This window comes from Lacerta agilis, chromosome 1 (assembly GCF_009819535.1).
Source record: "Lacerta agilis isolate rLacAgi1 chromosome 1, rLacAgi1.pri, whole genome shotgun sequence".
Lineage (NCBI taxonomy): Eukaryota > Metazoa > Chordata > Lepidosauria > Squamata > Lacertidae > Lacerta > Lacerta agilis.
The window spans coordinates 73,204,782-73,708,598 of NC_046312.1; the positions used below are offsets into that span (position 1 = coordinate 73,204,782).

At 41.8% G+C, this 503,817-nt stretch overlaps 2 protein-coding genes across 18 annotated transcripts; one reads left to right on the plus strand and one right to left on the minus strand.

The window, feature by feature from the left end:
* Positions 1-11,520: 11,520 nt before the first annotated feature.
* BRSK2 (BR serine/threonine kinase 2) lies at positions 11,521-406,740 on the minus strand. Of its 15 annotated transcripts, none has more exons than XM_033155232.1 (22): positions 406,279-406,739; positions 200,814-200,908; positions 141,478-141,563; positions 117,136-117,276; positions 105,977-106,093; positions 93,657-93,690; positions 91,743-91,811; positions 89,261-89,407; positions 84,153-84,184; positions 82,792-82,956; positions 80,587-80,684; positions 77,553-77,703; positions 73,777-73,842; positions 65,861-65,884; positions 58,663-58,723; positions 55,558-56,170; positions 52,791-52,839; positions 42,415-42,538; positions 39,907-40,087; positions 37,805-37,894; positions 29,987-30,034; positions 11,521-11,940 (listed from the first exon to the last, which is right to left on the minus strand). In XM_033155232.1, exons 1-22 carry the CDS (start codon positions 406,370-406,372, stop codon positions 11,912-11,914), a joined length of 2,514 nt encoding a protein of 837 aa, XP_033011123.1. In that variant the 5' UTR covers positions 406,373-406,739; the 3' UTR covers positions 11,521-11,911. The 15 variants fall into 15 exon arrangements, with proteins under 15 accessions (XP_033011123.1, XP_033011131.1, XP_033011140.1 ...); XM_033155240.1 differs by having other exon boundaries at positions 11,521-12,427; XM_033155188.1 differs by lacking the exon at positions 11,521-11,940 and adding an exon at positions 12,570-13,112 and having other exon boundaries at positions 406,279-406,740.
* A 52,790-nt stretch (positions 406,741-459,530) lies between these two features.
* TOLLIP (toll interacting protein) lies at positions 459,531-498,540 on the plus strand. Of its 3 annotated transcripts, none has more exons than XM_033155316.1 (7): positions 459,531-460,073; positions 481,547-481,696; positions 482,640-482,822; positions 484,737-484,889; positions 487,393-487,483; positions 492,651-492,671; positions 498,035-498,540. In XM_033155316.1, the coding sequence occupies exons 1-7, from the start codon at positions 460,041-460,043 to the stop codon at positions 498,247-498,249; spliced, it is 846 nt and encodes a 281-aa protein (XP_033011207.1). In that variant the 5' UTR covers positions 459,531-460,040; the 3' UTR covers positions 498,250-498,540. The 3 variants fall into 3 exon arrangements, with proteins under 3 accessions (XP_033011207.1, XP_033011215.1, XP_033011222.1); XM_033155331.1 differs by lacking the exon at positions 459,531-460,073 and adding an exon at positions 460,455-460,539 and having other exon boundaries at positions 498,035-498,535; XM_033155324.1 differs by lacking the exon at positions 492,651-492,671 and having other exon boundaries at positions 459,556-460,073; positions 498,035-498,249.
* The last annotated feature ends 5,277 nt before the right edge of the window (positions 498,541-503,817 follow it).

The following is a 503,817-nucleotide window of genomic DNA, read 5'->3' on the forward strand; positions in this document are numbered from 1 at the left end:
ATGGTACTGCGTACCCTTGAGTACCCCCTGAGGGGAAAGCACTGGATATATGCACTACTACTTCTGCTAGGCACCTACTTATTCAGACCTTGTGCTCCAACCCATCTGATGTGACGTGCAGAAGCAACTGGCAACGGCGCCTGCGCAGCAGCTCCATCTTTTTCTGTCACTATCGGCCTCTCATTGTCCTTGGAGACAGCAGGAGAAGGGCTCTCCTCTGTTTCCCAGGCCTCCTCTCCTTCCATCTCTGACCACCTGGACTCTTCCTCCACGCCCGGCTCCTACCTCATGGGTGGCACAGAACACAGTCTTCCCCTGCATCCTCCTCATGCCCACCCCTCAGACTCCCCGACATGATGACATTTATGGACAGTCTTGTGTCGCTACAGCAAACTGTCCATCTTCTGAGAGAGCAGACCCACAGGACCGAGAGTGCCTTCAAAGACTAGAATGTTAAAAAATGAAAGCAATATTGACGCTAATGCATATTTCACAAACATATCCTATTGCAAGCAAGTTCAACCAAATTCCTGCTGATCTCCAGCTGTTAAGGAGTTGAGACTACACAAGCCGCAGAGAAAAGGAAAGTCAAGTTTGCAGAACACATTAAATACACAAGTAGATGGTTCTGCATGAATGGCCTGGCATTTCAGACACAGCGGTAGCTGTTGTGAATTAGTAGATAATCTTGTCTCTTACCCCACAAGGAGCCTAACTTGTGATGTAAATAAAGGCTTTATTCGGGGCTAGCTGCTCTTGGGATAGGTAATAAAAGAGTAAGGCAGGAGGAAAGCATCTAATCGCCAACATTCCCTTCTCTTTTCTGGTACCACTTAAAAAAGAAACTTGCCACACTCCTCCTCCAAGCAGTTCAGGGTGGTGTGTAGTAGTTTTCCTTCCCCTCCCCATCCTCACGACCCTGTGAGGGAGGCTAGGCTGAGAAATGGTGGCTAGCTGTGAAGACTTGAACCTGGGTTTCCTCAGCTTTTGTTTGATGCTCTTTCCCACCACACCATACTTTTGTACATTTTAAACATGCTTCTTAGGAAGCTGCAAAAGTACAAAGGGGGGGGGAGAGGTGCACCATCTTTGCCCTTTGACACCACAAACCTCCTGGCTCCTGGCAGGGCAGTCTACATCAGAGTTGTGATGTGATGGGACAGATCCACACCATACATTTAAAACACAACCAACACACATTTCACATGTGTTTTCCCCTAGACAATGCTGGGAACAGTCACCTCCCATTCACAGACCTACAAACTACAGTTCCCAGCATTCCTTTACACATGGTGTGGCTCTGCTCAGGATTTGGGGCTGTGCTATCTCCCTGCTCAGTTCTGTTAGCAAGGCTTCATCAGTGTAGTCATAGATTTAGTACAGGACCCTTCAGTTCCTAGGCAGGAATAAAACTCTCTGGATGCTTGCCTTGCATTAAAATTCTACGTCCTGGACAGAAGCAAGGCTACATACATGTTAAGCTTAGGGTTTCAAAAGAGTGGGGTGTAGTAGGGCCCAAATGCCATGAATAGAGAACCTACCCAGGTGACCATAACACAAAAACCTTGCACACACACTAGGGAAGCTTAGGGAAGCTTTTAATGTTTGATGTTGTATTGTATTTTTAATTTTTTTGTTGGAAGCTGCCCAGAGTGGCTGGGGCATAAATAATAATTTATTATTATTATTACTAGGCAAACAAATGAATGTTTACTACCCCCCTTCCCTGCCTGCTCTTTCTCTCTCTCCCTACCTCTCTTCTTCCCCCAACCTTATACTGTAAACAACATTAAAGTCTCACATCAAATATAACTGATCAGTAGAAAGGCCTTTGTGATCTGAAAATAGAGACGATGTTTGTATTTTTCTAACCCCAGAAAATCTTTTAATAAAAACAATTTTTAAAAACCTACAAATGCCAAAGATAACGAATTTCCACGTGAAAAAAAATTAAAGGATGCAACCAAAAGTAGAAATAGCATTGATTATTTTTACTGTCTTGCTTGGCTTTAAGCAAAACCCACATTTCTTAACCCCTCCCCAATAAATAAAAAATAAGCTGCAACATGCATGTTAAACAGGAAGGACTGTATCAGGGGCTACAAATCATAAATGGCAAAAGTGCAGCTACCCCTTTTAGAGCAGTATGCTTCTGAGTTCCTGTTGATGATAATAAACATTATTTGCACCCCACCCATCTGACTGGGTTTTCCCAGGCACACTGGACAGCATGAAACATTAAAAACTTCCCTATACAGGGCTGCCTTCAGATGTCTTCTAAATTGTAAGTGCTCACCGCCACCCTCTGTATGTGTGTGAGAGAGGGGGGGGGTGCTGGACTGCTAGGGTCACCACAGCTTATTGTGCTGCTAGAGCAGTTTCAATACAAGTTCTGATCCTAGGGGGCTGACAGGATCACTTCCAGTATCCATCAATACAAACTTGTAAGTATCTACTCAGAAGTAAGTCCTCCAAGCTCAAGGTAGCTTATTTTTGGGTAAGTGTAGAGAGGACTGCAGCCCAAGATGCTGCTGTTGATGTTCCCGCTATATCTTTCCCCCATTTCTCTAATCAATTTATACACAACTTAATATACAAAATCTCACAAGTGGCTGATGGAGCAAAAACTTTAGAGTAGAGTGGCTCTAAGGGTTTAACTGTACATGATTTTCACATACACATGTAACCCTTGGAACTGAACCCGTGTAAGGTAAGGGATTACTGTGTGTACACACACCCACACCCACACCCCCACACACACCCCTCAGTGAGTGCAGATATTTATCTTTGTATATGCACTGGTATATTAAAGGCATGGGAACATTAGAGGAGAAGGTAAGATAACTTAAGTTGTTATCGTTCAGTCGTGTCCGACTCTTCGTGACCCCATGGACCAGAGCACGCCAGGCACGCCTATCCTTCACTGCCTCTCGCAGTTTGGCCAAACTCATGCTAGTCGCTTCGAGAACACTGTCCATCCATCTCATCCTCTGTCGTCCCCTTCTCCTTGTGCCCTCCATCTTTCCCAACATCAGGGTCTTTTCTAGAGAGTCTTCAGACATCCACTATATCTGCCTGTCTATCCAATTTAAATATAACCCTTCTGCCAAGGCATTTGTAATTCACTAGGGAGTGTTTACACACTCATATAAAGATGGAAAAGTTGACACCAACTTTTTAATATGCTTTGGAGCAAATGTGATAAATTGGCTGTATTGCCAGTACAATCCTTAGCTGAAATCTCTGTACTAGATTGCAAAGTAGCCATAGACTGCTACTTTTTCCTCTCTGGTGCAGTGATGACTAGCCTTTACAAAAACACAAAGACTGTAACAGAGCAATCCTAGTCTTATCTGTTCAGAGGCACGTCCAGCTGAGTTCAATGGAGCTTTGTGTGCATAGGATCGCAACCAAAGGAATTTAAGACCAGTACTGGGACCATGTTGCAAGGGTGAGTCACCTTTGGAATCATTAGTTCAACTTCTTGCTCCTAATCTCTTCCCAGGTGACTTTTTACTATTCTGCTGTGGAGTCTTAAAAGGAAGATTATTTTCCCTCTAAATTATATCTCCCCCAAATTCATTTTTAATTTGCACAAGGTTACTGCTGCTTTTCATCTGTCTTTCATTTCCCCACCTGCTTATTCCTTCGAGAGCAAATGGGAATCATTTAGCCCCAATATTCGTACAGCAGAGTCTCCCATGCCCTTTAACTAGTGTCTCAAGACATTTCCATTTTTACATGGGTTTTCCAAATGACTGAGGTATCTGAACGGTATCCCTCTCCCTCCATTGTCTTCACCCCATCATTTTGCACTTTGCTTGCTATCCTAAATGTTTTTAAAATTAGATTGTTAGCCTGTCAGCACAGTTGGGGTAAGTGGGGTGTAGTTCTGCATTTTTTTAAATATTACACAGTGCCTTGAAAGGTTGTTTAAAAGACGATGACATGATTAGCAGAATGGAAAAGATTATTACAGTCATACCTTGGTTGCCGAACACCTTGCGACTTGAACATTTTGGATCCCGAACAGCGCAACCCCGGAAGTGAGTGTTTCGGTTCTTGAACGTTCTTTGGAACCCGAACGTCCGACGGGGCTTCCGCGGCTTCTGATTGCATGCAGGAGGCTCCTGCAGCCAATCAGAAGCCATGCCTTGGTTGTTGAACGTTTTCAGAAGTTGAACGGACTTCCGGAACGGATTCCATTTGACAACCAAGGTACGACTGTACTTATCTCCCTCAGTGGAGTTGGAACTTGAAAAAGAGATATTCCGTTTACCTTTGGATCTTCTGCTGAATAAGTAGATGAGGCAGTCAGACTCAGCCTGTGTGCCTCCCCCACCTGTTATAATGAGCTGAACGCTCCATACCCTGCCCAGCACACAAGGGCCTAAGCACTATAACAAGATTGGTGGGGTGGAGGTGGAAAAGGGGAGAAGCAGGTTGGAAAATCCACACCTGTCTAGAGAAGTTGTTTCCTGTTATGAAGGATCCAAGATGAACAGCTATAACTAGTGCAAGTCAAACAGCTGTTAAGTACGGGGTGGGTGGGTGGGGAGGATTCCAATTTTGGCAACCCCAAGGATCTTTCCAGCAGAATTCCTTTTAAGAATGTAGCCTTTTGGATGTGTGTTTTTTAAAAATAAGATATCGCCAAAGCAGTTATCCTTTTCTCTAATGTGGCTTTGGGGTCACTTGCCACTTCTGACTTCCCCCTCCCTCAGCAGATCCAAGAGTCCCTTGAGGGGCTTGTGCCAGCTTAACTAAGCCGGTGTGAATAATCCCTGGCACACTTTTGGAGGACAGCTTAAGGTTCTTCCTGGTGCTTTGCAGGCTATTCCTCCTGAGCAGGTGGCTCATGAATATAACAGGGGTGGGACATTGCAGCTGGGGCTGCAATGAATGCAAATCTTACCTTTGTACAGAAGGTTAGTTTCCACCCCTCTATATGGACATGTATGATACAGGGTCAGAGTTCAAGGACACATTCCAACCAGGTAAACACTCAAGGAGGGTGTGAAGCCAGGCCTCTGAGTGGCCTGGGAAGATTCCTGATGGCTCTGCTTAGCTCCAGGCCACAGGTTCCTCACCCTTGCTTGGGGAGTTAGCATGCCATTTAGATTGGGTAACATTTCCTCCTTTGCAATTACTCAGCGGGAACAAGTGAGCTGACCCTTCATCACACACACCTAGATTTCACCTTGCCACACAGCTCTGTTGCTGTTCAATTTGTGGAAAGTACTACAAGACTACTCCTACTAGGACCCATGCAGTAAGGTTAGTTATCTTCACCCTCTGACATTTTCATTATGCCGTGCACAATTAAAGAAACACCAGTCAATACCTATACCTATACCTATACTTACAAACAGGTCAGAATCACATCACCACATACACTGGAAAGATGCATGAAGGGACAGAAACTTTAAGTTGACAGGGTGCATTAAGAGGTAGTTAACATGCATTAAGCCATCTCAACCTTGGGGAACTATTCATACACTTACGGATCACAGATTCCTCTCAGCTAACTTATTCTCCTAAACGCCATAGGTGCTCATTCCCTGGGTGCCTGAGCACCCACAAAATTTCCCATGAAGGGGTCAGGCACCCAGAAATTTTGGTGCCAGGGTCACGCATGCTGCATGGCACCCAAAGCCCTGGGCACCCAGAGTCACAGGGCCAAGCTGACACTCCTGCTAAACTCCCTTAGGCATCACCCTCAACTAGCAATAGTAAGACCCCCTTTCCCTTTTGGAAGAGTCTGTGTGGGATCAAGAACATTTATTTTTTTTAACTGGGGTCCAAATACCGGTACTTACACAACTGTGTTAGCCTTTTCTCATAACATGGCTTGCTTGCTAGAGTATTTATGGCTATTTTACAGTGCAGATATGGGTGGCTGGGAGGTGCAGGTTGAGCAGGCAACAGGATAACCACTTGATCAATTCCTACTCAGTTCTTTAAATGACCTTTTCTGTGCCAACAACAGCTCATACACCTGTCAGCATGGCAAAGCAGCCTCATTTACTTTCCTCCTTTTGCTCAGTCTGTTGCTCCCAAGGTGGCCCACCATATATTACAAGGGAGTTACTGCCAAAGCTGCTTCTATATGCCAGGAGTTCCAGGCCGGGGTAATGTATAGGCAGGATTTATGTTGGGGGGGGCAGGATTTATGTTGGGGGCAGAACAGAACTATCTGCAATGCTGTTGGTCAGTTAGTAAAGTATTTTTATTTATTTACTTGATTGGGGGGGGGCAACTGACCCCCCGCTATGCCCATGGTTCCAGCAGCAGCTGCAAATATATAAACAATTTCCCATGGAGGACATGCCGCACTGGTGTAATGCTCCTGTAGGCTTGGGGGATGAAAGGCAAAACAGAACAGGGCAGTTAGCTTGGTTGGTGCTTATAACGCCAAGATCACAGGTTCGATCCCCATATGGGTCACATACATCTTCCTGCATTGCAGAGGGTAGACTAGATGCCCCCTGTGGGCCCCTTCTAACTCTACGATTCTGATTCTATGATAGGGTGCACCAGGAGGTGACAAGTTCATTTCAAATACAAACAGGAATTAGACTGCAGCAATTCTAACAGCAGCACAAACCGTAGCTTCTTCAATCTTCTGCCCTGGCACCCAAAAGTTGCAACAGGCCTTTGGGAATTGACTGCTTTTAATGAAAAGGCTAGCACCATGCTGTTTTTATTGTAATTGTTGGTAAATAGATTGTGTGTGTGTGTAATTTTAATTGCATCAATGTTTAAATGCATTTCAATGATTGCTTTTTCTAAGTTTTTAGCAGTTCTTGTTTTTATCTGCAAGCCGTCAGAGAAAAAGGCTGGGTATAAGTAAACATTATAATATAATGGCAGGAGTACTACAGTAGCAGCTATAGTAAAATACACAGCTGAATGAAAATATCAGTGTCCTCTGGTGGCCACAAAATGCAATTACAGGCAAAGCATAGAACATTAAGTACAATATGCAACATGGTAATAATAGATTATTTTGTGTGTGTACTATGCTATTTAGCTCCAATAATAGAGTGCACCTTTAAGCAAAACTACGTAAGGAAACCAACCATTCTTTTGAACTCTGTCCTCCTCTGAATACAAAGTTGCCAACTAGCAGGAAGGAAACAGTCCCAGCCAGGCCTACTTCTGCATCCTTAACTAAGATTTTATATACTGTATGGAAAACAGCAGGTGAAGCTTTTAATGGCGTGGAGCTGAATGCAGTCACCTCCTGAAGGCTACGCAGAACAAAATGCTTTTAAAAGACCACCCAAGGGGCTGGTTCAGAAGCTAACAGTCCAATTAAGCTCAAACAGGCTATCCTGGATAGTTTGGAAGGATGGCAATCTGTCATGGATGCCTTAGCTGTGATTCCTACAATGCAGGGGGGTTGGACTAGATTGACTCTTGGGGTCCCTTCCAACACCAAAATTCTATGATCAAATGTGTTGTGTGTCACTATGCCTTTAAAACTTTTTAAACAGTGTGAGGAAGTACCGATTTTGCCCCCTGAACAGAAACCCCCCCTAATGAATATTTCTCTCGAATGCACCAAAACAAAAAGAGAACTTTATCTAGAAAGCAACAAAAAGGTTTGCCTCCTGCTGACAGCACAATCTTTCTGGCAAGTCTACCCTGGAGCAGAATGTATTCAGTAGTGGGTTTAGTTATTTATTAAAGATAGGGCCGTGGGAGAAATAAGGAAAAGGATTGCCACCTTCCTTTCTGACCCTGCTTCCCTACCTTCAACATCAGATAAAGTTCCCCCTGACCCTTGCTATGCATAAAGTGTTGTTAAATATATAGAAGCAGAAAAAGTGGCAGCTGTAAAGCAGACATGCCTAGTGATAACCCATTCAGCTGCTGAAGGCAAGTTATCGCAAAACAGGAAAGCAAGCCCCAGATTAACTTCCTGTTACACCTTGATAAATCACCAGAGGCTGCTAGCCTCTCACTTCTTCTATTATGGCAGGACTGGGAGGCATCCTGTTCTGGGGTGGCAAGCGCTTCCTGTGGGGTGCATCATGGCCTGGACATGTTACCAAGTATTCCCAAGCGTAGGTCAACATACCAAAATCCACCAAGACAGCCAACTGGAGTTAACTAGCAAGGCACAAGCTAAGTAGTTGTGTGAATCAGTCCCTTCTATCAGACTCACAGGCAACAAATGCACTTTTTTCACTTGTGCTGGGAGAAGGGGGGGCAGAACATGAATTAGGAGGACTGAAAAAGCAAAACAGGGCTTTCAAAGAGTAGAGCGCAGGCCCTCATGAGTACTACAAGCACATTGTTCCCGAAGGCCACAGCAAAAGGAAGGAGAAAAGGGAAGGGAAGGCTAAGGGTAGCAGAAGGGAATTTTGAGGGGGAAGGAAGGAAAAGGTAGAAGGATTAACTACAGCACAAGACCAAAGTTGCAACTTAAAACATGCCTACTGAGAAGTTAACTACTGAATTCTTACTCTCTGGTAAGTGGTGGTGGTGGTGGTGGTGGATAAATTAGGATTACAGCCCAACTGATAGAAATATCATGTACCGTAATTAAAACCTTCAATCCTCCTCCTCCACCACCCTTAGCCATCTCCCTTTTAGCAACATAAGATAAAGCTATATATATATATATATATATATATATATATATATATATATATATATAGGCAGACAGACATAAGTGCACACTCTTTTTATGTGTCTTGAACGGCAGCACCAAAATCCTTCAAACTTTTGTAAAATAAACAATGGTCCCAAGGAAAAAAAAACAAAACAAAGCAACAACCTAGGCCTGTAAAATAAAAGAGAAAAATGTGCTAGCATTAAACAAAAACAAAGCCCCCGCAATGCAGTAGATAGCCATAGGAATCCAACAAACACCATATGTGGTAAAAAGAAAGCTGAACAGTAATACTAAATCTACATTTTAAAAATAGAACAGAAAACCATTATTTGAACTCTCACCTTGCAATCAGGGTGTCCTGACCCATCACTGCAGCAACAAATACGTAGAACCAGGTTTTCAAGTAGTGGAAGACTGAGTTAAAGGTTGCTGGTTTTGGGGTGTGTGTGTTTTTTGCTGACCCCCTTCCCTTACACTTGTGGAAAGTCCTGCATAATTGCTTATCCTGAGAACTACTGCTTCAGCTTGGAACAGTATCTGCTTGAACAGCCTTAACCTATCCAGGACCTCTTACTTACTATCAATCCCTAGTGGCTGCAGAGCTCCCTAGGCCACACCCACACCACAAAAGCTCACCTCAGTGTGTTAAAATGTATTACCTACACCTGTTGGGGGAGATGGCTTGCTGCCAACATGCTCTGCAGCTGCAGCAGCAGCTGTTGCATACTACATGCCCTGAGCAATTCCCTTGCCCACCACTCCCAGTGTAGCAATGGAGGTAATATAAAAAGACCCATAGCAACTTCTGCAACTGTAATATGATTTCAATTCTTCCTGGCTTTGTTATTTGTATGCTAGGTGTACATGCCAGCAAATCAGATGTTGGTCCAGCTGCTAACCTGCCCTTCCTCAAGGCTCCAGTTAGTCTGTCTCATGAACACTTAAGCCTGACTGTTCTTAAAAATGAATAAATAATGTAAAGCAGCACATCTTGCTTCCTTTAAAAATAAATAAAAATAAAAGAAACAAATAGCAAAAATGCATGGGGATAAGGGCGAGGAAGGAGAAGAATTAATCAACACTACCTACAGCTGCCCTCTAGCTGCAAATTGCAGTCTGCACTGCTTTTGAGATTCCCCCACTCCACATTGAGCCAGCCAGACACTTCAGTTTGAAAGGTATGCATGAATTTGATGAGGTGAGGCTAGTCAACTCTGCCTCCAGATCTACTAAGGACTCTTTCATTTAACATGGTCTTTAGTTAGGCATCGGCTTGGTACTTACCTGAACTGTATCTTGCTCGAAGGTGCTCCTCCAGTCACAGACGTAAACAAGACACACTGACAGCCAGTATCTTTACTGAATGAATTTATTGTTTTTTTTTTGAACTAAAGTTGCTCACAGTTATTTAACAAGGGATACATCAGAAGGTTCTTCTTTGTCCATTTTGACTGTTAAATAATGTCAGTTTGTGTGTCCACATGTGCGTGTGTGTTTGTGTCTTCAAAGTACAAAATAGGAAGGATAACAAGAGGTATTGCTTTCGTTTATTCTTATGTCTTGTGTAAATAATCCCCTTCCTGCTTGTACTGTATGGGTTTTGCTGTATTACTATTATTATTAGTAGTAGTAGCATTTATTATTCTGTATTGAAATCCCAGCCTTTTGTAGAGGTACAATGTAACAGAAGCATCAAAATCTATACACAAGGGGAGATAAAAGAGGGGAAAGGGGGATGAGGGTGGTGGAAGGGAAGTGGGGGGGGGGAGGGAAGCAGAAGGTCGAGGCAGAAAAGACAACAAAAGCAAAAGAGACTAATTTACATCAATATCATGCAATTAAAACTGCCCCCGAACCTCTTGTATCCTCACCTCCCTCCGTCTCCAACCATCACCCTTCCTGTGTCCGACATGCACACAGCAATACAAGATAAAATTTCCAGATTAGAAAACAAAGCAAAACAAAGGAACACCTTCCCACTTTTGTGTGTCTCTTTTAAAAAAAAGAATTTCCCCCTTCAAACCTATGTACAAGAAAAATAGGATCAAGAAAGGGGGGAGGGTGGGGAGAATCCATAAACAACAAAGACAAATTAAATTAAAAAACAAAAACAAAAAACAAAGGGAAGGGAAATAAGAGTAAGGGAGAAATCTAACATTATCTTTAAAAAACCTTGCAATACAACATACACTCATAAAAACTCAACAAACAACAATTGAAGGTAATAAGAGAATTGAACACTAATACTAAAATCTACATTTAAAAGATATTGGTAAAGGAGATTTACTCCTGCTGTTTTTTTTCATTTCTTCTTCTTTGTTTTTTGTCTTTGACACATATGATCATGGTTTTGGAAACCTTTGCATGTGGGCCAGATTGAGTTACACTTGGTGACAGTTGGAGAGAGAAAAAAGACAGAAGCCAAACAAAAAATGCAATATTGGTGAGAGGATGAAGTTAAGTGGTCTTGTCATCATTCTTTTCCCCTCTCCCCCAAAATAAATAGGAATCAGTGTTACCTCTACACAGTAATGAAAGCAGAAGATTTATCTAACAGCTTAAATTTTTAAATATATATTTATATATATGCATTATAAATAATAACCAAGACCTAATAATAACTTAAACACACACAAGGAAGTTCCAGCCCACCCACCCACTTTTGAAAAAAAAAATATAAAAATATCTTGCAATACTTTTAGAAGTTTACAGTAGCTTTGTGGTTTTTTGTTTTTTTTAACTAGCCCATAGTGCTATCGCCTCCGTATCTTGCTCTGATGAACTACCAGTGGTTGTACACACACACGCGCACCCACACAGGAAGGGGAAGTTTGTTTGTTTTTAACTCTCATTTCATGTTCTTCCTTTGCATTAAAAAAAAAGAACAACAAACACACGCAAACCCAAATGAATAAATAATTAAATAAATTAAATAACAAATAAATAAACGAAACCAGCAAATAAATAATACTGATATATCAATGCAGCACTAACGACACAATAGTTGCATCCAAATGCACGAGGCAGGAGAGAATTCAGCCGGCGGAAGGTAGTCCCAGTGCAGAAGGAAGGAAGGAAGGAACTGAGAGAGAGAGAGCGGGTTGAGGAGAGGAGGAGGAGCAGCAGCAACGGCAGTGGTGGTGCAGGTGGCAAGAGTGCATGGCAGCCGCAGAGATTGTCCTCCAACAGGTGGATTCTTGTCCCTCCTCCTCACTGCCGGAAGCTGCGTTCCCCCCTAAGTTTCAGTGTTCTTATTTGATTTGACTTCCGTCTTGTAGTTTTTCCCTACGTTTGTGTTCTGCCCCTCCAGCAGGCTGGGAGGGGGGAAAATTTGGAGATTATAAAAACAAAAACACAATTGGAGGGGGCGGGTTGAGGGAGTTGGGTGGTGTGGGAAAAGGATCTGGGGTGGTGAAATTTGAGGACAACTTTCCTGTGGTGAAGCTCCTTAACAAAACATAGCCTGAATATGTCATAATACCGCCCTCCCGCAGTCTGGATTTGCCAATGGGGAAGTGTGCTGTCAAGGGCAATGATGTCACTCCAGTGACTCCGACTGTGCAATTTTTATAACTGAGCAGTTCTCCAGCACCGCAGAGCACAGAAAAGAAAAAAAGTGTGTGTTGTAGGGCGAGTGAAAAGGAGGAGACCCATTTCCTGCAGTGGGAGAGGGGAGGCTGGGAGTCCCCAAACAGAACCAGTCCGTGGACAGTCTTACATCAGTGGCCTTCCGTGAACAAGTGTTCGCAGAGCACAGAAGGTGAAGCTGTTGGCTGACATGTTAACTTTTCGGGATAATTCCTGGTAGCAGAGTGGAAACAAGCGGTGGTGTCAGAAACACAGAGAAAACAGAACAAGGACAAAACAGGGCAGGGCAGTAAATCAGAAGGTGACTGGGGTGGGGGTAGGAAGTAAAAGAAAAGAGCTTGGAGAAGATAAAACGAAAAAACACAACTCAAGATTTGCCAAACTGGGTTTTGTCATCTGTGCTACCTTTTCTTTCTTTTCTCATTGCTTTTGTGTTTTGTTTCAGAGAGATATATTATATCATATAAATATATATATGTGTGTGTTTGTGTTTTATATATTATATATATATATATATATGTACACAGTCATTCCTTCATACAAAAGTTGTCTATAGACAGTTTTGTACTGTTGTAGCAATATATATACACATCCATCTGTTTTAGAGGCTAGCTTGCTAAAGAATACTCATTCATTTTCGTTTGCGTCTCTCCGTGTGTGTTTAGTTATTTAAACTGTTTCTTTTTCCTTTTCCTCTTTTTTTATTTAAAAATTGCATTTATCTAAGGTTGGTCTTGTAGGCCGAGTGACGAGGCCATCTTTGCCTTCTCTTTGCCAGCGGGGTACTTAGTGTCTCCTCTAGACCCATAGTCATTAGCATCGGAATCGCTCCGCTTGCTGTTTGCGCTATGCTTGGTTGGCGTGCCGGGGGGATGGCTCACCTGCCCGTTCTTCTCGTCTGAAAAAAGTTGTTTAATTACGTCAAAGAAGTTACTCAATGGGCTGCCTGGGTATACAAAACAGAGGAGACAAAAAGAAAACAAAGAAAGCAAGAGAAAGAGAAGAGAGAGAGAGAAAAGAGAGAGAGAAAAGAGAACAAACAAACAAATGAACAATGGGGTTTTAAACGAGAAGAACGTGATGAGCGGTCCAGAGCCACGTGCATGGGTGTATGTGGAGGATGAAGACAATGAGCAGAAGAGGAAGAGCATCAGGATGGGAGCACTGAACTACCTATGCATATGGAAAGCCTGGGATCAAGAATGCCACACCTGGTGGTTGGAATCTTGCACTGTATAGCAAAAAGCAGAACTTTTGCTTAGAAGGGCAACTGGCATGCCTGCAGAATGCCATGATGCTGGATAATACTGGGCCTACATGAAATTTCTCTGAAAAAAATGTCCTGAGTGAAGGAATTCAAGAGTAATGCAAAACCACCAAAACTCTGATCCTAAGCATGCTCACTGGGAAGTCAGTTCTGTTGCTTCCAATGGTGTTTCCTTCTAAGCACCTGTGATCAAGTATGTAATCTAAATTATGCCTCAAAGCTTCAGTGATATCTCTTTTGCCTGATCCATAGCCACACATGTACTCTTATGATCACACACAGAGCTCCTGCATACACAAGCTGCTCCTTTAACTTCAAGGAGAAGAGGAGATTTGCTTGCATAAAGGAATTAATCTGCAAATCTACCTTCTCCATTGATTTGAATGGGGAAACCTTTGTGGGCAGTAAAACTGTGTGTGAGCACAGGAGTTCCAGCACTTGTAAAAATACAACTCAGGATCTGTATCTATGATTCTACTCTTCTCCATCATTCAGTTTCTGTGTGATTTATTCCAAACTTTAGGAATGCTCACAAAACTTTTTAGGTCTATTTCTATCATCCGTTGCACACCAGTTATGCTATTTACATTAAGTACTTTAGCTTGTATGAATTTTAGCAGCAAAGGAGCATCCCCCCCCAAAAAAAGCATGTGAACACTGCCATCAACCCATGTCAAATGTGCACAGGAGTTTCCTAGCATCCCAGTCTACAAAGTGTTCATATACCCCTGAACTATGTCTGCTGCTGTTTCCCTAAGGCAGGATTCCATACTGTAGCAATAATGCCTAAATCCAGTAATCATATGCAACAGACAATTCATGTTTAACATTTCCACATCCACAGAAGCTCCATATGCCCCTGTGAGTCAAGGGCCCTGAATTGTCAATCCACACCTTGTGCACTCTTCCCACATTATTACTGAACTTAGGGACCAATCTAAACTTTGGAAGCAAACTGCTGGGCTTTGTTGAGTGGTGAGGCCACTGGCACTTCTGCAGCCCTGCCACACATGGCAGCCAGGGCAGAAGGCGAGAGTGAGGACCAGCATAATTGCTGTGCCAGCCTGGAGCTTATGCATTGATCAGGACTGGATTGAGCCCAATGCCACTGTGCAACAGCAGTGGGACTGGTTTGGCAGGCAGTGAACCATTGGCCTCTCCCCACTTCTCAAATGCTTGATTTGGGTGCATTTCTTTCTGGCTGCTGCCATGGGTAATTCTGTTTGCAACATTCCCACACATTTGAATGGTAGAAATGGAAGATACACAGCAGAGCTGTAATGCTTCAGTCACCCTAGTGGTGGCAGCAGACTGCATTGGAGGGACAATCCAACACACTCCCCAGGCAACAGGGGTTTGCATTGTTCTGCCTGTTGTTGCTTATTGTGGTGTGAGATCTGGCCTTAGGAGCCGATGAAACTTATTTAAAATAATAACTAAGATGCATCTTAGCCACCATATATCTCATGTGGCATCCAAAGGAGAGTTACTGTCTCTCTTGAAAATAAGATGAATTCTAGGAAATTACCTAAGACCTATAAGGGCACAATCCGACACAGTGTTAAGTGCATTTAAGTTCACTGATTCCAATGGGTTTATGGGTGCTTAACTCTGTGCTGAATTGTGACAAGAGTGTATAACAACAGTTGCTAGTTACTAAAAACCACTGATGAGTCCATGTGGAATGTAGATGCTGGAAGTCTGACAATTTGGGGAACTTCCATTTTGTTTTAGTGAACAAACGAAGGACTAGATATTGCCTAAGAGAACACTGGATGTAATTGGACAAGTTTTCTGGGACTGATAATTTAAATAAATAAGTATGTCAGTTCCCTGAAGAAAACAGAGAAACAAAAATGTTTTACCAAGACTTGAGATTAATCTGAACAAGGGACCATTTCAACTCAGTCCAATTTTTCTCTCAGGGTATGTCCTGGAAAAGTTAACACCATTTACACCACATCCTGGAGAAGTATCCTGGTGGGTTTGGTTGCAATAAATCCACAGTGAAATTCTTGTTAAAATCTTGCTTCTAGCAATCTTCCTGTGATGTGTGAACAGACATACCAAGGATCACTGTATGTGTGTTAGTCATGCAATCCGAAACATGTCTACTCATGAGTAAACCCCACTGAGTTCAATGGTGCTCATTCTTAAGAAAGTTGTTGGAAGTGCCAGTCTGGAATACTTATGTAAGAGTAGATATACAAACTGTTCTGTGAAGTGGCAGCCATGGCACTTAAGATCAAGTCCATTCTGGCTCAAATAGAGAATAGAGTGATCCGTGTGTGTGTGTGTGTGTGTGTGTGTGTGTGTAACTATTGTTTATTTGCATATATTGATTATTTTAAATATCAGTAGATATAAAAATAGCCACTAATTGCACAATGGTAAGACTCGAAGTGACCAGACTAGAAGGCAATTCTCTCTCCACTTGCCCTATCCAGCTGGCAACTTGAGCAGAACAACACCAGCCACACTACCAGAAGGACCAAGTTGCAAGGAAAGTGTAACTTGGATACTCTTCACCTCTCATAAGACAGTCTTTCACACTTTTCACTTTCACAGAAAACAGTCCCTTTCCTTAGGGCCAGTTGCCAGCAAAGCATCAACGTTAGTTTTCAATAGCAAAGACTTGGAAATCTCAGTTTTTAGCAGGCGTTTATGTGCAGAGCTTCCCCTGGTTTGTGAAACAGCCACACATCCATTCGCTCTCCTGCATTCCATCTACATCAACAAGGCTTGTTGTTGTTGTTCAGTCGTTCAGTCGTGTCCGACTCTTCGTGACCCCATGGACCAGAGTACGCCAGGCACGCCTATCCTTCACTGCCTCTCGCAGTTTGGCCAAACTCATGTTAGTAGCTTCAAGAACACTGTCCAACCATCTCATCCTCTGTCGTCCCCTTCTCCTTGTGCCCTCCATCTTTCCCAACATCAGGGTCTTTTCTAGGGAGTCTTCTCTTCTCATGAGGTGGCCAAAGTACTGGAGCCTCAACTTCAGGATCTGTCCTTCTAGTGAGTACTCAGGGCTGATTTCTTTGAGAATGGATAGGTTTGATCTTCTTGCAGTCCACGGGACTCTCAAGAGTCTCCTCCAGCACCATAATTCAAAAGCATCAATTCTACGGCGATCAGCCTTCTTGATGGTCCAGCTCTCACTTCCGTACATTACTACTGGGAAAACCATAGCTTTAACTATACGGACCTTTGTCGGCAAGGTGATGTCTTTGCTTTTTAAGATGCTGTCTAGGTTTGTCATTGCTTTTCTCCCAAGAAGCAGGCGTCTTCTGATTTCGTGACTGCTGTCACCATCTGCAGTGATCATGGAACCCAAGAAAGTGAAATCTCTCACTGCCTCCATTTCTTCCCCTTCTATTTGCCAGGAGGTGATGGGACCAGTGGCCATGATCTTAGTTTTTTTGATGTTGAGCTTCAGACCATATTTTGCGCTCTCCTCTTTCACCCTCATTAAAAGGCTCTTTAATTCTTCCTCACTTTCTGCCATCAAGGTTGTATCATCAGCATATCTGAGGTTGTTGATATTTTTTCCGGCAATCTTAATTCCGGTTGGGGATTCATCCAGTCCAGCCTTTCGCATGATGTATTCTGCATATAAGTTAAATAAGCAGGGAGACAATATACAGCCTTGTCGTACTCCTTTCCCAATTTTGAACCAATCAGTTGTTCCATATCCAGTTCTAACTGTAGCTTCTTGTCCCACATAGAGATTTCTCAGGAGGCAAATGAGGTGATCCGGCACTCCCATTTCTTTAAGAACTTGCCATAGTTTGCTGTGGTCGACACAGTCAAATGCTTTTGCATAATCAATGAAGCAGAAGTAGATGTTTTTCTGGAACTCTCTGGCTTTCTCCATAATCCAGCGCATGTTTGCAATTTGGTCTCTGGTTCCTCTGCCCCTTCGAAATCCAGCTTGCACTTCTGGGAGTTCTCGGTCCACATACTGCTTAAGCCTGCCTTGTAGAATTTTAAGCATAACCTTGCTAGCGTGTGAAATGAGTGCAATTGTGCGGTAGTTGGAGCATTCTTTGGCACTGCCCTTCTTTGGGATTGGGATGTAGACTGATCTTCTCCAATCCTCTGGCCACTGCTGAGTTTTCCAAACTTGCTGGCATATTGAGTGCAGCACCTTAACAGCATCCTCTTTTAAAATTTTAAATAGTTCAGCTGGAATATCATCACTTCCACTGGCCTTGTTGTTAGCAAGGCTTTCTAAGGCCCATTTGACTTCACTCTCCAGGATGTCTGGCTCAAGGTCAGCAACCACATTTCCTGGGGTGTATGAGACCTCCATATCTTTCTGGTATAATTCCTCTGTGTATTCTTGCCACCTCTTCTTGATGTCTTCTGCTTCTGTTAGGTCCTTTCCACTTTTGTCCTTAATTGTGTTAATCTTTGTACGAAATGTTCCTTTCATATCTCCAATTTTCTTGAATAAATCTCTGGTTTTTCCCATTCTGTTATTTTCCTCTATTTCTTTGCATTGCTCGTTTAGAAAGGCCCTCTTGTCTCTCCTTGCTATTCTTTGGAAATCTGCATTCAATTTCCTGTATCTTTCACGATCTCCTTCGCATTTTGCTTGTCTTCTCTCCCCCGCTATTTGTAAGGCCTCATTGGTCAGCCACTTTGCTTTCTTGCATTTCTTTTTCATTGGGATGGTTTTCGTTGCTGTCTCCTGTATAATGTTACGAGCCTCCATCCACAGTTCTTCAGGTACTCTATCCATCAAATCTAAATCCTTGAACCTGTTCTTCACTTCAACTGTGTATTCATAAGGAATTTGATTTAGATTGAATCTTACTGGCCCAGTGGTTTTTCCTACTTTCTTCAGTTTAAGCTGGAATTTTGCTATAAGAAGCTGATGATCTGAGCCACAGTCAGCTCCAGGTCTTGTTTTTGCTGAGTGTATAGAGCTTCTCCATCTTTGGCTGCAGAGAATATAATCAATCTGATTTCGATGTTGCCCATCTGGTGATGTCCATGTGTAGAGTCGTCTCTTGTGTTGTTGGAAAAGAGTGTTTGTGATGACCAGCTTGTTCTCTTGACAGAACTCTATTAGCCTTTGCCCTGCTTCATTTTGATCTCCAAGGCCAAACTTGCCAGTTGTTCCTTTTATCTCTTGACTTCCTACTTTAGCATTCCAATCCCCTATAATGAGAAGAACATCCTTCTTTGGTGTCATTTCTATAAGGTGTTGTAAGTCTTCATAGAATTGATCAATTTCGGTTTCTTCAGCACTGGTAGTTGGTGCATAAACTTGGATTACTGTGATGTTAAAAGGACTGCCTTGGATTCGTATCGAGATCATTCTATCATTTTTGAAGTTGCATCCCAGTACAGCTTTCGCCACTCTTTTGTTGACTATGAGGGCCACTCCATTTCTTTTACGGGATTCCTGCCCACAGTAGTAGATATGATAGTCATCCGAACTGAATTCGCCCATTCCTGTCCATTTTAGTTCACTGATGCCTAGGATGTCAATGTTTATTCTTGCCATCTCACTTTTTACCACATCCAGCTTACCAAGGTTCATGGTTCTTACATTCCAGGTTCCTATGCAATACTTTTCTTTACAGCACTGGACTTTCCTTTCGCTTCCAGGCATATCCGCAACTGAGCGTCCTTTCGGCTTTGGCCCAGCCGCTTCATCAGCTCTGGATCTACTTGTACTTGTCCTCCGCTCTTCCCCAGTAGCAAGTTGGACGCCTTCCGACCTGAGGGGCTCATCTTCCAGCGTCATATCTTTTATATGCCTGTTGTCTTTGTCCATGGAGTTTTCTTGGCAGGGATACTGGAGTGGCTTGCCAGTTCCTTCTCCAGGTGGATCACGTTTGGTCCAAACTCTCCGCTATGACCTGTCCATCTTGACCTGTCCATAGCTTGCCTGAGTAATTCAAGCCCCTTCGCCACGACAAGGCAGTGATCCATGAAGGGGCAACAAGGCTTAACTAGGTTTGTGAAGGATTATGGTCAGTGTAAGCAACAAGGCTTACACTGACCATAATCCTTCACAAACCTAGTTAAGCACACACAAGACCATTGATTTCAGTGGTCTTCCATTCACTTAACTCGGTGTTGCATTCACAGAAATTAAGACATGGTTTGTGACTATATAGGCTATATAGCACTGATCTAAAAAAAAAGTACAGGGAAAAAGTAGAAAGCAGAGCATCCTCCAGAGGTGCCATGATTAAGAACAACTGAGAAACAACTGCACCGCTGTTTCTCCCATGATGCTGGAGTGAAAGGAATAATGGAGAAATAAGATTTCCAGAATTTTGAAGAGAATCAAAAGAGTTTTATCTCCCTCAGATTTAAAGGCACAACGAACCAAACCCTGAAATCTTGCACACATGCAAAATCATATGTGTACGACACTTTGTTATATCCTCCGGTTCTCATGCTCACATGTAAACAGGCTGTGATTGTATTGTAATTTTGTAAATTCTGCCTCCTCTAACTTTTTTAAAAATAGCAAATTTAGTGTTGCATATTATGCAACAGCTTCTTGTGTACACTTTGTCAAAAATTCCAGCTAGAATTACACACACACACAATAAATAGATAGATGATAGATAGATAGATAGATAGATAGATAGATAGATGTGTGTGTTAATTAGGTACTAATTTATAGTAGAAACAAGTTTAAAGATACAGTTCCCTCTGCACTGATTCTCTGCAAAGTGTCTGTAAGGAATGAATATGGCAGAGTCTTGCTCCATAACGAAACAGCAAAAGAAGACAGACAGAGGTTGTTGTATGCTTAAAAAACAAACAACAACAAAAAACCCTCACTACTTTCTGGAGGTAACTGCATATATACTACTCAGTCTAACTTCACTTTTTTCTGAAAAGGTCCTGTTCCATGCAGCTGCTAGAGACAGCCACTGGAAGAATGGCGTGACTTCAGAAATACATATGAAAACGGTAACAACAATGGTAAAGTCGTGGTTGCACTTCTGCTATGCATGAAATGGTCGTACTGGAGTAGTTTGTGAGATAAACTGACATTTCCTTAATCTTTTAAAAATTATTATTCCAAAGAAGTACAACATGTGACATACTGTACTGGATGGACTTAATATTAAATCTTTTATCAGGAATATTTACTATTCAAATTATTCCAGAGGGGTGTTTTTTTTTGGGGGGGGGAGGATATTGCTTCTACAGTTGCCTTACATACATCTCCTGCACTCTTCTAATTTGCCCTACAAATCTGTGACCCTCCAGATGATGTTGGGACTACAATTCCCATGACCCATGACCATTTGTTTTTATTTTGCAAAGTGCCTGGAGAATTTAACTGATGCGTGGCTATATACATTTAAATAACAATACATGATAGTAATAACGAAGAGCCATGCTGCCTGGGGATGATTGGAGTTGGGAACTCAACAATAACTAGAGAGAGAAAGGTCCCCAAGCCCTCATCTACAGATGTCACTAATCTCTGCTCAGCCTACATTACCATGATAGCAGTTTACACCACATGACAACACGCTAACCCAGCAGCCTGACAGAAGCCCATTTCCTGCTAGCAATTCCCCTAACACCTGTACATGTCTAGGGAGAAGACCATGCTGCTAGAGTCTTCATAATTCCTCTCTCTCCCAAATAGGTGGAGAGGTATTGATTATGCTTGGCTACATTTTTGTGATGTCAGTGCCATCTCCAAACAGATTTAGAATCAGAGAATCATAGAATCACAGAATCATAGAGAAGAGACCACAAGGGGCATCCAGTCCAACCCCCTGCCAAGCAGGAAACACCATCAAAGCATTCCTGACAGATGGTTGTCAAGCCTCCACTTAAAGACCTCCAAAGAAGTAGACTCCACCACACTCCTTGGCAGCAAATTCCACTGTCGAACAGCTCTTACTGTCAGGAAGTTCTTCCTAATGTTCAGGTGGAATCTTCTTTCTTGTAGTTTGAATCCATTGCCCCGTGTCCACTTGTATGGAGCAGCAGAAAACAACCTTTCTCCCTCCTCTATATGACATCCTTTTATATATTTGAACATGGCTATAATATCACCCCTTAACCTTCTCTTCTCCAGGCTAAACATATCCAGCTCCCTAAGCTGTTCCTCATAAGGCATCGTTTCCAGGCCTTTGACCATTTTGGTTGCCCTCCTCTGGACATGTTCCAGCTTCTAGAATTACAATCTAATCTGTAAAATTAGATTCAAAGGAAATTATCTAGGTTTCTGAACTCTCAGAATGTAGTATTATAAATCACCATCATCTCTCTCTCCCCCCCCCCATCATATCTTTATGGTGGTTATACACATCTATACAGAAACTTGGGTCGCAAGGCAGAAAATAGACCTACATTGGCCAGAATACTAATTCCCATTACAAATGTCTCTCTTCTTCCATAGTCTTCTGCTTTACCAGTAATCAGACATTAGCACAAGAAGCTCAAGAGTCTTGTGAAATAGCATGAGAGAGATTTAAAGCTCATGTACAAACATGATCCTAGAAGAGAAAGAAGAGGAATGCAAGTTTCACCCTTAGATGCCCCTCTGTGGTTAATTTGGATTCTCACGTGGCTTTGGACCCCATGCCTTCACACACTAAATGGAACCAGTAAATAAAAAGTGTGGAATAAAGCGCAAAAAAAAGCTACAAGTGCTGCCGAGAAGGGTAAAAGAATGTGCATGTGTTTTTGAACTATGAGCTGATCAATTTATTCAGGAAGATCAGAGGCAAAAGGAAGTGCAGAAAAAGCAGGCAGAAGAAAGGCAGAAGGAGAATGGATACTGAGCTGTTTTCACAGAGGAATATAGAAGACAACCAGGAACCAAGAACATCAGTACTATTTGTGTAAAAATGCAAAGCACTTGGCAAAATTCTTAAAGGAGATTTATAATTTTAATATTATGTATATTAATCTTAATACAGGGTCTATACTTGCCTAATTCCCCTCTGCATTTTCAAACACTCTCAATCATCTGGGTTGCCCTTCTTTAAAATACAAAGAAGGCTGACCTTTGTCGCTACTATATTAATCAGAATTTTTAGATGGAATATCAATGGGGTCTGCGAGAAATCTTTGTGAAAGTATTCCCGGGAGCTGAAAGTAGGAGGACCTGGGGTTGATGTATTCAGCACTTTCATTTGTTTTTACCATGGCACCCATGTTGGGAATGAAATAAATGTCCTGTTTAGTGGCAGGGCAGGGGGTAGAGGGAATCAAAATGCCTGGCCCTTGGAAAATTTTGTCTGCTTATTTGCAAACAACCAGGGGCCAGGTAATCACAAAATTGAAGGTTCCCATTCATCCTTTCCTTTAATGCATCAGTAGATGGGCTTCAATGAATAGCAAATTATGTAAAAAGAAAAAAAGAAAAAAAGGGGTTATTGCATGTATTCTTGAAGTTCTGTGGCGAAAGACAAATCATGTTAAGTGTCAACAGTGCTTTTTTCTGAGGGGAACGCAGGGGTACACATACCCCTAAACATTTTGTGAATCTAAATTTGTCCTCATTGATGGGGCAGTATTTTAATATGAGTAGGAAAACGAGAGTACATCTAAATATTTTTTTTAGAAAAAAAGCACTGAGTGTCAACCACTGTGAAACTGTCATGTTGGTCACCACAACTAGGTTTTGTAGTGCTGTTCAGTGCAATGGAAAAACTCAGTTTATAGGTATTTAGACCCATGTGACAAATTAGTCGTGCGTCAGTAGACTAGTCAATAAAGTTTTACTCAGAGGAGACTCAATGAAGCGAACATGACTAAGTTAGGTCCATTCATTTCAATGGGTCCACTCTGTGTAAAACTACCATTCTGTGCATGCTTTTTTCTTCCTCTACATTATAAGATCTTTGAAGCAACACTTGTTTTCTGTTATGCACGCAGAATCCTTGTCTGCAAGAATATACTGTAGCTATGCTGGGGCTGGAACACATTAACAGAATGTGTTTGAATCCCTTTGCTTGAGAAGTTGTAGCCTAGAAACCCAGCTTGGATTATTGGAACGTCATTGAAATATCAGAATATGTTCCGAGAGGAATGCACCGTTGAATAAGCTGGTCTGTAAACACTAACCAACCTTCTAAATAGAAATGCATAAGGATAAGTAGTTCCAAAGTCCTGACAACTTAAACAGCAGAGGATAAAAAGAATCATAGCTACAAGGATCGGTTTATGAGAAAACGGAATTGATGGATGTTGCCTGAGTATCGGATAAGGAGGCAAATACTTGGATACAAAGGAAGTGCCAAAGTCCCAAGGAAGCAGATTAATACCAGCCAATTCATGAATGTAGCAGAGATGCTGCTAAAGGCCACAAGGAAAGCACTGCAACTGAGTGTAGACCAAAACAGAAGTTTCAAAGTATGAAAGAAGACAGTATCTGGATGGACAGTGTAATGGACACTAGTTCTAAATATATTCACCATTTGTTAGGAAGCTATTGTGACACAGCAAGTTCAATGTTGCAGGCAACTTTGCCAAAGAAGCCAACATATTCTATTTTGCTTCGGTCAAGTAAGAGAAATGATGTGCTTGCCTTCCTTTTGATACCATATGCATGGATATATCAAGGAAAAGATGGTGATGCTATTCAGATTTTGTTTGGAAGTTGATGATGTTAGAAACTTGAGTGGGAAGGGTCATGGCTTAGTGGCAGAACAACTGCTTTGCATTCAGAAGGCCCCACATTCGATCTTCAAGGAGATTCCTGTTTGAAACCCTGGAGGCCTGCTGCCAATCAGCATAGACAATACTGAGCTGATAGATCAATGGCCTGACTCAGTGTAGGGCAGTTTCCTTTCAGAGGCTCCACCTTACCCTCAAAAATGCAAGTGGAAACCCCTCCTTAAACCCTTAAGGTCATATCTCCCTCCAACAGACCAACACATTTCTTTTAATAAAAAAAAAATCACTTGTCCTTGAGGTATTTGGACATAAATAAGATCACAGCAAGCAAATAGTCTATGCTTTTCTCATGATAAAAGTTTTGCTCAGTCTCTGGTTTTGTTCACTGTAAATGCCTGCCCTTAGGAGACATGTCATATATCACTGAAAAGATGATTGGGGAGGGAGGTGTTGTCAATTTCAAAACAAAACAACCACCTCACAACAGTCCAGAATTTACTTCTGGTATTATTCCTATATCCTATATCCCTTATCACTACATCAGTATTCTTTAGTAAGGAATTATAAGCACAAAGAAATGATGCCGAAGTCTGATACATAGTTGGGAGAGCTCAACTCTGACCAGGGCCAATGCGCCTCCTTTGTGATGAGAAGTCTTGTGGTGGCCACTGCCTCCATTTCTAGTTTCCCTACCACACAAATGATGATGCAGAGTTAAAAAAGGTATTGAAAAGGGCACACAAAATAATGGAAAGATAGGGACATCTTCCCAAAGAAGAATGACTAAAGCGTTTTGAGTATTCAAACTTAAAATGTCCAGGGCGGGAGAGGGAACTTTTTTGACTCCATGGGCCAGTTCCTTATCAGGATCAGTCTTGTGGGTCAAATGTGACAGGCGGATGGGATCACCCACCTGTCAATTTTGTGATAATCACATGATTGACAGAGTGGGCAGCCACCTGTTATAATCCCTTGCTGGAGAGCTGTTAAAATGCAGCGTAGGGGAGGTGCTTTGGAAAGCAGTTTGGCAGTTTAGCCCCTGCTCAGCATGCACCTCTCGGGGAAAGGGATAAAGAAGCCCTTTTGCAAGGAACAGTCTTCTTTAAGGGGTTCTTTCCCCCCTCCTCTTGGGAGGCATGACTTCTTTGTGCGGCAATCCAGAAAAATACTGGGTCTGTGTGCTTCAGCGGCAACTACCTCTTCCCAGGGGAAAGGCACATGCAGCGAAAGCAGATTAGGCATTTTTCTGCTGTGTTCTTTGGCCATGTATGCTTGTTCTGAAGAGTGAGCAGGCGCACTTGACCAAACTAAGCATGATTTGACCACTGCATGTCAGCTGTTAAGTGGGGGGTTAAATCCTACAGTGCAGAATTGTGCCAAATGACACTAGGCAATGGTAAATGTTATTACACCCAGTGGCTGAAGTAGAAACAGAAATCTACAAGTGAATGGTACCGTTTTCTAATTTCAGACACCCTTTCCTCAATATGCTATAGGCTCAACAGTACAGGAATTCCAGAAAGGCCCCATGACATGTGTCAGGGAGCCATTACAAAGCTCACCCTCTTGGGCATCTGGGAGTATCAGACCTCCTTCACATTTTGTTTCCCACAACCAACTTGGGTGGTGAACACCAGCACACCCAGGCTGCTGTGCAAAGCGTGAAATGGCTCTTAGTAAATTTGCAAGTCATTTCTGAGGAAATATATTTTAAGGAATTCTACAAAGGTTTCATTTGTGTTAGTTGGATCCAGCTGCTAAGTATCTGAAAATCTGACCCAAGGCATTCACTGTGACATTAAAAGCAGCAACTCTAAGGAAAATGTCAGGATTTAAAAAACAAAACAAAACTCCTCATTGGTAGCTATTCTACACTGTAGTGCAATTGTAACAATACCCCTTCCTGTCCATCGCAATGAGCTGCTTAAAACATAGTAAATTTAGGCCAGCGCTGCATTTCCAATAGTGATCAATTCCTGATGTACTATAGGAAGCATTAATAAATCATTCTGTTCTCTGTTGTTCACTCCAGCAATTTAAGGTCAAGGAATACAGTGAGCATGTCTTGTCCTGAACTTCTCAGGCAATAGCCATTGACAAGTCATGCCTGCTGTTAATTAATTTAGCTTTTTAAAAGACCACTACTCTTGTCTTGTTTACATAGTCACTTGAAGCAACACCTAAATGGCAGACAAGGTCACATTTGCTTATTGAATCAAGAAGTAATTCAAAGTCTACATAAAACTGAAAGAAAGGCTACCCAGAATCCATATACCTCCTTATCACCACCAGGATACAAGCCAATGAAAAGAATACTGTGACTCGCTGTAGTAACTGATTTGGGCTGAGCCACAGGAAGCACAAGGTGATCGGGACAACTCAGTAATAATAAGCATGGAGGAGCAGCTTATTCTGATCTGTAAGATTCCCTCTGTAAGCTAAATTGGAACAATGGTATTTATATAGGATAACAACTACAATTTAACATCCTTCAAAACAGTTTGGAATCATCAGTTAAGTAAGGAAGTCCTGGCTACGCTGACTATACTTCCATTAGATGAAATAGAATCTAACTGTGGAAGGACGTGTGGATCCAGAATTGGCCTCCACAGTCACTTACGGACACACCGTTAAGACCGTGCTCATGGAAGACAATCTTACTCAGCCATGAGTGATCGCCAAAGAAGAGAGAAATAGAAGAACATTCACAGCAGGAAAATGGTAATAAAGATAGATGGATTAGAAAAAATATAACAGGACACCTCTTAGCCATGATGTGTTCCTGGCTTCACAACTGAAATAACAGATGTGCATACCAGCCAATAAGCTCAGCTGTCACTTGTTCCAACTCCTATGCTTCTAGCCGCTTTTTCATTTTAAAAGTGCTGCATAAAAAAATTAAAGTGTTTATCTATTCATTTTCCAAAAGTAGGGAAACTTCATTAAAAGTGCAAAACTACTCCAACCAGAGGAAGAACAGTGACACTGTGGGGTGAGACGGGGCATCCAATCTGCGCAGTGCACAGAACTCAACCCTAGAGAGGAACATGAGTGCTTCAAGAGAATACAGGGACCTCACTTGCAGTCCCAAACCCAGCCACTCTATGCCTGCTATATCTGCCTTCTTCCACATTCTTCCACACTTCTTGTTCTTCCCTCTTTTCTTATTCTCCTTAAGAGAGTATATTCAGGTGTTCTTTCTCCCAGATGCTTTGTGATTTCCACAGAATACAGCATGCTGTATTATTCATGCCTGTTCATTAACTTATATTATTTATTTTTTTAAAGGTGGGTCTCATTACTGTCACAACGACGATTATGTCACTATACCTGTGTTCCATGGCAAAGTGACAAAGGCAGCAACCCATGTCTAATAGCTAGCCAATGGCAGCACAATGTCCATTTTACTCTTGGTGCTTCAAGAATAACGAAGTAGATCTTAGGTTTCTATGTAGCTAGAGCTAACAGGAGCTCTTCAGCAGAACTGTTTCAAGTCAATAGCTCTCTGTTGCTGAAGCTCATGGGTGGAAACCTGTGAGCCTGTAGGTCTGATTTGGCCACTGAGGCCATCCTCATCCCACAGCACCCACCTGTTACTCACCTGATGTCACATGAGAGCCACGGCTGCTAAGGCACTATTGGGAACCCTGGGGTGTGCTTCCATTGTTCCTTTGCAAGTGCAGCCTGTATTTAGTCCAGTTTAAATTTTGCAACGGTGTCATATGTCATCAGGTGATTGTCAGCTGGATAGCTCTGCCCATCTGACAGATGTGGTTGGTGCACTGGTCACAACTAGATCCAGCCTGCCACCTGAAAATGGATCCTTACAGCTGCTGAAGTCAATTGGTGATTGCTCTGGGTTGGTGCACCATGTGAACACCCTGCTTGTGCCAGCTGCTGATTTCTTCCACAAATGGGTGCTCTAGCTTGTTCCCTTTGAGCAGAACCTGCAGTTCTGTACACTAGCACAGCAGCAGCAGCAGCAAGGGTCACTGTCTCCTGGCCTTGCTCCTGTGCCTCTAACAGGAGCCTGCCAGTGTCATGCAGAAATTTAGCAGCTGAAATATTTGCTGGCATGGAGGTAAGTGGTGTGGAAAGCTTTACCTTCTTCATTTTTGCTGTAAAGAAACAGGAGTAGGGCTGGGGAGCGGTAGAGCAATGAGTGGCAACCCCAGTAGCAGAGTTGGGTAGTGCTGCTGTGCAAAACTGTGGATTCTGTTGTGATGAGTGAACCAGAGAGCCACATGCCCTTGTCTTCATTCTGACTGATCAGCTTGAATTATTATGGGGTTTTACTGCTGCATTTCTGCAAGATGGTGCAGCGTTCCACTTGGTGATTACTTACACAAATTCTGAATGTTACCCTTTGCTAAACAGATGACTGCTTCGCCCCAATTCTATGCCTCTGAAAGAATCCTCATGGCTACTTTATGGGCAGGGAGCAATTCTCCCAAGTTATCCTGGGCAAGTCACTTCACAATGGGGCGGACGGAAGCTGAGCCTTGTTGACTGAGTCTCTTTGCGAGGGAGGGGTCACACCCTGGTCCCCTCTTTTTCAGGAAGGGGCTTAGGCTGGGGGGGGGAGACCCTTCTCCCCACCCTCCACCAGCCCACCCACCTGTTCTCATGATGGCAGGCCATTGTGACTCTTGGACAGGCTAGCTGGGGCTGGGACAAACTGCAGCACACTCATTTGCCACATGCTATTGGGGGCCCCTGCTTGCCTCTTGTTTCTGTATAAGGCTGACATGTGAGGTGAATCCCCACTCTGGAAAACAGGTACTGGAGCATTCATTAGGTATCTGCCACAGCAATAATTAAGGACAGAAATTGAAGGCCTCCCTGTCCAGTGGCCAACTAGCCACATTAATTTTTTCTGTTGGCTGTCCCTGACAAAAGAGCACTTTCTGCCCTTCTGGGCACCCAAACTTAAGAAGGATATTGACAAGCTAGAAGGTGTGTGGAGGAAAGCAACCAAGATTATGTACAACAGAAAAATGGTATGCAGCCCAATCCAGATTGGGGCCAGCTACTATCTTTCTAAAACAAAAGTCAATTTAAGCATGCTTGTGTTAAAACACATGATTTATGTCATCTGTAGTTTGGTCCTCAATCTCTGTTCTGAGTTGCCATGTTCTATTTTTGGAAAGAACTATAGAAAGAAAGGAGATAGCTTTGGTGACAGAGGAGTAGAGAGAACAGGGATTAAGTATGAGTCTCTCAAGCCAAAGAGGACGAGCTGTTTAGTGGAATTTTTTTCACTTTGCACTTGTAGGCCTCACAGTTTGTTTCCATCAAAAGCAAAACAGTGAGCTGGGCTGCAGTTAAGCTTATATACAGTAGCTAAGGATGCAACCACCGGATGAGATATTTCATTTGTATTGGGAGCAAGAGAGGAATTTCCCTAGGAACAGTGGGGTGAGACTGATGGAATGAAGGCAGAACCTTGTTGTCCTCTTTTCAGCATGAGCTTGGGGGGGGGGGGGAGAGCCAGGCAGTAGCACAGCAGAAAGGCAAGTGGTATACGGCTGCAGAACAGAGAAAGATTGATTTGAAAGTGAAGTCAGAGTAAAGGCTTAAAAGCATGTATAACATCGCCATACATCTTTTTTTGGGGGGGTGGGGTGGGGTGGAGGAGGTAGTGTGAGATCAGGAATTTGCAAGACTGTGGAACCACGGATGCAGTGGTTGTGCAACACGGCAGGTCTGCGCACACGTGGAGGAAAAAAACTGGGTGATGTGTGTGTTCAAAAGGCAAGCAGGAGGTAAAGTGGGTGGTCATAAAGAGTGTCCAGAAAAGGGAGAAGGGAAAGGGTAGTCAGGTTGTTCAGTGGAGGCTGGGGGCTGGTGGGGGGGAGAGAAGGTGGAAGGGAAGTTCTTACCACATTTGGAAAGTCTCCCAGTCATCAACTCCATACAGTTAGTGGTGTCTAGATTATAAGAGTGGAAAGAGGAAGGAGGGAAAACAATATAAAAAACCGTTTCCAGATCTCTTCGTAGAAGGCAGTAATGTAGCAATTTTTTCCCCTGGAGCAGAAAGTATATATGGGATTGGCATTTCTACACTCAGTTGAGATTCTTCCTAAACTTATGCTAGAAGATTTTTTTTTTAATCAATCATGTAACACAGAGCAAACACTTTCTCCTCCCTATCGCTGCCGTATATTTAATACAGTATACGTGTTACAATGAATGCCCAAGATTTGGTGACTTTTACATCCTGGCTACCTCAGACAAATTTTGTGAAAAATGTCCAAAAATCTAAAGGCCCACAAGTGAATTCTGAGAGCTAATCCAATGTCAGCATTTACTTGGGTATGTCTGAAAGATGAGAGAAATACAACAAATGACAGCTAGGACTGGCTTCATTCCCACATACCTTATTTTTCGCTCCATAGGGCGCACCGGACCATAGGGTGCACCTTGTTTTTAGAGGAGGAAACAAGAAAAAAATTATTTTTCTGGTTTTCCTCTTCTAAAAGCCCTGTTTTTTTGAGGATCAGCTAAAAGTTTTGCAGCTTTTTTGCAAAGGGAAAAGCCCTGTTTTTTGAGGATCAGCTAAAAGTTTTGCAGCTTTTTTGCAAAGGGAAAAGCCCTGGTTTTTTGAGGATCAGCTAAAAGTTTTGCAGCTTTTTTGCAAAGGGAAAAACCCTATTCTTTTTGAGGATCAGCTAATTTTTTTGCAGCTTTTTTTGCAAAGGGGGAAAAGCAAAGCTCCTTTTGCAAGGGGGAAAAGCAAAGAGGAAAAGCCCCATTTCTATGGGGTTCAACTCACATTTCTGCAGCTTCTAAAGGAAAGGGAGCCTTTTCTACAGTTTCCAGACAGATAATCTAATCAGCCAGTCACATGTCGCTGGGGAAACAAACAACCTCCCTCTGCAGCACATTCAACAATGGAGGGTGGGGCTGAAAGGGAGCCGGGACTCTTATCTCTCTCCCAATCTCTTGCTGATCAGCTGCTGAGTGGGGTCCTTTCAACACTCCCTTTTCTCTTTGTAAAATAAAAAGCATGATCCTCTTTTGGCCCCTAGGCAATTCAGCTCCAGGGACCACCATTTGCTCCATAAGACGCACAGATATTTCCCCTTACTTTTTAGGAGGAAAAAAGTGCGTCTTATGGAGCGAAAAATATGGTGAATGCTGACATTCACCAAATTTCATCCATTCACTGTAAAACCTACAGAAAGAAAAATAAAAAACTTTGCAACATAGAAATCCCTGAAAAGGCTGTTCAGCTAGATCAAATGTGTGAGTCCATTATGATGACTCATAGCACTATGAACATAACTGTCACTAAAATAAAAGCAAAGTATTATTCTACATGTACTCAAGATGCCAATCTATCTTCTCTCACCACTACCTTGTCCACCTCGGGAGCTATAAATGCTATGATATCTTGGGCTTCTCCAGACAACTTATTTTATCCCTTAAAACATTCATAGCCTGCTTCTCCGAAGAGTTTATGGCAGCTAGTAAAATGCAAAGAATTACATAAAGAATGGAAAAATGTATATTTATTAATTTAAAGCTACCTCCAAAAAGTTCCTCCTATTGCTAGCAATAAAGTAATGTAGTTTCCACTTGGCGCCAGCAGTAGTATAACCTCCCCCATGAAAAGGGTTAGGGCTATCCCTCTTTCAAAGGAGGGCGCAGTCATTCCCCTCTTTGCAGAGCTGTGTTTCAGGAGGAGGGATTACAGTGGAACCTTCGACTCCTGAAATGTTTGACAACAGAGGTTCCACTGTACTTCAAAAATGAGACACATTCAGGATGGCAGCCATAAGGGGTGGGTCAGGGCAAGAATATGTTTTGACAGTAACAGCACTTGGTAGTTTGGGGCTTGTGAAAAGTAACAACTCCAGGGGCAGCCCATTCTGTTTTGGCGCCTGAGGCAAAAAGGGAAGTTTCCATTTCCCCCTCTCCTAACGCTAAAGCCAGAGTTTTGCTGCTGCCGACTCTCCTTAGTTCTCTAGGGAAGGCAAGAGGTGCCTGGGGAACTCTGTTTGCTGGAGAAGTAAGAAGTGGCAGTAGCAAGAGCTCTTCCCGGCAGAATCCTGCTGCCTGAGGCAATTGCCTTGGCGAGCCTAATCATAACGCTGGCTCTGCTTGACTCACAAAGGAAGCAGTTGATGGTAGGCCCATCTCAAGGTTTTTGGCTGCCACCCCCTTGCGTCTTATCTTATGCTGAGCAGCATAACGACAGAGCATGTTAAGGCAGCTTCCACACTAGGGCTCTTTAACGTTGCTCAGACATTGCTCTCCTGTGATGAGCCTGAAGCAAAACGAAACAGTGACTCTGCAATATAGCACCATATATTGCCTATAACCATGATGGCAGTGTCCATCTCCATGGGCAAGGTATTAAAATATGTTAACCTAGTAGCAAGTTCCATACAGCCATGTTTTTGCTTCTCGTGGCTAATGGCCCTTTAATTACCGGTAGGTCCTTCCTCTTTTGTCTCACGGCTATTAAAACAACGCCAGAGCAATCCTATGCATATCTACTCTGAAGCATGTCCCACTGAATTCAGTTGGGGTTGTTCATGGGCAAGTGTCTATAGAACGGCAGCCCTTAGAGACATTCCAGCACTTCCTCCTTTGCAAAGTGGGAAACGTATTGCTAGCAAAGATGGCTAAATACAGACGTTCTCTAAAAGGGGTTACGGTAGGTTGTACAAATGTTAGGGTAGAAGAGCAAAGCAAAAGGATAGGTATGCACCAAACAATCCAGCAGGAAGGGATCTTGGGAAAGAGAGGCAGGGTGACTGTAGATAAGGGAGCATGATCAGAAATAGCAGTGCAAGGATGGGTCCAGCAGGGAGCTGAGAATCTGACTGAGAAAGGGCAGTCACCTCTTTCTGTAGAGGCCTTGCACAAGGTGAGAATGTTACAGGAAAACTAGTTATTTAAAAAGTGAAAGGAGAACCTGGAAAAAGTGCATCCATGGGACAAAGATGAAAGACAAGGCTATCAATGGCCACCAAGTCATGATGGCTCTTCATTACTGTCATATACTCTTCATATACTGTCTTCATTTGCTGGGGAACAACCGAGTAGGGCCACTGAAGTCATGTCCTGCTTTTGGGCTTGCCAGAGGCATCTGGCTGGCCACTGTGGGAAGCAGAGTGCTGGAACAGATAGGCCTTGGACAGGGCTCCTCTTATTTACAAGCCATTGAAATCATTCCCATGCATAGATGGATATATTTATAAGCTACTGTGATTAACAAGTAACCTATGTGCTGGCTTTTGCCTCCATCAGTTGTTCTGGTAAAAGTGGAGCTGTTTCCAAGGTGGGAGTTATAGAGCTTTGGGGATGGAATGCTCAGAAGGGTTTTATTTACAATGCTAGTGGTTCTTATCCTCCAGGTTGAGGCCATGCTGTGTTAAGCATCCCAGTGTGTACATTCTTGTGTTTTCCCTCTTTGCTGACACTGCTGGATCTGTTAGCATATCTATAGTAATTATTGAAAAGTCTGACAGGTTCTCAGGACTGAAATGTTTAGCAACTGGCTTCACCACTTTTTTTGGTTTCTAAAACATGTTGGTTGTAGTTTAGCTTATGTTCTGGATATGACATCCCTTTTTTGCAGTCAATTATATGGATTTTATCGCAAGATTTGCTGGTGATGTTCTGTTTTGACAAAAAAAAAGGTGGAGCAATCCGTAATGGCTATATTGAAAAAAGCTTCATTTCATTTTACCATAGCAGCTGATGAAGGCAGAAGCTGACACACTTTGCTACATAAATAAAGCTCTTTTTGTTAATAAAAATAACACATATATTATTTTAGTGATTAACCAAATCCTAAAAGGAATCCAGAACTGGATTGTATGAAGTACTATTTGACACCCACACACCCTCCCTCTGTGTACACATACACAAAACTGGGCATCCATGCAATTTGTTGGTGAAGATTTCCATCAACTGGAGCTCTCCAATAACCCAGCTGTATACCAGTAGAATAAACTGTGTCTCTTTGGACTGCAGTTATGACTTGAGATACCATGTTTGAATGCTCTTCTGTGTGAAAATTCTCTACAAACAGGAAACTAGAACATTGTGGATACAGTTTCAGTCCACCTTTCTGTTGTGCAAATCTTTTACTTATAGAGTCTCCTGTTGTTGTTTAAACACAGAGAAGTACAGTATTACCAAAAAAAGCAACCCCCCACCAGTAGCTCGTAGTGAGTGATAAAGTATGTTCTGCAATTTCAACACTCATATCATCTCCTCCTTCACATTTTCTCAATGAACACAGATGCTGGAAACTGCAGTTCTATTCAGAGATAGTTGCATTTCATAAATAACCAATGATTTCTACTAAAGCTTCTGCGTAAAAATTTCAGCAAGATTCACATCAAGACCTACCAAAGAATAAAGCACTACAATTATGCAGGCCTCCCCTTCATCCCACAGGACATTTAAAACAGCTTATCAAAATAATAAGCGTTTAAGTTTGCATAAATACATAAAGATGAGATGAAGGAACTGTGTGGGACCTACTTTAAATACATCGGTTTCTGGTGCTTATCTGATTCTGAAAATAAAGTTAGCAGGTTGCAATCCAGAAATCCCAACCTTTCCTTAATATTAACAATGCAGGAAGTGTAGTAAGCACAAAATGTCCCACCGCATTGTTAATGGTTCCGTATAGCCTATTGCTGGAAGCTGGAACTTGCAACTATGGCTGAAAAGTTTAGGAACCACCATAGACATAAAACAGGGCAGGGGAAAAGCAGAGAATTCACTGCTTAGATGAAACAATGGATTACTTTAATACTGCCATTTATGGAAAAGGATACACAGACAGTTAACTCCTTCCCAGAGGAGGTGTCTGCTACAGGAAAGCAATCAGTCCTGATAACAGAACTGATATCAAATGAAAATAATCACTATTCATTCTCAGAAACATCATTTCTTACTAATGGCTATAGATTTCTTCTGTGGAACAGTGGCTCAAAAGAATGCACAGGATTGAGACATGGGCAAAAGTGTGGTACTTTCCCCCCTATCTACCCAGGCAGGATTCTCCTTTCATTCAACAAGGACTTCTTGGCAGAGTGAGTATCCATGGAGATGGTATTTTCTTTTCACTCTGACGATCATGGAGCTCCCAGAATTCAGGTGCATGAATGAAAGTGTGTACCCAAGGCTGCCTGAACAGTGTTCATTTCAAGGAATAAATCTCCAGTGGCTCAGGGAGCACAGTGTTGAAGTGCTTTGGTGCAGAGTGGCATTTTAGTAGCGCACTTAGCTTTCACCTGTGCACTGAGCTTGTTCCAGTTTGCATTAGATCAAAAGTAATAAGCAGAGCGAGTCCCAAGAAGCAGAAATGAGAATGAGAATGTAAGCTACTAACTGGGGTGTGCAGGTGTGACACAGGAACGCACCACTGAAATGAGATACACGCACAGACAAGGAAACAACGCGATGTCTATCAATATCGGTGTGAGCTTGCAAAGAATGAGAGACAACAGAAAACAGTCCTGTTCTGAAACCCAGGCAAACCAGTTTAATGGGCCGGCCCACAGCTCAGCAGACCAAGCAGGGTCCGGAGAGGTAGCAAGCATCACCTCCACGAAGTCACAAGTCCTTGCTGGCAGTGATGGAGCTGGAGACACGTTCAGAGATGGGGTCACCTAGCTGCAAGGTACATCTGTTGCAATATACTGTATCATCCCTCTCCCTCTCACAGTACAGATATGTTTGTGCACAGTGAGGCCTCCAGTCACTCACCTGTAATGGCACCTGACCTGGAAGGTGGGGAACACTGCTTTGTTAGAGCAGGTGAGCTCTCTGGACTTCTCCAGAGGCCAGAATCAGTTACAAAGGCTTTGCACTTTAATCTGTGAGTTACAGATTAAATGAACATTGATTTCGACTGAGGCTGCTTTTGAAGCAAGCAACTCTTCTTCACAGAATGTTACCCAGGCTGCAAAGGCATTATGCTAAGCTGAATGGGCCATCATGATTCTATGATCTCCTGGGTGCCAAGGGACAAGAAGGTGGCTTTTGTGTTGGAAGGAGAGCAGCATTCCTTCCCATGCCCACTCAAGGCTCATCTGGCAATTATCCTGGGAACAATTCCTCATTAATTCTATTCCATTTTAAAACAGCGTCATTTGGTGCCAACTCCCCAATAATTCCTATCCCATTTCAAACTAGCATCATTTTGGTGACATTTCTGCTTCCCTGTTTTCTCAACCACAGCCTGGATATCCATATAATGTTTAAATCACAGCCACATACGAAATAAATGTTTCTTGTCGAGAATTCCATCCAGTCACAGGTTTATTTTAGTCTGAATTCACAGAAAGTGGAGGCTGTTTAATAAGTCACTATGAGTAAATGCTACACATGGGAAGTTTGTCCTCTGTTGTTGTTAGCCCCAAAAAGATGCTAACCTTATTGAACTCTTCTAAAAGCATGAAGAGCTGGGGCTAGTGAGGACTAAGGCAATTTGCTTCTCATGTGGCTACAACCACTGCATGGTGAATTTAAATAAGAAGCAGTCATCCTGCAGTGCTGAGTCTTGGAATCTACCCTGATGCTCCCTTTGCTTATTAATTTGAAACTCCTTGCTTCCTATCCTAGATCAGCCAGACATCTGCAGATGCAAAGTAAGTGACAGCAATCTGTCTGACCAGATTTAAAGTCCAGACTCAAATTATATTGATCAGTTTTAGACATCTAGTAGTACTTTCCCAATCCTTGCTCTTAGTTGTGGAAGGCTGTCCATCTCCTCCCATTAATATATTACATTTCTCACATGCTTGTCATCACAAGGGTGGCTTTAAAGGGTGAGATGAGCTACCACTGGCATAGAGAGAAATTGGAGTTTGGGTCTCTGTACCTCATGTTTTGTTTTATTTTTCACTTTCCAACAGACAAAAGTTTCCTGTAGTGTTGCAGAGTTGTTGTTGTTTGCTTGGAAAAAGCTAAATCCGCTTATCCTAGTGACCTTCATGAGGTAAAGCAGTGAAGATCAGGGCTTGTGGAAGGTTAGAGAGGTAGCAGGGGAATTGCTAAATGAAGAGATTGCCAGTAGATAAATGTTCATCCCATTCATGAGAGGGGCTAAAGGGTAATAAAAAATTATTTCCTCGTGGAGTGTGGCATAAAACTGTAACAGGCAAGATATTTCTGCCATTGCTCAGCCATTTCCACTTCATTAGAGTGAGCAGATAAAATGGCACGTGGCTTCTTCAGAGTAAGTGACTTTCCAAAAACCAGTCTTGCTCTAAACTTCCAGTAATTCCAATATGCTAGCAAAAGTCACTTCCTCCCCAGGAGCTAACTCAGGCCATTGTTTCTTTTTAAAAATGGTTTGTAGAGGACTCTTTCATCAGATAGAGTCTTTTGAGGCAAGTCCATGGGTTTCTTTTTTTTTGGGGGGGGGGGGGGTTGGAATTAAACAAACTGCTGATGACACTTCCTGTGAAAAGGGGGACAAATGGCTCTTGGGGCAGGGCAGGGCAGTTCACGTGGAGGTGGGGGGGGGATGCATTTAGGAAATGGGAATTGGTGCAAGGCAGGTGGGAGTGGAGCAAATGGCAGGGGAGAGATGTGCAGAGGAGTCTTACTGTTTGTGCTGAATGAAACTAGTTTTCTAGGTGCAATTTGAGGACTATGCTGATAGGTGCTTCCAATTCATGTCCTTGCCTGAAGCAAAGCACTGAGCTGTGGCAGCTACTTACCTGATAACTGCTGCACTGAAGGCTGGTCATGTGTGCTTAACAACTGTGCCTGAATGGTTTCTACTACCCTCTTAAAGCGACGGCTTGGACCTGTGAAAAGACACATCGGACTGTGAGCTGTGGAAGAACTGAACACTGCTGTGGAAGGGAGAGTGTAGGGAGAGAGCACCTTTCCATTAACTTCTCTGCTCAGTATTAGACTTCATCTTAAAGCTCCTCATCCTTATGTTTACAAATATTTCCAATTCCCTCCTGTTAATTATTTCTTCTCCTTTATATTCCCCCCTTGTGCCACCATTTTGCTCCTCCTCTGCCAGCCCCTCTGGCTTCTTTCTCTCACTCCTGCCTCTGGGCTTCCAGCCATGCTGCTTCCTATGCTCAGAATAGACCCCACCTCTCTGTTCAGCAAAAAATTCCATTTTTCTCTCCCAAGTCCTTATCTCAAGACTCACTTATGCAACAAAGTTTTTTCAGAACCAGCGGCTCACTTTACCTGCTCCTCCATTACTAATTTATTCTCTCTTTCTTGATCCCCATGACTTCCTATCAATCCTTGAGCTTTCCTCTTTCTTGCCTAGTTAATGAAAATGGCAAATCCTCTAGAAAGGAATGGTGTCACTTTTATGTTCTGTACAGCATGCACCTAAGGACCTTGTTCCAGCTCTATGAAAGTTTAATATTAGTAGCAGTAGGTTATGCCTATCACATTCTTAATAAAGCTTTATGAAGACACACTTCCTTCTGAAACTTACTAGACCTTCCAGCTCCCTTGCAACACCTGTAGATCTCATTTTATTAACTACCTAGTTTGTGTACCCCTGGTACCTCTACCATTTCTCCCCAACATGGCCAGCAAAAAACACTGTTCCTTGTTTGCTTGTTTGTATTTAAAAAAAACAAAAACACTGCTTAGTCTCCAGGATTTTGTGTAACCCAAATCCCCTAAGCAAGGTAGAACTATCTGTAATCTAAATAACCATCCATTTCCAAAGCTTTTGCCTTTTTTAAAAGCACTCCATAACAGCTGGCATCCCATGAAGTTAAACACAGTCAGTATGACTAAAGAGGGTGGAGCAGTAAACTCAACCCACCTCAATTTGAGTACTGCTAGTCATGTAATGTGGCTTACCAAGTGTTTGACAGGCCTACATATATATATTTTTATTCTCAGGCAGGCAACAAAAGCAGATTTACTGAGTCCCTGTTGGACCGCCATACCTGGTTGATGGACCGTGTTTATCTGGGCAAGTTACAAGCTACACGTACCTGCTCTAAAGAATACTAGGATAAATGCCCCAATAAATAACATCTTAAGGGCACCAATTTTGAAAGCTCTCTTCCAGAATTCTGAAGACTAGTTTGACTGCTAAAATGGTTCATTTTGAAGCTGCCTCAAACACAAACAAACAAATCCAGAGAGGCAGCTGTGTTAATCTGTTGCAGCGAAAACAACAGAAAGTTTTGTGGCACTTTTAAAGACTAATGAATGGTATTATTTCACCGTCAACCCTATGCAGGAAAAGAAATACAAACTATGTAAATCATCATGTGTGATAAGTGCATTTCACAGCATGTATATCTGACATTCACAAATAAGAAAAACGTAAGCTGTGTTAGGAAGCTACAACTGTTAACAGTATAATTATGCACATGCACGACAAAAAAGTGTGATGTGCAATTTTCCACGCATGATGACCAGCAATTTGGATGGCTTTAAGAGAGGATTAGACACGTCCATAAAAGATGAAGCTATCAATGGCTATTAGCCACAACGGCTGTGTTCTGACTCTACTGTCTGAGATGGTCTGCCTCTGAATGCCAGTTGCTGGGAATCACAACTGAGGAGGCTGCGGTTGCACCCAGGGGTCCTGCTTGTGGGTTTTCCACAAGCATCCAGTTGGAAGGACATTGGGAGTGGAGGGACCTTTGGCCTGATCCAGCAGGGATTTTCTTACAACAATCTAGGCACCATTTGAACACTTCCACGTACATGCATATTGCTGCTGCCTGTTGAAGAGATTAACTACAATTAAGGCCGCCCTTGCTATTTTGTCTGTGCTCCTCCCCCTCCTCAATGCAGACAGCAAGCTTGTGACAATTACCTGATAAAAGTGTGAAAGTGACTGAGTAGATCCCGTTCTCTTTCTGGGCCTCCCCACCTTCTGTGTACGTTATGTCCACTTGGAACTTCACTGGCTTCTGAAAGACAGCGGGGCCCCCTGTGGATTTGTACTCTGCGCGGAAGCTTGTCTGTGAGATGACGCTGTGACTGAGGCTGGGGATCTAGTGGGAAACAACAACATGAGGAACAAATGGTACTACCACTCTAAACCAAGTGACAACACACCAATTTAAAAAAGCATCAAAATCTGAATGGGAAAGAATGCTGTTTTGTGGGAACTGCCCTTTCTTTAAGAATGAAGGAGCACTTCAGTCTGATCTGCAGCAATAAAAATGAACTTCAATAAGATCTCAGCAGCTAGCCATTTATTAAAAATTGTTAAACTCCCAAACTCCCGGCTATGAGAACCGCTCACATGCAGCATCTCCGCCTTACCAGGATTCAATTTCAGTTTACTGGCCCTGATCTAGTCCACCACTGTGTCACGGCACCAGTCTGGAACATCCATGGCTTCTCTTGATCCAGATGTTACAGAGAAACACAGCTAGGTGACATTTGCACATTGTTGACACCACACTCCAGACCTCCTAATGATTGCCTCCAGAATCTTTCATATGGGTGTTAAAAGCAGCACTGGGGGCAAAATAGTCCCCCAATGCATTCAAGAACAAAGTTTGCAGAGTGCAGGCACATAGTCATTCTGTGCTCTTCTCTGGACCAGCCCTGCAGATTTGAGTGGGACCACGGTAAAACACTGCCGCGTGGGTTTGTGGGAGTATTGCACAATTGTTAAAATGTATAGGAACCATTCTTGGACTGATAATGTGGAAAGGACAAGAAGAAACATTTCGAAGTTATTAATATAGTGTTGAAAGCACTTTGCATACATTATCTTCATGCACCTTAGAACACGCCTGCCACTCTTATTACCTCCATATTACAGGTTTGGGGAGGGCTGTGAGGTAGCAGTTTGACTTTGGTCCCCAATGAGCTGAGATCTGAACCAGCACCGTGTTGCTCATGCTGTTAACTACTCTGCCACACTAGCTCCCAATAATTATTTGAGGCTGTAATCTTATACACATTTATCTGGGAGCAGGTCCTATTGTTATCCAACTTAAAACAATACTCTGATACACAAAAATCAATAGACTTGAGTTACTTATGCCCATTTATTTCAACAGGTCTACTCTGAGTATGACTAACATAAGATTTCACCCTACGCCAACTTCTGAGTAGATCTATATAGAGTTGCACTCCGAGGGACTTAAAAATGGCAAAGATCATTTGGGATTTTTGCTCTTACACATACGACTGTATCCCATTCTACTGTAAAAGAAGCCCCAAAGATTAATTGTTTCAGTGAACATGTCTTGAGATTGCGTTCTCCCAAGGGCAGAGTTTGCTTTGGCCCCTAGAAAAGGGTAAGAAATAAGCTACTAGATGGGAATGTAAAGGAATCACCCCGTTATGTATAGCCACAGTGATTTTATGTGCAATTTTGCTTGGAGTATGGCTGGATTTATACACCATGCTCTGGGGAACCTGAAAATATGCCTAAGAAGTTAATCTTTTTAAAATCTTATTTCTCAGGGAAGTTCTGCTAAGAAAGCCAGCTCCGAGTCTGGCATATATGAGTGAAAAATGAATACATAAAAAAAGAAAATGAGTAACGGTGAGCGAAAGATGGTGTAATTGAAGAACAAAGAGGCAAAGGTCACTTATACACTAGCCATTTAATATGGAGAAGATATAATCTCTTCACTCAGTTTTTACAGAGAATTTAGATGACAGCATTTCTGACTCAATGTACTCCAGAATTCTCCATATCGTCCTCCCACCTTTTTCAGATCTGATCTGTGATTTTTAAAAATAGCTTGTATTTTTTTAAATAAAAAAAATAAAGATTACGTTTTGTAATACATGCTATATAGCCATAGTAACAATAAAAAACACGACACCAATGGAAACAGCTTTCCTACCACTGTATATTCTCCTGCATTCTAGTACTATAAAGCACCCCTACTCATTTTGTTAAAATGCAGTTCAAAATGACATTGAGGCTTCCTGGGGGCTACTGTCTCTTTAATTCCCTCCATTCTTTGTTTTAAAGTGGCTTCTGCTTCTGGCTCTTACATTAGTCAGTTCCTGTTCCTTGTGTGGTTGGTGATAATTACTAGTTTTGTCTCTGCAATCAAAGCAAATGTTCATTAATTTTATTATCACAATTACATGGTTAAGGTAATGAAAAAATAAAATTTCTAAAAAGCAATTACTCCAGCTGAAAAGAAACCCAAAATAAAACCGCCTCCCACAGATAACAGGAACTGATTAGTCAATAACCAAGAAACATTGTGGCCACAGGAGAGAACAGAAAGAAATTTTTAGTTTTAAAGGGCACTAGTGTGGAATGTGTCTGGAACTACAGGCTGAGAGACCACAGCTCATCAAGTTTCACTTGTGTGTTTGTGTTTATGTACGTACTTACCGAGAGGAATGCATGGACTATGTCAGCCTTGATAGAACTCAGCGGTTTGTCCTTAATAACCACAAAGATCTGTTCTTCTTTCTCTAGGTTGATAAAGTTACCAAACCAGGATTTTTTGGCAAGCCTAACCAATCCAGGGGGGAAGAGGAAGAAAAGGCGAAAAAACAGAAAGCAAAGAGAAGATTTAGAGAAGAAAAGCACAGGCAATTATAATACACAGCCAGCTAGGCCTTAGCTATGCTGTGTGTTAACGGTATAAGTCATTGTGTCATGAGAGTCATATTTGCTCAGAGACAGAAAGCACCCCAGTGATGCATTTGGCTTTACCACAACAGTATGTACAGTTGGAAACAGAAGACTAGGTACCGCTCAAGTAAACCTAGAAGGGCAGAGGCACTAATGGATACAATGGTGAAACAGCTTTACAAGATACAGCAGGGAGCTGAATAAGGAGGACATTGGTAAGTCTCTTTGTGTGTGCCGCTGATATGCATACATGCAGCCCATGCACACCCTGCTTTCTGTAAGCACTCTGCACGTGAATGGAATGTGTTCTCCGGCACCCTAAAAATCCAGCGTGCACTGTTCTCATTGATAGCCTCCTGGACACTCACTACAATGTCTAGTCCTGAGGTTATTTAATCCACAGTAACATCACACATTTAAGAGAGATTTTTTTTTTTTACACTACTAGCTTTCAAAAGCAAGCAGGCTTTTTTATTTTAAGCATCTACATCTGTCAGCCAGCCTGCCTGCCTGCCTAATAGAGGAAAAGAAAACAATCACAATTTGGCAAATCTCTCCCAGTTCCTCTGTTAAAACTGGGCTGGGAAAGCACAACTCTCTGAAATATTAATAAGCAGCTATAGCTGACCACAAGCCAAAGATTAGCACGGGGAACAGTAAAGAGAAAGGGGCCACTCATTTAAGTAGGCTATTAAGAAGCCTGGGCTTTTGTCTTCCTCAAACACACCAGAATGACTCTGTAGGCCTCAGAACAATTATGCTGTCTGTTCCTTGCACATTAAAAGCCTTTGCTGATTTTATATATATATATATATATATATATATATATATATAGAGAGAGAGAGAGAGAGAGAGAGAGAGAGAGAGAGAGAGAGAGAGATAGTTATCCATCCCACCTGCCCCAGTCCCTTCAGACTTCAGGTTGCTTCATACACCTCTGAATAGAAACATGAAGGATGGAGCAAGTGCTTTTTCTAGCACAGGTACATGGACCACACAGCGGGCGCATGCTGCTGGATATGCCCACGACCCACTAAACACATGCTACCTTTCCATACGCCACAATATATACATTTTAATAACGGGGATTTATTTCCTTCTCTCATTTAAACAGGGAGAGACAATTCTAGTGAAATCCTCATGGGGGGAGGGTTACAGAGTTTTTGATGAACTTACTTTACTTCCGTGGTGGATGAGGGGTGTTTTTGATGGTCCTTCCATTCTGCAAAGCTATCTCACCAATGGCCTGGGAACCTACAGCCTCCCTCCGCCCTGCAGCTTTCTGCAATTCAATTACAGCTCAGGGAAAGGCACCATGAGGTAACCCCTCCCACAGAGTTTTTTTCCAGGTCAGGAAGCAGGGCAGCTGAAGAGGCTGCAGTGTGCTGGCAAAATGTTTACAGAAAAGAAAAGGGAAAATGCAATCCTACCTTGCAATAAAGTAAGCTTAAAACTCAAGGAAATTTTCCAAGTTTCCTGAGAATGAGGTGGAAAAAATGGAAAGATATTTTGCAAGCAACCAAAACTTTGGAGAAATTGGAGGAGAGGTTTTGACACAGCACTAGTCTGCATGGTCTAAGCCGTGCTGCTGCCAACAGAGAGAATAAATGCTGCTATTAAAAATTATTAACTCTACACAGGGGGAGAAAAAAAGGGTGGGAGCATGCAGCCTCAGTTATTCAAGATTAACGACACAATTTTCTAAGCATGTTTACTCAGGAGTAAACTCAGGACACTGAGTTCAATGAGCCTTACTCCCTAACAAGTGTACTAAGAAAAAGTTTTTTTAAAAATGAAATGGTACACTGCTTTCTTTCTAAAGTGCTGCCAACTAAGCAAAACACTGTATTAGAGAGAAGCAAAACTTGCTTCTCCAATAAGGCCTTAAGCAGTATGAACATTATGAAATTGACATTAAAAATCTCGCAGACCATTTTGTAAAATTAAAAACTGGGATTTTTTCAATTGCCTCTCAGCCGTGATAAAGGATGTACTGTATCCATTCTGACACTTCATATAATCACAAGGGTAGGGTCTGTTCTGAAATGAATGAATTAATTCACATCCGGTGGTAGGAAATTTAAAAGAAAAATCCATTTTAAAAGAAGAAGAATGGATAAAAAGGTGCATACTGTTGGTAAAACTGTATCTCATGAATGATCACCTGGAATAAAGGTTATAAGGGCCTGCTTAAGCTTCCAGTGACACCCTGGAGCCTGTAACTGCTTGCAATACAGAGTTCCTCTGATGAGATACAAGACAGAATAGATTATGGCGAGTTCTCCTGATGTAACTGTGCTGGGTCTGCAGGGCAAGGAGGCATAGATAGTGGCACTGATGTTTTATAATGAAGGAGGGAAATTCAGCAGACCTGGCAGAATATCCATATTGCACAGACTTATCAGGTACTAGTTTAACAAGTAGGGTTTGGGGGGCAAGGAAGGAGAGATTTATATACACCAGTGGCTCAATTAGTTTGGTGTATTCCTAGACACTCATGTGATCAAAGTAATCCCAGAACTATATGGTACATATTCCTATTGACTGTACCAGTGGGTCTGTGGATAGAAGAGAAGAAGAAGAAGAGTTTGGATTTGATATCCCGCTTTTCACTACCCGAAGGAGTCTCAAAGCGGCTAACATTCTCCTTTCCCTTCCTCCCCCACAACAAACACTCTGTGAGGTGAGTGGGGCTGAGAGACTTCAGAGAAGTGTGACTAGCCCAAGGTCACCCAGCAGCTGCATGTGGAGGAGTGGAGACGCGAACCCGGTTCCCCAGATAACGAGTCTACCGCTCTTAACCACTACACCACACTGGCTCTCTGGATACTACTGTCTAACACCACCCCACTCAGAACCTGCAGTCTTACAGCTTACTCACTGTCTGGACATGTTGCGTATCGAGGACCTCAATCCACCCCCCATTGACTTGACACAGGAGACAGATTTTTGGTTTGGGTTTTTGGCAAATAATTTAGGGCCACAACTTTATTTAAATACAAATTCGGTGAGTGGTTGCGTAGGCATTGATTCAGACTACTGTCACACCGGGACAGAGGCTGGCCTAAAACCAGCGATTGGGAGAATGCGACTGAGGAGAGTTAAGGACCGGGGGGAAGCAACGTGTCCCTCTTCCTCAATGGTCCCGGGGACTCGGCTTATGGCCCTAACCCCTACCGGGGGCTTCGGACAAAGCATAAGAGTCGCCGGATTCCTTTAACGGAATTCCCAGCATCAACCTGATTCTGGATGGGCAGCGCCCAATCCAGCAATCCACACAGGAACCAATGCCTAACCGCCAACCTTACAAATTGTGACAAGTTGCTACTGCAGTAGGCAAAACCAAAAGGCACAGCCAATCGGCCAGATGGACAAATTCCTACTGGGCCCCTGCAAAGCAGACGACCCCATGACAGGCAGAGCAAAGTCAAAGCAGAGGCCTAAGAAAAAAGGGGGGGTGGGACGGGTGATCAGCAGCCGAAGCCAAGAGAAGGAACACCCTGCGTGCGGAGGCTTAAATAGGACGCTAAGCTGTCCATCACAAATTGCAACATTAACTTTTGCCCAGCAACTCCTAACTGACCATTAGCTACTAAGGCCGGCTACCGGCCCCACCCCCACAGGAAGGGAATGTGTCTTGCCAGGTCCCGATCGCAACACGTGCTCTTACTCATGGTAGAACCCGATTTGTAGATACACCAGCTGAAGGCTAAAGTAATGATTTTTTAAACAAGTGAAGCAGTACGCACGGGGAGCTGAATTCTGATTGGGTTTAGCACCCTGCTCACTCAGGCTTGAATCCAGAGGGTTCCCTAGATTCATCACTACAACTCATATTCCATTTTGTGGGGGCTGCTGGGATCTTTCTAGACCAGTCTGCACATAGAACAAGAATCAGACAAGACCCACTTCTCAACAGAGGACCCTGCAACGGTCCCTCCAGCACATCTTAGGACCCAGAAAATCAGTGCACCCGAAGGGAAACCTTAAGTCCCCAGCACAGGAAAATGGGAACCCTGAGAACTGGGGGATCTGGTGGATCCTTACCTTAACCCTGCCATTCTGGGTCCTGCTATGATATGGGTCAGGGATAGTATTCCAAATGTTGTTGGACTACAACCCCCATCAACCCCAGCAAAGTGGGCAAGGATGATAGGTCATGTAGTGTGATATCTGAAGGTTCTATATTGGCCACCTTGTAATTGCAATTCAACATGGTGCTAGGGAGATTGTTCTGGTGTAACAATCTCCTCTCTCCTCCCACTACCACGCTGTTCTGGTGGTTTTCCAGGGGGGAGAATGAGGGGTCAAACTCCGCTGCTCTAGTGGAAGTCCTTATGTGGGCATCTGCTAGCAGGACTGGTTAGTTGAATCTGGCCCAACGTTTTACTTTAAAGGTGGGTTGGAATTTCCAGATTGAAAGCTGGCTGTCATATTCAGCACGAGCAGTGCTCCCAGTTCCTGCACTCAGTGGCGGAGCTAGGCTCCGCGGCACCCGGGGCGGCAAAGGAAACGCCCCGGGGGCGGGGCGTCGTGACGGCACGTTGTGACGTCACGATGCCCCGCCGGCACGTTGTGACGTCACGATGCCCCGCCCCCGGGGCGTTTCCGGGAGTGCCGCCGCCGCTTCTGCAGCCCCCTTTTAAGCCGAAGAGCCCGCTTTTAAGCTCTGCGGCTCAAAAGGAGGCTGTGGAAGCGGCGGTCCGACGCTGCTGCTCCCGGGGCGACTGAGCCAGCGGCAGCGCGTGGGGCTGACAAGCGCCGGCCCCTCCTGCCACTCCCCACACTGCCGGTCACCCCGGGAGCAGCAGCGCTGCACGGACGGGGTGCTCCCTCGGCCGTGCGCTGTTGCTCCTGGGGTGACGGAGGGAGCGGCAGCGCTTGGGAATGGCGGGAGGGGCTGCCGCTTGTCAACCCCATGCGCCGCCGCTTGCTCCGTCGCCCCGGGAGCAACAGCGCACGGCCGAGGGAGCACCCCGTCCGTGCAGCGCTGCTGCTCCCAGGGTGACCGGCGTTGCGTGGGGAGTGGCGGGAGGGGCCGCCGCTTGTCACCCCCACCCGCCGCTTATCACCCCCACCCGGCGCTTGTCGCACCTGCCACTAGGGGCGTACCGCCCCCACCGCACCCCCCTAGCGACGCCCCTGCGCTGCACTATTGCTTTAGGGACATAATTCAGGGTGCTAGTTTTGAGATATAAAGCCTCATCCCAGTTCATCCCAGTAGCCATTAAAGGCCGCCTGCTCCCTTATGCAACTCCCAAGATTGACTGAGGACATCTGTTTAGCAATACCATCGATGGGTGAGATTCAAACAGTAAGGGAGCACAGGGAGATATTCTCAGTGGCTGTACCACAACTGCAGAACTCTCTTCCCTTGGAAATGTTCAGAAGTCCAAGACAGGATGTTGTTGGGAAGCACTGTTCTATGGCCTTTCCCCCCTTTTTCTTTTGGAAGGTAGGGTGTCATTATTGACCTAGCAGATGGTTTGGGGGTTTTGATAATGAAAATAACCCTAAAGGAAGGAGAGTGAAACATAAAATAGAAATAAAGGGGAGAAATACACACCGGGGGCCACCTTAGGATTCAGAGGAAAAGCTTGCACAACATATCTGAAGGGTAGGAAGTGCATAGGGGGGAAATGAGATTGAAAAACACTGCAGAATCGACGTGACATCTATCTTAAGAAAGGTTTTCCACCCCAAGAGATTGGTAGAAAGCAACAAGGTGTACTGGAGAAAGTACTCAATTTTACATCATGTTGTAGACAAACAATGACAGTCTTTCTCTACATCTAAAATAAACCCATGGATTTAGACAAGAATTGTCTCTCTATTGACCAATGCTGCAATTCTATTTCCACTTAACTAGGAGTAAGCCACACTGAACTCAACAGGACTTATTCCCGAGTAGACATGTATAGGATTGCATTGTAAAACATGCTTATACACCATCTCAATTTGTATTAGAGGCTCTAGCTTCTACTGGGGATTTCTATAGCCTCTATGGGCTAAATTCTAAGTCAAAATCCTAGTGGACACATACATACAGCCCAGTTCAAACAAGTCCCATGATTAAGGACTTTGCTGAATTGAGGCCCTGCTGCAAATCAGCATAGCTCCATCATCTAGCACACATGGTGCAATGCTTTTTTTCTTTTTTTAAAATGTCAGATTTATAGAAGGTGATAGCAAACAGAAACACCAAGAGAATAAAAGTTAGGCAACCACAATTTCCATTATGTTTCTATTGGCTTGTGGCTCAAAGGCAGCTATCTCCATGAACTACTTCCAGTGCCTGCAGTCCTGTACACTAGAGAAGGCTAACCTTTTTTCTGCCCAAGGGCTGCGTTCACCCTTGGCCAACACTGCAAGGGCTGTATATTGTATACTAGCAGTGAGTATGGCCACCCCACATTCTCACTCACCAGCACAGGTAGGCAAAATGCCCTCCTCAGCTGGCCCATGCAGATCAACTGAGAAGGTTGATTATTATCCCTCCCTGTTCATATGACCCATCTGATGACTGGAGTGGGAAGATTTGCTTACCCAACAGGGTGCTGTGTCTACTTCAACTCTCCCCCTTTTGAAATCAGTGGGGCCCTGGAGGGGCAGGGGAAAAGTGCTGGGAACCCTCTATAGGTGTTAGGATGTTTCAGTCCAACTTATCTCAATAGGAAATAAGCAGCCTAACTAAAAAGGATTGCAACTTGAGTTTCTCTTTCCAGCCAGACATGCAGTAAGTGGAGAATATATCTCTGCACCAGTGGCATATTCTGTACCAACATTATTAGTATGAGAAGTCACTGCAAGATACCAATGAGAAAGATCACAGAGTTTTGCCTAAAATGTGTTTGAAACCTATTCAACGTAACATTTCTGGACCCAATCCCCAGGTCTGTGCTACCGCAGTAGTGAAGTTGACCAAGGTACTTTAAAGACCTTTGGTTTACATATTTTTCTTATATCTTAAGTTCCTTTGCATTAACAGATAAGTCCTCCGGATAAAGACTGAACTAGCAAGTGATGCTAGGATCCCACTCTAGTCATCCTTTTATATCTAATTGTTCTAGAATGTGTATGGTTAGTGACATGTCAACTAGTACAGTGTGGCAAATGCTTCTCCAGTTTCTTTGAAGTTTTCTTCCCCTGTGAAAGAGGCTTCCATTTTTCTGTCTCAATCTCAGGGCACTAGAAAAATAATTTCTTTCGAATTTTGATGGGTATTGGATTTTGAGCTAACTTTATTATTGCAAGGTAGCAGCACTCTGCAGTCTCTCCAGCTGCCTGTACTTCGTAATCTGAAAAAGGTCCATGAGAGGAGTTATCTCATAATGCCTTCTAAGCTTTAACTGAAGCATGGACACCCGGGAAGGCTGCTGAAGTGCAGACACCAATGGTGAGACGCCAATGTGGAATGAAAGAAAGGACACCTAAAAATATCCCTTGGCCACTGCAAAAGTAAGGTGAGTGCAGTGAAAACACGGCACCCAAACAATAATAATTTCACAGATATGTTCCATCCCCTCTGATAATTTTTCACATGTAATTTATTTTCTCAATAATTGATGGGAAGGATAAAGCTGATTAGCCCTATCTGGTCATTCAATCCATATGGTGACAGTTGTGCGGAGTGGGAGAGGACTGCTGTGCACAACTGGCCTCTCCCCTGTCATTGTGTCCTCAACAGCCCATTCCCTGTTGTCCATGCGGTGGGAATAATGCCTGTAGAGGAGATGCTCATAGGCTCCCCGCCCCCAATTTTTGGTTCTAGCTCATGGAGGGGGCATATGTGCAACGAGCAAACTTCAAACATGCTCACCAACATGCAGGCAGACAGCAGGAGGGAGGTCCTGACTGAGTTGTGATGGTAGGGCCAGGGCCAGTAGGTGTGGCTCTGCTCCCCTGCTCCACACCATTATAATTGCCCAAACAAGGCAACTGGAAGCAGACTTTAAAAAACACACATGTGAAAATGTTTTGGATGGAGGTGCCTGTTTAATGTTTGTAAAGGTTAAAATAACAATTTGGATTATTATCAATTTTTTTCTTCTTAAATAAATGTTCTGCTATACAGAATGTTAAAAAGCAGATGGAGTCATGCTGCTTTACACCAGAAGGGGGATATGGGCTTATCCATTTAATTTCTATGAGCTTATCTAGGCTTTCCCACAAATAAAATGATACACATTACCTAGACATGTCAAGGTATAATATCCAGTCCTCAGAACTGTTAAACGAATTAGATTCATTAAAAGATGCAGCACCAGAGTAAGGAAGCACATTTATGCAACATTTCAACCAGTAAGGGCTCTTCTGCAACGGAGACAACTTGCTTTCAGAGCAAAAACAATACAGAACTCTAGAGTGGCCACAGCGCATAAAGGCACTGACGGTTGAAATAAAAACGCAGTTCATTATTTTTTACAACTTTTATTATGTTTACTGCAGGGTGCCATCCAATTGAACTCATTAATTCAGCAATTATATTGGAAAGGGGGGGGAAAGGCCTTAGGCTTTGAGTTGCATCCAAACTGCCTACTAAGGATGCCTTTACTTCTACCTGGCAGTTCTTAAAGAGAGAGCGAGGCACAAAGAAAGGCAGCACATTCACAAAGGATCTCACACAAAATGAAGGGGAGAGAGAAGGAAGAGAGAATGTGGTGGGAAAGAAATAAAAGGATCCCATTAAGTGCCTTCCACCACTCTTTACTGCCCTGACTGCTGTTGCATCAGGGTTGCACTACTCAGTTTTCACACTTCAAAACGGCAAGGACCATATCACCACCTCCAGTTAAAGAGATCTTCTCGGTTCAAAATTTAATCTAGAGCTCATGATTATTTCACTCTGTGCCTTAACCAATATAAGATCATTCCAGCAGCCAAGAAAGCAGCAATCTGGAACGTAGCAGAAAATGCTGTGCAAATTATGGAGGATTATTTTGCACTTAAGAGTGCCTAGAAGGGAATCTCTGGATAAATGTTCACAGGCAAAGTATCCCTCAATGCAATTGAGAAAACACATTATTTCTGAATGGCTACTGTATTTCCTGTGTAGCCCTTTCTGAACTGTTACAGAAACTTCCATCCCTACACCAGCTTTCATCTCCTACTGTATGAGTCACTTCCTACTAGGCTCCAAAGAAAAGTCAAGAAAGTCACAAAGGGCAGTAGTTCACTGTGACTCTGAACAATATATGAAGTCGAGACACTGCTTAAGTTTTCAAGGCTGTTTGCTCTATTGATCCCAAAGAGAGACACAGGGTCCAGTGTCAGGAAGACTGCTTGAAAAAGCTATTCACTAAAGCCTATGGAAAGGAGTATGTTAAATACACAAAGAATTGGATGTTGGTTTTCCCTTTTAAGACTTTTCCTATGAAGTGAGGGTGGAGAGGAATGCACTGAAGGACTGAAAAAAATTATGCGCTGGGTGGTGTTGTTGTTGTTTTTAATCCTTATCAGACAAACAAAGCAATCTTGAGCTCCTGCAGTTTCCTAAATCAGGAGTAGCCAACCATTATCAGGCTGTGGGCTGCACTGACCAGTGGCCAACACCCGGGGGACAACATGTCCGAGTGTAAAAATGGCCAACTGATTTTTTTATAGAATCAAATTCTGGGGAATCTTTCGGTGAGGTCACAAAGGTCTTTTGCCATGAGAGAATCAGAGTGGAAAGAACAGTCAGCAACTTTAAAAGAATTAATGAAACTTTTCCTTTTTTTGAGTGGGGTGGGGATGGGGGTGGGAATTGGAAGCCACAACAATATTCAGCTTCATAGCATAACAGCAGGAGATTCACAAGAATAGTAATTAAAAACAAAAAACAAAACACTGTTAATTTCCTCCCCCCAAATGACATATTTTGGGTGTCCAAAAACCCCTCCTGAGGAGTTGTATGAGTCCTATGTGCTAGCTACCCTTGTCCTAAATTTATCCCTCAACCTAGCACTACCCTTGAGGGTGTACAGGTATGTATATTAACTGCCCTGACACCTTGTTTGTGACCTGCTGCAACCAGAGTGGTATGAATTCATTTGTTAGGAGTGCAGGATAAAGAACATTCTGTCCCTGTTAAGTACACTGGAAACAATAGTACTGTGCTGATACTAAGAGTACTGTAGTGAGTTACTTACTCTGGGGAAGATTCTGGAGTTAAATTTGACATCTCTTCTGGCGTCGGTACTATATATACATACACAGACAGAGACAAAGCATAAGAGGGAGGAGGAGGAGGAGGAGAAAAAGGAAATGCTGATTAAATAACACCTCCCTTTCCCAATTCAAAGTCAATAACATAAATGTGGAATCAAAGTTCACCCAGAATATATCTCAAGCACTTCATTGTTTTAATATCAAATAACTGTTATTGTTTTAATATCAAATAATTGACCCACACTGGTCCTATATCCACATGTACCTAACTTGAACATTTATATACTGAGATTTCATAGTTTGGCCTCGGCTCTTGAACTGTATCTATTCAACTTAGAATAGATTACTGTTTTGAAAGTAATTTGCAGCATAATTGTATCATAATTGTATCTTCCTGATTTTTACTAGTAGCTTTGAAATAGTTATACAAGTTCTATAACCCACAGAAAACTAAAAACTGGTGTGCTGCACACTTAGCCCTATAACACCCTGATTATGTGCAAAGTCCGTAGATGGAATATTATTACCCTTTCCCATTGAAACAGAGAATAAGAAATCTGCCATATACTACAGCAGACATTTCAGCAAAGATACAAATGAGCTGGAATGCTGAGCTGTGGAAATTTCCTATTTGCATATTTTAACCAAACTTGAATTAGGAAAGAAAAGAGATTTCCAGTAACAGACAGGAATGTATTTGCTCATAAACACATAAAGCAGTAATTGTGCCTTATGTAACCTTTATTAACATGAGTCTTCATGGAGTTCCTCTCCATCCAAACAAAAGAATGCTGGTGGATTGGCACATCAGTGAAGACAGCACCTTGCACAGAACTCAGATCATTTGTGTCATCATTACTTGCTCCGACATGAAAGGAAGCTGAAGAAGGGAACTTTGTAAAGTACTTTGTGTGGTCCATGGAGCTGGGTTAATGTTATTTTGCCATATCATTAATACTACAAATACAAAACACTGAAAAGACTATGGGCCTCAATGATTCAGCAAAATGGGTTGTTACAGAGGGAGCGGATTCAAGTTTTTCAGAGATGAGGTTTTTCATTTAATGCTGTGTCATGAGGAACATGCAAGAGCTTCAGTTAATCATGCTTTGTACACACACTTCTACATAATGCTGGCCTATTAGGCGGTTCCCTGTAATGAATACTGGGAGGGAGGACTATCTCCTTAGAACAGATACCAATGAGGACAATTGATAAATGCTGCACAGGGCAAAGTTGTAACAATTGTGCAAAAACCCACTAATCATGTAATAGGGTATGTATAAAGTCAGCCTGGAGCTATATTCTGCATACATCAGTTCCTCCATGAAGGGTGTCAATTCTTTAATAAACCATCTTATCTCTGTGGACCATACAGCATCTTTGTTCACTTGTCTGTATCTGTAGGTCTGTCTTCATGAAGAGTGAACTCTAAGATCATCTCCTGTTTTGAATCCTTCCCGAACCCTAACCATCACATCAATAAATCAATGAAAGTGCTCAACTTTCCAAGAAAATGTGTAGTGGCTGCCTTAATCTTGAATACATATGGAAATGCAATATGATAGGTGTTTCTTGAAGATCTGGGCCTATGAAGGGAGTGGGAATCATGTCATGAAATAACTATAGATGCAACCCATTGTTTTCTATGGGTTTTCCTATCTTTCTAAAAGCCGTGTCTCTAATAAATCTTAAGGTATCAATTAAAGAATGATTGCTCCCCACATCAAATGGGGGGCGACATTTGCGTGGCCGCACGCAGCCCCTTGAGCTCCTAGGTGACACCTGGTAGTTCGGACTGGCTGCGTCTTCCCCCAGGAGGGATACCTGGGTTCTCTGCATACCCCAGCTAAGCGCCTAATCCTGCCTGGGGGAGGCGTTGCCTAGGGATTGGCCAGGTAAGGGGAGGGACTACCTAGCCCACACAATAGAAGGTGTAGCTTCTTAGTCTGCTAAGGTGGACCCAGATATTCAAAAAAAACAAAAACACTTTGGCTAGGCAAACCATGGTTTAGTGACGTGTGAACCAGGCCAGTGTGTGACTCAAGTCAGAAACAACAGAAAATCAGCAGGCTAGAAGTGCAGTGCAAGCACCAAAGTCATGAGTAGAAGGCACAGGATGCAGAGATCAGATAGTATAACAACACTTGTAATCTTAGTATAAAAACTGGTACTTTTGCCTTGTTCAGGTAGTCTACTGGGAGAGAGAGAGATGTATGATTAAAGACATATTTCCTAATGATGACCCATGTGAGAAGAGGTCTTCTGTAAAAAAAATTATATAATAAAATTCCATAGGTGTACTCCTTTAAGTCAATGGTGCTTTGCAGCTTGTGCACCTTGGTAAGTAATTAGTGACAACACTATATGATGGGACTTGTAGCCCTGACAAATCTTTGCATTACACTTAGTTCTTGCTTCTCAGTGGGCTCCATCTTCCATCAAGCATCACAAACAGTATTATGAGTTGCAGAAGCCTAACTAGTTTTTCCTGCTGAGCAAATTTAAAATTGGTTTTCCAAGCTCAGGGTCAGGGAAAAAACGGGGAATGAAGTTCATATGGTAAATGACACACACACTGGAAGAATAGCAAGGTGTTCATTGTTCGGTTAACAGCAGTGAAACAGCAACTTTTTAAATTTCCTTCTATACTCCCTATCTATGCTATCTACTAATCAACCACTCTTTACATTGATATGTACTTCTACCTGCCAACCTAACATTCCTGCATTTTGAGATCAGATATACCTTGCAATTTCCTGCGATGGAAGCGTGGAGATCCCAGGAAGCTGTTCTTGATTGAGTTGAGCCGTGTTCTCCAGGGCATTCCTCCAATGCTGGGGCTGGATGGTGGCGTAGGGTTGGGTGTGCCTGCTGGGCTCTCCTTTGGCGTATGGACAGGTGTCCCCTTGGGGGTAGGGAGGGGACTGCCCCTTGGAGAGGGGTGAGGGGTGACCTGTATGATGGGGATAGATTTGGTGCTTGGGTCAGTACTAGAAGGGAGCAATCTAACAGGAGACATAGGGTTGGTTTGCACGGTAGGAACAGCCAGCTGCGGGCTAAACCCAGGAGCAGGTGGACGACCCTGAGTGTTCTGTGCAGGAGCATTTGGGGAAGGAGGGACTGTAGCATTGCTAGAGGGCAGGGGATTGGATTTGGTAGACTGGAGTGGTTTTTCAGACAATCTGCTCTTGGATGGCAAAGTCTGCGTCTTTGGATTGGGTTGAAGTGCTGGCTTTGGCTGGAGAACCTGTCCGGGCCTGGAAGCATTCCTACAAGCATCGGAGTCCAGGGAGACTTGGGGGCGGGGGGTGAAAGGGAGGTCAGGAGTCTGAGGGGGGATGAAAAATTTTCTGATAGGCTACAAGATACACACAGAGAAAGTACCCATGCATTTCAAGAAAAGCAAAACGCACACGCACATACGCACAAAGTGGGTGAATAGAGAAATAAAGCCCATTTGATTTGCGGTTGTGAGCCACATCACAAGGAGATCAGAGTTATGGAGGTGAGGGTGAAGGAGGTGGGGGGTTAGGGAATTGCAAAGAAACAAAAAACAAACACAAACAAAAAAAACAAAAAGACATGCAGTTAGCTGGGAACACAGCATAGTCAACAACAGCAGCAGTGGCGGCAGTGAAAACAACAGTTTTGTCACAAGCTTCATCATATTAACCAACCATGTGTCAGCAAATAAAAAAAACCACAGAGCAAAAACTAACATGAAGGAAAAGAAAATAAGGAACTAAAAGGGTGGGTGAGGGAGGGGAAGCAGCAAGAGAGAGCAAGAGAGAAAAGGCCGTACCCCTGAGCTGTTCTGACTGTCTCACAGATAGAGAGAGAGAAGAACAGGGCTGAAGGGAGGTGAGGAAGGGGAGGGAAGCACCATTCAAGCCACAGGGGAACCTGACATGTAAGCATGTAAGGCTGAGTGTGCCCTCTCTCCCAGTTCAAAACGTCTACCACAAACAGCAAGGAAATGCAGATCAAAATAACATGTGTGCAGCAGGTAATGATAGAAGCACACAGATTGCTACACACATCAACTCCCCTCAGTCAAAGCACCACAGGTCTCAATAACATGGAGAGAGGGTGTGAGTGAGGCTGAGGAGGGGGAAAGCCTCTTTCATTTCATCACCATTCCTCTCCTGGCCTTCCACTCAGAGGGACCCAGTTTTCTCTGGCAGGCTTTACTGTATGAAATCTTAAGAGCTCATGGAACCATGGGCCAGTTTGGGCTTCAAATCTTAAGGGATCATGGAACTACGGCCACTTTAGGGTTTAAGTAAAATACCCCAAGGGTCACCAAAGAAGGTTTGCTTTCTAAGTGCCCCTATTACATCTAAGTCCTCCCATCATCAGATAGTCATATACTTTTAAAAAACAAAAGAGAAAAACACATTCCTCAGTTTTTATGACACAGTACCAGAATTCCATTCTGTGACTGATCATTGTGTTTTATGCAGTAAAAAACCCCCCAAAAACACAATTCATGATCATCCATAAATGAAGTCAGAAAAGGGGATTATGTTGTTTTGTAAAACAACAACAAAACTTAACAAGCAAGTGTTAGATACAAGAACAGCCCAAGAAAAACTTTAAAATAGAAATTCAATACACTCAGGGAACAAAATGCAAAAAAGAATACTGTTAGAATAAAAGTATTTTTTTTAAATGCAGAACACATTCCTTTCATAGAGCATGGATTAGAAAAAAGTACCAATAAAATTGTATTTACTGTTCATTTGTGAATGAGTGCAAGCCCATTAGAAGAATCACAAGTGTGTTAGAATGTATTGCCCTGCAGTTTGGGCAATTAACTTATATAAGAAGTGAAAATTGCATAAAACTGTGATAATTGCATATAACTGTATGTAAGAACAGAAGCTGAATTGACTAAGAACAGAAGAAGTGTAAATTGACTGGTTCCCTGCCTACATCGTGTGTGTGTGTGTGTGTGTGAGTGCATGTGTGCGTAACTCTTTGTGTAACAGAGGGTGGGGGGGGACGTGTGCACGCCTGTAGGTGTAGTGAGGATAGATGCTGTTTGTGTGTGTTTTGTATGGTGGTGAGTGTGCATGTGTGGAATGTATGTCTGTGGTGGGTGCATGTAGAAATATGCATTGGCCACACCCATTATTGGCATGCATCCCTTGGAGAGTACCGGTACCTGACTTTCAGCGCTACCCTTGAGCCAACATTATTTTAGCCACCTGTGAGTTAAAACATATATTTAGACAAGCTACTGCCTGTTTTTTTTGTTTTTGTTTTTTTGTTTTTTTAAAGAACCAATTGAGCTTTGGCTTGCCCAAGGACTAACAAAAACAGGCCTGTTCAAGCAGACTCTCTAAGACTGCACAATTCTTACTTCTTCGGAATGATTCTCTTTCTGCCCCTCAAATACAAGCTACTTTCAGCTTCCTTACTGGAACATCCTAATCCAACTCTGTATGATTCTAGTTCAGACTAGAGTTCATTGTTTTTCCAGCTTTCTTCAGCTGTGCTATTCAGTCCCAAAGTAGCTCTAGCTGTTACGGTTCAGTGCCTCACCATGGGCATGCAATAAGCAGCAGATGTTTTCCTCATCATATGATAAACTCTCTTAACAGGGTTATATACGTTGGCATCATGTTAGGCCACAATGATACCTTAGGTGGCAACGATGCCAGAAGCACGGGCAGCCCTGCAGAAGGACCCTATCCCAACATTCACAAACAGCAAGCTGTGCTTTATAGCTGCCCCACATCCCTACCTAACAAAACCACCCTTCAAAATGGGGAAAGAGATATTAGATGTCACCAAGCTCACATGAGAGAGTAGTTATAAACCACGACCCCAAATAATCCCACTTACCCTTGGACTGCTGAGTGGGCTGGTCGACAGGCCAGAGGAAGCTCCACTGATTGAGCGAGACCTGAGTAAACACAATAGGAAGACAAGGCCCTGAGAAACCTCTGTCAAAAGACACACCACCCTGCTGTACCAGCCACCACCATATCAATCCTCTGCATTAAGTTGTGGCTCACATTTCTAACAAGAAACTGCATATATAGCTGACATTTGTTTTCAAAGGGCAGATGTACATGAAGCTGCCCATCCCTTTGTTCATCAGTCTCACGTTTTATAAGAATATTTTTTTTCTGTGTGCATCTAGAAATGCCTCCCTTATAAGATCCCCATCCTATCCCCCATGATCTCACTATGGAGGAGCTTTGATCTTTGTTGTAAAGATCAGGGAAAAAGAGAAACGTCTGGCAAGGAAAGAAATAGGCTGCACTGCTGCAGCTGTTTTTACCATGGCAGACCAACAAGTATATAAATCACCTATCCTCCTGTTGGTTGAGCACATCATCATTTTGAAATCAGACAGATCTTTCTTAACCTCCCATTTAGGAAATATTTTTTCCCCCACTGACTAGCAAGGTATTTCATAAGAAATCATTGGCCCATATGTTTACAGGCACAGGACTACCGGTACTTCCAAAGGCCTCAGCCCCTCGCTATCACCATTCATCAAAATGATTATGCATAGATAAGTGGCTCAGAAACAGCATGGAATTCACATGACCGAATACAGAAGCAAAGGAGCTCCTTGTCAATCCCAGTTACCAATGCTAACACACATTACCAAGGATATTTTCACGTCTCCAGTTATGTCTAATGTCTGAGAGAAACCTACATTGGCTATAAATAATGCACATTCAAATTTTCCTCCTCTTTCATTTCCACATCAGCACCATTGATCCATAGCACAAATCAAAAGCACGTTCAACAGCCCCATATGTGAAAAATGTTAAAGAAATTGCCAGCTTATGTTGGCATTTCTTGAAATCTTTGGCTTGACCTTCCTCATGTCTGCTGGAACCGTGGTCTTTAAAAAGGATGATACAACAATGAAAGCAAACCCAGTCAACAAAATAATATGCAGTATATCACTTAGTCCTAATCTGTATGTCACTATATTGCAACCTTACAGTGGGGGGAGGGGGGCTGCTTTCAGTAAAACAAATTAACGAATGTATAGATTTCTCAAAGAGAACATTTTGATTCTGCTCATACAACTACATGCAAGTTATAAGGTAAGAGATATATAGTGGATGTATATAATGTACATCTGTATAGCTCATCAACAGGAAAACCTGGCTCGGAAAGAGCTTTTAAGCTCTCCACCCTGTGTGTGCTTAATGTGTATGATTTAAGCTGCCGGCTGGCAAGCACATAAGGCTGAAATTGTGCAAGTTAAATGTGTGCAAGTTGCCCATACATATGTCTATAACTAGCATCAGATACCAGGTCTACCATTTCTGATAAATCTGGTGACTGCGAAATAAGGCATGGGCACTGGGTCTACCCCACTATTGCGTCTCAATGGGCAGATTTGCTAACCATCAAAAGGTACACCTGGTGTCCAGATGACATCTTCCCACCCTTGACTGAAATCCTGTTCTTTCCCTGGCCTTTAATTAACTGCCGAAACTCTCCATTCTTGCCTTTTGTTGCTACAATCAATTTCACAGCTCCCTTGCATCTCCCTAAAAAAAATAACATGCCAGGAGACTAGTTAACTGCACTGCACAGTTGTTATTTGTCACCCCAACGGCCCCTTTCCCCCTGTTGTTATACTGTTATAACAACACTGAGCTAAGCCATGTCCTCTCAGCCAGTCCCTCCCCCCCCACCTGCAATACAGGTATAATATGGATGGACTTTTATCTGTACTGGCAGGTTTATTTAAAAAATGTGTACAGTCCTGGGTATGTGTGGGTTACATTTTAGGGTATGAAATAAGTCCTTAGTTAGAAAGATGCTACCTTTTTGGGGGGGAGGTAGACACACTACTGTCCAGATAAAAGTGAATCAGGAAGTTGCTCCTACAACCAGTGGGCGTGTCATTCTAGCCTTCCTTTTGTCTAATTGGCTAGCTCTGCTGTCCTAAATGAACCATGACTTCATTTGTTAACAAACAACCCTATAAAGCAGGCGCTGGCTTGCTTTGCAAATGGGCAGAATTGGTGCCGACACATTTTGCTTCCTGTCTCAGGTTCTACAATGGCTAGAGAAGGATTTGGTTTTTTAAAAAACAAACAAACAAAGCCGAAAGCTGATAATCTGGGAGTTATGGTCCAGCCCTCTACACCTATGATGGGAGGCAGCAAATGTCAGCCCACCAGCTGTGTTCTCCTCATTGCCATGGCAGCAGGGATGCCTTCCTGAATTATCATGAGAACAAGGATCACGCACAGCTTAGGGGGCACTTTTAAAAGACTGGGGAGTGGCTGGCCAAGGATGATCCTCCCTTGGGTTCCAGAGGCAGTGCTGTAGATGCCCCCTCTCTTTGAAACCCCACTTCTCAAGGCTGCTTATTTGTTGGAAGACCCTGAGCCCTGCATGCCTCACTCCACCAATGTGGGAGATAGTGGGGATCAGAACGAGAAAGAATGAAACAAAGGCACACGGGGCAGAGAGGGATAGAGATACATAGTGAGGGGAGAGCTGTATGCTATGCTATTTATCAGCCAGGAAATTGGCTGCAGGCCTTTAGTGAATAAACTACAGTTTTATTAATCTAGTTTTAAAGCCTGCAGCTATAAAGAAAATGTTACACTTAAATACGTCAAAGCTTGTTTATAAAGAATAACCTCCAAACTGAACCTAGAAGCATCCTTGTAGCTCAATGCCTTAAAGGAAATGAAAATAAGAAGTGGGGTTTTGTAGGTCTTACACTCCTGTCAGTATCACTTTTGCAGGTTAAGAAAACAGAGCACCCTAGAAAAATTATTTAAAATTTCTGAAGGAAGTTTCTTTGGTGCTGCTCTTCACCCATCAGCCATCAGAAAGAAACCAGGGGTCAGCTTCTTCTCATGAAACTGGCCCAGAGCACTGCTGAGTTGAAAGAGCACTGAGAATTCAGACTGAAGCAAAGACAGGGAGATCATGCACTGGGTAGCAATATGGATTCTCCTTTTGGGGAAGCTCCATAGACATTATCACCAGCATGCGTAACCTGAGTAGTCACACTGGGAGGACAAAAATAAGGAATTGTGACACCTTACTTTGCTGAAAGGGACTTTTATCTATGGATTTGAACCACAATTATTTAACAGGAAACAGCCATTTGCATATAACCTTCACAGAATCTCTGGAGGAATTAAGGTGAGTCTTGTCTCTCATTATTCTGGTCAGGTAAATTTATTACAATTGGTCATACTTTGAGCAGGTATCTTCTTTCGAGGGTTGAACATATTTTAGACACTCCTCTCCACCCCTAATGAGTGACATAGTGTGTTGTGAACATTTTATTACCATGAGTTTGTAAGAGCAGTATTGCTGAGAAATGCTAGAAGGTCATCATGGCAATGATGAGGCAATCCTGGCTCCATCTGTATGCCAGAGAAGGAGCAGCTGCAAGGAGTTTGTCCTTCCCCCTCCCATGCCCCCCTCCCATGAATAAACAGCCTGCTCCAACTGCCAGGAACTCGGGGCTGTGGAATCGAAAAGAGCCACTCTCTGCCCTCTTCCACCAGTCAAGGCAATCCTTGCCTCCCAGGAAGACTGTAGAGGCAGGGAAGAGACCAGCCTGACCCCATACACTGGCCAATGAAAGAGCAGCTGCTCCAAAGTTTGCTTTCCTCTTTCCTCCCCATCTCTTTTTTCCTTTATATTATGTCTATATGCAGGCACGTAGGGAGCCGCTTTGCCACCCGGGGCGGCAAAGCGGGGGCACCCCCCTGGGGGCGGGGTGGCGCTCCCTAGCCCAACATGGCGCAGTCCACCCAAGATGGTGGGCGCGAGCGGCCGGCACCCCTTCCGACCGTGCGGCAGTGGCGGCGCGGAAAGTTTTAAGGCTGCAGCGCTGATCGCAGGGGCGGGGTGCCGCCCCGAGTGTCACCCCCCCGGGCGGTACCTGGGGGGCACGCCCCCTGCCCCCTTGCTCCTCCCCTGTCTATATGATTGAAACCTGTGGACAGGGATTACATGATATTTTATTAAATGTCAGGCCCTAAACAACAACAACAAGAACAACAACAAGAACTCTGAATATGTGTCTGTTAGAAATTATACCAGAATATCTGAAACATGTTTGATCTTATCCTGCTTCACAGTAAAACTATTTTAGACACGGGAAACATTTTTAACACCTGTAAAGGGAAAGGCTGTAGAAAGACCATGAATCATCCTCTACATCAGCTTGCCACATTCCTGCGACTCACAGTTCCCCTTATGATGAACTATAGGCAGTTTGGTTTGTTAACTGGACAACCAAATCTCTTCTGATGTGATTGATTTTTTAAAAATGCTTTAAATGATCTAACTGCCCCAAAGTGATCATTTCTCTCAGGATTCAAAACAAACAAACAAACAAAAACCTGTCACTTCCTCCCCACTCCCCCAAAAAAATAAAACAAAAAAAGCAAACTGGGCAAATTTGACCTTCAGAGGTTTTTTTGCTTAAGAAAGTGGATGGTTGGGATCTTTCTGTTTCTATAATCTGCCGTTCCCCAGGAAAGCAACACAACATGTCAGAAGCACGAGTACCAATTCAACAGTAATAAAAAAAGGACAGATATGAGAGAGAGAGGTGTGTCTGGTGCCTTTTGCCCCCAGACTTGTGTCTTGTGCCTTTGACACAGCTTAATAAATAGAAATTCAACAGGAAAAGCACTGCCTATTTTGTTTCTCCATGCCAAAAAATAGCACCTGACAAATTTATGCTACTTTTTGTTGTTCTTGCATTTGTTAGAGGCAGAAAGGCCATGCCACAGCAGATTGCAGAAACTCTACTCAGGAATATGAGTAGGTTATGCTTGTGGATGTCGCATGAGAATAAAGTTTGAGAATTCTACAGGGTCAGGAGGTTCCATTCAGACTGGGGGCCCTTTCATGTACATTTTTAACAGCACTTCTGCACTCTTTTAAAATTCTGAAAGTTGCCTGCTCAGTTTCATCACAGGGGATCAGTAGTCATGTTCCAAGTTGTGGAAAAATATAAAATGCTAGGAGTTTTCAGCAGGAGGAGAGAAGGGTGTCAGCACTCATGCCTTCTAGTGCTTGTTTAAGTAGAGGCTGGTGAGAGGGTGACTCAGATAAGAGAACGGGACTCTATATATTGCACTACAGGACCCTCTTTATGGATGTTTCACGTTCAAAAAATTTTCATGTGCACACGCATACACACACACATACAATATTCATGCCAGTGGGATTTTGTGTCATTTGGTACAGTGTTCCTTTTCTTCAGAAGGTGCTTAAATATTGGAAGCAGAGTCAGGATGATTAGACAACAGTGGAAGCAATGCACCCACAGAGACATATTGGTTTTGCTGTCACTGTGACTAAACAGGTGACAGAAAATTCACCACCATGGAATCCTGAAGCCAACTGAGATGACCAAACACCTGCTCTGAAACTGCAGCAGCTCCTTCTGACTATCAAGTTCCACATTTCACCTGTATCAGCTGTTATTTAAGCACATCCCACACCATGAAGACGATAAGGGGCTGCATACGAACTCGGGCCAGTTTGTTGATTAAATAATTTTATATCCCTCCCTTCCTCCAATACGGTGAACAGGTCAGCTTACAACAACCATGTAGGCCATTCTGAGGCTGCAGGACCTTTTACCCAACCACAAAGGATGGCTGCACTTGGGGAAAGAACACACCTGTGTGTAAGTTCAATACCGCCTAATGGAGACGAGAAGGAACTGCTGCTATTGTGGTTAGCCTGATGAGGACTTTTCTGCCCAGCTGCTTGTTATGTAAATGTGAGCACTGGAGATAGCAGCAAGAGATGGAGGCACTCCCTGCTGACTCCCCTTGAGTCTCCGTTGATAGAGCACAGAAAGAAGGATGACACAGCACCAACACTGCTTATGACCATGGCTCTAAAGGTCTTGTTTTGCAGTTCAACTGCCAGGGGGCTTTTCTTTATTAGACTCTATGGACAAAGCCACCAAAAGTCATATAAATATGCATTCATACCACAGGGAGGTTCCCCCATAGAACCTTGTGGCTTGACAACAGGTTTGGGGGGACCTGTGGTCCTCCAGATGCTACTGGATTACAAATACCATCAGTCACACACACACTGTCCCACACGGCATACATTACATTTTAGGCTATGCCCTCAGTGTAAGGATGAGGTAGTTTTGTCAGTGGGCCAAGCAAGACATTTTTTTTAAAAATGTAAAAGCAGCTGGGGGTGGAGGGGGTTGAGGTTAACTCTTCCCTCCTGCACTATTTTCCTCATATAAGTTGCCCCCTCCAAAGATGCTATATGTTCTTTGAGGGGAAAATATATGTTCCGATATAGTATTTGTAAGTATTTCACCACTGGACGAATAGCAGCTGGGAGGATTTTAGCTGGGAAGATGATAGGAGGAAAAAAGGTTAAATTATAGGAGATCTGATCACAGTTGCCAAGATGTCATATTGAGATTTGCCCTCACTATGTAAAGGTAAAGGTAAAGGGACCCCTGACCATTAAGTCCAGTGGCGGACGACTCTGGGGTTGCGGCGCTCATCTTGCTTTACTGGCTGAGGGAGCCAGCGTTTGTCCGCAGACAGCTTCCGGGTCATGTGGCCAGCGAACCAGAGTAATGCACAGAAACACCGTTTACCTTCCCACAGGAGCGGTACCTATTTATCTACTTGCATTCTGATGTGCTTTCAAACTGCTAGGTTGGCAGGAGCAGGGACTGAGCAATGGGAGCTCACCCTGTCACGGGGATTCGAACCGCCGACCTTCTGATCGGCAAGCCCTAGGCTCTGTGGTTTAGACCACAGCACCACCCGCGGCCCCCCCCCTCACTATGTACTAGGCCTCTAAGATGCATGTGAAGTCAGGGCAAGCGTTTTCTCACCCTCACTAACAAACACACACACACACACAAACGTTGTATAAAAATGTTTCCTCCTGTAAGTCCCCCCCCCCCCCCGGTAACACAGTTTCAAGATAAATAATATTTATACTGTGATCATTAAAAGAAACTTCTCTACCCAGAAGAAAATAACAGGTCCCACAACAGGTATAATCCAAAACTGGAGCTTACCCCAATGCGTCAGCACTTGTCATCCTTGGCAGTGGGGAATAAATAGAGGAGAAGGAGAGAGAAAGAAAGGGAGGTGGAAGCAGGTGGAGAAAAGAGTACGAAAAGCAGAGTGAAATACTGTTCGGAGAACTACATGGTCATAATTATTGCCACAGGCACCTGCTGCTGATGGAAGCACCAGTGGGGAATACGTATGGGAAGGGGGAGGTTTTCATTTCCTACTACACAAATATTTCCATATAGCTCATAATCATAGAAGAAGTTTGCATCTGGGATTACGGGGGCAGACACATCAAGTGTAAAGGTGAACAATAAAACATTGCTTGCCCACCCTGATTAAGCCAGTCTGTGGAGTTAGCAGTCCAGATCTGATTTGCAGTTGTTTTTATTTATGGCAAATAATCAGATTTTGCACAGTGGGCCGTACTGAAAAGGATGTGGATCTTCCTCCATTTTGCTCATGTAACATTCTCTTGCCCAGTAATGACCAGCTAGGAATCTCCTTTTCCACTGTGAATATCTATACTTTATATGTACTGTTAAAAGACCAATATTTCTGATTGGGTATGAGGCCCGGGTGAACAAAGCTACAGGTGAAGGATGCAACTTACTGGGAATTTCTCCTGTTAAGAGTTCTGCTGAAATGTATAAAAACATATATGTATTGCCTTTCATGGCTGCTATTCATCTGAGTGAGACTCATGTAGAAATCTTGAGTAGGTTGTGTCCAAAGTTGCAACTCTACTTTAATTCTGGCTGAAAGGACCTTCAACTTTTTCCAAATTAGATAAAAATCAATTTTTATTAAATTAAAATTAAAATCAGGGGTTTTCTGCCTAAAAACAGTGGAAAATAAATGCACAATATAAAATAAATGCAGCCTTAAGCACAATATAACACTGCTAAGTTACATTTCTACCCTGGTTTTCATTATAATGTTGCTCAAGTCACATCACACTTATGATGGGCAAGCAGAAATCTGTAGATGTATTGTGGAGTAAACTTGCATGATTATTCATTTTTTCCCCATATCCCAATTTTGTCTCCCTCTTCCCAGCTTCTGTAGGGATCATTTTAAAAAGCTTTCATTTAAGTCTTAATCTCCTTTTAAACCAGGTACTGTGCATTGTTGGTTGGTTGGTTGGTTGCTTACCCCACCAACCAAGTTATTTAACTTTCTCTAGGAGGCTGTCATAGAAACAAAAGAGCCTGTTGGTTAAGCCAATCTCAAACAGCATCCCAATGTCCTATGGGAAACTTTAAAGGACTCGAGTGCAAAACACTAGATACACCAAAGAATGGCATTTCCTCATTTTTCTGAAGTACCGGTATATTTCCCAAGTTTGCTCAGCACTGAGACTGTGCAACATGGAAGCTGTAAAGAAATACTATGTCTTAGACAACAATTAAATAATGCCCCTTCCAACTCCACAATGCTACCTAATTGTAAGATAACATGTTGATTGCCATAGGGTATTCAAACTACTTCCTCTTTCTGCTTTAGGAGACTCATCTCCACAGCAAGCCTCTTCTGTTCTGGCAGTGGAAATTTACTGCCCTATCCTAACATGCACTATTGGGTCATAAGCCAGAAACAGCAGCTTAGAAGACACACAGAAGGTGAAATTGCGCTCCCTCAAGCTTCTGCTTCTGAAATAGAGTCTGATAAAGCATCCAGTGAACTGTCTTGTCTTATTTTATGAGATCAACCTCAGTTTTTTTGAGGCCTGGGGATGTGGACAAGATGCCTGCCTACTTGTTTACTATCTACTCTCTTGACCCTTGCTCATCATGACTGATTAAAGCTAGCCATGCAGGATTAACCAGGTGGATTCAGGGATTGGTAAATGCATCACTTTGTGAAACTGCATTTCACTGTGTGACCCACTTCTGACCCCGGGATCCAGAGGTTTTTTCCAACTACCACCTGTTTACTAATACTCCCTTTGGGGGCAGTGTGCTTGAGAAGGTGGTGGTTGCTCACTTACAGGTGCACTCTTGGAGGAAACTGATTATCTGCACCTAATTCAATCTGAATTCAGACTTGGTTTTAAGACAGAATTGGCCCTGATCACTCTGATGGATGACTTCCAGCAGAGAAACAGAGGGAGTGCAACCCAGTTTATCTTCTTGGATCTCTCAGTAGCTTTTGATACTGTTGACCACAGTATTCTCCTGGATCATCTCCATGGGGTGGTAGGAAGAAGCACTTTATTATGGTGGTTCAGCTCTTATCTGCAGAGATAGTTCCAGTGAGTAGCATTGGAGCACTGTGCCTTGGTTTAATGTTTAATTATGTTTTTGTATGTGCTGGAAGCCACCAATCTGATGGATAATAATAATAATAATAATAATAATAATAATAATAATAATAATAATAATATAACTTCCCCTCTCCAATTCCTATGGGCTGTTCTGGTGGTTCTCCCTCCCCCCAACAATTTGGGGGGAGTGCAGGGGAAATCACGTCTGCACAAGCAGAAGTCCTTGTGCAGAGCTTCCACTGACAGAGCTTCTTAGGTGAAACCCACCCAATGTCCCCAGTACTATTTAACAACTATATGCAGCCACTGGGAGCAGCCATTAGGAGATCTGAAGCAAATGGTCACCAATATGCAGATAACGCTGAGCTATGTTTCTCTGTAACATCTGGGTCAGGCAAGGCTGTGAATTTCCTGAACCAGAGTCTGGCCACAGTAATGGAATAAACTGAGAATGACTCATGGGAAGACAGAAACCCTATAGATAGGTCTTTTTCATGGTCAATAAATTAGATATCTGCTTGTTCTGGATGTATTTGCATTTCCTCCACCGGAGTAGGTACATAGTATCCTAGATCCATCTTTGTCAATAGAGACCCAAGTGACTCCTGTGGCACATAGTGTTCACTACCAACTTTGGTTGGTGTGACAGATATGCCCATTCCTTGGCAGCGATAGTGGTCCATGGTGTAACATGCTGTTTAGGGGGCTGCTCTTAAACTTGGTTTGGAAGCTGCAGCTTGTGCAGAATATTGAGGCTGGAGTACTGAGTGTCTAGGTATGTACACCAGTGCTTGAAGATCTGCACCAGGTGGCTAACTACTACCGAGCCGAATTCAAGGTTTTATTATTGACATGTAAAGCCCTAAACAACTTGGGAGCAGTATACCTAGATGACCACCTCCCCTGCTATAGGCCAAATCATCCTTTACAATAACCAGACCCTGTTCACTGTAGGATGGCCAGTGGATTGCCAGTTGGAAACCATTTGGAAACAGGCCTCTTCAGTTATAGCACTAACCCTCTGTTCCCCACAAGAGAATTAGGGGAAGCTCAATCTCAGTTGTCTACTCAGGCGTATTTGGATGCTTGAGAGCGTTATCCTGTCCAGTAGCTGACTTGCTGTTTAAATGATTGTCTTATTAACAATGGATTCATTGCAATTTGTTGCATTTAGCTGTATTTTTATTTCCTAATTTTTGCAAACCACTTAGGGATTTTGCCAAAAATGTAAAATAAATAAAACACTCAACTCTCCTCCATTTCATAAATGATATTGCCATATGGATATATGTCCTTTCAATCAGATTTGAGGTGTTACTAAAAGGTCCATCAGATACATATTTCTAACTTATTTACACCCATAGACATTATTCTTTGTGTATCCCTTATAGTCCTTGTATACCTTCCATTTTTGTGAAGTTCTGGTGAATATTACTGATGTAGAGAAGGAATATATGAAACTTATAAATCCACATTTTCATATATAAAAGGCCACATTTTGTTGCTAGATTTAGCAGTGCAGATATTTTTACAATTGATGTTCCCAAGTACATTATCTGGTTATCTGGATTTGCATGTAAATCAATGTGCAAGTGCCTGCACATAACACATACCCAAATGCTGAGAAAGTAAACAGAAAGTGTGTGTGTGTGTGTGTGTGTGTGTGTGTGTGTGTGTGTGTGTGTTCATATCAATTTGTACACATAAATGCTATTAATCTTTAGTTTTCCCAGAAAGGGAAAGGCACTTAGGATTTTAACGATGAGTGTGGACATCACATTGACAATGGGGAAAGAAAGTACGGAAATGAGGTTATTTAAACAAAAATAATAATCCCAGAACACAATAAACCCAGCAGCGCAGACATGTGCATTTCCTACAGTACTGAAGCATGTGAACTACAGAGCTGCAGCAACCCGGATGTAGAAGAAGCACTGAGGGACAGGGCAACAGATGAGAGACACAGAAAGAGAGAGAGAGAGAGAGAGAGAGAGAGAGAGAGAGAGAGAGAATGGAGGGAGAGAGGGAGGGAAAGGAACAGTGGCCTCAGCTACCAAGACAACTGTGTGCATCTAGAGGGGCAGGATCCTTAAAGATGCAGTATTCCTTTTAAAATAAACCAAGAGTGAGATAAATGTTAAGACATTGACCAGGCACCATTTCAAAGTGTGATTTGTTATCCCAACAAGCAAATATTTTGATGGGGTTTTCTTTGTTGCACTTCTTTTCTGTTCCTGCACTTGGACCTATATTTTCTCATCTTCCCATAACCTTTTCCTCAGTGTACATAAAAAAGACCTAACCCATAAAAATTTAGAAATCCCCCTTTCCCCTTTGTGGATCACACATGCCCCTCCCCTCCATTTCCTGCATCCTTTCATAGATCAGAAAACTGCCACTTTGGGTCAGAGTTAAGAATGTGCTGTTTGTAACTGACTTCTGCGATGGCTTTCAAATCATAATTATTTCTACAGATGGGAGTACAATTGCCATATATTCTTCTCATACAAAAGGTTATGGAGCATGGTTGATCTTTTCTGTGGATTTGTATTTGCTAAACTAATCTTACAAATGGTTTATCTTCAAAGTGTGATGCTGCATGCCCTACTTCAACTAACTTTTCTAAGAAATAGTTGAGACTTGTGGAGAGTTGTGATTTGTTTATGAATTGAGCCATTCCCCAAAATTGTTCAGCTCATGCATACCCACTGTAAAAGTCCATTTGTATTGACTTCAAGATGTGAAATGGAGCCTACTTTTGTCAGTTCTTCCAGGAAGGAGCAGAACTGGAAATGTTACTCTTGTCACTAATAAAATATTGATGCATTTATAGAGGTCTCCTCCTCCTAAGCATTCCATGTGCTTCACAAACACCGTCTCAACAATGCTCAACATATAAAATAGGCCAGCATTACACTTCCCCTGCTACAGAACCAGTCCAAAACTAAGAGAGGCTGCTGTAGCAAAGTGAGACTTGTCTGTTTTTCAAAATAAAAGGGGGAAAAACCCATCAGTGCAGGCACCCATTCTGGGGAAATGGTAAGTTGACCGAGACTTGTGTAACTACAGGAGAAAAAAGGTTAAGGTGGGTTGAATGATGGTGGGAAGATCTAGTAAAAAGTTTTTTTTTTTCTTAAGGGAAATGCATCAAAAGCCAATGTAGTGATAAGGAAAGGGGAAATGGCCAAGGCTGGGCTATCATCCTGATCTGTCTGGCAAGAACTTTGACAGGGCTAACAAGATGTGGTTAGGTTTTCAGAACCCCATCCCACAACTGTCACTCCAGGCTGAGATTTGTATCAAGGCTCTGGCTCCCACAACAGAGCTTGGGGACTCCCTGACGAGTACTGCACAAGACAGCAGCTCATTATTTCCCCCCAGCTTGTGAACTTTTTATGAGTTCCTGGCAGCTTGGCTGCCTGCAATGCTCTCTTCCTGCAGGCCCACATAAAAATGAGTGCCTTGTATGCTGCGCCAGAATCAGACCATCCATCTGCTGACAGGCAGAGTTCCCCCTATCTGCAGCTTTTAAATGTGAAACCTGCAGGTCCTTTAAAATGTTCATTTAGTGGACTTTCTTGGCCTACAAAAGCAGTTTCTAGGCTTAATTTGAGCCAAGGTTCGCAAAAGCTCAGTCCAAGAGCCCATTTTCAATATTATGAATACCAGCTCAAGTGCACTGCAGTGGCTAAGCAACTGAGGGCTCATCCACAATTCCACTTGCCCCATGCTTAGAAAGCACAGGTCCAAGCAATTTCCCCCTGCTCCACTTCTTTCCCAGGAAAAACCCGCTCTTTAGCTCTAAATCAGAATGAACAACAATCCATGGAAAACCCTATAGCTCTTTGTCCTTATTCAGCACTAAAGAGTGGTTTTCCCCAGAGGAAAAGCAGTGGGACAACAGTGGATAAACAAAAGTGTGGATAACACTAGGAAGCAACCACTTCAAATCTTGCCCTTGTAATGTACTCAGATCAGAGCCAGTGGGGGTGGGGTGGGTAGAGTGTTGAATTAGAACCTGGAAGCCCTGGGTTCAAATTTTCACTAAACTGGGAAGCCAGTCTCTCAATCTAATTTACCTCATAGGGGATTATGAGGATTAAATAGGGAAGAACCACATATGAGGAAAGGTGGGATATAATTGTATATATAAATAATAGCTCTCTTCTCCTTACCTAATAGGGCAACTGTAATGATTACAAGACAATGTATATGGAGCAATTTGAATACTCTAAAGAGATACATAATGTCACGTGTTATTCATAATGCAGTGGCTAGGACTTCTTTCCCCCAGTCTGCAGGTTGGGTGGTAGACCAATGTGCCTTTGAGTACATGCAGAATATTTTTCTTTGCCCATGTGTAACCACAGTGAGACTCCACATACTTAAGTATATGTCATGCTTCCTTACAGATTATATGAGTGTAGTCGCAAAAGGTTCCTAGGGGATAAACTAGGGGTACAATCCACAACTAGAAAACTCTCATCTATCTCAGTTGGATTTGGACACTACCTGCTGTCTATGTTCAAAAGGAAAAGACTTAAATGGTTTAAAACCTAGTTAATGTTCTAGAGCAATGAATAATTCTCCAGGTGGTTAGAAAGGAGTACTGTAGAATCTGTTTTTCAAGTGAATGAATTGGGTGCTGCCTTTGTCAATGGTAACAAGACAGGAAATGTTACACAGTGTGATTACTGTGATGCCTCATTTTTATCACTGTTAAAGTTTTTAAAAATGAAACAACTCAAAAAGTAGCAACAATGCCTTCAACAGCTGAACCAAAACAAGACCAACACAGAGTTTTGGCTGGTGCATTTTGTCATGCAGAGATGAGAAAAGCTGCACCTTTGGAAACTCCATCTGCTATACCAGTCTTAGCCAACCTGGTGCCCTCCAGATGTTTTGGATAGCAACCCCCCTTCAGATGCCAAAGGCAGCACTGCACAATTATTAAGCCCGCTTTCCCATTAACAGTCTTGTTCCTATGTCTTATGGCAGAGTGCAGCACCTTTGGGCAGCTGAACTGTCACGGCTGAGGAGGGCATGGAAAGTCAGCCTAATCTTCAAAGTTCAAGATTTAAAAAAAGGAGAGTAGCTAACATATTTTATGTAGTTCGCTTAAGGATCGGGGCCCCTTCTACTGCTGGTTAAATGGTTTACCAATACCAAATTTGGCTTCCCCAGGAGTACCACTGCCTTCCCCCATTTGCCAGCACAGAGGCAAGAAAGGTATATGGAAGAAGAGGTGGCTTCATCCCGGGGACTTTGGGAGATGGAGGAACCCTGGCTTGCCACCACCTGTTCCTTCCTCACTGTAACTCTCCTGTAAACTAGTTACTGACTCATGGTCGCAGAACACACTAGTGCAACCCCAACCCAGTGCCCTCCAGATATTATTGGACTACAACTCCCATCATCCCTTGTCAGCATGGTCAGTAGTCAGGGATAGTCCAGCATCTGGAAGGTGCTAGGCAGGGGAAGGCTGGAATAGTGTGCTGATGTGAAAAAAAAACACTAGCTATTGGTCCACCCAAAACTGGGTCTCTTTCTCTCAAGTGCAAGCAAATTTTTCCCGAGTGGAGAAGGTAAGTACTGCATCTTTAAGGAATAGCAGTGAGGTAAAGGAGAGGAACAGATTGTTGGTGTTTATACCTTTCTTCTTTGTTGAATTTGGGATTGGCGTCACAGATATCCAGGCTTTTACTGAACATTGTTTTACTATGGCAGGAACAAAGTGAGAAAACAGAGTTACTAATGTGGACATTCATATGAGATTTGCCTGACGCAGTCCCTGAGACCCACCCACCCAAAGTTAGCCCACCCATTTTGAAGAAATGCTCTGGAACAGGGATCAGAACTGTGTTCCTTTACCAATTGGGTGTCTTGCCCCAGAAAGGCACCAAATTTATGGGTGTGATCAACTTAGATTTGGCTTATACTACACCAATGAAGTAAGTGGGGAGATTTGATACTGAATTTGATGTAGAAGGCTCAAACCCCAACTCTCAAGTTGGTCATGGTGGGACGAGGCAAGATTCATTTTATACAAACCATGTCTCTAAAACTTATTGCACATGCTTTCCCCAAACCCAAGTTAGCTGATGAGGAAATGCCGACCCAAAGTAGAATCATATTCATCACAGAGATTTGTGAGACATGTCAGAATTCAGCTGAAGCCACCAACATTAAACATGGTCTGAAGAATACAGATTCAGTTAAGTGATTCAAAATGGCCTCTGCTATACATACCTTGTTCCCACAAGCCCAAGCCCTCCCCCTCCCCCCATGGCCTCATCTGCAAACAAAGGTCTAAAGGACAGGTCTGGCCTATGGACAGTTGATCTGGAGGACACCAGACCCAAATGAAAGTTGACATTCCAGATAATCAGTGTAAAGTACCCACAAGAAAAAAGGACACCAGTTTGTTGAGGGAACCAACTCTCTCAGCTCCCCTTCCAGTTCTTAATCTGCTCCCTGTACTTCATTCTGTTTGCTTAAGAGAAACCCAAAAGCCTATGACACCCATCTTTGGAAGGAGAAAGAAAGAACCTGTTGCAGGAAAATGCACCATGAACGTGGCAGCTGCTATGGCATTGATGTATCTTGGGGGAGATGAAAGGCTGAGTTTAAATATGATGAAGAACGATGTACTAAAGTCCCCAGAATAGAAAGAATAAAAGGAAATGATGTTTACAGTAACCAAAACAGCAAATGGAGGAAGCAGGATTTTCAGTAGAGAAATGTTGAAAACCAAGTTGGTTTTAGGATATTCAGCACTGCGTTTTATCTCTTCCCTCAGTAATAGTGAACAGGGAGGGAAGAGGCAGGGAATATATAAAGAGTCAGATACACTGGGAAAAAAATGTAAAGCACTGAAGAAGCTAAGTAACACTTTTCCCTCACAGTACATTAGGGTTGGCAAATAGCAGGGTTACAACAGGCCAGTCAAACCAGCACAACAGATACCTGTGTACTTTTGAGTCTCAGGCAGCCAGGAAGACAATGCATGGCAACAAAACATTTCAAGTACAGACAGACAGAAAGCAACTGAAGGTAGAGTTATGCTGGCACATAGCTCCCTCATCCCACCCCTTGGCAGGCTTCACATGATATTAAATATTCTTCAAAAATATGTCAAAGAAAGGATAGAGGTTCTTTCCAAAGCCCATTAATATTTGTCCTTTCAGCTGCATTAACTATGAACCCCAACTCTCATTTTCCCCCAAAACCTATGCCAAGATTTTGTGTGGTTTTGTACCACAAACCTTGGGTTTTGTACCACCACCTGCAGTGTACTGACACATCAAAGGATCCTAGGTAAGGATGCTGAGAATTATCTGCTATAAATCTTGTTAGAACCACAATTTCCAAACTGTCTTAGGAAAGGGAATTAGTGCTGGACCACTAATGTCTATAGTGAACATACACCTTGAGAATGTTGTTCTTCAGGGCAGATGGAACTCTAACAGAAATTACCTTTCATATGCTATTTGGAGCATAATACTATGCTGGAAGCCTTACAAAGTTTGCCTCTTGGTTGGATGTACTTGGGTTTTATTACTGATGGTACTGACAGTCTTCCTGTCAGATGGTCACCATCTCAAAACACCTTTGTTGTTAATGAACAGTCCATGTTCTGAATAAGTACACTGCCAGTAGTCTATGCTATATGCCTTTGCAATCTGAAGATGAAGTGGCTCATCTGATTTACCAAAGTATAGTCAAATAATAATAATTAATTCTATGTCTGTTCCATTTCCCTGTTCACAATCACACATTTGTATCTTCCTTTAGCAGCTATAGCCTAGCAATCAACTATATGAGCAAAAGCGCAGATGTTGTATTTGGTATGCATTCTGACTCACAAAAATATGGACACATCCTTTGCTGTGTGGCACAACCTTTTGTATAAAAGCATCACTTCAGAAAAAATTCTCTGGACTTCCGTCAATTTATCAGTTTCTACTAAAGCAGTGTTCATGCTCCCCATCCCCTGCCAACATTCAAATAAATAAAACCACACATTCTCATTTGGTGAGAGACAAAGCTGTGTAATATTTGCACTTTCCTGAAAATCTGCTATGCAACTGTCACCCCAAGGTGAGAGATAGCAGGAATTGTGCAAGCGACTTTGATGTATCAGGATTAAGGCAAGATTTTAGAATCAGGAAATGACATTCTTCCTAATTTGGGTTTTCTTTCTCAGTTGGCTAGTCCTAGCAAATTCCACCCAGACAAGTGCTTGATGTAAACAACTGGAATGCAAAACAGCATGGTAACTGTCTGCAAGTGAGTTTCTGATATTATCACAAGCTGTCTCCATCATTCTGTTCCTGAAGAGCTTCATTGTTAGGTAAGCAAAATTCTCAGCACCCAAAATGGACTTTTAGAGTTGAGACAAGGGAGCCTATGTAATCAATGGCGATAGCTCAGTATAAGAGCAGTTTAGCCTCACCACGCTTACACTTGCTTCTTAGCCTGTCATCTCTGACCGAATTGGCCTCAACCACTACATCAGAACACATTTACCAAATTACCATTTCACTACTTACTTTTCAGGCATCCTGTTGCTGCTTATCTCAGACCAAAAACTGTACAGTGCACAGCTATGTACCCCCAGCAATCAAACTTGGTTAGTCTTTGCAAATTGCTCTTTGCACACACTAGAGGTTTAACTGTACTGGACTACAGGCCCTCTTGTGTTTTCTACTTGGCGACTGGACATCAGCTAAAGTTGGGGAGGGTAAATGCTAACAACTGAGGCACAGGTCTGTGTTGGAAAAAAATTAAATTAAGCTAGATGCACAGAGTTCTTTAGTACATTTCTATATCATTTTAACACACATGGGGATTTCCTTTCATCTCTTCAACCATTAGACTTTCAGTCCCATTCAAAATATAACCAGAAGACCACAAAGAAGTTCACTGAGCTTATGCCTTCTGGGAACACATTTATTTATTTATTCATTCATTCATTTATGGCCATCTGCTGCTCACTGCAACACCATGGCTGCCATGTTTCTTCAGTCTGAGATCGGAAATAATTGATTTTCACATAAGAAACATGCACACATTTTTGGATGAGACCAGAGGCTATGGTGACACTTTTTATTTAGCTAAGATGTTTATCTTTAGCCTATGCAAGCTTCTATTGGTAATTATTCCCTCCCCCAAACACTGCTCTGAAATGCTGGATGAAAAGCAAAGGAGTAAAAAAGTATACATATAAGTTTTTAGAAAGCAACAGTAACTAGAGTAATTACGTAATTAAGTTATCTTCCTTACATATTTCTGCATGGGCTGCTGTGAGAAAACCTAGACTGATGCTGCTTCACCTGGATAAACATTATGGTGCCAGCTGAGATGGCTTCCGAAACTCTGAGCAAATGGCACAGACTTCCTGACTTTTGGCTTTGGGGACCACCTACCTCTGTCCATGCTGTGCCATTTCAATCGCTCTGCGAGCTGGAACCGGGGATCCTCCATCTGTCACACTCAGGACCTCCATTGACTTCCTTTCTGGCCTCCGCTTCCCATGTCTGTTCAGCATTGGAGAGTCCACACGCTTTCTGGGGGGGTCTTTATGCAGAGATAATGCAATCAGCATGGCTGAACACACCTCAGATGTCCCTGGCTCAAAATACTTTGCTTCCCAGGAAATACCCACACCATATTTTCTAAACTGCAAAAATAGGGGACCCCAGTGGAAAACTGAAATATTAAGACTCCTCTGTACAATATCACACATGAAAAAACCCTCTTCACTCCATGAATATCTCTCAACTATGAGTTTCCATTCAGAATGGAAACCATGAGTATCTCTCAACAGCTTTTCAAAGATGATCTTGAACTAATATAAGTAAACAAGTAAAAACAGAGCTGTGATTATCTGGAGAGTGAAATGATAAACAAACTTCTCCCACTAGACCACAGTTAAAATAAATTATGGTTTAAGGTGGGTAAGCTGAAATGATAAGAGTGCTCACTTCACTCCTCCACACTGCTTCTGCCTTGCTGCTGGGAACAAACCTGAGTCTGTTTAAGTCTGAACCCAGGCTTGTGGTTTATTTCTCTCCAAACAAACCATGCTCAGAAACCATGGTTTGTTCTTGGCTTACTGCTTGTAGCTTGTTTGGAGGAAGCAACGAGTCCTGGTTCAGGCATCATAGTAAGCCAGACCATGGCTTGCTTCCCAGTAGCACAGCAGAAGTGGGAGATGAACAAAGCAAGCTTGCTGCTCACTTGCATTAAGCCATAGTTAATTTTCATCTCTGGTTTAGCTTTACGTGCTAACCAGGCCAATGGAGCAGTCACTGAAATGGAGATTACAATATTCCAGACAAATAGCAGCAGTCACTGAAATGAAGACTACAATATTCCGGATGTAGGCAAGAAGGTTTAATATCTGCCTGTAAGCAGCTACTTAAAAGTTAAATGAAAGCATCTTAGAAGGGCAAGCAAGATAGAGCCTAAGCTTGCACTATTAAACTAACATTTACTGCCAGGAATGGTCCAACAGTGTTCTGCCCCAGTTCTCCAACAACTTGCCTTTTCAATATGTTGTGTGTGTTAAAAACTCTCGTTTTGCACTGAAGGAACTACTGCCCTCTGACAAAGCAGGGGTATTCAACCATACCACATTTTATACTCTCACGTCTTGATTTATGTGACCTTTCATATCATCATCCCTCTTCCCCAAGGAACCAAAGCAATGTTACAGCCAGGCAGAATGGAAAAAAAAATAAGCATTCTTGCATGTGTGCTGATGAGTTTGTTCTTGACAGTAGGGTTGCTAGAGCAAAGTTTTAAAAAGAAGAAATGCTGCTATCTATTCTCATAAATCTGCAGTGGCCTGTATGGAGAGATATCTGTGTGCTTCGTGCAACTGTGGAATAATGTCAAAGAGGATATCAGGCTACATTGCAGGAGAAATTTTGGTTCGATAGAGAGGAAGAAAACATACTTCTGAGAGAAGGGAACCACACACATGCACAGGATCAAAAAGAGGAAAGTTAAAAGAAAAGAAAAGAACAACAGACTACCAGAGTTGAATCATTCATTTAGCATCAGCTAGAATTCCGAAGCCTGAACTATTGCTTTAAGCTTTCTCAAACTTGCCCATGTGCACCTAGACAGATGAACACTTATTCTGCATGGCATGCATCTTTGAAGTAAGTAACATCTCCAAGCAACTATTATTACACCATCACTACTTCCCTGATCCTTTCCTCTCATCTCTTTGTTTGAGGCCACAGTTAATGGCTAATGATGAGATATTCATCAGAAGCATGATTGCTCTCAATTAAACCTTGCTCTGCATTCCCAGAGATATTGCTAGGAGCAATGAGCTAAACTTATCCACCATGCTTCCCTTGGGAAAGGAAGCACAACTAACACTTGAATAATAATGCACATGAATTCTAAAATATGATGACACATCACACAGATATATGCAGCTCAGAGATAATGTTAACACATTCAGGGAAGGCATTTTTCTTCCTGCACAGAAAAATCCAGACAATAGTTTGCATTAGTGCATGAAACGAATGTTATGATACATCTGTGGCATGCAAAGAGAATGAGGAAAGCCTACCTCAGATGCACAACTGAGGCATAAAATTGCACTTGTCTGTGCAGGAAGTCAAAATTCAATCACTTAAATAATAAGTAGCAGAATGATCTTTTGTGCCAAAGCATTTAGCCAAATCAGTTCATTGTCTATGGAGCTTACATTAAAAACACCCCTATATGTATAATTCATTGTCTAGGGCAGGGGTCAGCAACCTTCGGCTCTCCAGATGTTTTGGACTACAATTCCCATCATCCCTGACCACTGGTCCTGTTAGCTAGGGATCATGGGAGTTGTAGGCCAAAACATCTGGAGAGCCGAAGGTTGCCTATGCCTGGTCTAGGGAGTATACCTTAAGAAGTCAGAAACAGCACATCAGAAAAGACTCTCCCATATTTTTCTATAAGCATTATGTGAGATACTGTATCTTAAGAGAGCAAGTATGCTGCATTCACATTATTTAAACCCACTGGATTCACTGGAAATGCTTCCTTTCTGCTTTATGTGCATACATAGCTGAGAACATGTTTCAAGTGAAGTGATCAAGGACTGCTGACTCTGGCTTCAGTATGAAGCTCCAAGTTCAGTCTGATGCACACATGGAGCTCCCACTCACACCAGCTTTTATTTCAGTGGTAAGAGAAACTCTAGCCATGCAAGGAGATGCATAAACTGAGATGAGGTCACCTCTACTGAAGTTAATTCTAAAGCTTTTCAGGTGCAGGTAGTTCTGTATCTATATGAGACTTCCTGAAAGTTCAAGGAGCTTCTCAAATGGACTGAATATTATGTAATATGCTATAACACTTGATAAGATGTGGCCAGTCCCTCCAGTGAGAGCAACACCAAAAGAGGGACCCACTCTAGAGACACAGATTTGTTTCCGGGTATACCTATTTCATTTCTAGGAGGAAGGTCCTCATCCTCATGACTAGGATATCTCTCTTTCCGATCAAGAAGAAGAAAATAAATCATTTTCTCTTGGTTTTCTCTGGAAAAACAACAATACATCATCATTATCATCATCCAATAAAATTTTCCAGCTTTCTGCAGAATATTAACTTCATTTATGATATCTTAAATATCATAGTTGACAGTTTTAATATGATGCTCTCAGGTCATAAGAATATTAAAAGAGCCCTGCTGGATCAGACCAAAGGCCCATCTAGCCCAGCAACCTGTTCTGACAGCGACCAACCAGATGCCATGAGCAGAACCAGATGCTATGAGCAGAACCAGATGCCATGAGCAGAACCAGTGCACAACAGCACTCCACTGACTTGTGATTCCCAGAAGCTGGCATTTAGCAGCATACTGCCCTCGTCAATGGAGGGGGAACTTAGTAATCGAATCTTTTGGGGGAAAGAATATGAGGGATATGAATACATTTATAAATAAATAAATAAATGTTTTGCTCCATGTAAAATACTCTCTTCACGTGGAAAAGAAGCAAATAAAGGAGACACATTTCCATGTGCACATTTTGGTTTGGTTTTTACACGGAGGAGTTTTTAAGCATATAACCCTCCCCTCTGTATCTGAAGTGGTACAGCTTAAAAAGGATTGCATCAGGCCACTGGTAGAGGAACCATGGGGACTTCTTACAACTTTGGTCCCCAAGCATGTTCTGCCTCTGCCACCAGAGCCAGAAGCTGTGAGAGGCAGCAGTGTCCCTGGCCTGTGAGAGAGCCTGTGAGGAGCCCTTGACTTGTGATGGACTGAACATTCAGTTGCTCTAGCGGCCATTCCTGAGCCAGAGGAAGTTTGTATATGCTTTTCTGCGATTATGCAGGTGGCAACTCTTGTCTATTTTACTGTATTTTAAAAAAAATATCAGGAGCTGTCTCAATAACTTTGGTTAGTAGCCAAGGTTAAAAATAGTCCAAATAAATAAAGGCTGATCTATGAATCAATAATCTGAATCTTGCTTCTGTTGGTGGCCTTAGACAGATCACTGTTTGTCAGCTTCAGCCCCTCACTTCCCACCACCTGCAAGATGGGAGATAATTATACTGAGCTACCCTACAGGATTGTTGTACTACAACTAAATAATGCATATGAAGCACTTTGTACTACTACTACTACTACTACTACTAATAATAATAATAATTTATTTATACCCCGTCCATCTGGTTGGGTTTCCCCAGCCACTCTGGGTGGCTCCCAACAGAATATTAAAAACATGATAAAAGATCAAACATTAAAAACTTCCCTAAACAGGGCTGCTTTCAGATGTCTTCTAAAAGCCAGATAGTTGTTTATTTCTTTGACATCTGATGGGAGAGTGTTCCACAGGGTGGGCGCCACTACCGAAAAGGCCCTCTGTCTGGTTCCCTGTAACCTCACCTCCCGCAATGAGGGAACCGCCAGAAGGCCCTCGGCGCTGGATCTCAGTGTCCGGGCTGAACGATGGGGGTGGAGACGCTCCTTCAGGTATACAGGACCGAGGCCGTTTAGGGCTTTAAAGGTCGGCAACAACACTTTGAATTGTGCTTGGAAACATACTGGGAGCCATGTAGGTCTTTCAGGACCAGTGTTATATGGTCTCGGCAGCCATTCCCAGTCACCAGTCTAGCTGCTGCATTCTGGATTAGTTGTAATTTCCGGGTCACCTTCAAAGGTAGTCCCATGTAGAGCGCATTACAGTAGTCCAAGCAGTATACTGATGTTGAGTATTATTGTTACTACTACTGGTAGTAGTTGTAGCAGTAGCAGTATCTGCCAGAACTGCATCAGCTCCTAGTAACCCTCAAGAGTTTCCTGCTAGCAAGGATAGATAATACTGAACTGGGTGGGTGGCAAGTCTGATTTAACACAAGGAATTTCTTTTCACATCTCAATCTGCTGAAAAATTATTATTGGCTCATCTTAATATATATGGCCCATGCACCAGGGTAACATTATGTCACAGAGCCTATTTAACAGATGAGTACAAAAGATCTTCCATGGCTGCTGCAGGGAAAAGAAATACTGCATGTAGCAAAGTTTGCCTTTCAACAGAAAACTGTAATAGCTAAATAAATCATGCCTTCCATGCTTTTTGGTGACTGTTCCCATATACCCATCAAACCTATCTTAAGCAAACTCTGAATGCTTACTCTTCTGTTAGCAGGTCCTGTAAGAGTTTATTTCTGTCACGAAAGCAACCTAACGAGTGCATGCTCTCTAAAACATCAGGATCAATGTCCTCCAAGGAAGGGAGAGAGCGAATCTGCACCTTTCGAGGAATTGGTTGTTCTGGTTCTGGCTCATTCTTACCCCCTCTGCAGAAAAGGAAACAGAGAAAAAGTAAAACATGGTATCATTTTAATAACAAGGCTATGAAAAGCCACCTGTCTTCCTAAGAACAGACTTCCTCTATCTTCATAATTTAAAAGGATATTAATACCATGAATACCTTGCAGATCCACTGAATAGTAACTTCATACATGGAAATAAGCCCCATTCATTTCAGTAAATGCATTTTCAAGTAAATATACAACCGTGGGCTAAACTATGAAGGATAGTTGCAAGGCATGGATTTTTAGCAGCACTGATTGAGTAAGCATCTAGGTAAAATATTTACTATGGGCAATGAAAATCCCCAGGAATGTGGATTCAAGAATCACAGTTACCAACCTGTTTTAGGGGATTTTTATTTTTAGCATACTGCCACTTTAATTTAATGCAAAACAAAATCTTATTCATAAGTACTCTATGAAGCAGAACTCACTATCTATATTACGAATGGAACCCAAGTGCAATGTCTTGTTCAGCTGTTAGCTGTCACTCCTGTACTTGATGTGTCATAACATTTCAGTCTAGCTGACCTGTTTTATCTCCTGAATGTTGCCACTGTTATCAGTCATGGCAACAGCAGGTACACACACATTCACACTAACAGATACTGATGTCATAAAAATAAGGCTCATTTCCAGGTATAGGCAGACTGGGTGTGACTGGGAAAGACTTTTGTTTGCAGGTAAACAGTGTTTCCATGTGCTCTGGCACTCGTCACGGTGTCCTGATGCGCCAGAAGCAGTTTAGTCATATTGGCCACATGACCAGGAAAACGGTCGGCAGACAAATGCTGGCTCCCTTGGCCTGAAGCGAGATGAGCGCCACATCCCATAGTCAAGTTTGACTGGATTTAACCATCCAGGTTAGGGATGCTTCAGTTATGTTTTGAGCACCCATGAATGCCGGAAAGAAACCCATCTATTTCCCCTGTGATTTTAAAAAGGGATCTTGTGATGGATTGTATTCAGGTTTATCCATAATAGTGTAGAATGCACAGGAATCTCTAACAGTACTAATCTAATCAGTGAGCACAGACAATGGTGGGCCTCTAGTTTTTTCTGCTGAGCTCACAGTTGCCCACAATGCAGACATGGTGCAGAAGATATGTACAATTCTCTAGCTTCCCTGAAAAGCAGTGACTTTGATATGTCTTTCTAAACATCAACAAAAAGTTACTTACATATACCATATGTGCTTCTGAATGTGTTCTAGCTACAAGAAAAGAGTAAAAAGAAATGAGTAAACTCAAAATATCAGGTACGTATTATGCTATTGAGCATTGCAATTTGGTGGACATTAGAACACAGAGGTGTTATCTCTACAGAAGGGTCCCTGTCTCTATTCCTATGGCAGGATGCTGTGACTACACTAATCTTTTTATACACACCAAAACCAGATAGACATGTGCCAGGTGCCCCTCATCCTCAAGCTGCAACATATTACAGGTGAAAATAGCTGCAGGACAAAGCTTACTACCAGAAATTGGTCTAGATTGCATGCAAAGGGGGGAAATGTTTTTAAGTGACAAGCCTAGAACCCCAGCACCAAACATTTCTCAGTCAAATTATCTAGGTTACAGGAACCATTTTTTCAAAAATTGGCATCATTTGGAGACATCGCGTTACATGTCACACAAAGAAGACTGGTAGCTTGCCTGACTCCACCCCCCACCCCCACATCAAGTTCCTGTTCTCTTCAAGGGTGCCCAACACAGTTCTGGCAGATTGCTCTGCATCATGGAGTAATCTTTCTTGCCCTTCTACCTCTGTCCACTGAAGGCTGAGGAAGTGAAAGATATGCCAGAGCTTGCATGAGATTCAGGGATTTATTAAAGACACAGAGGCGAAGATTGAATGAGAACCCAGTGAGTCCAAGGACTGAAATACTGTAGCCAAAGTCTTCAATTCTAAACAAACTGTGCTAAATAGAAGTGCAGCAGGAGTTGCAGACCATGTGCAGAAGTCACATGCTGGACATTTTCTTGCAGCATCAAAATCAACCAGACAGATATGCAAAATGATTTTTAATCATGCAGGCCACAGACACATAATTCTTGCTCTGCCTCATCCATTCCTATTCAAACTAACAGCTGGCTAACAGAAGAGATAGATTGCTTGCTGGATGACGATTCCAAGTGAATGTGCCTCAAATCAAACTGCTGAGCTCACAAGTATGCACTGTGCATAGGGGCTGAAACTATGTGTGACCTAGAGAAGGGCAGAGAACTGGAACGACTTAGGAACCCCATTGGCTGAAGCAAGGGATCAGAGGCCCATTAAAACTGGCCAGGAAGAACTAAGGCAGCTGTCCTGCTCTCATTACTTTCCACTTCATTTCCAGACTAATGAGAACTGGAGAGCCAAAACATGTGCATTGCTACGTGAAGGAACACAACAGGCTGAGGGAAGGCTGCTTTGAGGCCGAGAGAAGCAGGGGAATCAGAGGCTCCTGTACATTATATAACAATCATATTGGAACGCTCCAAACAGACTTCCTTTTTGTTTTAATGAGGCAGCTTATTTGGTGTGACTGTGACAGGGGTTTACCAAAATCAAAAGCACAAGGAACAGAATTCTGAACAGTAAAAGTTGAAAGTGGGTAAGAAAATCTTAAGTTTCCTCTATTTTCGATAGTAAAGGGAAATGTTAGGCTTGCTGCTCCAAACTAGCTCACCTTGTCAAAGCTAGAGTTTTAGTGTAACTATAGTAAGACAACTGTAATGGTAGGATGGTCCCCAGCTACAGAGCCAATCCTGTATGGTTGGTTAGTAGCATTGGGGAACCTACCCTAATTCTTTCTCTCTGCTTCCAACACCCACTTACGGATCCCCTAGGACCAGGGGTGTGGGCTTCCCACAGCCTGCTGCATTCCAAGTCTCTGGCTTGACAACTTCAGCCTACCTCCCCCCTCCCAAGCACTTTACCAATCAGTAGCATAGGTCCATGCAGCCCTAAGCCACAAGAGTCAAGTAGCCCTTTTGTGTTTTCACCCACCAGTCCAATTAAACAGTTTGTGCAAATGGATCATAGGTAAAAAGTAATCTCTAGAGTTATAAAGAGCTGCTGTTTCTCCTTCCCCCTTAATGCACATTTCCTACTTCTGCCTTAGTTTCTAGACAGATATTCAACAGGTAAAGCCTTTTCTTGTATGGAAATCCAATAATGGAAAGAGCTTCACCATGACTGTGCTCCCTCTAATTTTGTGTTATGCCATGCCCGCCCCCCAATGACAGGCATTTTGTGATGGGCACCCCCAGCACTCTCTCAAAAATCAGAATGTGTCCCCTGGTCCAAAAAATGTTGGTGGCCCTTGGTACAGATGAAAAGGCTAAGGCATGTCAATGTTGGCTTCATTTTGAAGCCTTCCTACAGTTGCAGCTTTCATGCATTGGAGCTAGTGGGGAAGAAGGAAGGGCAGCTAAGAAGGGCAGGGCCAGATATACAAACAATCACACTCCTTTAACACACATAAGTCACCTAACACAGAGAGACACCTGACACTGGCACACTCTTCTTTCTCTCATGCTGGCACACACAGAGGTTATGGGGAGAGGGGAACCAGCATTTATGGGCTCCATTTGCTGAAGTGGGAACTGCCTTCTCTGCCCATTGCAAGACCAATGCCTTCTTGGATCAATTCTGAAGATACATTACGATTGCTAAGGCGACAGTTTCCAAGCCAGATGTGTTTTCAGTATTTCCCAAGTCAGAAGAGCCTGCAAGGTCATGGCTGCAGCCAAGACTGAGACAATTTGACCCTTCATATAAGGATATCAAATGGAAGTCTGTTGTGTTTCTTTTGCTCTTGCCACTTCAAGCTAAACATTGTAGGGCTAAAGAGGACTTGGTCAGAAACTAGCCTTAAAAATGCAGCCGTAGTGGTAGTTTCTAAAAATCTCACTTTCAGGTTTTCTACTTGGGGATATGGAATATGTTCTATAAAATCAGTCTCTATTCTTATTCCAATTTAATTGCATTGAAATATTATGATGATATCATACATTCCTTGCTTGCTGCTGCCAACATGTCCACTGCCTTTTATTTTTCTTTTTTTTAAAAAAAAGATGGCATAATTAATTAATGCTTTGTTACTTTTCATCTACTTTAAAGTGACAAGGAAGGGTTACAGGAGGGCAATTGGTTTTGACAAGGAGTAGACTGTAGGCTTTTTGCTATGCAGAGCTAGAGAATGTGATCCACAGTGGGAGTTAATCTCACTCCTTCTACCTTCATTTAAAACATGGTATTTAAATGTGTTTAAGCGACAAAGGCATTTAACAGGCTTCCCCAAGAGGTTTTCCTCTCTGTTCTAACTAGTGCTTGCTACATTTAATGCCGTTTCGGAAAGAAGCTTTAAAAATCCCATTTCCATATATCAGAGGAAGTGTAGCCCAGATATTGTCAAATTACAGTTTCCAAAATCCAGTACTATCGGCCATGCTGATTGAGGGTTATGGAAGTCCAACATCTGCAGGGCGGCTTGTTGGCTACCCCTGCTATAACATATGGCCCCATTATGCATTATAAAAACAATCTCTATAGGCAAACCCACAGTGGAAGTTCCATTTTTAATATTTGAGGAGGGAACAAGGAATATAGTTCTGCAGCTTTTTTTTAGGAAGACCCCAGAATTGTTCATCTTCACATTAGAGAAGAAAATAAAAGCATATGCAACTTCTCAAGTCGCACACAGCTTGTGATTAGTCACTGTGGAAGGCTAGTTGTACATTACCAAGGGACAATTGCAAATACTGTGAATTACTATAGGGCTTATCCACACTTACTTTTTGCCCCATTCTTTCCAGGCACAGGTCTGCACTTTTACACTCCACATCAAAGGGGGGGGGGGTTGCCCTAAGCTTTCCTTGGGAAAACTCGATCTTTAAAGCTAAATTGGAACAAGCATCAATTCGGGTTTTCAGCAGATTGCCATTTGCTCCATTCGAGCTGTAAAGAGTGGGCTTTCATGGGGATAGCTCCAGAGGAAAAGAAAAGAAAAGAAAAGAGGATACTCAGCGACAGAGCTTTAAATAGCAGACCATGCCTGGAAAGAACGGAGGAAAGGTAAGTGTGGATAAGCCCTCAGTTAGATAGTGGACTTTGTAATGACCCAAGAATCAATAATAACAATGGAGCACTGAAAATTTACAGTAGTTTATGTAAATTAATGGTTGTAAATGAATGCACAACAGGATGCACACACACACTGCTCTTTGAAACACAGGCATCTGCACAAAATATCTGTGTATTGGAGTAAGGTGGGAAATAAGTGGGAACTCTGAAACTCAGCAACACCTAGATTGTGATGGATCTAGGATATTATGAGTTGCTCACTAAGCTGCATGCAACCTAGAATGATAATAAGTGGAACTGAAAGATAGGCAATTACTATGCAATGAGGTGAGGGTTTTGTTTCCACCTCTAGCAGATGTGTGTCTGGGAGGGTGTGGGGCTCACGTCATTAAATCATCATTTCATTTAATGTAGACTGACCTAATAGAGTGCAGTCTTCTGTGGGAAAGTCAAACAATGATCCAAGTTGTGATTTATAAATATTTTAATAGAATGAAGTTCTGAGAGGAGTTTCAGATTTACATTTTTTCATACATACTCCCATGCAGAAGGAATCTGTGAGCTCAATATTATCTACAAAATCATTGCTGGCACCTATATACTGTATATGTTGTCTGGTACCAAAAATGCAAGAAATGTCACCAATTATACTAGATGTCTTGCTTTTCAAAATCATTTAAACTTACAATATTGGCATGGTATACACACAAAACGTCCCCATGCAACCCTGACATAGTTCCTCTGCAAAAAGTACCAAGGTGAAACTTCTCAGAAAACACAGGAGAGTAATCTAGACATATGCAAGCAACAAAGTCTGGGTCCAAATACCAATTGTGCCAACATTCATAAATGGAGGCTTTGTAATGGCAAACATATAATGGCAAACTCTGCAATCTGTTTGCAAGCTGAGCCCAAACTGCAACAACATGACACCCAGCTCATTATTGGTTTACTTGCACCATCACTAGAGCTCCTGCTGTCACATCCATCACTTTACCTTTGTAAAGTGCAACAGAAGGATGTTCTATTTGATGGCCACCCTGTGAGATCTATCCCACCCCAACCCTCATTTCAACAGCAGCATCCCAAGCATCAGTGGCCACAGTATGAAATTTTATGTGTGTACAATTTATGTTTGGCATTAAATAAAAACACACAACTTTTAGAAGTGAGTAGAAAGCAGAAGTCACGGGATCTACAGTGAATGCTTTCTTACCGTCAGCCGTTTCGAGGCATCCACTTCAATCATCCCCCGCAAGAGATTTTGGCAATCTGGGGGGATGAAATGTGGCATATGGAACACACCACGTTTCACTTTCTCCAGCAGCTGCCGCAAGTTATCGTCATCGAACGGTAGGGCACCCTGGAGCAGCATGACAGAGGAAAAAGAGGGAAAAGTAGTAGAGGAAGGAAGAAAGGTAAATGGGTGTTGAACACAAGCAATGACAGAACAGAGGAGAGATATGAGGAGACATTTGGGCCCAAACTACATAGGAGGTTAGTCACAATGCAGGCCATTAAATGCAGAGTACGTTTCTGATAAGCAGTCCATGGGAGGAGAGGGGTCCCTGCTCTAGACTGGGATCCTAGTGTGAGAAGTGTAGGAGAGGGTAAACTTCTGCAAAGCTAGATCATGTCATCAGAAAGGGATAGCTTTGTTTGGACTTAATTTAGTCATAACAGAGCACTTGAACACATCAGAATGGCCTTAGCCCCCTAAATAATGTGTAGTGCCAGAAATGGTTGAATCTTGCCACTAGCTACTCAACAGAACCCAAATTCTGTCACATGTGGTTTGGCCCTAAAATAATGGATCCAAAACAAAGATTGGGTAGAGAACAGTTCTGAAAGCAGCATACCCCTTTATCCCTTTCAGCATAGAAAATAAAACTTGGTGGAACATAGATAAATATCTTGAATTTTAATTAGACAATGAGGAACAGAACGTAGCATGAATGGTTTTCAAGAAAATTATCCATAGATACAAAGATTCGCTTAACTTCAGCTGAACTGTTTAGTTGTAGTTGCAACTCAAGGCTTTGATCTGCTGGCAATCCTCCAGGGCAAACTCTTAGCAGCAGATGTGTTTATCTGCAACTCGGTTCTAAATCTCCTCTGGACATATTTACACCAAACACTAAAAGACGGCTGTTTAGCATGGGAGACTTTTCCACCTTACAAAATGTCAAAAGGCCAGAAGGAAGTGTGACTGACCAGAATATGACCTATGTTCACGCATAAGACAAAGGCTTTCTTTCTAAGGTCTTTATTCAGAATAGTCAGCTCAGAGAGCTAGGATACCATCAGCTCCTGATGCTAACCAAATAGCTGGATCACATAGTGTTCAAGCTGAGCAGAGACTGCAATGAATATGAGTTTCTCCACTAGCCTAAAATGAAGATATAAAATCCACTGGGTGATATGGTAATGACTTTCTCAAAAATATATTCTGCATCAAATCATCTCTCTGGGTTACCTCTTATCCTTGCCTTCAATATGCTATGAAACATAGCAGAAGCAAATTGGGGGGAAATTGGTTATCAAATTTCCCATGTTATCCACAGGATTGTTGAATCAGGCCCCAAACTGCGTCAAAGGTGTAATGCTGAGTACCAAAACAAAGCCTTTGGTAGTATAAGGTTTATAGCAATATATTAATCCAAGAATACCCTCTGACTATTAAGCCACTAAAACCTCCTAATGCCCTAACTATATTTATGAATTATAACAATGTTGACATTTGAATGTAGTTGTATAAGGTTTCATATGGAAGGTCTAGTTTTGCAGAATATATCTTAATTTACACCTAGTGATGAAATGATTTGCTAGTAAGTAGTCTGAAATTATCTGATTTAAGTCAGGTGTATCTTGTTAAGCATGCATTTTTTTAAAAAAGAATAATACATGCCTTTCTATCTAACAGATAAGTGCAGACAAAGCACATATTTTTAATAACTCGTTGGGAACAGCCCAAAGTTGCTGGGACACCCCAGTCAGAGAAGCAGCATATAAATAATAAAATTATTCTTATTCTTATTACACAGATATCCAGCCCAATTTCAGTGAAATATTGATTAGATAATAGGAAATTTGACAGACATTGTTTTTCTCAACTTCTTTCAGCTATGTTTCATGATCTAACTGGACCGACGTAATTCTTTCTAATGCATGTCCCTTTCTCTGGAAACTATCTTCAAATTTTGTTTCACTTTGTTTCTTTCTGGGTCTTTAATAAATGGGTGCTCTACTCATCTACTATTTAATAAACGGAATGTGATGAAAGTGTTATTGATTCCATTTGTATGACCTTGTTGTCTCCATTACATACGAGTGACAACTTTCCACACTAGTCTGGACACTTCCTTTAGAATACCTCTCTCATTTCCTTTGCTAGTACACACACACTGCTTTTGACAGCTTTGGATTTTGCCAACCAGCCTTGACCTGATCTGGGCCTGCATTGATCCACTCTGGGCAAATCCCAGTTCAGTCCCATTTGGTTCAGAATCTGGGATTTGTCCAGACCAGATGCACAGCCTTAATACATGCCTATGACAGATATGTAGGTACATGTTCAGAGGGATGCTGAGCCCTCCAGCAAAATTTTCAGCATGGCATTTTTGAAATTATAATTCAGTAGACCATCATGAATGCAAAAAATACAGTACTTGTCCTATATAGTGAAAGTAACGACTCACCACTAACAATGCAAACAAAATGACTCCACAGCTCCAGACGTCTGCTTTTCTCCCATCATATTTCTCCCCCTGTACAATATGGAAACAGGAGATTTAACTTGAAGGTTGTTAGATAAATAATTATCCAGGTGTCCTTGAATTTAGTGGGAGGTAACGTTCTTTTTCTCCAAACTACACCAATATATTACACAGATCTCATATATTACAAAAAATGTTTAATTACACACAATGAGTATAGGGTATATTTAGCGCAGTTTGGCAGGTAAGAAATAGAGAAGACCACCCTTTTGAAAGCACAAAGGACTTAGGTTAAAACAGTAAACAACAATTTTAACATAACCATACTGCTTAAGCCTATGCTTTTGCCCATCTGTCACTGCCCTGCATAGAACACTAATCTCCCAGTTTAAGGACCTCTGAATCACTGTAAATACATCACATTCACAAATTGCATCTACATATGGCACTAGCCAGGTTAGCATGGGCATAGGGCCCACCCATTTAGGAACTGCCTTAGGGTTCATTAGAGCTGCTCTGCCCTTTCCCGTTCTGTGGACATGTATATAGATTTCCAGTAATGTAACACCCAGATGAGAGAGAAGGCCGGAGTTGGATAGGAAGTTATGCACATAACTCCCATTCCAGAGGATGGATTCAATATTGTGGTGCACATTGTGCATACACAGAAGGGAGGAGGGATGAAAGGGTTATTGTGAATCCAATGTCAGCCCCTCAGAACGTAGGTGAGGAACCTTTTGCACATGGGCCAAAGCATGTCTCTCAATTTGGCCCGTGAAATCATTCCCCCAAAACCAAACCCACCTGCTCCACACCTGCTGTTATATTGCACAGGCTGAATGTCATAGGTGACATCTGCTACGGGGCAGACAATGGCATGGTTAAAAAGGTACAATAGGGAGTTTAAAGTTAACTTCTAACTTTTCATTTGCTAGTGGCTCTCGTGCTGACACTGAGACACTGGGAACTCTCTTGCAGCCAGGCGAGTTTGCTGTCAGAGCTGGTCAGGGCTTGTGCTATGACTGTCACTGAACTCTGAAGCCCTTTGAACGTTGAGAAGTGAGCAGGGCTGCAGTACTTTAAAAAAAAAAAAAGATTAATAGAGGAAAACTTTAATTTTCAATTCAACTATCTGCATTTGTTTGTTTTTAAAGTTACCCCATGACATGAAGAAAAATGTCTGGAAAACTCTTATTAAGAAGTATTGTATGTCCTTGTCCTTGTCTATGATCCACAGGATGAAATGTATTGGAATGGCATGGGTAAGAAAAAGTCTGAAGAATCAGCACAAAACCTGAAATGTTAGAGATGCCTTGAGGATATGAAAAAACTGTTTCTCTCCCAGTTGGTTCTTTATGAGGCTCGGAATTACCAGTAGTCATATTTGCCAGATCATGACATCAGCTGTCAATCCCCTGCTACTGATTTTATGAAGCTTAAATTCACAATTGTCCCCCAAATCTGACAGGTGGAAACCAGACCCTTTTGTTTACTAGGTCACAAGGGGCTGCAATAGTTGTCCAGTGTTGTCCCCTGTTGTCCAGTGACACACCAAGAGTAGCACGTTTCACCTTTCTTAGGTGAAAACTGAAAGGGCAGAAGGCGGCTCAGAAAAAATAGTTTGAATGGGAAAATAAAACCAAGTAAACACAGGGGACTGTTGCTCTGGCTGTTAGTGATCATATGAATGTCCTTGTACTGAAATTCTACAAACCCCTTGTATTATTCAGATAACCAGACAATGTGAGAAAATTAAAGACTTTTGTAATACAAGTGGAGGACTATCCAGAGATACCCAATAATAAAAGAGAGAAATAAGTTTTTTGTTGTTGTTGTTGTTGTTGCTGCTGCTGCTGTTCAAAAAAGAATTGTTTTAAGGATTTCAAGCTCACTTACCCGAATTACTTCTGGGCAAGCATAATGCGGTGATCTGGAAGAAAAAACAACAACATGATCCAGTGAGTACTGAATTCCTCCTTGTTTTTATTTATTGTGTGAATAATAACAACAATAACAACTATTATTATTATTATTATCATTTTTATTATTATTATTAATATGGCTTTCAACACATATAAAAACAATAAAATGTCAAACATTAAAAACCTCCCGATACAGGGCTGACTTCAGATGTCCTCTAAAAGTTGTGTAGTTCTTTATCTTCTTGACACCTGATGGGAGGGCATTCCACAGGGAGGGCACCACTGCTGAGAAGGCCCTCTGCCTGGTTCCCTGTAACCTCACTTCTCGCACTGAACGAACCACTAGAAGGCCTTTGGAGCTGGACCTCAGTGTCTCGGCTGAACGATGGGGATGGAGAAGCTCCTTCAGCTATACAGGGCTAAAGGCATTTAGGGCTTTAAAGGTCAGCACCAACACTTTGAATTGTGCTCGGAAATGTACTAGGAGCCAATGTAGATCCTTTAGGATCAGTGTCATATGATCCCAGTGGCTGCTCCCAGTCACCAGTGTGGCAGCCACATTCTGGATTAGTTGTACAGTAGTTGTAGTTGAAAATATGGGCTTTCAGAGCCAGCTCTACCATTCAAGCAGCATCAGGGAAATTCTAAAGTTCACCCAGCTGCTGTAAGATTATTAAAAATAGGCTGAAAGAACAGGAAAGTTGTCACTAACCATCTAAAATTGGCAGATGTCGTCAGCCAGTGACTCACAGCTGAATATGAATGAATGGCTGAATTAATGCACATTTATTATAGAAGGCTTTTGGCCATAACAATATTAATAGTACAGTGAATTACTAAAATAAATGGGCAAAATTTATATATCCAGAAAGCACGATAGCCAAAAGACAGGTCAGTATCAACTAAAAGTCATTATACCTCACTATTCTGACAATAGATTTCATTTCTGCTCATAAAACAAACTAGGAGCACATCCAAATTAACAAGTCCCTAAAACTGTCACCAGCAAATCCATCAAATGCCTCCACTTAAAATATGATGGCATGAGATGACACTGTTGGGTATTGTGGTGCTTAGACTGGGAGCCCTGCAGATCAAGCACTAGCTTCCTGTTTCACTGGGGACTCTGGCTGAAGGAGGGAGCTACATGTAGTTCACGTTGGGGCACTTGTAGAACAGCCCCAAACCATCCTGGCTCCAGGGAGCCAGAAATACACCAAAGGGCTATTACAAAGCTGCCATATCTGCTGTTTTCCTTTAGTCTGGGCACTGCATATCTGAGAGAAGCAAGCAGATTTTCCATCAGGACCCAGCTAGTATATTAATGATCTTAGGCTTGCTTTGCTTCAGTCTACCTCCTGTATTCCTGTCTATTATCTGCCTGTCTGCCCAAGGTATTTGCCTCCCTTTGGGCCATGTGTTTGATTGATACAGAAGCAAAGCATGGCACTGTTCTATGCATTAACCAATACACTTTCTTTTATGCTTCTTATCTTCAGAGTGCCTTAAAAGAATTTCTTCTTCACCAAGAGGAAGCTGGAGAATATTTGCTCTAAATAATACATAGCTGTGCTCTTGAATTGTATTGCGTAGCCATCATTAAACCTATTTATTCTGCTCTTCCAGTTTTTACTGGTCAAAAGAGCTTGCTGATCCATGATTTCTACATATGGCCCATCAAAGCAGTGAGGGGGGAAAATTGGACAGCAGCAGCAGCAGCAACCCCCACCAACATAACATGTGCTCAGACCACTGTCTGCTGCTGTGCTCCCTGCCTGGCAACTAATTGAGAAACAGTTCCCTGAAATCAATTATTCATTCCAACCTGCCACGTAATAATTTTGCATCCTGGAAATTATATAGCAGTAGCCATTTGCTTTATAGCCTTCATTAGAAGCAGCCTGACAAAGCAAGAGAGATCCAAACAGTTCTAATAATGTATGCAGATTTCAAACAAGACAGTTTCTTTTTTTTTACCATCACATGGCAGATTACCAGGAAGTAATTACTGTGCATATATTCTTATGGGATGAAATAATACCACAGTGCATAATGCCATAGTCAGACCATTATGCTTGTATCTCTGTGCCACATCCTTGCACGAATTCACTGGGATGCTATTGGTATAAATGCCTCCTATCACTATTATGGAAGAAATGTCACAAAGGATGGACTCCACTTCGTAGTAACAACACAGGGTAATGAGGGGAAGAGTTCCCCTCCATCAGGGTCACAGCTGATTCAAATTGTCCCTTGCCACAGCTTTTATTTAAAAAGAAAAGAAAAGAAAAGATCCAGTTCATGGGCCTTGCACCTCACATTCAGTGTATTCCTCATGTTCAAAAGCAATCAGGTATTATTGTATTCATGTATTCTCCTGCATCAGGCATGTCCAACAGGTAGATCGTGATCTACTGGTACATCACTGGACGTCTGTGGTAGATCAACGGCAGATCAGTGGCTCCCTCCAAAGAAGCTAAAAAACTTTGGCTCCCCTAAAAAAAGCTCAACATCTTTGCCCTGCACCCCTAAAATGACATGAACCACCAAAAACAGGACTTTCCTTCCTAAAAAGAAAAAGAAAAAGCTCAATGTCGCTTTTCTCTTCCCTAAAGAAGCTCAACAACTTTTATGTGAACCCCCCAAAAGGGGGTATATCACTGCCAGTTTTTAACTCTGTGAGTAGATCACAGTCTCTTGGAAGTTGGCCACCCCTGTCCTGCATGATTCTTACTTTGGGCCCCAAGGACAAAACCACCTGTGTCTGGCCTGAGCTCCACCAACCTAGTATTGTACTATGAATGGATTCTTTCCCCCTATACCATCTCCCACTGCAAGGATTGTCCCTGCTGGAACACACCATCAATTACTTTCAACCAGCGGTATGATCCCAGTCATTAGATCTTCTAGGTGAGGTTTAAAAAGGTCATCTAAACCACACAGAATAAAGTAAGAGTTTTGTGTTTTCAATTGCTGGTGAAGTAAAGAAATGCTGTGGCTAATGTTTTATACAGATGAAACAGGGGGCCAGGGGGAAATAGGAAAGAGAAATCAGGCTAACCTGACCACTCAACAGCTGCACCTCAACTGCTGTGACAGCAACATGAGCTCTTGGCATATCCACTCTAAATTTCCTGCCAATTCACAGCAACTGTATATCTCCAGCTTTATCTTGGCTCACAGCTCTAAACGGGTTCCTCAGGCCTACCAGGATGCACAGAAAAATCGTCTCCATGCTGCCAATCACCAAACAGCTTTGACTGCTTTAGAAAAGAAAATCCAAATTTAATCAAAAATCTATTTATCTTCCTACAAAGTCATGAATATTTCTTTGGCTCTTATCACTAATTATTCAGTGCATGTGCATCTAAGCAACTTTATCCCTGCCTCTTCCCCCTAGGCATATCCTCATCTTTTCTGCTGCATCTCCAGGCAGTAACGCTACAATCTGCACAGTGTCTTCAATAACAATATCACTCAGCAAGATCAAGAAGCAGTTTTCGCCAGCGGCCTCTGTTGTGGTACATTGGAAGAGGCATGAGGATTAGGAACGTTTGTTGTTTTCTGGGGTTTTTCTTTTTCTTTGCAGGGAGATGGAGGTTGTCTTCCCTCAGTTGCAAACTCTGTAAGTCAGCAATGGGACTCTGAAATGCCATTCTGCAGGCCTTGGCTTGAGCATGAAGCATAACAATTTGGTGGCATGGTCCCATTCTGTAACTCTCAGGGTGGAACCGCATACCAGACACAGGTCAGAAAAGTAGCTGGTAGAGAGCACAGCAGAGGAAAACTGGCAGGCTGGGGACAGATTAAGCAGCTTCCTACTGCTTAAAGCTTCTCTGTTGCAAACTATGCCTTGCAAATCTCCATCCCACAGGCCACTGGGAAAATAGGATGCTGGGTCCAGGCAGAGAGCCATCAGAAAAGAAAATCAAAGAGTGTGCGATCTGCATGGTGGGTTTTCTATATGGAGACCCCATCTGTTGGCCTGATCCAGCAGGCTGTTCTTATGTTCTTAAATAAGGTTTCCATGTTTCCTTTGAGCAGGCAATGTTCTTGAACATAATGAGGAATATAGTGGGTGGTGGGGTGGTGGGAGTCAGTACAGAGTTCCAACCATAGAACTCTATGGTTCTATGGATGGAAAGGCAGCCAGCCACCAGCTACAGTTTTAGATAATAAATTAATTTTTACTGAAGTGATGTGAACTTAGGCAAACACAACAGCAGTTAAAAAAAATTAAGGATCTGCCTCTGAGGTGCAGACTTCCCTACAAAAACACACAGAAATAGAGCCCTGACCAGAAGCCTCTCTTGGAATGATGCATGGAGTCTACCAGCTGTTCACAGTATGTCAGGAGAGGGGAAGGAATGGCATGAGGTGGTGCAGATGCAGCTTTTTTGGTACAGTTCTACACCACCACCTGTATCAGAATAAAACTGGAACAAATCATTTCCTCTTTCCCATATATTCGTAGTCTTCTGAATGAGAGCAAGGATTCCCTACAGAGGCACTGATGCAAAACACTGCTGCACAAAAACAGTTAGTAAAGGACCTCTCACCAGCCACACCATTTTTATAATTGTTATTTTGTAGAGAATGCTTCTTTGAGGATTTGGTTTAGGGTGGAAGCAAACCACATAGATGTGTCAACTTCATCATAGTTACTGCTGACTTTGAGACGAGGGATTTTGTGTGAAGCAGCACAGAGTCTTAGTGCTACGGCTTGTTTCCCAATCAGCCTGGCTGCCCGCAGCAATTCCTTTATATCAGGGGACTCATTTCCCCGCCCAAGCTATGATAAGAAAACAGGAGAAGTGGTAACTGTGCAATCTGAAAATAAAAAAGGAGTGGGGGAGAGGAGTTAAATTTCCAGGAGATTAACATGAGCAAAAAGGAAGTGAGAAAATGTCAAAACCCTCAATAATCACCTCTACAATTTCCAGGCCTAAGGAATTTTGGCGATTGGAAGGGAAATGGCACCTCTAATACTAATTAACATGAGGCACAAGCCTCTGGGAAGTTCTCCTGCTCAAGTCTTTACTTTTTTAAGAGAATGTTTGCCTCACAAAGCTGTCCAGCTGAGGCCCCCAGCTCACCTTGCTCCTCTGTTGATGGTTTATCTCAGGCCTTGATGGCCAGCGAATCTTTTAACGGGACCTTGTTGCATCAATTTTCTATATTTTCTATATTTTACATCCAAATTATAACTACCAGTAATTATATCACAAGAGAGGTTAGAGATACTTGGTATATATTTGCACAATGCATTTATGTCAGAAGACCCTTTGTATGCCATTTCAAGATCCCACAGCCCCAAGCAAAACCCCTTTCCTTCTACAAGGGCAGTTACCTGAATCCATTATATAGCCAGGACTTGAATCATAGAGTTGGAAGAGACCACAAGGGCCATCCAGTCCAACCCCCTGCCAAGCAGGAAACACCATCAAAGCATTCCTGACAGATGGCTGTCAAGCCTCCGCTTAAAGACTTCCAAAGAAGGAGACTCCACCACACACCTTGGCAGCAAATTCCACTGTCAAACTCCTCTTACTGTCAGGAAGTTCTTCCTAATGTTTAGGTGGAATCTTCTTTCCTGTAGTTTGAATCCATTGCCCCGTGTCTGCTTCTCTGGAGCAGCAGAAAACAACCTTTCTCCCCCTCTATATGACATCCTTTTATATATTGGAACATGGCTATCATATCATGTTATGAATTAGCTTAGATTAAAATGAGTCCAGTCCCCACTTACATGAATATGTATTTGTGTGTCTGTCTGCAGCAGAGAGAGTGATACATATCATAGACACAGGCTGCGAATACACCAAGCATTTAAAGTACACCATTTCCCCTAAAGAATCCCGAGAACTGTAGTTTGTGAAGGGTGCTAGAAACTAAATCTGTGAGGGACAAACTATAGTTCCCAGGATTCGGGGGGGGGGGAGAGAATAATGTGCATTCAATGTATGGTGTGTAGCTCCAGAGCAACTATGTATACAAACAGGCAAAGCCCCTTTACTCTAAGAATTTTTAAAAAAGTGAAACAGCCACAACAAGGAGACCAGATATTATCTCAAGGCATGTATGTGCTACACATTCAACCCAGCTTCAAGTATATTTAACTGTCATGTTTCTCATCCAAAGCACCCAAGTAAATGCAGTTTTGAATAAAAGGTAAAGGACCCCTGGCAGTTACATTACAGTAATTCCTGAGTCTGGAGGGGGTGCGGAAGGGGACAGTTAAACCACAGTCATATGTTACCGGTAGGTAATATTTACAAACTTCTTGAAGGTGTCTTAGGACCTGATCCAAAGAGGCTTGTGATCTAACTAAGGAAAGCAAGGGGCGAAAGGAAGGAAAGTCCATCATTGCACCAGCTGTACCACTGCAGCTTTGTTGGCATCCTTCTGTCTCAGGAAACAATGGAAGAGCACACCTTTGGGGGTGAAGTCAAACCACTGGAGAGTTGCAGCTAATTCCAGGTCAACATAGTGTCTGTGGCAAAACAGAAAGTTACTGTGTCCCAGCCAGATACCTTCATCATAACAAAGCTATCCTGACTTTCCCTCTGGTGACAGTCAAGCACCAGGGGGCTATAACTAGCAATCTGCAATATCATAAAAGCATCATGCGGTGGAGAAGTGGCTCTGGGACAGATGGGAGAGCCTTCCCAGCATTTAATTGCCTTGAATTTTCTTTGCCTGGAAGGTAAAGGCAAGCGAGAGAATGAAGAAATCTGAACTAATAAAAGCTGCATCGTGCCAACTCCCCAGCTCCATCCACTCTCTGCTGTTTGCTCATGGTCCTCCCTGGCTCTTGGAGAAATGCAAAGTCTTGCTGAATTACCCCTGTGCTTCAGGGACCAGCTCATCAGCATGAAACTTGCCTGGGTGTGTGATTTCTACAGTAAGCAGAGCTTCAGGGGTTGCCATTCTCCCAACAAATCTCAAATGTTTCCCCACAGTTGCATATATGTGCGTGCACATGTTTAAAACTGTTCTGCCCTCCCTATGAAAATGTGAGCAGTGGATGGTTCCAGAAATGAGGGATTTATTACGATCAAGGCTTGATGTGCAGTCAAATCAGGCAGTGGCAAACTATGTCAACGAGAAAGCTAGCCTGCTTCTCCTCCCCACCTTCCCTATTCATTTTTCTCTAAGATATATAAAAAACAATCAAGACTGCACTTTTTATCGTTTCCTCCAGGGATGTTTTTATCTATAGACATCAGCGTTAGAAGCAAACAATCTGTGCTGATCTAATGAGTAAATCCCAGCAAAAGCTATAACTGAATGATGGAATGTAAAAAAGTAAATAAATAAATAAAACCCACCAAAAAAAGAAAAAAGAAAGAAAGCAGCAACTGCATAAAGGTAATGTTCAAGGCAACACAGTGCAGCCTTTCTAAAGCCAGCCAGAGGTGGATGACCTAACGCGGGGGTCTGCAACCCCAGGGCCGGTGCGTTTAGCGCCGAAATGTAGGGGGCGCTGCGCCGCGCTGCTGGCCCGCCTGCGCCCACCCACTTCTCTACCTTGCCAGCGGCTGTGCTGCTCATGCGTGCCTCGTTTCGTGCCAGCAGCAGACCGCAGCAGCTTCCCTCCTTGGCGCCTGTCCTGGCGCTTGTGTTTGGCTGCTGCTGGTGGAGCTGCTGGCTGCTGCGATTCGACAAGGCGCAACGACTCGACGAGGTAAGGAGGCAGCTGCGGGCTGGGCCAAGGGCGGCGGGCGGCGGGCGAGGGGGAAGCCCTCTTTTAAAAAAGTGGAAGGGCCCGGCTCCAGGACACGTGGCAGTCTGGGAAGGAAAAGGAAGCCCGGCTGTTCAGCTAAGGGCGGCCCAACAGGATGAGATGGGCGCGGGAAAAAGCTCAGGGGACGACCAGTCCCGGGCTCTGTTTCAGGGGCACGCAGGAGACTTCCCTTAAGCAGCGTGGCGAAAGGGGCCCGAGCATGGGCGTACTGACGGGGGCAGGAGGGGGCAGCGCCCCCCCAGAAGCCCCCTGCCCCCCTAGAAGCGGGAGTCCCATGGACTGAAAGGAGGGTTTTATCCATCCTGAAGGAATGTTTTCCAACGCCTGCAGGGGGGACGTGATCAGCCCCCTGCTTCAGCCCCTCTCAGCTGCCTTGCCCAGCCACTCTGCTGGCCAATAGAGATTGGGGCAGTGTGCATGCTGTGTGCTTTTGCATAAGTTTGCTAAACCTTTAGGGTTGCATTTGTGCTGTTCATGGGGCGGAAGCATTCTGGGGGGTTGGATTTCCCCTTCTAGATTTGCCCCTGCAGCGTCAGGCATTCGGACGGTTCCTTTAATACAGTGCTTGTTGTTTGGCTGGGGGGGGGAGCGTTTCGTGATATTTTGCCATTTTGCCTTCATTACCTGCTCTTCATTACCTGTCTAAATTGTGCTATGAGCTTCTGGGTGTTTATATTTTTGTGGGCCGCAATGGTTTTGCGGCTCCCAGTTTTTTTCTCTCTTCGGAAACGGGTCCAAGTGGCTCTTTTTGTCTTAAAGGTTGCAGACCCCTGACCTAACGGAACCTTCCCTAAGAGGACACTGGGATGGACAGGCTTGATCTGTATAGAGAAGTCTTTAACAGAACACTTGAACTTTTACACTCCAGCAATACAGAATATCTGCTTCGCTGCAGCATCAAACACAATTTGATCCCTACAGTTCACCAAATAAAAGTTAACTGGAGATTCCTTTCGCGGCCATCAATAGCGCATACTGTTATCCAACACATATTTCCTTTCTCTCTTTCTCGCTCTCCTTCTCTCTCTGCCAGAAAATCAACTTCAGAGCACACAGGAGTATGTAGCTGTTAAGATTTAATAGCTCTTTCAGGATTCACTTAAAAAAAAAAAGATGTCTGCAAGCACTGGCTCCACACTGAGGACAAAGCATAGGCGAAACTGATGCTGTGAAAAGCTCTGATGCAGGTTTAACTAAGGGACCTAGGAGAAGATTGGTCAGAATTCTGACTTCTCCTCCGTCCTTCACCCCCCCCCACCTCCATGTTTGAAATTGTGTGGCATGACACTGTGCATCCCTCACTCCTCCCTTACCAGATACAACAACGCAGGGCACCAGTATCAGCCATGCTGGGCTACATGCCAGGAGAATTAATGAAGTGGTGTAATAGCTCACAAGGAGGCCTAGTGATGGTGCTTAAAATGTATCAGCAAAGCAGGGGATCGCAGAGCTGCTGTGTTGTGTTTATTACATTCACGTCTCTTCCTTTCCATTGATTTCTTTATTAGTGCATTTTAAGGCAGCAACACAGGGCTTTGTTCTGCTCCAGGCTCTGAGGTTTGAATTCCAGCACAACCTACAGATTAGCACGTTTGCCCTCTGAGATTCTAGGCTGGGCTGACAGTGCCATCTGCCAAATTACCTGCCGGGTAGCTCCTAACTTGTATGAACCTACAGGCCAATCTAAAATTGGGAAGTGATTTTTTTTTAATATAAAAGGGGGGTGGGATGGGGAGAAGGCTCCAATAGAACTACATAGATTCTTCCATTTGAAAAAGAAGGTGTGAATAGAGCAGAGGCAATGAAAAGCAATGAAATGGAGGGTGGCTGACCTTTTGGCCCTTCAAACGTTGCTGGACTACAGCTTCCATCACCCCTGACCATATGACATGCTGGTTGGAGTTGCTGCAGTTGCGCTCCAACAACGTAGGGAGGCCACAAGGTCAACATCCCTGCTATGGTGAATCTGACTTAAAATGTGGTTCAGGAGATAAATGGGAGAAGGCCTTCTCGGTAGTGGCTCCCTCCCTGTGGAACGCCCTCCTTTCAGATGTCAAGGTGGTCTACATATCTACATAAATTTTAGAAGACACCTGAAGGCAGCCCTGTATCAAAAAGTTTTTAATTTTTGATATTTTACTATGTTTTATAAATGCTGTAAGCTGCCCAGAGTGGTTGGGGAAACCCAGCCAGATGGGTGGGGTATAATCATCATCATCATCATCACACCATCTATGGTTCTGCTGCAATATATGTCCAAAGTAGGGATTACCAAATGATGCCCAAATTGCCAAGACACTAACAGTTAAGAATGAGACCAAAGCAGCATAACAGACCAACTAAAGAGACTGACAGGTAAACACCAAGCAAAGATTATAATTAATGAGCTTGTTCCCACCCTCTGCTCACCAAAACGCTCATAAACTGAATGGGCTCACTGGCCCAAAGGAGCCATGTTGAAATTTAAGACAGTGACATAATAGTTATTACCCTCTACATGAAAGATAACGTGAGCTGGTTAGCATAGCTGCCATTCCAATTTATGTGCTCATTGAGGGATATTTTGAACCCAAGGAAGCCCCTGCTTTACTCATAGACCCTTCTTAAGTCACCTTCTCCATTTCCATGTCCCTGGATACTCTAATGGTCAGGTTCTCCCACACGATCTCTTTCGTGCCTTAAGACTGTGTGTGAACAGAAGCTATTACAACCAGCACCTTCTCAGTGATGGTACCCTCACTGAGGAGCTGCTAGACAGGTCCCACCCATCTTTTCAGGAAATGCATTGGGTCTTTTTTATTCAGGAGGTCTTTTAGCTGCTGTGTTGGAATTGGTTTTATATATGGGGTCCTGCTGCTTGATCTGTGCAGCTGTTTTGTTGTTGTTGTTGTTGTTGTTGTTGTTGTTGTTGTTGCTGCTGTTGTTGTTGTTTTGGTCTTTCAGTGTTTATATGAATGTTGCTTCAGTTGTTACATGTAGATTGCCTTTATTTTTATCGCTATTTTGTAAGCTGCTGTGAGAACCCACAAGGTCAGTTGGTGGGGTATTAAATGTTCTGCATAAATTAAGACATGAGGAAAGAAGAGTATGTTAACAGAATCCATTTCTGCTGAATGAGTGTTCCGCCGGGCAGTGCTTTTTTTGGGGGGGGGGGTGTGGTACTCAAGGGTACACAGTACTAGCACCTTTTTTCTAGAAGAAAAGCACTGGTTCCAGGTAAATATTTGAGGAACATACCCTAGAAAAATATGGAAGCCCTCTTGCCTCTGTTCTCACCTGAGTTCTGTACCATCCTATGGGCTTGCTGTTACAAGAAGCAAGTTAAATATCAGTAGTACAAATTACAAGTCTCTGCATTTGCTGATGTATGCCACTGATGCCTACCAGACTGCTTACTTTCCAGATCTCTTTGCAACCACGAGAAAGAAAGAAAAAATCTTGGAAAGTGCTGCTTGCTGGACAACAGCAGTGGGGTCAGTCGAGTTCTTCATTACTACCAGTAGGTGGTGGCAGCGTACAGAGGTTCCATAAATAGCAAGTCTAAATTCCCGGGGGAAACCTGCAATTGAGTCTCCATAGTAGTCTAAACACAAGGGAAAATCTGGCTATTATAGTCTTTGGGGATTTTAAAAGCATATTTAAACAGCTCTGCTTTCTATTTTTAGGTGTTTTGGGTGGGGATTTCTCCCCTGCTATAGAAACTCATAAATGCATATGCCTGTAGGCTTTTAATGCTTACATTTGAACTGCAATACGTTGTATATATATACAGTATGAAATCAGAGGCTTTACTGCAAAGGAAAACAAATATTTGCTTGTTGTGGTGGTGGTTGGTTGGGTGTTTTCAAAAAAAAGGTCTCTTATGTAAGCGTGTGTAGGAAGTTTCATTTATTTACTGCAATGCATGCCACTCTCTCCCACTGTGAGTGGAACAGCGTGTGGAAGCCATCGCACAAAAATTCCAAAGAAATCTCTCCAGGACTTTTGCATTTAAAAACCTCAGATTCCAAGCCTGGAAGCTTGACGCTTATTGTTTTAAGTTAACAAAAAGCAGCACGGGGAAGGGATGTTTTGTTATAGGTGATTGGGGTTATCAGTATCCCACCTCTTAACAGTCCAAGCTGTTTCTTGCCAAGATGAGATGTGGTTTTCATTTCGGTTAGGAAAATTAACCTCTGTGTTGCACTAGGAAGTACATACTGGATACTTGCTTTTGTGTAGACAATGTACCCTGAACTACCAGGAGCCCATCTACATCCTGGCCTCCCCCCCCCCCCCGACCACAATACTACAGAGTCTTCTAAAGATGGAAAGGGATGAATATAGCATAAGGAAAGTCCTGCTGGATAAGACCAAACGTCCACATAGACTAGTGTCCTGTTTCCCACAGCAACCACCCACATGCCTCTGGGCAGCCCACCAACAGCACAGGAGGGCAATAGCCCCCTTCCATGCCACCTCTGAACCTGGAACTCTGATTTGGTCATCAGGACTAGTAATCACTGACTGGCTAGCCACCTCTGCTTTAGGGCCTCGTTGCAACTTACCCGCAACTTGTTTCAAGCAAACTGTCGCCGACTTGCAGTGACGCCATCCCAAAGTCTGCTATCCGGATGTTATTCTTTTCATCCAGCAATAGGTTTTCTGGTTTTAAATCCCTGTGGCTGTGAAGAGAGGAGCAGGTCATGGGTTAAGACAGAGAGCAGTCCCCAGTCCTCAGGCAAAAGCCACCTGGCAAACTATGAGGCTCATTTGCTCTGTAATTGCTTCCAATTGATCTCATTGGCCTGGGAGAAAACAAGACTCAAGGGTTACTTCCTGTGACACTTCTTTCTGTTATTATATATATATATATATATATATATATAGAGAGAGAGAGAGAGAGAGAGAGAGAAATGGGATGGGAAGATGATACTTTTGAAAAGAGTTATGGGATTGGGATAGATATCCTATTAGAGTACTTTCCCGTCTTGTGATTCTCAATTGTAAGACTGTACAGGAGAAGGGTTAATAGAACCTGTTGGTTTGCTGAGGATTTTCTCAATGGTCCTGGAAGAGTAGCCAAGAACCTTCCCTTTCTTAAGGAGACTGATCCAATCTCCTGGGCTCTTTTGGAAGGAGAGACCTTCATTGGGAATCAAGGCTTAGCTTCTCTCTATCAGATTTTGGGATGTCTGTTGTGAGCCTCCACCTATGCTCCACCTGGTACATGTGTATGTAAGTGCAGATATTACAAAATGCCAGCAAGTCTCCCTTGACATCATTCCAAAGGAAACCAAACCTGGGCAGCACTGGACACCAAGAGTTCTCTCCATTTGTTGAACCACAGAGTGCAAATCAAATCAAAAGTAGCATTTCAGGATGTTGATGGATTTGGCTTGCTGATAACAGCGACCAGGTGATGACAGCATGATCTATGCCCACTCTAGCTGATGAAAAGAAAACGAGGAAGATTGCTACCATTATCAGTGCCCCTTCCAACACCACCCATCTCAAATACATAATCATTCAGACCCTTGGTGCTGACTATTCACTATGAGCACTATTCCCAGCTTTTCTTTTCAGGGAATGATAGTTGAGTGGCTGGTCGCTCTGCAGCTCCAGGATCAGTTGGATGTTGCCTTTCTCACTTTGAACTTAAAGGTTGCCTACACTTCCATTTCTCTTGCTGCCCCCCAGAGGAAACCTACTCCTTACTGCTGAATCAGAGCAAACGTCAGTTGGGTTTTCTGCAGACTGACATTTGCTCAAATTCAGCAGTAAAGAGAGAGTTTACCCAGCGAAACCAGCAGGACAAATGGAAAACTGCTTGGACCCATGCCTAGAAAGCACAGGTCAAGTGAAAAACTCTCAGACCCATGCTTTCTAGGCAGGGGACAAACAAAGTGTGGACGAGCTCTGAACTTGCTGGTCATGAGTTCGCTCATAGTAACTGCATCCCATTGCTCCTGGCAGGTCATCTAGCAGCCTTTGATAACTTTGATTACTAGGATTCTTGAGGTTGGGACCCAATAGGTTGTCACAGAACATTGACCCCACTCTTTCCAGGTAAGAGGATTATTATAAAGAGTATGACTGACTTATTTATTTGACTTTTGGTTTGGAATAGTCAAAACACACTTCAGCTTTTCAATGTGGTTTCCACAGCAGGCTCAGTACCAATACCCCTTTTTGTCGTAAGTCCTGGAAATCTTGGAGTGAGCTGTGAAAAAGTCCTAGTGATTTTTTAAAAGTCTACAGGGAGCTTCGCAGTGCCTGAGTTAGCCCATCCCAGTTTGATTAAACTTGCACACTTGGACATGAAAATAGAAGCTTAACAAAAATGTAGCTCAGAATAATGAGGAGTTGCTAGTCATCCCTTGAGAACATTCCTGTGAGGTTCCTCATCCTCTCAGGGTGAAATTTATATCTGTCTAGCAACACTGCCTTCTAAAAAATAAGAATGTTTATTTATTTTTCTACATTGCGGAAATTATTGGGGTAAAAAAAGACTATTTAATGAATTTGTGCACATGAACAAAAAGGAGAGACAAAAACAACTTAAAAACAGGGGTGTGTAACTGCCAGAAGTCACATTTCCTCAGAGGTAATCCTTTGGTGGGCAGAGCCAGAGCCAGAGCCAGTGACCATCAGAGCCAGAGACAAAAATTAACTAATTTCACACTGGCTTCCATAGGTGCCAATTGCCCCCCTAAAATATTTAGGGGGAAAGGGCCTGCCCAATATTTTCTGCAAGTTGGCATCTTCCTCCCTCTCTTGGGCAGCCACCTCCTCCACAGTTGGATGCCACCCTCTTTTCCTAGCTTCTCTTCCAGCTTTCAGTGCCATTTCCAAGCAGGGCAGCTGAGGAAGGGCAGGCAGCAGTGGCGTAGCAAGGTGGGGGCGTTGAGAGCGGCACGCCCCCTGTTCCAGCCTGGAGGGGGGTGACACTTGGCGCCGCCACCCCCCGCGACTCCCAAGCCGCCACCTGGCACCACTTCCATGTGGTGGCTGCTTGTGCGGCAACTCTCTACTTCGCGCCCAGCAGCCTTGCGAGTTGCCGTGCGAGCAGCTGCCGCACGGACGGGCTGTGGCAGCCCGTCCATGTGGCAGCTGCTTGTGCCCAGTTGCTCTGGGCCCAGTTGTACACAGCAGAGGAAGGCATAGCTGTCAACTTTCCCCTTTTTTAAAGGGAAATTCCCTTATTCTGAATAGGATTCCTCGCAAGAAAAGGGAAAAGTTGACAGCTATGGAGGAAGGTGTACTCCATAGAAGTGTAGGGATGCAGGGAGAAGTGTGAGTGGGTGCCCCCATATTTTATTCAAGTTGGTGTCAGTAATGGCTTCCTCGGATTTCTTCCCAGAAATCCCCCCCCAAAAACCCATCAAATTGTGTTTTTTTAAAGTCATCCATTTCTTTTTATCAGATAAATTATTTCAGGCTAACTGCTGCGGACTTGCAGCAACACCATCCCAAATTCTGCTACATGGCTGCCCCCTCCAGTTGTTCTGAAACTACACAGACAATGTGAGGGTGGGGGGAACAAGGAGGAAATGAACAGGAAGGAAGGAATAGAGATGGGACAGAAAAATGGGGCAGCTTCCCCCCCTTTCCTTTTTGTTTTGCTGAGGGCTGCATAAAATGATGTGGGGGTTCCATATGGCTTCCCCACCTGTGCTAGGATCATAGGAAGAGCCTCTTGGGGCATGTCAGTGGCCCATCTAGTCCAGCATCCTGTTTTCACAGTGGCCGACCAGATGCCTGTAGGAAACCCATAAGCAGGACCTGAGTGCAACAGTACTCTGCCCACCTGTGATCCCCAGAAACTGGTATTCAGAGGCTTCAAAGCCTTACTTTTGGGAAAGGGGGAGCAGATATTGAAGATCACAAGGGCATATCACGTGACAAGCATGATGTCAGATTTATGGTTTTTCTGTGCACATACATTTCTGTAGTGAGGAATGTTTGGAGCAATTTCATTCAAGTAACAATACACAGTACTGATTTTCATATATTGTCACAGTAGATGGCACAGCTCAAATATGTTCTGCTGATGCCTCAGATAATCATTTGCCCATGACAAACTAGTAATGCAGACATGTGCTGAGGTACGTTCAGCTCAAAGCAGAACTATTATTATTATTATTATTATTATTATTATTAAAAACATCTACATTGTTCCCCAGTCTTCATTTGCTAAAAACCAACATAAAAGGCAGAGGGATTAGTGGAGCAATGGATGTTAGATGCAATTTCTTTAAGAGTCCAACAGCCTGGATGATCTAATTAATATGGAAAAAGAACCCCCTTGTGCTAAAGTGAAAGAAAACAAAAGCAAAACCCCACAACATGTGCTAATTGCTCAGCATTTAATGGAACATTGCAGGGTAAATGAACTTCATTTGGTTCCTTTCCAGCTGATCTCTCTGGTTCTATGTCTGACTTACATGATCGGTGTCACCTCCTCCTTCTGTAGGTGAAAGAGGACACAATACCCTTTCATTGTTCTAGAGACTGAAATGCCCCTGGGGCTTTCTACACATTGGCTGGAAAGGAGGATTAAATAAGGCAGTGGCTTTGGTGAAGGAGTGAGGGAAAGTGCTTCATACACAGCCACGTATGCCAACAGGGAAGATGAAAGAGGAAGAACTGTGGCATATCAGAAATGTTGTTCAAGCCCCATTTAGAATCGCAGCTAACAAAGGCTACAGCCCTTCTGAAGATAGTAGATTTGCAGACGCTTCCTGAAGCAAGGCTCCTAAAAGGATATTTCTGTAAGTATGTGGGTATGTATGTATGTATGGAGTGCAAATATGGGGGGAGCAAAAAAACTCCCTGATCATGAAATCTTAAGGTGCATAGTCCAGAAAGTGGAGGCTTTTTCCTGCATTGCACACATCACAGTATATAATCAAATTGCACAAATGGATCTATGAGTACTCCTGCAATACGATACAAAGTTTGATTTTATTTTGAATCAGACTAATGGTCCATCTATCCTGCCCCTGTCTACTCCGACCAGAAGCCTTCTTTAATTATCTCTCCAAGAAGTCAGGCAGAAGTCTTAAAAGGAATATAGGGATCACAGAATCCTAGAATTATAGAGTTGGAAGGGACCACAAGGGTCATCTAGTCCAACCCTCTGCAATGCAGGAGTCCTCTTGCCTAAGGTGGGGCTCAAACCCATGACCCTGAGATTGATGTCTTTGTGCGGCAGCACCTACACTTCGGAGCTCCCTGTCTGTTGAGACCAGGCAAGTGCCTTCCCTGTACTCCTTTGAGCACCTGCTTAAAACATTTTTGTTTAGGTAGGTCTACCCAGACACATAGATGTTGATGTGCTTTAATCTTTTACAGTTCATTTTAATTATCTTTTAAATGTTTTAAATTACTTGTTTTTAACTGGGGGGTTTTCTGATAATTTTAAGATTTCTTGTAAACCATTCAGGGGAAATAATACAATAAAAATAAATAAAGATAACAAAAAAAAGATGTTTTCTGCTTCCATAGCCTGCTTCCATAGCCTACTGATCTGTGATGTTCTGAGCAGATGATGTGGTCTCAATGAGAGAAACCATCTTGTAGTGGTAGTCAATTGATAAATGTCTGTAGAACGTTGGAAGGGTGGCGGTGGTTGTGGTGAAGCCAAGTTCCTTGTGTTGCATGGAGACTGGCCTTTGTTCCACGTAGTGGAACTGCCTTAAGTCTGTTTCTAAATGATGCTTAACATTTTGTGAACATCTTAGAGTTTTTGACTCAAAAGTCTCAATTCTCTTTTAATAAAAGGTATGTGCATACACAGTGGCGTTTTACAACAAGTCACAGCTTGCAGAATCAAAAGCAGCTCTTTTCGTTTTGCTGCTGTAGTACCCTGACATATGGCTTCTAAATCAGTCCTCTCCTTTTAGTGCGAAGGATGCAAACAAAGCTCTTATTCCTTTTTCTTTTGCCCCCACATGAACACATACACAAAGATTACGACGAGTCCCGCCTGTATATCTCAGCAGACATGGCCTCAGGCGATGGAAAGGGAAGAGGCTCAAGTAATTGTCATTTATCAATATTCATGCAAAATCCTGTATCACCCTCTCCAAGTGCTCCCCCCCTAATAACCTCTCATAACCCAAATAAAAATAAGATGAAAACAGAATCCTGCAACTCATTACCAGAGGGAAATTCCTCTCAATGTTCTCCCTTCCCTATGGAATAATTGGCATTATTTATTACCACTGAAGCCTAATCAGGTTTGCCATGGGGCCTTTCCTGTAATCATACTTTTATTTGTCAGCACTGCAAAACCAGAAGGGAAAAGCCAACACACTCACACAAACAGAAGCTGGACCAATCGCTGTGCTGCTTGATGATGTCACAGCCAGCCAATCCTGACTCCTTTAGCTGTTCTCCCTGCTCTTCCATGCAGGCTCCTCTTAGTGCTGTGTGGAGTTTTTACTTCTTTTCTCACAAGAGGGAATGCCTTCTGAGGAAATCTAAAACTGGGGCTCCTCCTCCTCCCTCACAGAGCTCCCTCAGGCTCTAAAACGCCATTCCCTGTCAGCTCAGCTACCTGAAGTGTTCCTACACCATCCTCAGAGCGATGCAAAGGAAACTAAAGTAGCTCTGGCTCTCCCTGCCATTGGCTCACCTAACGGGATGCTTATCTCCCAAGGTTGGGCAGTGTTTTTAAAACAAGATGCTGATCCAATGTGCCAGGAAGAATATGGTTTTCCAGGTGAACAACCAATGTTGGATATGTATGTGCATTGTTCCTTTAAATGCTTTCATTTCAAAGTAATTTGGGCCAGTGCTTGAATGACAGACCAGCACTGGGTTGTCAGCTTTTATCCGCTTACTGAGGACGTCGTCACTATCTTTATATTTGCAAGTTAACTGGATGTGCCTATTTTTGACCTCTGGATGCTTCAAAGTCTTGGGCAACCATCCTGTGGCAACGCAATAAATCACAAGAGTAAAGTCACTTTGGGCCTCATTTAATGCTGTGCTTTCTGTAGTGAGGGAGGCCTTGCTTGGGAATCACAGGCAGTTCTCTCACCCTTGTAACCCACGAATTGCTCTCTTGGCAAGCTGATCCAAAGACAGAGGATATTCCTGTTAGCCCCAGATTTGATCTCTCATGTCTCCTGGTCAAGCCATTTCCCCAAGGATCCCCCATGTTCAAATAACAGCACATGAACACAGCAGCTGAAGATGAAAGCGCACCAGGCACCCTAATGTTACAAGCTGCAACTAATGCTACAAGCTTGCAATGTTACCAGCTTTCCCAGACAGTGGGGAAATGTTTTAGCCTCAATACACACCCAAGGTGTCACTGGATTTAAAATTAAGACTTATGTACAACAGAAAATAATATTTTGAGTTTATGGGACTCCTTTATGGTTGTATAAAAATAAGGGTTAGCTAAGATAGCTCAGTGTTGGAGATGTGGCAAGGACAATGCCTCCCTGAAACATATGTTTGTACTGTGTTCTATACTTATTACGTTTTGTGAGAAAGTGCTGGACTGTGTAACAATGATTGTGCGGGAAAAGTTAAATCTTTCAGGGTAAAATATTCAATTGAACTATATACCTGCAGTGTGGAAATTATCAACGGGACAACGAAAATGGACTTTGCATGCCCTGATGGGGGCCAAGAGACTGATACTGATGAACTAGAAAAATATAGATATGATACCCTTTAATCAATGGATTGACACAACCTGTGAACAGACTGCTTACAGGCACAGACTTTGCTTGGATAAGTATGATAATATTTGGAAGGGTTTTATACAAAATGTAGTAGGCTATTAACATTTACATAAGTATTAGGATAATAACACTATACCAATTTTATATAAGTGTGTGTGTGTGTGTGTGTGTGTGTGTGTGTGTCTTTGTTGTTGTTCCCCCTCACTTTTCCTTATTTTTTCTCTATCACTTTATTTCTTTTAATTGAAATTACTTCAATACAATATAAATATTATTTTTTAGAAAATCAGGAGTGGGCAAATAATTTCTTGTTTCAGGAAGCCTTTGGATTATATGGTTATCATCATTATGCTGATCCTACTGATTTCTGATGTTGCTGGTATAATTTTTTTTTAAGTGAAAGAATAAGCTTACTTGGGGGAAAGTCAGAAAACTCTTTAAAAACAAAACAAAAAAACTTTGCATTGACCCAAACCATGAGTGGATAAGCTATTTCATTCAGAGACTGTTTTGCCAATTTAACATTTGCCAATGTGGTGTGATCAAGAGAACATAGTCTGTGAGTGTGCGCTCTCTCAGTCTCCTTCCTATGCTGCACACATATTTATTTTGTCCCACTGTTATCTCTGGTCAGATTTTTGAAGCAGTACAAACCCCTGCAAACTTTGTTCACCAGCAGCAGAAATAGGGTGAGCATATATACTGCAAGCACTGAGCCCCAGATTTGTCATCTTGCCAGCCCCTGACAGGACAAGGTGAGATTTCACCATTTAAAACTGCAAATTATAATGCCCCTCTCCCAAACTAACCCTCCATCCCTGCCAACCAAACTGCCTATTTCCAGTTTTTCATTGTGAAGTGTCATGAGCAGCACCATCCTGGGAACTGCAAGGCTCTCATACAGTGACCATACCAGGTGACAGAATAACACAAATAGTTAAGGTTGTAACAAAAAGAGCTTTCCCTCACCAACCCAATGACTGCAAGACAGAATCAATTTCCTTGAAAACTGCTCCAATCAGACCTAGGAGTCAACATGAAAGTTCAGCAGATCCTACTGTAGGAGTGGACAGCAATGTTCCAGCTCAGCTTCTATGGCAGGGTACAGGTGACTAGATTGTTCAACCTGTAATTGGGTTCACATCCATGTTCAGTCCTGTTCTGACTAAATGGCTTGGGCAAGTTACTGGCCCTCAGTCTCAATCTGCATAAAACAACTCAGTCTAGAACTATGGTCAAACAGAACAAGACAATATAAGAATATGGCTAGAATATTTTCCTGTTCAAAACTGGAGGGAGAGTGGAGAGGGGTAGCCTGGGACATAGGGCAAGTTGACTTAGATCTCCAAGGTCAAACCCAATTACTTTCAACTCAACTGTACCACCTCTGCCAAGCAACAACTTGAAAAACAACAACAACCCCATGGCTTATTAAACTAAGGCACCTTTGATCATGTAAGTAATAACCTGCAGGCCTTTTGTTAACCGTGGAACTGTAAGTGTCTGCTGGACTGATGAAGTATCAGTCTAAAGGACTTATGAGTTTGGTCATATAGTTTAATAAGGAAAAATCTCTCGGCCTGATCCAGCGGCTACCAAAGTAAGTGGGACTCTCTCCATTAATTTTAATGAGTTTCAGATTGGACCCTCAAGCTGTTATTGATTTCCGTCAGCTCTCCCTTGTGCTCTGTTGACTGTTATAAACCCATCTGTGCTACTTGCCTATTTTCTCTGGACTTGGCATTCAATCTACCCCATAACCTGTCACCACTCTTTTCTGTGAGCTAGTCTACACTTGTAGCTTAGTGCAACCCAAAGCTTGTGTGGTGTGGATTCGCAATGCATGCAATACCTCTAGACTGTCAGGAAACTACTCCTTGTTGCTTTTTAAGAAGCAAACCCTTATTTTATTTTATTTTGCTCCGAAATCAATAGGATATTCTTTATCAGAAAAGGTCTGCCCCTCCTATGCTTCCTCTGCACATGACTCGCTTGCCTGAAAACACCCCAAAGAATGCCCTTTTACTCTCACTCTCTCCAATCTCATGGAGGAATGTGCAACTGTACAAAAATCATGCTGTAGCTTTGTGCAAATGTGTAAGCAGCCCTGCATCATAACACAAACCTGGAGGAAAATAATTTTGACTGGGCAAACCAAGGCATTGAAGGAAAATGAGCTGAGGACACAGGGACCCGATCACAAAGGAAAATCATGATAGAAGGGCAACTTTTCTGTCATCACTCACTTACATATCTAAGTTTGGGTGAAAATCACTCTATGTCAAAGTGGTACACAAACACAACTTCCAGGTATACATCCAAAGCTGCACACAGATCCTCTTCTTCCTCAGCCGACCCCACATGTAGATGTTGCAGCTCAGCTACAGATTAGTGTTGCAATCCAGTGCACATTTTGGAGTAAGTTGCACTAAAAAATTTCTTCTGAATAACGACGCACAAGGTTGTGCTGCACATCAACTCAACAATAATCTGTACAAGCTTTACATTCTACCTATGCTTTATTTTCTTTCACTGTCAAAAGAAAGATGCAGCCTGTCTATATAGAAGTCTGCCTTTAAGACAATGGGGCTCCCCTTTTTTGTTATGGGTATATCAGGACTGTAGTCATTCAAATAGTGTATTTATAATCATTGCACATTTATTACAAGGCATCTGCAGTGGTTATGCAAGGCACACTCTTCATCTTGCTGAAGTCTTTACCCTATCAGATTTAAGGAACTTAATGCCATCTGTACTGAGAAAGAGCCTTACATCCATTATGTAAATCACCATTCACAGCCATTCAAATCTTAGGAAACAACATTACTGAGAAATAAATGTATGGTTATGGGTCAGTAGCTGAACAGAAACTTTGCATTCCAATTGGTGGCAAAAACTCAATTTCAGTGTAATTTAAAAATTACTCAAACTTGTTAAAGCCCTAAGTGGAAACTGGTTCAATTTAAAACATGGCCTGCAAGTTAACAGGTTAAACCACACTCAACAATTAAATCATCCAAGTGGGTATCAATAACAGACTGATAAAAGAAAATTACTCCCTACTGGAAAAGAAATTAAAGGGAATAGTGAATTGAATGCCCAGAAGGGGTCTAGGCAAGACTGCCAAACACCAGAAGGTTTTCTATAACCCAAGGATGCCATAAAATGAGTTTGTAGAATTGGTAATTGTCCCAGGTTTCTTCAGGGAGAGGGCACAATATGACACATATTATTCTTATTTATTGGCAAATGCCCCCAAGATCCTTATAAATTAAGCTGCCGATTCCACTGGGCTTTGGTTTTTCCCAGTTAAAGTGTTCACTGTAAATGAATGTGACAATAGGTGTCTCCCTGTCTTCAAGCTCACCATGCGGGGGAAAAGGTTTAATCAGATATGAGCCACTCATCATACTGCATATTACTGAACGCGACCAAAGAAAGGCCATGGACAGCCTTCAGTGAAAGCACGTGTGTTATCAGCATATCTAGATAGTAATAGGGGCTGGCAGCTGCATGCACACAGTACAGGAGATTCCAAGCCTTACCATTGACTAGCTAATGGCTTGTAAAAAGCCAAAGAGCTTTCAATGACCTAGAGGCTGACCTGCTATATAATCTTATACCATAAATATCATATATTATGCCATAAATATCATATAATATTATCTTTCCCTTTAATAGCAAACTCGGGTGGTTGAGCGCTGAAAAGATTGGAACCAAAACAGGCCCACTGAGAACAAGAGGAGGGTATTATCATGACAGACAAATTTAGAGGTAAAGTAAAGCAGAAGTTTTAAAGACCCCTCCCAAAGAAGTATCTGCCCTGCAAAACAGCACAATGAGAACGTTGAGTGGCCTTGAGGAGCCACAGAGCTTTGAGTGTCTGCTTATAGCGCCCTGGAGGAGGACATAGCAGGTTGGCTCCCTGATCAGAAGCAATACTATCGCTGGGTAAGGATACACTGTCACCTTTTCTTGAAGGTACCACTTGTGTGCTATGTACCTTATGCAGCTTTACTCACCAGATTGAATGACTATGACAGAAGTCTAAAGCGGAGATGATTTGTCTGAAAAACTTCCTGGCTTCTTTTGGCGTTAATCTTCCTTTCTTTACAAGATAGTCAAAGAGCTCTCCTCCGGACACATGTTCTAGCACCAAATATCTAAAACAAGACAGGAAAAATATATTTGTTTATATGCGATAATAATAATAATAATAATATTTATTATTTGTACCCCGCCCATCTGGCTGGATTTCCCCAGCCACTCTGGGCGGCTTCCAACAGAAACCAAATACAACAATATCAAACATTAAAAACTTCCCTAAAAAGGGCTGCCTTTGAAACATACACACCCATGCATAAATGTCTGCATAGTAACCAATAAGCAACTTTCTCTAGAGGCAGCAAAGTGACACAATGTGAAAGTTAGTGCCCTTGTACGTTTTTAGCTGTAAGTGAATGTCTGGAGTTCTTAGATATCTCTTGGAATTTAAAACAACAAGAACAGATGACTTCACTGCTCTCAGTATCTTTTTTAATTGATCTCCAATGCTTAAAGATACATTCTGCCTAAAAGGACCATGGATAGCGATCTACCTATGGGGCAGTATGTAACTAAACAGTTCTGCTAGAGCAATGACTTTTAGATACACAGTGGAACTTCTCTGCCCTCTCTTCTCTCCACATGCCTCTCTGCATGCCCAGTACATCTGATCTGGAGCATCGGGGGAACCCCCATAACTGATTTAGGGGTCACATGAGAAAAGAAGAGGGTCTGGAAGTTCCATTACACAGCTAAAACTCTTTGCACAAGTGAAACAATTTAGTTGGATACTGCCCAGTATCTTATAAAATAACACTGCTGGAATTAATATCAATGCACATTTAAACTCCATATGCAGTGACATGAAGTTCCGATTTGCAACCACATTAGCAGTAAAATTGTTTGCAGACTAAAAAATGATCATGTGACAGCAAATTTCCAACTTTCAGACTTAGAAGTAGGTGACTAATAAAACATTTGCAGTTGTTTTGTTTTGTTTTGAGGTGCTCTGAAAAGCATGGATTCTTCTGTAAATTTAGTCCCATCAAAACTGACTTACACAAGAGGCAATTAAGGAAAAGAATAAAGAATTACCAGGACATTTTTGATATTTGGTGACTGCAAGATTATTATATACAATGTACCATATATGCAGATTGTTTTGCTTTTCAATTTTTGAGATTTTCATCTTCATTTATAAGCCACTAGAGTTTGATTTTATCATTGAAAGGCAGGATAAAAATACCCAAATATAGAAAGTATAAATAAATGATTAGATGCAAAATTATCATATGGAAGACAAAGTTCACGAGTGAAGAACAACAAAAGTATCGGGATAGTTCTGACTCAAATAAATTAACAAGAAATGTAGGCGTTAAAGCATGGTAGAAAATCACTTCTTTTCATGAAATATGGAATGAAGAAGAATCAGGTAAAAGCAAACAATGGAAACTCTTGTGCACTGTCATCCTTTGCATATTTACTTGGAAATATATCCAATCAAACTTACTTGATTAAAATGTATAGGGTACCATGGTGTTCGTTGTGATAACAGATGTTTTTTTCTTATTGGAAATACCTTCATTTGTGTGTTATTGTGAAGGATGGTGATGCATCGCAATCAATTTTTCAAAACAACATTAAAAGGAATAATGGGGCAATTGCTGTTTGATAGAATTAGATATCTGGTCTGCCAAGTCTAGTACTTTCTGTTCTACTAGCAGCTCCCCAATGTCTGCTATCTTTTGACTACAGATGCTGGAGATCACACCAGGGACCTTATGCATGGTCTAACCTCTAAATTATTCACTTAATTTTAGAACCATCTTTCAGGAAAACATCAAACTGTGATAGATATCAAGAGTGTATCTCTATCTGCTTAAAGGAACTATGTGATCAGTTTCCCTCACAATCAGATATTGTGAAACCAAAGGTTTGCTATGAGAAGCTAAACCAAGCCAGTAGTCCCCACTAGTCAAATGGGGCTTAGATACAAGTGGTGCCAAACCGTTCCCAGATTCCCATGCTGTCATCATGGGGAAGAATTCCTGTCCTGGGTGCACACTACGCAGAAGTGACCCCAGGATCTTTAGTTATAACCCTTTTTTAATAGCATCTATTGTATAAGATGGGCCTAGAATGCCATGCTTGGACAATGTGGTGTTTGATTCATTTTTCTGCTATGAAACTCTGTAGGGAACAGGTTATTGTCCAAGTCTGGATCTAGTGACATCTGGCAAATCTAGTGGTACGTCCAAAATTAGCTTTCTAATTAGGGACTTGGATAACTCATTCCTTCTGCTGTGGACAGCTGATGTTTTGGACAGGGTAAAGCCGTAGGACAAAACTGTATGTAGCTTAAGGTATAATACTAATTTAGATACAACACCATTCATTTATAAAGATGTGCAGACATGCAGACAGATGCCCTCCATTACACAGACTTCAAATGCCCAAGTTCAGAAAATTACAAGTCTAGCATTTTTCTCACCCACAGTAGGAACAGCGCAGCAAATTCATTTATTTATCAACTTTCACTTATTAAAAATGCCTCAATATGCAGCATCAACATCTTGAATGAAAAGTAAAACAAACCGAGGGGCAGAGATAATTCAGAGGGTTATTTATTTTTGTTCACCACCCAGAAGCGTCAGAGACAGTAATGGAAACAAATGGAGTAAGACATTTTTAAAAGATTGGTGCTCTTGTCTCGTCAGGGGAAGCAAGAGGAGCACAGAGACAATGTATTCTGTGCTAACAGCTCTGCTAACATGAGGAGAGTGGCAGACTTGTTTGTTAAGCAATGCTCAAGGTGCAAGAGCTGATACACAAAGGAGGTTTTCTGTGTAATGCAACATCTCAAATACTCTGGTCCTAAATTACTAGTGCACCAGAGACACTAACAGAAGCTATTCCTTCGCATTCAATCAATTCCCTTCAAGATTGCCTCCACCAGATGGCTTTGATTAAACAGCCTTACTTTAGTACCCAACTCCTGCTCCATGCTCTTGGATTGAATTAAACTCAATCCAACCCTGGAATGGGAATATAAACATATTTACCAAATACTTCTAACTAGAGCTATTAAGTACAAGTTTATTATTGCGAACCTAGAAGCTTTTGCAGAGATTGCATGTGCACATATATTTTGATTATCCATTTTAGAGATCAGTTCTCAAATGTGGGAGGTTCCTGCTGGGATTTAGAATCTATTGCCAACATGGCTAATTTTGATTTCCTCCTGCTTTAAGCATTATTCAGTACTCTTACTAATCTCATAGACATTTCTTTGCTGGTCCATCTATCTGTGAGTATTTTTACATGGAAGTAAGTCCCACTATGTTCAATAGGTTAGGATTGCAGCTGCAAATCCCTTCCCAGTCACTATTACATAGACATATGTTTTTGACTGAAACTACAGGGGCAGAAATTAAATAATACGGTTGGTCCACATGACTCAGCTTTTCCATCTTTTGGGGGAAGGAAATGTGTGTTTCCAGAATTGGAATGGAAGAGGATTATCAATTATGTCCACATTTGTTATATTTTAGGTCTTTCCTGCAGTTTCTTGCACATTAAAACATATCCTGCTTATTCACTGTATTTAGGAACTTGGAAAACAGGTCCCCTGCATCTGAGTCACTGAACAGAAAATAATATGTTTGTCATTTTGGGGTCACCTTGTTCATCCATGTGCAACACATGGAAGGTGACAAATGGGGTGCTGGGCAGGACCTGATATGGTCTCTATCATATAGAGATGCCAACCTTTGTCCAACATGGTCCCTCCTCTCACACACACCCAAAAAAACCCACTTCAGGCCATGTGAAGTTCTACACTGCTCTCATGACCCCAGGAATGTTCCTGGGAAGTGGCAATGGAAGTCAGCACACAGGTGCTAGCCCCTTGCCCTCCAGGGTAGTGGCTGCAAGAAAGCAAATGCCGCCCACAGGAAACTCAGACTCAGTAGTGGAGCCAGAACACTAATGCGGCGGGGTGAAGCACCCACTTTAGACACTGGTGAAAGGGGGGCATTCTGGTGGTCGCAGGAGGATGGGGGCAGGGAGCAACACATTGCCATTTTCCCTCAGGTGGCTAAACGGGACACACCGCCCCTGCTCATCAACAGCTAGCTGCTTCCTTCCCTAAGTCCAAAGTGCTGACAAAAGAGTTAAAAAGAAGTTGAAGTAAGAAAGGAGGTTATGAGATGAAGAGAAGGAGGATGGGTGGAGAAAATTGAGGGGTATGTGGGAGGGAGTACAAGCAGAAGATAGGGAGAATAGGAAGCAGCAAAGGAAAGAGTTTTATTTGTCCCACTTTGATTTTGCAATTCCTTGTGACTTTCCTGTAGTTATTTCTAGAATGTTATTTGGGGTGGGCTTAAATGAGCAAAATGCACTATAATGAGGGCTCAAAGCAGCGCTGTGATGGCCTGGGAGTCAGACTCTGATGCTGAACCTGAGGGATCCCAGCCTGCACAGGATTCCCCGCCTCCAGAACCAGCTGAGCCGGGGCCAGGGCTTGAGCCTGAAGGATCCCCACCTGTGCTGGATCCCCAGGTGCAGGCATCAGCAGAGTCTGCTCTGGCTCCTGATGGGAGGGAGGACTCATTGCCTGCAGGTGCTCCACTCCCAGCCTCTTCAGAAGAAGCGGAGGCATCCCCTGGGTCTAGTAACCCACCAGCCTCTCCTGAGCTACAGAGGCTCAGGGCAGAGAGGCGAAGGGAGTTAAGTGTCTGCAGGAGGAGTGCTCGCCTCCAGGCCCGGAGGAGAGGCGAGTCTCCGGAGGATCGGGACCGCCCTAAGCATAGGGCCAGATAAAAGCCAGCCAGACCCAGCCCAAGTTGCGTGAGCAACTTAGTTGCAAGCGTGTGCTCAACCTGCAACCTTGTGCCTGAACCTGCCTTGGACCTTGACCTGCTCCCTGCCTTGCTCCCCGCCGGATTGACCTCCTTTGGACCCCTAGACCCAGGACTGGACTTGGACCTCGCTTCATGGACAAACCCTTGGGGCCAGCACAGTTTGCTCACGCCACACCCGCACTCCCCCTTCGCTGGGGTGCGTTCGGGAGGAACTAGTAGCCATGGCAGACCAGGCGGCTACGCTAGTGGCATTGGCCCAGGAGAACCAGGCCTTGACCCACACCGTGCAGCAGCTAAGCAATGCGGTTACGGCGCTTCAGCAGCGTTTGGATGCCCTACCGGCTCCTGGGGCCGCCGCCCCAGCTCCTAGCAAGTACCCAGTGGCCCTGCCAGAGAAATTTGATGGGTGCCCAGCCAGCTTTCCCATGTTTCTCGCCCAGGCCAAGCTGTATATTCAGGGGCGAGCTCGGGATTTCCCTGACGACCGCACCAAGGTGCACTTCCTGATCAGCTTGCTGAAGGACCAGGCGGCCAAGTGGGCGTTGCCGCTGCTCCGGCAAGACTCCCCCTTGCTGACAGACTATACGGGGTTTTGCAATCATCTGGAAACCACGTTCGCCAACCCTCAGAAGGGGAGTCAAGCCAATCGGGCAATTCGGCGGTTGAAACAGGGCAAGTCCACAGTGGCCACCTACGCCACGGAATTTCGGCTGCTGGCGCAGGACTTGACCTGGAACGACTCTGCCCTGCGGGACCAGTATCTCGAGGGACTTTCAGACGAGATACTGGATCAGCTGGCCACGTTGGATCGCCCTGCCACACTGGATGCCCTCATCCAATGGAGTCTGCAGATAGACGATCGGTTGGAGGACCGTCGCCAGGCCCGGGGCCGCCGGCACTCCGGGCTCCCGGCGCCGGTGCTTCCCTGCAGTTCCGTGGCCAGAGCTGAGTCATTGGAGGAGCCGATGCAGCTCGGGGCAGCGCGGCCTCGCCTCTCCCCCTCGGAAAAGACTCGGCGTCGGGAGGGGAACCTGTGTCTCTACTGCGGTGGGAGTGGACACTACGCCCGAACCTGCCCTGAGAAACGCCAGCCGCAGGGAAAACTGCCAACCCCAGTAGCCGAGGGCCCAGGCTACCTGGGGACCCAAGCATCGCATGATGGGCCCTCACCAGTGGAATTGCAACACCTCATGATACCGGTGCGTCTATACCCCCCCGGTGGGCCCTGGATTCTCACCCACGCTCTGGTGGATTCGGGGGCAACCCGCTCCTATATGGACTCTGCCTTCGCCACTCAGCATCAGGTGCCGCTTCAGAACAAGCCGGAACCAGTACAGGTGGAGGCAATTGATGGACGGCTCCTACGCTCGGGCGCTGTTACTCGGGAGACCCAGCCCTTGGTCCTGTGCTACCAGCAGCACCGGGAGGTGCGAACCCTGGACATTGCCACCATGCCCCGGTTTCCCCTGGTGCTTGGGATGGACTGGCTGGAGTCACACAATGTTCAGATCGACTGGGTCAATCGGACTGTACGCTTCCCAGACCCGGGTTCCCGTGCTCAGTCCGAGTTAGTAGCAGCTGCCCCTATGGGGCAGGCTGTGTCAACGCTCCCTGCCGTGTACCAGGACTATTTAGACGTGTTCGAGGAACAGGGAGCAGACAAGCTGCCGCCTCATCGGTCCTTCGACTGCGGCATAGACCTACAGCCTGGGGCGCCCCTGCCTGTGAGCCGCCTATATTCTCTTTCGGAGCCAGAGCGTGAAGCTTTGCAGGACTTCCTTCGCAAGAACCTGGAACCTGGGTTCATTAGACCCTCTACCTCACCCACTGCCGCTCCTGTACTCTTCGTTAAGAAGAAGTGTGGGGAGCTTCGCCTCTGCCATGACTACCGGGCCCTGAATAAGATCACCATCCCAGACCGGTACCCCTTGCCCCTTATTGCAGAATTGCTGGAGCGGGTGCAGGGGGCGCAGATGTTCACCAAACTGGACCTCCGAGGGGCCTACAACTTGATTCGGATCCGTGCCGGGGACGAGTGGAAGACTGCATTCGGGACCCGGTATGGGCAGTTTGAATACCTGGTTATGCCGTTCGGATTATGCAACGCGCCCGCCGTGTTTCAACGGTACATCAACCACGTGTTCCAGGACTTGCTAGACAAATACGTGGTGGTGTACCTAGATGATATTCTGGTTTATTCCCGTGATCCAGCCCATCACGAGAGTCATGTTCGGTCCGTGTTGCAGCGCTTGCGGGAGCACCGCCTGTACGCCAAGCTCAGCAAGTGCGAGTTCCACCAGCGGTCAGTGGACTTCCTTGGACACCGACTCTCCCCTGACGGGGTGCAGATGGACCCTGGGAAGGTGGCTGCGGTTCGAGAGTGGGCAGCGCCCCGGAACCGCAAGGACTTACAGCGGTTCCTAGGGTTCGCCAACTATTACCGGACCTTCATTGCAGATTATGCTCATCGCACCACCCCATTAACCCGACTGCTGCGCCCCAAGACGCCCTTCTCCTGGGATGAGGAGGCTGAAGTGGCATTTCAGGGGTTGAAAGCCTGTTTCCAGAGGGCGCCTATTTTACAGCATCCTGATCCCTCTCGTCCCTTCGTGGTGGAGACTGATGCCTCCAGTACGGCTCTCGGTGCCATCCTGTCTCAGCAACACGGACCCGATGCGCCACTGTTACCCTGCGCTTACTACTCCCGGCAGCTCCTTCCGGCGGAGCGTAACTATACCGTGTGGGAGCGGGAACTACTGGCCATCAAGGTGGCCTTTGAGGTCTGGCGCCATCATCTTGAGGGGGCACGACACCCGGTGGAAGTGAGAACGGACCACCGGAATCTGGAGTACCTCCAGACCACCCGCAAGTTGAACCAAAGGCAGATCCGGTGGGCGCTGTTTTTCTCCCGGTTCCAGTTCCGGATCCGCTACATCCCTAGCTCCCAAAACCGGAAAGCGGATGCCCTGTCCCGGAAACCTGAGGACGTCGCAGACACTGTACAGCAGGCAGTACCGACGACTATCTTACCACCAGCCGCATTCCTGGCCACTCAGGAGGCCAAGCCGCTGCAGGCTCGGGTGCGAGAACAGCAACGGGTCGACGCTTGGGCACAGGAACGGCTCCGGGAACTGTCTGACGGGTCATGCCCTCGATATCCGGGGCTGGCCCTGCACCAGGGCCTACTGCTGCACCAGGGTCGTCTATACATCCCACCAGGACCATTGCGGGCTGAGGTTCTCCAGATGTCCCACGATGCCCCAGCAGCAGGGCACTTTGGGCGGTACCGGACCACCCATCTGGTAAGCCGGGAGTTCTGGTGGCCCCGCCTGAAGGCTGATGTGGCACGCTATGTTGCTGGTTGCGACGTCTGCCGGCGGGCCAAGGGTCCTACCGGGCGACCCCCCGGTCTGCTCCAGCCATTACCAGTCCCACCGCGTCCCTGGCACACGGTCTCGCTGGACTTTGTGGTGGACTTGCCCCCATCTCGTCACTGTACCTGCCTCCTGGTTTTCACGGACCATTTCACTAAGATGGTGCACTGTGCCCCCTGCCCGTCCATACCCACAGCTAAGGAAACGGCGCAGCTGTACTTGCAGCACATCTTCCGCCTGCATGGCCTGCCCGAGCGTGTGGTTTCTGACCGCGGCGTCCAGTTCACATCCCACTTCTGGCGAGCCCTGCACCAGACCCTTGGGACGGAGGTCTGTCTATCTTCGGCCCACCACCCGCAGACCGATGGCCAGACGGAACGGGCAAATGCGGTGTTGGAGCAGTACCTCCGGTGCTACTGCAGCTTTCAGCAGGATGACTGGGTCGATCACTTGCCATTGGCGGAGTTCGCCTACAACAATGCAGTGAACGCCTCCACCCAGCAGACCCCGTTCCAGGCCTCCTACGGCTACCATCCACGTTTGTTCCCGGACGTGCTGCCAGCTTCCGCGGTCCCCGCAGTGACAGACTGGCTTCAGGAGCTTCAGTCCCAGCAACAATTATTGATGGAGCAACTGCGCCAAGCCAAGGACGCATACAAGGCCCAGGCTGACCGACATCGTCAGGAGGGGCCAGAACTCCGTGTTGGCGATCGGGTGTGGCTCTCCACCCGTCACCTGCATCCTTCTCGGCCCTCACGAAAGCTGGATGCACGATTTGCCGGCCCTTTCACCATCACTGCGCAGGTGTCGCCGGTGGCGTTTCGCCTCCAGTTACCTCCATCGCTCAAGGTTCACCCAGTATTCCACCGGTCCCTACTTAGTCCAGTCGCCCCGCCCGACGAGTTCCACCCGGACAATCCACGACCGCAGCCAGTTTTGGTTGAGGGGGAGCCTGAGTACGAGGTGGAGCGCATTCTCGACTCACGATACCGCAGGGGGAAGCTCCAATACCTCATCGACTGGAAGGGGTATGGGCCTGAGGATCGTTCATGGGAACCAGCGGGAAACGTCCACGCACCTGCCTGCCTCCGTGATTTCCATGCAGCTTACCCCAGCAAGCCTGGTCCGGCCCCTCGGTTGAGGGGGAGGCCTGGGAGGGGGGATGGTGTGATGGCCTGGGAGTCAGACTCTGATGCTGAACCTGAGGGATCCCAGCCTGCACAGGATTCCCCGCCTCCAGAACCAGCTGAGCCGGGGCCAGGGCTTGAGCCTGAAGGATCCCCACCTGTGCTGGATCCCCAGGTGCAGGCATCAGCAGAGTCTGCTCTGGCTCCTGATGGGAGGGAGGACTCATTGCCTGCAGGTGCTCCACTCCCAGCCTCTTCAGAAGAAGCGGAGGCATCCCCTGGGTCTAGTAACCCACCAGCCTCTCCTGAGCTACAGAGGCTCAGGGCAGAGAGGCGAAGGGAGTTAAGTGTCTGCAGGAGGAGTGCTCGCCTCCAGGCCCGGAGGAGAGGCGAGTCTCCGGAGGATCGGGACCGCCCTAAGCATAGGGCCAGATAAAAGCCAGCCAGACCCAGCCCAAGTTGCGTGAGCAACTTAGTTGCAAGCGTGTGCTCAACCTGCAACCTTGTGCCTGAACCTGCCTTGGACCTTGACCTGCTCCCTGCCTTGCTCCCCGCCGGATTGACCTCCTTTGGACCCCTAGACCCAGGACTGGACTTGGACCTCGCTTCATGGACAAACCCTTGGGGCCAGCACAAGCGCTTTTTTCTAGAACAGCATGCAGGGGGAGGGCCCAGCGCATGGGGGAGGGGGTGGCCTGACACCAAGACTGGACGGTGAGGGTGGGTTAGCTGCTTGGTGCTCCCTTGCCTACCCACCCACCTGCTGCCCAGGTGAAGAGGCCTCCCTGCCCAGCTTTGGGAAGGAGGCAGCAGGACTCCAGGACCTTTCAGAGCATTGCACTTCCTTCCCTAAGCTGGACAAATGCTTCCCAGGCTTAGAAAAGGAGCCAAGATGCTCTGACAGGACCCAAAAGCTCTCCCACCTCCTTCCCTCCAAAAGGTGGCAGTACTGCGTATCATTGGGTACCACCAGGGAAAAAAGTGCACTGGCTTAAAGCACCAATAGACCAAGGTATGTCTCTGGGCCCTCACTGAAAGGCAAATGATAAGGTTGGAAGGGAGAGATAAAACCGCATGAGGGAAAACTTTGGAGCTTAAAGGGAATGCGATTCAACTGTTCATGGGGAAATAAACAAAGTGCTCAATATGAAGAATGGTTTTATCCTTCAGAGAAAATTGGAACGATTATATGAACCAACCAAGTGATCCTTCATCAAAAAGGGGGGGGAGTTTTATTTATTTGGTTCTTATTTGCTTTGTTGTTTTCCCATCTGTATCACAGATTCACCTCCTTGCTAATAATAGCTAACAAGCTCCTAACCTCAAATGGCTCCTTTAGGTATCATCACATCAGAGAGACTAGCAGCTGTGATAAACAGCCAAGCTAGATATTCTTTTTCCGAACATACTGAAACTCTGAGCTGATCTTAAAAGACACAGAAAGCTGTAACAGCAGCACTGCGGTGGCTAAATTCTCCACTACAGAATTCTCTGGAAACATCAGGAAGAAAGCAAACTCTAGAACTCTAGGTTCCCAAATTCTACAGTTTCCAGAAAATATTTAGCTACCAGCACACAACAGAGTATTCTGTATATATCCACAGACATACCAGCAAACCTGTATTACTCTCCCTTTCTTGTTTTCTGGGACATTCAGGAAACCGCCCCCTCTGCCAAAACAAGATGAACCCAATTATTATTGATGTTGTGGTTGCACGGAGAGGGACCTGATTTGCCTTAGCTTGGAGCTGGCACTGCAAAATATGAGGATTTTACAGCCCTCAGCCTTCTGCCCTAGCCAGTGCAAATGGCACGGCATTAGTTACTGCAGGGGGTCTGCCAGCGTTAGGATTGCTGCATCAGTTTTCATCTATAAACTGTGAAATAAGTACTATTTCAGCAACTTGGGAATGAACTAAACCAGTAACAATTAAAAAAAAATTAATCCTGCCCTCTTATGTGCCAGCACTCAGGGGAGTGCTTAGGTTCAGCATCTTACACTGCTTTGGGCTTTGTGGCAAAGCACTGGCCTACCCTGTTCCTGGGCAGAGGAACCAGAGACCAAATTGCAAACATACGCTGGATTATGGAGAAAGCTAGAGAGTTCCAGAAAAACATCTACTTCTGCTTCATTGACTATGCAAAAGCATTTGACTGTGTCGACCACAACAAACTATGGCAAGTTCTTAAAGAAATGGGAGTGCCGGATCACCTCATTTGTCTCCTGAGAAATCTCTATGTGGGACAAGAAGCTACAGTTAGAACTGGATATGGAACAACTGATTGGTTCAAAATTGGGAAAGGAGTACGACAAGGCTGTATATTGTCTCCCTGCTTATTTAACTTATATGCAGAATTCATCATGCGAAAGGCTGGACTGGATGAATCCCAAACCGGAATTAAGATTGCCGGAAGAAATATCAACAACCTCAGATATGCTGATGACACAACCTTGATGGCAGAAAGTGAGGAGGAATTAAAGAACCTTTTAATGAGGGTGAAAGAGGAGAGCGCAAAATATGGTCTGAAGCTCAACATCAAAAAAACTAAGATCATGGCCACTGGTCCCATCACCTCCTGGCAAATAGAAGGGGAAGAAATGGAGGCAGTGAGAGATTTCACTTTCTTGGGTTCCATGATCACTGCAGATGGTGACAGCAGTCACGAAATTAGAAGACGCCTGCTTCTTGGGAGAAAAGCAATGACAAACCTAGACAGCATCTTAAAAAGCAAAGACATCACCTTGCCGACAAAGGTCCGTACAGTTAAAGCTATGGTTTTCCCAGTAGTAATGTACGGAAGTGAGAGCTGGACCATAAAGAAGGCTGATCGCCGAAGAATTGATGCTTTTGAATTATGGTGCTGGAGGAGACTCTTGAGAGTCCCATGGACTGCAAGAAGATCAAACCTATCCATTCTCAAAGAAATCAGCCCTGAGTGCTCACTAGAAGGACAGATCCTGAAGTTGAGGCTCCAGTACTTTGGCCACCTCATGAGAAGAGAAGACTCCCTGGAAAAGACCCTGATGTTGGGAAAGATGGAGGGCACAAAGAGAAGGGGACGACAGAGGATGAGATGGTTGGACAGTGTTCTCGAAGCTACTAACATGAGTTTGGCCAAACTGCGAGAGGCAGTGAAGGATAGGCGTGCCTGGCGTGCTCTGGTCCATGGGGTCACGAAGAGTCGGACACGACTGAACGACTGAACAACGACAACACTGGCCTAACCATTGGGCTGGTTTGCATGCAATGCAAAACAATGGTTTAGCATTGAACAAACGAGCCTCAGTGAGCCTGAACAAAGCCTCAAGTGCCTCATTCTTCCTCCTCTTCCTCCTCCTCCTGCTGTGCTATTTGGATTCATATTTTGGAATTCCTTTGCCCTTTCCCCAATTCAGAGCTTGTCATTATGTATGAATTAAGAATCAGTATTTAAAATAAATTATATTTTGTTTGAAGTTGGATTGTTTTGCCATTGACTAGAGTTTATTTTAAAATGTTTTCCTGGTTCATATGTAACAAGCCACAAATCACAGAAAGTAAACCCTGAATCACAATTTATTTCTCCTCCTAGCTGCACAAAAGGAGAAGAGGGGAGTGAGAGCTGTAGCTGGGCTCTCCGAGGCTCATGCACGTAACGATAATTAATCATGGTTTACTGCTACAAGTGAATCAGGCCTCTAGGTCTGCTCCTATGCACCTGAGTTTACGAGCTTATAAATAGTAATTTGCCTGTTTGCCATAGTGAGTAAGAATTTACTAAAGACAACCAGGCTGAGAAGCTCTAGTTAACTTCCTTTTAACCATCAACATGCCCCAAACATCTCTCTCTCTCTCTCTCTCTCTCTCTCTCTCTCTCTCTCTCTCTCTCACACACACACACACACACACACACACGAGTAGCTGAGCTGGCTTGTAAACTTTTGTGAGGTGGAATTGAACTTCTTTTTTTGGGGTGGGAGTTTGGAAAAAGGGATACAAAGTTTATTATCTATTATCTTTTTTAAAATCAAAACGTTAATCTAAATAAAAACACAAACCAAAAAGAAAAAGAAGAGAGAGAGAAATACAGGATAGAAAGATAGAGAAGGGATAAAGGGAAGAAGAAAAAGAGAAGGAAGGAAGGAAGGAAGGAAGGAAGGAAGGAAGGAAGGAAGGAAGGAAGGAAGTTCTGATTCTTCGTCTGTACATAAATGTTATTCAACTCAGCCACTCCAATATAACACCCAATAAAACCACTTTCTATAAACCAACATCAGGCCTTGCCCCTGCAACTGTAGGTGCCTGGGGCAAGGCCGACGTCACTGTGGGGTGTGCCAACATGACGCACACACACTACGAGGTATGTTGACCTGACGTCAGCACGTCCCTGTGACATGCGTGCACTGCTGAGTGGAATATTGAGGGTCCCGGACCCTTCATAAAAAATTGTGGGTGCCCAGACACCCTGGGCCCCACATAGACGGCACCTATGGACAACATTGTCTCCAATCCTCAAACCCAAATGTCATTAGTTCATTTTCTTTTTCACACAAAATGTCTATGGGAGGTTTCCAGTTTTTAGTAAATGTTAGCAATGACTTTTCTCTGATTAAACATGTCAGTTTTGCCATCTCAGCTAAGTCCATTGATTTTAACAACTATTCCTCCATTGTTGGTAATGGTTAATCTTTCCATCTTTGTGCATATAAAAGTGTCACCATTGTAATCATATATTGAAACAAAGTTCCATAAGCTTGTTCTAATTGTATATCCATATGCCCTAGCAGGAAGAGTTCTGCCTTTAGTTGTGAGAGGGAGAGAACAATGCACTATTAGCTCCAATGGAAGGCTGCCAACTTGCCACACACACGCCAACTTGTCACACAAAGGGGAGCTTTTGAGTAGTGGTGGGGGTCACTGATCCAACATTGTCACTAGAGGCATAGGTGTCCTCTGTGCCTCAGAGTGGCTTTAATCATTTTAGGGTGATATACCAGCTGTGACCCTACCTAGACAGAGAAGCTTGCCATGGTCTGGCAAGCTCATGTTTGGATTATTGCAACATGTTGCACATGTGGCTGCCTTCAGTTGACCCCAAATTAGGCTATGAAATTGTTAACTGGGACTGGACAGTCTGAACATTGTACACCAGTGATTCACCATCTGCACTGTTTGTCAGTCTTTCTCTGGGTCCAAGTTTTTACTTTTAATGTTTTTAACAGCTTGGAACCATGGATTTGCCTCCTTGTTTAAGTACTTACACAAACCTTAGCACCATACTCAGAGGCCATTCTTTGGGTACCCCTGCCAAGTGAAATTCAGCAAGTGGCTACTAGGGAGGGGGCTTTTTTTATGCTGGCCACCCCAGGTGTGGAATGCAAAGAGATGCTCACCCTTTTTTTGGTCATTTCCTGGTCCATAACCTTTTAAAACCTACACACACTTTTAGAATTACACCAGTCTTTATTGATTTTAGTCTCTGAGGCTTGAGTTATATCATTATTTTATTGTTGGTTATTTATATTAAAATTTGATCAATACTTTAAGCTTCCTAGAGGACTTTGTTACTGCCTGCCTTGCTAAATAAGTATACAGAACCAGATTGATCATGGCTGTCTATATATACCTGAGATACAGCAAATGGTAGGAGGAAGACCTTTGGGTCAACTCCATTTGCCCTTCCTTAGCTGTTGTCCTATGGCTCCTTTAATCCGTTTGCCTTTTACAGTTGCAGAGGCGTAACTTCAGACGTGCATCCAGTAAGTGCTATGTCAGAAATAAAAAGTAGCCCCATGTTCTCCCCAAATTAATTCCTGGCGCCATATGCAATTAGGAAACAAGCATGACCACAGAGACAAAATTCAGCAGCCAACAGCAGCACCATGACTCCCATGTCTTGAGTGAAATCAGTGGTCCAAGCCAGAAGCCAAGCACTCACATAAGAGCAGTTTTTCCTTCCTCAAAATCCTCAGTATATTTGAACATTAAGTATTCCTTTCTTTTGATGCAACCAGTAATTAGGAAACTCATTATATTTCACAGCTATAGTTTTGCAGTGCCAGTGATCTGGTTAGTTCAGAATGAAGGGAAACCGCAGAAGAGAGTTACAGTGAAACAAACACCCTTCTACATTTAAATCAGCATTTTTTCTTTGGGAGAAGCAGGAAAGAGAGAAATCCCAGTACGTTTCTACTCAACACAGAGTTTAAAAGGGTCCAGCCCAGACTGTTACAAAATTCTTTCAGGACTTCCCCCCTCGTGCTGCTTTCTATTGATTAAATAATCTCTATTAGATATTAAGCTCCTTGTTATTGGTGCAGCATATAAATTATTCAAGAGCTATATAAATTCTTATGGCGGGCATGAATTTTTAAACCCTAATTTGGTACTGAGCCAAGACCTCTTCATTTAAAAATTGGGTTCCCCCCCTCCCCATTTCCCTCTGGCAGAAAATGAATAGATGCGTGCCTATGATTTTATTTTGTTTTAAGGGGGAATCATCTTAACACCCACTGATTATTTGAAGGGATATGTTAAAAACAAAGGTTGCTAGGCATATTTAGGATGAAGCTAAAGAGGTGTGTTTTTATGCTGCCGAACCACTTGAGTCTTTGATTTATTGGGGATGAAAGGCTTTTTTGAATGCTACTTTGCCTGTTATTTATAGCGTGTTGTTGTGCATGCCTAAACACCACCAAATATCTGTATAGGGGTATGCAACCACCCAGAGGGATCTCCAGGCTATGTTGGGCAAGCTGAACACTCCACCAGCCAGTGCCCTTTCCAAAGAAGCAAATTTCCTTCGCTCCAGTGGCCAATTATCAGGGCTCTCCTAGCAATCCTACAATGTTCCTGACTTTTAGTTTTAAGAATCTCTCTCTGTGTAACTCTGCCTTCTGATGAATTTGTGCTCCTCTTATATTCCATTACTGTACTATGCTTTTGTTGCCCAATATGTTGGTATCCTGATTAAGCTCTAAGTGGGCTATGGTTTATTCACCATGAGGAGGATTGCAGTAGTACTCCCCCCCCCAAAAAAAACCCTACTCAGTGGCATATAAAACTCCATGTGGCATCTTCTTCTCAGATGACTCTGATTGCTATAAACAGATAACTTGTGGAGAAAAAATAAGGTACACATATACTTCTCATGTAAGATTTGTATTTTTGTACACCCTTGTCTAATACAAAGGTATACAAATGAAATTATTATTCCAATATAAATCCATTTATTTATAACATTTTTAATAAATGCTTTCCAAATGTCATTATATTGTCCAGACACAATCTATTCTATTGCAATTTTTCTTCTAGTTTTTTTGCATTTTATGCACTTTTTGTTTCCTTTTTTATATTTGATTTCATTTGATTGAAATATTTCCAATAAAATATAAGGTTGTGGTTTTGTTCTGTTTTTAAAAAAATGTAAGATTTTGGGTTTTTTTTGTATTTTTATATTTTAGGTCCCTGGTGAAAAATTAGAAACAATTCTTACATTACAAAGATGTTTCCATAGATATTAATGAGGCATTGGCATTTATTTATATGGCATCCCACAATCAGGGGCTGGCACTATGCTGTGGCTCTGCCATTGAGCATGGCACATTGTTCACTCACTTACTTTCCTCCAATGATTCCTCCTGCTCATAGAACACTGGAAACAATGTGATGTAGAATTGATCTACACATGCAGTAGAATCTGGACCATACCTGTCTGAGTGCAGGTGAGAGATCCAATGCTTTGAATGCTCCATTTAAAAAGCTACATTCACATGGAAAACTAGCATATCATACAGTAGGGAAGACTAGACCAAACTCTGGCATACTGTACTAGTTTTCCATGTGTAGGAAATGCTGTCCTTTTCTTTTTCTTTTAACAGGAGAGCATTTGACTTGAGATTGACCCAACTGCAGTCTGAACCAGATTCCAGGAATCATTCTACTGCATGTGTAGGTCACCTCCTAGTCAACTTGACCTTTCTACATATTAGAAAGAAAACCAGGATTGTAGCACAATGAGTTGTCTCATTATCTTAGCTAGGCTGCTAAATTTTTAATTCCTCCCGCCCAAATGCATTTTCAGCCTTAAATAAACCGTAGAAAAAGAATTTGATTCATGACTGCATTAGGAATCTACTCAACCAAAGCCCCTTGTCACAAATTAAATCATAAACCAAAAGTAAAACATGATTTGTGAAATTAACATTTATCGAGGAAATATTCCCCAGCGCTGCATTATGCTTAGTCTTTGGCATCCAAAATATCAGCCATAATTCATAATATGCCTAAGAAACCATGCCACCAGCATTGCCATCAAGGCAAGGAGTTTAATGGAAAAGTGATGGAGTAACCAGGGACTCACATTAGATGGGGATGAGCTGTGCTGTATTTCTTAGTAACATCAGCATTCCTCCTTCCACCCTTGAACCATGTGTGCTATCAAATTACTTGAACCCTTTCATCCCTCCACTGGCACTCCCCTGCATTGTTTAATATTATCCAAATCTCATTGATTGATTATCTTTCCATATTTCCAGTCTTATAAACTTGTTTTAATAATGAGCAATGGCATTTAGCACAATATCAGTATAATTTTCCTTAAATTATCATAATTAATCATAACAGCTAGCTTTTAATATGTTGACAACAACTATTCTTCATCTGAGGATCCTGGGATAAGGTTCTCTGAGATACATCTTTTTTAAACCCCATCTTACAGATGGAGCAACTGAGGTTTAGATTGTCATGCATGAACTGCTCAGATCCATACAACTATTCAATGGTGTTGTCAGTTTTAAAGCCATTGAATTTCACAATGCAATTACGATGATAAAATGTGCATTAAAATGCATATGATAGTGAGAATAATTTGGAGAAATTGCTTTGCAAAAATGTGTGTACAGTGGTGCCCCGCTAGACGAAAATAATTCGTTCTACGAGTGTCTTCGTAGAGCGAATTTTTCATCTAGCGAAGCGGCAATGGAGCGCGGAGGTTTTCACGCCAAAAAATATATATTTCTTTTTGTCTTGCGAGGCAGCCCCATTGACATTTTCGTCTAGCGGGGCAGCCTTCCGCTAGCGAATGCCTTTCGTCTAGCGAGTTTTTCGTCTAGCGAGGCATTCGTCTAGCGGGGCACCACTGTATTAGGAGAAATTCCATACACAAAAAAGGGTATATTAAGAGAAATTCAGACTGAAATGCTGATGAATTTTCATGAGGACTTTAAAAAATATTAACAATAATGAACACAAATTGATACAGACATGTGGAGAATTGAACTTAAGACTGGAAAAAACGAGAAACTGAAAAAAGCAGAAATGAACAGATCTACCAAACCCTACATAAAGTGCAATCCTGTGCAGGATTAGGAGTAACTACAGTACGTTAGATTAGGCTGTTGTAGAAACAACTTCAAAGAGTTCTAGGGCAATTTAACAATTTGCAGATCTGCCGTGAGATGAGCTTTTGTGGATAAGCATGGATATATGAAATCTTGATTCAAATTAAACTCATTTACAAAGCTCATTAGGAAGCCTTGAGAATATCGTTACCACTCAGCATAAACTACTTTACAAGATTGTTGCATATATACATAAGGTAAGGTAATTATTAACACTACAACGGGAAGATAAACTAAACAGGGTTTCCGTGTGCTCTGGCATTCGTCATGGGAACCCATTGCGCCAGAAGTGGTTTAGTCATGCTGGTCACATGACCCGGAAAGCTGTCTGTGGACAAATGCCAGCTCCCTCGGCCTGAAGCAAGATGAGTAACGTACCCCATAGTTGCCTTTGACTGGACTTAACTGCTCAGGGGTCCTTTACCTTTTTTACCTAAATAAATAAATAAATACCCATGATGGGACTTATGTCTGAGTAGACATGCCTAAGATTGTGCTATAAAACACTTCTGACCTCTGAGTAGGAAAAGGAGGATACAGATGAAACAAATAACATTTCTGGTCATAAGGGTCTGTGCTTTCACCTCATGCTTTTCCAGGTTTTCAATGCTGTACTTCAAAATGATCAGTTCAATTTTAAAGTAGCTATGTGGTAATCATATAAAGGTAAATGTAACTTCACTGACCTTTTAAGATATGGGGTTGGGAGGAACACAATTACTGTATATGACGCTGGTTCCTGATTGTGACATAAGGCAGTGTTTTTTGGGTTGTTGTTGTTGTTTTTTACTGTGCAACCACCCACCACTCCTCTAGGCCTAAATTACTCATTCTTAGAACAATTAATTTCCTACAGGAGAAACCATAATGATTTCAAAATAGCAAATTATTATGCACAGGTAGGAATTATGTACAATTGTCAAGTTGCTTTAAGACATTTTATGTAGTCAGTGGCAAAATAATACCAGTAATAATGCCCATCGCTTTACTGACTACTGCACACAGACACACACCTCTCTCTCTCTCTCTCTCTCTCTCTCTCTCTCTCTCTCTCTCTCTCTCTGTGTGTGTGTTTTATGTGTGCAGTCTTTGTACACACACACCCTGGGGGGGAGGGGGGGAGAAAGAAAGACTAAGAGTGACAAAAGATTGCTGGTAGACACAATTCACTGCTGAAGAGAATTTCTCACACCAAAATAAATTACAACCACTTCTACTAAACCAACCCTTGAACTGTTGGCACAATTTTATTGGATAAAAATTCATTGTTCCAGTTGCACGGTCCACATGGGATTAATACATCCATGCAACACTCTTTTCTTGGTTCACCAATTATTATACCCTTACAGAGATGTGACATTAAAAGGGCTACCTCCAGCAAAGCTTTAATAATAATAAAAACCCCTTTGCTTGCAATACAGTTAGAAACTTGAAAAAAAAACCATTTAGTTCCCTCATATGTTTTCTCTTTCTCATTTAAAAATAATTGCCCCTCCCCGCAATACACAAGTGAGTTAAGATGAATATGGCATGTCTGTCTGGCAAGAAATTCAATATTTTGGGCTTCTTTCTAATAAACTCTGAAAAACTGTCCATGGTTCAGACTCACTGGCTCACTGTGAAAATGCTCTAGACAAGCTATATTAATTATTCATGCAAAGACAGCAGAACAGAGTTGCTGGTTTATTTGGTACAAGCAAAACCCACCCCTCAAAAATTGTGTCCTCTAAATCATGGAGACCCACGTGTTGCGGTGAGATCACCAAACTGCCTTCTTGTCACTGTGGCGGGCCCGTTTGGATGACCTCTGCACCTCATTGGTTGCCTCTTTATTACTGGAGAAAATTTCTGTTGGTTGGGGTTCGATTGGCAACTAAGGGGCTATTTAAGGGGCTGCATGAGGCAAAGTAATTTCTCTTTCGCATTGTGCAGCGGATCTCCCACCCTCCCTCCCTATAATTTAAGGTTGTGGTTTTGACCTTGCTATGCCTGTCTGGGGGTCATCTGTTTTTGGAGCAGGGGCCCGGTAGGAATTTTGCCACTTGGCTGATTGGCTGGTGCCATTTGGTTTTTGCCTACCGTGTAGCAAATCTTCACAACTTTGTAAGGTTGGCGGTTAGGCATTGGTTCATTCTTTGGCAGAGAGGATTATGGATTGGCTGTGCCTGCCCCTCAATTTTGTTGTTGCTGCTGCTAGGGAATTCTGTTAAAGGAATCCAGGGGCTTGATTTGCTCTGTCCGATCCCCTCTCAGGGGTAGGGCCATGCCAGAGTTCCTGGGAGCATCCGCCTCTGTGCTCCCCCAGTATGTTTTCCCTTACTGACCTCTGGAGGTTCCAGTTGTCAGTCCTGTTCCTGCCAGTGCAGGTTCAGGTAGTCTGAACCAAAGCCTAAGCAACCACTCACATGCTGTAATCAATAAAGGTGTGGCCAACTTAATGCCAAAAATCTTAAACAAATATTCTGTGTCCTGTGTGATTTAATTTGGAGGGGGTTTGGGGGTCTTCACACACAAAAACCTTCAGTATCTCAACTGACTATGGGATTTTAAATGCACTTCAACAAGAGAGACATAATCGAATTCAAATTCAAAAAGATTTTAATGACAAAGTGCTTTATTACACTGATTGGTTGCAAGATCTGCTAGACTTGATGTTGGGCAACCCAAGTTCAAAGTCTAGTGCAGGCAGACTCAATGAGTGGCCTTGAAAAGTCACACACTGGTTTTGTTCTGGCAGGGGTGTAGCAAGGGGGGGCGTAGGGGGTGTTCCGCCCCATGTTCCATAATGAAGGGGTGACAAATTATCAAGGAACAATTACTGCTCTACTAGGACGGTTCATAAAAAAAACTTTTTTAAAAAAAAAAATGTCTGCTCCGAAGGTCTTTTCTTACTATACTATGGATTATATAGCTATATATGAAATTTCATGCATATCGGTTAATATCTTGACCCTCCTCCACCAAAATAGCTGTTTACTTGGCTGTTTTCCTATGTCGTGAAGGCTGAAATTTCAGTTCAGTGGAGCACTTACTGTTCCCAACCCTAACCCTGTGGAAAGCCATCTAATTAGACTTTAATTTGATTTTGAGATGTTTTTAGGAGGTAATTTAATCATTGTTTGATTTTGTACCAATGTTATGTATCTGATGTCAGCCACCCTGAGCCTGACTTTGGCCAGGGAGGGCGGGATATAAATAAAAGTTTTTTATTATTATTACTTGTTATTATTCCTTTGTAAGAAAATATGAAATAACGTGAAACCATTTTTGCAGGGGGGGGGAATCAATGGGGGGGGTGACAAGAAATTTTTCGCACCGGGTACCACCTGACCTTCATACGCCTCGGGGGGGGGGGTTGACAAAAAATTCTTTGCCCCGGGTATCAATTTACCTTGCTACACCCTTGGGTTCTGGTAATCATCTAAATTGTGCTTTAGATAACCGATGGGCAATTTGTGGTTTCAGGGCTGCACATAGCTCCTGACCTCATTTTATGCCCCTCCCAACACCTATTGAAGCCCTGTACATCCATCCTCTCAAAGTTCCTTCCTTCCTGTTCGCTTCCTCTTATTTTTTTCCTGGCTTTTACAATTGCTCCCTCTCCACTCTTTACGCAACACAGGAGCCTAATACGGTCCACTGAGTTATGGCTCTGTATGTAGTTTTAGAACAATCGGAAGGGGCAGTATTTTATTTGATAAAAAAAAAAACATTGCTTTTTAAATAAATAAATAAAAACAATTTTCTTGTTATATGGCTTCAGGAAAAAACCATTCTTAAGCCACCAGTCTGAGAACAAATTGGAAGGATACATACACACAGAGGAACATCTATTGATATAGCCATAGTATGTGTACAGCACACTAAAGTCCGAAAAGAATAATTTCCACTTGCTTTCCAGAAGAGCAGCTATGTATATTGATCTGTTGTACTAAAAGAAAAGAAAAAACCTCTGTATGCTCATTGCAGAGTAACCCCATCAAACCTAAGGAAGCTTATTTCCCCTAATCTAAATCTAATATGAGGCAGCCAAAATAAAAATTGAAGAAGGGCAAACTTTTGATTCCATATTCAGGTAGGAGACCAACTAAGTTTGTTCTTGGCATAAGCTTTCGTGTGCATGCACACTTCTTCAGATATATACTGGACATTTAAAAAAAAATATTTTGATTCCATCTTAGTTAATATGGAACACCTTTGTGGCTCCATCTATCTTTGATTCTGTCCCTGCCCACCCCTGAAATGAGGAAATGTGAGCAGAAAGGTTATCTACCCCTGGTTTGATAATAATGAATGAATATGTTAACAGGTACTTAATGAGTCAGATAATTGGCCCATCTACTGTACCTCAGCATTGTCAACAGACAGCAGTCCTTCAGAGTTTCAAATAGGAGACAATTCCCAGAACCTAGAGCTTTCTGCATACAAAGCAGGTGGTCTGCTACTGAGGTATGGCTTGCCCCTACTCTGTGCTACCATCCAGGGCCAAATTTAGGTTTGATGAGGGCCTAAGCTACTGAAGGTTATGGGGCCCTTTATATGTCCAGCTGTCCTTTGTCAACAACAAATTGTCACTTTTTGTGTTGAATATATGCTATATGGTAATTTATGATGGACCTAATAGGCCATTTGCACATAATAAAAAATGTATTTTATCAAAGTACTTGTTGAACTGAAATACAATTAAGAAGAAGTATATTAATGGTGAAATACAATTAAGAAGAAGTATATTTTGGGGGGCCCTCAAGAGAGTGGAGCCCTAAGCTATAGCTTGTTTAGCTTATACGTAAATCAGGCACTGCTACCATCATCCCTGGTACCACCAAGCTTCCTCTACTGATATATATTGCCAGTGATGTCCCCGCAAATCAGTAAGCAACTTTGGCATTGATAATCATTATCTCATATACACAATTGCTTTTACAGGAATACCTGCTGGATTTATATCACTTTTATGCTAAAAAAAACATGCTGGAGAAAGGGTCCAGAACCACATTGTATAACAAATACCAGTTCTACACCTCTACTTAAAGGATTCTACACCTCTACGTAAAGGGACCCCCCCTGACCATTAGGTCCAGTTGCGGACGACTCTGGGGTTGCAGCGCTCATCTCGCTTTATTGGCAGAGGGAGCCGGTGTACAGCTTCTGGGTCATGTGGCCTGCATGACTAAGCCGCTTCTGGCGAACCAGAGCAGTGCATGGAAATGCCGTTTACCTTCCTGATGGAGCGATACCTATTTATCTACTTGCACTTTGATGTGCTTTTGAACTGCTAGGTGGGCAGGAGCTGGGATTGAGCAATGGGAACTCACCCCGTTGTGGGAATTCGAACCGCCGACCTTCTGATCAGCAAGCCCTAGGCTCTGTGGTTTAGCCCACAGTGCGACCCGCGTTTCTTACACCTCTGCTTAGGCACTGTTAAAAACCTTCTTGGGAAAGCATAAAATGAAATTGTTGTGGTTTGTGCACCTGTTGTGTACAGCCATTTAGTGGGCTACATCCCATGTTAACAGATACTTAATGCATTTCCCACACACCCATCCCATCCCCTTGGCAAATGAATAATACCTACAAATATTTTTTATTTTCATAAACATCGTGCAGCTTTAAAACGTGCGGGTGTTCTATCAACTTCAGGATGGCTATTTCCCGCTCCACCTGAAAGAGAAAAGCAAAAAACAAGGAATTGTTAGAATCTGTGTCTTAAGACTACATTAAGAATCTGTACTACTGTGTGTCTTCAGTCATTACCCACTGCAATCCCTTAAGTACCACTGATTTCCCCCGGTGTAGTAACCACGCAGAAAACAAAGTAAAAATTCAGGAAATGGCAGGGCATAGAAATAATAATGTGTGCTTAGTAATAATGAAGAAACACATTATTAACAACAATATTGTTATTAACTTCCACAGCACTAGGACACACCTTGCTGGGGCATTTGATTGTGTGCAGGCATCCCAGGAGGGCCTACCATGGCTGACACCTTGGTTGCTCCTCCAGTGCCCACTACTACTTCCCCTTTCTGCTGGCTGTGGCCCTCCATCCACCAGTCTCCCTGTCATGTTTGTGAGTGAGCAAGCTTCTCTCTGAGACCATGAGCCAAGGGTGTGCGTGTTCATGTCCCTGGCCCATTACAGTGCTTATAACACCACTCACAAGCTCAAGGGAGAATCTGGGGGATGCTCCAAGTTCTCATGAACTTACTCAGCAACAGTCCTGAAATGAGTCGGGGAGTCGTTTTCTCTAGCCCGTTACGGTGCTGCTGCCAGGTAAGCTCACCTGCCTCCCCCCAAAAAAAAATCTGAAGCCAGGTCTGCTTCTCAGATATGCAAAGTTTACATAAACATATTATTTCTAGGGGGTTGCCATGTAATCTATTACAGCGAAAACAACAAAGAGTCTTGTGACACCTTAAAAACTACAAATTTATTGTGGCAAAAGCTTTCATGGTTAGTGTTCTCACATCACGCACATGAAGTGCTATCCTTAGTGGGCACTTACATGCACATAGATGCAGAGAAACCAACAGCAACATTAAATAATAAAAAATACAAGCCTACAGCAACCTTCTCAAGCTTATGAAGATAACTACTCCCCCCCCCTTAAATAAGATAAAAGTGGTATTCAGAAATCCTAAAGTAAAACTCTATCTCTCCCAGAGTTTCCCCTCTCTCCTCTCACCATGTGCCTGCCATGCCCTCCCCAAATCTGCTCTAGAGCATTGGGAGAACCTCAGTGCACAGGAGGAGAAGAAATTGGACAATCTCCTTACTGCTACATTGAATCCAATCCCACATTTCTGAAGATTTATGGATGAGGAGTGAGCTCATTTACTCTTAAACAGCCTCCATTCATTTAATAATACTGACATTTCTTTCATATGGTATCCAAAGCTTCAAAGTCTGATGTGCAAATTCTGAGTAAAACCCAACTGTATCATGCTAGAACTCTTTTGATACCTTCTTACATTCAGAATAGAGGAAAAATGGAGGCAGATTTGCTAATCTCCTCTGCTGAACCAGAAGCCTTAATTAATTGCACACATGAAATTAGCAAATACCTGTTTTATTTTGTTTCACTAAGTGTCACTATGGGTGAATTTACAGGCCATGAACAACAGATTGGCAGGTACACTTATGTAATAACAAACTATTAATGCCCTAATTACATGGCCCAATGAATTGAAAGGGAAATCTAGAGGGACTGAGCACTTGGCTCTCAAGAAGCAGAATGATACAACTCCAGAAGGAATCTACTCTGAACTCAGTTCAGAAGCTGCTACTGGTGGTACTATTACAGCTGCTGCATCCTGGCATGTTGTGTCATAACTTCCTGTGGATGGGCAATTGGCATGGGTCTGGAAAGAGTCAAAGAGGCTCTGGCACACTTTCCTAATGGCCAAAATTAGAAAAGCAGGAAAGCTGGTACGATGCTTGCCTGGCTCTAGACCCCAGTATAGATTTCCCCATTCCACTTGCCATGGTTAGGATGTTACTTTGGCTGCAGGGCAGCAACAGAGATCACCACGTGTACTGTACCATTTTTTGGATCTAGGCTACCCTGGGTCCTATAATAGGTTTAAAGTTTATATCTTATTCAGCCACACCACAATGCTGTCACATTGTTGTTGTTGTTCAGTCGTTCAGTCGTGTCCGACTCTTCGTGACCCCATGGACCAGAGCACGCCAGGCACGCCTATCCTTCACTGCCTCTCGCATTTTGGCCAAACTATGCTGTCACATAGATTTCTGTAATTTCCTATTCCTAAAACAGAAGCTGACAACAACTTCCCCAAATCTACCCATTAAATCTATGGAGATGAAAATCAGATATATCCAATGTTTTTCTGGCTGTGTGTGTGTGTGTGTGCTTGTGTGTGCAAATAGTTCTCTGGAAGATGTGCATTTCCTCTTTCCAGCACTGGAACATAAAACATTCAACATTTCAAAACAACAATAACAACACATCAGGTCATCTCCCCAGCAGCAAGGCAAGCTCTCATCTTATGCATTGTGGAGAAGACTTGGAGCACTTCTGATACTGGATCCTGACACGTGTTATGTTCATACCAATAATTTTCTCCCCCCCCCCTTTTTTTTTTTGTTCCAGAAAGGCCTGCAGCACATCGCCTTTGAAAAACCCCTGCTGTTGATGGCTGTGGCAACATGTCCAACCAAAGTGAGAGATGTGATGCTAGGGCTCTCTCAGGGCACTTCTTAGTTACTGTCCAAAAGCTTAAGATGAACAGGCACATAAAAACAGAGACTTATGGCTTATGTTGCTCAGACAAAGGCCTCAGCTATAGTTTTTCTCTGATTCACTTTCAACACTAAGTGGGGGAGGAGAGGTAAGAGAGCAAATATTCACCTTCTGCGACAAACAATCCACTGCTAGGATCTACATATTTTTAATTACAGTAAGTTACACTAAATTTTTAAATTTTCAGTCATTAGCAAGTCATCCTCTTTTTAGAGAGTTACCTGTCTTGCCTCCCCTTCCCCCTGAAAACAGACTAAGGATCTTGTGGCACCTTAAAGTTTTTTTAAAAAAAAAACTGTACAAAGTGGACTCCACAAAAACCTAGGCTATAAATAGATTGTCAGCCTTTAAGTTGTCGCAAGACTCTCAGTTGAATTTTCAAGCTACACTTATCCCATGCTTCCACAATTTAATAACAAGGGCTAGAAACTTTCATATTAAAAACAAAGCAGTGATCATTACAAATAAAATCTACAAAGGAACATGCATCTATAGTGTACAATTCTGATGGTTTAATGCAGGATGGTGTAAGTAATACTATAATGGTCAGAGCAAACTCAATAAATGCTCAGTTATTCTGCAGAAATATCTATGTTTTTTCCTGGCACTTTATAGAATTCTGGATTATGTTTGAATAATATTTTATGTAGTGAGAAGTAAATAAGAACCAAGAAAAAAAGTGTCTGATCAACAGTTTGCTCATGGGAAGAAGGTAGTAGGAAAACTTTATCATGAGCACTGATTGCAGTTGAATGTACCATGACAGAACTTAAAAGAGTTCATTGAGTAATAGCATCTCCAACAGAGAATTGAAGGAAACTGCAACATGAGTCATTAAAAGGTGTCTGCCCATGCAGAGGTAATTTGTATTAGCTTTTGCTGGTTAAGTGGTGCACACAAAATCTACAGGAAGGTGATGAACACTAAATCCATGGCAAAGTGATTGCTTCTCCAGAGGCCCAGATGATGGTTCTCTATGGCACCAAGAGAGATCTGAGTGCTGATTTGGTAAGTCATCAGGGCATTTGATTACCAAGTCTGCAAATAATAATAATAATAATAATAATAATAATAATAATAATATATTTATAACCTGCCCACCCGGCTGGGTTTCCCCAGCCACTCTGGGTGGCTCCCAACAGATTAAAAACAGAATAAAACATCAAATATTAAAAACTTCCCTAAACAGGGCTTCCTTCAAATGTCTTCTAAAAGTCAGATAGCTGTTTATTTCCTTGGCATCTGATGGGTGTTCCACAGAAATATTACTCCTCCCCATAATCCCGAAGCTCCCTTCCAAAGGGGAAATAGAGGCATTGGTCTGCCTCTCACTGCTGACTTTGCCACTCAGTACTGGGGCAGTGAGTATATTTGCCCAAACCACAACATTATCTGCCCAGAGGTGCAGCAGGCTGTTTGCTGAATGGGAGAAAGTAAATCAAGGACACCTCTCAAGTGGGAGCTAATCTCCCCATACCCACTTCCATAGCAAGTTTGGAGTCTGGAATGGCAAGCATGTTCCCCCCCCCCCTCTGTGCTGTATCACTTTGCAGCCCACTTACTTGTCCAATGAAACTCAAGTGATACTCAAAGAGCCCTTAAGAATAAAGCCAACCCCAGTCTGCAAAGCACTGAGCTTCTTTCCTGGCCACACCTAAATGGGATGGAGTGCTGAAAACCATCTTTTACTGTAGAGATGTCAAAGAAGCTTGCAGTGCTTAGGCCTGGATAGGAGCTTCAGAAGTTCATATTTCTCACCTCAGAGAAATAATAGCATTATGAGGTTCCAATTCTTCTACAGCTCAGATTAAAATCTAAGACACAAAAGAATTCCTGCTTAGTCATATAATCCTCCACTTCCCTTACCTTTAACAGCTAGGGCAGTAGCAATGTCGTTCCAGCTGTGGGAAGACGGAAATAATAAAATAATGTCTCTCTCCAGAGGCATTGGTAGTGTGTCAGGACAAAGGCATTAGTGGCTTTTGGGAAATTTAGTCTTCTCAGAAGCTACTGCAATGAAAATAGCAGTGGCAGATCTGATCTCCCTCCATGCATCATCATGTGGCTGGAGCACCTTAAGTTCTGCCCTTGGCAGGCAAGTTTTGTTTAAAGGGCAAAAGGTAGCACTGGGGATGTTGTTGTTGTTTTGAGGGGGGAGGGGAGGGGGAACTTCTGAAGCTGGGTTGGTTTTTTGGGGGGGGGGTGGAATTCAAACAATTTTGGATTTTCTTGACTCTAGCGTGACTTGTTTGCTGAGCCAAATCTAACATAAGCTACAAGCAGGAAGTTGCCTGTCAGTGTTTGATAGATACATTAGGGACTGATTTTAATAAAAGTCTATTTTTCATGAGTGAAAATAATTTCTGTCTTACATAACATAGGCCCTAAAAACACTTCCAAACCAGCATGTCTAGTGATTATATCAGAACACTCAGACAGTGCTTCCATTCCTGAATTGGCCTCTGCTTTCTTTGTGACCTTCAACAACTCAATGATTTCTGTATGACTTACATCCCCCATTGGTGACATGAGATATTTGGTAAAATTGTAACAGCTATCAACTCTGGATTGTACTACCTGGAAACAGGGGAAATCAGACTCCACTAAAATTGCAAGAACAACATGAGGATAATAAATTTCACCTGCCTTTGTCTTTGCTCTCTCAAATGAAATGTCTGTCTGTATTTATCATTGTTTTCCCAGGTAGCTGAATTAAATACTGAAAGCCAAGGGATAATGACAAGATCCCTATCCAGACTGCTGTGGAAATTGATACAATGCCATTGTTAACTCTTTCCCCATTCTATAGAAACATTGCAGAGACCTTGTGTAGTAGTTCTATCAAAAGCTTAAAGTGTAGCCATGTTTCCAAAATTATCTCCGCAGCAGCGAATGTCTGCCTAAGAACAGGATTTCACATTTCCAGGGAAACACCAGTGGATGTTATAGGGTAGACAGGGACTGTAGTAATTCTATCACTGGATTGGTTAGGAGAACACAGTGGAAATCCATGTAATCACACAATCAGTATGAAGCCTCTGAAATAAAACCAAACAGATCTTAAGTACAGGATAAAACTGTCCATTCTTTCCCTCACCTTTGCCAACAATTGGTACCACTTTTATGGCTCCTTTCACCAGGAAACCCACATATTGCTTTCTGGCTCCAAGCCAGGAAGGATGAGAGTGGAGCCCTGCAGGGCTGACTGCTTTAATGCAGATACAATTATCAGAGAGCAAGACAAGCCTCAAACTGCTAGGCTGGAGAGAGGCTCCGGGAGCCTGCAGTAAACTGGAATCATGGAGTGACATTTGCATAATGTTAAAAAGACACATCCATCTGCCACACAAATCCCAGCCCCCAAGAGAGGATTCTAGATTCGTTTTTTGTCCCCCTTTTCTGCAGGGGGCTTTGTCCAGGTCATGGCAAAAGCATATGGCCAGAGAGAGGGGTCAGAAATGATTTCAAAGTGGACACAAAGGCATATCACTTGCTTTATGACCTTGCAGATGCCAATTAGAGGTTTTTAGGGTCTAAGCAGGGAGTTGATTAGCTAGTAAGATGCTTCACTGACTCTGCTAATGAAAGAGACTGACACAAAGGCAACATTTCCCTTAGCAGGAACAATGCAAAATCTTCACTTATGTCCTCACCTCTAGCCCTTTTCCTCTAGGAGAACTGGCTTCTCTTTGCTTTAAGCTCAATTCACATGCATGGATGTCAGTGAGAAAACAGCACTTCCAGTATCCTAACTCGCAACACAATCTGCAGAGCCCATCCTATGTTTGTAAGAGGCAAGTGCCATGTGCCTCCACATTTCTTTTACATTCAATTTCCTCACTTTTTGGTGACTGAGTTAGTTGAGAAAAGATGGAACTGAAAATGTTTGCTCTGTAAATGGATAGCAACAGAAGCGAGTGTTACCTTATTCTGTCCGACTGTTTCACATTCACTCCCAGCAGGCCCTTCCTTTTAGTAGAAAGCTGAAAGGCTGTCCTCTTCACAGAGGCAATAGGAAGGGGTGGGGGAATCTGGGTAACATTTCCAGTCACTCAGGCCAGGGAGTGCAAAAGTAAATTTGAAATTGCCAGCATCAGCCCAAGCACTGAGATACTGTACAAATTTTAGTTCCCACACCCTCCTACTCCAGTTCATGGCCAACTTGCACAGCAACTGATTTAATCACAAGGTCCTTGAGCTGGTACTCAGAAAGAACAGAGTGCCCCAATACAATTACAGTGGTGCCCTGCTAGACGAATGCCTCGCTAGACGAAAAACTCGCTAGACGAACGGCATTCGCTAGCGGAAGGCTGCCCCGCAAGACGAAAACGTCAATGGGGCTGCCTCGCAAGACGAAAAAAAAAATTCGTCGCAGAAACCTCCGCTCTGCATTGCCGCTTCGCTAGACGAAAAATTCGCTCTATGAAGACACTTGTAAAACGAATTATTTTCATCTAGCGGGGCACCACTGTAATAGGTTTTTGCTTGGAATTCCAAGCACTATCTCTGAGTATTGTAAATGCCAGGGAAAGGCCATTTATCCCTCCTCCCTCAACCCACCATTAGATGACTCTTTGTCACATCATGTGAATTTACAAACAATTCAAGCCATGTTTGAGTTGATTATCAACATGCATTTGAGGAATCACTTAATCAACTGAAAAAGCATAGGAGGGAAAACGCAATCTGAAGTAGGAGACTTCCTCCATACATGTTATGGGTCTATGATGCTTGCTTGTGATATATTGGAATAAGGGAAGTTCAAGATAACAAAGCTCAATTGCTAGTGAAGCAGCACAACCCCTCTGCATGAAAATGTAATTTTATAACAAATTATAATAAATTCTGCTTTTGTTTAGCATTTCTAGCCTTACTTACACAGCTGCCCCAGCTCAGAATCACTACTTAATACATCATTACATTCAACTATTTTCATTTTAGCCACCAATCAGAGAGCCGACATGTTCAAGTATGGCATCTATCTGCAGTGCATGTCTCTTTAAATAATGCCTGGTCTGCAGGCAGGCAGCCGTGATGAAAACTGACAACATGGATTTATTAATTCAGCATGTAGGATAATCAGCTGTCCAATAGTACATGGCAAATCAACCATCTGACATACAGCTCTGTGACAACACTCAGCAGAATTAGCCTCTCCGGAGCTGGAACCCAGATCTGTCTCCAATACAATACCTTCCACGGCAGTAATGTTGGGGGAACTTTCCACACTGACCTTCCTTTAACTTACCTCACCAACCCTAACCAAAACCACTCTGGAACAGGAACTCTCATCAGACCTAAGCATTTTTTTAAAAAAACAACACCATATTTATATGGTACTTTTCATCAAATGTTTCCAAGTGGCTTACAGAAAAAATATGAAAAATGCAAATGGAGGACATTCTGTGGAGTTGGGCTCACAACACTGAATGCATGAGTCGTGCTTCTGGTCCATGGGGGACCACTAATAGTGCTCCCCCAAGATTATCTCAGTATCCTAGATTTTGTTATTTGGGGCTTTTACCAATACAGGAACCTTGAACATGGCCCACTAGCAGACAAGAAACCAGTAGGTCATTTAATGCTGGTGGTAGTCTGTTTCCATCACTATATGCATGACTGCTGGAGACACTTAGGAGAGAGTTATATTTTCATTATAAAAAATAAATTCCAAAAATCTGAGTTAAATATTTAAAAATCCAATTAAAGTTTTAAACATCTCTCTCACACACACACCTTGTTTGCCCCTATGCATCCCTATAACAAAGAGGGAGCTTGGAAGAGTATTGGTCTGTCTTCCTAACCTTTCAGCACTACAGAAAGGAACATATTATGTTTGAAATGCCTCAGTCTGATACTGACAGAAGCACCCACATTCAGACTCCCCCACCCCACGGCAATTCTCCTTCCATTAAAAATAAGTATATGCTGTTGAAACAAAACGACAACACTCAAGAGGATCCGTGACATTGTACAAGGAAAACAGAACCACCGCACGCTATTATCCAGGGCCTCTGAGAAAAGCCAAAGGACAGCACATGACCAATCAAAAAGTCAAGTCTGCACTTTTCTCGCTCTGTCTGCTATGAAAGCAGGGGATGTGAGGGAAGGGAAGGCCTTGGCTGAAGTTGTGCCAAATGCACTCCAGTGATTGATGAAGCTATGCTGACCTAGCTTTACCCCTCTTCCCCAATGGGGTTTCAACAGACTTGGTTATAACTGGCAGAGTTACCCACACCTGCAACATATCCTGTTTCTTTTCTTGGCCTTCAGCTGCTGCAGCAGCAGAAACGATGTTTGGGTTCAAGCTCAATGAGCTTTTTAAACAAATGTTGAAACCAGGAGGTGGAGTAATATGGGAGAGATGGGGAAGAAACCCTCCTAAATCAAATGTGTTTGAGGAATACGTTGTGCATGAGCTCAGACCCTGCAGACTCCTTGGCAATTCAACTTACCATCTCTTGCACGCACTGTACTGAAAGGGAACCTAGGGTACCAGTACATAGGAATAACACCTTTTCTGGGCCATTGCCATTCAAATGGTGTGTGTGTGTGCTGCATCATGTGACTGATTATGTGGGGCAGGACTTCAAGTTGGCACCCCTGCATGGCTCACAGTGTGCCCAAGGTATACAAGTTGAGAGGCTCAGAAGCAGCAAGTGGCTGCGCAGTTCTTCACTGGAAATCAGTATGTGAAAGAATGCTGAGCAGGAAGAGAGGAGAGGCTGAGGTGCAGGAAAAGAGGGGAAAGGCCCAGGAGCTCCATTGTTTAGTGGTGTGTGTCACCTAGTTCAGTTTCCCCCAGCAATGGTGCCCTCCATACGTTGTTGGACTCCAGTTCCCAACAGCTGCAGCAAGCATGGTCAATGGTCAGGGGTGATGACAGCTGAGGTCCAAAACATATGGAAGGCATCAGGTTAGGGAAGGCTGACCTAGAGTACCAAAAATGCTAATACTGTGTCCCTGTCCCATCCCAATAAGCATTATTGACATAGGTTAAAAGCATCCAGGCAAGCCTACCAAATTCTTCACTGCAGATATTTAAAAAGAGGTTAAAGACTTTAATATTCCAGCAAGCTTTTACGGGATAAACAATTTTTAGGAGATTTGAGTGTTTGGCATATTCTAAATGGATGCACTTTGGTGGTTTTAAAAAATGAACTTATAAAAGAGAGAGAAAATCATGATATGCATCCTATGAACAGAGAGGAGGAAATCCATGGTTTCAGGCTAAGTGCTAAAGTGGAAATGTAGAGGCTGGGTGAAGTGAGTTCCTTGAAAAGACCTGTGTAGGATGATTCCAGTAATGCTCACTACCTGGTCCCACAATCATTGTTGCCTTCATTGTGGGCTAGTATGTACAGCTGAAGGACAAGTGAATTCCACAGGCCTGATTATGTTTTGGCCACACTTCCATCCCCTTTCAAAAGCAAAACTACCTTCTTATACTTTGCCGTAGTGATACATCATACAGGTATAAGATTTGCCTTGTACAGAGAAGAAGGCCTTGCTGATATTTCTGATGTCAGCCTGCAAATACATGGCTATTTCCAGAGCATGCCATAGGCCAATTTTCACATGTTGTGATGTTTTAAAGCAGCCGTTTTGTTCTGCTGCCTAGCACTGCTGGAGTTCTTTGTTGCCCTCTTTCCCCCATTGTGTCCAGAATCACTTTCTGCCCTGTGAGAAAGTCAGTGCAGCAAGATCCCTTGCCATCTCATGAACACACAGCTTCCCCTCCCAAGCATCCTGAGCTGTGCACAGGGTTGCTGAGCAAATATTGAATTAATATGTGCTAATATGCACTCACATACACTCACACAAACCTTTATATGACAGAGCTTCTTCCCCCTGCCCCCACCCCAAAGACCTTTGCATGATTTACACATCCCCATGCAGCCGTAGAGAGGATGGCAAAAATAGCTATATTTTCAGCTCAAACCTTTCACTGGCTGTTATTGTATGCAACTCAGGCTGCACAGTATGAGACCACAAAGAAAAGCAAGCACGTATACACGGGCAGAAAGAAAGGCAAAAATTATATCACAAAATCGGCCTCTGTTTTGACAGCAAAGAAAGCTGTCTGTGCTTAGCCCAGAACCACCTCAGGCTCACTGTGTGACAAAGGCAATGACAACAAACTTCCTGGACCCCCTCAGTGAAAACATCGTCATCCCCTGCCTTGTAGAGACAGCCAGAACAGCAGCAGCAGCAAATCTTCCCATCAGTGCTATTGCCATCCAGGATACTACCTGGCAGGGAGCTGAGTGATCAAAGCAGCCAGAAAGGATCATTTTGTTTTCAGGTTAGCCTATATAGCCTCTCCTGCTTCTCCCACATACTGCCACCCACACATCCCTCTCATTAGTGGGGACACTGGTGACATTTTGCCAGCCAATCAATATCAAGCAGATACCAGTTCTAGGAGGAAAGTATAGGGGAAGCCACAGAAAGAACAGACCTCTAGCCACTGGTGTTTATGGCTTTCTGAATTATCCTTGACATGCACACGCGTGCACACACCATCCTTGCCCTGCCCAAACTCATCTCTTTCTGTAAGAGAATGGCTTCTTTAGTAGTATCACTTTTGTGGTTGCATTTTACCAAGTGGAGGGAAGCCAGCTTGGAGCCCCTCCTTCACCTGCTTGCAGAATTACTCAAGTTTGCTAGAGGTTGGGCTACCCAAACAGTCCACACCCTCCACTGTTTGTTTTGCCTACAAGGAGTTCTTAAGGCGTATATGTTTCCCTGTTTCAAGCAATTTACAAATCTTGTTCCTTGCTGTTCAAAACCATGCAGTATGGTGACAGGTGGCAATGAACCTGTACACTCAGAGTGCAGAGGTCAAGTAGGGTACACCTACTCTCCATCCAAAGTCATTCTGCCCAATCTTTTTTTTTTTTTTACTTCTTCTTTAATGTTATTTCAGTTTGTCAAATGCCACAGCAGCAACTTCTGTCAAGTGCAAAATAGCAGCATTCATAACATTTGCTTTGCTTCCCCAATCACACCAACTTCCATCCTGCACTTTTACTGCTTTGTTGTTTGTCTTACAGCATAGTCAACAAGACTTACTCTCATAAGGGTATTTAGGGTTGCATCCTAATTCTGTACCAAGAAGAAAACCATAGGAGTGATTGTAGAGCACGGCCAGCAAACATGGGGCCCTCCAGATGTTGCTGAGCTACAAATCCCATCAGCCCAAGGAGAGAGGAATGCCAACAGCCAAGCCTCTCATACTGGGTAGTTTAGAAGTAATCCTTAGGATGGTGCTAACAGTGGATACATTGGCTCCTCCACTCTGCTCCAGAGACCATGTTGAGTGTAGATATCCCAGTATCCCTCTCTCTCTCCTTCTGTGGAACTGAGCCTACTCTGTTCCTCCAATTTGCCTGGCCTCCAGTCTACGACCTATGAAAGCACCCACAACAATATATAGTTTTTGTCACCATTTTAGCCTCCATCCTGATGGCCCCTCCCCCTCCCCAGGCCATGCAGGTTTCCTGCCCCATGGGAGAATATGGCCTGATTCAATATCACAAGCAGAATTTGCAGTAGCTTCTACAATGTGGGTCTAAATGTCAGACTCTACTTATGGGCAGACAAGTACAAAAAGGAAGAAAGAACTTGTTTGTCATGAGCAACGAGCTGCCATAGATAGTCTTCAAAGTACATATATGCCACAATCCTTTACATATGTTATAGATTGCCTGAGGGCTCCGAATGGAGGGAGGCAGTTTCTCTTTCATCATTATGATTCCAATGCAGAGCACGTCTGCCGCCATTTTCAAACCACATCCAAAGTGATTTTTAATTTTTTTTGTTCTTTCTAAATTACAAAAAATAATAATCTTTAAAGTCCTTGTATTATATTCAAACCAACAACAACCCACTTGTCGGGCTTCTTTGCCCAAACAGGTACGGGCATCAGTCAGAAATGTAGCAGTTTTTAGAAACTTTTCGCAGCATGAGGATGGAGTAACAGGGAAAACATCATCGGCTAAATTTCTGCCTGTTGCACAAACATTAAAGAAACTGATAGTCTTGCTGGGATGGGGTGGGGTGAGAAGGAAGGCAACCCTAGCCGGCGTTTACCATTTCAACAGGAAATCTCAAAGCCACATTTTGTTTTTTGGTTTCTTTGCAGCAAGAAAATAAGATGTGCTCCCCAAAGGTTTATAATTTCACACAGGATGGGAAATCAATTTCTCAACCAATCCTACTGTGAAACGTAAGTTAAGCCAAGGATTTGTTTCTACTGGAACGCACAGAATCATAAATCTCTTCATTTTTAATGGAATTCAGGTTCTTATCACAACAAGTTTTGTTGCAACGAAGCCACGAGAGTGGAATGTGGCTGTCAATGGGTTAAAAGGGAATCTTATTCTTCCAAGACCGAAGCATTTCCCCACTTCCACTTTCCTTGCTCTGGCACCCTGCATTTTCTTTTAGCACAGTCGGTCCTTTTGGGTTCCAAGACCCACTAAACACCAAGGCGTGAAGCTGAGCATTTTAGCTCCTTTGTTCAACAGAGCAATGCGGGGGCACAATATATCTTCACACAGGGGCCACCAGTGCAGCTGTGATGATTAAGACATCAGCATCCTTAAGAGCTGCTGCCTCTGTGCAGTCAGCTCTGTCTAAGCCGCCCACCGCCATGGCTTACCAGAGCTGCCCACCTCTCCCTGGAGGGTCCCCATAGCTAGTTGCGCTCTGTGCTTGCACATCTTCACTCACACACAGAGCATATGCTCATTAATCATTTGGGATCCAGCTGCTTCTGCTGCCACCGCCTAGAAACTAAGGGTATCATCTCTTTGAGGCTATATAAAGAGTCTTCCCTCTCCTCCCAACATTTCCTTTTAAAATCGAGAACTCCCTTATTTGGTGTCACTGAATGAAGTGGAGGAGGAAATAATCACAGGGATAGAAGAGGAGGGGGAAATAATAACAAGATGAGTTTCCAAAGAGATGCATGTGAGGATCCCTATATATTCCTTAATGGTAGATACTACCTATGTAACTAGTATGCTGTCTACTAGACAGCGACATAAAAGGACTTGTTCTCGTTCCGAAGGTGTCCCAGGCTAGTAAATTGCTAGAACATCACTACAGATATGCAGCTGAAGAATCATAGTGCTTGGGTTAAGAATCCAGCCACCCACAATATTCCTCTGTAAGTCTGAGTCACTGTGGCAGGCTAGTTGATAATAAGGGAGCAGAAAGGAAGCCCTGTGGAGGACAAAGGTTAAAGAACAAGAGCTCGGCTGAGGCTCTGATACGCAAGTTCTGGAATACAAATCAGTCACTGGAATGCAGCTGAAGACCACTGCGCTACATCCAATTTTGATTCCCAGGCCTCATAGGTTTATGATATAAGACCCATGTGGCTGTGTTCTCCTCTTTTCCCACGACGTATTCTTTTTCATCAATGCACCTGTAAACATGCATCACAAGGAAGGAGGACTGCCATCCCCAAGCATTAAAAAGCCATGAGAGGAATGCCCTGTAACAAGTATTCTGGCCCAAGCTTACCAATATTCCTTAAAAAGAGAAAGAAAGAAAAAATGCCCACAAATAATACATTTGGCTTTCTTCCCCTGTAGCAAGAAACTATTAACGGAAACCTCAAACACATTTCCTAGATGGTCTCTATAGGGCTAGTGGAAACATAATTAGTAGGTTTTTTATAAAAAAAAAAAAGTGGGAAAGGAAAGCTTTCACTCTTTCTGATTCCAGGAGATGATGGGCTGCGGGGCAACCATTAAGTATTACAGGGCTGTGATAAAATGGCTCCACTTGGCAATATTGGGCCAGTTTTATGGTCCAGTAGAGATGTAGCTACTCCACCTATTGATCAGAGTCCATAAGGTTAATATCTTTTCAGTAGTCCTTCCTCCTCTATGGTATGTTCTCCCCAGTGAAGCTCACCTGGAGCCAGCAGTGCTATATTTTGGTACCAGGCCAAATCTTTATCCTCAGGCATTTCATTGTTGAAGTTTTCTTACCTGCCACTGTACAGCTTTGTTGTTTTATTTTAATGGTGGACTGTATTGTGTGAACATGTTAATCTTTGGATAATTAATATGGAAACTTTTACCTGAATTTTTATTGAATGCATTTAGTATTTTAGTTAAATTAGCATAAGTCGCCTTGAGATCCTTGTTATATAAGGCAATAGATAAATAAGGGTGTCGTCATCCCCCAACCCAACTCCGCGAATGGCAGAGAAAACTACAATCTTTTATCTTCTCATACGAAAAACCAAGAATAAGCACCAAATACCTACACCTCCTCACCCCACAAGGAGGATAGGGAATCCCCAACATAGAGGCATACTACAGTGCCAACCAAATACGTCATATAGGTAATCCCATATATACTAGAAGACGAGACAAAACAATGGATACACCTAGAAAGGGACACAATTGAAAATATCTGGACCACAGCATACCCACTCCTCCCAAACACACTAAGAAAAATCCCCACAACACTTAACAAACCTTGTTCAAAGCATGGAAAGCAGAAACAGGCAAACTATCCCCAACCCCATCCCCACTAATTCCCCTGGCCTACCATCCACTATTCCACCATGCAGCACAAAACCTCCAAACCAAAACCTGGCAATCCAAAGGCCTATATCGCCTAATAGACTTTTATAAAAATAACAAACCTCTGCCAACACAAGAAATACAGGACAAATTAGAAGACACCCAAATGCCCTGGTTAACACAACACCAATTACACGCCCTCTTGAACAATCCAACAGTAAAATCAGCAGCAACTAGACCCCGATAACCTTTGAAAACCTCATCCTAATGACAAAGGGACACGGCAGAGGGTTGGTATCCGCAATATACAAAATACTACTCAAAAATTCCAAGAGCTCCCTAGTCACAATCAAAAAACAATGGGAGGATGACAGAAGATACGAAATCAACCCCACCCAATGGACCAGAATGTGGTCTAAACCCCCCTTTAAATCCATATCAACAAAAAGAAGAGAACTCACCCAAAAACTAACCTACAGGTGGTATCTAACGCCAAGAAAATTAGCGCTAATACACCCAGGAACCTCACCAAAATGCTGGAGAGGGTACACCTCCACAGGCACATACTTCTACATGTGGTGGGAGTGCCCCAAAATCCAAACATTCTGGACAACAACCACACGAGAAATATGTAAAATAACCAAGCGTTAGAAACCACCCCAAATTGGTCTTACTAAACATCTTTCAAGATAATAATGCCCACTTATAACACAAAGAACTCATAGTCCATATACTCTCAGCAGCCAGAAACATCATAACCAGACACTGGAAAGACCTGTCAGGAGTAAACATGGACCAATGGTACCAAGTAGTATGGGAAACAGCCCTACCAGAAAAATTAACCAGTAACCTGAAATTGACACAGGGACAAACAGAAGAAGACACCTTCACCCCGGTATGGTTCCCCTTCATCACACACACAGCCCAACAAGACAATGACAAAAATCTACCGACAGCATACAAATCAATATGGCTAACCTGACCAAAAACACTCACCCACCCCACTCACACAGGAAACCAAAGATCACCACAGCCAACCACAAATGAACAATCACACCATACGCCAATCCCGACCTCTCTCATCGCCAAAGAAACACAAGCGAACAACAGAGAACCTACACAATCAACGCTGACACCAAACCCTACATATATCAAGGAAAATAGAAACATCGTCACCCCACCTCACCCATCCCCCCTTCCCTCCCTAATGTCTCAACAACCAAATCTGATTTGTAAAAATGTTACATGGAAAAAATATGAGAGAGACATTGCACACACATTTGTAAATCAAGAAAATCTTTAATAATAATAATAATAATAATAATAAAATAAGGGTGTCGTCATCATACAGCTTCTACAGACCATGCCCCAATTTATTTTCCACCAACATGGACCTTAAGGTCCATGGAGACAGAAATGTGTCACTTGTTGCCTGAGAATGTTGAGAGCTAAGAGATACATTTAGAAAACATTAGAAATGTCTTAACACAGAAATAGACATACCCCTAACTATTCTCAAATTACATTGAACACATATCTACCGGCATGCATCTTAAGAGCCATGACAGTAAATACTAAAACTGGAAATTGACTTTAATGCTCACAGACAAGCAGGAAACTAAAAGCATCACCAGGAATCAATATGCATTGTATTCCTAAATGAGGGACAAGGCTGCTGGTGGTGCACAATCTGTAATACACTGTATCCTGGGCTCTGGAGGTGATCATGAGAAACAGAGAAGCTGAGATTGTGGTGGAAAAGTTAAGACAGTAAAAGTGGATACTTATGTTTCAAATATTTTATTTTATGACCAGGGAGTAACCTAAAATCTATATTCTGGGGCCCAACAAACTTTTCACGAAATGGCACACTGTAAAACCCTATGAGCCTAAGAGCAACAGGAAATTTGCACATTTAATTAGAAGTTATTCAGTTTATTTATATGCAGAGTCTACAATCATGATTAGCACCACAAGCCCACCAGGACTTTGGAAATGTGTTTCTTGAACAATATGGGAATTTCAAATAGAGTTTGCAATATCGCATGGGGGTCTATTGCTCAAAGGAAAAAGAAAACACTCCCATTGGAGACTTGCAAGTTCTTGGGATCATAGACTAGTTCTCTGGTTTCTGACTTCTGTCGCAAAGGATGCCAAGTCAAAAATGACAGGCTTGCAATTATGTAACACGGAATTTGACCCCATAATTATTGTTTTTATCCAAAAGCATTGAGTCAAATTTGAGTCACCAGCAAACAGCAACATTTCAAGAAAGGGGGCATTGTTTTGCTTGCTTTTTGGCCTTAAGAACAGGTTAGAAGAAGCCCTAGAACAATGCATGGGGGGGGGGGAGAGAGAGAGAGAGAGAGAGAGAGAGAGAGAGAGAGAGAGAGAGAGAGAGAGAGATTGTGCCATTGGGCAAGCAGAAATGCTTGTGCTGACAGAACAATCCCCTCATCTTGAATTCCACCCATAGGTTTGCACAGTTAAAGTGGATTTAAGGACAATACATCCATTTTTTAAAAACTACTTCTTGCACTTTGGAAATACACTGAAAAGTATGGGAAGAACCAAAGTATAATGGGAAGATCCGTAAGAACCCTGCAAATCAAGATGAATGCAGAATTAGTGTTCATTGTCATATAACCACCTTGTAAAAAAAATCAGAACGAAGGCTCAGCAGAGCATAGTCTAACTGCCGTGTAAGCTTTATGCAAGCAAATCAGGATAAATGCCAAATAAAAAGGCTAGTCTAGCTCAAAAGGGGAAAACACAGAAGAGATATAAAGCTTTTGGCTAAAAAAATCGTCTTCATAGTTTGGCTACTAAAATCCCATTGACTTCAGTGCAATATAGTGGCCTCAGACAGGGGACTTGGCTACATTGGCAAAGAAAAAATGCTTTATATGTGTTGTATATACATTATAAAGGGACGCGAGTGGCGCTGTGGGTTAAACCACAGAGCCTGGGGCTTGCCGATCAGAAGGTCAGCGGTTCGAATCCCCGCGACGGGGTGAGCTCCTGTTGCTTGGTACCTGCTCCTACCAACCTACCGGTAGCAGTTTGAAAGCACATCAAAGTGCAAGTAGATAAATAGGTACCTCTCCATTGGGAAGGTAAATGGTGTTTCCGTGCGCTGCGGTGGTTCGCCAGAAGTGGCTTAGTCATACTGGCCACATGACCTGGAAGCTGTATGCCGACTCCCTCAGCCAATAAAGCGAGATGAGCGCCACAACCCCAGAGTCATCCGTGACTGGACCTTTACCTATATGCATTATAACACTGTGACACCAGATGGCGCTGTGGAGTTCTGTTTTTGCCAACCTGATTTCTCATACAAAGTTTACAACTCATTTAAATGAAAAGCTTCTTTGATGTGTCTTGATCCAGCCAGAGTGTACAAGAAGTAGCAGCTTTGTACAGTAGCAGTACAAGAAGTTGTGCTGACTTGCTTTGCCTAGTTCATAAAAGACTCTGAATTATGCTGGCTTTCTTTTGCTTGACGCATGCATCGTTTCCTCTTCAAGTGGAGAACAGGGAGCACCACAGTAAGTGGATTAAATGGGTTGCCTTGCTTCAGCCGCAGTTTCCTTAAGTGCTACTGTGTCCTCCACTGAACTGCTGTTTTGTAACGTTTTGGAGGTGAAGCATGTTCCTTAGGGAACTGCAACAGCTTTCCCCTCCCATTGCAACAGCAGTTTAGAGGGACTTTCCTCCGCCCCCTCGCTCCACCAGGAGAAAGACTTTAAAATCATATGCTAAAACCATTGTTAATGACATTGCTGGCCTTTCTCCTGCTCGTGTACCTATACCCAAAAAGACCTTTAGAAGAGAGAAGCCATTACCTGCAATCTATGCTACGTGATTGCTGATCAGTGCACACCCCGCTGCATTTCCCCCCAAAGGGCAGTAATGTAAATGCTGCAGAGGATTTAGAGCTGCACTCATAATTCATAATAAGCACAAGCTGAAGCCTCACTTTTTCTATGCTGCTATTTTGCAGTTACTGTAAAAGCTCGTTCTACAAATAAAGGGAAAGGGTGTATTCCCAAAGCTGCTATAGCTAATACAGATGAACACACTGAAGCCTCTCTAGAAGGAAACAGAAGTCAAGGATAAGCCAGGGAAGCTTTTCCAGACAGTATCACACGTGGAAAACAAGTTGGAAAATCTTCTTCTTCATTTGTTAAATCAGGGCGAGATCAGGCAGTGTTTCGTTTTGCAAATGAGAAATTATGAACTTCACGCCTATCTGAAACTCATGTCCTCCTTCATGGAAGTTTGCCCTGGGCACATTATTTACTTATGAAAAATATTTGTACTGTATACCACTATTTCATAAAAAGCTAAAAAGTCCTATTCCTGAATCAGAAACTGGATTTTAATGAACACAAGGTTGAAGATGAAATCTCACTCAGTTGTATGGATTCACCAGCCTTTCCCAACCTGGTGCCCTTCATATGTTTTTGATTAAAACTCCCATCAGTGCTAGCCTGAATACAATGCCCACTAGGGCTGCTGAGAGTTGCAGTCCTAAACATGTGGGGGACACTAGGTTGGAGACGGCTGGGCTACGTTATAACCATAGATCACTTCTTGCATCCTTTTAAGTGTCATGGTTTCCACCAAAGGTGCCTTGCGACTGGATTTTGATTTTATAATAAAACCCACTTAACAGCACAATACTAGGCATGTTGAGTCAGATGTTAAGTCTCAATGGGCCTTATTCTCAGATGCATTAGATTGCAAACTAAGTTCTTGATGAAGATATGCCCTAAGAAAAACACAAGTTATGTCTAGGAAACTGTTATCAAAGGAAATGACTGGTCCAATCCATGATGAAAACTTCATGTTCTGACCATGTTCTGAAACATGTGTTGAGAAGCTAGTGAAGTCCTCCATGTGAAACGGGCTAAGAAAGCTTCTCTAACAACAGCTTTTGAAGGTGGTGAATGGTGATCTTAAATGGGGCCCTTGCATTGTCCCCCCACATTTGTTACACTCCCTCCCCTATGGACAGCATTTCTCTAGCCTTTATTTGCTTTCCTCCCACAACTCGCTCATTAGCTACCCTATGATACTATGATATTGAAGCAAGAACAGTGGTGTGGTGACAGTAGCAATAGGAGGTAAAATATGAGGATCTGGTGGGTAAATCTGAGAATCAAAAGGCCATAGATGATAATGTCAGGAATTAACAATAGTCAAAGCATGGGGAGACTTATTCTACATTAAATACTTGGTTGGAAACATCTGATCTTTTTCTGTTTCATTGCACTGGGGTCCCTTATTGGTAAGTGTGACAAGCAGAACACTAGAATAGAGTGATATAGTTATTAAGGTAAAATAATAATAATAATAATAATAATAATAATAATAATAATAATAATGTGGAAATACATTGAAATGTATATGGAAACTGAGTGGAGAAAGAACACGGAATCCTTGACAAAGGCCAGCTCTGAGTCAAACAGAGAAATAACAACATTTCATTTGCACCAAATAAATATACCATGAAGTGTATGAGCAAATCACATCATCATCATCATCATCATCATCATCATCCTCACCACCACCATCATTTCACCTTATTCCCCAAACTGGGATTTAAGACAGCTCACAAAATTAAAAGAAATACAGATTAAACACACATAGCTAAAAATGTGTAAAAGTTTATTGTCAAAACAATCTATGGAATTAAAACAATGAAAAACATATCTATTAAGATGCAGATGACAATGATAATAAAAAACCAGTACAGCACAGTATTAAGAACCCTTTTCTTAAAAGCAGTAAGTCCCCAAAAGCCTGCAAGAAACCTGCCAGTGGAAGGATAACAAGGAGGGAGCCAATCTAGCTTCTCTAGGTTAAAGCATACTGGCAAACACACTAAACTTGTAGTGATTGCCAAACTGGGGGAATCGTTATGCATTATGGTCAGGTTGGTGCCCTGTACTAGTGCCTGTCTGAGAACCACCATGGGTTACATGACCGGTGGGCTATACAGTAAATGTAAAAAAGTAAATCCAATATGGAATGGAAGTTTTTGTGAACATTTTACATGTGGAGTTTGGTCCAATAAACACCACTGTTGCCCATTTTAGGCCTGTCACTCGTAGGACAACATCAGCTTTCTTTCTGTCAAGTAATATGGAAGTAAGAGGAGGAATAAGACAGGACTCCCTGCCCAACCCTAGAGAGTGGTGGTGCTTCTGTTTCTTGCAGTTTTGCAGAACTCCAGACTATTCTCCCTTGCCCAAGAAAGCATCATAATGTAAAACATTGCTTTGGGGCTGGAGATAGAAAAACTAGGACACCACAGTTTGGAAAATGCTCAGTGCTGCATAAAATATTCACTATCAAATGAAACAGGTTTACCCAAAGGAAGGGATGCCAGAGAGAGAAAGGAGAAGGAAGGGGAATAAATTTAACTGTCCTGGACTATGGATGGTTACTCCACAGTCTCATTAATTACTGCAATTTCATGTAACTTAAGAAATATGTATTTCAGTGGTAGTTCTAGTAATAGGCCTTATTGTAGAACCACAAATTCAAAACAGCCTAAAATTATTAAAACAGTTACAAAAAAGGAATAAAAGAGTTTTAAACAAGGAAAAAGAAACATTTAAAAATTAATAATGATAACAAATATCTATATATGCCCTTCAGGTTCACATACTGCTTTTTCCATGATATTACAAGCCTGTGTGTACCCAAAAATGGACATAATATTTTACCATGAATAAAACATATTACTATTTCAATTTCTTTTTAGGAGTCACCTAATAAATTCAGTGCTGCTGCTTCCTGTCTGCTGAATGTGAACAGTACACATTCTAGGATACGTCGAGTAAACAGATTTCTGTGGATTCCAGTGCAAACTGACCAGATCCACACATCCCAGACTAACACGTGGGTTTGAGTGTAATTGTCCTTCAGATTTCATACTTATCTGAATTTTGTGGCACAAAAATGTATCGAAACATGTTTTAAGATGTATATTAGGATAAAATACATTTAGAAATGCAATTCGATTGAGATAAAAATGTATTTACCCGGTATATAATAATATAGCAATAATTTATTATTTATACCCTGCCCATCTGGCTGGGTTTCCCCAGCCACTCTGGGTGGCTTCCAACAAAATATTAAAATACAGTAGTCCATCAAACATAAAAAGCTTCCCTAAACAGGGCTGCCTTCAGATGTCTTCTAAAAGTCTGAAAGTTGTTTTTCTCTTTGACATCAGGTGGGAGGGAGTTCCACAGGGCGAGTGCCACTACCAAGAAGGCCCTCTGCCTCATCCCCTATAACTTGCCTTCTCACAGTGCGGGAACCGCCAGAAGGCCCTCGGCGCTGGACCTCAGTGTCCAGGTAGAACGATGGGGATGGAGACGCTCCTTCAGGTATACTGGACCGAGGCCATTTAGGGCTTTAAAGGTCAGCACCAACACTCTGAATTGAGCTCAGAAACGTACTGAGAGCCAATGTAGGTCTTTCAAGGTCTTTAAACATGCGTTTTGGATAACATACCGTATGTTAAAGGTGCATATTTCATGCAGACTTTTAAATTTAAAAATGCAGATTAATGCAGAAATGGAACAGAATTGACTTAGGATGACTGAACACGTTTGAAATCAATACAGACCAGAAATAGATTGATTCATACCTAATAGGAGTATTTGTGTAAGCATGACCAAGGATGCTCATTCTCCATATACTCTCTGTCATCTGTTCCCCAACAAAAAGAAACCTGTGTTGCGTGTTTCTGTCCAAGGCAATGAGCTTGTTGTTCCTCCATTCCCCAGCATAATTGCAAGATGTATAATAATGTTACTGTCTAGATTAGAACACAGCAGCAATGTAGTAGGGCTGCAGAAGGGGCAAAACATTGTCAAGTAGAGTTATCCATCATGCATGTGTTCCATAAGCTTGGGGAAATGTGTTGAACAATGCCAGTCTCTTCAAAGGCAGCCTTATTTCCTTGTCAGAAGGCAGCAAAGCAAAGCAAAGGTCAAATGATAGAGTAATTCCAACTCTTCCAAATGTCTCCTCAATGCCACTCTCTCCTCATTTCACTTCTACAGCATCTCAGAATTTGATGGTGAGCTTGAAAGGAACAAGATCAGATGAATAGGCGAAGTAAAATGTGTGAATATGAGATATGGAGGGGGAACCCCATGGCTTCCCCCCCCCCCTTTAGCTTTTTTTTCCCATTTCTTCTTATCAAGGTGCAAACAGTCCCCAAAGCAGGTACAGGGATTGCAAAGTGAGAGAAAGATTTCTAAATAGAATGTTTCATTATAAGTACAAGTGGGATGTAATGGGACCTCTCTAGCTGAAGTATAGATGCCTAAGGGCCAGCTCACACATTTTAGAGCTGTCAGCTCTGCACACACAGTAAGCCTACAGCCCCCCTCCAATACAACAAGATATATTTGCACACAGGCATATACACCCACAAAGTCCCAAATTATATTATTTCTTCAACCATTTTTAAGATGGAAGGATCATGGGCATCAGGCATACACACAGGTAGGTGTGTCTGTGCAGGTAAGCTGTCTCACAATGTATACACTCATTGTGGGCACTAACCTAAAGTGCCTATAGGCTTGCTGGATTCAGTCTTGAATCCAAGAGTGTTTCCAGATGAACCCCTTTAAAGAATTCCCCCCATGGTTTCTTCCTGTCATTCTTCCCATCTTTCTTTCACAAGGCATCCATCCGCATAGCATCCATCCATTGGCTTAGGTGTGGATGCTTCTTTGAACTTTTGCTCTTCTGGTTTTGATGTGGGTTGTCATGCTCTTGGAAGGCATGCTCTTCTCTTTTAGTTCACCTGATTGCACCTGAGCCAATTTGTTTTGTTCCACCATTACTGCCAGGTTTGCTTTTACTTTTTGTATATGTATTAGTTCTGAAAAGCTCTTTGTTCAAGCCCTCCAAATAATGAACATGATCAAGTTTTGTTTGATTTATTTATTTATTTATTTTTAATGGGAGGTCCTGTGCGCCATGTTTTATGGGCACGTGGTCAAAGGGGAAGCCCAGTAGTGTCCCATCCAGTGTTCAAGGCACCCAGATCATTTGCACAACCTTGGAGAGATCCCACAGTCCCAATATGCTAGTTGTGAGTTGTTGTCTTCATAATGCCTAGCTCCAAACGAAGTCTTATGTACATTGGCAGGGCTATAATGCAGTAAGTCCCACTTCCCCAGAACAGCTGGTTCACCTTTGCGTTATTCTGCAGTCTTTGACTCCTGTGGGCTGGAGAGTTAAGGGTACTGTGGGAGACTCCTCCTTTAAAACAGAGGAGGGTGGCAAGACTGTGTCCTTTACTTAGGAGAGTTCTGAAGATGGTCCTAACAGTTCTTCCCTCAGGGACAAAGCTGGAGCCTCATCATTCTCTGAGTCTGCCAGACAGTGCATGGTGTCTGGATCATGGGTCATGACATTTTCTCTCTCTAATAAACCATGTTAATAAATAGTTCCAACTTTCAGCATGAAGAAGTATTTTACATTAATGATGTCATGGAACACATAGGCTGCTTTTTCACTTGTGTAATGCAGATTATGTGTGTATGTTGCAGTGAGTAACTTACATTCTTTGACAGTGAATGGGAACTCTTTTTTTTAGGGCAAAGAATTATAAAGTGTCATAATTACAACATTCAAAAAGGCAGACTTTCTTTGTATATGACACTCCCTACCCGACTGCTATTGCTGTTAGTGATGATCTACATGGAAAATTTGCTTGTATGTCGTGTAATTACTGAAAGTTAATGTTGCAGAGGACAATGGTGCTCTACCTCTACCAACCATCAACTTTGGACTTGATTATTCTTTCATACTTGACAATGAGGGATTACTTTGATGCATTGAGACCCAAGTCATTTCATTTCCATGATGAAGCCTGTATGAAAGAAGCATAAGCTACAAGTAATGAGCCAGTGGGAAGTGCCCTTGAATGACTGTATTGTAAACAAACATTTTGGAGCTATGCTGCATGTGTTTTGATGCATTTCCAATCCATGTGATCTCTACTAGACTCTACATCACCCTGCACCTGTTGACCCAGCCAATAGGTGAACTTGCGGTGTTGACACTGAAAAACGGACCTGAACAAACACAAGTGAGATGCTGCCTGGGTGGGTGGGTGTTACTCATCTTGTAGTAATGCTTGACTTGTGCTGATTTGATTTTAATTAGATTTGCCACTCTCCAAACAGTCCCTGTGTATCACTGTCCTTTCACAGCACCCACACAAGCACACATGTAGAGGCAGTATATGTTCTCCTGAGTTTATGTCTATATATTCAGCTGTGTTCTGATGCTGAAGATGGTGCTTCTTCTTAGTATCACAGCCCCATTCAAGATTCGCACCACAGGTGAGGGGATGCATTTAGTGTGCATAACTTACCACAAAAATTTATTGTTTGTTGATTTCACCAAATATATATACTGCATGGTTGTAATAAAATCTCCAAGTGCCTTATAGTTATGTAGTCATGTTCTCCATATATATGTATCTGTGTGCATCTATATAGGGGTGTGTGCAGTATGTCCCCCCTCTCACACACAGTTGCATTTTGCTCAGTTATAAGCAAAGTAGGCCCATTGAAATCATATGGACTCAAATTAGCCAAGTGCATTGATGTCAGTAGGTTTGCACTGAGGATGGCATATATATATATATAGACAGCCCATATATAGACATGCAGAAAGAGTATTGTGAAACATTGAAGGCCAATAAATTTATTAAGGCATAAATCTTAATGGGCTTCATTAGGGACATCTGATGAAGTGGACTGAAGCCTAGCAAAGCTTATATGTCCCAATATGCCAGGTTTCAAATTCCACAATACTTTTTTATTTTTATTATAAAAAACAGCTAACCCTCTGGGAAACATACCTATAACTAACACTGAGGCAGAGTCGCCTCTGAAATTCTGTAGGACAAACTTTTTTTTTGAAAAAAAACCCACTGGTGTGATCTATACCATAGACCACATATGTTCTAGCACCCGTTATTTTAACGGGCCGAAACCACTAGTTTTTAATAGATGTATGACAGGTCAAAATTCCAGAATGGTTTCAAATTGGATGAGGAACCGCGTGTTAAGATTCCTACATTACAGAATAACATCAGAAAGGGTATGGAAAACATCGGAAAGGACTATGGAAGGCAACGGAAATTCGACATTGATCAAAACTCCTAAAAAGTTTGAAGCATGAGAAGTCCTACAAAAATTAATAATTCAGCAGATTATTTGGACTATTCAATATTTATATGTATAATTTGGAATATTTGATGTGATTTTGATTGATTTATTATAATTGGGAAATCTAATAAAAATGATTTTTAAAAAAAGATTCCTACATTACAGGGGGTTGGAATTGATGACCCTCAGAATCCCTTCCAACTTTACAATTCAATGATTCACATGTTATGGTTCTGTAAAAGCTTTTCTTGTATATCACTTTGATTTTCTTAAAATATGTTTTTTCCCCTTATTTTGCAACCATTGCAGCCACATACACTTCAGCGCACCACAACTGCATTTTTAAGATACAGTCAGCTGTACGCCTGTTAAATATGAAGATCAAATGATCTTGTGAGCTGATGTTAACTGGCAGCTATTGAAGCACACAAATATCACAACAAAGCAATTACTAAAGAAAAGTGTTTTGGTTTTGAATGAAAATCTGTGTATTTCTCAGTCTCGAGCATAAATAAAGGTCTACAAGGCAGGTAAAAAAAGACTATATGTCCTAATCAACCTCCTTATGAGCTCCTGAGATAAATAACCCTCCTATATCTAATTGGCAGGAGCTGTCTTATTGGATTAATAATGCTGGCTGCAGTCTTGCCTGGCTTCCAGAAGGGTGACTTCTCCGGGGTCACCAGTGCTGAGAAGCCTTCCCTCTGCAGCAAGTGTTAACGATGGCACTTACAACAAACACCTCCAATGCCTGTGCTCTCCTTGGGGGATTTCTGCAGTTGGCTTGAGATGATGTTAGCTTGTGATTTACCAGGATCCCCCCCCAACCTTCCCCAGCACTAGAAACCTTTATCTGTGTTAGGCCTTTGCCGAGATGCAACAAGGCATGGCTGCTGGAAGACAAAAGATGGCTGTCTAAACAACATGGGCACACCACCTTTGACATATGTATGCAGTTTGTTGGCCAGCAACAGCACATGTGCTGGTCCATAATTAGGTAATCTGGCAGTTTGCCAGCATATAGAGAACATTAACCAAGGGACAAAAACACCTGCCTCTAAGCTCAAAAAAAATCTCAAAAAATTCAATAGGCTCTGAAGCAGGTGGCAAACCCACAAGGTAACAGAGCTTGATGGACCCTTAAAAAAGACAGATACAGTACAGTACTTGTTCAATATATGCATACTTTACTACTCTGTGTTCTTGTCTTGCTGACCTTGGCAGATGATTAATGCTTTTTCCATGGTGTGCACAACAGCATCCTTTATACAAACCGTCTGGCACGACACTGGAAAGAAGGCCATTCGTGATGCAAGGAGAATGGGACTAGCGCAAACCATGACCACCCCGCTCATTGCTTTGTTGCTTTCTTAAAGTTTTTTGAATTCTTGAATGCCAAAATATGTGGCTGGGTGCTGGTTTTAAAACAATATTTCAGATTAGTTCAATCAACCTATGGGCACAACATAATCCTCTAAACAAGGCAGATTATGTGCGGGGGGGGGGGGGGGGAGGTCGCTAGAAACTGCGGACTCTATTCACCAGCCAGAAACTCCTCAGTTTCCCACAGTTCTTTCTATGCCATCAATTGCACTGTACTGAGTGTTCGTGCTAAATTTCACATTTGGCATGTTTAATATGCGTATTTTATAATTCTATGGGCAATATCCATCTAAGTCACACTTGAAGCAGACCTATTGAAACTAATGTACTTAATTCAGGTAGGTAGCCGTATTGGTCTGAAGCAGTCGAAAAATAAAAAAATGGTCCAGTAGCACTTTAGAGACCAACTAAGTTTGTTCTGGGTATAAGCTTTCATACCTGTATCTGAAGAAGTGTGCATGAACACACAAACTTATGCCCAGAAAAAACTTAGTTGGTCTCTAAAGTGCTACTGGACATTTTTATTTATTTATTTCAATGTACATAAGTTAGTCAAGTCCATGTATTTTCATGGGTCTACCTGAGTAAGACTGATATTGGATATCACCCTATAACATTCCATGAATCTTCATTTTGTATGACCACATAAATATATTTCATAACATTGCAAATGATGGCTTACTTATTCTCATTGTATTTTCAGTGTCGTGGGTTGTCTTCATATTGGGTACATCATTCATGTTAAGGGAAGTGTCATTCCTAATTTAAATCCAAGGACACAGGATAGGCCTGTGATATATGAGTCTGTCCCATTATCGAGGACTGGAAACAGCCTACTTTAGTTACAGCAAGGTGACAGCCAAGTGTGTTTGCTTGCATTCATACTTCAGTGTCCATTTAAGGACTAGAAACAGCTGAAAGACTCAGCTACATTGACACATCCGATTGCAGAATACCACTGCAGAGGAGACGGTGGTGCAATGAAGGGGGGGAATACATTTTCCACTGTTAAAAGTGGCAATGGCATTGTTGTTTTTAATGCAAACAAAATCTGTATCTTATATAAGTCACACAAAGAAATGCTTGTTTGACCAGTTGATTGTATGAACTGGTGCACATAAGCAGCCAATCCTAAAATCCAATGGAAAACTCAAAGAAAGAGGGGCTAACTTTTCCCTTCTGGCACTGATAGTCTTAAAGTAAGTTTTACAGTTGCGTCATTGGTATTTTGGTACTGATGTTTCCTCCAGGTCTACTCATGATTCTAACACAGAAATGTCACTTGCCATACGTTTGTGCAACTTGGTATGGACTTTTCCTGAGTTTCATAATATGCATTTGCCGTACCATCCCAGCTTGCCAGGGTGCAAGTCATTCCTTGTGCCACTATAGCTCAAGCAAATCCACAGAATTCCTGTGTCAGTTTCCCAGTAAGATCACACAGTCCAAGACACGAGTGTGCTGACAGAGCAGCACCTGCATGCTTCATAATAAGCAATAATGGAGGGCAAAATCGGGGGGCGGGGCGGGCAAGTTATAACTGGAGTTTGGAATGGAGGACTCATCCACACTCCCCCCCCCCCAATGATTTCTTCTATTTGTCCCATGATTTGTAGTCATGTCAATCCAAAGAAAAGCAGATTGATGTTTGTTCTGATTCAGCAGTAAACGTGTTATTCTCTTGGACCCATGACTAGAAATCAAGAGAAGTGTGGGTGAGCCCTGAGTCTCTGGCAGATTAACATGAAAAGGAACCACCAGCTGGGAGATGCCAGCATAGGATAGCACTGGTGAAGCTATGCAGAGACTGGCCTCATCTTTTTCATGCATTAATTCAAACAGACATCTTTTTTGACATCCTGTGTATTATTCCGCAACTTTTCTCTCCACATGCCTTTGGCAGAAGGTCTGATTGAGTGTATCTCAGCGTGACTCTCAGAATCACCGCACAGACCTTAAAGAACATGACAAGAACAAAGCTTCTCACAGCTGGGACACACCAGAATGTCGTAGTGGATGTGACGCCAACAAAACCCCATTTCCCCAGGAGATATAGCTGCTGTATTATGACACAAAGCCTCCCAGATCTCTCAAGGGAATGATGGTAGCAGCAATATTTCTGTGTTCCTAGGCACTGAGCCCAAGGGAGACCTAATCCAAATCTATCTCATGACACATAAGCCTTGAATGTCATGTACCCACCTCTCTCTCTCTCTTTTGCCATTTGCGCATTTCCCTAGGAGAACTCAGCTGACATATGGCATCAGTTTTCAGCAAGGTTTCTGCTTTTTACCCAATTTTCCAGCTGGATTGATTGAGGTGCAAAGGGGTCAAGTGGCTTTTGCCCAAGGCTCCCAGACATACATTCAGTCAGCTGGGCAGCATTAGATCTCAGACACTTCAAATCATTCAGTCCTTTGGACCTAATGGCTACGCTCCAGAAGCTCTCACCTGTACACACAGGGCATGCACAGTGTCTCCAGGACCAGAACCAACATTTCTTTAACCCTAAAAAAAATTACATGCATAGAACAAGATAGCTATCAAGGTGTTGTGGCAGGGAAAGGGAAGAGCTGGGAGGAGGGAAGAATAGTGAGGGCTCAGCTAAGGTGGGGAATGTCATGTAGGAAACGGTATATGCTAAATATTAGGCAGTGCCTGTAATCACTTCAAGGAGAATGTGATCGCTTTAACAAGAATGATTTCCAAGCATGCGCCATTGGCTTGGACAGGAAGTACTGTGCACTTTGCTGACAGATACCTTGCTCAGTCCAAATGAGAAAGAGAAACAGAAACAATATTTTCTGATACAAAAAAAAATGCATCAGAACGCTCCTACTCCCAAGCTGACCTCCATCCACACAGAGAAGAGGCAGCAGTTTACAGCAGAGCTATGCACTTTATTCCTAATAGTGATGTAGCAAGGGGGACATCAAATACACATACATTCACCACAGCAACTCGGTGTCAAGCAAGCAGTCTAGGCAAGCATGTGTGAGGAAGGTGCTGCTTATACATTCGGGGGGGGGGGGGGATTGCCATAAGGAAAACAAAAAGACTTCTCTGGGTAAGATCTGTAGTCTGAACAGCTGTCAAAGCCTAAGCATCAGCCAACATTGCTCTGGTTTCTTTTTTCTGCCAGAGGACTGTTGAAGGCCCTATTTGGAACTGCCTCATCACAATGGCAGGGAGAAGCAACACAGAAGCAGAAAATACAGTTGCAAACTGAGATGTCTACCTTGGAAAACCTTGGTGTCCTGTCCCCCACTGTCCCACCCCCCTCTTTATGGTTGAAGGAGTACTGTATATGTGCCAAGGAAAAGGGAAAGTTTTCAAGTGATTTTTGCTATAAGAGGTTCATTTGTTCCCTTGTTATGCTCAGCCTGGACTCTAATGACTAGTTGCAAGATCTCAAGAAATCATGTGCTCCTACAAACCCATGCTCAAAACGATTTGCAGAGGCCAGCCATTCAGGAAGCTAAATCATTCACTAAAAAATTAGCACTATTACCTCTATAGTTCATTGCCCTCTTCCTTTGAATGCCATACATGCCATCTCATAGCCACAGATTCCTGTTTTAGTCAGTCTGGTAAAAGAAAAGTTGGCCAGCGATGGTCAGAGGCTCTTAAATTTCTATGGCATGTTTTGTGCCGAACCCAAAGTTCATGAAACCTGGAAAGAGAAGCTGCTGTGAATGGACTCATCCACACTTCCTCTTGTCCCGCTGCTTTCCTCTGGGGGAAATCACTCTTTAGTGCTCAGAGAAAATGGCAATTTGGGTTATTTCTGGATTGACTTTTGCTCTGATTTAGCACTCAAGAGTGGCTTTAACCTGGAAAAGGAACAGAGCAAGCAGAAAACTGCTTTCTAGGAGGCACGGGACAAGTGGAAAGGTTGACGAGCCCCATGCTTATTTATTAATTAGATTCTTACCCCATTTTATCTTGAAAACTCAGCATGAATTTTTCTATTCTTTTCCAGGTGATTAGGGCCAAACTAGACACAATGGTGGCAGTTGTTTGTGTTTAAACATGAGAAGTGGTCCAATCATGTAGAAAGAGAAACTAGGATATTATTTTAACACCAAAATATCTACCTACATGGCTCTTCTTCTTCCACCTTAACATTTAATTCAGGTTAAGTTCCTAACCACCTATGTTAACATCATATTGTCTCCTATTAGCTAACCAGAAGGAAAGGAAGTGCCTCCTCATTATGCAGGGGCCCTTTCTTGACTTGTTTCACGCACAAGTTTAACTTTCTTTTACTCTTGTTTGGTGTGGACAGAGGAGAGCAAGAAACTCTTCACTCTGCAGTTTGAAAAGTTTTGAGGAGGACAGAACTGGGAAACCAATTATCTCTTCTCACTCTCTTTTTCCTCTAGGACTATATCATAAAAAACCTAGTCAGCTAAGCAGATTACGAGCCCTACAGTGAAACAGAGTAGCTGAGAGATGCAGAAGTCTTGAGAATATTATGCTGAACCCAAGCGCCGGCAGGAGAGATTGTGCAAATGAATTTGGAGGATAGCTTGCTGCTGCTTCCAATAGCAATGGCCAGACTTATGACCTAAAATGGGGGGGGGGAGAGAGAGAGATACTGCTTTTGCTCTGCATTTTGTGTTCTGCATTTCTTGGGTAGTGACAACTGTTTAAATATAATTGAAGAACCATAATTGGAGTTCCTAAGACACAGGCCTAAGACTCAGGAGGATTACCGAAGAGTCTTTTGTATGGGTTTCTCACTATTATATTCTCATTATATGTTATATTGTAATATTTTGTATGTACACATTATCATTTCTGGATAATGGGTATAACGTAGGACTATTTGGAGTGCCCTGTATTTTTGCATGTGTTTAAAAAAATGGGAGAAAGGACAAGCTGTCAGAACTGAATGCGTCTCTTCTCATCAGCTCCATCAGAGGCGTTATAAGTGGCATACACATATCTTATTACACATAGGAAAACCAACAGCAGTGAATGCACTTAGGTGAGGAAAGAATCACATTAACCAGTGACACATATTTGCAATTCTGATGCTGGGTGCTTCAAAATGCCACCTAAAGAAGACACCTTGAACCCCAACACAGCAGTGTTACAGGTGTGCTGCCATTACAGTGGTACCTCAGGTTAAGAACTTAATTCGTTCTGGAGGTCCGTTCTTAACCTGAAACTGTTCTTAACCTGAGGTACCACTTTAGCTAATGGGGCCTCCCGCTGCCACCGCGCGATTTCTGTTCTCATCCTGAAGCAAAGTTCTTAACCCGAGGTACTATTAGTGGAGTCTGTAACCTGAATTGTCTATAACCCGAGGTACCACTGTATTTGTCTAAAAATGCAGTCAGTCTGAATAATCAGACTGCATATTTACATCATCCAGCAGTCAGCAGCAGGGTGTTATATTCTGCCCATGCAGAATGGAAGACATTGTGCTTAAGGCTACATTTATTTTTCAGGAGTGCCAGAGCTGTAGGTTCAATTGTGCTCAGAAGCAGACTGGGGCTGGTTCATTTCTCTGTCTGGTAAAGTCCGTGGCACAGATCCCATACATTTGCATGTGTTTCCATAGAATTCCTATATCTTAGTGTGAGTTCCTCTGTTCACCGCATACCCACCTCTCAGCTTCCATTAATCTCTCCAAGATGAGTGAATCTCACCAGCAGGGCCAATCCTACTATTAGGCAGAGTCAGGCAGCCACCTCAAGTGGCAGAGCAGCAGTGGTGATGTGCTGGAGGGCAGAGCTGTGAGTGCTGCACGGTCTGCCCTCCATTCCCTAGACGAGCCTGCTGCCCTCAGGTCTAGTGGAGGAGGCTGCCCCGTCCCCAAAGGGTCAAACACCAGTCTAGCTGCCTTCAGTTCACAAAAGGGGAAGGACAAAATTTTCTTCTTCACTTCAGGCAGGAAAATGTTCCAAGCCACTCCTGCTCACCAAGATCAGGGCTCAGATGCCTTCCTAAGCAAAATGAGTGGAGACAGGGTGGGTACTCCCATCTTTGAAATCCTTTCCCCAGGCAGGTTCACTTAAAATTATATTTGCCAGGTGAAAACCCTTTTATTGCCTGAAGCTTTTAGGTATTTGATGTGGTATTGTGGTTTTATTATGGCATTTTAATTTATTGCTCTTCTGTGACTTATTTTGTGATGTCTTATTGTCTTAACAGTGGTTTTTATTATTTTACTGTAGGATGCTCTGAGAGCATTTTTTTTTTTTTTTGAAGAGTGAAACAATAAGTACACTAAATAATATTTTCTGAATATAATTGAATTTTCTTCTTCCTCAGTGGTATGCTTTAAGTAGTCCAGTAGTTGCTATACCTGAGAGAGGAAAGTCAGGCATGTTGTTGTAGATAACTATAGGGCAGCACTCCTAACCCCTGGCTGGGAACAGCAGGATGGAGTGAAGCATTTGGGTGGGTGTCTCTGGGGATCCATGGGGCTCAGATTCCCATTTTCAGTGCCCTGCTTCGTGGCTTTCCATTGGCAGCAGAAAATCCCTCCTTGTTGGCAGAAGGTAATCTCCACTTTATCCTAACTCCCTCAAGCAGCACAGGTCAGGCGGCTAGGATTGCACTGATACAAGAGGATTTCAAATTTGTTGGCGAGAGCTTCAGGGTTAATTCACATGTCACCCTGGTGCACTAAAATGTGTGTTACTGTTGTTATTGTGGTGATTCGATGCCTATTAAGGCAATGTGCTGTATCCCTTGCTTTAGAATAATCATTTATTTCCATGGATATCCATTAATTTGCATCCATTATTCTGTTTCCAAAGACAACATAATCTGCCCTGCACCTCTCAGCATGTATTTCCCACTCTTTTTTTTTCCTTCTGCAATCCCCACTGCACGGTTGACAAAAGTGCTTTCTTTTCTCTTTACTGAGCGCATCTCTATGTAACTGAGATTGTGCCCCAGAATGCCATGCAATGTCACAACCACTTCATTGTTCTTATGCCCCTGAGTACTCTCAAGGTCCATCTAATGAAGCTAAAGAATAGGCATAGGGGAACAAGTATGCCAGAAGAAGCACAAACATAGGTACTCATGTGCTGCTCCCTGCATTGGAGAAATCATCTGAATGGCCTGCCTAGTCTGCCTGCATGGCCAAGCTCCATCTGAATCACTGTGCTGTTCTTTCCATTGGGCACTTTGTTCTTGTCTCTTTAATCTTCCTTCCACTTTCTTTTGTTTCTTCTTTCATTTCTACCTCTCAATCTGCTGTTCATTCACTGCCTGTCAGACTCCTCACCCTCTCAGTTCTATGTTCTTTTAAAATGACAACAAACATCAGTGGCAATTCTTCCACTGCTGTGTCTGGCTTGTGTCTATTTTTAATGGTCTGTTGCATTTTAAGAAGCAAAGCCAACTAGGATGTGATGTTGAACAAAAGCAAAAAGCTGCAGAGGACCCTAAACCAAAAGCCAGGACACAAATGACCAGAGTGGAGCATTAATACTAGATAATTTTGCTCCTGCCTATTACTCTCCAACCTTAGTCATTTTTTTTCACATTAGGGTAGCAAGATCTTGTATAATTATTCTTTACGTCAACATTTCTTTTCTTCTGTGTTTGCATCAGAATAATAAGGCCAGTTTTTAACACCACCTTGTTCTGAAGCAGTATGCATTATATCCTCTGAGAGTTAGATGCTGGAACAAACAAGAGGAGGGTCTTGCCTTCATGTATTGCTTGTTAGCTTTCCAAGAACATCTGGTTGGCCACCACTGAATGTTGGCTGAAATACGTCTTTCCTAGCCTGGTACCCTCTTGATATTGTTGAAATCCAACTCTCATCGGCCCCAGCCAGTATGGCGAATGATCAAGGACAACGGAAGCTGTAGTCCCTTTGGAGGGCACCAGACTGGGGAATGCTAGTCTAGATATACCATTGGTCTGTTCAAGTAAGGCACTTTTTGCAAAATTCCTCTTGAAACCAACATGATGAGCTGAATGACTTTGTCCGCTATCATTTCTGCTTCAGTGAATACAGAGCAGATTAGGATGTGGCATAAAGCCCAAGACTAAATTCTTGCCACATCATTATCAAATAAGACAAATTATTATAATAAAGGAAAACATGCTGTTAGAAGATAGTATATGACATCACTTCCAGCCAATCAAGCAAAAGATCCTATTGCACAGAAAGCTCTAAAAGCCAGTTAGAAGATCACTGAGATGGGAAAGCAAATAGGCAAGGAAAACCTCGTGGACAGGCAAGGAGAAGTACATTTATTATGCTGCATGGCTGCAAGCTGGGTGACGACAGGAAGAGCCCCGGGTAGCACATTGAGAATTCACACAGTAACTTAGAGCAAGTAGCCATCTGCCATGATTTATGGCCTAACACAGCAGTGGGTGCAAATTACAGCTGTGCTGATACAGGCAAAAATACTTCCTGGGAATGCAGATGCAGGCACCTAGAGAATCTCAGACTGGGAAATATACATTCTGCTGCCATGAAAGTAATTGTCCAACTCCCATTAGGAACTGTTTTAGCTTCTTTGACACACAAACTACCTTTTGCTAATATTATTATTTTCCCCCTTCAGAAAATCCAGTTAAATCATTAAAAAAAATCAAAATGTTACGGTTTATCCCTTATATGTCAGAAAAATATCTGCTTTAGTCAGCCATCCCAAGGTGTTAGCATGCTGCCCCTTTATTAACATAGTAGCAAAATTACTCACTGTCTTGTGAGAATTTTGGCTTGTGAAGTAGAGCATACTGTTCCATGAGTGTGTAACTGTAGCAGGAGGAAGCATAGGGTTTAAGTCACCAGACATCACTGCCAGAGCTGTGAGTTGCCAGCTTTCCTTCTGAAAGGTGAATACTGCACTTTTATCAATGCTTTTTCCTCCTACAATCTAGTTTTTTTTAATCTTGCGAGAATGATTTGCTTCCCTTTTTGCCAGGATTACTTTTAAAATGGAAATTAAAAGGCCGTACTTTCTTGAGATGATATAATTTGAGGCACTTTTGTTGTTGTTCAGTCGTTCAGTCATGTCTGACTCTTTGTGACACCATGGACCAGAGCATGCCAGGCACGCCTATCCTTCACTGCCTCTCGCAGTTTGGCCAAACTCATGTTAGTAGCTTCAAGAACACTGTCCAACCATCTCATCCTCTGTCGTCCCCTTCTCCTTGTGCCCTCCATCTTTCCCAACATCAGGGTCTTTTCTAGGGAGTCTTCTCTTCTGTATCTAACTAAACTTACAGTGGTGATAATTAAAGGGAATTATTCCCAAGCAGTGCCCCCCCCAAGAAAAACCAAAAGGCACACTGACCCCACAGAGGACTAGTGCACAGAAACAGAAGAATGAAGAGCTAAAGTTTTTCTTCAATCACACCATTTCAAAATGTGGGAGGGAGAGGTGTGTGCTTAAATGCTCTCTGATAAAAAAAAAAGTCTACCCCATAGAAAACTAGGACTGGTGATGCTGGTGCAGGTGCCAACTCACAAGTGATAAGTAAGAATCAGCAACCAGCTTTTAGTGTAGCTGGTTGCTACCAATCACTTTGTCTCTGGTACATGGCCATATTATAATAGTGCAGTTGGAGGGTCCATGCCTCCGGGGGGGGGCAGACTTCAAAATGCCTCAAGACTTACTTCGTTACACCTTTTGGGAGGAAAGGGGCCCACTATTTTGGGAACTAAACCAGGGTCCCCAACTACCTTAATTCACCTTTGATACTGTAATACAGTATTCACATCCTTGTTGCTTTCTTAACCTGGTCTGATGAATGCCCAGCACATAATGTCCTCCTCCATTAGTTTCCCTTGTGGCGGGGTTTTCTCTGAAAGACAGCAGGAGCTGACTTTGCTGACACCTGTTAAGGATTCCCACTATGCCAATTTAATTTCTAATGGACTGTTTTGACGGGACAGGCTGCAGCAATTCTGCCAAGTCAACTGATGTATAAGCACTGATGAAGTTGGCCCTTAGTCTTCTGCTCTGGTTCCTAAGGAAAACACACAGAATTGACAAGGGGATAGACTAAACTATCTAATTGCATTTTCCATCTCAAGTTGCTATGCCTATGCAACTTTTGCTACTGTTTTATGAACCATGGCTGATAGCCATATGCCTAAAGACATCTGAAGTGCACGCAAGAGGAATTCACTTTTCCTGTGTCTGCAGCAATGAAGGCACATTGACACCGTCAAGTGACAATAAATGCACAGGAACATTTGTTTTTAAAATCTTAGCACCCTTCACTTGATGTAGTGTGGAAATGCTTGCGTTTAAGACTCTTAAATCTCACAAGAGCAGAAACAAAACAAAAAAACAGCTTCAAGAAGTAGGAAGCATGCAATGCAAAAAAAGGAAAAGGAAAACAAAGGAAAACAAAGAAACGACTTAGAATAATGACCAAGTTCTAAAGAAATGGTCATAAGGCTTTAGCCTGCCTGAAAGCTCTAGGCTCTCCTACTTGGAAACCCTGCTATTAATCTCATCTGCTTTGGGTTGAGGAAGGTGCATGGTCAACATTCTTAGACACACTCTCTTCTTTACTATTCCTTCAAAAGTTCCAGGGTGGAATCCTGGCAAACAGAAACAGGATGACAGCTCTGCCTTAGTAAGCCTTGTTGAAATTAACCCAATGGTAAGATCATTCTCAAGTTACCTCATTTTGTTGAATGTATACCAGTTCATTAAAAATGCTTTTGCTCACAATCTTACTCATTGTGCCCAAGAAGGGTAAAGTCAGGGCTTGCAGAAGATATTGCACTGAGTGCAGCAGACTGAGCCCTGCCTTCTCCGCTACAGTCCAGCACTCTCTTTCCCCAGCCTGCAGTCCCAGGATTTCTAGGGTCATCTCACTGCTCAGTGCTGTGCTCTGAATTTGCTGCCAAGGAGTGTGGTGGAGTCTCCTTCTTTGGAGGTCTTTAAGCAGAGGCTTGACAGCCATCTGCCAGGCATGCTTTGATGGTGTTTCCTGCTTGGCAGGGGGTTGGACTGGATGGCCCTTGTGGTCTCTTCCAACTCTATGATTCTATGATTCTAAGGAGTCCATCCTCAGAAGAGACACTGTGGATGTAGGAACTTGGTCTTACACTGCTTTGCTGCAATAGTGGCAAATATTGTCCAAGGCTTAACAGTCAGAGAGTGTGGACTTGTGTACTGGAGAGACCTATAGGAGCACCGATAGCCACTACAGATTCAACAGTATTTGCTTCAGCTGCCATGTTCTCATGGCTAGCTGGTGGGCTGACGGGAGGGCAGCAGGATCAGGAAGTGGATGGTGGACTCAATCCACCGCCTCTGCCAACCTACCACCTGAGCCAGATGTCTCATGGTGGCTCAAAATAGCCTTAGTACAGAGCCGTTCTACAGGACTCATGTCTAGAGTTGCTTCCACTTCAGGCTCTTTTATGCTCCTTAGGCAGTGTGCACATATAATCCCCTTTGTGAATGCATAATGGCTGTATCCATGGCAAAGGCAAAACTGGCAATTTATTACTGACCTAAGGTTGCAATCTTGGAGTAAGAACCTAAATATGTGCACTCAGAAGCAAGCTGAATTTGAATAAAGCAAAGAAAGCAAGAATTTAGACCAGTTGTGGGGTGCGGGTGGGGTGGGGAAGCAATATTTGACATGATTAGGCTAGATGGACAATTTCTATGAGTCCATATCATGTGGCTCTCTGCAACACAGCACATTTTTGCTACATTGTTGCTCTGTTATCATTTATGATGTTCAACTGGAATAGCAACTGATATTCCCAACCTAAACCAGCAGTAACAATCAGGCAGTTAGGCTGATTGCAGCCAGCGTCTTCTCTCTCTTTGTATCCAACTTTCATTTCTCCCTTTTCTGTGGTTGCTGCACACTAGCACAAAGGGACTGAAATACAACACTGATTTCAGCCTGCAGACCATAACAGCAGGACAAGGGCTAGTACTTATATGTGACCTGCCTCTGATTAACATCAAGTGGTTGCCTTCAGTAGCAAAAATGTCATCTTCAAAGTTTTCCCCTCCTTTCCCTTATCCTCCTCATTAATTTTAATTTTTCCCCAGATTTCCTGTTGGAAATGAATTCTTAATGACTGCTGTTGCTGTTTTAAAATGTTTCAAATTCCCTCTATAAAGTTTCCTCCCAATCAAGCTGAAAATACATTCCTGATAAACAAAACAAAACAAAAAATATTATGCCCCAAAATTTATGACATGTATGTGTACCATTTTTCAAAGTCTATTATCTATTTGTATATGTTAAAATTATTTCTTTCCCCCTCACCTATTTAATATGATTTTGTTTGGCAACCAAAGTGTTGGTTGCTTAATTACTGTGGCATTTTTTATTATTTAGGCTTTGTTTAAATTATAATGTACATATAATAGCTATATAGATAACATGTTCCCCTCCCTCCTGGGCAGTGAGATGGCCAGAGGCAATTCTACAGGGTTTAGTTTCCTTGTGTTAAGTGAGCGTTGTAATGTGTAGTGTAGGGGTTAAAGTATTAAAGTTTGGCCAAGCAAATGAAATTTCCAGGGTTATATGTTTTCAGTGCAACTATGTCATCTTAAAAGGAGTGCTCCAGAAAACTGTATGTTCTACCATTAGTTCCAGCTTATGCAAATAACCTGCTTGTGTTTAACATTACTCAATTTTAATGCTCTACAAACCCAGAAGCTCCAAAATGAAATGAAACAAAACCAGCTATTTGTCCTTGGGGCAGAGTATATCATGACACATGTAAACTGCAAAACAGCAACATTAATTATTTTTCTGCCATCTCCTATTATATGCTGTGGTGATGGCTGGATTCCCACATACTACCAGACAGACCCAACTGTTAGTTCACTTCCTAGATTCTATGAATGTGAATGGCTGTGATGGAACCGTTAGTGGCCTACCCTATGCCGCTAAGTAGAATTCTGCTCTATTGCCATCAGCCCAATGCTCAATTGCCTTAGTAGATTATTTGAGATATTATTTGCTGATTTTACAGTGGCTAAAACCATTTAGGGGCAGTACATAAAATAATTGTTTGTATTCTGCCCTTGCCCTGCTCATGCCACCCTCTCCAACCATTTTCCTGCTATGAAACTGTTGTGAGTTGCTGCATCAGGAGGAGCTTTCTGTTCAACAGTGGAACAGACTTCCTCGGAAGGCGGTGAACTCTCACTGGAGGTTCTTAAGCTGAGGTTGGATGACCATCAGTCATTGATGAGATTCCTGGGTTGCAGGGGGTGGACTAGATGACCCCCAGAACCCCTTCTAACTCTACAATATTTTGCTTCTAAACACTGGAAACTGTGCTGAAAAAGTTCCAAGAAGTCAGTTTTCACAGGCTTATCCAGATTGCAATACGCTCATTAGAAACTCTCTACCTAAGTGGCTCCTGAAATAGCAGCCTCAAAACAGTGAAACACAGGCGTGTTATCATAATAAAAGTGTCTTCCTTATTAATATTTGACCTGGTTTCTTTAAGGCTTGGCATCTTTCTCAATAATGTATGAAAGTGGGTTGAAGAGACGGCACAGAAATTCTGCTTTAGGACTTAGCTGACCCAAATACACAGTTCCCCATAATGTTTCAGGGAAAAGCATTGCCTCCCACCTCCCTCTCTAGCCTCCTTTACTGCTGCATTGCAGGACTGTAAGTTCAGGTTATTATGCAGTATCATCCTCATATGGCTCCTAAACATAAATTAAAATGGCTCCCAGGACCTTTCCTACTCTTGCTGTTTGGGTGCATATTTGTACCTTCATCAGACATAGGTCTGCAGAAAGAAAACCTGTGTTTGGGGGCGGGGGAGCAAGGCAATAACAGTGCCTGTCGATCTAACTAAACTCACCACTGTTTGTAACTGAACTGATTTTTTTATTTATAAAAACCTATTTAATTAATTACTCTGTCTTTCCCTGCAGAGTCAGTGCTCTGTTAAAAAAAGAAATAAATTGCATCATCAGTATGGTTTATGAAATTTCTGCTATAGAATCTTCAGGACTGAGATGTTACTGCATCTTATCCTTAACCCTTGATAACGCTGCTTCATGATTAATGTTGACAATTAATGAAATAATAATTATATATCTTTATATACTCACATATTCCAAGATGACGCCTGTGGAACTTAAAGTTGATTCACATGACCAAACTGCTGCGTTTGAGAATGGCGGTGGATCTATGCAGAGAATTCAGTGTGTTGTGTGATGGTTTAAATATGTGCCTTGCTCACTACTGAACCACGTTTATCATATCACAGTAGCCCTAGATTCAGCATTTTGGAAATAAGGACTGTTGTGTCACATGAAATTACTAGACCATGATAAAGAGGTCTAAGAACAACAATCACAAAGCTAAAGGATGCCTTTTCATCTCAGCTTCACTTGCTGCAAGCAAGTTGACAAGAGACACATCAGAGGGCAAACTAAAATTCTTCTGGTTTGTTGAATCAGAGGGTGATTTTATTCCTGACCCTGTCCTCTTTCAGTTACATACAGAAGAACAAAGATGGCCTAAACACAGATGTTAGCATGGAATTCCCCGGCAGTGGTGATAATCACAAATGAACAACATCACTCTTTTTATTTGAAAGGCATTTTCTACTCACAATGTGCCCTTTATTGTGGAGGGTGATTCAACCAATGTGATCTACTGTTGCTACTACTACACTAATGCTTGCTCTGCCAGTTGGTACATTCCTTAAGGCTTAAGCCAAAGAATATTTTACTTAAGTTAACATTATTAGGGATGTATGAGCACCTTGGTGCAGGCTCCCAAGGGGTTTGATGCTTTATGCACAACACACCAGTGGGCTCTCAAAACTTCTGCTTTCTCTGCATTTTACGACCACCCCCAAGGGTTCACCAAATGTATCTGGAACAGGTGAAGTGAGAGACACCAGTGGTATAGGCAGATATGCCAGCTCCTCAGTGTTGAGTCTTTCCCTTAGAGGAATGTATTGAGAATACAAATCTCAAAGGATGCTCAGCAGACCCTGCTCAACCCACAGTGACCTCACAAATGAAGGTACAGTTTTGAGTGCTCTTATTTGATTTCTTGCGACATTCCTAAACGTTATACTACAACCACAAAACAACCACAAATTCATTAAAATGCCGGGTCCTTTAGTTACTGCGCACCCAAACCATTAAGGGCTTTAAAGGTGAAACCCATTGCTTTAAACTTGGCTCAGAAAAAAGTTGAAACCAACTAAAATAGTATAAAATTGGCATATGTTACACTAACCAGATAAGTATTTTCCAGGAAAGCAGGGACACGAGCATAAATTGGTTTAAGTGCTCCAAGTCACAGCCAACATGTGAGCTTCCAGAAGCAATATTAGATTGAGAAGCACTCCCAAGCTATGAACCCAGCTCTTAAGGTGTTACCCTTCTACCCTCTAGCAACCAAAATTTGACACATTCAGAATGAATAAGTGAAAAGCTGAAAAAAGAACCTGTTCTACACTATGAGAAGATTCACTATGAGACGTTCCAATACATACAAGTAACACAGACAAAGTAAGTAGTCTCCTCTTTAGCTGTTTCTCACTGAGTACTTAAAGGAGCATCCCTTAGATATTGCATAGAGTGCCTTCCATTTAATGAACTGGAGCTCAGAAGTCTACTTTAGAAGAAAGGAATGCTGTGCTGCAAAATGAAAAAGCAACAGGGAGGAACTCAGTATTTATAATGCTAATGATGCAGGAAGTCTGGATGAACTACATTTGGTACAGGCTTCTTAGGAGAAGAAATGAATTCAGGAGTTGCTGCACCAGAGATAACTGAGTGAGCAACGTGCTCCAAAAAAGGTTGAGAGCAGACTGCGCCTTTTTAAGCCTCTATCTCCAGACTACATCTTTCAGGTTCTGACCCCTTGAAGAGCATCAGATTCTTAAGGGCCAATCCTCTGGCCTGAAAATGGGCCTTCTTCTCTTCTATATACTCCTGCATGGGACATTCCCTGTGCCACTAGTGGTGGTACAGGAGGTTCTTATGGGGGATTCTGTCCATCAGCCTCAGGTGCTGTGGTTTCTGCATTGCCAGCAGCATGCTTAGAGCCCTGGACCCTGGACCTGAACTGGCTTCTGAGCTGGAGACTCTGTAGCCTTCGACTCAAGAATCTTGATTGCTGCTGGACTCTGAGGTCATGACAACACCATTTCTATATTTATGTTAGTTTAACCTTGTAGAAGATCATGTCAAAAGCAGAAACCTCTCCCTCAGTGTGGCACATGAAACTGCATGAATTTCAGAGCCAGTAAGAGGGAAGAGAGGAAGAGTTTGTAATACTACAGATCCTATTTTTCATGTGGAAGTTCCCCATGTGATTTAGAACTCAGATTGTCCAAGTTTCCACATTACATGGGAAACCTCCTCAAGTACAGCAGGCTGCAGAAGTTATGACAAGGGTGGCAATGGTGGGGGGTGGGGGTGGGAGGAGCTGTGTGACCTTGGAGGCAGGGCTAAATGCAAGGCGACATAGCCCCTGTCACCATGATTACCCTCTTCATGCAAGTAATGCATAAATAGGGCTTTATGGGAAATCGGGTTCTACCCTGAGTAAGAGCACGTGTTGCGGTCGGGGCCTGGCAAGACACTAAATTGACCTGTAGGGAGTGGCTGGACGCTGGCCTTAGTCAGGATTGGTCAGGCAGAGTTACTGGGCAAAGTGAGATGTAGCAATTTGTGATGGACAGGTCAGCGTCCTTTATAATCCTCTGCACGCAGGGTGATCCCTCTCTTGGCTTCGAGCTTCGGATCACCCACCCGCCCCCCCATTGTTTTCTTAGGCCTCTGCTTTGACCTTGCAACTGCCTGTCATGGGGTCGTCTGCTTTGTAGCAGGGGCCCAGTAGGAATTTTTCCATCTGGCTGATTAGTGGTTGCCTTATGGTTTTTGCCTACTGCAGTAGCAACTTGTCACAACTTGTAAGGTTGGCGGTTAGGCATTGGTTATGTTTTGGATTGCTCGGATGGTGAGGCCCCACCTCCATAATCATGTTTATGTTGGTACAGGGAATTCCGTTAAAGGAATCCGGCGGCTCTTTTGCTTTGTCCGAACCCCAGGTCTGGGGCTAGGGCCATAGGCAGAGCCCCCGGGACCGCTGGTGAGGGGGAGGTTTCGTCCCCAGCCTCCTTAACTCTCCCCAGCTGCATTCTCCCGACGCTGACTGAAGTCAGCAGCTGTCCCGTTTGGACAGATAGTCTGAACCAATGCCTACGCAACCACTCACCAAATTTGTATTTTAATAAAGTTGTGGCCCTAAATTATTTGCCAAAAACCCAAACAAAAATTATGTCTCTGTGTTTAATTCTTGGGGGGTGGCTTGAGGACCTCGACGCGCAACACTAAACTATCACAACAATAAAAGCAGGCAAGCATATAGTCTGCTGTGTTATTTCAGGGGCAAATGCATCTGGTTCCTAGACTCCTCCCAGCCAAGCACCTGCCAGCATGCTAACATGTTGCTCCATCAGGTCGTGGTTCAGGTTGCTGGCAAGCCTGCCTGGTCTTCTGCCCAACAGCTGTGAAATATTCTGGGAACTTTGTCCCTCTTACATACGTCGCAGTTGGGGAACATGGAGGAGAGCTAATTGCTGAACTGGGGTGGCAGTTCTGGTCCTAGAATTATTTATCTGGAAATCCCTTAACTTTCAAACAATACAGAAATAATAGTTTGTCAGATTGTTACCTCAAAATAGCTTTCACACACTCAGGAAGGTGTGGATCAAAAATAGGAAATGGCAAAAGAAAAAGAGTATGGAAACTTTTACAGTACTGGAGATCTGGAGTGATGCACAGGCAAGAAGTGAGTTGAACAGACAAGGAGAGACATTTCATAGGTTAAATTGTGTTGCAAAGAAAATTTTACCCTATGCCTGTAATTATATGTAGATGACTCCACAAAGTTATTCAGGTGTCAAGATCTGGTTAATTGGGGGCAAAAGTAAAATGGAGTGCAAACTTGAGAATATACAATATTTGATGGCAGAAAAACCGACTACTGATAACCAGTTTCCCCTGGTTTCTAATGAGCATTTGCATATGAATATTTATTCTAGATAATGTATGTTGGAGCTAATTTTGTGGAATTGGTGCATACTATAGATGTTTTTGAAAAGAGGAGTCTAATTTTATAGAAATATTACTTGAATTTTACATCAAGAGGATTCTAATGAAAACAAGCACATGGATGAATTTATCCCATGACACCTACCAGGCAGTCTCTTCAGTACAGATGAGTGGTGAAAGTTTTTTAAAACTGGCACAACACAATGAAGACTTTGCTGCAAGTCCTTTCACTTCCTGCCCTTTCTGAAACCCAGTTTTGTGCCAAAAATTATCACACATTTTTTTTACCATTATCCACCAATTAATGAGAAAACAAATTGTATCAGTGAATTCAGTGAAATTCTCACGGATAGGTTGCAGAGTTTTTGCTGCACTTGCCTTCTTTTGAGGTTTGTGAGGGTGCATGTGAGCATCATTTCTATTATTCCACAAATCTTCTCATCAGTGATCTGCGCTATGCAGCCTGCCAGGTGTCTGCCCTTAATAAAAGCCCAGAGATAAATCGTGAGATAAATCCTTCCATGGGTATTTTTCAAGAGAAGGAAGTGCAGGCAGCCAGACACTGCAAACTTGGTCACCTTGCAATTATACAGCAAAAGATTAACATCCACCAACATTCTAAAGAAATTCTCAAGTGCCCCAATATTTAAGCAGAAAAATGGAAGCCTGTTTCACAAGGGAAAACATTTGAGAAATTGGAGGGCAGATTTCAGCAGAGCATTCTTGAACCCATCATATCATGGCTTAATACAGGGGTCAGCAACCCTTTTCAGCCGTGGGCCAATCCACCATCCCTCAGACCACGTGGTGGGCCAGACTATATTTTGGGGGCGGCGGGAATGAATGAATTCCTATGCCCTAAAAATAACCCAGAGATGCAGGCCCCACAAATAACCCAGAGATGCATTTTAAATAAAAACACACATTTTACTCATGTAAAAACACCACACAGGCCCCACAAATAACCCAGAGATGCATTTTAAATAAAAGGACACATTCTACTCATGTAAAAACACGCTGATTCCCAGACCATCCGTGGGCCAGACTGAGAAGGCGATTGGGCCGCATTCGGCCCCCGGGCCTTAGGTTGCCTACCTCTGGCTTAATGAGACAATATATGACCAAGAATTTTGCCTGTACACACAGCCACTTCTCCCTTCAAAGCGGAAGCCATCAAACCAGAAAGCTTCCCTGGTTGCTTCTCATTTCATCAGAACTGGTACACTAAGGTTTGGAATACACCAGAATACTAAACCACAGTCCTAACTTGTTCAGCAACTGACAAACATTGTGCTGGCTGACATTAATAAGCCACGGCTAATCCCATGCCACTTGCCTGCTTCCCTTTCTTCTCCTGTGGTACAGCCACAAGGAGATAAGAAGCTTTCACTTCTGGTTTTTTTTGTTCTCTCCCCTCCCCCCCCCCTTTATTAACTGCAGCTTGTCATTTCTTCCGAACCTAACAAAGTAAATAATCTTGGCATATTTCCAGCATTCTATAGTTAACTTCAAACAAGCTGGCTTGTTTCAGCAAAGCATTCCTAAAATGAACTTCAGTTAATGTTAAACTGCAGTTAATTTTTAAAAAAGGGACGAGGGGGGGGGGCAAATGCTTCCAATCACATGGCCATGCTGGATGACAGGAGCTCAAGGCCCACCGCTACTCATTCTAACATTCCCCGACCATTCCCATCAGCCACCACCAGCATGGATAATATTTAAGGATTATGGGAGTTGTAGTCTAAAACATCTGGAAGGTTGGGGTAGTCTGCAATAAACTGTGATATATAATAATATTTGAAATGGCTGGTAGTTTCTCAGTTCATATCAAACTGTAAACTATGGTTAATTTAAGGCTTACTGGTTTGATTGCTTATAGTGCAAATGTAGAAGTGAAGAGGCTGCATCTGCTAACAAAAGGGTTACTCAGGTCTTGGCATAGTAAGCCTATATACTCACTTCTCAACATCTCAATTTTTATTAGAGTGATTGTTGTCTGTCTCCGCATTGTATTCTCATCACATCACCAGTCTCCATCTGCTCAAGAGGAATGAATTAATTTTCAGGTAAGTAAACACACTAAGTAAGGCCCTCAGTGCAACTCACCGATGTTGAGTGGTGAGCTAGTAATGTTTTTACACTGCTGCGTAGTTTTCAGCAGCCATGATTGGACAAAGAACTCCCATTATACATGTTCTCCAAGGGCATTTTTAATTCAGTCATTTTTAATCTCAGCTTATCGGTTCACAGAAAATGTGGTGTTACAAAGCTTCCCCCACCCACTTATTGCAATGATATCCACTTGATCGTGAGAAAACAGAGGGCAACTTTTTGAGAATAATGATACTCCCCATTGCTAGCCATAGCCTACAGTGCTTTGGCTGATATGTCAAGAAGCCACAGAACTCTCTACATTCTTCCTGCATCACAATGGCACAGCCTGAGAGGGAGGTGCCCAGAAGCAAAGTAGTGTTTACCATAATGAATCAAACTGGCTTTGAGCAATTGAAATCAGCCACTTGATGTTACTGTAATAAAGTTTCATTTTCTGAGGTTAACAGTCTCCAGATGCACAGATATCCCCTCTGGATATTACTTTAAAACACCACCCAAAGATCAAATTCTGCTTAAGAAGCGGGATATTATGTTTTAGAAAATGCATACAGTGGGTGGAGCAAAATCACCAGCGGGTGAATAAAATTTTTCTTATAGCTTCCGTACCGGTCCTTCCAAGGGTTTTATATTTTACACTAGGGACAGAATGTGAGCTGAAAAGCATGGGCCCGGCGCAGACATGAGGAAAGCTTGTCTAAAGAAACATGCTGCCATTAACAGAACAAATTATGTCTGCTTACAATGAAGAGTGGTTTTGGTCCATTTCCCTTTTTCCAGGCACCTTTTTAATCCATGGAAGCATACAATAAGAAATAAATTGAAGCAAGCTGGGAGGAGGGGAAGCAGCAATGTTCATCAGCCACCAGCGGGTTGTTTTAACAATTCAAATAGCCAAAGACATGCGGCTCTTAAGAGTGTGCTGTGGATATGTATCATAATCAATACTGACTTCATTTGCATCTGTCCAGAGGCTGAATGGCCACCTATCAGGAATGCTGCAGCGGCAGATTTCCTGCATCAGCATGGAATTGAACTAGATCATTCTTTTTCATTTCCCTTCCAATTTTGTGATTATGTGTCCTTTTGTTTGATCCTGTATCAAGTCAGTTGTTCCATATGTAGCCCTATGCAATCACAACCCCACGTTAACAAAAATCGAACTTTTCCTGAAGGTTAGATACTCTGAATGCATATGCCCCTACATAAGGAGATAAGGGTATACAGACAGCTTACTGAAAAGAAAACTAGCTACTTAAACCCCTTGAACAGGTATTAAAAGTACTTTCTCTGCTTCCATTTTTTTCTTACTCCAGTCTCCAACTATATTGTCTCATGCTGCAAAAGTTATTTAGCATAGGAAATTTATTTTCTACTACTGCAAGAAAAAACTGGGTTTTAAATCTGGTGTGTAAAATATGTAGCATTTTGCAGACAGTATGCAGTTAGATAGCAACTGCATAAAACAGGAGATTCAGAGTTCTTAAACTTTTCAGATTACCACAAGATAAAAAGTAAAACTCTGGCAGAAATGCTAATATGAGTAGTCTAAAATTAAACACAACGTCTACATGTCTTTGTGCATTCCTGTTTGATTTCTGAAAGTTATAAGATATTAATGGCAGAAATCTCTCATGATGCAGGTATAACCAAATGCAGCATGGTCTATGCTGTCCTCAAAGAATGACTCCTGTACACACATACACTTAAGTCTTGGTTTCTTATTTTAAGTATTCTCTCTATTAAGCAGTTAACATGCACAAAACATTTTTTTTCCTTTCAAAAACACCACACTACAACCTATGGGCTAAGTGAATGGGACTCCTTCCTACTTCCAGAAAGGTTCAGGTTCCATCAGGGGTGCCAACCTGAGTAAAATATTTTGGGGGGAGAGGTAAGCCCTGCCTTGCATAATCGATCACAAGACACAGCACATGCACACCATTTGAACGGCAATACCCATCAACTTTGCGGCCCCCACTCCCCTCAAATATTTTATGGGGGTGGCTAAGGGACCTCTGCCAATAGGAGTTGGTTCCTATAGGTTCAATACCCCCTGTGGCCAAACATGCTAGCTAGCTACCACCCACTGGAAACCATCCCAGCAGATTTAAACCATACGTTTCCAAGATCCTCTTCACATTCCTGAGGGGTTGGAGCCTAATTTTGTAATGATGTCTGGAGTGAAAATGGGAGAGTGGTTGGTATTGCAACCCTGTCTATTATGGTGGCATTTCCAGTACTTGACTTTCCACTTATCTTCCTCCACTTCAGTGGTTCTGAAACACTTTAATTTCCGAAGAATTGTAGTGCCTGGTAGCCAGAGATGGCACTGCAGAAACCTGCATGATGCGCCACCCTCCATTGTTCTTGAATCCCTGAACAGGTGAGAAAAGCAGTCTCAGTTATGCTCATCACCCCCTAGGATGGGAAAAAACAAACTACCACTACCATGAAGTAGAGTACGGTAGGGAATCTCAGGAACATACCCTTCACAAAGGGTGTCCCTGTAGGAATGCTGCTTTTGGGCTGAAAAGTGTTCCCTGGCCCTGAAGTAGAGAGACTATATGGTAGCACTCTCTTTTAAGTGAAGCTTTGTTTGTCTTCAACTCTGTTTTCCACTCTTTTGGGGTCAGAGGCTCTGCACATGCTACAACTGCTTAACAAACAATTCCCATCACTGCAGATCCATGCTAGGAAAGGCTTGAAGTTGTTGATTTCTATCCGTCATTAATTTGTTAAAGTGCAGAAGCTCTCATGGGTTAAAAAAGGTGGAAACCCAAGTACGTTTTCATGAAAGGCCATGTCAAAAGGGGCAGATTGTGGGATGAAGTACTGGACATCAGGTTTAAACATCAAGGATTTAATTTAAAAGAGAAAGAAATGGACAATTACTTCCCTCCATTTTGCTTTTTTCTGTGCGGTCATGGCTGGGCGCTGAGGGACACTGGGAGGTTAATGAAGGACAGAAGAGATTTAGGAAGGAAATTCTGGAACAGCTGAGAGAGTAGGAGGGCTGGGAGAGAATTCATCAAAGAAAAAAGGATAAGAACATTACAAAAGGAGATTTATTTCAGAGTCGTTTGGAAGGAAATTTCAGAGGGAATAAAAAGGGCATTTAAAAATAGCTTTCACTCCCAATATTAGAGAGTTTGGTAAATTCATCCTATCTCCCATGGCACCGGCTTGCCTAGCATTAACCTACCATTACCCTCATGCAATATTAATTTGTTATTATTCCCTGGTAAGCATACTTGCCCAGTCATTTGTCTGGAATTCATGGTATATTTTAGTAATGCTTCAATCCAACCCACTTGAAACCTTTTCCATGAAAACAGTACACTATACCTTCCATTAGCCATAGCCATCAAAGAACTTAGTAAATCAGTTTCACCTAAGACTGTCACTACTTTGAGGTAGCATTCAATCACACACCAGCAATTTCAGGTTGAGAAATTATAGCTGATTGTGAGGTCTTGTTTTGTACGTATTTATTTAATTGCATTTAGAAATTGCTTCCAATAAAATACCTTGAAGCAATTTCACAATCGAAATGTCAGCAATAAAAACAATCGTGCAATTTTGTATATAAAAAACAACAAACCCACTTTCCCAGGAAATCAAGACTTCTTGCGATAAAGAAAGTGACAGGAAAATGCACTGGAAAGTATGCGATAACATGTAACCTCCCTGCAAACAAATCAGAATTAATGCTCAATAAACAGGTTGTGTGGAAGTGACCTGCATATTTCTTGCTGGTGATGTATAGCTAAGCACTGTACAGGGCATGGAGGTGAAATGGATGCTCTGTGTCCAGGGCATAGAAGTATCTGCATGTACAGAACTATATAGTTACAGAATGCAGTTGGAGGATGTTCCCACATGCCAACAACTCTGAGCCTAGGAAGGGTAAACCATCAGTAAAAAATCATCCTAACCTTTGCTCTCTGATCTGTTAATGTGTAGGGAGTTTATGTATGAAAGAGCATTCTGTCATGAGATCTTCCACCTGGCCTCTGAATTGAAATGGTCCCAATTGCTCTTCTAAATATGTAGGCCAGAACTACTACTTCTTTTTATGAGAGAATAAAGTCAAGGGACAGAGACAGGGCTTATTAAAGTGTGGATGAAGAAAGGAGAACTTCATAGAAACAGAAAACATCAAGTGATGTCTCCTGTGTGGGATGTAAAAAGGACAGGAGCAGTCAAACCCAACTTTTTCTAGAAGGTTGTCTCAGTCCTCAAGCCGGAACTTCCTGTCTTCCTGGACTGAGACAAAACTTCCTTATATGGAACTTTACAGTTGGGAGCGGCCAACTGTAGCTCAGGCCGGGCTCCATTTTGTCGCTGTTCAGTTGTCGTGTTGATCTCTCTCTCTGACAGTTTAAAAGCAGCATTACTAAAAATGTACCGTTGGCACTAGGCCAAGAGTAGAAAAGGGGGACTTTCTCTCATAAAGAGAAAGTCACCACATGTATATTGTTTAGTAACTTTTAAGCCTGCCTCTAGGATCCTGTGTGTGACTAGATGATTACTTGTGAGTAAACGTTTTTCACTTGACCGAAGACTGTGAAGTGACTTATTGAAAGAGGGATAAAAAGGGGAAGACACCAGGATAACATTTTTATGACTCTAGCGAGTCTATGCAAACTATCCGCTGTGCGTGTGAGGTAAAAAGGGAATGTTAGCTCTGCTGATATTATCGAGCTTGTAAACGCAAGTTGGGATAGGATATCTAAAACAATATATCCTCTCCCACATCCCTCAACATTCCCACATCCTGAACACTAAATCTACAGGTCTAGAATATGTTTTGCAGAAGAAATTAAAGGGAAGTATGCAAAACTAATACAACAGGGTGGTGCAATCCAGAAAGAGGAAGCAATATGGAAGACGTGGAGATTTTGGCAGGTAAGCTTTTGTTGAGTGGAGGAAGCAAGAACTAAAACCTCATGGTTTGAAACGATATACTCTATTGAACACAATGATGGAGAGTGCAAGGGGAAATTATACCAAAAGGAAGATGGAGTCAACAGGAAGAGCAAAAACTACCCTCTTTCCCTGCACAGGTTGTAAAATGGGGAGAGAGGATTATTTAAGGCACACTTATTTAGACTAGGAAAGAGATACCAGTATTAAGCCAGTCATTGTCATAACAATTTTCCCCTCACCCCTTGGCAACTTTCATATAAGGCAGAGGATCACTCCAGTGCTGTGTCCTATTAATAACTCAGACACAGGCTGTGTCTCAGTGATGGAACTTCCCAGGCAAGACTGGAAAGGTTCCCTTTCTGAAATTCTCAATAGTGTCCTGTATTCCTAGCAACTCGCACTGGAGTGGCTAGAAAAGGAGCAAAGGGGAGTACCACTCACAGACAACTGAAAATCCACAATATGCCAGTAACATGTAGGGAAATTACACAAGTCTTTAACATTCCCCCCTCCTCAGAAATCTCAGTCAATGAAACCTATTGTACTCAACCCAGCTAAAACTGTTACAATGCCTACACTGTCATCCCATAATGTTCCAGAACACATAACAACAATATAAATTAAGTTCACCACATTGATTTTATTTCAAATCAGAACAACATGGTTATAGTGGAAGCGGATGAAGAAAGATGTGTACAAACTCCTTAATTGGTTACTGAGGTTGTTTTTTTATATAGCCTTCTACTGAAATCTGCTCTCAGATAATGTGTTGTGTTGCAAAGATGAATCTTAAGACAGTTTCCCAAATCTGTTTACAAGCTTGCGGTACTGAGCAGATGCACACTCTCAACAGATGTTAGCATTCAGAATCCAGGCATGACAGCTTCTTCAAAACAGAGCAATGTTGCTTTTGATAACTGAATCTCACCTAACCCAAAATTCACACACCTTCAATTTTTGAGCCTGAACTCTCAGAGGAATGTTGCAGGCTAGGCTTCCACAAAAGTGCAGCACCCAGCTTGTACATGGGTTGGCAAGAAGTGAAGATGGGAGCATCTTATTAATATATTGGATGCACTGAAACAATATGTCTGGTATGGTAGGGGAACACCTGTATGGTCCAAGGAAGAGCTAAATAATTGAAACCTGAACCCAGGGCATGTTCTTCTCAGTCTCAGATCAAGTGGATTCACCTAATAGCTAACTATTAGTTAAGGCCTCCACTCTTCTAATAGGAGTAACATAGCTCTTATAAGGTTATTTGAACTGCTTTGAGGGTTGTTGTTTTTTTTCCAGTCAAGCGTTATATAAATTTTATGAAACAGTAGAATAAAATAAAAATTCTTGCCCAAGTAGGACACTTAAGGCACCCCAAGCCACAGGTATTTGTGAGGAATAGGCATGTTGAATTGGTACACCCAGCATCTACATTTGAACTACTTTGCCCCAGGTATCTCTGCTGATCTGTGCTACTCTAAATAAACTTATAGGATCAATGTGGATGACCCAGCAGCAGTAGTGACATACCGGTATATTAACTACCCTTGTAGCAAGCTCCCATGCTGTGATGAGCCTCTGCTGTGACATACTTGCTGTTCAGCTTCCTGTGTTGGTACCTAGAAAAGCCTTTAGAATTAAGATGTAAGCCAAAGTGTACTTGACTGAATGGAAGGATGTCAGAGGCAGTGCTTGCTGCTTTATCAGCTCCAGAGTAGTAAGAAAACATGGAATAGTGGCATTGCCCATCTTCATTATTTCATAGTGTGTTAATGAACCAGGACTGTTAGAGCATCATGTCCTATCTTTAAGTCAGGCATTAACAGACAGTGATTAAAAGACCAACAATGATTTAAATGGCCTTTTTAGAGTCTCAAATAATATACTAACTGAAGTCTGAAGAAGTGTGCATGCACACGAAAGCTCATACCAAGAACAAACTTAGTTGGTCTCTAAGGTGCTACTGGAAGGAATTTTTTTATTTTTTATTTTGTTTTGAAGTCTCAGTGGTACATGAAGGAATACAAAATCCATTATCTTCCAGAATGTGACTATACAAAGGACAATGCCTGATTTTCACTGTGTAGATCTGAACATGTAAAAGTGAGATGTCTGGGGTTTAGGTCAAACCAGTCTTGAAATCTGCTCAACTGAATCAATTCACCCATCATTTTAAATTTAGAGTGAGATGTCCTAGGCTTGTTGACAGGTTTGCTCTCTTGACAGGTACAGCATGTGTTCATGATTCTTGTTTAATTCCCCCTCTAAAGAATAATTTGAAGTGCAAGAAGTTGTGGGTGGGATGGGAAGAAAGGAGGTCTGTCTTCTCTGCAGAAAAACAACAACACAATTATCCAACTTCTTTAAATGCTCAAACAGATGACAAGTGAGCAAGCTCTCAATGCCACTTGCAAGTTCCAGATTTTAAACAACACACTCTCTTTTACAGTCAGTAATAGATCCCCAAGCTTCATAGAGCAGGAAAGGGAGTCAGGAAAAATAAACCCTACTAACATACATGCACACACACATTTTTAAAAAATCTCTTTGAACTCAGAGGATAGACTCTCATGAAGTTCTTCTGAGATAAATGGGTTGTTATTGGAATACAAACTAGGGTCGCAGAGTAGCGGGCATGAATGTTTATGTGCACTTGAGTTCTTTGATGAGTGCCAATCATTTCTGCAGTTTGTTCGCCACCTACGTGCTCTCAAACATGCAACACAGACATGCACACACTCCTAATCTGCTCTCCTTCAGAAAAACAGAAAGGCTTAAAATGGGCACATCCTTAACCCTCAAAATAGTGGCTCAATGTATAAGCTCATTCATATCTCAGTGAGAACAATAGAAAATACATGTGATAAGATGAAGATTTGATAGCTTGGGTGTGGTTTGTTTATTTGCAGAGCCGTCTCATCCATAGAGGCCGGTGGCGCGGCGCGCCAGGGCGCAGGGCACCCCAGGGGCGCCCCCGCGAGCCCACCGGCATACCGGGCTCCCCCTCCCCAACCCGCCCCGCCCCCACGGGCAGGCGCGCACTCGCGCGCCGGCGGGCGGGCTGTAAGCCGCCCGCCCTCGTCTCCCGGAGCCCCAGCTGGAGCGCTGAAGTGGCGCGGGGCTTTGCGCGACCTTCCAACACTCAAGCTGGGGCTCTGGGAGGCGAGGGCGGCCGGCTTGCAGCCCGCCCGCCCTCCCGCCGGTGCGCAAGCGCCCACCCGCCCGCCCCTCACCCTCCGCCCACCGGAGCGCGGGCGCCCGCTCCAACGCCACGCCTCTCATCCCCCGCTCGCCCACCCCACCTCCCGAGGGGCGGCCAGCGCGGGAGGGAGGCGGGCAGAGAGGCGGCAGGCTGGGGGCGCCGAGGGATCGCTGCGCCAGGGCGGCAGATCCCTCTAAGACGGGCCTGTTTATTTGTTGCAATTCCTCCCCTCCCAGTGCTATTCAAATCTCCTGGGTGAACATCAATATGACAGCACTGACAACCAATTAATCATGAAAATCATCATGTCACACAAGCAGTCCTGGTGGTGGTTTTTAATTGAAGACTGACACCCACCCACACCCACAAACTCCCACATATACACAATGTTTTTGTTGAGTAAAATAGTATTCTAAGGCTGTGGTTCTAAATGTACAAATGTATGTATGATTCACTCTCCAAAGATGTGGGGATGCAACTACCTTAGCTTATTTTCACAAAAGGAATCAGACAAACAGGGATGGTCCTATCAGTGCTGATTAAGCCATGATGGAGAAATTAAATCCTCATGTTCAGTGTCAGGGTAGCTCTGAAAACCAGACACTAGAGACAAAACTATTAGTACTATTCATCACATTTCTTAGTTGCCTTTCTAAAATAAAAAAGACCCAATGCAACTTACAGGACTATAAAATATAAGTGTTTAAAACTAAACAATAAAATAGCAATCAATCTTTGTAATACTAAAAGCATACACACCATAAAAAGTTAAAAGAAAAACTGGCAGAATATAAAATTAACCAAAAACAAACAGAAAAATAATAAGGGGGGGACCCAGCCCATTACATGCCATCAAATGGCCAGAAGCAGAAGAAAATTTTAACCTGACACCAAAAATATAGTGCAACCTTTTGATACCTTTGTGCCCTGCTACTAGGCTTTCCATAAGACTATGGTACATCAGTGTTAGCAACAGATTACTGGACCAGCTGGACCTTTAGTCTGATCCAGCAGACGTTCTCTTTTGCTTTTCTGAAAAGATCCTTTTTAGAAAGTTCCCACCTCCATTTATACCGTACTTTCAGCATAACATCTTAATAGGGAACCACTTCATCACCCTTGTGGAGAGATCATTAAGTTCTAAATGCATGTAAAACTTGCCCATTTGACCAGAGGTAAGACATATGAGTCCCCACTTTGCTCAGTTCAATGGAAGCATGAACCGAGGACATATTTTACTTGGGATAACCTGGAAAGCTGTCTTCTTAAGTACAATATTTGTGAAACCATGATGTGAGAGATTGCCCACAACATTTTGTTAACAGGGTACATTGTACAGCTCTTCTTTTCTTGCACTTCAGGACATGTAGAACCTCAGACTGTGTTTCACTTTCAACCTTGACCTGAACTGCTTTCAGCAGCAGTAGCAACAGCCCATGGTACTGGCTGCAAATTGTAAGCGTACTAAGAAAATATATACTTTAATAGGCACAGCAGGCTTGCATGACTTTCTCTTCTATAGAAGTGTAGCGCCAGAGAAACAATTCTGAACAAATTTACACACTTATTCTAGCAGAGAAATGATAATTTATGCCTGGCAAGGGTATAACTCTCCCAGTGCATTACAAGGGCCTCAGAGTCATACTTTTAGTCAACTGTTCAACACCAGTAATAAAGGCTGCTTGGAAATAATGTTACAGAATCATCTTGAAAGCAAGAGCTGTGAAAAATGTGTCTGAATTTAGCAGCCTAGGAAGCCCAAGTGGACACTCAGAGAATAATCCATATGTCTACACTTAGCAATCCACCCACAACCCAGTCCCTTAGATAGGGCAATGCAGACTCAAATGACACATTTATTGCAGTTTCATTCTCCACCATGCCTGCCCATGTATCATCTCCACAGCAGCAGTTCTGTTAATTGAGACCAGCTGCTTCATTTCTGAATTATTCTCTCTAGAAATATTGATAGTATTACGTTATGATTAGAAAGCACTTTACCAAATGCCTCTCAATTCTGCACTGCTCAAATGAAGAGCAGCTGCAGAAAAAAAGGGGCCAGTTCCCTGAATATACAAAATAAAAAAGCTTTAGCCGCAAAAAATAAACTGAACTAAACTGGGTGGGAGAGTGAGGGGGGAAAAGGGGGTAAATACAGTCAGAGACAACCAAATGCAACAAAAATCAACTTGCGGTACACTGAGGACTTGCCTCAGTCATTTTGCCTGTAAATGGGGTTCCTAACAATAGTTTTATATATTTATTAATATGTAAATTAATGGTTTACATATTTTCACTAGTGCATCAATGAACATAAAACATTGGGCTCTATGAGTAAGTTGACACTTGGGAAAGACAAAAACTCTCCACTAATCTGCTGCCTGGACTGGACATCAGGGGCTATAAGGATGCAACATGCTTATAAAGACAATTATAAAGGAAAGGATATTTCTTAAAACCCATGCAATAACAAAATTGTTCCTAAATTCTTCTAGAAGTAGAATAGTTCATCCTTTCTTTCTAACAGAAGTTTGTTAGGGATGAAGAACTTAAATTTTAAAAGCACAAACAGAAAAGAAGCACACATTCTGGTAAAGACAGATTAGTGGTATCATCAAAAGTATTCCATTAACAATAATTCTATTAAATTTCTATTCCCTGATATACACTCTCAATATTGTTAGAAACAGGGATGTGAAACAGCCTTTCTCATTCTCATTAAGCCTGGACAGGTCTCTCACTGACGCAAAATCTAGTTTCAGAGCATTCCTATGCCAATAGCGAGCCCAGAAGACTCAGCCACCTATAACGAGGGAAATTCCAACTTCAAAGAACAATGGTTTTCCACAGAAATAATCACAGCCCAGGACCAGATGCTCACATCTGTCAGAATAATGCAAGTAGAACAGCCCATTCTTGTGGTGTAACTTAGATCAACCCAACCTAGACATTAACTGTATTACATTAAATTACTTTGCCACTACTGGACATTAATTTTTGTTCTTAATTAAAGCACATGCACACACACACCCCTCTTTAATTCCAGTCTCCCCACCCCCAGTCCTGAATTAATAGTATTATGCAAAACACAACCCTAGCACTGACAGGGATGTTTGTTAAACATAATTAAAGATATTAATTTTGCATGGAAGAGAAACCACCGAGCCAAAAACTTTTCTCTCTTTTTTCCCCAGATCTCCCATTAGAAAATTACCTTCATTAGCACTGACTCGCTGAGCTTCTCTCTGTTGACAATTTTTATTGCAACTTTTTGACATGTTACACAGTGAATCCCCAACTTCACAAGCCCTGCAAGAAGAAACAGAGAGAGAGATATGGTTAGCGACATACTCAGTTATCATGCTATGCTAGTATTTTACTTTTCATGCTTTTTTTACAGATGTGAATAGCAAACACATTTAAAACAGGTCCTGCAGAACAGACATATCCAAGCATCATTTTTGGAATTTCTCATGGCTTAATCAGTAGTGGGCTAAAAAAAAAGGGTTAGTCTCTTTCCATTCCCTCCTGACCTGCTGCTAGATCAACTAGAAGACTAGATAGTTTAAATTTTTTGAATTTATTTTTCTTGACATTCCAAAAAACTTGCAGCAAGTAACAATGTTAAAATACCATACTAAAACCCTAAAGTGTCTTACAGTTGATCCTATGCATCTTTATTTGGCAATAAGTCCCACTGAATTCAATGCAGCATTCTTTATAAGCCTGCCCAATGCCTACAGCAACCAACTGTGGGGATGACAGATAAGTTTCATTCCCGTATCTGAATTCTAGCTCCTCATGTAACCAGTAGCACCTCTTCTAAGCACTACAATCTTACTTTACACCAGCTGCTGTGGTGCCTCAAATGAAGGCTGGACACTAAAAGGCTGCCTGAGTGATTTAAATGTCTGGAAGGGTCCCTTTTTACATTCAAGTTCTCCTTTATCTCAGTTTTGAAAGGTTCACATCACTCTATGAGCAAAATTGCCTAACTATCATTCATAGCTCATGAAGCAAAGCACCGCCTTGACTTCCAATGTTTACCCCTTGAAGCCTCCAAGTGTTTTGGGGATTTTTTTCAACAGAACTATCTAGCACAGCAACATTATTCAGAAACCAGGATATGGAGAAAGTGTTCAAGGTTACAAAGCACCAATCTACGGTATATTACTACCTTCCTCCCTGAACTACTCAATTGGATCGCTGTTCCCTTAAGTCACAGAATCAGAAGTTAAACTTAGCTGCTCACAAATCAAGATGGATAGTCCTTTCTTGGGCTCCTCTTAAAAATATATATGTAAACTTACAACTCTCTTGTCTCCCCACATGTATATCCCCAAAAGGCATACTAGGTTCTTGGAGCATCACAACACTATGAAACAGTCATCTTGTATACACAAGTGTCTAAGGGCATCAAAAAAAAACAGCCTAGACTTAGGGAGTGTCACTGTACTATTATATTTTTAAAAAACATTATAAAAAGAATATTCTCATTAACCATCAATTTGTCAGACAAGCAAAACAGACAGACACAAACCAAACCGGGGGGGGGGGGGGGGTTATTTCTTCCTTACTACCAAAGGGCTGCTTAACTGCAGCTCTGCAAGCAATATCTGGCTAGTTCTGATCTACCCCCCAACTGGGCAATCTCCCACCCTAGAGCCCTTACAGGTTGAAGACTGGTGAAGGGTTGGGTCAGATTTCCTTAGACTCTAGTGCCTGAAAAACCTTTAAAGTGGCATTCTGCAGAACAGTCAAAGATTTCATATTGCCTGAAAAGGAAGTGTTGGAGGCAGCATGCATTGAATACCAGTCACTAGGAATCACAACTGGGAAGAGTACTGTTGTGCTCATTTCCTGCTTACAGGCTTCCCATAGCTATCTGGTTGGCCACTGTACGAAGGGAATGCTGGACTGATTCAGTAGGGATATTCTGATCTTATTTTGTTCACTGTAGCCAGGGCTAGTGCTGCTGGCACAGGAATGGGGCCACGGCAGCTTCTTAGTGTTCTGCTTGTGGTGACACAGGAACTGTCAGTTGTGCTTTTGCCCCAAAATCAGATCATGCACATTGGATAAGCCTGTAAAACAGTTGCTTAGAAAAAGAGATAATTCCGGGCATTTTGATGCCCTGTAGAATAGCTTATTATTCCCTCTCTTCTGCCCTCCAACAAAATCCACTTTGGATTAAGCAATTTGCTCATGTCCCCCAAAAAGCTTAATTTCTTGTTTTCCATACTTCTTGAGGGATGAGTGAATGTATCAGAGCCTTAACTCTTCTTTAAAATTTAAGCATTTTTAAAAAGAATTAGATTGTTCCTCTTTTCTTTGTCTTTTTGCTTTTGGTGCTGGATCACATCTCCAATATCAGTATCAGCCATCATGTAATTCCTAACTATCGAATAGAATCAGGATATATGTACACAACAACTGACTAGAAAAATTGGAACTGTTGAATTTCTGCCTGGTCATTCACCTCACATCGTAGTGTAAAACACTAATTTATGCAATGAACATTCTTACACTGACTCACTCAAGCAATCCTAGGTCACACAGAAATTAATTAGCACTGTATGAAGTGAGTGATTCAGACAGCTATGTTCACTGAAAGTCCATCTGGATATTTACTACACTTGTTGCTGTTCTGCATTTCTGCCTGAAGATTTAGGCTACTACATTGTTCATACCGACAGCAACATACACCTGGATTCTATGGTACATTGAATTTTTGTGGTTTTGTCTGACAATCCCTTACTGTCCAGTCCTAATAAAGCAGAGTCAGAGGGGTTACAGATCTAGGAAGCAATTTGGGACAGGGAAAGAGGACAGGCAGGAAACAGACATTCATGGTTCAAAAGTCTAATTAGGATTCCGGAGAACAAGGGCGACTGTTAGGAGGTTGTTCAGGACCATGGATAGATCCGAGAGAGCAGATTATTTGTAAAAAGCAAGCTCAGACTCAACTAAACCCTTTTATGCTCCCTGAGCCTGACTAAATCTCTGAGTGCTTACACCCCTGCTGAAGAGTGTAGAGCCTTAAAGGCAGCCCTCTGGCTCAAGCCTAGGACACCATCATCTCTTCATGAGTACATGGCAACCACAAAGCTGTCTCTGATGTTTCAGTTTGATGGAGTATGAAGCATTTAGAGGTGTATATGCTAGCCAAGTGGACTTAGGGGTGGCAGTCTATGGGGATCCAGGCTGTAGGGCATCTCAAGCTTAGGGGTTTCTGGTTCAGTGATGGAGCTGAGGCTTCCTGCCTTCTGAAACAGCACCTCCCCTCACACTCTGTCTGAATCCAGACCATTGCTGGACTTTGGTGTCATAACACTGCTGCCAGCTCTCTCAGTCCCACCCGTACTATGATTTCAGTGACTAGAAGCCATCTGCGTTGCATAAGATGCCCATACTCTTCAGTTAGATAGGGAGTTGTTGTAATAATACATACTACAGAATGAAAGGTCTGGGGTGAAGTTTAGCAGCTTGAGATTGCATCCTATCTAGAATTTCCTTTGCCCAGTAAATCTGGACATGTATATAGCAGATTTTATCACAAAATATTTCATCTAACCAAACCAATGAATGTGATATCCCTGTGGCATTCTTGAATTTCTGAAATGCTTTCAAATCTTGACATCAATTTTTCCTGGCAAAGATGGTTGAAAACATAACTTCTCCTTGCTTCTGCAGCTAAAATGTGTAAGCTGCTACAGCTCAGCCATTTTCAATACAATTTTTCTTAACTTTGCCCAGTTTGTATAACATACCAGGGAGATTCTCAACACCAAACTGAATACTGATAGGTTGTATTAGGACGGGGGGGGGGTTGTTGGTTTGTTTTCATTTTATTATGTATTTGGTCTTCTAAATTTGTATTTTTATGTTGTGAACCACCTTGTGATCTTCAGATGAAGGGAAGTAAACAAATAATAATAATAATAATAATAATAATAATAATAATATGCCATTCTTATGAGTAGGTTTTTTTAATGGTTTATATATGCATCTCCTCCCTTTCCTTCCTCCACATGCCTTCCATGACCACCCCTCCCTCCATTTGTCTCCAACTGCCCCTGTGCATTTTACTCTTACATTTCTAATTACGGTATTGGTGGGAGTACTTGGCAATGTACCACCCCTCAAACGTAGCCAGTAACCAGGATAAATGCCCCATCGGTCCCCTGAATGCTTCACACAAAGCTTCACACAAAGCTAAAAGCCTTGTAGAGATTATACACTCAGAAGTGGAAAGCTCAGGCCCTGGTGCCAAAATACAGCCCTCCAACCTTCTCTATTTGGCCCTCAGGACTCTATCAAAGCCATGCCCTCTCTCCAGCACACATACCTTCCTTCTGGGTCACAATGGGGTGACTCCCCTGGTAGGGTGAAGCCACAGCAATAGCCTCCCAGAAGCAATACTGCTGCCACTTAGCAGGATATTGAGAGGGGACAGCGAGCCAAGGGGTGTGTGTGTGGTGTACGGATGGAGCCAATCAAACATCCCACTGGTACTCAAGCACAGATCTGCTTTGCTGCTGCCTCACTGTGTGTGTGTGTGTGTGTGTGTGTGTGTGTGTGTGTGTGTGCATGTGGCCCTTAGGCTGATAAAAAATTCCTCACCCCTGCACTGGCCTGCTTGCACACAAGCTCGGCTTAACGTGCAGTCCTGGCCTACAAAGAGAAGAGGACTCTCAGTCTTTGCCTCCGTCAGTCTTGCAAATCTGTTCAACAATTCCAGCTCCTCATCAAAGCCAATATAAAGAATGAGAAGCTTATATTTTGTAAGAAAATTAGTAACAGAACACAAGGTCTTTGATCTAGTTCTCTCTGATAAAGCACCTTTCATGTTATCTCAAAGTTCCCCACCTACCACACACACACACACACACACAGAGAGAGAGACAGTACAAATCCTATAAATCACAGTGTAAAAGCACATGAACAGTTGGGGGGATTACAATGAAAAACAATTATAGATTGTTTTGTAACCAATTTCTTCTTTTTAGCTGGAACAGGTACACCTTCCCCTGAAGTGCCTACCCACGCAATGCATGTTTTCTATTGAGAAATCATTCTAAAGGCAATTCACTTGACTAGATTTCCATTCCACGTGGTCTGGGAACTGGAAACACTAGTTCTGAAGTTTCCGCTGCTGTTACCATACAGAGATGCTGCTGGTAGGTGCTCTAACTCATGATAAGCACACTACAGTATTTTAATATTTGTTGGAAGCTGCCCAGAGTGGCTGGGGAGGCCCAGCCAGATGGGCGGGGTACAAATAAATTATTATTATTATTATTATTATTATTATTATTATTATTATTACTACTACTACTACAGTAGCGACTCAACAGCTGCTGCCTCTTTTGTAAGATAAGGCATCCAAACACAAGGGTTCAAGGAAAGGACCAAGAGCAGCTAATACTGTTGATATTGTAAAAATCTAGTAGGAGAAGGCTTGTGAAACCCATGAAAGCTGTTCCTAGTTTACAAATGAATAACATTATTAAATGTCGATTGTTTGGGAAATAAAGTAAATATTAAGTAAGTGTGGATTGTTATACAGCCATACCAAAATCACCTTCCTGGTGCTCTCTCTTTCTTTCTTGTGTTTACAAGTTGTTTTTAATTTCATCCCCCACATGCCCAGGAGCTCTGCTGTACAGATATCCAGTGGCTGGGAGACAGAATGCCACAGATCCTGCTATGCCAACATTAGACTATTCCACAACTTTTCTTTGATCTCAACCACTAAGCTTCACTAGGAGCCCTCTAATTTCAGGCCAGGGAAGAAAAGCAAGGCACAGGGAGGGGAGGGGAGCTAACACTGTCTTTTCATTTATAATTAAAAGCCATGAACTGAAAACTGATGAAAGCTCACTGCTCTTTTCTGCCAAAAGAAAGCAAGAAACCCCAAGATGATACAAAGAAAAGACTGACATGAGTACAAGAATAGCAGGAAGAAGCTTCTCTGTGCTGCATATTCTAATGCTTCACTGATGAATTCTACAGAGGCTAAGTAAACTTCCCAATACAGAGACATTGAAAGAGAAATAGGCCACTGTTTGCAGAGTGTGTATCCAAGAGACTAGCAGCCTGCTCTTCTGCACATTTACTCTGGGTTTGCTCTGAAGTAAGTGTGAAGTAAGGTGGTGCTGTGGGTTAAACCACTGAGCTTGCCGATCAGAAGGTCAGCGGTTCGAATCCCCACGACGGGGTGAGCTTCCATTGCTTGGTCCCTGCTCCTGCCAACCTAGCAGTTTGAAAGCATGCAGTGCAAGTAGATAAATAGGTACCGCTCTGGCGGGAATGTAAACAGCGTTTCCGCGCGCTGCTCTGGTTCGCCAGAAGTGGCTTAGTCATGCTGGCTACATGACCTGGAAGCTATCTGTGGACAAACGCTGGCTCCCTCGGCCAGTAAAGCGAGATGAGCACCGCAACCCCAGAGTTGTCCACGACTGGACCTAACAGTCAGGGGTCCCTTTACCTTTACCTTTAAGTGTGCTTAGAATCATATCTTTGATTATATTTACTCCCTAAATCAGGAACGGCTAACCTGTGTTGTTGGACTTCAATTCCCATCAGCCCCAGTCAGCACTGTAAGGGATGATGGGAGCTGCCGTCCAGAAAGATTTGAGAGCCAGAGGTGAGCCTCACCTGCCCTAAAAAATGTGATGAAACACTTTCCAGCCTTCCCCTTGTTAGGAGGTCATTGAATCTAATCCTACACCTTGGAGCTAAATTTTCAAAGCTGAATTGCGAACAAACAATGGGTTGGATCCAGACTACATCAGTTGAACTTAAGTCCCATTGAATAAATAAAGCAAGTTGTCCATGACTTTAGGCTCACTGAGTGGAATTCAGAGTAATGTTAAGGAGATCATTGTATCAGCAAAAAGCATTTCTGCTTGCCTAACAGAATGATCTCCCCCCTCCCATGTGCTGTTCTGGGAGTTCTCTTGACCCTCCAGAATGGATTTAGCAGAGGTGGCGGTGGGGAGGAAATGGGAAAAGACCCATAGCATTAGCATGAGTCCTTGCTCTGACTTTTGATAATGGAACCAGGCACACTAATTTAAATCAGAACTAAATCAAACTAGCACACCGGAATCAACCGAACAACCCCCTTTTATTCCTAGCTATTCACTTATCAATCATACCAATAAGCATATAGATTTCACTCTTATTCCCCCTTCTATTGACCAGGTTTCCCATCTGCACCAAGGCCAACTGGAGTTTCACAAAAACAAATTTTACATTGGCTATCTAGGTAACCTCTTACTTGATTGGCCCAGAACAGCTGCTTGATAGCCATGTGGTAGTTACTTGACTGTCTCTAGAAACAAGCTGTTTTACAGAGGCTTATGTACAATTACCAAGCAGCAAAGTAAAGGATGTTAAGTAGTAGGACAAGTTACAGATGGCTGAAATAAGCCTTCTTTCGCTACAGGGAACACTTTCTGAAAATTTGGTCACTCCAGATTTGTGTTAACAAGGAGCAGAATTTCAGTACTTAATGGTTTAAAGACTCTCATGCTGTAAAATAAGGATAATAATATTTACTTACCTGCCTCACAGGGATTCTAGGAGGATTAATTGATTAATCCTTATAAGAACTTTGCAGAAAGAATATTAAAATCTGATGCAAAAGCTAAACAATATTACTTGCAATATTGCCAGTGGAATATAATTGGTAGAAGAAATATTCTGGATTGACAGTACACTTTTGTTCACCCTCTGTCCTTCTTTGGGATACATTTCCTCCTGTTTTCTTACCTAAAGTTACCATAGGCATGAGAAGAAGCTAGTTTATGGAAAGCAATAATTACTGTTAACTACTTCTGTCCTCTTGTTGAGTCAATGTTTATTTATTTAGAGCAACTGTTATCTCAAATTATTGCCCATAAGATTACAGCCTGGTATCAAGTGATACCCAAAATATACGCTGTCAGTTTCTAATTGCACATAAGGAGGGGCTGAATTCCTTTAAATCTAAATAGAAGAGGATAGAACTACTCCACTCTTTAATGAGGTAATTTTAACCATCGGCTCTTCAATGCTGACATGGTATCAGAGGGCTGTTCTGGAGAAATTTTTGCAATAAATTGCTTTTAAGCTGAAGCCACTATAATTACAGTTGCATCCAAGCCAGTGTTTGGGAGCTCTGCTGGAATTCTGCTTGGATGCCAAAATTCACACTCTGGCTTAGACAAAGGCAATAGATTAATAGAGCTAGAAGGATCAAGGGCCCTTCAGTTAATTCACCACAGCCTTACTTCAAGGCAGGGACACTCTTATGCCAAGCCTCCCCTCCCCACATCACCGAAAACAGAATCACAGGGTAACTCAATCTTCGATTCACACTACTTGGCTAAGAGCAAGATGAGAGCTTCAGAGACACAATCTGAATTAGGCCAAAACAGCCTCACATAAAAGGCCAAACTGATAATATCAAAGTTCTCATATGCTAGTATCTGAGAATCTATAACAGTCCTTCACACTTGCCTCCCATAAAGAATTCCAACCAGGATAGGAAGAAGGTTGGTGGCTGTTGAGGAACAGGACAGCTACTGTGGCCAAAATAGAACATTTTCAGCTTCTGCAACAGTAAACCTCACCTGGCGGAGGGGGGATTTATTTAATCTTCAGGCATCTTTATAGCCCTGGGAACTCCTGTGTGGCATCTATGACAGTGTCCTCAGACACTGGAAGGGGAGTTGCATGCTTTTAATTTGTTTTGCGGTATAAAGGTGTTTTGCATGTTCCGGAGGTGGGGGGTGGGGGGCTTCTGAGTATCTCCAGTTTTTCCGCTGTGAAATGGGTGTTTTGCAATATCCACAACAGTTTCTTAGATTCCCAAAAGTGCCCTCATGCCCAAGAAATCTGGAGACCTCTGTCATTTCATCTTCACACCTGCTGTAACCCCACTCTCTCTCCTATTTGTTATTCCTGACAATGTGCACACTATTATCATTACAGTATTATTATTGCAATATGGCAATGATACATTATGATTGACAATGTGAGTGAAAGCAGAGAAGTGTGCTTGACAGAAGTATGCTGCCATTTAGGTACTGGGAGGGAATTCACTGTGGATCACTGGATTTTTTTCAGGAGCAAATACTGGTAAGGAGATGAAGTAAGGTTTGGTTAAGGCATTATGAGTTTCTGCAGAAGAGGGAGATTGGCATCCCAAAGCTAAACCACTTGATCAGCACTAACCTTGGCCAGCGATTTACATTTCCAGGTTCCCAACATGGGAAACTCCTTGGAAGCTTTGAGTTTAGCCCACTACTGCTAGGTTTGCGCTTTACACCATGAAGTTGATAGGAGGATTGTTCTCTGAGCTCAGCAGGATCAAAATATACAGAGCTGAGATCAACTCTATTGATCAGCCCCTTAGTATCTTTCTTATAGTATTTCATGTCTCAGTATTTCTTGGAAAGATTTTGTGCCAGTTGAATAGAGCAGAGGCACAGGGCTCTTTACGTTTTTTGTTTTAGCGTGGTGTCACTCAACTGATCTCTCTCTCACAAGGGCTGCCATATATCCGGGTTGACCCAGACACATCCGGGAATCACTTAGAAAAATGATGTCGGGGCAGATTTTTACTGACTCAGCAAAATGTCTGGGGAAACCCGGGTATATGGCAAGAAAAGCTGAAATCAAAGAAAAACCACCAAAGCACCAAATTAAAAAGCTCAACAAAAAAAGCAACACCTCTCTCTCCCCCCCTCCCTCCCTCCCTCCCTTTCTCTCTCTCTCTCTCTCTCTCTCTCTCTCTCTCACACACACACACACACACACACACAAGAACATCCTTATAAAAAAGGAATTTAATAGAATTTTGCTTTCAGGTAGAAAACAGAAATACATCTGTTGGGATTTGAGAAATAGCCTGAAACTTCCAGCCAGTTGGGCTTTGATTTTTAGGCTGGTTTCCCTTCCCATTCCTGTGCAAAAGACATGGGAAACTATCAAAACGGAAGTAGTTGGGGCAACAGCTTTGAAACATCTGTGGAAAGGGGTTAGTAAAAACAGGCTGCAGTTTCAGTCTTTCATCAAACTAAATGACTAAACATTACAGATTACACTTTGTGGCTGCCACAGTGGAAACTGACTTTTTCACAGATCTGGAGAAGTCTAGGGGAAATGCAACTGTTAATTCAGATTGAGCCAGCTGTAGCATCTGTGATAGCAAGAAATAAGCTGCACATCCTATCCTAGCCACTGAAGCAAGCTCTGTGACCAGCTTATGTCCTCCCACCCCCAATCACTAAAAAAAAATGGGAGAATCAAAGTCCATCTGTAGGGGAGTTTTTCAGGCCTCATTAATCCATCCTCTCAGGTACCAGAGAGGTGATAGGAGACACAGCAGAGCCTTCACTGTCTATCCTTAGTAAGGTATTTTTCAGAAACATGCAAGTGTAATTAGGTAGCATCTGGGTAACGAGCCATGCTGGCCTGCCTTGGTCCAGTGATCCACTGAGGAGGATTGATTCAGTGCAAGGAAGAAACATCATGGGAGGGAGAGACAGCAGAGAGGAGATTGCGCCTCATACTTTCTTCTAATTGATGTTTCAATCCTGTCTACTTCACTTGCAACTTATTAACTTACTCCCTGCCTCCACTTTCCACTTCCATCTTTGTGGCTTCTTCAACCCCTATTTTCTCCTCCATTTTAGGAATTTGGTCGTATCACATTTCTATTTTGTGCCACACCTTTCACCTACCAATGCTGATGCAATCAGTGGCACCCAAATTAACATTTGTTTCTGTTTGATAAGGATGACCACGGTCCATACTTGTATATTTGTAAATGGAAGTGGAAATGCCACCATAGCCACAAGCCAGACCATTTATTAGAGATTTATTTTGGGGGGGGGGGTGAGTTTCAGAAGACAAGGCAAAAATGATTAGCAAGATGAGAAGTAAGGCTGATCATAGATCTAGCAACTACAACTACAGTTGGGCTTTAAGAAGCCTTGGAGAAGGCCTCAGCTGACAGCACAGAAGGGGATCAGCACTTTAAGACAGGGGTTGCCAAACATTTCAGGCCAGTGGGCACATCAGGAATTTTGATACAGTGCTCTGCATGCTATGACATAACACAAAATGGCTGCCATGAGAACATGGTACATAAGACATTAGCTGCCACATCAACATGAACAGAAAAAGAGAAAGGCCACAAAATTATGTGGGCATGATCCCCCCCATCACCTATATCAGGTGTTACTCACAGAGACAAGTTCTTTGTACCTCTCCCCTGTTCAGAATGGGTGGGAGGTAGGTACCCAATGCTAGCATTCAGTGAAATGTAGGCATGTTCAAGGGGGCATATTCATTAAAGAGAGACTGAGCCAGTGCAAGCAGCGACTGAACAAGAAGAGCACATAGCCCCTCTTGCACTGTAGAATATTTAACAATAATTTTCATGGGTATTGGCGCTCATGGGACAGCATTGCCAGGTCCTATTTAAGATATACCTCACAGCAGTTTACATCAGCAAACAGGTCCACTGTCATTCCTTATAAAGCGGAGCCTGTGGGCTGGTCGGGAGGGTGAAAATCCAGTGAGCAGCCATGGGTGAAAGGTAGCAAACAGACAAGTTTAGGGTACTTGAAAGCAAGGGAGATCTCACAGCAACATGAACAGAGTTTTGATATTAATCCCATTGCATAGTCTCTTGAGATAGATCTGTTTATACTTCAGCCCAGGTTACTTGCTAGCTTGTGTACAAGAATTTCTGAGCACAATAAATTATACAATATATATGTACATAATGAACTAAAAAAAAATGACAGCAACTGGATTGTATAATTACTCAGAAGCACCATATATTAAATTGGGTTCCAAAAAGTATACCACTAGCACTAGTGTCAGATATTCTTGATAGGCAGCTAATATTTGGATTACTTTTAAACTGCTGTCCAGCCTGGTGTTGGCACCAGAATAGTTTTGGTTGACTTGATTGATGACCTCGCCCAATAGAAAGGCAAGGGAAATGCAATGCTGCCAATTCTCCTGGACTTCTCAGTAGTTTTACTACCACTGAACACAGTATTATTCTAGCTCAGTTTCCTGAGTTAAGGACTGGGTTAGTTTTTAAGTGGGTCTGTTTTTAGTTGGATGTTTATTTCTAAAAGATTAAAACAAGGTTTTAATCAAGTTTTCAAAAACATTTTTGTTTTTTAATTAGTATTAGTATGGGTGGGAGCAGGTCCCTAAAAAAACAACCAACCACTTTAAAATACTCCACTGACGAAAATGAAAACTGAGATTTCATGAGCAATCTATTGAACCTGAATACTGGTACATTAATCACTGCCTAATCCTCATTAATTTTAATCACAATATAATTTTAAGTGGTTTTGAAAACAAGCTAAATAAACAAAAATGAATGTACACTAACTCTGTGGAGATGACAGACCTATAATTTAAGGCGTAAAGAATATATTTCAGAACTTTGCAATATAATGTATATATATATATATATATATTTATGAACTTGGCCTTTGCTCAACAAAATTGTGAATATTATAAGCAGGGTTAGTTTAATTTTGTGTATGATTGTCATTCTGTGATGAATGTGGAAAGCACTGTAGAAGCTTTGTCTTGTTTGTTGAGGCTAGTCACTGGTGAGGCTAATAAATGGTGAACTGCTGAGTCTTAATTCTCACTTGTGTCCAGATGTGATTTCAGGGTGCAGTCCAACACATAGCCCATTGACTCCCAATCACAACAATGTTAATTCTCAAACTTACAAAAAACAAGTTAGGATGTCTCTGCACTTTGACACTGCATTCGGCAACTCCTACACTAGACACTTACTGGAAACAAGCATGGTGGCTACATGTGAGAGATGGGAAGTCCTAAAGTCCACTCTCACCCAGCTATGAATGCACTAGGTGACTATTGCCTCATTATCAGTCCCCAGCCTATGTTGTTTGGAATGACGAAATAACAATAAGTAGCCATGAACTGCAAGAAGATCAAACCTATCCATTCTCAAAGAAATCAGCCCTGAGTGCTCACTAGAAGGACAGATCCTGAAGTTGAGGCTCCAGTACTTTGGCCACCTCATGAGAAGAGAAGAATCCCTAGAAAAGACCCTGATGTTGGGAAAGATGGAGGGCACAAGGAGAAGGGGACGACAGAGGATGAGATGGTTGGACAGTGTTCTTGAAGCTACTAACATGAGTTTGGCCAAACTGCGAGAGGCAGTGAAGGATAGGCGTGCCTGGCGTGCTCTGGTCCATGGGGTCACGAAGAGTCGGACACGACTGAATGACTGAACAACAACAAAGCCATGAACTGGGTGAATGCAATGTTTGAGGCAATAACCTACTTACTTTGGTGGGGTGGTGGGTATATATTTAAAATTGGATGTGTATTTCATATACTTTGTGGAACCTGGGAACAGGTGGACTTGTTACTATGCTAAAAACAAACAAACCCCACCTCATTGTTAAGTAAACTAGATTTTGAAAATGAGAATTAGTCTCTAGTGAAAGATCTTCTAACTCTTGTGGTGAATTACTAAGTTTCTTATCAGCTTCAACTGCATTATATTTTTATGTATACAATTATTTAAATTTTAGACTTCCCAAACCTGAGAACGGAGCTGATTACAGCATATTATTATTATGGAAATGGGAGGAAAGGGCTGTGAGCTCCTTGAGCTCCTTGGAGGAAAGGCAGGATATGAATGTAATAAAGTAAGTAAGGATATATATATATATATATATATATATATATATATATATATATATATATATGTAATATTCATTTTAAAGTGACATGTCTAGCAAATAGATAGCGAGGAAACTGGTACAAGACTCCCACACTTTTAACTTTCCCATGCCTTCAAAAAAACACTTTAACAAATATATATTGTTGTCAAATAGACCTCAATTTAGTCATGATGATCCCCTCAAATAAAGGAATGTATTTGAGAAGAGCACCAATTATGCTGTTCTAAAGATTATTGTCCATCATAATGCAGTAGAAGAAATGAACAGGGACATTGTCTCGGGCTCATAATGACTCCCAGTTTTTGAATGTCCATGACATGTAACTTTGTATACTCTTTGCTCAAAATCTCATGAACGGGGCGGTGGGAATCACAGAAGCTTTATTGTACTGAGCCAGACCATCTCACTCCATACTGCCTACACTGACTGGCAGGAGGGGATTGAACCTGGGATTTTCTGTGTGCAAACCCCCCTCTAGTCTTCCTCTTGAATGGTTAGCACTCTTTAACCATTTCACATGGAACAGTTAGATGAGAGCTTTCGTCGTTATCATTTAACCCCTGTTCAGGCATTATGTCTCCACTGTATGAGGTGGTGTGTGGCCCCAGTTTAACATCCTCATTGCCCAGCTCTGCTACTCTCCACACACTGGAAGGGGCAAGCTCTGAAGCAGGCTGCCTGCTCTACTCATGTAGGAACCTGAGTGATCATGTTCCAAATTTTGTGGGGATGCTAACTACATATGTGAAGCAGGCTTCCCACATGGGAACACCCAGCACCAATGCATGGAAAAGCGTGATGCAACGCAAGGGGAAGGGTGAGTGAGCAAGCAAAGATCTGCAGTTCCCCTCACAGTTTCATTTTCCACATTTCACTTTAAATGACCCCAGTGTTGCTTTATGAAAACCATCTTTAAAAGAATGGGCAAAGGGGTGTATGTATGAAGCCCCACACAGAGCACAGTGTTGAAGCAATGATTCTTCAACATCAGCTTCGTTGAACTGGTCGTGTTGTGCGGATGCCTGATTATCGTCTTCCAAAGCAACTACTCTATTCCTAACTTAAAAATGGAAAGCGTAATGTTGGTGGTCAACAAAAGAGGTTAAAGACCGTCTGAAGGCAAATCTGTGAAAAATGGAATGGACCAGTATAGGGGGTGGGGGGTTGCTAAAGTTTGTACCCCTTAGGAATCAGCTGTGACCTCTAAAGCACCGAAAGGTCACAAATTCCATCAAATGTAGATCTTGCCTTTCTAATAATCAGAGTGCAGCTAACCTCTCTCAGATCTATCTCCATATAACTGGAAATTACTTCATGGTTTTCGATGCAACACCCTGAAATGCAGACACCAGTGGCTGAATCCTTTCGGAAAACAGGCCTTCCACTTAATACTTAGCACCAATTCACTCAGTGCTGATACAGCCTGCCGTGCCCTCCTGACCCTTCTTAATCTTCACTGTTAGTGCTCTAACAGGATTTTCACCAGCTGCAGAGATGCTGGATGTCAGTAATCACCCAGGGGGAACATCTGGGCTCGCTACACCTTCATCTGTACTAAATACAAAAATGTCCAGTAAAGAATCTTGGGTTAACTCAGCATTACCAGTTTCTGAGTAGGCTCCTGGGTGTTAAAGATGCAACACTTGACTGGTGTCTCTCCAAATCCAACTCACAGAATTTAGCACAGTGACGGTCTTTAACTTCAATGGGGTGATGGATTAACACTGAACAGAGCAAGAGAGGCGCCTGAGCCCTTAAGCAGAGAGAAGAAGGATTAAATTGGGTTCCGATGGTTTGCTGAAATTTTGTGGACATTTAGAACAACCTCTGAAGTTCAGACCTCAGGCTAATGCAAACTGAGTTACATTAAGAAAAGATCAGGTGCTTTTAGGACAACACCAGCACCCTCATTTTAGGCACTTGGGCTGGTGTTATCTGGTTATGTTTCTGTCATTACTTCTATGTGAGGCCAATAGAGTTTTGTGCTTTTTTCCTGTTTCCTTTGCCTATCTAACGGTGCACCTCAGCGTTTTCAGTGTGCAAGAATTCTCACACACACACACACACACACACACACACACACACACGTATACAAAGGCTTTGTTTACATTGCTCTTTCATGCAAATCTATGAAAACTCAAAATTAGTGGGATTATTGTGAGATGGGTGGAGTGTGAGTGACTGTCACAGCTGTCATGATGCTATTATTGCCCTGACCTGGGGTGGTTTGCTGTGTAAGAGGGTAATTCTGGTCACATTTTCCCTTCCCCAGTATGAATGGCAGGGGAGGACTTATTTCCTTCTCAGTTCATCTAAGTGCATTTTGAGCTACTTCCCTCTAGCAATGCTGTTGCAAAAGTGAAATGGGAAAATACTGAGGGATTTTTGCGAGAGAGAAAGAAATGTGGGATCCTGAACCACTTTAAATTATGACAGGCGTAAAGGACAGTATGCATGCATGCCTGCTGCTGCTGCTGCCGCCGCCGCCTGAGGAAACAAATAAACGTGTCTTTCTTTCTTTTTAAAAGACATATGAAAAACACTCATGTGTTTCTTGCATCTTCTAATTTGGTCTTACCACTATGCAACAGGTCTTCTATGGAGTAGTTTTCAACCTCCGGTTACGGTGGCCATTTATGCATCACCAAATAAAAGAAAACCCATCAACAAAGAAAGAGGTCAAAAGAAGGCATAGATTTACATATGCTAGTTGATATATCTAGATGCACATTTCTGAATTACTATAATTTAAATAGAACTGTGTGGTTGCTCAAACAGATGCCTATGTGCTGTTAATGGGTCATATCACGCCCCCTGATCTTCATCTTTAAAGTGGATTTGGAATACATAACCCTTCAAAGGAGTCATTCACACAGAGGGCTGTCCTCTGTAAAGGTGAGCATACAGCCACCCTAGCTTCAATTCAGTTGTCCCATACCTATTTATGTGTTCTCTCACTCATTCTTCAGATCTACTAATTGCTTCTCTCCCTGCACACGCCTAATCTCCCTGGATTGTCTTTTGGCTCTTACCTCAGTTTGTCCCTCCAACTATTGCAGGCTTCCTCAACCCCGGCCCTCCAGATGTTTTGGGACTACAATTCCCATCATCCCTGACCACTGGTCCTGCTAGCTAGGGATCATGGGAGCTGTAGGCCAAAAACATCTGGAGGGCCGAGTTTGAGGAAGCCTGAATTATTGCTTCGTCTTGCCCCTTGGTCTTTCACCTTGGCCTGACTATCTTGCTGGAAGACCCAACCCTGCAAAGACTCAGATTCTTCTCCTCTCAATAGGAGTGTGTGTGTGGAGAAACTGCTCCAGAGGCTTAAGGTACCCTATGCTTTGAACACCCAGACACCTGTGAAATTACAGCCTACGCATCCTAACTATGGAAACTGCTTCAACTTTTCACTCCCTTCTGCATCACAGTACCAAAAAAGGGGAGGGGGGAAGAAGGGGTGTGGAGAGAGATGCCAAAAGAAATTATATCATTATACTTAAGCTCCAAGCCAATACAGCTTTATGGTTGAAGGAAACAACTGAAAACCTGAACTCTAGCTTATTAAAAGAACAGAGAAGGGAGGGAGATAGGGGGAAGACTAAAGGTCAGAATAATTAGACTATTATCTCTTTAATGAACCAGCAGGAAAAAGGTACATTCGATTTTTTTTTTAATGTAAAAAAAATTAATGTATACAATGTGGGAGTAATGATTCGGGTCACAGCACAGATTAGAGGCATTTATAACTGTCAGCAGTGGGGAGAAAAAGAACTACCAGTTCATGTTGTACAAAATGCACTGATTCTGGCTCACCATGTTTCATTTGCAGAAAAGAGAACGAGGGGTCAATTGGGCTCAACTTTATGATGAGGAAAGGCCCTGCTGCTCCCTCATTACTGTATGACAACATCTACAGAGGAAGGAGTTGGCTGCGGAAGTCAGGTAGAAAAAAAAGGAGAATACGAGTCTTTCCTTTTGAAAAGAGAAAAAATGCTGAGGCGAATGACTGCACAAACATGCACACAAGGCCATGCTTTTGATGTTCAGCTACAGCACCATGCAATCATTAAGGAATAGGGGAAAGTCTGCTTATCCATCTAATCAAACTCTTGCATCAGTGAAGTTCCTCCCACTGAGCTCTCAAAAGACAGTAATGTGCTTTGAAAAGTAAGCAAAGTGCACAGCCCAGTTATGTGTACAAAATACAAAATACTAATATTATTAGGTTGCCTAGTAAAGGGAGATGGAAACCCACTGAACAAAGCTCATGTAGTTTGTACTGAGACTGAAAGCATGTTTAATTATTTTTAAAAGACAGGGAAAGTATATGAAAAGACTAGCAGCCTCATACACAGAGTTGGTCAGGAATTCTAAATAAAAATATATCAAAAAATCCATGGAGTTTTGAAAAACTCACCCCACCATTTTCATTATATATATATAATGGCATCCTATTGTATCCAGACATGTTCTTTGATCCCAGGAACCATAATGCAAAAGCTGGTATCTTAAGAGGTGTCCAAACACATAGTGAACAAAAAAACTTTCCAAAATAAACAGTAGATCTCAGACCTTCGCCTCCTGCACTTTATCTCTTAAGAAAAAATAACTGAAGAAAAAGAAGCCAGTACTAAGTCTCACTGAAAGCCCTTTGCTAACTAACCGCTGATATGGTTGGTGATTCTGTAGTTACACAGTGGTGATGGAACTACACTCTGTTCTCAGGGGCACTTTTATCTATGTACATGGTACATTCTAGCACTTATTCCTGCAATTGAAAACATATTTTGAGGCTCAACTCTGGGCTGCTCTGCACAGATTTTATTGTCCCTCTTGCTAGTTATTGAACTGCAAAAGGTCTATGATTGCTTAATAGCAAACATCTCACCATTCAGATTTTGCAGAGTGCTCTGAAATAATCAGAGCTACAAAAATCTTGCCTATGCTCATCTGAATGCAATAAATAAGAGCTATTTTAGAACTTCAAATCCTATCATTTCATTATGACTTGTCAGGAAATGTTTTAATGGGGGAGGATGGAAAAATAATCTTGCTTGAGGTAGATAAATGGATTGGGCGATATGTTATTTAAAATCCCAGGTGTGCATGTGAATGTGAAATTGAATTTCTGAAAAAATGTTGTGGGTTGTTGTTCTTGGCATGGGGAGAGAAGTCACACCAAATCAAAAAATAAAATAAAATAAATGAAGAAACAGAGTAAGGCCTGCCTAGGGCCACCCACTGAGTTCATGGCTGCACTGACCTGGGGAAGTTCCAGCCTATAGCTCACAACTGCTATGCTATACAAGCTCTTCATGATGTCCATTAGAGGAGTGGAGAAAACATTTACCAAACAAGCTGCAACAGGACCCCAGGGGCTGCTTTAAAACCTTTGCAAGTCTTCCCACATTCCTCTTTTAAACTTCTGAAAACATGAGTTTAAAAGGGTAGAGGATGAGGAATCTGGGTCTGATAAGGATCTGGGACATGGAGCCAAAAAAGTTCCCCACTTCTGTGCTAGATTGATAGTGATTTACTCTATTTTAATTGTCCACAAATAAATGTCCAGTATGTGTTTGAACCCTTCCTATAGAATAGTGACCATCTGTACGCACCTCAAGAGCATGAGGTGGCCACACTCACCACCGGCAAGCAACCCTCCCAGAAGGCTAACCAAGGGGAAAATATTCAGCTCTGAGCCCTCCCCCCAATAAAAAACCCAGCTCTGAATTATAGTCCACCAAACTTCACTTGGCCTCCTGTGAACAATTCTTACAGTTAATGCATTCTCCTTAATGTTTAACCTAATGTATACAGACAGACAAGCCCAAGGCCAAATGCAGCCATCCCATGTATCACACTATTACAGAATTCTATAATATGAATACACTTCTCAGTGACTATGGATTTATCACATAGCACAGAACAAACAGCCTTCCCTAGCCTGATGCCCATAAGATGTTTTGGAATTCAACCCTCTGAAAGCCAGCTTCCTCCCTCATGACACACCTCCACAACCTCTGCTTGCAATGCTGGGAACAAAGATCCGTGTCACAAGATATGTAACTCCAGCACTGTGATCCTCAAAGGTGACCACCATTACTGTAACAACTACCATGGAATCTCCTTGCTGAGTACTGATGAAGACCGACATCATGGGTGAGGACATCACCAGCACTCCATGCATCAACACTGGTGACCCCACTCAAGGTGGTAGATGTACCACCATAACCAGTAACCTTTCCATCAACACTGAGCTGGACAAGCATATTGGCAAGGCAGCTACAACAATGGCTCGCCTCCCCAAAAGGGTATGGAAGAACGTGAAACTAATGCCCAATACCAAGATGGTCTACCAGGCTTGCATGTTGAGCATGCTGCATTATGGAAGTGAGTCGTGGGCAACTTAAAACCGCCAGAAGCAATGCCTCAAAGCCTTCCACATAAGCTGCACCAGGAAGATTTTGGGCATCACATGGCAGGACAGAGTCTCAAACTAGCTCATTATTCAGCTTGGATAACTTTTGGGGAAAATAATTTCATTTTCTGAGCCAAATTACAAGCTTTGGGAGGAATATTGACTTTCACTATTTATTTAAGCAATTTATATACTGCTTAACCACCAATGTTTTTAAGTGGAATAGATAAAAACCACTAGTTAGTCAGAGAGAGCAGCTACAGAGGCCCAAGGCCTCCCAGCAATGCATGGCTGAGAAGAGGATTCTCACCTGACTCTCCCTATTCTTCTAACTATTACATTACCACACCAAGTGTCCACTTAAGAGATAGACAGCAAACACTGGACCTAATCAGGCATACACATGTAACACAGTGAAGTGTAAAGCCTTCATTAATGCAACAATAAAAGCAAATGAACCTAGGAACAGCTTGGGTTTTTTATATTACAAACCCAACCTTTATATAAGGAATCCCTGGATAATGTGCCATTATTTCTATCATATCCTAGGACAACTTCTGCAGTCAATCTTTGCTGATGTAAACATACAATTCAAGTTTAAGCTGTTATGGGTTCTTCCAGACCTACACCAGTATTAAACTGATAGCATATCCCCCCAGCCCCTTATTTCTGTCTCAGGTGTGTGTGTGCGCACGTGCATGCACGCGCGCGCACACACACACACACACAGAGAGAGAGAGAGAGAGAGAGAGAGAGAGAGAGAGAGAGAGAGAGAGACTGTATCAACTTGAAAGCAGCTAGAAAATTTATGTTCCATGAAAAACTCAGATATGACAATAACCTTCAGGCGGGGGAAAGAATGCTGGTTTGTGGAAGCAACCTTTGCAGGGGAGAGGGGAGAAAATTAAAAACAACAAAAGAGAATCTCTCAGCCCACATTCTTCTCTGTTTTATTCCCAATTGTCACCCACTCCTCCATTCTAGCAACAGAATTCCCTCCAACAAATTGGCAGAAGTATATATTTACATGGAGTTCATTTAAATGCAAGACACTTAAATTGATTCAGCTAGTGGAGCAAGGCAAGCAGAAATAATCAACTTAAAAGCTACGGTGTGGGATATCTGCTTCTGGTAGCTGAGCAGGTGCAGGATAGTTTTGTGTCATAGTCTTATGTTCTAGTTTGGGTGGATGGGTTATTTATTTACTAAAAATATTTGCAGCTTACTTTATCCTACACCCACACCCATGTGTGCTGTGCAGCTTCCCATGCAGCTGAAAAGATGCCGCCCCTGACTATTTCTCAATCCTCAGTATAGCAAAATGCAGATTGCCACCTGACTGTGTCCCACCACCTCCTACCTATTCATAGCCTTCATCAAAATATACGGTATATGCACTACATCTCTGATCCACAGTTACTTTTTCTACAGGGCCACTCTGAGGAGATAAAGGAGAGCAGAGGGTACAGCCTTCCCCTCTTCAAAACGGACTGCTTGGAAAAATCACACATCCAGCATGCCCTTAAAACACAGCATCCTGGCAACTATGGAAATAAGATCTTCTATTTCAGGGCCAGCTTTTAAGTAATTTAGGCAAACTTCCAAATTCTGGGTATGGTTTTTTTTTTTTCATTTTTCATTTCATTTTTCATTTCATTATTAGAAGCAAGTCTCTTGATCTTCAGTGGACCTTACTCCCAAGATAGCATGCACAGAACTGCAGTTTCATTAATGGGTTGCATAAATGCCATTATTCAAAGGGCTTCACACATACATTATCTAAAAATGCATCTGTAAAGCCGGTCAGTATTATCTGTGTATTTTAGACAGGGTAGGGACTGAGGGGCTAATGGTTTTGCTAAGGCCACCTAGTAATCTCATGTTTGAGGCGAAGTGTGAAGAAGGGATTTCCAAAACACACACTCTACCCACTATACCAGGGGTCGCCAAACTAAGGCTCGCGGGCTGGATGCAGCCCATGAGAGCCAATTATCCGGCCCCCCATGACCTCTGCTGCACGCCGCCACCACCTGCTCTTACTGGCGCAGCGCAGCTGCCCATCTCCAGGTCAGCGTGGCACGAGAAATAGCTTGTGCGCATGAGCAAGCATAATTTTCGGCACACTTCCAGGTCTGCGGAGTCCCATGCACACACGCACAAGCTATTTCTGGCAATACGCCACACCAGAAGTGCGCTGAAAATGATACTTGCGCATGCGCACAAACTATTTCCAGTGTCGCACTGCAACACGCCAGAAGTGCACCAGAAAAAGCAAGTGTGTGCGCGTATGGGTGCATGCTCCCCCACCCTCCGGCCTGCTGTGCTATCGGCACTGGAGGAACTGGCCCAAGGCCAAGTAAGTTTTCCGACCCCATAGCATCTCCCATCCAGTCCTGTCTACTCTTTCTGGCAATCACTTCCCTAGATCCCAGCCAGGGACCTTTCCTATTTCTGCTACCAGATATCACTTAAGCAGTGATACGAGACACTGATCCAGGGACCAGCTTTTATATGCAAAACATGTCCACTGTTGCTAGTTATGGCCTCTACCTCACCACTGATTATTCTCCTTAGGAGGTGAAAGAAGCTAGTAGGCTCTGGCCTACTTTAACAGATCTGAGCAAAACTGTTGGAAGCCAAACCACCCTGCAGTTCCCTCCTTTATTTGAACCTACCAGGGACCATATCAGCAACTGCACATACTTTGCATTTCCAGATCAAGGGCAGCCCAGTATGTGGTTGCCTCCTGCCAGTTACCATCATGGCAATTAAAAGGGGAAAGACTATGGGCTGAGACTTTTCATCAGGTCTGATACATATATATTATTTGTCTCATTATGTAGATACAATGTGGCTTTCAATTAAACTATCTAACAGTGTGATTGAACATAGGCTACTTTAATTATGTATTTCACAGACATGCTTCAGAGGCGACATTTCTTCCTCAGAATAATTAACCAAGTACGTCGAAAACTTGAAGAATCCCAGAACTCCTCTTTCAGATAGCAAGCATGCATGCAAGTTGGTGTTAGAGGCTGGTGTTTGTATATACAACTTAATAGAAAACCACATTTCATTCTTGTGGTTCTTTCCCTTCTCCAATACATTGTGGAGAAATACATCTTGGGCTGACAAGTTCAGAATGCTCCTTCTTTCGTGAGAATCAGGGCCTCCTCCAGTATGGATTCTGGATTCTGCAACTTGCCACTGATGCAATAATAATCCATAAGTGGAAAATTTATACTGGACCATCCACACATCATTTCAGTTTATTACTTGTTTTTTGATGCTTCCCCAATGTTACCGCATTGTTGCCATCTGGAGGGGCAATCTTGCACTATAGCACAACAAAAATAGGACTGAAAAATGCCCCAGAACATTTGTGGTATAAACAGTTACAGGGTTTCAGCGGGAAACTATAGGATGTGCACCAACTGAAAATGAAGCACTTTTCTTTTCTGTCCTACCAAAAGTGAGGGTAGTGGTTCCTTCTGCTGCTAATATTAATTACAATATTGAGAATGCGCTGGGACTTCCGGTTAGGTGCCGGTCAATGGCGGACGGGAGTCCGACGGCTCCGTCCTCCGCCAGGCTTTAGGGACTTCCGTGCCTGCGCCACGGGTCCCTTAAAGCCACGGGAAGAGCGTCCCATGGACCTGAGCTTCGTGGGTCCCAGACGTGCCGTCTCCGTTCCCGATTGACCCTCGTAAGGGGGAAAATCGGGCGAGCGGAGCGCCGGCACGGGACTGAAGAAGCGTCTGCCTGCGGAGGATCAAAGCAGCGATCCCGCCAGACTCGAGCACCCGGCACTTCCTGCAAAGAAATCCCCAAAGAAACTCTGTAAGTTAAAGAATTGGATTATTTTTACAAGTTTTAAGAGCACTGCTTGCAGAGGAACTGCAAAAGGAAGCCTGTTCCCTTTAAACTGTTTGCGCGAGCTTGGTAGCGCTAAAAGATCAAAGCCGCGACTAACGGAAAAGTTTTGCGAACTTTTTAAAAGTTGATTAAAAGTTGTTTAAAGGATGTTTAAAGACTTAAAAACAGTTGATATGGCAAAAGAAGATGCCCCTCACCCTCTGGATTAGGATTCCGGGTCAGTAGCGGGCTGTGATACATTGTTGCCATTTTTTTCCTTTGTTGGTGTTTCAGTGACTGTTTACCAGTGGAGATATTCTGACTTTTTTGTAACCAGATACAAGTTACTTTGTGGACTTTGGTGGTAACACTGCAATTTAGGAACTGTGACTGACTTGGGCTACACGAAAATGGGCCCTTCTTGGCTTTAAGGAACTTATATTTTGGAAAATTAAACCCCTTTGCCTAAAAGTTGGATTTTCGGGACTGGTGTGGGCTCCTGGCTCAGCAGCCTCTTTGTTCTCAGGACTGAGCTGCTGGCCACCTGGTGTTTACTTTTGGGACTGTTGGCCTTCTGCTGTGAATGTCTGAGATTGTTACTACAGAAGCTGGAGTGACCTTGAGATTACAGTTACAGAGCCCACAAGGAATGGAACTTAGATCAAAAGGAACTGGCTCTGAAAAAAGAAAAGGCTCTGTTTCCCTAACTCTACAGGAACAAATGGAGAAATTAGTTGTTAGTGTTGCAGAAATTGCAGCAGGATTGAAAAGCGTGACTGACGGGTTGAAGCAAACACAAGATCAAGTTTCATCTGGAAATACAGCAGTGAATTCAGCAATAGAAAAATTACAAGCTGATATAAAAGCTGACATTAAAAATTCTACGCAGACCCTAGAAAAATCCATTGGACAAATTGAGGAGAACGTAAGGAAGAACAGAGAAGAGATTAATAGGATTGGGCAAGAGGTGACCACCTTGAAAAAGGACTCAGAGGAAATTAAAGTGGTCAAGGAAAAAATAAAAAAGGTGGAGGAAAAATTGGATAATTTAGATTTGGAACAGATAGAGAGTATTGGATCACGACAGAGGTCTGTTGAAGAGTCCCTCGCGTTTCTGCAACTACACCAAAGAGAGGGCAACATCCGCCTAAGAAATCTTCCAGAACTGGAAGGGGAAGACCTAAAAGACTACATAGTGAAGTTATTCTCAGGATTTTGGGAGATAGAAGAAATCAACGTCTCAGCACGCATAGTGAAGGCCTTCAGATTTGGTCCAAGAGGCTCCAGAGGAAAGAAAAGCAACAAAACAGTCAGTGACTGTTTGATTGTGTTACACGATCGACACGACAGAGACTATTTTCTGGACTTGCATTACAGAAACAACCTGGTGGTTGAGCAGAATAAAGTAATTTTTTATAAGGATATCCCCAGATTTTTCCTTGACAAAAGAGTTCCCTACAACGATTTGACAACTGAGCTTAGAAAAAGGAAAATCCCCTTCAGTTGGGAATTTCCAGAAGGCCTGGCATTTACGTTTGAAGGAAAAAAGATAAGAATAAGGTCCCTGGCGGAGAAGCAGAAGTTTTTGGACAAGCACCTGGAACAATTTAAAGGCACACCACTCGACCCAGCACAATTCTACAGGTTTCCAGAGGTATTTCCACCACCGCCGGGACCACCACCAAGCCTACCCAGCCCAGGCAAGGATCCAGAGGAAGATAAGAAAGGAGAAGCAACTGGAGGAGTAGATTAGAGAAAGAAAAATGGCGCTCAAGTTAATGACATGGAATGTCCGGGGATTGAATCAGAGACCAAAGAGACGCAGAGTGTTTTACAGCATAGAAAAGAAGAATTTGGATATAATATGCTTACAGGAAACCCACATAGCCCGACGTCACAGAAGATTACTACAGAACAAAAAATTAGGCCAAGAGTTTATATCATCGGATAAGGCCAAGAAGAGAGGAGTAGTGATATACGTAAAGGAGAAATATAGCCCAAGACAGCTTTTTAAAGATGAAGAAGGGAGATACATCGCAATTGAAATTAACATACAAGGCGAAAAATTCTTGATTCTGGGACTTTATGCACCAAATGATGGAAAGTCAATTTTTTATAAGAAAATACATGATTCGCTGTTGGATTATCTGGATTATAAATTAGTTTGCCTTGGAGATTTTAATGGTGCAGTTTCCACATTAATGGACAGATCTCAAAGAACTAAATTAACGAACGATGGGAAACTCCCAAAGACTTTTTTTGAAATGGTGGATAACCTGAATTTGGTGGATTCTTGGAGATTAAAAAATCCCACAGATACAGAGGCAACATACTTCAGCGAACCTCAGCAGTCATGGTCGAGGATAGATTATATTTGGATTTCGAATGAATTGGCTCCAAAAATACAAAAGGCAGAAATTGGCCCTAAAACTCTTTCAGACCATAACCCTGTACAGTTAAATTTAAAAATGATTTCCAAGGACTCTTTTAGATGGAGAATGGATGACGCTTTGATGAGAGATACCAAGCTAGTGGAAAGAGCGGCGAAAAAGATGAAAGAATATTTTCAGATAAATTGGAGCTCCGAAGTGGAAAAAAGAACTGCTTGGGATGCAAGTAAAGCTGTAATGAGAGGATTTCTCATTAGTGAAAAAGCAAAAAAGAAGAGACAACAAAATGCAGAGATGGAGAGATTGCTGAAATCAATCAAAGAAAAGGAAAAAGAATTAAGAGGACATCCCAGATGTGTCAAAATCCAAAAAGAAATTAAATACTTGCAATCCCAATATGCTAATATAATGAATCAGGACATCGAATGGAAAGTGAAAATGATGAAGCAAAGAACATTCGAATCGGCCAATAAATGTGGAAAATTACTAGCTTGGCAATTGAAGAAAAGACAAAAGGCAAATGTCATCAATACCTTGGTAGTAAACGGAAAAAACGTGGAGAAACCTGAGGAAATCAGATGGTGTTTTCAAAGATTCTACAAGCAACTGTACAAGGAGGAGAAGATAGATGAAGCAGAAATTGACCGATTTCTGGAAAAGAATGGATTGCAAAAGGTCCCAGAGGAAAAACTAGTTACTCTCAACCACCCAATAACGACACAGGAGATAGAAGATGCAATAAATAACATGCAATTGGGGAAGGCTCCAGGACCGGACGGTCTAACAGCAAAATATTATAAGACATTGAAAGACTGGCTATCGCAGCCACTAAGAGAAGTATGCAACAAGATACTAGAAGGAGATAGGGCACCAGAGACGTGGAAGGAAGCCTTTATCACACTGATTCCAAAACCAGATACTGATAAGACTCAAATGAAAAACTATCGCCCAATATCCCTTTTGAATGTGGATTATAAAATCTTTGCAAATATATTGGCTACAAGGCTGAAAAGAGTGTTGAAAGATTATATACATAGAGACCAAGCAGGTTTCTTGCCAGGAAGACAAATTAGTAATAATACGAGAATCATTGTGGACATTTTAGAAAAACTGGAGAGAAACATAAATACAGATGCGGCACTATTGTTTGTTGATGCAGAGAAAGCATTTGATAAAGTTTCTTGGACATTTATGAAAAAGAATTTGGAAAGGATGGGAGTTGGTCAAAAATTTTTGAACGGCATTAATGCCATCTATACAGAGCAAAGAGCTAAAGTAATAGTAAACAGTGTGATATCGGAGGAGTTTGAAGTTGAAAAGGGAACAAGACAAGGGTGCCCTATCTCCCCTTTACTTTTCATTACGGTCCTGGAAGTTCTCCTAAATATGATACGAAAGGACAAACAGATAAAAGGAATTCGTGTGGGAGAGAAGGAATACAAACTACGCGCCTTCGCAGACGATTTGATGTTATCCCTGCAAGAACCGGAAAGCAGTGTCCCCAGAGCCTTGGGAATAATCGAACAATTTGGACTTGTAGCTGGTTTCAAGTTAAATAAGCAGAAAACCAAAGTTTTAGGAAAAAATATGAGTGCAGAACAAATTCAAAGAATACAGGAAGGCACTGGCCTCAATTTTGTCAAAACAGTAAAATATCTAGGTATCAATCTCACAACCAAGAATTTGAACCTGTATAAGGACAACTACGAAAAATTGTGGATGGAAATAAAGAAAGACATGGAAATATGGACAAGATTGAAACTGTCGTTAATGGGAAGAATTGCCGTGATAAAAATGAATGTCCTACCAAGGATGCTGTTTTTATTCCAAGCCATACCAATTTTGGACAAACTGGATTGCTTTAAGAAATGGCAAAAGGACTTATCAAAGTTCATATGGCAGGGCAAAAAGCCAAGAATTAAGTTTAAGATCCTAACAGACTCTAAAGAGAGAGGAGGCTTTGCCCTGCCGGACTTAAGACTTTACTTCGAAGCAGCGGCCTTTTGCTGGCTAAAGGACTGGTTTAAACTAGAGAATGTGGATGTATTGGACTTGGAAGGGTATGATAATATGTTCGGTTGGCATGCATACCTTTGGTATGACAAGGCTAAGATCCACAGAACTTTTAAGTCTCATATAGTTAGAAAATCCTTATACCAGGTTTGGTCTAGATATAAAGACTTGTTAGAGAGAAAGACCCCTAGATGGATCTCTCCAGTGGAGGCCAAGGCCTACAAGAGACCGAACATGTCTGCAAACTGGTTAAGATATATGGACATATTGCAGCAGGAAGGGGACTCTTTTAAGCTAAAAAGCTACGATCAAGTGAAAAGTCAGGTCCCCGACTGGCTGCATTATCATCAGGTATATGAAACATTCAAAATGGACAAAAAAGTTGGTTTTCAAGTAGAAAAATCAAAACTGGAAACAGAACTGATAGAATCGAACTTCAAAAACCTTTCCAAAATGTATAATCTTCTGCTAGAGTGGCATACAAAAGATGAACTGGTTAAATCCTCAATGATAGATTGGGCAAAAGATGTAGGACATAATATTATGATGGATGACTGGGAGAGATTGTGGCAAAAAGGTATCAAATTTACTGCTTGTCATGGTTTAAGAGAAAACATAATGAAAATGGTTTATAGATGGTATTTGACACCAGTTAAGATTGCTAAGATGAATACCAAAATGTCAGATGTATGTTGGAAATGTAAACATGCGAAAGGTACCTTTTTTCATATGTGGTGGTTGTGCCCAGCGGTAAGTGCTTTCTGGGATAAGATTTACAATGAGCTTAAGAAGGTAATGAAAGTTACCTTTTGTAAGAAACCAGAGGCATTTCTTCTGAGCATAACCAATGAAGAGATACCCAGCCAGGATAGAGTGTTTTTTATGTATGCCACAACAGCAGCTAGAATCTTATTGGCAAGAACATGGAAAGGCGAAGAGATACCAACGGTGGAAGAATGGCAGATGAAGATGATGGAATATATGGAACTCGCAGAGCTGACCGCCAGAATCCGGGACCAGAGGGAGGAGAGGGTGTCAAGGGATTGGAAGAAATTTAAGGATTATTTAGTCAAAATAGTAAAATTGAATATCTGAGCAGAATTAAATAGAATAGCGGCTTTAGTAGATATATGTTAGATAAAATTGTTGGTAAGATATCTTTGTGTGAAAAACTTAATTATTAGGAATTGTGTTAAGATTTGGTGTTAAAGTTAAGATATGATTAAGCAAAGTAAAGAGTATTAAAAATTGAGTTAATGTGAATAGAACAAGATACAAAGCTACCTTGAAGATATATATGATTCTGAAGACAGTGGAGGGAATGGGGGAAGTCCCTCAAAATAGAGAAGATAGTAACAAGAAAAGTAAGAGGATAAATGTTGGTTTAAAGGTTTGTATATGTTTCTTTTTATTGTGATTGTTTGATTATGTTTTTGTAATGTGTTTATGTATTGTATTTTGTATTTTTTATATTGTGAATGTTGTTGTTTATGTTATGTTTTCTCTTTGTCTTAATAGAAAATAATAAAATCTTATAAAAAAAAAAAAAAAAAGAGAATGCGCTGGATGTGTTAAAGTACATAAAAGGAATCAGTTTCACAACTGCAAAGCTTGCAAACACATGGTATGGATATCTGTAATATGCAGATGCTCAGGGAAAGTCCTTTCAGTTCCAGAACAGCTATTTCTTAAGAATAAATTCAGAGATACCTTGGGCTACAGGGTTCAGCACAAAGGTTTTATGCCTTACACTGAAGTGGCAGCCGACCATAGCACCAGGGGTTCTTTAAACAGGGCAGAGAGAGAGAGAGAGAGAGAGAGAGAGAGAGAGAGAGAGAGAGAGAGAGAGAAATCTAGAACACATGCCAACTGACATCTGATCAGAACAGATGGGTGGGAAGGAAATGACCTGGCAAGGCTGGAATATGTTATCACTTCCCCAATTTGTAGACAAACTAGCAGAGCTGGAACAATAGGAGACAAATGAATTTATATCACAGCAGGAAATTTTAAAAAACCCAATCCTGAGCAGGGGGGAAACAGATTTCTGCTGTTGTCGTGCCATTTTCTCTGTTTTCATGTTGTCTTTTGCATCTTTTACTTAGAACCATAGAATCATGGAATTGTAGATTTGGAAGGGATCCCGCGGGTCATCTAGTCCAACCCCCTGCAATGCAGGAATCTCAGCTAAAGCATCCATGACAGGTGGCCATCCAACCTCTGCTTTAAAATCTCCAAGGAAAGAGAGTCCAGCACCTTACAAGGGAGTCCGTTCCACTGTCAAACAACTCTTACAGAAGTTTTGTCAAAATCTCCTTCTTGTAACTTGAACCCAGAGTAGGAGAAAACAAGCTTGCTCCATCTTCCATGTGCCAAGCCCTTTAGCTATTTGAAGATCGCTATCATATTTCCTCTCAGTCTGATTTGTTTTTATACCATGATTTCTTTTTATTTGTCAGCCGCATAAGCATGCATGCATGCATGCATGCATAAATAAATAAATAAATAAATAGCCAGCTATAAATCACCACTACGATAATCTTCCTGCCCTTTGCTAATAGCTTGTCTGCAGTCATGGAGAATGTAGATCCTCAGGATAGAAGGGTGTCATGCTGAGGACCAGGGAAATGATCTCTTAGAAGTGATCCATTTCTCAGGTGATGAATATAAATTAATTCACACATCTCTAGGGGTCCTTGTAGTGGGAAATTTAAAATTTGGGACTATTGATTCATGAGCTTGTGATGGATGCTTGGAAACCTGTCTGCCAGGTTCAAAAGATGCACACATTATGTGCAGATCAGCTGGTACAGAGTGACCTTTGGGGAGAAATGGCATCTACAGGTGAAACTCGAAAAATTAGAATATCGTGGAAAGGTTAATTTCTTTCAGTAATTCAACTTAAAAGGTGAAACTAATATATGAGATAGACTCATGACATGCAAAGCGAGATATGTCAAGCCTTTATTTGTTATAATTGTGATGATTATGGTGTACAGCTGATGAGAACCCCAAATTAACAATTTCAACTTTGGGGTTCTCATCAGCTGTATGCCATAATCATCACAATTATAACAAATAAAGGCTTGACATATCTCGCTTTGCATGTCATGAGTCTATCTCATATATTAAACTCCAGTAGCTAATGAAAACAATTGCTTACATAAATGGACTTTTCCACGATATTCTAATTTTTCGAGTTTCACCTGTAGATTGCTAGGAAATATATGGGTGTTTAGAAATAGCACATTTAAAAAATGCAACCTGTAGACATTTTTACAGGCAGTATTACAATGTCTTAGACATGGATGGGATAGTAATGATCAAAGCAAAGTTTTAGATTTGCTAGGCACTAGTAACTGCCTTAGAATAAGCTGAGCCTGTACAAAACAGATGAGCTTAACTTTTAAAAGCAAATGAACTAGACTGCTGGTACTCAACATGAAGGCTGTGCAGCACCTTTTAAATTAAAGGGGAAACTTGCAGTGAATCAAGTGCAGATGATGGAGTAACTGCTCTGGGTCTTTTGTGCCCCTACTTGTGGACTTCCCTGGAAACATCCAGTTGGTCAGGATGCCAGACACAATGAGCCTTTTATCTGAGCCAATTCAACAGGCACTCAAGAGACCACAGATATACTTAAATGTATAATGTGAACAGTTGTTGCAATGCTTCTTCAAATTTTGAAAAGGCAACTCCACTCTTGTCAAATGGTGATGCCAGCATCTCTGTGTTAGAGTTCCTAATGAGAAGGAGGCATGGAGCAGCCAAAGGCTGAACACGAGTCTGAATTCACAGCAGACTGCCAGAGGAAGACCCTTGGGGTCTTGACTGACAAGTGCTGAAGAGATGCAGTGCATCATATGCATGGTTACTACATGAAGACAGATGGCTCTACATCACCACCAACCCATGGGATTTATGGCTGGGAATTCTGAATAGACCCAGGGGAGTTAGGTGTCAAACATCCTTAGTTCCCTCTGAAAATCCTAGCCTTAAAGCAGCAGATGGCATGTTTAAAGTAGTGATGTCCGTTAGACATTGCATAGCGATGGCGCTATGCAAATAATCACAATTAATTAGTTGTCCAATTGTTGTTATTAACAGCACTGTACCAGTGTATCCCATCTTTCTCTGCCTTATCAGTTTTTATACATGTCAGCACTGCTGGAAAGTGCAGAGATTCTAGAGAGGCTGAAACAGGTGCCAAACGGCATTAGGCACATTAACCGGGGGTGTGGATGTGGGGGAACTGGCAAGTATAAATGCTACCGGAGGGATAATTAATTTCACAGCAGCCTCAGTGCTGTGTGACATCTCAAGAAGCCGTTAACTTTTATACTAACTACTCAATAACTCAATTATCTGTGTCAGTGTCAAGGCAGGGCTGTGCCCCCTTGCACTCTCCCTAGTACATTTTCATGTCTTCGTCTATCTCATGAGCTTGGCTGGCTCCAGGGAATGAGCTCCCTTCAAGAAAACAAGGTCTGACAGGAAAGCAAGGCTCAAGTTTGACAACATAGTGGCATTTTCTGCAATTAAGAATTTCAGACAGGTTGTTTGGATAGTATTGCTCTCAACCCGTTCCCACCCCCTACCCCAATGGGAGGCCTCTTAATTTTTAAAGAACCCTTTCATAATCTGTTACTGTTTCATTCTGAGAGGGAGCAAGGTACTAAGGAATGCCTTAGAAACAAACAAACAAACAAACAAACACAGATGATGTTAACACTATGATGTTAGGACCCCATTAAAACCATATTATTGTATTATTTATATAATATTATTCTAATAATACTGTGAAACAAACACATTCAGTTCTATCAGTAGTAAACTCTGGATGGAAGACATATGTGGCATAGCTCCTGTCCAAGGCTTTACTACTACTACTACTACTACTACTACTAACAAACAACAACAACAACAACAACAACAACAACAACAACAACAACACTCAGCCCTATTAAAATAACAGTTGTTTTGTCAGTGACTTTATTGACTAAGTGGTACATAAACTGTGCTTTTGAGATTCACCAGAATTTTATGCCAAGAAAACAAACACTACATACCAAGAAATGGAAAATTATTTGACTTGTGTAATTAAGCAAACTAGCCAGTATTTTGCATGATTGCACTTGCCACAGGGCAAGATGCTATGTAGGGCATTAAAGCTCCACTCACTGAAATTCTCTCCAGGCTCTGAGATTTTGCCAAACATCGTCCACACATTTCTAGGCCTACACTTGCATGTATAATGGCTAGAGGTATGTGGGATTCCTTAAAAAAACAAAAAAAAACAACAACCTGGAGTTCTCAAAGTGTTGAATCTTTGTGTCTCCCCTAAGGGCATGGGTGGAATTCAAACTAAGTAAATCACACTTAGCTCCCATTACAATAAGTGAAACCTTCACAATGATTGCACTGGGACACAACTTCAATTAATTTAGCCTGTTGGAAAACAAAAAACAAAAAAAGAGAAGCCACAAAGTAGTCCCTTGGGACCCAGGCTCCATTCTGATCATAGTTTTCTCAGTATTGTACTTGTCTTGTGTAGACTGCACCAAATGCACTGAATGATGTTTTGTGCTACTAAATCCTACTCAGAACAGTTCCACTGCAATTAATGGTCATGGCCCACTTTGTTCCATTAAATCTAATGGTTCTACTCTGAGTAAGACTTAGTGGAATACAACCCAGGGTGCCATGAGTAACTTGTATTATTTGATACTGTGTTAATAAATGAGAGACTCTCATCTGTGCATGGAAGCATTATGATAATATGGGATAAGTGTTAAAGAAAATAGGAGTTCATACACAAATTTGAAATGGAAACAGCTGAAAGACAGGTTAGGACACTGTGGCGATTTTGATCGGTGCACTACAAGGCTTTGGACCAGCCACACTCAGCCCCATCTTTCTTACAGGATTGCTCTGAGGATAAAATGCAGGGCAAAAGATGATAGTACAAAGTACCTGAGTTCTTTAATAATGAAAAGACAGAAATCAACACCATCATTATAATGATCATAATATTTGTATTATTATTATATATGGCCTGGAGGAGGTGTTCATAAATAAAGGTGGCATGATTGATCCAGAGAAAAGCTGTATCAAGTGTAAGGAACAGGAAGAAGTGAACAAAGGAACAGATGAGTAGGTAAATATGAGATTAGACTTGTAAAACAGGACAAGTGGGAACTACTGTACAAGAAAATGTTGCAGCACAGTTGCTTTTGCAGCTACTTCTGTCCTGGAGTTTCTCAAGCTCAGGTGGACTTACATCAGTGCAAACTTGCCCAGGACTGAGCTGTAAGTCATTTAAAAAGAAAAGGGGGGGGGGGACAGAAGCAAATTTAGTGGAAGTAGCAGTGTTGCCATAGTGTTAAATGAGCCAATAGCTCAGCCCTTAAATGGATAAAATTATGCCAAGAAGCTGATCCCAAGGAGACACCCAGGGGCTAAACCTGGATGTACACCATTGCTATATAACAATGGTATCTACAAATGGGTATCAGCTCCCTTCCACTCAGTGAACTTGCTAACTTGAAAACCATTAAAAATGTGTCAGCCTCTGATGCAAAACAGGTATCACTGCTTAAGAACTGGAATCCTCTACCGGGGGTATTTGAGCCCTCAAGGTATTTGCAGAGGATAATGTGCATGTGAAGGGAGCAGAAATAAAATATTGTGCAAATAAAGCAAAACTCTTAAGATTAGGCAAACGGCGGATCTGTTGCATGCATAGTGATGTTACCAGGAGAGGATTTACTCTGTGACAGGCAGAGATAGTTGCTAAGCCAAATTCTCACCATTGAAAAACAACAACAACAGATGCAGGATACTGGCCACAGATCATTAGGAGACTATTACCAAAGGCACATCCAGTGTAACCTGACCAGAGCCATAAATCTGATATTAAGCAATAATTAAAATATATTATTATTCCAATAAAGGCTGAATGATTTTTTTTAAATATTTCCATAGGGGGGGAAGCTCTTCATTTGCTTTCTCTCTTCTTCCATCAGGACTCTGTACTTGGCCCTCTTCTATTCTCTTTCTATGTACTGTCCCTGGGTGATCTCAACATATCCCATGGACTTCAGTACCATGTATACCAGAGCTTCCACACTTTTCATGTTGGTGAAACACTTTTTAGACATGCATCATTTCACAACACAGTAATTCAGTTTTACTAGCAAACCGGAAGTTAAACCAACCCCTTTCCAGCCCTGGGAGGAGCGTGGGGAGCATTCATGTGACACACCTAAACACTGCAGCCGACACACTAACGTGCCGTGACACACAGTTTGGAAAGCCCTGATTTATACAGCAGTGATCTTCAGGTCTCCATCTCTCTAACAATAGAGTGTCTCTCTCATGTCTTCAACTTACTTTTTGATAGCTCTGCTTGGATGTTTCATTATTGTCATAAACGCAACACTGAACTTCTCATCTTACCTCCCAAACCTTCCTCTCTTTATGTATTTTCCATATTTATCAACAATGTCACCATCCATCCTGTTGAAAGGCTCTCCTTTGCCCTCCCATAGGCAATCACGCATCAAATCATACTGCATCTCTTTACACCAGAAAAAATAGATTATTTGGTTGATTCCCCCCCCCCAGTGGTCTTTTAACCATTTCTGCCAAATAGATCAACATTACCCAGGCCTCTTCCAGAACATATTTATTGAGCTCACAACCACAGTCTGGAGATTACGACTCCTGAACCAAAGCAACTTAGGTTTAGGTTTAAAATTTCACTACTTTCTTTTTCTTTACTACTTCCTTGAGTTCCTAAAGCAAATCAGATTTAGAGACTCAACAGCAAAATGTCTCCAAAATAAATCTTCAGAAGTATGTTGTAACAGAGAGTCTTTCTTACTCTCACAATTGAGTAATTCACCATTAGCCTAGCTAGTATGATGTCATATCCTTAGATTCACATACAATTATGCCATTTTCTCCTTTCTTTTAGGATCAATTTTCAAAATCAAGTTGGCTCAGTCCCAAGGCTATTGGGTCGTATGCATTCCTCCCTCATAATGCTCAGGTTTGTTCAGTGCCATCTGAGAATTACCAGCAGTGACATTTTTAGTGGGCAATGATTTTGCTTGCAGTGCACTAAATGTAGCCTTGTTACCAAGATAGTTGTGTGGTTATTTTTATATACATGTTATATATAAAGTTAACATTGGCAATTATTTTTTATCAGTGAGTATGTGCATGTGGGGGGGGGGTTTCCATGTCTTTTGGAACTAGGCCCCACAAGATGGCTAATTCACTCGTGGCAGAACAGTCCAAGCTAAAGGGATTTCTGTTTTATAACCCAGTAGCTTTTAGTCATGCTTCAATTTGCAGGGCGGCGGCAGCGGAGAGAGTGTCTATCGGAACAACAAACCAATTTAGATTCCTTTAAATATGCAGAAGCCAGTTCTGCGCCTGCACTCCACTCTATGTGCACATTCCTGATTTACACATTGCTTAGTGTTCAGTCAAAAGACCGTCTTAGTCACAACAGTAAGAGAAACAGGAAAGGTATGAAATGAGATATTCTCCAGAACTTTAGTAAATGGGTCATTGCTAACAATCTAAAAACTAGCCTTCACTTACTTACAAAGGTTCTACTCTGCAAGATCACAGAGGACACAACTGGGATTTGCATATAATTTCACCTGCTATGAAAGTACTTTACCAAACTGGAAGGGGCTTCAGCCATTTAATAAAAGGAAGGCATTTTGAATGTGCCACCATGACCTTCATTCAGAATAAATGCACTGGCCAACAGCATTACCTGGAGTCCTTCAGTTAACAAGGCATTGACTTATCCAGCCATCCAGCCATGCTGTGGGTGACTCATGCTTCAGCTTCACTTGCCAAAAATGTTCAGGTCAGAAAAAGCACCAGAGCTTTGAACTCACTTGTCACACCACATAAACTGTCAGAAACAGCAAAACTAGGGAATGAAGGAGAGGAAAACAAACATGTTAGGAGCAGATGCCTCCCAATTTCCTTCCACACAGTATCCTACATAACAACCAGAATCTGAGGGTGGGATCTGATATGACAGATATGCTTCAGATTCACAGCAGTAGGAGGCACTGTGTTTGGGACAAATACTCTATCAGATTCACAACTTTGATTTCCCCTTTCAGTAGGATTGGAGGATCTTTCCATTTCAATTTCCATCTCAATTTCTCTTTTTGCAATTATTTTAAATTTGGTTCTCCAATTCCTGCAGCAATTTGTGGGTTTGTGAAAATTCACCTGCGTTAGTGTGACTTTCTTCTAATAAATATATATCTATATGCAGATTTGATTAATGTACTTTTTTGTGTTTGCAATAATTTTCCTGAACAGAATGTGTTTTTTCTAAACATTGGTTGGGGAACTGCACTGCACGATTCAAATAAATTTCAAAGGATGGCTGTGTTTCGATTCTCATGTTGCTTCAGAAAATTCAAATTTGATAGATTCAACATTAAATGTGAACTGCATCAAATTTCCCGCCTACCCTTATCATTCAGCAGCTGAATGTCAGTATACAGAGAGGAAGCCACCATATGACAGCTATAATAAGCACGACCATAAGTAGTGCAATAATAAGTCACATTTTCATGGATATCCATCAACTGTGTTGAAAACTTTGCTCTTTAAAGACTCCCCGTGTGAAATCTCCAGGACCAATTGATTCAAGCACAGTCTTTCACAAATGCAACTGCAGTGATGTAGCCTACTACAGATGATGTAGCCTACTGCAGTGATGTAGCCTACTACAGACTTCAGAATAGTAAAAGGTGGAAACAGTAGGAGCTTTTTAGAGTTTGAACTTAGCTACACGATAGCATGGGAGTATTTTATGTTCTACCTACACTCAAGCTGCTATCTCCGCTGCTTCATTGGCATGAGTTACTTGGCATACCTGTTTTTAAATATTGTTGACGTTATTTGTATGTTGTTAATTGCTTTTTGTACACGGTAGGTAGGCTTGCCGAAACAAAAGACAGCCAACCCCAACTGGTCCATGGAGGCAGCCATCTTTTTCTTCATACAGTTCCCCAGGCAGGGACTACACGTTATGACATTCAGTCACTTTGGGGGAGCGTTTTAAAAGTCTTATTTTCTGCCTGGCTTACGGACAATGTTACTAGCTGCTTTACACATCTGTGAAATGTTAAAGAAAGAAAGAAGGCAAGCCACAGAACACCTCATAAACATATCAGTTTGTTGTCAGACCCTGTGAAGATCTTCTATCCCTACATGCTATTGCTATGCTGTTGTCTTTCAATACAAGCCCCCGGCCCTTCCTTCCCATTTGTTATAGGTGTATTCCCAACCTTATAGGAAGGGAGAGAATCAAACAGTAATATAACCAAGTAAATCCTACCTATAAATTAAAGCAGCTTCCCTCACCCTCATAAAACAGGGACCCAACACTGATTGCTTCAAGTCAAATCCTTATAGGTCAAGGCAGAATAAGGATTTCCCATCTTGAAAAGTCACCAGGGCTTCATTTCCACAGCCTCCCCTTGGAATGGGCTAATCCATCTATCCACAAAACTTCAGATTTACATATTACCTTAAACTAGCCCAAACAACAGTTCAGCTGATAAACAAGAGATGAGACTGACAGAGACAGTGTAGTTTTCATTTCTCAGGCAGTAAAACAACAATGATATAAAAGGTGGTAGGGAGAGTGGAGGGGAAAAAATGGTTGGGGAGGGCACTCAGTTTTTTAACTCATTGCCCATTCCAGTGCAAACTGAGGTTTGTTTGTTTTTAATATCACTGCCTACTGAAGAATCTAAAGCTTGCAAACCAAGTCAGCAAAAATTGTTCAAAGCAGAAACTTTAAACAAAAGGGTATTTTTGCCCAAAGACCCGGAGATGTCATTCTCATTCCTTCTTTCTTCCAGATAAGCTGACAAAGGAAACTGACTGGGGATTTCAATATGAATGGATGGTTATGGCCATTTGCGCTGTGCAAAGGAAGGGAAACGAGAATGCCCATATCCCTTTCTATTGGAAGCACCAATTTTTATTACATAAAAAGAACCTGGCTATGAACTATGCCTTCTGACCATAACTGCAAACAGGAATTGTTTTATAATAATCCACCTACAGTCATGTTATCACAAAGCTAGTTGGCTGCTTTCTGCAATGGACTTTCAGACCACAAACTTCATCATATGCCAACCCATCTTCCTCCAGTACAACACAAGCAAATGAGGGCTGTATCTAACCATGAAAGAGCATGTGCACTGCTTTGCATGTCGAAGATTCTAGCTTCAGTCCCTGACAAACCCAATGAAAGCAGCTCTAGGCTTCCCTGAAACTCAGATTAGCAACCATTTCTGCACTACAAAATGGCACTGGGAGAAGGTCCTATAGAAGAGAGAAGAGAAATGTGGGAGGAGGAGCATTTCCCCCAAAAAATCTGTGTTCCCCTGGCAACCTTTCCTCCCAGCAGCCACCTTCACCCTGCAGGCACCTACCAAGCTGAGTCTTTTAAACCTCCGGCTTGGGTCTGGCACCTTGGCTTGGAAAAGGCACCTGAGGGAAGGAATTATAGGTAGTGGGGCTCCCTGGCTAAACCAACAAAAAGCTTTCTCTGGCTGCCACTATACCCCTGAAACTCCCTTCAGTCTCTTTTACTCTCCCTTAAGAATCTAGGCACCAAACATGGGCTTAAAACCCTGGCTGGGGGGAAACCACCTGCAGGCAGTTGCAAGACAGAAAGAGCCAAACACCCCTCCTCCCATCTGCCACTTCTCCCACAAATAGCTCCCCCTCTGTAACTAAGAGGTAGCAGCCATGCTCTACTAAAACAAGTGAAAGTGGTCATATAATTCCTTATTCTGGTATGTGGGCTGAGAAGGCTCTCTTCTTAAGACTGTGAAGACAGGCTGCCTCCCCCATCAGTATACACTGGGCTGGGAACAATAGACAGTGATGAAGCTCAGTGTAAGGAAGCTTTTTATATCTGGGTTTTGTTCGCCAAAGCAGTAGTTTGCATATGGAAGCCAACCATGACTCCCTGGGGTTTATCGTTGAGAAGTGCAATCAAAAGCATAACTGCTTTCCCAAAAAGAAGAAGAAAGAGGAATGTGACTTTTTGCCCATTTCCCTATGCTTTCCATAGCAGAAAGTCAGACTTGTAGGCTCCACAGTCATCCCTGCCACATGCATAGCCAAACTTGAGCACTTCAAACCAGTGCCCTGGGCACAAGATTTCAGGGGCGCAAAATTTAAACACCTGGTGCTGCCTTAATACAGCTGTGCGCTCGCACCACTGGGCTCTGCTGAAAATGGGTTCTCCATGCAAACAAGGAGGTGACCTCTCCAGTCAATGGAGCAACTATTCTTTTCTTATCTCTGCACCTGTGAACTCTTGGGTGACACAGACATCATTAGGCAGTTGAATGTGCATACGTACTTCATCTATTTACCTCCCTCCCTCCCACTCACCCCCTCCGTGTGGCCCCGGGCACCGGCAACCCATGCTACGTCACTGCCTCAAACTGCAGAAAGTGGATGTGTTGAATTTCACATTCATACCTCTGGTGATGGAGATGCTTCTTCTAATCCCTCTTTCTTCCTCTCTTCCCTCTTTGTGCAGGGATGATCTGAATTCTACAAATGCCCATGTATTCTAAAATATGTTCTCAATAGCTTTTATGCTTGCAACTTGCATGACTTGGTATTATTATGGTTTTCCTCTGTTTTCCATGAGGCTACAGAATATTAGAAAGGGTGCCAAAATGCATCTTTGATGGGTTAGCGGTCTGACAATAAAGCAAACATGTCAGATGGAAGGTTTTTTGGCCCTAAATCAAGCTGCACTCCCAGCCTTCCCACTTGAATAGCCTCATCTATTTTGGGTTACAAGGTCATCTAACTCTACCTTTAAAACAACAACAACAACCCAGCAGCACCCTTCAACTACTACTGCAAAATATTTAGGCCACATAGTCTTAGTCCCTTTGAGTGTACAACAGTTGTTACTTTACAGACAGGAAAGTATAGGGGCGTATGATAGAGAATCAGACGTGGGAGCAACAACAACAAAAGATTGCAGGCACTGGCTTTGGCTTCCTACACTGTATGCAGATGACTATCTGACCCAGAAATCAAATGCTATCATATAGTCAGTGGGTCAGAAGGCTTGCTGAGAGAATTATTCACATTGAATAATTTACTCAGTGACCTTAGCATCTTGCCCTGTTTGCTGAATGTCTGGGCGAATCATGTTTGCTCCAGTTTATTTGCTACTGAGATCTACTCACAATCCTCAGATGCCTCAGATAATGTTACCAACATTGTGCCTTACTTCCAATGATACCCCCCATCGAAGTCAATTATGTATTTTCCGAAGCTTTAGCTATGACCCGTTGAGGTCAAGTTAAAACCTTCCTGTGATGCACCTGCTCTCAGCTTTTGCCACATTGGGATTTGAATTGTAAAGTTTCATCTAGGAGAGACCAGGAGAGAAATCTAAAAAGTTTCTGTCTCACAGAAGAATATCATACTATATGGCCTAAGGCTGCCAAACACATTTGTGCTTCTGTAATACAACTGTTAAGGGACACGCGTGGCGCTGTGGTCTAAACCACTGAGCCTAGGGCTTGCCAATCAGAAGGCCGGTGGTTCGAATCCCCGTGACGGGGTGAGCTCCCGTTGTTCGGTCCCTGCTCCTGCCACCTAGCAGTTCGAAAGTACGTCCGAGTGCAAATAGATAAATAGGTACCGCTCCGGCAAGAAGGTAAACGGTGTTTCCATGCGCTGCTCTGGTTTGCCAGAAGCAGCTTAGTCATGCTGGCCACATGACCCAGAAGCTGTCTGCAGACAAACGGCGGCTCCCTTGGCCTATAGAGAAAGATAAGCGTGCAACCCCAGAGTCGTCCGCGACTGGACCTAACGGTCAGGGGTACCTTTACCTTTACCTTTAATACAACTGTTACTGGTGTTACACTGGAGGGTCCTTGGTGAGCTCTACAGCAGGAAGTGGCTGTACATACCGGTACATGGCGGAGTGGCTATGCATACACAGTATATAAAAATTTCTAGTTAAGTGGATATGCATTTTTATTTTTTTTATTAAAATGCACACACACACACACACACACACACCAAGCAGTTGCCTTGCAGCAGCCACTCAGAAACTCACTAAAGGGAGACATCCATTGCCTGAGGAGCTGCCTGACATCTAGTCAAGGGCTGAATCAACTACATTATTCCCCATGTACTTCACATTGTATACTAATACTAATAGCAAGCAACCAGTCTGCAAAAGCTCTTGGTTTAGCTAAACTAGAATAGCTAAATGGGGTGGTGTGATTATGAAAGCAGCTCATCTCTCCTACAACTCTGTAGGGCAAAGGTAGCCAATGTGGTGGTCCCCATATGTTGCTGGCCTCCAGCTCTCATCAGCTGCAGCCAACATGGCCAGTAGCCAGGAATTATGTGAGCTGTACTCCAACAACATCAGGAAGGCAGTATATTAGCTACCCATGCTGTAGCACAAGAGAAATGGAAGACAGAATTCCTTGGAATCAATATGACCTCTTTAGCTAAAGACAATATTACCTGCCTATGTGAACATCCTGTAGAAATATATATATATCTACAAAACCCACCTGACAAGTCTGAAGGGGGGGGCACCAATATTATAATACTAGTATTTTGTTCTAAAACTAGCTGTGGTTATCCAACATCTCCCTTCTCTGCTTGTACAGAGCTGCAAGGCCTGGGAAGTATCCTTGTTTTCCCCAAGCATACTCTGCACCAACAACAGCATGGATGGCAGGTCTAGTCATGGTACATATATAGAACCTTCATGAGTAGTATATTTCTGCATACCAGGGGCAGAGAACAAGTAACAAGAGAAGCCCCATAACCTTTATCCTCTGCTGTTGAAGTTCCCAGAGACATCTGGATGGCTAGTCTTGGTAAAACACTGGATGGCTAGTCTTCTGATGTCGTTCCTCCTCCTGAAACCGGGCAGGAGGAGTGCCCATTGCCCTCAATGCCATTGTCGTCCTTCTCCAGCATCCCCTCTGAGGCGATGCCAGGGCCTGAGCTGCTGGACAGCTGACACCATCCATTCAGGGCAGCGAAGATGATGAAGCAAGCTGCAACACCAATGGAGCACTGAAGTGCGAGTGAGCAAACACTGGACATTAGAGGAAGGGTCTTGCCCATTATTGCCTTGAAGAGACCTTTGCCTGAACATATCTGAGTACAGAAACAGCACAAGACAAAGAACTGCCTGCAGCAGCTGCACAGAGGACCTCCATCTCCCATAACCTGCTGGACCTATGGCCTCTCAGCAAACCTCCCCCCATCTGCTGGACCTGTGGCCTCTACTCAATCTCCAGACCAGGACCTGCCTACAGCTGTACAAGTAGGGCAGAGGCCAGGACCCTGGACAGGCAGGCAGGCAGCATTGAAAACACCTGCTGCCCAAGCTAGGCATGCACCAGTTGCTGAGGCAGCTCTATAAAGCCAGCTTGCCTGCCCTGGGGGCAGGGCCACCCTCAGTGGAGCCAACCCCAAAGTGTATCATCCCTTTGGGGGTGACACTTTGGGGGGTGGAACAAGGGCCTGAGCCAGCCCCCTTGTGCTAATATTATGGTTTTAATGGGGATGGGGTTTTAACTTCGGTGGGTGCTGTTTATTTGAGGGTGGGAGGGATTGTCTTAAATTGTTTTTAAGAGTTACTTGTTAATCTGTATTTCTGTGTTTTTGTTTTATAAGGCTGATTAATATTCTACAGCCTTTTAAATATGTCTGGTGGCTCATTGTTTTGTTTTAACTATTTACTTGTGTTTTCCCCTTGTATTTTATCCTGTGAACTGCCATGAGATCTTGTGATGCAGGGCAGTACTATATATAAATCTAATGGATAATAAAAAATAGTAAAAGAATACTGGGTTAGGTGGACCCTTGGTCTAATCATGCAGTGGCCACCAAACATCTTTAGCAGGAAAACACCCATCAAAACTGTCCTAGCCATGCTGGTCCCACAGTCACTCCTTCATGCCACATAGCCTATTTGGAAGTCAGGGTGGCCTAATGCCCCCTGCATATGCATCAGAATATATATAGATTACATGTTGCGGAAGCACAGTATTTATCTCCCTCCCAATAAGCAATGCATGAGTGTACCCCTAATTTATGCAAACAGAAGGACCTATCTGTTGGCGCATCAGAACCCAGAGATGAGCTAGTACTACACAATCCCACTTGCCTCTCCTCTCTTCCACCAGGTTGCCCATCTTTTGACAATGCTGTCTGAAGCAAAAAACTGATGGTGAACACCCACTTCTCAGGGGCTAGGTTGGTGCTGCAGGGCAAAGGGTAGTGAAAACTAGCTTTGACAAGTTAGCCAGGCAAACACGACATGCAAGTCACTGAGTAACTATCCCTATGCAATTCTGTGGTGTCACTTTCCGCAGAGGCTGATGCAGAGTGACACATTTCATACCCACACTAAGCCAGTCCTATCTGTGTCATTTTAAAAAACAAAACAGAGACAGACTTACACCTGATAAAACACAAAAGTGCTAGAAGTTTTTTTTTTTAAGCAGCAAAATATTTATTACTGAAATGTAAAGCAGCACATCCACTGAAATTACAGCCCAAAATCATACTGTAAATAACACATAATCACTATCCTGACCTGTTCTTGAGGAAATTGTCCTCCCTTGTATAAGAGTGGATTGAAATGTTCAACAAGACCGCAGGCTTGAAACACCCAATTAAATTGTTAAAAAACAAACAAACAAACACATATCGTACAAGCAAATATGGAAAGGTGAATGGTAGAGACGATGTCTTCCCTCCGATATGCTCTTTAATGTGTGTGCATCCAAGGCAGTACAGTCCTATATGCTTCAATTACTGTTTAATTGGCTTTCCGATTTATGTTGGGCTATATTAACAGTTTAAACTAGTTTAGCAAACATGAACTTCTGGGGCAAGGGCAAGGGGCAGGATACTGGTAGGCATAGGAAAAGGTCAACAACAGAGCTCTTGGGTCTGCGGCTGTTGATGTAGAATGCCGGGTCTGCTCTGAGTATGACCTCCCTCATCCATGATTTGACTGTGGATGAGGAGGCCGAGCTGATCTGTATCACTAAGACCTGGGTGGGTGAGTCGGGTGGGGATGATCTCACTCAACTGCATACCTGGGTACTCGGTGCAACATCAGGGCAGACTTGAGGGTTGGGAAGGGGGAGGTGCTGTAGTCTATAGAAATTCTCTTTCTCCAGGCCCTCTGCGAGGTTGGGGATCTAGATTGTGCGTTTCTGGCATTGGGCAATCGGGACAGTTTAGGGTTCTTCTGGTTTACCACCCACCTCGCTGCCCAGGAGTCTCCCTGCCTGAGCTGACACAGCTGGTCTCAGAGGCAGTTTTGAGAATTCCCAGACTGCTAGTTCTGGAGGGACTTCAACATTCATGCCAAGGCAACTGGCTCTGGAGTGGCTCAAGACTTCATGGCTGCCATGACAACCATGGGGGTGTCCCAACATGTCACCACCCCAACGCATGTGGCAGGCCACACTCTGGACCTTGTTCTCTCAACTGGGCAGGAAGAGGGTGACCTGAAAGGGAGGGGTATTGACATCAGTTCCTTGCCATGGTCAGGTCACTTCCTGTTGAGATTTAGGCTTTCAGCACCTTTCCCCCTCGGCAGAGACGGAGGACCTATTAGGGTGGTCTGTCCTTGGAGGCTACTGGATCCAATGGGTTTCCAGATGACTCTGGGGGATTTTCTGGCTGGTATAACTGGTGCTTCTGTTGAAGCCCTAGCTAACTTCTGGAACATCATAATGGCTTGAACCATTGACACGATCACCCCTAAGCTTCCTCGCTTGGCTCCTTGGGCTCCTTGGCTCCAGAGTTTAGGGCAATGAGACAAGCTGGAAGACAGCCTGAACACAAATGGAGGAAGCCTCCAGTTGAATGCAATAAAACACTGATGAGGACTCCTTATCAAGTCAACTTAGTGGCAGTGGCTTTGTTGCCTCCATTGCAGAGCTTTTCCGGGAAGTATTGGACCTTTTACAATCTGGGCAAAAGGATGTGGTAGAACCAATGTGACTTGTTTGCAAAGCATTTTGAGGATAAAATTGTTTGCATCCACTGGGACCTTGATTCCACTATTACAGCAAATGTATCTCAAGAAGTGTAGAGTGTACAATTTCTACTCCTGTTGAAATTAGTAAGGCTCAAGGACGTGGACAAACTGCTTGGATATGTCAGGATATGAACACTTGCATTCTGGACCCTTGCCCCTCTTGGCTGATCAAAACTAGCAGGGAGGGGAGAGCTGGCTAGGCCAGAGAGGTGATCAATGCTACCTTGTGAGAGGGGAAGGAGATAGTAGTAATACCGCTCATAAGAAGCCTTCCCTCAATTTGGAAAATTACCAGTTGGTGGCCAATCTCCCCTTCTTGGGCAACGTTCTTGAGTTTCCTTGACCCTGTAAGTGCCCACCAGAGACATGGAGGGGAAACTCTTGAGTGAGATGTTATGCCATGTTTAGTGGGGTCTTATGAGGGGGAAAGAAAACAAAATACAGAGAATGCCTATTTTCTTGTTCACAGCCATGCATGCCTAGTACCAGACTCCTCTCACATGACATCTATACCTACCTGAAACTGGTCACCTAAAATGTCCTCTACCCCTAATCTTTTCCATTGTTCCCCTAAGATAAGGTTTCCTGCTCTCTCCCGACCCCATTTTGTGCAGCCAAGTCTATTGTTTTCTTTAAAAAGGCTTTCCTGTAGTATTTAGAAAGTTAATGGATAATGTAAGCACACCTGCATTTTCCCTCCTTTCTGCATTTATGCATAGAAAGCGAAACAGTTCCTTTGATGCAAGCCTAGGCTGCACTGAAGTGTAATTTAATGCACGCTGTTGCCATACATTTTTTGGTGTAAAAGTTCAGCAAGTCAGCTCTGCTGGATGCCTTCAGTCCTCCTCCTTCCCTTCACAGGTGATGCTGAATGCTGCTGTCACCATCTCACTCTTCAATAGAGGGCACTTAATCTGCCACAGCAGGTGGCTCTGTTGTCTCCCTTGGTCTGTCTAGTTTGTGATAGACTCTTAATTGCATTTCCCAGGAAATAGGAAAGAACTTGAACTCTAACCTCCTGTTTTAGATGGCATCATGTAGCTTACAGCAATAAATTAATGTCTCCATTTGAGAAGTACTCCAGCAGTCACCCAAGGAAAAGAAGGGAATTTCCAAGGGATACATTATTTGCTGTGCTTGTTATTATGCTTCATTTCTTTCCATTCTCAATAATGGGGAAAGAGTCAAGCATCTGCCTTGCATGACTTGAAATTATTATAGGAAGGGTAAGGAGGCTTTTGCCATTGTAAGCTCACTATTATAGACCAATTGTGAATCAGAAAGGTATGTTCAAAAATGATGGCAAAGGTAGATTTTTGCAAGGCTTTATGCCTGACAAAAGTATCAAGCTACAGCCATACTGGAAATACAGCAAAAGAGAGAGATTTGTTGATATTTTGGTAATTTACTTGCTTGCCACAAAAGTCAGGGATTTCAGGAAGCACATTTTTAAATGATATTTCGATTTTCTAAAATTTAAAATTGTTCACTAAAATAGCTGAGGCTCCATTTGGTGCTTAAAAGAAAAAGAATGGGGAGGGGGGAGCTGCAGTTACCCACCATGATTTGTCACCAGCCAAAAATAACATGCAGTTATTCATTACAATGTCAAGGTGGAAGATGCAATGCAGGGACCAGGGTGGCATAATGATGCAAAAACCATGTAGTAATTGCTGCGCATCCTTTATTCAAACCTTAAAATATTTTATACAGGATCATCCTAAGATCTCGAGTTGAGATGCTTTGAAATAAAAAATCTGCTATCCCAAGGGAAATGAAGTTTGGAAGAGGGAATGAGACTGTAATTCTATATGCACTTAGCTCGTAGTAAGGCCCAAGTATGCAATGGGATTTACTTCTTAATAGGCACACATAGGAGTGTGCTTTACATTTCTAGTAATATCCTCCCTTTTCTGCTTCAAGAATATTTTGTTAAATCTACTTACAGCTATTAGAAAGCTCCTGCTAAGTTTCCCATTACAGCCTTCCTATGTCATTGCAACTAATAATACAACAGAAAACAGAATGTTCAGCAACATGTGAACTTTCATTTCAAACTCCTATTGGATACTTGACTGTTAGATGTGCCTTCTTCATCATATCAGTTATTTATATGGAAATCAATTACAAGTACACAAAGTGGGGAAACAGCAAAGAGTTTGTCTGATGATGGAAGAGAAATTGAATTGTTGAGGGTATGTTGACACGGGGACATTTTCTCATGACTTGTCACTATGATCAGTTTCTGGGTTTTATTTTTATTTTATTTTAGGCTGTATAGAACTTTCTCCTTTTTCATCAACTTGCCACCCCCCTTGTGATTTGGCAGTTGTGTTATAACACCAGTAAGTTTATCCTCAGAGATCTATAGATATCCCTTTAAATGGCAACCAGGAACGAAATTGTGGCAACCAGCCCAGAAATGTTTATAAGACCTTGGCAACAAAGGGAGATACGCCACCAGGAGGATGCATATTTTACTGGGATACAGCAATGGTGTCATGAGTCAGACAGGAGGATTTCTGCACACAACTGCTCCTCCCCCCCCCCCCCGAAAAACAAAACTTTCCCCAGACAGCAGATGAGAAAGGGAGACCTTTATCTGTGGGGCTGAAAACAAGGAAGCTCGGCTTTGCAGGCTACCAGAAGCAAAAACTGGCCACCAGTATGTAGATTCTGTCTGCGCTCTCCCGAAGCACATACAGCATAAAAATCCTTGCCCTTTAAAAAGAATATCAAAAATATCAAGCCTGAAAATATGTTCACAATGACATTTCCTGTTCTTTACTGAGGTGTCTCCCTTTCGTGTTTACGGCATGCTGATTAGTCATCAACATCATCATCATAACAATGAGTTGGAAATATTCCCTACTTTAATAATAGTAAAGACTATTCATTCTCAAGGGATCTGGCTCCACAAAATAACAATACACACAGTTTATTCTGGTCTAATCCCTGTCTGAATATTGCCAATTCTCTTTCTCCGTAACAAGAAGAAGCAAGCTGTTTTGCTCAAAATGTATTCATTTATTTTAATTGCTAGTATAATTTTTTCCAAAGTACCAAGGGGTATTATTTCTTTCTTTTGCAAGAGTTCTCCTTTGGGCTATAGGGTGTGCATGACTGTGGGCCGATTTCATTGGTAACATACTCTCCAATTTCTCCAATGAAAATAGGGATGTCCCATTCCATAGCGATAATACCCCCCACATCTTACTGGGTTGCCCCAGCCACTCTGGGCAGCTTCCAACATATATAAAAACATAATAAAACATTAACCATTAAAAAAACCTCCGCTTTACAGGATTGCCTTCAGACAGTTGGGGGTTGGATAACTACATACCCTCCCACATTTCTGCAATGAAAATAGGAACATCCTAGTACAGAAGTACTATGAGGCAGAAGTAGAGAAATGTTAATAAAAATGAGCGGAATATTTTTTAAATTAGATTTAAAGATGTGAAGAAAACTGGAATTATGTGATAATTTGGAAACCAGCAAAGGGGGGGGGGATGAGGAAGTCACCTTAGGAAGTAATGATGGGAATTTAATTAACTGACCCAGGAAGAGGGCCAGGACTAAGTTATGATGTGGAAAATATGAGGTTAAACGTGGAATGATTTTTGCTACCTCTGTGAGAGGGGGGTTTTGTATTTGCTGCTCCCTTCGGTGGGAGAGGAGGGAGTATGGAGAGTTTAACCATGTATTGTTTTGTGTTTCTTAATTGGAAAATCTTATAAATTCTTAATAAAAAGAAAGAAAATAGGAACATCCTAAGGAAAAGTGGGACATTCTGGGATCAAATCAGATACCGGGATGGCTTCTCTAAATCAGGGACGTCCCTGGAAAATAGGGACACTTGGAGGGTCTGTGGTAACCAACTTTCTGTCAAGCACGCAAGCTCTTTTGCTTAGTTCTGCAGATTGCTGTGGGAACAGTAATGCACTTTTGCAAGCATAGCTCATGATGGACAGAGTTTGCTTATGACCCTTTTATGTAATACAATATTTTATTACCCATTTTCAATTCATAAAACCCATGAAGCTATAAGACATGCCCAAGATAAAACTTCATATTTTGAAAATTACCTTCTGCTACTACCATAACATTGCATTATTAAAATGGAAAGAGTATTAAAACCCAAAATTACTTTTCACCGGTCACTGTCTCCTTTTTGATTATTTATCTCATTGTACTTTGTATCATAATGAAAATAAAGTGTCATGTTTATTTGACCTTAACATTTTTTTTCTGGCTTTTATTAACTAGTTGGGTCTTCATGGGAATATGTCAAGACTCAACTGTCCTCTACTTCCTAAACCTGCTTTCTCTGAGACTCCTTTCGTGTATGTTATCAACTGGAGGCTTCAATACATGCTAGAATTGCATGTCAAGGAACTGCTTGTACAACTCAATATCATGGACTGTTCACACTGAGCATTCCTTGAGATTGAAGCAAATTGTAGTGCTGGGAAGGTGCTCTTAGAGGTGGGAGGTGGATAATTAGGTTGATTGGTTTAATTTGGTTACTTGGCAGCTGTGTGAGGGAAAGGAAAGAGGTTGAAACAACTGATGAGTACCCTGAGGCATCTTTCAGGTGAACAGTGATTCCACAAAAGGCTCTGTGGCCCATAAGCCACTGTATGGATCACTTTGGAGGTTAACCGATGCCACTCACTTTGAGTTGTGGGGCGCGAAGAGGGTGTGAATTAAGAAGGGCTCCCTCCTCCCCAGTAAGGGTTGTAGCAGGGGGAAAGAGATGTAGTTAACACCACCTTTTCACTCCTGCAGAGTAGGTTCGTCCTACCACGGCAGGCTTATGCACCTGACAGAGAACTGAGTATTTCCCACACATAATTCCCCCCCCCCAAGCAATTCAGTAGTTCTTAACACTGTAGTTTAGTAAAGCAGCCCTAGTTACGGTATATCCCATACCTTGTGTCTTGCCTCTATTTCCAGTATTTGAAGGCAATGGCTCTGGCACTGATGATGCTATAAATCACTCCACTTTGCTGAAGGCTAAGACACTTCTCTAGTAAATATATACATGTAAATATATACATAAACTTTTAAATAAAACTTTTCTGTTGGTGCCACAAGGCTGCAGCAGAGTAGGCCAGCAGCAGCAGCCGCCACTTATGGTGCTCATTATTTTGTTTTCCCTAGAACATCCTGATTTAATTACATTCTGGAAGGTAAATGGTGAGGTTTTCCGTAGTTTCCCCCTTTCCCAATGCCTCAGAATACACCTGGGAATTGTTGGGGAAACAAAATGGCCACCAGGAGCAGTCACAAATGTCTGCTCCCATACACCAGCTCTCTTGTCACCACTGGAGATGCTACTGAAAGCCACAAATAGACATAAAGGGTGTGCATTTGTGCCCAATCATTACTTTACATGTTCATTTAAAAATAAATAAAAATGTAACTGAATGGGTCTATTTTGTTCAACTTCTCATTTACCCCAGAACAAATGCACACTCCGAGGACTTGGATTCAACATCCAACAGCGATGGCAAGCTTATCACATTATAAGCTAATCCTTGATAAATACAGAAAGCACCATTTATATAAAATGGCATTAAGCATGGGACCTTACATTCTACATCATGAACACAGTTTGCTATATCACGTTTTGCACCCTAAGGATCCCTTGAAGTCTGAGTTATCAGTGACTTCTTCAATATTACCAGGGAGTTAACATTTCATAAATTAAACCTAGATTTCAGAGTTTCAAGTCAATGACTCACATATTTCCCCCCATGATCTATAAATACATTGGTTATGTCCCCTTCCCCCACTTTCTGAAAGAAAGGAAAAAGAAAAATATTACTAATTTAAAATGTTATTCCCCTTTTAAGCTTACACTTCACATTGGTTTACCTCAAGGCATTGTAGTAGGTGTGGGTGAATTTCAGAAAGAACCACAGTGTTCAGAAAGTGTTCAGAGTGACTATGTCAACTTTTGAGAATAAATGCCAAAGAAGCAAGCTATACTGTAGTGGTACAATGAGTAAGCAAAAGATAGATAGAAGAGAAAGTAGAGGAGAGATGACACAAATGAGCAGTCACTTCTTTGTTATTCAAAGATAAAAGATAATTTCTTCCACACGACTGAATTCTGTCTTCATGTCATAAATTTCAGAAGGGAAGTGTCAATACAAGGAATAATAACGCAGGCACTGGGTGACATTTGCAGAGATGGAATTAAATTCTCATGTTGGAAAGTTGAAGGACTGGCGTATGTGGAGATACAAAAACTGGATACTCACACCTAAGAGGCTGGGCAAAGGACAGGGCCTTTGTCTATCAGAGTTACCTGCCTGTTGGCAGAGGTATGTTACCACACTAAGAAGCCTGTGTATTTCTTCTTAATTGTTAAAATGTTTTAAGACCTGTGCCCTTTTCCATCAGCCCACCATTTAAGGATGATTAGCTGGACCAGGAACATCCAGAGCATAGCACTGGGGGCCCTGCAGGGGAGTGGGCCTTGTAAATTGTCCAACAATGGCCACCCCTGCACAGCACAGCTCCTATAGTACTATACTTCAAAGTCCTAAATAGCTTGGGGTTAGGTAACCTGAAGGACCAACCCAGTTCTGAAGAACTTCATCAGCAGCCCATCATTTAATGGAGTGAGGCAAGCGACCATTAGGGACAGGACATTCTTTGTGGTGGTGCTCTGGTTATGGAATGCCCTCCTCAAAGAGGGTCACCAGTGCCAGTATTTTATAGTCCTCCATATTTCTGGTTTTGGGCTGAGTATATATTAATTTCATGATGCTTTGATGCAGATCTGTGGTTATTTTTATATTGACAGCACAGATATTGTTTTAAAGCTTATTCTTATTTGTGTTTTGTACTTAAGGGGGTTTTGTGCTTTGTAAAATGTCCAAAGAACTTGGTAAAAAAATGTCATAAATGTATACATTTCATAAAGGCCAGTGTGTACCACAGGAAACCTGGGATACAGTATTTCTTAGGACAGCTGTCTATTTGAAGCCAAATATCTTTCTGGATACAGAATAGTATAGGAGAAATCTTTATGTGCTGGGTTACAAAAAACAACAACAATTTTGTGATTTTCCCCCCTTTAAGAAGGAATGAAAATTAAAAATGACAAGATGATCTCCTTAGTACGTAGTAATCCTCAAGAACTCAAACATCCACTTTTCTGAACATGATTAACCATAAACAGAATACTGAATTTCAGAGTGAGGCTTTAGTGAGATTCACTTTTAAAAACCTACTAGCTTTTTAAAAGAGAGAGAGAGTAAAGATGTTTACCTAGATGCTTTCTCAACACAGTTGAGATTTCCCAGTTTGCTATTTATGATCAAGCTTAAATGATATATTATATTATCACTGCCTTTGGGCAAGAGGTTGAGCAGGGCTAGAAAACCCTTTGAAGTCCCCTCCTTTCAATTTATTTTCCATTTATAATGCAATACTCATCACTCAACTATTATATGATTCAGGAAATGTTCACCTCCAGAAAGATGCCATGCATTAAATAAGGCTTTGGCTTCAGGTCATTTGCTTATTCAGTTGATTGTGCTGAAATCCTGACCTGTCCATTTTACTTAGAAACATTAGAACATTGTACTTAGAAACATTAGATCACCTTTTTCAGCAAATAGCTCAACAAAGTGCTATATTTTGTATGATAAAGCTTCAATTGAAAATAAAAGCAGCCTCAAATTTAGCTACACCTGAGTCCTGAAGACTGTTTTCAGTACCAAGACTCAACCATAGAACATGAATCAGGGTCTTCACAGACATCCCTTGGCAGAGAAACCTTTTATGAAAGGTGGAGAACTCTTAGTCTCTGCAATCACTTTTTGGTTCTAAAGAGACATGGCATATCCACATTTTTCTGAAAGGGGTTCTGTGCCACAAGGAGTTGTATGCCAGGTGGAAATTCAGCAGGTTTGGTTTTGCTTAACAGAGAAGCAGCAATTGTTCACTTGCTGATTTTCTGCCAATCACACAGCTACTGAAGACACGTGTGCTTATCAGAACAACCCTATAAAAGAGAATCTACTTAAGCCACAAAATGTTTAAGAGTAAGGTTACTTCCACAGCTAGAAAATAGGAACTAGCTCATTTTTAAACTGCAAGCTAGGCTTATCTTACTACCAAAATCCATTTTAAAAGCTGTTGTGTGGTGCTGAAACTCTTATTCTACGCCATGTCTTAAGTAGAAACTATCTTTCTGTGCCTTTACAAATTTGCTATAAGGCAGACTCTTTTCATACAGCATAGAAGGACCACTGCCAGCCACTATTCAAGAAATTAAAGTGGGTGGAAGACAGTCCGGGCCAGAATGATTAAGCCCAAGGCATGGACAAAAGGCACATACTGCAGCTACCTTGTTGAAGCTCAGCCAGTCTAGGCCTGAACAGTGCCTGGCTGGGAGACAACTGGGAAATCATATATATGCTTTCTTTAGTTCAATGAAACAAATGTAACAATGAAAATTTAAAAAAAAGTTTACATTATAATTTAAACACTAACAATGCATCATTGAATGCAATGTGTGGACAGCAAGAACCCAGCTGTGTGGGAAGCCTGAAGAAATTCAGCTGGTTGTGTTGAGAGTGCAAGGGAGTAAATCCTCCATAGTCCACCCACAGGTCCATCTATTCATTCCAACCCAACCCATTTCCATTCTGTTTTAAAAATTGCATGCAAAATTTCTATTGCCCAGTGTTATGCAGCATTTTGGTGCAGTTTTTATTGACCTTTTCATGAGAGCAACGGAGGTAGAAAGCAAGCTGTTTGGCATTATTGGCAGAAACTGAAACACCGACTAGAATGCTTCGGATGTCTGAGAAAGTCAACAGACTACAAAGAGAAATAAAGATCTTACAGCCCATGACCCTTAGTAAATCATGTATGGGAGGGAAGTGACAGGCTTACTCCTAGAAGCTTCTTATGCCTTAACCTGTTAAAGTAAGTTTACTCCTGGGAGAGCTCCAAGACTTTGACCTGTTGTGTAGAAAAAGATCTGGATGTCCCTAAACACTTCACTGCTGTCAATATTCGACTCCACAGTGAGATCTATCCAAAGCTCTGATTGGAACATGTACTTTACATGGTCTAGCATTTCCTGCTGAGATTCAGGTGATAGATTTCAGCCAGTTTTCTTTTTAATTGCAGAACAGCTGTTGACTAATTGCTTTTCATTGGTTAACACGGGGAAACCATTGACTGACATAGTACGCTGTCATTTACTACTTAGCAGGATGCAACAGAAATTCAGACTGTGGAGCTAAGGGACAGCATTCAGAGGGGATAAATACATGAGCTGCTGGAGGAGCATAACAAGAACACCATGTCCTCTTTTTTGCAGAAGCCAAAGGCACCTGCCTTGATTATGTGGTAATAGCTAGCTTTAGACAATTTGCACTGCATAGGGATCAGGAGGACTAGATGTTACAAACCTAATAGCTGCACTTTCTCCTCATCTTGGTAGGCATAGAGAGATTAAAAAGAAAGTTCATGACAGCGTACTATGTCAGTCAATGGTTTCCCCATGTTAACCAATGAAAAGCAATTAGTCAACAGCTGTTCTGCAATTAAAAAGAAAACTGGCTGAAATCTATCACCTGAAATCTAATTAGTTAGATTTAAAATAAAATTAAAACTTCACACATGCACATACTTTTTTTAAAAAATAATAATAATCCTCCAACCCCTCTGCCAAACATGTTGCTATGTTTTCCCTCTGGAGCAATTATCAGCACTGGATGGTGGTGGACCAGTTGACACTGGAGAAATGATGCAGATATTTGATCTCCCCACTTCCCAAACGACTGTTCAGAACTATATTTTAAAAAAGCCAAAATCTCAGATCATCAACTCTCCCAGTGTCATGTCTACTTTGACCCTCCAATAATCATGAAATGTGAGTTATGGAAGATCAATGGTTGCAATCAATACTGATGGTGCACACTACCCACATAGCTCTTTTTCTATATTTATTAGGAGAAGAAAGCAACTCTCATTTGTTTTTACAGCTTGAAACACAACTCCTAAATTTCAGCACCATGGACAAGGGGCACCCAAGCCAATGGCCCTAAGTAATAAATAACTGCTGTCAATGTGAAGCCAGTATTCAGCATTGCCACTTGGCAGGTACTTTTTGCCAAGTTATTAGAACACCACAAGACATACGGTGACTGACAAAGAGCCAGAGATACTCAATCTCTCTCATTTAAACCTTTTGTCAGCTTCTACCCTCTTTTGCTAAATGAAAGTAGCTTCCACATGGAGTTTAAGCTCAGATTTGCCTTTGCCCAAAACATGAAACATATCCCCAAATAGCCAGAAAGAGCTAGTATTGATATCTCCATTGCATCTGGATCAGAAAAGCAGCTAACAGTCACACAGAGTAGGTATTCGGTTCTCTTTCACTGTATTGCTTAGGATGAGATCCAGTGTTAGTCACACTCAGAGCTAGACTTATTGAAATCATGGTCAATCTGTTGATTCCATAAATCTACTTAGAGTATGGCTTTATTGGATATTGCCCTAAGAATTTTGACTTCTTTTGAACATATATAATAAATAGACTTTAAGACATCTTGGTTCTATTGCTTTTTATATGGCTTTCAATATTTTCTTAAATTTTAATTTTTATGCTTTTTTTCCTACATTGTCTTCTTCTATATACCAGTTGCAGAATTTTGACTGATGGCATAAATATAAATATATATGAATGAAATATGCTGGTTATGAGAGAAAACAAAAAAGAAGGAAAATGTTGAAATGAAGGCTTAGAGAATAAGCAGATGCAAATCACTCCAGTCCATTGCATGACAGTGAATGTGTGCCAGCCCTCCCTGATGTAATTTCCAAATACAACAGTTGTGCATATGATACACTGCATACACACCAAAATCACTTGGTCAATCTCCTAGGGGGAAATGCTAATTGACTACATAGTTTTGAAGTACTTGCCTTGGACTATACACTGGTAGGTTGTATTCAACCAACTTTCTCCATTAGCACAAGGACTCCTGCCTGTGCAACAGAACTTCCTCTCTCTTTCCACTCCCTGTGCACAATCATCTGCTGGGGGGAGCCCATAAAAACCCAACAGGAAAGACTTGGAGTGGCACATGGGGCAAACAGGGAGAGGTGGAAGTTATCCCATTGTGTAGGTGGATGTCTTGTGCTAGGGGGACAATTTTGTTGAATACAACCAACAATGTGTAGGCCATAATCCAAACAAAACACATCTTTCCTGTGTCGGTCTTCACAGCCACAGAAGGTTTCACCTAAAGGCACATTCTTCCATTGTCTTCTGACACAGATGGATGCCAACAATTCAAGTATTATATACACAGGAAAGGCAGATGTAGGTATGCAGGCAAACCAGATAAATGGATGAGGAGGCAGGTGTATACTTGCTTCCCACGGCAAATGGTGAACCCGATAAAGGAGGAAGTATTGTTCAATCAGTCGCAATGTTCAATGATGTACTAGAAATTTGGAAGTGGAGCACCCAGGACAGAGTGAGATGTAGATGCACAAGCTCTTTGTGGTATTTCCATGAACAAATAATGCAAATTATCTTCTGGTGTTGACATTATTGGAGTCTGATGGATGATTACTGTCCCTTTTCCTTTTCAGCTGTCATGTTAAAACTTTCTATAGTGTTGGGGAAACTCAAATATTTTGAAACAAATGGTCAAATGTCAATTAATTATATCTTTCTCAATTAATTATATCTTTCTCCCCTTTATGAAAATTCTGGTGTAAGTATTTTTGTCACATGCAGCTTGCTCAAATAAAAATAAAAATAGAAAAATGAGATTGGCTAAGCAAATGACAGCATTTACTTGACCAGAAGCCATTGGAAATAATAATAATGTATACATTTATGTTTGCTTGCTTGTCGATATATAAACTAAAGCTTGAATGCCCCAAGTACCACCATCCCTTCTTTAACTCTTTATGTTCAAAGGGTAGTAATTGTAATAATACCAATATTTGTCTGTGAACAAGCAAAGTCTAAAATAATAATTAATTTGTGAAAGGTGTGATACATCTTTTATTATATTTCACAGATAGCACATGCTGTTCTAATCCATAGAAGAGGAGAATTAGAGTCTCATTCCTTGTTGATGTGAGAGGGAACTTCGCAGTATCTCGGGTGCTTAATCCCAAGAGAGCACAATGCACATGGCTATGTGTACACAATGAATATAAATGGAACATGTACTATTATAAAATTGCATTACTAAATGAATCAAGGGCACCCTGCTTGCTTCTTTCTCACCCCTTACAAATTTCTTCTGCAGAAAAAGTAAAAAGCCCGCATTTCCCATGGATTTCCCCTAAAATATTTAGATGCCTTTGGGTCTACTGTACTGTCTCACTCCTCTATTTGCCTCTTAGCCTGGTAGAGTTAAGCACCTGGGCTGTCCATACAGACTTACCACAGATGCAATAATAAGCAAATTATAAGGATTTTAAAAACAGGGATCAAGCAAAGGAAGACATCCTGCTCTGGCCAGTTCTGACTGTCATAATCTGCTGTCAATTGATGGACAATGGATTCTACTCAAGGTAGATTAAAGGGGGGAAAGCATATATTTTGTTAGTAGCTTTAGTTCTGTCGATGATCATTTCTCACAGGAGAGTTCCCAGCTTAATTGGACTTCTGCAGTAATCTTTAAAATGCTCAACCCACCAGCCCCTCTTTAGAGCATTCAACAAAAGCATAAGGCACTTTCCACCAGCTTGACAATGAAGGTGTTTTGCTTTGATAGGCTTACAACCCAGCAAGAAGCCATCTGCAGACTGGGAGGACACAAGGAAGAGGCTGATTAGCAATTCTGGGCAGGTTTTATCTGTCCTCCCTCCCCCTCCTCATTCCCCAAGGATATGAACTCCATATTCAAGCAGTCTGGGGTCTTCAGACAGAGAAATGCACATGATTTGTATTTGGTATTAAGCCAAAATAGAACTCCCAACATCATAGCAGCTGGGACTGGCCCCAGAGACAGGCCAGACTTGATAAGGGATACAGAAGGTCCCATAATTCATTTCACCTGCAGAAGCATCAACAGGGGAGGTTAAATGTGTCACTCCATCACTGAGAGACATTGGGAGGGGGAAGTCATAATTCATCCTGTCAGCAACCCACCTCCCTTTGTCATACTGCAGCTGGGGGGAGGGGAATGGGGAAGATTTCACATAAGCATATGAACAACTCAGTGGGGCATTCATTGGCCTTGAGTTTCCCTTCTAATGCATCTATTAATTGTGAGCACCTGCCTTTTTCCCTTTGTTTGGTCCTCTTCACTCTGCTTCATCCTTTTTCAAGTAGAAAGAGCCAGATTCTGGAAGCATTACTCAGCCAAGGCTTGTCTGCCTTGAAGCATGTCTGTGCAAGAGCTTCTCGTGCTTTCAGGACAGAGTTGTTATTATTAACTGCTCCTTAGCTAAAGCTCTAGAATGCATATAGGGGATTGTACAGATGACACAAAGAAGTTCAGGAGAAGTCTATCCCAAGAAGAAAAATGATGCAGCAGCGGACTTGCCTCTGACAGGATCACACATTGGATAAGGTGAGCCCATCAGATAAACAAGAAGAAGACTAACATGGACTAATAGCATCTCCTTTCCATGGAAAGCCCCATCCAGATATTTGTTCCATCCTGTGATTTGTCCTTTGTGGGGCACCAATACAAGCACCGAACTCCTCCAATTTATTAGGTGTAAGAAGCAAATAGTCAGATGAAAGGAACACATACATAAAGTAGTTTTGATCCCTTTACCAAAGCAAGTTTGGGGTCCTGCACATGTTTGACATAAATCTAGGGAATCTAGGGGCCCAAAGATTCCTGGATTATAATGAAGTATTGCATAAAATGCCTGAGATCTTGTCATCTGCATAGCCTCCAACCAGTTTATGTTGCAGATCACTGTGAGCTGATTGGTCTATCCAATCTCTACCCCAGTGGGCCAAGACTGGCCCTGTTAACTCATGAAATTTGATGTCAACTTGGTGCATAAATTGCTGATGGCACAGGTTGCCAAGAATAATACAGGTCCCTGATTTTTATCCCTTCTTGCTCACCCACATGGGAATAAATGACACTGCCAAGTACAACAATGACCGAAGCACTTTGATCTGAAAAGCTGTGGGGAGGAAAGTGAAGGACTTTGGCACTCAGGTGGTGTTCTCGTCATTCTTCCTGTAAAAAGGTAGAAGACTACAGAGAGAGAGAAGAATACATATAGAGTTTATTTTCAGCCAGAACTTGCCAGAACTCAGTTGTGGCACCTCTCAGGTGGGTTCTGTTGCCATTCTATGAGAACAAGGGAGGTGTTCATGGTGAGTTCTTGCACCTCTTTTTCTAGAAAAATAGCACAGAATACAGGTGAATGACTGGCTATGCAGGTGGCGGTGTTGAGAGGAGTTTGGTTTGTGGGACCATGTTCTAAGCTCCTTTGTTGGCAGAAGATGAGTTGCACATCACGAGTCTCCCAGGTGGCTTCAATGAAGCCCCTTGGTTCATCAACCTCTCGGGCATCATTGGATCACCATCCCTCCTCCATCACAAACACCAGATCCATAGTATGACCACATGTTTAGGGTTGGTGACATATTGGGACTGTCCCATGGTTGCCATGAAGTCCTGAGCTGCTCCTAATGGGGATTTTTTTGGGGGGGGGTTCCCAGCATCAAGTCTAAGACTGTTGGACTACATGGCTGCTGGTATACTGACAGAATTCCCAGTCAGTTCCTAAAACCCAGCATTGGATACACTTGAATCTAGGTCCAGAAACTGTGGAAGCAGGAATGAATGGAGGAAAAAAACAGAATTAAGAAGTACAAATAGGCTGAAATGCAAAGGTGAGCTCTTCTCACTGTTCAAAGCACAAAAACCTGTCCATCTTTTTCTGAATATAATGGGTAAAAAAAAAATTATTCTAGAAGCAGATGTTACTAATCCCCAGGTTTTTCAGTTGCATAATTCATAAAGCTTCAGAAAGAAGAATACAAAGTTTGAGAGTCCATAAGCTAAATGAAATGCTTACTATCTTTAACACACACCTAACTGCAAAAACAACCAAAAGACAGGTGCAGAATTCAGACGTTGAACCCCTCTATAAATAACAAGTATTAACAGATGCTCTATTTCAGGTTTTGCTCCCACCTGTGTAAATATTCACATACTCAAAAACTGCCACAAGCTAATTTTACTTTATTCTAGAGATCAAGGTCCTAAGGAAAAATATCTAATTCATTCATCACCTTAAACTTTTCAACAAGAGGAAGAATTTGTTTGGGTGCTTTTGGTATACTGCCAAAGATAAAACAGCACCTCATTGAGAACTATTAAATAAACAAAAATGTTGTAAGAATAAATATTTGATGGCTGCAGGCTACATCGTTGACACATTTGCACTGCAATTTTGCCTCTGGTTTGAGGAGGTAGGAGTCTTGGGTCTATGACAATCTGTTCTGCTTTAGGGCAGGTGTAATTCCAAACCTTATGGACAACTGAAGGATGAGCCAAACAGATTACTAAAGCGAAACTGTTATTTTTGCTTTGGATGCTGCATGTTGTTTATGTAGTCGTGGTATATTTATAGTATTGAAATGTGGGGTTTTTGTATGCTATTATATTTGCTATGTTATAATGAAATTTTTACTATGTTATTGTTTTGCTATGTTATGAAATTATTTTTTAGCATTTGAAATGTATTCCTGTATTCTTTGTGGTAAGCCACATTGAGCATGATTGGGGGGGAATTGTATATAAGATGAATGAATTACAGCTCTACATGCAAAATTCTGTAACATTTGCAAGAAAGCAACATATCATCGAAACACAACCCCCCCCCCCCCGCGCCTTCCTTCCTGTCCTGGAGACCTAACCAAGGTTTGGAAATCTCATTCTTTTCTCTGCAGAGAAAAAAACAGAAGGCTAGGGGCTGGCAAAGAAACTGAGGCCTGTGGATCTGAAAGAGAACCTCGCCTGGTTGGATTCTCCTTTACTCATCAGTGCTTGGCTGCCTCCCAGAGACACAATAACTGCACTTTCCCCACTTGAAGCTCACTGAATGCGTGTTTTTTTTTAGTGTGCATTTAATTTGACACAATCTTTTATGTTTCACACTGAGTGGCACTTTTACTTGTTAGTGGTCATTAATTGTTCGAGTATTTATGCAGGAATGTATGATTTGATGGTGGTCATAAAGTGCTTGGGTGGTCACAGGCAGAAGTGGGATTGTTTGCCAGGAAAAATATTATGGGTTAACTCACTCCCTTATCTAAATTCCTCCATGCCTGCTTCTGCCAATATATATATATTGTTTTTATTGCTGTATTTTAGGTATTCTAGGTATTTTATATCTTCATGCCGCTTTGACTATACAGCGAAAAGTGGCATGTAAATGTTTTAATTAGAAAACTTATACTTCCTCGGGCACTCTAGATCTTCTAATCCTACTGGGTTTTTTATATAGTTTTTGTGTTAAACTGCTTTGCCGCTTTGCTTTTACCGTGCTTTATATTCATTTTTTAAAATGTTTTACTATTTTAATGTATATGCAAGCTGCTTTGGGAGCTCTAAGAAGCTCTGTCACTCGCCCACACACATACACAGTTCAGATATTCAGATGCTATGCTTTTTTCCAGTCAGAACATCAATCCCACAAATGTTTTGTTTTTGGAGTTTTTTTGTCTGCACACTTATAATAACTGTCCTGATCCAGTGAAAGTGATAAAGAAGAGCACACACTTATCTCTACATATGAATTGTTTCCACTGTTTTTGCAAAATGCTGTTGAAAGGGGTGAAAACCACAACCAGCATTCAGCGTCTATGTACAATGCTTCTGTACCATGCCCACAATGCCTAACAGATTTTGATTATATTATAACAGATTATTACTCAGCATGTCTTAGGTGGGGGGAGGGTCCCAAGCTCCACAAGCAAAGCTGTGGGCAAGCAGAATCTTGCTGACATCTCAGTTCCCTTAATTAGGACTAGTACTTGAGATTGGTTTCTTGTTAGTCTAGAACTGAACTAGAGAAGTCTAAATTATTCAGTTGTTGGCAAGCAACTTGCACACATCCATACCCACAGTTATTTTCTAGACAGATGTGATCCCTGTCTAGAAGAAGTTTCACTCAAATTGACCCTCGAAAAAGTAGTGCAATGTATTATTTGTGTCCATATGGGACCAGATTCATAACTACTGTACTAGGTAAAGGTAAAGGGACCCCTGACCATCAGGTCCAGTCGTGTCCGACTCTGGGGTTGCGGCGCTCATCTCGCTCTATAGGCCGAGGGAGCCGGCGTTTGTCCGCAGACAGCTTCCAGGTCATGTGGCCAGCATGACAAAGCCACTTCTGGAGAACCAGAGCAGCGCACGGAAACGCCGTTTACCTTCCCGCCGGAGCGGTCCCTATTTATCTACTTGCACTTTGACGTGCTTTCGAACTGCTAGGTGGGCAGGAGCTGGGACCGAGTAACGGGAGCTCACCCCGTCGCAGGGATTCGAACTACCGACCTTCTGATCAGCTAGCCCTAGACTCTGTGGTTTAACCCACAGCGCCACCTGGGTCCCTAACTACTGTACTACTGACACATTAAATTCTTTGCACGGATCTGAATGAGAAAACCAACTAGTTTCAAATTTGTTTCTCAAACAACTTTGAATGTTTTGCTTTAAGCAACAGGCTGATGGCGACTTACAAAGTAGAATAAAATAAATGTAGTTTTCCCACCCGCTCCGTGGTATATGTTGGAAGGGAGTGTGCATATTAGATCTGTGTTCTTCTATTTGGAGTTCTTAAATATACCACAGTGAGGCAAGTCACACATGAATCCTTGATGATAGCACCCACCCTCTAGAATGCCTTCCTTTGAGCAACTTGTGAGGCAGAGACAATAATGACTTTTAAGATTGACATGTTTATCCAAACTTTCCTGGACTCTTAGTATCCTACTTAGTTGTGTGTGTGTGTGTGTGTGTGTGTGAGAGAGAGAGAGAGAGAGAGAGAGAGAGAGAGAGAGAGAGAGAGAGAGACTTGCATTTTATGTTTATCTCAGTTTTGTCTAGTTTTCATGAAATTTTACTGAATGCTGTATTTTTATTGATTTTATGTGAACCACTTAGAGATTTTATTATATTCATCAGTGTATGAACATAATAAATAAATAATGGATGGGTGGATGAATATCCACCCGCACAACACAGATTCTACCCAAGATACAGAGATATTCTGAGGGTTAAAACACATTAAGTCAAAATGCTTCAATAGATATTATAGTTATGAGGCCTACGGAGAATCAGCAACTGGATCAGCACAGCATTTATCTGACTTTGTGTAAAGCCCATCTACAGTGTGTGAGTCAGTACAGCCCTCAAAACCTTCTTTGCTCAGGCACTGAAAAGCAATAAAAGCTTCAAAACTGTATTAATTTTTTCCACCTGAAAGAGTTTTGTGGGGGGTTTTTTAAGGAAAAGAAAAGAAAAGGAGGCAGCCTGCATCCACACAGGCCCAAGAGCAGATTTTAAACACCCAGTAGGGCTGCCTGTCTGTCAGGAAGTCAAACCTTCCCTTTTGCCATCCATCACAACTGTTGAACCATAGTATCTTTTGGAGTCAAGTGCAACCCCACTGAAGCAGACTGACACTATTTCTGGTGCTCTGGAGCTTGTCATTTATTTGATTCCCCAGGCCCCCACCCCCGGCTCCCTTTTTATTACTGTCACAGAAAAAGCTCACACAGACACATGGTTCCAGCGAAGAAAAGCTGCACCACCTGCGTTGGCTCAAACTGCTCATTATGCCACTATATTCACTATTTATGGCGCACCATGTGCCACTCAAAGCAATCAACATCAGAGACCATCCATGTGTGTAAGCTACTATAGGAAAATGCAAGGGAGAAAGGGCCATTGCCCCAAACCCTGTCCCAGATGCAAAGAACAATAGAGGGAAGAACGGAGGAGGGAGGGGGAAAGGCAAAATATGATTTTTGTCGCAAGAAGCACTCAAAGTTACATACACCAGCTGTTTCGAATCAACTAGGTGGCTTCCACCTTAAATATTTTATCTGCTGATTTATTACATTTATAGTGTTGGTTAGTTGGCTGGTTGTTGAATTTGTATACCGCCCTTCATCCATAAATCTCACGACTTACGTTCACAACATAAAATTACAATATAAAATATAATATAAAAACCACAAAATACCTAATAAAATTAAGAACAAAAGCAAAGCAATAATTTCCACTCCCAGGACTTAGACAAGGGAGACAGATTCAGATCTCCACTTAGCCATGAAGCTTATGAGTGGTAGAGGCCAACATACCTCTCAAGGTTGTGGCTAGTATGAAATAAAGGTGGCATGGTTCCCCTCCCCATTTTTATCTTCACAACAACCCTGTGAGGTAGGTTAGGAGGAGAGACTGTGATTATGAGCTTTATGGCTGAGTGGGGATTTGAACCCTGGCCTGCCCAGCTCCTAGTCCAGCACTCTAACCACTATACCATACCGGTTTTTCATATAACTATGGGAGGTTATAAAAGATACTCTAGCTGTTGTGCAATGGCAGCGGCTACCTTGCAGTCAATGCAAAATATGGAGAAGGCTGCAGCCAACATTTGTTCGTTGACTGTTTGTTTGTTTGTTTGTTTGTTTGTTTGTTTGTTTTAGTATACTTTCCCCCTCCATCCAACTTCATCTTACGATCTCAGGACAGGTTGCAAATCAATTAAAATACAAAAAACCTAGGAAACAGACAGAGCACATAAAACATGCCTAAAGTCAACTGACGATGAATCTTAGAAACATCTCACAGAGCTAGCAGAATGAGATCCAGATCCAGGTTAGTGTAAATGCATAAGGATCTTGAAAGAGGGACTCTTAGCAGCAGGAGCCTAACTCTTTACTACTGTGACAGCTTCCCAGAGGCAGTAAGTGCGGGCTGCCTCCCCCCCTGCCCCCGCTGCACATCAACACCACCACCGCAGATGGCCAGAGGGTGGCACTGCAACTACAAATTAACATAAATATATAAATATAGCTGAAATGATACAGTAGTGGGTATGGCCACATGTGCTGCACAGAAGAAGAAGAGTTTGGATTTGATATCCCACTTTTCACTACCCGAAGGAGTCTCAAAGCGGCTAACATTCTCCTTTCCCTTCCTCCCCCACAACAAACACTCTGTGAGATGAGTGGGGCTGAGAGACTTCAGAGAAGTGTGACTAGCCCAAGGTCACCCAGCAACTGCATGTGGAGGAGCGGAGACGCGAACCCAGTTCACCAGATTACGAGTCTACTGCTCTTAACCACTACACCACACTGGCTCTCACAGGTTGCTGAAGTGACGAAAGAGCTGAAGTAAGAAGAACAGAAGGCTGCAGTTATATGCATGAGATGATGACCCAATGAGAGCTTTATTCCTTTGAATGTAAAGGTTATAAAGAGAGTAACATGTGGGAGTCTGAGCAGCTAAAAAGAAAAGCTGAGTTAATAAAAACTGCATCCAGGACAACAAAAAAAGAAAAAGAAAGCTCTTTGACGTAATGTAGGTTTTTTCTCTCACCCCCTCAGGTTCAATCCAATCATTTATTAAATGTTCCCATGGAAAAGGTTTGGTGTCCCCAAGATACCTTCTCGCAGTTTCTGCGCACCCTTCTGCAGTGTAAAGGAAAGGAACATTGCCAAATAAATCTACCTGCTTCTGACATCCCAGCATGAGACTTACAAGAATGTTTACTTCGGTATTTTCTATGCTTAGTCCCCATATGACCGCACCACAGAGTGTGTGACAATCTTGCTCCATATGCTGACATGAGAAAATGTACTAGTGGGATTTTGTCACTCCCTACTTTGCTTTGCCTTCTAAGGTACTGTAATTGAGTAATAGATATTGCCTGGCTACCAATTCAAAGTAAAGGAATAGAATGTTGTGTAGCCCCAGGAAAAAGAAAAGTGTGAATGCTACCCAGTGTTTTTAGAATGCTTCCCAGTTTAAAAAAAGCCTTCTGTGAATAAACAAATTTAGACTGGTTACTTAGCAATAATTGGGTATTTAAAATGCAGACACACAAAAATAAATTATTGCAGAAATAAAGAGGAATCAATGTTTTATTTACCTGGGGTTTAAAATAGTTATTTTTATTTTTATTAACATAAACACTTCACTACACTCCTACGGTATATGGTAGGGCAATTAGTGGTCTGCAGACCTCAGGGTGTGTGAGATCATAAGTTACTCAAGGAGTTCAGAATGTAGCAGAAATACAAACTGGAGATCAGTTATGTCCTAGCCTAACATTTTGTCAGTTAAATTGGCTCAGTTATATAGCCTGTTTAAATACTGGTACTTGTGTTCATAATTTTGTTATTATTATGATTGCATTCTATTGATACATCCCCGCCCTGTGGAACTCCCTCTCTTCAGATGTCAAAGAGATAGACAACTACCAGACATTTAGAGGACATCTGAAGGCAGCCCTGTTTAGGGAAGCTTTTAATGTGTGATATTTTAATGTATTTGATTTTTGTTAGAAGCCGCCCAGAGTGGCTGGGGAAATCCAGCCAAATGGGCAGGGTATAAATAAATATTATTATTATTATTATTATTATTATTATTATTATTATTATTATTATTGTTATTATTACATTCTATTGATACATCAGGGTAGTCAATGTGGGGCCCTCTAGATATGGTTGGACTACAAATCTCAACTGCCTCAGCCAACAGTGGTGGCATAATGGTTATAGTATTGGACAAGGACAGGGAAGACCAGGAATCAAATCCTCAGTCACTGGATGACCTTGGACCACTCATTGTCTGTTCACCTAACCTACCATTTGTAGATTTGTATTCATAGACCTGCTGAAAATGTGGAGAATGTGTAATGCATGTTCGCACTCAATAAAGTGTTTGAAAATAAACTTGTATTTAGAGGCATTTTACTTTAATTACATCAGTATTTTCATAACAAACAATACATGTGCTTAGGGGGTAAGGGTTTCTTTAACTAATCTAGTGGAAGAGACTCGAGTGCTAAAATCCACGGGTTAGGGGGCGCAAATTACTTGCCTTGCCCCGGGTGCTGACAACCCACGCTATGCCACAGCCTACCACACAGGATTGTTGTGAAGATAATCACAAATGCCACCTTGAGCTCCTTGTAGGAAGAATGGGCTATACATGTAATAATATACCAAATAAAATGATGAAGTTGCTGCCCAACAACATTGGAAGGCTGTTACAACTTGCATGTTACCTGCCAACTACAGGTGGTCATCATCACCATATATATAATAGATGATTAAAAAGTTAAAAGGTAAAGGACCCCTGGATGGTTAAGTCCAGTCAAAGGTGACTATGGGGTGTGGCACTCATCTTACTTTTCAGGCTGAGGCAGCTGGCGTTTGTCCGCAGACAGCTTTCCTGGTCATGTGGCCAGCATGACTAAACTGCTTCATATACATATGAGGTAGCTGAACAAAATTTTGAATAGAAGTTTCAGGGAGATGGAGTTAGTCAGCCTTATGAACTCTTGACTCAGGGGTTTAGAGTTTGCCCTGATGAAAGGAGGCAAGAGAGGTGTTAATTTAAGTTTGTTGACTGGATCACTGCCCGAGGCTGCTATCAGGCACTTTTTGTTTTGTTTTCACTCTTCTGTTTCTGGTCAATGAAACCCATCTAGGAATGAATGTCATGCCTTACAATCCTTTAGGTTTCCAACCATGACTATGGTTCTTCTGCACTGAGTGTTGCTCAGTCTTCCTTAGCACTGTTGATGGGCTGACATTTAAACAAAAACCAGAAGAAAAGAAGATAAAAGATATGAAGGCATATGAAAGAAGGGAAAATCCACTACACACAACTACACAGACCACTGATCCAGACAGACTTGCAATATGAAACAGCTATCTACTTTATTTGAAACCTCACTCCTCTAAAACAGATGCAGAGTGCTGGTTGTCTCTTAGCAGCCACTGTCAAAACCTAACATGAATGCTGAATTTCACTTTTCTTATTATCAGAAAAATCTAATCAGGCAGATTAGATTTAGATATAAATATGTACAATGAAACAATTTCAAGTTTCTGCCACATCAGTAACTTTGGCTCAGCATCTATAATTGTTACTGTTGCTGATATGATACACTGTTTAATGTGAGGTGGGTGGTTTGGGGTTTGTTTTGTTTTTTTGCTATGCCTGTATACACACACACATTAAATTACTTTGGGATTTGTTAAAGCATAAAACCACGTGAAGTCTAATAAAGCAGCCAGTCAATCAACTCAACACAGAACACAACAGCCCATCGTGTTGATGAAGAGGGGTTAACAAGGAGCGCATTGCACCACTGCTTGAGAGTGTCTGCACTGATTTCCTTCAACATGTCAAGTACAACTTTGGGTACTGTTTTCAAGCTTTAACACCCAAAATAGTTTAAGTTCCTATATTTAAGCCTTGGGCTCTTACCTGGTTCTATGCTGCATTGAGGACAAAGTAGGGAAGAAATCCATCTAACTAATGTAAATTGTACCTATCCAAGTGGGACTTTAAAAAGTTCTCTCTTATCTTGTAAAGCAAGCCTGCTTTCTTTTTCTAACTTACAGCTCTTAAAATTTCAGGATTGTGCTGCATTGCAATGCACCCTACAAAGCTGAGAGCTGACATGAGATCCAATGCTAGCAGGTACAGTGTCAGATAGGATGATAACATTTCATCCAGACTGAGAGAACTGCTTCGGCATGCTGGGGCGGGGGAACCACCATAGCAAATAATCTCAGACTGGTTGGAGATTGACTAGGTGACTGAATGCATTATCCAGCACTAGCTTCTGAAAGTCTGTTGCAGTGAGACAGCTTCACCTGATGAGAAATAATTAAAAGTCATTTTATTCTGCCTTTAGAGGCTTTAGAGGCATAAGGGGTAAGGATGAGATGAAACACACCAACACTTTTGAGTTGTAGGCTACTTCCCCATCTCATTCATTCACAGATGCATTCACACACCAAAAACAAAAACAAAAAAACAACCTACTCTTGGGTTTTCACCTTATATTTTAGCAGATTTGGTTGATTTTCTGCATCTTTTCATTCTCTTCCACACTAAGCAAAGTCTGCTCTTTCTCTCTCTCTCTCTCTCTCTCTCTCTCTCTCTCTCTCTCTCTCTCGGCTTACAAGCACTTTATAATTGCAGTCCAACTCAGGCAGAAGCCTAGAAATGTTCTTGTCAGGTTTCCCCCTCACCTTGAAAGCAGCTAAATAAACAACAACCATTTAAAGAAGTCACACTTACTTATTGCAGCTTAATGCATATGATCCAGCAAAATCTCTGCTTTGCATGCATGCATACCTAATCTGGGTTTTATTTTTAGTTTCCAGTTCACCTCCACCTGTTCATTTGGGAGGGGGGAGGCACAGCACTAAACCAAAGCAAAACCCACACAGGAATCTCACCTGCACAAGGCTGTGGATGGCATTTTAAGTATTGAGGTCCTAAATGTGAACTGCACTTGACATCACAGCACAGAATACAGAAACTCAGCCCTTGACAGCTATCCCTACCATTAAGTCAGTAAAAAAAACAACGGGTTCTCAGTCTGTTCTGCATATGACTAAAACATTGCTCTTCTCAGAGGCCTATGGCTAATTAAACAATCTATGGCCTTTTAAACTGGGGTTTGTGTGTATTATTTTTGTTTTTACTATGATATGTATTTTTGTGTTTTTATATTGTAAACCATCCTGTGATCCTTTGATGAAGTGTGGTATAGAAATAATAACAAGAATAGGAATAAGAATAAATTTTAGGTGTACTGTTACACATTGAGCTAGTTGTCTCACTGCAGACACCACAAACAGAAGTGTGAGACACTCATCTGCAGTTAATTCCATGCAGAGTGTCAGCATTCATACTGCCAGCTCAACATGTGGCAGAGTGAGTAGCTAAGACGAGTGCATGCATTAGCAGAGAGAGAGAGAGAGAGAGAGAGAGAGAGAGAGAGAGAGAGAGCACCTTCAACAAACAAATAAGGCACAGGAGATCTGTGATGGGATTAACCAATTTTAATTTTTGCAATCAAACATGTTTAGGCAGCTCCAAATTTGTTTGGAGCAGTGAAACTGGCGGAGGAAGAGGAGAATTGCAGGCTTCCCTCAGAGCTAAAGCCAGTGTTTTTGATGGAGAATTGGATTTAGTTCAGGCAAATGACATGGTGGTGAGGATGTTAAACTCTCTTTGGGTGGGGGAATATATTTGGGAGACACTATACAACTTGGGACTTGAAGGATATCCTTCTTCAATAAAGACCTGCCTACGTGTTAACACTTAGCTGTGGGGGCCCTCATGGTACTGTAACCATCTCTGATGGGAGGGCCTTCTAGATGGTGGCACCTTGGCTATGGAGCCTGTCTCTTCTGCAATACGACTGATGCAAATTCTTATAAACTGTAACTGGCAGCAGAAGACATGCCTTTTCATTCAGGCATTTGATGAACATTAATGTCCAAACCTCTTGGTTTATTACGACGTTAGTTTTCTGGCTATTCATAAACTGATATATATTTCTTTTTATTATATGTGCTGTTTTTTGTATGCTTTTTATGCACCCTGCAATGATATTGTTGTTGCAGTGAAGAGCAGATTAAAAAAAAGTTTCAAATAAATGCATAAATAAACCAGTCTCCCATGTCATGAGTGGAGTCACCCTCAGTCCTTAGCTTTGCCAAATGCATACGTCAGATTTTATACACTTCTATACCAAGCAGTCTTAGGGAAAAGATGACACACAAGTAAGATTTCCTTAAAGGGTGTGCTGGCTGGGGCTGATGGGAGCTGTAGTCTTAGCACATCTGGAGGGCACCAGGTTGATGACGGCTTATGGTACTTAAAGAGGGTTGCAGGCCTTTGATCCCAAATCTTAGGCTTAACATCTGTTTCTGACAAGTTGTGCACCTGCACCCTCCTCTAAGGGGAAGACTGGAAGAGAGGTTTTGGGATGCGTCTACGTTGTCAGTTCTTACTAGGGGGGTGGGAAACTTCTGGCTGGTTTAATATGCATTATTTGTAAGCCTATTTTCCTAAAACACCCTCAGGATATATTTTATAGCAGCCAAATACAACTGGAGACTTTCAAAATCTGTTACAAATACAGTCATACCCCGGGTTGCGCACGCTCCGTGTTGCGTACGTTCGGGTTAAGAACGCCCACAACCCGGAAGCGTTTCCGGAGCGTGCGCAACCTGTGCGCAACCCCCAGATACGCAGAACGCTTCTGCACACTTCGCGCATGCGCAGAAGCGCTCGACTCGCGCTACTTCTGGATTTTGGGTTTTTTTTCATGCATTCAGTATATGCATGCCCTCATTACGCACGGTGACCTGGAACGGATCACATGCGTTACCCGGGGTTCCACTGTATACAAGATTGTTAGTTGCCTTATTGGTCTTACAGAATAAGAACCACAGAGGTGGTTCTTTAAGATGTATGCGCCTGGTATAAAAGATGTATAAAATATAATGCCTTTCCATTTTGTTCTCTGTGCTGGAGTTATGGGCTTGTTTTCCATTATATTTGATATGTGTTCTATTTTACTGTGTTATTGTGGTCCCTTCTAACTCTACAATTCTATGATTTACTGATGTAAAAACCTAAGAGGGCTATTGGTGGAGGGTGATATTCAAACTCTTAAGCAAGGGAGCATTTTTTGTTGGACCATCTAAGGTCCAATTCTTAATATTAAAAGAGCAGAGTGATTGCTGTTCTCCCAGTGATCTGTCCCACTATGTGCAAATGTAGAAATCATGTGGGAAGAACCAAAACATTGTGACCTGCTCTTCAACTAGTCACTGGAGACAGACTGGCTCTTCCTGTGCAATCCTACCCACTCACATACCCCAATTGTATGCCTGCTTTATAGTGAAGCAGCATGGAATAAGGTCATGGAAGATGGGGAATCACACTATTGCCATAACATAAAAATTGTCCCTCATCTTTATAGTACTGGGAGCAAGCTTTTAAATTCCCCTTCAAGTGCTGTTATATAAGCATAATGGGGGATTTTTTTTAAAACAATTTGACTGGTGAAGATTACTTCTATCACTAATGGCCATACAGCTGTCAATGTTTCCACAAGTCAAGTCCAAAGTTTGTCTTGTCGCTCCACCAAATGCCTCAGATTTGTTTTTTCTCTAGAATTTAGCTAAGAAGCACGCAGCAGCACATCGTTGAAGAGAAAGGTGGAATTCTATGGCACATTCACGGGTCTTTCTGATCTTGGGCAACTATGCAACAAACTGCCTTTGGTACTTGCAGCACCCATCCTACAGATTGGCAGCCTATAATGTAGTCTGCTGTCAGAATTTCACAGTAAATGATCCAACAGACAGCTTCAGTCTCGCTTTCCTTATGCACCATATTCCCAGCTACGTATTCTGCTTGCTGTCTTGCAAGTCAAATTAGAGAATCTTAGGAAATCCCTCCACCACCACCATTGCTGGTAAGAGCCATGTGCAGTGCATTCTAAAGCAATACAGCCTGGTGTACTGCAAACTGTCTTACCAATGGCATCCAACCACAGATTACACAAGCAATGTCTGTGAAATGACTCTAGGTTCTGGAAAGTCTGCAGAATGAAGCAAACTTTCATAGTTCTGTCAGAACGTTTAATGTGATAGTTGTTACAGTTCTGCTTCTAACCTAACCGGCAGACAGAAAGGTGCGAGCACCTAATTGGGAAGAACAAGCAAAAGGTAAATCTCCATTACATTTGTATGGTTAGATATTCCCCAAGTGACACCACTCACCTTAGGGGTACAAAAGAAAAGTCAAACATGAGTGTAGTCTCAGATGAAATGAAAGGAAAACAATTTGGATTACTTCAACACGTTTGCACACTGAAAGACACACTCATAATGACATCAAGACTCATGGCACCCTTTGTTCCAGCCTCTCAAGCCCTAGTTGCCCTCTCTAAAAACATACTGCTTAGTGTAATGAAATATTGATACCTATTAAAATCAAACTGAAGTAGTGTCGGGGGTTCAGAATCTCAAGAACAAGGGTCTTCCTGGACCATTTCTTTGAAGTTTTCAGGGACATCAAAAGAATGCACTCACTATCAATATCATTAGTGAGGCCTGAAGATGTTTTTAATACTCCAGCATGCACAGAAAATGCATCACAGAATCCCCAATAGGCTTTGTCCCATTTTTATTCCTTTATAAGATTAAATACAAAATGCCTCAGTGTGATGATTCATAGGATTGGGTTATAATTTGTAAGTAGCTCTCTGGGCTAAATGCTTGTAGAACAAACTTGTAGTGAACACTAGTGGGTGAGCAGCCACCCAGGGTCTAAATCTCTCAGGGGAGGCCTGAACAACTGTTACCCATCAAAGTGAACATGTACTTTGCCCTGCCAGGCTCTTGATAACCACACTGTTTTCGCAATCTGAATACTAGCTGCTGGGGAGCACTAATGAGGACTGTGCTATTGTGCTCATGTCCTGCTTGTGGGTTTCCCATAGACATCTGGTTGGCCACTATGAGAACAGGATGCTGAACTGGATCGGCCTTTGGTCTAATCCAACCTGTCTCTTCTTCATTATACTAATAATACTTTGCATATGAAGCACTTTGTGCACTCATAAGAGCTATACAAATACATTATATCATGTTTTAATCCTTACAAGAACCCTTTAAGGTAGGTCAGCATTCTTAACACACACACACACACACACACACACACACACACATATTGCATGGGCTGAGAGTGAGTGGCTTGATTAAGCCCACCTAGAGAGTTCATGGCAGAGTCCAGGTTCAAACAAGGAACTTCCTCTTTTCCAGCTCAGCCTCTTAGCAAACAATATGAATAATGTTGTTGTTGTTCAGTCATTCAGTCGTGTCCGACTCTTCGTGACCCCATGGACCAGAGCATGCCAGGCATGCCTATCCTTCACTGCCTCTCGCAGTTTGGCCAAACTCATGTTAGTAGCTGAATAATATGTCCATATAAGAATAATATGTCCACACAAAAGGTGATCAGTGAGAACCTGGGCATCACAGCATGCATATGACCATGACGTCTCAAACTCAGCCACCGTGAATGACTAGTAGTGTAAGCAATGCAATGCAATGCAATGCAATGCAATGCAATGCAATGCAATGCAATGCAATGCAATGCAATGCAAAGAGAGGTCCACCTAATACATTGCTTTAATGTATTAAAGGGTCCTGGGGATGGGTTGATCAGAAAAATGGGGGTAAAAAAGGCTTCACAAGCTATGTATGAGAAAGAGACCCTGTGGAAATTAAAGATTTCTTCTACTGGTTCTGCCCAGTGCTGCCAGCTAATGCAACCAAACGTAGTAAAGGTAAAGGTACCCCTGACCATTAGGTCGAGTCATGGACGACTCTAGGGTTGCGGCGCTCATCTCACTCTATAGGCCGAGGGAGCTGGTGTTTGTCTGCACACAGCTTCCGGGTCATGTGACTAGCATGACTAAGCCGCTTCTGACAAACCAGAGCAGCGCATGGAAATGCTGTTTACCTTCCCGCTTTTATCTACTTGCACTTGACGTGCTTTCGAACTGCTAGGTGGGCACCCCGTCGCAGGGATTCAAACTGGCGATCTTCTGATCGGCAAGCCCTAGGCTCTGTGGGTTAGACCACAGCACCACCCGCTTCCCAAACCAAGTAAGGAGCCAGAATTCCAAAACATCTTGAGCACTAAATCCTTAGAGGACTCCAAGGTAGATTATGCATCACTCACATTACATTAGCACCAGAACTGAATGAAAGAAGGATGAGAAGAGAATAAAACAGCTATAATCAATATCTTAGGTTTTAAATTTCCTATGCCTTACTTCCTTTCTCCTTGGATGAGGATGGAACACTTAAAAGTGGTGTGAGAATACTTTACAGTCGAAGGGTCAAAGAGGAGGTCTGCTTAACTTTGCACTAGTATTTCCTTCCAAGTTCCTTTTATTAATCCTCCAAACCATCATTAGAAAATAAGCAGGCTCCTCACAATGAACTCTGCACACAAGCATGCCCTTTAAAATACAGAAGCACACCTGAGCACAATCTTTCCCCAGCAGCCTGGAGCCTGGGACCATCTCAGGTCACCTTCAAGAACTGGCATGTTCAATTCGCACACCTGTGCAACGTGAGGTTGGGGGTGGGGGAAGTAAGGCGCTCTTTCTAAGCTTAGCTTCTCACATTGCCTCTCACCGGGCTCTACAATTTTTCCTGCTAAGCTTCTGTCCTCATCATTAGCAATCTAATTGGCTTCCTCTCTGAACCAGGCACACTTCCCTGAAATCTGATGCCACTATTCTCGTTTACTAATGCTGCATTAAAGCAAATGTTCTGGGCTGGGTACATCTTAAGCACATACTGCATTCTAAAACACACACATATGAAGGGTATGGCAATTTAGCCAATTAAATAATGTTTACGTTCTAATTTATGATTAGATGTATTGAGATGTAAGAGGTCTCATACTCCTGCCCCCTTTTTTCTTGTCCTCCACTTCCTCTTTCACATCAATCTATTCCTTGATTAGAATGGCATGTATACTCATAAGAGTATCTCACTGCTAACTTACTTTTCCTCCTTTAAAAATGTAAATCCAGTGTAAGATGACAAGCAACATTACAAGCACATGTGAACAAACATCACAATGCCCAGCCAAACATTTTCAGCAACACACAGCTACATTTTTCATGTCATCTTTACATCGTGTTTGAAGAAGGTAAATTATTCCATGAAACTTTATAATACTTAACACTGAATCTGAAGATATCAAGGTGGTAGAAAATTATATTCTAGGGATTCTAGGGATATCATATAAAGTTGCATCAAGTAAGCATCACCCCACATTTTCCAGTGCACTTTTTATATAGTTCAGTCCTACTCTTCATGTGTGGCAACTTTTTATCTGAATCACGGGAGTTAATTCAAAGATAGTGCAAATGCAGGCTATTGCGTAAAATATCCTGCCTTGAAGTGGACTTGAATGATTGTCTTTTAGGTGCATTCCATCCTCTGTATATATATATTTTAAGCGTTTCTCTGAGAGACAAGAGCTGAGTGCAATGTAGATAGGCCACTTCAGGTCAATATGGCTAAATATGTATTTAGCCTGGCAAAAGCTCTACTATCAATTGTCTGTATAGACCCAGCTATTGGTGTGTTTGGGTTTCTTAAAAAAAGAAATGCCACAGAATAAGCAAAAAGGAAGAGGCATTTAGAGCTGAGAGCAAGTGATTTCTGCAGAACTCTTTTTTTGTCACATATTAGATAGAAGAGTAACAGTGATTGTTGGGTTTCAGAAGCATTTTATGGTCACAGGTATGGTCTTATTATATAAATAGCTCACTATATCATATTTCTGCATTCCTTTCCTAAGGGGGTATGTTCTTTTGATAACAGGATGCACTCAGCTTAATAGTACAATGTCCGGAAACACTCAAGTAGCTGGAAGCCTGCCATCCTTCACACATCTTTCAGAACCTCTCTTGGCTGTCAGAAGGGAATAGTAGAACTATGACAAGGCATACACTTTAAGCAGAGGCTTAATACTGACTACAACTGAATCTTGAATCTACATACATCACACATCAACTCAAATCTTGGCCTAAAGCCATCAGTATTCTAAAAGCATTGTATCAGTGAAAACAGCCTCTAGGACAAAGCACATCCTTTAAAGGAAATTCTAGTTAAAACCCACACAAGCACTAGACAATAACCTTGCCATACATCAGGAAAATTCCTGACATGTCCTGGTTTTCAGGTTTAAAAACAGCATTGGGGGGGGGGAGCAGAAACAGCTCCAATGTTTAACAATTTTGGGTTCTTCCTTAAAAAAAAAAAGCTCAACAGTAATTTTACTTTTTGAAATATGGCAACCCTACTAGACAATCACCTGTGAAATAGAAGCATCAACAATAATTATGTAGAAAGTGAAAGGAAGGTAACTGTGAGAAGTTTATGCAGCCAAACTTAATTGTGCATATTTGTCAGTAAGTAAGGGGTTAAGTTCTGAATTTCTAGAAAAAGTTCGCATGGTCATGACTCCTCATCCCCAACAGAGAGAGAAAATAAAGTTTTCTTTTCCTGCTCCTCTCTCTTTCTCTTTGACCCATGTAACTGAGCAGATGTCTGAGGCTCCAGACTCAGACCACGTGTTTCAGACTAACTTCTGTATTTTATAACCAAGAATCCCTTACCTGTGTTGCTTCTGCTGTGGCATTGACTGATTACTGAGACCTTTGAGATTAATGAGATCTCTGATTACTGTAAGTAAAGCATTTAAATTTACTTAAGGTTGCACTGTAGTCTATTCACTCTGAGGAGCGGTAGAGGCATGGGAGCACAAATGTGAGGGCATAATACAGTACTGATTTGCAAGCACTGCACATATTTCTGTTTTAAACTTTGTTGGGGTTTCTTTTGACTAGAGTGTGTGTCAAGCACTGTGCTTTTTTAATTCTGGTAGTTGGCTGTTTTTTCTTCTGTAGTTTCCCACACATGTGGGACTTAAGGCTTAAATGGTGTTCACCAGTTATTTCCCAACAGTCACCATTAGGTTGCTCAGGTTACATCAACTGAGACTCTATGGCAGACAATATAGCTCTTCTAGGGACTTGTACAGGTTCCTTCCTTACTTGCAACCACTTGGAGGAATTCCAAGCACCTTGTTTGCAACCCATTTTTACCTCTCGGTGAAATATTGAAGGCCCTCTCAGGACAGTTAACTGAACTGTCCAGGGCTGGCTCCACATTTGAGGGCCTTGGGCCAAGTGCCCTTGGTATTCTCCTCACCCACATATGTGGCCGCTGCCCCCCCCCAAAAAAAATTGGGTGATGATGTGGTGTGGCAGGCAGCAGTGGCGTTGAAGAAGCTGAGAAACAAGTTTCATAGCAACGGCAAGTGAAAGAGCTGCCATTTTAACCCAATGACCCTGAAGTAGAATTGCCTTGCTATACCAGGGATATTGGTTGGATGGGTTGTTTTTTTAAAAAAATAATCAGGCTTCCTGCACTAGGCTGCCAAGCACAGAGAGGTGACCCAGGCACATGCACTGACTGAGCATGCAAGCTGCCCTTTTAGTTTCTTCATCTCTTCAAGATAGTATTACCCTGCTATGCCACGGACATTAGGGATGGATTAAAATGACAACTTGCTCAATTGCTGCAGCTGCCTGTTATGCCTCTCACCACCAGGTGGCAAGGTATTGTTTTGAAATGGTCCCATCTGGCCTCCTTTTCATTGGTGGTGGGCTCTATTGTGGCCCCTGGGCTCAGGCATTTGCCAGAGGGTGCTGAATGCAGATGCCAAGCCTGGATCTGACACACGTCTGTTGGGAAGTATACATTTCTTTTCTCTACATCACGCTTATTTGCACACACCCCACCCCCAATTCTTGTCTTCCTACTTAATTTTGACAAGAAGCAAAATCTTCCATCCCCATGTGTTTGTATAGCTCAGTCAGATTTGAACTGCCAAATTCTATGTATAAAACAATTTAAAACAGATTCCTCCTCCCTCCCCAATTATGATAATCAAGAATTTCAATGCTATCATTGCAGACTGAATTCAGATAAAGTAATTTTAGCATGTTAGTTGGGTTACCATTGTAAGATGACTGTGCATTAAAAAAAACTGGAGCTCCATCAATGATCAGCTGCAAGCACTGAGTCAACAGATTTCCAGGAAGTAGAGGAACTATGCATAAGGCTATGCATATCTCAGTCCTCTCTGTACCCTTGCTGGGTTCATAGCTGTCTACTAAGCTCCTTAATGCCCAGCTCACTTAACTTCTGCTCTAGATCTAGCCATCTCCAGCTCCCACAGTACAATATTAATTTTCATTATTTCTGGTCGTTTTACTCATGGAAATGACTTAAAGTGGCATACAGATGCAACAGAAATACTAACTAAAACAGAAACAATTGGAACCTTAAAAAAAATTCTCTACAAATAAAAGACAGGTATAACCGACCTGAAAGAGGCCATAAATACTTTAAAGCCCTTCAAGCTAAGGGCCAAAAGCCCAGGTAAAAAGGAAAGTTTTTACATGGTGCCTAAAACTAGAGAAAGATTATGTCAGTTGAGCCTCCCTAGGGAAGCATTCCACAAGCAGGAAGCCACCACTGAAATCACCCGTTTTCATGTTCCCGCCATCCATGGAGGGAGCACATGGAGAAGGGCCTCAGATGACAATCACAGAGTCCATCTCCGTTCATGTGGGGTGACGTAGTCCTTGATGCTAGTCATAGCCACTGACCTGGTTGAGATCTACCTGTGTATAGCATATCTCAAATTAGCCAAGTCTAATTTGGTGAATGAAACCCTGGAAGGTGGTTGCCTGATATTCTTCAAACGAGCCTCACTTTCAGGCCATCATCAAGGCATTTCTTTGGGGTTTACTGCTGAGCATCATAAGAATCACTAATTACTTTCAAAGGTTTCCCCTGTGTTGTTTATAGCACTTTGTATAATGCTGCAATTCTCTAAGAATCAGCCTAGACATTTCTCAATATCAGTCACTAGAATGTACATTCCATTAATTAAAAGTTTAAGCCTTGTTATCTGCAAGGAGCATAGAAATTCAGGGATTTTTGCAGCAGCACCTCTAACATCTTGCTGAATTTCTTTCTCCGCATCTCCATCACTCGGATGTGTCTGCATATGGATACATGTACAAGCCAGTATAAGCTGTTGCTATGTCAACACTAACTACCCAGGAGAAGCAGGGAGGTACCAGTGGCAGCCTAAATTAGCAACATGCCCTCCTAAGCTACAGTGGAGTCATTTACTTCTGAGATGGCTGAAATAAAATAGCAAACCTTTAATTAGCCGGGTGGAAATCTACAACCCTCTTTGCAATAATTTGCAGCAACTGTGCTGTAAACCAAAAGAGTGAAGGAAATTCAAGGGAAAACTTTGCCTTTGGGAACATGGAGGAAGGATAGAAAAGCATGCACATAAGTAATGGGCCTTGCTGATTCAAAGGCAGCCTGTCTGGAATGGGATGTTCCACCCTCACCCAGCATAAAAATCTGAAGTGGTTCCACTCCATGTTTTACACAGCAATCATGTTTGCTGTAGGCAGACTGTTGTTACACTGGAGTTTCCAGAAGCAAATAAGCATGAACAACAGAGACATGTCTTTAAACATCTGTGTACATGTGTCTGAAAGCTGTGGTGAGACTGAGGCTTCCCAATGCTTGTACTCAGATTTTTCTGAGTACACGTGTCTGTTGTTCACACTTTACATGTTTGCTATGGAAAACACCAGTATATTTGTAGCAACAACAATTCTTGTGTAAAGCATGAAGCCATTCTCATATGGGATTATTGCATTTAAACAGGATCTAGCCTCTCAAGCTGTGCAAACATTGCTAATGGGCAGGGGAAAATGGTGCCAAAACAAACAAATGAACAGAACAGCAATCAACTTGGGGACAACTTTACAGAGAGTATAGGCTGCTAAAACTAACATATGCTACAAGAACAACTGTACACAGTTCCTTGCACTCCCACCTCACTGAAGGGTTATGCATTCCAGTTTTATTAAGGGGAATTTAAGTGTTGGATCCTTCAGTCCACAAGTGTTGCTAGGTATTTAAAGGACTCAGGCAAAAGGCCATTCACAGATTTGCATATGGTAGCGTATAAGGTGGTATTCAAGTAAATAGTTGTGATAGTTCAAGGATTTCCTGCACTATTCCCATATCTGCTCTGGATGGTTGGAGGAGAGCATTCCATCAGACAAGGAGAAATCCTTGCACTGGTATACTGTAACTTTCTCTTTAGCACTACTTTGAATACGACCCCCTAAAAATACACATTTGGGTACCTAAATTTAACAAATTAAGATGGTGGATGGTTTGGGTCTCACTGGCACTGGACTTTACAGCATGCCCAAAAGCCGTGCAAAAAAAAAAGATCTTATATCTCCATATGTTTTAAAAGAGGGTGGGAAAGGTTGAAAAAGACTTGGGGCTCAGTTCCTGCTTAAGTCTCACAATAGGAAATAAAGAGCACTCTGTCTAATGTTGATGTATTCTTTCTCAACTCCTTTAATGTTTTCATATTTTTAAGAAAATCCGAGATTTACAAACTGTCACTTGTTATATAAATAGTAAATACAATTACTTTCATCTTTGGCACAAACTCTTGAGTAACATTGCCTGCCAAGAACAAATACTGCTTGTGGTCATAGATTTTCAAAATGGGAATCAGAAGGGGCACCACATGTTTTGAGAGACTTAGAAAAATTATGAGAATATCAATTGTCACTTACACTTTGTAAAGTTTATATCCCTCATGGCTGCAGAAACAAGAATGAAAAGGTGGTTGTGCTCAATGGTTGCTCTCAGGGGATGCTCTTAAGACTTCAGTGCAACCTTCTTCAGCCTTTGGGGATTTGATGCAAGATAATAATATGGGCTCCAAAATACTTTTGCAGAGAGAGAACTGCTTCCGTCAGCTGAAGCAGGAGAAGAAGGTAGAGGAGGCCCATCCCCAGAAGACAGGATAAAAATAAGAGAGCCACATTGCAGTAGTGAGCAATCAGAAGGAGCTGTGAGTCACAAAGAGAGCGAGGGAATCAATATCCGCCTTGAAGGCAGTATGCATAGAGGTGTAGGGAGCCACTTGGTTCTATTCAGAAAAGTTTGGGTGGAGTCAGTAATAAATTCCTTCGGTTCTATACATTACAAGGTTCTGGAATGGATTCTACAACTGTACATAGTGGGCATGCACAGTGACTCCTAGTTCAAAACTACTAGACCAAGCATCCCCAAACTTGGCCCTCCAGATGTTTTAGGACTACAATTTCCATCATCCCTGACCACCAGTCCTGTTGGCTAGGGATGATGGGAGTTGTAGTCCCAAAACATCTGGAAGGCTGAGTTGGGGATGCCTGTTTTAGGGGGTACCCTGAGGACATACTAGGCCTTGCCTTTCATGCTACCTACAGAATGGACTTTGCAGTCCTCCCACATATGCAGACTTTCTATGCTAATTCTAAATATCATTACAAATTGTACTAAATTGGGTTCCAGCTGGTGTTGAATCCACCTCCATAAAGGTAAAGATGATATGCATTGGTACTAACAGAGCTGCTTGGAAGTCGAAGACGATTTTGGAAGATACACTGCAAGAGCCCTATTTCATATGCATAAATGTACTGATTGGGATCAGGGAGTTTTGTGTCCTTTCCCAAATGCTAGAAAAGATCTCCATACCTGGAGTTCATAAGTGACCCACAGCTAAATGACTTTATCAGGATCCCCTGTGTGCATCCACCTTCACCAATATACATGTACAGGAAATATGGTTTCTTATCTGTCCAGCCCTTTAATTTTCTTGTTAACTCAGTTGCTACTTCTCTTTTCCAGCAAATAAGCCCTACTCACAGAAGCAGACAGGGCTGTTTCTGCTGAATCAACTGAACAAATGAAACCACTACTGATGAACTACAGGCAAACAGTATTGATTTCTTCTGAAAGCACTCATTTTAGGAGGCCTGGCATAATGTAAAATATATACATTATTTTGATGGGCTCTCTAGAGTGGGAGAACATACGAAATAACAGCAAGAGTTCAGATAAACAAAGAAGGTAGAAAGGTGGCCTGATATAATTTACACTTCATCAATGAGATGCTAATTGCTAGTGACTGAAATATAATGACAGTGCCTCATTTTTTACTATTTTATTTTCTTGTTTTATGAAGTTTGCATTTTTAACTTCTACATGTAATACTCAGCTACATTTTATTGAAGAAGGCATTTATGATTTATATTGTGTATGTTTTCTGCTCATGTTTTTTTATTATACAGGACTTATTCCATTTTTATTATGCATATGTGTATTTGTGTGTGTGTGTGTGTGTGTGTGTGTAAAAATGTACAACACATACTGCATGTGCATAGGGGAAATAAACATTCTGTATGTAAAACATAGGGACATGGGTGGCGCTGTGGGTTAAACCACAGAGTCTAGGGCTTGCCAATCAGAGGTGCCGCTCCGGCGGGAAGGTAAACAGCATTTCCGTGCGCTGCTCTGGTTCGCCAGAAGCGGCTTAGTCATGCTGGCCACATGACCCCAGAAGCTGTACGCCGGCTTCCTCGGCCAGTAAAGCGAGATGAGCGCCACGACCCCAGAGTCATCCAATGGTCAGGGGCCCCTTTACCTTTGTAATACGTAAAACATCTCAAGTTCCTATGTATTTAGGAAAAAATCTGTGAGCTGATATTGAGCAATAGGAAAATAACACTGAGGTCACAATCCAACAGACAGTTAAAGTACGCTTCAACCCTAGTAGGTCAAATCAAACGTTAGTCATACTAACGTTAGTTGGCGTTTACCTTTAAAGCCCTACACAGCTTTGGCTCAGACTAACTTGGGTACATTAATCTCAATGGGTCTACTCTGTGTAAAGCTTAGTTGGTTATAGCATGTTAATTTTAATATGCTTGAGCATGTTTCAATATATACTGATACTCAATATACAGATAAGGGTAGGGAAATACCAAGTTAGAAAGGGTAATAAACCTGGAGCAGACATACAAGCAGAGTGAAGGAATAGAGGCATTAATGTTCTGCATTACCTAACATTTAATATCTGGCCAACAAAGGCTGGCTACGGTCACTTCCCAGGGGCACGTATGTCTTCTTTCCTCCACAGTGCAGTACACATAGTAATGAGGTTTCTTTATGGCTTAAAATATTTCTTTTGCAGCAGGATAAAGAATTATATTTACTGAGTCCTTGTGACCTCTGCTTATTGATCCAGCAGGTTGAACAAACATTCTAACATGAAAGACCCACAAATCAATGGTTTGTTTTCACAACTCTTGCAACAAACTGTGCCCAAGCTGAGATACAAAGGTAAGAGATGGAACTTTGCATTGAGTATAGACAGGAAGTAGCTGGCATCTGTTCTGGTCAAGGGGTAAATTAATTTGAATATCAGGATCAAATTATTCACCCTCTCACCCAGTCCCACTGAAAATCTTTATGATGGAATAAAGCAATCCTCAACTACTGGTACAGATTGCTAGTACTGTAATTGAGAAGCTGAGACCTCTTTAAAATGTAACTTCCGCAGAGGTCATGTGGAGTGTATCTAAACCACTGGCATCTAAACCACAACTATTAGACTGTGCCCACTGAGATGCTCCAGATATAGAACTATGACATTGTGTGAAGGTAACTCTCTTCACAGAGAGGCACAGGTAAGTGAAAACAATAGTTTAAACCAGGGTTTCCCAACCTTTGGTCTTCAGCTGTTTTTGGACTACAACTCCCATCATCCTTAGCTAGCAGGACCAGTGGTTTAGAGATTTTCCAAGTTTTGTTTTTTGTTCTTGTTTTGGCAGGAGATAGCCACTCCAAGCAGCTGAAATGCCTGGCTGCCTCTTTGACTGTTACTTGCTAATTTCAGATAGGGCCATGAAAGTCCCTTGGAGAGACAGCAGGTGATACATGCCATTCCTCCCAGGGACACTGTATGAAAAAAAAGCTGGCTCCCCATTCTGTATAAGGGTCCTAGGAGGGAGGGAACATCATCACATGCTACTGCTCTAAGGGACATTTGCAAACCTATTTGAATGCATATGTAGCAATAGCAGGACTTTCTTGCTACATGGGGTGGCTATTAAAACACACACACACACACACACACACACACACACACACACACACACATCCTGCCCTTGTTTGTTTGCTTTTTTATACCTGATATTGTAAGTTTTCAAAACTCTCACCATGAACCCTTGCCCCACCAAAACAAACATCTTCCTCCTGAACTTCAATATATTTCTTTACACCACCAGACCACCCTGAATGCAATTGTAAAAATCTGTCTGCATTCAATACTAAGAGCCCCATTTGTTTCCTTCACACACAACTGGATTGACTTTCCTGGTGATGTGTGTCAGGAGAAAATTTAAAACATCCCCATTTTTCCTGTCATTCGATAGTTGAAATGTACAGTTTCTGGCAACTCTGAAATCACTGGCTGAGAGAATTTTTTTAACTGTTTTTATAATGCTTTTTAAAAATAGTAAGAATAAGACTAGATGTGTTTGTTGTCCTGGGCTGTTTTGGGAGGAAGGGTCAGATATAAATTGATTGAACGAATTAATAAATTGCATTATCCTTAGCTAAGGAGTGGTAAGTGATCAATTCTCTCTATTCAGAATGTTCCAGTGTAGTCCTGATAAGTCTTGATAAAAAGCAGTTGTCTAGCATTTAGTTCCCATAGAAACACATCACCAGAATATTAGGGACCCTCAACACTCTTGTCAAGTCCAAGACTCTTTGCCTCAGGGCAGCCCACACTTGCAGAATTCTGACAGGAAACCCACACATTATATATGACTCCTTATTCGCCATTCTATACTTACAAACACAGGTACCATTTTTAAAATGTGTGGTCTATGTACAAAACAACTGAATAAATATAAACATTAATTCTTAAGTTAATTCCTCTTCCAAGCCTTTCCACGTAACAATAATTGTTGTTTGTTGTTGTTTTTTGCAATAAATTACATCCAATACTGCTTACAAAAGCAACAATCAATAAAGCACTTTATAAATAAGAAAAGTGAAAACATCTACAATTAGAACAAAGTAACAGTGCCGGTGGATAGCAGACATTTTAAATCAGGGTGTTGTTGTTGTTGTTTTTAAAAAAGTAGTGTATTATACATTCGATGCTTGTTTGAACAACTACATCTTCATAATCCTTCTAAACACAGGAAGAGAAGGAATCCGACAGGTTTTCCCAAGGTGGCCATCCCAAAATTTTGGCACCATCACCTAAAATAGTTCTGTTTCTTGGACCCATCCAGTAGTGATGGAACAGGAAGTAACTTCCCTAAAGCTAAAGTAAGTTCTGTTTAAAGCTTAGGCAGGTTTATATAGGACAGAGTGGTTATTGATATACCCCAGTCCTAGACCATTAAGAACCTTAAACTGAGACCGAAAACAAATGGGTAGCATGTGTAGATGGTTCAAGTTTAACATCAAATACTCTAAGGTGCTCTAAGGTCTCTAAGGTGCTACTGGAAGGAATTTTTTTTATTTTGTTTTGACTATGGCAGACCAACACGACTACCTACCTCAAATACTCCAATTGTTCGGACTTCCGGCGGCTGACGCCATTACGGGTGGTCGTGGGTTGCTTCGGCTGCGAGGCACCCAGTCCATCCCGGGGGTTAGGAGCCCTGCAGCCGCATAGCGGGGCTCCGGTTGGGGTGCAGGAAGAGCGTCCCGCACCCTGGGCTCCCCGGCTGTGCCCGTTGTGGCTCCGAACCCTTCCCCCGCTCCCCCTGTAAAGGGGGAGTGGGGGTGAAGGGACGACGGAGCCGGGCTATAGGGGACATGCCCCAACCGGGATGTAAATGCGGCGGCAAAGCCTGTGATGAGCGTCTAAGTTCTACCTGTCTTTAACGAGCTGATAAGAACCCAGAGGCTGTGAGTAATTGATTGACTCTTTGTATTCCTGGAACGATCTGGGGGAAAGAAGAAAGGCAGCCCGCCTCCCTCCCTTCGGGAGATGAAAGAAATTAACTCTTTAAGTGACTGCTGCTACAACAATCGATAGAAAGTATTTGGAATTTGAAAACTGAGACTGCTGAGATTTCCCTTCGGGGGTTAACTGGGGAAAAAATATCTCCATTTGAAGTTTTGGTCTTTATACTCCGGCTTCGGAGAAATGGCGACGACTCGGACTGTCGTGGGAAAAAACTGAAACAAAGGAAGGAAGAGACAGGAACTGAAACTTGATACTCACCCTCCCTCCTAAAATGCTGGACTTTGTGCTCGCACTGGTATTGAACTCTGGTTTGGAAGATGAGGAAATGCTCACTGTCTTGAGGCTGGAACTGCTTAATCGAAAACTACAAGTTTTGAGTGGAATTATAAATGGAAGGGATTTGCTTTCCACAGAGGAGGCTTTTCAAAAGATTTACACAATGGAATCAAACCTCGGCAAAGAGCTGGGAGGGGCACTTGAAGGATGGTTTGAAATGGCTGGGCAACTCCGAAAGGAAAAGGAACCGATTTCTGGGGGTGGCAGCCCTGGAACGGGAAAATTTACAATATCCAGACTCCGAGGTGGCAGCTTGGGGGCAAGGGACATAGAATTAAGATTTCTACAAGAAGAAGAAGAAAAAGAAACGGAGGAACCCAGAATGGAGGTGATGAATACCCTGAGGCTCGATGCGGGGTTTGTTGGATGTTGCCTGGATCTGTGGACACTTAGAGGAAGACAATTGGAGATTTGGTTCTGGTGAAAGACAGAAAAAGACAATGGACAGAGGGGGAGTGGGTTGAAGTATTAAATGTATAATCCAAATGGTCTGCCATGGTATCCGAAATCGGAGTGTGAAGTCTGTTAATTGCAAGTTTATTTTAAATAAGTAAGGAGATATTGAATCTTAAGTCAAAAGCAGCATGATAAAGGATAGAAGAAATAAGTTTAGTTATAAGAATATTTGGTTACGATTTAGGTTATAATGCAAAGATTAAGATAATTGTGTTTTTTCTTTTTTAAGTAAAGTTAAATTTTTTAGAGAGATAAGTTGTTAAGGAAATAGTATATTGATTTAAAACCGAAGGTGAATAGGCGGGGGAAGTCAAACGTCAAGATTCAGAACTAGAAATTTTTTTTTTTGCAAGGTATATAAATAAGAAGAAGAATCCTGACATTATGTGTACTTGTATTTGTTTTTGTATTTGTAGGTGTGGGGTTGGGTTTGTGTTATATTATGAAAATGCTAATAAATTCTGTTTTTAAAAAAAAAACAAATACTCCAATTGTTCAGCTCCAGTCAAAGCTCTGGCAGCTGAATTCTAGACCAGTTGTCATTTCTAAGCTATAAAATGCACCATAGCCAGTAGAAAGCATCATAGCAATCCAAATTTAACTGAGCATGAATGACTAGAAAACCAGCCTGATGTGGAGTTGCTGCCACCTGAAAAATCTTAAGGGAGAGCCCTGGATTCAGGAGCAGCGTTTCAGAACAGGGTAAAAACCCACTTACAGATCAGCTGAACCCATCGCCAATTACATCCATCTTTCATTTTCAGCTAGCTTGCCCTGATCTGCTTCTGAAGTGACAATAGGTTATTAGCTCCCTTGCCTCTCTAGGATCAGAAGATAGAAAATTGAGACAGAGCTGTAAGCCATCTGCATACTGATGAAATTCCAGACAACATCACTGAATGTCCTCACAGCAGTTTCATGCAGATGTTAGAAACCAAAGGAGAAAAGCAGGAAACTTGCGATAGATATCCCACAGGCCAGAGGCCATTGGGTGAAACTACAATCTTCCATCAACCAGCTTCTGGACAATAAACAGGATTGCATTTCCCCTGTTAGTGGACATTAGGGTAGCCAAGGTTGCTTCTGTTTCAAAAACTGGGGCAGAAACAAGACTAAAATTCATCTAAGTTATCAAGTTCACTTAGGAATGAATGAGGTGAACACCTTGTCCAAATAAGGTAGGTCTGACATGGGGAAGTAATTATTTATATCACCTGGATCCAGATTAGTTTTCTTCAGAAGGGATCTCACAGCAATCTTGTATGCTTAAAGGAGCTATACCCTTTCCCAGGGAAGCAGTGACAAGACCACCCCTGAGACCCATAAGGACAAGCTGTCTATATGATTTTCTAGTTCCTACAAATATTATCTGACAGAAGTTTATATGCCAAGCTTTTCAGATCATTTAAATTCCTTCCTTTCTCTGATGCTGTTTTATGGGATAACCTGCAGCTGAAAATTGAAAACAGACTATTGATGTGGAAAGAATGGATGGAAATAGGAATTGTTTTGCTCTCACACTTAATTAGCCAAAATCATTTTGCACTTTTCTCATGCAAGCAGTAGCCATTTGTTATTCATGGCATGGTGTAGCTTTCTTCTCCCTGAGCTTTCTGGGGAGCTTCTTCTAGTGCGCTCAATTCCCAAAAAACTTCCCTCAGAGACAAACAAGTTTGTCAATACCCTTGAACTGAAAACTAAACTCCCAGTATAAAATATTCACAACAGGCTTTGAAATGAGGAACTAGGCACCCCATTGAACATAAATAAAAGTATCTACCTGGGTTGTATTGTCTGATCATTCAGTAGAATATCATGACTGTCATCACAGAAGAACATAAGAAATTGTGATTGCAGGTTAGACTAGTGATTCATTCCGCAGCATATCCCACGCTGTGAGAACCCAGGTGATGCATGGAAATTACAAACAAAGCATTGCACATTGTTAGCTCCAACAACCTCATTCATTTTGCATGTGTCTTGCCTGTATCATATGTTTCCCCTTATGATCTGCATGCTGTTTGCATTTATCTGTCCTTATAAAACCTACTTATTCTGTTGACCCTACGTTTTATTGGATGACTGCAAGTTTTTGGACTTTGAGAGATCTTTCCCACTTTATAATCTCAGCATAAGTCACAGTACTGTACATCTACTATGACTGGCCTTACTAGCCAAACCAAAAGGTTTGCCCCCCCCAAACCTAATCTGGCCCTGTACAGTAGTGCCGTCCAAGCATTCCCCACAGAAAAGACTTGCAGTTGCAGTTAGGGTACCCTGACTCAAGCTGCCCCAGCTGGTCAAAGGAAGGTTGGGAGGGAGCTTCCCACTTTGGTCACTTCTTGGTCAACATAGCCTTGGAACCACAGGAATGAAGTGACCCAGCAGCCCTTAGCCTTCCTCCCAGACTTTGAGCTGGGGAATGGATGAAGATCACTGCACAACTGCTAGGCTGAGCTCTCCAAGGCTGGGAAGAGCCAGGGAATGGCAATATGCTTACCATGGTTAAGAAAAACATGGAACACTGATGGTGCTGTACTTACTGTCTGACCAGTTATTTTTAAGCTTCTGTGATGGGCACCCACTAAAGAAAAGGTAGTGTAGGTAGCTGTTTTGGAATACAGAAGGAAGAGATAGAAACCTGAGCAATGAGACAAAATGTCAGTTGATGTGGAGTGAAACATTTGTTAAAGCAGACTGTGGGTGGCATTTTTAACTTTGGGGATGCATAAAAGACTTAAATGAATATGGAGGGAACAGGAAAAGGGTGGAAGAATGAATAAATGCAATGGGGAGACTGACAGTGAGAAATGGCAGGACAAAAGAATTATACCATAAAGGAGACAGATCTGCCTCCCTCCTAACCTTGCTTGCTCAATAGTAAATTCACCAGGGCTATTGAATAGGAACTACAGGTAAATGGACACGGCCCAATCATGTCTGAGGCAGTGGAGTGTGGGTGTGAATGCAACTGCTGAAATTGTATTTTATTTAAAATAACACCAACATAAACAAAGGAAAGAAGGAATCACTGTAGTTCATACATTGTCAAAAGTTCATAAATTAAACACTGTACTTGTGGGCTAAAATTGACATATGCATCAATTTAATACTGGATACATCCCTTTTTAAAAATGCAACTGAATAATATCCCCGGGCTCTTAATATTTTCTTGGAAATATTCAGCAGCAGCATTTCCTAGGGCTTTTATAAGTAGCTTATGCAGCAGCTCTGGAGAAACCAACTTTTCCTCCTGGAGTCAAACACTGGCTTGTTTAGCAGCTTGGCTCAACTAGCAGCCGAAGAGATTGTTACATAAAATAGGCTAACAGGGTTGGGCTAATTTTCAGGTTGCTCAATGAATCTTATTTCCAGGTTAATGTGCATAGAACTGCAGCCGTCATTTCTTTGCTGTTCTCTCCTAGTATGACCTCTCATTTCTCTGCCTCCCTTTGCTAAAATAATCCATTAACGCACATCCAGGGCAATAACTATATTATAGATATATGAAATTTGCATTTCTGAGTGATCTTGATATTTACTTCAAAATGCTGAAAGCTATATTCTTTTTTATACAGGGTTAGCACAAATGTTTGTTAGGCCAATTCAGCACATGATGGAGTATACAGTACTTAAAACAATTATATGATGATTTTTGTTCTTTATAAATATTGTCCCTCAACATTACCACATTTCTGATATCACTTCCTTTCAACTCCATTCCCCTCATGCCTCCTCTTCATCATCCTCCAAGCTCCAAGCCTCCAGTACTTCCCAGCTCTTCCCCTCCTCTGGGGTGTGACTGCTTTCCCACCACCAGGAGACAGGATCTAAATCCTCTCCCTCTGTGCTGCCCCAGGGGGCAGGTGCGTAGCAAGGTAAATTGGTACCCGGGGGCAAAAAAAATTTTGTCCCCCCCGAGGCATGGGAAGGTCAGGTGGTACCTGGTGCGTAAAATTTCTTGTCAAACCCCCCCATTGATTCCCCCCCCCCGCAAAAATGGTTTTAAGTTATTTCATATTTTCTTACAAAGGAATAATAACAAGTAATAATAATAAAAAAACTTTTTTTTATATATCCCACCCTCCCTGGCCAAAGTCGGGCTCAGGGTGGCTAACATAACATTGGTATAAAATCAAACAATAATTAAATTACCTCCTAAAAACATCTCAAAATCAAATTAAAGTCTAATTAGATGGCTTTCCACAGGGTTAGGGTTGGGAACAGTAAGTGTTCTCTGAACTGAAATTTCAGCCTTCATGACATAGGAAAACAGCCAAGTGAACAGCTATTTTGGTGGAGGAGGGTCAAGATATTAACCGATATGCATGAAATTTCATATATAGCTATATAATCCCTAGTATAGTAAGATAAGACCTTCGGAGCAGGCATTTAAAAAAAAATGTTCCTTGATAATTTGTCACCCCCTCCATTATGAAACACTGGGCGTCCCGCCCCCCCTTGCTAGGCCCCTGCCTGGGGGGCTCTTGGTCAGGCGGCTTCCACCACCACTCCTCATCCAGCCAGTCCCTGACATCAAGTAAGAGAAGAATATACTTTTTTTTGTAAAACTGATATCTAATGTAAAATTCTGTTTGGTGTATAATCAAACAAGTTTCTCCACAAGTTATCCCATCAAAGGAAAACCTACCATGCCTTTTTTGTAAAAGAAAACTTGTCAATGCCTTTGCCCTCACAAGGGGTAATTATAAACTTCTGCACAAAGACTTCCTCAGGTAACATTCAAGACCATCCAATCACACCTGCGCTGAGCTTGACTGGACTCCTACTGAGACTGAAAAGGTTGAAGATACCTGGTCTGCTCTAAACTACCAGTAGTTTTTCCAGGGTTTTAGACAGGGGACAGTCCCAGCCCTGCTTGGAGATGCTGGGAATTGAACTGGGACCTTCTGTACGCAAGTCAGATGCTCTACCAGTGAGCTACCATCCTTACACTGGGAATGAACACAAGCAGTCTCTAAAACCAGGAAAACATCCCTGTATCCCCAAATCAGAAATACAGAATTGTACCACAATTAAAAGCATAAACCATGTCACAGGTCCACTGAATGCATGCACACAGGCAAGAGCAAGCAATTGCTTTGCTTGAAGAGTGTCTTCCTTTTGCTTTGTGCTTAGCCCATATAGTCACTCAGCCGGATCTTCTTTCCCCTCTGTTCTGACTGACACCATCTGCCCACCCACACTATGCCTTTCAGGGAGCAATTTTCCTAAATACGAAACTGTCCAATTAAATCCACCCATACAAAGAGGCACATTTTATGAACCCAGCCATGAAATCCATTTTGCTTTTCAGACCGCTATGTCAGAAACACCACATCACGTTTAATAAACTTCTCCGAGTAAGCGTGCTGATAACTAAACAATGTGACATTTCTAACAGTAAGAAGACAGAAAACCAGAAGTAATTACATTTAAAAAATCGGGGGGGGGGGGGACCATAGAAATAGAGAGTGGTGGAGAGTGCTCATTTTAAGGGAAGCCTTTTTAAAGTTCTGATCAAGCACTGGAGGGAGGGGTGGGGAGACTTCCAAAGACCTCAAGTGTCCTTGTGCCAAGTTTCCAGTTCCCTTTCTACTGACTTCATCCTGGCATTATTACAACAGCTGAACAGTGCAAGAAGGTGTCAAAGTAGAAGGGTTTTGTTTAAGACTATTCAGCTGTTCTTAGATATTGTCAGATAGAAAGTTATTACTACCTATAAAGGGGTAGGTATTTTTTTTGAGATATATCTAGGAGCACTACTGTGACCCATTAGTTTAGATTTGTGTTGGGGGTTTTTTTTTTAATGAGAGGAACAAAAAGTGTGAGATACTGTTATCATAGGCATTGTTAGGTTGCAGGGGAGAAAGAGGTGGAGAGAGAGAGGTGGGACAAAGAAGGGGGAGTAATGACTTACTTCTTTTGCATAGTGTAGGTCGGGGGTCAGCAACCTGCGGCTCCGGAGCCGCATGCGGCTCTCTGACAGGTCTCCCGCGGCTCCGGCATGCCCCCTTTCAATGCCCTTTCAATAATAATTAAATGGTTATTGGCAAAAAAGGGCCAAAAAAACCATGAATAATCCGCATCAACGTTGAACAGCTGGGCGGTCTTTCTCAGCCCTCTCGGGGTTCCCGAGGACAGACCCAAGATTGATGTCCACCTTGACCACTCCCAGAGAGAGGAAGCGACTTCTTCACACCAATAAGCGTGTGGGGAGGGCTGAGCTTTTACCACCTCAGCGTGCCGATTGGCAGGACAGATCGCCTGCCTTGGCGCATAGGCTCGGAGCCGGGGCCTTACCGCCGAGGTAGCCACTGAGGATGAAGGCGGGAGGCGGGCACGGGAGAGCGATGCTTCGTCCGGCCAATGAGCCGCCGGGATGCCTGTTCCTGTTTGAGGGGAACATGCCAATGAGGGTGGCGTTAGGGCGGGGAGAAGAAGGAGCTGGGCTTTGCGAGTTATCGAGAGAGAGAGAAAAAAAAGAGTCGGGATAATAAAGGCGGCGGGAGGTGGTGGCGGCGATTGGAGCGGCCCCTGTTCTGAGCGGCCTCTGTCGGGCGGAATCCTTTTCAAAGCAGCCGCGTGGAGGGCGGAGCAAGCGGGTCAGGCGTCGCCGTGACAGGAGGGCGGTGATGGTCGCTGACAGGATGAAGTAGAGCTGCTTTGGGGCGGGGGCGGCGAAAACGTCTGGGCTGCTTCTGAAACCTCTGCCAACCGGTGCTTCGACAGCGCTCGCTGCGGGCGGTGTACATGCTCAAGATGGCCCCAAGGGCGGCTCGGGGGCCCGGAGCCCCAAGGCCGGCGCGCTGCAGTGCCTGGCGTGATTCCCCCCCCAAAAAAACCTGTTTTTTGCTTTTTTGCTTGCTCTCCCACCCCCCTCTCTTTTTCTTCCTCCCCTCCTTTTTTAATCCAAGGGGAGAAATCCCATTTTAAAACAAACAAACAAACGAAAAACAAACAAACACCCCCCACAGCTGCTGCAGCCACTCTATTTGAATTTTTATTATTACCCTTTTCTCCCTCTATCCCCCCTTTTTCTTTTCTCTTCCCCTTTTGTTTTTGTTTTCAAAAAAAGGAAAAAGAAGAAAAAGATTTCCCCCCTTTATTTTTATTTTTTTAAACTACTACATATTTTAATAGATATTCTCCCCACCCCACCCCCAATTTATATTTTTCCACCCCACTTTTCCATTCCCACCCCCCCTTTTTCTTTCTTTATTAGTTCGCTTGCCAACCTATCTTAGAGGGGGAAGCCCTCTCTCCCACCCACCACACCCCCCAAAAAACAACTTTGAGCTGAACCCCAAAAAACGGGGGTAGATCACTGCTGAAAGTAGATCACAGTTTCTTGGGAGTTGGCCACCCCTGGTATAAGACATGTAACTAGAATAAAAATTTAAAAAAAACCAAGCAAATAATTGTAATAACTACTGTAATAAAGCACTGCTATAATTATATATAATTTCCCTAAAATTTTGGTTTCATTCGCCTTTCCGTGCTGAAATGTCACAACCTGAACGACCATGGCTTGCGCCCCCCCCCCCAGTTTTGATCCTGGGTACGCCCCTGAGTCAATGCAAAAAAGTAATAACTTATTCTTGTTGTTTTTACTAATTATACTTTGCATTGGCTCCTATACGTTATTTATTATTATTGCATTAAGGTAAGAAACAATATATGCAGCTTTATATTTGTTTTAAATGTCGCAATGGTTTTGCGGCTCCCAGTTGTTGTTTTTCCCTTTGGAAACGGGTCCAAGTGGCTCTTTGTGTCTTAAAGGTTGCAGACCCCTGGTGTAGGTGCACTGTTTTTGTGTCAGCGTCACGTGGATAGGTTGTTCATCTATTCATTTATTAGTTTTCATTGGTGGTGAGAGAGATTGTAAAGCTCAGGATATGGTTGGTTGCATTTGGTTGATTGCAGTGAGTTTTGCTGATATGTTGATGGGGAGGGAGTTGTAGGGTAAAATTAGCCATGTCAATTTGTATGCTGTCGGGGGCTTATGTTGTTGTCTTTTGGGGCTGTGTATGTCATAAAGGGGAGCCATACAAGGGTGAAGGCATCCTCTTTCGTTTGTCCTCGTGTTAATTGCAATTTGTTGGTTAACTTTTCTAGTAGGGTTGTTTCCCATATGGTTTATTAACTGAGCAGCATAAACAGTTCTCCTAATGAATGGGGGAAAATATCTGGCATTGTGGCACATATTAACTTCAGCAACGTATTTCATTTAACATAATCATTTCAGGGACTTCGGGATATTGGAAGGTGTCTGATTGAAGTAAGACCATATTTCAGTCAATAGGGCTTATGTTTCCCCCATTAGTTTAATAGTTGTGCATCAAGCTCTGCCCACACGCATTTGCTATTAGAGCAACATGTTTGATAGTGCAACAGATTCTGTGCCAGCAGGCAGACTATGGGGAGTCAATGATGGAAGGCAAGTTTTTGTTTTTTTTAGCTTTCTGTGCTCTGCTGCAATATTGCTATATATAAGTTTTTGAATGTTTGCATTCATTCAGATTACAGTCCTAAATAAGTGTTGTAAAAGACTTTAGAAGACTGTCAACTATGAAGGCTTTGGCAATTTCCCTGCATGCTCTATAAGTTGCTAGTTTAACTGACTTGTGGCTGAACCCCTCCAAGCTTAAGTGCCTGAACTCAGCAAACTTCCAAAGCACCTGAGCTCTTGCTGAGAATTCTAGGGTGATTAGGAAAAATGGTGATTGCATTATACAAAGTCAGAGCAAAGTCAAAGTTCTGTCCAGCTCAGTATTTGTCTGAACTGAAAAACAGCAGCTCTCCGGGGTTTCAGAATAACTACAGCTTGTGTTTAGGGAGGAAGGAGCTTAGCCACAAGCCCTATTTTGGATGGTATGTTAAACCAAACGTTGACTTAGCTTAGCACACACAAAAAACAACAACAGAGGAGCAAGGGATCTATAAATGCCTCTCCAGGTTCCCTTGCATTTGTTAAGCCATAATATGGCTTGCCATGTCATGCAAACGAGGCTTGTGCCTCCACTACTTTCATCCATAAACATAATTAACAGACCCACCCAATCTTCCAAACTCTTCTGCTAGACACCCCTCTTTTTTACCCTTCTCCAGAGCTGAAGTAAGAGTCATTTGTAGAAAACATGGAGAAATCCAGGGTCTTAACATATTTGTGACTGAGTAGCAGCGTGTGTTTCCCTGTCCTATGAAAGGTAGCAGCAGGCTGCTAGTTCCTGTCTTTGATATTTATTATTATTTTAATTTACAAACATATAGCACTTCTGTGTACCTACGTATGTATGGAAAGCTCTTGTTTTTTGCTGGCTTTGTTTTGCTTCCAAACTGAGAGGAACACAACTACTTGAGTTTTGATAGAGGGAATAAGGGAAGTAATTTACTTTTATTAAAGGTAGTTTTAACAGGCATAACAAGACATTTTCTGGAACTAAGCTGGCTGAAGAACAATTAAAGGACAGAAAGGAGCCACTTTGGAGCTGATCTAGTGTCGTATCTGTTCTTGTTAGCAAGCTTTGGCTGAAGCTATTAAATAGGCAGCTGTGGTGAACATTCAAGGCTTTATTGTAAGCCTAGTAACTTTAAACATTTCCTCATGTAAGTACCTGTTTCCTCTGTCTTTATTATTTCTTTATATTGCTGGCTGAGATTAAATAGTTCATATAGCACTCTCTTCACACAGGAAGAGAAACACAGAAGGTTCCCTCCATGAGCAAGAGGTCAAAACTAGATTGGAAGAAGCATTATTTTCTGAATTACCAATAAAAATAAAAAGTGATAACAGTGAAAGGGAAATGTAAGTATTTATTATTTGTAAAAGGGCAAAAATAAATAAATAAATCCATAGCTGCAGGCAACTTAACAAATATTTCTACTTCAGTACATGCTGGTGGCAATTTATTTTCCCAGCATGACCCCTTAGTTTTAATAACCTGATGTCTCAGCAGCATTTATTTCCCCAACTCCATGTGCCACTTCAAACTATGGCAAACTGTTTGACCACAGGAAATCAGTAAAACAAGTTTGGACACTCAAAAGCTACAGACATGAAGAAAAGAAGTATATTCACCACTACTAAACACTCTTACAGAAACTGGCCAAAAAAAATGTATCAGAATTTATTATCATGAATTAAACCACAAACAACCACATGCTTAGTTTTAACAAAAGAACAATGGGTGACTCACCATATTAACCTTTTCACTCCACCAAGTGTGGTAGTGATGGGGAATCCACAGGTGACTCAACATGCTAGTAGCTTTGATAACATTAAAAAAAGTAGTAGTCCAAGTTTAGTTTTGCCAGCTGAAAAGGCATGTAAGAATATGAAGAACATAATTCTGTACCATGCTGCAACTAGGTCTAGACTACATTCAACCCATTTCAGGCCTGGCACAATTTAGGGTGGGCATTTGAAAAAACAGTGAACTTACTGTGGGTGTCTGCTATAAACCACCAAGCCAAACCAAAGACTTGGATGATAGCTTCCTAGAGCAAATGACCAAACATTCAAAAAGGAGAGATATGGTAGTCATGGGAGACTTCAATTACCCCAATATCTGTTGGAACTCAAACTCTGCCAAGAAGGTAAGTTCCAACAAATTCCTGAATTGCCTTGCTCACCATTTCATTTCCCAGAATGTGGAAGAAGCAACAAGGCGATCATTTATCTTAGACCTGGTCCTTACTAACAGAGGGGAACTGATTGATGAAGTGGAAGTACTGGGAACATTGGGATGAAGTGTCCTCTTGAGTTTCATTATACACAGGCAAAGGAAAGCCGAGTGTGGTCAGGCATGCACTCTGGACTTTAAGAAGGCTGATTTCAAAAAGCTTAAGGAACTGCTGGGTGTGAGATCCCCTGGTGAGAAATACTCAAAGAGAAAGGAGTCAGTCCAAGATGGATAGGAGTTTCTTAAAGGTGAAATACTGACGGCACAAAGGCAGACAATTCCAACAAGAAAGAAAAGTGGGAGGCATCTAAAGAAACCAGTGTGGCTGCATAAGGACTTTACAGATGAGCTGAGATTTAGAAAGGGCACATATAAGAAATGGAAGAAAGGGGAAATCACAAAGGAGACATACACACGGATACCCAACATTTGTGGGGAGAAGGTCAGGTGGGCCAAAGCTCAGAATGAGCTCAGACTTGCAAGAGAGGTTAAAAATAATTTTAAAAGGTTTCTTCAGCTATGTTCGAAGCAAGAAGAAGATCAAGCAAGTGGTAGGTCCTCTGTGTGGAGAAATGTTATTTGGTGACAGATGTTAATTAATTAATGCCAACAAACAGTAAGAAATGGGGGGGCCTAGATGCACTGAGTGCAACTATAGTGCAACTGCTGCATTTGTTTGGAAAAACAAAACATGCAGATTTGTAAACTAAAGCAAAGCTGTTTAAGCAAAAGAGGAAAGAGGGAAGAATATTTTGTTCACTGAATGTAGAATATGAACAGAGTTTCTTTAAACATTGTACTAGCAGAATAAATAGTTATCTGTATAGAATGTATGAAACATTCCCCCTTGCCAGGCGTTTGATGGTCAATGAAAATTAGATGACTAAAACTCTCTTCTTTCACATCATAGTACAAAAACAAGGACTACGAAATCAGGAGCTGAAGAGATGACAGGCAAACCAGCTGCCCACCATCTCCTCCCCCATCCACCACACATGCACACACAGAGAGCCATATTTCACCTGATTAATCCTCTCCCAGGGCAGATTAACGCTTATCTGCTCAATATCCATCTGCTTTGTGATTTCTCTAGATTGTAACCAATCCCAGGGCCCTATCTGCACCACTTCCCCCATTTGCGGATGGGAAAAGATAGGAAGCATCATGTTCTATTAGCAAAGGCAATGACAACATGTTATCACAGCTGCTTCCTCCCCACACACCCTGAATTTAGGTTACACACCATAGAAATGTGTGAAGCAGAGAAACCTCTGTGTGTATGGGAGAGAGTGAGTGAGAGAGATAGGGAACTGACAAGGCAACACAAACTAACATTCTCACACCATTTTTAACTTTGGCTGGAATATGCTCAAGGAGTGTGTGTGTGTGTGTGTGTGTGTGTAATCTATACCAGTTTTCCACCAAATAGCTTGCATTTTATACATGATGCCTAATAATTATTGGACTATACAGGGGATCTGTTCCAGTCCTTTTGAGCCCCTTGGCTGCAAATGAAGCAACCACAGTAGAAGCAAACGCAAACTGGCAGGGTGTAAAATTGGTTTGGGGCTCATGTCTTTAAATGCATCCTGACCAAAAACAAAACAAAACACTCCCCATGTGAAATCTTGTTGAGAACCTTAGCCTAAGGTCAATGGGATTATTTGCTATATAATTTCACAGAGATAAAGTACTACCCAGATGGTGAAAATTACATGACACAGTAATGGTCCTCAGCCCATGGCTTATTAGTCCAATATTGTCAATGAAAACAACACCATTCAAAACATTTAAGGAAAAAGAGTCACATACATGCAATGGATATTCTTATTTTGGGAGAAGTAGAGGAAGGATGGTGAGCATAATTTATTGAGACAGTCTTCTAACCAAAGCCCTAAAAACAATGGGAAGTTTGCAGGATCTATCAGTCACCATTTCACCTAGCTACAGCAGAGGAAAAGGAGAAATGAGATCAGGCCCACTCCATCAGTTGGCTGAGAGACCAGCAGCCATTCTCTCCCCCCACCCCCACCCCACTCAGGCAACCATTTCCATTCTAGCTGGACAATATATGAACGGCCATGCAACTTTAAGAGTTGCTTGTTTCCCCTTCTCTTTTTCTGTGTTGTGCCTTAGATTGAAAGCCTTTAGATATACAGTGCTTGGGAGATTCCAGGTCCAGTACTTTATATTCAGTGGGCCAGTTCAGAAGTCGCAATGGACTGTGGCAAGTGAATGTTCATTTCAGTGCATTGAACTTTTAGCTTTTTCACAAATTTTGAAACAAAGGTGCAACAAGTGTTACAATGCTACACTTGCACGTGGCTATGTAAACTGTTGTACATATTTCATTGCTAATTATTCAAAAAAAACACATTATAGTATAGGTCCATACCAACAGTGCTCTGTCTCCAAAACAGTTTTACCAGATTGCTTAGTCTGGTAAAAAAAAAAAAAAAACAACAGATGAAGAGCACCTAGCAGTTGAAAAGGCAGAATATAAACTGAAGTAATTAAATGAAGAATCTCAGCATTTCTTTATCCGTTATTCAACCTGAAGAGAATCTGGTTGTGTAGATGGTGGAATAATACCCTCTTCACTTGTTGAACTTTCATCTAGTACTGTACCTTCCATAGCAAAAGTGCCAAGAAATTACCACGTGAACATTACATCAGCCTACAATGGCATCCTATAGCCTTCTGGGCAAACTTTGAAGCACTTGCCTTGAATTTTAAAAGCTTTAGATTGTTTGAACTCATCTCCTCCCCTCAGTCATATTCATCATGATTCCATCTAATGGTGAATTCAGTGATGAGTGCCAACAGGACTGGAGCCAAACAGGACCACTGGGAAATAAGAGTCAGGTATCAGACTTAAGAGTGACCCCAAGGGTTGCAGAAGTACAAAAATAAAAAAGGAGAAAAACTAAGAGGCACCACCTTCCAACGATGACTGAGAATGCTCACGCTCTGTAAACATTACTGTCAACTCCAGCGCCAGTATGCTCCCACTAGTGTTTGAAGCCAAGTGTGCATGATGTTAGCCACAATCTTTATGTATCCTGTAGGTTTATTGTGTAGAGCAAGTGATACTACAACTTGTAAGACAACTGGAGAAGGGGGCACGGATAGAACAACCTCCCTGCATTTTAAGCCACTCATGTGGACGTAGCCTCAGTGACCACAGAAATATTGCTAGAGGTGGTGGAAAACTGGTAGGTGGAAGGGGAATGGTGTATCCCGGGTGGGGTGGGGGAGCATGGCTGGCTGGCAGCCTCTAATAGAGAATTTAGCTGGTTAAGTGCCTATCTTTTTGGAAGTGAAAGTGAGCCACACAAAAATAAGATACAGTGGTACCTCTAGTTATGAACTTAATTCGTTCTGGAGGTCCGTTCTTAACCTAAAACTGTTCTTAACTAGAGGTGTGCTTTCGCTAATGGGGCCTCTTAATGCTGCTGCGCCGCCTGCACACAATTTCCGTTCTCATCCTGGGGCAAAGTTCTCAACTCGAGGTAATTCTCCCAGGTTAGCGGAGTTTGTAACCTGGAGCATTTGTAACCTGAGGTGTTGGTAACTCGAGGTACCACTGTAATTGCTTCTACATATTTGGGGAACACTTAGGTTTTGAATTAAAAGAAAATGATATTTTTTAAAACCCTTTAAAAAAAACAACCCCTGCCATAAACCTTTAAGTTTGAACACTGATGACAGTAAAGCCTATACAGAGAGAATGGGGTAAAAGGGGTTTGAAGAAATCTTGAGGCAAGCGGATTCATTATTTATAATTAAACATGCCACATATGCAATGTTCATGTGTAAGTTGAGAGCCAGTGTGCTACAATGTTTAGATTGTTGGACTATGACATAGGAGACCAAGGTTTGAATCCCCACTCGGTCATGAAGCTCACTGGGTGACCTTTGGCTGGTCATCATATGTCAGCCTAATCTACCTCACAGGGTTCTTGTGAGGATAAAATGTGGAGGAGGAGAAGAACCATGTACACTGCCATGCGTTCCTTCAAGGGAAAGGGGGATATAGAAATGTAATAAGTAAATCAATAAAATAAAGGAGAGGGATCATTAGAAGCCAAAGAAAGAAAGGGAAATGAGCTGCACAAGCTCCTGATGACTTAGAGAAAGTATCATGGAGGGGGATGATTAAAGCTGAGGGGAATGCCTTTTCCATCTCCAGAATCTCCAGCTACTGTAAATAGCTATAACACTCTGGCTTCTTCATCTGGCTTCTGCTGGCTGTGTTACTGTCCTACATTATTATGAGGTCCTTTTAAATAGAGATATAGGGGGCTGAACCTGACGGCTTTAGCATTATTATTATTATTATTATTATTATTATTATTATTATTATTATTCCGTCCATCTGGTTGGGTTGCCCCAGTCACCACTCTGGGCAGCAAAAGACAGATGCAGTTGGACAGTGAAGCAGCCTTGGTTGTCTAGTGGATGACCAAGAGATGAAGAGGGAAGAGCATAACTTTTTTTTTAAAAAAAAACATCCACCCAAGATACATCATTCCTTACTGTGACAAAACTATCATGATGACAAGAGCTTTATAACAAATTATGTCCCTGTTTCTGTGGTCTTGAACCTCTGTAGAATTATTGGGAAAGCATCAGACCTTTCGGCAGCTTTTAATACCATTAGCCAGCAGTCGACAAATGAAGTAGCTATAGTCACCATGACGACCAAGAATTTAATTCTGGCAAGTCCCTTTGTTTCTGTTTTAACTTCTTGCGTTTTCACTATGAAGCAAGCTAAAGATGGTTACAATAATAGGCTGCTGCTGCCTTGTGCTGTCTTTAATCCTGCCCTGCCCATCCTTGCATTCCTGATTGATTGATTGATTGATTGACTGTCTGACTGAATGGGAGAAGGCAGTGGGCAATTTCAAACCCAGATTTTTTAAAAACCAGATTTTCCAGCTGTAAAAATTCCCTGCCAGACACCCCACACTAAAAAGAAAAGAAACCAAATGAACACAAAGCATGCTGTGCTCCTTGCTTACCCCTTGTGTCATTGGGGGTTTCACCATAGGAGTCAGATCAGAAGGTCAGCAGTTTGAATCCCTGCGATGGGGTGAGCTCCCGTTGCTCGGTCCCAGCTCCTGCCCACCTAGCAGCTCGAAAGCACGTCAAAAGTGCAAGTAGATACCGATAAATAGGCACCGCTCTGACGGGAAGGTAAATGGCATTTCCGTGTGCTGCTCTGGTTCGCCAGAAGCGGCTTTGTCATGCTGGCCACATGACCCGGAAGCTGTACGCCAGCTCCCTCAGCCAGTAACGCGAGATGAGCACCGCAACCCCAGAGTTGGACATGCCTGGACCCAATGGTCAGGGGTCCCTCTACCTTTAACCAACAGGACAATCCAATATCCCTTGCACCAAGGTAAACCCTAACTCGGTGCCATTTGAACTGGTGTACGGGACACTGGATCATCATGAAAGTTACCTTTCTATTCCTGTTACCTCATCAAACTTCTGCTGCCAAAAGTGGTGCATTTCTAACCCTGGGCTTTTCCAGTTTTCACCAAGATTGCCAGTTAAACATAACTCAGCTGGTGGCTTAAGCTGGTCCATTTTACACTGCAGTCAATAAGGCCTGCAGTGCAGACTTTCAGTACCAACCGCAGTTAGCTCACAGAGGAAACAGGACAACTCCCCTTATAATAGGCATGTCCAAAGTCCGTTTCGGGGGCCTAATCTGGCCTGCCAGTTGGTTTAATCCGGTCCCTGTGGCAGTTTATTTCCTGGAGTAAAATCCTAAAAAAAACCTTGACAACTCCAATCCTAGAAGAAGCCCAACAAATTCAACCCTAAAAGAAGCTTAACAACTTCAATCCTAAAAAAAGGTCACCAACTTTGGTTGACTCTTTAGTCGGCCCTCGTGGCCCTTCACTTCATCAGATCTGGCCCTCTTTGAAAAAAGTTTGGACACCACTGCCTTATACCATATGATTCTATTGTGTATGTATTTCTGGTCTCACGGGTGAGAGGCATATATATGGGTAAAAAGAAAGAAAGCAGGATAATAATTCTCTTTTCCCACCCTCACCCCAGGTTCCTGATTAAAAACATACAAGTGTCAGATGTTGGGTCAGGTTCTTAAACTGATGGTGTTCTGCAACCTTCATTTTGAACACCCAGGGCTAAATAAAGAATGCTCAAAAACCAAGATAACTGGGTTGTGATGGTCAACACTGCTGCCAGAAAGAAAGAAAAATATGGAGTGGTTTTCTCTGAGAGGAAGGGAACACATTTTCTTCTAGCTTTAACACTGCTTTTGATAGAAAGAAAAAGCTTGCTGGGCTGTGCTCATGCACAAATTAGCCCCTTTGCTAAGGTGGGAGCAAGGGACAGACTGTGCCTAAAGCACAGTTAGGGAGTTAAGAGTTTGAGAAAGAGGAGTATTTTAATTATGCAGAGCTCAGAAAACCGGGGCTGGATTATTATTTTTTTAGTTTATCTTTAGGGAAGGTTTTTGTGTTTGCTAGTTTTAATACAAAACAGTCACCATAAATCTATGCATGATAGAGCACATGCTTTGCATGCAAAAAGTCCCAAGTACAATTTCTGGCATATCCAGATAGGTCTAGCAAATGCCTGTGTCCGAAATCCTGAAGAATTGCTGCAAGCTCCCTATGTGATGCTTGATCTTAAAAAAACAAAAAAACACCTTGTAAATTAATATAACCACATGAAATTGCAAAGTACTAAATTAATGATCCAATGTATTTTACATTTTCTGATACTACATGAATCTGTTACACCAGGTTCCCCTCTATGGCTTATTTCATAAAATTTATTTGGCATTCAAATCAGGCTGTAGGCATAAGTCCATATTTCCTGCTCTCTGAGAACCGTTTGTACTCTTCCATCTGTTTATCTGACTGAATGGATATCTAGGAACAGTAGTATTTTTCTACCCACATTATATATTTTGTAGATATCATCTAACAACAATCCCAGTGTTTATATATCACGTACATTTTCTCAGTAATTCTTGCTGTAACAAACTCATAAGTTCCGCTTACTATGGGTTGCCCCCACCTTCCGCATCAGGTTGAAGAAAAGTAGTTTGCTTTGCTACACAGTGAGTTCATGGTTGACTGAGATTTGAGTCGTGGGTCTCCAGCTCCTGGGTTCATGCTTTTACAACTGCACCATACAATCTCTCATAAGAGATATACTGTATATGATAAAGAGTATATAAAATGACACCTACTATTTAGGTGATACGTAGAAGAATGAGAGGCTGTGGAGAAATCTTGTTTCTGAGGCAAAGTTTTTATTTCAAAAGGTATAAAGGTTTTTATGTGGAAAAGAGATAAGGGATGTTATGTCAACTGTTTTGTGTTACTCCTAGGAGCTATAGTGGATCACCAGCTTGCCTGAGTGACAGTTAAAAGTGCCATTGTTTGCATTATTTCATACAGGAGATGGTTATGTGAGTGAGGTTTCTATCTTGATGTCCAGGAGTCAAAGCAGATTCTATTTGGCACAGGCGGATTTAGGGGAGTGCAACCAGTTCACCTGCTCTGGGCGCCAAGCTGAGAGGGTGTCACAGGGGGCACCTCAACAATGATGTAGAATAGGAGGTGAGGGCGCCAAATTTTGGTGCCACATAGGACGCCACTGACATTTGAAAGCCCAAAATCCACCACTGGATTTTGTCAGCTGATGGACATTCTTTTCCATCATATTGGATCAGAGTTTTAGTTCAATTAGGGGACAGAATTCCACCCAAAGTAAAACTATTGCCCCCCCCAAAGAGGAGTTAGTTCACTCTCTTGATCATTTTCATTGCACACATATACCATCTGTTGATTTTAATAAAAATCATAAATAAAAGATATACTTTGTTTTATATTTGGATCTCTGTGCTGTTTTGCCCTATGCATGACCACATGCATGACTACTGGCGATGAAACTATGGAAGAAGATAGATAGCACTGAGATACATGGTAGTCCCTGTACAGAGGCAGATTTAGGGTACTGTGACTGGTTCTGCCACTCAGGGCGACAATCTGAGAGGGTGTTTTATCACCTCCTTCCAAAAGCCTAGTAAGCAGGAAGGAGGTGTGAGGGCTCTGACAGAGTCCTAAAATCATCCCACCTCCTTCCCAAAGCCTAGTTAGTATCTGCTCTGCTTTGGGAAAGGGGAAGGAAGGCTCTAGAACCCTGCCAGGGCGCCACACCTCCTTCCCAAATCCCAGTGCCTCCCTTAACCAGCTTTGAGAAGGCAGTGCGAGGGTTGGGGGAAGGGTGTAAGATTTTGGCCTCACACATGCTGCCATATTACCAAGGTCCATCCCTGCCCTGTAACCATTTTTTAAAAAATTAATAGGTCATAGTAGGAAAAACTGAAATGCAATATGCTCCTCAATAATGATGGAGTGGGGGGGGGTGGTTCTCTACAGAAGCAGTTGGTATTAGGAAATTCTGGACAGTCTTTTCAGAAGCTTCTGTAGATATTTTCTCTCGTGACTTAAAAAAAAAATACAGAATGTAAATTTCCCCTTAAAGAAGAGAATGGCTGTGATTGCATGGTGAGTGACCATCTGCCTGTTCACTGAATTTGTTCATGCACTAGAGGCAGCAGCAGGGTTGCATATGCATTATGGGAATAATAATGTCAGGATTGTAAATAGCCACTCCCTTGGTGACTTGTGGCAAGTATTAATCGCCTCCAGATAATCAAGCAGGTGCATTTCACAAGCCTCATTTTTGTGTACTTTTGTGTACTTATTTGCATGGCTGAAATATCCTTAAGGACCCATTATCAACACTTTTTATAGCTTGCAGTGACTGTCAGAACTACTTTTGTGACTGTGGTGGAAATTCAAACACCAAAACACTGATCCAATTTCCATTGACAATGGAACAAAGGAGTCCTGCCCTGGGTTCAGCTGCTTAAATTAATGCTCTAGTGAGCCAGAACACATAGCTGGCTTACATATTACAGTTTTCTTCTTGGTTGGGGATATACTTCTGTGTAGGTAAAACTGCCATGGAATTCCTACATGAATAAAGAAAACTTTTTCTTATGCTTTTGCTGCAGCTACACTGTTCAACGGTAGCAGCAGGAGACATCCTGAATTGCAGACATGTCCACAAAGGATCTCAGACAGCAGTGCTGTGAACGATCTGTACCTAAAGAGTTATGGGTTCATTACTTGCTGGCAGCAGTCAGTTTTGACAGAATTGTCTGGGTCAAAGAGAAAAGCTCTACTGGAGGAGTGAAACACATGTTTTGCATTTGGAAGGTCCAATGTTCAATCCTTGGTACCTCTGGTTAAAAGACCTATGTAGTAAAACATAAAATAAAAATCTGAGACTGCCATACTGGCACTACCTAGTCCCTATGACTCTTAGCATCTATCTGAAGTCTATCTCCAAGCAGAAAAATCCAGGCTTACTATAAGGTACCATGTTGATGTTTTTCAAGCCAGATCAGGTGACCAATTATATATAACCCAATCAGTATGCAAACACACACATGTGTTGTCACACGCTACAGTAGACACAATCTCTTGCAAACATTATACTTTCTGTACTGGCACACTCATCCCTGTTTGTAGCTGCTGGGCTTCCGCGGGTAGGGGTACATAAAAAAAGGCATGTCCATTCCCCACAACCATCTTTTTCTTTTGCACAAATGACCACAGGGGTGGGGAATCTTTATACCAGGGGTGGGGAATCTCCAGCCTGCAGGCCAAACTTGGCTTGCCAGACCTCCCCACCATTAGACCCTCAAAGCTATATTCCTGAAACCATGCCCACCTGCCACACACCTGGTATCATAGGATGTCAGGGATGGGGCAGGTAGAGATGCAGATTCAGGAAACAGGATTGGAAAGACCCCCCCCCCCCAATGCATCAACTGATACATATCGAGTTGAATCCCGTTTGGTTCAGGTGTGCCAGCCAGTCCCTGCAGAAAGCAGGATTGAACTCCCTGCAGATCAGCTGACATTGACACATGCAGACTCCATCTTGCTGGCAAATTCCCTATTCAGGAAACACTCTTCCTAATCACTAGCAGCCACTGAGAGATTAAAAACTGATCACTTATTAGTATTTGTTTGCAGTCAGCTTTACAAAGAATGGTCATCTAGCAGCCATAATTCCAATATTTCAGATTTTTCAAGCAGTAATATCAAGCTGATAAACTTCTGAAGAACAGGATATCCTAGTGCGGCACATCCAAAGAGGAGAATCTTGAAACAGCTTAAAATATAACCATTAGAAATGTTACACAAGGGTTAGCTGTCTCAGTAGGAAAGCACCACACTGATGTATTGATCTCTTTGAAGAAAGCAATTTTTCTTCAATAATTAATCTGTTTACCAGAACCTATGCACTTAGGTATTTCAACAATATAGCTTTCATCTGCTCAGGCATACTTCCATCTTCCTTATGCTTTCCCTCTCTGTAAACTTATCAGAAGTCAGTAAGAGCCTATCCTGTGCTTAAATGAAAGTGTACACTCTTTAGATGTGTAAAATATACCCTCAAAAACCACTGAAGTAACTTGCCATGCCAAAGCCAAACACAGGTGATTGGCAAAAGACACAGGACCAGCTCTGATAAAGAACAACAGCAACAAAAGTAAGGAAAGAAAGAAAAGAGGAGGGGAAGGGCATGACAGTTTGCCCTTAATAGCTATCAGAAAGGGAGGAGCATCAACATGTGAAAAAGAAATGTAATGTGAGCTGATCATTAGGACATGCCTCCTTCAAACAACCCAAAGCCAGCCCAGTTCGCTGGAGAGGTTCAAAACAGTTATCTTGTTATTGACACACTATGGTTCTGCTTATAGGTAGACACAATCTTGCCGATTACCCATAACACCTGCTAAAACAAAGATTTTTATGAGACGTGGTACAAGACTGCTTCACAACCTGCTGTCATTTCAAAGTGAATGGGGTATTTTGCATGTCTGAGAGATTATTACAGGCTCTCTGCAAAACAAACTAGTCAGCTCTGGGTGGAACATGGTTTTCAAGGTACCTATGTTCCATAATAATTTGATGTACAAAAACACAACTGAAAACTAATATTTTGCCTCAACTGCTCCTTGAATTTCCACACTCCTCCTCTTCCTCCACTGTTTACAGAAAACCAATATACATGCCATTTATGTGGGTGTGTTTGTACAGAATAGAGCTGCAAAAAATTATTATAGGATGGATATATGTTCTTTAGCAGTCTGCTGACCTTCAGGGAATGTTGCAATGGAATGGCAAGCCGTTTCTTAGGCCTTGCTTTTGTAGTTTCAAGTTTAGCAGTAAATACCTCAGCAGCCTGGCAAACTCCTGTTTGCTTTTCTACCACAGACATTCCCTGGGTAATCTGAAATGAAACAATATATGGAGGGAAATCCTAGTTTCTTTAGTAAATCACCAATTCAGAGGGTGGGTGGGTGGGGGGCTCCAGAAGAGGATGCCCCTACTTAGCAGGCAATAAAAGAGAAACATACACTGGTCCTGGTTCTCAAATCACTTTGGGAGATGCACGTACGGACAAAGCAGATATAGCCACTGCTATGGAGATGGTGGGGTAAAATGTAGGCAGGCACACATGCACCTGCAGACAATCCCTACCTGGTAAGGTCATATCAACCTTCAATAGTCCCTTGTGAACTAAACACAGAAGACTTGTCTCAAGCAGAATCCTAGAGATTGTGAGTTTCTGCCTGCAGTTAACAGCATGGGTCTGTTAACTCAGTGAAGACTTCTCAATACCAGTGTCCATGATAGGTACTAGACAAACAATTATTGAGGGGGGGGTACTGTTTCCCCTCCAGCGCAACAGTGACTTAGAAACATTTCTACAGTAATGAACATCGCTGATGATACCAGTTGTAGCTTAGAGCAGGGAAAGCCCTGAACCCTCCTGCGATCAAGGCTGCGTTGTTGTGTTCCTGTACTAAAGTGCAGCTGACGCTGAACACTGTGGCTCCACCGTGAGATGCCAAGTGCCACTGTGCAAAATTGCTTTGCAATGCACGTGTCCTGCTCAAAGCTGCCTCTGCTACCTGCACCTTTGGCATCAGAAAGGATTTAATTTCCCTGCAAGGGCCCGTGAGAAATGAACAATACAATGTTCACAGTGGGCATAATCCTTGGCTCTTGTTGACGCCACACAGAAATCCATTCTGTCTTCTTCTAATCCTAGCACACAGCCGAGGTTTGCACGATGAAGCTGAAGGGACAGGCACTATTTATAGCCTTTAATTTCACCCTGCATCAGTGGATTTTTCAGGCAAAGAAAAACAGAGCTTTTAGCTCGTTTCCATTTTTAACCTGTTCAATGCTCACAGATTGAGGAAGTCAAAACAGGTTTATTTTGTGTGATTCAGAGAACAGGAAAATAATTTAAATGAAAATGGTTTCCAGAGCATTAGAGGCTCAGACCTACTTTGATTCATCTGCTGGAAAGTAGCAGCGCTGGTTTAGCCAATACTGCCCCTAGAGCTCTGTGGACAAAAACGAATAGCCAAATGGCACAAAGATGATGGCCATTAGTAATTTGACTAGATAGAAGATGGGACAGTCAGCACCTGCCTGCCACAACTTTTGTACTGGCCTATTTCTTCTCTCTCACTGTGACTAAGGGTCTCGTAAATTCTCCCTCCGGCTTCACACCATTACAAAAAAAAACCACCCCCAAAAAACGAAAAGTAAAAATGTTGCAATGCTGCAATGGATGAATTTCATGCAGCCACACAAAGCAGACAGCAAGCTGCTTGTGTAAGATAACAGACCTCCAGAGAGAACATGTTTGTTAAAACCACTAATCCTAAGCACACAGAACTTCAGCCTCATACATACAGAGCACAAATTAGAGATACAATGAACAAAGAATTTCACCCAAATTTTCCATCTGAAAATGTGCTAATTTTTAATGCTTTGCTGAATTGTACTTTTCGTTATTTTATTACCCCATCCTTTGATTAGCTATGCCAGGGTTTTTTTTTGGGGGGGGGGGAGTGGCGGCTTCATGTTTCACATTGCTTGAAATAGCTTTCACCAGAGTCAGATCAACACAAAAGCTTCCCACTCATTTCCATTACAAAACAGGAAATGAGGAGTTACTACCTGGAAAAAAAGAGGCACAGGTTTGGCACTAAGGGTACACACCAATGATGTCCCTTCCCATTTGTGGAATGTGCCAACCATTCACTACCTGCAACTTCCTGAATTAGCCACAGGGACAAACAAAAGGGGAATGCAACCTGTGAATTCTGCAACCTATAGAATCCTTCTTGGGCCCACTCACAAAGCACATGGTTCTTCTCCCCGACACCTGACCCCAGACCTCAATTTGAACATGATTAAATTTGCAGGTTGTTGTTGTTGTTGTTTTATAAAGAACAACCTATTTATCTATGCAAGCAAAATTTGTGTGACAATAGACTTTTTAAAAAAGGTGCAAAAAGAGAAATAAAAGATGAAGAAAGGATGTTGTGTTTCTATATAAAAGGTTATGAGAAAGAAAACCTGCTGAGTAGCTTTCATAGAGCATCTCTGGCTAGATGTGCCACCTTCTACAGACCTGTACTCATGGCACAGGAAGAAGCAATTATACAGCTCACTGAACTGTTTCAGTGGCATACACAAAACAAGAACTGCACAATGATTTGGGCCTGACAATTAATCTGGTGTAATGAAACCCAGTTAGTGATGGTTCAAGGAAAAATAGGTAAAAAAGGAGAATTCCTGGATGCCAAGACCCAAATTTGGGTCAAATGCTCTTTGGTGAGAGAACCCCAGCAGAGATTTAAAATCGCAAAATATGCAGCAAATAATGGAAAAAATTCAAAGTGCTGGTTTTGACCTATAAAACCTTAAACAGCTCAAGGCCGCAATACCTCAAGCACCACCTCTTTCCACATGAACCTACCCAGACCCCGAGATAATCTTCTCCTCCTTGAGAGGTCCTTGTGCCTCCTCCTTGAGAGGTCCGGAGGGTGGCAACACAAGAACAGGCCTTCTCTCCAGTGGCTTCCCGTCTGTGGAATGCTCTCCCCAGGGAGGCTTGCCTGGCGCCTTTATTATACACCTTTAGGCGCCAGGCAAAAACAATCCTTTTTAACCAAGCCTTTGTTGATTTGATTGATATCCTATGCCCGTTTAATATGGGGGGGAGGTTGCTAATGGGTTGCTGTTTTTATTTTTATTAGGTATTTTGTGGTTTTATATCTTGATTTTATTCTGTGAACCACCCTGAGACCCCCACGTATAGGGCAGTATAATAATAATAATAATAATAATAATAATTGCAGATAGAAAAAACAACTTTACAGCAGTAGCGTAGAGCATGCATATTATTGGTCCAAAGTGCTTAATGTTGGAGTCCTATGCAATTTTACCTAAGAGTAAGCCCCACTGAACTCAATGGTGTCTTGTTTCTAAGAAGACATGCATGAGATTGTGAGGTTTCTCTTATTCCTAGGCCTCGTTGCAAGATAATGTTGCATTTTCCGATTTTTCCTTAGAGCTGAAGTTATTGAAATATTAAAGATATTGAGGTCTGGTGGAACTTATAAGCAATTGTGATGGCAATGTCTCACAAAGACAGGGATCAAAACAAAACTATTTGATTAACAATGCTTAACACAACTTTGCACTATCCAGAAAATGTTACATACGCCTTGAGCATTAGTGAAGCATTTGCCTCTGTACCATTGATTTCCATGTGACATTGGGTTGAGATGACTCAAAGGACTGACTCATGTTTTCTGAACTTTTGGCACCAGCCAAATGCATATTTGATGAGGCTGTTACATAAAAAGTTAGACTATGAAGCATTTGAGAGACAATACATTCAGGTTGGGGGGGTGTCAGGTTGAGGTTACAGAGCTTGCTTTTGTTACAAATCAGAGACCTGCTATGTCACAATGTGCTACTTGTCACGTACCCCAAAATGCAAATAACAAATTGACTGCTGGATCATCACCATTTTCTACAAATACTGTCAAAAATAAATATAAACACTTCATAACAGCCCATCAACTATCTGTACACTGCTAAGAACCAAAGCTAAAAATAAGATAATTGCTTTGGGCAGCAAAAAAATAATAATTCCCCTCTCCCTGCTAGTTGACCCCATAACAGTTAACTGGATCATTTGCTACTGGGAACACAAATACATGCTCCATGGGTGGTGCCAATAGATTACTGGTAGTCTAGATTTTCTAGGGGTGCCATGTTCCCAAAGGTGAAAATGAGGACAAAGCTGCTGGGGGAAATAAGTTGTTGAGCTTTTGGGGGGAACATCTCCTCCCCAAACATTAAGTGTTTGGGCTTTTCTTTTCTTTAAAAAATCACCCTAGTTGCCATACGTCCGGGTTTTCCCAGACATTTTGCCGATTCGGCAAAATCCACCCAGATGCCATTTTGACAGTCCGATTCCCGGATGTGTCCAAGAAAACCCGGATATAATATTTGCTAGATTTGCAATTTCTCTAGGACATTCACTAACAAAAGCATGAGTCAGTCTCCTCTGCCACAGACTAGCGTTTTTCTTGTGCGTCTGTTGCTCTCTTGTTCTCTCTCTCTCTCTCTCTCTCACACACACACACACCTGAATAAAAAAACCTAAAGATCACCATGGTGTCCCAGGTAGTGACTTTAGTGCTTTTTATCATGTTTGGCTTATATGCTTGCCACTACTTTGTCTTTCCTGAATAACAGTAACAATAACACTTTATTATACCCCGCCCATCTGGCTGGGTTTCCCCAGCCACTCTGGGCAGCTCCCATCCTAATATTAAAAACACAATAAAACATCAAACATTAAAAACTTCCTTAAACAGGGCTGCCTTCAGATGTCTTCTAAAAGTCAGATAGTTGTTGATACCCTTGACATCTGATGGGAGGACATTCCACCGGGGGGGGCACTACCAAGAAGGCCCTCTGCCTGGTTCCCTGTAACCTCGCTTCTCACAGTGAGGGAACCGCCAGAAGGAATCAACTGCAAATTAATTTCTGATTCCTAAAGTGATGAACAGAAGAAAACTCAAACACCTGCTTTCTCCACTCCACTCATAATTTAAAAAATCCCCACCATGTCCCACCGTAATACATTTTTTTTTCTAAACTGAAAAGCCTAAAATATCTAAGCTTTTGCCTAAGCGGAAGGTCTCCAACCCCCCTGATAGTTTTTATTCCCCTTTCCTGCACCGTTTCTACTTCTATAATAATGTGTCATAACCCATTCATGAAATCAGTAGCACATTCACATGAAATTCCTGCGCACTGACTTGAATTAGGCTGAATCTTTGCCTCATTTTGGGCATAGTTTTGCATAATTTGCGAGATACAATTGAAGTCTGAGCCTAGCTTGGGAAAAGCTTTTTTATATTGGGTAATGATGTCGCTGATTCACTCCACTAGGTAAAGACTTTGCAATCCAATGCACTAGGTAGAGTCTTTGTAATCATTACCATTCACCCCCCCCCGAATTTCCAATGTTGTTTATTTTTCAGAAGACACAATCCCAAATCTTAAAAACACCTGCCAATAGGCTAAAATTCCATACTACTTAGAAATTACAGCACCAATTGTTGAAAGAGCATAAATAATCCTGACATACTTCCACAGCGGTTACGCACACCATCATAAAGCCGCAATACATTTTAGTTTAGTAGCTTGGATCCTAAGGTAGGTTAATTTATAAAAGTTCAGAGAACAATGTTTTCCTCCTCCCGCCTGCAGACCTGAAAATTATTTATGCGGAGCAGGGAGAGTCTGTCTCCCTTTCTCTTTCTGATTGCTACTCTCTGCCTTCTCTTCCCTACCACTCCAGCACCACCACACTGATCCCTAGAGATATGGGTAGGAAAAGGCAGAGTTCTTCAGTGTCCCATCCACTCTTCCACCCCAAAAAACGGATGCAACCCTCTCATCCTCAGAAAGCCTTCTGTGTCAAAGCAATACTATTGTAGTCTACAAAAAGTGACAGCAGAGTCATAGGAAAAGACATGATAGGCAGTGAAAGTCCAAGGAGTAACAGTGGCTGAAGAAACAGAACAGCTTCAAAGACTTGAACTTTCACACTTCGAGGACCTAACAGTGACAGGTGATAGCCGAGCTATCTCCAAGGGGGGGGGCAGAAATGATAGCAAAAGTCCAGCGGAATAGATGCAAACTTTCTCAGCAGCAGCTGGTGGAGCAGATTGGTGTAGTCATAATCCTGCTAGCCAATAGGGGTTTCCTCTAGTCTTTCTCCAGAATTGCAGTTTTCACCTAACTTTAAAGTACTTTTAAAATGAACACTATCACAGCTTGAACAAGAAAACTCCTTCCCACACCTTTAGCTATTGATTGTTACTAACAGCACACTGAGTTGTGAAATCTAGGTGGATTTCTCCTCCCTCAGCAGGCTCCCATGCGCCATGAGTGTTCCCAGAGATGCTTTCTGCAGGCAAAGGGAAGAAGGGTTGTCTACAGAGGGTGGGAGAGAAAAGTTTCATTCCATAGACTGCCTTCCATTGTTGGTTTTGTTTGTTATTTAATACATTTTCAGCCTGCCCTTCATTAACAAGTGAACAATAAAACTATACAAAAACTTCACTATTCCATAATACCAAGAAAATAAAATATATATTTTGTAAACAACTTTGAGGGTTTTGGATTTGTTTGTTTTTACAATCAAGTAGAGTATAAATTTTATGAAACAAACAAACAAATAAATTAAAAAGTGTGGCAAAAAGAATAGCAAGAATAACAAGGTCCTTGGCATTAAAGCCCCACTCAGGTCTGTGAGAAAAAGTACCTATCTACTCGAGTATAAGCCGAGTTTTTCAGCCCTTGGCTTATAGAAGGAGGAGGAGGAGGAGGAGGAGGCGGAGGAGGAGTTTGGATTTGATATCCCACTTTTCACTACCCAAAGGAGTCTCAAAGCGGCTAACATTCTCCTTTCCCTTCCTCCCCCACAACAAACACTCTGTGAGGTGAGTGGGGCTGAGAGACTTCAAAGAAGTGTGGTTAGCCCAGGGTCACCCAGCAGTTGCATGTGGAGGAGCAGAGACGCGAACCCGGTTCCCCAGATTACGAGTGTACCGCTCTTAACCACTACACCACACTGGCTCTCACTCGAGTGAGGCGGGCAGCGGCGGGGGGAGAAGCAGCCCACTTCCCACCACTGATCCCACCGCTGCTGCCTGCCTCTCTCACAAGGGCAGGGATCGGAGCATGGTTGAGAGGGGTGCTGCGGAGGTGGAGAAACAGCAGCAGAAGCAGCAGGGGGGAGAGCTGTGGAGAGGAGCGAGTGTGGCTCCCGCTTGCCCTTTCCACCCTCCGTGCCTTCCTCGCTGCTGCTGCTGCTGCGCAGCTGGCTGAGCGGAGAGAGAGAGAGGCTGCCTCCCATTCAGCAGCTGATTGCAAGAGATTGGAGGAAGATAAGGGACAAGCAATAAAAGAGGCTGCGTGGGGGGGGAGGTAAAAGCACATGGATCCTCAGGACTTTTGCATTGGGTCACCCCAAATTCACCATGAGCTCACATAGCATGTCCATGGCTACAGCCTGCACCAAAAAAATCATGCATCCACTGTTTCGTGGGGCCGCAATGGCACAAAAATGTTGTATATTAATTTGTCTAATCTCATTTTGGGCTGCTCCTTCCTCCTCCTCCTCTGCCTTTACCACTGTTGGCATTTCCCACCCTCAGCTTATACTCGAGTCAATAAGTTTCCCCAGTTTTTTGTGGTAAAATTAGGTGCCTCAGCTTATATTCGGGTTGGCTTATACTCGAGTATATACGGGTAGATATTCAGCTGGCAGTGAAAACTTTTGAGAGTTATATTTGGTTCTAATCCAATATATTTTTGCACTGAAGAATTCAGCAGAGCTCAGAGGACTTATGGAGTCCACATTTCCCCTACTACGTATATGCAGATTTCCTCCCATATAACTTGGACTGAAAAACTCACATTTCTCCCACAGATCATAAGTTACCCTGAATGTCGGTCCGATCTGTGGCATATACAGAAGTATTGATCATATTAAATTAGTGGACTGGAACTAAAAATGGCGGAATATATTTAAGTTACCGTTATGAACACATGGACATGCATATATGATCCTCAGCTGGTAACCACATCAAGGGGAGGGATCAGGAGAATGCTATGACTAAGATTAGGGGTGGAGGGAGTGAAATATATTCTAATGTTTCTTCTTTGATAAGGAAGATTCTTCTGTTTAGTTTTTCACATACCAATTTGGTTTGAATTTCCAATCAAGGGATACCATAGATTCATAAAGAGTCAGCCAGGCAGATCCAGGGCTGCTCAAACCTAATGGATACAAATGAATATGACAGACAATTTTTACAGAACACACAAAATTACACCTTAAATAGGTAGTTCTGCCTGTCACTGGAGTTTATCTTCTACCTCAGCTGGCTAACCAATTAAAAATTAATACTTATGTACGAATGAAAAATCCCTCCGCTCTCCTCCAGATTTCTGCTTAGGGTAATAATCTCCTGGATTGTGACATCAGTGTCTGCTGCTGTGGGGAATGATTGGCAATGACACAAATTGGAGATTAAGGGAGTGAATGATGCCAAAGGCAGCGTAGAAACTACAGGAGATGACTTTGCCCCATATACCTGGACATTCACAAAAGTACAACAACAAGAGAGTGCTTGGGATACAGGAATCAGGACACCAGGGACATTTCTATTAAGCAGCAGACCACCAAACTAGTATCAAGGAACCATATCCCACAGCAGACTCGGCTGCTGAGTTTGTCCCCACAATCCATTCTAGCAGAGATTACTGGATGTCACAACATTAGTTATACAATCAAGGACTCTTTTGGTAGCATGTGTTCTGGTGTATACATGCCACAACAGCTGGTCAGCAGTTTATACAGGATAAATTGCACAGTCCCAGCATAAGAGAATGAATGGGCACAAATTTGACACTGTAAATGGGAGTTCACAGAAACTAGTAAGGGAACATTTTGGTTTTCTTTCACACTGCTTTTGCCTTTAAGCAGGAGCAAAACAGACTACAAATGGCAATTGCAGAAAGAGACTGCCGATTGAAAAGATTGTGTTTTGAGCTTTCTTTCACTTCATAGTTGCAAACATAGTAATATGTCAATTGCAGTCTGCTACAAGCTTTAAGGACTGGGTGGAATTTAAAAAAAAAAAAAAAAAAACAACCACCACCAAGTTTTGTAGGCAAACAGGAAACAATAAGACTTTAACTCTGCAATTCTATGATTTTACAGCTTGATCATATCTGTGCTGAGAATCCCAGTGCTGATGCTGGGGAACAACTCTCCTCTGCCACCCGCCTGAGCCCCCTTGTGGCACAGCTGTGATGTCCAAAAGACCCTTTTGCCACTTTTGCCTAACAGACAAGGGTCATCTTCAGTCCTCTTCTCTTCTTGGCTGAGTTCTTTTTGGCCTGATAGGTGCTGTGCAGGCCACTGTCAGAATGAAAAGAAAGGATTTTTCTAGGGCAACTGGACAGCATTTCAGCAAAGTGGAAAGCACTTCAGCAGTAGCACAGGATTGGGGCAAAAATTTCCTGTCAAGGAAGTGCGTTGATACAACACATCTTCATCCTTGGGCATTACAATACAACCTCTTTGCTTTCCCCGTGTGTGTGTGTGTGTGTGTGTGTGTGTGTGTTTGAGCTTTGTGCATACAAGACCAGCACATACGATGATTTCAGATAAGGTCTACCTCCTAAAATATTAATTCCTTCATTTCATATACCAAAGGACTTACCGGTATATATAAATAGGAGAGAAATCATATGGAGGCATCTATGGGTTACACACAGATCATAGCCACAGCACTTTTGATAAGATCTCCATTAAGCAGGAAAGCGTAATTGTCCCCATAAGGAGTTCAATTCCTGTACACAGCAGTGCACAGTGCTTCCACGTACTCTATCCTGGCTCCTGTCTTTCTTCAGTTACTGTAAATCTTTTTAGCATAATGAATAATTGAAGATGGCATATTACATGAATGTTACTCCCACCATAGATACAAAGCCACAGTTCCAATCTATTCCCCCCCCCCATTTTCTCCCTCCATACCCATATAATTCCTTCCCCCTTTTCATTCTATAGCAATTTTGCTTCAGCTAAAGTCTGTGCTTTTCCTCATCTCAGTGTGCACTGCTCAGGAAACAAGTGCGAAATCTGTGTTCCTAAGGATTTAAACGTTGTTGTTATTACATTTCTATACTGCCCCTCATCTGAGGGTCACATGGTGGTTTACAATATAAAAACTGAAAAATTTATAATGTAGTACCAAACAAAAAAAAACATCCCTCCCCCTACACACACAGTATTATTATTTCTGTAATAACTTTAGCAGGTTATTATTACCACTATGTCTACTTTGCACATTTATGTGCTAGGTGCTGTACAGGACACATACACAGCACAGGTCATCCCAATAGGATTAACTATCTATAACCTATAACTAGGACATAAAGTGTGTGGGGGGAATACAGAGGTAAAGAATTGACAATGAAAAGTGGGGAGAGAGACTGGGAGGGAGCAGAATGGTCAAGGCAACAGGCGGCCTGAACATTTAAAGGCAACTACAAAGATTTTTATGAGCTTGGAGAAAATTCCAGAAGTGGGTGCATGGGTTTGTCATGTTTTCACATGGAGTAAGAAGACATGGAGTCAGAAATGATCCAGTCCCAAAATTCAAAGTGCAGTTTTAAGTGTGTTGCCTTTGTTTTCTTGTCATCCAGTACACAATCAGGGAGGTTTCACTTTCTCCAGCAATCCCTGGATCTTGAGTACTCCAGTTCAGCACAAATTCGTCACTAAGGCTTCTGATAATTATAGTGCCAATGAACAATAAATAGCACACAGAAAGACTCTGTGATTGTAGGAATGGCATGTACAGTGACAGACACCATCTAAAGAAGGAGTTCTTAGTGACAGATACGTCTGAAAGTCTAGTGAGTTTGCAGAGGGAGGGTTAAGAAAATCCTGCATGGGGTGAATTTTGAATGAGAGCCAGGTAAGAATTGCTGGCACAGTAAATGGCTGAGCTGGCTTAATTCAAGAACAAGAAACAAAATAGCAACAGCTCTTGCTTTCTCTTCAAGCACCCCAATATGAAAAGCACAATGTTCAATTGAGCTTGCTTGAAACATCTGGAGACACTTGCCCTGCAGGGCAAATCTTTGGTGTGTTCTGGATTTATTACTTCCTGCTTTTCTAATTTGTTGCAGTAATTTTGAAATACCAGTTAAAAGGAAATTGATCCAGATGACAATGTATTTCTTTCCATCTATACAACTCCAGTATTTTCCAGAATTTCTTGGGGGTTTTTCCAACTAGACTATCTTTTCTGTATTTGTTATTTAAATCTGATGTTTGAAACATGCAAAGTACTTCAAAAATAATAGGAGCAATCTTTTTCATATTTGATTGTGAAGGACACATCCGTAGAGTGTTTTATTAACCTTACAAAGGCTGGAAACTAAGTAACAAAAAAAGCAAAACCATTATTGCAATTCCTGTGTCTCTGTTTTCTAAGAAGTGCACAATTTTTTTTAAAAAATGTAGACAATCTGTATAGCCACCAGTGATGTTCAGTTCCCAAGGGCAAGCTGTGCCTTGCACTTCAAAAGATTGTTCTGGGTATGATATTCTGGGTGCCATCTATCACAAACTGCTGTGGCATGTCTTTCATTAACACCCCTATGCTCAATCATAATGTCTGTGAATGACCAACACTCTAAATACCGTACTTCCCAGATTTGAGCAAGGTTCGTAATTTACATTCATGATGTTGCCGTCTTCATTCATGCAGCAGTGGCTGTAACTAAATGGAACATTTATGAACCAGGACCAAATAAGAGGGAGTGGCTATTACCTTCATGTTCTGCTTCTAAGCATCCAGAGGAATTTGGTTGGGTGCTGTTGGAAACAGAATGCTCAGCTAGTGGCCTGATCCAGCAAAGTAATTTATATGACTTAAGAGCAAGTGTTTCTTCCCAGTTTGAACCAGTGCACAGACTGATGAATTTTGCATCTGAAACTCCAGGTTCAAAATCCTTTTTGGCATAACCACCTTGTGCCTCCTTGGGGAATGCATCGTTTCAACCTTACTTCCACATCTGTGAAAAGCAAACAGTGGCCTACCTCACAGGAATTTTTTTGATAGTAATGGAGATAAAGGGCAAACTTCAGTCGAAGTTAAGCACTTTCCATTCCACTGACATCGGTGTAAGAGGTTTAATTGCATGCTTAACGTTTCCATTTAAATCCATGGGACTTTAAAATGCTTAACTTGCCTGGATTATGTACAACACTGCATGCTATAAAAAAAAAAAGCTATTTACATGTGCACAAGGCAACAACCATTAGGTTGTTGGTGTCATTATCATGGCGAGTTCCATAGCCAATGAAGCCCTCTTCAAGCTGAAAATCAACTTGCATCATCTAATGCGAAAGATGGTGCAGTGAGAAGCTGAGGAAAATTCTGGCTCACATACAGTTCCATTGCCTGCATATAAATGGGTCCTTTGGATCTCAGCCAAAATAATAATAAAACTGCTCCACCATGAGTACCAATCAGATGCACTCATCAAAGAACATTACTGGATGGGAGGTAGCTGCAATATCACAATCCTGACCTGTAAAATTAGCGACTGTGTTTGTGGGCACACACATATGAAATAATACATGGGGGGCAACAGTTTTCGGGTGGGAATTTGGAGCTGGGAAATAGCAGGTGAAGAAAGGGTCCCTCAAATCTTTTATGCTATCATCCTCCTTGAAGTAGCTTTTCCTGTTCTATATTGGCCATCCAAGCATAGAGTCTGAGCCTCAGTTTTGATTACAGGTGTTGTTTCCCTTTGAGTCCTTTCAGTGTTAAAATACCGGTACCCTTTTTTCCATTGTTGACACTATTGTGTTGAGAAGAAGGAACATTTATATTGTTCTAAGCTAAACTGGATGAATAGCAATCAGGAGAGAAGAAAGGTTTTGTTGGCCAGGGCCACATTTAATTGAGATCAGTGTAAACATGAGTTTGAAATTGTTAAATTAATCAATTACAGTGACTAACAGCTGAAGTAATTGCAGCAATAAAATATCTGTGGGACCTAGGCCAGGAAGAAAACTTCAAGATTTTCCAGTGCCAGAAACTGGGACAGACCGCCATGACAAGGTAACAGGGACATAATAAGGAAATGCAAATTCTCTAATTTCTATAGCAAGGGGGAGCCATTATGGCTATGGACCACCTCCACTCCACTGCTTATGAAAACCAGTTGCTGGAAATCACAAGTGGGGAGCATACTGTTGCACTCAGGTCCTGCTTTACAGACATCCTATAGGCATCTAATTGTTTGCTGTGGGAACAGGATGCTGGACTAGATAGGCTTTTGGCCGGATCCAGCATGGCTCTTGTGCCCTCAGTCCACAAATGTTTCCCTTCACACTCTTTGCAGAATTACTTTCAATAAAAGATTAAGCAAGGATGTTTTGTGAGCATAAGATTTCCTGTCAGAGCTAGACGGCCCATTCAGTGCCTTGCAACACACGCCATTATTTATTCTGTCACGGGTGTTGTACTGTACAGTATGTTCATTGGAATGTACTTATGAGTGTACATAGGAAAGAGCACACACACAAACAAAAGGTAGTAACTGCACCTGTGCATAAATAGGTGTAATTCTAATCTAGCTTCAGCAGCCCTTGCACCTGATGTAAATTTGGTCCCCTCATTTGGGGAGATCCTTAGAGGATATAAATAGGTGCTCTAGCTGCTAGTTCCTGCTCTTTACATCAGTGAAACATTCGGCTGATACGTGTCTTTTTCTGATTCTGTTTCATTTAGAGTTCTGGGGGAGGAATTCATTCTCCTTCAGCAAATTTAAATGGCCCTCAGTTACCATGGTTACTCTGAAGACATTCAAAAACTGCCTGCATGATGCAACCAGCTGAAATGACTAGGCACAAAAATTGATGTCCCTGTGAAAAAAAGGCTGCTTGTCCAGCACTTAAAAGCAAACGGCCTGGATAGCATCAACACTGAGGTTGTAATATTTACCTCCATGGCTCCAGGCTCCAGCTCAAAGACTTGCAGAGCTATCAAAATTAGCATTTCCCATTGCAGTCTAGCTGGTGACATTGAGCACAAGTGCTTTTGTTTCAACAAAGCCCAGTGTGTTAAGTTCACGCCTGTGAGGCTTTAAGACAATGATGAAATGCTATTCAAGAGAGCAGCAAACAATGGGCCATTATCTACCCCCATTCATCCGGCATAGCAGACAAGGGGAAAGGTGTGTGTGTGTAGTAGGAAGGGGAAGCATTATTTGTATAGGAAATCATGTCACAAATTGCATGAGAAGCTGGGTGTAAGAAACACTTTGTGCTCAGCAGGTCTTACAGGGAAAAGCCATGGAGTTCCTTCTCTGCCTTCCTCCTCCTTTCACGTTTGCGACACCAGCTTAGACAAAAAAAAGCAATTTGAGACCCAAGGAAAGCAGTTACATTCATACAAATAACCTGCACTTTTTTTTCTCCACAGCACAGCTATTCATGCACCCACTAGGCTGAATATTTTTAGCTTGACAAAACCCTGCTATTTTAATAATGATCTAAAGAAAGAACTGGAGTAATATTTTTTTTTCTAATGCATTTTAATTCACCACCTTTCTTGCGGCCTGATACTGAATGGCTTATTACTCTTCCCCCATATCATCTTGAACAAGGAAAAGCTTGCTGAACAAGATGTACCAGATGGATCCAGATATCTGATTTTCATTACATACTGGGGGATTGACAACACTGCTTGGAAGTCTAAAATCATTGAATAAATGCTGCTGTATTTAAAATGGCATGGGCAACCTTTCTTCCTTTGTATACCAACAGCAGAGACTTCAGGATTTTGTGTTTTGCTTAACAGTAAAAAAAACAACACAAATGTACTGAACATTCCCAGAGGACATTGCAGTTTTAGGTCACAGGCCTGGTTCTCTTGATTGCTAGGAGACAGGACCATCTGCCCACCTCTCCTTGTGTCCCAAGATAGACTGGTCTTTTACATTTTGGAATGCAATGTACCACAAGCAGAGAGCAGGTGTACAAAGGTGCTTGCAAAGCAAATAGTGCCAGATGTCTGCTGCAAGGGGGGGGGGAGAAAGAACCTCAGGATCACTGGTCAATCTGACCTGAAGGAAAATTCCTTTTGACTTAGCATGTCACAAATGCTACAGTTGTCAGATTCCTAAGCACGAAGAAAGTCACCCACTGAATCATTATGGAGCAAATGTCATTGGTCAAGGCACAACTCATCACCTCCAAATATCTTCTCTCAGCCTGTTGAGGCAGCCCCTGGTGCCTCAAATGAAATGGAGGAAAAGCAGATGGTGCAAGAGAAAAAAGTTCTGAGTTCCAAGTCTAACAGCTCATCACAACATTCCCTAATGGCTCATTTGCTCAGGATTTGTTTTTCTCTGTGTTTGCCAATAAAGCAGATGTCATCAAGGCACCCAATGTGTATCCCTTCCATGCCACAGGACAACAATTTTCTGTTGTTCAAATGTGAGGCATGAATGTTTGCCAGGAGGCTAGCTGCTTCCTGCCCACATCCAGTTTGTGATTGCACCCAGCCCAGCCATTCTCATCACCTTCCAAACAGCATAGTAAAAAAGGATGTACTGTATACACTACCATATTTCAAAAGTAAAATTCCTGACACCGGCAAAGTTGTTGAGCTCTGTTGAGCCTTTTTTGGGGAAACCTCCCCCAAAATAGTGATTTTAAGCTTTAGGAGCTGTTTCCACTGCTTTTTCCATCGTATTTCCATAATCCAGGTTTTCCCAGACATTTTGCCGTTTCAGCAAAATTCCCCCGACGCCATTTTTACACCCAAAAACCAGGACACGTCAGGAATTTTCCTGACATATGGCAAGCCTAATGCTACCTCTTCTTATGGCTAGTGCTAGAAATTTACGGAACAACTCTCTAGTTTACCCACATGTTTTTTCTTCCAAAATGTCTTCCAAAGGAGCCAAACACGACCATGGTTCTTCCCTCTTATTTTGACTCCGTGATACATATTTTTTTTGGGGGGCGAGCAAAAAAAAATTATATTCTTTTGCTTTTTATTAGCTATATATGAAGAGGTTGGGACATTTTATTCTGAGTGAGCCTAAGTGTTGATGGTGGGGGGAGGGACAAGGCAGGAATGATTGCTTTCCCACAAATGGGCATCTTGTAGGTGAATTGTTGCTTCTTGTTTAAGCATTTAAATGCCTCTATTCATGTCAAATGTTCAAATCCTTTTTGCTTAAAAAAGAACAAGGTGGGAGGGTGACTTGTGTCGATAACGTTTCTATAGTTATTGTAAGATTATTATTTTTTTAAAGCACAAAATTACTCTTAAAATACATTGTTTCCATCCAAACATGGGCATCTGAATTTTGGTTGCTGTCTTAAATTTCTTTTGACACCCCCACCCCTATCCTGAAATACCTCGCCTGATCTTGCACTGAATGTAGTATTACCAAACTAAGATCAGTTGATTAAAACAAAAACAAAAACCACAGTAATGTAACTGGTTTACAGTGAATACCTGTACATCTTGAGGTTTTGCATGATTTAAGGTTATTGTGCCTTTATCAGCTGTGGAGGCAGAAATTCATTAGGTTAAGCATTTCCTCATATGAAAATACCATTATTGGAAAAGCTTCATCTGTCAGATATCTTATTACTTGTGTGTGGTCCCGAATGGATTATTTTTCTGTGGGTCAATGGTCCTTCATAGGAAAAGAATTTTCTATCCTTGCCTTACACTGAGCCAAGCAAAGAGAAAGCCCAGAGGGCAGGTAAGAAGTCACAGGTTTCCTCACTATGACAAGATGTATGGTGTTTCTATTTAAATTATAGAAATTATTTCTATTTTTGGATGTATCCATAGGAATTAGCAGAGGCATATTTTATGACATTTGTGCCATCTTCTACAGTAAGACAGAGGTCCTATGCACACTGAATGCATTGGGCCCAAAAATTATGCTGGTGCCCCTGCATGCACAGGGGGAGAAGAGGTGGGAACGTCCCGTTGTGTGAGAAGACCCTTGTTCTGTGCATGCACCAACTTATTTGCATCTCACCTGCAACATTTCCATAAAATGCTAATAGCAAAGAAGGAAAGGAGGAAAAGTGTGGAAAACAGTAGTGATTAAGATTGTGATATTCTCTGTCATTATTCTCTGTTACCTGCTTTGAGCTTCAAGGCAGGAACTTAAACTGAGTCCGCTTCTGGGAACCCCAACAGTTCAAAGTTCCTCTGAAGCAGCAAAAGTTCCTACCTTCAACCATGGGAGAGTACTGGGGTGTTTTCTGCTGTTGTCTTGAATATTTGGAATAAATTCCCTGCTGGTGCATGGAGCTGTCATTCTCTGGTTGTTATGAGAAGGAAAATGTAATACTTGTCTGTTTTCCAAGCATTTTTTTTTTAAAGTGTGTTGTGCTGTGGTTCTGCCATTTGCTTCATTTTAAAGGCTGTGTCTTGGAGCAGAATGTTATGAATATTTTTTACTTGTTGGTTTTCTTTGTGCATTTTTATTTATGTTTGATATTTCGATTGTGTGTTACATAAAGAAAACTGGGTGAAGTAGGATATAAATTTATAAAATTTATTTTAAAAAAATAGCCTTCCCGTGAACAAGATGTATGCAGTATTAGAGATAGGCAGGCAGGAATTATTACCTCTGAAGAAAAAGTTTGCCTTACGAGGTCCAGTGGAGAGGAACAGACCAACAAAGGAACAGCCTTCAAATATTAAGCCATATGTCTAATAGAGCAGGCAAAAGAGCAGATCGATGTGCTTCCAGATGTACAGCCTAAGATAAGAGTTGTTCAGTCTTTCACAAGGAACAGAAAAGGCATTGCAAATGGCAAAGGGTGATTCTGTCTTCCTATTCCATTTCCAGGAAGGTAAAAAGTCTGCAGTTTATTTCTGTAAGCCTGTTTGTTACCCATTGCTCTGCTCCCCCATCTGCCCCAAACCACAAATTTATCATCTGTATCATAATTTGGTCTCCAACAGCAAAGTTCCAAAGGAGCTGTTGCTTATAGTATTAATGGAGTTAGATAGGCAGGTGTTTTCTTTTATTCAGCCCTATACCTGCAAGCAGCAAAACCCCAAGGACTAAAATAATGTCCAGATCTACGTAGCACATGAAGCTTACAGCTTGGCAATATGCATGTTTATGTGGAAGTAAGTTTTCCTGTGTTCAGTGAAAGTAAGTCTACACAGCACTGCAGCCTTCCTTAGTTCTTCTTAGCAAAAAAAGGATATGCAAGCACTATGCTATGCCTTATCACCATGCATCAGCAGCAGCACTGTGAATGCCCTGGCTGTCCTGCTCCTGTTGTTGTTTCAGCAAACAGAAGAAGGTATCTGAAGAAGTGTGCATGCACATGAAAGCTCATACCAAGAACAAACTTAGTTGGTCTCTAAGGTGCTACTGGAGGGATTTTTGTTTTGTTTTGTTTTGACTATGGCAGACCAACACAGCTACCTACCTGTAAGAAGACTGGTTAGGCTAAAAAACAAACAGCAGGAAATCCTTGGTTGCTGGTCCATTTCTACCCCATAGAAAAGCAGATGACCATTGGCCACATCCATTTTCTGCGGTCTCTAAATCACTGAAACATGCTCAGTGCTTTGTCTCACGAGTGACCGCACTGAGGAAGGCACCTAGCCAAATGACCCAGTGGAGAGAAAGCAGAATTGCTTGAAAGAAAGCCCGTTCACATAATGAGACCCTGCTGGCCATGCAAAAATCATCTATTAAATGTATGTCAAACCATTTCCCTTACCCTAATGGCTGGATGTGGGTCTCTTGATTTGTACTGGAAAAGTAACATTGCAAATGCATCAGGCAGGGCACTGAGAATGAATGCACTGAACATATGCTGCTGTCTAGCTGTTTATGTTTCAGTATGTGGAAGGAAGCAGTTGTTTCAATAAATTCAAAATGCATTTCTGCCACCCCTGAGATAAGAAAGTCAATACTGTTATTTAGATTACCAAGAAATGCAGGTGCAACAACTTTATTTTCCAAATATGCAAGCTTAAAAATCAAGCCATACCAGTGCAGAAACTATTCTCTTATCAGCACCACATGCAGAACTTTTATACTTTCCGAATTTGGTATGCTTGTTCTAGGCAAATACAGTGCAGAAAGTATATATACCAGGGGGAAAAGGAAGCACAATATTAATCATAGATGTGTATAGCATTTAAATTTAGCACAGATAAGTTTCCAAACTTTGTTGGGTTTTCTAGCCACTACTACAATAGTAATAATAATAATTTTAAAAAAAAACAATTTGAAGAAAAACAAGTTGGCTCACAAAAAATGAAAACAAATGTGAATCCAACACAGAAAGCTAAAAACATATAAAACGTGTAAAAGAATAGTTTAAAAAATAACTAAACTATAATAGAATTAAAATGAGATAAAAACAAAAATAATAAAATGCAGATAGTAAAAACTGCACAGCTCTATTAAAATCCCTTTCCTTAAAAACAATCAGTTCCCAAAATTCTGCTGGAATAAATCAATCTTCATCTGCAACAGAAGGACAACAAGGAGGGAACCACTTTAGCCTGTCTAGGAAGGGAGTTCCAAGGTCTGGGTGCAGCCACTGAGAAGGCCCTATCCCACTTTCCCCCAAAACATGCCCGTGAGGGTGGCAGGACTGAGAGAAGGGCCTCCCCTGAAGTTCTCAGAGCAGGTGCCTATGGGAGCCTCAGCCTAAACCATATAGGGCTTTATAAGTCATAACCAGCAGTGTGATTTGTGCCCAGAAACAGTCTGGTAGCCTGTGGAGCTGTTATAACAAGGGAGCTGTATGCTCCATGGCATTCATAATTATGTAATGCAAAGGGCAAGAAAAACATTGCTTTAAGACAGTCCTCTTTAACTACTCCAGTATGCTTATAAGAGGGTGGTTAAAGGGTATGGCTAATGGGGATTATTTATCTCTTGAGTATGCACCTTAAAGAGTGTGAGATATTCCCCCATTGGAAGTGAAAATATAGACAGAAGGAGCAATAGATTATCCTTAACAAAACAGAGAAGCAAACAATGTTACCTGGTCTCGAGAGAAGGTGCCAACTGTGGATTGATTTAGAGAGGACATATCTGCGGGATTAGAGCTGTAAGTATCAAGGTTTGCCAGCCATTTGTGCGCTAAAAAGGCTGTTTTTGCAGCTCAAGCCAGCCGAATCTCAATAATACTTTTAGCCTCCATGATTCCTTCACAAGAGGTTTATGATTATGGCTTCAGGTTATAAAAGGAAAGGCCACACCAGTGACAGAGAAAATGAAACCCATACATGTTGCTATAGATTTAATGACCAAATCAGCCTTCCAGCACAATGCTTCAGTCAAGTTTATCCCAATGAGTCTAAACACTTATTCTGACACAAGACATACATAGGTCATTCCTGCTTTTCCAGCTCCTGTAGCTGTAAAAGTAGCTGATAGTCAATCATATAGGATTTACCTCCAATGAGAGGTTTAGGCTACATTCTTACTTACCTAGGAGTAAATGTCACTGAACACAATGGTGCTTACTTTTGAGTAGACATGTATGGGATTATATTCTTAAGAATACACCATACACAACAGGGGTCACTTGAACAGCATAGCACACCACCTCTGGATTTTATTTCTATTACATAATTGTGTTGATGAATCTAGCAAAGACTAAAATAATGTTTAAAAAAGGGAACAATATATAAATATAAAGTAAAGAAATTGAGCAAGTTGAAGAATATACTTATTTAGGACAAAAAAAAACCATACTGGGGAGAGAAACCAAACAGCAGAAATAGAATGAAGAATAAAACAATCATGGACAGCCTTTGGAAAAGTCAACTCCATATTGGAACAAAAATATTCCTTCATTATGGAGAGATACAACTCAGGTCAATGAAATAAAACAATGCTACAGTTTTAAAAGACCAAGGGGACAGGCAGTTATGTGATGGATGGACAATCTAAAACTTGTTTGCTTCTTACAAAACTGTTGTAGGAAACAACAGAGAACTTTGGAGAGAACTTGAAGAGTTCTAAAGAGCATCCAAAGATGGATGTAATAACAATAGCAGCAGCAGCAATAATTCCCAAGATTCAGAGCAATTATTTCCCACCTCTGTTACATTATAAGAATATAAAACGAGCCTTGTGGGTCAGAGCAAAGGTCCAGCATCCAGCAGTGGTCTTTTACAGTGGCCCATACAGTGGAGGATTTAAAAAAGATGTGGACTCTATGCCAAAGCTTATGCCTTCATAATCTGGTGATTTATATAGTACTATGTGCTCTTCTTTTAAATATTCAAAGCAGTAATACAGAAGTTTAGTGAAACAAAGTAGAGGGGGAAGTATTTTTACTGTTATGTTCAATATACATTTCCCTTGTTCACATATGTGACTGTTTAGGATTCAGGCTTTAGAGAGCTCTATTTATAATAAACGAATTGGCTCCAGTAGCTTCTTCTAGAAGGTAGAAGAAGAGATTGGGGATCAACTATCCTACACTTGATCTTCATCTACAATTAACAACTGGTTGATGAGGCGAAAGTAGTACAGATCTTGGGGTTTGTGATACCAAGGAAAGAGGAAACTTCAGCATAGTCAGGCACACACTCAAAACTTTAGGAAAGCTGATTTCAACAAGCTTAAAGAAATACTTTACCCATGGGTAGAAATACTCAGGGAGAAGGGGATTTCTTATCAGTAAGATATATGAATGCACAATCACAAATTATTCAAATACACATGAAAAAATGGGAGGCGTCTAAAGAAACCAGAGTGGCTGTATAAGGAGCTTACTCCACTTATGTTAGGAAGACTTACTTCTGAGTAGGCATGCATAGGATTGTATTGTTAGTCCTTAAAGAGACAACTACCCCATATTTCACTGAGTTGCTGTCTAATAGCAATAATGCAAACACTACCATTATTATTAATTTATGCTGAAATGGCACTGGCTCCAATCGGTATCTGGATGGCAATATTACCTACTTTAGTGCAGAACAGCATATACCCTGAAGATTTGTCAAAAGTTGCATCCTGTTTACTAAGCTCTGTTGTTGTTTCATCAGTGCAAACTAATGTGAGAAACAAGAACGCTCTTCAGTTCTCAATTCCATCAATATAACCTGAGGCTGATAAAATAAAACCTTAACATTTCAAATAATGCCACATTCAGCTATATTCTGAAAATCCTTCTGAATACGTTTCTCATTACAATAGTTCAGAGTTCAACTTAAAAAGAAAAAGAAAAAACCCCAAATCCCTCTGGGTTAACCATATATAATAGATACTTGCCCCTCTACCTATAAATATGCATAGTGTCTGATACCTATGAGGCAAGAAAGAGATGGCATCTCTATCTGTTGGAAATGATCCCATCAATTTCATAAAGGGGCATCCATTGTAAGGGATGCAGGGAACAGGATCTCTTCTGAATTTCTGATTTTCCTCCTTTCTTTCCAAAATGGCTAGAATCCTTCCCCATTCCTCACCCCACCCCCCTACACACACCCCTTCATCTTGGCTGTCGATAACAGAGGAAGGGCTCTTTGGTGCCCTGACAGTTCTGACAGTCTTCACAGTTACAGCTCATTAAAAAGAGTGCCAAGTGTGACACTTGTGCCTTAAAGCCTCCTCCCAGTTCCGACATTTCCCACACGCCACATTTCCTAACCTTGCCTGGCAGCTCACCTTATTCTCCTGGGATTAGGTGCTTGTCAGTAATTGAGACTCCATTACACCATCCACTGGCAAAGAGCATAAAAATACCAAGTTAAAAACCCACCTACCATTTTCATATATTAACTCACCAGATGAGAGAAAAATCATGAATGCCAAACCCATGGATCAATAACTCACCCCAAAGTGCACCAGTGTCATCAGCATTTCCATTGTCAGCTTTGGAGAAGATCCATTACAATTAAAAATACCTTGTGTGTTTCTCTCACACACACTGCATCATTGTGTTTGGCTGATTTTAAGACACCCTTTACATTTACCTTTTCTGTAGTGGTACCGGTAGCTCTACAATTGCTCCCACACTGATAAGGGGCTCCCAGTCTGCTCCCCCTCCTTCCTCTGGCCACGTGGCATCATCCCACCACCAACCCCCTGGATCTGAGCCTTCCTTCCTTGGGGGCTCCCTATCTGATGCCCCCCACCACTCCTCTGCATACAGCCAGTCCCTAACATCTGCTCTGGAGGGTTGGGAGAACAGTGCCTGCGGGGGAAGGAGAGTGGAAGTTGTTCCACCAGGGCAGCAGAAATGCTTGCACTGACAGAACAATCTCTTTATTGCTACATTGAATTCCACCCACAGTCTTTTTTAAAATAATATCATTTTTAGTATATAAAATCATTTGGAAATGGAAAAAGATAAAGAGGTTTTTTTATTTAAAAAAAAATGAACCTCCAAATAAATTGCTTAAAGAGGATTTCCTTGTGAGAAGTTTAAACGATTATAATTGTTGTGCTCCTATCTCTGAGAGTTTGCAAGGAAGGATGAAAAATATTATAGGATGAGAGAGAGTACAGCTCCTACAGAGCTAAAGAAAACACCTATTTTGCAACCAGAAACTTCAAACGAATCTAGCACACCCATTCTTCCTTCATCTAGGTCTACACTACAATGTAAGGCAAGGCTAAATGCATGTTTGTGAGTTCTCCGGCATGCATGTGCAGGGGAAGAGGGACGTGCCTGGGGCTGGACCTGGCCTGGGACTGATGGTGTGTGTCCCCCCCCCCCCGGTCTATAGGAAATGGAGCAACTGTAACATATATTATACAGTAAGTGAATGCTTTATACTGGATATTCAAACTACCAAAATCCCTCTCCCACCCTAACTCATGCAAAAACTTACCTGTTTGACTTAATTCTGAGGTGGGGAACCTTCTTCTGGCCAAGGGCCATATTCCCTTACTGGCAACCTTTGGCAGGGGGTGGGGAGGATCAGAGGCAAAAGTAATGGGTGCGACCACATTCCAACCACGCAAAAGTCTCCATTTGGGCAAGCCATAGGCACTGCCACAGTTAAACTCTTCGTCTGTGGAGGGGAAGGATCAGAACTGGAGACAGGTGTGGGCCAGAAAGTGTGACCCAGAGTGTCACATTTGGTCCCTGGCCCTATGGTTCCTCACACCTGTTTTACTCACTGAATAAAATAAAGTACTATTACCAGACCTGCAGCTATTTCACTGAAAGCAATAATCATGTTTACTTGTCATACATCCATTGCTTGTTAAGAGCCACAAGTGTACCTCAATCAGAGCGCTGGAAGCAAGAATTCTGAAGAATTCATACATTTAATATGTATTATATTCCAATGCGAATATATATTCTTGAGATTACCTACAGCAAGAATGAATCAGAACAGAAAGTCAGAGTCATTTAAACCTGAAGCTGTGGCCATCTGCTTCCTTCCCCCTTTCAGTCTGTGAGCAGGAAGCAAAATTCAGAACCTGAATCTTGCCAAAGGCTTCCTTCATAAAATCATCCAGGATTTCCTTGTTCAAAGACAGATCTACCTACTGACCTACCTACTGACCTGGCAAGTGGATTCTTAAAGAGATAGGAGTCTAGGCTGGTTTGCAAATAGAAACTTCAGCAGCACTGATTCTTGAACAATTCAAAGGATAGCCAAAGCTCAGAGGGAAGCACATCTGCTTCCCTTAAGCAGCAACTTATATCTTCTGCGGAAGGCTCAGAAATACAGGTTTAAGATATTATAAAATACTACTAGTAATACAGCAATGTATTTAATAAATAAATAAATTGGTCTTTTAAATAATGCTTTTCAGAAAACCAAATGTCTTGTAGATTGCAGTTCAGTGGTATTGCCCCCAGATATTTATTCCCCCAATATCTAATATATGTGACTTTACAACTCATAAAGGGAATTTGAAGCAACTCACCAACAAACTTAGCTAAACCAAACAAAAATTGAACTGCAGTGACAATTAATGTAGGTTTATAATTAGACTTCAATAAAAAATACACTGCCTGTACAAAGTGTTACTACAAGTTTGATTTCAGCATAAAACCTCATACAATTTAAATTTAAATCGTGGATATTGAAGTGAAGTGATGTTAAATGTTTCACTATACCAGTATGTACCTTCAATTACAACATATAGGAAGCCTATGTCCCTGATTTGCTAGGCTTCCTGATGGCCCACAGGTATCTCAATGAGCGTACAGTTGTGGTGCCTTCTGGACATTTTGGGCTATGATGCTACTCATACATGATTAGTGGCCATGCTGGCTGGGACTGATGGGAGTTGCAGTCCAAAACATCTGGAGGATTCTAGATTGGAGAAAGGTGTTCAATGCAGTCATTCAGCTGATTGTGTGGCCGTCAGGGGTGGTAGCAGTACATGTGATGCTGCCCCCAGCCCCAGCTGCCATTCTATTAATTCATCTTAACATCTGCAAATGGCCAAAGTGTTAAAGAGTTCTTAACAAGAATGCTTGTCAACTTTGCCCGATAATTCCCGATGCCCATTTGAGAAAACCCTTTCCAATCTTTTTTTGAAGCTAAACGATAAGGCTAAGGTAGTGATTTCAGACATCTGCTGGCTACCTCCCATTTGAGACACACATGACTGGGATAATGCCTTAAAGTACCAGTAGTTTACAAGTGTTTGGTGAGAATTAGCCTCAGAACAGTCAAACACTATTTGACTTCAACTGAGCCTGAATTTTGTCTAGTGACTACTCAGCTGCAGAGCTCTGTTCCACACGTCTTGTTAAAAAAAAGTATTTAAGCACAGTTAATTTAATTGTGCTTATACTTTTTCAGCTTGCAAAACATTCTCATGTCCCAATACACAAACTAGGAGTTATAAATATCCCAGTATATGTATATGTATGTTTTCTATCTTACTGCAGAAAAATTGGGCTCTCATTTTCAATTTGGATTGCACCAGTTGATCTTATTTGATTTTTTTATTAGCTTTCCTTTATGCCTCAGCTCAATATTTTTAAATTAGCACAATTCAATATTGTGATTCAATTCAATAACAATTTGGTATTTCAATGAGACAAATGGTTTTTACTCCATGTTCTAATTTACTATGCCAGACCTCCTCCCTTTTGCAATTAATATTATGTTTATTGTGATCTAGATCAATAAAGAATAAATGGACAGTTTTCAATTGGAACTCAATAATACATTGAGTTACAACCTAACCCACAATGAAGTTAAGTTGAAGTACTTGGACCAAAATGCCAACTGAAGTGGAGGGATAAGTATGTCAATTAATAGAATTTTGACCGAAAGGAAGGGTCCTTAATAAGGAGAGTAAAGGGGATTCTACATGACTCAATGATGCAGCTTGATCACAACAAGTGGCTTAAGTACTCTGTATCTTGTTCAAAATGAAGAGTGAAACCATTTGCTGTCCCTTCTCCATATGAGCCAATGGACCTAAGCAGGGTTCATGGTGGGCTTTGTTGTTGTTCAGTCATTCAGTCGTGTCCGACTCTTTGTGAACCCATGGACCAGAGCACGCCAGGCACCTCTATCCTCCACTGCCTCCCGCAGTTTGGCCAAACACATGCTAGTCGCTTCATAACACTGTCCAACCATCTCATCCTCTGTTGTCCCCTTCTCCTTGTGCCCTCCATCTTTCCCAACATCAGGGTCTTTTCCAGGGAGTCTTCTCTTCTCATGAGGTGGCCAAAGTACTGGAGCCTCAACTTCAGGATCTGTCCATGGTGGGCTACCATCTGGCTATTCCTGGATACATCTATGCCAGTAGAGACCTAAGTGTCCTCTGTGACTAGAAGTGCCTTTCATCAGCTTTCTCTGGTTTGCCAGCTATGACCATTCCTGAACAGGGATAGTCTTACCACTGTAGTCCCTGTGTTGGTAAACCTTGAGGCTGGATAACTGCAATGCATTCTATGTGAGGCTGCCCTTGAGCCTTGTTGAGAAGCTCCAGCTGCAACAAAATGAGGCAGCCAGACTGCTGACAATAGGGCACCTGGCTGACAACACATGACACCATTAAAACATCTGCACTGGCCGCTCATCTGCTACCAAACCAGGTTCTATGTCCTTATATTAACTTACAGATTCCTGAAAAAGTTAGGCCCGGGGTACCTTAGGGGCTACCAGAACCCTTATATCCCAGCTTGAACACTGAAATCCTCCACAGGAGCATCATTGTTCATTCCCTGGCTTGACAAGTCTCATCTGAGAGCAACAAGAAACCAAGTATTTAGAGTCTTTGGGCCAGTCCCATAGAATACTCTGCTAACAGAGATTCAGCAGGCACATTCTGCTTCAACCTTTAAATGCCTGCTGGAAACTTTTCTATCCTGCCAGGCTGATGCAGGCTATTAATAGGTGATTTCCATTAAAATAATAATAATAATAATATGTTTCTTATGGTATAGTTTTATGTATGACTGTTGTAAACCACTCTGATTTTTTTTAATGGATAGAGGTATATAAATATTTTTTAATAAATAAAATAAACAGGAGGTTGGTTATAAGCACTGTAAGATCAGAAATGAAACAAAACATATGGAGCTCATTGCAAATAATGCCTTTATGGAAATCTCTGTGTACATTAAAGAGAATTTCCACTTGGAAGCCAAAAGTAAATGGAACCCTGCCTGCATTAAAATGGCACCGTAGAAAATATGTTGGTCTGCTGTAGAATAACAAATAACTAGCCAGATACAATGACAACAATATTTCAATACAAACCTACATAAAAACCTACGTCCCCATCACTCATGCTTCATTACATGTAGGGGGGAAATGCATGCCACATAGGGAAAACATGAGAAAAGGGAAGCAGGATTGGATAAATTGGGGGGGGGGGGTAATTCAGTTCAGCAATTGACTTTGTTCTTCCTTCCTTCCTTCCATCCATCCCTCCCCCTCCCCCTACTCCTTAGTCATCCACCATGAAATAAGCTTGTTAATTGCTCTGTAACCAAAGCAGCCTTTCCCTCCAATTGACTGAGAAGGCAATGCTACTGTCTAGGGATTACAGGCCCTATGGTGACAGTTTTAATTCTGGCCAGAGTGGAGAAGTCAATAAATCGTTCTTGCAGAAGTCGTTACTGACCCTGAGCAAGCCCTGGGAGAAGAGAAGCAATCTCCATCTACTGGAAAATTATATATCTCCACAACCCCAAAGCAAACAAATAAAAGCTGAAGAAAAGAATACCATTTCAGCGGTAGGAGGAAAGCAATCTCCCTCTCTTTGTGTGACTTGTGTCTACAGGGAAGTAACTAGGTGCAGGGTAAAACAACAACAAGGTGGGATACATTAGTATATTACTCTGTACTAGTCACAAGAAAAGTAATCTAACACAGAGAGGCAACTGTATAGCAGTAAAATGAATGCAGGTTCCACCACTGAATATCATATTCATTTGTGAGGGTTCTACTCACACAACCTGATCCCATGAGGTCAACCTGAAAGGGGGCTTAAAGCCTATTTATTAAAGCAATGCAGATGATTGAATAAAATGTAACTCTTCATTAGAGGCAATTACTGTAGCCATGTGCCCTAATTTACAGATGATAACCCTCTATTTGGGAGGACTGTCCAGCTAGCACAGAGCTTCCCAGTATGGTAAGATGTACTGTATTTTTGTTTAAATTCTAGCAATTATTTCTACATTTGCATATGTACATATAAATTAGCACATTCAGATTTTATGCAAATCTTATTTCTCCTTTGTGATACATTTTTGGTGATACATTTCCTCTTTTGGGACAATGCTGCATATGTGGCCATCTTAGAGGCATGACCATTTTACACATTCTGCATAGTTGGTGTATCCTGCATGATACATTTTCTCCTTTTAACAACTCTTGAGGTTCACTTAATTTGGTTTGTTGAGCTTGTCCAGTTATATTTCCCCATCTTTCTACTCCCACACTGGAGTTTACAAAGCCTGAAATCCTGGATATTTCAAGAGATCAGGTGGGTTGCTAGCTAGTAGCTTAACTGAAGAATCATTCAATATCATGTTTCCTTCAAAGGACGGATTCTGCTTAGTGTTCTAAAAGCCAGAATTGATTAAAAGGCCAGGATATATGAATGAAAACATGTGATTCATTCCCTCAATTTATGAAGAAGTAACTCATACAACTTAAGCAGAAGCACAAGCTTTTAAATCCCAAAACATGAATGTTAGTATTACGCTGCTTTTCCACATAAGGTGGAGCGCCATTATGTACAACAGTGCCAGCACCTACACATAATACCTTGACTACTAGATTACAACTAACTTAGCAATGCCACCACATTCAAACCTAACAAGGAATGGTGATAGAGCCCTTTAAGCCAGTGTTTCCCAGTCTCTAGGTCACAACCCACAAGTGGGTCACCAAGTCTGTGCAAGTAGATCAGACTTTATAAGTAAACCCAAAATAATTATTGCTTGTAATCCTTAACCAATATGATGAATACCTCTTATAACTTTTTGTTTTGTTAGCATATTGCTGTTTTGGACAGTTGGAACTGAGCATCAGAGAGGCTCAAGACTTCCATTTTAACACTTGTGAACCACTCTCTGTTGGTTTGCAGCAGATGTGGTTAAGGCCCACCCCAAAGTAAACTCACAAGGAGATCCCTTTAATGACCAACACAATATGCCTCTGATGCGCTGACTTTGGAACCTACACATCAGAGATAAGCTGCAATGAAACTGAATAACTTTGTAGGTACTATAGATATGTCAACAAATTCTACATTAATAAGAGTTAAACAACTTTTTGCTTGGATGCCTCAAGTAATGGTTGCAGTTAAAATGAACAAAACCAACAGCTGCTAAAGACCTAAGGTCCAAAATTCATGTGACACTAAATTACTGGGTGACTGTACCTGTACCAAGTAAATTTGGACTAATGGGTTACCATACCGCAAAGTTTCAAAATCACTGCTCTAAGCATCTCTCTGTAGAGTCAGTTTTCTGTGCACAAAAAGGGCAGTTTTGTGTGCTCCAGCATACACAGCAATTATTGGAACTCTAAGCTAGCTGTAGCAAACACAGAACCACTGTAATTGTAGACATATACTTTTAAAGTTTATCACCTTTCAAGAATATAGATTTGTCATATATTATTAAACCGCTGTGCAATAGAAAATGGAGGTCCAAAGTTACATCTCTGCATCAAGCACTAAGAACATTTTTTCTCCAGTATCCAAATTCCAGGCCATCCCACTTATAATTTATGTTGTTATGCTAATTAGCTCATTTTCTGGTCTTGAAGATATGGCAAAGCCCAGCCTGTTCCCATGAACATCATGTCCATTGTATCATCTAGTGAGTTTATCTAGTATAGGGTGATCATCAGCTGATGCAGAACTGAAAGCATATTCCGGTTCTGTAAGCAGACCTCACCTGGGGTGCAAAGCACTGTCACAATCCTACCTTGAAAACATAAAGCACCCTTTAAAAACACTGTCAGCATTTGACCAACTTCAAGGTACGTTAAACCTCATATAGCTCAGATGCTGAAAAAAGTTTAAGGATTTAGGTCATAATCCTACACATGCTTACCTGGTTATTAAACTCAATGGAACTAACCTCTGAGTAGTCACGTGGGCCAGTGACCCATCTAATTCAATATCATATTCTCACAGTGGCCAACCAGAATAATCAAAATAACCAATAATAACCAGCATAACCAAGACAGAGCTCTCTAAGACCATAGATTCCTATTGAGTATTGCTTATGATCTGGTTCTAGAAAAGTAATTCCCAAGGAACATTTCCACATGTTATATAATTATACAAGCCACTTCAAAAAGTAACCCAAGATGCCCTTAGTTGCTCACTAACTCACGTGTCTCAACACATGAATATCTAAATGTTACTAAGAAATTGTCTGGTTCTACCTAACAGTCATGCTAATCATACGGCAAGCAGCACTACCACTACTTTTTGTGTGATATGGACCAAACTTTCCACTCAACAAACGGTTTAGGAAGGTATTGTTATGAAGTACTGAAAAACCCCAAAACCTTATGCAAGAAGAAGTCTTTATTTAGAATGTTCTAATAGGAGATGGGGTATGGCAAAATTAGACTACAGGGAAGTAAAGCATATGCTTAAATCTCTCCCACCAAAATAAATTGTAATTAATCTCAACTTTGACTAGATCACACTCAACTGAGAACATCTTCACATCTAATAAAACAATTGGAAAACTAAGAAACAACATGAAAAGAAACACAATCAAAGCCATGGAGCGGTCATGAAAGGTAGGAGCAGAGGTTGAATCTCCTTGCAGATGTAATTCTGTATAGTTTTTCTTGAACAGAGTTTTTCTCCCTTCTATTTTACTTTGCATACCTAAAAAACAAATTGCAACTGTGCCCAAGTCAAAGAAAATGAAAAGAAAGCAATCTCAGCACATATACAGGTTGTTATTGCTTCACTTCTTCATTGACTGGATTGTGGGGGGAAATCAATAAGAACCCCATATGAACTCATCCACCCTAATAAAATATGTGGCTTACATATATCAACCACTAACAAGTGTGGCTTGTATGCTGAGAGAAGAAAATTGCAACATAAAATAACCCTACCTGTGAAATGTCTAGGGGGGAAATGTCCACAAAGAGGGCAGGACTAAATAATAATGCTGTCAAGAAAGATAGCAAATATTATTATAATGAGCCACATGACTTGATTTGTTATGGCAAATCCTATGTCATGTATTACACCGAGATGGTGCAAACACAGCATTCTGGCCTATATCCAGTAGGGTTATTAAAGTTCTCTCTTGGTCATCAATTATCTGATCTATCAAGTTAAAACAAGTTGCCAACAGGTGTGGACTTTGGTAATATGGCGCCCTGAGTGAGGACAAAATTTGGCATCCACCCCCGCCCCACCACCACCACAATATTCCTTATTTTCATAATAATGCCTTTTGGTACAGTTGCTTTTTATGGATCTTCTCAGTAGGTAATCATATAAATATAGGTTTTTGTGTTGTTGTTGTTGTTGTTGTTGTTGTTGTTGTTTTGTTGTTGTTATGCACCCCCTCAGCTTGGTATCCTGTGGGGGGGGGCTGCCCAGCAGTGTCTTAAATTTGGCTTTGTTGCCAACCGTAATATAAAAAACTCCAATACAAGAAAGAGGCAACTTATTAAAGGGGAGGGATTTGCATCACGCAGGAGCTATGTAATGAAGAATGGGAATAGCATCTCTGCTTTTTGACCAAATATTACCACTATTGGGTGAATGGATCTTGCCTGTTGTTCCACTTGCAAGCCCAGTTCCAAGGGCTGCCACCAGGTGTGCTTCCAGGTTTTGCTTTTAATCTTGATTTGGCACTCTTGTGCAACAAACCCATTTCATCTGAAAATTTAACTTTTTGAGGAAAATGACAGGAAAATGATCTGGAAAGTGTGGGATAATATTTGTTTGATGCAACTGCATATAACCTTCCCACAAACAAATCAGTATCCTTGCTCATCAATTAGCCAAAGTTTTCCAACCTCCCTGCAAACTTTATGCAAACAAATCAGGATGAATGCTCAATAAAGGCATTGTCTGAAACCTAGCAGGATTTGATCAGCAGACAGGACTTTGCACATGACTGAAGGCAGAAAAAAATGTTTAAGAATTTCAAAACTAAGATAACCAATTAGTCCTAGGGAGCACAGCAACTGGAGGATCAGAACCCCTAGAACAGCATGGGGGATCATTACATCTGGCAAGTTGTTAATACTTGCACTTATGGGACGTTCACCATAGTATGACATTGAATTCCACCTTATGTCTTTACTGTTAAGGTATGAGAATTATCACCTAGTCCATAAAGAAGAAAGTAGCAACTGAAAGCACAAACTACTATTCCATGAAACCAATTTTTGATAATACCTAGGCACTGTGCATCAATTATGCAGGTCTCTATTACAGAACGCTTAAAGATATGTGTATGCTTTTGCATTGTCAGCATGATGCGCAATTAATTCAATTGCAGTTAATCCGCATACAATGGGAAATAATGATCCTAACTTGGAATTCAAATATACTTCATTTCCACTTTTGCAGATAAAGATCCTGAAAACATATGATGCTACAACTCTTCTTCGTTAGGGATTTCTAAGCAGAAGCCGAATGTGCACCTAATAGGGAATTTGTGACAGGGCCTGATTTAAAAGTGATGCCAGGTAAGCATGATGAACCCAACAAGTGACATTTCTCTCAGACAGCTTAACATTTAAACCTGATGCTCAGGTGTGCCTTGTTAGCATACCAGCACAGTGTCTACCTGGGTGACAGGTGCCTGAGTTGTGCAGGTGAGTCAACTAGATTTAAACAAGACACTGGTCACGCAGTGCCATACGTCAAGAAAATTCCTGACATGTCCTGGTAAAACCGGATGTATGGCAACGTGATGGAAAAAGCAGCGGGTGGCAGGAATTTTACTGTTTGAAATATGGCAACCCTATGCAGAAGGATGAACTGGTAAGTTTTTCTTACACACCTTGTCAGATTTAAAATGGCCTCAATAAGCATTTTAACCAAAGCAAAGAGCTCTTTAATTGAACCTCAAGTGAACTTGAATGAGGGGACAGCTTTGTCAGTGTTTCCACTAGTGTATAGAGCAGGCACCCCCAAATTCGGCCCTCCAGATGTTTTGGGACTACAATTCCCATCATCCATGACCACTGGTCCTGTTAGCTAGGGATGATGGGAGTTGTAGTCCAAAAACATCTGGAGGGCCGAGTTTGGGGGTGCCTGGTATAAAGGTTAAACAAACCTTTGCAAATGTAGAATGAGTAAAGTCAATGCTGATGATTTTTCGGCTTTCTCTATTAAAATATGGCTCCACAATGTACAGACATTTTACATAGAGGAGCTCCTGAGAAGCACAGACTTTTATTTTATTAATGCCATTTAGTGTCTTATAGAAACTGATGTGTTTCTTACACAACAAATGTTAAGGCCACAAATAGTTCATTGCATTCCCTCTTCCCTTGATAGTGGGGTTGTGAGAATGAAAAGAAAGGAAGGCATATATGATATAACACAAAAATGAAGAGGAAGAAAATGCCTTTTATAATAAGGCTAATGCTTCCTTTAAAAGGGGGGGGGGCAAGAAACCATGCCTTTACAAGTAATGCAACCTATTCAATCTTTCTATAAATTTTACAATGCAATTTTCAGTTCTTCCCTGTCTTTTATGGTTCCCAGGGTTTTAAAAAGTGCCATTTCCTCATTTTACAGGAAAATGTGAGCAATCTTTACTACTGGAGTGCAATTGTGCTGCTATAATACTGCCCTGTTCACTCTTAAAGGGATATTCCAGTGCTATATAATGGATATTCTAATCACTGTCTTTAACTACCTAAAAAGAGACAAGGTACTGGGGGAAAATGTGCCTCAGATATTTAAATATATTTAGCAATCAACTACTAAGCAAGCCACATCTCAACATGTTGATGGTGTAGAGTGGGAGGGAGAATAACATTCCAGTTCTACTCATGCTTTCAAAAAGGATTTACATGGTGTTATATTTTTTAACCGGTGATTAATTAAACAATGTATTTTAAAGCACTAATTTAATCACCAACCCGTGATCTGCAAACTGCTTAATCTGGTGATCACATTGGCTGCAGTAAGAGTACCCTAGAGTAAATGGTTAGGACTGCAAACTTCAGCAGATGAAGGCTGCAAACCTAGTCTCACACATCCCAGTAAACCCAGCTGAATTTGCTTATGCAGAAATGCACAGAGAATCAAGCAGGCTCACCTAGTGGTCAGCAATAGTGTCCAACTTCTGAAAGACCTCTGGGGCATTTTTCACACACATATATATATAGGCGGGGGCACCATATAAACATATAGTCACTGATACTCATTGAACGAAAGAACACGAACTCAGGTGGTTCTCAAAGGACAGGAAGGACGCAATGGTTGGTGCTTCTAGATTACGGGGGGGGGGGGGGTGGAATTGTATGTGGTTATACTAGCCTTTTAGGAAACAAACACTGTAAGTTAAAAACCGAACAAAAATGCATATCTAGAAGACAGAGAGTAGTGTTCATGGTTACAGAGCCCAAAAGAAGGATTTGAGGCACGTTGAGGCAAATGGAAAAAGTTCTACTGAGAGATTGGGGGAGGGGATCAACGGAGAAGAAAGAGTGCTGCTCCCTTCAAACAAACAAGAGTGTCAGAGGAAGTTGTAATGGCTGTTGGGCACCTGAAGAGCAGCAAAAGCCTGATCTTCATCTTCCCTCCTTGTGCCAGGCACACTTCAAGTCTCTTTCTTTCCACCTCTTTGCTGCCTCGCTACAACCCAGGTAGGAAGGCAATTCAAATATCCATCTACTCTTTTCTTATGCCACTGCTATTGTTGCTGCCACAAGGAGAAGAGGGGCCCCCTCTGAGGTTGAGGAATTCCTAATGTGGCGAAATCCCAATGTTTGTCTTAGAATAACAAGTGTAGGATTATGGCTTCAAATTTACAATTGTCTTAAGAAGCCCTAACTGGGAGCAGTAGTGTAGTGTAGTGGTGTAGATTTCACCAACTAAGGAAAGTATGGACTAATATTTTCACCCATGTGCTTCTTCCCCCCCCTCCAATACCCCATGTTTTCAGATAGAAAAGGAGAAAGGGCATATGGGAAACCTGTGGTCCTCCACAGGGTTGGTCTTGTCCCCTGAACATTGACCATGCTGGCTGTGGCTGATGGAAGTTGAAGTTGAACAGTTAAGGAATAAGGAATAATTTATTGGCCAAGTATCAATCACACTTGGAATTTTGCTTCAACTACATTGCAACGTAAAGAAAAGTGTTCCTCATACAAACACCATTTGTTCACGATACAGCAAAGGAACAGCAAAGGAACCCCATACCACCAACTGACCTCCCTTCTGCACACAACTACAAATTCAACAGTTTGATGGCACAAGGGAAAAAACTATTCCTGTGCCTAGATGTTTTTGTGTATAGAGTCCTGTAACGACGTCCAGATGGGAGTAAATCAAACAGATAATGACCAGGATGCGAAGGGTCTGCGACAATTCTCTCTGCTCTCTTCCTGGCTCGAGCAGCATAAAGTGTCTCTATTGGAGGCAAACTTACTGGAGAGTCACATGTTCCCTAACCTTGCCTTAGGTCCAAACTGCATAGGATGTGGACGATTTGTCACTTGATCTCCCAAGATTCATCCACACCCACACAAGTTACTGCTGAACATTTGGATTGGGATGAAGGCACACATGGAGGAGGGTTTAACCCTTTATCCCTTTTGGCTAATTGCTCAATGCAAATCCCACTCTGGAGCTTCCCTTAGCCAGAAAGGGAAAACACACAACAAAATATGAGTGTCAGTATGTTTTTTGCTCTCCACCATCAACAGCAGCCACAAGTGTGTGTGTGTGTGTGTCAATTGCATTGGGGATTCTGCACAAGGGGAAAGGGCTAACCTATCTGCCCCTGCATCATGGATTTGATCCAAACCACCTCTCCTTTTAGGAAAAGGGAGAGAGATATCAATTAATGATATTGAGAATCATGCATAGTTTGGCTCTTAAAAGAACACTGGTGCTTACTGCAGGAATATGCTTTTTAAAAGTGGGTTTCAATTACAGCTTAACCAAATTCCCCTTCCCCTTCCACAGAACCATTAGTCTCCTACAAAAATAGAAGTGTTTTCAAATACTGTACTTTCCTGGGGAGTAGGGAGAAACATTTCACATTTTTCAGGAGGGGGTTACTGTAGCAGAAGGTTGCTTCAAATGGATGTGGGGCTGCAAAAAGCAGTAATAACTTTGCAGCATTCTTAATTGAGAAAAGTCCATTCTTGGTTAAAAAATAGTTTTTTTAAAAGTTGACTGGCCAGCTGGCCCCACAAAAGTCTAGACTGAATTCTTTGACCCAACACTTGTTTTAATTAGTCTAGTAAAACTTTATTGAGGTGAGGCATATCCTCTCATTACTCTGAGGCTATTCAATTTTCTTTTATCCTTTTCACTCATTCCTTCAGGTCACTCTGCCAGTGTCCTTTTAACAAGTTGAGCTTTCTTTACACTTTTCTCCCGCAAGGCCAGAGGTGCTTTTAATTCAATCTTCAGGACATATAAATCAATCTCTGGATTGTGCCACGTCAAGGGAGCAACCCTTTTCAGAGTGCAGCTAGTCATATATGTCTCCGGTGTGTGCTATGTGAAATATCTTCTTTAATTCCGTGGGTGTCAGTGTTTAATCCTAGCACTGGCAGCAAACATAACTCACTTTCTTGTGAAAACAGGGGAGAGGAAGAATAATTTCTCTTTTATAGACTCCATGACAGATATCCTAATACACAGTGGGCCATCAAAGCACTGATCTAGGGAGAATGGATTTGGCCCACATTCTCTACAAAATTAGGTGTGAGGAACCTCAGTTTCATGCCTGCTTCTGAAGCTATTTTATTGTCTCTGTCCAATTGCCATGTAGCATCATATTTTCTCCAAAAATCATTCCACTCTTACCATAGATATAAATGCATTTTCAGCTTAAGTGTTTCCTTCCATTTTTGTAATGTAAATTGTGGGAGCACCTCCGAGACATACTTCTTTAAATGAAACAAATATGTTTGTACAAAGCCAGACACGTTTAGGATAGTGATTTAGAGGGGAAAGGCACTATTAGATTGTGGTGCTGGGTTTTAACAACTCTGCCATCTATTCTGATCCTAAACATTTGGACCTATAGAGATCAGTACTACATTACACTGCAAAGGCTTCCAATTGCCCCTCCCCACCATGAAGAGTGCTACATAAATATAAGGCCATTAACATTAAGGTCATTAACATGCTTCTCTCTGAGTTGCAGAGTTCAATAGAACTTGTATATATTTATTCACAGAGAACAGGTTTATCCATTAAGAAGAGTATAAAGACCATGATTATCTCCACTCAGGAGACCAGTTTTATTTCATTATCAGACACCTCCTAAATGCATTCGCCTATGCAACAGAGTAGGGATCAATCACTACACAGTAAACATGTTCTTTTAAAAACAAGATTTATTCTCTTATCAGTGACTGTTTCTAGTTATTCTCTTCTTCTTCTTCAAATAGTAAATGGTGTTTGCCAGCAATTTTTACCCTAAACAAGGAAACATGGAGCTTTCACAAGTTATACTAATAACATTTTGGGTCTTACATTTTGGAAAATAAACAAGAGCTTGTAAATTAGGATTGTGTTTCATGTCATACCTTCCGAAATATTTTTTGAGCTGCTGCTGCAAAGTACTGAGGGTAGCCCCTTCTCCTTCTGACATACCTCCCTCCCTCAACACTTCCCAGCCTCCTCACTCTTACCCAGGGCCCAAACAAGCTCATAGAATACCATACCCTCCAACATTTCTCCCATGAAAATAGGGACGTCTCATTCCATAATGATAATTTCGCTATTTATACCCCACACATCTTATTGGGTTGCCCCAACACTCTGGCAACATAATAAAACATTAAACATACAACATTGTATGTTTTCTATATAACATTGCCGTCAGGCGGCTTGGGGGTTGGGCAACTCCTTGCCCTCCAATATTTCTCCAATGAAAATAGGGACATACTAAGGAAAAGCAGGGCATTCTGGGATCAAATCAGAAACTGGGACAGCTTCTCTAAATCAGGGACGTCCCTGGAAAATAGGGACACAGAGGGTCTGGGTGATCCCCAAATCTCTTACAACAAAGAGAACCTGCCAACCTCATCCTAGTCTCTCATTCTAGGGTTTATGGGCAGGCACCAAGGACTGAGGGAACAGCCTCAGGCTGCTAGCTATGTCCCATTCAGCAATCAATCAGCAGCCCTTCACATGTCCAGTTTCATGAAAAGCAGGCTTAATGAGTTTCCCATGTGGGGCAAATGATGGCAAAGGGGCATCCCCCCGCAGCACTTAAATGACAACTCTACATACATTAACTGTTTCCAAAGAATTTACATTTTATATGAAGTATAAAAAACATATGAAAGAGATTATTTTATTCACTGACCTGCAAAGGAGGAGCTGTAAATGGCAACTGTTTAACAAAACCATGGAAAGTGTGGTCAGGCTTCAGTAAGAGAAAGATACTGGCAAGGGGAACCTTAGTCCTGGCAAAGGGCTGAGATTGTGCCCTTGTGTTGGTGCAAGGCACAACTTGCACCCTTATGCCCGAGTCTAGTAGTTGCTATGAACGTATCATGGTTTATGAGACCAAAAATACTACACAAATCCCATTAGGCCTTCTTTCGCACACTGTTGGGTGCTCTTGTTAACTACTGCTTACATCAAAGGTGGCTAACCTGCTGCTCTCCAGCTGCTGTTGGGTTCCAACTCCCATCACCTGCAGCCAATATGGCCAACGGTGAAACTGAGGGATGGTAGAGTTTTAGACCAGCAATGTAAAGTGGGCCATATGCTAGTAGCCATTGGCTTTAAATGCAAACAGAAAAATATTTAAATGGTTATACTGAGTTCTGCAGTGCTTGCACAAAGGAGAATTAACTTATTTATGATGTAAGCACAAGGATCACAGTGACAACAATCACTGTGGTTGGGTTGGAAACATTGACAACTGAAAGCTGATCATCAGCCAGTCATCACAGAGAGAAAAAGATTAAAGTTGTATAAATTTATCAGCCTGCTTGGAATATATGTGTATATGATATGTTTGTTTGCTAGGAGGCAGTAGTGGGGTTTTCCCCCCTTAATCCTCAATCTCCTGGCTTGGCCTTTCCTATTTTATTGTTCATAGTGTCCACACAAAGGGAACCTGCTGAAGGTTAACAGAGTGATTATAGAAAACCTCTGTAACAATCATATGGAAAGGCAGGAAGTAACTCAAATTCCATAGGTGTAAGAACATACTAGACATACATTCCCTTAACACACATTACCAGACCTTGATACTTATAACTTACAAGGCACTCACTGGCTTTATGGGATATTTTCTTTCATTCACAGACACACAATCCATTATGCATTACAGATAACGTATATGGGAAATGAGCGTTTCAAACGAGATAATGGAAATGATGCATGATACCAGAAGAGCTCAGCATGGATGGAGAAATCCCCTTATCAGACACTCCACAGTATTTACAGCTATTTATGTAAAGTCCAGGCTTCATTTTCTAGGGGGTAAAAGGAGAATTACAGGGGAAATAAGGCTAGCCAGTTGTTTCAGTCACCTCTCTACAGGCCTAAGCAAGAAATGGGAGGGATTATACATTTACTCCACTATGTGAAAGAATTGCTTCGGAGTAGATTTTTTCATTCTTGGTACCATTTGTTGGATAATGTTTATCAGAAGGCTAGAAACATTCCAGCATTCCAGAAGCGGTAATTTTTCCAGAGGTGTTCCAGCAGTCATGTACGTCTGAATGGCAATCGCAAGACAAGAGACCCCATTTTTTAAAGCAAGTAGAAAGTGAACTGTATGATATAGTTAAGAGTCCAAAAATTAAACGGAAAATGAAAGGCATTTTACTGCACAATTTGACACCCATGAGAGGTAAGGATGAATGATTAAGTTTGTACCTTAATGCTTTAAGAGCTTCCTGAGGAAGGAGCCTATAAAGAATATATGGTATCTGCCTGATGGTGCCCAACACCTTCCTTGCGGGTCCAAAGATAGGTGTGGCAGAGAGAATGGCCAGCTAGGCATTATTGCTAAATATGTTTTAAGCGCCTTCAGTCAGTGGCACCCAACACCATCCCCATCATCCTTCCCAGAGAAGGGTCTGTGGGGAACATGCTTCGTTGTCTATCACTGCTAGAATGTACTCAAGTACTCCTCTCCTATGACTGAGAAAAGTAGATAAACTATATTTCTGGTATATTATCTGCTACTACCCATTTTCTCATTAGATAATCTATGATAAACTTCTGAGAAACCCACCCCCAGGTTCATAGTCTGAAAACTACTCTCCTACACTGATTCAATCCAAAGGTAATATATTAGAATAAATATCTTATACTAAATATCAGTAATGAATATCTATAATGGTTTAAGCTTTCTCCTTGGCATAGAAGAAGCCAACAACTAGTGTTGACCATTTTCCCTTTCCTGATATTGAAAACCCTAGGGATTAACATATTTTTGTTTCAGAAAAGCCCAGATGCTGAAAATGTAATTTAAGCATGCATTACTCCAAGCTTCACACTTCACTCTTAACACAAAGACTGCTCTGCACCTGTAGTGAAATAAAAAGGCTGGGTGGGAGAATTCAGTTGCTTTTGCTTTCAAAACAGCCACAATAATAATGCTAAATATAGAGCAACTCTCACTGGGCTGAAATGAAGCTGCACCATGTGAAATCATTTCCCTTCTTTTTTCAACCCACTACTCAAGTTAAATATAGCTTCACCTCAGATGAAAACTGCATAAACGGTAAAGATAGTGACACCGTTCTTCCTCTCTACAAACACCTTTCCTTTTGTTCTGTCACAGCACACAATTTCCTGTGTCATGCACATAAATGTGACTCAGCCTTATCCCTGTGGCACGGCTCATATTCTGCCACTGTCACAGGCCATTTTCCCAAAGGATGGTTAAATTGGTTTTTGCATTTCCCGCATCTCTGAAAGGTGAAACCTACATTGCCTAGAAAGTAGAATGTAAATTTGATTTTAAAATGGTCATTGCCTGCTTTTCATCCCACATTAACAGTGAGCACAAGAGATGCACACCAGCTAAAAGACCGTGTCATGTGGAAATGTCCACACTTTTTAGATTCTGACGGCACAACCTAAATCATATTACATAGAAAATGTGTGAATAGTCTCTGCCTCCCAATGTTTTTAAAAGTGAAAAGCAGCTGCAGAGGCTGCCTGTTTGAGTGAGGGATTGATTGTTCATAAACAAAAAACAAAAAAACACGCATCCATCCTGCTTTTCAACCCCCAAAAGACTGAATTGCCTGCTGGTTTCTGGGCCCAATTAAAATGGGTTCTTTTGACCTATAGAACCTTAGCCTACATGTAGGATCCAATCCTTCACACATCTCCTATGTAATTTCTAGTTTGTGCCAGAATATTGTCCAGTGTGTACACAACATTTTGGAAATATCTACTACATTTACAATTATTGCTACAAAATTACTTTCTTTGAATTGCAAGCCCCACAACCAAGTATTGCTTCTTTGCATCTATACCTCACATCTCAGAGCAAGGATATGAAGCCCTTGGAATGCACAGTGACCTTGTTCTGGGAAACAAACCTAAGCAAAACTGAGTGTCCATTTACAGCAAGAGCCTCAGGGTGTTCTGTACTGTATTCCCTTTAGTTAAACACACAGACAAGAACATTGGAAGGCACCAGCAAGCACGCAGAGGCAACAAATTCAAGTCAACAACCACAATGACTAGGTAGAAAGTATTCTTTGACTCACTGGGTCTTACATCAGGGTAAAGATGCACTGAAGATTTAGGTGCCTCCCACTAATAAAAGATAAGAACCCAAACCTATCCTTCCTGATACTTTTGCATTGCCACCAGGAGATAGTAATATCCTGGGACAAAAGGAAACATCAGTATTCCTAGTTGATGAAAGTTATACTACAACGCACAAGCATTTGCAAGCAGTTTCCTTAAAAACCACATCATGTAGGATCCTGGGGGTCTGGGGTTTCCTTGATACAACCTAGTGCAATAAATAAACAAACACTTTTCTTACCTCAAAACTATAAGTTTCAGACATGCAAAATGGTACTGGAACGGGGCGGGGGACACAGCAATAATCACACAATAGTCCAGTATTAAGGGCTTGTCACAGCAATGGTATTTCTTTAAGGTACCACTTATGATCTCTTTTCTGGTCAAAAAATCAAACTTCATTATAGGTTGGTGGTGTGAAAGTCCCCCCCCCAACACAAACACACACCTCCATGGCAGCGTTCCTGTGCCTTTGTGTACCACTTCTCTGTCATTTGATGGGAAAATACTTGCCTGTTGAACCTCTGGTTATTGTGCCACTGTAAATGACACTGGAGTTGTGTTATAAGCAAGCCAAAAATGAGAAAGACGGGGTATGTTTTGTTCTTTGTATTTCTTTGGTCTGAATCTCTGTTTTGTAAACCACCCAGAAAACTTTGGTTATTGGTCAGTACAGAAATGTAGTAAATAAATAAATGGCAAACTAGCCATTGGAAGCAGACAGCATTTCCATTTTTAAAAAGAGACTGAAAAAGAGAAAGAGAAGGAAAATAACTGACATTTATGTTGTTGTTCAGTCATTCAGTCGTGTCCGACTCTTTGTGACCCCATGGACCAGAGCATGCCAGGCACGCCTATCTTTCACTGCCCCCGCAGTTTGGCCAAACTCATGCTAGTCGCTTCGAGAACACTGTCCAACCATCTCATCCTCTGTCATCCCCTTCTCCTTGTGCCCTCCATCTTTCCCAACATCAGGGTCTTTTCCAGGGAGTCTTCTCTTCTCATGAGGTGGCCAAAGTACTGGAGCCTCAACTTCAGGATCTGTCCTTCCAGTGAGCACTCAGGGATGATTTCTTTAAGGATGGATAAGTTTGGTCTTTTTGCAGTCCATGGGACTCTCAAGAGTCTCCTCCAGCAGCACAATTCAAAAGCATCAATTCTTCGGCGATCAGTCTTCTTTATGGTCCAGCTCTCACTTCCATACATTACTACTGGGAAAACCATAGCTTTAACTATACGGACCTTTGCCGGCAAGGTGATGTCTCTGCTTTTTAAGATCCTGTCTAGGTTTGTGTGTAAATGCATGTCAGTCTTAGATGGGGCAAACATGGCTAACAAATATTAAATTCTTTCCAAAGTTGCTTCCAGACAACCTGCTTACTGAGCATTCATCCTGATTTATTTCCAGAGAGATTAAGCAACAACGGCTATTTATTGAGCAGTCTTTTTTATTTATTTATGAGGAGGTTATGCAATGTTGTGTTAAGCTAATGCTATCCCACACTTCCCAGTGCATGTCCCTGTCACTTTCCTTATTGCAAAAATATAAAAATAAAAATAAAAATCTGATGTGGGGGGGGGGGGAGTTGCTTTGTTGTACAAGAGCTCCAAATGAACTTTAATTTTGCAACCTGAATTTGCTGGTATGCAGTTGAATCACACCCCAAAATAGTGACAGCCTCAAAGTGCCCCAAGCAGTCTTCTGTTTTTGTCCTGTAAATGGGCTAAGGAGAATTGACAATGAAGAGCACATAGCAGCTAAAGCTCCATCCATGCAATGCAAAGTATTTTACAATACAATAGTTTTAGCACTATGTGAAATGTGATTACCAGTTTCTCATGAAACACAGCAATGCTGCATCACAGTGTGCAATCTTACAGTAAGTCAATGAAATACAAATTTTGATATAAACACAACAATCTTCTTCTGCCCAAGATTTTTAACAATTCGGGACAGTATAGTTTTTTCACAATCAGTTGAAAGGAGGTCTTTCACTGTGTCAAATAGCATTTATTTAGCACTACATTATTCACTATCATCCTGCTACTGTCCCTTCCAACAGGAAAGGCAAAAGTGGGCAGTGTGTGCTAAAAAGCTTGTTATTTAAAAGTGATAGGGACATATAATTGTGGAGGTGTAAGCAGCCAATGCAGGTTAAAACTATGCCTGTCAGCAATTTTGCAGTGGGTGGGGGAGAGATGGACCTAATCCTCTATTCTCTCTCCTGGCCAGCTATGACATCCCTATAGGTGCATGGAAATATCATGTTACCAAGGACCAGAGCTCATTTATTTGTTTGAATTGATTTTACCTCATATCCTTTGGATGGCATTCACCTAATGAGTCCTGTCAGTGGAAACTAGCACAAGAACTTCCACTTGGTGCAAGAGGACTTCCCCCCGCTCCTCCTCCCCCTGTGTGCTCCTGGCTCCCCTGAAATTGGTTTGGGTGGGTGTGCCAGAAGAACCCTCAGAACAGGGGGGGGGGAATTCCATCTGGCAAGCTGACAGAATGACTGACATAGCACAACGCTGAATTCTTCTCTATATGTTCACGGCAGGTAACAATACGCTATTGAAAAGATGGAAAAGCAAACAAGCAATTGTTCTCTCTAAACCATTCTACTAATTAAGCCAACCCTACTTTTTATTCCTGATTTTGATTTTTAAATAGTAGTTTGGAAGATTACTTTACAATCACACCACAGTAAGTTCTGTGGTGATCTATTTCCTTCGATATTAATTTATATTAATTAGCACACTACATTATGGAGAAGTGTCACTAGGCACCATGCAGAGATAAACGCTTTGAGTGAAGACAGTAGAAAGTTCGTGCAGCCTTTGCAGCTCTGCATTATGCACAAAGTTATGAACATACCCTCTTTCAAACTTAGGACAGTGCTTTAGATATGTCCATCCAGTCCAGGCTTGTCTATTGTGTGTGAAGACCCCCAGGAGCTACCCCAATAATAAATAAATCCACATATGACACGGAATTTAGTTTCAGGTTATTGGCATAATTTTGGCCACAACTTTATTGATTACAGAAAGTGAGTGGTTTGTTTAGGCATTGGTTTGCCTAGGCTGCGCCTGACATCAGCAGGACACAGCACTGACGACTGGGCCCCACCGTATCGTCAGCGCATGTAAACACCCCAATAATGCTCCCAGGGACTCTTGCATGGTCCAACCCCCCCCCAAAAGGGGGCGACAAGCATGGCGAGTCCCTGGGTTCCTTTAACAGAATACCTTTTGCCATTGGAGGGGTTACAGGTCCATAAACCACCCCTCCAAACCACCATTTAACCAATGCCTAACCGCCAAACCTTACAAGTTGTGACGATTTGCTACGCGGCAGGCGAAACCCAAGTGGCACCTGCCAATCAGCCAAATGGGAAAATTCCTACTGCCGCAACAGCAGATGACCCACGACGGCATAGCAAGGTCAAAGCAAGGCCCTAAATATAGGAATGGGTGGGCGGGTGAACCAGTGCACGGAGCGAAAATGAGGAAGCTCAATGCAACGTGCAGCGGAATATAAAGATCCCTCAGTTAATTCACAAAATTCCCATTGGCCAGATCTGCCCAGCAACCGAGGGATCTCCAATCGGGTTGTTGTGGCTGTCCAAGCACTCCCACCCACAACAATGAGGTCAGTCCTGATGATCTCACCACAACATGTGCCCTCTGGGAGGAGGACCCGATTTCTGACTGGCAGAGGCTCTCGAGTTGGTTACTGTGCCACCCTCACCTTTCCTGCAGCCATTGCACTGTAGCAGCAAAAGTGGATACATATCATACATTTTTTTTGTTTTTTTGCTCTGCCAGAGTATTGGCGAAAACAGGAAGTCATGCATTTCTCCCCTAGTGAAAGATGATCGTTGTACCTGAGAGAGATTTTGCAAGCCTTTCCTCTATGCTTATTACAAGTGCTAAAAGCTGGTGTGCATAAGCTCTCACCACCTCTGTGAAGTGTCCAAAGCATCCCTATGTCATGCATATATGAAAGTGAGCTATAAAATTACTCACTCGCTGTCCCTCTGCCTAAGTCTGTCATTATTAAAGGAAGCAGGTGCTTCACACAAGTAAAACTGTGCATTGGTCCTGTGATCAAGGAGAACACAGGCACACACAGCTTCAAGAAGCTCAGCAGGGTGCCATGGGCTTAGATTACTCATTTGTAGGGAAAATGGCAAAAGGCCAGTGGGTTTCCTACTTCAGATGAAACCTTAATATTAACTATAAAGTAGTTTGAGCACCCTGCAAGGCATACACACAGACCTGAGCAAATCATCCCCAAACTAAATTTCCATGCCAGCCAGAGTTCTCAGTTCCTGAGCCTGATCTTATAATTGGGACCTTCAGTAAACTAAAGAAAACGATCAGCAATTTCATGGACTCGTCATGGCAAAACAGGAGAAATTTCACACTTTCTTTCTGGAAATGAAGAGCAACAGAGAGCATTTCCCCCCCTTTAAATCTACACATGTATATCATGTTCATTTTTACTGTTGATGTTTCAGGCCAAAGAGGAATAGTTTGGGGCTGTTATTTCCAGAAGGTAGATTTATTTTGGACTCATTAAAAAAACCTTCCTATAGGCGTATGCTTTTACTTTTCCCCTTAGTTGTTTTAAGACAGCTTCTGAGCACTGTGTGTTTTGCATTTCCTTGAAGCAGGCAAGTAGGCAGAGCTATACCAGAGATGGGGAACCTGCGGCCCTCCAGACCTTGTGGGCTCCAATTCCCACTAGCCCCAGACAGCATGGCCAGTGTGGTGTGGGTGGGGAGGTTTAGTTCAACAACACCTGGAGGGCTACAGGTTCCCCACCTCTGATTTACATAAACAACTCAAAGATTAGGACAATATTAGAAGTAAAATAAATGTCATCATATTGTAATGCATGATGCACTTGCTGCAACTGCAACAACGGAATCATTATCTTTGTATTTCCCCTCTGTATTAATCTTATATTCCTACCTCCTCCACTCGTGTTTCATTTTCTTGAAGTCGAAGATAACCAAGAGGCAAGATGAAAGTAAAAGCAAGATATGTAGCTCTCTTTTTTCTAGAATATAGAATTGATTCACACAATCACTATATTAGTATGGTATGCTCTGTGATCTGATTATGGCAAAACAGCCATGTGAGTAGTGTGGGAGTCTGGTCCTTTAGGGCAAAAGGGGCACTGCCTGACTAACCTCAGTACTGACAGCCAGGCCAGTAATGTTGTGCTGCCCGCCAGATTCTTACTCCTTGATCTCAGTGTTGCCCTTATAGGAAAGGGGATGGGGACAAGTTAGTTGGCTCAGCTTGTCATTGGGCATGGCTTCACCTGCTGTCAGTCTCCCTGCCTTCCACCCTACCATTCCCAAATGGCACCAGCTACCAATGCATGTAAAGACTTGACATGTCATTGGGTGTAGGCCAGGTTCTCTCATGAACCTGTTTGCTGTCACCAACAGATCTTGCTGCATGCAACTCTAGGTGACAGCTCATCTATTTAAGGCTTGGGTGTCAGAAAGCCAGGTTCCTTATAGAACTATTGTTGCAACAGTAGAACTTACCAGTTTTGTTCAGCAGCCTCTGGGATGGTGGGACAGTGGGGTGGGGAGAGAAACAACTTTGCTACACGTTTCCAGACTATGAGTATCTGACTGCATATATTTGGGCTAAAACCTTTATTTAGTTTACCATATACAGGGAAGGTATGTATTGTTTATTTTATCTGGAGAAATAATATTCAAACAAAATTAGATTCTCCCATCTGAAGGCTGAATTGCTATAGTCCTGGGAGAACGGTAGGCCTACCACTTCCTTTTCAATATGCCGGAATCAGCTCTAAGATCTCAGTACATTTCGTAAGCCACCTTGAAAGGTGGGGGTTATAAACATATACAATCAAAAGGATAATAAAATAAATTGTTACGAATATCTGTTTCCAGAGACCTCCTCTCTCACACAAAAACCCACTGCTTTCAGCAAAGTATCACTTAATTTAATGATTTGTAGGAAGTTTGATATTTTCAATGTGTTTTGTGCCTAATTGCTCTTAATGTAAATTGGTTTAATTTCTCCAGAGCATCTAGGGCAGCCTTCCCCAACCAACCTCTATGACTGAGGTTTCTTTCTTTCTTTCTTTCTTTCTTTCTTTCTTTCTTTTCTACTATGATTGCTGAGAGCTACAGAAACAGCCCCAATATTGCATTCTGTATCCCCGAGCTATCCTGGGAACTTCAGGCAATCAAACACATCAGACTGCCATGAAAATGAAGATAAATTGCTGAATCCTGCCTTGCTTGACCAGACTGCCAATCACCTTTCATCTTCAATAAGGAGTCAGGGGAATGGACAAAAAGATAGGAAGAAAAGCCTTATGCAACCATATATGGAACTCATTTAAAGGTTCTCGAACTGAAGAAAATGCACACTTTCACAGACAAATGCAGCTGCTTGCTAGCATTGTCTAGTCATAGTTAAACCCATGAAAGATGTGTGTTGCTGTCACTCTTTTCTCTTATAGCAGTTTATTAAAGTGATTGCAAAACCTACTCCAAGTAGCACCTACCGTGGTAGTACTTAGCAGTAATGAATTAGCACTTTACAGCCAGTCATTTCAAACAGCCACATACTTTAATATTTTATGAAACTGCACAGCCTACTCAACATTGTGACCCAGGGATGTGATGTGTACTTGGACAGCTACATGTAGAAATGGGCTTCTTAGACACCCATCCCTCTTGCATGAGGGCTACAGTTGGCAGTGAAAACTACAAAAGTTCCTCTGCATGTGTTGAAGTGCACTAGTGCCCCAGAATAACAGTCCAAGCCTCCCACTGTGGTTAATGAGCTCTTGTTAAACCACCAACCTCATAAGAGGTGTTAAGTGTTTTTAATTACTGTTTTAGGATAGAGATCATTCTAAATGTATAGGATAGTAAGGGGGGAGGGGGGAGCACTGTGACCATTGGTGCACTTCTACCTAGAAGTTTTTAATGAAGTTATACAATTTTGGTCACAGCGCTTTACTTTCTTGTTTGTGCAGCAGCAAAACTTAAAACGGCATCCTCTAGTGAAAGCATTGTTGACCTACACTATAATAATAATGGAAGAAAATGCTAACTCATATGCAGTTACTGCAGTGCAGCTAAGACTTCCCAGTGCATGGAAAATGTAATACTTTTAAAAAGTATGCTAAATTTTAATTCACAAGCTCCTTGGGCAGGATCTTATTCACCATTCTATCAGAGTTTATTACCTACCAGTCAATTACTGTGAATGCATTAGGCAAGGAGAAACAGAGGTGCATGATTGTTCATTAACTGCATAACTTAATTACCCAGTATAATGCCCTTGATGACATCTCTCTCCATGTTGTTCTTTTAGATCGGTGGTGCCAGTGCTCCATTTGCTCTTATAATCAGGTATATGTGTATCTGCTTATTTCTGTCTCCCTTGACAGCAAGAAGCAAATAGGGAAGGGGAGGCCTGCAATTTAAGGAAAAATCAGCAGCCTAACCACTATTTGTAGGTGACCTGCCTTGTGGAAAAGGCTACTTCCATGATGCTTCTGCAAATCCACATTTGCAGTACAGAATGTGGCAGTTCACTCCAGATTAATGCTACATATCAGCAGCCTCCGCTAGGTGCAGTTTAAAATGGCTGCTCCACGGGGGATATTAATATAAACCCTCGTATTATACTTTTCACAGTGACCTATATAAAATGGGTACAAGACACCAGTAACTTTAAGACAAATGCAGATATGCTGAGGATTTGGGAGCAGAATTGCACTAGAATTGCCCGTGTCTTAGTATTTTTCAAAAGCAACAGTGGTTATTAAGCCTATGTCAGACATAGGAATGGCTTACAGAAATAATTCTTTGTTGGACACCTTGTTGCTTTATTGTTAATTTTACTACTAATACGCTAAATTATGATGTTGGAAATGCCTGATATATATTTGAACATCAGCATTATCCAACTACATGCTACAGAATTACAATACCGTATATGACCGTATATCTAAGTTCCATTGTATTCAGGTTACAACTCCTGTTGTGGCCTTTATGGTTAAGCAAATTCAAATTGATTAAAGAACTAAGTGCCTATTTTTTGAACTTATTGAATGGAACAAAAAAGCAAGACTGAACTGAACCCAGTGTGTAAATAGGAGGTCATGCTCCCTGGTATCTATAATCTGGTTTGTTAGATTTCTGCTTTAAAATTTAAGTGGCACTGGTTTGTTATCTAATAACTTCTTTCATGCTTTTTGCAGAATAGAATTACAACTTCTCACTCTAACTCGAGTTGCCATTCTCTCAATAAAGAATTTTCTAAAAAGGAAACATAGTTCTGTTATCTAGGGTAGTACTTCTCCTATAGAAAAAAAATAGCTATTCAGTAGACTCATGTACACAACATTGTAATGGAGTATATTTTAATTATTTAATTAAATACCCCACTCTTCATTCTGAAGGAGCCCAGTTTTTAAATTTTAGTTTTGACATTAACTTATATACACAATTCGACAACATACCAAAACAAGAATATACAAAAACCAAAACAATATTGAAGGAAGAGAACAAAACAGAACAAAACAGTTTCAACATAATGAAATCAAAGTTCCAAGTACTATAAACAGATGTACAGTACATTGCCTGGAACCTTATTAGTCCAATAACTTATAGACTGATTCAATTTTTCTAAAAAGAGGTTATTAGGCTGTCTTCCTTCTCTGATTCTCACCATGTTAGTAAACTTTACCATATTAACAATATTTCAGATTTTAATTATCCAATCTTTCATGGATGGTGTCCTCATTTTCTTCCATTTGTTACAGATAGTAATTCTTGCAGCTGTCAGTAAATGCTGAATTAACTCTTTAACCTCTGTTATTGCTAATTCTTTTATCTAGCCAAATAAAAGCAAAGGATTCATAGGTGATGCATTCCCCATTACTTTTTCAATGTTAGGACAGGTTCCCCCAAAATGCATTATCCCGGCATTTGCTGCTCTACACTTCCAACAAACATTACTTGTTGCATTATGTATCTGAGTGAGATGTGAGGAGGTTAAGATACCAACAAAATAAATAAAAAAATTCTAAAAGCTTAAGACAGACATTAATTGTTTGTTGCAGGACATTTCTCCATAACCACCTCCAGTGTTCAAATGAAATTCCCTGTCCCAAATCCCCAATGGAGCTGTTGTAAAATGAGGCTCATGGGAAATTGACCTGATGCTTCCATCAGCATTTAGCTGCCTAAAGTGTCCATTGACCATCAAGCAGGTGTGGCGCTCACAAGAGTACTTTCCACATACTCTGGCTAACCCACTTGCAAAAGAAATTCCAATGACCTCAGTGTCACATGAAGCGCAATTGCATGAAAACAATTTTCAGTGGCGCCCTGCTGAGAGAACATTTGAATGGGGCTTACATTCTTTGTTATATGTGTGGTAGGAAGTGAAGATATTTTGCTACTGCCTCAATCTCCTCTAATTCACTAAGTGCTTCAGGCAGGACTAGGTATTTCTTGAATGTGTGACATTCAAGACAGCTTTCATTACAAACAGAACTCAAACAAAATGATAGAGACAGATAAATGCATTAGGGAAAGAAAATGGGTGAGTGTGCCTCCATTTCTTACCACTTCTCGCATAACCTTTCAGGCAAAGATCAATAGATAGTATTGCGCAAAGATCCCAGCTATAAGCAATCAATCAGATTTTCATGTGCATTCCAAAGATAGTCTAAATTCCACCTGCAGAGCTGCAACAAATAACCAAGTTATTCAAATGATTTTCTATTGCTTTTACACATCTCAAGTGAGTTCTCTGATATATTAAATTGGGTTGAAAATGGAAGTTTTGCAAGTTATAAAAGAAGTGTTTATGAAGGGGCAAAGAATGGTATTTGCAAATAACTATATATTCTAGGAATGCTGGGATTATTTGCAGACATCTAGTTAGGCTTAACCATGTGAAAATCTTGGCTAAATTGATAAAATGAAATAATATTAAAGCATTGAATCAAAGTCCTAGGTGCAGTTAGATAGCTTCAATATATTTGTTTATATCTGAGAATCTGACTTAATTGTCAGTTTTCTCTACCTATGATATAGGAATTACATCTCCCATTCACAATGAAAAAGAACTGTTCAAACTTCTAATATCATTAACTATTATGGACATGGTCCCAAAAGGGTAGGAAGAGTCCTGCTGGATCAAATAAAAAACACATTTAGTCCAGCATTCTGTTCTCGCAGTGGCCAACAAGATGCTTCTGGGAAGCTCACAAGCAGACCATGAGAACAGCAGCACTCTTCCCTACTTGTGCTCCCTGGTAACCAGCATTCAGGCACATACGATAGTTCTAATAGTAGAGGTGATACATAGCCATCATGGCTAGTAGCCATTGATAGCCTTAGACTCCATGAACTTCTTTAACCTGATTTAAAAGCTCTCCAAGTTGGTGGCCATTACTGCATCTTGTGGCAGTGAGTTCCATAGCTTAATTATGTGCTGCATAAGGTCTGAAAATATGTGCACAGCATACAGATCACATTGATGGACATATGCATACAAAATGTATGTTGCAATGAAGAAGAGCTGTGAAATACAGAGCCTTCGTACATCACTCAAGAGAACCTAGAGAATTGTTACTGTTGCCATTTCTAATGAGTAATAACGAGGACATCAAAGGAACCTAGGAAAATGCCTGCCCCATGCAGAACTGTCCACCAAATAAGTTACAGTACTAACATTTTTCTTTCACAGTGATAGCTGCTGTGGATTTTGAAAAGCCCCATTTGTGGTTTGATTTCCATACAAAGTATTGATCCCTTCTGAAACAATGGGGTTCCCTGTCTGGTTTAGTTAATTACTTTTGAAGCAGGCCATGAATATATGCATGGAAGGAAAAACACATTCACATACTGCAGGAAATGTCACAGGACTTTGCCTTAAGAGCTGAAATTGACATGAAAACATTGCTATATTGCCATTAATAGCTGCTAGCCTCCTTGGAGCATGAAAAGTCTCAGATTGTTGAAGAAAGGATGTGGTGACATTACAATATGCTTGGGTGGCAACATGTGAGAAGCTGGGAGAACAGGAGGGGACAAAGAGACAACCTAATATTAAGGCATACAGAGACTAAGAGGAGTGTTTAAAAGCATTTCTTTTCTTTTTCAAAACACAAGAGCCTTTTTCCATTATAGAAAGAGAAACCCTGTGCTCGGAGATCTCTAATGCTTTTCACATATTAATGAACTCCATTACACCCCTTAGAGACAGGAAACTACAAGGGGGTCAACTAAAAATTGCTCAAACAATTTATTATATGCCCCCCCCCAAGTATTTGGAGGTATGCCTCCCAATGTTTAAATTATTTTGGTGACAATTTTTAATTTATTTTCCTATGTTCTTTTTATAGCAGTGAACCCACCGCCTCCCCAAGCCAGTTTTTCTGCTTATGCCCACCACGTTCAAGGTGAAGCACACAGCTAGCCTGTCTCAAAGATCTACATCTATGAATCAGCATGCACACAAACATGCCGCCACTTCCTTCTTTCTGCAGATCAATGTCACCAGCAGGTATCCAGGGAACAGAAGGGCAACCAAGCCAGTGACAGTGTTCAAACTACTCCACTGGCTTTAGTGAGCAGAACTGTAGGTGCTGTACGTCAGTGAATATATGTTTCCCCCAAAGGATATCCAGAGTGTTTCATATAAAGTAAATCATCATGAAAACAATGGTCTGGGGCTGCTTTCATCTCACCCTATCCATTCCCATGAAGAGCACCAACTGAGGAAGGTCAGCAGGTCAGCTTTGCTTAAACTTAGACTGGAATACATTTAAAGCTCCCAGGCAAAATTCCTGTGTCTGCTGTCCTTTTACAGCATCTTTCTCCATTTCTTCAGGCAGTGAGATGCTAATCTACATCATTACCTTAATTGTTGTTGTTTCCATCCCATGAAAGCACCATAATTAACCCCCCTCTTTTCTTTTCTTTTTTACAATTATCAATTACTTATTAAGCCAACTTACTACTTGTTATTAAGTATCAGTTACTTATTAAACAAAGACTGTCTTGCAATTACACCAATCAAGGAAGAGAATGAGAAGAAAATGGGACCATTTGACTATTCTTCCAAACACTGCAAATTGAACCAGAAAGGGACAAAGCAGCTAAGTACATGTTATGAGAAAATGTGTGTAAGTGTGCCCTTGTGACATGTCATGTTTGAAATGAAAAGCTACTTCAGGAGGCAGGAATTTAGAGCAGAGATATGACATGGGAAGGGACCCTCAGCATTTCACCATACCCTGCTTTTTCTTCCAAAAGGATTCCCAAAGTGGCAACATAACATGCCAAACAGCAGCATAAACAGCAGTATCAAGGAGTAAGAGAAATTAACAATAATATCAACAAGGGGGCAAAAACTCCATTTCACCATCCACTGTGTACCTGCTTCAAAGCCTTCTCAGGTAGCTTCCCCCACCAAGAACCCAGAAGTATGTTTCTTATAGCAGTCATTCTTTTGGGACTATATGGAGGAGAAACCCACTACAGGGTGGGATTGGGAGCAGAAGAAAAAATGTGAACTGGGAAAAGATTAAGCAACTCCTCCCAGCACTTCTCCACCCTAAATTCCATCCTCCTAAAGTGGCTTTAATTTTAAAAATAAAAAGGCTCAGTTACAAGCATTTGCATGATGATGTAACACATCATTAGCCACAAAGATTACAAGATTACAGAGAGGAAACAAATTTCTATACAGCTGGGTCCATCACTGGAATACGAATATAGCTCATGATTCAGAAGATGGAAGAGAAAATAAAATGACACTGGACACAACACACCAACAGAGGCCTAAGCAAAGCTGAGTAGAACAAATTGAAGTACCGTATATACCCGAATATAAGCCGACCCGAATATAAACCGAGGCACCTAATTTTCCCACAAAAACCTGGGAAAGCTTATTGACTCGAGTATAAGCCGGTTCACCTTTGCCGCTGTGGAGGAGGAGGAGGAATGAGCAGCCCGAAAGCAGCCCTTTGGGCTGCTCCTTCCTCTTCCTCCTTTGGCAAGTTTGCATTTATGCGAGCAGTTCAGGAATGGAACAAACTGCCTGGGGAGAGTAAAGAACCGCTGTTCTTGTATGCTTCTTAAGGAATGGTTGACTGGGGAGAGCGGGTGGCAGCACAAGCGGAGAGAAAGGGCTTCTTTCTCGCCGCCCCCACCGCCCGCCTCACTCAAGTATAAGCCGAGGGCAGCTTTTTCAACACAAAAAATGTGCTGAAAAACTAGGCTTATACTCAAGTATATATGGTAAATATGGACCAGCTTTTAACACGCTGGGTGGAGGAGAGAATAATTTTTGAGCTTTTGTTAATGGATGCCAGTGAGATTGGCCTGGTGAGCTAGAAGGCAGAAATGGTTGTGACAGTAAACTCTTGGTAACTCTCAGGACTAAAGTTGCAATAAATGCACTTTCTTAGTGAGTAAATTTATGAATCAGCCCTGACTCACAAAGTGTTTCACATCTCAAAATATATAGAAAAGGGAGGGGGGACTTGAGGTGTTTATGGATAATCTCCCTTTCTCTCTTAGTTACAAAACAACATTGATCTAAAAAATGTATTAGCAAGTCAACAGAATAAAATGACTCATCCAAACTCATGTACAAGCACTAGAGTTGAAGTTTTGTCTGCAAAACTTTTCCTGTGTTTTTTTATGACTCAGAGCATCCCTGTTGAATCACAGTGACTTTGCAGCAGTTAAACACAAGTTTAAAGGCTCGCAGTCTGCCTATTAGCAAGTATTCTCTAGCTCTTAATAACTCCAATCCTCCATATGTTACAGGTGTTCAGACTACAGGCTGCCTATCTTGTTTGTTTACACCCCTCTCCTATTCTCTGCCCTCTCTGTCTGTCCCACCCCCACCTTCCCTAGATCAGAACAATCATGATACAACTCTCAAAACAGAGACATGCCCCCCAATACCCTTTGACCATCTGGTTTTCTTTCTGCTGTTGTTGGCAACATATGGATCTCATTATTTTGACAAGCGGGAGCCCAAGGAACAAACAGAGCAGACACTATCACAAGGGATTGTGAGTGTTGTAGTGAAAATGGGTATGGGGGAAAGGTTATATAAAAGTGGTGACATTGCCATAAGTCTACTCAGGCTGCACAATGCATCCAACTCACAAGTATGATATGAGCTATAGACATTCAACGTGATTTCTCTCTGCCAATGTGCACACCACAGCAATTGCTTTTGGGGAATGGCGTGAGAATGCAGAGAGGATGAGAGAAAGCAGGAGTAATAACAGAGCTGTACATTATCTCAGAGGAGAGAGCTAGGTTCCAGTGCCAAAGGCAAACAGATGCATTACTCCTTGCGGAGGTACTGGAACCCTGACACTGAATCTTTATGCACTGCTTCCACAGTGATTTCCAAAATTCAGCCAAGCTGAAAAACAAACACCACCAACATCAGCAACATTATTATGGATCACTCAGATCTGGTTTGCCCCTGTGAGAACAGGCTGCTGGACTAAATAGGCATTTGTCCAGATCCAGCAGAGCTCTTCTTCTGTTCCAACTGTACAAGGCTAGGAGTGCAAATCCCTGTAGTAATAATGGTTGTTATCTGTTTCAATGGTGATCAGATCAGATCAGGGCTTGGTAGCCCTGCTTCCTTTGCCTATCATGGCATGCTGCTTTAACTGCAGCTTCTGCTAACACTGCAATTATGACTCACATAACCAATACAGATGATTTTAAGTTTCTGAACTTGGAAGTTGGGGGGGGGGGGAAATGGCACATGAAGAATATAGTGTAACTGGAAGTTTGTTTAATATAAAAAAACAACCCTATTGAGCAGCATAAGCAATTATACAGTACTGAAGTCTTTTAAATCTGATCATGATCCTGCCCTCATCACACCTGCATTTATACCCCATAAAAGCCATTTGACATGTCCTTCACTGGTACAGTCACGGGGCTTTTAATTCAGAGAAGAATGCAAAGATATGTTATATGCCTGTTTATAAACATATAGCATATATCTCTCATAAAATTTTGTCAGAAGATATTCTATCTATGCTACTTTATGATTATCCATAAATCCCCTAGGTTTTTTTTGTTTAAACTCAATGCACTATAAATCCAAAAAAGAGCCCTCTTTGTATATAAACCAGCATCTAACCCCTTCTTATCTGCACAGCACAGCAGCTTTGCCCAGCCCCTTTGCAATCATAAAATATTTTTTCTATCCTTACCAAGTCAAGCCTCTGAGAAGCCTTTTCCTTTTTCAAATGTCACCACCTCTCCAGTGTGTGTGTGTGTGTGTGTGTGTGTGTGTGTGTAAACTTTGTCATTTACTGGGAAAACACTTTCTCTGAATGCAGCATCTAGGAATGCTAAATTACATTTACAGCTTCCCTCAACACACACTCCTAGAGATGGTTAAAATGTTACAGAATTCCTACAGAGATGATGAAAGAAACAATTTGACACCATACGCATGCCAATTGGGTGCAGTTCCATCACATATAAGGCCCGTTCATTCATAAAGCATGTTACTGGCCAAAGACTGAGGAAAGGGTATCAAACTTGAGGTCAAAGAGGGATGGTACAGTGGCAAATAATGGGCAGAATGTGACAAGGGGAAGGAGGCAATTGGAAATATAGAAATTTAAAAGTACTGTATCATTAACAATATGACATACTGGACAGGATTCAACTAACTTCTCCTGCTAGCTGAAGTCTGTACCCAGACTTTAGCTAGTACAACAGGTCCTTCCCCCTTCTCCTCCCCACTCCATGCCTTCACAACACCCTGAAATAACAATAAAATTACTAATAATAATAATGTATTACGTGTCTGCTACCCTAAGGTCCCAGGGCAAGTTAGAACAATTAAAACACAATGTTAAAAACAGCTGAAAAAAACTTACAAAAACAAGGTAGATGATTAAAAAAAATGTATCCCATGTGTTAAAAGTCAGGGTAAAGAGGTGTGCCTTCAGGATTTCCCTAAAGCTGTATAATGAAGATGACAGCCACACCTCTGGGAGCAGGGGTGTAGCCACGGGATGGAGGCTGGGGCAGCTGCCTCCCAAATCAAGTAATTCAATTAAAAAAATTCTTAACTAACTGATCATCTGCATCACAGATAACTTGGTTCTGTCCCCCCATAAAGCCTCCCCCCCTCCTGAAATAAACCCTGGCTCCACCCCCAGCCACAATGGACAATGGTCAGTAATGACAAGGGCTGTACTCCAACAACATCTAGAGGGACAAAGGTTAGCCACTCCTAATATAAATGAACTATTCTGGTTAGAAGATAGGATTGTCAACAATCTTCAGAAACATCACTATGCCTGTAGAGCCAAGCAATATTTCTATGGTTAGGAACTATGTCATTTCCTCACATGGTTTTTCCATCTAGGTTTTCCCCAGAGCACTGGGGGGCGGGGGGGGGAGCCGTAATGAAGCTGTCATAAGGATCTCCTAGGAAGGCCCTGTAAATATTGTGCAAAATGGAGCAGTTCCCTTATGAGTGCTGGAACACACTCCAAAAAGTTAAAGTAATTGCAACTACTGCAAATGATATATTATTTATTACATTTATATACCATCTTTATCTTCCAATGATCTGAAGGTGGTGTACATGGTTCTCCTCATCCCCATTTCATCCTCACAGCAACCCTGTGAGGTAAGATTCAGGTAGAGAGCCGTGTTGGTCTGACACAGTCGAAATAAATAAATAAAAATTAAAAAAAACTGTCCAGTAGCACCTTAGAGACCAACTAAGTTTGTTCTGGGTATAAGTTTTCATGTGCATGAACACTAACTTACCTGTAAGTTAGGCTAAGAGATGGTGACTGGCCCAAGGTTACCCAGTGAGCTTCATGGCTGAGTGGGGATTCAAACCCTGGTCTCCCAGGTCTTAGAACAACACTCTTAACAGTTATACCACACTGGCACTTATAATGATTTGGAGTGCTACCAGACATTGATTTGTATACCTATTGTTATAAAGTGGCTATTCATACAAGGTCAGTGTTACATGTTTGGAGGCTGACTGCCGAAGCATATGGTAAAACAAGCAGCAGAAAGAGTGTCATATCTGTAAATGGCATTACTTACAGTGAGGAGTGATGACAGCCTGATTTAGTCCAGCTTCTACAAATGAGTTGCAGACATTTATGAGATTGTCAGAGAGATATCAGCGGAGCTTTTACAAGCTGCTTTGTGGCATTCTGAATTAACTTTCTCTCTCTTTGATGGCTCTTTTTTATAGCGATCTCATGAAAATCAACCACAAAACTAAGGCAAATTTGTTATCAGTAATTCAGAATTTCTTTCTTTTCTTTTTTTAAAGGCAGATATTTCCTTTCATTGTTTTGCAGGCATCAGAAGACAATGTGCTCCAAAATGAAGGTCAGAAAAACGGAAAAAAATGGGTTGCAGCCAATGCTGCTGTTCTGCTTGCACAGCAGTTTTAAACTTGTACAACAGAACTTCTCCTCTGCAACCCACCCCATGCACCCTCAAAATCTGCTGCAGAGTGTTGGGAGAGCCTCTGGAACAGATTTTGCAGGTGTGCAGGAAGAGGAGGGGAAGTCCTGTTGCACAAGCAGAACCCAACTTGCTCAAGGTTGGATACAACTCATACACTATGAAAGGCATAGGAATATGATGCATGCTCCTTTAAGCAGAAACACCAAGCTGTTTTCTCCCCGCCCCTTTCCTGTGCCCCCATCATAGCATTCCTAGTTGCATCATTGATTAGACACAGCTTTATATTTTGGAGCCATATCTGGATGCCTCAAAGCATGTCACATCATGGCACAGCAATCCCTCTTAAAATGATGGGCTTTCTGTACATCTCACATAAAATCAATACCTTCTGGTGTACTCAAGAGGAAAGTTGCAAGTTAACTTGTGTCACTCTGACTTTCAAGGATCAAGCTGCAAACAATGTTTTTGCTTTGTATTTATTCAATGACCAGTTCAAATACAGGTGTAGAAATCATATAGAGATAAGCCATGGAGAAGTCTTTTCTTTTAAAAAAGAAAAAAAAATCTGTCTAGTGCTGTTTTGTTTTTTTACCAGTATTCAGCATTGGAGATGCTGGACACTTCCTTTCACTGGCTAAAGAAAAAATAATTTTCCTCTCTAGTATATGGCTTCCTGTGGAAGAAAATTGAGCAGGAAGGTTACTTCTATGGGGTCAGGAACAGCATGAAAGAAAATGTAGTACGACAAATCATGGTGGCGTAAACCTCCATAAAGCCATGTACACAATGCCAAGGTCCTGCTTTCAGGTCAGCACTTCAAGTACAGAATCAGCTAAGAAAACGGGTTAGGCCCTGTGCCTGCAGTTTCTATGCTCTGTGTACAAATGTGCGCTCAACACGGTGTAAATGGCAATAAAAAGCTGCCCTCTTCAATGGACACACTTGCTAGAATGAGAGGGGAACGGCAAACTATAATTCACCCCATGCTGCTTTTGTCCAGGAAGTTACAAAACAGCATTTTATCAGATGGCACAGAAGGGGATCTAAATGCTGTAGTGGTATGGGACAATCCTTTAATCCATTTATCAAAAGTACTAGCAGTTCCCATTGCAAAGCTTGTGAAATGAGAGATATTTAATGAAGAAAACTAGATAAACATAGGGATGCCAAAAGTATCCATTCGTAGTACTGCTGCATAACCCTAACAGATGCTTCAACATGCTAGATCAGGTGTAAGAGACGTTAGTCAAACATTCTCTCACCCTGTTCAACATCAGAGAAGTGTTGTGAGGGTAAAGGATGACTCGCTGCTATACAAAACCCCCCTTGGAGGGGAAGTAAGATGCAAATGTGATCTCTACAAATCGCCATTGAAGTGAGGCGAAATCTCCTAATGTGCAACATCACTTATCAGTGTCAAATATTATTAGTAGACCTTAACCTTACAAAATAAAAACCTTGATAGCTAACTTTAAGGGGGAGGGAGGAAACTGAAGACCATCTTGTCTGAGACACTTTCAACTAGCAGGCTCTTAAGCAAAACTTGCTGCTATTTTCATTTGAACCCAGCATGAATCTTTCTACTCCATCCCACTGTATTATGGGAGCACAATTTCCATGATCAGACAACCATTCCCTAAACAGCTGGACAAGGTTTGCTGATTTCACAGCAATCAGTGATCACTGACCCCATCATCGTCTCTTTCAAACTAGAGCTACCAAAAAATATATAATCAGCTTGTGGGGGATGAAAACAAAATCTTCCATCTGTTCACATTTTCCTCTTTCTAAACTATGTGTTTTGTATGGGCTGGTGCTTTATTTTTTTCAACAGCCGGGAGAATCACTGCATTCAATTATGTCATAGTCACACTGCTCTGTTTTAACACAGCAGATACTTCAGAGGGAAACATATATGAACACATAAAGCCGCCTTATACCGAGCTACACCACTGCCTCATCTAAGCCCAGTATTGCTTACTCTGACTTTGGCAGCAGCTTTCCAGGGCTTTCTCGTCACATGGAATTGTCCAGGCTTTGACCCAGGATCTTTTGCATTTAGATCAGAAGCTCTATTACTGAATGCCCCTTACTTTGGGATATGCTTTCAAGGTTCACATTTCACATTTATTTTTTTATTAGCAATAGTAGTAAAGACAAGAAAAATATCTAAAACTAACTGAGAGTTGCCTCCTGGGTTATACTGACCATACACCAGTTTGATAACAGGAGAACAGAGAAATATTTTTGGTGGCTGCTCCTGTATTGTTGAACCTAGGGCCGGCGTGTCCATTAAAGCGAACTAGGCAATTGCCTAGGGCGCCAAAATGGAGGGGGCGCTGGCCAGGCTTGGGCGGGGGGGGGCGGGACAGGCTAGCAGCAGCTTCTCCGCTGTAGCGGAGAGGTGCTGCTTGCCCCCTACACCACCACCCCGGCTGCCGCTAAAGCAGGCTTGGGCGGGGGCGGGGCAGCGATCAGCAGCTTCTCCGCTACAGCGGAGAAACTGCTGCTTGCCTCTCCACCACCCCCTGGCTCCCGCTAAAGCAGGCTTTGGCAGGGGGCGGGGCGGCGATCAGCCGCTTCTCCGCTACAGCGGAGAAACTGCTGCTTGCCTCTCCACCACCCCCACCTCTCGCTAAAGCAGGCTTTGGCGGGGGCGGGCAGCGGGGGGCGCCAGAAGGTGGTCTCGCCTAGGGCGTAAGAAACCCTAGCACCGGTCCTGGTTGAACCAACTTTTCTTACAAATTTTTACAGTGACTAATTGGGTGAACTCGCAGAGCAGATCTAGGGGTGGTGAAGGAAAGGAAGTTCCATTGCATGAGCAGTAATCATTCCACTTGCTGGACTTAGCTGGATGTAACCCACAGCATGCAACAACCCATGAGAGGCACCACGCCAGGTGGGGGCAGAACGCGTGGAGGGTGAAGCTCACCCTCCGGTCTCCCCATCCCCCGCTGCCGGGAGAGCGCTGGTGCAACAGGTGGAGGCGAGACACTTGGCAAATCAGTGGCCCTGGGCAGTGGCGGAGCTTCATTCTCCACCACCAGGGGCGGGGAGCAGGCGGGGGCGGGGCTGGCACATTACTTTGGAATGTCCTTCCCTCAAACACTGATGCAGTTTTGATGCTGAGTAAAAACACAGCTATTCATCCAAACATTTGACTGAGTGACGTTCTGCATCTGGTTGCTGTATGTCAGTATATTGTTGCTTTTATTTAAGTTTCATTTAATTGAAATCCTTTTTTACTGTATTATAATACTGTCTCTCACTCTGTGATTGTGTGAACCATGAAGAGTGGGTTATAAAGCATTTAAACAAACAAACCAACAAACTAAGTTCATAACTTTCCCTTGTGCCCCTTTCAACTCTTGCTTTCTCTCTTCCAGACCATCACCCTGTTATCTTATCCAGTGTTAAAATGTAAAACGTAAGATCAGGAAAGGGATCTACCTTATTTGCATACATTATTCTGTAAAGCAACAGCACATATTTATTCATTTCTACATTTATAGCCCACCTTTCCTCTAAAGAGGTCAACATAAAATAAATAAAAACCGAACTTTCCAACGCTATAGGTGAGAATCAAGAGTTAATATGCTTTGCCTATGTAGGGAGATCAGTATCAAGGAAGAGTCCAAAAAACTGTATTCAATTTTGCCTGCACAAATTGGTCAAACTATGTCAAAGAGCAAACACGGCTGTTATAATTTCAAAATATTTGCAATGGGAGAATTAATGGAGCCAAACTACTGTGACTTCACTAGAGCAGAATGGTGTAATAGTTAGAGTGTTGGACTATGACCTGGGAGACCAGGGTTTGAATTCCCACTCAGCCATGAAGCTCACTGGGTAACCTTGGACCATTCACCATCTCTTAGCCTAACCTAGGGGATGGCAAGGTTTACCTCGCCTGGGCCGGTTCACTCCAGCGGAGATCCCTCCGTGGGCCGGATTGCATGCGTGTGTGAGCACATGCCCCCACGATTTCTGGTGTCTGCATCTGAGTAGACACGATTTCTGGAGCCTGCATCAGTGCAGGTGCGATTTCTGGTGTCTGCGTGTGCGCAGATGTGATTTCCGGCATCATGGAAGTGAGTCCCCGCATTGCGCTGCGGCAGTTTAGCGCAGCGGGTGGGGACTTGCCAAGCGGGCGGCTCAGTTCGGGGGTGGCTCATGGCCAGTTAAACTACCCCCGTGGGCTGCTTGTGGCCCACGGGCCTTAGGTTGCCTACCCTTGGCCTCACCTACCTCACAGAGTTGTTGTGATGGTGAAATTGGGAAGAGGAAAACCAGGTACACCACTTTGAGCTCCTTGGGAGAAAAAAGTGGTATATAAATGTAATAAATAAATAAATAAATAAATAAATAAGGTTAAGAGTATATTTCAGCAACACTTGGTATTACTATTTGTCCTCTTCTAATAATAGAATAATCACTTTTGGCTATAAAAGAAAAATGGAAAACAGCAGTTATCAGCACTGAGCTAAGTTTGGTATAACATTCTGTATTTCAGGTCCAAGTATCTAGCCTTGTTGTTTAATTCCTTCTGCAAACCAGCCCATCAGGTTGGCAATATGTATTTGAGATTGTAGAGTAGGTTTAGTGCAGGCCTCAAAGGGCTAAAGAATAAATTGATTCCTTGCTGCAACCCAAGAAAATACATAGTACATCTGTGATTAATCTGACAGGCTGCATCTTCCCATAATAGAGTGAAATTTACCCAAGTGCTGCAGGCCAACACAAGTCCAGGACATCACATAAGGATCACACTAAAATCCTCAAGATGGGTGGCTGGGCAGTATGACAGAAGATGAAGCTTGCTATTGAAACAATACAAAGTAATTCACTACAAAAAAAACTGTCACATGAAGTGCTCTAAGGCAAGTTTGGCAGTAAATTAACAGTTAGCTGCGCTAGGATAGATCCAGGTATCATTTTAGTTCATAAGCAAAGGAAACAGCAAAACAAATTAAAAGAAGGTTGTGTACACACATATACAAATACACATACACCGAAAGGAATCACAAGTTTACAATAATGATACATCCTCAGGGGATAAATATGTTCATGAAGACTGATTTTAAGTCTGCATGCTTGTTTTACTTGTATAACAACTCACCTATGGAGCTCTCCATATGCTAGGACTCTCTTCTTTTTAGACAGAAGTGACCTATTATTTAAAACTCTAAATTATGTGCATAAGATAGAGAGACTGAAAGATCTGGCAGTCTAAGGAGAACTCTGTGACACAGAACAGCACCTTATCAAATATAGAGAAGAACAAGGCACTGAATCAGCAGCTGAAGATACCATGCTATGTGGTTATCCATCTCCTCTTTATACTCTAGGCCTGTCCAGACAGGACACTAAGTGGCCTGTGAGGGATGGACCTATTGATCCACCACCCACAAAGTCACCCTACACTTCTCTGGCTGCTAGCGTACTTTTCACAGAGAGTTCATTAAGATCACTCCAAAATATCACAATGATCAGATACAAGGTCCAGACAAGGTGAGGCCATGTTCCTCTTTCAGTGATGTCTAGCTGCAATTGTAAATGGGTTGGTTTGTCAGGAAAATGAAATATACCGGTATCACGGTCTAGGAAAATACATTTTATAAAACTGTAGAACCTGGTGCAAAGAGTTACACTGAGTTAACCAAGTGAGTCAACTTCAAATGAAGGATTATCCTTATTTTCAAGGACTTAATTCCAGTAAGAAATTGAACCAGTGACCTTCATTTCCTCCTTACCTTCTGCTTTCAGTACTAAGATAATCGACTACTTGACTGCTTTTAGGTCATCAAAATTTATAAGGGGCAGAAATCATTTTTGGACTATCCCTACACAGCTCAAAATATAAAATGAATAGTAACCTAGAACTTCATTAGTAGCCTTGTTGAGGCTTTGGATATTAGGTGAGGCATCAGAGATGGAGGACTGGATAAGACGGGGTGGTGTTGAGGTCACTGATGAACTTTCTCGAGCATGGGGACCTGTTTTCATGTTCATGCCACAACAGTTATATTTAACTTCAGGAGGAACTTTATCCCAAATTGGGATGGCTGGCTGGGTGAGCAGATAAATTTTTCCTTGTAGTGTGTGGCATGGGTTGCTTGCCTTGAGCCACCTGGACTGATTCACTAAACCTGTGGCTGGTCAGTCAGTTAATACATTATAAACCAGACCCATTTTTTCACATTTAGCTGCTAAAAGTCAAACTCAGGTAAGCACTATACCTTTGGAGGAAACTACCCTCAGGCCACCCTGAAGCACAATATGGGGATTTCTGCATGTTGTTGTTGTTGTTTTAAATGCACCTTGCTCACATAAGTAGCCACACAGACTTTTGAAATGCAAAATTAACTTGCAGCCCTTGTGCAGCAGGCCATAGGCCACCTGGGAGGGGGTTGGTGGTGCAGGAGCAGCAAAGAATGACACAACAATGGCTTGGGATCAAAATGGCTATTACTTTCTTAATTACATTGATGCTTTTGAATTATGGTGCTGGAGGAGACTCTTGAGAGTCCCATGGACTGCAAGAAGATCAAACCTATCCATTCTCAAAGAAAGCAGCCCTGAGTGCTCACTAGAAGGACAGATCCTGAAGTTGAGGCTCCAGTACTTTGGCCATCTCATGAGAAGAGAAGACTCCCTAGAAAAGACCCTGATGTTGGGAAAGATGGAGGGCACAAGGAGAAGGGGACGACAGAGGATGAGATGGTTGGACAGTGTTCTCGAAGCTACTAACATGCGTTTGGCCAAACTGCGAGAGGCAGTGAAGGATAGGCGTGCCTGGCGTGCTCTGGTCCATGGGGTCACGAAGAGTCGGACACGACTGAATGACTGAACAACAAGTAGGCTTCGACATAGGCACTGGGTACCTATGTCTCCTGAATCAGCCAACTCAGTTGCTGGCTGATATTCCATCAGGGTCAATCCTGGTGTTAAGGATCTCCTAATGATTCAGATCTAATAGGGCAATCCTGCCAGTTCGCCATTTGGAGTGCCCTATGGCCTGTATAACCTGGGCATTATGGCTAAGAAATGTTCTAGAATGTCATCCTGATTCATTCCAGTTCTATAAGACTGCTCCCGCTGCCCATCTTTAGATGTCACCCCATTGCTTTTCTAAAGCCATCAAATTACAAAGATGATCATTAATAGGAATAAAAGTTGTCATGCTGCAATTTATAACATAGTTAGAAGCTATAGCACAACCGTGATTGTGGTGGCCAGGAGGATCTTTTTGAAACACAGGTAAAAACCTATATGCAGCTATCTCAATCATGAACAGTTACCTGGGGCAGGCTGCAGAACCTCTCCAACCTCATCGCAGTAAAAGCTCTTTGATTTCACAGTGCTGCAAGAGAACTGGGAAGCATGCTGTATACCCAGCTGGAAAAGGAGCCACGGGGATAGAGAAAAATCAAAGAGAAAAGAAGCAAAGCAAATCTGTCTCAGCAACCCATCAATGCTGGTCAACGGAATAAAGGCCTTATAGTGGCTAGGACTGGCAAGGAAAGGCATGTCAGGCTGCTATGATAGTTTGAAACACAACACAGTATCTGTTGTCATGGGTGTCAGAGACACACTTTTTTTTCCCCTTAAGAGAGCTATGTAAAATGAGAGCTAAAAGGGAGCTCTTAGTCATCTTCATAACCTTAAACAGCGGGCTTAACTGCCATTTGATTATTTAAATTTCTGTCGAGAATGACAAGAACCCGCATACATTTAGTTTTCTGTCAGAGTTAAAATTAAGTTAATTTATTTCCAGCTAGATTTTCTCTCACATATACAAACTTTACTAGCCATTAAAGGATTTGGCCTAGGTCTGCATAGGAAAGTGAAAAGCACCTGGCGCACTTCTGAAGTATTAAGGTAGTGCTATCAGACTTTTGCATTTGCAGCCTTACGCCTTTGGAGTGGTCATATTTTATCAGTCAGAGCTACTTCAAGAACAACTTAAAATAGTCAAATAGGAACTGTCCCAAGAGGATAGATTTCCCTTGCCTAGGCAAAGTAAGTGAGCATTTGGGCCCACCTATCATGTTTACTTTTAGCGTGACATTTTTTGCTTTAGCGGTTGGACTAGTCACTAGAAGACCTTTGGCGTTCATTCCAACTCTACAATTCTATGATTCAATGGCTTTTCTTCACAAAGCAATGTTACCATGTAGGTTTCACATGATGGACACTTCATTTGAATTGAGTCCTCATATGGTAAAATCTAGTATTCTCCAAATGGAAGTATCTCTCTAAAGGCTAGAATTTGTCTTCAATGTAATTACCTTTCTCATATGTGCATCCAATGGTGTGGGAATCAGTTCCTTACTGGGCAATCTGCATGTTGTAGGGGTGCATATAAAGGGAACTCTAGGGAAACTATTAATGCAACAAGGGAATTAGTACATGTTTACGCATGCTGTTTTTATCTGTATATTATTGAGGGTCTGAAAGGCAGACTTTCCTCTGTGTGTGTGTGTGTGTGTGTGTCTGTGTCTGTGTCTGTGTTTGTGTGTATTTGTATGCCACACCTGAATATGTATTTCCACAGCAGTTCATATTTAAATAAAAAGACTTGGTGGACATTAGCTTTGTGGTTAATGAGTACATGAAGAGATAAACTAGAGACTTATGAAACGGGGGGGGGGGGGCTGTGTTACCTGTTACAGCTATAGGTATTACCTCTGGACTTTCTTCCTCCTCCCCCACTCCACCCTGCAGGTATAATCTTTTACCTGCGTGCCTTAAAAAAACAGGATTTCTCTGATTTAGTGCAAGGAAATCTGGACACAATGAAGTTTTTTTCTTTAAAAAATGCAATGGAATAATGAGGCCTTGATATGTTACTGTATCATTATTATGCATAACATTAATAACGAAAATATTGTCAACCATTGATCTTGCTGAATATTTTAATTATCACAGCACTCTTGCATTGAAAGTGAACTAACTTATTGCAGTTTAAGAACTCAAGCAACTCCCTGTTGAAAAGACAATTAGCCTTGCACAAGGCTTGTGTTGTGACTTACACAACTGCGGAGCAGCAGTGATTTACTGAATAAGCCCCTTCATATTATAAAACTTCAAAAAGACTGAAAGGAGAGCAGGTGTGTGGTGCTTACTGCTTCCTACCAGAGCAGGTGTCAGGAAGGCCACATTATCACAGTTGTCCAGGTACGAGAGGAAAGGAGCGAGGAAGGTTAAAACCATGTGCGCACACACAAAATCTTAGAGGGTCTCTTTTCTATTTTTTTTTAAAAAGAAAAGCACCTTAGGTGTTACAAGATTATCAATACAGAGAGAAATCTGTATTTAAAATGCACAACTACCATACTTAATGAAGGAGAGTTGAGTGAACATCAAGTTAGTGCTGTTGCAGTCATGGCTGAGAGACGTTTCCATTAAAACTCTTCATTTAAGTCATAATAACTTCCCAGGTAACCAGGGCAAAAGAAAAGGAAAATACCAGTTTGGGAGTATTAGCATCTCAAACTTGTTTCCAGTCTAAATACTTATTTTGTAGTGGAGCATTAGGGAGACAGCTTTGTTTTAGAGTTTTGAAAATGGAGGGTAACGAATACTCACCTGGGAGTTCCTTCTCTTCTATTTCCTTTCATCCCCAGTTCTAATGCTTAGAATACATTTCTTACTTTCTAAAACGGGGGTTGGGAAGCCTGCAGCCCTCCAGGTGTTACTGGTCTTCAACGCCCATCATCCCTGACCACATCCCTGTCATGATACTCCTTGTTAAGACCGTGTTCATGGAAGACAATCTTAGTCAGCTACAAGTGATCGCCAAAGAAGAAGTAAAACATCAGACTGCACAGGACTGAGAATTAATATATCCTGGAGCAGATTATTCCAGCTCCAAGAATACTAGGTAATATTATGGTAACAAGGATACAGATCCGGTTCCTACAATTCTATAAGAACTGTTTTTGCTTCTTCTTTTCACCTCGAATTTGACAACACCATCCTATTACAACAAATATATCCAAAAGTGTATTCTGACAATTCTCACTGTCTGATGCAGCAATAATCTAATCTTCTTGCATTTACAAATTAACTGCCAAAAAACCTGTTGCTGCTGCTGGGGGGGGGGGGAAGCCTGATACTGATAACCAGAGTTACCTATAGCACTTAGCAGGATGGTTGCACCATACTGAGAGAAAAAGAATAAAATGCTTTTATTCCCATTCTGCTGCAAAACATAAATGTGCTGCCTGGGTTTTCAAAGGCTCTGACCCTTCAATCATATATAGCCTGAATCTTTGTGTTCACTAACCTTTGTGCATCTGCGTCACTTCAATGCATATGCTCTTGATTTACACCAAAGGAGCACTACAGAGACAGAAGCAGGAATTAACGTCTTCCCTAGGGCCTGGGCCAGTGGCCAAACAACCCATATGGGCAATTCCCCTCAAAAATGATTAAATGGCTTGGGTTCTATGTAACAGAGGAATCACCTCCAGCTCCACACCTTATCTTGACTTCTTTAAGGTGAATCAGTGTACCCTCTTGAGTCTCTCATCTATGAACGATGTCTGGACATAATGAGGGCATGTAAGAGGGATGTTCTCAGTGTCTACTTCATATTCATAGCAGCAAACATTTAAAAATCTAGAAGAGGCAACATGCCCCCCCACACACACACAGAGCCAAAGAAGGCTCATAGGTAAAGCACAGGGGAAAGGTTACATTTACTAAATATGCTAAGTCTGGTAGGGAAGCATCCCTCCAGATCCCCAGGTATGTGATGCAATTACAGACTGTGACGCCAGAACTAAAGATGGGGAGGAAATTACTCCCTCGTTGTTAGGTGAGCCTTAAGGTATGAAACTGACATGCACACCCAGGCTCCACTGTTCAAAATGAGCATGTCAGGCCAAATGGAACCCCCTCATCTCCCCAGGCATAAGGCACTAGCAGATCCCTAAAAGGTGCCCTTAACCTAATAATGCCCCAGTATACCTAATGTTTTTCTCCCCAGCTTCCTCACAAGCCTGAACTCATTTTGAATGTTTCCCATGTGGGGCTGGGGGGGGGGAATCTTCACTTGAGGCTCCCCTTTCCAACCCCAATACACAGACCCCCAAATTGACTAAATGGTTGTCTTTAGAAAATTATTATACATTTCTAAAGCAATGTGATAGAATCTTATGAATTTTATAATCTTTCATAGGCAGAACACACCACATCATATCCATATAGTTTAGTCAGTGACATTTTGTATGAGAGATCAGGGACAAATGTCCCTAAGGAAAGAAGAGATGGAAATCAGCAGGGCCCAGGATTGTCAAATGTGGAACATCAATGTTGTTTCTTCTAGTTTATGTAATGGCAAAAATAGCTTTCATTTTAAAACATGGGGTGCCCTTGAGATTGCTGCAGCTGTATTGTCAAAATTCCCTGTCTTTTTTAAAAAAGAACCACATAGACAAGTTGGAGAAAGGAGGCAGCAAGATAACCACTAAGGAAAGAAGGTACTTCAGTTTCAACTGCATATATTGCCCTCAGACTGCAGAACAGAGGAAAAGCAAACTTTTGGCCCCATGCATAAAGCAGAGGTCTAATGGCTACAGAAAACTGCACACTCTGCATGCTATGGTGTAGGGCAGAGGTGAGACTTCAGACCACAGAAGTGAATGAAAGCTAATGTCTCAACAAATGAAGCTGACCTATGGAAAATGTAACTTGAAAAAAGAGACAGTGCGCATACCTTTGTAAACCAAGAAAACTTTAATTTTTTAAAAAAAGAAGTGAATGAAAGCATGCCCTCCTCTCATTTATGTCTTTTTATACTGGTATATAAATTTAATAAAGAAATAATAATATATCCGCTAAAGGAACAACAGCTGTTAGGTGATTTGCAGCAGTTTTATCCAAGCAAGACCACCAGCAATAGAAGAGCAGTCTGGCCCCAACTGGATATAAATGCCTTTTTAAAACTCAACACTTTATTGTGGCATTGTCAAACTGATTTAGTCTTCTACCTTTTCCCTCTGCTGTTCTTCCCTTATAGGTCTTCCCTATTTTAATTTTAATTTTTAGTTTATAAGCCTAGGAACAGGTTGTGTCCATTTAATAATAATAATAATAATAATAATAATAATAATAATAATAATGTGAATTGCATTGGGAGACAGCAGCTGCCTGAAAAGCAGAATAAAAATATAATATAATAAACAATATACTGTTGACATGACTTCTAAATCTTGTAGCGACAGCAATTATCTGAGTCATTGTGACTATTTTCTCCAAGCTTAGTGCTATGCATTTGACATGTGCTCCTTTGCATGATAATCAGGGCCAGGAAAGATGTCAGCTGTGTAAGAAATTGGTTTGGGGTGCTTTGTTCCAGAATTTTGTTCTTGTATAAACAGGAACCATCTGCCAACCCCCAACCCCTAGCATTCTTCTTACTTCAGCTGAACGGCATACCCTCCAACATTTCTCCAATGAAAATAGAAACATCCTACCATACCCTCCAACATTTCTCCAATGAAGATAGGGACATCCTAAGGAAAAGTGGGACATTCCATGATCAAATCAGAAACCGGGATGGCTTCTCTAAATCAGGGACATCCCTGGAATATAGGGACACTTGGAGGGTCCGTAATGGATTTGAGACCTGCTGCCAAATAGGCTTGTCATTATAGTGGTCTACTTTGCAAATAATGGTTCCTACTATCATTATTTGTTTATTTATAAAAAATATTTGCATAATGCTGTATCATACAAAAATCTAAGCAGTTTACAGCAAAAAAATACAATGAAACCATAAAAAGTTTAATGCCTCTTTATTCCCATAAAATCTCATGACACAGGATAAGAAATCCATAACTCAAATTCTGAAATAGTTAACTACTGAGATGACTTTCGAGTAAGATTGATTTTTAGTTTCCAACCTACCATGCTATTTGTTTTACTTTATCATATATACAAAGATGGCTAATTTGAGAAAATCATCTATTACATATCTACCTTTCTTTACTGAAATATCTGTTATTCAAAGAGCAACTCAGTAACATGCTAGTTTGAAAGGAAGCTCATTTCTGTTAATTTATAAGCATATAGGAGACACCTTCTGTTGAAATCAATCGCCAAGTTCCCACTGATTTTAACAGAGCTTGATTGCACCTATCATTCCTCTTGTAAGCCTGCAGTGAATTCCTATGCATCAGTTGATGATATGCCCTTAATTTTGTCTAACCTTCACTGCAGAGGAAATCTGATCCAGCCCTGGAGTGCTCATTGCTAAACTCTGCCATCGGCTTGCATCTGACCTCAGCAAGAACCGAAACCGGAATACACAAGACTAAATTATCCCCTTGCATTAAAACCAGTGCAACATATTTGAAATCATTAGGGATGCAATAAGAAAAGTATTTGGGCTTATGCAATGAGTAGTGTTGCCTGAAAAGAGGCAACAAAAGAGTTGGCAGGCATCTCTTATTTTAAGTGGTTATCCTCATTTGAGAACCTCAGAGCTACACAAAAAATAATGGATTGAGGTGAAAAAAATATTCTCCCTGACTTGCAAAAAAACACAAGGCATTTGTGTGCTAAGTAGGGAGATTCCAGCAATCACGCTTTCAAAACTGCAGCCAGCTGTAGGCCAAAGCAGCCTGTGATGCAATCACATCATAAATGTCAGGAGAGATTTCTGAAATCCTTTCTATGTTTTACAAGGATAGAGTGGATGGGGCTTGCTGCTGAAGCCATTTCAGCCACTTGTGGTAGCAAACTGTTCCTCTGCCAAGGAGTAACACAACTGCCCTGCTGACATTTGACTGGAACATATTAGGTAAAAGGTAAAGAACCCCTGGATGGTTAAGTCCAGACAAAGGTAATTATGGGGTGTGCTGCTCATCTCACTTTTCAGGCTGAGAGAGCCAGTGTTTTGTCCACAGACAGCTTTCCGGGTCATGTGGCTAGTATGACTAAACTGCTTCTGGCATAATGGAATGCCATGATGGAAACAGAGCGCACAGAAACTCTGGTCACCTTCCCACCGCAGCGGTACCTATTTATCTACTTGCACTAGTATGCTTTTGAACTGTTAAGTTGGCAGAAGCTGGGACAGAGCAACAGGAGCTCACTCCGTTGCACGGATTTGAACTGCCAGCCTTCCGATCGTCAAGCCCAAGGGGCTCAGTGGTTTAGACCACAGCACCACCCACTGCTGACATTTGATTGGAACATACTATCGTCATGCTGGCAGGGATGAAATTGCTTTGTTGCTATTTTTCCAACCTGGCAAGACATTCCCTATAACTTCTTGTAACCACTACACACACTTCCAAAAGCTGTTGATACCTGCACTTGGCCCAATAAGGTAACATATGTACTATTAGGAAAGCTATAGAAAATATCAACAAAATAAAAAAAATCCTTCCAGTAGCACACAAAAGCTCATACCAATAACAAACTTAGTTGGTCTCTAAGGTGCTACTGGAAGGAATTTTTTATTTTGTTTTGACTACGGCAGACCAACACGGCTACCTACCTGTAACTATCAACAAAATGTGAGAGGAGAAGTCATATGCTTTATTCTTAGCAGCTCTGAATCACCATTAGTCTAAATAAAGTCAGGTAAATTGTTTCAGATGATAGAACACTGTTTCTTGTTTCCTTCTTCCTTTCTTTTTAAAGTTTCAAATGTAGCTTCCTAAATCAGAACAGAAATCATGTTTTCAGCAGCTGGGATCTGAAAAGCATAAAGCTTCTCAAAAGCCTCACAGCTCATGGCCATGCTCTTTCTAGCTAAACAAATGTCTGTGTTTAACTAGGTTACAAAGTGTGTCATTGCCAAGTCTGAATATAATACTGAGCTTTGTCTTTGTTTGACCGTAAAAATGCAGAGATGCTTGTGGATCCTGTTGTTCCTTAGTGACCTTCTGTAAGGAAAGGCCTGCTTGTGACAAAGCCAGGGCACCCAGAAGACAGCTAATGGAAAATATGGCATCGAGTAGGACTGAGCAAGCTCCACCTTTCATGATTTGATTCACAGCTCAATTCAGCAATTTAAATCCAGTCCCAAATTAGGTCAAACCAATCTGGGCCAATCCAACCCAAGCTGAAAATCTGAATATTGTACTCCCATTCACTTGCACTTGTGTTGCTTGTGCATTGCCTCTGCACAATGTACTCACAAGAGTCTCTCTCTCTCTCGCTCTCTCTCTCACACACCCCCCCAATGTGGTAATAAAGATAGACACAGAAAATAGGACACAGCTGAAAATAAAATTCAATCCTAACCTTAAAAACTAGGGCCAAAATTGCGAGAGAGGGGGAATAAGGAAAGTGACATGGCCTAAGTGCTAAGACTAAGTCACAGACAAACTTTTTTATTTTTTTATTTTTGTGTAAGAATGGGACTGGGATTGATGTGGAAATGATGGAAAACAAACAACGATAAGGCTGAGTAGGGTACTGAGAAGGAAACAAATCACAAGCTAAACAAATGCCACAAAACTCCACCAAATTCTTTCTATATGAGACAGAACTTACAAAAGAATGAAGGCAGTGTGAGCTTGCTGCATTTTAATACTTTAACCCCACCCCACCCCTGCCGCCCAAAAAGCACTGTGATCAGAGTGTGTTTGGTGAGATTCTAGCTCAGGGTTGGAAGCTACAGCTCTCAATAATGAGTAAACCCCAGCTTTCCTCCTCCCCTTCTGCCTCACCCTGGCATTCTCCTTATATAGTGTTATACTTAATAATTGCAACACTTTGAAGAGAGTCTGTTTGGCTTTTTCAGAGACTCTTTTGAGCTCTGTGTCAGCACAAATTACTACCATTTGATTCAGGTCCACCCAACCCATTCTGTAGTGATTTGTAGCTGCCTCAACTTGATCTGTATTCAGCACAAATCAGCCTGACCTGTTTGTGTTTTAGACAAAGTGGTTGTACAGCCCTAGCAAGGACCACCTTTCTTCTCTCCCTCTCTCTCCTCTCCAGCAGATTCTTTCTGAGAACAGATTGTTGCATCTACTGCTCTGCTCCAGCCTTTTGTGACAGATAGATAGATAGATCAGTTAGGGAATCCCTCACTGGTAAAGGAACCCCCACTGGGCTCCCCATCACATGCTGTTCTTGGCCCTTGCATAAAATACTTGACAAGTTCAAGTGCATAATAGCTTGAAAGATACTAGGTTGTTTTTTTGTCACCTTCACAGTAGCTGTGTGACAGCTGCAAACTGTGGTGCATTCCAAAATCACCATGACTCTGTGCCCATTGAAGCAGCATCTAGAAGGGCATACCTTAATGAAATACCAGCCCTGAGTGGGATAGTGTATGTGTAGTCATTAGGGTGGCACTGGACTTCAGATGGTGTCAGGCTTTTCAGGTTGCTGTTCTGCTCTTGTTGGAAAGAAACAATATTGTTCCATGGTACCCTGCATTCTCATTAAGACCTGCATTTCAATTCAGTTCCAAGACTTTTATTTTATTTTATTTTATTTTAGCTGATGGGAACACAAAAGGCTTAAATCAAACACAATCTTCCAACTTTCCACAGGTTCTAGAAGCATTGACAGCAAGGACACTACTTGGCAATGCTCCAAACCTATTACACTACTTTAAGGCAAAAGTGAGAAGGAAGAAGAGAATTTGCTGCTTGAGTCTCTAATTTGTCAGAGCAATGTAGTCAATTAGGGTTAAAGAGAGCCATCATTGCATCAATGCTAAAATGCTTTTACATCAAGACAGTCTCCAAGTCTTTGGGAAGATAACAATTATTGAAACAGCCAATCAGTAAAAACATTCATTTTTAAAGTACCCATAAAAAGATTGTTGTGTGTGTGTGTGTGAGAGAGAGAGAAACACCTTAATTCCAACCAATATATTCCTGTATAAACAACATCTTACATCAATTACAGAAATGATCCAGCTTTGACTTGGATGATTATTGAATTATTCACACAGAGCAACTTCCACAACTTAGCACTAACCACTGAGGTCATCTCTCTCTCAGTACTTTTGTCTGAATTTGTGGTATGATGACAGAGCCAATAGTAAAGTCTTAGACTGCAATGGAACATAAAGGAAGAGATTTTATTTAATTTATAAATCCTAAAGCCTCATGTTAGCATCTGAAGTGTTATGCTAATATGGAATGACATATAGTTAGCCTATTGGTCCATCTAGTCCAGTATCTGCATTGGCAGCAGCTTTCTAGGGGGCCCAGCACAAGTGTTTCCCATCACCTGCTACCTGACCATTTTACTTGATGTGCCAGGGATTGAAACTGGGACATTCTGCAGGTAAAGTGTTTGCTCTACCACTGAGCTACAGCAGCTCCCCCAAGTACATTTTATTATCAATTATTCTACATAACATTACAAACCAAGGAAATAAGAAAGTAGCCATTTTGTGGCACTATTAGACATACTCCAGTCATGCAAATCTCTTGATTACCTGTCAGCACTGGTGCATAATCAGCCAGAAGAAGAAGAAGAAGAAGAGTTTGGATTTGATATCCCGCTTTTCACTACCCGAAGGAGTCTCAAAGCGGCTAACATTCTCCTTTCCCTTCCTCCCCCACAACAAACACTCTGTGAGGTGAGTGGGGCTGAGAGACTTCAGAGAAGTGTGACTAGCCCAAGGTCACCCAGCAGCTGCATGTGGAGGAGTGCAGACACGAACCCGGTTCCCCAGATTACGAGTCTGCCGCTCTTAACCACTACACCAAACTGGCTCTCAGCAACAGCATGGGATTCCAGAATGCTTGGAAGGAATTTAGCTCAAATGTACTTGGGGAACCGTTATTTACAGTGACCCCAGCTCTCTTCTGCTGAAGGATAGGCTGATGTCTGTCTCATTAGGCTGCCCCTCCCCAAGCTAGCATGTTTACCAAATACAAACACGCAGAGTGTAACCTCAAATAATCTAGCCAAGATACTCAGCGAGCAACAGATACGAGATCAGAGCTTTTTCAAAAATTAAGTTTTCTTGAGAAAGTGTAACAAAATGGCAATCTAATGGTTAGCTATGAAGGCTCGAAGGAGAGAAAAGGGGATGAGGCTACACAATGAATTGCTTCTGAGACGAGGATGGGGTAATTCAGTGGGAATTGAAAAGCTAATGAAAGAGAGAGAGAAAGACAGAGTAAGAGAGTTATACTTTTCATTTCTTATGCTCTGGGCAAACACAAGGGTGAGGTAGGGGAGATTTTTATTGTTCGGGTAAATCCAAAATGAATGTTAGAAGAAATGACTTCCCTTGGCCATGACACGATTTTACCAGACTGGCACTCACTGGGAGTGAGTGTTTGAAAGAAAAAAGAAAAAAGAGTACCCAAACCGATGATTCCATACTAAGTCAGGCTATCTTTACAACAAGATGACCCCTTGCTGGAATCCTGTGGAGCACAGGGGTTCAGAGCAGCAAGAATGGGCACCCAAGCTAAAAGGCACCCAAACCTAGGCACAATATCTGCCAGTCAAGCTAACAAAGGATACATGGAGGTTTGACAGGTTTGTATAGGACTTAGAAGACTCATTGAGCTCAGGGGTTCTTAGGCTGTTATAACTTGTGATCACAAAGGCTCACAAAAGAAATTGTGATTACCAGGCACAGAAAGGACAAACCATTGTCTTGTTGGTGCTTGACAAAGGGGATAGTCTAGGCTTTAGGCTGAGTCTGAAGTAGTTATTGGAAAGGACACTTGAAATAGCCTCTTCATGTCCCTGTCCCACATTTCACTGCCTTCGTATGCTGTACTCATGTAGTCTCTCCATGAAATAAATAACCTTGATTTCCAGGTGCTAAATTGTGCAGAAGGCTTAGGTGGCATCCAGAAATGCACTTCCCAATACATGGGGAACAAGCTGGTGGTGAGGATGTGATGTTGGAAAGGTAACAAGGTGAACCAGAGTCCCAGCTTTCATTTTAAAGAAAGAGAAAGAAAGAGAACCTGAGATATGAGGCAAAATGTGAAGGCACTATTCTTTTCATTTGTTTTCTGAAAAACTTGCCTGCTCGCACCTTTCACTTTATTTGGATTATTTACAAATACAACCAGCCCAGAAAAACTCCACAGGCCACTGGAGGGTGGGCCAGAAGCCAAAGTGTATGGAGTAAGGAGTGTTGATTTTACCTTTGTACAGTAGGCTTGCTTCTGCACATACTCACACATTCCTCTCTATCTTCCATCTAGGCAACCGGCAAGCATTATCAGAGTTCAAGGATACATTTTCACCCGGCAAAAAAGGAGGGTGCAAAGCAGGGCTGGTGAGGGGTATGGCCTGGGGAGAAAGGGTGCAGCAGAGAAGAGTCCAGAGAGCCAGGTAGAGAGGCCAGGGGGAAGGGCTGTATTCAATCCCTAAGCCTAAGATTCCCTATCCTTGGGACAGATGGTGTGGGCATTCCCTTGACAATTTCAATGAAGGATTTCAGTGACAACTTTCAAGTAAAAGTTCCCCTAGTTTGCTTGTTCCTTAAGTAGCTCCCGTTCCCAGATAAAATACAGTCTTAAAAATCCAAATACAGATTAATACACCCAGAAAAGTAACCTTCTGAGCCAAGATATGGAGACCACAGAAAATGGTAGCAGAATAGTGCTCCCAGCATTTGGCCAAACCCACCCAGCTTACCAGAGCCATGCACGAAAGCCAAAAAAAATTTCTCCCACCAAGGTATTCCCAGCTGTACTATGCTGCCTCTTTAATATTATTACACATTACACTAAAACATTTGCAATAATTCTTACCATGGCAACAAAATTGATTGTATCTCTATATAGGTGATAACAGTGAAAATAAATGCAGCTCACATCTGTTCCGTGATCTTGTCATTGACTTAAATGCGATGACCAAGGACAGCACTATAAAACTATGATATCAATAGATCTAGGTTCTTCCTTAAGCCTTTAATATTGCTTCTGCAGTAAGAGGAAGCAAGCATATCAGAAGCCAAATGTGATTCTCCCCACCCCCCATTCCCTTCAGGAAAAAAGCAGACTTGAGAGTAATGAACCTGGCACACTGCACCACTTTCTAGTTCAATGAGGTGACAGTATCCTAAGGTGAAAAGCAGAAAAAGTGCAACATCTGAGAGAGGCAACAAAGAAAGTGAGAGAGACCAAGGACCTCAGTGTGTACTAAGAGTAAGCAGCATACTCAGCAGCAAGGCAACATAAGAAATTTATTGTAAGGCAGAGCCTGACAGTGCTGTCTTCCTGCACAGAGGAGCTGGAAATGCAGGCGCATTAGAGCATTGGCTAATCACAGCCCATACTAGGGAAACAGGCCTCAACTGCTAAGCAGGAGAAACTAAAGGACAGAAATGGCCTAAAAGCAACAGGGAAATAGTGAAGAGTGGCAAAGACAGGCTACAGTGACTACAGCCATTACCGTGACTTGCTCATGGAAGCCTGGGAGCCTAACTCTGACCTTGTTTAGCTGCAGATGTGACTACCTCTGCACATCTTGAAGTAGCTTCCATGTTAGGACTGGAACTAGGGCATGCAGAGTTCTTATTCTCTCTGCATTATTGAACTGGGGTGGGGAAATACCCTACATTTTAATTAGCATAATCTGTGTGTGTGTTTTTCACGAGCACTGCAGCCTCCAAAATAGAGCTGGAGGGTCTCTTCCCCATGGATAACTGCAGTGTTTCACAATCTCAACTTTCTAGAGCAGTAGGAAGTTCTATGGTAACTACACAGTATTACAGTGGTTCCTCGGGTTAAGAACTTAATTCATTCTGGGGGTCTGTTCTTAACTTGAAACTGTTCTTAACCTGAGGTACCACTTTAGCTAATGGGGCCTCCCGCTGCCGCCATGCCGCCACCGCACGATTTATGTTCTCATCCTGAAGCAAAGTTCTTAACCCAAGGTACTATTTCTGGGTTAGTGGAGTCTGTAACCTGAAGCATCTGTAACCTGAAGCGTTTGTAACCCGAGGTACCACTGTAGTTTCTTTGTGAGAAGAAAGTTCAGGTGAGATGTGTGTGTGTGTTGTTTGTCCGCCATATATGTTTTTCTTTACAAATGTGAAGTTTGGGCTAAGGGGAAGCAAGAAGTCACATGATAAGGCAATTATTGTTACAAAATGGCATGAGTTCAATAAGCCCCTTAGCAATCTTTCCAAGCCAGCTCCAAACTAAAAGCATTCATCTTTATCCCTCCTCCATACTTCAAAACTAACTCTTTACCACTCCCAATATCAAAATCTAAGTCTGCTTTAAGATCCAAGTAAGGTCTTCACAAAAGTGGAAGTTTTAATACCCAATTTCTACTGTTGTGTGCCTGTCTTGATATAATTTCCTTCACCATCTCACTTGTGGTCTTCACACGGAATGGCAACATACTGTTGATGACACAGTTACATGCAGCCATTTTACCATGTGATATCAACCTGGGAATAAAAATATGTGAATTGCTTTGGTGCCAACAGAGCTGCCATGAGAAAAACTCAATATTCATATGCATCTAGAACAGTTTTTACCAACTCAGTGCCTTTCAGATGTTTTGAACTATAACTCCCACCAGCCTCAACCATTCCAGTGTCCTTGGGACCAGTTTACCTATGAGATCGCCTTACCCTACATGTGCCCTCTTGACAGCTTTGATTGATGGAATTGTACTACTACAGGTACCACATAATAACCTTTCCACATTTGTAAGAATTCCATCGCTTAGTGTGGCAATGTCTACACTTTGGAACTCCCTGCCTATTGAAATCAAGCAGACACCTTCACTGTACTCTTTTGAGTGCCAGGCCAAGGGAAATATATAGAGATGTTTGGAAAGTTGAGGTAATTTTAATCTGTTTCAGTATTTTAACTTTTTATGTTTTAAAGTGGGGTTGTGTCATGCCGCCTTTTAAGTTAAAAATCAAGGCCCGGTGGGGAACATTCAAATTATTGAATTCTCACTAGTTAGTTACTTGCTATGTTAGGAAACACAGTTCTACAGGCTTCTGAGCTACCTCCATCAAGTGTGAGTTAACAAAAATTTTAATTAACGACCTGGAGAATTTGGCTTATGTGAGTGTTCATTGGCATTTTGAAGTGAACCTGCAAAACTGATGTCTCTTCAATGGGTTTGTAGCAGACTACTGAAAAGCACACACAAATACACATTCATTTTTACTCCCATGAAAGCTTGTACTGCAAAACTGTAGAGTTACAAATGGCCAGAGCCTCGGGAGATAGGGAGACCATTGTTGATAAATTGTGCAGGCAGCTAGAAGCGCATTTACTGAATGGATGTCTGAAAATAATTTTCCACTAACCTCTGAAAAGTTAAATCGATAAAAAGTGAAACATTTAACTGAAAATACAGTCATACCTACAAACTTAGCACGTTATGTGAAGTAAAACGATGAGGTGGTAGTGGTGGTGGCTTTTTAAGAAACCTTTTTTTACTCACAAACCCAATTTCTCTCTAAGTATAAAAATTGCTAAGATATTAAAAGCAGTAATATCTTCACATATCCGTAATTAGATTGCTGACCATCTATTGCTTGTCTTACTCTTCTTCATTGTCAATACAATGATTCATTACTATTATGATTACCACCATTTATTCTTAGTTTTGCATGAATAACGTGGCAGGCAGTGCTCTATCACTAACAGCAGCCTAAATCACCATTAATGGTTCATAATGAAAAATGCTTTATTAAAGAATCTCCAGGATAGGATGTCTACCGTGGTCCTTTAGAGGCAGTAAGGAGTAACAGAGAAGCTTGTCAGGAGGTACACAGACGTGTTTTTGGTACTTAAAAAAAAAAATCAAATCTCCTAAGCAAAGAACAAGGCTTGTTTTGGGGCTCTAGTTCTTTGAAGAAACTCCACTTTGCACATGTCAATTCTCTCTTTTAAATACCTAACCCTAAAGCAGAGCTTTCCAAACTTTATGTTGGTGAACACACTTTTTAGACATGCATCATTTCATGACACAGTAATTCAGTTTTACTAGCAAACTGGAGGTTAAACTAACCCCTTTTCAACCCCAGGAGGAGCGCAGGGAGTGTTCATGTGACAGACCTACACAATGCAGTGGACACACTAACGTGCCACAACACAGAGTTTGGAAAGCTCTGCCCTAAAGTATGTACCGGTAAATCAGCTGCAACTCTCTGGCTCATGATACATTAACAACATTGTCCAACCCTGAAATACTTCTTCTATACACATATGCTCTCTTTCTCCCCTATTTCTCCACTTGCAATCTTAACCATCCTCCTTTCATGACCTGACAATATATGATTATGTAGCAATTAGCAAGTCAATATATGTTGAAGTTGTGTACAAGTTGTGTTCAAAGATAATACCAAATCTGGAACTTGACCATCAACATCAATAATAAAATGACTGTCCAGTTTTCCTCAAATATTCAGTTTATTTTATAAGCCAAGCCCATTCCTTTTTATCTGTTTGGAAGTATCTGGGAAGGTAAGAACTCCTGCACAAGTTACACAATATAAAAGTGTCTTTAAGGCTAGGTTCTACGGTAATTATACTGTGTAAATTCAAAAATGGGGGGGGAATGCTTTGCATTGTATATATGTCTTGCATTCTGTGAAGCAGAAAAGTCTCACTTGAGAGCAATTCTAAGATATGATTCATGGGTCTTAGGCCAGGCATAGCCATGAATTTCTCACATAGTTGTTTGGCCATTTAAATAAGCTGAAAAGAAAAATAAATAAAACTGTCACATGTCACCATTAAAGTTAAATCATATACCAATTATTCATAATGTTAAAGTCACAAACCAATGATTCATAAGCAAATCAATACAGGGAGAACTGTAATAAAAAGCACTCTAAACATTTGATGAATATTGATATGAATACATGTTTATATTAAAAATTAATAGTTTGGTTTTGTGACCCTTTGCTTACTGCTGAAAATTCACTTCATTTAAGTCCCCCCAACTTAACAAATACTGCATGTAGAAGCAAGCATTTATGAATGAATCTCTTTGTTGGATCGGGTCCAATAAACAGAGTAAGAATGAACATCTAATGTGGATAATTTATAAGAGCATTTATGTCATTAATGAATGTACAGATAATTGTTGCCTGTTCTGACTAGCAGCAGCTCTTTAAAATCCCTGGTAGCATTCTTTCCAGTTCTGCTGAGATCCTTTAACTGATGACTGTCTCAAGTACTGAGCCATCTGCATGCAAAATTTGTGATTCACTCTAGACTATTCCATAGATTCATCCAGAACCTAGGATGAATCTGCACCTGTCTATGTTACATTGGGTCCACACAGATGTCCAGATTGTTTGAGTGCAGCCAGCTTTGACAGAACCAATTAGTTTGTTGAGTATTTGCTGAATTCAAGCCCCCCCCAGCCCCAAACAGGTGTTTGACATCAAAGCTGACCATCTGTTTGGTGGGTACATGTGCACACAACCCTCTGCTACACTGATAGTCTTTGGATTTGAGCCACACTGTATGATACAAAATTTACAGTACAAGAATCACCTCAGTGCTCAACCAACCAAGTGAAAGAGCAATGTCACATCAAGTACGAAACCAATTATGAGGAAGCACACAATTCAACGTTCAACAGAAATGCACTTGACTCAGGGAAAGGGGGGGAGAATTTGCTAGATAAATTTCGATTACAAATAACACTGAGGAAATCACCATCTGGTTCCCAATGTTCCATGTAAGAACAAAATTTTAAATTCATTGAGCAAATTATCTGGAATCATGAGTCACTTTGCTGTGGGTGGGGAGAACACCCATCACGATAAGTTTAGGATAGAAATGTGTTGCCTTGTGTGACCAAATCAATGATAAGCAAAAGGGAGAGACTACACATAATCTTACTTAGTAGACTGAAATTCTATGTGTTTAAGGGGTGTCTGCAGAACTTGCCTCCAATAGTTAAAGACATTGTTTGTGCACAAACAGAAGCATAGACTTATAGTTTTTCCTTGGGTGGTTTTTTCTTAAAAAAACAACAACACAAAAATGTAAACCCTTTATTTAGGGTTATCATCTTGTTTACAATCCACCAGTCCACAAGGAACTGCACTACAACACCATGGAACTATTTGCCTGGAATCAAAAAAGTTCATTTTCCCAGAGAAGCCAATTTAAAGCTAAGTTCATGTCACTTCTGTTTCTCAAAGCAAAATGAAATGAACCTTATGAAATACTGGCATTCAAAAAATATGGCTGCACTTTCACATTACTGCTCAGGGATACAAGTAATGTAAATAAATTAAAAGTAAGAAATAAACACTAGCAGTCTGCACTTTGCTCTTGCCTGAACAACAGAGCAGTACAGTCTGCATGCTACACTTCAGGATCTATTTTGCCAGCTGCTAGACCTAGTGACTGACATAAAGCTCCCTAGGTTAGAGAACACACTCTCAGATATGTTCCTGACGATGTCCTGCTGAAGTTGTCACCCTCATCTCTCTTTCCACTGATCTACCATTGCAGCTGGCCTTTATGTATTGTTTCAAACTAATGAGATGATCGCCCATGTTTTCCATCAGCAGTTTCTGCTGTAGTTTAAAACTGCCTTGTTTTCAGAACAAGTAATAGGCCAGTCTACTACTTTCTTGGACCAATTTTATAATACTTCTCCCTTTCAATTTAGTCTCTTGTCCTGTCCTTACATTCACTGAGAAGCAAACTCATCTCTCTCTGGTCTCTTATATAAGCCCAGTACCGCTGGTAAAAGAAAAAGAGAGAGAAAACAACATTTTGCCTTTTACAGAATGATCACATCACCATTAGACTTCATGAAAATTCTCTCTCAATAGTGCGACTATTTTTTTAACTCTGCAAAACATTTAGGGTCATCATTTTTTATGAGCTAGCCTTCACTGCAGCTGATAAGGGTATTACAATACACAAAAACAAGAGCAAGGCCACAATAAATGCATAACAGTTTTTCTTTAAGTGCAACTTTGAGAATTCAGTTCAAAGCGACTGTACATCCTGTTGATAGATGTTTTTAATTTGTCTGTCTTCTCATCCTAATGCACAACCTTCTCAACAGTAGTAACACTAGGGTCAGCTCCTCCTTCAGGTTTCCCGGTGTGGTGTTGCCATTTGTAACCTAGAATATGTGGAAACTATCACCCTATCATTTGTTATGGATTACCTTGTGTTCCACTCATTTTTGTGAGGTCTTTAGTTTCAGTGATAGCCAATAAAGAGGTGGCTAAATGGAATAGGGATACAAAGACGAAAGCCGTCTTAACAGTGTAAAAGCCATATCTATTGAATTGCTATTTCTGTAACCCTGGTGATGTCTGAGATTTAGGTATATAAATAGCAATATAATCCCACTCATCTGACAATGTAACAAAAAAGCAAGCTGTGTGCTTCAAAGTAGACTGCTTGCTCCCATAAAATGCTTATTCGCTTGCTTTTTGAACTATGATTAATATTTTACCCTTTTATTTCATTTATGTTTATTGGAATTTTGAATCATTAGCATTTTTTTTACTCTGACCTATACATATCTCAGCATTCCTTAACTTTAGAAGGAGTGCTCTATTCCGCAAATGTTGCATCCTTGAAGAGCATATGCATTCTCCCTTTTCTATAGTTCACTCAAGTTTCAATATAGATAGCCAAGGTCAGTGTTGCTTTCCAAGATTCTGTTCCATATATGAGGACTTCTCAAGAGCTGATTTGATTTGTCCTGGTTTTAAGGCGTCTTTTTATGAACAAGCAAATTAGAGAATGTGATGGGGCCTGTTAGACCCATATATTTTCCTAGTCTCATTCAGCTCCTGAGTTTCGGAAAGTCCCAGGAGTGGCCAGCACAGTGGGATAGTGCTGTGGAGCTGCTCTCTCAACACTATGCCTGCTGCTTACCGGGATGATGTAGGGGTAGTGCAAGACAACAGCAAGTTTGGAGCCATGCAGGTGTACCAGCAGAGCCAATCCAGTGGTCCCGCAGGTACACCCACATAGTCCTGAACTCTGCTCCACCCTGTGCCACCCCTGCCCCATCCAAGTAAGTGGCAGTGGTGTTGGTGTTAGGAAGGCAGCTTTGCCCAACTTCACTGGCTACTCCTGCTATGTCCAGAGACAAAATAAGATATTGGGGGGTAGTAGGATAACCCGACAGTGTCTAATTAAGGGCTAGCCAAACTGCAGCTCCTCCATTTACTGTCACGTCCCCTGCATCTAGGTCACAGTGTCATCCTGAGGAGGGCTAATATTCAGATTAATTGCAAGTCATCACATTTGAGGAAAAGGGAGTCCTTGGTGCTTCCTTCTATACCATCCCACTCTGACGACCTGGCTCTCCCGTCACCCTCAAGTTCTTTTGCTCCACAGCCCTGCACAGAGCCTGCAACTACAGAATCAGCAATGAGTTTTTTAATGGTTGTAGACTGTCCTCCCTGGAGGATGAAGCCATTGTAAGGGAAGACCTTGCCAGCCCTCCTAAGCCTTTGAAGAGATGATTCTGGCTCTTTGTTTAGACATCTTCCAAAACTCAGGCAGCAGAGCCCACTGTGAGCTGCCCAGGGTCCTGATTTGTCTTGCCTTGCTTAAAGAGGCTCCGATAACAATACCACTCACCAAATGAACCCCAGGCCTCAACTGAATGATGTTACAGATCTGTGCAGGGGGGGGGGTCCCCGAAACGTAGGAATGAATAAAAGCTAGGATTTCGATTAATTGGGATATAGATTAAAACACAAACTGCAGAGCTTTGCCAAACAGGGAGCTCCTGGACTGGCTTATGCAAACCATACTGGCCAAGCTAGAGCCATTAAGAGGAAAATGGAGGGCGATTGAGGGCCCACTGAGGGTCGTTGCCAATGCAAGAGAACTTTCCCCCTGCCCTGAGGCAGGAGTTTGAAGGGTTGCCAAGGTGATGGGGTGTTTTTGAGCAGGGGTTGCTGGCAGTAAGAGAAGCTGGGATCCACCTTTGAGGAAGACAGCCTGAAGGTTGCCTGCACTGCTGCCTCTGAAAATGTGAATGCCATAAGATCTGGACTCCCTCCATGCAGACTGAAAGTGTAAATAGGTGAATAAACCATATTTCTTAAAGAACGGCAGTCTCCGCCATGTCTTCTGTTTTCCAAAGGGACACAGACCCTGTGTGTGTGCCTGGGACGCCATGGGCTCTTGCCACCACTTGGCATAGAAAGGGGCAGCCACCCAGCTTTTGTAACAATATAATATTTACAGCAGCAGACACCAACCAAACATCTTGATGCCCTGCCCATTCTGCAACTTGGAAGGAGTAGCCACACCTCCCAGGTTTTTGGTTTTTTTTAGAAGCTCGGTTCCTGGCAGTTCTTGCTTAGTACGCAGTGGCCAACTTTGCTAACACTAAGAAGGTCTGGCTCTTGTCATTGCTTGGATAGAACTAGGTAAGGCATCTTAAGAACTATGGTGGAAGAAAGGTGAGATAATAAATATAATAAAATAATTAAGTTGACAACAACAACAACAACAACAACAACAACATGTCATATAGAGTACTGCCTAAAGGAAACCAGTTCTGCCAAGATTCACAGATGACCTGACACATACTGGCAAATCTTCTTGACCTCCTGTGTCCCCTTTTAAACTTTTGCTTTGTTCTCACAAGCAATAAAAGAAGAGGTAAAACTGTTTATAGACTGTACTTCCTTTAGGCTGCAGTTATGGGTTCACATAATTGAATGCTCATCCATACAAAAAAAAAAAGCCAAGCAAAAATAAAACCTACTCAAACTCCAGAGGGTATATCTCCTCCTCAGCAAGCTAATAACTCATATCAGAATTTGAGGTCATCTTTTTAATATTTACAAAGTGAGGAGCAAATAAGATTTTATGGGAGTCTGTCAATATGAGATCAAAAAGGAAGGGAAAGTCTGAAATTGAAAGAGCTCCAACTCCTTGAGCTGACACATCACACATACCAGGAAAGGGGCTCTCCCAGCCACAGCTGCCACTAGAGCACCACGGAACAAGTGGTCCAGCAGCAACATGCAAGCTGCAGTAGTGTAACCCTATCCAGGACAAGTCGCACACCTAATTCCAGATAACTCATCATCAGCATCTCCATATTACCTTGAGTGAGCTTCAGTTTGTTCACTCTTATCCTCCCAATTATCCCCTTGAAACACCCATTTAGGAACCTCATTATCTCACTGGGTACACCAACATTATGACACCTTATTCTACAACCTATCTCAACAGTTTCATGTAGATCTTGGACAGAGAATAAGATGGATCCCTGAGGTACACTGCAAGACAACTCCGATGGAGCAGAACAGTCATTCCTAGGACCATTTTTAAGGCTCTGAGATGCCAGAGGGCCGAGTGTGTTTTCTTCATTTTCTTAATTGAAGGGTTTATATGCCCCCCCTCCATGTCCGAGACCTGAGATAATTTTATCCTTCATTCCCCTCTCTCAAAAAAGACCTAGTTATTCCCAGCTCCACTCACTGCATCTTTCCTGAAGCAAAGGAATGTAACTTCCTATTCCCAACCTAGCCACCTTCGCAGTAGGATACCATAGTTGATGGTACTGAAAACCACTGAGAGGTCCAGAAGAATCAACAAAGTCTTGCACAGCCTGTCTATCCTTCAACAAAGGTCACCCCCTGCATGACTAAGGCATTTGTCACCCCATAAAATAATTTCACCCCATGAAATTATAATAATATGGAAAATAAGGCCAAAGGCTACTTATGCACTTTGTTTCATGGTAAAACTGTCCCTGTGAAAAATGTATTTGCTTGGAGTAAATTTCTATCAAATTCAATGGGATTTGCTTTTAATGAACTTAGAATCTGTACTGCATTCATTCAAGCCCAATTTGGGCATGTGTAAAGGCTGCACACAAGCAGGGTGAGTGAGAACGAACATGGCAAGCTCTCTTCTCCATGCTGCGTTATTATGCCTATCTGGTTTAGAACCCCCATTTGCAGGGTTCTAAATTCCATGGGGAGCCCACAGAAGTAGAGGAGCATCCGCACTTCAGACATTGCCACCCAAAACATATAGAGTATTTGGGTATAGCGATGCAGGCACTGAATCTTAACATAGTTGTCCAAATTCACTCCACTTACTTAAAGCCTTTATATGGAAGCACAACAAATAAAGCTTCAACAATTTTAAAAATGCCACCAAAATCTGAGAAGGAAGGAAGGAAGGAAGGAAGGAAGGAAGGAAGGAAGGAACCAATTTGCAAGGAAAGCTCTCAGTTCATCATCAAAAGCTCAGTTCATAATTACTAAAGCACCACAAACTCATTTGTATAACATGGTAGTACGCTAGCACACAAGTGTATTGGATGGGCTATATGGCAACAGTTACCGTATTTACTCGAGTCTAATGTGCCTTCGAATCTAATGCGCACCTCAATTTTCAGAACCTTGAAACAAAAAAAAAATTATTTGCTGGCAAATGTAAATGTGCCATCAAATCTAATGTGCACCTTAATTTTCGCAACCTGATTTGGCTTTAAAAAGGTGAGCATTAGATTTGAGTAAATACAGTACATGAATGCAACAACACAAAATATTACATTAGTGTTCCAAACAAGAAAGAAGAGATGAAAATAAAATAAAATGCAGAATTATAAAAGCCATTTTATAAAGGGTTGAAGCACATGCAATGTTAATTTCATGCAAAATATCACACATAGCAAATTAAGGAAGACTTTGTTTCATTTGAATAATAAACCTGAATTTTTGTGCTTTTGTCTTCACATCTGATCTGTTATCTAAGCACACATGTTATTTCAAACACAAAAGCACATCCTTTTTGTTCATTACTGTTAATTACAGTGCAAACCTCCCATAATTAACTAAGATATAGTGTAATTCAGTGCAATATAAACTATCTCTTGCTCATCCCTTTATGTGCAATTTGTTGTTGTCAGCATTTTCAAAGATGTTTCCTCATAATACAATTTTACAAATATGATCATTAGATTATTGCATTACTTCATGCATCCTCCCCCTGCTGAACACATATTCTAAAAGTCCAGTTTTGGGAAACAACAGCCGAACCCATTTGACCTCTGCCTTATACAGCAACAAAGGGGCAATTGTCTTACTACAGCAGTCTAATTTAATTATACATGCATGGAATTCTTACACTGCATTATTAAGAATTTCTTCCCCCAGCTTTTGCTACACTCCCCATACTATGGAAAGGCTGTATGCAAATTTTTGCACCCTTTTGCTTAGTGCCCTATTCCTGCTTTTAAAACCAGGAGGCCATAATCCTCCTTTTGTGACATCAATCATTTTCAGCAAGCCTGATGTGCCAGCTCTGGAGGCTCCTCAGGACAAGCTTTGCTTCCCCTGCTTTGAATGAGAATCAGCACAGTCATCACCCAGCCCTTTGAAATGCATCCTGAGTATGTTTTGCCAGGTCAGTTTTGCATACCCATGACCAGATGTCACCAGCTTCCACTGATAGCAAAGACACAGCATCTGGGCTTCCTTGCAGAAAACCAGCAGGGTCTTGTCTGTAAACATTCCTTGCTTCACAGTCATTAAAAATTGCATCATTTAGAGTGGTGTGGAGGTTGAAGAAAGCTATTCAAAGTTCAGACAGCACATGAAAGTTCTCTTTTCATGACAACCTTTGCAAGGCTGCTACAAGCAGAAGCCAGCATTTGCCTCCCAATTCCTTCACCTTTGATCTTCAACAGGGACGTGGGTGGTGCTGTGGGTTAAACCACAGAGCCTAGGGCTTGCCGATCAGAAGGTCGGCGGTTCAAATCCCCCCCCATGGGGTGAGCTCCCGTTGCTCAGTCCCTGCTCCTGCCAACCTAGCAGTTCAAAAGGACGAAGTGCAAGTAGATAAATAGGTACCGCTCTGGTGGGAACGGCGTTTCTGTGCGCTGCTCTGGTTCGCCAGAAGTGGCTTAGTCATGCTGGCCACATGACCCAGAAGCTGTACGCCGGCTCTCTCAGCCAGTAAAGTGAGATGAGCGCCACAACCCCAGAGTTGTCCGTGACTGGACCTAATGGTCAGGGGTCCCTTTACCTTTATCTTTTGATCTTCAACAATATCATGTATTTCTGAGAATAGCAGGTAGACAGTGGGCATCCCTGAGAGTGGACAAGGGTTAGGGTTAGGGCCTCATAGCAGAAATATTTATTTTAGTTGAGCAAAGGAGGAGGGAATGTGAGTGGTTGTGAAGGTCTACCAAGAAGCAAATGGGCTATGGATGCTATGATGAGATCTTCTGATTGTTGATACACTTGGCCAAATTATCTTTCAAATAGGGAGCAAGCTCATTCCATGCAATGCAATGCTGTGGTATAATTCCTCATAGTACTGCTCTACTTTCAGAAGGCCTAAACAGCTTTATTGAATTACCTGTCACATAACAATGTTATACAATATAAAGCCTCCAACAACTAAATTTTCATATTCTTTCCCACCCAAAGCTTACTGTCTCACTTCCAGGAACACAGAAGTGGTAGACACAAACTATGCTGCCTGACTGCATAACTCTGAATCATTCCAACTCTGGTTAGGAATGAAAATGCTGGTGTTTATCATTCCCAAGTATATCAAGGTGAGTATGGGGAATAGAAAACAAAACATTCAGTTCCTGTGCATGTTTTCTCAGAAGGAAGTCTCATTTACTTCAAAGGGACTTGTTCCCAAGTAAGAGTGCATAAGTCTGCTGCAGCTATTCTTTAGGCTTTTAGATTTTCTTCTCTGTATCACTGCAGTGTGTGCATGAATGGAAAGACTAGAGGGTCATCTATAATTAGATGTAAAATCATGAAGAGCAATCCTAGCCCTAGATGATTTCCTCAAAGATCTGCAAAGGCAGACAGCATGAAACCTCTGAACACACACACACACACACACACACACACACACACACACACACACACAAATGCTCACCCCCCCCCCCAAATCTCTCTCACTCTCTAATCACTTAGGAGGAAGATAGGAAGATTAGCAGGGGGAGGGGGAGGGGAAATTGCAGCTAACCCTTGGGAAGCATAATGCCACACTCTGTGGTTTACATTCGAAGGCTGCAATCCTATGCTTGCTCACTCGGTTGCAAATCCTGTGCTGTTAAACTCAGTAGGACTTACTTTTGAGAAAACATGCATAGCATTAGTCTGAAATGTAGCTACATTTGCAATAACATACACTTTTTGTAGATGGCAGTTGGGCAGAGTGAAAGACCTCTCACGGTACAAGGCAAAAACTGTGGCAACAGAGTAAGACTGAATCTAGGGCCTCTTAGATGCCCCCAGCCAAGAGTGTATGGCAAGAGATCACCTCTGGACACAACATTCAGTATTTTTATTGGTGTACCCATGATGCTGCAATCATTTTGGTGAGAGTTCCCCCCCCCCCAGCTCCTTTTTCATGTCAAGATATATTTCACAGTGAATCAGGTTGGTTAGAGGAAGGTTTTTTGGGGGTTTTTTACTCAGCATTGTGAAGAATAAAGGTGAACGGATACATTAAGCTACTGCAGTACATACAGGGAGGAGGATGATTTTTAAATAAAAATAAATAAAAGTCGCTTTCCCGTTTAAAGCAATGCCATTTTCATAACCATTCCTATCTAAAAGTGGTTGCTATGGGGTTTGAGAGAGAGGATGAAAAAGAATTGGAGGGGAGCTTCACAATCAATCATTGAAGAAAAGCTTGGCCCCTTTCAGAGAAAGATCTGGATTTCAACTCAGTCCCTAAGAAAATTGCGGGGACTGCAGAGCTGCTGCCATGCAGGGCAGCAAGAACACAGACAGCAGCTGGGGATGGAAACGCCTATTAAATCCTTTAGACAACAGATGGGCAAAGCTCGGCTGTCTTTTTTAAAAAGCAAAACACAATGCACCATGTTTTATTGTCCCACCATGATGAACAACACTTAATATCAACAAGGAGCAGAGGAGAGCAATTTGGTGTATGTGTGTGTGCGTGTAATCACACACACATATACTCTGCTCTAAAAATGCTAAGCTGAAGAGTCTTAAATTCACTTCTAGGGTTGCTCATTGAAATCTTGTGGCCAGACAAGATTGCCCACCGCACCTGTTACCAAAACGCCAAAAGGGGATACAAATCAGGAAAGTATGTTAGACAGAGATTTAACATTTCTGCAATGGTCGCTTCTTTGCAATTACTGTTTCCCTGCCCTTGAAGTGAATCCACCAACGCAGGCAACCAGTGAGTCCCAATCTTGAATGCACTGAAGGGATCTAATTATGTCACGTAGGGCAAAAGCACCTGCTCCCTGCTAATGCCTTGCACTACATTTCCTCCTTTTAATATTTCTTGCTATTGTTCATTTCAGGCAACAACAACAAACCTCCGACTGCTGGACATGGATTCTTAAATCAGCAGTGAAATATATAGTAAGATTAAAAGAAAACAGCATAAACAGGGCAGGCTTTTGGATTATGGCTTTTTTGTTTCTTTGCTCCTGAATACTTTTTTTCTGCTTTGACAGTGCCAGGGACACTTTCCAAATAACCAGCAAAGGCAGTATCATAGATTCACATAGTCTCTTCCCCCTCCTGGCCCCCAAAACCACCACACCTCCACCAACTGCACCTTAAGGACTACACCCTTTTCAATCATGATGTCATAAAACACTGCTGGTGACTTCCAGCTTCCTCCCCCTCTTCTTCGTTGTCCGTTATGTGCCTCTCAATTCAACTGAATTCCAGTTTTTTAAAGAAGGAAAGGAAAGTGGTGCACTGAATCAAAGCAAAATTCGCCAGCCGCTGAGCATCTTTCCTTCGCGTCCCCCCCCCATCACTCAATCAGCCCCTCCCCACACGCACTTTGACTGTCATCAGAACACCACCCCTTTCCAGGAGTGATCCACACAAAGCAACCTGGACTTGTTAAAACAATATATAAATCACAAAAACAAAACACACACACACACACCCAGAGCCAGAGCAAAAAAGAACCATCTTAAAGTCAAGCTATTATTTATCAGATGCCACAGCAAAAGACAAGGAATGGCCAGAGAGCCTAGACTCTCCCATCTCCATAATCTCAGCGACTGCTGCCTTATCCCTAGAGCTGCTCCTGCTGCATAAGAACCAACCTGTCTGTCCTTTGCCCAGGGTTTTCTCCAAGCGGTACGGTCCAACATATTGTGCGTGCTGAGCTCCGCTGCCTTCTTTGCCAGTTGATGTCATTTCTACCTGGCTCTGTAATTCTGCGAGGTTATGCCTTGTGTTGTGGTTGGGGAATCTCTGGGCTCTTTTTCACCGCAGCTCTTTAAATTCCCACTTTGCCGCTGTGCAAGCAAAGCACCCAGTCTCTCTCTCTCTCTCTCTGACTCTTTTGCTGATCTTATCCACTTGGCTGAAGATTCACTCTTCCTTCCCCCCTCCCTTTCTTTCTTTCTTTTCCTTTTTGTTTCCTTCTCTCTGCCTAGGATGCTGATGCACAGGAGGGCTTATTAACCAGTGTTTGGGGAGGGAGGAAATCTAAGATCCAAGCATAAGAAGCATGGTGCTGGTCATCAGCACTCCGCACGCCTTAGTTCTCTCTAGGAGCTGCTCGGGGAGAGCTGGAGCAGCGGAAGAGCTGGGGCCCACGGCTCCGACTGACATTACAGGCAGCCAATCCCTGACAACACCTCAGCCTCCCCCCCCCTTCCATCCACTACCTTTTCTTTTCCATCAGCATCAGTTGCTGCCTCTGCCTGCTACGGAGCATCATAACCAATGGCAACAGCAATAAAACTGTGAGGGGATTCGTCTCCTGATAAGGTCAGTAGTTAGTCAGAATTCAAAACTGCCCTGTTTTAAACTTTGCATGCATGGGTAGAAGACAAAAAGAGCTACATAGTCTGTAGCAGCTGCACTGAAGCAAGTTAAGCAAACAAAAACCCTGCAGTTCAGTCACTCAAGTCCATCTTGCAAATAATGCTGAGACTGTGGAATAAAAATCACACACACAAAGAAAATCCAGCAAGGGAGATCAAAGAAAAAACGAAGCCCAAGAGAGCTTTTTTGTTTATTTTATTTATTTATCTTGGGGTGGATGCCCTTAAAATGAAGAAATTGTGCACATGTGCATACACACATGAACACACAACACTAATCAGAATCAAAGATAGCTTTGTTATCATAACATGATGAATGCTAAGTAGGGTTAAGATTAAGGTTAAATTAAGAAATTTAAAGGTATCCAAGCAAAATGCAGTTAAGGAACAAAAGATATTAAAATGACATGGGAGCAACATGACCTACTGCCTCACTCAAAGTCTAACTAAACATGAGGACACCACAGCCCTTCTGTTAGAATGCAAGTTCTGCTGAACAGGTATAAAGTGGGTGAGGGGAGGATTTGAAGTGGAGGGCAGACAGTAGGTGCTGCTGAATTTTTCTTCTGCCCAACCCATTGCCTCCTGAAATCTCCCTGTAGCTGCTTCTCTCTCCGTGGAGAATGGTCATGAGAATTTCCCTGCACCATACAGTATATCTTCCTGATGACGACTTTTGTTTTAAAACAATGGGCTGCTACCATCACACCAACATTATACAGTACCTTTACATACCTCCTTTCCATTTTAGAGCTTACTGGCAAAAATTGGCCATTTGGGTCTTTTGGAGGTAGCCTGCTGAGACTTTTAAGCGTGAGACGGGGCATGTGCTTTACAGTAATGCTCTCAGAATCACAGAGCTTTTATTGGTATGTTGTGAACTTTAAGAGGCAATCTCGTTGAGCTGCCTGATTATGGAGAGCAGGATGGAGATGGACAGACAGATATTAAAGTTTCTTTTCCAGACTCAATCACTCTATCCATCTTCATCCTGCTTCCCACACTCAGGCAGCTCAAAGAGATTGCCACTTATAGTTTACAACATTCCAAAAAGTGTGCCACCAAAAACTTATAAACACATTCCCAAATAATTAAAGCAAGTCAGCAATACCACAGACTGGCTATAAATAAACACAGAAATAAAAGCACCTTACTTCCATGATCTCAGTCTTTGAGGAGAAAATTGCTTCCTAATCCCAAATATACTCCAGGATACCTTAAATAGTGTATTGATCCACATAGCATGGGTGCACCTTAAGATCTTCCTCTGAGATCTTGTTTGCCACAATTATAGAGGAGGGTTCTGCTGGGACATGGCCTTCTTAGCTTTGACACCAAGGCTATGGAAATAACCTCCTGAGGGAGGGAAACTCACTCCCTATTGTTTGCTGATCTTTAGGTGTTGGCCTAAATCTTAGATACTAAGGTGGTGCTTTCCACACACACACTCCCCAAAAAACTGTCATAGAATCATAGAATTTGAAGGGACTCCAAGAGTGCTCTAATCCAACTCCCTGCAATGCAGGAAATATTTTGCCCAACATGGGGCTTGAACCCCCAAGTATTATGCTCTACCAACTGAGCTATCCAACCCCCTGCAAGGCAGGAATCCCAGCTAAAGAATCCTAGAATGGTCAAATGGGAAGGGATCCCAAGGGCCATCTAGTCCAACCTCATGCAACGCAGGAATCACATCATAGGTTGGCATTTTCTGGATTTCCTATTCCCACTGCTTGTTTCCAGGTGGGGAATCTAATTACCAGTAGTTTCCTGTTTTGATCTGCTGTTCATTGCAATATATCTATATCATCTATATCTATCTATATCTTGGCTTTGATTGTTTAATTTTGAATTATGGTTTTTGCATGTTTGTTTTCCACCTTCTAGATCTGTTTAGCCTAAAAGACGGGATGCAAATATAACACATAAATTAAATATGGTGCATCAGTCAGGTCTAAAATTTGAAGGCAAAATTTACTCCATAGGCCTCCCTCTTTGGGAAAGGATTTTACTCCGTGATATTAGTACAGCAGGCTACCTTTCCAATACATATTTTCTGGCTGTGGCCAACTGTGACACCACTCACTAAAAAAAAAGGTAGTAACTTTCTATGGTATGCATGTGATTACTTAGAAAACAGGTTGCCTGTATCATGTTGCTAAGTGGAAAGAAGAATATTATCAGCCTTGTGGTGTGTAGTAACATGGTCATGCACATCAACTCAGCTATTGCTTCTTCTTCAAGATTTCTTTACGAGTCTTCTGATCCCAACTAATAGTATTATGTAACCATCCGGTAGCTGGTATCAGTGGCATGGCACTTTTAATATTTGGTAGGCATTTTATTTAGTTATTCTGTAATTCAGAGCTCAGTTTTAGAGTTTAATATACAACAAAGATGCAGCAATCATACTAGATCTGACTCTTTGGTGAGAACCCAGAGCAGCATTATCATCATCACAACCATCATTGTTTACAGAGCTTGATATGTAACTGTTACTGAGATGCTGCAGTAATCATGCTAGATTTCCATGGCTAGACCGTATTTTCAAATAGTACAGTACATCTGACGATCTTTGTGAGGATGCAAAAGGTGTCAGATACATCTCTAGAATGAGCATCGTAATCAAGGTCAATGATGTGCTGTTTCAAGAAATCACATAAACAGTCCAAACAAATATTAGTTTCAAAGGGTTTCATGAGTCATCATGCAATACAATGTCTCTCTCTTTGCTGTCATGTGGCAAGAAATGCCTGACTTAATAATGGTTACTTGCTACCTCTTCAATACTGAAAAGAAAAATCCTTTCTCAAATGAAGATGTCTTTGAGATTCTCTACATACCAGTGGATAGGATTTCACAGATACCATATCAGCACTGACTTTCCTTGGCCAACCTGCCTCCTTCATTTGAGGTTAGTCTGACGGCTGTATGAAACAGGTTGGCATTTCAGTGGTAGCATTGTGGAACTCCATTTTGAGGAGCCTCGCCACATCCAGTATCTTGCACTTTCTAGGAGGGCTATTCAGACTTTTTTATTCCTCCAATCCCTTAGTTTTTATTAATCTTGATTTTGTGATATTAATATCAAAGTGAACTTCTCCCCTTAAAAAAATATTTAAGATACCCTGTGATTAAATGGCAGACCATGCATTTTTAAGAATAAATTTTAGAAGCCTGTTATATTTTCATAATAAAGCAGGCTTCTACATCATCCCTTTAATAGTCACCTGTGAGAAAAAGAAATCGTTTCCAGCAAAGCACACAGGAAAGTTTAGGTATATTGGGTGGCAATGCACGATGTACAGGTATAACTGCTGGACTATGTACAGGTATAACTGTTTTTAGATTTTAATTGAGTATCAATTAAAATCTCATACGTAGGGTAATGGGTACTTTAATTACTTAGAATGTCATTGTTAATTAGTTTTATTTCAGGCATAGTCTCTTTAATTGTTCCTTTGCAGGAAGAGAATGTTAATAATTTGTCAACTTGTAGAGGCTTGCCCCTTTAATGTTCTTTTTAAAGAATGGGCTTTATACTTCCATGTTAAATATATCTATGTTATATTGCATCTGATATACCATTTTAGGGTACAGTCATATCCTGAAAGAATTCTGCTTGTGGGGCTGTTGCATTTGGCAGAAGCCCTGTTACACTGGCAGAATGCCAGATACCCAGCACCACAAAGCTCCTGACATGTTGGCAAAATGGCTAAGACAGGGTGACGGCATGGTGGGGAAAAGGGGCAGCACAGGGGAGGGGAGAGGCATGCCATAACCTGTACCCCTTAAAAATATGGCCACATCACCACTGACGGCCCAACTTTGCAGAAGTCCCAAATCCGTCACAAAGAATGCCCATCCCATTGACTTCAATAGGAGGATTAAGAAAAAAGCTGCCTCCACATCAATGACTGATGGGTGTAATGAAACTCAGGACCCAATCACAAAATTTTACACAGGGAGGGCATAATTTCATACAATGGTGCAGGTAGGAGAGCCTCTCTTGGGCCTCATGTTATATACACTTGGAACTAGAAGGGGGGACGTTGATAGTGGACTCCACCTCTCATTGGCTCTTGACTCCAGCTACTGATGATCTTCCCTGCCATCCACTGCACCAGTCACAAGGGGAACCAGCCACCATTGGCTAAATTAATGAGTCATGCAGCACCCCTCCTGATTGGATTAGGTGTGGAGAGCCCCTCCCAATCATTTTTTGTGAGGTGTTATAATCTAGATGCAACCTCTGCCTGTAAAACATAAGCTGTTACATCAGAAAAGGACATACCATATGCAGCATCTGGAATTTATGTGCTTTTGGAATCTATGTTTGGCTGTTGGACTGGGAATAGAGGTGGAGATGAGACCTATTACTGCATGTACTATGGTGGTGTGGTTAGGGAACTGTTCTATGTAGGTTCTAGTCCTGGGAGTTCCCTCTCTTTTGCCTTGGCATACAAAACATACATGGAATGGCCCATATGCATCTGTCCCCTGGTATGGGTTTGGATTCCCATCTTCAATTTCCCAATTCTATGTCCTATGAAATGAGCCACTAGTGTTGCTGCTGTCAGTCTATGCCTGATCTTTTTGTGTGTCATGCTCACAACCTTTGGGCCCTTAGCAAAAGAGCCTTTCCTGTCTGGTTGGGTCTTGAACCCTTGTCCTGGGGTAGTCTGCATGAACTCTCTGCAAGTGCCCTGCATTGTGTGCCCTGTGTTGTGTGTCTTCTCCTTTCTCCATGTTTTGTTAATTGTAGTTGTGAGGAGCATAAACCAATTCAAACCCCTGCCTAGAAGAATGCCGAGAGCCAAGCAATAGAGTGGTTATTGCTGGCTGTGCCACTGGAGCTGATGGAGTAGGCACACTATGGCACTGTCTTGTTTGTTGTGTGAATGGTGATCCAGGTGATCCAGCTGCCATGAGTTCATTGGCTAACCCTCTGTATGGGCAGCACTTGTCAGGCCCTGACCAGTGAGCTGTGAGTGATGGTGTTTCTAGGGACACTGTGGATGTGTCATTTTTACCTTGTTCTTAAATTATGTGACTGTGTGTTGCCCCTTCTCTGCAGTTGTGGGCTAAGCAAACATGGCTTATGTGTAATGTGTCCTGGCATAATGCAACTCATAAGTGTGCTTTCAATGTTGCATTTCTCCAAGCATATGAAAGACCAAATACCGGTATAATAATATTCATACATAATGAGAAATGCTGTGGCTGTCCACAGACTAGTTTCTGTTCATACTTTTGTTTCTAACTGATGAAAGTCTTTCCAATAACTTTACTAATAATGAAAAACTTTTGAGAATCCACTTATTCATAATTTTGATCAGTGTTCTGCTATTTGGATTATTGATGCAAGCATTTTTGGCCTATTTTTTGAGCATGATGAAGAAATGCTTTGGTAGTTCTTGATCACTTAATAATCACACAACTGTTTATTCAATTTTCCCCACACAGAGAGCAAAACCCCATTATCAGCTCCCCTTTGATCTGAAACTCACTGCTCACTCTTATTTGAATCTAGGTTACGTCCCCTGGTGTGAAGCACTTGCACAATAATTCCCTCAATTATTTGAAGCCTTATTTATCCAAATGTTTTGATGTCCTATAAATAGTTTGAAGAAACAGGAATGTACCATCCCTGGCTGTATTTGATCTTATCATTGGGGACTTGGCGCTAGGACAACCTCCAATCTTTTTCATGTAATGTCTCATTCTCAAAAGGCAAAGTAATGCATGTTTTCGTGGCCAGTTAGCATCTTGGACTGACACGTCAAACACAATTTGACTAAGTCCATAGATTGCATTGTTCTTCTACTCATGTGCCATGATCAACTGGGAAAGATCTACAGATGGAAGAAATTTTCTGCAGGCATAGCTAATGTGAATGCACATATGCACCAGGATTACAATGTTCTAGGCTGCATTGAACTTCTACTCCATATGAGGGGTGGGAACCTTTGGACCCCCAGATGTTGCTCTAGCAAGCACAGACAGTGATTAGGGGTTATGGGAGTTACAGTTAACCAACATCTAGAGGGACAGGCCTGCTCTAGAGGTATCTCTTGGTTCATCATACCAGGGCAGACAGTTGTTGCATGATGTGGAAGGAATCTGTGATAATCTTATGCAGATCATTGCCTCTTATCATGTCAGTTAATTACTCAACAATAGAAACTAATGGAAGGAAATAAGCAATGGTTCTCTGAAAGTTGCTAGGAGAGATGCCCAGTTTCCCCAGTCCCTCTATTATTATTACTAATTAACTATTTATTATTATTATTATTATTATTATTATTATTATTATTATTATTATTATCTACTAGTCTCAATAAAGATTATCTTCCACTACACGTGGAAACACTTGCTATAAGACTGGGGGTTGTGCTCTGCCTCTGCACACTTTCTACTGTTCGTCAGTGCTTCAAGTTTGTGATGCAAAGGTGGCTAGAACAGGACAAGGAAGACAAATGACTCAGCAGGGAGGAGAAGCAGACAGGACGAAACAGGCAACTTGTGTGTTAAGGAGGCAGGTGGTACCTAACTGGATGGAGGCCCTTGCAGAAATAAAGCCCAATTTCCCCAGAAGGAGAGGGAGGTTGGTGAAGGACTTTAGAAGATAGTTCTATCTGAGATTGAGGAGTGTAGGCTGCACCTCTGCAAGTGTTAGGGCCTCCAATACTCTGGATGACAGATGCTGGAAAGACTAGGAAACTCGCTAAGAGACCTGACCCTGCTGCAGAGTTTGGTGGGTACTCAGAGGATGTTGGTCTCCTGTGCCTTAACTAGGAACTTGATGAGATAGGGTGAAGAAACTGCTGCCTATTCTTACTGTCCCCAAATAAATGTTTTGTTTCACTGTTACCTACTTGCCTGTTCTTTTGTCATAGTAAATCGCATAATGTTGAATTGCTCTCTGCTACCTTGATGGTGACAAAATCAATTGAGCAATGCTATGGATTTTGAAATATGTTTGTACATGAAATATGTTTCTTACATGATCAAAGAACAGCACTCTGTGGGACCATGGGTTGATTCATTGATACGTGTTCATTTATATGAAATAGTAAAATGTCACCAAAATGTTTTCAGAAAACATTTCAAAAAGAGAAAAGGGGAGAGACAGAATGAAAAATACACAAAAGAGAAACAAAGATTGGCCTAGCAAAAGTACTTGGAAAATGAAAAACGTTTCAAAGGCTTATTTAATGTGAATAGAATACCCTTTAAAACCCTAAATATGGCATTTGTGGCCATCATGTTTGTGTGTGTACAATGCTGAATCATTCTAGGGCTGCAAACCAACCATAATCCACGATCAACATCACTGTCATTTACTTCTACATAATAGCCACAATCCCCAAATCTGAATGTCGCTAAGCCAAACAGGCACCATAATTACTCCCTTGATTTTAACGAAGTCCCATAAGTGGGTTAAGCACCTGCAAGTATTTTGGGATACAGTTATGTTGCACTGCTGATGGCAAACTTTCAGTTTAGTTTTGATGCAGTTTTAAGGTTCAAGATAGAAGAGAAACAATGTGTTTTTTAACCAGCAACAGATAAATATGCTATGCTATTGAGTTGAAGAACCTAAGTGAAAAAGCAGAAGGGCAACCCTTTTAAGAAGGCCCATCAAAATATATTTCAGAAAAGTGAATACCACCAATAAGGAAGTCATTGAAAAAGTTCCATGTCTTCGGGTTCACATGCTCCATACAGAAACACTCCAATAATTTCAAATAAAATGATAGCATTCCATGACCTAAATCATGTAGTAAGAGGGGTTCAGGAATCCAATTTTCTAGTAATAATATCCTCCCCAACTCCAATGGGAGGTTGGTCCAAAGGCCTGTTTCAAGCCACTTTTTTCTCTCTCATGGAGGTTACTCTTCACATATAAAGGTGATGGAGTACTCCAATCACAAAACCACCTATAAATTAATGAAGGAAGCAGTTATCTACCCAGGAAAAACTAGGACTGAAACCTCTTCTTGCGCCTGATTCCACGCTGTAGCTGGCAGCAGATTTCTGCATATATCTACTCAGAAGTCAGCACTATTGAGTTCAATCGGACACATTGCAACATAAGTGGGTATAGAACTGCAACCCCAAGTCACAATTACATATATAAAAAAATTCAAGCCAAATTAGGGAAGTATCAGTTGCTAGAAAAAGTACATATGCTGCAGCAATGATTTGAAGCACATCCTTAATCTGGAAGAGAATCTCCTCTCAAAGCTCTCAAACCCAAAATTCCAGACTTTATTATATTGTTGTAATCCACCCTGAGACTTTATGGAAAAGGTTGGGTTAGGAAAGTTCTAACTAACTAAACACAGTAGTCATTTAGGGAGTAGAGGGACATTTTCTCCCTCTTGCATTTCACATCAAGAATTAAGGCAGGCAGACTTTTGACCTCGGCCACTGGAATACTCTCTTTCACAGTTAAGTGGAAGCAAATACTTTCTGCTGAGCCTATTTCATATTTAATTATTCCTTAATTTAAGAGACCATGCATGAACTGTGTGGCAGGAATGAAAGTAGATCAGATGTGCAATATATCAATATTCCTGTAGCTCTAGATGACAAGGCCACCATTTTGTGTTTCAGGAGGGAAGGTAAAGTGATTTTTGCGGAGGAGCATGGATAGTCAAAACAAAGCCGGAAGGCTCTAAAAGTAGTGCATTATGAAAGCAAAGTGGTTCCTGAGCACATCACTAGACCTTCCTCATGTTACTCATATATAAGGCAAACATGGACATAACATGAAGCACCTCTTGCTTTATGCCTGATGTTGCATCCCACACTGGCTTCTCTCCTGCCCCCGCCCCCCTTCTCTCCATGTGTGCAGTAATGGTATCTGTGAAGGGACATAGATCTATGTGTGGGCAAGCAGATATTTTTAAATCACAGAATTCAGCAGGAAGGGATATTGCTTTTCACCAGGAGAGTTTAATAAATCTATAAAAGTTGTGGTTTCAATTACAAGTACACACACATACACACCTCTAAGGATTTCTGCCTTCACAGCATTTTCACAATACTGAATCAAATTGTTCATTTCTTGATATGAAAGTATGTGACTCCCTCTCTTCCCAAAGCTTCCATTAATATTAAAAGCTATTAGATGTAGGCACTAATGGTGTTCTAAACTTCTAGTTAAAACTTCCTGCAGATAAAAGTAACACTGTACTGGTGTTTGTGATTATGCTCCTTCTTTGCCTTTTGCTGCAGAAAGTGTTTTTAAAACTGACATTTGTATTGCACACCATGTGCTATTTCACCAGTGGGAATTCCCAAAGCCAGAATTATGTCATTAACACTACCAGTATTTAAAATGTCAGATTTAAGCTGCTTTCTCTGGTGCAAAGTCTGAATACCAGGACCCTAAGGAAAGTTTTATAGCATCGATTAACTGCAACCATTTATACACTGACAAGGAGCTATGTAAAATGTTTACTCTGACTTCTAGATGGGAGCATTGTGCATCATTTTTATAACATGCAAGCCAACAATATTGTACTATGTTATTACGGGTCAGAGTGACAACTTTACCGGGTAAATCATACATGCTGACATTAGGTAGCTCCAGATAGAGTCATAACTTCTGAGACATGCGTTGACTGGGGTCACATAAGAGGTGCTTCACTGAGTTTTTCCATTTACCTTCATTCCACAGAGAAAAAGGAAAATTGACTCCAACCCATTTACCAGGAAACAAATCACACGTAAAGACTAGGCACCTGGCTGAAACGTGAATATATTTGTTAATGAGAACTGAGGTAGTCAAGAGTAAGTGCAGCCCAAAAACCACATGTTTGGTTATGTGGTAGGTTCCTATAAACTCACCAAAGGGTAAAATCTCAGGATGAAATTAGTTATACCACATCCTTTCTACTTGCCATTTCTGATCAGTTGTGGAAGAACAGTAAAATTTGTATCTCCTTATGTAACAGATAAGGAACCTCTAGATGTTGCTGAACCCCAACTCCCATCAGCCCCAGTCCACATGAGTAGTGGTCAGGGTTGATGGGAGCTGGAGTCCAGCAGCATCTGGAGAGTCACAGATGCTTTACCTCACCTTATGTTTAGGCACTACACATGACAGCTTGCCATATGTTTGTAGCCACATGTAAATTTACATGTGACTATCTTATGCCAAGTAATGATAACCTGCTGTTACCAGCTTAGGAGCCAGTGCAAGGACACGGTGAGTCTGGAGTGGTATTAAAAAGTCTGTATATAGCCATGAATATGATTTTTTGAGCAAGACGACATTAGCTCTGCTCAATATCCTGCCATTGACAGCATATTCTGATAGAAAACCAAACACCAGGGATAAAGCTAAATGCAAAACTCTGCTCCACAGTCTACATGCTTTTGCCTTACACAAAAGTAATGCATTCATAGGGCTTAAGTTGGTAAGCATCGTTACATCTTGTAGGAGCTGTAAAGAATGCCCACACATCCCAGAACAGTTCCTCTGGGCTATAGAGAGCTGGCTTCAATTTGCAGCTACAGAATTTGTGGGGGCTTCCTACCCTTCTCTGTCTCTGGCTGCAAATAGCAGCTTATTGGGTGTAGAACTGTCATTTGCAACTGGGGATCATGGAAGATTCAAAGCACCATCGATGGTGCTCACTGCAAAAGGGGGGGGGCTTTTGTTATCCCTCTTCCATCACAAACAAGACCCAGCTCACCGATATGCCTTGATTAACTGAGTAAAGTTGCTGAGCTCAACTTTGGATTGCAGCCACAAATTAAATGGAGACTTTCAAAGTATGCCACTAGATGATTGATTGCCATTGTATGCAAAACACAAAAGGCGTGTGATGGTTGCACATTTCACATCTGGGTGTAAAGGGGTGGCTGGAGCACTGAGATGGGCTAGGAGCAGGGTCAGTGGGAATGAGAGTGCATTACGGATGCATTTCATTTTAAGTTTGAGACTTCTTTTAATTATTGCAGAAATTATTTCCTTAAATTATATCTTAATTATTAACATTTTAGACTGTCTTTTAGGGCCAAGGCTTTACAGGGTGACTTCCAGCATATAAAACATACAATGTATGCATGTAATGTTTTGTTTGCAAGCAAAATGGTTTTAATTAGTTTAATTGTTTGTCTAATTATAATTTTGTACTATGAACCACTGTGAGAGTTGTGCTGTACAGGGAAACCACAAGTGTAAGCCTGGCTGTGGAAAGAGTAGAGAGCTGAGGACAGGCTGCTTGTGCCCTCGCATTTTCCATCTGCTTCAGTAGCACATCTCTGTGGTGCAGAAACCTTTGCAGGCGGAGCAATAGACAAAAATCAGTCGGACATCACAGCAAGCCACAGTTGTCATAAACTATGATCTGCAAACCTGCTTCAAACAATCATTTCTATTCTGATTTGTGGACAAAACACATTTTCTCCATTCACACCATGCCAAAGCATAGTGAAGCTTCACAACCCCTGAGGTGGTATGTTGTCTAAAGTGTACCTCTGAGGGCTGTTGTAAGAATAAATTGAATGAGGACTGGAAAGTTCTTTGGAGATGACAGAAATCCGTAGTAAAAAGACACACCTTTTGCTGTTCATGCAAAGTTCTCATTGATAAGTCGCTTCTTTGAACTGATTCAATAAACTGGCTTCCATTGAATTATGCTGAACAACTGTGGCTCGGCATCTTCCCCCATTTTGATTAACAGTACCAAATGCAAACTTTCCACCATTTTACAACTGACTCAGTTGCACTGAGCATAGGCAACTAGCAATGACAGCCAAGACCACAGCACTACTCAGCAAAGGTTCAAGGCCATTTAGTGCCAAATGGCTCCCCACTCCGCCTCACCATGGTGGTAAAAAAACAAAACAAATAACCCCTAAATAATTTATAAGTTGCTGCCCTTTAGTGGTATGTTAAAACCTGATAGTGAGGCAGGCCACTTCACTTTGGCTAATAATAGGGCTGGCCCTGGCACTGCTACAGGAGGGCATCATTATTACTCTTCTGTTTAAAGACAGATACTCACTCTAGCTTATGTTCCTGGGGCATGGAGACAGTCCTTGCTGACTCACAGGGCAAAGGCTGAAGGCCCCAAAATGGGAGGCTTCTCACCTGACACCCCCACCCCAACATGTGTCAGCACCAAAGCTATTTAATGACAGAGAATGGCTTTTTCTTGGCAAGGGGCGTGAGTGAGGTTACGTGTAAACAAATTAAAAAAAAGCAGGAGGCAAAGAGAATGGTCACAAACCAACAGAGAGAACTGAGGAGAGAACAAGAATGGAGAAAGGATCAGTGCCATATTTACGTATAAGCTAAACAAGTGATAGCTTATGGCCCCACTCAAATTTAAAGGAAGAAAATACTGAATGTCCATTTCCAAAATATAAGATAAAAAAACAAATAAAATAAAACCCACATACAGCAACAGTGGCAAATGGCTTTAGATACCTATTAGGTCCATAAATTACCATATAGCATATATTCAACACAAAAAACAGCGACAATTTGTTGTTGACATAGGGCAGCTGGACATATAAAGCGTCCCATTACCTTCAGTATCTTAGGGCCTCATCAAACCTAAATCTGGCCCTGGAAAGGATAATAATAAATTCTAATTATATATCTATGCCTCCCCCTACCTTTGTCACAAATGTAGAATAGTCAGATTTTTCTTACAGTTGTGAGTCTTCTGAAGATCTCCTCAGCACAGCTGCCACATTTGAGTTCACCTCAGGACTTTTTGTTTTACACACACAGAGCCTCAGTGTCTACTCTTTCTCGTGTCTTCCAGCAGCCATTTCAGTGTAGCTGCTTACACTTTTCTCTCAGGAAGACCTGTTCATCACAAAACCTCAGTTTAATCCATGTCTTCTTCATGCCTTCTTCAGCAAATAATTAGTCTACCTCAGCCAGCTGCCCATGCTGGTCGTTTTGTTACCTCGGCAACACCTGCTTCTCTCTTCTGCACATTTCAGGATTACAATAGTTCCCACCCTTTTCAAGTGTTAATCCCAAACAGGGTTTGAGCTCCTGTAGATGCTAACATTTGGAAAGGCCTACACTTGTGAGCTTCCCTTTCTCACTTGGCCTTTTTCCACATGTGGGAATCAGCAGGTGGGCTAAGGAGCCACACAAATGCAGGAGCAGGGCTAGCAGCAGAACTGGATTAAGACACGCTGAGGCCTTTAACTATGTCAAATTTAAGAGGTGCTGTGGCAGTACTCACCCTAAAAGTTTTTATTCAAATGGAAAGGACAATGAAACTAGAAATAATAAAGTATATCTTTGTCATATCAGAATGATAATATCTGTTTTAGAGTCCATATTCCCCAATTCCTTTATCTTTTAACCAATTACTGTATATAAAATTTAGGTGGGTTTTTTTGTTTGCTTTTTTAGAGGCCCCTCATAATTGGAGGTCCTGAGCTGTAGCTTACTTAGATTGTGAGTAAATCTGGTAATAGCTAACAATGTGGCCTCTCTGGCCCTTTAATCACATGAAGGGGGCTAATAAAAGCTGAAAGGCGAAGGCTGATTTCTTGTCTTAAAATGGGGGGGGGGACCTCCATTCCACCATTTGCTGAGGCTCTCTAATACTCTTAATACACATTCTGAGCTGTGAGGCAGGTACTTTCTCTGGAGTAATCATTACACCAAATGTTAGTGTAAATTAGACTAGGATGCTACGGCCAGATTGCTGCTGGGAGCTGCTGGTCAAAAACATGTGACACCATTGTGAAAACAGCTGCGCTGGCTGCCCATCTGCTACCAAGTCAGGTTCAAGGTTCCTGCATTGATTTGCAAAGCCCTGAACAACTTGGGTTCAGGATACTTCAGGGATCACCTGAACCCTTATATCAGCTTATATCACCTATACCCTTATGTCACTCATTGTCAGCTGGAATAGCTCAGTCAGGGTTCGAGCCTGAGCAAAAGTTTCCCATGTTGCAGGGGGTTGGGCTAGATGACCCTCATGGTCCCTTCCAACTCTACAATTCTATGACTATGAAAAAGGTGTGTGTGTGTGTGCACGCATGTGCGTGCGTGCATATATATATTGCAGCTGTCAAAGACTAGGAAAAAGAAGTGTATTACAAATGTTATAAACAGTTAAATGTCACACTCTTGTAGGTGTGGCTGACTCATATTATTAGTTATTATCATTATCCCATTCTTCTACTACAAGTGCCCAGAGCAGCATACAGCACAACCATAAACCCATATATTATAATCAATAACAACGCAAGCACAACAAACAACAATTTCTAAAAGTATTAACAAACAGCACTTGGAACAAAACAAAATATGTTCCACCAGTCAATGAGCAGCAGAGGATTGTGTAGGAAAGCTCTGTGGTTCAGTCCGTCAGTGTGCTTGCTATCTTTAAACATGCATGTGCGCAAGCACACACAGCAACTATACAGGACAGGCCTGAGAGGAAGTAGCTAGGTTTGAAGTGGGGGCAGGTTAAACACGTCCTCTTATCCTTTTTTGTTGCAGAAAAGTAGTGCAGCAATCCTCAGGAACTCAGTAGGTAAGTGAGTTGGACAAGCAGAAATGCTTTCAATCCTTGTGCTGCATATGAACCTCCTTGCCAGGGCAAAACCCACAGGTTCATTTGGCAGCTAGCTTCTGAATCCATTTCAGAAAATGAATGAAATCTGGGTGGATGTATCAGACCTTAGATCTCTTTAAAAATTAATTGACGAAGCTGAGTTAATAGTTTTTCAAAGACCTCTTGCCTGATTCTAGCTGAAAAGCTTGTTGGTATTTGTGAACTTACCATCTTTTCCAGTCATTTCCAATTACCATTATTATAGGAATGTGTTGTGCAAAATGTTCCTTGTTACCTTTATGTTTCCAATCATGCAAATAGTTATGCACATGAGTAATTTAGGTCAATAGTCTCATTGAGCTCAGGTTGGACATGGTTATAAAGTTACTCTTAAAAACTACACTTTACAGAGGAAAACATTGAAAAATATTCATGTGACTTGCAATCTAGTTTTCCTCTTTCTCTGAACTTCATATTCATTTTTAGGAAGTACTAGGCAAGCAGTGATTAGTTGTGTCGTCATATTCCCATGGAGTGCTGAGAAAGTGTTAGATTATTATAGAAATAACAGCTAGACAATGCACATTCATTCTATCTCTCTGTATCAAAAGAATTTGATGAATGGCAAAGAAAGACAACATGATTTTTTATGATGGCTAAATAAAATTATTTCAGATCTGAGTGTACTCTGAGGCAATAAGTGATACAAATGCAATTTTAAACAATCCTTATTTCATTATTTTGTTGTTTGAATAATTTTTATCCTGCTCTTTAGTCAAAAGAGGGTTCCAGAGCGGCTTACAAATCACTTTTGATCTAAAAAGATACAACACAAAAATAATAAGCAAACTTAATAATAGTTGTCTGTGTTTGTTTGTAGCTCCTTGTAACATTCTGTTCACTCACTGTACACAAATGAAAGGTTTGTGTGAATGTCTATATGAGACCTAAGAGTGATGCTTCAGCATGTGGTTTTATAAAAACAAACAATGAATCTATAGTTGAAAATGGGTGTATGGTATGTTTTTTGACATCATGTGACAGGACTTTAATGCCATTTCAACACTGTAAGCTGTAGTGGTGATCTGCTACGCAACAGCAGCCATTACATCTGATAAGACCCAGTCATGATCCACTTGCACGTGGTGACTCTCCAGAACACACAAGGCATATCACACTTGTACATTTCCATTGGCTTTTCTTTACTGGCTGCTCAGGCAATTTGATGAAGAAAAGTATATTCATGTAACTGCACCCAATCACTGCCATCTATCAATCACATTTCAGTCATGGCAGCAAGAGTTTTGTGCTGTAAGCCCAAACATCCTGTAGTATTTGTGTAATCTCCAGCAAGGCTTGAATACTTTGTATGTCACAAGTAGTATAACTGAAGAGCAAATTATTATTTCAGGTACGTAGACTTGAACTGAAGACATTATTCAGCAAATCAGCCCTTAAGTTCAGCTTTTCACAAATCAAACAGGCCTTCCAAGCCATTTCCACATAAGCTCTCTCTCTCATATACAGCTTTTATTTGCCATTAAGACTGATGGTGAACTGCATTTAATAATGCAGCATGTTCCATTCACATCTTTGTGGCAGGAAAATGCAGCCTTCTTATACAAAGGGATTCTACTTCGCCTGATCCTTACTTAGCAAGATGTCAAGGTTGATTTAACTTGATATCTGTTCTGTGTCAATTACCATGTCAATCCTGTCACACCACTGAACTCACAATGGGTGTGTATATATGATCACATAGCAGTGGGTTTTGTATACTCAGTTTGGTAATTTAGTTATTTGTGTGAGTGTAATATATCCATATCAAGCACACAGGCATCATTCTATCAATCTTCAGCCTTCGCAGCTACACTGTACAGTTGGTATATAACTGGCTCTGTGGAATAGTTTTGTGTGTGCTGAGCATGATAGCCTGGATTCTATGCAGTACTCACATTGCAGGCTTTATTCTTGCCAGGAAGGGGAGCACTTACTTTCTAAGATGCTCCTTGGATACCTATGTCATTGTCAAAATACCTTATATTTTCATCTCCCTTGAAAAAATGACCAGCAGGGATTATTCAGGTTGTAGCCTGGAATTGGAAGGTGCTTGTTGTTATACTCAGAAACATGGCTTTTCAAGACTGGCAATCACAATGATATACATGGACCTTTGACAACGTCAACGGGAACATCTCACTAAAAATGATGCCCACTGTAATGCAATGATAGCCTCTGAAAACACACTCATTAGATGACATTCAATTACCACTGATGGTCACAGTACTCAGTCTTGTTGAGTGCAAGTACATATAGAAAACCATATTATTTCGATACAGCTTCACTTCCTGCTCCACTAGGCAGCCCCATCTGTCAATCACACCATCGCTGCAGAAACACTGATTTGCCTTTTCATATCCCATCAGTTGCTTGCTGCACTTGGTCAAGGGCCTGATGGAGGTCAATAAAGAGCAGCATGCAGTGCTTACCGAATAGGTTTCCTCTGCTTGAACATGCTGATGGTTGTAGATTCTGTCAGGAGTGGAATATCCAGGGCTATGGTGAGATTGGGATTCCTTGACTTTGGGACAACGTGGAAGGAATTTTCTTTTCTAGTCAAAATGTGAGTGATGTATTTCATTTTCTTAAAAGCCAAAGTGGATATATTTATGAAGGATGTGGTGTGGCTCATTCTTAACTTATCTCTCAGCCCCCAATGCACATGTTACTGTAGCAGCATAGTTGCTACTTCTGCAAGGCTAAATCCTATGCTGCACCTATAATGTTTGGATAAAGGAATTGCATGGGAAAGGTAGATCATATTGGATTTTAAATTATTTTGTCTTCTTCTTCTTTTGTATACTGCCCTGGGAATATAATTGAAGGACACTTATTCGTAAAAGCACTTATTCGTAAATAAATAACATGATTGATTGACCACATCAGTGCTACCAGCCCCAAGGGAAGTATGGCCCTCATACAGTCATGATGACAAAGGAACCACCGGGTATTACAGTATATATACAATACATTCTATGGTGGTTTAGTAAGGGAGGTAGAATTGGGTAGGGTTTTCAGGACCTTGGATAGGTCTGATCAGACAAAACAACCTGTTCTAACCCAGGCTTCCTCAACGTCGGCCCTCCATATGTTTTTGGCCTACAACCCCCATGATCCCTAGCTAGCAGGAGCAGTGGTCAGGGATGATGGGAATTGTAGTCTCAAAACATCTGAAGGGCCGAGATTGAGGAAGCCTGTTCTAATAGAATCTGGAGCTCAACCAAGTTTTCTCCCCCCCCTCCCTCCCAGACTCCACCTCCTTGTTGAAGACTCAAGACTTCTTTAAAGTGTTAGTCCCCACAACCTAGCAATCCACCAGTTTTCCATCAGTTGCTGCCTTGCCTGCACTGGTGAGCAGGTACTGGCAATCATGAAACCCGTAGTGTAAAGGAAGCAGCTCCTCCTGTCCCAAGTGGTGCTGACTGAGGGTCCTAGTTTAGAGGTCTCTGACGGATGGGCTTGGTGTATGGGACTGGGTCTGGGTTCAGCATTTCTGCAGCTTGCATCACTGGTCATCCTGATCCAGTCAGTTCCCCTCTGTTCTAGAGTCCTGGCTGCTACTCAGGAATGAAGTCGTGACAAATATAGTCACTTCCCATGTCATTTGTGTGAGCCACAAGGTTTCTGTATCCAAATATTGCCTGTGCAGCTTGGGATCCAAACATGCTATTATAGTAACATATTAATCAGGATTTAGTAGTGGACTTTTCATGCACCACAGGAAGGTCTGTGTGTCACTATTTTCACCCCTTTCAATTGATAAAGATGGGTCATCAGCTATAATGTAGTTTTGCTAGAAGGCTTCAAGAAAAGTTTCCTTGATGAACACAAGGATTACGCTTTCTGGATCCATCAGTAACAGTTCACGTGATATGGCGGAACTGCGATTCACCCTCCCAAAACTATGATCACCGCAGCTTTCTTAGATGGGCCTGGGTAAGACAGATGGCAGTAAAGTCAGGGTATCCAGGCACACCTGTAGGACCTCTGGACTGGCTCCACAGGTGCACCTGCACAGTCATGACCTTGCTGCTGCAACAGCTGGGAGGGAAGCTCTGCAGCTCTGTCCCAACACATGAGGGGTTATTGTTTTGTTTGTCTTTATGTTATGTATTTTTGTGTTTCTCTATTGCAAACCACCCTATGATCTACAAATGAAGGACAGTATATAAATTTAATAAATCATCATCATCATCATCTAGTTTTCTAGTGCCTCTTATTTGTTGTTGCTGTTGTTTGGGAAGGTAAGGTGTTTTATCTTGGTTTCCCCTATAAAATGTTTATTTGTTTGCTTGTCTGGAACATTTATATCCTGTCTACTAGATGAAGTTCTATAGGCAATGTACAATATATTTAAAATATAATAAAAGATACAGGAATTACATGGGCAGGGCAGTGTTACATGTTGCATATTGCATGGATAACCAGCTTATTGTACCACATTATATGCATATCCTATACCTAACTCATTCTTTATTTTGAAATGTGTTCTGGCATGGAGCATCTTGTTAACTTCTGCTGTAATCTGGTCAATGGGAGATAATAGATTTGTGTATAAATAATGCCTAAGGTTGAAATCCTATACCAATATACCTTGCAGTAAGACCCAGTGAACTTGCTAGAACTTAATTCTGAATAGGCATGTACAGGATTACACTGTAATTCATCTTTATTGCCCTTTAAAACAAATTAATCTAGCATCCATCTTCCAGGCAAGGGCAGATGCGCATATTAATAGAATGTATAGAGTGTCTTTGTGTTAAGGATAATAACTTCACCTCTTTCCAACAACTAGGTGTTAATGTTACACACCACTAGCAGATCAGGACTGAGTTGAAAGGAGGAGGCTTTTATTGTTTTTCATCTCAACAATCAGAATTGGGTAGCGGTCAGTTGACATGTAGATTTTCTGTGGCTTTAAGTGAGGCCTTTGAACTCAGAATTTAAGAGGGCTGACTGGGCATTCTGATTACTGAAGAACACATAGTTCATGTCAGACTATGTAGTGTAGCTAAAACTGTCTGCCTTCAGCAAATTTTCCTCTTTTCTATCTTCCTCTGCACACTGTCCAGATATTGTTGCAAAGCTGATCTCATTTTGCTCAATTTTAAATGATGCTTCTTCCTTTACTCTACCTATTGTGATCCACCAATGGCATTTGAAGGGCTGCAACCCAGCACTAAGCTGACAGCATTCAACACTGATGACTGAAAACATTGCCATTCCTCATAGGATGACAATGAGAATGAGAAGCAGGTCCCCACAATGGATCAGTGGCTTTGAACAGTTCAGCCTGAAAAGCTGTCTTGTACTTTTGTTCTAACAAGATATTTTGATTGACTAACTCATTTTGGTCCAGTAACTGGCAAGTCTTCAAAGCTATATTTGCATATATATTTTTGTTGGCAAACTCATGGGGATAAGTAACATCAACCACCAGTGACCACACTCTGTTAACAGGAACATGCTTAAAAACGGCTTAAGGAAAGGCTGGAACAAATAGTTTCCACCAATTTATATTTTTATTCCCCTGGAAAGTTTCTTACAAGGTCACTGAACATTCCCAGTATTATTTGATATTTCATGAACTCAGGACTTGTTCAAAACATTGTTTTCCAACTTTTGTGAAATTAGCTTTCTGTTCTATTTTATGCCCTAAAGGTAAAGGTAAAGGGACCCCTGACCATTAGGTCCAGTCGCAGACGACTCTGGGGTTGTGGAACTCATCTCGCGTTACTGGCCGAGGGAGCCGGCGTACAGCTTCCGGGTCATGTGGCCAGCATGTCTAAGCCACTTCTGGCGAACCAGAGCAGCACATGGAAACACCGTTTACCTTCCCGCCGGAGTGGTACCTATTTATCTACTTGCACTTTGATGTGCTTTCGAAATGCTAGGTGGGCAGGAGCTGGGACAGAGCAATGGGAGCTCACCCCGTTGGAGGGATTCGAACCGCCGACCTTCTGATCGGCAAGCCATGGTTCTGTGGTTTAACCCACAGCACCACCCATGTCCCTACTCAGCTTTATGCTCTACTCAGCTTTTATGCAGCCTTGATTTTATAAGCCTTTCTCCAAAAAGTTCTTAATTGGTGTTCCATTTCAGAAGCATGGTTTCAACAGTTCATTGTCCAATATAATAGCAATGGATCCAGTGCAGTAATTATACAACTCATTATTGATAAGTTGATACATGGGGCAAGCAACTTTTAAAATTTTATTTTTTGCCAGATCAATAAATTTCTGCAGCCTTTGTTTCAAAGCTTATAAAATTGACTGGATACAACTTTAGGTTTGCCAAATGCTCAGATCCATCAGATATATGGAGTTGAATTTGCCTTTTAAAAAATGTGGCTCCTGTGAAATGTTTGACCATGTGAAATATTGACTATTGCCTGTGAAACCTCAGGCCGCCTTACATGCTTAATCTTTCAGGCGCCACAGAAACTCTTTGCCAGTTTTGCTGCCACTCTTCTAGCACTTATGCCATGGTTTGTCAACATAACCCCCTGTAGCTGTTGTTGGGCTACAGTTCCAATCAGCCCCAGGCAGCATGACAAGAACTGAGCTGCTTGACAGTGGAATAGACTCCCTCAAGAGGTGGTGGGTTCTCCTTCATTGGAGGTTTTTAAGCAGAGGTGAGGTTGGATGGTCATCTATCACTGATGCCAGCTTCAGTTGAGATTCCTGCACTGTAGGGGGCTGGACTAGATGACTCTCAGGGTCCCTTCCAACTCTACAATTCTGTGATTCTATGAAAGCCCTGTTAGTGGAAGGGCTGTTTGAAATTCACAAGCACCATTGAGCTTCCTTAGGCTATACGATTTCCTCTTTTATCTGTGATGCTGCTGCAAGACACTCTCTGAAATCTCACTAATCCACATCACACAGTGGCACTTGCCTAGTAGGCTGATGTACTGCGAGCTAAACAAAACACTGTGAGCTAAACAAAACAGAATTGTTTTCTTTTTCTTTTTTTTTAGTCCTTTGCATTTGTCAGGTCTAGTGCTGAAAATAGAAAGCAATTTAAATAGGCTCAAAAGCAGACCAATATGTTAAAAAAAAAAAGTTATAGCCTGGTACAGCTGTAACAGAGGCTATTTAATATTTGGTGGACAGTTTGATGTTTGAGCTGTAGGTGGTGGTGTTGCTTTACTGGAACTCAAGTTCAATGCAAATGCACTCAGAGGGACAGAACAAGTGAAGGAAACAAAATAAAAATAAATAAACAACTTTCCATTTGCAGAAGACTTATGCTTTCTCAAGCACATAGCATGTTCCTTTAGGGCTTTGCCAGTCTGCCATGCCCTGGTAATTGAAAATAAGCCATAGAACAGGCCAAACTTTCACATTTCCATGGTTTTGTTGTTGTTTGTTTGTTTGTTTTTTAAAGAGACATTTGCTTCTTAGTTGATATTTAAGGAAACCACCAATGAATGCTCTTTTAACCATGGTGCTAAACATTCTAGAAATTAAGATCCCATCATATTAAATGTAGTCTCTCTTGTCCTGTAATGCTGCTGTGTGTTAGGCTGAAGAAAGACAGTAATATTCTGGTTTGATTTTGCTTTTCTGGAAGAGTTGAAGATGCTATGAAAGCACCATGATTATCTATGTTATATGTACTATTATCACACAATGCCCACATTTATGTATAAAAGACATGGCTTGGACCATTAATTTAACAAAGAGACTGGTTTGTCTACTTCAGCAGTTCCTTTGACAACAAAATCCCATCTTACAGATATAAAACAACAGGCTTATGGGGGACCCCAAAATACCAACCCCCCCATCATAGATCACTAGAATGGGTTTAGAAAGAGGGTATTCACTAGAGTTGCATCTTGGCTGAAGGATCTTGACATCATAGTGGGTTGTAGAAATTTTTATGTTTCTTTTGTAGGTCTAATTCATTTGTAGAAAATATATTTCTATAATATATAACATAGGCTGGGTTGAGTTGTGAGCTAGTTTGCAATAGCTTCAGAGCATTATCTGTGTTGCAAGAGACTTTGGGCAAGCCAAGAGAATTAGGAAGTTGTGTGTGTGTCTACCTTTCCTGGAATACTGAAAATTATATACCACTGCTGTATTTAGCCAACTGCGGAGGAAAAACTAATACTCTGATATAATTGTCCAGAGTCAAAGAGATACAAACAGCAAATTCATTCAAGCTACAAAATACCACTTAAATTTTCACATATTATGAACAGGCAACATGTACAAAGTATATTGATGGAAAAATGAATCTAACAGTACTGTGGTTGATTTTACCCATGAATACACTGAAAAGAATTGATATATGATGGAACTGTGGCAAAAGCAATTGGGCATAAAATAAGCAGCGTTCTGTATACTCAACTGATTGAGAATGGTTTATATCAAAACCTAATAATGTTTATACTCATGTGAAATGCAGCTTAATATTCCATGCATTTTAGTACAACCATCACTGTATTTACTTGTTTAATGAAATAAGGATCTTAAGACCTTTCCTCCTTCTCTTTTCTCAGGGAAAACTCAGTGGAGTGGAAGAAAAATGTACTCATACCATGTAATGGAATCACTTATTTATGATTTCAATTAATTTTTCATTATATGTTTCAAATTAGAAGTATATCCAACACCAGATATTACATTAAAAGATATCTGTACAAGAAAAAAAGATGAAAAAGTGAATCTCAATTTAGATATAAGCACTAGAGCTGAATTTGTAAGTTCTGTTTTGGCTGTTGTCAACAATACATTTATTTCTCCACTGCATTTTAAACTGTCCATTGCAGTTACACTTTTTTTTGTCCAAGTCCTGAACATTAGAAAGAAGCATACAAAAGCTAGTTTTTAAGGCTCCCGATAAGCATGGTGTCTCTGAGCTAGTTTACAGGGCAGCACAGGGAATGATGTGATTCCTAAGTTTATCAGTTGAAGGTCAAGGATATTCTCCAACAAACTAAGCTTAGGCAAATGCCAGTGTATATGCTCCCTGTAGCACATATGTGAGATAGCATGGGGCTATGAAGTAGAATCAATTAGAAATATTAACTTGAACAAATCTACCAGTACCTTTCCATTTCCCCCCATCTCCCCTCCCCTACCTTGCTCTTCTTTGGTATGGGCACTGTGGCGTTGGCAGTGCACTGTGCCTGGGCTTTTCTAGACAAGATGTTTATTCAGCACTCATCCTGATTTGCTTGCACAAAGCTTACACAGTGGTTAGACTAGGTCCAATCTTTATTGAACATTTGTTCCTACTTGCTTACAGGGCAGTTACATGATAGTGAGCATTCATCCCCAAGTCACCCTGATTTGCTTGCAGGGTGCTTTATACATCTTCTCATTATCCATTCCTTCATCTCACACTTTTCAATGCACTGCCCTCCTGCAAAATACTAAGAGCCCTGAGGCACCCTCTGTCTACATAAAGACAGGTATCAGCTGTGATCCAATAGCCAGCTATGTTGAGCACAGGCAGGGTTATGCCAATTCCAGCTATGGCACCATACAGCTTGTATTTGAATTTCACAGCTCTTCATAGCAGATAAGGGGACCTGGTTTCACAAGTGTTTCACTGCGTCAGGATCATTGTATTGATAGAGTAGGTGTACCTAGGGGTTGGCAAAACCAGCCCCCATTGGGGTTGCAGGCATGGGAAGGATGGGCATGTGCACAAAAATCTCCCCAGAAATCTGTCTCCAGTTACCTGTGTAAGATTGTGAGTTTAGACAAGAGCTGGGAGCTGAGTATTAGGAGAAATGGCAAGGCGGTATGAAGATAAACCACTGCAGACTATGGAGTTTATGGCATGTGTGTGTGTGGTGACATAACATTGTTGTCGTGGCAAGATCAAACACCTGAGAAGGTGTGGAGAAACGCTGACATCGGGACGGGGATGAAGATGACTCCCTGGCCATGAATCAGGAACACGTCCAGCCTTGTCTCTCACAATTAACGACCCATGCCGGTGATGAGGCATCGGCACAGACACATGCCGGTGATTAGGCATCGGCATGTTCTCCAATACGTAGAGTCTAATAACACAGCGGAATGAGCCAGAAGTATGTACTACAATCTACTTTTATTTCTAGCTATGAAGGACATCATAAAAACATGGCTGCTCTCTGTGAGAACAGTTCAGAGAAGAAGGAACAAACAGGAAACAGTTTACAGCAACATCCGTCTCCTGTGTCCCATGATCCAACAATCAGTGTGCTAGAATGTAAACAGAGTCTTGTGACTCCAAGAACTGCACAGTGGAGAAACAGAAATCCAACAGAAGATTCCTGTCCTTCTTGCACTGTGGCACGAAGGCGTGTGATTTTTTTGCCCTTCCTCCTGGCCTCGCTCATACTCCATACCCTTCATGTATAAAATATAATAATTTCTAATGTGGCTACTGCAGCAAAGTAATTTTTTTTCCAGGGGTGGGGGTGTGTGCCGAGAACACAAAGGATCCCAGGTATGCCTCTGATTGTATTATGCTTGGTACTGAAAACCTTCTCTCGTTTGAAGGTCAATATGGCAATGCTTACAATAATCACTAAATAGCATAAAAAGTAAAGGTAAAGGTACCCCTGACCATTAGGTCCAGTCGCGGACGACTCTGGGGTTGGGGTGCTCATCTTGCTCTATAGGCCGAGGAAGCCGGCGTTTGTCCGCAGACAGCTTCTGGGTCATGTGGCCAGCATGACTAAGCCACTTCTGGCGAACCAGAGCAGCACACGGAAACGCCGTTTACCTTCCCGCCAGAGCGGTACCTACCGTATTTATCTACTTTCGAACTGCTAGGTGGGCAGGAGCTGGGACCGAACAACGGGAACTCACCCCGTCACTAAATGAATAGGGTTGCAACCAATGTCCATCATACTCACAGTAGATCCATTTAAGTCAAATAATTTAAGTGCAAGGGAGGTCTACTGCTGGACTAACCTTGGATACCACCCATGATATTTAAAGATATCAGAATAACAATAAAATAAAATAAAATCAGTAGGTCAGATGTGAAGTGTTTCATTGGGTTGAGAAAACCCAGGAGTGCGAAGGCCAGCCTGTTGAAGTCATTTGTCATCAGTGGGGCCAAAGATTTGTAGAGATGACAAGAGATCCATCTCTCTAACTTGCAATTAAGTCGGGCAGGGGAGAGTGATTGATTTTAAGAGCTGACCTTAATTTTTTTGTTTAAAACAAAATCAGCCCCATGGCAAAAAGCAAATGAACTGCATTTTGAGTTTAATTAAAATGCTGACATTACAATGTAAATAATTGTGTTTTATTAATCATTTGCCTTCAAGCTTGTGACAGCAGCAATACTAAAGACAATTAAGTTGCTGGTGCTGAGTGCAATGCCTTAATAATTATGTGGCCAAAAAAAAAAAAAAAACCTTAGGAAAATCTACATAGCAATTAGTCAGTCTGTTTGAGCTTTTTAGGACTAAAAACAAAAGGTGCAACTTTAAAGTTAAGCTCTGGAATAGACAAGGATACACTAGGAAAGCTAAACTACAGCACACAATTTGTGAGAATTCCATGATTAGATCACATGATACAATGAAAAGTAATGCAGAGAGAGGCTCTTCCATGTAATTAAGAAAGATATCTGATATATACTCGGAGTCAAGTGTGAATTTCATGCTCTTTATTCCGCTCATAGTAGCAATGAATGGATCTTTCCCCAAAACGTCTGCTATATATACATTATTTACACAATGGGCCCCACGTGATTGGCTAATTCTGGGCTACTCCTGTAGGCCAATCAGGTTGTGGATTCACTTCCTCCAGGAGCCTGATTGGCTGCTCTTGCAGGCGAATCAGGTAGCTGATTCACTTCCACCTGGAGCTGGATTGGGTGGCTCCTGTGGACCAATCAGACTGCTGCATTCTGGATCCTATTGTTCTAGGATTCAGCTCAGTACATAACAATATCTTTATTCAGACAAATAAGAGTAAAGGCTTGGTAGCAGGCAACAGACTGCAGGAGTCAAGATTCAGGAGTTCTGGCATCAGGCAAGTTATTCGGAACTGGAGAGAAGCAACAATGGGAACTGCAGTTTTCAAAATAGAGGATGCTGAAGAAGTAGCTATGGTACAGGTCTGAACCACCAGGCCCAGAAAAATTATGTGTTTTGACACATTATCAACACTGATAATTGTACTAATAATCCCATTTAGTGATGCTCCATAAATGGAGTAACAGCTGTCCTCAGGTGGCTTATGATTAATTAAAGTCCAGTGCATTTGAGGAAACCTTGGTATATTGGTTCCTTTTTTGCTGCAGTCCACAAGCCAGCAGAACACAATGAAGATGAAAATCTAGAAAAACAGGGGTGATAGCATTTTATTTGAGTTGTGCTATAAGAAAAGTAGCAGGAAAACTGACATACAGCTGAACAAATGAATTCAGATATATTTCTGTCTGTAAGACCATGTTGTCAAAATAATTGTACTGGATCCCCCTGTCTCCTGGATGCTTTGATTTCATTTATACAGGAATCACAATTCAAAATACATGTAGTGACATTTTTCACTGCCATCAAAATCTCAAAGCTTGGAAACATTCATTGTAAAGGTAGGAAATGGAAGTAGTGGGTTGGATTCAAAGGTGCCGTTCTGGATGTGGGAGGAATCTCTTGCTCACAGAAGGACTATTTCTCACCTTGTGGTACAGCTTTGCATGAGGAAAAAATAATCCTGCTGTTCCACCTGTGGAAGTGTTTGTACAATTAGAAGCATGATAACTGCAGATGTGCCCATTATTTCACTAGCATTTGCACAATTGTTTGCGTCACAGTTTTAACAGAGGATGCTAATATTCGGGGCACAGAAATTACAGGTTGCCCTGGGTTATATGGATACTGATAGTTCGTACAGCGTTTGTTGTAGAGAGGCCCTGTAATTAGTTGTTTAACATGAGGAATTAATTCCATTCTTAACAGTTCAACTAAAGCTAGAATAAAGGAGGTCAAGCTGATCAGCCAATGATTATGAGCTGAGGCTCTCTTGAAGCACTGGCTAAGTCAAAACCAAGAAAAGAAAGGCTTTTGGAATGACTGGCTCCTAATGCATCTGAGGTGAGCTCTACTCATGTCGACTTAAGCTGAAGTGCTTGGATTTAATCTTGTGAACTACTGTTTGGAGATAACAGATCTCCAGCAACAAATAATCATTTACAGTGCTGCATTAGTACTTTAGACCTGTTCTACATGACAAACTGCATGTTAGTAGAGAATTAGGGCAGGGTTATTGATTACCACCCTCCATAAATATGAAAACTAGGACATTATCTTGAACTCCCCCCAAATGCTGGTTTTGTTTTGGGCCAATGTTCAATACAAGTGTATAAGCAAGTACAAAGGCCCATTCAACAACTAGGCAATTGCCTTCACAAGCAGAACCACCCTGGCTCATTACTATTCAGCTTCACTGGGCAGGAGAATGGGTTTCTTGCCCCACTGCATCCAAGTAGTGACTCTAGAACCTCAGTCATGAATGGGAACTCAGTGACACAGCCATCAAACTCATTCCATTAAACAGGCTGAAACTGGAGTTTTACAACCATTGTCCTCCATTGCTGCACACCCACAAAATAGGACAATTCATACATACTGCAAAGATTCTAGGAATAGAGCTGAATTAGAAACTGCTGCCAGACGTTTTTTTTTTTAAAAAAACTCACTTTAAAGCACAGGTCCTTCCACATCATAGATATGAGTGCTTATAAGGTTCCTTGCACACATAAATGTTACCAGAAGTAGACCTACTAGGGCACCAGGATGGAAGCAGCAACACCTCTCTCACCAAACCCCTTGCTTTAACTCTTACTATCTGGCTGAAGAGCTCCCCTGTTGAGTCTTGTCTTCCTGTCTCTCTGCCCTACTAACTGCCTCAGAGAGTCTTTGGCCTGGCTCAGATGTTCTGCAGCTAGTAACCATAGTTTCCGAATCTACACGCAATGGGACACAATGGTTAGTTGAACTCTTCCTGGCTTACCACTACATAGTAAAAAAAGGAAGAGGAAGTATGCGCAGACACAAGGATTGTTCATATCTTAGCTTATTAAGCTGAAATATGAACGTCTGGCCATTGTCTAAATGGCTAGGAACAGCACAATGAGATGCAATAGAAGCTGTTAATTTGTGAAACTTTTTGGGGGGTAGACAGTTGCCCTAATCCAGCTTGGTTCAGGCAACAATCAGATGCTGGGAGGGAAGGCAGTGTTTGAATGAACCTCACCCCCCAATGAACTGCCCCATCAAGCAGCCGTGGTATACATGCACATAACCCACCTGTGTGGAATGACTGCAATATGAAGCGGTAGCTCTGGCATGATGTTTTTCTCCCTCTGAATCTCCCACTCGCTTCCTGTGCGAAGGAGGCAGCACAGAGAACTAAGGGTCTACAGATAGGTTGAGTGGAGACATATAGAAGCTATTATTAGCATTAGCAGTTTGAACAGTCAAATTGATGAGATGCTTGAGGAAGATGTTGGTAAATTAAATGTAATTAGCAACATTCTAAAACCATTCTATCACTGATTTTTTCAAAGGACATGTTTATTGCAAGGATGACCAAATGTAGCTAGAACTCAGAAGGCTGTGCTGAATACCAATCCACCAAGAGAAAATGTATCTATTACATATTCGTAGCAGGTTTGTGAAAAAGCAGATTATGCCACTGGGCAAAAGAAAAAGAAAAGGGGGGGGGAGATAAAACTGAGTTTAAATCAGAGCAAGATGAGGGGAGCTGAAACAGAACCTTTTAATTGCTTTCTGATAGCCTGGGTCAAATGCTGAATGTGATTTTTTTAAAAGCTAACACAGAGAAGTACAAGATCATCTGTTTGATACTCCCTCCTGCTGCTCTTTGAATGGATGTCAAGAAGCTTTGAATCTAATTTTTAAAAGAGAGAGGGAGAGATTTCTTAGGGTTATCTGCTCCCCCCCTTTTTTTGAAGATTCAAACATTACTTCTGAAAAATGCTTCTCTATTGTAAAGCATAAGCATTCCTTTAGAACATACAACAATCAGCGGCAATCACCCAATCCCAAATTACATCTAAGATTCTTAGACTGATTAACACAGAGAGATTATTATTATTATTATTATTATTATTATTATTATTATTATTATTATTATTATTCCAATGCAAAAGAAGCATGAAATTAACTGAAGGACAGATCCATGTCTAGTTTATCAGTTGGAAGTTCCATTTGTGTGAAACAGCCACAGGGATGATACAGTGGTACCTTGGTTCTCAAACGTAATCCATTCCAGACTTTTTGAAACAACCCCTAAAAGAGCAATTAACATGAATATTACTATGTAACAAGACCATTGATCCATAAAATGAAAGCAATAAACAATGTACTGCAGTCACACAATCAATCAGTAGCTGAACTGGGTTCCACACAGTCACAAAACAACAACAAAAAAGAGCCAAAAAAATGCAAAATAAATAGCACAAACAGACAGACCTCAACATAACACTCAAAACGGAAGTGTGGCACTCAAATCGGAGCACGTTCTGAAAAAAGTTCGCAAACCGGAACACTTACTTCTGGGTTTGCAGTGTTTGGGTTCCAAGCTATTTGAGTACCAAGGCATTTGAGAACCAAGGTACCACTGTACTTAAAAAAAAAGAAAGGAAAAGAAAAAGCCCTCAGAGAGTCATTTGCTATGCATTTCCACAGCTCCTTTTACAATGACTAACTCCCACAAAGAAAGCAGGCTCCACAGTCACCTCTGTGTCTAACTCTACCAACTCAAGGGATTAATTTGGTTAAATGTGCTCAGATTGTTTAGGGGAAGGAGGTGGGAGGCACAGCTAATGGCTTCTCTTCTTGGCAAGGAGCCCAAGGAGGTGCCAGGCTGGTGATTATTTTTTACCTTGCACTGCCAGTCCCTTGGAGAATGCATTTCCTTCCCAGTTTGGGACACTAGCCTTTATTCTGAATAGTGCCGTTTTCCTCTAGCTTTTCAAGATGAAACTCCTTTCCCTTTTATTATGTTAACATACTATTTCTTCCTCCTCATCCTGGAACTCGCACCTCCCTTTCTCTACCTTCTGGAAGGGTGTTCAGGTAATGTGGTTCAGGAGCTCTCAATACACTGTGCCTCTCTAAGGGCCAGTGCACACACTCGCCTAACCGAATGGTGGAGGAGAATGTATGTTCTCGCATGCCACCTCCATCATGCACAGAAGAAAATGAGAGCTGCAGAAGGCCATTGTACAATCTGCCCTTTACTCCCTTCTGAAATGGACCAACATGCACTCACCTAATGAGCTCCTAAGTATGGAGCTTTCATACCCCACATTACTTAGAGTACTCAGGTACTCTGACAGCCATTTCTGGGCCAGGGAAAAGAATTATTTGCACTTTTTGTGATTATGTGCCTAGTAACTCTTTTCTATCTTATTGTATTTTAAATAAACTGTAAGTTGCCTTGTGAACTTTGCTTAGCAGGCAGAGTATAAATACTCCAAACTAAACAACTGTTGGAAATGGAAGTTGTCTCAGTATGAGGCAGGCTCTCATTTTCAGGAGGCCCTTCTGCAAAGATGGAATGGCCAACTGCAGGGAGGCTGGCTCTGACACTGAGCTGAGTCTGGACTATAAGACCTTTCCAATTCTGTTTTTCCATTGGGCAGTCCAAGGTTTCCCCAAAATGAAGGCTACGGTTCTGCTTGTTTTGCACTGAGCCTACAGACCCTCCAAGTGTCCCTATTTTCCAGGGATGTCCCTGATTTAGAGAAGCCATCCCGTTTCTGATTTGATCCTGGAATGTCCCACTTTTCCTTAGGATGTCCCTATTTTCATTGGAGAAATGTTGAAGTGTATGAGCCTACACACTGGGGCATAATGAAAAAACATCTCTTTGGGTCTAGGAAACTCTCTCACTGAAGCAGTTCATTAACATTAAATATTCATTTGGATAAAATAAAACCCCTAGGCTAACTACTAATGGTGGTAATAGGGTCCTTGTATAAGTCAGGTTTCTACCCTTCTTGTCAGAAATAATCTCTTTTTGCTGTCACCTCAGCCACCTCAAATGTTAGCATAGATAAAATGATATTTTATATTAAATATTGGGTCTTGGGTCTTAAATATTGTTTCTCAATATTTATGTGAACAAGTCAGGGTTTATCCACATTTGAACATTATTTAGCTCTTTATTAATTTTCCTCTCATGTGAATTAGACCAGAGTAGACCATATCCAGATACATTTGAATTTGTATGTGAGAAGCAACTTTGGTCTTTCCTATTCATATCGGTAGGTGCCTCCTAATTTGTCGTGTCTGTAATGCCAATGAAGTACTGACAGGGCCCATGTGCAGATAGCTATGCAACCTTGCTTTTAAAAAACAAAAACAAACCACCCAAGAACTGTGCAAAAGGAAACAGGCAATTGTAATTTTTGTTGTGCTGCTTTCTGTGCAAATCTGAGGGATCGAAAGGAAGAAAAAAATTCATCTTCCACAGCACATGGGAAATAGTGATGAGCAAAACAACGGGAAAAGAATTGGAAACATTGAGGAAGTGACCCCAGGTGCAGCAGAGCCCGGTTTTTCTCAGTTTATCAGATTATTCCTGTAGCGGGTAAACCTGAATTTACAGGGGAGAAACATCAAGGCTGGTGTTGTTTGAAGGTAAAATCATGTGGACTATGCAAATTATATGGGAACACAAACATGTGTTGTTGGAAAAGCATAATACAAATATTAAACCAAAACAAATATTAAATCAAATTGTTGGTAATAAGGTGAAATATAGGCATTTTTAATTAATATGTGCTTTTTGGTTTCTATTTGTATTACAAATGGCTCAAGGCAAAACCTGCTTTAACCTTCATGTGTGAAAACACTTTTACATTGCTTCTGGAAGATTCTCCAACTTCCTTCAGAAGTGAAATCAGAAATCCCAGGAGCCGCTAAACAAAAAAACGAATAGAGACTCATGACCTCAGCATTGCTTTCTTTCTGCTTTTCCCTCAGAGTGCTGTTGGGATGATAGGGGCTCTTCAGGAGGCATTTATTCAGGGCAGGTTTTTGAAGCCAGTCAGAATTGGCTTTATTTGATGCACCCGATGTCCCTACAGGGAATTAATTTGCAGCACAGGGCTTTGTAATTTCATGCTAGAACAGCATAAAATGGAGGAAGAACAACTCATCCAGAAGGAGGAGATTATGTAACAAAAGCAAAGAAGAATCTGTAGTGACATTAAAGATCCTTTGGAACAATCTTCTTGCTAGTTCTTTAATTCTGTACTGTATACCCCTCTAATTGGTTTTAAACATGAAGCTGATAAAAGGAAGAAAATAACCCAGAATTAATTGGCTTCAGTTCCTAAATTTATTTGGACAATAAATATATTTCAACTGAAGAAATGTATCACATCTTGTACAAATTTATTATGATTAGACACCACCACACATACACACCCATAGTGTTTCTGGCTTTCTCTTTAAGCACATTACAACTCTGGTAAGTGGTTGCTCTTGTGGTCTATACACAACCAAGAAGTATTTGCTGCTACTGAAGGCAAATTGGGTTTTTGAATGGAGACCTGCAACCCAACAAGCGGCACCTGTGTAATACACATTTTGAAACAACAGCCTGCCACATTTGCGTTTTACATGTTCGGGTCTACATTTAATTTAACTTTATACCTCACCTAAAAGAACAGCCCCGCTGGTTCAGACCAAAGGCTAATCCAACACCCATCACCCAGTATATGAGAACTCTGTGAGGCCAACCAGATGCCCATGGGAATCCCACAAGCAGCACATGATCTCAACACCACTCTCCCCCTCATGTTCCTCAGCAACTAGTTTTCAGGGGCATATTGTCTGTGATACTGGAGATAATATATAATGTCTAGTCTCCCCAGATTGGTTTATCCTCCATGAATTTGTATAATCCTCTTTCAGAGCTATTCAAGTTGGTAGGTGTAATCTTGTGGCAGCAAATCCTGTAGTTTAACAATGCTCTGTGTATAAAGGCACTTGGTATCAACTGTCCTGAATCTGCCAGCTTCTTTGGAGGACCACAATGTGGTACGAACACTGTGCCTACTGGGGACAAAGATGGGGAAAGGACTGCATACCTTCAGAGGGAGGGACTTTATCCTCAAAATGATAGGCCAAACAGACAGAGCAGGCCTACACTGCCTCCAGAGGTCCGTTGCCACCAACACCATTATTATTATTATTATTATTATTATTATTATTATTATTATTATTATTTATTTTTATTAAAGATTTCTTAGTTTACAAAAACACATGCATTGTCTCTTTTTTCAAGTTGTGTTTTCTACAAATCAGTTTCATTTTTTTGTGAGACATTAGTATTGCATGCAGTAATAGATTGGGAAGAAAAGAGGGGGTGGTGAGTGGGGCGAGGTGGTAATGCTCTTCTTCTTCTACTACTTAGTGTATGTGTGGGGTTTTGTGTCAGTGTCACTTGCTGGACTATTATTTGAGGATGCAGTAGAGGCCATGAAGTAGGACTTCTTTGCTGCCTTTATTGCCACATGCTAGATGTGATTATGTGTTCTAACCAGTGCTTCATTGGCCTTAGAGTGAGACTTACGCCACTGATCATAACATGGAGGCAACGCCTTATCAGGTGTCCAGAGAAGCCATGAAAGTGAAGAGGATGCATGTATGAAAAAGCAGCCCATCAGAGGTGCATGTGTGTTTGTAAATACTGTATTGAATTATCAGTAAATACACGGGCTTCAACAATATGCTTACCAGTTGCAGATATTGCCACATATGGCTAACCCGTTATTTCCATAAAGTTCCCTTTGCTATCTGCTTTGAGAGTTTCAAGTGAATGGCATTATGACATCAGAGTGATGTGAAGGTATAAGTAGGGAAGAATTCTGAACAAATATCTTACACTTCCCGCTGCCTCCACAATATTCCCTAAACAGGCACACATAAGTTGATGAATGGGGAATTATCTAAGTCAGGGATATGAAGCCTGTCAAATAGCTGCAAAACGGCATTCTCCAAATAAGACGCGGTCAAAAGAAAGAAGCATTGTTCAGGACCTGAACAGGAGTATAAAAGACAAATCGCAGTCCCTCAAGAAATGGGTGGAAGAACTGGATAGAGATGTGGAGGTGGTTATGAGCCTGATAAATGAGAAAGAGGAAAAGATTCAGAAATTAGAAAGTCGTAACAGGAACTTGGCACACATCAATCGAAAACTAGGCACAAACAGGAATAATGGCATCAAGGGTTTTCAACATCAAGATGATAAACCAGGACCTGCCTTACAGCGTAGAGAAAGCAACGTGCAGGCCAATGTAACTCAAGCCGGAAGAAAAGAGCCTCATTTATCTACGAAGAAGCCCGATTCTCATTTGGAAAGGACCAATTCTGAAACAGAAACGATAATAAGAGACCCTGTGGAAAAGTCTGAAAATATTAGGGGGGTTCCTGTACAGTATCAAATTACTCCAAAGTTACCAGAGGGAAATGAGAGAATGAGTGCTGAAGACTTACTCATAAGGCCTAAACAAGCCAAATTGTCAGATTACCTCTACGATCCTTTAAAGCTTTTACATGCAGTTTTGCTTTGCTTTGGACTTTGCACAGTTTTCATACTATTATACACCTACTTCTTCAACAATAACTTCATAGTTAATTGCCTTCTGCTGCTGCTGAATGACCAAGACCTTGCAGAACTGATACAATTTTTTTCTCCAAGCCTTACTTGGAAAAATAATGGCCTATTGCCATTTTAAGAATCACTCTTCTCAACCTTCTAGGAACACCTCAGATCACTTTATTGCCACTTTAAAAAGCAGTATGTATTCTAAATTTATAATTTCCTTGTATTTTTTTAAAAAAAACACTCTCCAAAAGTATCTGATTCTTTAACTATTTTGCTAACATGAATTAAGAATTTCAGCAAGGTTTGTTCTCCTGTACAGAAGACATGATTAAGGAAAGGCTGTAGCTCAGAGGTAGCTCAAATGCTTTGCATACCAAAGGACCCAGGTTCAGTCCCCAGCTTGTCAAGGTAGGTTGGGAAAAACTCCTGTCTAAAATCCTATACTGTACAGCTGCTGGCAGTACCCTAAGTGTCAGTGATACTGTGCCAGATGGAGCAATCACCACTCAGCCTAAGGCAGCTTGCTATATGTTCCTATATTCACATTATGTACCATGCCAATTTAGGTGTTTAATGCTGCAATCCTAAACTCACCACTTGCTAGAGATCAGGCCCCATTGATTTACATGGATAGGATTATAATGTTACAGTGCAGTAGTTGCGTGTTTACTCAGAAGTAAGTTCTGCTGCATCAATTGGGCTTATCCCTGACTAGTAAGTGTGTATAGCATTACAGCCTTACAATGTGATTTTGAGAACATTCCAAGACATCTTAAAATTGTATATGCTGATGATTAAGAATGCTAAGAAGTAGAAGGAAAGTAGTTATTTAATTCTTCCAGAGTTTATTTACCCAGGGAGGTAGACTGGTACTCTTGCAAGAGCAATGCCTGCTCATCTACATTGGGTTTCACCCATCTTTTGCTTACATTAGCTGCTCCGGTCTTTACTTAGGGGCTACCCAGAAAAGTATGAGAAATAAAATGGCTCATATATATATATATATATTCTAAATACACTTGCCAAAATTTACCAAATGAAGCCATGTTTAAAGGGGTTTCAGTGGGAGACCTCATTTGCTTTTGGAAGAGGCTACAAATACATTACTAATGTGTTTTCAAAACTCTATGCATGCATTATTCAAAATCTTTACAATAATCCTGTAAAGTTGGTCAGTATTATTATCTGCCCATTGCAACTGGAAGACTGAAGCATAGTGCCTTGCCTAAGGCCACACACCCATGAGCTGACACCAGAGGTGAGCTCTGAACCAATAGTTTCCTATGTCACAGCTACTCAGAATTAGCCGTTATGCCATGCTTCTGCTATCATGACTTATGTAGCAGTTTCACCTCATGATAGATCAAATGTATGTTTGTTCTAAAAATCAATTTAGGAGTCAGGAAGTCGTGAGTCCAAAGTCTGGAATTAACCTGTTCTCTTGGTTTGTAGGAGGTGGGTCAACTTGCAAAAGCCTTAGATTTTCTTCTCTCTCATTTGTGCTGGAAGCTAGAGGAAGAAGGAAGAAAAGTCACAGAGTTTGCTTGGATTTCTGAATAAATGTTTTCATTACGGACATTTGGCCCAGATGTTCCATATTTGCACTAGGCAAGCTAGGCAAATGTGTTTCATAAATGCTTTCAGAGCACATTGGCAGATTTAAAATCAACTGAAATAAACAGATAGCATTTTGCGACAGGCAAATAAAAATCCTAAAGATCAACATGGCAACCAGCCAAGTGGCGGCCAAGTTGAAGCTTCAGAATGGTATCTGACATTTATGTGTAAAGCAGATACACGAAGCCTGCCAGGCAGAGGCCTGTAGCTAAACAGAAAACTGAATAAACAAGATACAGAAAATGAAAACTTTACCGTAGGGAGGGGACAAGACTGATACTCCATTGGTTTGCTTATATGGGGCAATGTAGCCTTGGGGTTTAGTAACAGTAGGCAATAATAATAATAATTTTAAATCCTGCAACTTATTGCAGTTCCTTTCAGGCATATAGTCATGAGAAGATGGTCCCCCATGAAGTAAACAGAGAGAAGCATGGGGGGGGGAATGCCCAGATTACAATGACCAATGAAACTATGAAATTCATTGCCATAGGATGTTTCTGTTGGTAACTAGGATGGAAAAGAGGATTAGGTACACATGGGAAATGGTTCTTTTTGAAGCTTTGGGCTGCGGCAAACAGACACTGAAAGGCAATATACTGATGAGACTGAGGAATGGCAATAGGCTCCAGCTGAATTGTCATGACCTGCATGTAAAAACTTCCTTGTAACTTTTGGTTAGTAGTCACTGTTGAGAGACAAAATACCAAGCTAGACCACTGACCATTGACCACAGACTGTTGCTTATTTAGTTCTAAAACATGTTTTTCATACCAAGAACAAACTTAGTTGGTCTCTAAGGTGCTACTGGAAGGAATTTTTTTTATTTTTTGTTTTGACTATGGCAGACTAACATGGCTACCTACCTGTAACATGTTTTTTCAGTTTGGGAACAATTCATAATAATTTGAGAAAGTAAGCCCCTTCAGACAGATCATTTCAGACAACATGGAGTCATTTCCAGAATTTCTCCAAAAAGCATCATATGAATAAGCTAAGCGGGATCTGCATCCTTTTCTGAATGTCTCCAACAAATAGTGAATAGCATTTAAAATGTGCAGAATGTTTTTACCCACAATCACAGGTTATTAGTATGCATGTCTGAATGCTGTTAATATAGAACAGAAAAGGGAAATGAGAATGTTTGCCTTTGGTTTTTATTTTGTATATTCTGTAGTCAGCATTAAAAAAATGTAGATGTAGGATATGCAAAAATGAGTCAAGGTGCTGCTTGTGGAAAAGCTCATATACTTACCTCTTTATTTTTTTGTGCACCTGTGCATACTAAGGCTGGTTGATGGGGATTCTGATCAGCAGCAGGATAACAGGGGGAGGAGAGGGAGAGTTTGTCCTTTTACACCACATAGTCTCAAGCTGCTGTTTGCACCAGAAGCCAAAAGCCTCCATCCAAGTTATAGAAGCTTCAGGGAGTAATTTTCATTAGAACAATGGCTAGAGGAGAAAGGGTTGATCTCTCCCTTCTCTTGCAGTCCCATTGCAGCTTTGACTCCACTATAGCTGCTATTTACAGTTTTTAAAACAAACATTCGTATTAGTCCTATTTGCACAATTAACAACACATGTAGTCTGACCCTTACATTGCTGTGAATGCCTCAGTTCCTGTTCATGCCCAGTACATGACAAAACAGCTGTACGTCACTCAGCTTCATAAAGTGCCACATCACAGTGTACAATCCAAGATGTGTTTTCATTTCCACAGCAGAAGTATGAAATACTGAAGCCAACAATGAGATGGGGCCAAAATGGTTATCAGAAGCTGAACCCCTTCAAAATGCCTGTGTCTGCCTAATTGTCCACACCCATGCAGAATCAGTCTCTTGAACCTTCCTCCAGGTCCAATGAGAATGTGCATATCCTGTCTTGCATGAGGCCAACATGCACTTAAGACCCAAGCCTACTATGAACTGTAGAAACAGACACAACTGAGTTATCAAATAATTTTAAAAAAATTATTTCCCCCCTTTTTCTCTGTGTGTATAGGGGTGTGTGTGTGTGTGTGTGTGTGTGTGTATACACACAGCCATCAAGCACTTCGTTTGCTCAAGTTCCTAAATAAGAAATTTCACCTTGAAAAGGACAATTATCTAAAAATGGAGTGCTCTCCTCTAAATACTTGATATGTTTTTCCCTAGCTTTTCTCATGTTAATTGCTCTATAGCTACAATATGGCAAAATTCCCTCTTACTGGAAAACAGCCAATAGGTATACAAAGAACAGCTTGGAACTTCAAGTAACATTAAGGTAATGATGCTCTGTTGAAATCAGTGTTACTGCTTTCTGTCATGCCAGTAGGGGGAAAAAGTGCCCCAGAAAACACCCCTTACCTGAAAATTTACATAAACATGTTACCATAGAGACACCCCCTTGAGCTTTGAGCTTCCTTTAAAACTAGTCACTATTCTTCAAAAGTCTCTCCCCCCCCCATACCCCTGACAACCTGTCAGACCCAGGAGGAATAGCCCAGTGGTAAGCTGGAAATAGAAAAAAAAAACCCTGGTACTTCAGACCAATTATGCTGTACTGTATCGTTTAAAACTAAATATTTTTCCAAGGGGAATTTTTGGACTGGGGTCTTTAAGACGACAGGGTTTTAAGGCTGACAAATGTGCTAGCGTGTCAATGTGGTAATGAAGTTAGTTCTGCACCGAGTGCAGCATGAAAAACAGAAAATTTCCTTGCAAGGTTTGTGATTAAACATCTAACAGAAAATAATGATTTGCTTGAAGGCACTCAAGCACCAAAAACAGCGAGGTGAAGGGAGAGAGAGAGAAACAGGGTATGGGGAGGGATGGGGGGTGGAACCTGCTGAATATCACTACTGGGAGCTTCTATTATCTTAAAAATTCTTTAATATTCACTGTTAATTATAAAAACTAATAGCTATAAAATTGGAGTACCCAATGGGGGAATGTATGACATTCAAGTGGCAGAACTTCCTCCCCAGCCCCAGCCCCCACTTCCATTCCTACTGCCTGACTTTCCACTTCACACATGAAATTGATAGGAACTAATTTGCATGTCTATCCTGTTACTGCAGGGAGAGGAAAGGATTAGCTAAATTATAGGGGATAAACACAGTTTCACTGCATAAAATACAAGACTACTTGTAATGAACCAGAGTCAAAAGAATAATGATGTTGACTTTGCTTGAGAGAGAGAAATGTATTTTTTCACAGAGTTAATGAGAACAAGACGTTGGAATTACCCTCCATTTAAATTTCATCAATTCACCAAAAGAACAATTTCCAAAGGTTTTTGCTATTTATTTGGTGACTACCCTGTTCTGTCTCAAGGGCCCAGAGCTAGAGCACTATTGCGTATTTTAAGAGGTCAAGAAAAATACTTCAGATGTCTAGTTGGCATATGAACATAAGAACCACCTGCTGGATCAGGCCAATGACCCATCTAGTCCAGCATCCTGTTCTCACAGTGCACAACCTGGTGTTTATGGGAAACCTACAAGCAGGACCCGAGCACAAGAGAACTCTCCCCTCCTGAGGTTTCCAGCAACTGATAATCAGAAGAAGTATTACTGCCTCTGACCATGGAGGGAGAACATAGCCATCATGGCTACAAGCCATTGACAAACCCATTCCCCTATGAATCTGTCTAATCCTCTTTCAAAGCCAATGAAGTTTGTTGCTATCACAGCCTCCGGCAGGAGTAAGTTCCATAGTTTAACTATGCACTGTGTGGGGAAAAAATGCTTTCTTTTATCTGTCCTGAATCTAACACACTAACAGCACCATTATTTTAAGCAGAGGTAATTTTTGCTGTTGCTAAACTTGGAAAACAACGCATCTCACAAGTAGGGTGTTGTTGTTTTTAAGTCACCTTGGTATTTTTCCTATTAATCCAGCATGTTTTAAACACATTGAAACGAAAACAAAGACCCCCCAATGTGTTCAGCTGGATATGATTGCCACCTGAAATTATGTGTAAAGAGCTCCTTTCCCATAGAAGCCTGAGATGCTGGTGTGAACTTGATTCACATTGAAATAACTTTCATTTTAAGACTGCCCATGCAATGAAGATGTAGTCCTGAAATAAATAATGATTCTGCTATAACGTTCAATTTTGTCTCTATTGAGCTGCTCAACCAGGTGTTGAAACCCAATAGAATTTTCTTTTCTCCCTTTGAAAAGCTATTCCAAGTGCTGCATGACTGAAGAATGGCCACTTATTAACTGCTCAGCAGTGCTTTCCACTCTTCTGCTGCAGTCTCCAACAATTGTCAGAACACCAGTTCTGCCAATATTAATCTAGTCCAATCACTAACTATGACAGTGTGGTACACAATTATGGAGGCAGGAGGCAGGGAGGGATGTGTGCTGTTTGGTCTAATGTCTGTTTTATAAATTGAAGCCTGGAATTTATTTATCTGTTTGGCAAAACAAGCAGAATAATCTTTAATTATTGCTTGATACTTACTATGCCTTGCCTCCATGGACCTGACTTTAGAAATGGATAGCAGCCATTCTTCTTCTTCCACCTCCCCTTTTGTTCCAAACCATGTATCTGTGACACAGATATAAAGGCATAGCCCACCAGCGTGAACAGAACCACTGTCTTTGGGGAGTAAAGAAAACATTTATTTTCTTTTTAAAAAACTGCTTAATATAATAAAAAAACTTACATAGGGGAAAAATATACATCATTACTACGCCATATTTGAAGATTGTTATCATCTCTCCTCTCAGTTCCCTTGATCTGGATACAATCTGTTGATGTAGCCTGTAATAGCTTTACCTATTTTTACTACTGCACCACACTATTGACTCATGTTACATTTGTGGCCTACTAAGACCCCTAGATCCTTTTCACATGTACTACTGGCAAGGCAGGTGTCACCCATCTTTTATTTGTGAAATCAGCTCTTCCTGCCTAAGTGTAGAACCTTACAATTGTCCCTATTGAAATTCATTTTTTTAATAGTTTGGGCTCAGTTTTTCAATCTGTGAAGATCATCTGTCTTCTGTGGCAATAGCTATCCCTCCCAGGTTGATGTCATCTGCAATTTTCATGAGCAACCCCTCAATTCCTTCACCCAAGTCATTTATAAAGACATTGAACAACAACGGGCTCAGGGTAGAACCCAGCGGTACCCCCCTTGTAACTTTATCCAGATGACAGGGAAATATTAATGAGTACTCTTTGGCTCCAGTAGTCAAGATGAGTATTTCTAAAGTGCTGGAGGATCTTTTCAAGAAAGGTGCAACTGAAGAGCAGATAATCCACTCTGTTTCACCTGGAATTTTCATTTTATTTTTTCTTCTCTGTAACTTTACTTGAGAAAGTTGCAAGAATGGGAAAAACAATTGTTGGAATTTGTGTGTAGGTTTCTGCATGTGAGTCCTACATCCTATGAAAGGAGAGGGAAAATGGCTTCATAGCAACCCAAGAGCAATTTCTTACTTCTCTTCTATATTCTCTCATGGATTTTGCTTGAAATTCTCCACGAGAAAAGATCTGCTAATTCCAGCCCTCAAAAATTCACCCGTGGAGATGCATCTGAACCTTCTGCTGATATTGCTATGTGGTAATTAGATGGCTTTTCTTTTGTTGGCAGCAAGTCCAAGGCAAGGTACAACATCCAGTGCAGTGTTCTATGGTTCTGTAGGAGACAAAACACACAACATTCCAAGGAGATATATTGCACTTCTTCAACTTGCTTTACTTTGTGCTGAATGAACAGTAGAAATTTCAGAGATTCACTCTGTTGGCCTGGTGTGTATTTCATTCCTCTTATTTCTCTGCTGCCCAGTGAGCTACCTGTCTGAACACACATTTCACAGCTGTGCTTCACTTAGCCTTTAAACTGAAACAGTAGGTCAACTTTGAGGAGCTCTGAAAGGGCATTCTTCTGTCTCCACTTTCTTCACAAGCTCCATGGTACAGGTATGGCTTTAAGAGGGTGCAAAAGCCCAAGACTCCCTGGGGCTGCTTCTCAGCAGAAGTAAAGGGTGCATTTCATTTATGGGATGAAAGGCTTGTTGAAAGAGGAAAGTCCTCAACAGGTACCAAAAAGCAGAGAAATCTAAAAGTCCATGGAAGGAGGTACCTCTCAACATCTTCCCCTGGGCTTTATCTGAAATGCAAGAAGTGGAAAAGATAACTAATAAGCTCCTGATATCTGCGCCCTTGCTGGTTTTGTTTTAAAGAGTATTTCTACACCCTTAGTTAAAGGTAAAGGGACCCCTGACCATTAGGTCCAGTCGTGTCCGACTCTGGGGTTGCGGCGCTCATCTCGCGTTACTGGCCGAGGGAGCTGGCGTACAGCTTCCGGGTCATGTGGCCAGCATGACTAAGCCGCTTCTGATGAACCAGAGCAGCGCACGGAAACGCCGTTTACCTTCCTGCTGCAGCGGTACCTATTTATCTACTTCCACTTTGACGTGCTTTCGAACTGCTAGGTGGGCAGGACCAGGGACTGAGCAACGGGAGCTCACCCCATTGCAGGGATTCGAACCGCTGACCTTCTGATTGGCAAGCCCTAGGCTCTGTGGTTTAACCCACAGTGCCACCCGCTACCCTCTACACCCTTATTATTTACCTAATGATTTATTTAAAAGTAAAAATACTCTAGAAAAATGTTAACAAAAAGCTTCTGTGTCTCCCTGTACTTGTAGAAAAGCCCAGCCAAGGATAGGGTTTTCAGGAGGTTCAGGACCCCATTAAACCTACAGAGTGCAAACAACTGGAGAGATTATTTAAATAAGGAAAGAACACTCACAAAATATTTGTCCACCTCCAAAGTAAGGTGAGCCCAACAAAAACCTTGCACCTTACCCATGAGAACATCAATGAAATGTTCCCTCCCTTTTGATATTTTTCCAATGCATTTTTTAAAATTAATTGGTAGAAAATGTTCAGATAAAATGTGGAACAATTTTTGGCACAGTATTAGTTTGTCAGCAGGATAGGTACCATAAAGATCTTGGTGCAGCCATGACTGCTTCCAGATTGTGCTGCTAAGGTCCCCACAGGTAATTGAACAGAAAAAACATGTGCTCTAATAAGCTACTGGCCCATTAGAATCAAGTGCCCTGAAATACCAACTTATACAGACCTATTTCAATAATGAAATATCCATACATACTATTTACGACAAGAAAAAGTGTTGGATTAATGCAACAACTTGTTTCTGTTACTGGCACCTGCCATCACTCATGGTAGTCAGACTGGGAGTAGAAATTATCATGCTAACAAATTATCATGCAAAAATTATGCATTAAATTAGGGAGGGGAATGAAAGCAAAAGCTGAAGGAAGAACAAACGCAGGAACTCAAATTATGGAATGAGAAGGGGAAATTTAATTTATAGCCATTTTAGACACCTTAACTGCTTCTCCAAGCCACTTTTGAAAATTACATCCATATGTTACCATAGTGGATTTTTAAGACTTCTGTTCTCTCACCTTTCCCATGGCTTCAATTTTCACTTTAATTACCAGATTTAGTATGAATTCATCAGATGCCTTTGTTCACCAGTGACTTCTACTTTTAGAAATAGTCCACCTGGGAAAATAGTAACACCTGTCACTCCCATTAATAACTACTTGCTGTTTCATGAACCGCTCAGCCAGTGGCAATGCCAACCTTCCTGCACCACTCCTCCCACCTCATATCATTGGCTGCTAATGGCAAAGCTGGGGAAACATTAAATGTGATGAGTCCAGTGCTTCTTTTCTGGGGGTACACAGTACTGGCACCTTTCCCCTCCCAAATGTTAAAAGTGTGAATACCAACACCTTTTTCTCTTAAAAAAACAACACTGGTTATGACATCACAGTCCATGTTCCTTAAGCACTACTAGAATGAGGCAGGTTCACTCATCTCTATTAATGTTTTAGCCACTTCCAGTGACTTGGGGGTACCAAGATAACATAGAGCCACCCCTACAAGTAGCCTTTGCTATGTGGATTTTTGGTATTGTTGTTTTTGTGTGGGATTGACTCTGAACTGTAAGTTTATGTGGTTTGCATGCTCATTACATCGATATAAAAGTGATCACAAAGTGTTTCTCTCCACTCCCAAATCACCTCTTCTAAGCTAAAATAAGTAACTCCCTCTCCAGGCAACAATCATGATGATATCTCTCAAACTTTACACATATATATACATATTGTTTTTAAAATGAGTTCATACCAACTGGTAGGTGATGTTCTTGTACTTAGCATTGTTAAGTTTAATGAGCTGAATATTTGCATTGCTTTGCTTGAAATGTGGCAAAAACAAGCACATTACTTTCAATGCTTTCTTTGTCTCCTCAGCATGGAAAAAAAGCATAATAAATAAATAAATAAATAACCTACAATTGAAGAGCTGGAAACTTTGCTAAACTTTGAGTGTTGGATAACTCCAAAGAGTAAACAACTAATCAGGCTACATTTGAATAATTTTAAAAATTGGTTTTCATTTTTACTTTCTGTAAGAGGCCTAATATCTGCACATACAATTTACATAGATGCATGCTCAAAGAAATAAATAAATACAGATTTTGGAGGAACCCAGGAGAGGCTTTTCAGTCTGAGGCATTCTGTAAATCTGACCTGTACTTGATATGCTGCTGCTGCTTTAGATCTCTTTGGTTTTCTGTATTGAGATTTATGATTATTCATATGCTGACATCTTTATAACTGCATTTGATTGGATTCAGTTTTGTACACAGTTTTGTACCCTGCAACCAACAACCTATACTTGTTGGTTTGTGCTTTTGTTGCTAATAATTATATTAAGAGAAAATAAATTATTTGAATTTTACTTCCATCTAGTCATATATGATTAGATCGCTGCTGCTTGATGCAATAATTTCAGAAATAAAGGATTCTGAATGCTGGCAGCACTTGCAAAGAAGTCTAAAACTAAATGCAACACTGGAAGACCTTTCCATTTTAATTGGGCTGACACCAACAAGTTCATTAGTTTGCACTGGAATAATTGGATTGAATCCAAATTCTTGTGCAGCTAAGTGAACATATTTCACTCACACAACAGAACTTTCCCCCATTGCAACTCCCACACTGCCTCTAAGTCCCCTTCTGAGGGTCTGGGGGGGGGAACAAAGAGCAGATTTGGGGCGAGGTATAGCAATCATGCTGAGGGAGGGGAGGTGTTGTACAAAATGAATTCATTCCATTTCCACAATGACTTTGCTGGAAACAGCCCATCAGATTTACACAGATAGGCCTATACTGAGGATCTAGTCCATAGAAATAAAAATTCGAGTCCTGCTTGATTTTTTTTATTACAACTTTGAAATTAATTGTTTTGCTCACACGAGAGAATGAAATGTGCAAAGTATTGTTCATTCCACAAATAGCCAAAATCCTAGCATCTATAACAGCATTCTAGGAGATCCTTTTACTGACCCACATTTTGTCACAATCCAAGGCAGAAGCAAGCACCATTGCGTTACTTGGAGCTTACTGCTAGCGAAGCAGGTCTAGAATTGTAGCCTAAGTGTCCATTCTTTCAGCCTTCCAGCTAAGAAACAGCAATAACAGATGAAAATTAAAGCAGGGTTTTAAAAAAATAAGGTCTAGATCAGGAATGCAGCAGGATACATTCGACAATCCATGTAGCTTTCTAACTTTGTCCCACAGACCTACAGTATTATCTGTGGACAGGCTGCATTGTATCAGTATTGCCCCCAGGAGTACAGTGCAATCCTAAACTTGTTTAATCAGAAGTCCCTTTGAAGAGGGGGACGGGACTTCTGGTTACAGTACATGAAAAAGATAACAGTGACTTCAAAAAGGAATGGGAAACAACTAAAAGAAATGGATTCATTGACAGGATTTGAATAAACTTTCACAATTTTATTGAGTTTAAACATGGAGGATGACATTGTAACAACACTTAATAGTATATATACACATGCAGAATATAACAAATAATGTAACAAACCAGAAGGGGAAGCTGAGGGAAGTTGGGTGGGGAGGGAGAAGATTGTAAATGTAATGGTAAGGTAGGATTGGATATTGGTATGTGATATATGGAATTTGCAATTATAAAATCGTAATAAAAATTATATAATAATAATAATAATAATAATAATAATAATAATAATAATAATAAGTCCCTCTGAGTTCAATAGGAATTGTTCCCAGGTTTGGAGCCTTCTATGGGTCTGGAGCCCTTTGGTGACATCTGATGCAGCACAACCAGGTATCCGCTTATACAGCAGGAGTTTTCCTTCATTCCTTGCCCTCTGCAACCCAAAATCTGCTCTGAATTTTAGGGGTAAGCAGGAGGCAGGACAGGGTAAAGAGAAACCAGAAGCCCTGTTGTGCAAGCAGATTTCTGTTACACAGGTATCACTAGATGTCACTGTTGTACCCTCCCTAGCTGAAGCCCACAACTTAGAGGAAATAAATTTAATTCTAATCACCCATCAATAATAATAATAATAATAATAATAATAATAATAATAATAATAATATACTGTCCTTCACCCAAAGATCCCTTGGTTGTTCACAGCAGAAAAATACAAAATCCATAATTAAAGACAAATCAATAACCTCCCCCAACAAACACATTTAAAAAGCCATAGAATGTTAAATCAGCCAAATGCCTGGTTGAAATGTTGTCATCTGGCACCTAAAAATATGTAATGAAGGTGCCAGGCGAGCCTCCCTAGGAAAAAAATATTCTACAAACGGGAACCCGCCATAGAAAAGACCAGTTCTCGTGCTGTCACCCTGCAGACAGACCTCTTGTGGAGGAAGCTCATGAAGAAGGGCCTCAGGCGATGACCACAGGGTCCAGGTTGGTTCATATGGGGAGATGCAGTCCTTGAAGTATTGCAGCACCTTTTGCTTGGTAAAGGCTCTATCTACCCCACTGGGTTCCTATTGCCTTACAGGGTTACCGGCTCTGGGCTTTCAATACCCCAATCAGTCTTCTTCTAACCATTGCTTTTCCTCTAGGAAAAAAAGTGCCAGTACCATGAAGTTGTTACAGCAAGTGCCATACTTTTAATCAGTGCTGTGCTTCTTCTTCTTTCTTCTTCTTCTTCTTCTCCTTTTAAAAAGGTGCCGGTACTGTGTACTGTGTACCCTTGAGTACCCCCAGGAAAAAAGCACTGATTCCAACTACTGGTATTCCGCTACCAGCTTCAAATCTCCATTGAGCCATGGACCTCATTGTGTGATCTTAAGTCAGTAATTATCCTTTCAGATGAACCCTCCTCACAGAATTGATGTGAGGATAAAATGGATAGTAGGGAATAACTCTTTATTTAACACTGAGCTCCTGTGAGGGATGGTGGTATATGAATGTCAAAGGTAATAAGATAAGGCTGCAATTCTATGCACATCTTCCCAGGGGTAAAACAAATTGAACACAGTGGGGTTGGCGATTCAGTAAAGATGAAGCCAAGCCATAGGACTGTGCTGCAAGCAGATACCAAAAAACCTTTGCTGATTTTCAAGATGCACTTTCCTTAACCAAGCTGTTAGGGAATTTAGTTGCAAGACCTGGCAAGCAGACAATAACTCAATGTTTAGAAAGCTACACAGGAGGATTCAAGAACTAGTTTTTATAGTGATGATCTGCATTGTCAATTTTATAGTGATGATCTGCATTGTCAATTCTGCTTCAGCAAATTAAATGCTGGAAACAAAGGTTGTGATCAGAATTACCCAGAGCCACAACTAACAGGTTTTCTTTTCTTTTGCCACAGAGCCAAAACTTAATTTTCACGTCACAAATATGTTTTCTAGGTTTGTCTTTCAGCATTTCAGTTTTATCTTAACAGCATGTAAGTACACAAGTATCCATGCTGCCAAATACAATCTTGGACTAACCACCACCACTTCTTGAGATTTCCCCTCTATGAGAATAAATTCCTAGGAGAAATCTACTCCAGGCCTTCAGCGCAAGCAACCAGCAAATTTGCTCTAAATCAAGCACAGCCTTGCAGAAACAGCCTGGAGATTCTTGGACAACTGTTACTGTTAACATCAAATGAGGACATGCTTGCCGCCTACTGCCCCCTTCTGTCCCTGCTCAGAAACAGAACCACTCTGGCATACTGTACTGATTTGCGTTAGCACTCAAAGATCAAGGCAACAAACAGCAGGATATATAATCATTTGGCTAAACAAACCCTATGTTCAGTTGTATGAATTGAATTCTATTTTGTTGCTGACATTTGGTGGCATTTTTTTTTTCAAATTGTCCTGCTAGAATCTAGTAGATGCTATCTTTCACACTCTATGAATTGCATCCATTTATAGTCAATGTGTTTATTGGAGCCAGCACAATAACTCTGAGCTGCCATACCTTCATACATGCATTACAATAGTGCATAAAAATATCTGTTATAAATTTAGAAAGCTCCTAATTGCACTATTCTATTTCCAGCTGTTGGGATCTGCAGCACGAATTTTAATTAATGACTAAATTAATGCTGCAGATATTAGCAGCAGGAAGTAGCTACATTATTCAAATAGACTTTGAAATGATCAGATTTTTATCTCCCAGAACAACACTCAGATTAATATGAAAGCTGTCTTTGTTCTGTTGAAGAGACTGGAATTACACAAGAGGCTAGAGGAGGTCAGATGCTAAATATTTAAAAAGCAGGCTGAACTTGCAGCAGCTACCATTTGATGCAGACTCATCTTTCGTGATGGCACAAATTGCTCTTCCTCTATACAAGGACCAACTGCCGCATCCTTCAGAAAATCAGAATATGTTCCAAGACTTCAAAGGCCAATTCTCATGCACATGTATGTTACTTCAGCCCAGTTTGACCCAGCATGTAAGCTTGCAGTTTTTATAGTTTTTATAGAGCCAGTGTGGTGTAGTGGTTAAGAGCGGTAGACTCGTTATCTGGGGAACCGGGTTCGCGTCTCCATTCCTCCACATGCAGCTGCTGGGTGACCTTGGGCTAGTCACACTTCTCTAAAGTCTCCCAGCCCCACTCACTTCACAGAGTGTTTGTTGTGGGGGAGGAAGGGAAAGGAGAATGTTAGCCGCTTTGAGACTCCTTCTGGTAGTGAAAAGCGGGATATCAAATCCAAACTCTTCTTCTTCTTCTTCTTCTTGCAGGAACAAACCATTGGCAATGGTTTCCAGCTTGTGTAAAATATGCCTTGGTCTACAAATTGAGCAGAATATGGTAAAAGTCTAGAATGGACAGTACATCTTTAAACTAAAGAATGCTATATTGGAATGCTCCCTTCAAAAACCACACTGCCCATGTCAGGGAGCAAAGATCTAGCCCATGTCAGCTTCCTACATGCAAATATTTATTACTACTACTCAAGAGGCGTAGCTAGGGGGAGGGCAGGGGGGGCACTGGCTGCCATACTGTGGAGGGCGGCACTTACTGCGGGGCTGCAGGCACCCAAGCCACACGTCTCTTCCTGGTTGGGGAGGGGGCGCCCGGTATGCTGGCGGGCTTGCCGGGGCGCCCCTGGGGGCCCGGCGCCCTGGCGCACCGCGCCACCAGCCCCTATGGACGAGACGGCCCTGTCTGTAGAACAAGGAGTGAGGCCCAGTGGCAGAGGAAGTCTCGCCACGATGTGTCGGATGCACTGCACACGCCCGGAATTTCTGGGCATGCGTAGTGGTTCCGGCCGGCACTGCTGCGAGCTGGCAAGTGAGCGGCAGGTCGGGCAGCCCCACAACCTGCCACTTGCTCGCCCGCTTGCCGCAGGAGCAGCAGTGCCAGGCCAGGTGCATCCGGCTGGCGCTGCTGTGAGCTGGCGAGCGAGCGGTGGGTCGGGCAGCCCCGTCCGTAAAGAAGCATGGGCGGGGTGCCGGGCGGGGCCAGGGAATGTCACCCCCCTCCCCTGGAACCGGGGGTGCAGCGCCCCCTACGCCCCGCCCTTCCTACGCCACTGGTAAGGCCTTGCTACGTATTCCCTGGCATTACATGTGTTCCTCTGTAGCAAGGGAGCCTTCATTGAATGAAGGCAATACTGATCACATTTACCCAGCCTTTAGGAAGGCATTTGAAGTCACCCATTAATGTAACACTTCCTACTTTGGATACCTCATTGATTTCATTCTTCATCTCAAGTACCCCTGCACTTAATTTTGATACTGATACTACCACCGAGTGATTCTATGAAGGAGTCTACCCCTCTGAAAATTTCTAGTTTGTTGTAAGTCTGTGGTTTCTTTGTTATACAGAGCAACACGACTTCCAAAACACCTTCCTTTAGAGAAGAGATGGGGAATTAGACTCACTAACAGGCCAGATGCATAATACCATTTAAATCCTGGAAGCCAACTGACAGGTGGGTGGCCGAAGGCCACCCACCCTTTAAAGTCAATTTACAGGAGCAGTTTGTATTCAAACCATACCAGCAAATAAATCAGCACTGACAGTAAGCCCCCTCAATTGTCCTATGCAGTTTTTGATGGGGAACTTCTCCTTCCCGTTGATTCCAGTAGCCCCATGTGCAAAAGAACATGTACCTACGAACCCTACACTTGATGTCACATGTCAGCTGTGGGGCAGATGAGCAAGGTTTGAGGAAAGCAGTCCCATGGGCCCAAATGGGACCCATGCCCGGGCGCAACTAAGCCTATAGGGTGGAAGTTCCCCCTTTATAGAGTTTGTACAGAAAGATAACCATGACCCACTGGTTCTCTCCACCAGGTTGCCATTATGTTCACTATATCTATGCTCTCCTTTAAAACTAAGTACTCAGGCTCAGCCATTTGGTCCAGCAGGCTCCAGCATTAGTATATAAACAGTGTCTCTCGTCGTGTGTTTTACCTGCGGGACCTTTAGTCTCTTTGAATTCTCCCCCTCAACTTCCATTGCAGAGTTCTAACCCTCTCCAATTTGGACAATCATAAACATCACAAACGATTGGACCAAATCACCTCTAGACTCCTTTCTAACTCTAAATATGCATAGAATTGCACTGTTAACCATGGCCAAAACAACACTGGCTTTCTATCACTCATATTACCACTTCTTCCTTTATCATGTGCTGATATTGCTACTTCTGGCCATTTATTCCCCAGCCCGACTAGTTTTATGGCAAACTCTTTAGATAGTGTGTTTTTCCCCTCTCCTGCACAGGAGCAGATGAACCATCCATGCAGTATAATTAGTGTTCTGGCCCATTCACTTGTGAGATTAGCGTGAGAGAGCTGAACGAAGCTGTCATATTCCTGTATACTGTAGATGCAGGGAATGTGTGTGCGTGCCCTTACCCCTAACTTCTCACCTGAGCACGAGCTCTGACCTGCGAAAAGACGGAGAGAAGTTTGGGGTGGAATCGTGCCAGCTGTTTTTTAGTAGCACCTTAGAGACCAACTAAGTTTGTTCTTGGTATACTGGAAGGAATTTTTTATTTTGTTTTGACTATGGCAGACCAACACGACTACTTACCTGTAGCTGTTTTTAGTTGTGGGAAGTGTCGGGGTGTGGGTTATATTCACACGGAGATACCCCTCACTTAGCCTGAAGCGATAGGGGCCAGAATTCAACCATCTCACTTTTCTGCGCGCGCAGGAAGACAAGCGGCGACGGATGAAAGGTCGCACGACCCTTCCGCTAGGACTAATGCGGCCACGCCCACCCGCACTTAGCCAGCCAATCAGGAGGTGCACGGGCGCGGTTGCGTCAACGGGTTCAGCGAAGCGAGAAGCCCTTAGCTTAAAGTCCGCTGTGGAGGGAAATGGTGGTGCCTTTTTAATGGGCGAGGCGGGGCTAGTGACGTTAATAACGGCCCATTAAAGCAAAACGTTTCTGAAGTATTCAGCCGCACCTGCGGAGCCGTTTTTGTCATTCAGCACATCCTCGGCAACGGGCCCCAGAAACTAAACAAATCCGTCTGGGCGCGCACGCGCCTTAGACGGCAGCAGACTCAGGGATTCCCATCGTGTGCGGCGAAAAGGGGATGAGAGGATAAAGGATGAGAAGGGAGCGACGGCGGCAGTTTGAGAACGGAACCTCCTCTGGCCTGCGCCTGCGCGTGATCACGTAACGGTTCTTACGGCGGCGTCTACTGAGGGTGAGGGGCGGGGTGCGATCCTCCAGGCGCACGCGCAGTGCTGGATAGCGGTGGACTGGGGGCGTGGCCAGACGATAAGGAAGGGGGAATCAGCTGACTCTGCCGCGTCGGATTGAGGGACGTTTTATCGGCGGAAGGAGGGACGACCACCCCGGTTTGAGGGAGGTGCCATGGCGACCACTGTTAGCACTCAGAGGGGCCCGGTGAGTACTGGCAGCTGCTGTGACTGGCGACGTGTCCCCCAGGCCCCCGACCCTCTCCCCGCTCCTGCCTCCGGGACCTTCTTCGCGAGGGTGTGGCAGGGGGGCCGAGGAGACGCCCCTGTTTGCCCCACGGAGGGTTAGGCCGACGGGTTCCGTTTACCTGCGTGGGCCGAGAGGGCCCCCTCAGCTCCCTTCAGTTTCGACCCCTCCAGGGCGGAGGGATGGGGCGGACCATGTGTCCGCTTCATTTCCCTTCGCCCGGCCGCTCCTTGTGACACGCGCGAAAATGGTCTTGTCCCGTCGTCATTCCTCTTTCCTCACTCTTTCCCTCCTCTTCCTCCGCCTCCGTCTTAACCACGCCGGGTAAGTGGGCGAGCGAGGGAAGGGAATGCGAGAAACGGCCAGGCCGAACTAAGGAAAACCCGTTTTAAAAGAAGAGGACGGTTTTCCGTCATTGCTCATATCGGTACGTAATTCTGTCCTTGGCAGTGTAATGTGTAAACTGCAAATAAGAGCTCTCGGCTGGGGGGCGCGTATTTGCAAAAACGATACTTGCACAAACTTTGGCACGTATTTGAAATCCATGCTTTCCGCCCCTCTTGGCCTAAAAGAGCTGAGAAAGTCCTAGCGCATCTTACCTGCTTTTTAAATAGAGAGTGGCTTCGTGGAAGTCTCCAAATTAGTATATGCTATGTTTGTGAATGTAGGTCTGTATTTGTGCAAAAGGACACGTGGATTTTGCTGTAAGGGAGCTTTATTTATTCTGACATACACGTCAGAAGTGGATGAGCATCCTGAAAGCTTGTGTCCTAAGGTCTGCATACCGGTACTCGCTTTCACCTTTGCAGAAGATTTAACACAAAAATATTTATTAAGTACTACCAATTGCAAATTATAGTCTCCCTTCTTAAAAAAAAAGTAACCAGGAAGAAGTGTTTAACATTCAAACATTTTAAATAAATACTTAATAAATTAATAAAGTTAAAAAACCATTTTTGAAGAAGTCTCGGCCTGTAATCTATATAGGACATTTCATTACATAGTGAATACATAGTATGTGAATTGGCCTTTGCCCATGTACGCAATGAAGTACTTCTATCTTTTAGTTCCATGGGCATTTGGGAAGTTGTGGCTTGACAAAATACTTAAGATTATAGAGGCTAGTCAGCCATCTTCTGCTTTCTATCAGTCCTGTTATCTTGTAGATACTTGATTTACTCCTTGATTTTCTTTCTTGATTTACTCCTTGATTTTCTTTCTAATTCTTATCTGCACCTGGGAGTTAGCACTAAAGGGGCTTGTATTTCCATGTTGGCTAATTCAACATTTTTGAAATTACAGGGAATTATATAGGAAGTGCAAATAATATCACATACTAGGGGTTATACAGCAATACATACATATATTATTCAGGGGTGTTTGTGAGAATACAGCATTTTAGTATTTTAATTTTTTCCAGTGATATCAGTATTGTTAATGTCTGGAGCCAAAATAATATTTTAATAATCCCTCCCACTTTGCAATTTTTTCCTTGCTGAGTAGAAGACCTGCTTGCCTTGCATTTCCTCTCCACTATTCAAACCATTGTATTTAGTCTCCTTGGATTACTTGATTCTGTATTTGATACAAAAAATTCTAAGGCTCTTGTCTGGATCATATTTTCACGTCTTGACAGATTTTTGGTGCAGAGGGAGACTTGAGACAGTGATGCATAAGCATTCCATTCTGCCAGGTGGCTGCAGTGCCAAAACAAGTACTGCCAGTATATTTTAGAAGGCAGTTTCTAGAAGTGTAGTGTAACCACATAGCCACTGAAGGATGCTAAAGAGCTAAGTTTTTCTACTCTTTACAAAGCTGTGATGGTGTCTTCTGCCCTAGGGGAAATCTGTATTTAAAAGATGGTGTATTTCTGACAATTCACTTATATGGAATTCCAACATATTTGTGCTACTCTGGCCACAGTTTTACATTTTTCTTATTGCTTTAATAAAACTTTTATTATTATTTTTAAATGCCAAAAAATGAAATCTTACTAGTGTACTGTGTACAGACAACTGTAGAGGGTCAGATTTGTCTGTGGGTCATCTCCCTTGATTAATCATTTCTTGGTGTTGACAGCAGTAGCCATTCAAATACATTGTCAAGAACTGAGCTGTAAATATGATGGGTTTTAACAATTGTTGTTCACAATAGTTGAACTTGAAGAGGCAAGAAGGTCATAGACCAGGGGTCCCCAAACTAAGGCCCAGGGGCTGGATGCGGCCCAATCACCTTCTAAATCCGGCTCACGGATGGTTCGTGTTTTTACATGAGTAGAATGTGTGTTTTTATTTAAAATGCATCTCTGGGTTATTTGTGGGGCATAGGAATTCGTTCATTTCTCCCCCCAAAATATATTCCAGCCCCCCACAAGGTCTGAGGGACAGTGGACCAGCCACCTGCTGAAAGTTTGCTAACCCCTGTCATAGATGCTGTCTATAAGTCCGCCTGTCCCTGATCAGCCCATGCAGGCTTCTCCTTACAAACAGATAAACTGCAGACAATTTTGGCAGCAAACAGCCCCAGATGAAGGATAGCCAATCTGCATTTTTAGGGGTTGCTTTGTTCTCCACACATTAGACTGAAGGCCAGAACTATTTGACCCATTACAGATAGAATGGGCAGAATTGGCAGAAAGGCCTTTGTAGATACAGTGCTTGTAGAGTATTACGATAGATCTGCTCATTTTTGGAAGGCTGATGAATGACTGCTTCCTCCAAGATTGCATCAAAATGCAGGTTAGCAGTGGCCTATTGCTTTTCCAGAATGTGCATGATAGTGTTGCAATGTAAACTTTATGGAAAGCAATATACTGTATTCATGACAGTTTCTTCCTTTGTGCATGCTTCCACTTAAGAGAAAACAATCTCTTGCCACATTTTCACTAAAACTTAATATAGCATTCCAGGGCACAAATACATTTGCTTCCACCACTAACTAGTCTTACTGTCCACTCCTGTTCTTGATGACCCACCCTCAGTTAAAAATTCCTTAAAGGTAAAGGGACCCCTGACCATCAGGTCAGTCGTGTCCAACTCTAGGGTTGTGGCGCTCATCTCACTCTTTAGGCCGAGGGAGCCGGTGTTTGTCCGCCGACAGCTTCTGGGTCAAGTGGCCAGCATGACAAAGCCGTTTCTGGCGAACCAGAGGAGCGCACAGAAACGCCATTTACCTTCCCGCTGGAGCGGTCCCTATTTATCTACTTGCACTTTGACATGCTTCCGAACTGCTAGGTGGGCAGGAGCTGGGACCGAACAAAGGGAGCTCACCCCATGGCAGGGATTCGAACCGCCGACCTTCTGATCAGCAAGCCCTAGACTATGTGGTTTAACCCACAGCGCCATCTGTATCTACTCCTGTTCTTGATGACCCACCCTCAGTTAAAAATTCCTTACCGTGACCCAAATCCTATTGAATTCAGTGAGATTCATATATTGAGTATACTGTATAGGCACAACACTGTCAAATGCACAAGCCAATGCACACATTGCAGGGGAACAAACAATGACTCAAATTACAAGCTGTGGCTAAGTTCATAATAGTTTTGGTTTACAATTTCTCAGTATTACTGCATGGATGTTATCTTGTCTCTTGAAAATGTCATTAGTGTGAGAAGCACACACTAATGTGATTGAGAGGGTGGTTGCTGAACAACTCCAGGCATGCCTGGAAAATGTGGGCCATTTGGATCCCTTCCAGTCGGGATTCAGGTCTCATTATGGGACTGAAACTGCCTTGGTCGCGCTGGTCGATGATCTCTGACGGGCCCCCAGGCTAGAGACAGAGGTGAAAGCTGTTTCCTAGTTCTGCTGGATCTCTCAGTGGCCTTTGATACCATTGGCCATGGCATCCTTTTGGACTGTCTAGAGGAGCTGGGGACACTTATGCAGTGGTTCCGCTCCTTCCTCCTGGGCTGTGTCCAGTAAGTAGTGTTGGGGGATGAGTGTTCGGCCCCCCTGGGCTCTCGCTTGTGGGGTGCTTCAGGACTTCATCCTGTCCCTCATGCTTTTTAACATCTATATGAAGCTGTTGGGAGAGATCTTCAGTATGCAGATGATACCCAGCTCTACCTCTCCTTCAAATCAGAACCAGTGGAGGCACTGAAGGTCCTGTGTGAGTGTCTGGAGGTGGTTGCCAGATAGATGGTGGCTAACAGATTGAGGTTGAATCCTGACAAGACAGAGTACTGTTCTTGGGGGACAGGGGGCAGGTGGGTGTGGGGGACTCCCTGGTCCTGAATGGGGTAACCGTGCCCCTGAAAGACCAGGTGCGCAGCCTAGGTGTCATTTTGGACTCACAGCTGTCCATGGAGGCGCAGATCAATTCTCTGTCCAGGGCAGCTGTATACCAGCTCCATCTGGTATGCAGGCTGAGACCCTACTGGCCCGCAGACTGTCTCACCAGAGTGGTGCATGCACTGGTTATCTCCCGCTTGGACTACTGCAATGCGCTCTACGTGGGGCTACCTTTGAAGGTGACCCGGAAACTGCAATTAATCCAGAATGCGGCAGCTAGACTGGTGACTGGGAGTGGCCGCCGGGACCACATAACACCGGTCCTGAGAGATCTGCATTGGCTCCCAGTACGTTTCCGAGCACAATTCAAAGTGTTGGTGTTGACCTTTAAAGCCCTAAACGCAGGGGCGTCGCTGGGGAGGGGCGGTGGGGGCGGTAAAAAGGACATAATTGACTTTAATTAACTCCTTCAAATTTGTCTATTTGTAGTTCTGCTACTGTTGATCATTGCCCACTATAACTAAGTATCCGTTGGCGTGCCCCAGGGGGTATTGCAATTTGTTTGTCTTGTATCTTTGTTCTTATTTTGGTGAAATGCCAATAGAGCACCACACCAAATTGTGAGGGATAGCTATTGCCACAGAATAGGGATTCAAGATTGCCATAACAAATTGGAGAACTGGGCCAAAACTAACAAAATTAATTTCAGTAGGGACAAATGTAAGGTTCTACACTTTGACAGATTGCCCGTGAGGAGTCCCTTCCAAATCTACAAATCTACAATTCTATTATTTTACAGTTTTCACACTTAAAATCAAGTGTGCCTATCTAGGCTTGTTTATAGTACTGTATAAGCTGTTCTGTTTTGGTAACAGGGATGGGTTATGAATTTCTTGTTGATACCCTTGTGGATTGTGAAGCATCTTCACTTACATCCTTTAGCCTCGTAGTGATTTAGTTTCTAGCTGTGAGCGGGAGAATTACTTTGTTTACTTGCAGACTGTTACACTATTTGTTCTAACTCAACCACTGTAACTATAACTTCAGCTTTCATTTTGAAAGCGATTTAAAATGTAACCTATGCTCAGAGAAAGTAGTGAAATTTGTCCCCAAATGTCATAAATTAAATTCAATATTAAAACCCCCATAAATGTCAGACACTTTTGTAGCCTGGGGGGGCCTGCATTTTCTGGGTGGCTACTTTGCAAAATCTGTTTCATCTCTTCTGTAGCATAGATAATGTCTTAATGGACAAAAAAGAATAGCTTAAGATATAAAAAAGGTAAAGCAAATTGTTGTACTGGAACTTCACTGCCCTAAGCCTTATTCTTTATGTAACTAATGCATTTGAAGTAAGTCTAGAGAATATTCATACATTTCACATGCACACAGTTTGAACCTTAGGACCAGTTCATACAGGACAGTCAGTTTTGGAGTGTGTAGGACTTCCTTCAGGCTATGGTGGGCTTGCAGAGAGGGTGCTGTTTGCCTTAGCTGCTACCTCTCATAGCTGTACATGCAGCCACCAGTGACAGTGCTTTAGCAACTGCCACCTTCAAGGAAATAACAATGTCAATACAAGGTATTCATTCATTCAAATGATATTCCTATGCAAGTGTAGCATATCTCTGCATGTTAACTTAGTTTTTCTCATTTTGTTTTATTGTTGTGGTTATTATTTATTCAATTTGTATACTGCCTTTCATCTGAAGATCCCAGGGCAGTCAGTTCACAACAGAAAAACAAAAAATGAGAATACCAGATACACAATAAAACAAAAACCAAACCAATAACCCCCTTCCCACAAACACATATAAAAAGCCATAGAATGTTAATCAGCCAAACACCTGGTTGAAGAGAAGGCGTTAGGCATTCCTGACAAGTGGAATAGACCACAGCAGCCCCCCCCTCCTTGACCCTCAAGTCTGCCCTGATGCTGCACTGAGTATCCAGGTGGGCACAGCTGCATGAGACCAGCTCAACTCTGCTCATCCTTGTAGGTCACAGTCATACAGACCAGATCAGCCTCCTCATCCACAGTCAAATCATGGATACATGAGATCTTACTCAGTTGACCTGGCATTCAGCAACAGCAGCTGCAGACCCAAGGACTGACTGATAGGACAACTCCCAATCCTAGGAGGGTATGGCCCAGACTAACTGCAGTACAAATGCTTGGAAGGGGGACTGCCACATGGCACAGTCACTAACTGCCATGTGCCCCTTACCTAGCCTGCCCCGCCTCCGACACTCCCTATTTTGAACCACTGTGATTGCCCCCCATCCCATTCTCCCCAGCTAATCTCTTCCCAGGCACATCCCATGTCTTTCAATTAAAAGCAACAAAACCCCAAATTTAAACCATTCAAGTTAAAAAAGCAGTTAAAAACCATTTAAAACAATTTGAGTAACAACAACAACAACAACAACAACAACAAGACCCACTAAGCAATACCCAACCCAAGAGTCCATTCAGGTGTCTCAGCATTTGTACTGCAGTTAGTCTGGGCCATACCCTCCTAGGATTGGCAGAAGAGGCCTGCAAGGCAGGGAGCAGGTCCCCCAAGACTCACAGCCAATATGGCCTTTGAAGGTATGTTGCCTTCAAAGGTAGTTAATCCCACAACCATTTTTCCTCTACTGTAATGATACCTTTTCCCATTGCTAGGCAAGGACAGTCTACTTTGGAAATGCATTGTGTGGGAGTTCAGAATTCTTTGAGATCAGTTTGCTTATCTGTAATGGCACTATACTATTTCATGTGGATTTTAGCTTATTTCAAAAAGTATGTGGGGGTTGACAGTGCAAAACTACCCATAATAAGGTATATTTTAGAAAAAATAATATGGTCAAAAGATTTTTAAAAATATTGTACAGTATGTTTAAATAACTTGAGTATGTTTGCACTTCTCTGCAGCTGTGAGTGAATAAATAGTTGAGCTTTGCGGTTCTCATGAACTGACTCTAGCATACCAAGCAGATTTTGAGATGGATATACCGGTACTCCTTTATGTGCCTTTCTAAACTGTTCTTAAAATAAATACTTGTTGTAGTTTGTGGCTTCATTAACAATCTAGGGTGGCATGAGGGTCTGTAAAATTACATGTATTACAGATAACCCAGTGCAACAAATTTAAGAGATGGAAATACATACAAGATGTTTCTAGTTCTAACTAATAGGTGGGAGAAATGCCTTTCATGTAAATGACAGCACAAATGCTATTTTTACAACTCAAGTAACATAGCTTTGAAAAAACATAGTTCCCTCATGCATTTAAAGTATCAGATTGGAGACATCCAATGTAGACTGTAGGTTTGGAGTCTTAGTACTAATCTATACATGTCTACTCAGATGTAAGTACCATGGGTTTCATTGGAGCTTACACTCAGGTAAATGGGCATAGGATTACGCTCTTAGATCCTCATTTTAAATGACATACTCCTTTTTGCTGTTCATCGTGGTTAAGTGCCTACTGCATAGTTTTAGATACCTTAGTTTGAAAAGACTTGCCTTTTCAAATCCTCCCTTCATCAGCAAGTACTTCATACAGTCAACCTCCATCTAAGAATAAAAGAGTTGACACATCATATAGGCCCTCAAGAAAAGTTTTAAATAAATCCATTGCTCACTGTGGCAGTATATAGGAATAAAGGTAACCCAGATAGCTAATCTGTTATCTTAACAAAAGCCTAAATAAATATTTAGAATCAAAGTTTTATTGAAGAAAATATCAACAAGAAAGTAAAGAGCATGGGTAGAACATATTATTTAGCATAAGAAATTTTTACTAAAGTTTTAGGCACATATGTCTGATGATGCTAATGCTCAACCCCTCTCTCTGTACATGTTACTTGCATGTAGAGGTCACGCTAGTTGAAAGGGGGTTTAGATTTGTGCTTTTAGCCTCTCCTCCAAAGTGTTTCTCCTACCCACACTGTTTCTGTCATAGTGTTGAGGACAAACAAGGAGCCTTCTCTGTGCTTTCAGGTCCCTTCACATTCTAGAACCGGGACCTCCTGCTTGCCCTGTGCATGAGGCTTAGTGGGTGTCCCTTGCCATATTGGGATTTTTGGACAAGCAGAAGCAGCACAAATTCTACACATTATGTCTGCCTGCTTCAAAGCTTTCCTCCTCTAGCTCTCCAGTATGGAAGAGTGGAAGGAAAGGGGTGGCATAAGATGGGGATCGGCAGAGTTTTGCCTTGGGCAATTTACTCTGCTTTTATAAGAACCCTACATCCACCAACGAGCTAGGTGCAGATTTGTGGCAGGGTGGGGAAAATACACTTAGAACTGAGCTACAGAGTGTCTCGAAGCACATTCACAATCAAAGAAGTTGTTTTTAGTAGCAGAACTGAGCCATTACACATAAAAATACATTCCTAGTTTCTCCTCCTCCTTGCCCAAGATTTCTTCACTTCAGCAAACAAATTTAAGGGTGTGCCTTTTTGTTGCAGTTGTTTAAAGTGATGGGAGATTACTTGTTGTTTATAAATAAAATTGCAAATGTTTATTTAAATTCTGCCAATGACTATGTTCTTTGTTGTTTCTGCAAGTATGTTGTGAAGGGTTCCCATTCCCATTCTTTTTCAAAGTCACTATTGTCTTTTTCACGTAGTCTATCTGTTAACTTTGCCAGCTCTGCATAGTTCATCAGTTTATCTGGCCATTGTTCCTTTGATGGTATGGCAATATGAATATACAAATAGCAGAAATTTTAATATGAGATGTAATAAACCAGGGACGGAAGTTGAAGGAAGTCAGTAGGGAAGGGGGAAATCGAAATTTGAATGTAATGTAATGATTGCAAATATTGTTATAAGAGGAAAAAACCTAATAAAAATGATTTTTAAAAATTGGGAGATTAAGCTTTTATACTTATACCGCCAGTCACCCACAGGTAAGTTAATAGATCCCCATCTATCTTCTGCCCACCTTGATATAAGGTGCTGCTTTCAGTTCTTTGCAATTTCCAGAGAACTCTGGGGATCTCTCTGCTGCTGTGCGCCCTACTGTGCCAGAGGACAGGGACAATTTCACCTGGGGAGTAGATTTATGGAGGCTTTATCTGAAAAGACTTGTAAAGTCTGCTTTTCTAGTTTTTATCTCTGTGCATTGCTAGACAGGTACACTCTGTATAATCCCTGCTGCATTTTGGTTGAAGTTACTGTTTGGTATTTTATTTTTTAAACAATGTATGCATGCTTCAGTAGGAGCTTAGAAAAAACTTAGCTTGAAAAGCTCTTTAAAAACAAAGTTCACTTCCGGCTGCGGACGCCATTATGGGTGGTCGTGGGATGCTTCGGCTGCGAAGCACCCAGTTCATTCCGGGGGTTAGGAGCCCTGCAGCCGCATAGCGGGGCTCCGGTTGGGGAGCGGGAAGAGCGTCCCGCTCCCTGGGCTCCCCGGCTGTGCCCGTTGTGGCTCCGAACCCTTCCCCCGCACCCCCTGTAAAGGGGGAGTGGGGGTGAAGGGACGACGGAGCCGGGCTATAGGGGACATGCCCCAACCGGGATGAAATTGCGGCGGCTAAGCCTGTGATGAGCGTCTAAGTTCTACCTGTCATTAAGGAGCTGATAAGAACCCAGAGGCTGTGAGTAATTGATTGACTCTTTGTTTTCCTGGAATGCTCTGGGGGAAAGAAGAAAGGCAGCCCGCCTCCCTCCCTTCGGCTGGCGAAAGAAATTAACTCTTTAAGTGACTGCTGCCACAACAATCAATAGAAAGTATTTGGAATTTGAAAACTGAGTCTGTTGAGATCTCCCTTCGGGGGTTAATTGGGGGAAAAATATCTCTGCTTGAAGTCTTGGTCTTTATACTCCTGCTTCGGAGAAATGGCGGCGACTTGGTGTGTCGTAGGAAAAATTTGAAACAAAGGAAGGAAGAGACAGGAACTGAAATCTGACACTCACCCTCTCTCTTAAAATGCTGGACTTCGCGCTCACACTGGCATCGAACTCATATTTAAAGGATGAGGAAAAGCTCACTATTTTGCAGATGGAACTGCTTGATCGGAAACTACAAGCCTTGAGTGGAATTATTCATAAAAAAGATCTACTTTCCACAGAGGAGGCTTTCCAAAAGTTCTACACAATGGAATCATGCCTTGGCAAAGAGCTGGGAGGGGCGTTTGAAAGATGGTCTGAGATGGCTGGGCAAATCCGGGAAAAGCAACTGGAAATGGGAAAATTTACAATATCCAGACCCCGAGGTGGCAGCTCGGGGGCAAGGGACATGGATTCAGAATTTTTACAAGAAGAAGAAGCAAAAGAAACGGAGGAGCCCAGAATGCAGATGAGAAACGCCCTGAGGCTCGATGCGGGGTTTGCTGTGGATGCAGCCTGGATCTGTGGACACTTGGAGGAAGACAATGGGAGATTTGGCGCTGGAGAAAGACAGGAAAAGACAATGGACAGAGGGGGAGTGGGTTGAAGAATTAAATGTATAATCTAAATGGTCTGCCATGGTATCCGAAGTCGGAGTGTGAAGTCTGTTAATGATAAGTTTATTTTAAATAAGTAAGGAGATATTGAATTTTAAGTTAAAAGCAGCATGATAAAGGACAGAAGAAATAAGTTTAGCTATAAGAATATTTGGTTACGATTTAAGGTATAATGCAAAGATTGAGATAAGTATGTTTTCTTTTTTTTTTTAAGTAAAGTTAAATTTTTTACAGAGAAAAGTTGTTAAGGAAATAGTATATTGAATTAAAACCGAAGGTGAAAAGGCGGGGGAAGTCAAGCGTCAAGATTCAGAACTAGAATTTTTTTTTTCTTTGTAAGGTTACAAATAAGAAGAAGAATCCTGACTTTATGTGTATTTGTATTTGTTTTTGTATTTGTAGGTGTGGGGTTGGGTTTGTGTTATATTATGAAAATGTTAATAAATTCTGTTTAAAAAAATAAAAATAAAATAAAAACAAAGTTCATTGCTCGTATTCAGAACTTCAAAACAAATATGCTGCTGTGCTCTTATGTTCAGCTAGTGGAGTGAGAAGGCACTCAGCTTTTTAGGATAATAAGTAAATTGTAATTTTTAAAAATAGTAGAGGTATGTGACGGGGGGGATGTACTAGTAGTCTGTGTTACAGGCACAGTATTAATAGGATTTATATTTCACATAATACTTGCAATGCAGTTGGGACACTCAATCCAATAAACAGAACCCTCTCAAAATACAGAATCGGATGGTTTTGAGATAATAAGGAAAGAGTTGTAGTGTACAGGACTTCTTTTGTGCATCATAGATCTGGTTTTGAATGTGTGCACAAACATAATCGGTATGAAAATAGTTTGGATCATAATATAAGTTAATTAACGCAACTTTACAGAAGCATATTTTCCTGTCTGTTCTGTCCTACCCCAAATCCAACCTTGGGCAGCCATCTTGGTAATGGTGGCTGGGGCTGAAGAGGGATGGTTAGGAGCAATACTCCAAATCAGAAGTCTGCCTGATTTTGGACAATTTCCCCCTCCCTCAGCAGCCTCCTTCAATTAACTTAACATTAGGCTATTTAGGATCCAAGCTGTTGTTGTTGTATTGAATGATCTTACTGTGTTCAGATATTATGTTTGTTTAGTGTTATGCAAAAACAAGGAAAGAGTTTTATAAATAAAGGATTCTCCTAAGTTGGATCCTATATCAGTTGCCAAATAAGAAGATTCAGTTTTGGTTATAATCAAAGATATTATGGTGTTCAGATTTTGTGCACTTTAACAGTAGCCTATTATTATTATTATTATTGTTATTATTATTATTATTATTATTATTATTATTATTATTATTATTATTATTATTATTAATATGCTTATATACCACTTTATGTCACAAGTGACTTCAAAGCTATTTACAGTTTTAAAAAACATTATAAATCACAGAACAACATTAAGGGAGCAGCAAAAGAAAGGATCAAACCTTTAATTAAACCAGTTACATAATGTTGACAACACTCCACTTACTTTATTTATCCTATAACATAAGTTAGTATCATCCCAAGCTTGCAGGTAAGGGTCTGAGATGGAGAGAGAGTGACTTGCCTAAAGGTAATGGCAGAGGCAAAATTTGATCCAAAGATTGACTTCCGGCGGCTGGCGCCATTATGGATGGTCGTGGGCTGCTTCGGCTGCGAAGCACCCAGTTCATCCCGGGGGTCAGGAGCCCTGCAGCCGCATAGCGGGGCTTCGGTTGGGGCGCGGGAAGAGCGTCCCGTGCCCTGGGCTCCCCGGCTGTGCCCGTTGTGCTCCGAACCCTTCCCCCGCGCCCCCTGTAAAGGGGGAGTGGGGGTGAAGGGACCACGGAGCCGGGCTTTAGGGGACATGCCCCAACCGGGATGTTTACATGCGGCGGCAAAGTCCGTGATGAGCGTCTCTGTTCTACCTGTCATTAAGGAGTTGCTAAGAAACCAGAAGCTGTGAGTAATTGACTGACTCTTTGTATTCCGGGAAAGCTCTGGGATTAAGAAGAAAGGCAGCCCGCCTCTCTCCCTTCGGGTGGTGAAAGAAATTAACTCTTTAAGTGACTGCTGCTACAACAATCAATAGAAAGCATTTAGAATTTGAAAGCTGAGTCTGTTGAGATCTCCTTTTGGGGGTTAACTGAGGAAAAAATATCTCCATTTGAAGTTTTGGTCTTTATACTCTGGCATCGGAAGAAATGGCGGCGATTTGGACTTGCGTAGGAAAAAATTGAGACAAAGGAAGGAAAAGACAGGAAACGTAACTTGATACCCACCTCCCCCCGAAGATGTTGGACTTTGCGCTTATGTTGGCACTGAAGGACTGGGAGGAGGAGGAAAAGCTTACTGTCTTTCAACTGGAACTGCTTGATCGAAAATTAAGAGCCTTGAGTGCGATTATAAATGGAAAGAATTTGTTGTCCACAGAGGAGGCTTTTCGAAAGTTTTATTCAATGGAAACAGACTTTTGCAAAGAGCTGGAAGATGTGTTGGAAGGATGGTTGGAGATGGCTGAGCAAATCCGAATGGAACAGGGGCCGATTTCAGGGGGTGGCAGCAGCCCTGGAACGGAAAGATTTTTAATATCCAGACTCCGAGGTGGCAGCTCGGGGCCGAGGGACATAGAATCAAGATTTCTACAAGAAGAAGAAGCATGGCACAAAGGCACGGAGAAACTCAGAATGGAGAGGATGAACATCTTGGAGCTCGATGCAGGGTTTGTGGTGGTTGCAACCTGGATCTGTGGACATTCAGAAGAATATAATAGGAGATCCGGTTCTGGTGAAGGACAGGAGAAGATAATGGACAGAAGGGGAGTGGGTTGAACCAATTAATGTGTAATATAGATGGTCTGCCATGGCATCCGAAATCGGAGTGTGAAGTTTGTTAATCATAAGTCTATTTTAAATAAGTAAGGAGATATTGAATTTAGGTTAAAGCAGCATGATAAATGATAGAAGAAATAAGTTTAGCTGTAAGAATATTTGGTTAAGTTTTAGGTTATAACGCAATGATTAAGACAAAGGTGTTTTTTCTTTTTTAAGTAAAGTTAAATTTTTATAGAGAAAAGTTGTTAAGGAAATAGTGTACTGTTTTAAAACCGAAGGTGTATAGGCGGGGGAAGTCAAACGTCAAGATTTGGAACTAGAAATTTTTTTTTTTAGTAAGGTATACAGATAAGAAGAAGAATCCTGACATTATGTGTATTTGTATTTGTTTTGATATTTGTAGGTGTGGGGGTTGGGTTTGTGTTATTTTGTGAAAATGTCAATAAATTCTGTTTAAAAAAAAAAAAAATTTGATCCAAAGATTAATTCATAGCTAAGGGAGCTATGTAATTGTGTCCTGCTTCCAGAATGGACTTCAGCTCGGACAAACTTCTTCACCCTGCAGCCGTCTGCAACCCCCCAACCAACATTTTGCTGGCACAATATTGGTTTCCAACCTTTGTCTCTTACCCAGTGTACTATACCAACTCTATAGCACTATGTACTTTTTGGGCCTTTTGAATTCCTGGTTCTCATTTTTGATAGGTTTTTTGTTCTTGTTTTTGTTTTTGTTTCACCTGCTTTTAATATGGATTTTTACTTTTTCCATTGTATTTGTCATAATTGTAAATTAATTATGTTATACATTGTCAATATTGAAGAATCTTAAGTTCGGTAGACTTTTGTGGTACAACTTCCAAACAGCAGTTTTTGACAAACAGCATCTAGAAAAGACCCTTTGGGTCTATGAATCGTATGTAGAAGCCAATTTCTTAAGTTGGCTAGTTTGTTTTTACTTACTAGGAAAATCTCTCTCTGTGTGTGTTTAAAGACTATTTGGACTGCTGGGCGGGGGTAACACCATTGGTATTACCATTTTTTGATGGAATTACAAACTTGGTGGATCAGAGAAATGCTGTGGACATAGTGTATCTTGATTTCAGTAAGGCTTTTGAAAAAGTCCCCCATGATATTCTCGTGAGAAAGATGGTAAAATGTGGGTTGAACAAGGTAATTGTTAGGTGGATTTATAGCTGGTTGACTGACCAAACCCAAAACGGTTCCTTGTCATCCTGGAAAAAGTGAGAAGTGGGGTGCCGCAGGGTTCTGTCCTGGGCCTGTTGTTGTTCAACGTCTTTATAAATGACTTGGATGAAGGAATTGAGGGGATGCTTATCAGATTTGCAGATGACACTAAACTTGGAAGGGTAGCTAAAGCAGCAGAAGACAGAATCAGAATTCAAAATGACCTTAACAGATTGGAGAACTGAGCACAAGCTAACAAAATGAATTTCAGTAGGGACAGATGTAAGGTTCTGCACTTAGGCAGGAAGAACCAGATGCATAAATACAAGATGGGGGACACCTGGCTTACTAGCAGTACATGTGAAAAGGATCTAGAGGTCTTGGTGGACCACAGCTTAACATGAGTCAACAGTGTGATGCGGCAGCAAAAAAAGAAAGAAAAGAAAAGCTAATGCTGTTTTGTGCTGCATCAACAGAAGTATAGTGTCCAGATCAAGGGGAGTAATAGTACCACTGTGTTCTGCCTTAGTCAGACCACATTTGGAATACTGTATCCAGTTCTGGGCACCACAGTTTAAGAAGGGTGTTGACAAGCTGGAACGTGTGCTGATGAGGGCAACCAAGATGATCACGGGTCTGGGAACTAAACCTTATGAGGGGTGCTTGAAGGAGCTGGGTATGTTTAGCCTGAAAAAGGAGACTGAGAGGATATATGATAGCCATGTTCAAATAGCTTAAGGGCTGTCACATAAAGGGGGGAGCATGCTTGTTTTCTCCTGCTCTGGAAGGTAGGACTCGAACCAATGGCTTCAAGTTGCATGAAATGAGATTATGACTAAACATTCTGAAAAACTTTCTGACACTAAGAACTGTTCATCATTGGAACAGACTCTCACAAGAGGTGGTGCACTCTCCTTCCTTGAGGTTTTAAAACAGGTTGGATGGCCATCTGTCATGGGTGCTTTAGCTGAGATTCCTGCATTGCAGGGGGTTGGACTAGATCAGTGTTTTTCAACCTTTTTTGGGCAAAGGCACACTTGTTTCATGAAAAAAATCACGAGGCACACCACCATTAGAAAATGTTAAAAAATTTAACTCTGTGCCTATATTGACTATATATAAAGTAATTCTCTTGAATTTTTCAATTTTTCCCACGGCACACCAGGCAACATCTCGCGGCACACTAGTGTGCCGCGGAACAGTGGTTGAAAAACACTGGACTAGATGACCCTTGGTGTACCTTCCAACTCTAAGATTCTGTGATAGTTGTGACCTATAATTTGTTTTTCTGCCTTCTGTGTAAAACCAATTGAGTGTGCATTTCATTCTGGTTCTCAAGCATAAATACAAGTTTCCCTGCTGCATACTGATTAAATGTCTGTGCAGTATCGTATAGAGGTTTTACGAGTTACTTCTGTCCTCTCTCTGCAACTGAACTAAGAGGTGAGTAACATGAACAAATGATGAAGTTTTTAAAGTAGACTTTTTGCAGAGCAAATGATCATATAGAGAATTTGGACTTGTTATTTATATAACTTAAGGTGATAATTTTGGTATATTGTGTAACTAAGATAAGACTGTCTTATTTTACAAGTTTGTAACCAGAATAGGTCTTTCTTTGCACAACTTTACAATATATATTTTTAAAAAATAAATGTTCATTTTATTTTAATTTGATAGGCATTTTTCTTCATCTTTATTCTTAACATTAGTTTCTAGTCTGAAGCATATGCATATTATAGGACAGTAGTCTTCATTCGCTGAATCATCAGAAAACAAGATGTTCTAGATCCAGCTGTTAGGCAGGCAGTAAAGGGTGATACTGAGTTAATGCAGGACAGTTTGTCAGTGGTCTGTTTCCAAGAATGATTGGTGATTTTAACTTTTAAAGCCCAAGGGGCCTGAGGCCTGGATATCTTAAGTACCATTCCCGCCGCCCTCAGCCTCCCCATGCATTAAGATCTGTTTTGGAGGCTCTTCTCTGGATACCATAGGTAAGAGAGATGGGGACTGGAGATATGGCCATTTTAGTAGTGCTGTCCTGACTTTTGATTTTGTCCTTGGTGAAGGTTTACTTAGCACAGGAAAAACTGCTTTCCTGGTCATGATGTTTGCAGTTCTTGCATTATGTCTTATTTTGTTATAGTGTTCTAAACAGATTTTATTGCTTGCGAATTTTAACTGGTTTTGTAAATGAGTTGCTCTGGGAATTCTCTGGGTTAAAATATACATATGTTTCAGACACTTTTCTAGGGACAATGAAAGGCATACTAGTAATGGATGAGGAATTCAATACTATGCTGCTGGTGTTATTGACCACAGTGTCAATGTTAGCTGCCAGGGGGAAGTTGAAGAAAATCACTTGCAAAAATGTTTCCTTTTAAAGTCAAGAATGCTTTTTCCATTACAGAATCCACAACATACTGAGTTGTCTTTGTATGTTACTTCAGGGTTTTTCATGCTCAGTTGTGATATTCTTGATACTCTTGAAGGAGCCCTAAACTAGTCTTTGTAGGACAGCAGTACAGTGGAACCTCGTGTTAGGTACCGTCCTCCTTACGAATGCTTCAGGTAACGAGCTCCGCTAACCCGGAAGTAGATGCTCCTTGTTGCGAACTTCCCCCCCCCCCAAGAATTTATTATTTTCCAAAACAAACATAAACAAATATACCACATCATAAAAAAGAACAACAAATACAAAGACAGAAACAAAACAGAAAGAAAAGAAAGAAAATACATACCTACATACATACCTAACACCTACACCGGAACACATCAATACTTCTTTAATTTAATTATAATCTTGTTTCAATCTAATTAGGGGGACTTCCCCCGTTCTCTCCACTGCTTTCAATTCCAATCTACTTTAGTAACTTTCTATCTATCTTATTCCTCACTTAAATTCATAATTTCCATAAAATCTTATTTCATATAACATCAAAATTACAAAGTTATTTTACTTCTTAATACAAAACTTTTTACTTCATAATACAAAACTTAACTTCTTATAATCTTAACTAACTTTTATTCATCATCAAAATATCAAAATAATTTCAAAATACAACTTCTTAATACAAATCTTAACTTCTTGTGACCTTATTTATCTCTTATTACACTAAGACTGCTGCTAATATTTCTAAATTACATCTTATATAATATAAAACTATCCTTCTTTAAAAACAGTTCAGACATCTCTTCTCTATACCAAATCAAATTTTCTTTTAACACTCTGATTTCGGGGTACCATGGAAGGCCTTCCTGATTACACATCTAAAATCTTTCACCCCACCCCTCTTCTTACCCTTTTTTCTCCCCACTTCGGAATCACCCACCAGGCCTCTTTCCATGACCATTGTCCAGAATATCCTCTTTTTCTTTGTATCCAAAAGCCAGAGCACTGTCCAATAACATCCTTGCCGAGCTCTTCGGGAAATATGATACGTCGCCATCCAGCATCTCCAGTTCGAATTTCCAGTTATCTTCTAATTGTAATTCCCAAGGTTGTTTTCCCTTCATTTCTGGGCTCCCACCCTAGAAATCGGATATAATATGTCCAAACTCAACCCTAGGCCTCTCACACCAATAGGGTTTTCCTTCTTCTTGGAGTTGCATAGTTGCAGTGTCTCGTTCTTCCAAAATTTCCTCAAGTTCTTTAGCAAGGTTCTCCTCAGGTTCATTGGCAAAGTTCTCAGAAGTCTTGATTCCAAAGAACTTTTCATCGATATCCCGGTTCAGTCGTTCTAATTTTCGGTTCAAGAGTTCTAGTTTCAAAAGAATTATCCTTTCTCCTTGGGTGATTCCCGGATCTAAAGTCATTTTAAAAGCGAAACCAAAAATGGCAAAAGCAGGCAGGGAATAACAGAGTTCAGTACTTTTCCATCTTTAGGCTCACATTTCAGCCGCCATTTTTTCCGATAGATACATTGTAACAGCCAGATGCAGCAACAGCCAGAAACAATGTTACCTCTTGATTCGGCAGGGAGAGGAACGGACCTCCGCTTTTACATTCCTCTCCGCAATCCAATTCTTTATTCTTTTAAGTCCAAATTAAAACCAACTTAGTTGGTTACTTACGGATCTCTTCTTTTGAAGCCAATTAAAGAAGGACGGATCGCTCGGATCGCTCAGAGCCGGCGGCGGCTGCCGCTAGTTTCTCCGGTTGGGGAACTGCTTCCTCAGCCCGGCGCTGGCGCCAGTTCACTCACGCCCCCCTTTTACAAGGGAGGCTCGAGAACTGGACAGCACCAAAGCGGGCCAGCTGGAAGACCCTGCCATGGGACGCTCTTCCCGTGGTTTCGGAGCCCCGCGAAGCGGTTGCGGAGCTCCTACCCCCGGAGAAAACCGGAGCCGCCACGGACCCGAGACGACTCCCAACCGCCGGCAATGGCGATCGCGCCGGAAGTCGTTGCGAACTTTGCCCCGGGATGCGAGCAGAAGTCGCACGCCGGTGGCAGCGGGAGGCCCCATTAGCGAAAGCATGCCTCATGTTAAGAACGGTTTCAGCTTAAGAACAGACCTCTGGAAAGGATTAGGTTTGTAACTGGAGGTACCACCAGTGGTACCTCGGTTTAAGAATAGTCCAGTTTAAGAACGATTTGGTTTACAAACTCCGCAAAACTGGAAATAGTGTATTGGTTTGAGAACTTTACCTCAGTCCGAGAACAGAATCCAAATGGTGGAAGGACACTGGCGGCGGGAGGTCTCATTAGGGAAAGCATGTCTCGGTTTAAGAACGGATTTCCGAAATGGATTAAGTTTGTAAACTGAGGTACCACTGTATTCCTCCTCTTGAAACTTCCTCAATGCATTTCAGCTCCTACCAGCTGCGTTTAATCTTGCTGCGGTCCGGAGGCAAAAGCAGGAGCTGCTGCTTCTGCTAATTAAATTTTATGTTAACTCCCACACTTCAAAGATGTTATCTTGGAGAACATGAGTAGCTCTCTGCCATATTAAAAAACTGTAGCCCAAGGCCTATATATCCCTGGAAATGATGCTATTTATGAAGACGTGTTTTTGAGTTGAGAACTCTAGGGTAGGGTTGCCATATTTCAGAAAGTAAAAACCAGGACACCAAAGGTTGTTGAGCTTGCCTGTTAATGTTGTTTTTTGTTAGAATCCCTAACATGTTACCTCATTTAGTATAGAAAAAGATTGGTACAGTGTTAAAGTGGGCTTTACCTATGATGTACAGTTTTAGAACAATTTGCATTGTGGAATATTAAATAACCACAGTTTTCTACCTTTCCTTTATGTAAGAGTTTTGATCATGTGGCTACTTCAACCCTTGTTTCTAACTTTACTCCATAATCAGAATCTTGAATTTCACCAATGTTGGTATGTGGGCATGTCAATGAGCAGGAGTATTGCAGGCTAAAGTTTCATATGAAAAAAGGGGTTGAAATTCTGGTGCACATTTGTTTGCATAATTTTCACATAATTAAATGTACACTGTAATCCTTCACTGTATTTTTCTCATAGTAAACACTGTCCCCAAATTTCAGCCACTTACCATTTACAGATTCCTTTCTATAAGTAAATGAAAAATAGTTGGGGTAAAAAAACATACCAAGTAAACCAACTTAATACTGGCCCAGAGAAGTAGGTAGCTACCTTTCTTTTGAAATATACCATATGTAGCTTTATTTTGGGGACATTTTACTACCTCAAGAAGCATTTGAATTTGGCTTGGGGTAGAAAAATACACCTTAAAGGTTTCTTACATTACTTTCTTAGTTTCTGTTTAATATGTTGGCGTAAAAAGAACAAACTTATTGAAACAAGCAGATTATAGTACTCTGCTCCTGTTGCAAAACACATGTACCTTTGTTTGAGACATTATACAACCCAAGCTACATTGTAGGCCCACTTTGGTAGAAAATATTCCACAAAACTTCGTATCTGGGGTTTTTATTTTGGATGACTTGTAATAATTCATCTCATTTTTCTTTCTTCCAATCCTAAAGAGGGATAGCCAGTGCTTTTCTTCTGGGGGTATGCAGGGGTACGCATACCCCTAAACATTTTGTGAATCTATGTTTGTCCTCATTGAGGGGCAGTATTTCAATAAGAGTAGGAAAATGAGAGTACCCCTAAACATTTTTTGGGGGGGGAAGCACTGGGGATAGCTAACAGTCACTAGCCATGGTTAGATAAATAAAATCAACTAAACTTTACCTTTAGCAGTTATGCTATATGTCCGGAATTTCCCAGGCATACCTGGAATACTGCAGTCGAAAGCAGTGTCCGGGTGGAAATCAGCAAAATGTCTGGTAAAATCTGGACATATGACAACCCATGTCAGCAGTGTCATTTTTGCAGGTTTCCTTTAAAAATAGTTCAAAAATATCAAATATTTTTGCAATTTTGCCCCAAAAGCTCAACAACTATAGCAACCCTACTTTAGCTCTTCAAATTCTCAAATCAGGTATTTCCCTGTTTCATTGATTTCCTTTTCACATGGGGCTTGGGGGTCCTAATCATTGTGGTGTCAATTTTCACAATATTTATTTTTAAGGGTTTCCATTTCAGATGTCTAAATGAGTCAGTTTTGCATTAGTTGTAAATGTCTCATAATGCACCCAGTTCTTATTGACAGCTTATGTTGAAGGGGGTTACAAAGTAGATAGGGGGATGCTAGGGAGTTGTGAGTGAAATATATTTAAAAGGAACAAATAGGAGATTGCAGGGTGGAACAAAGAGGATAATGTTTTGGTTTATGTGTTTCTTGTACAGGTGTATATTGGTGAACTTCCTCAAGATTTCCTTCGCATCACCCCAACTCAGCAACAGCAACAGATCCAGTTGGATGCTCAAGCAGCTCAACAGTTACAGTACGGAGGAGCAATGGGTACTGTTGGGAGACTGAGCATCACTGTAGTGCAGGTATTTCGAAATGTACATGTTAGATGTGTCACATGTTTACATTTTGTAGGTTCCTGGATGTAGTGCTAAATACAGTGTTGTCATAATTATTATGCACAGACGCTGACAGTAGCCTTAAAAAGAGTATCACTGGTTCCTGGCTGATAAGCAGTTTGCATTGATCTTGCAGGGTACAACTAACTGCATACAGTTTTGACTTGCTGTTTATGTTCAGAATTGCATGATTTCAGTGCATATTAGTGTAATCTTCCTATGAAACCAGTCATCAGCATCTACTGTGAAGGCAGTATATAGGAATTGAGAGAACATGTGCTCTCCATCAGTAGGTTTTTCATCATTTAACTTCAGACATTTAACATTTTTGTGGTGGTTTTGAAGTGCTTATTTAGAACATGAAAAGTTTTAGTAGCTCTGTGGTGATTTTGGAATAACTGGTTAAATGTATTGTAACTTGAAATATTTAAATGAAAAAACTTCAAAGATTTTGGGTATTCATTATCTAAGGTTATGCTCTTTCTGTCTATGTATACCTTGAAAACGAATGCAGACTTTGTTCTCACAGCAAATAAACCCTATGAACACTTAAATCAGTTGCTAACGGATTACAAAAAAGCCCTAAACTACAAATAAATCAATATGAACATCTTCTTTATTATGGCCAGCATTTATACTTGGACAAGTAGATCTGTAGTGCTGTGGGCAGAGTGTATTTAAATGGAACCATTGCAGATTTCATTTGAATTGAGGCATTGTAACTCATTGAGCAGGATGCCTTAATTTGAATCTTTATTCAAATCTACTCTGTTTACAAAATTTTACTTCTCAGTGGTTGATATCACCATTGATATGCTGATGGCAACTAAAAAGGGTAGTCACTTCAGTCTAGGAAGGTGCGTGGAAAGCTAATAAGAACATTATTAATTTCCTTTGTCTACTTCCTTAGGCAAAATTGGCAAAAAACTATGGCATGACACGCATGGATCCATACTGCAGAATACGACTTGGCTATGCTGTCTATGAAACTCCCACAGCTCACAATGGAGCCAAAAATCCCCGATGGAACAAAGTTATTCAGTGCACTGTTCCACCTGGAGTGGATTCTTTCTATCTGGAAATATTTGACGAGGTAAGAGCATTTTTAAAAAACCTGATTTGTAAAGAGGTTGGCTTAGGGGAGGAGGGATGTTCGTGGGGCACAATTAGTATGAAGTTTCAGTTCATACTAAATGAGAACATTCTCTCTGGGGCCTCTACTGTCATTTTTGCTTTTTGGCCTTTATCCTAAGTAGTCTGTATTGAGAGCTGAGCTTAACAAAAATACGGAACCTTTGTTTGCTTCTTTAAGCAAAATTGGCAAAAAACTATGAAATCTGTATCATTGTGTTTATGGAAAGGCTTTTGATCTCTTCAGTGCCTCTGCTAATGGGGAAAGGAGGGCAGGCATTTGCTTCCAATTCCCCCATGCAGCCTCCTGTGCCTCCCAAAATTAGCTCCAGATAGTCAGGTGATCCTCCAGAACAGCATGGGAAATGTTTTGAGTGCTGTAGATGGAATGGAAGAATTACAAAAACGGTTAGCTGAGCTACCCAAGGGATCAAAAGACCTTCATGTACACAAGAACACTTATTTGATTCCATCAATAAAGCAAAGCATGTTGTTTAGCAACTCTAACAGAAATTATTTCCCTTTGACTATAAATGCAAACACTTCATATTACCGGTGCAAAAATGTGTTTTCTTAAACATAAAAATCAGTTCATGCTTCCATATGGCAGTTACTTTTTTCTCCCAAACTAGGTAGCTCCTAGTTCTCATGCTGGTAAATCTCCAAGGCAATGTTTCACTTGCATGAATTAGGTTTATTTACTTTAGAGCATGGGTGAGAAGCTTCTTGCCCAGTTAGGCTTGTCTCACCTTCCAGTGTAGCCCCACAAGGCTGTTCTCCCTTGGCCACACCACACCCACATGTCACTGACCTGACATCATTGACTTTGAGTGGGACAAAAAACTGGAGCTGCAAAGAAACAACCAGGAGCCATAGAGTGTTCTCCTGGTTATTCCTCTGTAGCTCTGCCCATCTGTCCAATGTGGTCCACAGGGGGTTGGCCATAATTTGATCTGACCTTCTTGCTCAGAGTGGTTCCCTCCTCTTGCTTTAGAGGCTTTAAGTAGCCCAACTGTGTGCAGGATTGTAGTGTTTGTAAAAGAAAATCTTGAGGTTGCAGCCAGTGGTTGAAAAAGCCAAAGGCAATTCACACATCCAATATTTTCCCTTATCCTCCTTCTCCCTGTACCTCCCCAAAAGCCACTCTCGAAGGTTGGCAGAACTACTAAACATTTGTGAACTGTGTTGCACAAAGCTATAGAGGGAGGGGAAAGGGAAGTAGTTGCTTTTTGCTTTGTAATCATTGGATACAACCCTTGGAATTCCACATCATTTTTAAATCTCCTTATTCAGTTCCTGTTTGTTTAACTTATAATGACAGTAGAAAAAGTTTGGCACTGGTAAGAGTCTTTGGGCCAAATTCAACTAACTAATCCTGTCAGCAGAAAACCACACAAGGATTTCTGCTGGTGCATTAGGACTTTCCCCTTGCCTCCCTGCCCCAAATTGACTTGGGAGAATCCGTAGAACAGCATACTGGTGGAGTGAGGGCAGATTGTTTCATCAAACAAGCAGAAATGCTTGTGCTGATGGGCCTAGACCTATCTGCTCAGCGGTAACTTGAATTGATCCCTTTAATTTTATATTAAATCCACTAGGTTTGAAGAAATGTTACTTTCCAGTTCTTGTGTTTATTTTTCTCTCAATCTTAGTGCTCCAAGTTATCCATGAACCATGGTGTTTCTCCTTATGAGTGGATTAGGAAGGACAATTAGCCTACTTTTGAAGAACAGATGAGAACTTTATTCCATTGAAAGCACAATTATTTTAACTTTATTGTGAAATAACAAAATTTTCAAACTGTGATAGTGACACTTATGTTTCCGTCCCTTTAAATTCCCCCCCCCTCATAATTGCCTAAATATGTATCTTTCAGCGAGCGTTTTCAATGGATGATCGCATTGCTTGGACGCACGTTACTATTCCTGAATCACTGAAACAAGGAAAGGTAGAAGATGAATGGTATAGCCTGAGTGGAAGGCAAGGAGATGACAAAGAAGGAATGATTAATCTAGTCATGTCTTATACGGTAAGTTAATTGACAATAGTTGTTTTAGTGCAGGAGGCAATGAGTTTGCTGTCGAAATGGGGCAGAAAGAGGCTTTGTTGGAACCCAAGGCACTGAACTTCTGGAACTTGCTATATTGAACTACTCAAAGTCTGTTTGATACATTAATAGAATAGAGAAGTGAGTAGATAACATGTAAAGGTGCATCAGAATTAACAGAACTGCATATTGAAAGCCAAGATTAACATAATTGAATTCATAAGACATGGTCCATAGGGTGTCGTGACTTTTCCTAGAGATACCTTTTCAGCAACTCCTTCCACAAAATCTCCAAATTACCTTTTCAGTTCCTCTAAATTTATAAAGCATTTTGAGGAGGGGTGGAATACCATGGGAATACCAGTGGCACCCTTTCTTCAGGGCTCTTGCAGTAAATTCCCAAATTCCCCAAGAAATAAATAAATTGTTTGGGATTTCCATGAAGGCAGGTGTAAAGGAACCTTTCAGAAGCAACAAACTCTTAGGTATGTGTGCATGGATGTTGTGCACACCATGCCTCTGAATCATACCCATTATTTTTAGGGCATGCTAATAATATTTCTTGAGCACCTTTTTTAGAATTATGGTAATTTTCCTAAACTTGTATTGATTTATAGAAACGTCACTTCCTAAGATGGGTGCAATATATCAGTAGAGCAGGGGTGGGGACCTGTAGCCCTCCTGATGTTGTTGGACTCCAGTTTCTGCCATCCCCAGCCAGTACAGCCAGTTGTCAGGGATGATGGTAGCTATAACAACATCTAGAGTGCTGCAGGTTCTTCATCCCTGTGGTAGAGGAAGGTTAATCTGCATAATTTTGTCCCCAGAAAAATCTATGGGTGCTAGTTTATTGCTATTAAGGTGAATTTGAGAAGGGAAGAAGTTGTTTGCACATGAATCTGCAATAAATGAAATGCTCATATTGAAGAATTAAGAGGATGGGGGCACAGATTTTATTCTTTTTAACGTGTTTAAATACATTTTTATTTTCTCATTTAAGCAAGACTTAGTACATTGGGTCATTCAAAGCATTAATCCTATCATGCAATAGCAAATTATCACTCAGCTTTGGAACACATTTTTATAAGAAAAGCCTGACTAGCTTTTCAGACACCTTTTAATTGAATAACTTTCTAAAGAAATGCCTGAAGCAACTGATATTATGGTTGAAGTCTTGTTTATTCTGTTATATTTTACTCCAATAAGACCCATTTATCCTAAATAGAACCCAATAAGGCAGACATGTACATACAAAATATTTTTTTAAAAAATATGTCTCCCATTGAGACCCCAAGAAGAAATTTTGCAGGTAGCTTAGAAATATTAAATAATCAATACAACTTTTGGAAATTTTTAAACATATTAATTTTTTTAAATCACTTTTTAAAGTTTTGTAACTTAAATTTGAAATGTAGAGTAAGTCCATCATGTAACATATCATATTAAAGCTCATGTAGTTCTGAAGAGATTGGTGTTTTTAGTTTTGATGTATATCAAACCTGGGCTGAGCCTTTCAGGTTTTCGTGTAGTCCAGCAAAACCAAAATTGCAAATAAATAAATAAATAAATAAATAAATAAATAAATAAATAAATAAAAGGAAATTTCAAACCCTCATAACTTGAAAATGGGATGAGATAAAAAAATTAAATTTGAGAATTAATCTTAGTTTTGATCATTCAACAAGTGTACAAAATATTAAGAAAATTGGATGATATGAGGTAAAAACGTTGGATCACTTGATATAGTGTCCATTGTGTCTAACTAAAAATACTGTGTGTGTTATGGATAAACCTTTGGGAATATTAATATATGGTAATATTTTTATGAGAGAACAATTATTAACGATGAAGGGCAATGAAGAGAATTTTGCTGATGGTCTTCATGTTTTGTTTCTAAACTGGGGAATGATATTTTTCTACAGCAAAATTTGTAAATGAAGCTTATTCCAGTCTTCTCACATTGTGAGAAGTAACAGTGTACAAAAAGCAGGGTTTTATCCAGAAGTGGTTTGTCTGTGCAATTCATTGTGCAAGTACTTGCATAATGTAGCACAATGTCTTCTGTTAGCTCTTGCACACCAATTCACAAAGCAGCAGCACTAGCAGAATTTCTTCTACTTTCATATTTCTGGATCTGGGCCAAAGAAATTATTCTGAAGCTCAGTATTCTACCTCTGAAGCTCAGTATTATACTCTAAACAGTATCTAAACTGCCTGTAATTTATCATAAAAGTATAACTTGATTTGAGCAGATGGAGCTCACTATTTATAGGTTATTATAGTTCTTTTGAAATGTATTTTAATTCAGTGGAACTCATTTAATTTTCCTGGGATGTGTTGGCACTTATTGACTTGTACCAAAAAGTTGCTTCCTATGCTTTGTATGGCAGGACTTAAATGGTTTTTGTGCAATTTCCTGCTGCTTTGTTTTGTTCCTAGAATAATTTTCAAATACTCATTTATTTTGTTATCTTTTGATATCCAGTCCTTACCAGCTGCCATGATGATGCAGCCTCAGCCAGTGGTCCTGATGCCCACAGTGTATCAGCAAGGAGTTGGATATGTGCCTATAACAGGTATGTTACTCCTTTTTCTTTTTAATTTGAGCTTTGAAAAACAAGTCTCTTGGAAATTGCTAATTTAAGACCAGAGGCAGAGACAAGCTCTGTTCTTTTGAAGTACCCAGCTTTTAAAATCAAACATTCACTATGAAACTATAATTTGGAGACTAATAAGGCACTTGCATGCTCAAGCTGTTTACAGATTTTCACAGGACTGAAGTATTTATACAGCTGTCGGTATGGCTACATTTTGAACAAGCCTTAGCGAGCCTTGGGTTTACAACACACCCACCCCAGGCAATGAGTGAGAAGAGATTTAAAAAACACTTCAATTTCTCTTTTTAAATGAACCACAGTTTAGTGTGTTGTCCAGACCCAATTTGTGGTTAATTTTAGTTATGGTTAGTGGTAACAAGCCAGCTTCATTAACTGGGGTTTGAAGTTGACTTGTTTCCACTTTGTTGTTGTTGTTCAGTCGTTCAGTCGTGTCCGACTCTTCGTGACCCCATGGACCAGAGCACGCCAGGCACGCCTATCCTTCACTGCCTCTTGCTTCCACTAACCATAGCTAAAATTAGCAACAGTTGTTTGGCATCAGAGAACACAGGAATCTGCATTTAATCTAAAGTACTTGCTGTACCCACCATCAGCTAGTTGATCAGTGGTTACAGGTAACGCCTCTGAAGTCTTTTTAAGGGAAGTTGTTTGGATGCATACTGCATCCTCCAGATGAATAATCTCCAGAGATAAAAATGTTCTATTTGGAGGAAATAGTTTGAATTCAACCTGCTTCCTCTAAGCAGAGAAAAAGAGCCCCCTCACTCCCTAGTGCAACCAATCCCAGCAGGGCTCCCTGTTGACTCAGATTAGGTGATCAGCACTGACAAGGAGCCCTGCTTGCAAATGAACAACTGGAAGCTCTTGATTGGTCCTTTGCAAACATGGCTGTACCTGCCCACACCTAGTGTGGTTTGTGGGAGATGGCATTGCCGTCCAAGTTGGACCCATCCTGGCCTATGTAGGCCCAGCAGCCAGAGGTTTCCCCCACCGCTTATCTGAATTGGCCCAGTATGTGGTATACACTGTTTTTGGCCAGACTACTTATACAGCTTTATGTAGTGCTTCAAACAGTATCTAGTAAAAGCCAAAATAATCTGTTTTCAGTGAAATAAGTACTGCTGTGATAGAAGCATGTGTAATTTTTAATGTGAATGTCACAGGCCTCCTGTTGGCTTGTATTCATGAAAAGTTTCACATCCTCTCCCTCTCCTTTGACTGGAACAAGTTTAGAAATGTTTAAAATATTTATTTCCTCTTTATGTGAAAGAATGGATGTTTATCTGCATTGCTCCATATCTGCACATGTAGATGGTTGTTGATCAACAGTGGAAACAACTCCAGGAGTGAAATGGATTAAACCGGCAGCTTGCCTTCTGGTCTATTGATTTTCCTAGTATTTAAAATTATGTGGAAGTAGTGGGCTGTGTTTAGGGTACAGGAAAACTGAACACAAGCTCTCCCATCCCTCGTGCACCAAAGTTCTTGCCATGCCATTTAGACTTGTACCTTCATAGGGAGGAGTTTCTCCTATTGATCTTCAAAAATTATTTCTCCCTGCAAATCTTTCCTTATCTTGCATTCCCTGTTTTCTGATGCTACTGTACATAAGAAGATTTAGCCTTCTAAATATGATGATGATCGACAAAAATTTGTGACTAAGGATCAGACTGAAGTACATATTTCATCATTTTTTCTTAAAATGTTTTTGTTGGGCATGATTTGTATATTTAAGCATTTCCCAAACTTCTGATAGTTGAGACTTTATAGCTTCTCCGCCTACCCCCTTTCTGCCCCCTTTCTAAGTATCAAGTGAATGCACACAAGATAAATGCATGTGAGTTGCAAGCTTACTGTACACGGTAATAATAGTGATCAATTTAAATCAGCCATGCTATCTTTCTATCTATGCTAGCATAGCACCTGTACTGTGAAAGAATTCCAAATTTGCTGATCACTTTTAGGGCTATTGTCACAATTGAAGCTTATGTGAAAGTACATTTGTTAGTCTCTAAGGCAGGCACCCCCAAAATCAGCCCTCCAGCTGTTTTGGGACCACAACTCCCATCATCCCTGACCACTGGTCCTGTTAGCTGGGGATGATGGGAGTTGTAGTTCCCAAAACAGCTGGAGGGCCGAGTTTGGGGATGCCTGCTCTAAGGTGCTAGACCGTCTCTAAGACTGTCAGTTTGATGCAATGCTACACTGTAATCTACCTGTATATTTGCATGGTTGTCTGTATATATATTATGATGGAGTAAAACACTTTGAATATTTCATATCATAGCATTCAACTTTTTGTTTATTCATTTAGCAAAATGCCTTTTAAATTCACTTAAACCAGAGAAGGAAATGGCCCATGGAGTGTCTTGGGCACTTGCTCCTTTATCCCACTAAGCAGTTTGGGGGCAGGGGCGGGAAGATTTAACAACCCTAGCTGAAGAAGTTAGTCATCTCTGGCTTCATTAATAATTAGATACATCATATTGTTTTTAATTGGTGGATATCTTTCATTCATAGTCTCACTTTTAACTTAAAAATATGGGATGGCACCCAATGCTGGTCATACACAAACTTGACCTGTTGAAATCATTAGCCTTAAATGACTTGTCCATTTATTTCAGTGGAGCTACTCTTGAGTATGACTAACATTGGATATCGTCTCTGGTCATTAAAATGATTAGTCCATTGTGGAGCAATTACCATATTTTCCAGCGTATAAGATGACTGGGCGTATAAGACGACCCCCAACTTTTCCAGTTAAAATATAGAGTTTGAGATATACTCGACCACAGATTCTCCACCTGGCGTATAAGACGACCCCTGACTTTTGAGAAGATTTTCCTGGTGAGAAGATTTTCTTGGATTAAAAAGTAGTCTTATACGCCAGAATATACAGTAATTAGGAAAATCTTTTTTATTGATCTCTAGAAGGAAATGCCTTTTTTCATTGTACTTGTTCTTAAATGAAGGCCTTAGCTCCAGCAACTAATATATATTTTGTTTTAAAAGTTTTTAAATACTGAACTATTGGCTTCAAGCCTTTAAATATCTATGGCATATTCCACCCAGTCTTTAGAACTCTTACAATAATAAATATTACTTTCAAAAACAACTTGGTCATTTCAATTTGACTGCTGTAAACCCAAATTATTCAGTCTTCCAAATGTGATAGAGAATGTCTCCCTCTTACTTCTACTTAGCAACTTGCAGTATTGTAAAAACAAGGGCATAACTTTGTAGTATTGCACAACTCAGTGACCCTATATTTTGATGAACTGATGTGCAAGGTATGTACATTGTCTTGCATATGTGCATGGAGTGTTTCTGCAGTGAATGAATAAATATTACATTGCCAGTAGCATGTATTTTATCATGCTTACAAAGCTTCAGTAGTGTGCTTCTTCAAGCATCACTTATGAATGAGATCCAGATGTCCTGTTAATAGCTCTGCAATCTTTATTCAGCTTATGCATTGGTGATATTCCTCATCCGGGTGTCTTGTTACAGCAAATAATGTAGTATGCTTCAGAATAATACAGTCCATATTTGAGAAGAATGGTTCATTGCTGTCTAGTTCTTAGTATGATGTACAACTTCATTCACCCTTTGCATGGTCTGTTGCAAGGACTGAGAAGTGTTAAAATTTCTGTCACTTCCACAGAATTTAGCTTTTTAACCTAGGCCACACATAGCCAGTGTGAGGCCACCATAGACAACAACACCTATCCGCACCAGCCATTATGACAAGTTGTCACTTAAACCATATTGCAAGATTGGATGGTACTCTGCTTGATTGCTGGGAAGACTTGTGATAGATAAAGCATGCAGAGTAGTTGAGGTTTGGCTTAGGTTCTGAAAATAAGGAAGAAAAAGATACCACTTGGTGAGTGAGAAGTCTTAAATTGATTTGAAAGAGTCTTGATGCTGACTGATCTGTGTGACTGAGAGACTGGACCTAAAGATTAGATTCTGTAGGGAGCCAAAGGCTTTTGCTGATGAGGGACACTTCACTCATAGCTGTGAACTGCAAATGTGTGGCTTTGCAGTTGCCATCAATTAACAGGGTGTTTGTGATCTAGGAACAGGATAAGATGCTATCATTCTGAGGAAACAGATACTTAGCAGGGGGGATATAGGCACAAAGGGGGTAGGATTAGTTGTACCTTGGCAGAAAGAGTAAATAGAGATGGGCTGAAAAGGGGCTGTGCAAAGCAGCCTGTGATGCCATTAAATATTTGTAAAGAAGTGAAGACATACCCTGTTGTCCACCCTCTCTGTTGTGTATACATACACACACAAAATAAAAACAAAATTTTATTCCAAAATAAAAACAGTGTGTGTGGTGAAGTACAGAATGTCATCTACTCAGTCCCATTGACCCATCATTTTCAAAGGTTTCAGCAATTAATTAGATAAAATCCATCTTCTAAAATTCTGTAGTACATATGCAGGAAAAGTTTGGATACCAGGTGACATCATGATCTTCCAGCTGTAGACAGCAATACCTAAATTGTAATAGGTATTTAGTTACGTTATTTGTAGAAGTTAGGTTTCCACACTCTCAGAAGGAAGCCTAAGAAGTCTTTATTTTTAGATAGTAGAAATGGTTTTCTTCTAACAATTTTTATAAACTGGAATTATTTTTTGGATCTCTACCCACCCATCAAAGTAATCAACTTGAATTATGAAACTTATTCATGTTTGGCATTGTTGGAATCTTACTTCCACCGCTCGTTTTACCATGTGAAATATAAGGGTAGCTAGATGTAAAGAAGTGGGCTTATGTGTGGCAGGAACTCGGACGAAAGGAACTCTGATGATATGGGCAAGAAGAGAAATAGACAATTTGGGACAGTATGTTGTCCATAAAATGGAAATTGTGGACATTACATAATCATTTCATAGGATGTAATGACATTGGGTAAGTGTAGATCACTAGGTGTGTTAGTGAAAATATTCATAGTGTTGCATGTTGCTGTTTGAAACAGCAGGCAAAATCCTGGCATCTAAAATCTGTAGTGTGTCCAAATTCAATCTCCTTGGAGGAAATTTCCTAGCATTAAGTAGAATAATGCCTGTTTTCCATGTTTTATTCCTTTCCCACACTTTCACCTGTCCTCAGGGCTTGAATACTTGGCTCTGGGTAAGTCTTCTTAATTCTTTTTGCATCCCATTCAACAGGAACAAGAATTATGCATGAGATCATGCGAACTGCTTTTTATTTGTATGCAATGTGTTGCAATACAAGAAATTGTAGGTGGATGTCACAATACACCAATTTCAGAATTATTTATGTTATCCTGTGATTTCAGCAGGAAACAAAAATGTGTTAGAAAAATGGAAGGTAGTTAGTTCGTCATATAATAAATTTTGTTATTACAAATATTAGGTTTATTTATCTTAAAGTTGGCAGAAGTTTCTCTCCAAACTTTCCATTAGTGTTCTTGATGACATTAATATATATATTAGCATTAAGTTGTGTGTCCTCACTTTTTCCATACTCACTTATCACTCCATCACCTGACAGACTTACCCCTGAAATTTTGTATGACTTCACTTATTTTTAATAACAGAAATTGCTTGCATTTGCAATAAGGCTCCAAAGTTTAAAAGTTATTTATCACTTGTCTTGTGAATTTGACCTACATAGATTTTATTAGGATGAGTGAAGGAGTCTGAACTAGTGCACTTTTGAGTAGGAAAGGGATGAACCTAGCAAAATTGTTTCTACCTTAGGGAAGAGATAGCTGCTGTTCTGACACACAGTACAAATAATCCTTGAAATAAATTAAAGTACCTTTTCCATGCTTGTGGTCACTCTTTGAAAGGAGGGCTAGTGCCTGAATGTTCGTTTTCCTACTCTGGGCTGGAGAAAGGACTTTATGAACTAAGAGTTGGTACCTCTAGCATGTCTAGTCCCCTTTGAACATAATAACAAAAGAAAGGAGTGTCAAACAGTACCTTGTCTTCCACAAGTCTGTACCATTTTTATATGTTTCAGTACACGTTCTATGTTCAGGACCTGCCCTATGCTGTTTTCAAAGATGACTTCTGTTTCGGTTGCAGGAAAGGCTTTTCCAGAGCAGGCATAGTATTGTCCCAGAGTTGTCAAAGTAACCATGAATTTCTTACGTTGCTCCTATGCTAAATCTGGGCCTAGTTTAAGTGAGAGCATGGCCAATTTAATGCCCAAGCTTAACTGTTTGCAACCATTTTACCTTGGTTCTGGATTTCTGTGCTGAGGAGGATGGTGGTTGTGCTACAACACCAAACAATCTTAAAATTAGAACTTGTAAAGTTGTGGAAGGACAAAAAACCTATCCAATTGGGTTCTCCAGCAAACCATATTGCCATTAATTTGCTTGCCTTTCGTTCGTTCAGTCGTTCAGTCGTGTCCGACTCTTCGTGACCCCATGGACCAGAGCACGCCAGGCACGCCTATCCTTCACTGCCTCCCGCAGTTTGGCCAAACTCATGTTAGTAGCTTCGAGAACACTGTCCAACCATCTCATCCTTTGTCGTCCCCTTCTCCTTGTGCCCTCCATCTTTCCCAACATCAGGGTCTTTTCCAGGGAGTCTTCTCTTCTCATGAGGTGGCCAAAGTACTGGAGCCTCAACTTCAGGATCTGTCCTTCTAGTGAGCACTCAGGGCCGATTTCCTTGAGAATGGATAGGTTTGATCTTCTTGCAGTCCATGGGACTCTCAAGAGTCTCCTCCAGCACCATAATTCAAAAGCATCAATTCTTCGGCGATCAGCCTTCTTGATGGTCCAGCTCTCACTTCCGTACATTACTACTGGGAAAACCATAGCTTTAACTATACGGACCTTTGTTGGCAAGGTGATGTCTTTGCTTTTTAAGATGCTGTCTAGGTTTGTCATTGCCTTTCTCCCAAGAAGCAGGCGTCTTCTAATTTCGTGACTGCTGTCACCATCTGCAGTGATCATGGAACCCAAGAAAGTGAAATCTCTCACTGCCTCCATTTCTTCCCCTTCTATTTGCCAAGAGGTGATGGGACCAGTGGCCATGATCTTAGTTTTTTTGATGTTGAGCTTCAGACCATATTTTGCGCTTTCCTCTTTCACCCTCATTAAAAGGTTCTTCAATTCCTCCTCACTTTCTGCCATCAAGGTTGTATCATCAGCATATCTGAGGTTGTTGATATTTTTTCCGGCAATCTTAATTCCGGTTTGGGATTCATCCAGCCCAGCCTTTCGCATGATGAATTCTGCATATTTGCTTGCCTATTCGATTTTAAATCATCTGCTTTCATCTTTGCTTTTGATCAATTGCTCCACAGATAAGCTCCTTAAGTTTTGAAGTGTTATCAACCTGGCTTTTCCAAGCCTCCTAAAGACAGACTGCATTCACAAAACTGCTACTGGGTACTTAATGCCCATTTGACTGTGATCTGGAACGTACACACTTGGTCAATATGCTCCAGTGACAGATTATTTTTATATCTACTTGGGGGCAGGGAGGGAACCTGCTAATTTGCTTCTTTAAAAATAACTACTTTAAAGTCAATTTCATCAGGGCTATCCAACACTGACTGTAATATGGGACTTGTCAATTGCCTCTGAGGAGATCCTAAGCCCCAGTAACTATCTGGCTTATTGCAGCAGGGGTGATTTGCAAGTCCTATTTGTCATGTTACCGTAAAAATGGGGGGAAAGGAGTGAAAGCTACTTAGGCTGCATTCCCCCTTTCTCCTTTGTAAAATGTTGGTTGCGGCCCATAGTGCAACACACTATGACTCGAAATCAGAAGGAGTATTGTGACATCCTCACTGTTAACTGCAGTATAAAAATGTCCAGTCAAGTGTCTCTTTTCTCATTTAGTAAAATGTTCAATGTCCAGAATTTGGGAGCAGGCACAGGGTGGAGTAGGGGGATATAATGCAACTGTTAGCATTTTTATCTGTCTCTGAATTATCTCTGACTTCCATCATAAGTATTGACAGAAGAAGGTCTCTAAAAGATAAAGAGAGCAAGGAGCAGCATTTTAAGTAAGATACAGAGATGCTCATGAAAGTTAGATTCCGCCCCTCCTGTTTGTGGCATTTGAATGTGTTCCACTAATAGCTTTGACTTTTCCTTAGGAAATTTTGAAGGGGTTAGGGTACTGGGATATGAAGGCACTTGACTGTACTAGAATTTTGTTTTCAATTCTGCAGTATTTTCTGTACAACTTGAATACATTTATTTTCAAGACAGTTTTCATTGCTTGTTTGTAAATAGCCAGTGTGCATTATCAAACACATTGCCATTTTTGCATTTATGTTTTATTAAATGCCAGTGCATATGAATGAATGCTTCTTGCTGCAGCCATGCTGGTGCATTGAGACCAAACCTGCTTTATAAAATTTGAAATACATCCTTTGTAAGTAGGAAATCACATCCCATGAATAACTCTGTGTACATTGAAGTACGTATTATTCAGTACTAGTGTTGATCAGTTTTGATTCAGGTAGGTTATTTCATAAATAAGTGAAGTGTCTGTCTTGTGATAAGAAAATAATTTTAATGTTACATTTACTTTAATTGGCAACATTGATTGTCAGATTATTAGGAGCTTTGTTTCTTGCACAGAATGAAAATCACAACAAATTCAGGTATACTATTTTTATTAGCCTAATCAAATGTCTTAAATAATAGAAGAAAGCTTTTAGACTCACACAAGTGTACTCTTAAGAACTGAGTTGTGCCAGACAAAAGTGTACAACTATCTAGAGCTGGGTTGGGAAACTGGATCCAGCTAGCAGCCAAAGCTCCTTATTTCCTCTGCCCATCATGGGCAAAGTATGAGAGGCGAGCTTACCCACTTGTCAATCACTTAATGTCAGGTGATACATTTTTGAATAATGCTGTTGACACCCCCCCCCCCAGAGGAACTGCTTATTGTTGGTACTTGCATAACCTTGCACAGAAGTGGGGAGGATCAGTGGGTCATTGTGCCCTGCATAATGATGTATATAGAAGCTCTAAGGTAAAGGTTCCCCTGACCATTAGGTCCAGTCGCGGACGACTGGGGTTGCGGCGCTCATCTCGCTCTATAGGCTGAGGGAGCCAGTGTTTGTCCGCAGACAGCTTCCGGGTCATGTGGCCAGCATGACTAAGCCACTTCTGGCGAACCAGAGCAGCGCACGGAAACGCCGTTTACCTTCCTGTCACAACAGTACCTATTTATCTACTTGCACTTTGACGTGCTTTCAAACTGCTAGGTTGGCAGGAGCAGGGACCGAGCAACGGGAGCTCACCCCGTCGCGGGGATTCAAACTGCCGACCTTCTGATCGGCAAGCCCTAGGCTCTGTGGTTTAGACTACAGTGCCACCTGTGTTCCTGGCGATCTCCTAATGGTTAGCACTTGCAAAAACCCATTTTGACCTAACTGTGTCTACCTGACCCACACTTGATGTCATATATGTGGCCTAGGCCTGCAGGCTGCGGATTCCCCACGGCTGATCTACAGGTTTGTGCAACTTTGGCTGAAGTCATAGAATATTCTGAAGAATTCAGCATCGACTTTTGGCAGTCTGGATTGCAACTAATTTGAATATTATATTATACATTTCCTGCAACTTCAACAGCTTCTCCCAAATAGTTTTCATAATGACGTATTCTCACAGTCCTGATAGTTATATTGCATTTTGTCAATGATGGAGTTATCATTTAGTCTATGTAGTGACTAAAATTACTAAAAAGAAATCAATAAATGTACACATTTGATTTCCAATCAAAAACATTTGTTCTGATTTTTGCTTTTACTGGCTGTAACATCAAGATGGTAGGAACCCCTCTTGCTAACAATATCAGCTAGTGGAATCATTAACATCTTGTGTTTTCAGTATCATTATTACCTCTCCAGTAGTGCAAATTGTGGCTGATACTGATGCATTTATCTGTGGTTCGGGGTTACCTTTTTATAGCAAAATCCTGTTCACTATCTAAACTTAAGGTTAGGGGCAGGAATTGTATTAATAGGATCCAGCGTGAAATATTTAGGAGGCAGTATTTTCTGTTTAAGTACAAGGATTACATGGGGCTTTTTAGATTTTTGGCATTAGTAGCCAGTTTTTAGGTGCTTGGCATCTTCCAGTCTTGTAAATAGCTAATTTTCCAAAATAGCAAATGGGCTCTTTAATTAAAATAGTTCATTCTTGTGTTTGTTTGTCTGTGATTTTACATCTAGAACATAATACCATTACTAATCAGGAAGGTTTTACCCACTAAATACTTTGAACTTGGGGAAAGTTAGGCCTAAGGGTTGTATTAACCTAGGGATGGGAACGTTTGGTCCTCCTGATGCTGTTGAACTGTAATTTCCATCTCTGGTCATTGATGCTGCTGACTGGGACTTGAACAGCATCTGAAATGCCACTGGTTCCCTATCTCTGCCTTAACTGTGCTTTAATTCTATGAATTTGATGCTATTTGAAAGCTATTTCATCATTTAAAAAAAAATACTTGCCAGTCTTCCTCAACTTGTCTCTCTCTGTTTTTCAGGAATGCCTGCCGTTTGTAACCCAGGCATGGTACCTGTGGCAGTTCCACCTCCCGCTGTCAACCCTCAGCATGTATGTAATGAAGAGGATTTAAAATCTATCCAGGACATGTTCCCCAACATGGACAGAGAAGTAATCCGTTCAGTGCTAGAAGCCCAGAGAGGGAACAAGGATGCTGCTATCAATTCCTTGCTTCAAATTGCAGAGGAATCTTAGACCATGTGCTCATTTTCCATCTTCATTGTTACCCTTACTTTTGATTTGCCAAGCCCAGGGATTTAGGTAGAGGAAGAATTTCCTGAGAAAGCATCCTGTCTGAGAGATTGTGTTCCCATTTTGTTGGTGGTGGTGGTTGTTGGACATTTGCACATTTTGTTTTTACATATGTTCTATATAAATATCAGCCATTTTTATTAATATATCAGTTCTGTCATGTATGGCTGCATTGGTTTGAGAGGTGGAGTTGGAGCATCTGTGCTGCTTTTTTTCTTTCCCCATTTTGGAAAACAGACACACACAAGCTTATTCACCTAGTTTTGACACTATGCATTATGTTGTCATAAGAGATAGGTTGAGTGATCACAGGAGACTGCTGTTCAACAGAGGGTTCACTCCCTCTATCAAAATAATATTTGTCTGATCAGTGATTACACAGTGCCCTTCAGCAGGTTCAGCAATTTATAACAATTCTTAGTATAAACAAACTGGCTTTCCTGTAACTTTTGTGATCTTTCTAATGAGAGATTCCATTGCTCAACCTATTAATCGGGCACCAATGCAATATATTTGTTGAGTTTTGTTTGTTTAGAGCTAGCTACTCTTATCTGATGTGCTGCTGTGCATTTGAAATCTGAAGTTAATTGTTTCTTGGGCCACAGTAGCAAAGACTGGAGGAACAGGGTTATTTCCTAATATGCTATTGTGTTTACTTGCACTGTCCTTGCTTCTACATTTGTGAGACATTCAAAAAGGTAAAGGTGAGAAGATTTTATACTTGGGAAAATTTGGCATCACATTTTAATAAATGTCCTTATGATCAGTTACCATAAAATAATAATAATGCTTTCAAAGAAATTTTCATTTTTCACCCATAATCATTTGTTATGGATGAAACCTTCTATTTTTCCATTTTGAGGGGGGGGGAAATTCAAGGCATAATACCAGTACGATATACACAGTCATTACTCATTGATTACCAGTTGGCCTTAATTCCATCAAAACTGAGGCATGAGAAAGAATCCATTGTCACAAATGAGGCAAACCAAATTTAAAATACAATCCCAATATGTTGGAAGAGGGGAATTGTACATATTCATTGTGTATTGTTAGACCTGCAGAACTGTAGAAGAGGACAAAATTTCTATCTGTTTAATCAGTTCCTTTCTTGTTTGGCAAAAAAGCAAAGTAATGCACTTTAATATGCACATTTTTTCTTAATGTGCTGTTTGTTTGGCTTATTGATGGGTTTAAAACATTTTAATTACTTTCTGTAATTGCCAGCCATACTTTGTACTTTCTCAAGTGTTTGAACACAGTTCAAACCCTCACATTAGTTGTGACTTTTATCACTTTGGAAAAAAAAGAGTGCATTTTTCCCCTCCCCCCCCTTCATTCCTGCTCCGCTCCTGCAAGCATTCAAAAAATTGTCCACTAGAATACTTCATCATATCATCATAAGTACTCCTGGCACAGCCAGCTTATAGTTCAAATATTTATTTTTTTAATGATTAAAATATAGGGGAGGAAATGATTTTTAAATACAGTACCAAAAATGTATGTGTTTTCTTTCTGTTTGTTGCTTAAAACATATATATCCTTCCATCTAGCTAGCAGACTTGCATCTGTGAGCACCAATTCCCTCCTTCGCCTTCCTATCCTTCTGTTGCTTTTTCATGAATACAATCTGCTGCAATGTGTGTATTTTACAACATCCTCTAGATCAGTCTTTAACAACTTGATGCCCTGCAGCTACTTTGTATAACTCCCAGCCAGCATGGCTTTGGGCAGTTGTAGTCCAAAACATCTAAAGGGCACCAGATGGGCAAGGGCTGCTCTAGACTGAAGAAGCTTGTGTGTCCATCAGAAAATTAGTTTGGATCCTTTCTTCATATTTTACAATACTTCCAGATCAAACTTTTATCTAATGGCATACATTGTCAGTAGCATCATAGTATTGTACAGGTAAGTCTTGTGGTATTTGTGAACTAATACATTTTGAGAACTCGGGTGTACTCAACAGAAAGTCTGGAATAACAATTTGATGTTTGGAAAAATCTGCTGTAGCATTATACCCATAAGAATAAAATGGACTGCGTAGTTCTAGAAAACTGCATCCAAATACTTAAATAGAATTTTTATTAAGATTATTCTGAGGTATCCAGTGGAGATGGTTTTAAAGGGTTTCTTTTATTTTAGGGAAGATCCTGAATTGTAAACACAGTGAAAATTGTTAAGAATGCACTTTCACAATAAAGACATAAATAGGAATGGGATTGTTATGACTAAATTCAGTTTCTGGAAGGTACAAGGATATGAGACCTGTGGAAAGTCTAGGAAGCTTTAGTAGTGGTTGTTAAGCTGCATTTTTAAACAATAGAGCAGAGAGCACCATCGAAGAACATGGGTAGTAAATACGATAGGTTGCTATTAATATTTTCCTCTATCATGAAGAAAACAATGACAACACACAGTCCTGTATTAAATTAATGTCCTGCATTCAATGACTACTATGTATCATTAAAGTTGAAAGGGGTAATTGCAAGCATGTCTACAGTTATATGCACATCTTTTCTTGATAACTACCGGGATTTTCCCCGATCCTTCAAACATGTGTTTGGAAGTAATCTCCATGGATTTTAATGAAATTTGCCTCCAGATCAGTGGGAATAAGATTGGGGTGCAAGTTGCTGATGTGTGAACTGAAATGCACTAGTCACCTGTCAAGTAAAAGATATGCTGTGCAACGCACAATTCTCAATACAATTTCTCATATGCTCCATTTAAATGAACAGCATGTTCAGCTTTGTGCATCTGGCACAGCATTCCTCCACAGCCAGAAGAACTCTGCTGAAGACTGAGCTGGTATTCGCACTAGCTTCAAACCTGCCAAGGTCCTGTGAGTGGGTTAAATACAGGAATATTTTTGTCTAGCTAGATGCTTGCCACCTTCTTCTCTACTGCTGTGTGAGTGTGTGCTGATGGTTCCAAGTGTTTCCCTTTGCAGATATTATTGCTTGTGTTGACTGACCTGTAATACTGTATAGAGGATGTTTTGCTGTAATAATTCTGAAGACATTGTTTTTTTACTGTATTGAGGTTCAGATGTTTGTCTCTTGCATTGTAAAATATTTTATCCCATTCTATCTAATTTAATAAATGTGTACCAAATCATGGGAAAGTATTTGTTTTTAATAGATGACATGTTCCAGAGGCTGGGAATTATATTAAGTGAAATGTAGACAGTTTTTTAATCCAGCGATTACTCACTGAAGCTAATATGACTAACCTAAGTCTGTTGCTACACTGTTGCTATTGTAGGCCACAGAGGCTTTCCTGGTATTTATTGATACTTAGTGGAATATCCATTTTGCAAGGGTAGTTTGTTTGAAGGAGAGTGAATCATTTAAAAATCAGTGTGGTGAAGTGTCTGGTGGGTGTTGCAGATGAACCAGGGAGATAGAGGTTTGAGTCCATTCTAGCTTTCAGTCACACTGCTGTTCTTGCAAAGTCGTACTTTCTCCCTCAGTTTCTCGGTTAATACAACAGGAATAAGAGAGATTTGCCACACAGGGTGGTTTTGTGGGGCAAATAAAATGAAGTGAAATTGCAGTACTCTGGAAAGGGGTATTTTATAAAATTACACTTTTATTACTACTATCTGAGAAAATCGGGAGAACTTAATTAATATAGCGTTGCAACACAGTTGGCTGTAAGCAAACAACATGGCCACAACAAGGGCTCCAGTGTGTCTGGATCTCCATAAAAACACCCTTCAATTCAGAGATACAGGATGCTAGAACATAGCAACTTTTGTTGCTTTGAGGCTTTCAGGAAGAATGCTGATTTTGTACCATTGGTTAAAAGAGAAAGTGGGTCAGAATATCTTTACTGTGAATATGAAATAATACCCAATTTGGGCTTTCTCTGTTTATGCAACTCTCGAGTCTCCATTGGTCTTTACTCCTATCATATAATTCTGGCCATTCCCTATCCAGGAAAATGAACAAAGCATATGGCCAATGCATCAAGCATAATCTCACCCCATTGAGGCTGTAGCCCTATGTACACCTGTCACTAGGAAGCAAATTAAATTCAGCTTAGTTGGAATTATTCCCAAGTAAAAATTCTCCATCCTCTTAAGACTGTTAAAAAACTATAGAATGGGGTTTCCATCTTGTCTTCTTCTAACAGAAAGCATTTCACTCACTCTAGAAGTTTGCACACCACTGATATTTTTTTCTGTTGAAGTGAATATTGCTTTTAAATTCCCTGTGAACATTTAGTCAGTGCTAGGTGGATGGTTGCTGCAGTTTGGAACCGAGTCTAAAAAAATATTTCCTTGTGAGTTCCATACCTTCAGTTTTGGATGTATTTGACACTCCCATGGATCAGAAAAAAACCCTGAAACATTATTGAATCCAGAATACAGGACTAGACAAAAGACATTTTGCCACCTGAGCCAAAACAGAAAATGCTGCTGCTGCTGCCGCCCCAGCACTTTTCTGCTGTTGCTGTGTGTGGTTCTGCCTCTTCCAGGCCTTCTTTCTGCCAGTGCTAGCCTCCTCCTTGTCACTTGATGGCTGCAGTGGCTGTGAAAAGGCATTTCCCTTTTTAGTTTTTCAGCAGCCACAAGGGAGGAGCCACTCCCTCACACCACTGCTGCCTGAGGCAACTGGAGGCGGACCAGGGAAACCCTGGTATGCAGAAGGTGGAGAGGTTAAAAAGAGGAGACAGGAGAGCAACAGGCGACAGTGGCCCCATTCTTCACAGGCAGTGCAAGAAGTGCAGGGAAGATGAATGGCAAGGCCTTGCGGAATATCTCCACCGTCAGTGAGTTTCGGCCCCTGCTCTGCATTCTACTGCCTTTAACAGCAGGGGAACAGCAAGCTGAATCTGTTAAAGGCTGCAATCCAGTGTGAAGATTAACATGCTAGTAGAGAGAGGACAGTGTTTCCTTGCTCTACAGCAGGGGTCAGCAAACTTTTTCCACTGTCCCTCAGACCTTGTGGGGGGCCGGACTATATTTTTTGGGGGGAAAGAAAAGAACGAATTCCTATGCCCCACAAATAACCCAGGGATGCATTTTAAATAAAAGCACACATTCTTCTCATGTAAAAACACGCTGATTCCCAGACCGTTTGCAGGCCGGATTTAGAAGGTGATTGGGCCGGATCTGGCCCCCGGGCCTTAGTTTGCCTACCCATGCTCTACAGCAGGTGTGCTCAAACTTTTTTCAAAGAGGGCCAGATTTGATAAAGTGAACATGCGTGAGGGCCGACCTAAGTTTTTGAGCTTTTATTTGGTTTGAAGTTCTTGAGCTTTTTTTAGGATTTAACCCCAAAACTATTGAGCTTTTACCCCAGGGCATATACTGCCACGGTGGCCGGATTAGATCGACCGGTGGGCCGGATTAGGCCCCCGAAACGGACTTTGGACATGCCTGCTCTACAGAGTGTTTATCCCTATGTTGCAGGGCTCAGCAATGCTTTATAGTTGTTAAAAATAGGTTTCACCAAAGGCTTTTACATTTGACCTGAAGAGCAGTTAGTAGAATGAGTCAGCCGA

Coding starts and splice junctions, on each gene's coding strand:
- BRSK2 (XM_033155179.1), bottom strand. CDS start 406,372: ATGACATCAACTGGCAAAGAAGGCAGCGGAGCTCAGCACGCACAATAT. Junction 106,094..117,135: donor TGTCATAGTCATTCAATCTG/GTGAGTAAAGCT, acceptor CTCTCTTCACAG/CCACAGGGATTTAAAACCAG. Junction 91,812..93,656: donor CTTGCCCAGAAGTAATTCGG/GTAAGTGAGCTT, acceptor CATATTGTACAG/GGGGAGAAATATGATGGGAG.
- TOLLIP (XM_033155316.1), top strand. CDS start 460,041: ATGGCGACCACTGTTAGCACTCAGAGGGGCCCG. Junction 482,823..484,736: donor ATCTGGAAATATTTGACGAG/GTAAGAGCATTT, acceptor TGTATCTTTCAG/CGAGCGTTTTCAATGGATGA. Junction 487,484..492,650: donor TGGATATGTGCCTATAACAG/GTATGTTACTCC, acceptor ACCTGTCCTCAG/GGCTTGAATACTTGGCTCTG.